General features: G+C 38.5%; 1 protein-coding gene and 1 long non-coding RNA gene across 12 annotated transcripts; both read right to left on the bottom strand.

The window, feature by feature from the left end:
- Positions 1–5,376: 5,376 nt before the first annotated feature.
- Positions 5,377–28,677, bottom strand: LOC311432438. Its single transcript, XR_014690068.1, has 3 exons — positions 28,628–28,677; positions 14,109–14,189; positions 5,377–5,411 (listed from the first exon to the last, which is right to left on the bottom strand). It is a non-coding gene; the product is annotated as an uncharacterized lncRNA (long non-coding RNA).
- An 80,549-nt stretch (positions 28,678–109,226) lies between these two features.
- Positions 109,227–555,133, bottom strand: PARD3 (par-3 family cell polarity regulator). Of its 11 annotated transcripts, none has more exons than XM_084507948.1 (25): positions 554,652–555,116; positions 507,193–507,294; positions 406,617–406,797; positions 379,331–379,509; positions 364,197–364,328; positions 331,923–332,014; positions 328,853–328,936; positions 320,045–320,170; positions 318,308–318,690; positions 307,834–307,973; positions 306,095–306,223; positions 302,176–302,214; positions 289,383–289,571; positions 288,739–288,909; positions 278,278–278,428; positions 271,030–271,219; positions 265,979–266,130; positions 264,833–264,877; positions 258,209–258,436; positions 251,863–252,079; positions 229,137–229,247; positions 210,766–211,020; positions 125,210–125,330; positions 114,777–114,904; positions 109,227–111,339 (listed from the first exon to the last, which is right to left on the bottom strand). In XM_084507948.1, the coding sequence occupies exons 1-25, from the start codon at positions 554,769–554,771 to the stop codon at positions 110,946–110,948; spliced, it is 4,059 nt and encodes a 1,352-aa protein (XP_084364074.1). In that variant the 5' UTR covers positions 554,772–555,116; the 3' UTR covers positions 109,227–110,945. The 11 variants fall into 11 exon arrangements, with proteins under 11 accessions (XP_084364074.1, XP_084364077.1, XP_084364078.1 ...); XM_084507951.1 differs by having other exon boundaries at positions 265,982–266,130; positions 554,652–555,114; XM_084507952.1 differs by lacking the exon at positions 302,176–302,214 and having other exon boundaries at positions 554,652–555,125.
- Positions 555,134–576,716: the final 21,583 nt, after the last annotated feature.

The raw sequence follows: 576,716 nt of genomic DNA, 5'->3' as shown, positions 1-576,716 counted from the left end.
TTAATATTTGGGGCCTAATCTAAAGATCTTGTACATCAATAGATTTTGGAGCAAGTCCTTGGACATTACAGGTGCTGGATGTGCTGGATGCAGCAACTGAAATCTATAAACTGTGCTGTAGGGAAAGCAGGAAAACACAAGGCTCTACAGGCTCACTAGCCTTTAGGGTAGTGAGATATTTTCTTGTTTATGTTGAGAAAAGGTATGTCAAATAATGACTTAAATTCTTGCTTTTATACACATCCAGCAATTTACACTGTCTGTTTCACCATTGACTGGGAAAACAAAAGAGATGTGAAATTTCGTTATAAATTCTTTCCCTGTCCTTGGTCATATGTAAATGGCAAACATTTTCATTTTTTTAGTGTTGTCATAGGTTATCGAATGGGGTGACTTTGCCTTTTCCTATCAGCCAAAATGGCTTTGTGCCATTTCTTTCATAAGGGGAGTGCTGAGATAACTGAGCTGTCATCACTGAATTCTCACCCCTCTCCATGTCATGCAGCTCTCTTCTAGAATAAAGTTATTGACTTTCCCCCTTGACCAGCCTGTGTTTTAGCAGCATAAGTGAACAACATACTAGAGGTTAAAAGTGATTTCCCTGCCAAGAACGCTTTTCTGACTGGGGACTTCCTTTTGAAAATTCTGGCTCCAAGAGGAAAGTAGAAAAGAGTATGCTAAATCTTTTACTACTTAATTTTGAAAGTATCAGGATGATTCTCTCCAAAATAAATATTGGAGAGGTTCTTAAGCAATATATGCATTAGACTGTAGCTGTAGGCTGGCACTCAGCCACAGTTAGGTGGTGTTTGGTTATGGTTTCCCAGCCAACCTCTCATAAGTAAGTGTTAAAATGTAGTGTGAAAGAATGATGAGGGAGAAGTGATGAGGGAGAAGTTGAGATTACCTCTCTGACACAAATTGCCCTACTAAGGTCAAGGGAAATGTTATTAGAAGGAAAAGTTGATCAGAATTCAATACTAAATGTAATCTGGTGACATGGAATTTCCTCTTTCAAAAATTTCAAGCCTGCATTCAGATGAGTGATGTCCCACCTAAACTGCTCTTGCTCATACTCTTCATCTAAACCCACTACTCCTCAGTCATCTCCTCCTAAAAATGGAAGCTCAAGATTTTCATTTTTGAATCATCTGATTTCCTACGAAGTCAGGGAAAGCCACTTTGCCCACAGCTCCTGCTTGGTACAACTTGCATAGCTATGGAAGACTCCCACTCAGCATTGCCGCTGCTCCGTCACTTCCATCTCTGAACAGAAGCCCAGGATCCCCAAGATGCCACTGCTGTTACATCTGCATGGGACTTTCAGATTGCTGTACATCAGTGCACATGTGTTTGTTTTCAAACTCAACAACAAATGTAACATTAAACACCCTTGACTGCTCCACTGAACAGCCTTGTCTGCCTCATGTTGCAAAACAGACCTAATTCTTAGTGTAACTGGTTTGTGATTGAACTAATGGTGCATGCAGAATCATAATTCAGCAAAGTGAATTAAATTATCAAAGAGTCTTTTACACTCGACACTTATCACTGCCTATACAAAAACCAAAACAGTGTACTTGTGGGAGGGCAAATTCTTTTTCATGCAATTTAGAGGTGGATCGCCAGCTGTGGGCAAAGAGGAGGTAGAGCTGGCAATTCACAGAAGAGTTGAGGGGCTGGAAATATGTAAATGACAAATCTAAACAAATCAGCAGCCCTCCAAAGGAGAAGCATCAGTGGATTGCAGGAATAATTTCTTCTTGCAGATCCCATCTGTAAGGCACTGTCATTCATTAATGATGTAGTTTAATAAGGGACATGAATTATTTATTTGGGATTATTTTTTTTCTTTTGGGATCAGGGTTCTCCTGTAGTTCCTGGCTCTTTCAGGCCTTATTTTTCCAAATAAGAACCTGACTAAGGATCTCTGCGTGGAAATTGAATTTTTCTTCTTTCAACATGTCCCCAGTGCACTCCAAAATAGCTTGCACTGTCACCTGGTCCAGGTGCCATCAAGGTAATGGAGCTGCATTTTACCCAACTCACCAAATGACACACCTTCACCTGACAAAGGAAAACTGTTGACTTTCAGGAACATGCAGAAAGGCATGTCTATGGAGCCTTTTCTTTCTCCCCTGAGGAAGTTATTTGAAGATAGCTATGAAGTTTTTGTTTGTTTGGCTGGGTTATTTTGTCCTGCTCAGTAGGGAAGTTATTTTCCTTACAGGATATGCTTTGGCTAATCTTTAGGGCCAGAACACATCCCAGGGGACACACAGCTGACCGATCCCAAATAACACTCTGAGTCCAAGACAAGCACTAATCTTCAATGGGTTTTGTACAGCAAAGGAGAGTATTGGCTTAGTAAACACTATCTCTTACAGGAAGTTAGCTCTGGAAAGCGTCTAACCAATCCCTCTGTTTTCACGGGTTTAAAAAGACCTTGTATTTTCTCAGCAAAAGAAACAGGTCTGCACTTGGTAAAGTACAGAAATGTAAGGTGCAAGAGAAGAAGGTGCAACTCTGCCCTTCTGCCTCTGTAGAGCCAGAGACAATCTCATCCTTCTACATGTAAAATAAATAGCAACCTCAGCTTCCACTGATCTCAGATTCTCTGTTCTTGAAAGATTATCCTCTTTTTGAAATCTTAATTCACTTCTTTTATTTATTTATATTTATATTCTTCTTTTTATTTGTTTTGTTTTTATTTTTTGACAGACTTAGGACTGGACTTGAAGTGCAGCAATTAGAGTTTTACTGCAGGAAAGCTGCCATTCAGGACTGTTGCTGAGACTATGGCCAAGTTACTCCAAATTGGGAAGATCAGAGAATTGGAGGCTTCCAAAGCAAGATCACTTTAACTGTATCCTATCTGAAATCAGTTTGTTCCCCTTGTTTTAAAGATCTGTACAGCTGGAAATTTCACTGCCTCAGCAGATGATCTATTTCTTTCTTATCTCTACAATTTGAAAGTTTTTTTCTAAATGTCTGGATACATTTTTCTTTGTAGCCATTTAACCTATTACTTCAAGACCAAGACACAAGACTATATTAAGACACCTAAGTGTCTTAATGTGTCTTAAGTTTCCCCTCCGCTGTCTCTTGTTCATACTAAGCATCATTTGTTCCTTCAGTTCCTTCAGTTGGTTTTGCTACAGCTCTGATCCTTTCCTCTGGCGTCTCTTCCTTTGGTCACCATCTTTCTCACAGTGCCTCAAACTGGCGAGTATGTTGCTGAGTCCAAATTGAGCTGTGTGGAGTGTGAAAGACAGCTTTACCTCTTTCCAGCTACGCTTGCTTGTACATTCCTGTAAAGGAGGAGAACATCATACAACAGATTGATGCTTATTAACTCATGTTCAGATGCTGATCCACTGTAATCTCCAGCTCTACCAAGCTGTCTGGTCCCCATTATATATCTATGCAGATGATCAACCCTGCCCAGGTGTATTACCCAGTGCTTCTGAGATGAATAACATTCTGGCCTCCAGTTTGTCAAGACTATTTTACATTCAAGGGCTGCCCTGCAGTAAATATTCTTGAAGTCCTTTCTGGGTTTCTATAGTCTGTATAATCTCTAGTCTATCATCTGTTAATGAAAATACCAAGCCAAGAGCAGACCCTGTGGAGTCCCATTTGATGCACCCTTCCATTTTTATCCTGCGTGTGGGATTCAATTTTGGTCCATATTTTGTTGACCTCGGGCTGCTGATGCTGGGCATGAGAGAACAATTTGAAATTCTGACACAACTCCTATTATTTTTTGCTTCTATTGTGTCCTAGAATACAACTAATAATAAGGCAATGAAATCATTGCCTCCAGCTGTTTCCCAATGGAATTTACCAAAAGGGTAGTGAAATGATCTCATTTAAATCCCTTTCCACACAAAGCATTGAACCGTACCAGCCAACACCAACACTGGTTCCAGTGTGGTCATAGTGCAATTTCCTTGACAGTCCTGGACAGTTTCAGGGAGATTACAGATGGATGGGGCCCATTTGGTTCCAGCTGGACTGGAGTGCAGATGGATCCCAAATGTCAGAAAAAGGATCCTCACAGTTGAAATACTTGTGGATACTCAAATTCCCTTCGAAAGTGACAGTTCTGGAAATAACATTTTCAGTACCAGTAAATTAGCCCCAGAATGGCATTTCCTGGCATGTCCACAGTCTGGATGTGGTTAGCTTGAAAGAGATGCAAAAAAAATATTGAAGCAAAGATACTATTGAACTCAGAGGTGCCCCATGGGAAAATATCTAGGCTTGTTCTCTCACATTTTAAAGTCCTTCCTTTTGTTTAAATAGTGTTAAGATGGATACAGGTAATGAAACTTGTGGAGGCTGCTGGCTTGTGTGAAAAATAGGACAGCTATTTGGATGTGATAAAGCAACTCAGACAGACAGCTAACATAATCTACTGTGAATATTTTATTTCCTCACAGTGGAAGGATAAGTCTATTTGGACAAAGCTGTTCAGCCTCTGACTCTGGTGGTGGCATGTGGTAGGAGCACTCAAAGAATTAATTGTCCAGCTAAAGCCCGGTGATATTCAACAGTGCTCAGCATTTTGCAGGACTGGATAATAGCTGGTAGGAAGAATGTCTTGAAGTGAAGGGTTAAGAAGATAATCAAGCATGTTTTCCTAAATGCAAACTGAGCTCAAATGCACTGAAGGACCTGAAGCCGGTGCTACCATCAGGACAGCAAACACCAGCAGGCTGAGAAACCTGTCCTCCCTGGGGTGTTCCCGAGCACCTACAAAATGCCTGGCAAACTCCAGCACTGGTGAATGCAGCCATAAGCACAGCAGGTTCAAGCCAGGATTTTCTCCACACAGGCAGAGAAGAAAGAAAACTGATAAAATTCCTGCTGATATCAAAGGAAAATCCTCAGAGATTTCTGCCAGTTAGCTCATTCTGTACTGTCCCTTTCTATAATGAAGCCAGGAACAGAGATATGCATCAAATATAGACCAGCTGCTCAGAAGTACATGCAGATACCAACACTTTAATCACTTTTATAGGTAATGTTTTATGTCAGTTCCCAGTAGGGACTGTAGCCTGGACTATAATTTTGAATGAAAGACCACAAATTCAAGATTAGTTTTGAATGTGTGTGGGAGAGAAAACAAGAGATATCTCCTTTATGTGCTGTCCAAATTGTTTATATTTGGGCTGAGTGATCTGCTGAGCAGATGGCTAAATAATTTCCAAGCTCCCCATAGGAGGCTGAATCCTCTGTGTTTGCAGGTATGCACGTATAGATACAGTATTCTTCCCTCTACTTTAGCACTTACTGTGAGATGCTTCAGTAGGCCTCTGAGCTGCACACAGGGCACCTCTGTGTCCTGGCTGCCTGGCTACAGGAGACTTCCCTGGGTCTTCTGTGTAACAGACTGGTGAAATTGTCTACCACACAGAAAAGCAAAATATTTCAGTCTAAATATTGATGCATGTTACCTGTTATGATATATGAACTATGGTAGTCCAAGATGCAATGCATGCATTGCTTTAAGTTCATAAGAACATCAGTGGATATTTGATAGATTTAACTTTTTTTTTTTTTTTTTTTTTTAATTACATGAAAGGAATGTTTTTCTCCATTCTAATTTAAATACAAGCATTAAGTAACATTTTCTCTAATCTGGAAATAAAATATGGCAGAACCAACTTGTGCATAAGAAAATGTATGCCTTACTCCTGTTACAGAGGTAAAGCACGGTGTAGTAAACTATACAGAGGATATAATGTCACTGAAGTAGTTCATCTACATCTTTGTTGTCTTTTCCAAGACTACTGCTACAACACTAAAAAGGAATTTAACTGGTAAAAAACACTGTATTCTGTATTTATCTCTCATTTTGTGATTAGACTCAGCAAAACCATACCCAGAGAGTGGTGGTTAATGTGTCTATGTCCAGGTGGAGGCCAGTGACAAGTGGCGGCCTAGAACCAGTACTGTTCAATAATATAGCAAGATGGAGGGCACTCTCTGCAAGTTTTCAGGTAACACCAAGCTGAGTGGTGCAGTCAGTACAACAGAAGGAGGGGATGCCATCCAAAGGGACCTGGACCATCTTGAGAAGTGAGCCCATGTGAACCTAATGAGGTTCAACAAGGCCAAGTGCAAGGTGCTACACCTAGGTCAGGGCAATCCCAGAGGAATGGTTTTAAACTAAAAGAGATTGGAACCAGATGATTCCAGATGAAGCCATTCTATGTTTCTATGATTTATTTGCTTATTTTTAGCATCAAAACTGTCTTGTTAACAGTACCCTGGCACATGAGATGATCATAATCTTGAACTTCAGAACTTGAGAAATCCTGCACTGGATCCTATGCCTTCTTCAGCAACAGTTTGCCAACCAGTACCCTAACCCCATACTAACTAGATACTAGACCGGTTTTACAAAAGGTATTTTAACATTTTACTTTCAAACTTCCTTATTGAGGATGCATGATAAATCACCACTTTTTATTATTAATCTATGTATTTTTCTTGCTGCTAGAAGGGATTATTTGCAGATGTTAGCATTTTTTTTCCTTGGGTTTAGTTTTATGCTTTGAACCTGAAGTTCGATTGCTAATTCCATGAACATGATTGCCACAACATACACTCCAGTTTTAGCTGATTATTTTCCTTTAACATTGTCATTAATAGAGCATCTCCATCTTATAGAAGTGAAGTGTCTCCCTTAGACCTTTCATAACCTAAGCTGTATCCCATCAGAAAGCACTTCTCCATCCTCTTATGTTTCTAGAAAAATGCCATCCATGTTATAAATATCAATAGAGCTGGAAGTAAGCAACATCAAAATCTCCAAGACAACACAAAGATACAACAAAGCAAAGGCAAAATAGTAATGGTTCGATTAGACTTTTAAATAGGATATTAAAATGAGGTTTGTAGTTAAATACAATTGTCTCTCTGAATTTGGCAGGGAAATCATTAACCAAATGATGTTAAATTTGCACAGATTGTTGAATAAATGAGTAAGACTTGCTCTTCATGGCAGCAAACCAACCAAAAAACATACACACATAGAATTGCTAGCAGTCCATATGAACAAATAGTTTACACAAATAGTTTTGGATGAGACTGTTTTTCAAAGATTAGTAATTGAATAGCTACTACTGTCATTAGGTAGCCCTCCACATGAAGCAGCCCTCCAATAGTCTGTGCAATTGTGTATGTGTGTGTTGAGGGGGAGCACATGTTCCTGTGCAATAGATTAAGGTTTCTTGATTTTTAAGGAATGGTTGCCATAAACTGTATTGATATTATTTAGAGTTTATACATATATGTTCAAGATGCCACATCTTAAAAGCTACATAATTTCGCATACTCATTGATCTTGTTATTTTGGTATAGATACTTTTTCTCTCTGCTAGAATATATCCAAAGAAGTCCAGGTGCCTGGATACACAGATACAAACAATGTGGGGATTTTTATGAAAAATAGAATCATTCAAAAAGTACTTTATAAAGCTCAGTTTACGAGGCATTCAACAACAGCTTTGCATTTTATCATTGATTTGGCTTTAGCTACGACTAGCAATAAATATTAAAAATATTTTTATAACTGAGCTGTGATTTCTTTTAATGAAAAACTTATTTTCTAAAATCCGTCAACTTCTGGATATGTATCACCTGGAGGTAAAGATTAATATACAGTAAGTATGTGTAAGAAAGCCAGAGGAATAAAAAACATCTAGGTATAACCTTTCTTCCAAAGGTGAAATGTAATTTTAATTAAGTCTTAAAAATAAGATTATTTGTTATCTTATATTATACTGGTACTCACTGGATTAACATTGTACAAAAAGCAGGGAAAAGGCAGTCCTTCATCATAGGTATGTTCAGCCTAAAACTGAAATGAGATTCCAGTTCTCCTCTACACATACGTAGTGGTTACTTATGGGGTAGTCCCAGTACAGGTAATCATCTCTCAGTCAGAACAGGAAAATTATGATCAGATCCTCTAGACATTTACAAATCAGCTATATGTCTGCTAATATATAAAACAGGTCAGAATGGCAAGAGACACATAACAGCTGATGTGCACATATCAGAACTCCTTGAAAATGTTGCTTGACTTTTGTTGCCCACTGGGAACAATCTCCATCCCACCCTGTTCTCTATATCTCCATCCACAAAAAGTGATGGCTGGCATGGCAGAAGCAGTCTAGTCATTTAACAATATCATCAACTGTGGATGACTGCTTGGGCCTTATTCATTGGTACAGACATGGCTAAAATAGGCAGAAGTGGGAGATGGTGATGACAGATGGGCATGAGTTAAAGTTGAGACGTGAAATGAGAGACCTTGGTGGTAGGCTGGTGAACACATGTACGTATACAGAGGTCCATGGAGAGGTGTTTTCATTTGGAAACTGTAAAATCAAAGAGAAGTATGAGCTGAAGCTAATGGTGACTGAATGGAGAGGAGAGTCCAACAAGCTAAAGACCAGACTGGACCTTACAGGTGGGTGGGAGATGCAGCACAGAAATACACTTAAAATATCAAATTCTCAACAGTGATTTCCCCCAAGTATTTCCAGCAATGAAATAACCACACTGGTCAATGCCTGTGATGTGATCTCATTCCCAGAAGTACAGTTCCAGTTTCAAATACCCTCATAAAGTGGTTATGTCATAGAGATGCTTCCAACTTTACAATTGAAATAGAGTCAAAGAACAGCCTCTACCAGCATAGACTAATGAAGCATATTGGAGAAAAGACCTTCCCCACACAGTAATAAAACTAGAGTAATGCCCCTAGAGGAAATAAAGGAGTTGGGGTTATAGTTAAAGTTGTACTATATTGAAAAGCATTGATATTTCCATTCCAAGGACTATAGCACATCCATTTAAAATATCTAGGTTCACAAGGCGACTCAATAAAGCAGTTCAACTCCAGTGAGTTCAGTGGAGTTGTGCCAGCCATGAATTTGGCCTCCTGATTGTAAAATGTGGTCAGTGAAGGTGTGAATGATATGAAGTTTCAGATCCAAGTAAATATCAGACAACAGCAACTGTATTCCAGAGTTCACCTGCAGACTCTGCAAGAAGAGAAGACCCTTTTCAATTTGAACAATACTGGGATGATTGTAATATCTGAAAATTAAAGAGAGAAAAAAGGCAAATAACATGCTAAATGGCAGAAGAGAGAAGAGACAAACCACACTAGGAAAATGACACACAATGGGCCAAATTTATTGAACAATACGCAATAGTATGGGAATCTGATATTTATTTTCAGTGCTGAATATGCACGATATATCTAATATGCTCAAGATGCATTATTCAATCTGCAGCAGCTGTCTTTGTACAGAACTCTGCAGAAAAAATCAAAAGGAGCAATGTACAATAAAACAACCACACTAGGCACCTTGCTATGTCCCTGGCTAGCTGTCACAACACTTCTTCCTTCTATTCAAATGTATCATGTAGCTGATTTTTTTCCAAATGACAATGTTAACTGTTTCACAGGAAAGAAAAGACAGGCAAAGGAGAATAACCCCTTTGTGTGAAATGATCTGTACCTAATAACATTTCTACAGGAAGAAATAACTATTTGTTGTTAAACTATCAACTCAAAACAAGGAAACATCAAAGATTCAAACCTAAGTGAATTGTTTGGTATTTTCCCCAAGAAGCTGGATCCATTTCAGAACTAGATCTGTGCTGACACCCTACTTCTGGAAAGCATCATTATTCATTTGTGTTTTGCCTTGGAGTAGGAATGGATGTAAGCCTGAGTTTCCGTGACTTAGAAGAAGAAACTATTGTGACACAGGCCATAAAAAAGTACAAAAAATGAAAAAGAAGCTGCAGCTAATGGCCACTAAATCTGCTCTTGGTTGCAACCACTTTGCAGTTGAGGAGAAACAGCATCCTTTCCAATCTCTTATTTCTCTTAATGCCCTCACACTGCCCTTTCCTTATGACATCTTTGCCATTTGTTCCATTTCTGCATTTATGAACTTAGTTTGACTGTCTCCTCTAGTTGCATTAGATGTATGTACTCCTGCCTGTCCTATTTTAAACTCAGAAAACATGAACCAATGGTCAGAGCATGTGTCAGATTTTCCAGGTGGTTTTCTTCTCTTTCTGTCACCATGTTGTTGTGTCTTCCTCTGTATTGCCATCTTTTATGCTCATCACTGCTAAGAACATTGTTAAACTGAAACACAATGCTTGTTTACAGGGAGACATACAGGAAAATTAGATACAGATTAACCAAAGCAATGCTTGTTTACAGGGATACATGCAGGAAAATTAGATACAGATTCACCACAGTCAAAAATCTACTTCTGGAGGTAGCAGTGCCACCTACAGATGCTGCAGTTCCCAAAGGCTCCCAGCTGGTGGTAAGAAATAACCATACCACTCAGGGAAAACATGATGTGAAAACTGCCTAACCCATGTGAACATAGATCAGATGGGTTGTCTCACCTTCAGGAATGTGCCATCATTCTCAGAGCATTTCATTCAGGGAGCACAAAACCAAGGGCTTCTAGATTTGACCATAAACTGGAGGGAAAAGATGCCCTCAGGTTTCAGGGACATACATGGAGAGGAGCACCAGCTGCTTTGAAGAATGGGGTGCACAAATAGGATCTGGGTTTCTGACAGGTAGTAAAGAAGGATTTTTATTGGGGTTTGTAGCTGAATCAAGCTACCACTGGACCAGAGCTGGTGAGAGGAGTTTGCTATCTCATTTATTTTGTAAATGGTTTACTAACTCTTAATGCTATCTCCTCACTTCATGAGCTGAGCTCACTGTGAGTTCATCTGTAGTTCTGCAAGGGAACCATTTGTTATTGCATTGCAGGTTTCCGTAAGAGGGCAGCATGGCAGAAGCCTACTTGCTTCTTTTTCTCTGGGTCAGAAGGAATCTTGAAGAAGAGAGGTTCCAGTTTACAAACTGTCACGTTTACTACATTTCATTCTAGACTTCTTCCATGGTAGGAAGCTTGTTCCTTCAGCTTATGTTCAAATAAAAAATCTGGTTTTCCATTTTGAAAAATATGGTTTTGGTCTTTTGGGCAGCTAACTCCAAGGAGAAGTTACTGGAAGATGACAAGCAGCAAAGAGCTGAGGGAGTGATCATCTTCAGCTGTCAGAGCTGCCTGTGATGAACATTTGTCTGTGACCTAAATTGCTTTCAGCTCCTGTGTGGACTTTCTTATCCAGAAATAAAGTCTGGAAGATCAGGGGACCACCTGGGCACCCGTGACATGCTAAGGTAGCAACACTAAAGCTTGCTAGCTGCCAGGTATGCTGTAGTAGGCATCACATCTGCTCCTGCACACACTGCAGTTGGAGTTAGCAGATAGGCATGTGTGGCCAGGATAGCCCCAAAGAAAGGCACTGCTCAAACTGCGGGCTTCCCCTAGTCACCAGGCACTGCATTCAAAATCCCCATGGGCCAGGTAAATTAGGATGAATAACGTCACATCTGTTCTAATGTTGAATTAGTGTACCCATGCACTAATTAAGAGTGTTAGCTAAATCTCTCTCTCTCTTTTTTTTTTTTTTCCTTTTTTCCTTTTTCCCTGTTTCTAGTTAATCTTGATTAACTGTTTTGTGTTTTCAATTATTGTGGGCAAAAACAAAATGAGTATAAGTTTGAATTCTTTTTGGATATATATTCTATATATATTAGGAGAAGCATTTCGTTTTCAGCTCTTTCAAAAACAGGAAGGATAAAATCACATTGCTGCAGCATTTTCACTTATTTCTAATGAATTTTATGAGTACCCTTTTATACAGCAAAACAGAGCCACCGAAAATTCAACATTTCATCCTTCTACAAAGCAGGAGGAAAAAAAATTACCAGCTAACTTAGATTTGCTGAAGCTCTAGCTTTTGTAACACATAAATGACTGACACAGTAAAGAGATTGCACAAAGTTTCACTGAGTTTCAACAGAAGGACAGATTTATTCCTGACATAACTCAAGCAAAGTTAAGGGAAGAGTCTGGCTTGGAGACTCTGAGTGGATTTCTACAATTTATGGTTTACAAATCCACCCTAATCCTTGTCCTTCCTATCAGTTATGGGCTACTCGCAGGCAATAAGTATCTGTCACATTGCCAAAGAACAGTTGTTTATCTAGTTTTAACTGAGTTTGGGAGCCCACTTGTTTGTTTTTACAGGAGGTATGATGGATGCAATTACAGGAACAATAATATGCATGGTTACAGTATAACTGCTCTGCGGATCAGACAACAGAGAAGCCATCCATCTTCCATGCATGCAACCACCGCGACTGTTACCTCCAAGTGAATAAGATCTCTCCAAAAATGTGCAGAAATTTATCTTTACAAAAGTTTGGGGTCAACACAGATTAAATCATACCCCAGCATGCCTGTGGTATTAGAGTAGCAGGAAGGGAGAGTCAATTTCTACTTTACTGTAGGATGATTTATGTCTCGGGATTTCCCTCAACTCCCCTGTTCACCATTTGGGCATGAACATTTGGTATTATTGTCAGTACCAGGTCTCTGTCTAGGCAGAGGATGTTGCACTCCTCCATCACAAGACTCAATATTTAAGCAATCAGATCTGGTCCTTCTGCATCAAGCAACAAATTGATTTTGATTTTTTTTTCTGCACATTCACCTGTACACAGCAGATAAATTTCCCCTCTGTATCTCCCTCCTCTATAAGATGTGCTCTGCTGGGCACTCTTGCACTAGATGTGTGCAAATTCTGATTTGTCTTGTCTTCAGTGACATATTCTCTCTCCCAGCACTTTTAGGGCCTGCAACCTTTTCTTCTGTATAGACTCTATTGTTTGATTTATTCCCCAATTTGATTTCATTTCTGATTTAATAGCACTCTCACTTGCACCTGCCCTTTTATTTTGTTATTTTTTTCTCACCTCTTTACTATTTGACCTTTCCTAGACCTTATTCAAAAGACATATATCGCACTTGCTATTGCCATATTGCTCTTTCTGGTCTTTTTTCCCAGTCTCTCTCCAACCTTGCAGTTCACTCAAAGAAGAGACATAGCGGAAGTGAGGCTGACAAGGCTGACACTGACTTCCATGAGACTTGATTTTGGCCCAACACAGTCTTGAAAAATAATGGGAAGCTGTTTAGTGATCAGTCCTGCAAAATCTGGGGAACAGTGAGAAGCTGCACAATCCTGGGATCAGACACAAGCAGAACTGCATTATGCATATTCATACTCACTTCTGCATATAACATTCTGTAATGTGATATGATCAAATTTAAGGTTCTTGTGAGTTACATTATACTGTATAATACTGTGTATTAAATTGAGTGAAAACTGAAAACATAAGAGTAGAAAGTATGGGTGGGTGTCAGGATTTGGCTCAGTGTTGAAAAGGAAGACTTTTTTCCAATAAAAAAATAACCTTCACCCTAAAGAGGTTCCACCACATTTACGGAATTCCCATTCTCATTGCTAGCCCTGCTGACCAGCACAGACGCATGAATGAAACAGACTTCCATAGACAAGAAAGGCATTGTACACAGAAATAATTGGAAAACCAAGTTCTGTTACCATGTTAGATTTGTGCAGTAACAGCCAAAGATGATAAATTTCACAAGTTAGTCAGGGCTAAATTGATAAATCATGCAATCAGTTATGGGTTAAATATTAACAGAAGATACTTTCTGAGAAAGGACAAAGTTGATTACATTCTTTCAAATTATTCCCAGATGTTAAAATGTGCTTTCCAATGAAAATAATTACATATTCTACAAACCTGAACACCAAGTTAAAGGAATTGTAGTGAAAATTACAGAGTAACAATTTAGGCCCATGGCCATTTTTTCTCTCTAAAGACAAACAAGAAAACTTCACACATCCTGAGAGCTGTTGAAGTGAAAAATTCTGAATTTAAGAGATTTCATACTTAATGCATTAACTATAATCTTTTCACTTTAGGCTAAAATATGGTAATTTTTGCACTTTTTGTGACACTGTGATTTATAAGAAACATTTCCTTTTTCTATGGCTTGCAATGTATGCCTTGGAACTAAGGAGCAGAGTCTCAAAGCTGTTTAATGCCATAACTAAAAAATGTCAGTGGCATGGAGGCACATTTACTACACACACCTTACCTGAATATTGTGGAGCAGCTTCTCCCTATTTAATGCACACTTCTCATTTATTCTTCTTTAGTCTTTGAAGAAATGACAACTCTGTGTGCACAAAAACATATCAGGTTATCACATAGCGGAGACTACTTATAAATGATATGACTAAAAATAACATCTACCTCTTATAATTTAACTTCTATAAGAAGTCTGTAAGAATTCTTAATGAATTTTTGTAATACTAGTCCTGGTTTCAATATTTGCTTCTTTGTTGATTTCCTGTTCTAAATTAGAGCTAGAATTCTCATCTAGTTCCAAACTAAGATTTTCAGGGAATATCAAATGAATGGAGCTTCTGGGAACTGGTAACATCATAACCATTTCAAAATGGAATTAAAATAGACACTTTGTCATTCAGTAGCTTCCATATTAAAGCTGCGAGAATTACTTTTGAACTGCCTGGTTAACTAATTAATGGACTCATAGGTAAATGTTTGTCCAACAGTTAATTTCTTGATTACTTTTCTTTTTTGCTTGTAACAGTTATATGAATCTCTGAGTGACTTCTCAATAATGAAATTTGCTGGCAAATGTACTTCTTAATTAGATTTCTGAAGAAGACATACTGATCACATCTCAGATAGGGACCCCACTATGTGACTGAGCATATGCAGAGTTGTGGTCGGTGCTTAAAATTGTTTTTGAAGAATATGAGAATAAGACTTCTAAAAACATTTTTTTACTTATGTGTAGTAATTAATGGCCTTATCAATAGTGCAGACCAGATTTCAACTACAAGACAACCAGAAGACCACAAGACAGAAAACACCACACACAATTTTTCATCTCCAAGTAAATTTCCTCCTCTGATGTTTTCCTTGTATTTCATCCTTGATGCCATTGTTATTATGACAGTTTTAATGCCAAGAATAAGTAACGAAAAGATAGAGAAGTGTAAACACTCTTTTGAAAAGATAAGATTGCTCTTCTCAGAAATGTGGTTTGCTAAGCATGCACATATATTTCAAATACCTCATACTGACTACAGGCTAGCTCATTGAATGTCAAATAACTAAAAACTAGCTATTCACATCAGTGTTAATGACTTCGTGTCTTCTTTATGACCAGTGGAGGAAAAATGGGAACCATCAGACAGTAATACACACACAGACACACACACACAGAATTTCTAGGTTGGAAGAGACCTCAAGATCATCGAGTCCAACCCCTGACCTAACGCTAGCAGTCCCCACTAGACCATATCCCTAAGCTCTACATCTAAACGTCTTTTGAAGACTTCCAGGGATGGTGACTCCACCACTTCCCTGGGCAGCCTGTTCCAATGCCTCACAACCCTTCCTTTGGACTTCGCTTTGGTGTCTAAGATGGCTTAGATCTTGGGGATCTAGGAATGAGATGAGACACTTCCTGAGGTAACTCTTCTCCTCCTTTAACTATGAAAAGCACTAGCTAATGCTAACTTTTGATGCTTGCCCTGGGGCAGATGAACCCAGTATCGCAACTGGAGCTACAGATAGGAGCTCCATGCCTGCCCAGAGCTTTGGAGGCCACGGGGATACCCCCAAAGTTACAGAGTCTTTGACACCACTGGAAGGTTATTTTCAATTATATTAGGTTATTTTGAATCAGCTGAATCAGCTGTTGGGAGAACTGGTGTCCATGCAGAGTCTGAGAGCAATGTGGAGAAATTACACTTAGCTCCAAATCCCGCTAGCTTGTTGCAGTTAAGAATGTGTCATGTTCAAACTGATGTTTTCAAATGAACAGATAAATTAGTGATGGTACTTTTGAAGTGGTATCATCTTCACCAGTCATAAAAATCCTGTTAGTTACCTGACAGAATTGCTTATATTTTTCTTTAAGTGCTGACAAATATATTTTCTGAGATCAAAATGATATTGTTTTCCCTTGAGTGCACTAATGTTTTATTTATATATATAGATTTATTTTTTTAAATCTCTCTGATATTTAAGGAGTTTATGAGTTTTGCTTTGGGTTTGTTTTTTTCTTAGTAAAGGTTTCTTTTAATCAAATGTGAGTATTAACTATTTATTAGCTATGGTCAAAAATAAACTTTCAGATCTGGAGGGCAAACACATTGTAAAGTGCTCACAGTTTAATCCTGGATTATGCAAACACTCAAATACAAGGAAGCTCATTTAAGCAAGAGGAGCCGCAGGCCTGGGAAGGCTTGGGGCAGCTCTCCCTTAGCTCAATTCCCAGACATCTGCAAATCTGGATCTGTGTTTAGGCAAGGGGTGCCCAACCTTTCACAGACCAAGAGCCAAGAAAAGCAAATGTACAATGAGCCCCTGGCAGCAGTACTGGTACCATCACTGGCAGCAAAGCTGATTTTCCATGCCAGAGCATGCACATGGACCAGGGAGCTCTGTCCTCAGTGTTTCCAGCACTGCCTCACCATCCCAGCTTATGCAACAAGCCTATGCCACCATCCATCCTCATGGCCTTTCCAACAATCCACAGACAGGTAATGTTAACCATGACACCCACTGTCCCTGTCACATCACTCACTTCTCTCAGCCCCAGCGTATCCAGTTCCCACCCCTCCATGCCATCCTTCATGAATTATAGGACCATAGAATGTTTTGGGTTGGAAGGGACCTTAAAGATCATCTAATTCCACTGCCTCTGCCATGGGCAGGGACATCTCCTACCAGAGCAAGTTGCTCAAAGCCCTATCTAACCTGGTCTTGAGCACTTCCACGGATGGGGCATCCACAGCTTCTCTAAAGTTGAAGACCACCATTCCCAGAAATGTCTTTGCCTCCCGTCAGCCCAAATCAGACCCTGTTTCTGCTTCACCCTGTTCCATTGGGGTGTGTTTGTTTGTTCCTTTGTTTTTGGTTTGTTTGGTTAGTCGGTTGGTTGGTTTTGCTTTGCTTTGTTTTTCAGCCAGAATAGCAGAAATTGCCAGAATTGCCAGAATGGTGGAATTTTTCTTTTCCTAACTTTTAAAAATATCTTTAAGGAGCTTAGAGGAAGCAGTTATGAAATGTTAAGTTTTTGTTTACTGTTCAATGGACATAACTTTTCAAGAGTATATTGTTCAGAGTTGCCAGCAGCAATACAGGCAAGGAAAACAAAGTGTCATTCTCCATAAATGCATGTTGAAGTGAAAAGTAAACTTCCAGTGATCCAGACCATAAAAATGCAAGACAAAAGGCTGCCATTGAAAAAAAAGTGGTCTATTAAATTAAGATGCTACTAAGTGTCATTTTGACTCTGTGGGTAGCATGTCTGCCTTACAGCCAACTACTTGCGGGTTCAAGTCCCATACTGGGACCTTGGCTCACATCCAGGGTGCTGCAGTAATAAGCAGCGTGTGACACTTTCAAAGGTGTCATCCTTCAGAGGAAATGTTAAACCTACTGTCCTTCTGCCAGCTCTCCAGCTGGAAATTAAAGATCCCCCAAGTACCTTTTGAATAGAGTGAGTAATAACCTTGGGGCCCTGGCCAAGATTCTCTCTCTCAATAAAAAGAATTTGTAATGGCCGGTGCATATTTAAAAAAAAACAGCAGAAGTCACATAAACCAATGGAAAAGCATCATTAAAGATGGTGTGTCTCCTTTATGTATATTTTAAATAGAAAGTCGCCTATTTGATTAAGTGTCAATAGCATTTTTAAACAGCTGCCATAAATTGTCTATACATGGACATTCAAAAATCCAAAGGTCAACTTCCATCCACTACATAGCTTTAGGAAACAGCTAACTCCCATGCCCATCTTTGAAAAACTCAGCCCAGGTTCATGAAGGTCCACAAAAAATGTCTAACAAGACTGTATTTCGGAACAATTCTTCAGTGCAGAGCACCACAGCAACATTTGTGGACTATTAAGTGTGAAGATACTGAGGAGTGGTGCTGCTGCATTCTCAATGTACGATAAGCTGACACACTTACATTTCCAAATATATTTTTGCACTGAGGACTGTTAACCTGTCTTGCTGGTATTCACATGTCTCAAATCTCCCTTTGAGACATTTTCTGAACAGCAGGAATCATAGCAAGGTTATTTAATGGCAATGAGCAAATATTTACCAGTGGTGTATGCATGTAAGTGTGAAAGAGATTGTTAGCATCCCTTGTGTCGGTCAAGTAAAGCAGGACAGGCCCTGAACTAGTTCATCTATCCCCCACTAGCCCTGAGAAGGTAACCTGAAATACAGTAGTTTACTGTGGTAAGAGAGCATAAACTATTTGGGAATAGTTGTTCCCAGTTGTTGCGACCAACCTTTCTCCCAGCTGATTGCCTCTCAGCAGTTCCACTCTGAGCAGGGGCTTCCTCTCTCCTTGTGATGTGCCACCCAGCTAGCACCCAGGTGGGCAAAGCAACAAAGAGACGTAGGACCTTAATCCCAAGATTTCTTGTCAGGAATCCTTATGAGAGCCATGGGAAGATCATGTTAAAGGGTAAGAGCTTTAATCTGCTTCTGTCCTCCGTGCTTTCTGATTGTAATAGGCTTGCAGCTCTGCAAAATGGCTTGATGATGCCACTCCTCACAAATCATATTCCCTAACTTGGGAAAATAAAAATTAGCAGCCTGTTTTTCAGTCAGCCTGAAGTCACTGCACAATGGGCAGGGAGAAAGTATTTCTAGACAGCAATTCATCTCCTGAAGGATACACCTAAGAGAGGTCAGACGAATTTGTTCTCTTAACTGCCAAGGAGACAGGAGTGACTCACACAGACTTTGACCTGAGACAAAACAATTTGACTCTTACTTGCCAAAAGCCTCCTAATTTCAGGTGAGGAGATTCTGCCTATGCAGAGGGTGGAAGGATTGCCAGGGCACAAAAGGCTGCAACGGTGCACCAGGCTCTCCTTTGTGTACTTCACCATTGATGTATTTTACCACTTTTTTCTTTGGAAACACAGAATAAACATTGAGGCCCTGAATTCCTATGTATGTTATGAAGATCTTGCCTGTACTGTCAGTCATATAATTTTGTTGTTGTTTTTTTTTTTTTTTTTTTAGTATTTTTTCTTCAAGAAGGCAACAAAATGAGTTCCCCTGATGGTGTCTGGACTCAGCAGCAGTCCTGCATAGTACTGGGTAGATGTGTGCCAAAGATTTCCCGTCATCACCCACTCATTCTCACAAATGTATTTTTGATACAGCTAGAAAGGTTGGTTGTTGTGGTTTCTTGCTCCGAAGTTTCCCCTCTCTCTGATCACTGGCCTCTCATGAAAATGAATGGTAGGAGCAGAAAATGGCTTCTCTCTCCCTTATACCTTTCTTGTTTCAGTTCTGCTGTTCATTTCTCATACTTCCAGTCTCGAGTGCTCTTCTGAACTTACTTTGGTGACCTCCTCTCTTAATTTAATCTGGACAAAGCACCAAGTTGATTTCAAGTCATAAAGCCTGATTTGCTGTGTGCTCTTGGTAAATGTGAATAAGCTCCCTTGCTCCTTTTAATCAGCTATCATAATCATATTTATTTTTTTTAAACTGCAGCAATTAGGTCACCAAAGCAAGTAGTCTCTTGTGTTCTACTGAGAACAAATCTGTCCTCCTCTGACTCGCTTCATAATTTAATTATTAAAGCTTGATATCATTTTGGTTTCCATGTAAGGCAACCCCATAAGAGCAATTATATCCTTTCGAAAGCAAGGTTACTACTGCTAGAGCCCGTACTCAGAGCGCCTGGTACTGTGCTGTATATGGTAATACTACTACTTCCTACCACTCGTATTGCAACATTTGTCTACCTACTCAGCCAACAACAGCATTCTGCTGGCACCCTCCCTGCAACTCTGCACTGAGCTAGCATGTGGAGGATCTGGGATCAATTAGTTAATAATTTAGCAATAGTTTGAAGATGTAAAGCAGCTGCTAAAAGCTAAGCCTTATTATTATGTTAACTAATTATTTTGTATTTTACCTTTACATCTTTTATGTTGTTTGTTTCAGAAAACATCATTGTGTTATTAACTACATTTAGTACCTCCTCATCTTGACATTTAAATGTCTGAAATGATTCAGTGTAATTACACTGTTTTGTATCACAACACTTCAGGTACCTCCCTCTGCATGAAACTTTGCATACCTTCATTTTGTTTTAAGAACCCTAGCTGTTTCTATTAGCTGCTTTCAAAAAGACAAGAAAACACTGTGCTATAACATTTTATTCATCTGGCTAGAGCAGCCTTCCAGATTAAATGATTTAAGAAGTTTGGAGAAAGCTTTTGGCCACTGGGTTGATTTTCAGTTCCAACCACTGCTTTTCCTGGTTCCCTCTCAGTTTCCCTCACCACCTCAGCAATATCTGATACTTCTGGTGCACTGGGAGAAATCTCTCCTGAGTCACATGTTTTGAGAATCTGATTGGCACTCAGATTAGACTGCTAGGCACAATTAGAAATCCTGAATTTCAAGAATGACTTGTAGCAAGCAGATGTAACTGGAAATCTAAGAGGCACAGCACAAGAATACTGTAAGACAGTTCCAAATGCTTTTGGTCAGAAAACCAATACATCTCCACATTCACCTTAATACACTGTGTAAATTACTCAAATACAAACACATTTTTGCCTGACACATGCAGACACAAGATCTAGCTGTAGCATATTGAGAATAATGGACCCCTGCTCACTAAGTAAGCTGTGTAGGTGTTGCACTGCATATAGATAATAAATTGCAATTATTCTAAAACTCAAATTAGAGCAATTGTACCATTGTATTTATAGTGTTGATTTTTTTTTTTTTTTTTGTAGGACTGGAAGATGCAACCAGAACAATTTGAACATGCAGATACTGCCCTACCCCCAAAATAGGAGCTTGTTTAAAGGCTAAGATGACTTGTAAAATGCTCTTTTGAATTTAGTTTAAATTCCAATAATCCTCAGTAAAGAAACTCAAAATAATCTGTCTCATAAATTTCACAGCCTTTCAAGGCAGAATATGTCAAAATTCTTCTAGTGTTATAAATCATTAGATACCTTCAGTCCTGTCAGAAACACACCATTTGTGTAACAACACTTCAGCTCCTTCTGGAACAACTAATTAGATGTCCCTTTTACATACTTGCTGTGTCCTGCCTACAGCTATTAGGACACGTCACGCACTTCCAGTCAGTGTGGGGGCACTGGAATTGGCTTCCTGGAATTCCATCAGAATAAAAATAAACTTTTTCTTAGTGTGTGACACATCATTCGGTATGGCTTGTTCCAGACTCGCTGGGAGAGGAAAATAATGCATACGTTGTCACTTGGGGCTATGTTGTGCACTGTGGAAATAGTTCTGAGCTCAGTGCTTTTGATGAGGGACTACAGCTAATCCCATTCTCAGGTACCAATAATAAAAAAACGTGACTAATGTGAAAATCATACACAAAACCTGTGAGCCAGCTTGAGCAGAAAATGAGGATCTTCACAAGCCTCCCTGCTGTGAGCAGTTGTGGTGGTTTTACCGTGCTGGGCAGCTAAACCCCACAACCGCTCTCTCACTCCCCCTCCTTTAGATGAGGAGGGGGAGAAGTAAAGCAAAGAACAACTCACGGGTTGAGATAAGGATAATTTAATTAAAGGGAAATAATTATAATAATTAAATAAAGACTACCATGAACTAAACAATTTAACTAAGGGGAAATAAAAGGGAAAGGGGAAAAAGGGAGGAAAACAAACAAACAAAATAAATGAAAGCTATATGGAAGTGCAGAGGAAAGAAATTACTCTCTACTTCCCACAAATGAGCAATGATTGACCACGTCCTTGCAAGCAAGGCCTCAACGCACGCAGCCGGTGTTCGAGAGGAGGACCGACGTCTTCTCAACGAGAGCCCACCCCTCCCTTCCCTCTTCTTCCTGTTTCCACCTTTTATTGCTGAGTGTGACACCACATGGTATGGAATATCCCTTTGATTGGTTTAGGTCAGCTGCCCTAGTGATGTTTCTCTCCTCACTTTTTGCCCACCCCCTAGGAGGGTTAGAGAAAGGCCCAATGCTGTGCCACTGCTGCTCAGCAGTAGACACAACACTAGTGTGATAACACTGCTGTTCCAGCTACAAGTACAGAGTACGGCACTGTATGGGCTGCTGCCGGGAAAGTTAACATTCCAGCCAGACCCAGTACAGCAGTGGAAGCTGCCTGGCTGAGCAGGCAGCACCAAGCAGGCCTCTTCACCTTTCTGCTCCACCCAGGAGGTCCCAACAGCCCTGTCAGGCAGGACAGTCTTGGCCCCAAGCTTAAAGCCTGGCAAATGCAGTACTTTCTGCCATGCTTGTCAGTGTGGCATAGTTGAGCACGCTCTCCAGAAACATGCAGGGGAGCTTGCCGGGGAATGCAGCTTCCAACGAGCAATCGGGCTGTAGCACCCAGCTATGCTCTTTCACCCATGGCTAGCAAGAAGCCAGTAGTAGGACTGTTGTCTGAAAGTAGTCTTTGGCCTAACAAGTAACAATACAGCAACCATTAAAATCTAGTGCTAGCAAAGGAAGAAGAGGCAGAGCTGCCCAGCTGCCTTACATTGCTAGTATGAAACTGAGTAAAAGCAACTAAGTTTGCACATGCCAGGGTTGTTAATTAACAGACATAAAGCCAGAACTACAGTGTTTTATCCTGTAGTATACTGTCCTTCCTGCATTCGTTAGTACCTTCCTCACGTGCCTGTTTTGGTATTCCCTTCAGGACTTCCTCTTCCCCACGGCTCTTTCCAGCTGCTGAGGGCTCTGCACAGCCTTCTCAGATCCTTTCCAGCCAGTGCCACGCATCTCACCATGAACCTGCCAGTCTTTTTCAGTGTCAGCAGCAAGAGCAGCAGTCAGCAAGATATGTGCATGTACCCTCTCATCCCAGTCAGTGTATCAATTCTGCTTCAAGCCCACTCTCCAGTCTGTGCTGGGACTTCAAAGTCACAGTCTGATGCACTGCATTGATTTTGCCTCCAGAGACCATGAGGATATTTGCTTTCTCTGGGAATATTATTTTTTTTTCTACTGTGGTAGAAAATGGGCATATATAAACAAAGAAGTCTGGAAGAACATCTGGGACAGCAGACTGCCCAACAGAGACATATCCTACCCTATTTCCACTCTTTTGCCTCTTGAAACTCATCCCTAGAGCCATAAACAAACTAAAGAACAAGAGCATCAACATTTTTCAAGGAACTCTCATCCTGTGTCTCATAGTAATTGCTACGTGCCTTCGCCTGCAACCTTATTTTGTGCAGAACCTTCATTTGCCCTTCGACATCAAACACTCCCAAACTTTGAAGAAGTCTGAATACAGATCTGGTCTTTGCAGTTGAAGCACACCTCTAGCATAATGATGAAAAAAAAAAAAAAAAAAAAAAAAAAAAAAAAAAAAGGAATGTATTGAAGTAGAATATAGACAAACTTCCAGAAATCAAGCAGCTGCCTCCAGCATGAGATCATGCCAAAACGTTCTCCAACATGATGAATATAGTTCTGATGCATCTTTATGAAAAGATTATCTCTATTAGGCTCATAATATTACTGGATCCCTACACTGGCCTCTTAAGTCAAGTGCTGGGGTGTTAAGACATGGGTTGGTTTCATGCTTCAAGCAGATCTTAGATTAAATAGCAAGTTGTGATCGGTTATATCTGGAAGCAGCAGATCCACAGAGAGATTTTTTCTTAGTAAAGTAAATCAGCTATACACTTTGCACTTCAGCAGTTGCCCAAACACATTTTAATATACTGCTCGGTAGGTTTAAAAAGAATAAAACTGTCATTTGAATATCAAAGTTGGCGTAAGAATACTATTGTGTCGTTGTCATCCAGACATCTTAACCATTCATTAGAAATCTAGTGGTTTAGGCATTGCATAAATATATAACAAGGAAGATGGCATAGCATAAGCGTAAATAATACTTAACTTGAACATACATGACACAGATGCATGATACAGCAATTATCCTCCTCCAGTTTGATCTATCATGTTTAATCTTAGTCACTAAAGCTGCGACATTTGGCTGTAAAAGGTCAGGGGTGTCCTTGAGATATGGATCGAAGATACATATACGTGAGTAAAAGCTCAGCAGAAGAAGATAGATTCTTCTGATGTTGAATGGCAAGAATTCCTTACAATATGAATTCTTAAAGAGCACCTGATTTTTACCATGACTGTGGCACAATAGCAGAAGCAATGGGACTAATTATAATGGCAATAACCATGATAGCAGTAAAATGAGAACACTGCAGAAAAAGCTAAAGAAATAATTTTTGTTCAATAAATAGGTTCACATTTACAGAGGCTTGTTTAAACTCTTGCGCAATGAGAGAAGGTGATTACTAGCAAACTTCAAGGTCCACTGTCAGAATATTTGTTCAACAATGTACAATTTCTTGTGTTATAAGTTGAGAATTACTTTGTAGGAAATAAAATTTATCTAAGCTTCTCCATGAAGGACCAGTTCTGGTCCTTCCTCAGCTGGAAAGCCAAGAATTACAGATATGAATCAATGTTCAGAGTATTTTCCTTCATTTGCATGGTGTTTGGCCATCCTTACTGGTATACAGCAGGTTTTGGAAAGCAGCTAAAATAAGAATGGACAATGGTGCTGGTGCACTAGGAGGCTTTTATCAATGTTACGTTCATTAACATAAAAAGTGCCAGATTGTCTTGACTAGAAGAAATTGAGCAAGAAATTTAACAATAAGTATCAAGTTAAGCTCAAGGAAATTAAAATGTGAACACTGATGGATTATGAGAATATCACTTATTTATGTTCAAGCAATGCTTCCTTATAGAAAGCTGAGAGTGCAAAGCATGATGGCACTATAAGATGAAGTAGCAGTTGTTGCACTATTGTTGCTAGTTTAGCACATCAGCAGAGGTATGTCACCACCTTTGGTGGTGTTAAACAGTTTGTGGGGAGGAATATCAGTTCATTTATTTTTCCTGCGATCATCTCATATTCAAAGTAAAATCTCCATAAAAGCTTGACAGATCTGAAATGCCTTCAGTGGTGGTAATAATGTGGTTTGTTTTTTTTTTTTCTCTATAAAATTTCAAGGAATATTTTTGTATTTCTGAGACATAATTACTGATCAGTCAGAATTATTTATGTGTTTGTCTGGATAGAGTATATAATTTGTCCTTGTAACCCTCCCAAATATATCATAGTATGTAGCCAGGTGAGCCAAATAACTGCTGTCATTATGCTTTCAGAAAACAACACTATCATATTTACTCTCATCTTTTACTCATCCTTTGATAGCTTTTCATGTTTGCTCTCTGACTTTTGGCATGCAGCCATTTCCTGTCCTAAAGGGAATGACAACCAGAGATAGTAACAACGAGAAAAAGATGACAGGAAGAAAAGTCAAGTGAAACAGGAAGAAATTCTGGATGGTAAGATTGAAGGTTTAAAAGAAAAGCCTAAAATACAGTAAAGCATAATAAAATACTTAAGACATTGATTTGAAGATAAATGCAAAACCTTCATATCAAATACATTGAACAAATACTGTTAGACAAAGGTAGATAAAGAAGAAAGGACAGCAATGGAGAAATTGTGGTTCATTGTCACAGGCTTTTCTCACAGCACATTTTGTATCCATACTTCAAGGGTGGCTGGTTGCAATTCATAAAACAAATATAAGAAAACCTGCCCATTTCTGACTGGAGAGAACAAGAAAATGTCTGAGCCCAGAGCCTCTTACAAGACATATCTCAGCCACAGTATGTTTGTTGAAAATAAAAAGGAGTGTTTGACAGAAATTTTCAAACATGTTATTTTAATGAGTGAAATACAATTCATTGAAAATATTTTTATTTTTTTTTCTTGAAAATGTTTATGCCAGTTATAAAGTATGGAATTTGTAGTGAAACTCAGAAAATGCCACCTGCTCTAAGCATATCCCGAAGGAGTATTTGGTCTTTCTCTGATGCCGATGTTGGGATGGATGAGAAGCTTCATTTGCACTGAATTTTTGGCCTCTAGTTTCATATTGATTTTGAACAGGAATGGTTTTGAAATTATGAAAGTTTTTACAAGATATGAAAAATATTTCCTGTCCAACTCTAATATGAAGACTCTTATACCACCAAATAAAATGATCTATAATGGCTAAAATAGCTTCATTAGTTAGGTCTATTATTGTGTAAATTACAGAAAAAGCATGGGGGCTCAAACATTCAAAGGTGGCAATTCCATTACCTACTTTCCAGCAGAACATATGTTTTCAATTTAAGCAAATTTTACCATTTCCAACTGCAAATTGGATGACATACAACAAAAACTGTGTTTTAACAGCTTTAGCATTTTATAGACATTACAGCTATGCACCAATCTTTTACCTTAGGAAAAAAGTAAGAATTACAAAGAGCTTGCTATAAAAACACCTAATCACTAGCCCCCACCTGGAAGTTGTATGGCCTACTGCATAGCCAGCTAATCTAAGACGCAAAACACATGGGCTCTTGTCCTTGAAGAAAGATGCTTTGCCCCCTTTGTTTCCACATCTATAAAATGGGCCAGTAATACTTATCTGCTGTGTAACCGAGTGCTTTGGAAATAAGATCTGGGTGTTTTCTGCAAAATGGAGATCACTTTATATTACTAACAGAATGAGTAATAATAATGCAATGTCACAAATACAGAAGATATTTAAGCAAGCTTTGATGAATAAACTCAAAATACCTTTAAGACTGTACAATGTTACCATGTGAATTCAGTAACAAATTCTAATTTTGGGGTCCTATTTTCATTAGATTTTGAGTTCAAATAAAGTACAAAGATAAGATTGTGCAAGGTAAAAACATTCCAGTATATTTAGAATTTAGTAACAAACATGGCAACATCTTTCTTAGCCATAGTATGTGTTGCAGGCCCCATTAATATCAGGCCTAACATTCTGAGGTACCTTGGGGCTCATCTGTCAACTGGCAGAATATTAAGTATAATGGCAAAAAATGTTACCAATGAAAGAAAGCCAAAATCTCTCTCTCTCTCTCTCTTTTTTTTTTTTTTTTTTTCTTCAGTGTGTAAATAAACTACAGATCAAAATACTGTGAAAGCCTGCAAAAATAATTTCTTTGTTCTAGATCATCAATAAAATCTTGGCTGCACTTAAGTCTCTTGGAGTCTTGGAGCTTTGCCATTGATTTCGTGGGGTACAGATTTCAGAATGAACTTTGAAACAATCGGATTAGAAACAGCTACTTTTCTGATTTCCCATATTTCACAGTGGAAGATGAGAAAGGACATTTGGAATACTGAAGACATTTAAGCCAGCCAAGACAGATGAAGTCAGTAAGCTTGTTACTTTACTTAAATATTGACTGCCTGGAAAATGATACAAAGCTGGACAGTCGCTATTTTTGCATTAGTTCTCAGAGATCTAAGGCACGATCCATTGTAGTGTACATACACACATCAAAGGTGTGTATGTACACGCTATACTCAGTGTAGTTCTCTGTTATCATACATGAACTTATACCCATATACAACTTCATTGATACAGCAACAGGTTCACCTAGCTTAAATTAATTTTAAGCTGACAGTTATATAGAGAAGAGAAAGGAAAGACATGAAAGATACAGGAATAGTTTCTCTAATTAATGTCTGGAGAACATACTTTAACATTTTCATTTGTGCGTCTATCACATTTTTTATCAGTACTTCAAAAATCAGTAATATTGTTGCTGTGATATTACTGATGCCAGAAGTATTTTTTTTTTTCATTTTTTAATTTTTTCTTCTATTTTTCTTTTTCCTAAAATTAGTATAAATGTACAGTAGGACTCTTGTTTAAAAGTTCAAAACCCAGGTACTATCAGTTAAATGTCCAAAGGAGTGTGTTTCACTCTTTGCTTTCTCCCAAGACCACTCTGGGAGAGAAGATCACCACAGCAATCTTCTTGCTATGTCACATAGACATAATCAAAGCAATTTTATTTCTCATGCAGGAAATCACCCCCCATCTCCTTTAGACAAGGTGTGCCCCAAGGACAGTGATTTGGACAGTAGCACCTATTGTTTCAGCTGTCTTCTTCCAAGGAGAAGCTTAATTGCTTCTCCCATGTGAATGAGAGAGAGCTATGTACTACTCATCAGTGTGGCCCATAACTGCCCAGAGATAAAAACATTTCTGCTTCACTTAACCCTATTCTGCTGCCCTCTACCATATTACTATTTAACCCCGGGGGCTGATGTCAGCCTCTATGCACACGTTCTTATTCTGATAATAATTAGGAGCTAAACAGTCCTTCTAAGAGACTGTTTTCTGTTGTTGCTGTTGTTTTAAGAGAACAGTAACAGATATATAAAATTACTCCTACTTGAATGAGTGCTATCCAGTAAATTGGAAAGACCTCAAGGATATAAAACAAACAAACAAACAAACAAACAAAAAACACACAGTTTACACACTAAAAATAAAATAAAATAAAATAAAATAAATGTAATGATCTTTGCAATCATATACCATTATACAAATCAGTTTCTCCACAATTGAAACCAATGTTGCGTAAGTATCCTGCTGAATTGAACTTTTTTCTAAGTGCCCCAAACTATTTAGAATAATGGCCCACCTGTTTGCTCAGTTTTGCTCTTCAGGAGGACTGATTGGGATAATTGATTGTGGGGGCTGATGAAGGGGGTGGGAAGATGAGGTCAGTTAATTGCTGCCTGGGGAAGAGGATGTAGGAGGTCTCTTTTGTTCCAGGATGAGGGCCCATTTGTAATAAATGATATACAACAGAGATGCTCAGAAGACACTCTTTTAAGACCCTTCCCACAAGGGAATAACAGATGTTTTCTATGATCTATGGGTCTGGGATTTGGGGTCTAATACTGTAAAAAGTCTGTACAGTCTGGGGTAGGTGTCACAAACAAGTGTAAATAAATATATCATGATTGGATGTGCTCATTATGTATTAAAGGAATAAAATTGCAGGTACCCATACTAGGTAAAATACTTCAAAGTTCTCTTTTTACACTATTGAAATGTATGCAGACCTCACACACTTTGAGAATTTCCACAGCCAGTGCTTTCTGGAATAAAAGTAGCCCTCATCCTGAACACTGCTGTCCCATGGGTTCCCTGTTTTCAGATTACGGGAGATCTCACATCTGCTCTCAAACTTGCCAGCTCTAATAAAATGTATTTATTTCAAGCTTTGTTGATGACTAAAGACAAAATCCTAATAACTATTGAAATGGAAATCAACAACTGTTCCAGGCCACAGTAAATGGGCTTGAAGACTTAGTCACCTGGCACCCCTGAAAATGTCTTCTATGTAATGCCAGACAAAATGAACATATTTGGGAGCATTTGGTCAGCTCTCATGGATGCTTACTCCATTACTGAACAAATACAAAGTTTATTTCTCATTTCTTCTTTTTTTCTTCTCCTCTATAAAGTAAGAAAAAATACAAAAGCCCAACATGCAATATTTTCTTCTCTATCTTCCCTCTTCCTCTAATATGTGTCTTTGATGTGGATGTGATTTAAAGCACTGACGACAGCAAATCATCCATACTTCTAACACTGTTGTTTTGAGAGAGGACAAGGAGCTTTAGAATAGCATGGTTGTGGAGCAAACAGGCCTGCTCAACAAAGCCATGAGAAAAATAACCTGCTATACATTTTGTATTGAAACGCAAGCTTTTTCCCAGCCCTTAATGAATGTTTGAAGTAAAAAAAATCAAGACTAATTGGCTTTGAAATTTGGCTGGGGGAATATTTAACATGTTTTCACTTACATTCAGATGCCATGGCTAGAAAATGGTATTTGTAATGGTATTCATGTGCCATACCTCCCAGTTCACTGCCAAAAATCTCTTATTGTAAAGGTTTTTATATAGGAAAAATCTTCATTTATCTAAAATACCAAGGAAAAAGTATATTTTTAGACCTATTTTCTCTCCCTCCCCCAGCTCCCTTCCCATATGCATAATTAGCCAGCAATCAGGTATAATAGCTAGACATGTAAATGCCTTTAGTTTTGTGCAGGTGCAAAAAAAATAAGGTTACACACAAAATCAAGCCCTAAGGATTAGTCTCCCAATATAGGACACAAAGGCTTCTCCTCTCCTCCAAACTGATTCCTCATATACAGATACTTCTTTCACATATAACATTTAATAACATAACCACATCCCAATCCCTATGCTGTATAATACAAAAACTATGTTGTGCAGGCATCTATTATGAATCAGTTTGGGCAATCTAGAAATAGCAATACAGTAAAGAGAAAATTAACTCTGGAAGATGAAGCTATGACCAGAAGAGCAACATAAAGGTGGAGATTTACTTCAAGAATAAATTGGGGAACAGATTCTTTTCTGAATTAGAGGCAGTAAGCTATTTTTTTAGTTACAAGAAAAAGAAGAAGGTACAGCTTTGGGAATAACCTATGTGTTTATGAGCACATACATAAAATAAGAAATAGGGAATAATCTATAGGGATTTCTTGTTTTCCCATAGTCAGTGTGTAGGTTACTCACGTCTGTCTTCCATGAAAGCTGAATCAGCATTCTGAACATACAAGATAAAAATCTTCTTCTGAGCAAACATTGCTTACCTAAAAGTTGTGAATAATGGTTCAGAAACATCTTCCCTCCCAGATCATTTATTGATATTCAGAGATAAAACCTTGGATGGAACTAAGGGTTCAAGGTACAGACAAGCATTCCCCAAGGGAAGCAGTTGTGAACATGGGGGTAGTAATGTGGCTTCCATGAAAACCAACCTGACAGAGTGTAGGGCTGCTGGTTTGTGAGGGATAGTAGTTAAGAAGAAAAATTGTTGAAGTGGCTGTAACAATGGGTTATCAACTTTTCCAGCATGGAGGAAAAAAAAAAAAAAAAAAAAAAAAAGCCAATTTTAGAGAGGCAGAAGACAAATTAGTGTAGCACACAACAAATTATTATTTCTGCCAGTTTTCAGTCTTAAGCAGCTGAAATTCCCACCTTCCCACCTCGGTGCAGATGCATTTGTGTGGAGTGAGAGCAAGCTCCATCTTGCCTAGTGCTAAGTTAAACAAGTGCAGGAAGGCCAGATCCCTGTAAGATCTGGCATGCCCATACTTAATAATGTGTTTAGATAGCAGCGATTACAGCATGTCCTCTGTTATGCTCCATGCCTGCTGTGGAGCCAGAGCAGTTCCAGGAGCAAATGGAAGCACTGAGTACTCTACAAGAGAGTAAACATTGAAAACATGCCTTTGTCTGCCATATAATCTAACACGGCTGGTACTGAGGCAGATGAAGAGGGTTTACACAGTGCGTTCATCTGGCTCTGCCGGGCTGCCTGGCAGGAAGACAGTAACACACAGCGGCTCCACTCCCAACACAGTATTGCTGATGGGGAAGCAGAGAGAGGCCCTCTCAGCTTCCTTGCAATGGAGAGTTAGCTTTGCCATCTTTAAGCTGTCGGGCTGGCTCTTCTTTGTTTGCAAGAGAAATCAAGCTGTCTCAGCGTATGAGAATTATCACGTTATTAGTCTGCAGATCCTTTGCCTGGAATGGTTCTGAGACAGCCTGAGGTTTCAGCCCTGCCATCCCATATAATGTCAGTTTTGTATATTGCAGCCCCTTAAAATCCTTCTAACTCAATTTTCACGCTACTTTTTGAGCTAGGTGCCCCAACACCATGTATCCTGGACTATACCTCTTTCATTGAGGCCCAGAAAAAACCTGCAAGAGCTTCTGAACTAAAAAGCTGTGCAAGATGTCCAAGAAACTGCATCCTTGAAATGACAGCACACACTGCTGCAGTCATTTGGTACCTCTCAGTCTATTCAACATGTTTCTCTGTACAAAAATGAAATACTGTGTTTGTCCTCCTGAGCCTGGGAGCTTGGAGGCACTGCCAGGCTCTTTGGAAGAGCTCTCTGCAAACACCCCTGTAAGTCATCTCTGTTTCCCCTGTGTTCCTTGTCCTGTTTTGTGAACATAATCTATACTTTCTTCCCTTTGCCACTGATGAGGCTCTCACTCTTTGAGAGCCAAAAAGCCACCCACTGCGGCTTTCTCCATTAGGCCATAAATGCTCTTGAGCTGCTGGAATCTGTTTTGTAAATAGACAATTAAAATGAAGAAGAAGAAAAAAATCTCTGCTCAGCTTTGCATAGTCAGAGCCCAAAGACAGCTGTCTTGAGGGGCTAAATCCTGCATGTCATAGGAAGCTTCTGAAAAGTGCTAAGCACCTTAATATGTAAAGAGATTAATTGGAGAGAAAGGTAGTAAAGCACCTTCAGCACCCCACTGGATGAAGCCATGTGTTATTGGGACTCCCACTGATTTCTGTCATCAGAGCAATTGGTTTTGAGAATAAGTAAGAAAAAAAATCTCCCACTGACACCAGTGGGAATCCTGGGCACACACAGGGAACAAAACATTATGGTAGAGATTGTCTCTGGATATGAGAACAGTCTTTTATTCTGCTTATGCAAATTATATATACAAATTATGCAAATAATTACCAAGTCATTCTGTTTGACTCTGTAATAATAACAATAATAATTATTATTGTCATTACTAATGTTGATGTTGTTTGTCACTATTGTTGTTATTCACATTTATTCCAATTGTGCCTTGGGGCCAGCCAAGAACAGTGTCCTCTGTTGCTGCATGCAGACAAACAGTTGCTGCCCCCAAAAGTTTACAAACTGAAGGAATCCCATGGACCTAAAAGGGATGAGAGAGCTCATGGGTGAAGCAAATAGCTGGGGATGACTTAGCTTCCATACAGGCTTGTTTCTCCATTGGTGGAGTCAGCTCAGCAAGAAGACAAGAGGGCTGGGGGGAGCAGGGCAGAAAGGTGAGATAGGGCAGGTATGGAAGGGCTATACAGAAGAGAGTCAAGGCCAGCATATCTGCGTTTCCTTTGTGATTTTCTACCAAGGCCACACAAGTGTTCACATCCAGGCATGCGTGACAGATACATCTCCTTGCATCTGGGTTTTAACCTTCATATCAGTTTAACATTGCATATCAGTTTTAACCTTCACACCTATCCTCCAAAAATGCAGTGACAGCAGGGTTTCTCTGAGTCTGTTGTGTTCACACCTTAAAAAGAGGAGGAAAATGAAAAAGTAAAAAAAAAAAAAAAAGTGAAATCTGGTCTGAACCTTCTTCATTCCATCATCAAATTGTTTCCAAGTGCTTACTGACACAGAGAATGAGCTGTTACCAACCACTGCTCCCCTCCCAAACTGTTTTGTTTCCTTCCCAACCCCTCCTGAAGCTTCACTGACCACTTATGTAGTGGAACAAGCTGCGGCCTGTTCTCTGAACTTTGCAGAAAGTAGCATGGCCCAGCAAAACCCACACAGCTGAACTCTCCTTCCCTGCAAATCAGGATGGCCTTGACCCTCCTGAGCGTCAGAATCTGGCCCTGGCCCATACTGGGCTTGGCAGAGCACACGAAGGCAGGAACAGGCCATGCTGTCTCAGGCCAGGGCCTGCGCCCATGCTTTGGCCTTGATAAGTTTATTAGTAGAGCCTCTAAATGCAATGCCTCTGCCAGAGCCCTGCTGCTGTTCCTCCTTCCTGCCATTTTCAGAGTTTGTTCATTGTTACTTTGAATAAATGAAAGAAAAACCCATACAAATTATTTGTTCCCCCGAATAATTCAAGGAATGGTCTCATTACTTGAGCTGTGGAGATAACTGATCAGCCCTCTTGCATTTTGGAACAAGTACACGTAACATCTAATGGCTTTTCACCAACAAGACTTTCAATTACAAGAATGTAAATCCAGACAAACTCCACTGAAGTCAAGTCTTTTATTCTTGATTTACTCCCTTATAATTTAAAGCACTGTAGCTGTATTGTGCTGGAAAAATAGAGGAACTTTTCAAATCTCAGAAGTCTGAATTTCTCAAAATGACATATGTGGCTATGATTTCCTGTGTGAAGTACAAATTATCGGGAATGTTTCTGTAGAGCTGAGAGATGCCAGAAACCAATTTTTTTGGTCTACATTTCAACAGTTATTCCTATCCTATTTTAACTTTTGTGTAAGTAATAAGGATGGATGAACCTGCTTCCCTTCATTTCTCAGAGACTGTATTTTTAGTCTTCATTAGCTTTTGTCTTCTCTGTTCTCTCCTCCTTTCTTACAATCTTTTATTAGCAGAATATGAAGTCATTTATTATCAGCCTGAATCAAACTTTGAAAACTACAATGTTCAAGTGGATCTTATGTTAGGCACGAACTAGCCTATTCAAAATGTGTAATACATCATCATCTGGTTGCCTAAGAGTATTTAGAATGAGAGAAATGTGTAACACTATTTTTCAGACAAGGTTTCCTATAATCAGAGAACAACTAATCTATTTATTTGTATTGAATTGAATGTGCGGAGGTCACTATTATTCATATAGTAAACTGTCATTCATGAAAGTCACAGATTTTGTTTTGGAGGACTCTGTGTCTGTCATGGGAGGGATAAGACAGATGAATGTGAGGAAATAGTTGAAAGGTTCAGCTTCCACTAGAATAAATCTGAATAGCCTTGAGTTGACAGATGTAAAGGGACAATTGTTTAACAACTTCCTTTCTACCAAGAGACAATATTCCAAGCCCCTGTAAAATACAATACACCATGCAATACAAACACAATGCAAGTATGCTTAGCAAATTAAATAACTAGGATAAGACTATTTGGATAGCTGGCCTTATTTTCTTTACTTTTAATTTTCCAGAAATGTTGCCTAGATCTCAGCTTACAAACGTCGTAGTTAATTTAAATCTCCATTCCTATTATCCCTTACTGAGCCTCCTGGTAAGCTGAGTAGGTTTCCTAGTTCCACAGAATAGTTTTGCTTAATCGAATACTATTTATCTTGGCCATTAAGAAGTTCTCTATGTCAAGCAGAACTTCTCAGATTAAAAATGTGAAATCTGAAGGAAAGACTGTGAAAAACACTCCCTTGAATAAAATGAGCAGAGGCACTTCAAGATTGTAAGACCCTCACAAAATAGGAAAATACCCACATTTTGTAAAAGGTACATTCAGCCCATTGGTGCAGGTATCTTCAAAAACTGTACTTAGTGATGAGGAAAACAGGCAGAGAAGGACAACGGTATTCAGTAGGTGCATGATAGAGATGATCACCACACTAGCTCTCAATATGGTCAGGGAGTGTCTTGGTTGCATGGCTCAGTGCCATTTCCATGTCCTCTACTACTCCCAGTAGTACTGGTGTGTTGAAAAACAATTATTTTAGGGATGGGAGAAGGTGAAGCATTAGAGCAGGAAATCCATCATGATATTCCTTCTAGGCTAGGCATACATACAGCAGGTCAGAGGTAGAGTGTAACCCTGTCCTTTAGCACAGATCCATGTAGCCTGTGTTTCTGCAGAGTATTGCATCATGTCCATGCACTTGAACTACTTCCCTGGTTAAATTAGGGCAGTCAGTTGACTATCACCCCCCGAAGCAATCACCTTCTGCAACGAACGTTTCAAGCACTTACTGTACTATCACCCCATGGCTTATGGCAACAGATTTCTATATCCTTGTCCCTTTCTGCATCTCACCAGAACCTGAAGTGCTGGTGAAGTAGAATTCAGTTTACTTCTGTCCCACTATGACAAAACGCTATGTACATCAGATGTGCATCAGAGGAATCTCATTTACCCTGTCAAATTGGTTGACAGGCTAAATAGGTTGAATTTCTATACACCATAAAAAGAAATGTTTTCTATATATTAAGTCATCGCTATATCCTAAGCTGAGGAATGCCACAAGCCCCATATAATTATTAGCTTGAAATAGGGCTAATTCTGAAATAGCAAGGAAAACGAATTTCAAGGTACTTCAGACTGAATTCTGGTTTGGGGAAACTTTTATTTTGAGATGCTTTATTGTCAGCCTGGTAGATAAACTGAGAACTGCACTTGCCATATGGGAATTGTAGCACATAGATAGTAAGTTTTAAGGTCAATTATAAATCACCGTGAATACATTTACATATTGCATAGCGAGTGAATATGAATGTGCTATTGTGAGCATCTATTCAAGATACCCACTCTCCAATTGGCTCTGCCTGTTCCATTTCAGTGTAGTATCTGGTAATAGAATTATACTTGTGAACAATATACCATGCTGAAGAATAATAGGTTGAAATTAATTCCCCCAGTGGTGTTTTCACTGCACCTTCACACCTTCACCTTCTTGGCAGCAGTGAATATGTGTAGTTTATTCTAGACACTAGGAACAGACATTTAAATTTATTTTAAGCAGCTTGAATTAAAAAAAAAAAAAAAAGTCTTTTATTCTTTTTCAATTTGCCTCTCTTCTGGTATTCTCAGCTCTTCTTCTTCTTCTTCTTCTTCTTCTTCTTCTTCTTCTTCTTCTTCTTCTTCTTCTTCTTCTTCTTCTTCTTCTTCTTTTCCAAAATACTTGCATATATTTGAAACAATAATACTTTACCCTAAAGCATTTTCTCAAGATTGATAGCATAACCAAATATCATACCATTTTCTTGGCAAAAGTCCGGAACTCATTTCATCCCTGGAGTTTATAAGTTCATTTCAACTCAGCAGGACTTTATTTTTTACATAGAGAGCCATACAAAGATTCTCAGACTATAAAAGAGACAGACAACCCCAGGTACCTGTCATATGTAAGCAGAAATCATAGTCAGAGTGTGTAACTTTGCCTTGTATGTCCATTTGTCAGGAAAGTCCAGTCTTCGACACAGACCATTGCTATATAAATGGATCATCAGTTGTCTAAAATACTGAAGTGGAAATAAATCTTATGAGATATCCTGAGCTTTTCTTCTGTTGATTTTCACTCCTAGATTGGAATAAATTGAGGGATTATATCTTGGATTTCATAGCTAAAGAACTTAAAGAAAGAGTCTTAGAGATGTAATGGATGTAGATGTCTCCTGGGAAAGAAACAAAGAAAAGAAAGAGTTAACAAATAAAATGATTGCATATATAAGCGGAAAGATCTTCCTAATCTTACAAAGCGAGGGCAAAGAAATGAAACAAAACTCACCAATGGAAACAGCATCAAAATATTACCAGATTTTGCTAGATCACCGGCAAAACATCACAGCAGAGGTAAGCCTCAGCAACCCCTCTCACTATCACCATGAATTTTCCGTAGCAGACACATATGAGAAGCTTCTTTTAGTTCAAGTTATATGTACTGGCTTTAGCAGTAGTTCCTGTTTTAGATGTATTGTACTCTTCTGATGTTTCTAAAGGAGAAGAAATATTTTGTGGAGTCCCACTATATAACAAAATGTAAAATGTGACATCAGCATGAAGCACTAGAAAAAAAAAGAATTTTAAACATAACGTAATTATTAGCTTGGTTCTTATCTTTCAGGACAAATAGACCATCATTCTAGACAGGTACTTTTAACATTTCTTAGTTACTAGCCCTCTCATCCCCAGTACAAGGAAGCTCAGTTAATGGTTTTGATAACTGTATGGGTCCAATGCCAGCAGCATTATCAATGTGTGAGTGTCCATGATGAGGATACAACTGACCTCAATTCTACTTTCAGACTCTTCCAGTGACTTGCTGTATGACCTTGAGCTAGGAACTTCTGCACACTGTTATTCCCAATGGGATAAAGAGATAATGATGTCTACCCACCTGGTAATGAGATTTGAAGGCTGCTGATAAAGTGCAGGCCAAATTCTTGGTATTATCAGCACTTATGTGACATCAGCAGTCAGTTAGTCTTTGTGGAGAGCAGGAGCTGGGATGGGAAGCAGTAATTGGAAGTAAAAGCAGCTGATACAGAAGGTTGCTTAATGCGGTGTTCTGGGCATTGAGCAGTATCACAGAGGGGTTTATGTGTGTCTTGTGTACCTCATTATGATTCAGATAAAGAGTAAGCAAGCAGCTTACTCTATAAAAATACCTTCTCCAATTTTTTGCTTTGCAAGTGAACTTCAGTCTTCTTAATCTGCAGCTGGATGCTCCCTGCTGTCTGCTTTGAGTAGGAAGTTGGGCCAGATGACCTCCAGAGCTCCCTTCCAACCCAGACTGTTCTGTGACTCTAATCTGCTGTGGTTGCCTTTATTTCCACCACTGAATTATTGCTGCTCTTCTAACAATACATTATTTGTCTTTGGAATCCACAGTTCTTTCTTTGATATATTTCTCTAATATTTTTGTGCTCCAAATATTGGTCAAGAGAAAGCTGTAGTGTGTAGTTGCTTTTAATACTGGGTCATCCTTGTTAGCAAAATATACCCCAGATACAGGCAAAGGTGCTGGATGTATCAAGTAAAAGCCAAAGCAGTTTTGATAATGCAAATTGCCAAGGAAAGTTCACTTTGAAGTTTCGTTTTCTACTCATTCATTATAGGTTTTCAGTGGAAACTCAAGAACATTTTGACACCTTTCTCATTATTGTCTATAATCACACTGTTTTCTCTTCAAGCACAGATTCCTGTCCAAGCACATAAATTACTTTTTCAAGCTTTGGCTTGTTCATTATAAAAATTCAGAACACTCTCGTACCAGAAAGTGGGAAGCTCCACCCCAATGAATCTGACCCCAGTATTCAGCTATCTTTCTTTGTAAAGATTTCAAATGCTGAGTCTAGATCTAATAGGAAAAATGCCGTGTTATTTAAAAAGGGTGTAAACAAATGATTATAACAAATGCAGTCTTTACTTTTACACAAATATTGTGGTGATTCCAGAAGGAGAGGTCTTTCTCTAGAAATCATTCAGGTGCTCATCTACTGCAAATATATATGGAATAGGTGTGTTTTTATTTATTTATTTATTTTTATGTTTATTTTTAAAATAAAGTATCAAAGAGAGCTTGTTTATCTGGAAAATAATCATAAAGAAATTTCATAGGACATTGCCACAGCAGTCCATGTGGCAGTAATTCTACAGTCCCTGGTTGTTTACAGGAGTCTGAGAAATTTTGTAGTTTATCCATTTTTTGCCTTTTGCAGAACCCATGTAGACAGATGTTCTCCTTTTGAGTGCATATGCAACATGGATTAGAAAGCACACAGTGTTTTGGTTTGTTTCTACTTTTCTTTTTTTTTTTATATTTAGTAGAAATAAAATATGTGACTTTTTGTTAGTGTTGTTTTTGTTTTTTAATCCTACCTAGCCAATGAGAGGGAAAAGAGAAAAAAAATTAAGCAAGCTTAAGTAAAGATCAGCTTGCCTAGCATTATCGTTTGTGTCCATGGAAGTGTGAAGGCTGTTTTCCAGTGTGAAGGACTTGATGCACTGGTTCCCAGTTGTCACCATAACAGCACAGAGGGACAGGCTGTGAATCCTCTTTACACATAACACAACTTCAGCCATATCCACTCCACAAGAAGTATTCCATAAATGCAACTAACATTTCTAAAATAAATACATCAGAGAACTGGAAGAGACGGTTGGTATGTATCTAGAAGTTTAATTAGACACAAGTCAAATAAAATCACTACCCATCTAGAGGATTGGAAGCACAAAGAATCATGTATTTTGTAACTGTTTTATTTTGATAAACCAAAACCCTTTAAAAAAAAAGTAGAGCATCCCATCAGACAGTGAACAGCATACATGTTTTAGCAAATATATCTGGTAGCAATGTGCTCATCCTCCGGATATTTTGGCTCCAGATGCAAAAATTAATGGCTTTGCACTCTACTCTGTCTCAGTTCTAGTATTAAGACTTGACTAGTTAGGCTTTTTATTAAATGTTGTCCAAGCCAAATATTAACATGGGAAAGTACCAATGAGAAGCGTTAAGCACATCCTTCCTGTCAGAATCAATGACAGCTTTGTATTTTATCTGAAGAAGGACTTAGCCAAACTGGGAAGGAAAACTATGTTGAAGTTTTGCTAAATTTTATTTTTCATTTTAATTCTCAGAGGGACTAACACACAGAGCAAGTTTTCTTTCCTGCAAACCTGTCTGAGTGCATGGGGCCCTTCTAATGACCTAAAAGGGAAAATCATGAAGCATGAAAGGTGATCAATGTCAGAATGGTGATGCTGGAAGAACTAGGGCTAGTTATGCAGTACAGAGTACTGAGATAGAGGGGGAAAAGAGACAGACCAGTGGAAGTCAGCTGGTGTTCTCATCTATGCATTACTTTAGATGCATTGACAGAACCAGACATAATGATTTATCTGGGAAAAAATAGCCAGGCAGTAGATGTAGAGCTCAACCTCATTAAGGCAGAGATGCATAGGATATCCTTGAGGCAGGCAATATAGAATATAAAATGGATCTGGAAGAAGTACTGTCAAACCAAGCCTAAATGACTCAAAAGGAAAATAAAAATTAAATAATAATAATAATAATAATAATAAAGATACAATTGAAAATACTTTGATGGAACAGAGATTTGATAATGTGACCCTTCAGGCTTACAGGTATTAAAATATGGTCTAAAATGTATTAGTTCTTTGTGTTAGTAAACTCCAAAGGCTTACACCTATTCATTAGATATTCCAGAAGATGTAATGAATGCCAACTCACCAGGCTCTTTGAAGAAGCATCTGACATGATGGGTTTTCTTCCTTCCAAATAAAATCATTTACAGACAGAAAGATCAACACTGATGTCTTATCACCCACCAGATAACAGTGTCATTGACCCCAAAGTGATAGCATAAAGGCAAAGATACATAAATGAAGAAAGAGACACGCAGTTAGGAAAAAAATTAACCCATTCTGGAACACATAGTTACAAGACCATCACCTATGCCTACCAAGGGTTAACTTCTTTCTGTAGCTACTGGTTGCAATAAGGAGAATTAAGTCGCTTCCAAAAGACTGTGACTGATGAGTACTGACCTTTGTTGTTTGACTGATTTTGTATTGTTTGCTGATATTTATTATTTAGCATTACTGACCAGAACAGGAGAGAAAATTTGCATGGTTGCCATCTCAGATTTATGAGCACTGTGGACTCCAGTGAGGCACTGGGCAATATTAGTAGATTTTCATGTCAAACTTTTTTTTGGAAAAGAAACAGATTAATATGGAGCAGGCATTATGCAGTTTAAAAATAAATTTCCTGTTATTAGAGTAGGTCACTATTACAGGATGTTTGCTATGTAGAATAAACCTTTGGGGATAGCAATCATATTGGACAGAGAGCAGATTGTGACAGCAATAATAAAGTGTGCAGTTACAACAGTGTGGGAAAAGGCAGAAGAAAGAAAAAATTACAGTTCTGTATATTCTTGACATAGACATTTGCATCAAGCTATAACCTTAAACTATTACTTCTTTTCTATATATTTCCCTTGTCTATAATAATCAAAAAGAAAGCACACTTTAAAGAATTAATTTCATTGTATTTATTTCCTGATAAATACAACAATCAGACTCTATGTGCTGCAGTGACAAAAACTGCATGTCACACTATTGATCAGGGCCAGTGTATAATCTCACCAAGACAATAAACTAAATGCCAAGCCCTTTCTGACAAAGCCTAGGAGGAAAGCTGTATTGGATGCCAGATCCTAAAAACATATTATTTGTTGTTGTTGAACAGTGAAGATGAGACTGCAAGCCCTCCACACTGCCTGGCTGCCCTCAGCGACTAGATACGAACACAGGTTTCTCTGTTGGCTTTTAATATCAGTGCAAACATGTTACCATGAGGTTGAGGCAGTCACAGCAGAGCAGGACTTCAGCCATGCAGAATTTTAGAGAGCTATCTCAGCAGCTTGACTTGAAGCCAGATGCAAACAGGAAGCCAGTACAGCTGTTTGTATCTGCTAGTGTAGTTATTTTCTTTATCTGGGGTTTTATTCTACATTTGTCACCCTGGTATCAATGCACTTCTACTCACGGCACCTAAAGCAATCATCCACACCAACTCAAGTTTCCAGAAGACTCTCAGAGGTGTCGCAGGAAAAGCGCCATGCAGTAATCAGCTCTGGGGTCATGCAAAACCAAGGTAACTGCTACCCAGAGCCACATTTATAATGTGAGAGTTTAAAGTAAGTCAGCTGTAGCATCAAAACCATCTTCAACATGTGACCTTTGGGACCTGATATGTCAGTGACATGAACAAACAACACTCTTTTGTCATTCATTGACACCCTCATGAAGTTGAATCACCTACCACCTACTGGTATGGCATGGTTACCATAAACAACTCATGGTGGACTTTGGGCTCTTTTCTTGAAGATACAAAGGACAGTACAGTGCGGGACACTGTGTCTGGGTAGTATTCTTGGGGTTCTGTAATAAAAATGAATCAGAAAAGATTGTTTGTCTGGTGTGAGCTTCTGTCATGTCAGGCAATGCTTAAGCAAATGGAAAAGGTAGGTATTGGTCATCCCATAGATTCAACACAAAAGAAGTGCAACTCTGTATTTCCCAACTGATGACAGGACAGCTTAATGGTTCCATTATCACTCTATGTATTTTCATTTAAAAGTAGCACTGTTTAAGCAATTTCAACTGTGTTTATATAAAATGGGATTGTGATTAGTCAGTGGACAGCTGCTTAAAGTGAATGAAGATCTATTGGACAAAACCTCAGCTCCCTGGCTGTGGCCAACTATACAGATGCATGGATACAACCTGGTCCAAGTAGGAGATGGAGGAACTGTGTTCCTAAGATGTTCCAGTGTCATTATTTCAGAGACTCTGAGCTGTGCAAAACTGCCCAAATTGCACTGTCTGTCTAAAACATCCTTTCCAAATAAAGAACCTCTGCACACACTTACTCTGATTCTTGGGGTATCTGGTGTTACTGCAAAATTTCACTGTATTTTCTTGACACGGGATGTGGTGCTTGCATGAATGGAGTATAATCTATACTCTTCCCAGAAACATTCACATAGCACTAGGGTGAACACAGAGTTATTGATTTCATGCTACACTGGACATCTATCTTTAAAAGAGGAATCCTGTGCTGATGGTGGCACACTGAAGAACTGGTCCAAGGACAGCAGACAGTGGTTTGGATTCTTCAAGGTATTGACGCTATTCTGTGTCATGTTGGCACTGAATGAAAGCTTTAACTGCTTATTTGGCTTATGTCCCCTTTTTAGGGTCTGATGCCAACCCCTTGGTTGACCCCAGTGCATTACCAGAAGGGGGAGGAGTGGTTGTGGACATCATGCCCACCTTCTTGCCTGTTGCCCAAGCCAGCTGTGCTAGTTATTGCTCATCACTCTAAAACAGCCTGAAGTCCTTTATGCCAAGGACTGGCGTAGGCAGTGCCCAGCACGGGCAGAACAAACTGCTGATCTTTGCCATTCTGTTCTCATAACTTGCAAATGAGCGCAGCTTAGCTGGTCCAGGATCCTGGCCAGCATGTGACAAAAGAGAATGAGGAGTTAAGTGTTCCTTTCCTCTCTCAAATATCTGAAATTCGTTTGGCCACTCCATGGCTGGAAGCCACTGCACCTGTGAGTACATCCCAGGGGGTCACTGTGGCCTGTCTGCCTCAAAAAGTCAAAAAAACTCGGCAGATTATACAGTGGGAAAGTGAAGAATAACAGAGTCTGCACCACTGGATTTTCATTTTGGATAGTAAAACACTATTTATTTTCCTTTAATTATAGAGCAATCATGCTCCTCTGAATCAGGGCTTGCAGATTTCACTATAACTTCTCTCTTAATTGGATGTTTGTGAATGTAAAGGTTTCTACCATGACTTGTGGAATGAAACAAAAACACCGTTTCTACTTTAATTTAATTCTCTTATTTCCACCCATTCTCTCACAATCAGGTTTCCTTGATATGCTTAATCTTTTGCAGTGGTTTCCATGGCAACTCCTCTTCATTGTGGTGCCACCAAGGACTCCTGTAATCAGGAAGCCCAACTTTGCCAAGGGATTGGTTTTGCCTTTTTCCCTCCAGCTCTGCTGTAGCAGACCCCGGCAGCGCCACTGCTTCCTCCTGCCTGCCCAACCTTCCCCGCTGTCACACCCAAGGCAAGGGCAGGAAACCCACAATGGGACACTATAAAGCTTTTATGATTACTGCTACAGCCAAAACTCCCTTCTCAAGCCCTGCTGCACATCAATGGCTGCTGCTACATTCCCAGCAAATTTCCATCAGTAAGGTGAGGTTCTTGTAGCTCCGAAATCCAAAACATTATCCTCACCATAGTGTCCAAACCTACAAAATAGGCAGTCTACAAAGCACAGCATCATCTGCGTGGTGTTCAGTTACACAAAGCAGCCTCTTCTGCACAGCACAATACCACAGCTGTAGTGTACAGTGTGTGAATTATCCCGTACTGTACTGCATACATCCAGAGTGGTAATATACAGATACATAAATTAACTCCTGCTGTACAGCACAAAACCATAGCTGTAGCATACAGCTGTATAAAAATAGCTGATGCCAGGCTGCGCTGGCTCCAGCAGTGTTTGGATTATAGACTGCAAGAACTGTACTTTGTTGCTCTAATTTCCTTCCTCCAATTTACCGCCCCCTCCCCCAGACCAACCCACTCTGAGGAATGGACTGTGTGACTGGCAAATCAAACATTATTATTAATCACTGTAATTACTTTTCTTGGCCCCATTGCAGAGCCTGGGAAGCTAACCACAGTCTCTAGAGTGCAACCTTAACTACAACATGTTTCTGAGCCACCATTACCTCATTGTTAGTCATTTTTAACCAGAAAGAATTCTAAAACAGTGTGTTTTTTTCCCAAAACCTCTCAAACCACGTACGCTGCACATATCAGTTTGAGAATCTCTGCGTATGTATCTCTGTGCTTCCAGCTAACCACTGACTTTGCCAAAACCTCAACTGTTTTGTCCAGGATGAGGGATAGGCAAGCATTTTTTGTTCCACTACTCACATGTAGTGTGGACAGTTTAACCACAACAACCGTATAGTTTTCTACTGCAAAGCAGATTGTTCATAGTTCTTTCTTTTCTAAAGAAGGGAAGGGAAGGGAAGGGAAGGGAAGGGAAGGGAAGGGAAGGGAAGGGAAGGGAAGGGAAGGGAAGGGAAGGGAAGGGAAGGGAAGGGAAGGGAAGGGAAGGGAAGGGAAGGGAAGGGAAGGGAAGGGAAGGGAAGGGAAGGGAAGGGAAGGGAAGGGAAGGGAAGGGAAGGGAAGGGAAGGGAAGGGAAGGGAAGGGAAGGGAAGGGAAGGGAAGGGAAGGGAAGGGAAGGGAAGGGAAGGGAAGGGAAGGGAAGGGAAGGGGATCATATGTCCAGCCTACTGCTTCTGTTCAAGTCTAACAGTTGGAAAACATTTTGTTTACTAATTACACCAGCTTTGAATGCCTACATAATGATAAACACTTCTGAAATATGACAGCTGAAGTATTCCTTCTGAACCGTGATAACTTATTGATGACTGCAAGGTCACTGGATACAGAAGGTGACTTAAAAAATATCATGCCTCTGCAATCATGTCCAGTGTGGGTGGTCAGGGTACAGAGTCACCGTTAAGCCACCTGGGGCCGTGCTGCTCCTGGCAGGGACAGGACCCATGGAGTCCTAGCTCCTCCTGTCCCATCCCATGTGCCTGTCTGCACAACTCTTTAGCTGCCCTGAGAACTGACTCTTGCTTACAGGGTTACTTTTCTCATGGCTCAGCTCACCTTGCCACCACACGTGCTGGTGGCAACAAGAGGCAAGCAGCAGGAGTAAATGTGCTTACTTAGGGGGAAGTGGGGCAGAGGATACCTTTCCCTTCAGGCCAAGAGCAGCATCCTTGGTTTTCTAAGGAGTTCCAGATGATGGACGATGTCTGACTTATTACTCCAAGATGAGAGATTTGGGAAAGGCCAGAGGAAAAGCTGAATGCTTCTGTCTCATTTTATGCATTATTCTTCTCACTGTCTATACTAAATTTCATATTAATTAAAAAGAAACAGACAGCAAAAAGGAAAACTTCTGTGATGGCTCCTTGTATGACTTGAATATCTGAATCTTTTCCTAGATTGATCTCATCTCATTTCTGCGGGTACTCACAACACTGCTTTACAAGTGAGAATAGAGCTGCATTTCCCTGCTGCGCAGTGCAACCCAAGGCAGAGGAAGGGCTCTAACCTGCTTATAGCTTAAGCTAAATTTGTACCTGGTGTTGTCCACAATATAACAGAAAAATTACAGATGGGTGGTAACATCACAACCCTTCACAACTACCCAGTGAATGTAGTTACCATATGGTTATGAAAGTGACTGGCATTTTTCAACCTCTGTTCTTCAACTAACTGCTGTTTTGCAGGCTGAGTGGCAAGAGCTGGTGATTATAGAGCCAGCTGGGTGAGGGAGAGGGAGGGAACAGCCAGGACAGTTTTTAGCCAGCCTTTCTTAGCAATCACAATCAAGCAGAAGGAGTGTTAGTTCTCATCATCTTTGTACAGGCAGGGGTAGGCAGGTTATTGCTAATTGCCAGCTACCTGTGAACACTTGAATTAAAACTCTGCAGCCGCTTTGGGTTTTCCCAGTGCTTGAGCAGTCATTTGTGAATGTGTGAAGAGGCAGGTGAGCACTGCAAATGCAGAGGACTGCTTGTTGTCCACAGGGAAAAGCAACTGGCAGGAGAGCAGAGAAAAATCCCAGCCGAGGCAGCCAGGCAAGGAAAGAGAGCGAGAGCTCTACAAACAGCTTAGCCCTTCCAGCGGCACAGCCCTGCTGCCTCGGGCAGCTGTCCAGGGGAAAAGTGGGTTCTGAAATTCCAGTGACCGAAAAGCTGGAGGGAGGTTTGGGGTTTTGTAATAGGTCAAATGACAGAAGAGCTATAGCCTCAGCTCCACACCAAAACATATAGGAGAAATTTTGTTCACCTTACAAAAAGGTTGTAAGGAGAGAAAGGTCTTTCTGAGGCATGTGGTTCTGCAGCTCGGTATGGTGAACTTGACACCGCTTGCTGTAGGTGATAACCTTTGGGGGACTCCAAGGCTGAATGTAGCTCTGGGCAGCCTGCTGTAGTGGTTGGCAACCCTGCCCAAAACAGGGGGTTGAAACTAGATGATCATTAAGGTCCTTTTCAACCCAGCCATTCTATGATTCTATGACTTTGAACTCAAAACAAAAAGTTATCACAGTACCCCCAGTTATAGAGGGCTTTACTGAGTGATCAGCTATCCAAAAATCTGTTTCTGACATGCTTATGTATTCACCATGAGGCAATAATGATGTCGTCTTATCATGGCATGTGTGTAAAAGTGAGGTGTAGAATTATCACTCACTTAAAAAAAATATATGTAGGAGAGATGGTGTATTAGTTGTTCCTGAGTGTACGAGGGACACCAAAGAGTCTCAGATTATTCTTTGTCAAGAACAGGTGAGACCAGGGGATTAAGCTTGAAAGAAGCTTACAAGCCTACAAGCCAAAAATCTTGCAAAAAAACTATATTTGGAGAACATGTCTTTTCATGAATCTGTTCTCATTTTTGTCCAGCTTAGATCTTTGTGTTCAAATAATTGGTACTTTTAGTCAGAATATGATTTATGTGATCTTTTCTACCCTAGTCACCAGCGAGAATTATTGTCACTACTTAAATGGGACAAGCAAATGTCCTAGGGTTTGATTCTTTACCAAAACAAAGTAGACCTGAAAGTCCAATAAAAGTACCTGCAGGTTTGACCTCCGATTTGCAGTTGTAAACATTTGCATTTAGCTTCTAGAACTTGAATGAAGACATGATTTTTTATATGAAAAAAGGGTTTGTAATTATTTACAAATTTGAAATTTTATCTGCAAGAAGAAAATTCAATACTGAAAAACTGACCCTAGAAAAATTAGTAATGAATGTTCCAGTTAGTATTTCCCAAACATCTCTCTATTGCAGTGTTGGCCTTGCTTTTCTGAACTTGCATTTTGGATGAGGCACGTGCACAAGTTTTGCTCTAAAATGGAAATTCTGCTGTAGCACAACAGAAAAAATCAGGTCAGACATTTTTACGGGCCCTAAAAACACACAGCCATTGAGACTTCAGATACAGGAGTCATCATTCACTTAGTCCTAACTGTTGTTTTGCTTTGATTTTCTGCCATGGATGTAATAGGATCTTGCCTTCAGCCTTACATCCCTGCTCCATTTCCCCAGATAGCAAGATCCCCAGCCAAGAGCTCAGCCATAACTGCGGGAGTGTTTTGTGTCCAGATCCCCCTAAGCTGAAGAACCTTGTAGTGCGCTCACAAAATCCAACTCTTGCGATGTTTTTTACACCTCCCAAATCCTTAGTTAAGACTAGGTGCATGTACCTCATGAACACCTTGAGGAAGCTTTCTCTCCACTTTCCCTTCCCATTTTCCTTGAATTCCTTGTTAGGGTAAGTCAGTAGGAAAACTGACAGCAGCAGCAGAGTAGAGCACCAGATGACACCACTCCTTGTTTGCTCTTCCTGCAGCCAGTGCTGCTGCTGTGTCAGCTGTCCCCTGGATCCCCAGAAAATGCATGAGGGAAGCTGCAGGCACCTTCTGCTGAAATCTCTCCTTTCCTCTATGCACTGTCCCTTTTGGCAGCCCTCTGCAGGGAAGGAATTCAACCCATTAACTATTTTCTCAACATTTACATTGCAAATATTAGCTAATTAAATAACAGCACTTCTTTACCATTTACTGCATATCTCTAACAAAACTTTGCTAGCAGGATAAAATATCTCAAAGGGGCTAAGGAGTTTCATTTCCCAATCACTCATTCCATTTGGTTTTATCTATGTTTATTTTTGTTTTTCCACCTACAGATATGCAAAGCAATGAAAACAAGCTGGAAATTCACATACTTGCCTTTGGACTCTTTGATCCCTAAGACAAATGTACGGTTATTAAAACAGTTATCAGACACTTACAATCTAAGTGTTATTAATGGATTTTTTTTCCTCCTTCTCTTTTCCCCTCTTCATAATTTATGCAACATTTGCTCACAGGAGTGAAGTTCTGGCTGAGGCAGCAGTGTAAAGTAACTTACCTGAAGCAAAATAATAACAGATCTTTGGGGAGATCCCACCATGAAAGGAGCCAAGATTAAGGAAAGCAGAAGTTTAGAAAGCTGGACTGAAATGAATCCAAGCAAAACATGCATACAGCAGCTACTTCGTTCCAAAGGAGGCAGGTGGCAGGCTTACGTCCTCCTGTTCTTCAGCTACCCATTTCCTTTTGTGGTCATTTTTCATATGAGTTGCTTCCTTTTCTTGCAAGCCAGAATCTGAATATGTTCTTTCTGTACTGTGCTTGCAGTTTCTGACCCAGCTTACACATAAAATAATTCAACCGCAGCTTCCTACATTCCAAGTTTATCTTGCTTCTGCAATCACTTTCCTCTCCTCACTTTTGGATACTTCAACACCAGGAGGATGTGGGCAAATCAAAGGGAACTGAGAGAAAACAAGCTAAAGGAATTGAGAGTCTGAATGAAGTCACAATAAAATCCGGCTAAAATATGACATAAGGAATAAGATATCAGTCCAATAAAATTTTATACATTTATTTGGCATGAAGCAGTAATTAAAGATGCTATCCTAGGCTCTCAGTGTCTTAGCATGCTATAAGCAGTACAACTGAATGACAGATGTACTCAAACAATCACTTTGGGAGTAGTTCAGTCAGCCAAGTACGTACAAAACCATCCTTCTGTTTCTCTGGTGTCTGGGAAGCACATGCTTATCTCTCTTTAAAAATCCTGTTGAGCAGGTCTTCTTCAATATGGTCAGAAGGTTACCAAAATCAGATTGTTTGAGACCACAGGAGAATGAAGTATATTGGCATTTGAATATTGCAGACATTCAACAGGGAGAACGAGTATTGAAAGTAATAAATGAACTTATAGCTGGGGCTAGATTAAAGGAAAGAAATATCTCATGAGAATACCAGAAAAACAAATCTTAATAATGAGATAATCATCAACCAAAGCTATAGTTTGTCATGAAAATATTTTAAAAAGAAAATTTTAAAATAGGAAAAATGGAATGGAATCCTGACATAAAAATATGTCAAGATTTCCTATTACTTTACAATTATTGTTTTTATTGGAACAAAGAGAAGATAGGGTGGAAAAGTACAACAGGTCAAAATGATCATGTAAATGACTACTTCTTATGCAATACAGAATAAGGTCCATAATCATAATCAAGGACAAAGTAAATGTCTTAAAAGTTGTTCTTAGTTCTAGTTCATTGATTATGGATAATAGTTGGGGCAAAAATAGCTGAGACTTATATCTTCAGACAGAGCATATATTTATATATATATATGTTCAGCTCCTAGGACAAGGAAGCAATGATGATATTGTAGCTATAGATTGTGTAAAACTTATTCATCTTTATGTTACTCAGTATACACTTCTGTAAGTTGAATAATAAAAAGATGCACCATATTTGTGAAAAACACCTTTTACTTTAGCCAAGAAAGTTCACAAGTGCATTCTTTTAGGTGCTTCTCATGGAAGCAGCTACTGAAACAATACAGGAGGCTGCTGAAGATTTCTGCCTTTCTCATCCCTATTTATCAGAAGAAATATTTTCTTTCATAATTATTTCTGTACTTGCTAGACAGTATAGTTGTATGAAACCATATTCTTCTGATCCAACATACCTGGTCATCATTCTCCCCTAATCTTTCTCCCTAGTGAAGGAACTATACAGATACACATGCATATAAAATGCACATGTCCCATCTGCTTAGTCAGTAATTTAGCATAGTTATTTAAGACCTACTTCAAGATTTTTCTTTTTTTCCAGAAAAGCACAACTATTTTCACCAGCAAAAATAAAATAAAATAAAATAAAATAAAATAAAATAAAATAAAATAAAATAAAATAAAATAAAATAAAATAAAATAAAATAAAATAAAATAAAATAAAATATATCTAATCCAGGTTGGCAATTTAAAGTTATTACTGGATTCATTAAAGCTCCAGTATCCTACCTACTGCTGACAGGACGAGATTTAGCTGAAATCAGTGGATCCAATTAGAGCCAGGGGTCCGCATATTGAGTACTTCCAGAGTACAAATTATTGGTGACATTTCTAAACAGTGATTGACAGTTGAAGCCAGCACACATTTTCTAGACTGCTTTGGAATACCATTATGAGCAGGAGTGGACTTTGCAATGTTTCTATGGTAGTAGGGAAAAAAAAAAAAAAGGAAAAAAAAGTTTTCAGGTTTTCATTTTCTCATTCATTTTTTAGCACAGATTTTTTTTTTCTGGAAACACTGAACACTCACCACTCACAACATAACTTAGGATTCTCACTTGTATTAAAACTTTCCAAGGCTGTGAATTTGCAAAGGGCTGTCCTAAAGCCTGAATGTTAGATCCATGTTTGTGCAGAAGCATCTTACTAAGTGGACACTAATATCTACTTACTACCTGTTATCTACCTAACATTCTGAAAAAGAATAGTTGAGATGGTGCATGTTTATTCATTTTCTTCTTTAATACAGCTTCTCTGAAATAATATCTAAATCTAATTAAAAATAATTTTCATGTATTGTTTATTATCCCAACTGATTCCCAATTATATATCCCTACAAACCTTGTCTCCACTAGAATAAGTACAATCCAAATATATAAATAATTAATAAGACAAGTGTGCCTTTCTTATCATAGGTTGTTCATTATCAAATGACTTACAGCTCATGTTTGGTGCTGCAATCACTTTGCTTCCAGCATCATGGCTCAAGTATCAGTTCTTGTTGGTATTGCAAGAGAACAGACTTAACCATCTTGCATGTTATATGTGGTAAGATAAAGAAGCAGGCATGTATGAGAACTCAAGGTCAATTATCTCTGTACTTATTTCTGTTACTGGTAAAACAAATTGTTAAAAATTTAGGGTTGGATCATGTAATTATTTTGTGTGCAAAAGTCACATGGACATCAAAGTGAATTAGTTCAGCACAGAGAGGGACTGTAAGATCAGGCATCTAGCAAATGTTTAACATTTCAAGTGTATCTTTCTTCACAATGTTGCACTGTCAAAGTAAATGAAGCAGAGTAGTGTATATTGAAGGAAAAAAAAATCCATTTCCATCTTCCCCATATAAATAAATGCTGAAGCTTCTATGACATCAAAGAGAGCCCCCAGGAATAAAACCTAATTGGTAAAATTTTGCCCAGGATGTTGTAATAGACACCCCAAAATACATGCTTGGAAGATGAGTTTCCACTACATTCTTCATTATAGCTTCAGCTGCCTGAATTATTTATTAGAGATAACATACCCAGTGAATTTATCATATTATTTATACAATAGGAATGATCACCTGAGGCTGATAGCATTTGTTTATGTTCTCCACTGTACAGGCAAGGATTTATATAGTGGGAGCATTTGTATTTCCCATTTGTAAACCAACCAATAATATTAATGATAATAATAATCCTGTTTAATTAATTTATTACTTTAGAATAAGGTAGAGATTTTCCAAATGACAGTTAAAAACAAAGCATGAATAATTGTATATATACTCACTAAGCTTTACAATGGTTTCAGATCAATCTGCAAATAGAGTCTCATTTTGTCAGTCTAAGTCCATGAAAATCTCATTCTTTATGAGTTTAAGAAAAGAATCATTTCTAAGTCACATCAACTGTTATTATACTGTAATAGGAACTCAAGATAAGATGCTACTGCTCAAGACATAACTCAAAACCATACAGAGGGGCTCAATAAACCTGAAAATGTAATTCTGCTGTCAATTGTTTGCCCCAAGGGAAGTTGTGTCCTTCACCAACAAGAGAGCTCTAGGAATCTCTGTCAGTCATGCACTGGAGTCCTGATCCTCTGTCAGTCCTGTGGTACTGCAAGAAATGGTTGCAGACAATTGAGTTGGTTTACTCCTAAAACACATTGCGGTTATAATCCTAAAGCATCCTCTGCATTCCAACAGAGTCTTTGTGGGTCAGCCAGACCACTGATGCTATCAGCAATGCTGTATCAGCAGTATTGATCAAGGCTCCAAGACAAGGAAGGAAATTATCTCCATGTTTAGCTAACACCTAGGTTCACCATCCTTTTCTCTGGCTTGGTCCCTCTGGCCTATTGGGTTTCATAAAATGGTGTGTTCTTGCCACACATTAGCTTCAATGTCCCCTCCATGATGCTTTCTGTTACACACTTCAGTTACAGCAGATAATGCCCTTGTTTTTGTCTTTAAGGTTTTTTTTTTGCAAAACTGTCCGATTCCAAGTTTTCTCCTTCAACATGGAATTATTTCCTTCCTTATTCCCTTAAACACCCTCACGTTCACACATTCCTGGCTTGCAGACCCTGGCTACAAAGATCTCTCACATGATACTTTACTGTAATCTGCTATACACAAATACCCTGAGAGAGAACAGGAGGCCACCAGGATCTGCTTGCTCAACATTCACCGTTCCATCTGGGACACATAAAACTCCTGAACAGTATGTTTTGTTGCCTAAAGATACTTTCAGTCTTCCTAGTCTTCCTAACTATAGCTGTGCTACTGAGTAAACAAGTGCCTCATTGCCAAAAATCCCAGCCAAAAATAACTATCCCATATACTCTTGGTTGAGCTTGGGCTGAACAGTGGCCTGAGAAGGCCACACTCTACAACATCTGACCATTGCTGCAGATTTCAGATAATATGTCTGTTTAGTTATACGCTCCCCTTCTCAAATCCCTCTAAGACATAGAGGTCTAAAACATATCTGTTGTCACAAAACTCAATGCCTTTGGGTTTGGTTATGCACCATGAATTATGGCTAAACAATTACTAACTCTAAGGAGAAATAGCTGCCAAGCTGTCCATAGGAAAAGAATACTTTCCTATAAATAGCTCCTTTCTCATATTTTGTCGCATTAGGATGGTTGCACAACAAAATCTCACTGCAGAGCTGTGCTCCAGGCAGTTTGGTTGAACTGACTGTGCAAACTGCCTCCAGCGAACTCCTGCAGCCTCTGCCCCTTCTTCTCCCAGGAACCATCCATGTTCAGCTGGGCAGACAGTGCTTTTTCTTGTTGGCTCATTCTTGTACCCAGAAGACAAAAGTAAAAAGGAAGGCAATCTTTGCTGGATCCCTCCCTTCACTTAACACCATCCCAACCCACTGTTTTTATTTTAACAGCACTTTCATGCTTCTGATTGAGGCAACAGAACCAGCTGCTAGACCTTTCTCATTCCTCTGGAGGCCTCTGCACCAAGGCTACACATGTTCAGAAATATAATTCTATTCTAGCATAGGATTCAGGTCCAGGGGACTAAAAAGATGTTCTCTTTCTCAAGACTCCCTAAGATCTCAGAAACAATGGGCCAATCTTCATCTTTTAGATCCTCTTTCTCTCAACCAATATGAAAGGTCATCTTTCCAGCACACAAACAGGAAAGCACATTCAGCTCTAAGTCTCTGCATACACTGTAGAGACACTGTTACTGCTCCCGTGGTCCTTTCCTGCAGTCTTTTGAGATCAGATATGAGCTCATGCTGTCTGCACTCCAAGACAGCTGCTGCTGCTACTGTCTTTTTTACAGCAGAATGTATTTGTTTGGCTTCAGCACTGGACTGTCCACATCCTCAAAGCTTATAGTCACGTTGGAGCAAAAGCAGAGCTTATTCACATAGACTTAGAAAAGATATTTTGGAAATATCCTTCTGTTCTACTCATTCTCCCATGTTGTTTTCCTCTGTCTTTATTTTTTTCCTGACAGTTTCGTAACCTTCAATTGGGAAACCTCCCGAGTTCTGAGACCCTGATTCCAAGTCCACCGTTTTTCCGAGACACTGTACAAATCCATGCCACGGTAAATAGGTTTTTGAAAGTCCAAAGACTTTCTGCATCTCCTCACTCAAGGTAAGATATAAGAAATAAAACCCACTACCCACTGGAACGGGACCAGTGTTGAATATTTCAGAGCATTTCAGCAACAATAGGCTCAGTGTACTCCTGGAACATTCTTCCTTTCTTTTAAAGAAAAGCAGGAAACTAACCCTAAGAAATTATAGTCCCTATTTAGAAGTCTGTCAAATCCTCAGTTTCTGCCATTCCCAGAAGTCTGAGATTCCTGCACCTTTAATTGTGCCTATATATGTTCTTCTCCCTTTCAGATTTTTTCTTTATCTGTTAATCCACATATATACTCCTAGTATGCATGGTGGGTATGGTCCCTTCATATCTTAACCCCATACTCTTTCTAGACATGTAAAGGACACTTTTTTGACCACCCAGGGCTTGAAAGGCCCTTGCAGGGTGCTTTGAGTCCTCTAGTTTAGGAAAGAGGAAGGCTCTGAAAACAGGCAATTAAGCCTTTCCTCATTTTTCTCTGCTTATGAGTATGGCCACTTCTTGTGAATATTATTTCTTATATACCCTCCTATTTAGAAGGTGCTCAATTTACTTGGGCATTTATTGATCTTCCTTTTTAGATGTGGGATGGAATTCTCTCCAGTCATTGCTTACACATTTAACTTCACTATTCATGCATAACCAGTCTGTTAAGAGACATTTCATATCAGGGAGCTCACCACTGCCTAAAAGGGGAGGTCATGCTTGTCTTACTCTTACACTATCACTGGCATTCAACCGTCTCTTGTAAGCACTGACATAACTCACTAACTCACCAGTAAATGAAGTTGGCCAAAGGACATCAATAGTTTTGTGCAGGCTTAGTGAGCTAAATCATCTGAGTGAAGAACCAAATGGGTGCCAGAACTGGTGCAAACTAGGGAGGAGGAAGGGCACAGGGCACAGGTAAACCGCCCAACACCACAAGGCTCAGGAGTCAGAAGCAGAGAGAACAGATGAGAGGGCAGGGAAATAACTGCCCCTTTGCAGCAGCAGGAAGCAATTGGATCAGTTCCATTGTCCTCTTATTTTCACCTCAAGATGCATTTTCAGCCTGTTCACCACAAATCCTCATCAGTTGAAGCAGTGGGAAGGCGTTGCTGAGGAAGGATACATGAAGCAAGACAAAAGCAATATCCCTATAACCTAACCATGAGGTGGTCATTCAAATGACAATTGAATACTACTTCAGATGTTTGCATTGTTAGCAATTTTTTGGGTGCCATGATATAGGAAAAATATAAAACCTTTAGACTGATTTCAAAGAAGAGCAACAAAGGTGGTGGAGGGTCTAGAGGGGAAGGTGTGTTAGAAGTGGCTGAGAGCCCTGGGTTTGTTCAGCCCAGAGCAGAGCAGGCTGAGGGGAGGCCTCATGGCGGCCTGCAGCTCCCTCACGAGGGGAGCAGAGGGGCAGGCGCTGAGCTCTGCTCTCTGGGGATAGTGACAGGACCCGAGGGGATGGCATGGAGCTGGGACAGGGGAGGGTCAGGCTGGGTGTTAGGAAAAGGTTCTACACCCAGAGGGTGGTCGGGCACTGGGACAGGTTACCCAGGGCAGTGGTCATGGCACTGGGCCTGCCGAAGTTCAAGTGTTTGGACAACGCTTTCAGACACAGGGTCTGAGTTTTGGGTAGTTCTGTGTTAAGCCAGGAGTGGGATTTGATGATCCTCGTGGGTCCCTTCCAACCCAGGATATTGTATGATTCCAATTTCTCTGTTCATTAAAGCATTTAAATGAAAGTTCATATTATGGAAGAGTGAGTGAAATTTGATTTTCTTGACAAGGGGTCTGATTTCCTATTATTTAGAGATAGGTGGATTTACACACCCATTCAGGCAGTTATAGTGGTGCGGTAATTATGCCATGTGGCATGGGATGACCAGTCCTGTACCACAAGCAACCAGTAGACAGTTTTCACAGTAGAATATTTAACTTCATTGGAAAAGACTTCTGAATAATGAGCACATTCATGGAATCCAGAATCAGAGTCACTGAATTCTGGAGAGTAACATAATATTCACCAAAATAGTTGGGATGTCCTGCAAAAATACTGTCAGCTGCAAAATCTCCACTGCTTTTTGCGCATAGGCTGCTACAGAAAATAATGAGGGCTTCAATCATTTCCTTGTCTCAAAACTGTAATTTATGTTGATAGGTAGGAGGGGATTAATGGAAAGCATGAATTATCTTTTCACTACAATACTGCTTCCAAAATGTGTATTTTTAGCATTCTAAGACAGACTGCACAAATATGAAAGTCTTTGAAACTATGTTGATTATCAACTGCTAAAATAACCCATAAAACTTAACACTACAAAACCGATCTGTTAAAAATATCCACAGGTGAACGTAAGATTTCTGAATATTTGCTTACTCTTTCCAACATCTCTTTTTTCTTTTGCCCTTAAAGAAATTCAGATTAATCATAAAAATGAGGACATTCCTAATAGGATTTTTACTGAAAAGTTACAAGGTTTAATTTGTGTGAAAGTACTGACAAGTTTATTCATTTTGTAGGAGTGTGGAATTTGCCTCACGTAACACTCAGGACTTAGCTACAGCTTTGATAGAAATGTTATTTGGTAATTATCTGCTCTTCCCCCAGGGACAAAGTAATTAATTCTGTTCTGCAGTTCACAGCGTATTCTGTTTTTACACACATATGAAGGATGAATTCTGGAAGATTATGATCAATAGTTACTGTATTGACAACCAATAACTCATCATCCTGGCAGCTGTATCATGACTTTCAAAGAAAACTCAGTAATGCAGAAGTCTAACTTCACTTCTTAACCTTGTGTTTGCCTCTTGGAAGGGAAGAAAAAAAAATTAAAGGAAAATAAATACTTAAAAATTAACTTTCATCAAAGAAGTAGATGTCATTTTTGAGAAATAAAATGATCCACAGAAGTTATCTTTGTGACATAACTCAGAGCTAAAATATAACCCATGTGTTTTTCCCTATTTCTTGATTCTTTGTTCCTTTCTTTCAGAGTAGAGAATAAAATAAATTTGAGATAAAACACAAATTTCAGCAATAAATTGTAGGCATTGGTAAGGAGCTGAACCTCTCCCTAAGGTATAGTTTAGGACGTAGTTTTTTTATATTTTTTTTCATTACAGAGAAACTCTGTAAGTCTGGAGTTAAGATGTTCACCATAGCTCATTCAATCACCATGTGGTGTGTTTCCTAATTTATTTTCAAAGAATACATGCAGAAGAAATACATGGCAACTGATAGAAACTCAAATACAGAGGTGCTGGAAATGCTATTTTTGTGAAGCAGAAAACAGAGGAGAAATGATCCAATCATTCTGAACTCAAATACTACTCAGTGGAAGTCACTGCTCCCATAAAAACTGATTGCAGTAATTGTTTTTCCAGCTCTTTTTGCCCGCAGCAAGGGAAGTGCTAGTTCAGTAGGGCTACAGGAGAGAGCTCTCAGCACCGGAGATCCTCACATGAGATCTAAACACATCTCACAACAGAGCCCTGGAAGCTCTGCCTCATTCTCCATCCCAGATAACGTTGCTGGAGCAAACCATTTAGGCCAGAGTAGTTAGAATTATTATTTTCTCCAAGAATATGTTGTGAACAAAATCTCCAGGTGTAGATGCAAAAAATACAGCATAGACATCCTTTTTTTCAGTCTAACCTATCTCTTGGGGGACCCAGTATAAGTTTTGTCATAAAAAGCATTCCTGTATAGCCTACTGTACCTTCTAGGGAAGCTTGTTTCTGTTGCATGTAAGGTACTTTCTACTATTTACATGGCTGTAGTTTCTTGGGGTTGTGGTTTACCATTTGCAAAATAATTATAACAGCATTTTTCACCCAACAGAAAGATAGTGTAAATAAATGTGTTAAAGATATCAAAGAATGGAGATATAGGAACACAAATACCAATAGTGTGGCTAGGAACCAGGGACTTAATGCCTTAAGTTTGTCACCGTCCAAAAAAATGCAGCCAGCTCTGAAACAACTGAAATTCTCATTTATTCCATCAGCAACTAAGGGACTTGGCAGGAGCCACTTAATTGGTGCTGGCCTTAGTTTTAAAAAAGCTCTTGGACTTAATCTGTCTATAAGCCAACAATTAGATGTTTTACAGGAAACTATTCCATTGACAAAAATTAAGTTTAGGAAGGAGTCAGAAGACTGGAACTGGCTGCACTTCACAACAGTGCTAGTAATAAATCTTGACAGTAAAAGGGAATGAAATACTTAAGCCAGAAAAATGAAATCACTAAAAATAAAACTACAGGCAAATTACATTGGTCTCTCAGATCTCATTCGAATATCTGACTGGAAAAAAATCTTGCCATGATAACTGTAGCATCCCAAGAGATCTAAGTCTGCCTTCACCCATACAACGCTGCCAATCAAGAAGACAAATAATGAGTGATGTTCCTTTCCTCTTTATGTGTGCTTCAGTTTGTGGCCAAGATAAAAAACAAAGTGGATAGGAAAACAGTAGTTATGTCCAACAAAGATGCCCCTTTAGGATTCCTTCCAGACTCAGAGCCAGATTTGGCAAAAAAAAAAACTACACACCATCAAACATACAGAGGAAAAAAAAAAAAAAAAAAAAAAAAAAAAAAAAAAAAACACTTTCCAACTCCAAACCACAGAATGCTTATCAGAATGCTTATTTTTTTTTCTTTGCAAAAAGCAAAGACTGGCTCTGGGAGCAGAAACACCCACCTTTGACTCAGACAGACAGGGATTCGGGACATGAGTACTCCCTGTACTCATCACACAAGTCATTAGCCCCTTTTGGCAAAAGAAACCATATCCATTCACCATGGATGGGGAAAAAAAAATTTATGCCCATCAATAGGAGAAACAGTGGAGCACCCATTAGCAGTTCTGCCCTTTAACTTTCCTGAGTCTTCCACATAAGGTCTTTCTTTCATCTGAGAGTGAAACATGCAGATTACAATAAGACTGCAGCATGAAGCTACACAATGTCTTCTTCTCTCTGTCTTGGCCCATCTTCTCCTAAGTAAGGAATACCGTGGAGCTCCTCCAAGCTCAACCTCTCCTGCAGCATCCTGGCATGTATATTGCCCAGGATATGCACACATTGGCCCATGTGCTAGACTTTGCTATGCTGGATGCACCCCAGTTAATGCCATGGGATCTGGCACTTCTCCATGACAGAGTAGCACAAAGCAAGTGCTGCATTTGGTTCACAGAGTCAGTTCCATAGGATTAGCACAGCACTGTGCTCGGCCTCATTAACATGCCCGCCTTCACTGCTTACAAGCAGGGCTAATTACCATGGATGCAATACTGGCTGATAAAGTCAATGTCTTGCTGGTCTGGTGCTATTCTAGTTGTTACCAGTCTGGAATTATCCACAGCACACTTTCTTAGCTCTGGTGAAAGAAAATGAGAAATAATGAGGTGAAAAAGCTTCCTTTTTTTTTTTTTTTTTCATACTTCTGCAAAGGTTTGGGTCATTCTTGATTTCAATGCAGGGTGAAGGCTTGGGGTCAAGTTTCGCGGGGGATAACTCAGCTCTTCCTGTCCTAATTGCCCAAGTTATACTCTTCATGATTAATTCTCTCATCAGTGCTTCAAGGTCTTCAGGGATTTTGGCAAAGATGACTACATTATCAACTGATCTAATGTGGTTTAGGTGCTCTCATTTATCATGATGCCCTTTCCCTCCCTATTCAAGGTTTTTATAAACTTTTCCAAGCACGAGGTGAACTGTTCCAGTGTGACAATATCTTCTTGTCTAGTTCTATTCTTCCACTTGATCTCTTCACTTTTCTTGTCAGTGCTTAAATGTCAATGCACTATGTTGTTCACATGCTCTGGGATTCTGAGAAATCCTTCTCCAATGTTTCTCATGCTGACTGTGTCCAGGTTTTTTGTGTGTACACTGTTTCCATTATACACCTCATTAGGGGCGTGCACCTGCTCCTGTCAAAGCCAATGGCAATGTTCCCACTTACTTCAGTAAAAGCAGGTTTGGACCCAGTGGTATGCCAACTGATAAATTAACTTTCAGACAAAACTCAAAGAGGCAGGAAATTTTCCAGGAATATGCTCTGCCATTTGAACAAAGGAGGATATATCTAATTGAACTTGTCAGAAACTTTTTAGTATATAATCAATAGCTCCTTTTTTGCCCACTGCTTAAGACCTGAATGAGAATAGACTACACAAAACTGTTAATAAATAAAATAAACCATAGTCCAGTAGCTTTTTCATACAGTGAACTTTATTAATGTAGACACCATTAACACTGTAGACTACAATTGCTTATGACGTAAAGGGATGCCTGCTATTTGAAATGAATGAAAGCACATTCCTGAATGGCCAATACTGGATATTCTCCAAGTAATGCCTCTGCACTAAACTGTATTTCATCGGTATAGAAGCACAAGGTTTTGAGTTAATCATCTCCCACAAAAGAAAACAGAATAACAACAATAAAAATCATAAGAGTAGAAGGGAATAGTATAGAAAAGTATAGAAAATACTATATAAAAGTATAGAAAATAGTATAGGAAAGTATAAAATATTATTTTAGCCTCTATGGCAATTTTCAATAAGAGCATGTATTTTTTCTTTTAACCTTTTGGGGACAAGGAATGAAAAATATGGATTGAAATGCCCTTAACATTCTTCTACCATGATTACTATTTTGGTTTTCTGGAACTGTTTCTTCTGTCAGAGTTTAAATGACTTCTTAGCTGGCACTGGTTTAAAAAGAACAAAACAAAACAAGATAAGCTGCATCTTCCTATATAGTCAACATCAATCTCTCATTTCATTAACTTTGAGTTTCTTTCCCCAAACATTCAAATGAATCAAAACATATTTAAAGTTTGTTTACAAAATAGAACTTCTTTCAACTTCTTCAACTTCTTTCCGAATTTGAGTTGCTATTTTAAGTTAAACACTTCAGAAAATTGACATCTGGTCAAAATTTTCTGAAAACTGCAAAATTTTGTACTAGTTCTTGTTTGACCCACAGCAGGCTGCATTGTAAGTATTCTAATCCCAAACACAAATTGCTACTTTCGCTGGTTATGGAGCTGTAATATAGATTAATGTCCACTGAGCTATAGTTTGAGACCAAATGAATCTCCCTCATGATGTAAACCAGATTTAAGTCCTAGCCTCCAGAAACTGTTCCATTAATGAATTTCTTTCCTATCCCTTCATCACAAATAACGAACCCAGTCTGACAATCTTTAATCAAATTCTCATGGAGCTCATTAAAGACATTGGAAGTTTCTCTGAGTGAACTGTAGCATCAAATATATTCTTTATATCACTGCTACTGTAGCAAGTTTTATAAATCAGCCTGTAACTCTCTGTATTAATGATACATTAAGCTGAACTGATTACATGTGTGTGGCCATGTTGCTCATAGCCTACCATAAACAATGAAAAATGACATGTAAACCTGAAAGAAACTGTGCTTGGTGTCCAGCAAGTATCAGATAAGGCAGAACCATTTTACTCCTTGCCATGGTTGCACAACTGCCTGGTTTTCTTCTGCCAAGAACCCTTTTTCTCCTGCTCTTTTGTGCTGATAAAGTCTTATGGAAGAGCAATTGCAATGACTGCATGTCACCTCCCTTTTCTATGTGCTATCCTGCTCCATAGTATTTATTATGGAGTAGTCACTCTGAATCATAAAATCATTAAGGTTGTCAAAGATATTCAAGATCATCTGGTCCAACCATCCCCCTACTATCAATGTCATCCTATAAACCATGTCCCTAAGCACCACATCCAACCTTTCCTTAAAAACGCTCAGGTATGGAGACTTCACCACTTCCCTGGGCAACCAGTTCCAATGCCTGACTGCTCTTTCTGGGAGGAAATATGATTCAGTTATCAATTGCACAGGTGAGGAAGTCTGAATCTCTGTGTTAGCGATTTGAAGGGATCTCCATTTGCCATGGAGAATAAGAAACAGATCTTCATGCCCTCTCCTGCTGATACTTTTCCTTAATGACTTGATCAGTGCTTTGGCACCGTGCAAGCTTGCAGAAGAGATCAAGCCAGCTTCCTTATGTTGATTTTCATAACAAAAATCACCGATGTCTCCTTTCTTTTAATAACAAATACCTGTGAGACATTAAAAACACAAACCTGAAAGTGCCATGAATTGCCTCTATAATGCTCTTCACTATAAGATTAGTTTTCATACGAGGTTATTGTACTTTGACTATCAGATACACTGATCTTCCCAAGTAACGCAGTCGATTTTACTGTGCACTTCAAATACACTGATTCCTTGGCTCCTGAGAACAGACTAATTGAGAGGGTGTGCTGTATTACAGAATACGATTTGCCTAAAAAGATTACCATCTAGCTCATTAATTTTACATTACCATACCATGCTTCTATTGACTTTATCACAATGCTTTCTACAGCTACTTACTGCAATAGCAAAAATGCACAGAGATTGCATAGCCATTAAGGTGATGAAAAGATTTGTAGAGATGCTATTACTTATTTATGTCATACCAGTGTCTCCTGCTTTTGGTCAATATTGACACCCACTGTGCCAACCCAGAAAATGCATTCCCTGTCCTGAAAAACTTGGAGTCTAATTACTCCTAGAAGCAGCACAAGTATGACACAAAGAAATAGAAAGAAGGAAAAAACAGTAGTTATGACTTGCATTTCAATTAGCCAAATACTTACACAACTGGAGACCTTATGTGCATTTTCTAAGCACGCACTATAGGATAATTATGTTAAAAGTTGATAAGCAATGGAAGTGAGCAACAGCAGGGTGGAAGTAAATGACAAGAGGAGATGATTGAACCATTGAGGGCTTTCATCCCAAAGAGACAACTTGGGATGGTATTTGAGAGAAATTAATCCAAATGAATCAGATAGAAGCTAATATCATCAGTAAAACCAATGCTGCAGTGTTAGCACAATTAAGTATAATACTTTTTGAATGAAAATGACAATATTACAGTAATTTGTGGAGTGAAATACATGGATTGAGTATAAGACACTGTATTTGAGCACCAGTATGCTGAGAGATGCTCTGGGAGTAACGAAGAAGGAGATTTTATCAGCAGAGGTTTGAAACAGTCAGAAGAGACCCAGGTCCCTTTTGGCCAAAAGCCAAAGCTTACATGGTCTAAAAGAAGCATTTCCAGTTTATGAGAATTTCAGAAATTCTGAGAAAAAATGACCTTTGGTTTCAGAATGAAAGGATTAGTAGAAAGAAGAAATTTCATTTGAAAATGAAGTTTAGTGAGATTCTGTTTGAAAGAATCAAAATATTTCATTCGATTGATACAAGCACAAGCTGTGAGGTACCAGAAATGACTCCTTTGAATGGGGGAAGTTAAGAGTGCTGGAAATTTACAGCTGAGTTTGGAAAACTCTCCGCTTTGTCACAGCAATGGGTCTGAAGCCCTGAGATTGCTGGCTCAGAAAAGGACATCAAGGTATGCTAGATACAGTGTTACAAAGCCAGAAGCTGAATAACAAGGCTGAAGTCCTTAGGGCTTCTAGGCTCTTTACTGCAGAGGCAGGAGACTAAAGCAGTGAGATTTGCCTTTCCCTGCTCACCATATTAAATCTGCACAAAAATTGTGCAAACTCTCCCCATTAGTCTCATTTTCATCTTTTCCCTCTGGCTGCAATAATATCAGAAGATCCCATAGGCAACGCAATGTCTCTGAGCTTGGTTGTTGACTGTCAGTCTAGCATGGGAGAGCATCACTAATGATGAGGTGATGCTTCTTGGCATCATGGGCTCCTTGAATCCCCACTCCATGTTAAAAGACGCTGCAGACTGAAGAATATCGGTTGAAAAGGAAGATGAACCCAAAAACTTCAGATCCCACCTGCAAAACTGATCCAGAGCTCCCTTGGCTCATGCATATATGGCAGGGAAACTGCAGACCTGCAGAAAATTTAGCCTGAAGGTTTCTCAGAATGGCAGATACTACACAATGCACTTGCTTTGAAGCCCCTAAAAGTCCATAAAATGAACTAGCAGGAACTCAGTGTTGCTGTCAGAAACCCACCTGTGTGTCTGTTGTAGTTCATCAAAAACAACATACTTCCAGAAAATAATCTGGATTTTATAATAGAACACAGCAGGAAATACCCAATACCCTTAAACAAGAGTGTCAAGCAGGGAAGATAACAGACAAGGAAAAATTAGACCACTTAATCAGGTTTTCCCTCTGTCCAGACATAAACAATAAAAATATAGTGAAATAACCCATAAAGAATAAACAGCAAGAATATACATGTATTTCAAGCTAATATTCATCATTTACTTGTTTTTGTACTCACAGGGGGGAGAAAAAAAAAAAAAAAAAAAAAAGCATTCTATCAAAAATTCTTCTTGCAGTACAGTCAGGGGTGTTTTACAGCCATAGTATCTGATATTTATTTTTCCCTCACTAGTGCTGTCTTTGCTCAGAAAAGATGCAGCTGTGGTGATGCTCCTAAAGACATTAGTCTCTCTGTCTCACAGACATGGTTTCAATTAAGTTTAATTACAGCCCCTGTAGTTTCAGACCAAAGTCTGTTTCACACCACGTGCAGTTTGTATTGCAGGATAGCTGAAATCTGGAAGTTCTACAGCAAGAATAGACAAACTGCTGCCACCCCAATAGTATTATTTGCAAATATAATGGGATGAATTGGAAGTTTTGTTTTGCTTTGTTTTGTTTTTTTTTTAATACATTAGTTGAGGTTTACTCAGTGCTCCAGTGCTGCAACCTGTAAGCAAGGAAAGGAATGGAATGAGTAAAAGATGAAAGCAGCTCTCCTGAGGCAGATTTTTGCCATGAATCTCACTGTCTCTGGTGCTTTTTCAGAAATCCCAGCTCCTGCTGTCAATTGATTATAAAGACCAGATTCACTTTTTCTTAAAAAAAAAAAAAAAAAAAAAAAAAAAAAAAAAGGAAAAGAAAAAAAAAAAGAAAAAGAAAAGAAAAAAAAGTTATTAGTGCTGGCAAGTACAGAGAAAATCATAAAAACATGAGGGAAGTTTTTCTGCAGGTCTCTAGAAGGAGGCAAGGAACAAGAGTTTAGCAGTTATTTGTCTGAAATCATGATTTTAAGCAAAACTCAAGGGTTTGGAAGGCCTTTGGACCATAAATAGACATCTGCAAGGAACAAAATAAAGAATAAATTTAATGCCTAAAAGAGTTTCAGAGCAAGGAGAGTCACCCCATTAGTGTTGAAGACAGAGGTGTTGGCACAGGTGCTGGTGCAGTCACAACAGATTGATGCACTGTTTAGCCTGGTCAGAGCTTAATTTCTGCCCAGCAACAAAGCTGAGGCAGCATTGGGTATTCTGGGTGAAGCACCAGGTTTAATCTCAGCCCAGATCTTTGTTGATCAGAAGCCAATATTTGCTTAGGTGGATGAGGGGGATGTTGTGCTTTAACTCTCTGCTCAAATAGCATATGAAAATCTGTGAAGTAAATGCAAATATATCACCTAAAGAAGCCAGAATTATGTCACCCACCATATTAGGATTTCTATTTCTTAGGCATCAAAAAAGTCATTTTCAAATTCATTGATATCATGCACAGGATCCATAAAAAGACAGACACAAAATCCAAGGGCAAAAACAACAGCATTTCCTCCCAGCAGCCTTATTCTGATTGCAGACACATGGCAGTATTGGCTGCCATGTAGAAAGCACTCATTAGCCTATTTAACCAAAATTAACTATGAAAATGTACTCTTGAGTTTTCTTCTCTTGCATTGGTAAGGTGTCTTTTAATGTAAGTGTTTTCAATCCAATTTAAGCAATTTTTCCTGTAAATTGTATCATTATTATCATTATGCTTATATCATTATGGTTAGGTCATGATTTTTCTCAGAGTTCTCAGAATACTATTTTACTTGCTAAAATGTCAGGGAAAAAAATAAAAACAAAAAATAAAAACCCACCATATATCTTAGACTTACTGAGGTGCAGTAAATTAACTTGAAGAAATAAAACAGAGAGAGCATATGACTGGACAATACAGATGTAAACTGTAGCTACACATACATGTACCTACAAATGCCTTTCTTTACAGACAATTTGAATCAATATCCCAACTTCAATAGTAAGGAATTTGATTGACCTGGTCTTGATTTCACAACATGGTCCTGGTTCTGCCAAAACAGAAACAAATTTGTTTAAGTGGCATTCCAGAGCTTAAGCCACTGAATCAAAGTACATCTGTGCCTGACTTCACACACCTCTCCTCCATCTCTATAATGCAATGAATCAATTTAACTCTACTTCCATTTTTGGGAGATCTGAAATCTCTGTGTAAATCTGTATTGACCACCACATGTACATTTCAGTTGCAAATATATTTGTATTTGAATTAGGTCTTTCTGGGAAGAGAGAGCTTTTGAGTGAAACTTTCATACTCCTGCTGAAGGCAATATAGATTTTTTTTTTGTTTTAGCAGAGTTGGGTTTTCATTCTTTTTCACTTTAGCAACCCCTCATTTGTCATAAAATGTTTGTGCTGGACCAAACTGGTGGTTCATTTTAGCTCAGCATCTTTTCTCTAGCAGTGTAACAAGAAGGCAAGCACAAAGTGACACTTTCCCAAGATACAATCCCAGCTTCAGCAATTTACAGCACAGCTTCCCTAGCTAAAGATGATGTCTTTGAACCTATTAGCCTTCATACTATATATTTTTGTACTTATTTTCTGAACTCCATAAACTTTTAACATCTGCAATATCCGGTAGCAAGAAATTCCCCAGCTTGCTTACATGCCACATGAAGCACCTTGTCTTCTTTTATGTTGAACTTTTTGACTACTCGCTTGTAGGTATAGCTGGTCTCCTAGTTCTTGTGCTGAAAGGGATCCATTTTCACCTTCTCCATGCCTTTCATGGTTTTGTACACATTTGTCATAGCCCTTCTTGCCTATTTTTATTTCAGTCCAAAGAGTTATTTGAACTATATGCTTAGTTGCTTTTCATAGAGACTGTGTATGTGATGTCCCTATCACCTTCTCAGCTTCTGTTCCAGGTCTATTGTGTTTTTTTTTTTTTTTTTTTTTTAATGTAGGAGCTGTGACCATATTATTCAAGGTGCAGATAAATCATGAATTTATAAAGCAGTTAACATTTTCAGGTTTATTTCCTATCTCTTTCCCGGCAATTCTTAACACTTGATTCTTATCTTTTTCTTTTTTCTTTACTACTAATGATCAATAAGGTGATGTTCTCACAGAACTGTCTATTATAATCCCATAATTTCATTCCTAATTTCCTCATCAGCTCAGAGATCATCATTTTATAAATAGATTTTTTTCTTTGTGTACTGCTTTGCATTAAAGATATTGAAAGCACGTGCCATTTTATTGACTAATAATTCAGTATCATAAGGCCCTTCTACAACACTTTATCCATGTTGGCTGTCTTTTCTACTACCCTGAATAACAGTCCCATCTACAGGCTTTATCACCCCATTCTTTACTTTCTCAATAACTGCTTATTGTTTAATCCCTACTGCTTGCAGTTTCAAGTGTTAAGTGGCATGAGTTGTGTATGATTACAACACTGATGTACATTGGGAAGGAAAGATTTAGAAGAATTATCTCACAATATTTCTGTTCCTTTTATCACCTTTTCCTCTTCCCATCTGTCCTATGTTCTCCCTGTTTGCAATACTCTGCAGAGAAAAATTATATGTCATTTAAGGAAATTAGTCTCATAGCTGTTCTCTGAAAAGAACATTTGGATAATTAAAAGGTGACTTTTCTTTGTTCTGGAGCCTGCTGTAACTTAGGAGAACTCTGTTGTAACTGGGGAGAACTCTGGAAAAAAAAAAAAAAGTTTGAATGTACACGTAGGGAGAATCATCATTTTGTTCATTTAGTGTGATGTTCTGACAGAATCAAATGCAGTTTTCTTCTTACTGCCTGGTGGGCTGACATGAAATCTCTCCAAGGCCAGAACAAAGAATGCTCCAGGGACCTGACAGCACAGAGGATTTATGTAGCAGCAGACCATCATCCTATTCAGAATCATTTAGCCAGAGTACTTTGCCTTGCTTGTACATTCAATTTCCATCAGTCAGAAATGTCAAGGGACCAGAAGGATTTAAGAACAGAGGGTAACCTTTGTTTGGGGGATGGCTAGTTCATTCACAAGATGTAGGAAGTATGAGTATGCACTTTAAAAGGCAGGAGAAATTATGCAACATTGTTTTAAAATCAGGCTAGCAACAGATTGTTGAAAGAAGTCTCTTTCAATTCTAAGAAATATGACATTCAGGACTTCTGATATTCCTAGGTCCAGTGACAATAAAATGTTCCTCTTTTGTTTTGTTCCCCAGTCTACTCTCTGAGTATTGAGCTTTAACTAAACCTTACCCAAACAAACAAACAGTGAACCTCACAGCTCAGACAATTCATGATTTGGAACTCATCTTAGCATTCATTACATGTTAAAGAAAAGAGTATATGTCCTTATTTAACTTTTATTTTATTTTATTTTATTTTATTTTATTTTATTTTATTTTATTTTATTTTATTTATCAAACTCTTTATTATTTCTCTTTGGGTTGTTTTTCTTCCAGTGAATCACATATATATATGTAATAATTCCAAAGTTTTCTGAGGAAGAAATGATGATCAATGTTTATTGTACATGAATGGAAATAGAATAAGGACATTCCCTTATTGTACAAAGCTTTAAAGTTTCATGTAAATAAGACAATATATACACATATTATAAAACCAGTGCAATATTTTTTGCAACCACCATCTAATGTAGCTTATGACCTACTCAAGTCATATACCCACATTTTCTAAGAATAAATACCTTCACCTCAGTCACACCCACCAATTCAGTGCTGTAACTGGATCACAATTATTTCTATTACCAAAATTGAGAGAGACATCATAAGAGTTTCAGATAGATGTGCAATTTTGTCAACAACTATTCACATGTATTGTAAAACTTGTGTTTTCTACAATAATTCTTGCAAGTATTTACACATTTTCACTGGAAACAAAGGTTGCAAGTATCGGAGTTGAAAGCCTGAAATTTTTATTCATAAGCAGTTTTTGCAGTCAACACTGAGTCTGAAAATGATGCTGAGTTTGCCTTGAGAGTGGAAAATAGCAATTTAAGCAAAATCACCGACTGTCATGCACAAAAAAAAAAAAAAAAAAAAAAAAAAAAAAAAAAGAGAGAGAGAGAGAGATGTATTTGCATGTTTGCAGTTAGAAATGTATTTGCATGAACAGACAATGAACTGAAATGAAAATTCCTGTTTTGATGTATAAGGCTTATCAAAGATTACCTAATGAAGATTATAATGATTCTCTCTTTATATTCTATATATATATATATGTTCCAAAAAATAATTTTGCTTGGTTTCTTTGCAAGTATAGTATTATTTGTTGACCACAGGGTTCAGCAGCTATTTCCTTAACATTTCAGCAGGCATCACATTCTAATTCTGTTTTCCTTCCAAAAAATGTCATTTCCAGAGTAACTTTGTTGAACATATTATTAGTTGCACAAAAAGATATTTCAGAACATGTATACGTAGAATAAACCCTCAAGCTCACCTTTCTGTTACGAAAACTCATTGTTTGTTGCAGGTGGACAGATTAGACATTTCCCTGTCTCCTTTGAGGACAAAAAAAAAAAAAAAAAAGCTGTACCTAGCACAGGGCATTGCCATCTGTATGCATTAGAGTAAGCCAATTTAATTCTTAGGATAATAGGACTTTCAAAGCTTTCAAAGCTACAGGCAAGAAGAATATATTCCACTTTGTTTTCTTAGATCCTAGACCTCATTTTCCTCCCATCTGAAATGATTGCCTTAATGGTAAGTATTGATATTGCTATGTTTATTTCATGTTTATTTTGTGTTTTGAAACAATATTTGGATAAAAACTCTGTAAAGGAAATAATGAAAACAAGTAAGGTCATCTGACACTTTTTGAGCCTTTGGAAAACATATCATTCTCAGAAAATCAGTTTCTGTATTAAAATTGTGGATGAGAAAATGAATGACAGAGGGGGAGAGAGAAATCAGAAGAGCTACTTTGTGTTTCATTTTGGTAGGAAAGAAACTGTATCAACCAGATGAGGTTTTTACTGTAACATAATTCAGATGAGTCATAATGTTGATTCTTATACCAAACGCATCAGAGTGTCTGTGAGATAGAAAGTTCAGACCTATAGTTGAGAGAATTATTTATCAGTCTGAGTTGAAAAAGACATCATTCATTTAACAGAAATTAGAAGTAGCTGCCTTGGCAGACTTTGCCTGTGGAATTACAAGAGGATGGGCAAGAATTCTTATAATGCTGAAGAAGTCTGTTTACTGACTTGAGCAGACTTTGAAGGGAATCTCTTTGCATTCTACTTGCAGTGCTCTGTGCACAGAGTTATCCTTATCTTTAAATGAACAAATGCTGAAAATCTTCTACCCTACCAGCCTGTCTCAGCAGAGCAGGATAAATGTGCTCAGCTGAACGCACGGTTAACTCTCTTCACTAGAATTTTACATGTTGACCATATTTTCATCTTTATTTTTAATGATTTGTTTCAGTTTGAAATTCCAGTAGGCTTAAGAATTTCTTTGTAGTCTCACTTTGTGAATGTTGCTACTTTTATTCTCCTTGAAAATGTTATTCAGAAAAGAGCTATAAAAGAACTATATATCCTAGGCAAAGTGCACAGTTTCATTTTATAGTGTTCATGGCAGAATATATATATATATATATATATATATATATATATATATATATATATTTGTACTTAATATTTCAGCCAGGCCTCTATTATAATTCATTGTTTTCCCTCATTCATATGTTTTTTTGGAAAAATTGTCCTGTGGACTTGATAATCTCTATGCTTCCATTAAAACATTTTTTCTTAAGGAAAAATCCTTTCTTCTCTTTTAAATTATGTGTGTTTTTTTCCAGTTTTAACCTAACTTAAGCTACTACTGGTGAAGCAATAAAAGAATAACAGCAAATCCAAAGACTTCTAATTTTGACATAATGCTAATCATGGGGAAAATAAGTCTTTAAATCCAAATTGAAGAAAAATATTTGAAAATAGCATGTGAAAAGCTTAAAAAAAAAGATCTTATATGAATAATGCTAGATAAGGATCAGTGTGTCAGTCTTATCTATAATACAGTTTCCAGCAGCTATAACCTATTTCAATGCCTCCTCTCTTCTACCAACAGGTTCCAAGATCAGGTCAGGAGCCTACAAAAGATTTTTGTGAGGATGCTTCACATCTGGACATTAGGTATAATAGCCCATCCATCTTACCTTGTTGTTGCTGTTAGTCACTGCAGCATTTCACGCTACTAACAACTGCAAAAACAATCCTGCAACCCATAGCTTTATTTTCTCTATTTCTTTTCTTCCTTGGTTAGCTTCTCCTCTGGTGGTTCTTTGTGCATGTTAAAGAGGTGTAACTTAACCATTGAGAGAAACAAGTCCAGCTGCAGCCCTCTGGGTCAGATGTCCCTTTGTTGTCCCGTGGGCCCTCAGCACAGCTTGCAGTGATGGTAACAAATAGTCTTGCATTGCTGGTGTGCTCAGTGATGTCCCTGGGCTGCATACAACCATGGGACAGGGAAAGGACAACAGGGGCAGATAACTGTCAAGAGGAGGGTGCTAGCAAAGGAATAAATAGAGTAGAAAGTAAATAAAGTAGAAAAGTGGTAGAGTAAGAACAAGAAAGACTGCGGTCTTTGCTTCATTTTATAGAAACAGGTCTCCTTCTGAAAAGAAAAAGGAAACTGGGAGATGATAAGTTAACTGAAACGAACATGAGGTTTTCATCCTAATGCATACCACCAGAGTACCTTCCAAGAACAAGGCTTGTAGCAAGTCCCTTACACTCTTGGGGGAAATGATATCTCCTCACCTTGGGGGTGCCAAAACTCTGCTCAAAATTCTGTTTGTTTGTTGTTGTCGTTGTTGTTTGTATTTGTTTTTTGTTTGTTTTGTTTTGTTTTGTTTAATTTTTTAACGGAGTGTGGAAAACAATGCAAGAGATCTAGAAGTAGAAGGAAATGTCCTTATTCTGTTAGTCCCAGCCATGCTTCTACAATGTCCCACTATGATCTGTTAACAGGGTTTGAATTCAGATTTGGAGTCCCAGCCTGCAAACTACCATTTATTCAAGTGAGACAAACTCAAGTGAGAGTTTGTCAGCAAAATCAGTAAAGAAGAAGCAAGCTAAAACCCAAAATGTCAAACAAAAATCCTGTTCTCTCACAGTCACTCAGTATTCACTTCCCTGGTCCTGACAAGATAGAGATTTCCCTATGGTAGCTCCTGGGCAACCAAGCCAACATAAGGATTTTATGTATTAAATGCAACTGCTGACAAAAAAGGCAGGACACTGATCTTGGATTTATTTTATTGTCACATATCATCTCTTCATATCCACCAGACACCTCTTCACTTGTTAGGGAGATCAGATCTTAACTGTTTATTCTGCTATTATATCCTCCCTCTGTAATTATCGTTCTTTTATTTTGATCAAATTATGTCTAAGTATATAAGTTATTTTATGGTTAGTAAATTTCACACTTAGATAATTTTGTCTAGAATCACAGGACCTAATGAAATACATGATTTTAACATAATAAAATTAATTTTATATCCTTAAACCAATGGAATCCTTCCCTCTTTGCAAGAGGTCATTTACCTGTGATTCAACCTGGCTGTCACATTTATCTTTCTGTTCAATTTGCTGTGTTAACATAAAAAAATTTCATGGTTCTATGCATCTTTTAGAATAGCATAAGAAAGAAAAAATCTTAGATCTTTGTTTATCATGGTTAACTTTTCGTGCAAAATTTTAAAGTACTACCAAGTATTTCTAGTGAAAAAATGTTGATATTCAGATTGTCCATGCTAATATGAAGAGATTTTAATTAAGTTAATGGACCTTCCTATCCAAAGCAACTTTATTTTTACCCACTAATCGATGGGACGCTGTCAAGGTTGTTAAGTATTAAAAATTCCGTAAATAGGCAGTTGTTCCACTTGTAAGTATTTACCTTAAATGGACACTGTCAACACTAAAAAGTCACACTTAAACTTGATCTGAGCACAGCGTGCTTTTCAATGGTGACTTTAAAGAGCTTAGGAATAACATTTTATTTTCCTTTAATTTTTGGGAGGAGCCAGGGAGGAATTGGGATGCTTTCTTTCCTGGCTCTCATGATGCATCATTCAGTAAACCTTTCAAATGTCTATCTGGCAAGAGTCTAATCCTTTCTAAAACAACTTCAGACATGCTTTCAAAGGTTTTTGTGACTTAAAGATGCAGATTTTAGTGACAGTGGAATGGATGTTTTTTGAAATGCTAGGAGGTGCTTATCTAAGTTTTAGATTTCTAAATACTTTTGCAAATGGGGTCGTCAAGTGTTTAAGAACCTGTGCCACTGACAGACATTGGAACTCATAATCCTGACTCCTTTTAGTGCTTTTAAAGTTTTATTCTCCTGAAAAATTCTTTTCAATGATACATCATTGCAGTAGTGACTAAGACTTTATTCCTGGAGCTGCTTCTCTGCGCACTTACATACTGAAAACTTACATCCTGAATAAAGTCAGTGAGTTAAAGTATCCCCCTAAAGATTTGATATATACTGGACATCTTTTAAGATCTATCACTTAGCTATTTCATTTAAGAAAGGTTGCACACTAGTCACAATTACAAACCAGCACTACAACCATGCACATGCCAAGGTAAAATATTATTCATGTTCCCATATCTTTATTCCATTGAAAAGTTTAGAAAATTGGATACAGTTTCAAAGATACATTTCTCTCATTCAAAGATACATGCTACTCTTGCACAAAATGTCACTTCAAGCAATTACTTTTATTTCTGTTGCACCTTATTTCTTAGATTCACAGAGAGGAATTTTGGTGTATGTTGAAGCTATTTCAAAAGAAGCTGATGCACACAGATGACAAATAATGCCAGACTCCTGTTATGTGGTCAACAGTATGGCTGAATCTGTGAGAATTTTTGACATCTATTGAATAGCATGAGATTCAAGTGGGTAATTTAGGAAGTGAATGAATGCACCAGTTATGCACTCCTGTTAAGAGTGGCTAACAGTTGCCTACACCTACCCTTTACCAAGTGATACTGTAGTTCTAGGAGACACTGTAAAAGCCTTAAATTACTTAAATTTAGGAGACAGGAAAGGAGCTCCTCTGCAGCTCCTTTTAGCAGAAGAGCTGAAATTCATATAATGCGAATTCTAGCTATATGTGCATTTTTGATGCCAACACTCACAACACCCACTTACAGATTTTCTTTTACTCACCTTTGGTATCTACTATTATGGTCTAGTCTTTGTCCCTCTATGGAGCCTTTCACTGTTTTCAGATGATATAATTGCACCAAATTTAGTGCCTATGAATAGACCACTGTTTAACAGCAAAGTCATGAAGCACATCTGGAGAACAGTGCTATGCAAACATTTTTGTTGTTGTTGTTTTGTTTTGTTTTTGTTTGTTTGTTTTTACAGTAGAGCAAACCACTTGAATACTAGGCTCAGTTGAGATTATGATCAGGTGTCTCTGGCTTACTTTGGAAGTGATCAGAGGTTTACATGTTTATTTACTCAGGACCTCCCATGTTATTCATAGTATTATTGTTGTGTTTAACTACTTGGGTAGATATATATTATTTCATACACCTCTTGCAAGGCTTAGGGTGACAACTTCGGAACACTCAGGAAAAGCAGATGGTCATGAACTAGAAATTGCAGACTGTCACTTCTCACTCTTCAAGTTGTCTGATTTTCTCTCATAATGTATAGTACTACATGATGTACTTCATAACATTTCTGCGTCTTCTGATACTAGTTTTGGTGTTTTACTAAGCAGAATCATACACACTGTTTTTTTCTACCCATCAGAGGAGAGGTTTGGGTGTATTTTAAGTGCAACTCACTTTCACAGCAAGCTTTTCACAAAGGTCTTATCATCTGCTGCCAATTCATTATGTCTTGTGAACTAGGCAATTGTTCTGTCTCATAGTTATACTTTAAAATGTACTTTTTTTTTTTTTTTTTTTTTTTTTTTTTACATCAAAGGTATTACCACACTGCTTTTATTCCTAGTGACTTATTATATCCACTTCTTCCAGACAGAGGGGCCTTATAAATGTACAGAATCATCTCTTATATTCTAGTAGTAATGTATGTTTCATTTGCCACATTGAAACAGAATTACCTCAGCCCACTTTATCAATTCTCTTTGGAGAATCAGATTTTAACTTGACGTGTTGGGTCCATTAGAGATTATAACTATTTAGAGTTAATTGTACAGGTGTGGAAGTAGAAAGGATGTGTTGGGTTATGGCAGAGAGTATCAGGGTCAGAGTTGAGGTTAAGGGAAGGAGGTTGTGGGATATTTCTTTTCCCCTTTAATAGAACAATTAACACTTAGTGTAATCAATCACTCATTTTAGAATGTCCTGCTGATAGGTCATGCACCATTACATCAGCATGAGAGAGATAGCCAATGCAAATAGGTCACTCGATGTCATCTCAATGGCATCTTACAGTAAATCTAATATGGTTTAAATGGAACAGAAGAGCACAGGGATGAACAATAGAAGAACTGCAGAAAACTTTATTAGCTAAAAAAAAAAAAAAAAAAAGAATGTTTCTTAAGCGGTATAAGCAACACAGCACTGACCCTACCACTGATATCTGGGTACTGATATAGCTGGAGGTCTATAAATCTCATAATAGCTATAGAAATATCTTTAAACACTAGATCTCATTTTGCAATTTGCTGTCCATGTGTTAAGAGAGGGTGTTTTTTTCCCTTTCTTAAAGAACAAAGAGACAGAAAGCCCAGCTTTATTTGTTCAGACATTACTGGATGGTGAATTTAAATGACAGTATGCACATGGAAAAGAAAAAAAAAAAAAAAAAAAAATCGTCCTAATGGTTAAAGCATTATTGCAAAGAAAAGGAGAAAAGCCATCCGGCCCCTGTCAGGGCACAGGTATCCTGTGCATTGCTGCAGTGTAAGCAGTAAGCAAAGGTGTGGGTGTGCAGTGTATTAGATACCTAGAAGAAACTCCCTGAGTGCACTTCCTTGTTTCATAGTGTCCAGCTGTGAATGCAGGACAGTTTCTCTTTGACAGGTCACTGTTGTGGGAAAAGCAGCCTAGAGGTGGGAAACTTGACATAAGTTAATTTATTGTCAACCAGTAATAACTTCTGATCACCAATTCAAGAATTTAGAGGGAGGAGGATGCAAACAGTTTCACAAATGCTTGTATTAACAACAGTCTTAACCCCTCCCTAACCTCAGATTCACTAATATTCACCTCAGGGTATGCTCTGTTAATTCCCCACAAAAACAGCATAGCCATATAGCAGGCCAAGCTGGTGTTTAACTGTTCCCTTTGCTCTACACCACAATGCTTCTGCTGATCTATTCCTTGGTGTTCCTCCTCCTGCATGGGTGACTCACAGGCCACAGTGTCTTGTGAACTTGGGGGTGTCCATCCTGCATGGGTCAGCCATGGGCTGCAATCCTTTGAGGGTGTTTCTGTTGGTTTTGGTGTTGAGTACCCCTGACCAAGAGTGTCTCCACCATTTTTTTTTCTTCCTCAAATATGTTTGAGCATATTCACCATGTGCTTCTCTGATAAGACAGAGCTTTGGCATGCAATTGATGAATTTTGCTGCAAAGTGTGGTTTCTCCATTGTTTCCATCTGCATCAGGGTAAGCTGTCCCAGGGTGATCCTCCTGGCCTCCCCAACAACTCCCCAACACAGCCCTTCTATTTACAACCTAAGCCATGGGTCCAGTCAACTCCATTTCAGTGGGCTGAAAAGCAATGAAATCACATTTTTCCCACTATGGTATTACTTGCCTATGGGCATAGGTTTTCAGCTGATATAAGTACATGCTTATAACAGATGTGTAAAAGTAACAAGACTGTTCTGTGATTCTGTGATTCTTCTGTAAAGACTTCCAATAGCTGATAAACAACCTAACCAGCTTAATTTGAAGTGTGCATTAGTCACAACTCTAAAGTTAAGCTTCAGAAAGAGATCACACAGGATGGCATATTTTTCTGTAATTTTTTTTCTCCATTGCCTTCATGTAGAGGAATGTGTTTGTCACCTGCACCATTTGCATGCCTGTTTTGAAAACATTTGTAGTTGAAATGCTCAAATCTTGAAATTCTACTCCACATATATATGGAAAACATATATATTGAACTAAAACCCCAACCCCAGCATTTAATCCAGAATGAAATAAGGATCTTTTGAGCTTTCCAGGGAGATGAAAACCTTGTCTTGCTTTCCTGTTATGGCAGCTCCTGACCCCCAAGTCTCCTCAGACTGTTCCAGAAATCATGCAGGAGCATCAAACACCTCTGAGATTCTATGTTGACTCCCAGCTCAGCTAGTCTCTTCATACAGATCTGATAGGTCTTGAGATTTTCAAGCCCCTGCTCTGTAGCAGGTGCGCTGGAATATCCAACGTGAGCATAGTGCAAGGCAGGACCCAAACATTTGGACTGAAGTGGGGAAGTGGAGGGTGCAAACAATCTGTCAGGGATCTAACAGAGCCCTCTAAACTACACTGTAGCCAGGATATTTCCAGAAAACATTTTGGTGCTTCAAGTCATCCTTGCTCATAAGAGTTGGGAAGCCTTTAGGGAAATACATTTTTCCCATTCATCTGTGGGAAAAAGGACAAGTTGCACATACAGTTTTCCTTCCTTTGATGTGTCAATCTTGAAATCCACTCAGAGGTTGAATTGGTTCCTCTCTCTTCATTTATTATCATCTTCTGAAGAACACTTTTAATAACAACAGGCTATCTGCAGTGTCTCTGATTTAAGTAGCAACTATTGATTCACTAGTTAGAACTTCCGTGCTTTATGAATTGTTCTCTAGAGGTGATGAAATGGAGAAATCAATGCTTCAATTTGCTTTTATATTCCAACCCCTAATGTAAGTTAAACTTTTTCTAAGCAACCTCCAGAAAGTGAAAGAATGTTTTAAAGTACCAACAGACTTTATGGGTGTGGAAAGAAAAAGCATATCATCAGACATTCACTTGATCAAAGGTGGTAACCATGACAAAAAATTAATAGTGATAAAATGATAAAGACTTCTAGACAACTGGAGTTCTTTATTGAAAAAACAGAACATGTCATCACCTGAAATAATTCTAAAATCATTTTTAAAATGCTCAAAACCAAATGGCTTGAATGAATGGGGAAGTACTCTTATTATCGTGGATGACCTAAATCACCAAGGCACTACCTTCACTCCTTGATTGTTATTATTGCCATGGCAATGATGGTTTACTCTAAATTGTGGTTTAAGTTTTATGCAGGGGGAATAAAGTATGAATTTACACAGATTTGTAGTAAAAATACAGTGGAAAGTCATGATCTTTATGCAGAGAAGCTGCCATTATTTGAGTCACGACTACATTTTCTAGGACCGAGAGTAGTACTTCGTGATAATTCCCTTACCTTATCAAAGCAGAAAACCTCTTTGCACCAAGAATGAGGTACAGGATAGGTTAATCTTAACGGCTCATACTGATAGATTACGTGCACGTGTTTTGCCCATGCATCAGTTCTGAATGCATACGAGCAGCTATACACTATTAATTTTGTACAATTTACTACAGAGTAGGTACTGCATATGTTCAATACATTAAAAAAAAAAAAAGTGTCATGCATGGTGTTCCGTCAGAAATGAAAACAATGCACTTTGAGGTTTCTACAGTGTGCCAAGAATGTTTAGAATAAATGGACCTTCAATCTTTTGAAATACAGTTTCTGCTAAAATCGGAGGCATGCATGAATAATGGCCATACCAGGTAGAAGAAAATGATTACTAAACTATGCCTAGTTTTATAGTAGCCATAAAGTAATGATCATTTCTTCATTTCTGAAGAAAAAATGTTGGGAAGGAGGGTAGTATGTACACAGCCACTATTTCAGCAGATGGGGCATATTACATTCATGGGTTAGATCTTATACTAACGTAAAAAAGTGTCTCCATCAGCTTTACATAGCAAAGTTCCACATCTTTGTAAGGTGTTGTTTTCCCTGAAAGATCAATATTTTAATCAACTGTTCATTATTGTGATGATTACTATGAAAAAATAAATTGCCAGGTCTTGCTTAAATGAACACAACTTCTATTTATATCTATGCTTATTATAAGGGGTGTAAATGTTGGATATTCTAATGAGGTAGCAGGACTCTAGAAATATTTGTCATTAATCAAAAACTTAGCAAGCTACCAAAATGAGATTTACAAATAAAAGTTTGAACAATAGTAATGAACAGGAATTCTTAAAAAGTAAAATGAAATAAATACTGAAACAAACAAACAAAAAATGAAAAGCATTTTTTCTCTTCTGACAATCCACTTCAAAACTCACAATTACAGTTACAGCTCTGCCATCACAAAAAAAAAAAAAAAAAAAAAAAAACATAGCTGAAAAAACAAGCAAACAAACAAACAAAAAATGAGGGAGGGATGTTTTCTTTATAGCTGAAATTAAATGGTAAAGCTGTGGGTTACCGTATTCTCAGACCTGGGCCCAAGCTCAGCTTCCTGACATGGACTTTTGATATCATCTTGAGAGATGTGGGTCTGTATTCATGTCTCCCACTTCAGACACTGTATTTTAGTGTAGAACAGTTAAAAAATTCTGGTTTCACAAGGAATATGAAGATGCTGAGGGAAATTCCCCAAGGTAGGAAAAGCCTAATTTTCTCATGTGACCTCTTCGAGAAACGGATGGACCTTCAAAGAACAATCTGTCTTCATTAGCAACCAGGAAGACCCAATGTCAAGCAGGAGATCTGCCTAAAGCCAACAAAAAAGCTGGACACCAGCAGGTGCCTGACCAAGGACTTATCTTCTCAAGTATTCCAAGCCATACATCTGTCCATAAGAGATTCAAAACATTGTGTTTATTTTAATGTAGATATTTTTGAGGTTACAGGAAGGAAAGGTTTCTAGTTCTTTTTGTACCACGTCCTAGAGCTAGAATGTCCAGCCTATGGCTCATGGTTTGATTTGGTCCATCAAGAATATTCCATTCATTAAAAGCCCATCTAATGACACTTTTTTTTTTTTTTTTTTTTTTCCAGAAGAACTTCATGATATACTTGAGATCTTAATTATCTCAGCTTTCTTTATGCTACCTTTTGGCCAAAGACCCCTATAGCCCCTCCAAATCACTCCCATTTGCTGATAATGTAACGTAAAATTCATGAAGATAGAAATACTATGGACCCAAGATGACTGAAGCTGTAACTAAATAAGATGGTTCTGGGAAACAAGCTGAGTCCTGGTTTCTGGTCCATTTTAGACAAAGACATTTTTATCCAGTGATACGTGGAGAAGTAGGCAGTAAAGATGCGTCCCAAGCTGAGGTTTCCTCCCCTGTGTAGGGGCCCTACGGCACTGGTGTAACGGAATGCACTACTTATCTCCTTACACTTGCTTTATCTCTGATCCAATTAATCTTATACTACTGGTGCCATGACAGCCAGATTCAACAGGGGAAGCAAGCAGACCCTCAATAGACCCACCTCCAGTATGATGGCACATTCCCCTGGGGTGGAGTCAGATACTCTCTGAATGGTGAAGGTTTACCACGAGATCCCCACTGCCCTGTGGGAGTGCTCTGGCATTGGTCAGCTTTGGGCTGTGCCCATCAGAATATGCTCTAGTTTGGTAAAGATTAAGGACAATCTTTTGGGTCACAGAAACTGCAGAAACAAGCTCTCCTCATGCTCATGAGAGCCGACCACTCAAGCCATTCTGGGAAATGATTTATTATTCAAAAGGGAACAACATAAATCCAATATGAGCCATTTTTAAGGTCACTCTTCTCATTCAAACCCTCTGCAGACTTCAGTGTTGCTTAGGCATGGCACTTCACTTCTCTTGCCAGGGCTTATGATCATGTGTAGAAATATCTGCCAAGGTACCCTAGAATATTTTTGCTCCAAAGTAAAGATATTTAGTGACCTCAGGCACTTTCAGACTTTAGGCAGAGTGTTAGAGAGCAGACTTATTTGTTATCTTGAGATTTCATTTGAGCTGTTCTCACAGAGTTGTCTAGCACCTTTTCTGATGCCCAAGGGTGCCCAGTCTGGTGCCCAGATGCTGCTCCAAAGGGATGACAGGTCTTCCACAGGTGTCACATCTGTGGCAATGTCTTAAATGTCTGATGCACTGGATGCATCTGCTTAGGCACTGAGTTACTGAAGTATCATTAAATCCCAATTTAATTGGAATTTAAACATGTGAATGAGAATAATAATTACTGAACTGTAAGGATGTTTTGAGAATAAGCACACTGAGGATTAGTTCTTGGTCCAAAACTCAGAAATAAAGACTGAGAACGACACAGAAAAGACTTCACCATTACTTTGACATGTCACGTAACAAATCTTGATAGCATCTTGGTCAGGCCAGAATTATTATTAATGTATTATTATCCTCTTACAGGTACTAAGTGAGAAAGAATTAGGCCAACATACATAAACCGGCTGCCAAAATGTTATCCATGTATTTATCCATATAAATACATTTAGCTCAGTATTTTTAGCTCCGTATATTTAGTATTTAGCTCAGATCCAGGGATAACATTTTAGATAAGTTTTTTAGAAAACATTGGTGTAAGAAACCTGTTCAAAATCGTACAGCTGACTGAGATGCTGGATTTTTATGACATAGATTGAGAACTCATGTGGGCTGTGCTAGCTAAAGACCTATGTAAAAAATAAATAAATAAATAAATAAATAAATAAATAAATAAACACACACACACACACACAAAGACAAATATATAAATACTGAAACCACAGAAACTTTTCTATGGTGTAGAAACATGCTCTTTTTCCATTGTGCTTATTACCTATGTTTTCATCCTAGTGCTGTGTTATTACTGAGCCTGGGGAAAAAAGGATTTAAAAGAATGCAGTAAACTATCTCCATTAGAGTTTAATGTGTTTTAGGGAGCTAGCTTCTGTTACAGAAACAGAAAGGAGTAACGTTTTGTCACACAGGAGGTGCTGAAAGGCAGAAAGGCAGATCTGGTTGGACATGCCAAATTTTATTTATGCCTACAACTGGCCTGATGCTCTGCTGAGGAAAGCATGGAGAGCTGTAGGGGAGATGATGGAGCTGAATGTCTGTACAGACAACAGAGTACATCTTCTGCTTTATTATGGTTTGTAAAACCACCACAGGGTACTTAGATCATTTTTTGAACCTAGAAACACAAGTGCCAGGTCAAGATCATGCAGCAATCAAAGGGCTGGTTGTTCCCATCCCTGGTTTGGTGGGTCTCTTTTAGGTTTTGATTTGCAGCCAGAGAAAAATATTGTTTGAACAAATATCATTTTCTGTTTGAGGCTGTGCAGAAGCATGCCGGTCCCAGGGAGAACAGCCTGGTGGGTGCCAGGGGATGACCTGCTCCTTGCCCTTATTTAGCTTTCCCAGGAACCAGGGGTGCTCCCTGCTCCTGCCTGACTCCTGTTAGCAATGGCATCTCCCACAGAGTCACAGCCTTCAGTACAGGAATAATACTAGCACTGAAAAGCAGCTCCTCCCCATCCTCCTCCTTCTCACTCTCTTCCCTTCACCCAACTGTCCATCACAGTAAGATTTCTCACTGTGTGGTAATCTGGACAACTACCATTGCTTTGAAGTGCTGAGGGTGGTATTGCAGAAGGAGGGTGTGCTATCTTTTAACACAGAACTATAGTCCAGCGGCGATAATCGTTTCAAACTACCTGGGAAAAAATAAGCAGTATAATAAGGTTAGTCAGGTAGCTTATCAACACCTGCAGACATAAACCTGCACTGACAAATGCTACACCAGAGGGTAGGATAAGTGGAATTATAAAATATTACCTTCAGGTGCTATTGGGCTCCCAAATGTGATATGCAACAGTAATGTAGATAGCATGGAAAAACAGACAATAAGTACAGCTTTGAATTCAAACATGACCTTCAAAGAGCTTTTTCTTAGAAACACAGAGCAAAAGCCCTAAACCTTTGAAAGAGCATGACCAAACAATAAGCCCCCAACTTCATCTACACCTCTGAGAATTCATTCTCCATAATGGACTCTCAGAAGTCTTTTATCACTGTTTTAAAGACTTTATTTATCAAATTCGAAAGATATCTTCTCTTTGCCCCATTTTTATCACAGTCTCAAGGTATCTTATCAATATTCACTCAGCAAGCACGAGCATATTTCTAAGCGACAGTACAGAACAGTATGTGATAAACTGGAACATTTTTTGCAGCTCAGACCAATGTGCAAGATAAAAGCACACAGGCTCCTGCAAAAGCAGCAGCAGGGCTTTGGCTGAAATGTCAGAAGCAACTATTTTGTGGGGAATGATTCATTAAGCTGACACTTCAATAACTGGAGGAGCTGTTCTAGTGCTCCAAGCTAGGTGTGAAATACCTGGACTCCCTTGAACTGTAGGTTCAAAACCGGCAGAGTCTAGTAACCCTACTCTTACTCTTCCAAGTAAGACAAATTGAGTTCCATGAAGCTTAGGATGGAATATTTTAAAGACAAGATCTTCTGTAAACTGGAGTGGTCTTTGCAATTCACAGACACTAGAGAGCCACAATGATTTTATCAGAGAAAGGGAGGTTTCCAAGAATTTTTTGTCAAATTCAAATAATTATAATTCTCTTTCAGCATGCTTTTCATTGGTCTTCTTAACAATGTAGCTAAATTTCAAGAGTGGGTGAAGAAAGTTCCTGTACAAATATAGTTTGAGAATTCTCTAGTTTGAAATGCATGCTTACAATAAAAATAAAATTAAAATAAAAAATATTTAAACACATCATTAAATGCAACCTTTATTAAGCAGACAATTCAAATAAGTACCTGAAGATGAATGAAATGAAATGAATATGAAATAAATACCAATAATATTTTTCAAGTGTGTCTTCAGAGCAGAAATTGGGAGGTTGGTTCAGAAACAATTGAATTTGCAGTGAACTTTCATTGCTAAGAACACATTCTTTGTGAATGCATATAACCCACATAAAACATTTGTAACCTACATATGACACAAATGAAAATGTTTGGGAGTTGAACAAAGAAAACAACCTTAGAATAAGCAATTAAATATATATATATATCATTTTGAAAGGATGAATAAAGCTATATAAAGCCTCGTTAGTGAATAAATGATAAAATCAACCTGCTAATTAATCCTGTAGCCAATAAGTCATAGAGGAATAATACTCTACTCCTTCTAAATTACTTGCAAATAATATCCTAGAATGGGTAGAAGAACAGTTAATGAAAGATGTGCAATAGTAAATATTGGTAGATAAAGTTTTACCTTGTAGTAAAGCAGCAGAGAATACTTTAAGCATTCTTTTTATTCATCTTTTAGATAGCCAGGGTAGACTATGACAAAATTGATCTAAGACACATGATGGTTAAGTAAAACAGTTATTTTAGGACATATTTTCTACTTATTATGTTATGCTTTAGTGAGAGAAAACATACATATGTAGACCAAACAAAATGAAAAAAAAATGAAAAAGGATATTATAAAATAATACTTGACACTGAAATGCATCCAGTCCATTGCAAACAGCTTCTGGACAGTATATTTAGGTTTTTGTCTGTAATTATTGTGGTGTAAACAGCAAAGCTGTAATTGATCTTTGACCACAAAAGAAAAAAAAAAAAAGACTAGTCCTAGGTCTAATTACGTAATGCTAAGTGGTTCTAAGCCTTCTGCTGTGATGATATGCAAACTCTTTCTTGGTTGTGATTCTTTACTAAAGATAATACAACACATGGTATCCATGGATTGCAGAACTTGAGGAGCTTTCTTATTCTGAGACAAAACTTCAGCAATTACCTATGAGCAGAAGAGCTCATTTACTGGAGACATTACATTAAAATGTCTGTTAAATGCATGAGTTAACTTCCTATGCTTGAGAAAACTGGGGTTGGGGAGGAGATGGCTTGCTGGCTGTAGCAGGCCTGACCAATATTTAAAAATCAATTCTTGTCATCAGCTTTCGAAAGGTAATCAAGTGTTACATCTACATTCCCTTAACAAGTTCTAATCTACCGAAGTTTTAACTACAGTTGATTTAATGAGGCTGCTCTGAGAACTGGAAAGAAGTTTGGGGATTTGACTAAGAAACAGTAGATGCAGGAGTAGACACTTGGGATTTGATAACTGAGGAGGAGAAGCCCTTGTTAATCATGTCTTCCAAGAAGTCAATAATTAAAATTTCAGTTTTTCCTAAAGGAATTCTTCATTCACTCTGCCTGAAAACACAGGCCATGACAATTTTCATATGACTTTCAAGTTACACGTTTTAGTCTCTAAGACAGTAATTTAACACATCGTTTATTCTTCCAAAGTCTGCCAAATTAATTATTGTAAATACATGAAAAGGAGCATTTGCTGAAAAACAAATCTGCTGTAAACAGCTAGGATCTGTTATACTTTCAAAATAGGTTTAAGTGTGAAAAAGTGGTTCTGTTATCATAAATCACCATTTTAGAAAGGGCAGTGACATCAGCAGAGTCCAGGAAGTTTGCTCATGCTTTTTGGTGACTATGCAAACACTACTTTAAAAATATTGTCTCTATCAATGAGCAAAAATCCAAAATACACAGAAACAATGGTATCATGTATATCTTACATTTAATGAGAATGGAGTTGAACAGTTCCATATTACAGGCTGAGAAGCCAGGATGCCCAAGTTCAGATTTCCTGAAGAGCTAAGGACACTAAATATATTTAAAGACATTGTTTCTTGGTTTGTTCAAGGTGACTGAGGCTTCTGAAGGCCTCGTTCCATGTTTGGCCATGCAGTCTTGCTGTCTTGACTCTTGTAATCATGCTGTACAGAGTAAGTCAGGACAGCTGAAAAGTTGCTCCACAGTATAGTCATGTGTCAGGCAAATAAAGAAGATCTGCCAGAGGGAATGGGCCAAAATAAATGGTCAAAACTATCCTTTTTGATAATAATGTGGCCTTTGATTGCTTTGACTAATTGTGAAACTACAAGGTTGGGGTTAAGAGAAGCAGGGCCAGAAACCCAAGTTTATGTTCATAGATGATTGCCCTGACCACAAAGCTTGTGTTCTCCTTCTGACTTCATGACTATTAAATTAATATAGACTTATAGTCATTATGGATTAGACTGTATTTATGGGATATTCTAGCTTGCCAATAGCTGATGTCATTAGTTTTGAGCACTACTGTGCTATCCAAGCACTACAACTGTGAACAGGGATGTGCTACTGAGAGAGAGATAGAGATCTGTTCAATACATGTAGTTTAAGCGAAATGTTAAAAAGGAAATCCCCAAACATATTTTATTGAATTTTTGCAGAAAATTCCCCAAATATTTTAGCTGCAGGTCAAAATAGATCATTTTAAATTTTCAAGACCTGCCAGTAGACAGAAATCTGGTGTTGAGATCTTTTATAGACTTTATCATCATAAAATCATAACATGGAATTATGGAATGGCTTGGGTTGGAAGGGACCTTAAAGATAATCTAACTCCAACCCTCTGCCAAACGCAGGGATGCCACCCATGAGATCAGGTAGGCCACAGCTCTGTCCAGCCTGGCCTTGAACACCTTCAGGGATGGGGCATTCACTGCTTCTCTGGGCAACATGTGCCAGTGCCTCACTACCCTTACAGTGAAGAATTTCCTCCTAATGTCTAAACTAAATATATGCTCTTCTAATTTAAGACCATTCCCCCTTGTCCTAACATTATCTACCTGAGTAAAGAGTCCTTCGTCTTTTTTATAAGACCCCTTTAAGTATTGAAAGGACACAATAAGGTCTCACCGGAGCCTTCTCTTCTCCATGCTGAAGATGCCCAGTTCTCTCAGCCTTCCTTCCTAGGAGAGGTGGTCCGGCCCTCTCATCATCTTTGTAGCCCTCTGGACTTACTCTAATGGGCCCACATCTTTCTTGTTCTGGGGGCCACAGACCTAGACGCAGTACTCCAAGTGGGGCCTCACAAGGGCAGAGCAGAGGGACACAATCACCTCCCTCAACATGCTGGTCACACCTCTTTTGATGCAGCCCAGGATGCAGCTGGTCTTCTGGGCTGCAAGCATGCACTGCTGGTTCATCTTGAGCCTTTTGCCCACCAGAACCCCCAAGCCCTTCTCTACAGGGCTGCTCTCAATGAGTTCTTCTCCCAGTGTGTACTCCTGTGTACAATTGTCCTGACCCAGGTGCAGCACCTTGCACTTGGACTTGTTGAGCCTCCTGTAGTTCACATGGGCCCACTTCTCCAGCCAGTCCAGGTCCCTTTGAATGCCATCTCTTCTTCCTTCAGAATCAACTGCACCACTCAGCTTGGTGTCATCTGCAAATTTGGAGATGTCACTCCATTATCATTTCATGATGACACTCCAAATAAGACAACACTCCAAATCATTATATTAGGAACCTGCAGTCTGAAATTGTCTACTTGAAATACTGTGTTGCTGCATGGATTTACCCCTAAATGAATGCTGAAATGAAATCCAATTGTGCAGCCGTTCATAGTTCTCTTTGAAATGTTTCCAACAGACATTTCATCACTCTTAACTGTTAAAATATGCAACAAACTTTGCATATTCACCCTTTAAGAGGGAAGATCTAGATTAGAGATTAGGAGGAAATTCTTCACTCAGAGGGTGGTGAGGCACAGATGCAGGTTGCCCAGAGAAGCTGTGATGTCCCATCCCTGGAGGTGTTCAAGACCAGGCTGGATGGTGCCCTGAGCAACTTGATCTAGTGGGTGGTGCTAGGGGGTGGTGTCCCTACCTATGGCAGGGGAGTTGGAACTAGATGATCTTTGAGATTGCCCCACCCCCACACTCCCCCCCCCCAAAAAAAAAAAAAAAGAAGGAAACTTTGATTATCAGGATGAAATGAAAGTGACTGAACCGTCCAACCACTGCACATAGACACACTGCATATGTGCTAATGTTTCACATTGCTTACTAGGACTTCCTTGTTTGTTCTTCTTCTCAAATATATCAATGGCAGGAAGGAACAATCAGGATTTGTTAAATTATCATCTCACCGAGTGTTCTCTTGAAACAATTTTGGGTTTTCACTGTAATGTAGGAACCTGTAGCTCACCTATAGGTGAGCTATAGCTCACCGCTCACTTAACCTATAGCTCACTGCTCACCTGATATCAAGAAGCCAATATAATTACAACATGAAGAATAAAACAAATATTATAATGAACCAAATAATAAATCAGTTGGATAGCAATATGAAAATGTCTGTCCTCCGCTCTCTTTCAAAAACTTTAGTAACAACAGCCCATGATATTCAAGGCTACTCTTAAAAGCTTCTAGTAATAAAGACAACCTCAAACCAAGTTCCTTTTGTTATAAAGTTTCCTCTAAGCTATATATAGTTTTCTTTTGATTACCTGAGCAGGAAATAAAAATGCAATAAAGAAAAGGAAGAAGACTAGCAAAAGCAAATACACCCATTTTATTTTTCCATTTCTCTTTTCACTTGTCATTTATTTTCCCTCATGGAGGCCACTAAGTTTTTTAATATAGTTGAATCTCATACTCATACTCAAAGTCCTCCAAGGGCATTAACCATTGAGGATTCAACTGATTTTGTTTGAGTATTGAGTATGATAATGTATATGTAGATCGCTGGTGCTATGAAATGGGTGATGTAAGACATGTTTGATTTTAGCCAGCTTTCAGATAACCTCCTGAAAACTACTTCATAGAGTAAAATCCATATCCTTTACCCCCAGTTAAGGGAAATATACTGATCTAGCTAATATACTGATCTAGCTAAGTGTACTTCCCACTTGGAGAAATCTGGAACAAATTACTTTAGATTATTAGATTATTACTACACTTTCTACCACCCAAACTCTCTCTCTCTCTCTCTCTCTCTCTCTATGTATATATATACATATATATATATATATATATATTAGCCTCCATCAGGGAGACTGCTTATATTATATGTCTATCAATAATATAAGTAGTTAATTATATAACCACATGTGGGGTTAATACACACTGGCTTTAATTATCTCAAAGCAATATATTCAGCTGGTGTTCATTGAAATACATCTCTATTGCATTCTATGAAGCAATACCAATTTATACCAGTTAGGGGTCTGGCCTTTCATCTTTCTTTTACAAAGCTAGAGTAGAAATAGCTAAAATCAGTTCTTGGAAAACTTTTCATCTTACTGATATTGAATTTGAACCCTCATAACCAGATCCTTCATGAATTCCAAAAATCAATCTTTGCTAAATGGTTTTTCATGAGTAAATACTAATGACTTTGTGACACCAGAAAAGGAAATAGAAAAAAAAAAATGTTCTTGCAAGAAAAAATATGTTAGAAACACCAAATAAGTGAATTCTGGCTTTTACAAGGATGCCTAACTTGAATTTTAACAATTGATGATGCATGACTCCTGCCTGATTTGGAAGGACAGACTTCCCTCTTGCTGTACCAGGGAAATGTTCAAAGTGATAGCCAGAAAAGTGATTTTTAAATTAAAGATATACTTTGCAAAGAATGACATTTTGGTCACGATAGTCACTCAGACCTCAGCTTACTTCTGAAATATTCATTTTTTTTTTCCCTTAGCATAGGGAATTTAATGCATGTGAAGCAGTGTGAAGGTTAGTCTTGACTATGAGGTCCTATTTAGTGCAATGGGAGTTCAAGAATGTTATTGGAGGCAGCTTTTACAGGCTCCAGTGCATCACACATTTCAAGTACTTGCAGTCTGCAGAAATGGAAGCTATGCCATAAGGATATGTAAAAGACTAAGCATGTGTTCTATTGTGGTTATTAGGTCAAAGACAGAAGTTTTGAAGAGGATCACCTGGTGTGGCTGCAACAGTGGGAAGAAAAAAAAAAAAAAAGAAAGAAAATTATTAAAAATAAATAAATAGTGAGCAATAATTGCTGGTCTACATAAGGGCACCACATAAGTACAAGAGATGCAGCAAACGTGAGAGTTTGCAAAAATGGGAAACCAAATAACTGTGCCAAAAGACTCAGAAATGACAAACTGAAAATAATCCCTCAGTCACCTTGAAAGGTTGTTAGTAGAAATACAGTTACAACCTTGGTTTACTTTCCCACAAGGAAAATTTATCATTTCTTGAAAACACCCAGTTCAAGAACGCTGTGAGTTAGCAACCATTAGTTTGTTACTGCGTTGAGAGCTTGAATGTAAAATATTTGTTTTTAATGTTCTAGGCAGATTACAAACAAAATGAGGGGAAGTGAGATCAACATTTTCAGGAGAGACCCATTTCAGATTAAAGGGTTTTAGAAATACAAGTAGATGCTCTGTGAAGAAGCATAGAAACTATATAATATTTGTAGCCATATTATGGAGGAACAGGATTAACATAAACCAAATTGCAATCCTCAGCCCAGAAAATTTCTTCAACTCTGAAGTGCTCACTCTGACTCTGTACAAAGACTTATTTGTGAACAAAAGTGTGTCATTTACTCATATTGATAAATTGACTCATCAGCTACAAAACCACCCTTTGGCTCTGTTTAGTCATCATTACTAGAGGTACAGAGATGGCAGGTGTCATGCACTTCAAACTACATTCAACTAATAAGAATGTGAACTGGTGATGAATATTGCTCCTGACTTCAAGATATAGAACAAAAAAGCAATGATTCAAAGAATAAAATAAGTCAGAGAAGATAGGTGGGTGGATGGGTGGATATAGCACATCAGTAATCCCATCCAGCTAACATAAAATAATGTTATCATCCAATAGAAGACATAGATAGAAACTTGATTTCATCTTCATCAGGAGAACGGCCTGGAGGCTTTACATTTGGTTCATTAATAATGTAAACGTGTCAGATATTTAACTGTTAAATAGAAAATGCCTCTTCCCTGTCTCTGTAGTTTGAACTCTTGGGGAGAATGTTATCCTTCTTGATGCTTCCATTTTGAGAGAAAATTGAAGAATGAGGTACCAAACACTGTCCTACAAAAGACAAAGACAGCTGGATGTTAGGGACATAGAAACAGTTATTATTAATGTTTGATCTGTTCTTCCATGTGTTTATCTTTTGAATGTTTGTTTAATTTGTTAATGTAGGCAGTTTTGCTGTTTATTTCGTGACAAACTATGGCAGCCCATGGTAATCTCAGTCATCCAGAGACAAAAAAAGTCTACATAGAGGCCCTGGTTTCAAAAAGATTATTTCCAATAAATATATATATATATATATATATATATATATATTCTTAAGAAATCTTTGAATTAGTGATGAAACTCATTTAAATGCTAAAGTAACAAAGATACAGGAAAAGTTCCAAGATTAAGTGCGTCTAGTGCGTCTTTTGTTAAGCACTGAAAACATGGTAAAGCGTGTAAAGATGGGCGACGCTTATCCAGATCAGCTTTAACGGCTCTCAATAAAGCTTGGGCTGCTGCAAATGATTAAGTTAGAATCATGCCAACATACTAATGGTTCTGCATATTAGCAGCGCTAACTACTCACAAGATTGAGGAGGGATTATTACCTGACATTTTCATGTCCTTCCTGAACTCCAGAGTGTGACAATTTGAATTAAAACAAAGTTATCTCTGTCAGGAGAGGATGAAATGGAAGTGGCAAATACTTAATCAAGCCAGAACTCGGGATGCTGAATCGGGGCTGAAGGTGATTACAGTCACTGGTGATGGAATGTTATCCACCTACATGTTATATCGGTGAAAAATAATAAGTTATTAGTTTGAAATTTGTGAAGTGATTCATATGGAAGTCTTACATTGTGATGACAGAGAAGAGATTTATTATGTTTGTATTAGAAAAAGGCTAAATATTTCACCTTGGACTCCAAAAAGCACCACAAAAAGAGGTAATAAACTTAAGTAACCCATGGGTAGAGGTGATATTAAAAAGCAGACCCCAGCATTTAGGTTCAAGTTGAACCAGGACCAAGATATAGATTGCACAATTCTTGTAAATTCTTTCAATCTTGGCAAAAATCCTGTCAGAAGAACTGATTATTGCAAGCTTTCTACATCTCTTAATTAGTAGCAATCACACACAATCAAGGAGTCCCGTGAGGTTTCCCACATATGTGATCAAAAAAAATTTCTCAGGAGAATGGCTATTCCGTTATATTTGAGCTATAAAGTAGATATCCCCTGTTTCTGGATTCAGTTATCAATATGTATGAAATCAGTTTTTTTTACTGAGATGCTGTATATTTGAAATAAGCAAATGTGTACCTGCAAGGGTATTTGTTTGTTTGTTTGTTTGTTTTTGTTTGGTTTTCCTGTTAGTTATTTCCTGTTAATCTGTAGCATATTAAGTATCTGAGGCATTGTTTTCATGTATTAAAATTCTGTATCTATATGGTCGGATGATAAACAGCAAACACGTTTATGTCTCTGACTAGCTAATGGCCACTGAGCTGGCAAAAGCAGCCTTTGTTTCATTTATTTTATTCCCTCTCAAATATGCCCACCAGGATTTTCTTTCCTTCTGACTTTTTGTCTCTAATCATACCACAAAATGCAGCTTCTGTGGCTCACAGGAAGCCCTGAGCGGTAAATTCTGTAAAAAATCTCACATCTTTGGCATAATGCTGTAGGAAGCATATGACCTCCTCTGTGTAGCTGGAGTGCCGCTGACCAGATCATCATAGAGGAAGCACAGTGTTGACACAGACATGCAATGCTGTTGAAAGGATTTTGTTTGGAAATTGTTTATTTACTCAGAAACTTGGTACCACATTAGCACTTTTGTTCTGACTCTGGATTCACTGATTATTTCCAGAAACCCTGCCTGCTATGAGAACAACACTGTTAAACATGCTTAAAAACAAAGATACAATACAGAGTCCTATATACAGCTGTGCTGTCTGCTGGATGGCTTTGCCACACTGTGCATTTAAACAGTAAACGAGGCTGGAAAAAGGTCTAGGAGTTCAAAACATCCAAGCCATGAGTTTTTCTTGGCTTCTCTACCAGCCAACAACTTCATCTAAACTCATCTATTATATCACTTTGTCAACTACAATTTGGCACTTGATACCACAACAGTGTAGAGGCGATAAAGCCCATATTCTCCAAGTGAAAACCTGTGAGTCAGTCTTTGGAAGACTATGCATTTTAAGCCATGCAGTTTGTATTTCTGGTGTGCGTAGGTGCTCCTTGTGTTTTCACAGCATTTTGTAGCAACCCATAAGACACAGCTGAAGGAATTTAGTCAGCTAAACCTAGAGTCTAGTAGGGTATTGTAAATACCGTTCCTCCCACTTGAGGATGATTGTATGTGTCACTACAGGAAGAAATATTTCATTGGTATTCTGCAGGCATTGCAGGAAAATGTGACTATTACAAAAGCCTGGATCATAAACACAAAAGGGGAGAGGGAGAAGGGTTTAGTTCTCATCTTGTAAGTGTAAAGGATACTTCAAAACAAACCCAAGAAATAAGGCTATACTGGTCCGATTAAAGCCTATTGAACTGAACTAAAAGATTTTCATTTATGTCAAATGGCGTTGGATCTGTTCTTTTGTGATTCTGTGCTGCTGTTTGTGTTCTATTGTTGTTGTCTTTGTTTGTTTGTTTTCTTTGTGGAACCCAGCAAAACAATCATCTCTATAACTAAAATACTTTCGTTTGTTGTATTTTAGCAAACAGAGTTTCAAGCCACAAGGACACAATATTTCACCTTGCCTAAAAGGTGCCCAAGGGAAAATAAGGGCAAAGAGGACAAGACAAGCAGTAGAAGATGTCTTTCATTGATCTAGCAAAACACAAAATTCAATTTATTTATGAACGGGAAGTTTTAGAAAGGGGGAAAAAAAAAAATGAAATGGATGAAATTAGCCCATGGAACCATTACATGACCATTTATGTGCTTGTACAAGTGAAATTAATGTGGTACAACACACTTTTTTTTTTCCCCCTTCTGCTTGGCTGAACTGTATTTTCACAGCAAACATCAATTAAGGAAGAAAGATCAAGCTAATAAACAGTATGCAGCATATTCTGTGATTATTTGTAGAATTCAATATTTTCCTTAGAACAGACCGTCACTTTCTGAAAGTCATAACAGAACTCAAGCTTTCTCAAAATATAAAAGCTACCCAGAGAAAAAAATTCTTCAACATCGTTGGTTCTGTTTGAAGGTGTAGTTTAGCTAAGGGAAAGACCTCATCTTTCATGCTGTATGGTACATTTTCTCAGTATTCATCTAAGTCAAGAAGATAAGGCCCCTGTGTTTTTTCCTCCTACCATTTTTTCCAAAGGCTATGTTCTCTTGAAGCTGGAAGCTCAGATTTTTTTTTTTGTTGTTGCCAAATCTACAAGTTAAAGCTGTCTTGTGCCAGCTTCATACTCACTCAGGTTGAGTAACTCAAAAGTGAAAAGTTGATTGCTTTTTAACATATTATGCTAATTACACTATTGATAAAAATAAGCATCAGGTAAACTTAAAGAAATCATGTGCCTTATATTCAGAGCCATCAATTAATACATGCAAGTTAATGAATAATATCATCAATGCAGTAGCCCAGAATGAGTATGTAACAGATAAGAAATTTCCACAGCTGATCAGCTGGTTTCTTTCAACTTTTCTTTGGAGACACGATAAACTCCCAGCTCCCCAAACATACTTTATTGTAAAGCCTGTTCTGGGTTAAAAGACTAGGCACCACCTAAAATGTAAGGGATGATTACAAATATCTCCAAATGTGACTTTATACTGTGACAGAATTTGAGCTGGGTATGCCAGAAGCCACAGCATGGGCCTTCTTCTGGTGGAAAACTGCTTATGTCAGCCTAAGATGTGACTGTAAAGCCACTTGCTCAAGTTAAATTGATTTACTTAATGTTAAATATAAGTCCACCTACAAGCTGCCCCTATCTAACTAAATTGAATTAAAACAAATTAGTCTGACTGGTGCCTAGTCACAGGCTCCGAGTACAAAGATAACTGTATGCGATGGAGCAACAACCATCGATGCCATTGCAGATTTCTTGTTATGCTCTGGAGTGGGCTGCTGAGTACCTTCAATAGCCACAAATTCGTTAGGAAGTTCTGTGCTGAGGGAAATGTCTCATGACAATCAGTGTCTTGATCTGCAGTTATTTATTGGAGTTGTGGGCTGGATCATCATATACTATTTTAATTGTTGAATGCCTCATGTGAAGATTGGAAATGTCTGCAGGACATACTGGCTAGCTTCCTTAATAACCCCCTTAATCTCTTTTTTGATGTACTGCTTAAAATAAACAGATAATAAAAATAGATTTATTTTTTTTTATTATTATTATTTTGTTTTTGTTTGCTTTTAAAGGCAAGACTGAGGCTGTACAATGCAGAATCAAAATGTTTCCCTGCCTGTCTTTAGTGATTGCCATGGTCCAATCTATAATTGCAAATACAGCAATCAATACAGCCTCCCTCAAGCAGTACTCCTGAAGGAAGATATCCTTTGCCAAAGCATCTGGATCTAATATACAGCTATAAAGAATTATGCAACTTGCCAAAAGAGATGACATTTCCATTGGCATGCATTGTTTTATTAGATGCAAATAGGTTTTCCATCCAGAGGGCACAATGGGATGAGTTAAGGGGAGATTTTTAGACTCTAAATTTCCTGGCTATTGTGAGCTTAAAGCAGATGGTGGGCATTTTAAAATAACTTTTTGGAACAAAAGCCATTATTTAATTTTTAGTGGTTTTGTTGTTGTTGTTGTTGTTTTTAAAAAGAGAGGTCCCTGCTGGAATTGTGTAGTTTCTGTGATTGGTGCTGTGTGGTTTATCATTACTTATGTTGGATTTCTTATCTCCTCCATAATGTGGTAGCATTAGGATTAGGACTAAGTGTTTAGTGCTCACTTTTAAAGTATTTGTTATTAATAAACAGACAGGCTTTCACATCTTCCACCTAGGAAGCACTTTACAAATATTAACTACATTTCCAAAACACCAGATTTGTGGTGTATGTAAGGATCAAGAACAGATTTACCAAAAATTAAAATTAGTTGTTTTTTTTTTTCTCCCACTTATCTCTTCCAAGTATAGCACTGCCCTGTGTAACGTGTCATGGGAGACCGAGGAAGGTATTCAGTTAGATCTGAGCTCTTTTGGACTTTACTGTGCTTTCCTTTTAAAAGGTAAGAATTGAAATATCTCCAAAAGTCTTGTTTTAAACTTCAGTGGGATAAGATTTTGATTTTCAGGGTGGAATTCATCATACTTACTTCAGCACTTTAAAAATCAGCTGCCAATCATCTGGGCTTTCTTTAAAGCATAGGGCCAGGCTCAGCTGCTGGTTTTGAGCCCTTTTTCAGGATAGGCAGGATTGCTTCATGTAGGTGGTTCCCTTTCAGATGACTCAAAAATATGTCTATATGAGTAACTTATCTTAGACACTTCACTTTTCATCAGTCCAAGTTAAAGTAAATTCCACCCTGAGTGGAGTGCACATGTTGAAAACTTGCATCCTAGCAAGCAGCATGGCTCGGTTAGGAATTTTTGAAGTCTTACATTCAGTAGAATATGTTATGAGGCACTAACTACTCATTCTAAAGGAAATATGCAAACTATATTATTTTGGTTTTATTCACAAATTAGTTTCATCCATGAATCAGTGAAACAATATACGTTTGCAGTTTCAGTGTTGTTTCAGTTGTTGGTTTTTGGGTAGCAGCCACAGCTTTGGGAGTTCACATTGTACCTAGCCATCCCTAGCCCCTTTTCTTCCCCCATTTACATCCAGCTGAGCTCACCATGACTGTGCTGAGGGGCAGCAGTCTGTGGGCAAGATGCTGGAGGAAGGCCAGGAAGAAAGGCAGGAAGGAACTCCTTCAGCTCCTTGCTGCTGAAGCTCCCATGTTGTAAAACTACATCCAAGAGCCGCTGGTATTTCCTCAGCCACCAGCTGCTTTTACCTCATAAAGGGGCTTGATTGCTTTGTTCGTTGAGCCTGGCCGATTACTTGGCACACCCATTATTTTTAACGAGGATTGTTATTTTCTTTGGAGCCAGGACATCCCTGTTGGCAGCCACTAACACCTTTCAGGCTAGCTGTATTCTGCTAACATGTAGCATTATGTGCAGTCTGTATATGTACAGACAAGCACAAGCACAGTCCCTTCTTCAAAAAGTTCTGTAACCTTACCATTAAATAGTATCAAAATCAGCCTGCTGCTCACACCTCGGTTTATGGAGGTGGTTATAAATACACAAAAGTGTAATCCTGTTCATGGCCCTTCAATCTGACAGGTATTACACAAAAGTTGAAATTCATGTACGTTCCAGGTGTTTGGTATAATGAACATCCAAAAAGACTGCACAGGGCAGACTTCATGGCAGACCAGTTGACAAAGATCTCAAAGCTCAGATGTGCAATGTAGGAGAGCGTTTCTTAGCGTTTCCATGCTTTCTCACTATACTATCAAGGCCAAATCAAAACCTGCCAGAGAGAAAGAGGGACTGAATATACAGTCCAGTAGTTAGGGCATTTATTTCAATACAACTTACATGAGGACAACAGGAAAGAGGATCTGAGATGCAGTATGAAATAGCTTTCAGCCCAGTGGTTTGTGCATTTACCTGGCTGAGAGGAAGGACTTGCACCACTACATGCTTGCAAGTGTAATAACTCCTGGGCTATTGATTATTCTGCACGCTTTTTACTCACTAATAAGTTTTGCTTTTGACAGATTTTTTTCTTTAAGATGAAAACCTCTCTGTCAAAAAATTCCCAACCAGCTCTTTCACTAAGACAATCAGCAACTCAAATCAAAAGAGCTGCGATAACCCCAAACCTTAGGACTGAATTGCCTTAATTATATATTAGACTTGATAGAGCAATCAGAGTTGCTTTGATTTGGGTTATGAATAGATAAGATCTTTGTGAAAGATTTAAAAAGTCAATCTGTGCCTCTTTTTTTTTTTTTTTTTTTTTTTTTTAATTGACATTACCTTGACATGTTCACGTAAAGTATCGTATTCTCTCCTTGGCATGACTGAACATCGAGTTGCTCAGTGTTATCACTGCAATAGCATATATCCCTTTGTGTTTAGAGATAAAAGTAGAGGGAAAAATAAGTTAAAAAACAAACAAAAAATAGAGACAGATTTGGAATACTGTGTTTGATTTATCTTGAAGCTGAATTTCCTGTTCTCCTTTTTGTCCTCATCTTGCTACAAAAAATAAAAATCTGTTAGAATAGAAAATATTTATCTTAGCTTTTCAAACCAAATTTAAATTTTCAGTTTTCAAATGCATCCCTTTCCTTGAAAACAGCTTCAGTCATAACCTCTGATTTGACAACAGAAGGATATGAAAATGCCCTGTGTTCAATAGCAGGAATAAGACTAAAGTCCCTTATGAGAGGTTTGTAGGTTCAAGATGACAAAGCATCATGATTTTTTACCAAACTGAAGTAACATTAAGAACTATCTCTAGGTCACAGTACTGGCTAATAATCTGCAAAACAACTCTGTAACACAAGCCCTGTTTTAGTTACAGAAACATCAAAACAAATGAACAACATCATCATCAACAACAACAACAACCAAAATATTAAAGAGGAGATACTGAAGCAATAAGGGAAAGTTCACCTGACAGCAGGCATTGTCTGGAAAATGGGTTTCTAACTTGAAATTGTGATATTTACAGGTCATGTTTTCAAAACTGATCTCTACTTTTGAATGTGTCCAGTTTGCAGATGGAAATGCAGTACATAAGACAGCCTTGGGTTTCACCCAGTCTTGGTCTTGATCTTTCTGTTTTCCTTGCTCAGAATTTCTGAAGATCAAGTTTCTCGTTTGGCCCCCAGCTCTTAGTGAGGCATGGTATGCTCAGTATGTGAAATCACATCTATGTAACATCACTTTATAACTCAGCACACAAAAAGGCATAACAAGATCATCAAAGATAAGTTAGAAAACTTCAGGCTGAAGATAACATAAATTTTTATCAGTGCAAGCAATTAAAAACTGAAGGAGATTGCCAAAGGATGTGGTAAATTCTCCATCCTTTATCATCTTAAATACAAACTGGATGTATTTCTGAAAGATTTTCTTTATTTCAGCCACAAGTTACTGAGTCTGATGTAGGAATTATTGAGTGAAATTCCACAGTCAGTGTTAAAGGGAAGTTAGGTAATATGCCAGATCATTATAATGGTCTCTTCTGACCCCAGAATATCTCTCCAGAATCTATATATTCAGGGCTAATTTATTAAAAGCCTGGCTGGCTGTTGTGGGCAATGAGGTATTGCAATACTTGAAGAGTTCTATGAAGAAGGACTGTTGCCAACATTGCTGACTGCAGTCAGCATTTTCTGAAGATCATAGGAAGTGAAAATAAAAAACAAGCATCCTTCTGATTCATGTACATTTCTCCCCAGATGCTTGTTTCCAAGTATTTTTCATTATCCAGCAACTGCACACCTTAAAATTTGAAATAAAATATTAAAAATTAATATCTTCCACTAGGTTATGATACTTCTTCTCTGTCATACAAAATAGATGTCTCAGAAATATTTCTTCACTTTTGCACACTAAGTACAGAAATGCATCTCTGGCTGTGAAGGTCTTGTCTGTAAAAGTCTACTTGCACAAGAGCAAAGCTCTAAAAATACCCAGAAAATCAGCCAGTTAGAAGGCTACCAGTATTAAAAAATTTAAATTTTCATTCAGTTAAGAGTTAAAAAAAAAAAAAAAAAAAAAAAAAAAAAAGATAAGGCACCAGGGCTTGATGCTAAGACACAGTTTGTCAAGTGCTATTAGACAGATCTGGGTCTACTGTTAACACAATGCAATAAGGCAGTCTGCTGCTTGATGTTGGATATGGTACCATGGCTTATAGGCTGACTTCAGTAGTTTGCACATTTTCCTAATGAACAGGACAAAGAGTATTTCTCATTTTCAGAGAATCTGCGTTACAGAAGGAACTGTTTTTCATCCTCTTTGGGCAAAATGGCTCACCTAACATCTTTGTGAAAGGAAAGGAAGGGAAAAAAAGAAAAAGGAATCCCAGAAGTTTTTCCCTTGTTGTTCCCTCTAAAAATTCAGACAAGCTATTGTTAAAACAGGCAGCCAAACACTTAGTCTGAAAACTATAACTTTGGAACAACCACGAGGAGCAATGTACTGTGACTTTCTAAGAAGACTTTCAGAGGAGTTCTTGTGAAAACTTGTCTACCTTCTAGCTCCAGAGACAAAAAGACCTGAGGGAGGTGTGGGGCTTACCCAGGCACTCACTCTGAGACCCCCTTTGGTGGCATGGCTATACTGGAGGTACGAAATCAGGCCTTTCACTTTCCATCACCATTCCACCAAAAAGAGTATTATGCCTGTGTTGACCTTTGTTGTTTCTTTGAATTAGTTAAGAGTAAACAAGTCAAATACACTGTACAGAAAAACGTTTTAGAATTTGTCCTTTTCCCCAATTCCCTACAAAATCTAGAGCTCGTTCTCAGGTACAGAGTTTAGTATTAGACTTTGCAACAGGAGAATATGGCCCTTTGGCATCTTGTATAACCTTCTCTGAACTTCTGCCCAGAATTTATACACTAAGTGCAATGTAACGAAGTAGTTAAAAAAAAAAAAAAAAAAAAAAAAAAAAAGCTTTTTTCATTGATGGTGACATGGAACTGTGTTTGAAGATGAGTAAGCAGTTCCTCCCATATGTTGAATGGCATTCAAGGTCCACATGAGCATTCATTTTTACTTTAGACATTTGTCAGGAATGTGCTGGCAAATATCACAGGCAGAAAAATTGCTGGAAAAACTGGTCAGGGATTTCTATTGTTCAATGTGCTTTTAGTTCTCTTTGCTGTAGCTCTTTTAATTAAAGGCTATTATTTTGGCATCAGGGTGCTCCAATTTTACCAGGAATCAGGACTCTAAATATACCATATATATTATAAAGACACACTCTATAATATATTAGCTCAGTGGTTGCATCCTTAAATGCCTACAAGTTACAATATGTCAGAAAAATTGGGTTAAAAGGGTTCCAGAACTGAAGCCTAGTCAAAGGGAAACAGCAAGAGAGCTTTATTTTACTGCCTGCTCTGACAGGTCACTGGATTTTGATTATGCAGTCAGATATGGTATTCATCCCCTTGATAATGAAAGGTGGGTGGCTGGCTGGAAAGAAAAGCCGTGCAAGACGGCTTTTGGTCATTGTCTGCGCTATTTCTAGTAATCCTCCTTGCTGTCGAACTCATGTGTTCAGGAAGGATTTGGGCCTGTGGGGTAAATGGAATTGAAATCTCTCAGGAGGAAAAAAAATGATAAGGAAACAATGTGTACTTGCCAGCATTTTTAGGAGAAGATGTTTAACAAAAGGAGCAGCGTGTATTCTGTATTAGATTACTGCACTGCTGGCTGTTGCTCCCATTGCTGCCTCACAACGCCAACTGAAGACAATAGAGAAACTGTTGCTGCTCTCCGAGCTCCTCACTGAAACCTTACCAGCTGGATTTGAATACCACCGATCAAATGTCATAATAATGCAAATCACTCACCATTTAATAAATACACATGATATTTATAGGGAGATAAACCCTTAACCACATTTAATTTGTGGTCTAGTGTGGACTAGAAGAACGCACGTGGTATAGGAGATATATCAGCTGCTCTGTAACGTACATTCTTTTTTTATTATTATTTTTATTTTTTCTTCTGTTTTCTTTTATTTCTTTTCCTGAGCGCCAAAGCAGTTTTTCAGGCTCGCCTTCCCAGGTTGAATACTGCATCCCAATCCTTCTGCAGTAGAGGAAGAATTCACAGGATACCAGCTAATTCAGAAGAAATTTAACAGGTTAAATTAATGTTGTTGCAGTATCTTCTGCTGTGGCAATAGCAGCCTACTAATAGGAGTGCAAGGCAATACATTCAAGTAGCTTAATGTGGTTTTCTTAGAAAAAATAAACAAGGAAAAAACAAAAACAGTCAAGCTTTTGGAAAAAAAAATAATCTGCTGCTTCTTCTACTCTCTGCCTCACCTCACCTCAGGGAAAGAAAAATCAGCCTGGATCATTTGTGGCCAACCACAGGACACCCCCAACACCCCTGGCATGCAAAGCTACTGTTCGTTAGGGGCCAATTCTCTGCCCTGCTTTCCTCCCACCCTCTGTGGGGAAGAAAGTCTGGCATTCACAGACTGATTTACCAGCTTTGAGTCAAAGCTTCTAAGCAGCAACTACAATGGGCTTGTTGGCACAGTGTGAAGGGACAGAACCTTGTATCCAGCCTCCCAGTAACAAATAAAACCACCACCTCAGTTGTCCATCTAAGGGCAAACACAGATGAATTGGGCCAGTCTTCAAAAGCAAGACTGACATGAGCCAGCTAAAGTACAAATGATTCCCCGTACTCAGAAGCAGAGAATTTGTTTCAGGCTCATGCTTGCTCCAGTCCCATGCCTTCAGCCTTCACTCATCACCTTCCTAAAGGGTCTGGTCCATTGGATTGCGCTTGTTGTGTCATGGCAGGGGCATAACATTGAGGCATGTTTCCACCACAGTAGCATGGAGGTCTGTTTTTCCATTTGTATTTATCTGCCCAAATCTTCTCAATCAGTTTTACAGTTGTTTATCTCCAATCATGCTAGACTGTGACATTTAATATCTAATTTAATATCTAATACTCTTCCAACATTCCCACATTAATAAACACAAACAGTGAGCCCTCTCTCTGTTGTAATGATGATTTCTGGCATCGTTTAAAAGTGCATTATGCGAGTATTAAGAATTGGTACAGCTTCATACAATGCTGGAATATATATCAGAAAACTAATTTACTTGAGTTGTAATGTTAGGATTATCCTTCTGTCTTTCATGACTGGTGCTTCATCTGGAGAATGCTTAATGTTTTCTTGTCAATGAGTGTTAACTCAAATGAATTATTCCAATCTGTTTACTTCATCCCTTTCTAACAAACCCAAATTATAATTAAAAAGGAAAAAAAAAATGCAAACAGCATTGAAAACCTAGTATGACAACATTGTGTAGATTTTTCTACTTTTAAGTCCACATCAATAAGCAATTTAGCAATAGGAGAACTCTCAATGGGAGACCAACAGATGAAATTACTGTAGAACAGAGTCTTGGACAATTTTTTTTCTTTGCCCATGTAATTGCATGCAGCCATCCTTGTGTGAAATCCCCCATCAGATTACAGGGTTTGTTGTATGTAAATTGAAGACTAAATGCTTGGTAGCACCTTTCAGCTCTGCAATGTTGGAAATGAATTTTTTAATAGGAAATTAGATTAACAATATTTTAGTCAACAAAAATGTGGAAAAATTCTGCATAAAGATGAGAAAATTATTCATACAAACTGACTTTAAAAAAACAAGAATGAACAATCGTAAAATTATGTATGCTACTATTTGCAAAAATTATGTGAGCAATATTTTAAATAAAGAAGGGGATATTAAAGCACAAATTATTTCACAATCATAATGTAAATATTCTACCTTGTTGGATGTAGTATTAACTGAGCTTATGGGAAACAACAGGTTGTGTAATTTAGTTGCTTCTGTTTTTAATATGATTTTATACAGTTCTAAGAGTAAGGAACAATGTGGGTGAAATTACAATGAACTTGGTCCAGATTATAAAACAGATTTTTGCAGGCACTAAAACTAGACATTGTCATTTCCAGTCCTTGTTATGCTGCAGTTGATTAGATTAACCCTTGTTGAGTTTTGGAACCTAAAGAGAAAAAAGATTTCTTAGACTTAAATCTTCCTTAGTAATCATTTCTGTAGCATAAATTTCTGTTCCTTTACAGCCCATAGTTACCCACAATATGACTGATTGGGTATTAATAATTTTTCTTCAATATTATTTATAAACACTTTTTTATTATAATGGTTCTTGTAGTTTGGGTTGGACGACAGAGCAGAGCCTGAATGTACCATACACTGAGAAAATTGAAGTTGTGTGTCATGGACAGGAACCAACAGATGGTTGGCAGAATGAAACAAACTGTACTTCATCATTAGACATGAAATTTTAGGCAAGACACTCCTGCTCCTCAGAGCTCACTGGCTTTTAATAACCTGGCTACAGCTGAAGTATTACGAAGCTTTGCACTTGCCCCTAAGGAAGATATAAAATCTGATGCATACCCTGAATGGGGTCTCTGTCTTTAGCAAGTTCTAAGTGGGAATAAGAATTACATCGGTGAAGCAATGAAACTAATGTCTTCTCCAGCTAGCTGAACACTAAGGTGATAACTGTTCTGGGATTCTGGCAAAAGGCTGCAGCTCCTTGAAATCTCTTTAAATTGCTATAGATAATTCTTTAGTTTCAAACTGTGACCACAGGAATGTGTTTCCTAATCCCAGGAGGAAGACATCTCTCTCTCTCTCTCCCCCTCCCCCTACAAAACCTATAAAAGGGTAGCACCCTCAGTTACATGGAGAGACCTGATGAACTCATTTTAACTGACAGGGTAGCCGTTCCCAAGCTATGACTGGTTCCAGCAATATGCTCTGTATTTTCAAATGAGACTATCACTAGAACTAGGAATACATCTAGAATCGGACAGTCTACCATGCAACACCTATTGCAAAAACATATACAAACTAATGTCAGACAAAGCTCCCTTCATGCTCAAAACAAACATTTACTAGCTGTTACTGCCAAGGACAATATTCTGTTATATATAAGATAAAAACAAAGCACAGCCCCCAGTCCTAAGGAGTGACAATCTATACTCACCCCAGGGAAACCCACAGAGGAAAGAAAGGAGGTTTAGTATGTCTTTCTACTCGTTGTGTTGTTAATTCATATTGTACAAGTAACACAGCAGAGGGAATCTCTAGGAAGGACATGACTTTTGTGATGAGGTTACTGTCAGATAGTTTCTCCTTTTCTGTGCCTTTCAGTCACAAAGAAAAAGAAGGCAAGAAACCACCAGTGGCTGCACTGGTGACAGTTGATGGTGAAAGGGGAACAGAGAACTCTCATGTTCACATTTTAATCCTCTTCCTCAGCCTTCATTTCTTTTCTTATTTTCCTAACACAAACAAAGATTACTTGAACAAACAAAGAAGCAGATTAAAATCAGACTGCCAAAGCTATTATCACCCATGGCTGCCACCCCTCCTTCTCTGACAGATGTCACTGCAGTTTTTAGCTCAGTGCATGAAGGTAAGCCCATTCCCGTCTTGGCTACTGTAAAATGTGCAGCTGGAAATGGCATTTCAGGAGCTAATTTACAAGGGTAAGAGGGTTCTGGTGTCCTTTAGATTGGCACAAGCAGCTTCCTTTTCCAGTCCTCTGTCTAAACCAGTCAAGTCTGAACCCTGAAACCATCAGCCATTCAGACAAACGTTGATATCTCTAAGGAATTATTTTTTTCACAGTAGGTGTACTGGGCATAAACATTTTCAAATTTTTTTTTTATTATTTTTTATTTATTTTTTTTTTCTCTAAAGCTCCTGGGCTTGATGCTTTTCTTCATCTCATTCAGACAGTACTCTGTATGGTTCCTGCAAGTGCCTGGAAGTGTGCACTGCACACAGAATAGCAATGAGAGCCATATTCTTTAGTTTGTTTCTGTGTAATCCCAGCTCAAGCTTCCAGTCTCTATTTTTAAAATGTGATTAAAGTGTAAATTACAAAAGATAACACTGCTCTTGAGGACAGAAAATATTAAGATAAGTTTGCAATGCTGGAATAAATATCAATCACTAGCAAGAAGCAGCCCAGGATATGAATGAATTCCACACCAATTGGAGAAACAAATAAAAGCAACAGAATTAATCAGCAGATGTAAAAGAGAGTGTGATAGTGATACAAAATAGAAAATATGTACGAGAGGGCATGAAACAATAACCATGTGCATCAAATCATCATCTTGGTTTCTGCACAGATGGAAAAAGCTCTGAAGAAATGCTACAAGATATTTGAAGAGGGTTTCAAGCTGGACATGAGTTATAGGCAAATGAATCCAATCTGTGCCTCTTTCACTCTCCCACATGTACACACACATGCATACAACCCACTTGCACGAAGTCAGTTCCCTATCCTGGACTTCTGACCCTTGCTCTTCCTCTGCCAAGTCAGGGCTGACCTTTATAGTAGGTCTGGATGGCCAGGGTGTGGTGGCACAACAGCAGCTCAAGGAACAGATTAGTTTTTTTTTCTACATTTGCATTCCTGACAGATTCCTCACAACTCCTATGAACCAGACAGAGGACTCAGGAGAGAAGATGTAGAAACAGTCAGGCAGAGCAAATAGAATTAGGAAATATTTTGAAAATAGACTTGCAAGCCAGGACATGCAATAGCCAAATTCACTTTAAGTCTCAACAACGCAAGTTCAAAGGTTTGAATTACTCAAGAATATCCTGTGTTTAGCCAACACTGCTAATCTGGCGCATCTCTTCCTTGTCTGGCCAATGTTTCTTCCTTTCCTTTCTCAACATACCCAGCACAGAGAAATGCAATGTTACAGACACTCATAAACAGCTTGAATGTGAGCAAAACATCAGCACAGCTTTGAAAGACAGGCCATACATCCACAATCATGTTGGGTTTAAATTTTGTTTTGTTATTCTTCCCACTGTTTGCCAGCAATAAATGGCAATTGTACTTTCCAACCATGTTCATCTGGGCTCTCTGCCATTTTTTGCTGTTTTTGATGGCAGAGTTCTCCAAGACATATATTAAAATATCTGGCCCATGCAATAATTCACTAAGGCTGCAGTCTTGTTTCCAAGGAGGTCCTGTAACAAGAAGGGAAGTAGGCTTTTTTAGAAAGGCAGCAGTCTTCTACATGAATAATTTTAAACTTTCCCATGAAATTTCAATAGCATTAACAAATTATTTTGATAAAATACCAGCAGGCTTTGTGGATGGATTTTTTAGGGTTTCAGGAGAAAAAAATGTGCAAGCTCTACAACCACTCCTTGATGTTGTAAGCTCTCTTACAGTCTGTCCTGTGACCATTCTTAAACACACTAATGTCACAGAGTTAATTTCATAACGGTAATACGTCCACAAACAAATTACTGCAGTAATGCAGTTAGCTCAATTAACTTTTGGATCTATTCACTATGCAGAACTAAAGGTCATTTTCTATTAAAACATCTCCCTCCCACTTCCTTATCGCCCTTTGCAACTTATGGGAGTTAATATTAGAAATCCTGTCTACGCTATGTCAGGAAGAAGACAGGATGACGAAGCCAGAAAAAGACCTTATTCTTTGCTAACATAACACAGACATGGCCCAAAGAGAACATCTGACTTCTTTCATGAACACATCTAATTATGGCAAATTGTTAACACCTTGAAGAGGAGTTTCATACAAGGGTAAACTTTAACATATGCCATCCTCACACCTAAAACATCCCATACTTCGTACTTTTTCAAACACATACCCTTTTTCCAACAACAGTTTATCAAAGACCTTATTTTGAAAAGGACTTCAACCTGTTTTCCTTTCCCGTGGATGCATTTTTTAGTGCTTGCAATTATTTGCCTGTCCAAATAACTCCATAGAAGCATCAAGCTATGGAATACTAGGAGCAGAGGCAGGAGATGAGACAGCAAGGCCTGGAAAACTGCAAATAGCATTATTTTCTCTCTCTCAAATGCAAGCCACTGCAGTTTAGGTCTTTTGCAAAATCATGCCTTTGGTTTATTTGGGCACCAAAAGCTGCCTGTCCACCTTGCGTCTCCTGCTACTCTTCCCCTTGAGATCCCACACTAAAGTCACAGTGAATAATTTGACACTATTATTGCCATGGCAACAGCCTGATGTCATGCATATACAGAATTATGATTGACATTCCTGCAGTATCCAACAAAAGGAGGAATGAAGGGAAGAGGGAGAAAATCTCCCTCCACAGCTTCAATGCTAATAGGCGAAATAGAGTATCACTATTGGCACTGTAAATATCACTTTATTCATAAATCTGCCCTCTCCCATTTTTCACCATGTCAACATTCCTGTTAAGGACTCGCATCAGAGCTCAAAATACCCAGTGGGTGCCAAGGGGGCTTCCTCACATGTGCCCAGTTTTGGTCAGAGCACAGAGGGTGCCCGTATCCTGATGACACTCTCCTCAGGGAGAGCAATCCACTCAACAGCCTGGAAAGTTTTGCCACAGAGTTTTTCTTTAAAATGTACCTTTCAAATGTCACAGGTATGACCTGAAATAACATAAGGTGCTAAGCTGAGCATTTTTTCCCTCTGAGGATATTCTTCAGGTGTTCAGCTGGGCTGTAAATCTTTTTTTTTTTTTTTTGCCTATGTTTATAAGCACTCACACAAAGACACACGCAAATCATTACGAATAGGATAAAATAACATCTGTTAAGGGTTTTTTAAACTTAATGTCTGCAGCAGTTCTCCTAAGGGTCTACAGTCAATACCAAGACAAGAATGGAAACAGCCTTTTATTCTAAATTTCGTATGTACACGGAAAGCTGTTTTACACAGTTCTGGAAATTCTGCGTAAAAGAGCTATTGTCATCCAATGTCACTGTGCTTACATTAGTAACAACTTTTAAACATGGAGTACATTATTAACAACAAAAACCATTAACAAACAGGCATAAAAGACACAGATATGTGTGCTGATATTTCACATATATTCTAGAAACAAGTTGGCGCAAAAATAAAATGTGCCAGTAAAAAAAAATAGGCATTTTTAAAATCACGCAATACATGATTTTTCTTTCTTGCTTTCTTTCTTTCCTTTTTGTACATGATATGCTGAGATACATTCTCAAGCCTTTTCACATCAGGATTTGCAGGCACTTCAGCAACCCAGCTACATTTTTACAATACATGAAGTTCAGACCAACAAACATAAAAACAGCTGTTGCAAAAGAAACTCTCATATCCCATATGCACATTCAAATATTACTCACTGCTAGAGCAATCTTTTTCATTTTAGTAATTTTTGGATCCTGACATGTTTTCAGGATGATGTGTAACAGTTTGTCTCCACTTATGTCTCATTCATGTACTTAAAGGTTTATTTTTAATGTAGCATCACGATGCAACAGTACAGTATATGGAAGCACAAGGCAATTGTTCACAAAGCTTCACAAATTGTAAAAAGAAGAAATTGTTTTCTTTTTCTTTTTATTTATTTATTTATTTTTAATCCAAAGAAAACTTTCTTTCTTTCTCTCTTTCTTTCTTTCACTCTTGTTTTAAGTTATCTCCCCAAACTATGACAAGTCTGTATCAGGTGACCATGGGATGACTCCCTCCTGAGTTCTCTTCCTAGACACAGTTGTCGTATGACCACATGAGTTTAGCAGTAAAGCAAAACAGAAACCACTTGTTTGTTTGTTCTTGAGTCTCCATATTTAATGCAATAATGAAATGTACTTATTAAGGGCTTGGCTGTGACCGTATAATCTCTCTCAAGTTATTTCATTCATAATGGACTGTGTCTTAAGATATAAGGCGATTGTAACAGTATCCTCAGGATAACTGAGAGCCTAATATTGTTTTCCTCATGAATTAGGATAAGGGCTTTTTTAATAAGCTCGGAGTGGGGAGAAAGACAGAAAAAGAGTGCATATGTGCATAATAGGTGAGGGATAGCTTTTCAGCATATAGATCAACTAAGACTGGTAATGACTCCACCATAAAACATCCTAGGACTGGATACTGAGTAGAGCTGAGCCTTATCCACTCAAGAGTGATATGCAACCCCCATCCTGACCCGAGAGAAATAAAAAAGGGGCATGTCAATGCTTTGCTCAACCTCAAATTCATTAATTTTATGCCACAAAGCTGCATGTTGGTGTAAGAAGTCACTGCAAAGTAAAACACATTACAACAAATCCTAGTAATAACCCATTGACAACTACTGAACTGGGCTACAGGGCTTGGTAAGCAGGGGCGGCATTGCTCACTTCCGCTATGATTGTCAAATGGTGGAAAATCCTTCCATGAATTGAACACTTGAGACAGAATGGCAAAGACATAAGGCCCACCAACTCTTTGCCCCTATTGTTAAAGGCACTGAAACAGACAACAGATATATTCCTTAGTACCATCAATTTAAAAAGTTTTCAAAATATAAGTCTCTATGTGAAAATGTTCCTTATTGCATGATGAGTTGATCTTCATTTTCTTCACCTCAAGAATAAAACGGTCTTCCCTTTTCTGGTGTTTGTAATCTGTTCAGCCTGGCTACCTGAGATGGTGAAGGTGGTACATCTTGCCTGAAAGGACCTTTAGGCGGGGTATAATTAGGGTCCTGAATTTTCTTATATGAGTCATAGTTGCTAGGTCCTTCAGAGGAAGTTTTTTTTTTCAGTTGTTGTTCTTTCCTTCTCTGCTCTTGACGGAGCAGTTCTTGTGTTTCCAGCATCACCCTGGCATTGAAGCCATGTCCCCCCATATAGCCGTTCCTCGATCCCTGGTAGCTGGAATATCTGGGATTTTCCTTTGCAGTCTGGAACCCTTCACCAGGGGAATAGCTCTGCTCCCAGGAGTCTTGAGATACAGAACTGGCATTTTTTCTGCTTTGCCTGGATTGAAAAAAAAAAAAAAAAAAAAAAAAGTGCTTTTAAGACAAATGTTTGACAACAATCCCTAGAAAGAAGGGTGCTTCTGCAAAGCCAGCAGGCTTCCCTCAGCTACAGAATTCTCAAGAAGCCTTGTCCAAAAGAGGTATCTTATCTCTTTTGCTGGGACAGCTCTTCCTATAGAGTTGAGCTATGCTTCCAGGACTCTCCAGTAGAAATAAGTTGTGAATATCCATACAGTATTACAACTATGATCATGTTCCCAAGAGAAAAGTGCAACAATTCAGCTGCAGACTAGGAAAGACCACATACAATGCTGTGCTACCTAAGAAACCAGATAGCAGCCAGCACTTGTAGTCACTCATGAAAGATTTGAATCTAGACTCATACATGATTAAAAATGCAAGAGGCAGATCTTTAAAGCATTCGCTCTAACACTGCACAAGTCAGAAGATAAAACACATTATTGATAAGTAGTTACACGGATGAGAATTTCTTCTTCACAGTTCCAGAATGAAGGAATTTTGTGCTATCAGGACAAAATTTTCCAATTTGCAATGGCTTCAATAAGAGAAAGGGTAGACAGAACCTTTTTTTTTTTTTAAAAAAAAAAACCCTCCATCATGGGGGTAGATAAATAAATCATATACATAGAGGAATTACAAATTCTTATCTCTTTTCACAATAAATCACTACATTGTTTTGAAGACAGATTATGGCTTTGAAATAGCTTTAATTTACTATCAAGCTGCTAGATACTTTTATGAATTTAAAATAAGATTGGTGATGATAAAGTAAAACAATTTTGTATTGCAGCAAAAGAGATACCCACTTCGAGATTCACATTGGTGTATGAGAATCAGGCAGTAAAACAAAATATATTGCGACATTAATCAATAAGAAAATCATTTAGTTGTGTATATATGGCTTGGTTTTACATGTCAACACACATGACTCAATTTGGTCTCATCCAATGAATATACATTGGCGAGACAGAGACCTGGAAAAAAGTAACAACACTTGCTGATGTTTTTGCAATATTCCTTCCACGCATATAACTTGAAAATGACCATATCCACCTATTTTTGTAAAGTATTTTGAGACCTCTGGATGAAAACTGTTATTCAGGATGAATGTAAATTATTACAGCATAAATTATAACATAATGTAAATTCTTATGCAAATTTTTATAGCTGTTCTTGGTATTCACATATCCAACTCTGCCAAAGAAACAATGTTTTTGAGCCATGTTTTATCACTCCCTGGAACAAGAGGAAATTGAATGAACCTCTGTAGGCTACGAAACTGTCAGGTTTCTGATCTAGAGCAAGATAAATTTTAAGTACTACAAAATTAACTTGGAGTTAAACATTGCTTTTACAGTTTCACATGGGACAAGACGATGACTAGTTGAACTGATTTAATTTACTGACTGTTTTCTGGTACTTGTTCAAAATAATTTGGCCCACTTTCATTGTCTTTCTGGGAAGATTCCTTAAAATTGACTAAAGAGTTTATTTGCCTCCAGTACTGATGATTTAAAAGTACAAAGGAAAAAAAAAAAAAAAAGAAAGGCTCCTAGAGACTATACAAGATGAAAAGCAACAAAGCTCCAGAATTAAGCACACAAACTATAAGCATTACAAAGCCATAGTTGCAACATTAACCTTGGGACCTAAGTTTCTGAGTAAGATTAAGATTTCTTTACAGATTGGTCCTAGAGTTACAAACAGTTTGTAAAGCTGTAGAAACAGATGTCCCAGCTTGTTATAGAAATATCACTGTATTCATAGAACTCAACTTTAGTCCAAGATCCTAAAATTCTGTCTTCTCCCAGTGCAGCTGAGTGCTGCGCTGCACTCCCAGAGTGCTCCATCACAATCATTAAATAATCATTAATTACTTAGTAACATGCATTGTTACCAGCTTGCTAGTCATTTCTGATGTTGAAAACCACATTGAGTGAAGTTCTCACTCACTCATTTCAAAACAAGCGTTTCTATGGCCCAAAGAATAATTTTTCAAATTTCTTGTAGCTGAATTTTCTCCTTACAGTTACGAATTTCTACCACTGGAACAGCACTGAAACTGAATTCTACCTTTTAAATGTTACCAGTGATGAAGCAGAACAAGGGAAGCAAGTTTTACAAATCACAGTTTTCAAACTAAAAATAATTCCTCCCCCTCTCCCCCAGCTTAAAAACAACACTAGCATTCATGCTTTACTACTTAATCTACTGCTGGAACTAGTAACATTGAAAGAGAATTTATCAAGATAACAAGCATAGCATTTATACATGTAATCACTTCAGAAGTAAGGTAGAAGTAAGAAGCAAAGGAAATATAAGGACTTTCAAAATAACATACCATCACTCTTTCTAAGAAAATACAATAACTTTACATTTTACTTTCTCACCTTCTTCTAAACTTAACAAATTTTACACTGAAAGGTGCAAATACCATGCAAAAAATTTGAGAGATCTGTTTTATTTTCAAAGAAGCTGGTAAGATAAGAGTTCATGGTAAGATAACTTTGATCATGAAGCTACTATTTGTTTCAGTAAAATAGCTATGATGTAATTGCTAAAATATGAGTTGTTAAAAACCAGAAAATTTGACACCAACCTCTGGAGTAAAGGATTCTCCATTCAGCCTTTGCCGTTGATATTTGAAAATGTAAAGACTATTTGCATATTGCTAAACTATGATAGTTTAGCTATGATAGCTAAACTGATTTACAATATCAGTTGGGTAAATGTTTAATAATTCTGGTAGATAAATATCAAATAAAAGATTTTTTACCCAATCCGTTCATTTTAAAAACCTAAGAATTTTTAAATACAGATTTTTTAGACAAAAAGTGCATCAATTTTCAGCATTCAATTGCTAATAATCCAGTAACTTAGAAGAAAAGTATATACTGGAGGCTCTTGTTTTTTTTGGATAGTTTCTCAGTTCCATTTTCTATTGTTCTGGGTCTTGAGATTACTTTTTTCCTTTTAATTTTTGCTTTGTATCAGCATCACAAAGATAGAATTTCTACCCAGTAAAGAATTATGTGACAGAAAAAAAAAAAAAAAGAAAAAAAAAATTTGACCTGTCAAAAGGGGGCAACCCATGTCATGCTCAGGAGATTTTTGTAATTGCAGAAAATGAAACTGTATGGTGTCCCACAAAGAATAGCTTTGTTTCAACATCTTAATTCTATTGGGTGCTGAGTGATCAAATCCCACTGAAATCAGCTCTGAAGTAATTCTACTAAAATAAACAGCTACCACATGCTCTCACTTAAGAAATTTTATGCCTCTTCCACGCTGAATACATTCCACCTTATATCAACGCTAAACAAAAGTGTCTGCACTAAGCACACAATTTTCCTTTTACAAACGAAATTAGCTCCAGGCTCATATACACTGAATAGCTTCAGACAGTTGCCATACCTGGGTAAAGAGCTGTACTGTCGCTGAGCTTGCTGGAAACTCTCTCTTTCTTCTTGTCGCTGCCGCTGCATTTGAACCTCTACTGATACTGAGTGTCTGCCACTCTGCGAGTATGTCTTGGAGCTTGGCTGTAAAATGGAAACAAAAATGTCTTAAACAAAGCAGAAAAATACCCACAAAAGAGCTATCATTTAAATCACTATTACACCATCATATTTGTACAAATGTGATTCAAGTAGCTCATTCATAAAAATTATGTTAAACTCAGATCCATCACTCTGCGTCCTGTGCTACAGATTCTGCTCCTGACCTACCAATTACAGAATCATAGAATCATAAGTTGGAAAATACCTCCAAGATCATCTGGTCCAACCATCCCCGTACCACCAATATTACCCACTAAACCATGTCCCTAAGCACCAGGTCCAACCTTTCCTCCTTAAACGCCCCCAGAGACAGTGATGCCACCACCTTCCTGGACAACCCATTCTAATGCCTAACCACTCTTTCTGAGAAGAAATTTCTCCTAATTTCCAACCTGAACCTCCCCTGGTGCCACTTGAGGCCATTCCCTCTTATTCTATTGCTAGTTATCTGTGAGAGGAGGCCAACACCCAGCTCCCCACAACTTCTTTTCATGTAACTACAGAAAACAACCTCTTCTACAGACTACGATGATACAACTACTATGACATGTATCAGAAAAATATTGGTCCAGAATGGGTTGTGCTCTTATAGTAATACTGAAATTTAAAAGAATTCGGTGGAAAAGATCTTTAGACACCATAAGCTAACCTAGCCATACTAATGCTAACTTCTACACCCTACTGAGGACCTGAGAGAGTAGGGAGCAACGTTCTCAATTCTCAAGCAATGATGTTCTTCCTTGGCATTGCCATCCTATTTCGCTCTTGGTCCAGGCATACACCACTTACTTTTCTGAGACAGGGAAACAGTTTCTGGTTTGATATGTTCAAAGAGACACATTTAGCAAGTCTGTTGTGGACAACAGGGAATCCTCTGCCACAGAGAAGAATTTAGATAACAACTAAACTGGCCATCTGAAACTTTGCGGACAATGCCAAGAGCACGTGAAAATGGATGGCCATTCTGGGAATGTGTAGCATTACCAGTCAAAATCAGGCAGGATGGCTGTATTCAAACTTGGGATATGAAAAAAAAGTTTACTTTTGTGAATATGTCACTTTTTGTGTTACTATATTATTCATATTTTTGATCTCTAGTTGCAAAACAGAGTGCCACAAAAGCCACAGAATGATTTTGTGATCACTGGGAGGTTAAGGAGTACAGCCACTTGACTGAGCCCTGGACTGACACAGCTTGTCTTGGATCTGCTTTTGTTAAAGCACATTTTACTTTTTGATCTGTGCGTTCCCTCACACATTCGCCCATAATGAACTCCTCCCCCTCCCCCCCCCCCCCCCCGCAACCCTTATAATTTCAGCTGCAAAAAGATATTATAATGGCTGACAAACGTCTAAAAGATAAAAGGCTTTTCAAATTCTTCTTACACTGAAGACAAGGTTTAGAAACCAAAAATTGTCATTTGTGACATAAACATCTCCTTTGTTTTATTATAGAATCAAGTACTTGCAGGTAGCCAAAAACACAACAAAGCTGAAACAGCTGTGCAACTTTTAGAAAATTCATCTTTGCTAACACTTCAGAGCATCAGTCTCAACTCAGAAGTTAACAGCTACAATTTGGTGAACAACTGCTTTTCCCCTTAGCTGAAGATTATTGTGTAAAAGTATCAGAATGTGAAAGCATAAACTATAAGTCACTTATTTAAAAGAATCCTTAATGCAACAATGATGTCCACTTCAGAACAGATTCACTCTGTAAAAGCCTCAGCAAAACAGTACTTCCAATGAAAAATGTTTTAGGAATGGCATGATGAGGCAACAAGTTCAGAAAACAGAATTGTGTCAGCCTTGTGGGAAATTTTTCTGAGAGATGAATAAGCTGTACATATGTATGTCCAAACCAACAACCCCCATGGAGATTTCCTACTATATTAAATAAGGGCAACCCATATGGAGCAGCATTTCAGTTATTGCATATGTCAACATTTGTAACTTTCTTGACTTTATTGAGAGTCTTCTGACATTTGGTATTTTATTGAAGGGCTCAGCTATGGAAGCAAGTGATTACCTGAAAATTACAAGATTTATTTGTGAATTCTCTCCAGTGTGGTTATAAGCAGCTTACAGAGAACCACGGGGAAACTTAGAAGTTCCCATCTCAACATCTCCATAAGGAATACAAGCACTTAAACTAAGATTTTAGAGACAATCTCATCATTTCATGGGTTCCATTTCAACAATGTTGGAATGCTTGCATATTGCCAGGAAGCTGCAGCTATGTCAGATGTGAGAAAATAGTTACCACAAACAAGACATGAAATCATAATTGCTACTCTTTATTTGAAAACAGTTTCACTTGCCTCAGTTCACTGTAAATATAACAGAAAAGGATTTTACTGTGCAGTGAATGGTTAAGTTATCAAACAGGTGGAACTAGAATTGAGCTGCTACTCAGTTTAGGTTTATACAAGACACTAAATTGCATGATCTAGAAGGTACGGATGCAAGTAAGAGCTGAAGTTGCCGTAAATTTTTTATTAAGGAAACAGAGGCTTTGAAAGCACTACTGGACTATGAATGGACTAAGACCAAAACTTAGCTTCAGAGAGATTTTGTTTTAATGCACATAGGAACTAATGATTAAACAGAGACAGCGGCTGCCACACCTGCCTGCCTTCTGTAGCACCCACCCACAACTAATGTCTTGGAGGGTAAAGGTCTTGAATCTCAGCCGTTCACAAAGAAGTTCATCTAACCACAGAAACACAGAAGTTGGAAGTGACCCACAGGGATCATTGAGTCCCACTCCTGGCTCCATGGACCACCCAAAAACCAAACCATATGTCTGAGAGTAGTGTCCAAATGCTTCTTGAACTCTGGCAGCTCAGTGCTGTGACCACTGCCCTGGGGAGCCTGTTCCAGTGACCAAACCCCCTCTTGATGAAGAATCTTTTCCCCCTGTCACAGGGACAAGATTTATAATTTGATGGGTCTAAATGGAAGCATCTAAAATCAATTAACTGATTTTCTGAAGGTACGAGTACCTGTATGCCCCATCTGCAATACTTAGCTAACATGAAAAGTAAGATACTTATTGAGTACATGTTGGATACTTATTGAGTCTACATACTGTCCATATCAGCAGTATGCTGTTCATGTAATCAATTCTGCTGCCTGATTTCAGGCCTCCAAAACTATAGCAATGAGACATAAAAACATTCCCTCTATACATAATCACATGTTCTATAATATAGCCTATATACACATAGACGGGTACATTCAGTCATTTTACCAGTGAAAAGGCATTTCTTTAAAATCTTTTCATTAAAAATCTCAGTGATACCATATTGAATGCCCTTGATATATGATTATGATAATATAAAAATGTAACATATTTATTTTTGGTCCCTTAACTTGTTCAGAAAAAATGCAAATCCCTGTACAGTGATTTATCTTTTCAAGATGCTTTTGATTAAAGTATATCAACTAAAAATATTTAAATAATTAGTAACCTTAATACTCAAAATCTAATTAGTATTTTTTACCAACATATACATAAACAGTGTTACAATATATACACAAACGCATCTATATACATGCACACCCCATTTATGTCAGCACAAAATGGAGATAATTAAAAATAAGTCGAGACATTTGCACATCTTTCAACAGCAATAACAACAGCAACAAAAAATAAATAAGGAATACAAAAAAATAATTTTAACACTGATATCAACTGGGTGACACAAGGCTAAGCACAATTATAACAACTTGAAACCATCCAAGAAACCTGGCAACAGCTCTGTCTTCACAATGCAGATTGATAAGAACTCTGGCCTTGTTTGCAATGAGACGTATGACAAGCATTGACCTTTTAAATCAGGATGCAGTCAAGGCCACAATAACAACCAAGGCTGCATTATACAAATAAATGTATGTTCATGTCTTCCACAATACATGTAAGTGACAATGATAGTTATTGCATTCAGCATTGTTAAGCAATACTCAGCTTGTAAAACTGTGTTTTGAGATACATGAAATTAGACAGTTCTCTTCTCAAAGAGACATTAATTTAAAACTAGAGATGTGAAGTTAGAAGTTTCTACAGATTTCTCATTATCCAAACAATATATTTTTTTTTCAGTTTGCACAGAATATACCATGTGTCATGCTACACTGACCACTCTTGGCAGTTAAGGACAGCATGTTTTAGGGTTAAAGGTCCCTCTTCTCTTTCCTAGCTAAATCTTCGCAGTTTCTTTCACTGCAGAGTGGGCATGTCAGCCCACAGAAGGTAGCTTAGTAAGTGGAAGTGTGGATCCCCCAGGACTGGCACAGATCAGAGCTGCTACACAATCACAGAAAGGAGGTCATGGGGAAAATCAAGAGAACTGAATTTTGAGCCAGATCCACCAGTCCTGCTGACACACTTATCTCAAAGCCTACGGTCATAGTGAGAAATTGGGAGAAATACTTGCTCAAACTTATAGAAATTCTAAAAGGAAAGGAAAGGAAAGGAAAGGAAAGGAAAGGAAAGGAAAGGAAAGGAAAGGAAAGGAAAGGAAAGGAAAGGAAAGGAAAGGAAAGGAAAGGAAAGGAAAGGAAAGGAAAGGAAAGGAAAGGAAAGGAAAGGAAAGGAAAGGAAAGGAAAGGAAAGGAAAGGAAAGGAAAGGAAAGGAAAGGAAAGGAAAGGAAAGGAAAGGAAAGGAAAGGAAAGGAAAGGAAAGGAAAGGAAGCTAATAGGGAGATGAACAAATCCTTTTGTATTTTCCCAGTTACTTTAAAAAGACTGTTATTTAATATTAAAATGTTTACTCTTTTTTCCAGATTAAGCTCTGTGTTTAACCTAGAAGTTTAAACTTCACCTGGGAAGGCAGTAGACATGAGGTCCCCAAAAAGTCTGTGGTTCTTTTAGTTCAGCACTAATTAGAAATAGATAAGATTAAACAACCTTGCCTGCTTTATGTATGTACTTGGCACAGCTGATAGTCAATCCAGTGACTGTATATCAAAAGTCAGAATGATAAAAAACATTTTGTGGTTCTTGTAAATGTTCTTGAAAGCTATATTTATTTCCATCTTTTTATTTATGTTGCCATGGTAAACAGAACATATAGCATTACTTCTTTTAAAAAATACCAACAGGTGTGTACTAATTCAAACACCATATAATAAGAAAATCCCATCCCTTTATGTATTTTTCTCTGGTGTACATGTAGGAAGCTGAATGGCATGGTTTGGGTCTAAGATTTCCTTTCTTAGGCAGCAAAAGAAAGAAATCTTCACTATGTCAGAAACTTAACATTTAGAGAGCCTTGAAGTTCTGCTTGGGTCATTTACATGCAGCATGGCTGTGAGCTATAAATATGTTTATTTACAAAATTAAATTATTTGATTTCTTTTTAAAAATTTTCTATCTTCATTTTATGCTTCATATAAAATGATAGATTGAAACTGGTAGGAAAAGAAATATATCTTTCTATCTATCTATCTATCTATTATATATATATATATATATATAAAAAAAATTTGAAACCTCAAGTCTGAAATGTGGAAAGAGATGCATGGTATTTCATTAAGCTTTCCCAGGTTTTACAATCAATGGATATTAATTGCACAACTGATGAGAAACTACCTGTGGAGAGAATGCCCTGCATAACTGGTTTCCTCTCTGAAAGAGACTGAGATAGAAAGAACAGCAAGTCAGCTGTTATTCTTTGTCAGACTGTAATGTTCCATTAGGTATTACCTAATATCTTGAATAACATTTCTTGAACAAGACTCTTAAAATTGATTAAAAGTAAAAAGAATGACTATACTGTTTTTCTTTCTCGACGTGTAGAGTAATTCTCCAGAATTTAGATCCTGATGTAAAGTTTGCAGTATTTGTTTTAAATATATTGCTATTCATTTTCCAGGTCAAATAAATATGTTACAGTGGAAGTTACAGTGATAAAAATCAGGCTTTTGTTTTTCTAAAGGGATTTTAGATTATTTAGGATTATGGTTTTGAATATGTTAAGGACCTGAATACAGGGATAAGAAATGAGTACCACTGATAATAAATAAATAAATAAATAAAATAACATATTTTCTCTTTAAATCTCTCATAGAGACAAGATCTACAAACCAACAAACAGCAGAATAAAACAAGTCCCTAGACTTGTTTTTATCTTGTTTTTACACAGTATTTATCTATGAAGCCATGCTATTAAGATTTCTGAAATCCTCTATCAAAATCTTGCAATTACTTACCTTTCATGAATCTATGCACATAATTAAAGGTATACTCAAATGAGTAAGGTAGTATATTTATTTTGACTCAGCTAGCTGTTATCCTTAGAATAAAAATATCTTTTTATTTGACTCCTAAATATTTAAAGTAGAGTTTGCGCAGCTGCATTTTTTTCCAACCATCCAAATGGATTTGAGATGACTGGAGAAGAATGTATTTGTGAATGGAAGTTGTCCATTGTTTCCCATTTTTAGAACCGAGTTTTATATTAAAGATGAAGAACTAAACCACCAACTTTTGTCTCTCCAGTCTTCGTGTTTTTTTGATAGACAGTGCACTTCCACAAGAAGGACTGGCAAGCAATTGTAGTGTTTTCAACTGATTAAATATACTATTTTGTTTAATTGGATTGTTCACTCCCATGATGTTTAGGGTTATAATGCTGTGGTTTTGTTATTGAAGGTGAGGATCTGTTAATTAAGATGTGACTAGGCAAAAATACAAGGTATGGAACAAATTACAATAAAAATCCCCTCACCGCGGGACTGGTGCAAGCAAAGATAAACCTCAGAAAACCCAACACTACCCAGAAAACTAATAAACAAAGAAAAACAGAAAGACAAAAACAGAAACAGAGAGACTCAACTTTGTTGCTGAACAGAAAAATCAACTCCAAAAGGATCTTGCATTGGTTTAAAATTTGCCATAGCAACAGCAAGGGCCTTAAACATTAGCAGACATACTGTGACTCCATGTAATTCTATATGCCCAAGTACACATTTCTGCAAACCTGAGTGGAATTAACACCAGCAGCATTAAAATGGATAAATCATACTTGATGTTATTTTTCATTCATTTTTTCCCTGTGCAACATCAGTCATACAGACTTGCCCTTGTAAGTCTTCTTGTACCTTGTTTTTGATACACCAAAAAAAAAAAAGAAAAAAAAGAAAAAAAAAGAAAAAAAAAAGGGCATGTAAGAGGAAAAAAAATCACAAAGACTGATAAAGTTATCTTATAAACAAACAGCTTTTCCATAAAGCTTTGACTCAACCACAGAATTGCTGGATTTTAGAGATGACTCTCCGTTGCAACAGTTAGTCAGTTATTAAAGCTTAACAATGTGTCATTCAAATGGCCTTGAGCAGGAATGCTGCACTGTTTAATAGACGGTGTTGTCTCATTCCAGCACTATCACTTCTCGTGTCTGTTAAGCTGCCTGATGCTGTATGAACTCTTGTAGGCAGTCAAGTATTTTGTTTACTGGCAGGGTAAATACAGCGTGCAAAAAGTCCAGCTCTGTCACATTGCTCATCTACAGAGAAATAACCTTCACTTGACGGGAACAGCCAGAAATGGCTGGGGTTAGGCACGGATCTCTCTGCTACAGATATCGCTCAGGGCCAGCATGATGTAGTGCTCCATGGCACAGAGATCTGTCTCAAAACTCTGGAGGAGTCTGAATGTATTTGTCATAGGTAACTGAGCTGTTGTGTCACAGGACATTAATAGTCTGGGAAGGATTGTAGTTGGTGACGTTCACATGATCATTTTGATAATATATTAGCAGGTTCTTGAGCTATTGAGCTCCTCTGAATATCCTTAGATCTGCCAGATTTCCGTCAGCATCCACACTGCAAACTTTATGTTCATTTACACTTCCTTAAAGTAACCAATAGTCCCACATCACATCAGCACTCTGTTCCCTATCCTCAATCCTCCCATCATCTTGTTAATGAGAAATGCAAACTACTTATCACCTCATAGCATACACTTCTCAGAGGATGAAATATTGTTCTTTTGCTTTTTTTTTTTTTTCTCCTTCTATCCAAACCAGGTCAGAGTTGGCTGCTGTCAAGTGGCTCAAGAGGCATCTCTGGATGCAAAGCCTTTTGTTTATGTAGGCTGCACAAGCCATATCCCTCAGGTGAAAGCATACTTTTCAACAACGGTCCACATACAGGTGCACTTGTCTCTGCTGTGGTTTGTAACCAACAGCTTACAGATGGAGAAGACTGAAAGGAGGTTGATGAATGCACATAAGTATTTTCCTGCATACGTATTATTAACTACTTTTGCATTTTTGTGTGTGTGTCACTGATATTTAATAGTACATCTGGATCTGTTTTGAGAGGGTGTCTTAACAAAGTCCGTCATCTTAGACTAATATGTTAAAGTAATACATTCTCCTTAAGAGAGAGGGTTATGGTTCCTTAACACTGAAATGACTGTGAACTGTTGAAATGGATGAGATCATTGCTTTATCCTTTCCAAGCACTGAGATCTTGAAAGCCTGGACTACACGATGGAAAAAAAAATATAATTCAAAAGTACTCTGGGCCAATTTTTTAAGAGTACATATCTAAAATAAAACATTTGGTCACCTAAATACTTTACAACAGCAGCTCCTACAAAAGCAACAATGAGCTTCAGAATTAATATTAATACATTAAACTGAATTAGTCACTTTGAGCTCATTTGCATGATCTGTAGAAAGGGAGTAAACAGAGAGATCCCATTTGTTTGAATAACAGAAAAAGGAAAGGTCAATGTTCTGACCCACAATTTAGGAAATTATTCCATTCCTAAGGTAATCAGCCTGTCATCCAAATAATTCCCTACTCGCTCATTACAAGAAACTATAATAAAAGCCAAGTTGCCTGTCTAAAGTTGCTATGGCATTTAGATATACAACAATGTGGCCCGTGACCTTCAGTAGTTAAGTTCCCAAGTCTTCAAGAGTGCAAGTTTTTCTCATAGACAGTTTTCCCAAGAACACAGCACAAATCTCTCTTTTGGAGAATAAACAGCAGTTGATATGCATAATGGGAAGTACCTCCTACACCCAGCCCCCTTTCTTCCAAAAACCATTACACTATAACCAAGATGAGCAATCACATTATGTTCACCACATCAAATCAAAAACATCTGGTCATAAAGAAAATGTTTATTTTATTTATTCAATTTCAGAGAAGGTTAAGGGTTTTCTAACATGGGAAGCAAGCCTATATTCCGATACAGCATGTCAGGTCACTTAGGGATACATTTACCTTTGTTCCTCTCCATGCTGCATGTTAAAAATACCACAGTTTCAAGTTGGTGAGCTTAAGATGGACGAGGACGCAACGACTCAACAGGTCAAATTTTTTTCTATGTCCACCATAACAGCAAGCAAAGATACATATGCATGGTAATGTTACCTGGGTTGTTCACAGTGCCCTCAGACAGAGATGTGGATCTTTGGATGTTTCCACCTCAGTCTCCCGTGCATTGTAATGCTAAGTAGCTCTAACATCACCTACGCTCATTTTGGAGATGCGAGAAATTCTACAGCTGTCATGATACAGCTTCTGTTTACTTGGGAATGTGAGCAATTTGTTCACCATCTTTATTATAGAATTTTGAAACAAAAATACAATACAATATTTATCCTGCATTTAAAGGATCCTAATTTAGGATACATAATTGATTAAAAAGCAACAGTGATTCATTCAATTATGTTAAACAAGATAAGCAGCATGGATTTACATAATTGTATCACTTTGCTAGATCAGATTGAACAGGATTTAAATGATCAATTAGGACGTATATCTCAAGACAGAAGAGTCTCAGCTAATGTAAGTGGCAAAGGGGTGTTATTGTGAGGCATGCATCTCTCTTCTTTTTTGCTGTGAAAATACATACCTCTTCCTCCTAAGGAAAATAACTAATCATAGAGATATTTCTTCAAAGAAAATACCATCTGCAAGTTTATATGATCTTTCTAAATTATTTATCATTGGTATGTGTTTTATTTTTATTTTCCTAGAAAATTTCAGAATAATTGATATTGCTTTTGACGTAAAAAAAACGTAGTAACTCACAGATTCAAGGGTCTAAACACAGAGCAAATGATGCTACATGCACAGAGAACAGATGGCTGAAGAAATTTAAAAGTGAAGTAAACATCAATGGAACAAAAATGTGGCCAGCAGAATAGGCAGAAGTCTGGTGGCAGAGGACCATAGGTCTGCACTGCCTTGTTCCCAACCAGAGCAGGGAGAGAGGTGGTTGGTGCAAGTTTCCAGATTAGGCACACTATGTACACTTACCCACGGCTGCTCAAAACTGTAAGTACGTCTCCTGTCTTCTACGTCCTCATCTTGTTTTGCTTGCTGAAATTCTTGTCTCAGGCGCTGTATCCGGTCATGATTGTTAGGAGTTGATCTGTTGCTAAAAGAAGGAAGATAGAAATGATCAATGTGACTGTAGTTTCCTAGCCAGGCACCACCACTACTGTATGGGGGTACAGACTTAAAAATAATTTCCAGGCATTCAATATAAAAACCTTTATTTATTTTTTATTATGACTAATGTCATTTGACTTATAAACTTCAGACAATGTAAGGATAGGATGAACGAGCCTATTGCTAAAAATCAACAAAAGTTACTGGCATCTTTTCAGTATATGTTGCTCCTTGAAATGAAGAGGAATACATGTTACTGTCAGCCTTAACAAAGAGGAAAATTACAAGAAAAGTGCTAATGATCTCTACTACTGAATAAACATGAAAGGTATTTCTTTCCTATCAATAAACTGTAGCACTGCCACATCTTTATTCCAAATTAATCACAATGTCTGAAGGCCTTACCTATACAAAATTTGATTATTTTTCCCAAGCAATAAGAGCTTGTCATCCCTCAGCTCTGTTTTTAACAAGTCTTTTAAGCTGATCATCCTGAAAGCATCAGAAGGCTCCTGGGCCAGTGAGAAGCCATGCCCCTGGCTGCACCGTGCGCAGGACTGCATTCAGCATCAGACTGGCTGCTGGCTCCTGTTCTGCAGCCGCTGGTGTGCTGGGGAGGGCTCAACCCCAGAGTTACCCTTATGGAAAAAGTACAAGTGAATCCTCAACATAATTTTTTCCCCAGTGCCTATCACAGGTAATCCTTTCTCCATAGCTCAGGTTTATTTGAAACTATGGTGAAATATATACAGGAGTGGTTTATTTCATGGGGCAGAGGGAAAGGGGATTTTTATTAATCTCTGCCATTTTTCCATCTGTGCAGCTCTCACCTGACTCCTACAAACCCCACCATATTTCAATCATGTTAATGTGGGAATCACAGGAAGTCTGACAAACAGGTAATGTTATATCAAGACTAACCAGAAATATTTTTGTCTCTTATTATGTTCTTTTTAAACCCCACATTTTAGTGTTTATTTCAAAAGAGATGATGAGGAATGGTCAGCTCTTACGTTCTTTCGAAAGAGAAAACCACAGAGATGCAATGGAAAACAACTCCATAGATCCCCATTCTGTGATACAGGGCACAATAAAAGAGAGAATTAATATCCCAATATCTTTTCATATATACCATATGAAAACAGATAATTCTGGAGTCCATTTGTGACTGTTTGCCACATCTTTCCACATTGGTAGGTAGAGTAGACTGGAGGACATAGATGTTTGAAACATTACCTTCCAGTCTTTTCAGTGACATTAAATTGAGCTTATCATTGCCTGGTTAGCCGAACAGAAAAATTAGCATGGTTCTAAAATTAGCATGGTTCTAGAAAAGAAGAATTTTTAAAGATTATTTTTTCCTATGAAACAAAAGACAAAGAAAATAAAGGAATTTTTTTTTTTTTTTCCCCCAGTCCGGAGCCTCAAGAAATGTTTTATTTATAGGTTCAGTCAATTCTATATGCAGATTGCCATTTTGAAAAGTACAGCTAAAAGAAAGCTTTATTTATAACAGGTGGAAATGAGACATTATGGCACTTTCAAAATTTCCCCTTCATTGTAGGTGTTTGGCTAATTCTATTTCCTCAATTCAACTTAATTTTGTGGAACAGCTTATCTCTCTTTGCAGTTGTATGTTATGTAAATTCATTCTTTATTGTCAAATTCTGCCCAGCTTTTCTATATAAGCATTTGTTTTTTCCCATGCATTGCTATACACAGCACTTTTAAAAATGCAATCATCACAATCCAATCCAAGATGTGCAAAATATTTCACAATGGTAGGTTGATTTTTAAAAATGGTATTTTTAATCTAACAAACAAATAGTCCAATACATTCTATACACATGGTGTTTTTTACAAGCTACATTGCATTTAAAATTAAGTGTTAATATTTGAGGTGTAAGAACATGTTTGAAGGAGAAATGCCCTTGAACTTCAGTGTGAAATTACTAGCAAAGCACTGTACATAGACACCTTGAAGTACTCAAGCTGATCGGTAAGTAATCAGTCTTTCAATCATGTTTATTTCAAACTCTAAGGGATCACAATGCAAATGTGACACTGGAGTGTCACATGGCATTCCATGGCAAAGAAAAATCTCAAGGAAAACCCTAAAAAGTACTGAAGAAAAGCCTATGCATCATAAGGAACAGACATATTCTACCAGCTCCAAAATGGGCTGTTGGAAGGGTTATTACAGATACGGGGAATTCTGTACCTTTTATAATCATTATTAATGAAAAGAATTACACCAACAGAGAAACAGAAAGTGCATTGTGTCCATGCCATGAAGCTAAAATGTACGTCTTTTACAGATAACCAAATGCATGAATTTGACAGCCTTTACACTGGGGAGGCAGAAAAAGGTAGGATAAGAAGGGTCTTGGGATATATGATTAACTTGTCTCCAGACCTAAGAACAACTTATTCCAATGATATTAGAAAAATAAAAAAGTCAAGCTGATGTAAGAAAAGTTATTCAGAGTTATTAAAAAGGCTTGATAACAGAAGATAAATCTTTTAACAATAGTTCTATTTTATCACAAAAGCAAAGGACTTGACCCAAATTTAGAAAATTGCAAAAGTGAATAATAAAAAGGAATATTTCACAGTAAAGAAAGAACTAAATTAAAGGACAAAACCACTTCTGTATCTACTCAAATTTCTTTTCACTCAAAAAATCTGAGACACAGAAAGTGATGTCAAGTGAGCAGCTGCATAATAATAATAAATAACAAAAAAATTTAAAACAATTTATTTAGTAGAGAAAAAGGGGAAAGGAAGTCAACTAGGGGTAAGATACCTTTAAGAAAAATGATTATTTAAGTCTTAGACTTTATCTAAGGTTAGTTTTCTTTCATTTCCATTTTCCTCTCAATCATGTCCTCATTCTCTTGGTAAAACTGTTCACCTGTGAACACTTTTCCCACTCTTTCACACTTTTTCTTTTTTCACTCTTTCCCACCAGTGAAGGTTTGCACATCTCCACCCTGGCCTGCCATGTTGTCTCCTATTTCTTTCCATGTCTTTCTTCATCCAGTTAATTTTATAATTAATGCCTTTTTTAAAAAATATATTTTTTTAATGTACTGTCTGTCTCCTACTGAAACTTTTGAGGTCTTCTCCACTCGGGAAACACTTGATAACTCATTCAAACCCCAGTCAACACTTATGATTTTCAAAGGGATTATTACAATAATCATAATTATAAAAAGATAATATAATAAGATAACCATAATAAGAAGCAGGCACATAAAAAAAAAAAAAAAAAAAAGTGAAAACCTAACTTTATTTTATTTTTTTTAGGTTTTGAGATGTTCTGTTTTATTTACCATTTTATGCAAGTCACTTCATTATCCCTTGGGATAGATCCAAACATTATATCCAACATGAAGCGGTCCTCAGCCAGTCTAAGGCAAAATGAATTTTGACTTGTTGGATGAAGAGGCCAAGAGAGGCAGGGTCATATCAACAAACAGACTACTAGGATGCAGGTGTTCCCAATGCTTAAACTACCTTTTGACTTTGGCAGATGTATGGTGCAAGTCCTCAAAAGTTTAATTAAATGTACCATGATTTGTTTGAGCTTTTCATTCAAAGGAACTGAAAATCTGAAGGTAAATCCACCTCAAAGAATGCAGGACTACAAGTGGGAAGGAAGGAGGTTAACTTGAAATCCATCCAAAGTTTATTGAAGATTTGACCTACGGTAATGTTAAAAACTTCAACAAAACTGGAATTACAGCAGTCTACAGTAACCACAGCTTGCCTAAACAGTACTTCAGTTATGAACCTTCCCCTAAGCCTACTTAGGAAGTCTGTGGACTTTTAAAGAAGACAATTAGCACCTCCTAGCATGAGATATAAACTATGTTTTTCTTCAACATGCTGTCATAATTAAGTGTTCTCAAAAGAAACAAAAAAACAAGGAAAGGCGTTAAGGGGCAAAGTAGATGGGGTTGCAAAGGAGCTGGGTGTCATTGCACCACTTCTCTATTCAATACCCAATTGCCTTCCATCTACAGATGGCACATTTTACAATCAGCTATGTTGTGTGCTTTAAAACATACAACCACCAGTATGGGCTAAAAATGCAACTGTAAGCAAGGCTTAGATAGGCAAGGGCTGTCACATATTTCCAGAAACAAGCAGCTGTAGCAATGACCATCAGAGTTTCAGATCATTAAGCAATGTCTCAGTGTGATGTCATGCACTGATATACAGAGTTGTAATGCTTTCAAAACAGACAGATTTTCAGTGTGATAAAGTAGATACAAACATGCTACTGAACAGGATGACTAAAGCTTTGGAAAAAAATTTATTGGCCTGAAAAAGCACAGAAAAGGGTCTTAACAACATTACCAGGCAGTTACAACATGACTAGAATAACCAAAAGGTTACTAAACAAACAGCGTTCTTTACACCTTGAAATCTTCTAAAACAGATTTGAGCTGTCAGGGACTCTCTGGTCTGACGGGTTGCTTAGATCTCTGGATAGCAGTTATAAAACACAGATGGGTTCTTATTTACTTCAAGCTAGCAAACAAATATCACCTATTTGTATAAAATAAGTTTCTTTCTCTTTGGACAGATAACTTGCATTACTTTAAAAATCAAGAGCTGAATGTGAATCTACCTGTATCTACAGCTACAAAGCAGCAGAAAAAGAGCTTATTTCCAACCCAAGGTAGATTAACGCTGTCCTTACTCTGGTGGCTGTCCATTAGCTGGCACCGTGCACCTTTACCAAAGTGCAGAACAAGTTGACTGCCTACAAAATGGGCCCCTTCCGTCTGGCTTGAGCAGGTTGAAAACAGCACAACAGAAAGCAGAGTGGTGATAATCTAATACAAAGGCTCCTGCTACATTTAATGAAACTCAAGCACCCTCTCGGCACGGTGCTTACTCCAAGCAGATGGATTTCTCTTTTTCAGATGGCCCTTGAGGGCGGATAAACAGAAACTGTCAAGTTGTTGCAAAAAACCATGAATGTAAAATAAAATGAAAGTATGCCCTTTACCAGGCTTAAAGTTAGCACCGTACTGCACTGCACAGTCTGCTGGTCTGTTCACCTTAAACAGACTTGTTAATCGTTGCTGACACAGACGACTGTGCCCACACACTGCAGTGTTAATGATGGCTGAGCAGTGATGGAAGTTTCACTCTTTCCTTCCTGCCAGCACATTGGCAGAGCAGGTTGGTCTTTTCCTACAATTTTTTTTTTTTTCTATGGCTTATTTTCTGACAGCTAAATACTAGTCCTCAAGCTTAAACTATTGTTGGTCATCTCCTTCCAGTGTGCTACATACAATGATTCTCTGAGACACCAGGGAATCAGTTTTGCATGAACACACTGATATAAACACGTATGGGCACAACACACAAACAGGACTGACCACAGCCAGCGTCATATAGAAGAACTGTTGCATGACTACAGACTCACTACAGTCAGTCTGAGAAAAAATCAGTTGCAGTTAAGCAAGAGATGAAATTTGTTAGGACTACAACTGTAACATGGTGCACTTGTACTTGTAACATGTAAGGAGGCACAGAAAGGTTTATTTTAAACTACTTTTGTTTTTCTTAAGTGTCAAAGAACTTATTGTGAATAAGGAATTAAAAAGTGGAAGAGAAGTGTAAAAAAAAAAAAAAAGAAAAGAAAAGAAAAGAAAATGTATCAATTACAAAACTGCAAATAAAAATAGCTTCTCTGAACAAGCTTCATTAAGTTTTATCAGCTAGTATCTTGGGGTTTTACACTCAAACCACAGGTCATAAATTCACAGTAAATCCCCCATATGTTCACCAAACACCTGAATTCAATTTCTCTTCTAGTTGTAAGAAACTGAATGTGCTGCTCAAATTAATTATGCATGCAAACTTAGCTTCTAACAAGGGCAGCTTCTTGCATGCTGAAGGGTATACATCCTATTTGATTTTTTTTTCCAGATCTTTTTCAATCTTGGCTCATTTCTACTGTTCAGAAGGTTATAAAAAATCCTTCTCTCCTGCCATTGCGTATTTGCTGAAATATGAATGAATACAGAGCATTATATATCTTTTAAAGTCTGCAAGTCTTAAATGCAGCTAAATTCAGGGATTGGCTTAATGTGACAGGTGAGATCTAACACATTACCTGCACACATACCTACACACTTTAGCATATTAACTCCATCAAAACAAAGATTTAAAGCCTAGGATATATGTCAACATATATGAATGTGAAATCAGCTCTTTAGGAAGTTTTATGTCGTTTCCAGTTTACTTTCACAGCGGTAGTCATCAGCTCCAGTACCAAACATACTACAAAGAAGCTCTGCAAGCACCCATATGCACTCGCTTCCTTCAGCGGCTGAAATGTCTTTTCAGATTTTGACATTGAGATTGGTTGATAACTTCACACTAATTTCAAGTGAGTATATCGTTAAAAGTCTAAAATATACATCTATATTCTCAGGGCTAAAAAGGTAGTCTCAAATGCTGTTAATTCAGCACTCGCTTCAGATGTGATAGCCATAAACAACACAGAGGGATAGAGCTGATGGGGAGGTCACTTCACTACAACAGTTTCTTCAAACTCTCTAGACAAAATTTCACTTTAAGTCCCTATGTGACCATTCTGTAGCAGGGCCATCATTTTACAAACAGTGAAATTTGAAGAATGCACCCAAGACCCTTTTTATTGCCACCATCACTCTTCCTTATTAGCCTGTCAGAGCCTGCACACCGGAGACAGAAATCCAGTCTTACTTTTCAGGGGAGTACTTCTACTAAAAAGAAAAGCAGAGATTTTAGGAGTTTGTTATAAACATCTGAAAACAGATACTCAGCTACTGGGTTATCATGCAGTCTAAACCTTCCTTTAGAGCTGTTAGATTTTGCAGATACAAGCTAAGGCAATTTTCAACTACATAAAACTTGTTACAGCTGTTGTTATAGGGTATTGCATTTTTGAAGTTAACAAAAGAAAAAAAAAAAAAAGGAAAAAAGAAAAAAGAAAAAGAAAGAAAAGGGAACACCACATATAACCTAAACAAAAATGTGACACCTAACCCTGAATTTCATATCAAAATATTAGGGAAATAGCAAAAGCACACCTACAAAGATTTAATAAATCATGGGAAAAGAAAATAAAGTTTAAACTTTGATCAAGCTAAGGAAAATTTAGCATTTTTGATTCTATCTGAAATAAAAAGTTCTGTCAGAGGCAGGCGAAGAAGCAGGCTCTGATCTTATAAATTTCTTCTCATCCTAACTGGAACAGACAATGCTGGTTCCAGTGCTGTAATGTCTGATAAACATCCACAATTAGTCATCACAGAATATTTTGTGTCAATACAAGGAGGCTTGCCTGGCCCAGTAATACAAATACACTTAACAAAGACCACAGAGTATAAATCCTCTCATGGCCTAGCTGGCCATTCCTGTGCTAACAGAAGGGATCATCGGAGCAATCCCAAGCAACCTTCAGGTGATGTCAGCCATCATCTCCAAGCTAATCCAACTGCTTTGCTGGAAGCTATTTAGGGAGTGCTCTCTCTGATCTCCTCTCCAGATGAGACATAGAGCAGAATTCTTCGTCAGTGGAGCTGCAATAAGCAGTCAGGGAGCAGTAACTTAAAGCACACCAGCTATTTGCAAAAAAAGACATCTGCCCATAGCCAGCACCACCTGGATAGTGTGAATGTTGTTACATAGGGACAACCCAGCTTACTCCAGCACACCTTACATGACTTCAGCTATGGAAACATGGTGACAGTTTACAGTATAAAATCTGCTTGACAGCCAAACTCTATCCAACATTATCAGGCGGAAAAAAAGCCTGCGTCTTTTCATGGGTGGATCCTGATTGCACCTTTTGATTTGAAGGATGCACTGAAACTGAGTGACTAATATACTATCCTTGTAAATGGTGAAATTTAGTTTCATTCCAATGCCAAAAAAAAAAAATCTTTAAGAGGCATTTAGGTCTTGCTTAACACACTGACATAAGCTATACTTGAAATATATATATCTATATATATTAAATTGTTTTACTTCTCTTTAACTACAGATAAAAGCTTAGGAAATAGATTTCAGGCTGTTGTAACTAGCAAAATGCAACAGAATGTTTTTGACTCATAAGCATTTGCCCTCACTAAAAATGACATTTTTATTTTTAAGTAACAAATAGAACTATGGTATCAAGCAGTACATCACTAGAGAAACTGTGATGTACAGGCAAAGACATCTCTTTAAAATGCCTGAACATTTAAAAAGATCATACATTACACAAAGTTCACGTGGCATCCACAGTCCCTAGCAGCAGCTAATATAGTTATGCCATAATTATTTCTGTTCTTTAACAGAGAGGCTATTGCATTATAAATCTCCAAATAATATTGTGATTGATTTTACATTACATCTTACTCTAACGATAGACCAATTTCCACGTGCAGAATGAGAAGTTGTCCATTAAAAACAAACAAAAGTGACTGGCCTAAAAATTCCAGGGCTAGGTCAAAGCTTTGTGAGGTTTCAGAAATCTGAAACTTGGGAAAATTCCCTCTGCTAGGAGCATCAGTAGCTGATGAGAAAATCTACATAAAACATAGAGAAATGTGGAATCAATGTTTTATTTTTGACAATAAATAATCTGCAACCTCTAAATAAAACTTTAAATCTGAGCTTATTGTTAAGCATTTCATCAGTTAGTGTCTGTGCGTGCAGTTTCCCCTATGACTCAAGTATGAAAAAATGAAAATCAAAGCTACGACTGATTACTTCAACTGGTGCTTAAATTCACATGGCTGGTGCCTTCTTATGAAGTTGATCGCTAAGATTTATACTGAGTAACAAAAAAAAAATAATTAAGAGTTTTAATTAAGTAATATTTATATCTGAAGATAAAAAATCTTTATGATATCTTGTAAAACAACTGATTTTGGGATAAATTCTTTACAGCATTTTACTGTAAAATGATTTTAAAGATTTTAATAAATTTTAATTATGCATTACCACCACACATTCTTGATTAACTTAAAACTAGAAATTGCCATAAAGTGATGGTCTGAGAGCTATTAAAAAAAAAAAAAAAAAATCTATTCTAAGCAGGGACAGAGAAGAAAAGCACTTGCCTTTTATCAAAAAATTCAGTAGGTTACTCAGGAAATCATCTAGGATTCAGCTTATACTACACAATATATTTGCAAAATATTTCATTTATTTTTTCTCTTGGAAGTGCTGAAAGCATCTGTTCCTCTGGAATTATTTTTTTCAGATGTACTGAGCAGGATGCTCAGTAATTGCCGATGATTTGCAATGTTTTGAAACACTGGATAAGAAATACTGAAGTCTTATCTTTATTATTCTTGGGTGGCTTAGTCTCATCCCAAGCACTGATTTCAGATACTCAAATGTGGGTATTTCTTTCACTGTAGAATAAATACAGTATTTACTTGTAACACCATTTTATTGGTTTACCAAGACAATTAGCCTGATAAAGGTTATAGGAAAGCTAAGCTATTTACCAGGAAAAGGTAAAGGCAGGATTTTTTTCAACCAATTTTATTCATCTAAAAGGTAGGTGTGATGTTAAAACTAGATATCTAGGCCCTTTGTGAGGGAAATATACAGAAATAAATTACTCCAGGGTGGAAATTCACAGCACCTGTCTTAGGATGCAATTACTCACCCTTGAGAGCTCATTAGTTCTCTTCATTGACGAAGAAGTATAGAGTGACGAGCTCAGTCTTCAATAGGTAGATTTAGACAACTATATGAGAGCAGATGAATCATACCCTAGATGACTAATTTGGACTCAAGGTAAATGAAAAATTAATTCTCCTGAGAAGGTGTAGTGCCAGCAATGCGTGGTGGAAGGTGATAGTCAACTGGCATGGCAGCATAATCTAACCATTTAGTCCTTAGGCAGGAGAAATAATTAGAATAAAATTTTCTGCCCGTCTGTGATCCATGGTCACTCAGCCTGTCTGTATTTGAGTTCACATATCTATAAATTGGCAAAGTGATTCTGAGAGCCTGCATAAAGTGGGACCAAGGGACATGGTTTAGTGATAGGACTCGGTAGGTCAGGCTGATGGTGGGACCTGATGATTTGAAGGTCTTTTTCAGCCTAGTTGATTGTATGTTTTTGTTCTAATTTACTGTACTACAATTTTACTGATTTTACAGAGTATACAATGCTACTCTTTGTAATTCAAATTTATATTTAATTATATATTTAATATACTTTAGCTTTTGGTTAGCCCTGAAGTAGTCAGTCAGTTGGACTGGAAGGTCCCTTTCTTTTCTTTTCTTTTCTTTTCTTTTCTTTTCTTTTCTTTTCTTTTCTTTTCTTTTCTTTTCTTTTCTTTTCTTTTCTTTTCTTTTCTTTTCTTTTCTTTTCTTTTCTTTTCTTTTCTTTTCTTTTCTTTTCTTTTCTTTTCTTTTCTTTTCTTTTCTTTTCTTTTCTTTTCTTCTTCTTCTTCTCTTCTCTTCTCTTCTCTTCTCTTCTCTTCTCTTCTCTTCTCTTCTCTTCTCTTCTCTTCTCTTCTCTTCTCTTCTCTTCTCTTCTCTTCTCTTCTCTTCTCTTCTCTTCTCTTCTCTTCTCTTCTCTTCTCTTCTCTTCTCTTCTCTTCTCTTCTCTTCTCTTCTCTTCTCTCCTCTCCTCTCCTCTCCTCTCCTCTCCTCTCCTCTCCTCTCCTCTCCTCTCCTCTCCTCTCCTCTCCTCTCCTCTCCTCTCCTCTCCTCTCCTCTCCTCTCCTCTCCTCTCCTCTCCTCTCCTCTCCTCTCCTCTCCTCTCCTCTCCTCTTTTCCTCTCTTTTCCTCTCTTCTATGCTATGCTATGCTATGCTATGCTATTCTATTCTAGGCTATGCTATGCTATGCTATGCTAATATTTATAGGGGGAAAAAAAAAAAGCACAAAATGTTTTAGTTTCTGAAACACACAGACATTATCAGTCTTGCCTGAAATAAGCCAAGGATTGCAACATAACAGCTTCTGTGGTTAAGATCTCCTTGGTACAGATTATTTGTATTTCAACTTTCACATTATATCAACAAATGTTACAAGGTTTTTTCCAGTAACATAATTGCCTTTTTTTTTTTTTAGTAAACAGAAAGAAATGAAATATGTATAATAAGTAATTCTACTTAGTAATTCAGATTTATTTTGCATGATATTGACGTTATGTTAGAAAGTTACAATGGTACCGTTTCATGTTGTTATTCTTACAGTCTTCAGTTGATAGTTTCATTTTGACACCATAATGGTGTCTCTGGGGATTTTGATGACAATATGTTTTGACATCATGTTAAAAAATATCCAAACTGATATATATGTTTTGACATCATGTTAAAAAATATCCAAACTGATATCACTTTATTTTGTCATCTTTACATAGTTTCAGTTGGATTTCTAACATACTGCTTTACTCTGACACCATTAATTAGGAAGATTTTAGACCTAGTGGCAAGAGCTAAAAAAAAAGTAAATAAATAAATAAAAAATAAATAAAAAGTTTTGAAAATGCTAAACACAGCTGTATAGCATGCATTGCTGCTGTTGAAACTTGTACAGGCCAGATATCCCAAAAATATAACAGATTAGTCACATAATACAGATCAACAGTCAGATCATAAAAACATGAAAATGTTTTTTCTTCTAGAGCTTGATAATAAATTTAATAAATGGTTCTGTAATTCTATTTCAGACACTCCAGGCAGGAGGCCCAGCAGCTAACATGCTGCCACAAACCAGAACCTTCTGTTGCTGTTGGAGTGTCTGACGTGCACACACTTCATGATTCCCTCTATAGAAACCAGAAATTATTTCCTGCATGCTATTAAAATGTGAGATTCCTAATTCATAAGCTTCACTGAAATGGAAATTGCTACATACGTAATTCTAACTGAAGAACAGCAACGCCAGTTCCAATACAGTGCTCTGAAATGCAACGCCAGAGTTGAGCTTTAACTAGCACAAACCTGTCTAGTCCCACTGAATCCAACAAAGCTTTGAGAGTTTACAGGCATCTCTAGATCTGACCAAGAATTTTGAAAAGGTTTTATGGGAAGAAATTATGAATAATTGTGAGTTTGGGGCTTCTTGTTACTAATATGAAATTCAGGGATTGATTCTGAAATGATTTGCTACAAAAATGATCTGGTAAGTTATCCCTGGGCTAAGGATGCATGTCACACCAGTTTGAACAAGTCCACATACAGTAGTATCCCTCATTTTCTTCATTCTGCTATTTACTAGTTCTTGAATCTTCTCTACAATGAATTAAAGAGGAACTCCAGGGAAATCAACACATTACATGTACTAAGTATATTTATTCAGTACCACAGCCCAAGTTCTACTTACCAAAATGATTGCTGATAAAATCTCTAATTTTAAACATTAATGCATTAGATTTCTCTACCATTCAAATCTGATCAAAGGGATTAAAGAATTTCTCCTTTTCCCCCCACTCTTCTAAAGCATAATACTTAATAGAAATTGCTTGTATTATCATATTTCAGACATCAGGCTAGAACTGAGACAATCCCTTGATCCCAGATCATGAATAAAGCATTTAATGGACTGTACTTGTCAAAGGACACACTAAGCATTTGATCTACATAGTAAACAAATGTCTGTGAAAAACAACCCCCCAAAATAAAAGTTTGCCATTGCTACTCATTATTTAAAATATTTTCCCCTCATCTCTCATTTCAGGATTAAGGCTCTAAAGGCATTGCTAGGATGACAGAACCACACTGAAATGAAATTGGAATTTCTCAAACAGTTGATAACAGCAATGTATATTCCAGGGAAACAACTAATTAGTCCATATAAAGTTCATACATGATGACTTTCCTGTAAAAGGAATTAATTGTTACAACACCAGAAACTGTGTAATTATTAAATGAATGACAGAAGGCTATGTTGTACCCTGACATTCTAATTTGCTCCACATTTTCTTCAAGAGATTCCTTGGGGTACTTCCAGGGAGGAGGAGCTCCTGCCAGCAGAACAAAATGAAGCTATAGGAGTGGGAGCATGTGTAACTGTGAACCCAGTTGACCCAAAGAATTTGCTACATACCTACAAAATGCTCTTTCATGATCCCAAAAGACAAGATGAAATATTACAGGCAAGTAACAGCAGCTATTAACATAAGCAATACTGCAGAGCCAGTTCCATTTCATGCAAATTATAGACTTGTTTCTACTGGCACTGGCCATTCTTCATCAGCAAAAAACAAATAGGCTGAACTGTCTGAGACGTCTATATAGAAGAATATGGGTCTTTTAACAAATGTTTGTATTTATTAAAAACAATGTATAAAATATTTTTCTAACTCTTGAGTTTAAAAGCTCAGTGAATATTCTTTAATTCCCTTAAAAATAGGAATTAAATTGTTTGTTTGTTTGTTTAAATCTTCTTTTCTAAATATAATGATCTTTATTAATGCAATGAGCTGTTACATGAAAGACTAGGGAAATACCAACACAAAACTTCACTGGTATTTGTGATTAATCTCTGAAATAAAGTCATGGTGTAGTACTGCCTCTGTAACCCAAGGGTTGTACTGTAACAGCTCACACTGTATTTTTTTGTCACATGTGACTGCTATGATGTTGTAAATAGGCCAGTAGTATAAGACACCTGACTTACAAGTGGTATAAGAGAGCTTGTGTAAACACTAGCCTTCACTGAAAATGCCTTCTCCCCTACAAAAGGCAACAGAACTCCATGAGTATCTATGGGAATTTTCAAAATGAACTAGGCAAGACACAAGTTCCAGGGAGCAATTTATATTGCTATGATGCTAACTCAGATAAAGTTCAGTTCCCATGAATTTTCCCATTTGAACTGCACAGTGATTTGCTTTTCAGGGAAACCAAACCCAGGAATTTAAGGTTACGTAAGACAAGAATGACATATATCCTTAGGAAGCAGGACCAACAAAGATCTGATCTTATTTTCAAATATGTATCAGCTGGATATAAAGGAGGATTGTGTTAGAGGCCTTCAGCCCCTCCCTATCTTGGCAGCAGGCAATACTGACTCCAGACACACCTACAGAGGATGGAAAGTCAAGGAAGTCACAGCAGTTCAGGACAGCCTTCATTTCCATCATTTTTGTTGCCACTTTGAAACAATTAGAAGCATGAGCAGATCCCAAAAACCACTCTCCCAAACACAAAATATGAGTTTCTGAGCACAAGATGAAAGACTATCTTACAGGGGAAAAGTGTTTATCCTTCATCATGAAGATATGAAGGTATGAGAGTGACGGAAAAGTGAGGATCAAAGGATCTTTTTTTTTTTTTTTTCCCCTCCTAATCAAGCAATATAATTTTCAAGCCAATGGCACAAATAAAATAATAATAGCCATGAGACTTATATAAGGCCTCCTTCTTTCATTCTCCTGTCAGCTGAACCCAAGACAATCAAGGACAGAGACACAAATCTGGTTATCTGATTACATATAAGCAACTATACTTCCCCAGGTTGTGTACAGGTAATTGCTTCTTTTGCAAGGATTGTAAAAGCCTATTTTGAGAGAACAATACAACTCATTAGCTCATGGTAAAATAAACCAAATGGCATGTCTTATTTTGCAGCTATGGCTCTATTACTAGTGCACAATTCAGGTCACATTTTTCGACTCTATCACTCCTAGTAAATTACTTGCACTTGATGTAGAGGAGCCATAAAATGTGCAGAAAACAAAACTTTGGCCATTTTAATTTAAATCCTCATAATGGCAGGTCAAATTTACGCGAACTCTTTGGTGGATTGGTTCCTTTATTAGTACCCAGTTTAATTCAAATCAGAGTCTTCTATGGAAGATTAATTAAATATTAATCAAAAGTCCAGGGCAGTCTATGCTTCTGTTCCATTAACCTAAATGTGACTCTATACAGAACCACAATGACTTTTTTTTTCTGCACCCTATTTTAAAGAAGGGTTGTTTTTTGTTTTTTGTTTTTTGTTTTTTGTTTTTTTTTCCATTATGGTGTACCTCCTTGTAAATGCAGACATGCTATTTGCAGTGTGTATTTTAAAGGTCATGATTTCTTTTCCCTTTCCAATTAAAGCTGCTCTTAATCACAATTAAGCTTTCAAGAAACAATTAATAGAAGTCAAAACTTTTCTCCATCAATATGTTGAAGAGATGTACAGCATGCACCCTCTATTACCACTGGTGTCACTGAACTAATTATGTGATGTTAAGGTTCACCTTCTTGGGTGTAAATTTTGGGTTAAGTTGACACTAAAAAGAAACATCAATTTATTAGGAGATAAAACTTGTTCTGCAGTAATGGAACAGCTGTGTATATAAATTTATTGCAGCTTAATGTTCTCACACATAAAGCAATTAGAGCTTTCTGACAGACAGACTTGCTAAGTATAGTGTGTAGCATATAGTAATATGCAGTTACAGGCACAACATATTTAAGATTGATCATATATATTCTGTACAGTAATATCCACTTCTCCAGCCTCTCCACCCTAGATGTGCTCTTAATTAGCATAAATGTATTCTTATAGTCACGTGAAACTCTCCTCTGTGGAGAAACCTTTTCATGACATGTCATTTTACTCATGGACACCTCTGTGCTATATTTGGCTTCTACATCTGTAGGAATAGATATGGTCTGGTTCCTTTAGGCAGGCTTAATTTATTTATTTATTTTTCCACACAAAGGATAATGAAGGAAATAATGTCATCAGACTGGTCTAAAAAATGTAAAAGTAAAACCATATACAGTGTTTAGAACAAGCACCTTTACTTATAGAACGATAGAGTATAAACTCATGAAATAAACTGCATCCATCCAGCAGCATTTCCTCTCATCACGTGCTCTCTGCTACCTTTAGTTGCCATCAAATAGCCTTCAGGATATTTTTCCTGCCTTCCCATCTTCCCTACAAGATAATTGCAATTAGCTTAAGCCAAAGACTGTGGTTTTGAGAATATTCATCAGGAAGACTAGAAATGGAAACTGAGCATTATGGAGCAGTTGTTTTCCAGACTAATGGTATATGACACCTTTCCTAATCTTGGAAGCTTGGGATATGTTAGATATTGAAACATTTCATTCTTCAATTACCTTAAAAGAAAAGAGGTTATAGAGAGGTGGGGATCAGGCTCTTCTCCCAAGCACCAAGTGATAAGATGAGGAGATAAGGCCTCAAGCTGTGTCTGGAGAGGTTTAGGTTGGATATTAGGAAAATTTCTTTACTGAAAGTGTTGCAGCATTGGAATAGGCTGCCCAGGGAAGGGACTGAGTCCCTGGAGGTCTTCAGGAAACATGTAGATTTAGAACTTGGTAGGCTGGTTTAGTGGTGGACTTTAGCACAAGGTTACAGGTTGGACTAGATGATGTTTGAGGTCTCTTCCAACCTGAAAGACTCTATGATTCTGTGGATAAGTGGATAATTGAGATAATAATTTTCCAGCTGATGGCAAAATATTTAGTACTGATTAGACTAAATGGAATTTTCCAAAATAAATTTCTGAAAACAAACAAACAAACAAAATTGCACCAGAATTTCATAATATGTGGAGGTACAAATGTGTTATTTGCTTTTACTTCAAAAATTCCTAAGAAACTGACTTCCTGTTTATTTAATAGTTCAAAGCTGTTCCTTGCCTGATTTCAACACATTTACTCATGAACAAACACATGTACCTTATACTATACCTCACACTCATCCTTCATTTTAGTACATTCATACTATGTTTGCATTTATATGCAAACCTATTGGCTGACTGATGTGATGCATCAGTTAATTGGAATTTCTCTGTTACACCTTTCAAGAGTCATTTCTTAAATCTTTAGTTAGAGAACTAAATCAAATGACTGGGAGATTAGTGTTGTAAAATAACAGCATGACTTTTTTAGGCTAGGATTCTCAACACTGTTTCAGATAACTACTGTGTTTCATCCTAGGTTGGAGATGATCTAAGTGTTGGCTGCTGTAGAGAAGTGCTGCTTTCCATAGCTCAATATTCCCATCTCAACCTTGAGCCACAAAGCACTCATGAAATCACATGGCTATCCAAATCAAAGAGCTGAATGAAAAATATTACTTATTTTCTTTTCTCTTCTTCCTTTACAGGATTTGTTTTCAGAAAGGTCTGTTCCCTCTGACTGTGAGCAATAGCATCAGAAAGCACATGCAACATGGGACACAGGAAAAAGCAGAGATTTTTTTTTTTTCTTTTTTCCTTCACAGGAACTGCTCTCTGTGGTATTACACACCTTCTGTACATCAACAGAAAGGGATGTTAAACTCTCCTGGCAGCCTTAAGGAAGCCGGGGTTAAAGCAGAAGAGGAACTTACCAGAGTAACTCTGCACTTACAGGAAAGAGGAAACTCTGGAAGCACACTTGGTAGTATGAAGTCAACAAATCAGTGCTGAGATGTTCAGAGTTCATTTAAAATTGAAATCATTAACAACAATTAAAACTGAAATTTATAAAGTAGAAAGATTGGCAGGCATCTACTTTACATATGTACTTTATATAAATTACACTGCAGTTATTTTTCTTTGCCAAAACAGCAGCATGAAACCCACTCTAAAAAGAGGGAAACTGCACAGCAAAATAGGTAACAACTTGAGCTTTGATATTGCCATTATCATTCTGTCATCAGAAATGCATGATAACTCGATGCCAGGATAACAAGATTTTTCATTTCACTGTCATTTCTGCCTTTGTCTCTGAGATGTGACACAGGTCAGTGAATCTGAGCACAGAGCAGAAGTCAAGAATTTTCAATTCTGACAACTCTGGAAAAGCTATTCTTAACCTCTCCCTGTGGCAGCTTTAGGAATCGCTATCTGAAAAATCCAACAATATTAGAGGGGTGCTCTAAAGACTAATGGTTCTGCAAGAACCCTGAAGATGAAAAACTGACAACAGCTTAAATATTCTCAGTCAGAGCATGTTTGTAGCATACAAATTGAAAATAACTGACAAAAAAATGTTATATTCACTATTATCGTTATAAACAAATTTTGAGCTACTATTGACATGTAAATCCCTTATTAAAAAACTCTTCCTATAAATTAAACCATTTATGCAGTTCCAGACAATTTGCTCAGGGAATAATTCATTTTTAACAAACTTTTTAAAAAGTACACCCTACCTAATGTTTCTTTCATTATATAAATAAAAAACTAAATTATGAAGCAATGGCTTCTTTGTTGTTGTTTCTTTCTTTAAAAAAAAAAATATATAAAAATTCACCTATCCACCATACTAAATAGATTCCTTTTCACTGTGCTGACAGCTGTTTCCCAGGTAACCAACATAGCGAGAAGTTGACTTCAAGCAGTGCAAGGGAACCAGTACTCACACCCCTAAATTTACATGTTTGGAGGAGAGCTTTGTAACTGCTGCTCTGTCCCCAGTGCCCCTGGCAGTCAACAGGAGCTGAGAGTATCCAGCAAGTAATGGAATAAAGCTCATCAGCAGTCAAAAAATACCCACTAAGGGTGATTTTATATACAGAATTGTAAATGCCAATGGCAGTTGGAAATTAAAATTATTCTCAGTGGTAAACCAGCAGGGTTAGACTTCATATGAGCTGTCACCTTTTGCAGGTTTGGTTTGCTTCTTCCCTTTTCCACAAGAGAACCAGGAGAAAAGCAGCACTTATTTTACTGTTTCTTTCCATAATCAGAAATCATTGTCCCTCCTAGTTTCTGAATGCATCTGTTTAATATACCTTATTTGCTAAATCAGATGTGATCTGCTGTCAGTCAGCAGTCCCCTGGATTGAGTGGTCATTGTGGTACACACAATTCTATATCTGGTCATTTTTTGCCCAGCTGTTTTTTGCTACTTTGTACTAATTGAAAACTGAATTATTCTGTAAAGCACTGGCCACACTTTTTCAGTTCACCATTACTCTGGGTTTGGACAATTACTTTTTAGATCCATGCCACCTGACACTGTACAGAATACAGATATTCGCTACAGAAAGAGCCAAGAAAGAAGTTTAAATATTGAGCAGGGAACTAAAGGAGTAGGATTTACCCTATAGTGATTGCTTATTTTAAGATAATAAAAAATCTGTATCTTTGGAAAATTTGGTGCTAGATGAAAGTGGGAAGTATTGCTGATCAGCCAGTTCCTAATAATGCCTGTTATGAAAAAGCTATTAGGCCTAGGCAGGTTAATTTTTATGAACAGATGAATACACTTTTTTTGTTATTGTTTTTTTCTTTCCTCTAGAAACTCAAGCATTACTACTCCACTTTTATTATGTTGGAGTGTGGGTTTACAGACCCAGAAAATGGGATGATCTCAACTATTATGTGGTAAATGCACAATGCCACAGATGTGTGAGCATATGTGCACACACACACTCTGCAACACAGGAAAACAGTCGAGTCTTTGACAATTTTTTCAGCATATATTTTAAAATAAAATCAGGTTTTGATGTGTAGAACACCAAGTTGTTTGCTTAAACTGCTCATCTGTTTATATATTCAGGCATCCTAGAACTTCCTATTCCTAAATGCATTTCAGACAGTGTTTGTTGTTGTTGTTGCCGTTGTTGTTGTTTTTCCCAGTGTTAACACAGTGGTCTCTTAGAGTTAGCTGTAATTTAATTTTCTTGTTCTTCTAGTGGTGGATCTGACTGTGCTGTGTCTTTTCACTGTCCAAATATATCTGGTTTTAAAATTGATTGATAATCTTTTCCCTTTAATAGCCCATGAAAGATAGACCGACCCCTTTCAAAGTTAAAATAAATATAATCACAACTACTCAAGCTCCATCCAGAAAGATTCAATGATACCTCATATCTAAACAAGCATGGATGGCAGTTCAATTATTCTGTGCAGCTATGCTCCAAACAGGTTGGATTTTCTTACTGAAACTACACATTTTATGATGTCTGCCACAAAAATTCAACCAGAAGTAAGTATATGCTGCCTCATGAATGCCCAGGAGTGAGTTTCCACAAAAGGCAATATCAACATACAGGGTTGATATTGACATGAAATAAATAAATAAATAAATAAATAACAAATTAAAATTAAAATGTATCTTTCAGGTAGTTCCAGTGCATTATTAAACTTTGCTCATCAACAAATTCTACCATCAAAATATTACACTGTCAAAAAACAATTAAAATCTAACAACAATTGTGAGAAATTAAATATATATATATATATTATTTCTCATTTGTAGAACTGTGTGGAAGCCATATGAAAATATATGGGGAAAGCATACATTTTCAGTACTGCTGTTCAAAAAGAAACTCTATTCAGAAATAATAGGCAATTTATGCTTTCTGAAATTAGCTACAACAAAGTGAGTAATTGCTGTGCGAGCCATACAACATTTTACAGACTGTGTTCTTCCTGTGAACGAGATCCTGAGATTGCTTTAAAAGGTGTAATCTTCTGCAATCATTTCTGGTGCTCAAAGCAATTGCTTTTCAATGGGAAAAGCAAGTAGGAGAACAGCAGTATCCAAGAGCAGAGTTCACTAGTTTGTAAACCTTGACCCTTCGTATCACTCAGTTATTGACCAAGTTGGTAAGAGGAGTGTTGCGATTAAATTACTACAACCCTCATTTTAAATGGCATGAAATACCATGAGGCCTGGTAAGCAGAATTTTAAAAAGAAACTTGTTTAAGGTCTGATCCGTTCATGAGGACTTTTCAGTCCTCTGTTCTAATGAGGTGAGTTTAGTACAAGTGCAACGCATGTAAGGGAGATGAGAAACAAGAAAGAAATGATGCAAGTCCCCCCTCCCTTTCCAGCAGCAAGCTAAGGGCAGCTCTGATGGAGAGGGGGAGTTGAGAGAAAACCGATTAAGGGTGCTCAGGGGAAGCCTCAGAGAGGCAGGTGGTGCTGCTGTTGCTGTTACAACAGTGTTGAAAGTCAGGAAAAGGAGCCGCAGAGTAAGAACATATGGTAATAGAGCAAATTCGCTGGATGGAATGTGTATTTTTCCCCTGCTTACTCCCTCTCAAATAAAGACTTCGGTTTTATGTGTCAGAGACTTTAAACAATAATAGGCCACTGCAGGAGGGAAATGTTAATGACAGTAGTATGAAATAGCTCTTTCTGGGTAAAAGGAGGGGATTACTAGGTTTTTTTGGCTATTTACTGCAGGCCAATGCACACATCTGCTCTTCATGAGTTAGATCCATGTTTTTGCCTTCCATGGCATCCGACCACCTGCCTTCTGCAGGCGGAAAGTCAGTGGAGCTGGATAATTCTTAGCAGTACTGTAGGATGCTGGGGAGAGGGAATGGAAAGAAATCAAGCATGGCAGTGAAAATAGGCTCAGAAATCCTTGGTCGTGTATTAGCTGGTATAAATGCAGAAAAGAGATTGTCCAAGAAATTTCTGACTTATTTAAGCTCTTATTTTCTTCTACATACCAGGAAGGAAATTAAAAGAAGAGGATTGTAGATAACTCATGTGGGAGAAAGTGATTTTTGGAAGAGTAATCTGATTTAGAGAAGAGCTAAGGGAACTTCAAGGGAGAAAGAAGAGGGAGGAACAAATACGATGTTTATGGAGATACCAAGAGATTTAAAGAATGATTAAGTATTTACACACAAATTTGAAGGGAAAATGGATGATGATAAAGATGTAACACTAGTACTGGAAAAAAAATCCGGGAAAAGATGAAATAGATAAATGGAGTTTAAAAAATCTGTTAGGAAACAAAGACTTTCTAAGAGGCAATGAAAACTAGAAAATAACAGTGAGGATCACCTCACTTAAATTTTAGACACTTAAATGTTGGAATGAAAACTTGTCAGTTTTTAATCTAAGGAAAGAAATCAGTATGTAGGCACAGTGACTAGTAGCTGTAACACTTGCCTTAGACACCTATGGATCCCAGAGGAAATGCCCTCTAGAGAGGCTTCTTTCTTTCTACTGAATGTAAAGGGACTTTAATGGAAATCAAACCTATATACAGAAAGGACTCCCATGCTGACACTGAGACTAGGAAGTTGAAGACCAATTGATGTTTTAACTGAGGGAAGACCAGACTCAGGCAAGTGAAGACAGAAGTAGAGAGGAGATAAAAGCACGTGAGAATGAGAAGAAAGCCTGAACAAATCCCACAAGTGTGTAGGAGAAGGAAAAGTCAGCAGAGACAATAAAAACCTGGGGAGTGGAGTGCTAACAGAAAGTTTGTTTCGTTCAACTTTTGAGTACACGGTGAAATAACAAAGTTTGACCTCTGAGATCATAACCTTTATACATGGTGTCCTTTTGTTTCTAGTATGAAAACTTATTAGGTGCATGTAGCTTTGTCCTTCCAGAAGCTGAATGTCTCACTATGGCACAGGAGTGGAAGGTCAGCAAAACCCACCAATTCCTCTTCCCCATAGCCTGAGGCTTAGCATAACTTTACTTCAGAAGAGCCCTCCTTTTCTACTCTCTTGCCAGGAACACCTCAAAAGCTGTAAAATACTCCATGAGAAAAAAATAAAATTCACAGTAGCAAAGACTAAAAGTGTAAGAAACTCCTTGTGCCAGGCAAAGAGAGAGTACAGGCACCATCAAGAGTTAGTGAAAATGCCTGGACAGTCCTTTGAGGAATACATTTGACTTAAAAAAGAAAACAAACCTTTCCCCTTCATATACAGGTCTCTATCAGCGTGACCTGAGGAAAATGTTTCATGACTTCAGAAGGGGTGTCCATCTTATCCCCGAGTTTAAGTGTGAAGTACACAAGCAGCCCTTTTCCATACAATGTGAAGCATCGGCACTTCTCAAAATGTGACATCTGAAACCTCAGATGAAGACCCTGTTCTCCAAACACTTGGCTTCCTAAGTCAAAAATATTTCTGGCCTTTTCAAGTGAATAATAGATGACATGAAGTGCATGAAGTGTGGAATTAATTAAATACAATATAAATTCAAAACAACAAACAATCAAGAATCTGTGATCTTGTCAGCTTTCGACTTCCTCTTAGGGATACAAACAGAACACCCACAGGATAATATCACTTGCTTTATTTTCTAGACAACAGCATGGAAACTGGGTGGCCACAGGAAAAGTAAACTGTATATAGTTAAAGAAATGCTATGACCTTTGTGAGACTTTGAGGATTGTTGAGTAGTCTGTGTGTTAATGTGATAGAGGAAAGAGATTGGTGTTTGTTTACAGCATGTCCAAAGGCAATAAAAGAAACTACAGAGCAAGAAAGAAACAAAGAACAATGCTGCCCAACCGAGTGCTCCTTTCTTGAGTTGGCTTCACTGTTTTCAAACAGAGGAAATGCAATGCATCCACACTCTGAGCCCTTGAGTCATGTATTTATAATTTATTAAGAGGTCAAAAATGGCATTTGTTGGGTCTCAGTGTCCAAAACTCCTTGAATTACAATAAGAACTGAGACTCTGTGTTTAAATTCAATAACTAAAGCTTATTGAACACATCCATTATGACAGGAAGTTTACCTGCAGCAAAACTGCAAATTCCTTCCTCGGTGTGTGCTTGGTTTTATGCAAGACCCAGGACTGTCTGCAAAAAGCTTCAGCATGAGGTACTCCAGGTCAGTCATATGGGGAGATATGCTTAGTAAATGCACTGAAGGTTTTATCCAGTTTCTCTCTTTCTCTCTTCTTCACCCCCCTTTTACAGTATAGTATTCCTAAATAGGCTTTGCCCAAAAATATGAAGTACTTTGCAAATCTTTTGTATATGACTTGTCTTTTTCAATTAAAATAAAAGCTTAATGAAAGTCACACAAGAACAGCCTGTAACATTTTCAAAGATATGTTGAAACATTAACTGATTCATCCTCACTGGCTCATTAAGAAGAGGAAATTGTGGCAGAATTCTGTGTTAAAACCACTCAGAGAGGAGATGACAGATCCAGGATCAGTACTTATAAATTACTGTTTCTCACTCTCGGTCTCAGTCCCAGTCCTGCAATAAACTTCTGTGGGAAAGTTCCCTGAGTAGGCTCTGCGCCATCATGTCATCAAAAAAGGCTAGCGCTACTTGAGAAATTTGCTCCTCCTTTCTTCTTAGCATTTCACCAAAGACTCGGAGTCTCAGGCTTTTCAAACATTAGGTTTAGGACTGCAATAATCCACCGTGGCAGAAGTCATTTGTGGAATTAGATATATTGCTAGCTACTCAAATATTTTCTATTACCTATCAGTGCAGTATATGGCACATCAGTAAAGAGCCCAAATACTATAGCAAGGGGCATTCTGGAAATACCTAAGCAATTTAATCTCTGTTGCAATACAGTGCATTAGCTGGATGACTTTTTTTTTCCCTGCATTTTCTTGGCACAGCTTAGGTAGCTCAGAATTAGGACAAATATTCTCTTTCCTCCTCAACAAATGCTTAACAAATGACAAAAGTGACAGCTTTGAAAGATTGATTTTTTAAAAGTGAGGTTCTGTATGGTAGCTTATGAAAGCACTTTAATTTAGAATGATTATTAATCAACCATCCATTCAGATAATTTTCTAATTTAGGGGGAAAAAATCTATATTCTGTCTCTAACAGCCCCATCAGGTACTAAAATATGAATGTCTGCACTCATTAACAAATATAAATAGGGAGCATTGTCTGATGCAGAGAGACAGAGTTAATACTGAGATATAATAGTCCTACCTGACAGAAAATGTTCTGAATTTTTAGTACAGAAGAGATTTAATCTGAACTTTAAATATTTTATGATATTACAGCCATAAATACCATATTTCACATGTAGGAAATGGAAAAGCTATGCCGATATACTGACATGTAGCAGCTAGTTCTGAATGCTCTCTCTGGTTAATTCTACATAGAGCAGTCTTAAATCCCTATTTAAAATACATATATGTATCATAATAAATAATAATAATAAAACAGCAAGTGCAACTAAAGACAAAAAGATAAGAGAGCAACACAAACAGCAGAATTACCAAACAAAATTTTAGAAATGGAGAACTAAAAGATGTGACACATTTATAAGCTCATCCTTTCATTGATTTATTGTTGTGTGGTCTACCAACTTTGTTTCCCGAGCATGAATCCTGTGAAAAATCAGAATTATAATGTGAGTACTTATTGCAGCAATATTATTCTGAAACAATCCACAGAGTTCAAGTAGTATGCACAATATCATAAATTAGCTTTCTAAATAAAGAAAATTTAAAGACGAATCCAGAAGATTTATGTATCTAGACTGGGATGTGGACAGAAAAGCATCTACAACGTTGGTTCTGTGTTTCCTGGCCACCTTCTCTAACCAAAAGACGAATGCTACCCTCACTGCAACCCTGCTTAACAGAATAAAACCTGATATAGAAACAATACTTGCAGAACTGTACTTCTGAGGCCCTTGAATCACCCTATCAGAAAAGAATGGTCGTACAACTCAACAAAATATTGGTTTCTTGAAGGCATAGACTTGGAGGCTACATCTTTTTTAGGTCTGACCTATAATCCTTTCTGAATGCATCCTGGAATCATGTCTGGTTTTAAAATCAAAGTTTATTATGACATGTATATACATGGGCATAATTTATAAAGGAAGACTTCCAAACACAATTGTAACACAAAATATGTGGCAAGGGAGTCATTTACTAGACTTTCATACAAAATACAAATTTATTACTAAATGTCTATGCCTAAAACTCAGTATGTAGTACATCATATTTTAAATTATTAACATCTCTGCTGGAGAAGCTTCCTTCATAAAATATTTACACAACACATCTAAGAACTTTGTATTTTGCCAGCAGTTACTCAAAGCAGAAGATAAATATAGTTAGCAAGTCATTCTTTTCCTTGATAAACTATTCTTTTCAGTAAAATAAATAAATAAACAAATAAAATGTTTAAGCTATACTCCTGCCTTTGTTATGAAATACTGTGCTCCAGTATAATGATATATTTTGACCCCTGAGGGCAATAAGGGTCAGAGGGCATAGTTTTTTTCTAATGACAATGCACTGTTGTAAAACACAACAGGCAGGCATGTTTCAATTACTTTACCAATTAGCAGCAACAATCAATGCACGTTGTAGAAAACCTTAAGGAGACCACTCCTTAAGGAAGCAAATTGTTGCAAAGTATGGATAGGATTCTCTTTTAAGTAACAAACCCTGGAAAAATATAAGTACTACAATTCCCCTGATTGTTTTTTAAATTCTGGAAGATCATACGGCCCCTTATTTCAAATCAGGCAGTCTGGAAGTGTTGCCTTTTCAAAATCAAGAGAGCTCTTCAGCGAAAGATAACTTATTCTTTTCTAACCTTGGCAATAAGAAAATTTCATGTTGACCTTTTTGTTAGAGTAAGTAAATTTAATTTATGATGCAAACTTCAAATCTGTTAGACTGTTATTTAAAACTACGCAAGAATTATGTTCTATTTTTTCAAAAGTAACCCTGCTCGATAGGAAAAAAAAAAAAAAGGAAAAAGAAAAAAAGAAAAAAAAAAAGAGCCTGCAGCATTTCAAGCTCCCGTTATACAGTTGCCTGGACTACTAGAAAGCTTCTCAACACAGCTTGAGGATTCTGTTGGCATTTGTACATTCAGTTCGGCAATGCCAAAATAAAATTTTAAAGATATAAGGAAGCAGAGAAACAGAACTATGCACTTAAATGGATTTTGAAATAAAATAAAACCAACAATATCCAAGATGTAAGGCACATATGTTAGAAATAATTGAGTTTTTACTGGTACCAAACATTCAGCTGCACGATTTAAAAAATCATTTGAAACATTATCCTAATGTATGTATAATTTCATTAAAGATATGAACTAATAACTGTTTGGATCACTTTTGCATTAATGATTGATACTAAATACAGAAAAAAATATGGTAAAGTAGCATTAAGTTTCCAATACACATGTGCTGTCAGAATAGCCCATAACAGTGATCCCCACATTCAAAACTTAGAAAAGCATAGAAAATTGGAATTCTACAATCTATACATTTCATTTTTGCTTTAAAGAATGTAGCAGATACATCTCTCTAACGAGAAAAAAATATTGAATATATTAAAATAGAAAATACCTTCACATCCCTTACTAGGTAAAAATGCTTAGTAATAATGCAATTTTTTTTTTCCTCATATTAGGGGAAAAAGTGCTGTCAAACTAAATAGTAAATAAGGAAACTACTAAAAGGCATCTGTAATGAACTCTTTTCTAATCTGAAAGACCCGATTACTTGTGCTTTATAATTTCTAAGGAATGGCCTGGGATTTACTCTGGTTATGGATTTTGAAGTATACCTACACAGAGGAAATTCTAAAATCTAAAAAAAAAAAAAAGGTGGTGTGTCAACATTTTGAGGAAGTAAGTGGAATCATCTCAACATAGCATCATTGTAAGGAAAATTTGTGAAAATAATGTTAAAAGAGGCAATCAGTTAGATAGAGTAGTAGCATGATTAATACCAATCAACACTGTTTAATAGAAAACAGGTCTTCTTAGGAAATTTCATATCATTTTGTGATGATATTACAAATTCAGTAGATAAAGATAACTTTTGAAAATACTCACTTTAATTTCTGTATAAATATCTCTCCCTATTATCTCTCTGATGAAAAAGTAGCATTGTACAAAATCAACACAGCTTATGTTAAACATGTTAAAAACACTGAGTATCTGAAAAATAGATTGTAAATGAGGAACCAACATCTAAAAGGAATATCTTCAGTGATGTTGAAAAAAAAAAAAAAAGGGGGGGGACTATAAAAGGACTGAGCAGCAGTCCTTTAAACACATTTGAACATCTAAATAGTTCAGAACAAAATTGTGGACAGCAGATAATTAAAAATATCTTAGGAATCCTAGCAAATAACCAACTTAACATGGATTCTGACTATAGCACATTGCCTCTCAGAACTTTTGTATTTTGTAAATTCAAGTACATGGATGTGGAATGTAGGAACAGAAAAGTCACATATTTCTGCACAGGACATTGATATCATTAAAATAATGTAATCTGCAGTTCTGGTTCGCACACTTTTAAATGGATGTCTACTAAAAGAAAACTGTATATTGTCACAAAAAGTGTGATTAACCTCTAGAACAAATTACTGTATATGTGGTTTATTTTTTCCCTTACTTCAGAACTTAAATTGAGGTTGGCTGGACTCAAAATACTAAACTGAACAAGGGAAAAAGGAATTGTTGAAGAAGTTCCAGATTAAAAGTATGAAGTATTTTCAAAAGACCAATAAACCTTTATTTATTTATCTATTCTCATAGAGAACACATTTTGGCACAAAGGTAAAATGCCATCCAGGCTAATCCTTCAGCATGGATATTTCGTTGGCTCACAGAGGAGCTGTGGAACTGAAACTGAATTCAGTGTTTTTTGTGGAATTATTTCGATGCTAGAAATAAGGGAATAAACATGTGTTCTTCAGTGTTTACTGATTCTATCTTCTGCATTTCAATATTATTCATTAGTTCTGTTGAGTTTCAAATGAGACTGTGCTCAAACAGTATTTGACACCATCAGGGATCAGCTCAGCCTACAGCCTCAACAAGATACTAAAACCCAAGTAGCAAACAAGATTAAAACGATACTTACAAGCCTGTCAGCTCTGTAAAACAGTTAGAGAAATAACGTGCACCCTCCACTTCTACCTGCTGAAAATGAGCTGTTTTGGACTACTCCCAGAGTTACCAGTTATTACAGACAAATACACTTTAGCATTTCTGAAGCTGAGAGGCACTTGGCTGTGCAAGGCCTCTCTTTATTTATTTATTTTATCTATATATCAACCAGTAGTAGTAGCAAGTTAAGTAAGAATTGCATTTTTTCTGCTGATTGAAGGATTTGGTTATAGCTGTGAAATTTGCATGACAATATACACTAATTACAAAAAGAAATATATGCATTATTTTTGATACACAAATGCACAAGAGAGCTGAAAGGAAAAATCTTTAAAAATATATATGTTAAAATGTTTTGTTCATTATGTGGTATAATTGCTTTCCTCCAAGTGTTTGCCTGCATATGTGTATAAACACAATGAGGTCTAACCAACTGAAGCAGTACTTTGGAGTCCTAGTTAGAGTTAAGAGAACTTCCTAACTGATGTGGGGCAGAACTTTAGCTCTATTCCACTTCATGTTGGAGGTCAATAAATTGAAAATTTCATTTCATGTAGGAGACTTCATGGTAAGGCAAACTTTCACCTGTCACTCCCCTTGAGTATCCGTCTTTAAGGGAATATGCTGTTGAGAGGGAAGGAGGGATGAGATGACAGGGGGTTGGCTATTTCAGGGGCTCAGAGATTATATTTGGCCACTCTTTGTGTCCTTTTTTTCTGGCTGCAATCTTAGAAAAATAAAAAGATAATCCACATAAAGTTGGAAATTAGCTTAACTTAGTCACATAGTCTTCTTGAAGACTTGTTTCTAAAAACTGAGTTTTGCGGTGAAGGTTGCATTGTAATTGAAGAATATAGAGAATTTAAGCAAGTTTTACTTTAAGGTCCCTCTGATGCTAAGCAAGTTTAGTACTCAAAGCAGAGTATCCTTTTTTAAAATGATGATAACATTACACTCTCTTGTTACATCAGTGATATGATAAATACATTATTTCTCCCTTTCCACTTAACACTTCCGGCGCTCATTTCTCATATAAAGAACACACTGGGACAAACACAAAGGATGAAAGTTAAACTGAAATATGCTTCCATGTGGCAATACATTGACCTGGGCAACACCACTCCAGATTCACACTTGCAAATAAGTCTCAGGAATTTTCCCTTTGAAGAGTGGCTAGAGCAGCCCCTCTCCACAAATTATCTGTTTGCAGCTGGGAAAATCCAGCCTTCAAGCACTGCAATATTTCACTCCCTATGATAGAGGAATTCCCCAAATTTTTAAAGAGATTAACAACAACTGCCAGTTTCATAATAGCAGGAAATAGAAGTAGTGATATTGTAAAAACAAACAAACAAATAAAACAACACATTTAAAACAATTGCCTTTATGAGTTGACCAAGAATTTTAAAGAGAAATTATATTCATCACACAAGTCTACATTGTACTTGTGCTTTCCAAGTCTCTTAAATTACTAAACAGAAAACAGGTGTTTAAGCTCTTATGGTACATCTGTCATATTCATGCCACATTGTTTTCTTCCACTGAATTTAAGCACTAATGTAAATGTGATCTCAGTTAGTTCAGTGATAAAGAACACCCTTCATAAACATACTGCTACAGGTGCTTGAAATGGACAAATAAGTCCGTGTTTCTGGCTAACACTCAGTATATCATAAATAATTCAGTAACAAATCATTCTCTTTGTACGTTTATTTAATAACATCTCTTTACCAAAAATTAAATCTTTCATGATTTAAAACAAATGTTATTAGAAAGAAGTTGACATATACCATGTTGTTTCATCTACTTCAGGAACACTGAGTAATGAATGATCGCTCTTGGATGGACTTGGAAAAGGTACAGTAGAGGCCACTTTTAAAGTATTTCAGGTAAAAACCTAATTTAGCTTCATTTTATTTTGAAGGTCAGGGGTCATTACTAAACCACTTGAGAAATGGCATGACACATGTTCAGGAGGAAGCAAGCAGAAAAACTAGGAAAGTATTGCTAAGAAGTTGCACAATAGACATTCAGTAAGTCCTAATAATGAGAGGACTGTGAACACAATGATAAAGGGTGGAGAAAAAAAAAAAAAAGTATAACTTTTTTTAGAAGAGCCCCCATGATTATCCATTAGCACATACAACACATATAATTAGCACTTAAAGTTGCTGAAGCTGGAAGTGGTACAATTGTTTATTGCTGCCCCTTCTGGGAAAGGTTCACTTACTTCTTTTTATGCAAAATAATAGGCACAGAGGTGATGTGCTTCATCTCATGGGCAAAGCTTGCCACCTGCACAACTTTTTAGCACCTCAGGCTCACCAGTCAACTACAGCAGCACTGACAATGGGCTCAGAGGAGATTTTCACGTTGACCTCATTGAGAGGATAAAGGTGTTTCACATACCCAAATGGGAAAGAATTAAATTTTCTTTAAAGCACCTGCAAAGGCTAACTCAGAGCAGAGACTTGTTTTCTGATTGATTGGTGTCCCTGAGCATGAATTTTAGATGCTGTTAAAAGAAATGAAAAGGTAACTTCCAGCAATTAAATTCACAGAGCTTTCTGTGGTTATAAAATCACCAATAGGAAGTGATTAGCAATGCTGGTGGAGAACAGAGGCTCTTATTCTCTTAACGAAAGTCCTCTGTCTGGGTTTCCACCTCAGTTTCCATTTAGCTGCTATAGTTTTATCATGCCTATGTAATAGGCAGTTTTGCTTCCTCCTGCCAATAGTCTGCCATGGTAAATAGGAAAAATGTGCTTAAAACTGCACAGCCCACTCGCACATTTTATATCTGAGAAATTAGATCAGTTTATGAGCAGCATAGAACCGTTCTGTTATCCAAGTCTCATGATTTAATCCCTAGTTTTATGACATTTATGTATTTTCCCAAAGCTTCAACTGATGGGAGTTACACATCCCTTACATTTTTAATCTAGTTTCCTAAGAAAAGGAAGCTTTTATGATTATGCTGCTCTATATTTCAATCCATGAAGAGCCTTCTAATAACTTCTGAACCTACAGGCTGATTTAAGTTAAAATTAAGGATGGAATTCTCAATGATAATTAAGTTCCTAAGAGTTCAAGTCACTGGATTGGTCTAGGACAGAAATTGAAATTGCTGGCCCCTCCATTGGAAACAGTCATAACTCAGTCCTAAGACACTGCTTCGGAGCTGGCAGCTGCTTAATCAACATACCTGTCCTGGCTACACACTTGGCATGCACACAGTCTTAGACTTGCTGAACGTTGTACAACTGCTGCTTCTTTTCCTGTGGGAATGTAATAAGAAGGCGGCTCATGCTGTCTTGCTGGAGACAAAGAGTTTAGAAAATAAAGGACTAAAATCTGAAGGACAAAAGACTTTCAGTTCTGCTGCTCAAAAAACCACAATATATTCCCTTCTAAAGTAAGACCTACTCACATGGTTGCTGCAGAAAAACCTGCAAGCACAAGTCACTAAATCTCTGAAGGCTCAAAAATCAATAAACAGAGTCAAAAGAACAGAAGAATTTTAATCTCAAGACTTCTTTAAGCACCCTTATGATCTTGGGATGACCAACATTGATAATACTGTAAGAGGCTACAAGAAAAAGATGCCAGGACAAAATCCTTTTTTAAAAGTGAAACACATTTGAGATGTGATGCTCATAGAAATACAGAAGAGGAATTTCCCCAAAGGAAATACAAACAAAGAGTTCAGGACAAGGGCTGAATTGCCCTGTTTTGCTATGTCTTGATTCACTGCAAAATACACTGGGAATCCTCAGAAAGATATCTGCTGTGCTGCTGGTTACAGACAGGACTCAGACTTGCATGTTTACATGTAACCATGTGGTGGAAATATTTTGCCATTTTCATTAATTTGTTTCTAATAAACTTATAAGACACCTACGGAAAGCATTAACCTCTAAATACTCATATTCAGCTGTTCCTTAAAAAATTACATCAACATAGAAGAGTTGAAGTTATTAAAGGTTAATAGCAGAGACTAAAACATTACTCTAAAATGTTTCATTCTACCTCATTTTTGAGTTCATATGCTGATACAACACTTTCATTAGCATATTAGATCTGAACCTCCACAGCTACTGATACGTCATTATAAAAAATTGAATACAAGCCTATAGGTCACTGCAGCAGAAAAATAAATTCACGAAAGTAGAAACAGATTCTTTTTTTGTCTACTGCATTTGAAAAAATTAAAAATACCAGATGGAATTTAATTTACGTAAAATTACTAGAAGCTTCCACAGTTTCTTCTTTTCTTCCCTAATCACGACCTTTCTTCTCCCTTTCATTTATCCTCTGCAAGCTTTACTCAAGTGCTCAATTAAACTGACCCCAAGCACTGAAGTCCAACTATTCCCTCCTTAACAGCAATTCATGATCAAGATCCCTCTAAAATTGTGGGACGTCAGTCTTTTCAAATGAACATCAGAGGTGCTTTGATAGCCTATCTTTTCCCTGACAGTGATAAGCTAGAGCATTTACTTTACTGGCTTGGGCTAAACTGACAGCATTTTTACTGGCCAGGTTACGGAGAGCATGATGCAGGAGAGAGACATGTACATGCGGCACAGGTCAGGCACCTCAGGTTCCTTAATAGGCTACCAAAAGGCTACCTCAATAGAGGGGAACAGGCTTTTCAGAAAGCTAAATTCAGACCATCTTTCTCTTCACTGAGTAAACAGCTAGGGAAGATTAACTTGTGCATCGGTGTTTGATATGGAAAGTTAAGGATGTAAAAAAATGCCCCAAAGTGTTGTAGTGAAGCTCTGCTTAACTTTTTAATCTGCAAGATTAAAAGATTTCTAATCACAGCACACATTTCTATTGCATAAAAGCTCTCCTGTCAAAAAGAATAAAATTGTTCTGGTTTGTAGTCTGAATCTACCTTGTCAAAAAGACAAAGGGTAAGAATGTCAACATGAGGGGCATGTAATTTCTTATATCCTGTCTGTTAGGAGAGCATCATTTTAGGCTGTAAGAGGGTAGCAGGCAAAGCTCTAGTGAAGTGTTCTGTGTTGTGTTACATCCTCTTAAAAATGAGAGATATAACTGAGAGATGTCAATGAAGGAAAAATTAACACCAGCGCTCTTTTCCAATATTTTCTATCACTGAAACAGTCGCAGGAAAATAGCACTCAGTAATTTCAGCTATGGACGAGGGAAGAATAGGTATGAAAGAAAAATTTAAATTAATTTAAATTAAAAATGGAAATATCTGTGTTGGGTTTTTTTGTTTGTTTGTTTTGTTTTGTTTAGTTTAGGTAGCTGATTAGTAAATCTGAAAACAATATGCATTGGGTTTACTTGGAAGGCCTTTAATAAAAATGTCCTATCAAGAATGCAGCTAGGAAATGGTAAGGCTCTTTTTGGATGCTGATAGTTATGATAACATATCTTAAAATAACCTTTGCTCAACAAAGACAGTACTTAAACAGAACTTTGGTCATGTTGTTAGCATGACTTGGACTTGGATACAAATCCAGAGTGTATAACATTTCTGTTTTATTCCAACACAGTAAATCCAACTAATTTCATAAATCAGCTGACAATTGTTAAGTGACAACAAAGCACTGTTCTATCTCATTCTTTGCAGAGCAGGAGCTGTGAAATGTAAAGAGGACAGTTAGAGATATGGCAATTTTTCCACTATGCATAGAGCAAACACACAATTTTGGTAGTTTTCTATTCTGTTGCTCCAGTTTTACAACAGTAACCTCTATGGAGAAAGATCAAACCAATAAAGTCAACTGATATGTGCAAGAGCAGAGATGGGCCCAAATTTATCAACAACAAAATCCTTAATAACTCTGCTTAATTGCAACCTGTTCTATCCAACACAGAATATGCATGAGTTTTCAAGCAGATTTAATTATTTAGAAAGTTGAAAGATGTGATAAGCTATTTTTGAGATAGAAGGAGACAAAGAAAGAGACAAAAGTCAACATTTCAAACTGGTAATTTTTTAATGATCTGTACTCAAAAGCTGTCAGAAAATATTCTCTCTAATACAATGAAGCAAATTCATTCTTCAAGTCAGTAATAGTGGGGAAAATGGGCTTGATAATAAGAGGAATTGTTTTATTGACTGCAGATGAACTATCACTCCTTGGAACCACAGCATGAACAATAAGAACAAAGACAAATTACTTTGGACACTGACCACTAAATAGGAAGAGGGACTGAAATCAGAACCTCAAGCTGACTCATACAATCAGACCCTACAGAAAATGGACATTTCACGTAGGACCACAAACACAGAGCAGAGTAATAAAACCTTTCAAGGAAATTGTCAGTGCAAAGCCACTTATGAACTTCTTGAAAAAGAGACTTAATATTCTGGCAGAATAGTATATTTAGAAATGTATTCTTAGTTTCTTGTGTTACCTTCTCCCACATATCAGTATTTATATGGAAACATACACATGCATCATATATATGGAGTCACAGATATGCCATAGTGACACATTTCTACACCTCCATCTTCATGCTTAGTCAAATGTCTTGAGGGACCATAAAAACCTTCAGCTGAAATCCCATTTATTTTATCAGAAAGGAAAAGATTTTCTCAGCTTTTCCAATGCTCGCTGGACTCCTCTCCTTTCAAACAGGCTGTTTCATATTCTCAATCCCAGAATACAGTAGAAAGATGCCAGCTGGCTTCTAAAATGCCAGCTTTACAGGGACTATGCTCAGCTAAGCTGACTAGTGTCTGCACGCTGTACAGCCCTGAGGGATATAAGCGAACTACAGCTAACCAAGAATTTTGGTGAAGTGGTTTTCTCTAAAATAGGGATATAATATGTATTGCATGTTTTGTTCAAACAGATGTTGTCTAAGCTGCTTGGACGCTGACATTTCAGCTAAATATTGCTTATTAGTAGTATATGCTAATTGCATGTTTATGAATAGCATACCATACTAATCAGTTATGAGACTGGTTTGTGTCACATCCAGTGAATAAAGTACAAGGAAACCACTTCTGACATACTACTTCTGGACCAGTACTCCCAAAACACAATACAGAGGAGACATCTATAACTGCCTTTATACAAAATGATCACCAGACATAGTGAACACCTTTCTCCTTTTTCAACCACAATGGACAACATCAGAAGGCAGAAAATAAGACCTGAGACCAATCCCCCACTAATGTGCTTTTATTGAATGTACCAGAATTAGTTCTCAACAGAGACTATGGAAAATTAAAATAGTCATTGAAAATATAAACCTCCAAATTGTATCACAATGAACTTTTGCTGTGAATAATCACAGGACGTAAAAAAAATATATATATAAATAAAATTAAAAAATTAAATCCTTATTTACTAAGTAAAAAAAATCCTGAGAATTATGCAACAAAGACTAATAACCTTACTGTCATATAAAAACTACTCTTTTTCTCATAACAAAACTAGACTTTCTATATAAATTATATCCAACATCATCATCATCTCAGACAGATTTGTATTAAGTACAGATTTATCTTCTACCTAGTTATCCAATACTAACATAACACAGCTTATAAATTAAGACAGCTTTACATGAGTTCAGACCTGAAAGATTAAGCCCATAATGAGTATTAATAAAGACATTACAATTATATTTGCCATGCATAACTTAAAAACATAAACTTTATCATTTATTCTCAAGACTTAGTTTCAATGCACGCTTCTTCATAGACCTAAGTGTATATGAATTTTTAGTTCTTGTAGTGTTTTAGTAGTTTTTTAGTATCCATGAGCAAAATCCATCAAATGCATTGCAAAATGAACATTCCAATATTTATAGAAGTATGTTATTGACTATTTACCATGAGTAAAATTAATCTATTTCCAACTTCTTTTTAATGTAATACAATAAATCTTCCCTTACAACAATACCCAGATCACTGTTGTTTTCATGCATCTCAGGAACAGCCTTTAAACTCTGAGGAAAACTGGGCAATACAAAATAATTTAGGTACATAATTCCATTGTAATTAACTGGATTGAAATTACATAATAATAACTACAAAGATTCTTAAAAAAAAAAAATAATAGTAGGGTTACATTATACAAAATATTGGCAGTATTGGCACTTAGTGTGTAGCCTTACTGACGACAAAAATTCCTATAAACAAGGGCAGCCTAACACATCAGCTAAAGCTTTTATGACACTGCTAAATTTCAGAGCTATCCTTCTGTAGCACACCAGAGATGGAAAGACAGATGTTTTAAATCTGCAGAGCTTCGATACTGCTGTGCTCTGAAGACAGCAGGCAACAGAATGGAAGGAAGAAAGTATCTTGATAGAAAAAATCCCAGGAGTTAACCTGCTTGATCTTTCACACATACCAACTAGATTTTACAGTGCTTCAACAGTTCCTCCACAGTCAGAGGTGCTCACTATTGTACTTTTGCATGTGGCAGTCCTGCCAGCATAATATCGTGATCTCTTGTCCTTTGTTCTACTGTTAGAACTCTTTAAAAATAGACTTTTCTAAATACACTTCCTGAATAGCTCACTTCTGTTGGAAGTTGAACTAAATAATCTAAAAGAGATCACCTTTGTTATACTCGTTAGACATACTATCTGGTGATGGAGATAATCACCTCCAAAAATAGACACAGTTAAAAGAGCCAAGTTAAAAAAAAAAAAAAAAAAAAGTATTATCTACATGAACATGTTTTCTTCATCTCTGTTTTCTCATAAACCAGAGGATACAGCGCTGCTTTCAATCCTGGATATTTTAAAGCAGTTCTTCAGAAAGACTTTGAGTAAAAATAGAAAGCCCATTAAATGAATTGAATGGAAAAAATCCAGTTGATTTAAACCAGGTCAGGATTCCCATTAATAACTTTAGCTATATATACTAAGGTAAAAGTTTAGACTGCAAGCATCATCACTGAGGAAAACAAAAGAGCTGTTATTTCTGCAGAAGGGGAGAAAGCACACAGACACACAGAAACCAAGCAAGAGCAGCAAATATATCTAAGGACTGACCCCTCTGCTATAGAAATCTCGATCCCAAATGAAGCCACTCACAAACCTCAACTATGCTCTTGAAATGAACAGAGATTTGTTCTATCAATATTGTTATTCTAATCTTCTTATCCTGGAATTTATTTCAACATTGTTATTGCTTCTATCTCATCTAAAACAGAATTGGAAGTACGGTCATCAGTCACAGCCTTTTGTCTGGAAAACACACACCACCATTACACTTCCTTCCAGGACATCCTCTGGGAAGTTATTCAGTTTTTAGTCAGCTGTGGGAATTAACATCAAGTAAAACCCTAAAAGCAAAACACCCTAAAGCAAAACCACACCTTCTTTTCTAATTGTCTGGATAACAGTTAGCTGCTACAAGCTATCGAGCAGGCAGAACTCCCACTAGCTCAGACAGAAAATAAGGCACTTGGCATCTAATAGGATAGGGCTCAAAAGCCCTGTTTTACAACACTTACATTTGAAGATCAAGGCTCAGAAATTAAGGACATGACGTTTTCCATATGCACAGTACTTAATGACTTTAAAATAAACATACATAGAAGTGTTTCAGTAATTGGGTCCTTAGACTGTAGTGCTGTCTCTTTATTATTTGACTCGTTAAAAATCTTACAAGTACATTACTAACATCCTCTAAAGAAGCTCCTTAAAGAATCTTTCCAGCACAATACAGTCCTAAAATCTGAACTTTTTTATCTTGAAGATATATGGCTTTATTTTCTAGATGAAAATTCTAAATATTTCCTGTGCTGTTCCAAAGGAAAAATTGATTCATCTCTTGCTGTATGGTGGAAGCCCATGAGAACTCAGAAACAATATTGACTATAATCTCTTTAAACAGAAAACTGGACACTTATGATTATACTTTCATTGTCTAATTTGGGATAAATACAAGATATAGAATGAATATTACATTTAGGTCATTTCAAGAATATCAGCTTCTTTTGTTATTATAAACTGAAATTCTTATCCATTTACTTCTTGGGAATTCCATCCTGCAACCTGAAAAGTAGCAGCAGGACTAAAATCTTATTTTGGTGTGAATCTGTTGGCATTGGATTTTTGTGGGCACACAATTTTTTTCAAGTTTCAGTATTAAGCCTATTAAAGGCACCTGAGAGTAGAGTTTGTTCTCATGTAGTTGAAAGAAAACATATCATGAGCATGAGATAAATTATGTCACACTCTTTATTCTAATGACTTTTCATGATGACAGATGGTTCCGTAACCTGATGCCTCAGTCCAAGTGCAAATTACTTTGAGAGGATATATTGACATGCTCATGGACACTGTGCAAATGCTGCTTCAAAGACTCACCATAATATTTACAGGCATATTAAAACAGGTAAATATAAATATAATGGGAGCAATGCATATTTCAGGAATTTAACATCCAGTGCAAATGAATTAATGATTTCACCTTTTGTCCTATAATGTTTTAAACCTCTTGCTAAGTTCCATCATCATGTTATCCTTTCATATTAGCTGTAATTTTCCACTGCTACATTTGTTACAACTGAGCAAACATCCAAAGAAACTACAAATGTGCTGACACATTCACAAACAAACACAAAAACATAGAAACACACAAAATGAGATTTTTTTTTTCTCCATTTTATATATTATTTAATTTCCATATAACCTGAAAGAGTTGCATTATTGCATTAGACCACGAGGTACTGCCCAGAAGAAGGGTGTCTTATGAGTAGGGAAAAATGATTTAAAAAAAAAAAAAAAAAAAAAAAAAGCCTAAAAAGAAGAGCATAGCTCTTCACATAATTAAAGTGCTTTAGACCACTAGCCAATTGATTTTCTCCTTGTAAAGGTAGCTCAATTGAAATGTTCAGAATAAATCATGTGTTAAAATTATCTTCTAAAGTAAGGGCTGAGTGCATATTGATTAATAATTATTTGCACTAACGGACTGAACTAAAGCAATACCATCAATTACTTCAAAAATCTGTAAGATCAATCATGATGGAATCAGCCATTGAAAGATTCACTGCACTTTTGCCAATATTTCAGAAGTGCACATCAAATGGCTTTCCTGAGATACCTTGGTTTCCTGTTTCTAGAGCTACTGAAATTTATTTTAAATACCAATTATCACTAGGCATTTTAACTACATAATACCACTCTCACCCTTCAATTACATGGGAGATCTGCAAGAAGAGCAAATGTTTTCTACAACAAGTATGAGGCACGAGGGGGCACTTTTGCCAAGAAAGTTTCATTAATATTTCATACTTACAGTCATGCAGCAAAGGAAATACAAACAGCCTAAACTAATGACCAGAATAGATGATTTACATAGAGCCACCTATCCAAAGACAGGGGATACTCAGTATAAATTAACTCCATTTTACACACTAATGAGTCCTACTCATTGAATTAGTCTGGGCAGCACAGTAAAACTCTGGTAATTCTATGAAAAAAAATTCCAATTTATTTTGTGTGATTATAAATAGCACAGAGATCATTAATCCCTTACGGCACCATCGGCATTACTCAAGCCTGGTATCTTAGCGAAAATCAAAGAGAATTTCCCTTTCTCATGATGTATGGCACCATTAAAGTTGGGTTGAGAGGCTGCTGGCTGTAGCACCAGGTTTTAAACAGATCTGAACCAAAAAGAACATCTCTGTGGTTTTCATGGTTTTATTTCCACTGAGTTTCAGGTTTATTCACTGCAGAAGTGCTGAGTAGACTGGCAAACAACAGGTCATGATGTCTGGTGGAGCTTAGGCCACATGCTGGTACAACATGGTCAAAACAGAAGCACTGACTGACCTTAAAGCTATTTTCTAGATTTTTAATTTTCTTTCTTTATGTTGGCTGACATGGAACAAACTCACACACACTACCAGGTCTTCGGAATATAACAAAATTTCAGTGCACCTTCTCTGAAATGCACAGAAACATTTTAGGACCTGAAACAATAACGCTTTTATCTGAAATATCTAATTTAAATTTAAACATTCTTTACATAAATGAGATTCACATCTCTGTCTGAGTATCTTAATTTTATGCATTTCTACACTTCTAAGCAACTTAGCAGTGAGGACTGCTTATTTGCATTCATTTACATACAATTTGCAGGAAAAGCTGAAAAAAAGGTAGCAAGGAAATCCATCATTTTGACTTTAAATGAAAATATCATTTCTGTAAAAAACATACTGAATGTTTGTTTTCTGACTTTAGTTAGAAAATTACTTTTATTAACTGCATAAGTATTGAACGGTTCTTCTCAGAAATAGCATTTTTTTTCATGTAGTAGATTTTTTTTTAAAATCCAACAGTGTTTTTTTAATGTATACAGATATAAAATAAATACAACTGGTGTTATTCTCTCTCTCTCTCTCTTTTTTTTTTTTTTTAATTTTCCTAGCAAGTTGAATCATCACCTTGATATGTTCTGGTTCTTGTCTAAATTTATATTTTCCCAACTTTTATAGACCCATCATTGACAAGTAATGGGGAGGAATCATGGGTCCAGTAATGAAAAATGTAATGTGGATGCAAATTTAAGTATTTCTGCTACCATTTTTGGGTCCTGTGCTATCTGTGCATTGTTTCTTAGATGACATTAAAATATGTTCAAATAAATTCTCAGTATTTTTAGCACTTATATTCAGCATATTTTCTTAATCTTTTAAAGCTTGCTGTGATTTTCATATGTGGCAACATTCCTCCTAGCCACTAGCTGTATCTCTAAGAAACTGGTACTAAAACATGCCTGTTCTCAGCACAGTGGCCAATGGCTTCTTGTTCCTTAGAAATACCATATAGTTTAACTCTCTTCATTTATTTCTTTATTATATCCAAACTGTCTCACATTACAACCCCATGCCTCTATAGCACACATGTAAAATCAGGAACTCGCTAGAAAGGCAAAGAAAGATTTAAAGAAAAAAAATGCAGAACAGATGCTGCACTACAGTTGAGCTTTCTAAGGAAGCGCATTAGGAAATTCTGCAGGGTGTCAGGAAATAATCATGGCTGTATTTTGCTAAAACATGCATGAATTCCTGCAGTCTGCCACTGCGATAATTTTATCTGGCTTTCATCATATCATTGGTGTCAGTAACTCATGGTATCAGAGAGAGCTAATGACTGAAGGACTTCAGCGCAACTCATGGCTCTCTACAGGGTGTACACAATGTAGATAAAAGCCTGGGATTACTGTGGATGCAGCCTGGGGCCCTAAAAGCAGAGCTGCCCTGAGTTAACTGTAAAAGGGGAAGTTACCTTCTGCTTCAACTAAGCCAAATTTGTAGGAAACAAAACGTGTGTCTTCAGGCTTTCACCAACATTTTGTGTTTCCTTCCACCACCCTTTTTTTCCTCATGTGTGTACTTTCCTACACATCCTCTAAATGAGATATATCTATCCTGTGTGATATAATATACATTTCTCTAAATTTTACTTAAATTATAGCAAATGTTAAATATTTTGAAAAAGATTTTTGTGCTGATTTGCACCAGGTCATTAGCATGTTGCTATTTCTATTCTATAAATTTCACTCAACCCATTATATGATCACTTCACACTACAAGGCTTTCAAACTCACATCTCTACTAAATACTTTTAACTTGGTTTAAATAAAAAGGGGAGATTTTGTACTTGCAAATTAAAAGATAGTACAAGTCCATTAATTTTCATAATCATATTAAGGCATTGTAATAAAACTTTCAGTGGCTCAAGGGAAAGATTGCTTGAGACAGCAGTGTAATTAAACAAAACTGTTGTATCTGTATCATTAAAGAAAATGTTAAAAGTAATTTGAGTCTAGGGATCAGCACTTCAAACCTTCCCTACCCCTACCCTTAACCCACAACCTAACTTTGTGGCATAAGCACATTTTGTCAACAGCAGCCTAGAGGGCTCGTGAAATTAATTAAGTATGCTATCTCTTTACAATGGAAACAAACCTCATCCACATGCTGTTTGTATTTCTGGCATGATAGGCATTTGTTACTGAAGTCACTGGCATCAGCAGCTGGAAAGCACTAGCCTGAGCTCTGTTTCATTTCCTTTGTCTTCTGTTATCACTTTAAGGTTCATACGTTAGTTATGTTACTCCACAGGTATCATTCTTAAAAAGCAGACATGTCTCCTGTCCCAAAATATCTTACTCTGATGGTGCCTCATGAGAAAGAAAAAGCCACCCAAAAGTGTCGAAAGAAATTCTTTGTCTTTGAAGCCTTTTTACTCTCCTTCAAAAAAGCTATATGATTCACAAGTAGGAGGACTGCAAGGAGGCAAGGATACATTTGCCTTGCCATCATGTAGCAGCTGTCAACTCTTCCATGCCAATGACAGACACGTGAAACTGCATGAGAATTTGGAAATGCCACATGGCACAGAAAAGGAGAGAAACCAGGAAAAGGTTAGTCCATGCTGCTGCAGCCTCCACAGAGCAACCGAGCGGACCCATGTGCTCTGTCATTATGTTGAAGTTAATGGCAAGGTGGCCGGGAAGTCCATGGTGCTGCCAGGGCTGGGGCTCAGTCTGAGGGCCATGCCTGATGGGCAGATGCTCCAGGCAACCTCCCAGAGATCTGGGGGGAGTTTGCCAATTATCCCATGGATCCTCTAGCTGTGCACATTTATCAAAACACATCAGAAGCCCATTTTAATGCCAAGGCACCAAAACCCCCATAGAAGGATTATTATTCACCCAGCAGTCATAAGAGCATTGGTCTTCCAATGACCAGCTATATAATCATAATTTTCATTCAGATTATAGGGTTCTGAGACCCCACATTGGTTTGTTTTATAACTAGGTGGGCTAATTTTACAGAAAAGTTCCCACAATAGTTATTCAGGATAACTTAACAGTTTAATCTTGCTTAAGTTTTATTCACTCCACAGATAAACTGCTCTTATTCTCAGAAGCGAAGATTCTGCAAATGTATATGAAATAGCTTTCAAAAAAAAGTTGTGATGGTCTTTTTCTTTATAAATAACATATAACTTCAGTATGATATACTTCTGCATAAAGAAAAGTTACTCATCAGTTTTAAAGTGAGTCTCAACGGAATAAACAAGGACTTTTAGTGTACGAATAAATGATTGTGGAGAACATGTTTACACTTATACAGAACCATAATGGAATCACAGAGCTCTGTAATCACCAATATGTTATTTGTGTAGGATAATTGCATGATTGACAGTGTACACATCAGTGAAAATAGCTGCAGTACTAAAATAGACATATGTAAGATAATTTTCTCTTAATAGCTATGACCACTGCATTGGTAAAAATAAAACAAACAAATAAATAAATAAATGCAGGCTGGAATCCATTCTCCTACACCTTTGAAATGCTTCTTTTGGAAATTATCTGCAATTTGAATATACTCTAGTCAAAACTGGGGGAGTTTTAAATTAATATTTTGCATCCAGTGGTCAAACAAGTACTTCAAATGTCATGCCAGCAATTAAAGCGTGTCTAGATTTTTTGGCTACCGTGGCAGTTGAACTTAGGACCTTCACAGTGAGTCACCACAGTCACACCATTACTGAGATATTACATTCTGCAAGTACGAAGATGGGAAATTTTCCAGATTGTCTGCCAAGATTCACTGCACCTAGGATACAGAAAGTGTCATAAATAGAATTTGCCACAGCAAGCCTTGCAATAACTGCCAAAGAAACGCAACAGACCTCCTGCAGTCTGATTTAACATAAACAAGCCAAGACATGGAAAAAGTAAAAACACTGCCCTGCAGTCACTGCTTAATAGCTTTTCCAATTGAGCATGGAGAAGTCTGACGTATGGAGAATGCCTGTCTATCCAGTGTATGATGATGCCTTCTGCGCGGCAGCTTCTGCAACATCACGGGGAACCTTCCGTTCCTACTTGGAAGATAACAAATTTATGTACAGAAAGGAATGAATTTAGATTCTGCTGTGCACTTATATATGAGAATATTTTCTTTTACTGTTTCTCTATCCTTATAGAAAAACAGACCCCATGCATGTCAAAATATATGTCTTGGATGAAGAATCGCTAAACGCAAAGCTCTTTTATTTCCTTATTGAGTCTGACTTTATCACTGCTTGTACAATCCAGCTCACAAATCTTCCTGAGGACACTTAAAAAAAAAAAAAAAAGTCTTGCTTATGAAAACACAAGAAACAAAATTTTTCTTATAGCCTATTTCATTTTTACTCCTAGAATTTTATTTATTTTTAAAATTAAGAGGCATTAGGTACAATTCTTTTTTTCCATTCTTTGTTAATAATTCTTTGCTTTTAAATTCTCCTCTTCCTCCTGCAGGTCATTTTTAAAGATGAAAATGTTAAAATACATTTTGGAGAACAAATTAATAAGCAATTACTGTAATAGTTATTAATGTATTGGACTAAACAATAAAAATGTTATTACTTGTAAGCACAGTGACGTGATTATGGACTGAGTAATCATAAATTCCATGTATAAGCTTTAGCTTGCAGTTATGCTATGTTCCAGAGTATTGGAGAACTCAATAGAACAAAGGAATAAAGAAATGATGCCTTTAAATACTACATTAAAAGGTAACACTACCTTTAAAACCAAATATTGTTCCACTTGTTAGAAAGTGCAAACTCTTATTTTTCTTCCTCTTTAAATTGCCACAAAGAAACACCACCCTGTGAAAGGTCATGGTGTGTTATGGACAAATTAGGGAAACAAAGGACAGCAGATAGAGCAGGCTGCAGTGAACTCAGTGCTACTGTTCTGTGGCAAAGTGCAAAACCCTGTAGTTTTAGAAAGTGTACAGATAATCATTTATCCGCAAAGGGAAATTTTAAATGACTGCATCTTGAGAGCTCCAGGTGAAAAGCTAGCATGAACTGGACTTACACGAGCTATTCTTCCATCTATGTCAGACTACTTCAAACATAACAAATTCTTCTCTTGAGAAACAATTCAAAATGATAAAAAACAAAATGCTAAAAAATACTTATTACAGAAAAAAAAAAAAAAAAAAAAAAAAGTAGAATGTCAGAAGTAAAGATCTAAAACCTAGCATATTAAATAAAATAAAATGTTTATTTAAGACTGGGAAAATAGCCACTGTATTTGAAACCTTACATATCATAAAACAGCAACCTATTAAAACATAAAGGAGAGATCAAGGTTGAGGAGAAGGACAAAGGTTTTATTTCAGTTTTCAGTTCAAAGCTCTGGTCACATGAAACCAATAAGAAGAAAGTGTAAACAATTTTAGTAGTTTTTCTTTTCATTATTTAGGAAATTATAATTTCATTTTTAGAATGAATTTCATAAATTCCAGTGATTTACTATTATAGTGTTTACCTTTTTACAAAACATTCCTTTGAATGCTGAGAGCCCTGACACCACTGGGGAGTTTATCATCTGGAAAACCTCAAAAAGATTTCATTCTTTTCATACTGAGCTGGGAAAACAATGTTAAATAACAAAAAATAATAATGTCATGGGATTTTGTTTTCCTTACTGTTATGTTGAAATGCTATCAATGCAGATACTGCTGATATGAAACGGGAAACTGCATCTACCCCATGGCATACATGAACTGTTTATCACACTATTACAGGTATTTCACATATTGCTGAAGATGTTGTAGCTTCTGGATCTTACAAAGACAGAGAGACTTAGAGATTATGAAAAAAATCTGGAACAGTCTATGAGGCTAGTTTTCTTTTGATGTACAATTGGGTAACAGCTCATCTGACAGAAACTGCAGAACCCTTTCTATTTCTCAATTCATGTGATTTTTGTATGGCTTTTTGCTGGGTTCTAATGGTTTGTTATATCCTATTTTCATTTTTCACTTACTTTTTGTAAGTGTTCATTTTGTAACATCAACACCATCAAAGAGACAACTGCAGAGCTAGAGTGAAGTCTGTAGTCACCCAAGCTTTAAATGTGTAAGCATATACAAGTCAACAATCATAAGATTTAATTTTGTCCTTATCTGTTTATCCTTAGGTTGCTTTTTAATGAAAGTAAAAAATAATACAACTATTCTGCATGTAACACGAGATCATTTTCAGCGGAAATTTAGCATTTAAAATTAGAATAGAATTGACTTTCCTGGATTTTTGTGAACAAAGAGTCAAATTAAAATCAATGGCATTTGGTGATAAAGTTGTGTTAGTTCTTTAAAACGCATGGGATTTTGATCTCTTCAGCTGCACTGATTTGTGCAGCTCCACATCACTTTCTTACAGTTCATTCTTACTATATGAATACACTAGAGTGTGTATAGGTATGCCAGAGAGTGCTCATAGTTAAATGATGAATATGCTGCAACCAACTCACTTCTAATACATTTCCAGCAGTCCAAAACAATACACCCATTGGGTATTATTAATTTTCTCTTTATTTTTCTTCCCAGGGTAAAAGGTTACTTACTTTATAGCTATTACTTCTGCATATTTCAAGGCTAAAAATGTTAGAAGTGTTTCTGAACTACTGGCAGGAACTCGGGGGTTGCACACCATATTGTACATCCTACAGCAAGCTGAGCCTCTCAAGCAATCAGCCGAACAGGCCTCCTGCACTATATGCTTATTTTCCCTATAACAATAGGCACAATTAAGCCAAAGCAAACCCGATTAACTCCTCTCCAGGCTAACCCCTGCATGCTCACTGGTTCCCTTGATTAATGGTACAGGACTGATGGACAGGAAGGTGTCGGGAAACCCCCTACAAATTAGCAAGCCTGCAAGGAGACTCTGCAGGGGGGAGAAGGTGCAAGAAAGATAGAGCAGAAGGTGGCAGTTTAAAACACTTATTAAAGGAGTTAACAAAATAAAAGGATGTAATTTAAATCACTAAATGACAGAATCCTATTGTGATGAGACAGTGCAGCATCTGAAAGTGGATACTCCCCGTAAAGATCACACACATACCTGCACAATAGCATTAGATGAAGATGGAATTATAAATCTTGGTGAAAACGGACTTTGTGGGTTCAGCCTCCTTGCAATAATTGGAATTGGTTTTGTATTGATAGTTGTAATCATAAGCAACATAAAGTATTTATTAGTGCCCACCTGCTGCTGATACTTTAGTGCCACTTACGCAAAAGCCAACAATAACATCAATCAGCAACTCATTAAAATGACACTCAAAACCATATCAGTGAAATGCTAAAATAATGTATTTGAAATATGTTCTGCTAGCTTTCCAACATTCCTATATTCAGTTAGTACCAAGGTATGAGCCAATCTACTGAAGCTCAGATGTTGTTGTAATTTTAGCATAGGGTAATGTTAATTGCAGCATAGCAAGATATTTTAAAATTAAATTAATGAAAGGAGACCTAATTTCATTTTTGTAGCATACCAGCTAAAATTCCTACTTGTGTTTCGCAGTGTGGGCCATATTGGGCTTTTATAGCATTGTAGTCTGTGTGAAAGGAGTGCCCTCCCCCACCTCAGCGGCAGTAGACTGCTGAGAGATTGTTCAAAGATAAAAATACATACCACGAAGTCCCTAAAATGTCATGATAAACGAACTCAAATGTCACTATTAAAATATTTCCTTTCATCAGTTTCACAGCACAGATCTCCCATTGCAATGCCAGAACTGACTCAACTTTGCTAATACTTCTGTGAGAATATTGAATTGCTCTTTGAAGGTTGAATTTAAGACAATGGCAATGCATGCGGCATCTAACTGAGATAGCCACCTGTAAAGTAGTTTAAAAGGTACCCCCTGGAGACAAACTCTTCTGTGTGACCCTCTTCCAGAGGAAAAAAAAAAAAGTGAGGTTGAGTTCATCACAAGCAGACCCCTGAAACAATTCTCTCCAGGCTTCTTTGAATGTGAAAGGCATCATTTTGCTTTCAACTGACTCTGATAACAGTCTTTGAGAAAGATAAAAAAGTAACATGGCATAAGAGAGAACTGCATATGAAGAAAACAGAAGACTAAGTGAGAAATTCAAGGGTACCAGATTTCTTTCCACTTTGCCACTGTTAGTGCCGCGTTCCCAGACAGCAAGGAAAAAAAAAGAAAGAATTCCTTTAATGCAGTACCAGAATCCATACAACCGTGAAAATTTTGTTAGTTTATTATGGGTAGTTTCTGTAACATTTCACATATTTCTCCCTCATGTCTAACTATTTTCTATGCAAATATCCAGGTGATGCTTAGAACTTTTAACAAAGGGATGATGGAAAGGGAAGACTAACTAACAATGCGTGCTTATAATGAGAACCGAAGTGCTACCTGCAGAGAATAATACAGGATGATCTCTCTTTGGAGAAGGGGAAAAAATCAACAACGTAAATGGAACACTGTCAAATTTATAAGCAGCAATTTAGACAGCAAATATGTTGCTCGGGTTTCAGCAGTCTTAAACACTGTGAGCAGCTTAACCTTATCTCCCAGTGCCACTGCCTTCCTGGAGTAATTGATGCTTGGAGTCCCCCAATTTCACATAAACCAGGCCACTACGTTATTGTACACAGCAATCTAACTGCTAGCAGAGACAGGAAACGGCACTGAACCCAGATCAATAGACATGTCAACAGTAAGCTGCTTAATCTAATTCTGCCTATCTCATCTTGGAGCACAGAGTTTGCAATTTTACTGCTAGGTCCCTCTGGCAGGAAATGGTTTGGAAAGTTTAGTCTTAAGAAGTTTAAGCGATATGCTTATCCTTCAGGCTCTTGAATGTTTATTCAGCAGAATAGCTGCTTTAAATGTTTTATAAATGGCAGCAATGTAAACAAGGCTCTCCCGAATTCCTTCGCATCTGAAAGCTATAATGGTGATTTCCTCACACTGGACAGGGAGCTTAACACTACAGCCAATTATGCTTAGAGGTAAATTGCATTTGTACAGATGTACCAAACTCAAATAAACTTGGCAGATCAGAAAATTTTCCCAACCACCCCTCCCCCATGTTGATGATATTCCCACATGCAAACACTTCTTTTTTGGCAATCATATTGTTCTGTCCTCCTTTTTCTATTATTTTTTTTACACACACAAATTACATGTTTCTTTGCAAGAAATAACCAATAATAACTTAAGACTGGGTAACAGGAAACTCTGACACAGGCTCTTCTTCAGAAAGCAAGCAGGACGAAACTAAACTGATGACATTTTTCTCCTTATCTTCCTACAGCCCTGACAGCACAACTATGTTCCCTTTTGATGGAAAAAAAAAAAAAAAAAAAAAAAAAAGATCTATAAATGCAGAGCTTTGCCCCAAATGTCAGAACCAGCCATGGAAAGCCTCAACGAAGCACCTGGGCAGATGGGAGCTCTGCTGTCACAGGCGTAACACAGGTTGGCTCCAAGTCATCCCACGAGACCCCTCCAGTCGTGTGCCTGTCACAGCGTTATCAATGATTTCACTGTGAAAATACAGACATACAGATATATATATATAACTTGCAGTTCTCTGGTGCCTATTCCACATCCCAAAATGCTCAGAGTTTTCAATTTCATCTGAACTACAACAAAATCACGTTGCATCCCTCAGGGTGCTATGGTACCACGCAATTCAAAGGGTAGTGGCCATTGTCAACAAGAGAGGAAATTTAAGCTCCTGGTTAACTTTGGAATCATGGTTGATGGCTTCCAACCATGACAGACCTTTAAACTCCTTTGACAGCCTATTTGTCACTGGAAAACAAGCAAAAACTTGTTTAGAGAGAAAAGATGGTCTTTTACTCTAGATACTGGCATGGGAATTAAACAACGCAGGTTCTTTCCTCTGCCACAAGGTGCCAGTGAACTTGTGCCAGCCATTTTTAAGAGCTTTAACTCCCCATCCATAACATAAAACTTCCCTAACTGCACCAAAGTGCTGAGATGCTCGATGCATTAGTGTCCAAGAGGTGTTCAGACACAACAGCACTGAGCCTCACAGAAAAGTCAATAAATGAACTCCATAAATGTTACAAAACGCCTTTTCAAACCTCAGCTTAAAATCATGGGACTGCTCCCATATGCCAGTGCCTTGGAAATAAATTTAGCAAAGATTCCAAGAAAAATACAGTCAAGACTAAGATTAAGAAATAGTAAAAGCACAATTGCAATTTAGATACTTGTGCATTACTTAACAAGCAAGCTGCTTACTACTGAAAGTCTTGCAACACACTGCGTGCTACATATGAGGAAATTTTGTAACAAAGTATGGACAGATATTCCTTGGAGAAAAATTTAAAAACTCATTTGATACCTATGAGCTTGTTTGTTCTGTTAATGTGAACAAAACCCTCTTGGAACAAAATCCTCAAATGGAAACAGTTTGCATAGCTGGTCTAAAATCTTTTCTAACTTCCTTTCTTTCTGTTTAGAAAAGTTTTACTCCTCTTCTCTAAAGCTGAAACTATAGAACATTATTCTAAAGATCAACAGCATACCACAAATAATCAAAGACAGAGTTGAAGAGATTCTTTTGTCAACAATTCATGAACTCAACTACAGTCATTTCTAATAAGGAGTAATTTAGTAGAAATAATAAAAATCAGAGGAGACAGACTACCCATGAATACCAAAAGCCCTAATTTAGTTCAATTAGTTCACTTCAAATAGAAACTTATGGCGTACCACTCTATTTCAGTTTCAGACTTGTCCCACCCCTGGTCAAAGACATATATTCAAAATGCTAATTAACTGCTACTCCTTCTAAACTCATGTATATCCCTACAAATCTGACAGTGTGGGGGTATTACATGGATGTAAGACTAAGAAATTACATTCTCATTAAAATGCAAACAAATCAGAAAGACCTCATTTTAATCTCTCATAAACCAATATTAGAACAAGCATACTGCTCTCTCTCAGCAAAATACCTACACCAAAGAGCAGCTAAGCATACGAACATATTTCTAAGGCCAATGAAATCCATCGTGACCCACTCACAGAGGTCTTCATTTGAGGAGGTTTCAGTGCTTGTAATTTCAACTTTATTTTAAAGCAACCTGCCCATTCTCTGGATTAAACTGTGAATTTTCTGCCCTCAGATTTCATTTAACTTCTTCTCAGAGAAACAATTTTGGTATACTGCTAAACAATAATTAGTCAGTCAACAATGCCACAAGCTGGAAGTAATCCATTTTACCACCTCATATATTTTTAAAAAAATAATAATTCTTTACAGTCCCCAGGTTGTGCAACACTGAAAATGATATAATCATCACTCAAATGCTCCTTACTATTTGCCACATTTACATGATATTTCTCAGTATAAATGAAGAAGTAAAGCCTGCAGAGGAGGGGTTCTGTTTTCACATACAATTGTTTTATACCTACAGCAAGTGGAGTCATTGCTCATTTTTGCAATGCAAGTAAATGATTATGTCCTCTGATATGGAACAGAAAAGGACACTGGGAACTCAAAAACTTCTCAAATCTAACATAAAAGTGCAAAGACAAATCATGTACAGAATCTGACTAGCAAATGGTAATAGTACTATTAAAAAAAAAAAAAAAAAAAAAGAGGGAGAGATTGACTTGCAGTTTTGAGTGGAGTAATAAATACTCTAATTTAAGTCTTGGTCACATAAAGAAGAATTGCTCATAAGATATACAAATGGGCATTGAAGGTTTATTGTACAAAATCATTGTATAAAGCTTTTGGATAACTTTATTGACAAATTATTATTATCACTAGATATGCCATATGCGTACAAAAATTCTCCATAACCCATTGTACAACCCTGGTGTTTTAGCCTCTGAATATTAGATAGTCAGCATTAGATCTTTAGATCTAATTAGATTTATTTATTTTTTTAATGAAACTAGACCATAGCTGATCCTGAAGTTCAGATCTCAGTCATTTAATTTCTTTACTTAGGAACACCTTCAGTTTCCACAGTCAGTGTTGTACAAGCTCCTGATACAAATGACAGAGAGTTATGACTATGGATTCAAAGTATTTTGCCAAAATTTGGAATACATGTAGCTCATTTGGGGCAAAATTTAAAACATGCATGTTCAAAACATAGAAACACAACTGTTCAGCTGAGGAGCTATGTATACAAATACCATATGAATTGTTATTATGTCCTGATCCCAAATAAATAAATAAATAGATTCTTCTTTTAAAACTCCCACACCACCATCTTGAAGATGGCACTTTTTGTTAACACCCTGGCTTAAAGGAGACCAGATACAGACCTGCAAAGCAGCAGGTAAGAAACCTGAACACAGGTACTTACCAGTTCCTCATTTTGTTTTGCTGTTTTGTTTTTTAAAATGTGTGAGCCTTTGCATTGCTATCTAATTCCCACAGAGATCATTAACATTTAGATGCCTAACCTGCTTAAACACTTTTGAAAGCCCAATTGCATGCTTAAAATCTTGTTCTGGTTAGTCTGTAATACTAATAACACAGCTACAATCATCGTTACTTTACGACTTTCCTGAGCCAGGAGAAACTGCAGGCAGCCGTGCTGAAAAGACTAAGTCAAATTGATGGGTAGTTGTCTTTTTGACCCTTTTGTTTAACAAATGCATCAGTTGCTTTTGTATCTGGACTTAGATAAATGAGTTACAAATTAAAAGAAACGTTTTTATGATTCACTGCAGTAGCTTGCTTTTTGTGCTTTTCTCTTTTCTGATACAAGGTTAAAAGTGACTGGTAAACCTTTTAAGGTTATTGAAACTAAATTATTAACGTTGTGTTTCACCTTCCTTTTGTCCTCTTCATGGCATTCTCCCTGATTGCTTACTGCTACTCCACTCCTACAAGTTGTAAATCAAATGAAAAATCTTTAAAGTACAAAACCATCTGATTAAAATTTTCATCCACAAGGGAACCACAGATATGACAAGAAGCCACATTATGCAGTTTTTACATTTAAAACATCTGACAGTCTTTTTTTTCCTTACCTTTTTTTTCTTCTACCATTTTTTTTTTCTTTTCCTTTTTCCCTGTGTGTGAAAATTGAGCACTTTCATCTTTGGAAGCAACAAAAAGGATGATTCTCACTCATAAAACCCATTTGCAACCTTCAAAACATCTTTGATATTCCCCTCCATTGCATGACTGCATTTGGTGCATTATATGCAGGCAAACATAATATGCTCTGACACACAGCTAGTCTGGACAAATCTGAACTTCTCCCAGCTCAGGTCTGCATAGCTCACAGGTTTGCTAAGATTATTCATCAAACTCAGCACCAGATCACTCACCAGAGAGCTGAGTAGTTGGAAACATAAACAGAAGACATGTGGTAAACCATGATCCAGGGGTCTAATAAAAACCTATACCAAATACTTCTGAGGAAAAAGATATATCTTTAAGGAATGAACTCTATCTAGAATGAAGCCAAATACTAATTTACATTTTTGTGAGCTTTTTGATGCAATGCCTATCTTATCTAAGATAGGGGTTTATTTGACAGTATATTTCTGAAAAGTTGGCAAACAACACCCTTCTTAATGCTGCTTTTCAGTGGCAGAGTATAGCATGATCCATCACCAAGTTTTCAAGATCTGAGCTCCTGATACTCCAAAACAGAGTAAACCGAGCAAACTGCTGCATTTCAGTTTTCATTGGATTTTGTTGCTGCTGCACATTTATGGTCTGCTAGGTTGGCACAAAGTTACTACACATATGCCAGGGTGGTAAGAGGTTCATTTTTCCAGTAGTGGAATTCCTGGATTAGTTTAACCATCAGCTTGAGCCATGAACAGGCCCTGAAGAAACCCTATGGTGCTAATATCATAGTATTTAGCATTTGATAACATATTAATGTCTGATAACACATTCATTACAGAGATAATGACATTACAGAGAAGCACTGAGCTCTCATTAAAAGGCAGCACTGTCTACTGGGCCAGATTTCTCATTTGTCCCATTGATATATTCAAGTACAACAACATCAACAAGGTGTCCTGTAAGCTGATCGTCACAGTTCTAAACTGAATATTTGGAGACTATACTAAGAGCCAAAAGAACAGAAACAGCTACTTCCTAATCACACAACATGTGATACGTGCAGTGCTTCTATCAGCAATAAGGTCAGTCACAAAGTACAGAGAAAAGTTGAGCAGGAAAACATTCGTGCACAGCAAGATTCAGGAAGGCATCTCAAGTGCTCATGGAGAATGACTGAAGACTATGAAAGAGACACTATTTAAGAAGATGTCTTCATGACAAGGTCTCAGAGATAATGTTTGATTTTCCCTTTTCTTTATTTAGGATTTAAGGTACCTGTTGCACCTTATGTTTCATAAAGAACAAAAGCACTTCCTCAGTCAGACCTGAAAGTGCTGACAGCAAACTTTGCATGGAAAGGCATGTGCTTCTGTGACGGACAGATGGGACTAACCCAGGAGCAGTGGCTGAAGAAAGTGATGGGGACAAACAAAGCTCTGAGCCAGAAGACAGCAACCTGTTGGCATTTGTGCTATAACCATTCTAGCACTCTCGTTTTTCCCAATACACTAAAATCTGTATTGCCATTTCCTACCCAAAAGTGATGTGGCGACACTTCTTTTGGAAACCTGAGCAAGCCACCTACAGAACGAGGGAGCTTGTGCAGTTTGTATTTATTGAACAATTTGTTTTCTCAGACCTCAGTTGTCTTCTTTCTCCCCCACCTTTTTCTTCCTGCCTTTGTTTTGGTGTTCAGACACTTAGACTCTCACAATCAATCAGAGCAAAGTAGCTCCCATAAACCTGCTTAGAGGAAAACATTTTCCTCTTCAGCCCTCCAACCCATTCCCTAGAAAGTAGTTGTTTCTGTAAATATACAAGGCAGCAGCATCTGAAAAAAAATGAGTATGACATTAAATGACAGGAGAAATCATTTCAGTTCTGCCACCCCGTTGCATTGTAGAATTGGGACATATCTAATAAAAGATAAAGTATAAATGATTTGGAGATCTGTTTATACAATATGCATCAAGAATCACTGACCAGAATACAGAAAGGCAAAGACATAAATATCCAGGACTCCTCAAGATGCCATAAGCTTCAGGGGAAGATTCATTGTCCCTCTCTCTGGCAAAGGAAATTTTTTACTCTGTAGTGGCACTGTTGCGACAAAGGGAGAAATGTAGCACAAATCACCCCTCTCAAGCCAGCTGCAGACTGGCTATTAGAGCACCTTCTGCAAAGTGGTATCTCCTCAACCACACCAAGGTGAGAAGTGAATTCCTGCCTTTCATTTGCTAAAAAGTGCTTTACCCGTTCTGGTGCTAGCTGATGAGTTTGGCTCCTCTTTGTGTTAACAGCCACCTCGACACATTGCGAGGGGCCTCCAGCTGAGTCAGTGCACACTCGCTGTGCTCTGCGTACACAGATGGGAGTAGGCACGGAAATGTCAAGCTACTTGGATTAGTACGGTTTTGGTCACGCACTGAAGCAGAGCTGAGGGCACCAAGGAATCCTAAATTAAACACGAGGCACCCTCCCCAGTGTAGGCACTGTGACAGTTAGGCAGCCGTCAAGCAAAATTCTCAGGTAATAATTCAACCTCCAAGCTGAAAGGCCTTGCAGGTTTAAATGCTTTCACAGGTCTACATCCCAGTAGTAAAGGTATCTTGTCCTGACAATGAGGCATATATATCACTTAAAAAAAAATGAGATATTATGTTTTAAGTTTTCAAATCACCTGGAACATGTACACAGAGTTAACTTTATACTTTTATTGTTGCCAGTCCCCTTGAGGGAAAAGCAATCAACTCGTACTACGTAGAGAATCTTTTTTTGTCTATACCTATTTCAGTAATTGGGCATTTTTATTCCCTGTATAGTTCTAGCACAACCAGAGGAAGCTACATTTTGAATCTATGAGAGTAAGCTGGCAAGTGGCGTGAATGTGTACTCACATAAAAAAAGCTAACATTTGCAGCAATATGCAAAGCACTGATGAATGTTACTCAGCTCGATCAGACGCACAATTTTTAAATCTCTTACTAACATCCACATGTTATTCCCCACTTCCCTCTGAACACTCTATGTTTTTTATTGAAAGCTATTTTCAGTTAAAACTTCAGCCTTTCTTCAGCCTTTTCTCTCAGCTTCTCTATCTGCTGTAACATCCATTACCGGCGCTCACTCTCTTCTGTAAATGACTCATTTCACTGCCTCCCTTCCCATTTTCTTTGTATTAATACTGTCCTCTCCTGGTCTTCTCCCTGATTCAAGGTGAGAAGCAGGTCCTGGTCTTTCTGTGCACACCACTTAAAGGAATACTCTGAAGCAAGAGTGGGTGAGAATTTGACAAATTTGCTTGCTGAGAAGAGATAAAGGAACAGACACTTTACGTTATACTTCTGTCTATCAATGCCAAACCACAGATCAACTTCAGAAAGTAGACCTTCTCAACGAGATATTGAAGAATAAAAATTTGCCTTCAGTTCTCCTCCTGCAAAGGTTACTTTTCCACCTAATTATGAGGGTCACTTTATTTAAGGTGCCATCATGTTCAACGTGCTCCAATGAAAAATGGCAGAAAGGACAATACAGCCATGCTTTTAGCCTATAGTTTTTTTCGTTCTACTACTCCTAGACCTGACCTTCAGAATCCTCCTTGCTCCTCACACAACTTTCCCTGGGAGAGAACATATGGTAAACACTTAACATGGTAAAAAAAAAAAAATAAAAAAAATAATTAAAAAACAAACAAACAAAAAAAAAAAACAATAAACACCAATTCTTAAGAGAGCTTCTACCATATTCCTAAACAGCGGTTCATTGTTCTCTTGGCTTGGATAGTTTTGGCTTTAGGTCTTTATTTTACTCAAAGATCTCTTACTTACCAATGCCCTGACCTTGGCATCTGTGCTACTCCTCCTAAAGCTAATGTGATCTGCTCACACAAAGCAGACTATTGCCAAGGAGCATAAGCAGCCCTAGTGATGTCACTGAACTCATTAAAGATATAGTTGACTTCTTGGCCCTAGAAAACCTAATTATTAAAAGTAACCTTAGCTGAAAACAGTGGTGCTTGTTGATAAGCAATGCAAAACAATAGGTGTTTTGTTCAAACATAAAAATAGTACTTGACCAATAAATAGGAGCTCCTACTTTATAACTGTGGCAAACTGTAGTTAACTGTGGAATTCCTGAGATGATTGATATAAAAAAAGGAGTATTTTGAAATACAGTCACATGCATGCTCTGAAAACCTAATTCCTAATGCAAGTCACAGCATTAACACCAGATCTAGAAAACTTCATGATTCATTTTAGCAAACAGCAAATGCTGCGCATTCTCACTCTGAGGACCGATTAGGAAGCTAACCCCAATGCAAAACTCTTGTAATCTATCTTCTGAGAATTATTTTTAAACATACCTTTTATAGCAAATGCAAAACACAATAACTGTGTTGTAAATGTGACTGCTATATTTATTTGTTGCTACAGCTATGGATTACAAATTTAGAAAGGAAAAATACACTTCACAAAACACCACTGACAATAAGAGCTTTATGCTTCCACACACTATTAAACATGCCACCTCCCACTGGTTAAATATAAATCACAGTGCTGTTGAGTCAGTCTCTTTTAATGCATTTTCTTTTTGAAATTTCTTAGATTTGTTGTATTTCTTTTAACTATGATTGTACATTTAGAAAACAAACCAAAACACAACAACAAAAACTACAGAATGATTTTTGGTCACCATAGTCCATCGGTAAAGTTTCCAGAAGCACCTAATTCAGAGGAACTAAGTATTCTTGAAGTACAAGTGGCTAAAGGAACAGCTAAAAACCAGAGATTTTAAATGAACATTTTCCAGGGTTAAGATGCTGTCTTCAGATTGCCTGGAATATGCATAGAATATTTTCATACATCTTTCCCTCTCCCTCTATCTCTTAAAGTAAGTTGAAATCAATGGTTCCCAAACAGCAAAAGGCTAGAGTGAAGAGAATATAAAAGCCTAACTACTGAATCCCAGAATAATTTTACTTTGCTTGGTGCAGCTTTGCAGATTTTTTCCAGGCTTTTAAAATACAGAGACTTCCAGCAAAAAATCATGTGGCTCACCTGAGTTTTAGTACAGAAAATTTTCCTAGGATGAGAATGGGCATTCCATTATTTGAGGCATTTAACAGTGGGTTGGTAAAGTTTGTGATTGGGAATCCTGGTGATTATGCCATAGAGAAAAATCCTGTAGAGACAACATTGATCTGTCACAGAAGCTAACATATGCCTGTTGCCTTTTTTTGTTTAGGTATTGCAGCCTAGTTTGTAAGTTTTCTCTCTGCCTTGCCACAGGTTTCAGGATTTCATGTGAAATTTTTGCGTAAGATGTGATGAACCTCAATTTAGAAGCTAGCATTTTATTTCTTGTAAAGCATCATTGTAAATTTGACGACTACTGACAAGGCATTAGAAGACCAAAATTATTCAGAAAGAAAAGAATATGCACATAGGTTATATGCAACAGTTTTATCACTTAAGAAAGTAACACTGAAATATATGTGAATGGTTAAAAAACCCTGCAGTTAAAAATAAATAGCACACCAGAGGAAGGTAGTTTTAAGGGAAATTAAATCATACACACATATGTGAGTTTCAGACAGAATTTTTTTTTTTTTTTTTTTTTGTGAGAAGAGTGGGCATATCTGACAGATGCCGAGGTCAAATCCCCCAACCTTTACAGCTAATACAAACTCTGGTACAGCACTTTACATGCACGTGTCACAAAGAAACGCATGTGATTTTAAACTCTTAACTGCAGATTACATACAGACCGGCTTTCTGCAACTTTTTTAAACAGATGGTCAGAAGCAAGGATGAAAGTATTTTTTTGTGATCCGTTGCTCATATGTGAATGTTATCTTTGTTGTGTTTAAGTGTCACAGCTTGCTGCAGTAATGAGCAGAGCAGAATACTTTAAAGGGTTAAGCTTTCAAATGAGCAGATTCAGGAAAGGACACAACAACATCTTAATGTCTTACAAGTTAGTAAACACTGAGCATACCTGAAGGCCTTAATATTTAAGGCCTTTTAAAAAGATACATAAATCTCAAAGTAATAATTTTAATGTCAGAATTGGTATCACTGCTGTATAATTATCTAATGCCTTATGTGTCCTTGTAAGGAAGAAAATACATCACATAATCACACTCCATAATTACAAAATATATATAATCCCTATTTATATATGTACATACTTTGGTACAAAATATGCTATATAATATTCTGCTACACGAACTTTGCTAAAAATTGTAACAAAATTGTGATATTTTTTGCATTTCTCTTATTTTGGCTCTACTCCTGCATTTGTTTGTCTCATCTATTGGCAGCTTCTGTACCGTAACTATATGCAGCACAGGGTCACGATGAGCTGCGTGCTATACAGTTACACCCAGCACGGTGGGGCCTGAACTATGTGATGCTTCTCCAATATGCATGCTAAATCAAAGATCAAACAGCAGTAACAGTATAAGCAAAGGCATTAAAAGGAAAAAAAAAAAAAAAAAAAAAAAGGCTAATTCATCTCTCACTGGGCATTCCCTGAACAGAGAAGTTCGAGGAGTAGGATGTGTTACTCAAGGAGCAATATGGTGCATGTACTGCTCCCTTTCACAGCATTTTTTCTCTCCAAAAGCTCTTTCTGTGTTTTGATAAACTTAACTGCCATGAGGAGCCTCCTGACTCACAGTTTTAGCTGATATGCTGTCTCACCTTTGAAATACATTGGCATTGCATTCGCGGCTGTGTTGCAGCATCCCATAGACCATTCTGTTCAGTACCATGCAAGAGATGTATTTTATGTTCCCTCTTACCAATGACATTGCATGACAGAATGCAAACGAATTGGAACAGAAATACATTTCTCACAGAAATACATTTCTGTGAGAAATTATTATATTAGAAAAGTTCTGTTTTTTTTTTAGAGTGGATCAAAATTTGCTATCTACAAAATTACAAGATAACATGAAAAAGATGAAGGATTACTTAAATAGTCTCTTTATTCTTTTTTTTTATTATTATTATTATTACTGCAAGGAATTTGCTTAATTGTTTCAACCACTAGAGATGAAAAACAAATGTCTAATCCTTCAAAATAAACTACAGTAGGTAGGTGTCGTGACTTTGACTGCTGAATTCTTGCCACGTAGCTTAATACCATTGCTTTCAAATTAAGAATGGAACTTGAGTTACTGCAGCTCTGCTCTAAACATAAAATAGGGGAGTAAGAAACATAGAACAATTACAGTTAAAGATAAATAAATAAACAAAAATAAATAAAATAATAAAAAAAAAGAAGAAAAACATCAACTACACCCACTTAGTATTTTTGTGTGTATCTATATCATGGGCACCGCCAATCCTGAGCAGAAGCCTGCTAAGAACCATCTGCTCTGCCACACCAGCTCAGATTCAGGAGCCCAAAAGCTTCCCTTTGTATCTTCCCACTGGGGTCAATGACATTGCTTGGGATGCCCTTCTTAGTCTGGAGCATCAAGCAAACTCTCTTTCATGTTAACAGCTTTCTACTAGTTATTCTGTCAAAGCTGATCCTCATATTTTCAATTTACTGCTGTCACAATGTATCATGTACTTGTAATATCAGAAGATTTTTTATTAGTTGCTACAGCATTTCTTCTCATGTCATATTTATTTTCTCTTTGCAGGTCATCCACTTTCACAAATGCTAAACACACCTAATGCCCATGTCGATTTATGTTAGTCTAGCAATATTTGCTTAACATATGATCAATATTTTCCAATGCTGAGACCTCCTGTTAGGCGCCAAAGTTAAAATGGGTTAATCCAGTGCAGCAACCTCCAAATTCATGTTTCAAAACCACGGATATTATGTCATTGAAAATAAGTTTTACCAGATTACAGAAAATGGATGGCAGAAAAAAAAAGTACCTAAAGTGGAAAATAATGCCCTCAGTATGGACTTCTTAAATTTAAATGCTGAAGTAAGCCTTATACAATTACAGTAATGACAGAAAATTAAAATCTTATCTAAGAACTATAAAACCCTTAACATAAGAGGAACTTGAAGAACTTAAAACAGCATTACCATGGATTTTACTTAATGACCAACTATTAACACAACAAAACAAATAAAAATATCATGTAAATAATACAGAAAGAAGCCAGCTCTGATTCCCTACTTTGAAGCTCTGTATATTACATTAGGATAAAGTGGGAAAGGCACACGAATTCACCTTAGGCTGCAAAAATGGATGGCAATGAAAGTGTATAGAAAAACCCAGCTGTGCCCCTTCCAGGACCTCTTCTTCCCACTCCCACCTCCATGCTCATAAACTAACACCGTGTTCATCTAACACCAGCTCTCATTAGGCTTTTTGTGAGACTAGCAATGCCGTCAGCTCAGCAGAGAACTAACCTGGGAGAAAAGATAATTTTCTGCTTAGTAAGTGAGCAGACCTTGCTCAGTGAATGGCCTGTGAATGGCACTGGGAGAAGGCCAATGATCCAAAACTGAGGAAGCTAGGCAAGGCAATGAAACAGTCCTGGTTTTTAGTGTCTGTGAAACACTGCACCTGCTCAGTTATTTAGGGAAGCAGAGCATTACTGCTATTGGGAATGGGAACTAGTTCTTTACAAAGATATTAACATTGGTGGTGATGGCCTGAGGTTGACTTGCACCACACTAGACATCTCTGTATATAAAGTCCTTCAGTGAGTTGAGTTGGAAAAATTGCAAAAGCAAGCCATTGCAGTCGGGAAGCTTCATAGGATAATGAGCTTTTTCAGTAAAGTTTTTGAAATTCTGAATTAAACAATTTGTTGAAGTTTTGCTTTGAGAAGGGGGGACCACCTGATAAATGGAACGGCAAGGAGGAAAATACTCAGAAGTGCAGCAATTAACTACTCACTTCTAAATCAGTACAGAATCCCACCTCTACTCTGCTGGCAAGACTTTATACTAGTAATCGTTCAACTAAAGCCAAATGCATTCATGGGCAGACTTTAGAAAAATTGATTTACTGAGAGCCTATACATTTAGATGCAAGACAAATAATAGAAATTAAATTTAAAGAAAAACATACGCTCAGGTCATATAGAGAGAGTGACACTCTAATAACAACAACAGACACACCAACCTAGAATATCTACATCCATAGCCAGATACATTCTAAAAGAAATGCACATTTATATTGCCTTGGTGATGTCCCTCTGCTCTTCAAAAGTCAAAGAAACTCTTCTTTAACTGGATACATTTTTTCTTACTATGTTTTTCAGCAGCTGCCTGTCCTGATTTCTAATCAAAGCTCATGATAACTGGCTTTGGTAACAGTTTGTAGCTTCCCAGATGAGTAGGCAAACAACATTTTTTCTTCACCTCTTTCCACAGAACTCAGGATGCATTTAATGTCTTAAGAAGTAATTGATGAGTTCCATAATCTGGTCAACACCTCAAATACATTTAATGAAGGAACGTCAGAGGTCTACAGCATTTGTATACTTCAGAATGTGGACTGCTACATGACAAAGATAAATGCTGGCCTGGGAAACAAAAAATTGGACTGTAGTAATTTAAAAGAGTAGAAAATGAGAAACTTTTAGACAACAATTGATTTAGATTTGACTGAGAAACAGGCATATGAAGAAAAAGTAAATTGACACATCATAAAAAATCTCTGCTTGGGTTTATTCTAAAGTATTCTTTAAATGGGGAAAAATGCTCATCATAACACCAACATTCACTGAAAGATGATATTGATTTAGTAGGCAGAGCCTGAGGGATGTCAAACCAGAAAAAAATCACTATAATCAAGTACAAAGGAAATTCATCATAGCAAAAAGGAAGTGGGTGGATGTACATAGCTCATGAAAGAAAAAGAAAAATAACAAAAATAACACCGTCTGTTGTTAGATGCATTATTTAAAAACAACAACAACAAAACACGAAGTGAATGCTCAAATGATTCCTAAGCAGTAAATAAATAAATGAGAAATCCAATAGATAGATATCAAGAGAAACTGATTAGTATATAGGCTGTATTTTACTGAACAGACATCACAGAGTTCTATAAGTAAATGTATCTTGTAACTGTGTTCTAAAGATGAATTCTAGGTTGAAGATTAAAAATCTGAATACTTGAAAACATAACACATCTCCAGAGAGAGTGCATAAAATAATAAAAAAAGAGAAATTATATGCTAAACCCACAATTCTAATTTACTTTCCTATAATGAAACAGAAAAGTACTGAATAAAGTCCAGAAGGAGTCAGGGTGTTGATAATTGACAAAGCAGACAACTTCAAACATACTAGGACAAGAAAGATTAAATTTAATAAGTCTCAAATGTGTGGGTTTAAAGTAATTTTATTCAACATTTGTTCTGTCTTGAACAGAAAAGGAGGAAGAGGAGAGATTAAATGGCAGGTGAATTGAATGTTTCTTTTGGTGATAATAAAATCTAGAGCACTGTTAGAATCTAATTTAATCTAAACCAGCTCAAACCACTCAGGTTCTTCTACAAAATAGGCATGTCACACAAGGCCTGATCTCTCAGTGTAATACAAAAGCAGGAACTGCAGCATACCTGACTCAACTCAAAGCTACTCTTTGCATGTGGGGAGGTGTATGGTACTAGGTTCCTACTGCAGCACCTCAGTGCAAGATTCTGACAGCCAATTCAGGGAAAAAAAAAAAAAAAAAAAAAAAAAAACAAAAAAACAATAAATCAGATTTGTTTGACTCAAGAACATTTTTTGGATACAGGATCCTACAGCAGTCAAAGGGTACAAGCAGTTGAAAATTATGGTAGAGAAGTTTAATACAAAGCAGTCAAAAAACTCTGGCAAACAATGCTAAAGTAGGCAACTTTAATATACAACCTGCATAATTCTCATTCCTCTTCACAACCCTAAACAGGTGAGGTACTAAAAAATAGTAGATGGCTTGTGAGTGGGAGTAGCATCCACTGTGCTGCTGGAAGTGACAGTCTTCAGAGACACCCCAACCTACAACTTACAACCTGCCTTCATTAGTGGTGAAACTGGTAAAGCAATAACAAAACCCCTTCCACCACTGCCACCCAAAATAAAATTTGTGTAGCTGCACAATAGCTACATATAGCTTCAGGGCACTATTATTCCCTACCATCAGTAAAAGGCACATCGTCACAGGTATAAATGGACACTTCATGCATATATTATCATACATGGAGCCAGGGAATGGGATTCAACTAATAAAATAAAGACATATGTATCTAAGTTATTCATCTTAGTCAATTAACATAAATATGACTGTTAGGACATATTTAACTGACCTATTTAGACATTTTTAGGATGAGGTAAGTTACATCACAGATCTCTTTGACTGTATTAATTGGATTTTCATTTTCTATAGGAAAAACATGGGTGACTTGCTCAGTTTTGCTCGTTTGCATCTAATTGGATGAATCCTATTCACTTTGCAAAGTGCCTGCAAGTGGGATCCAAGAAGCCAGTAAGTTATGTATGTAATTAAGTTCACTAAACTATAGACTCTTTATTTATGCATTTTTTTTCCTATTCTAACTTAATTTTCCATCTTAAAAGAAACAAGAACAGCTGTACTGGAAAAGGTCCATCTACTTGTCAGTGACCAACAGTAAAAATTCAGGGAAGAGTGTAAGCATATAAAGAAACCTCTCATATGCATTTGGCGTTACAGACTTCTTTAGCTATGTTGATATTTTGTTTTTAAGCAGGGGTAACAACTTAGCCCTCATAGGGTTTCAGTAACAATTGTCTGTGAAATGCTTCAGAGTGCTAAAGCACTTTACAAGTACCAAGAATCACAATTCAATATATTTCACTTGTATTAGAGATTTGATGATGAAATGCTCAGATTTAATATGGCTATTATTTGTATGAGTATAAAATAATTCATCCAAAGCTTGAAGTCTATTAGCTGCCAACCAGTCTAACAATTTACATGATTTTCTGATTAAAAGCACCCTGAAGACTACTGCAGCAATAATGAGGTGTTTCTTAAAGAACCCAAAGCAATATACTTATTTAAAAATATTTATTATAACAGCATTTTAAACATAGTAACATAGTAGTTACAGTTTTTATTTTTGAGACATGAAGAAAAAATACAAACATTTGCTTCTCTGACAAAGCTACTTCTTTGTAAATTTTCAGAGCTTTAGCTCTAAGTTGCAACTTTCTGTAATGTACTGAGTTTATGTAAAGGGCAAGACAATTTACCCCATTTTGAAGCACTTAAGACAAAACGTTTTTGCAATACATGCAAAAAAAACTCTATCAGCTTTCTTTTTCTTTTTATTCCCTGTTAGTCTAAGCAAAAATAGTCCAAAGCTTATGAGGTAAATATGTTAGCATGACACACGTACAGATTTTATTGGTGCAAGGATTCCTAAAAAAAATCACCTAATGCTACATGACTAGCAGAAAAATAAAAATATGCTTGCAGAAAAACACAGTAGTCAAATCAGTAACTTTCCATCAGAGAGTCTACACAACAGCACATAATAGTAAACATAAAAATGCTCAGTGAATTGAGATGCTTTTCCCTGGCTGAACAGAGCTGGAAGGGACCTGAAGGTCTTCTACTCTGAGGACAATCACCTATACCTGGTTATACCAGCCACATCCAGCCACAAAAATGTCTGATTCTGGAGAAAACCACAACCTCTACGTGTCATATCCTTATAGCACTTCACTCTCCTTATTACTACACATATTTTCTGAATGCCTTTTTTAACCTGCAGTGTAATCTACTGCTTTTGTGTCTTGCAGTTGGACAACAGGGAGAATAGATTATTCTCTTCTTTTGAGAAACCTATTACATCATATTGGGGTGGCCCTTAGAGTTCGATAGTAGGGGAAAACAGCTCTTGAAAAAAATGTGTATCCTTTTGAGAATCACTTATGAACCCATTTTCCACCAATAATTATTGCACATGAACTAAAACAAAGTCCATTTTTATTTCTCTAATGTTAAGTCCTTTGTTATGCTGGCATTCCCAACATAAATATTTAAAATGTTTTACTTATCGAGCCAATTATAATTAACAAGAGAGAAAAATTCCATTACCAACCTTAAAATAATCTCTTATCACATTTTAAGGGATTAACTACATTATACCATGACTTCTTTAGCAATATGACAAGTGCTGAGATATCTGAATTCTTATATGATATTTCAAATCATTCTTTGAACAATGTCTCCACCAGTCTATCATGTACCATAGTGTCTACATAAAGCCAGAACTGTTATGGTCTTACAGATTCTCAAAATAGCTAATAAAATAGGCTCTCCTCTTGCTCGAGTAAATGCTATTGTTAGAACTTGTAGGAGTAAGAGACTGAATACAATTGCTATTTTGCCCTTCATAGAACCATAGAATAATTTAGGTTGGAAAAAACCTCTGAGATCATCAGGTCCAACCATTAACCTAGCACTGCCAAGTCTACCACTAAACCATGTCCCTAAGCACCACGCCTACACATCTTTTATATCCCTCCAGGGATAGTGACTCTCCCACTTCCCTGGGCAGCCTGTTCCAATGCTTCACAACCCTTTCAGTGAAAAAAAAAAAAAATCTTAATATCCAACCTAAACCTCCCCTGGCACAAGACAAGGCCATTTCCTCTTGTCCTATTGCTTGGTGCTTTACAACACAGTATTCACCAGAGCCGAGTACAGGGGGACAATCACTTCCCTATTTCTGTTCACTGTATTTCTGATACACATGTAAGCCAGGATGCCATTGGCCTTCTTGGCCACCTGAGCACACTGCTGGCTCATGTTCAGCTGGCTATCAACCAATACCCCCAAGCAATACCCCTTGAAAGACAAATTCATTTCTAGCAGATATTCAGAGGTTCAGCCACAAAACAGGGATGCCATATACAAATGAAACTGCTGAGAAAGTCTGTAAACAATGTGCAGGTTTTCAAACTCAGCTTTTAGTAGGTAGAGACTGCACAGCACAGTTTACTCAAAAACTGCCAATAGACATTATTCTACAATTAAGACATTATTTTCACAGAAGGATATCAACTTTCATAGTACAATATAAAACCAGTGTCTTTCTTAAAAGAAAACAAAAAACAGTTAATTACCAATTTGGTAACCAGGTTTATGCTCTGCAATTTTTAAATAGCCATATAAAAGAAATAGCTGATTAAGATATATCAGACATTTATTTAAGTCACTTTAAAAGAAAGAACAAGTTCAGAATTTAGTGAAATAAGCAGTATTTAGTTAACAATTTCTGACTCTCCAGAAGAATACGAGCCCAGAAACATTCTGAAACTAGCTATATTCCACACACTGAATATTTACTGCTTTTCCTTTTGATTTTTTTCCTGTCCCAAATAACAGCTTATGAAGGCAGTTTAGTAACCTAGATTTCCCTTCCAAATAATGGAGAGAAATAGGAGCAGAGAGAAGTGAATGCAAGGTCCAAATACTTGATGAAAATCCTCTTAATGAAATCCTTTAAATAGAATTCATTTGACATATTTAAATGTATTTAAATGTTGCAATATTTAAGTGCATTTGAGTATTTATGAGAGTCATCTAGGCATTGTCATATTCAGACATAATACTTTGCCTTCTTATACACCAGAAGGAAGACAGGGAAGACTTTTACTTTCATACGAATGGAAAATATGGAAAGGTCTTAATGCAGTCCCACATCCTTCTTGATTGGTGCTAGAGGCTCAGTAGCATTCTCCAGAACATCCAGAGTTGCTCTGAACATTTACATTTAAGCATTACATTTGTCATTTTGAAGGTACTCAACACATTTTCAGTACAGATTTTCAGTACCTACATTATGAAAAACAGGTTTTCTGCACAGACTTTAGAGAAAGCCATGTTTCTTGAGTGTTTTGGTTTACCTTTTGGTGATATCATCTCTATCCGTGGACTAGGTATGGATTTCTCTCTCCTAATAGCTTAATACACTAACCATGTGTGAACATCCTTCTCAGTGCCTCTATTTTATGAGAATCACAGTGGCAAAGCTAGGTGCAAAAATGACATTCATTCACCATGACTGCAGGAGCATACAATAATATAAGCTCAAAACAGACAATACCTGGAGAGCTATGGATGGACAAGCCTTCATGAACGGACACACATTTGCACCATGCACAGAGAAGCTCAGTTGACTTTGGACTTAATGAGTTCATATCAGCTTGCTACCTAAATCACCTCAGGGCAAGATTAATATGTATGGGGAGGGAACATTTACAACTCTGCCTAGAGCTATCTCGCTTGGATGCTCTGAATTGCTCTCCTGAGGCCACTAGTTCTCTCCTTTGACTATATAGAAAGCTTGGCTTTCTGATTTAGGCAGGAATAAGCACCTTTTTAGAGCTTCAAATTATTTTTCATGAAACCTCAGTGGCTTTGGTGAGGAAAGATCCCGACAGATTTAGATCCAATGGAATCACATTCAGTCAGAGTATTTCAGAGATACCCATTCATCCTCCAGGAGCTAAGACTAGAATTTGGAAAGAGAAATTTTGGACCTAAGCAAGTTAAAGATTTTTTTTTTTTTTTACATTCTCTACAATTCACCATCTTTTCTATCTAACTCAGTGAAATTTTCTAATTTGACACTTAGATCCATAAACCATCATGACTATCTTAATGCTATCAACAGTCTAAGTGCAGTATCAAAGTTCAGTTCATCGAACCATCAAATAATATTCTCATTGGGGCATTCTCTCCCCTTGATGAGCACACGTAAGACCTAGTTATGTTAATCATCATATATATATTGAGAAGCAAATGTAATGCATTGAACATTCAGCCTGTCAAAATGTATCAATTATTCAGTCAGAAAGGTATGACTGCATGAATCATTTCAGCGTTCACCACAGAGCGGGTCTGGAAAAAGGATTTGATGGAAATAACTGAGTGGGATTCTAAAAAAATTATTATTCTTAACTACAGTTAGAGGTATAAGGAAGGAAGGTGTACGTAAGAATAAGTCAAGTTTAGGACTGCTTAGAAAGCACTGCTTTTTCTTTCTTCTCTGCTAAGCTCCTTTCACTTCAGATAATGTTTCCATTCTGCAGCAGGTTTCTCTCAGGAAATTAATTTCTTAGCTGGATGTCACCTGAGGACATCCAAATGAACCATCTAACATTTTTGTAGCCTCTTTTCCTTCTAATGCTGTCTTATATCTTAACATTTCACATAACAACTGTAAGATCTTTATGGGATACAACCTGATTTTATTATAAACTCTATAAAGTGCTGCACCACACTCTATAGCACTCTATAAATAAAAATAAGATAGCATCGGTGCTTGAGAATTTGTTTATGTCCTGCAAGCCCTCTTTCATGGGGCAGTCTTTTGGGAAAAACTGAAGGCTTTGGCTAAGAGGAAACAAGGCTGGAAAAATATTTGTTTTCCCCTCATTTCCCCTCTTTTACAGGAGATTCTTGTTTTCTTTCCCTTCCTGACCCCTAGCGCTGGGAGGATTGAGGTTGTCTAAAAGGGGTAATTACAGGAGATAGTTTCCATGACAGAATGATCTGCTAGGCTATTACAGAGGACTCTTCCTTATCCAGTGCATATGCAGAAGAATGTATTAAACAGAAGTCCTTTAAGGTACATTAAGCCTGACAGTCTTCTTTCCTCCATTGCAAGTTCAGTTGCTGTTGGCACATGCAATTGATACAAGACAATGATTTCGGATGCAGCTTGCTCCCATTTTTGTGCCAGTTCAATTCAGACATTTGCCAGTGTCTAGTGATTTTGCAGAGAGGTATCTGAAAGAAGTTTGTCTTTTCCCTCAGTTTTTCAAATGAACTTAACATAGTGTAAAGTGAGAGTTTATGATCCCAGCAAGAGATACAGAATACTAGCATACTAGCATAGCACAAAAAGCATCGGGATAGGTTTCCCAGCACCCCCAGTGCCTCAACTCTGTGCCGAAGGGACTATTTTCTAATCAAAAGCCCTCATATTTTTCATTCTTTGCTACAATTTTGATAACAGAAGGCTGAGACAAACAGAAACAAATAGAAATCATTCTGCTGTTCATGCGAGCCTATTCACAAAATGCCTCCCATAGGCTGCTTTCCACCAACCCTGCTATTTCATTTAATCCGTTCAGTCCTGAAGGATCAACTTAGGCAATTAGACAAGGGATTGGGGCTCTCAGGGATAATTGGATGACTTGCATGCAATAAACTTCTTCCACGCTCTCTTCACTTTTTTCTTTTGTTCTCTTTGCTCATCCCTTTGTTTCTCATCATTAATTTTTTTAATCAAGTCTGCAACACTCTTGCAGATACAGCAAGATAGTAATGTGACCAAGCAGCAAGAACCTAAACACCTACATTGTGGCTCCTGCTGTTTCATGCCTCTTTAAATTGTTCTGATGTAATACTAAGGGGAAGAACAGCTGAATTTAGATGATGGGATGCAGCAATCAGGGCTTCTTTTTTGTATTTGCAGCATTGTTGAAGTTGCAGGGCAGGAATGAACAGAGCTGAGATGTCTTTGTCTAATCTTAAATTAATCCTGGAGGACGGCTCTTATAGGGCAGGAACACTACAGCAGTGCTTTTTTTTTTTTTTTTTTTTTTTTTGGTTGTATTCTGGTGAACTGTGTATGAATTATATCATAGCCAAGGAGATTACTAACATAGACTACAGACTGCTGAAATATAACTACCTTTCTATTTCCCCTACAACTATCTTCATCCCTACTCCTCATCACCTCCAAGTTTCAGTCTGGGAGCTCTTTTTGCCTTAGACACACACACAATTTCATTCTCACTCTTTATTACTCACCCTGATACTTCTAACCTTCATTTCCTCCTATTTTGACATGTTCCTCTCATATCAACCACTTCCCTAATGTCATCACTCCTAATATCTTATTTATTCACTATATAAAATTGCCATCCTCACGTGAATTGCAAATTGCTCACATGATTTTAAACTTCTCTTAGCTCCTTTTATTTTCTATGTGCCAGCACAATTTGTCAGTCTGTGTACACAGCAAAGTTTAAAATCACATGCAAGTTTCAACTTCTCTCTCTAATATAGCAATATACTTCTCTTTCATAATAAATGTCAGTGAAATATTTATGATCACTGTGCTATCAACTATAAAAAATAATAGCAACAAAAAAAAAAATGAAAAGCATATCTTTAACTTCCTTGCTTGTGTAGAGATGGTGTAACTAACTGCTGAATACACAGAAGTCTTTTCCATTGCCCATCTGTGTGGAATGCAAATATTAGAGCCATAGTTACTGAGACTGAGCTCAACTTGTAGGAAGTTTTAGTTCTCAATGTCCACACTCAGAGCCAACAGACACAATGTCTTGCACACCCCCTCTAAAGACCTGGTCAGGTAATACTGAGAGGCACAACATGCAATTTGTCTCTGCATAACTTTGTGAAATGCTGTAGGTTTCTTAAACACGAAAAGCATCCATCAATAAAAAGGTCAAAAGCAACCCCAAAACTATTTTACCTAACATAGAGAGAGAGTAAAACATAAACTAGCCATCTTTGGGTGAAAGTTTTAGGGATTTTAAGTTCAGATAAATATCTAACAGAAATAAAGTGAGAAATACTTTTCTTGTATGACTCTGTACATCCTCTGTAACTCCTCCATAAAGTGTGAGTAACCTGGGAGGATAAACCTGTTGAGTTGCTTCAAAGTATACTCCTGCACTCTACACAGAGAATTCAAGTTGATAAAAGATGGAGTAATGAACTAAAAGTGTGAAACATAAAAGATAAATATGATTAAACTATGTTAAAAAAAAATATTAAATTTGTCTCCAAACAGAGGAGAAAATGAAAATGGGAAGGGTACGGATCTTCTGTGATGTGATGGGGCGGTGACTGAGCTAGCTTCTGTCTTCACAGCAGTCTAAGCACAGCAATGAAGGTCCCAGCAGCAGCCCTGTTTTGTGACTGAGAAGCACACATCAAAACCAATTTTTTCTGTCTCCTTAAGATCTCATCAGACACCTTCAGACAAGTACTGGGAATTCCAGACACTTTATACCTTTATTCCCTAGACACTAATACAAGAGAACATGGACCTGATAAAATAAAAATTCAGGTTAGATGCAGGCAATTGTATTCTCAACCAAGATCTATAAAGGACAGAGAGTAGTCTATCTCTCCACATAAAACGGGTAGAGAAACCCCATTTCAGAGTGACTAAGTGTGCACTACACAAGTTACGGAATAAACCACAGTAGGAACCAATTCAGTGTAAGAAGGGAGTCAGATCAAGTGACTAACAAGGTCTTTTCTATAATTCAGTAGAAAATGGCTTCTGGAAGAACATCACCAGGCACTTCTTGCAAGCATACAGGTGTTAACCTTGGTGCCCTGGCCATGTTCCAGCTCAGGTAATTACCTTTTTCACTTACATTCTCCTTCCAGACTCTCCTGGCTTGTCTCTATTCCCTGACCCTGATTTATATGCAATTAAACAGCAGCAGTGTTTTACTGCACAGGTGGCTGCTTGTCAGTGCAGGGAGCGGTGAGGGGATCAGGTGCGAAATGAAATTATATTGACTACGAGTCCCCATTAAAGTTTACAAAGTTCTTTAAGTCCTTGCAAACGCGCTATATAGATGAAAGACAATCCTGCATGGATCATCCTATGCCTCATCTGTGCATATAAGGAGGGCAGTTGATTTTTTTTTTTCTTTCTTCTGCGGGTGAGAGGATAGCTGGCTCCCCTTTGTCATAGCAAGCTCAGCAGGCAGCTTCCTCTCCCCGATCACCATCCTGCAGTGCTCCTGATCTCCGCAGGAGCGTTGCTTCATTTCCTCCCCTCCCTCTCCTCCGGTGGAGTCCTTCAGCTCTGCAGGAGGCACCCACGTCTCTTGAGGTTCAGTTCCTGCAATGCCACAGCACTTGCCATCTGCAAATTTTAGCTCACAAACAAACGTAGATGAGCAGGGTTTTGAGAACTGCTTGGAAACCTTTGTTTCACAATTCCTTGCCAATACACTACCATTTCTCTGGGACCTATGATTTATTTTTGACCAGAAAACTGTGCAGATGAGATGTAGAACTGCAATTCAGAGAAATGCTGAAAGTCCTTTTGCAGAAGAATAGAGGCTGTCACAGCAGCAGGTCCAGCACAACAGTAACCATGCCTGAGCAGGAGAGCAATACACTAATCCCCTGGCAGAACAGGATCAGCTCAAAAGTACATATAAGTGCATATATAAGTACGTATAAGGAGCATACGCAATCCAATAGCAGACACAGCAGAGGCACTGTTTTTGGTGGAATTGAATGCTGTACCCATAATACAAAAGCTGTGAAATAAAGGACAAAAGGCAGCTTCCTATATCTTAAGAGCAATGAAGAGTTATGATTTGTCCTCAAGCTTTTTGTTCATACTAAGAATAGTATAGCGGAGAAAAAGACAACAGCTATATTGAAAATAATTTGGGAGAAACAAGCCACATACCTGAGTGTACCTCTGAAATATGGCAATACAACAGGTGATATATGATTAAAAACTTCCCAATCATTAGGAAAACCAAATGTCAACAAAGAAGCATTATTTTGCAAAGCAATCCTTATTATCCTTATTGTTTTAGAAAATGTTTTCAATGCCTGAAAATTTTGAGTCAGTTGTTACAATATTCCTAATCTTACAGAAGATGATTTTTTTTTTTCCACATACACACCAGACTTTTTAGAGTTGCACAGCAACAGGATGAGAAGCAATAGACACAAACTGAAGCACAGAAAATTCTGATATCAGAAGGTCTTTTTTTTGTTGTTGTTTGTTTGCTTGTTTTATATAGTCAGTATGAAGAAGATAGTCAAATGCTGGAACAGGCACGCAGGGAGTTGATGAAATCCCCATCCTCAGAGATATAACTACAGCCCTGAGCATCCTGACCTGGTCAAACCTGCTTTGAGCAGGGGCTTGGACTAGATGAGCTCTGGAAGTCACTTCCTCTGAAGCGAAGGAATTTTTAGAGATTATTTTTTATACCCATACTAACGTAGATAAATACAAACATAAAAAATCTGCCAGTAAGACACATTCATGTGTCTGCATCTTATTCTGCACATGTGTATGTACTCTACTGAATATGGATGCACACTCACAAATAACATGCTGCATAGACGATGGAGGTACATGAGTGTGAGAAGGAATATTAAAAAAGGTAAGCATGAGGTCCAATATAGTAGGATTATTCCTGACACTAAATGCTGTCTCCGTTTCACCTATTTTCCTGTTAAATTCTGACATCTTAAGCTGCAGCAATTTTAGCTATATCAAAAATAGTGTAACTAATGAAAGCTAATGAAATTCAGTCTATATGAACTTTAGAAGAGAAGCAACAATTTAGCTCTGACGATCTACGCAAGACTTAAAGGACATTTTTTGAAATTCTAATTAGACTGGATTGAGGAAAATTGCTATGAATATAAGAAGAAAAAAAATGGTCCTGCCCTCAGTCACAATGGGTGCACAGTTTGGACATCAACTGCATCCACAAAGTGTGACAGGCTTTTCATCAGTGAGAGGTGATTGAAGAAAAATGAGGATTGTGAATTTTCTCCAACCAACCACAGAAAAAGTTCAGGGTACACTTCACCACAGTGAGACTGTTTCAATCCACTGTATTTTGTTGATGCTGAGCAATCAATAATTTGTTGTTTAATACAGTATCTGAATTAAAAGTTTCCTGGGTACTAATCTACAGGGAGACCTTCCAAGAAGAAACAGGTTATGAAACTTGAGTTAAAATAGTAACAGAAAAGCATTTTGGGACTAAAATATTACCAGAGTAAGGTAATGTAGACAAAACTTAGATGAACAGCCCTGCTGGAGTGAAAGGAACAATTTCTTTTAAGCGTACATCCTTTCACAAAATGCTTTGCATAAATTCCCATAATTGCTTTTTTTAATGATCCCCCAAAGACCTAGATAAAAACATTACTTACAGCACTGTTTTAATTCCAGGTTTGTTTTAGATGAACTAAAGTCTAACTCGGTAACTTCTCAATCTTACTGACCATAACAACTCTTTAAATTTCACTCAATCATCTCTGTGGTATTTTTACCTAACTTGTCATATATGCAAAGTAAAACTAAATGGGGGACCAGGTCAAATTTGTAATCAGAAGAATCTAGCACATCCCTGGATGCAGTAGTACTACTGGGATGCAGAAACCATTGGTATGAAAACATTTGTGTATCATCTTTAACCTTAATAATAAAAGCGTTTTCAAAATGTATTCTGAAACACGAATTGACCATACTAGGGCCAAAAAAGGAAAGCCACATGTTCTCAATTTTTCACATCTGTATGAGAATTCATACTTTATCAGATACAAAGATGTAAAGAAACATTAGTAAAAGCAAATGTATGAAAAATTGCTTCTACAGAAAAGAAGCCTCTGTCTTAAGTACAGTTTTAAAAAAGTTGGATCAATTAGCAATCTCTGAATGCTAGAAACATCTTAACAATGTCTCAAAGATGAAAGAGCATATCACAGAATGAGGAAGGGGGGAAAAATTAAATTATGTCTGCAGTCATAATGAATCAAAGCCCAGAAGGTGGTCTCCGAATCAGCAGGTTTTGATGAAATATTAAGGAAAATGATTATTGATGAAAAATGAATAAGCTCTTTTTGATTTTAGCAACCTTTAAATCACACTTTGCTAATTAAAATAGCTTCAATGCATCCCTCCATTCCTTGATGGGCATTTAGCAATCGTCTGAAACGGGTGGGTTAATTTGACAACATTTTAGCAAATATGCACAGAGTTTATCTTAAGCAAGCAGACACAGCACAGTTTAAGAAGATGTGCAAAATAATGCATCACATCATGTCCTGTTTCTTTTTCTTCTATTTTTTTCACACTATATCTATTATTACAATTACAAAATAAACTTCTGCTTGTTTCATCTGCAGCATACAATACCCCATGGTATATACTGCAACTATTAATGAGCCATGAACAACATCTCAGGAAATACAGACCCATGTTACTATTTTCTGTATCCTTTGTTTGCCAGGTCAGAGAGTTTTTAGGACAATTACTCCTACTGCTTAGGAGGCCTGGTACTGTGATACTGTGGTCTTCTGCAAATAAATTTCCTTCCCCAAGTGGAAATTAGAAGTGTGAGGGACTTTACTTCTCATATACCTTGTGTGGCACAGGTTCTAATTGCTTTTTAGAATGTTAGTAGTAGTAATACTGCCTTTTCTTTTCATCCTAGTTTGTACTGTGCTTTCCTTTAAAGCTAAACCTAGGAATGAGAGAAAGCTGTAATTGAGACTGAACTGCTGCACACAGAAGACATATCATAGCATGCAATGCAACTCAGGTGTGCCATGTGTTATTGTCACAAAACTATACACAAAAATTAAAATGAAGCAAAATCTGTTCTTTTGCTTTTGCTTTCATAAATTAAGCGCTATATGCTATATCACTGTCTAAACTCAAGGCAGATGAAATTACCTGTCCATTACAAATACATGATCTATTTACTGTAAAAATACTCTATATACATAAGAAAGATTTCTATAAATGCATCAAACTGAAAAGCTGTTTAAATGTCACCAGTATTTTAAGGAGTGAAAGATACATATATATACATGGCAAGTAAATAAGTCTGATGTTAGAATAACATTTTTCAGAAATGCATAATCATATAAAATAGGTTGTGCAAGAAGCTTTTAACACCTCACATCATAGTGTTTGAGCATTAAGGAACAATTTTTTAAAATAAGCTACAATGTATAATACTTGAGTAATAAGTGCTGTTTGCTGAGGGGACAGTGTAAAAGAATTAGCCTTCAACTTTCTGACTAAGAACAAAATGAAATGAGATCTTTGAGCAACTTCTCAGTTTCTGGGGTTGTCAGCATGGTATGTTTCATAAGCACTCATTCAATGAATTTACAAGATCATAAAAGGAATTAACACGAACACACATGCTAACCTATACGTAGCAATGTTATTTTCCTTCCTGAAGTTTACTGCAGAGGATTCCTTCCCACAGTTGTATTCCACAACTTCCTCTAGTGACAAACCACTTAAGACCATCCGCAGGATGCTTTCTCAGTCACGTAAACAAACAAGACTGTCCATAAAGATAAACAATGTAGTTAAATATAGTTTGTCTCATCTGTGAAACAGATACCATTCATAAGAAAAGAACAGAACACAAAAATCTCCAAAAACCTCCAAATCTAATATTCTAGATTAGAAGAACATATGTAAAATTAATTCTTACTTTACTTTTCAACTGATAAGCTGTATTAATTTAAAGACCTAACTTCAGTTTGGGTATTTTGTTTTAGCAAGAGGAGAGATAGGATTTTGTGAATGCACAACACATCCTACAAGTTCAGCCTCTGCAATCCTCTCCTATAATCAGACAACTCAAAAATGCAAAACCTCAGCTTTTTAAATACATGGAGAGCAGAAGCCAGAATCTTTCACCAAAGAGGAACAGATGGGTTGACTGGAGGGACATAAAAGACAGAAGAATCATAAATTTGTATTCCACTTAAAAAGGGCCACATTCAACAGCAACAACAAATTTAATTGATTAAATTATGGCATTCAAGTGCTGCATAACATCAGTTCACCATCCAAATTTTGGTTAACAGGACTAGCAAAGGACAGATTTAAACAGTTTAGACTGGTAGGATTGAAGCACTTCATTTAAGGAATTGGTAAGCTTTTGCTTTTTCAGCTTTGCATTCTCAGATATTCCCTATAATTATCTCAGGATGAAGAACTCCACATTTTATTGAAGGCATTAGTGGGAAATAAAGATGTGCATGTAAGCTCCTTTTTTTTTTTTTTTTTTTTTTTTAAACTACAATCTCAAGGTATACATAACCATTCAGTGTCAGACATTGGCTTTTCTAGTTTTTACATCATGTTCTGTTTTATACTAGGATTTATCATTTAGGTTTCCTTCCTTTATTTTTAATTAAATGCTGCTTCCTACCATCTGAAGAAATTTAAAGGCCATTCTTTTTTATCCAAGAAACAAAATGCATAACTGATCTGTATCTGTGCATTTTATTATGCACAATATAGTTTAAATACCAAAAATACTCTTAAGATTAAGAAAAGTGCCTGATTTTGATCTACCTTTGTAACTACCTTGGCTCATCATAAGTGGTAGATGCAAAGAATTAAAGAATTAAAGAATTGAAAATTACAAAACCAAACTGATCCTACTAATTACAGCACAGGGTGCTAGTTAGCAGTGTCTCAGAATACGGGCAATAAGGACAGTCTGCCTTCACTGGGCCCTGTTTCACCTCTGTGTTTTGTAACCCGAGTAAAAGTTCGTTTCTCTCTTATCTTTCTGTGCATTTTCCCACTGCTGCCATTTGTAAGATACCAACTTCTTCTGCTTTTGTAAAAACAAACAAATAGCTCTCATGCTTTAGATTAGGCAGCAAGTCAACTTGAAATGAGAGGAAGCAAAAATACCAGGGTTTAAGTGAGGCTGTGGCTGTGGTAAATGGAGAGTCGTGGTTTTCACAACAGTATCAGTGTTTGGTATCTATTTAAAAAAAAAAAAAAAAAAGCGAACCTAAGACTTTCAAGTAATTAAAATGGGAGTCTGAATAGAGTTCACTGTGAGTCTGCCACTTATTCCACCAAAGCAGTAACCCAAACAGGGAGTGCAACTGCATACTTTCACAATAGGGAGTCTACATAAATCCTCATGAATTTATATTAAATTTGTCTTATATTCTATCAAGATGGAAGAACAAAAGAAAACAACCAACCTAAGATAATAAAATACCAATGCTAATAGTGTCTATTGGGTTCTAAATGCATGGGTCTATGAGAGACCAAGCTAATTTTTAGACAGTCCTGGGGGTAAGGATTACTGGCTTATAGGATGAAGGGTAGAGGAACAAAAAAACCCCCAATGTGTTAGTGCTAACGTGAAATTAAACCCCATGAAGAGTCTCACAGAGGCTCTAACTAATCCTTCTCCAGGTTATCACAGAAAGGAAGAAAATACCACAATGACTTTCAGTTTTACTTGGGAGAGAACTGCAAATAGTTCATTAACCCACACCTCTCCACAGGGTTGCTTTGGAAAGTCTGTTTGATGATCCCATAATGGCATATGTGCCATTTTCTAGGGCAGGAAAGTCTTTGCAGAAGCCAAATTCTCATAGGAATGAAGCTTCATTATGCCTTGAAAGGGTGACAATCTCTGGAAGATAAGGATTTTAAACCTTTTACTACTAATTTCTGAAATATTACCAATTGTTTAAGGAGCCTGGAAAACGAAGGGGTCACTGCTCTGAAATGACTGCAAGCTAATCAAGTATTTATGGTATATCCACCCACACGAACAGTGCCTTCCTCTGCAACTATGCCATCCGTAGGACTCTGACGGTAGAGAGTGATAAATGGAAGGAAGAATGAGGATTCAGGACTTCGGAATACACTTCCACATCAGTGAACAGAAGTAAACAAAGGTAGGAGGGAAGAGCTTACTCATAATCTTGTTCAGCCTAGGCTGTTAGCCTTTTGAACAGCTCTACAGTTTTTAAATGTCATTGGATAGATGGGTTACGGCACCACGGCCTTCCCCTTTGTGTGGTGTTCCTCAAGTCAACTTCTGTCTAAAACTCTCTTCATTTAAGAAAAAAGAAATTTCCTAGCACTTATGGGATGCATTGCCCTGAGTAATAACTCATATCTTCATCTATGGGACTGGCAATAAGCTCAGATTTCTATGCATAAATGATTCCGCAGACTTTAGGCACACTCCTATGACTGACACTACTAATAAAGAAGTTTAATATAGCTGCACAAGTGTCTTGTTTTTTTAACAAATATTTATCCAGGCATTGCAATATAGCATTTCATAGCTTTTACGACCCATTCTGCTATTGCTAAGAATCATTTTACACACACTAGAAAGACAGGGTCTGCTTTTAACATATTGCTATGTTATATTAGAATGTTTCTTTCCAGCTTCCAGGATTCATTACTCTCGTGCCAATTTAAGCACAAAGATACTACTGAGTGAATAAAAGTTAACATCTAAATAAAATGGTCTCCCTTTCTTTTTGGAAAAGCAGCAAGCAAAGTATGTGGCCTGACCTTAAAAACAACATTTTTGCCTCAGCACAGAGCAGATGACAGTTAAAGCAAACGGGTTGATTTTCAGTTCCCAAATATTCCGTTGACATAACTTGATTCCACTTCTGATAGAAAAGAAACCAGTTCATAAAGGTCTCCCTTTCTAAAATGAACAATTTTTTTTCTTTTTAATGGTAAAATGCATGCAAAAAGCATATGATTATGGTATTTATGTTTCCATTAAAATGTCCTCAGCAAGCTGTGGGAGTCTAGCCTACTATTTTCAGGCTATTTAGATTTACAGCAGCACAGTGCCTATTTTATTTCAATTATATTTCAGGACAATGCACTCTTGGTGGGAAATGATTACACAGTGACAGCCAGTAAACGTCCATTAGGAGTTGTCTTTCTATATACTGCTCAACTATGGGTGTCAGGTGATCACCATAAAACCCCATTGTATAGCATCATTGTCATCTACATGAAAAATACTATTGATCAGTAGTGCAGCTTCTCTTCCGTGTGATGCAAAACATACTAGAGACATTTCTCAGTTAAAGTAAAAGCTTTATCCACAAGAACACAATTCTCAAGACACTTCTTTCCAATACTGTAAAATAAACATGGATTATACATTCCATCTAGATTTTGCTCCAGTAATGGCTAACGATAAAAGTTGCTAAATGAAAAAAATGCTTAGCATCCTGTCTCCGTAAGCTATTGATACATAGGATGGAGCTAATGTAGCAAGGGCAGCTGATGGATAAGCAGCTATCCTGATCACCAAACACCCCCAACAGATTTTATTTGTTTATTTATTGCTAGAGTTTCATTTCTACTAAGCAATAAATTGCTTTTCTGTTAAGGAAAAGATTCTGCTTTAATTCTCTAGGATCAGGATCAGAAAACACTTTCTTAGTGCTACTAGAGAGAATTGCTATGACTAGTATAACTGGAATTTAAAATGTACTTCAAGATTCATGGGATCTATACTTACATATGGATTACATATGGAAGGATCTTTACTTTGAGCTTTTAATTTCATCTACATATTTATCAGATAATAACTAGCACTAGAAGAAGAAAAAAGCCACCAATATCCATCAATGATTTATTTAACTCTGATCCAACACAAATCTGCATTAAAGCAATTCTAAAACAGTTCCAAGTTGTAAGGAATTTTGAGTAAAAATTTACTATTTATAGGCTTTTATATATATATATATATATATATATATATATATATATATATATACCTATAGTTGGTAAGATGTTTGAAGCAATGTTACTTCCACACATACACCAATGTGCAAGTTTCCAATGAGTAAGTTAACAACTCTTTCTCCTTTGTTGTATTTTGGCATTGTACAATCCATTTTCTAACTAAGAGAAATAAATGGACAAAATGATTAGGGAATAAACATTTTTTTCATCTTTTTATTGTTTTGTTCTGTCTGCCAATTAATGTGCGCTTGGGATATGGACAAATATTAAATACACTGAAGAAGGAGAACAAAAGCACAGGCTTATTTTTAACCCTGGTTTCAAGTTAGGTTATAAAATATTTTAGGGATCTCTGCCTGACAACATGAAAGTACCACTTTTGGGTGCAGCTTAGTTAGTTGTAGTTGCCCTCATAATATCCTAATTTTTGAAAAAAATACATAAAAATTAAAATATATATATATATATTCTGACAAAGCAGTTCGTCCTCCACTTTGTTATCATTCACACACCATGACATGGTTAAATTTGCATCAGTTGGTGGCATGTGTTCATGAAAATAAGAGAGAAGCTTGAAGAATATTAAAGAAAAACAAACCCTGACAAGGCCTCACACACAGATGCAGTAATTCACTTGCAAGTTAAGGAAAAAATTGTCATGTGTTCAACAACGGTATGCAAACTATTATGGGACATTTTGTTATGGGCTTCTTTGTAAGAGACTTTTAAATAACCTTTTGGACATATTTAAATGTCAGATTGTGTTTGGCACTAAGCACCAAACTGTAATAGAAATAACATTTCCCATATAAACAACGCTGCTTTTAATATTTATGTGCTAAAGATTTGAGACAGCCTGGCCGTTACCAGCTCCTGGCAGTTCAGCGCGCGGGCAACGTGTGTTAGTGATTTCTCTTCCCATCCACAAGGGCTGGAAGGGACAGCTTCTATTTAGGTAACCTCTGAAACTCACAGAGGAAGGAAAGGATGGCAGGGCAAAGGGGTAAAACAGGGAAAGTAACACTTGGTGCAGGTGAATGCTAACATAAATGGCATGTTAAGAACACAGAGCTGTAACCGGCTATTTCTCCTCAGATTTCTTGTGGCATTATGAGGATAAATCAGCCTGCAGAGAAAAGAGTTCCCTGGAGAAAAGCCACATGAAGAGGCACTTGGATACTTGCTGTGGCAAGAGACATTACAGGAGATGCTATGTGAAGGGGGAAGGTCTCAGTGCTGGAAAGGGACAGCAAGAAACAAGTGGTGATGTACACGGGGTGAGAAGCCAGATATCCTACAGACAGGGTGACATCTCATCTAACAAGCATCTCAGGCCCACACAGACAGAACTATTCCTAAAAATGATGTTCAGATTATATTTCCTTAATACATCTAAGAGGAAATTTGTAGAATGCAGAGCAGCCTTGGGATGCTCAGCCACAAGCTCATACATGAGTTCTCCCAAACAGATACTTCAGAGGACATTGGTAGTAAGTAATAACCTTTTTCCATCTGAACTATCTATTTCTTTCCAGGTATTCCTTGCTGAATGTCCTATATCATTCCCTTATCACTAAACCAAGGACGGCTTTTCTTCTCTAGTGGGAGGTGTCCCTGCCCATGGCAGGGGGGTTGGAACTGGATGATCTTTACGGCCTCTTCCAACCCAAATTATTCTATGATTCTTGCTCATACCTGACTTGCTTTTTCTACCTCTGCTCCAGCCTGTTCTGCGTGCAGGGCCTGCCCTTTTTTCCCAGCATGATCCAGGTGAGTGAGTCGGAGCCCTCTGTGCTCCCAGGCTCTAGCAAAGCAGCCTGAATGTGTGAAACTGCCACACTGCTCTTCAATCCCACCCTTATCATTAACATCAGGTTCCCTCAGTACACCGTTATCTTCAGTTTTACTCACTCTCTTCTGGCTCTTTTATCAACAATCACACAGAGTTAGCTAGGTCACACAGGTCTTATACTTCCCCGTGCCAGGTTTGCATCAAAGAACTTTTTTTTGTTGATGTGACATAGATGCCATTCAACTCAGGCATGAAACACTTTGGTCTAACAAAAACAGCCGCGAGAGGCACCACATGGCTGCCACATCCAACCAAGCTATCTTGATTTCCAAAATAACAAAAGCACTGAAATGTCAGGCATTTGGGCATACCACGGCTGGTCAATATAGGGCTAGGTAACATAAAATTTCAAGGGCACAGATGAAACTGTGTTTTTTCAAATCATTTTGTTCCCTTCACTGAAATAACATACATATCTACAATACATAAACATACATATCTACAATATATAAACTATGTTTATTTAATACATAGTTTTATTTTACACAGCACAATACAGAATAACTGTGTGAGAAAATAAAAAGACAGCTGTGCTACTCATTTTTAGTGAAAATGTATACATCTGAAATGTCCTTTTTTGTCATGTCAGACAACATATTTTTTTGCCAATATTATGCAAAGAAACTTTAGTAGATATAGCAGAGGGTTAAATGCACCAAACAGTCCTCATTAAAAAACTTTTAGACAATTAACTGGACTCTGCACGACAGCTGCTTTCCTTAAGTACAAATGACTCTATTTAACACTCAGAACAGAATAGGCAAGATCAACGCCACTCCATATGGAGAGCTATACAGACCTCCAACACTGTAACCAAAGATACTGTTCTGATCATTTAAGTGAATGTCCAGTATTTTTCTTCTGGAAAGAATGGGGTAGAAAACAAAACTACAAGTTATTTTACTATGAGCTAAATTAATAACCTCTGAATGAGTTAACAATACCTCCTGCACTAGGATTTCAATGTTCATTTTTGTAAAGCTGAGAAAATGCAGAACTTCAACATCATAGATGTCAGCCAAGAAAACAGATGTATTTCCATTGTTAAAGTGCAAAAAAAGCTATTCATTTTGCCTTTGGTTATTTCTACTTTATGCTAGTTTGCATGCCTGTTTTTTAGCTTCAGGTTTTTGAATGAACTCAAAACTCCATCAACAGAAACCAGAATTTTGCTGGATTTCAACATAAAACTTAGCATGACATAGTTCAGATAATGTAACCCCAGGAAAAGCATAAATCATAAGCTACAGCCTGAGAAGAGAACGTAACTCATAAGTCAGGCTTGGAGTTTACTCAGTTGGTCTGTATTTTATCACAAAGTTCCACCCACTATACAGAAGTTCAGGACTGTGGTAGGACTAAAATCCAGGTAAGCTTTAACCCACTTCTGCTTGAACAGTAAGAACTTCCCAAAGATTTTGTAATTTCTTTGAATAGGTTGGAAACGTGGTATTCAACAGTCATATTAGTTAAAGCTCTGATAAATAAACCAGATGATGTCACAAGTTTGAATTTAAATTGAATTGCAACAAACAGGGGCTCTAAAATTCAAACCCATCTGAAGATTGAGAAGAAAATCTGTGGCTCTGTAGGATAAACTTTCAGATCCCATTCTGCCACAGTTTGATTTCTGTGAGCTCAATACTTTTCTGCATAAAGGCTTTTAAAAAGCCATTAATAAAAATGCAGTTCTGACTTGCCAATTGACGTACAGTCATCTCCCACGACACAAGCATTAGGAGGGTGGATTTCAAAAGAGCATATTGATTGCTGTCTGGTGCCTACCTGTCTACAGGTGAAGACTTTGAATTCCGTGGTTTCTTCACTTGGGCGTACAAGGCTTCAACTGTCTGCCCTTCCCTCGGGCTCTGTGGTCTGGTGGTCAGCGTTATCGTGCCGCTATTTGAAGAGTCATAGGAAGCAATCCCTGCATACATTGGGTCTGCATCACAGCCAAACGTCCGGTTAAAGTCCTGTATCTCAGCATAGTCCCGTTCACGAGCTTGTCTCTCTCGAAATTCTCTAGTTTTTGCTTGAATTCTGAAAAATTAAAAGAAGGCTGAAACTAATTTTCCCCCCCTTTCATCTGAAAGCAGCAGTTAACAGACACTTTGGGCGCCCATCCTAATGAAAACCACTGACGTGTTTCTAGTTTCAGTTTGTCATTGAGTCTCAGGTGTACATTGGATATTGAAGACTAGATCTAAGCAATGTCATGATCAACAGTGGTCTTTAAGAATGAAGTCTGATTATCCACAGCCTTTTCTTTCATTATCAAGTGAAATAAAGGACTAGCCATAGTTCTCAGAGTTTATTGGTTGTTTCATGTGTCTTAGGATGTTTATGCTATTACCTGACCTGTCTGAGACAGACACAGTTCATATCGTCTTGTAGTCCATCAAAACCTGACAGATTTAGTGGTTCTAATGTCTGTCTTTAGAGATTAATGTTAATGTACTTTCTTGGCCCAATACTACAAAAATCGTACTTTTTTCAAAATTTAAAATCCCAACAAGAATAAAACACACACATATATATGTATGTTATGTATGTATATATGCAGTAAACTGTAGAAGCAGTTTCTTGTACACATTGTTTAAAATGTGTTTGATTTGTTTAATATGTAAACAAACTGAATCTGGCACCTACCGAAACTGCCTAGTGGGCAGTTTCTTCACAGAAAGCTTCAACATGTGCATTATGTTAAAGTTACAAATGAAAAGTGATGCTACATAGGGATTTTGTACCCAATTGCATTTGTTTAGCTATATGATTAAAAGTGACAGATAAAAACAGGCAACATTTAGCCATCTGACAAACACAAACTGAGTACAGGTCATGTTTTCAAAGGCACACAAACCTATTACTAAAATTTGATCTGGGCTTCAAAGTTTCATTGGCATTTTAGAAAATTTGATGTATCACACACATACACAGTGAACTGAAAAAAAAAACAACCCTCTTCCCATCAGTCTCCCCAGACCGATTTAATGCTCTGTCATCATTGCAAAATGAAGCACTGAGCTGTCTCCTCCCTTCCATTAGTAAAATGTGATACTTTTTCATCTAATACAGTCATGGCTATGGTGTGACAACATCTATCCATCCCGGCTGCAGCTCTGTGCACCCCCCTGCTACGTGCCATTTCCAAAGACAGCTTGCTCACCGACTGTTACCAAGAGCAGCCTACTCAAAGCCTCTGTCTCTTCTGAAAGCAAGCCTTGCTTCTTCCAAAAATAGAAAAGCCTTAAAGTTAGGTTACTTTTACATTTTTTTTTTTTTTTGAAATTTTAATCTTATCCACATGACATTCAAAGACATCCCTTTGAATAAGGGCTACATAAAGGGCAAGATTCAGGGTACAGTTTAAGACACTACAATGCAGGTGCCCGCAGTAGGTGAGTTCACATCAGCTACATGTGTGAGCTCCTGTTACAGCCAAGGGAGCTGTAATTCAGCAGACTCCAGAGAGTTACAGTGCTGCTGTGCCAGTCAGCGTGTCCTAGCATGAAAAGAGTCACTGTACAGATACTTGTGACACTGCTGTTTAGGCCTCCTTTGGGAGTTTGGATAGCCAGCCTCAATTCAGCTGCTCAAACATGGGCAGCTACAGCCACCCAGCAGCCCCAGGAAACACTGCCGGACCTCCAGCTGCAAGACAAGTTCTCCCATAGGTCCCTGTCACATCTGCCAGCCCTGTGCTGGCATCTCAGAGACTGTGACAACTCAAATGACACGAGACAACTGTGTATGAGCATGAGAATCCAGCTCTGAGCCTGAATGTGAAAGTCTAAATTCAAGTGTCTTCATCAGACTGAGCCCCAAGCAAATTATTCTTTCTGTGCTAACAGAGATCCTGGTAAGAAAAGAGGGAATAGGAGGGTGGCACAGAAGGCAGACCTATTTTCCTTAAAAATCCCACAAGTATTGACCAAGGGTACTGATCTGGGGGTAAAATTGACCAGCTAAACTCCCTTCAACAGTCAGCAACATCTACATAAATGGTTCGGTGATTAATGTAAATGCCCTGAATTACACCTCAGCCTAATTCTTCCTGCTTATGCCCACTACTACTGGCATGTAAACCACAAGTCTCACTCATATTCAGTCCCAGTGGAAAGAAAAACAACCATATAAACAAAAAGAAATTGTAAATAGTATAAATCTGAGAAAAATTAACTTAAGCCAACATAATTTTTTAATTATGCAATTTTCATAGTCAAGATTTTTCTTTACAGATTGCTTTTTATTTTAAGAGGGGAAAAATGGACAAGAAAACTACAACAATGTTCAGCTGACAGCACACTCTTCTGAAATTTCAGCAACCTCCAACAGGATTATTTTTTTTTAATTTAGAGTGACAAAGGACACAGGCTTAAATCCCAAACCCATTTCAAATTTAAATTGTGTCTATTTTTAAAATACAAAAGATATACTTTACATAGTCCTATATTCCAGAGCTGCAATTCAGAAACATTACAGCCTTAATCACTTGGAAGGTGCAGAAGGAAAAATAGGCCTGGAGATGACCTGTACTTGTTGATTTCATCTCTCTGTAGATTTCATTTCCAATTTGTAGTCCTGTGTTAATTACCCCATGGCAGAATGTATTTATCCCTTTATAAATCTCCTCTGAATGGGAAAAGCAAAAGAAAACAGCAATTTTCTAGATATTGCTAGATTCTGGAATGTAATTTTAATTTCAATGGTAAATGTATCATCAAATATTTGAACACTGGCTGACATCAATATGAGCGAAAAATATATATATATTTGTGTATATTTGTGTATTTTAGTGCATGAAATTTGACAGTATAGCAATAACGTGGCATCAAGTAATACAGTCAGGAGAAAACATTGTTACCTGACATGCTTATAAAACTGAATTATTTGGTGGTAACTGGTGATATCGGCCTCAGTGTTATACAGACTGCCATGAGATGTGCCGATGATTGTTCTAATTTCTGACCATGAATATCACTTCACTCTCCACACGTGCAGACACTAGGGTCCCTAGTTTCATGTTAACCAAGTTTTCTCATGTAGATACATGAGAAAATAGCTTATTGGCTATTTAATACATTTGAACTCTTAAATAGCACCGTTTGCAGCATAACATTAAGATTTTCCCTTGCATGGTTCAATGAAGAATACTTACTCCTATTCAAGTGGGAGAGAACTGATTGTTGAAGTGTTTTGCAAATAATTATGTTCATATCCACCAGGAATTTTTTTAGAACATTTTCTACAATTGCTAATAAAATGTGTTAATACACATACACAGTATTAAAAATCAGAGCCCAAATGCATTATACATCTTCCTGTTAATTATAACCAAAGTACTCAGTAAGCAGTTACAGTAAGCAACATTTACAAAATCAGACCAAAAAATGAGACTTACAAGACTTCCAACTATATTGATGCCCAAAATGTGATTTTTATCTCTTAATTAATTTTCTGTGTGTCAAGTCTAAACCACTGTACTAGTCCTATTCCCTTGACATGACAAAAACATAGGTATTCTGATTATTTATTTTTAAATATTATTTAAAATACTGATTTGTTTCTGTCTTCTTCAGGTTATGTTATATTTAATATTAGTATTAAACATTATGTCTCCAAACTCAGAAGAAACAAATGACCAAAGAAAAATATGTAGACATACTCTTGAAAAGAACAGTACCTAGCAGCTAAATATTGCTCTATCCCTTTTTCACTTGTAATAGTTTTAAAATCCAAATATATTTTTATATAAGTAACTTGAACTTAATACTACATTATTTTTATATAGAGTGCATATGTATGTGTGTACACATGGTGTGGCTTAACTCTTCCATTAGTATATACTGAATTAAGTGCGCATACGGAAAATGTCAGTGCAGACTACTGTGGGAAAGATTAAAATGATTATGTGAACACACTGTAGTGCAGACAAGAACCTGGAATTTGCTGTGTACTTCAGCCCTAATCAGCAGTGCTCTTGCTATTGAAATGCAGTATCTGGAGAAGCATTTGACCAGAGTGCTTCAGTCTCACAATGTGGATATTCGTATTAACTTGTCTTCACTGAACAGTGTTGCTTTATGACACGACACAATAAAAACGCATATGTCTGAAATTTCAGATCAGCTAATTTTGAGGATTTATGGCCTTCCTACAGATTCTGTATGGGCTTAACAATGATAATAATGCTTAGCATTTATATAAGTCTTTTCATCTTGAAAGAATTTTGCAAAAACTGCTAATCAATTTTGCAGTGTTTAAATGGAACTGAACTTTCAAAAATACAAAAGCTACCCCAAGAAGTTTCTAAACCCTTCTCGCTGAAGTGTTAATATTGAAAATGTCAACAACGTACTGTCGTGCTTTTGAGACTCAAATTATAATGTTCAGTAAAGTATAAACTATCCTCACGCATTTGTGTGGCATTCAATTCAAAAGCTAATGATAACTGCTTCAAATGACAATATTGTTAGCTGCAGAACTTCCTATAATTGTTTGACGAGCTTTTCATTGCAAGCTAATCCAGTAATGATAGACATACCCATTGTAGAGCAATTCCTATGCATGGGAAACAGTGGTCACAAATGTAAAGGAAAAGCTTTTGCTCTCCTGTCTTCAGAAAAGAGCAGACACCTTGTTCCCTTTTTCAGAACTCTGTGAGTGGGATTCAGCTGTCAGATGAGGGAAACTGCCATTTTAGACACCCAAATTTAGGTGTCAGCATGTGTTTTGGTCTGACAGTAGGGCTGGTCTAGATTCACACACCAGGCCACGGCCCATGGGGCCTGGCTTCTAATGGATGTGCCAAGTGCACCTCCCTCAGCCACAAAGGTCATTTAGCCTGGTAACTCACATGCAGATACCAAATTAATTGGCTAGTCAAATCTCACACCCAGCCAAACATTCACACCAGCTATGTGGGAGCCAAATTTTAACTTTTTCCATCCATAGAGAACTCCAGACTGTGATGCCTGCAGAGCTCTTGTGAGAAAAAGTGAACAAGCAAAGTTAGCAAAATAAATCAACCTTAATTTCAAGTAGCATTAGGAGTGAAATAATAAATATATGCCCAGTCCCTTGGAAGCACCAAGACCGCTTTGGAGGATTTTTTCATACTAGTAATTTAGATCCTTTAAAAATTGACTATCATCTTAATTGATTAATACAGTATGGGAAGGATATTCATGGCTAACACATTACAGTTGCTGTTGCAATGGCAGCAATGTCCTCCCACAAGAGCAGAAACGAAGTTGGCTGCTGTTTCTGGTGTGCAATTGCTTGGTCAATTCAATTAATCATCCTGCTGTTGCCAGGACTCAGTGATTGCCCAAGTGATTATCCACAACCTAGTCTTTTCCACCGAGGCTTGCTGATTTACAAAATCGGTATTGAACACTTGCAATCCACATATGTGAGGTGGCTGACAATGTTTATTAAGGATAGAAACAGCATTGTGTAAGGACAGAAGCTAAATGACAAGCCATCCAACACTGCCAGTTCTCAGTTCTGCCACCAGACTGGCATTCCTCTATATGATGGATTAAGATCAGAGGAAAAACAACGAGACATTTATAACGCCAGTCAGCTTGCCTAAGTTAGTCGGATGGGATGACAACATTTGGTCTAGTTTTTGCCAGATATCGTTTCTAATAAAAAGGTCTGGAGGTGCACTGGTCAGTAGCCAGACCTTGTCAGTCATGTCCCCTCCTCCCCTGCTAGTGAAAAATACCTTGTGGGTATAGCACACCAGCAATAAGCCAGGTCTCACTGCTCCTCCTCACCCTCCCTCTGACTGCCTTCAGTGCTTTAATGGCCGTTTCCCTAAATTTTGGCAGTCAAGCCAATATAGGAGTTTGTCCCCTTCTGTATTTTTCTCTGGCCTTTGGATCCAAAGAGAAATTTTCTGACAACTGCTCTTCTAACAAGGGTACCTTGATTATGGACATTATTGTGATTTCCTTCTGAACCTGCATATTACACTTAGCTTTTTTTATTGTGATTAGAGCTAGTCAGTTATCATAGCTATAACCATTATAACTTAGCAAAGCTGCCTCGTTTCCTGGGGAAATCATTCTAAAGGATCACTGTGGGCAATGGGTAATCATGAGCAGCAACAAGCTGCAAACAGAGACACCTTTTCTTCCTTGTGTGCCCCTTGCCATTTCATTCAAAACTTAAGAACGTTAAAAAATAAATAAATAAGGTACTGCTAAGTATTTTTAAATTGGAAAACAACCTTTTGAAGTTAATAAATAAAAAAACAACAATTTGATGTGTGCATGCATATGTAGCCAGTTGCCTAAAATATGACTACTTTGACTTTAAGCACTTGAAGAAACATACACAAAATGTGGTCAGATAAGCCCAAGAATACAGGGACAAAATCAGAAAGGCCAAGGCATAATGTGAGGTAAAAGTAGCAGGGAGCTTTGAAGATAACAATAAATCATTGTGTAATTGCATTAGCAGTAAAAGGAAGAGCAAAGAAAAGGTTGCTTCCCTGCTCAGTAGTAAGGGAACGATATTGACAGATGATGCTGAGGAAACCTAAGGCTTAATTTGTTGTTTTTTTCTTTTCATCTATCTTCACTAAAATGGTTGATTGCAAGCAAGTGGCCAGTGCTATTGATATTGCCACCAATAACAAAAAATATCTCAAGTCTAACATCAAAAGGAGTAGCTAGAAACTGGTTAAGCTAGTTAAGCTATTTGTACATCCTGCACACATCACTGTCTCAGATTGCCTCAGACCTTTTCCAGTAATCATGAGAAGCTGTTGAGGACAGCCAAAGTATTGAGAGACTAGAGGAAGTCAACATCCCTTTGGAGGAAAAAGAGAATTATTAACTCGTCAGTTTAACTTCAGTCCCCTGAGAAACTTTGAATCCAACTATCAGTAACCACTGAGAAGATAACAGGGCAAGCAGTAGCCACCATATCAAGAACAGATGTAGTCAAGGCAATCTGATTTCCTTCTATAACACAGTAAAAGGCCTTCTGAATAGAGGAAAAACAGTAGATCTAAGGCTAAGAAAAAACGGCAACAGGATGGATGCAATAGGTTGAACTGGGCAGTTCCTACAAAGTATCTAAAGTGTAGGTTTCAGAAATTCACAGTCACACCAGGAGGACGGATTGAGGCATTTTCTACATGGATCCCTCCCTGAGTTTGCTCAGGGTTTTCATTATTAATTAGGATGCTATTGAATCTGCACAAAGCCCAGATGAACAAAATGAACAATAGAGGAAAGGATTAAAATTTCAAATGCTCCTGAAGGACAGAGTGGACTTCAAAAATAGAATTAACTTCAATAATAACAAGTAGAAGGTAATTTACATAGAATAATTAAGCATATCAATTAGAAGTAGGAAAAAAACTGTGAGCTGCTTTTTCAGGAATGGATCTGGAAATTGTACTGGATGACAGATATACACAGGTTAGCAATGTCAAGCTGCTGTGGAAAAGAAAAAAGACAGTGGGGACATAATAGCAGTCTCCTAATACATAAGGAGGAAAATTACAATGTCTTCCATCTGTAATGCAAGTATTAGGTATTTAAACTCCAGCAATAATGACTGAGCCTAGATATTGTGGGCAGGGGAACCTTCTAACTAAGGGAAGCTATCAAGACTATGTCATTAAAAAAAAAAAAAAAAAAAAGCATTAAAAAAAAAGGATGAAACAAACATCTTGCAGGAATGACATACAATGGAGATCCAACCTTGGAAAAGTGACACGCCCTCTCCTCTAGATATATAATGCTACACTTTCACAGAAATTTTATACGCATGTATTTCCCATGTAATATTTCTACAAGAACAGACAAATGTAACAGGGACTAAATTTTTATGAATAACAAACAAAATAACAAAAACGGTGTCCACCACCTTGAAATTAAAGAAATACACCCACACAATCATACAGTCTTATTTTTTTCCTCCTCCAACAACCACAGCATATTTGCCAATTAGAAAATGTGATAGTGCCTAGGTCTCCCTGCAGTTCCCCCTCTTTAAATCCCACATGCAGAAGAGATCCATGAGAATTTCAAAAACCTTTAATGAGCTACAACTGAGGAGGGATGTAGTTAAAAAAAAAAAAAAAAAAAGTGATTATATAAGTGCCCTACTACATGTATATTCAGAAAAGAACAGCATGCTCATTTTTGTAAGGAGTCATAAAGAATGCTGATAGAGAAGGTAATAAAGTAAAAATGAAGATGTGAAGAAATGAAAAAAAAGCAGAAGATAAATATTATAAGTAGATAAAGTGCAAACAGAAATTTGAGACCAAGTGACGCTGATGAAACTAAAGGAGACACCATAATTGTTTTCTCTAACCTCTACCTTTTTTTTTTTTTTTAATCTCTGACCTTCTTGAGTCACCAAAGTTTTTCCAACATGAAGATACATTTTCCCTTAGCAGAGTATCTCAATCCTGCTTTCTTGGATCTTGGAGTAAATCAGTGAAAATCCCTGCTATTTTGAAAAATAAATAAATAAATAAACAAATAAATAAATAAATCTGTAAATTACTATGTTACTTGCATTTCAATGGCACTTTTAGACTGCTTTATCCAGTTAATAGTCTGCAGCATTTGGGGGTCTGGAGGTAGAGGGTATACCTGCTGTGTGCTGTGGTGTCTTTAAGAATATGTTCCAACCAAAGCCAAATTTATCAGGTACATAGGCAGGATAGCAGGTCCTCACATCCCCAAAACAAACACTACAAGGACTGATTTTTTTTATTATTTTTTTTTTATTTTTTTTTGTCTAATTTTCATGTCTGATCCTAGGGTCAGCAGCCCCAGCAGTGGAGATCCCCCAAATGGGCAACTGGAGCAATAGTCCAATTCCTGCTGGGAACCAGGGTGCATCAAAGAACATCATTGCTCTCTGTGAGGAAAATGGATTTTTTTCTTCTGCTTTATAAAACCAGCCAGATTAGCTGATATTTACACCTATGAGACAGATCCCTGGTCATTAGATTAATGCAGCTCTAACCTCCTATTAGCCCTTTTGCTGGACTGAAGCAGTACCGAAACAGATCATGAGATTCAACTATAGCTAAAACATAACTTGGAAAAGCTCCTGCTTTAAACCCTACTCACTTAAGACTGCTGGTTTTCTCTCTCAGAGAGGTTTTGCTGGGTAATTTCTTTCCCAACAATATTTTTTCAACTGGAGAACAAAGACAGCAAGCAGCACTAACACCTGAATGCTGTAGTTAGATATGTAAGGAGCAGCTGTTCTTGTATGTGCAAGAAGCTAATGACAAAGACATATCATATATCAACTGCTACCATATATCATACCACATATCAAATCAGTCATTCACAGATGCTACAGGCAGTAACTGGAGGCCCAGTTACAATGCTGTCATCAGTCCATTGAGGTGACCCTCTCCAGCATCACCATCCTTCAGTCAGCCCAATAACATAAGTGGGTATGAAATACTGCCACTAGCTCAATTTCAGTTCCATTATTCTGTTTCTAGAGTGCTATGTATGAAGTAGCCTAATCCTGAAGTTGGAAAATGAAACAGTGCGAAGTGACAAAAGATTACAATGAAAACCCTTACAAAAAAAACAAAGGATTATGTGGGGAAGGGAAGGGAAGGGAAGGGAAGGGAAGGGAAGGGAAGGGAAGGGAAGGGAAGGGAAGGGAAGGGAAGGGAAGGGAAGGGAAGGGAAGGGAAGGGAAGGGAAGGGAAGGGAAGGGAAGGGAAGGGAAGGGAAGGGAAGGGAAGGGAAGGGAAGGGAAGGGAAGGGAAGGGAAGGGAAGGGAAGGGAAGGGAAGGGAAGGGAAGGGAAGGGAAGGGAAGGGAAGGGAAGGGAAGGGAAGGGAAGGGATCACAAATGCAGAATATAGCTTTTATGTCAGTATTTTTTGCTTAGGATCGAAAGTTGGCACCCATTGACACCTCTCAGAATTCACTTCTAAAAATCCTGATGGTTCGCAGTACTGTGTGACAGCATATATCTACAGCATGGCCAGACACTGAACTAGGTTTCTTATAACCCATTAAGAGGTTTGTATTGTAAGGTTTTGTAAGTAACTGGTTGCAAAATAAAAGGTGAGACGTGGTGTGGACAGACCTGTCTGCCTGTTGTGAATGTGTCATTAGGTATCTTTGTAATTAGTCAGATAATTGCTGCTGTATCAAAAAATTAGAACAAAGAGAGGTTTTAGTGCAGTAGCTTACTGTAATAACCTATAATAGTCACTGTACTATAGGTCACTAACCTCCTATAGGTTACTATAGTAAGCTACTTGACTCCTGTAGTTGAGTCTGGAAAATCTAAAGGGTTTTCAGTTATGTTCAACTCAGCAACAATACACACAGCCACATTCAATAAGTCAGTAATTATGCTACAATTTCTTTCATTCTTAAATAAGTATTTGCTACACAAACTCTACCACTAACAGCATGGTTTATTAGTCAACAGTGGACAGACTGTTGTCCTACCTAAAATTCTTGGCATTCAAAAATTGAATACTACAAACTAGTGGCCTTTACTTAGAAGTAACAGAGTGCTGAACTTGTATGATCTGCAAGACACCTTAACCAAATTGATAAATCAGATTATAAAGACCAAATAAATTATATTTTTAGATTTATGGCAAAGGACTTGGCCGGACCTTGCTCAGTACAATGTCTTGAATCTCTGCAGAAGAATAACAATGAAAATACATTTTTAGTGTGATATCTTATAATCTCAATCTGTATACTTACAAAATGTACTTAGAGAATGTAAGGAGCTTTGTTTAAAAAACATCTCGGCAACTATTATTTCACAAAAGCTTCAATTTACATATCTCTGGAAGTCTGTGCTTTTATGAAGTGGAACTGCTCTGAAATATTTTTCCAAAGCTTAATGTTCTCATGCTTCACTTCTGTGTTTTACAAAAAATACTGCTGTTGATTTGTTTTTCACATTCTGCACCCTCATCCTTTATGTAAAAAACAAATGCCAAAAACAATGCTGCAAGTCTCAGTGAAACTGGAATATCGCTTCACAAACAAACCCCATCTCAAAATAAGTGAGAATGAGAAACACGTTGCTTTGATTTTCTGATTCACAGAGGAATTATTTTTTTTCCTCTGCTCTCCTATGAGCCAGGAAGGGGGTAGAAGTTTTATCAGAAAGGATTTTATGCAAGTCACTTTAGAAAATATTTATATTCTGAATGTTTGCAATAATTATGCATTTAGAGTTAATATTTCTCATGAAAGCTGTAAAATGGCATCAAAATACAGAAGCAAAGAAACTAAAGTTGAATCTTTGCATTATTTTAAAGACAGATAGCACTTAGGTTATATATGAAGCAAAAATTCTCTTCATATCACAGTATGTTGTCTCTTTTCCTAAAAGTAAGATGAAACGGCTTCATGAAAATATTTTGCTTAAGGGGAAAAAGTTGGGATTTTCCAATAAAAATATTATGGTCTCTCTGGGAAATCTGGAAAGACACCAAGAGTGTCCTGCTGTTCAGCCCCCTACTCCATCTGATACTTTAACAGTTCCAGATGGCCTTTACTACAGGATGACCTCCCCTCTATTCTTTTATTATGACCTTTGGGTCACAAATTATCCATAGGATGCTGCTGTCATTCTGTAAGACACTATTATATCTTTCATCTAAAGGATAAAGATGCTTAACATTAAAACACATCTTTGTTAGGGTGACCTTCCAATGATGATCAAAACAGACAGTTATTCCAATCAACGTCACTGCTGGAGAAAATATGTTTCATTTTTTGCAACACTGACATTGAGAAACTAAGGCGTAGTTTTAAATCAGATCACTTTTGTAATTGTACTTGGCTAGAGAGCACAGCACAGTATATTATACTCATTTAAAATATAAAAAATATTGCTGTAATTGCTTTGATGAGTTATGTCGATTAAAGGGACGTGGCGGTTTGTTGTGTGTTTTTTTTTTTTTTAAGTTATCGATGTGGTTTTCATGTAAACTTCATTGATAGGAGGTAATAAAACTTTATGTAGTGTTTATTAATTATTTGTCTTTCTCTATAATCATAAATGGAACTCACTGAACTTGCATACGAAAATATAATAAATAGTCCCAATGTACTAAATAAAGTAATAAGGTTAATTTCTTTCCTGCTGTCAGTAAATTCATGTTAGCAGTCTCTCGTCAGCTTGACATCAATTAATGATTTTAATTCCAGACTCTTGTCACAGTACTCACCACCCTTTCGTCTAATTAAAATGGATGATGCATGATGAAGGGAAAACACAAGACTTCTGTTCTTGTTGTAACATTTCTATTCATTAGTATACTTTTACAACAAAAGGCTTGTGGCTTTAATGGCACTAGAGAAAGATGAAGAGAAGTTTATTATATGTTGGAGATAAAGACTCTTATACCCTTAGGAAACAATTTATGGAATGACCGGAACATTCACAAAAAGATATTGGTGTTATTTTAGTTACTAATGAACATACAGAATGCTTCACTCTAAGTTTAGGAAAAATCATTACGTGAAAAACACCCACCAAAATTGTGCTCGTTTATGTTAGCACCAAAAAACATTGTCAGCCCATTGATCGTTCTACAAAAGTAACAGCAAAACAGCCGATACAGAGACAAATGCCTGACCCACCTCTCCCAGACAGGATCTCTGCACGACAAAGATCCTCAGCCATTTCTCCCTTTTTTTTTTTTTTTTGGCCATACTCCCTTGAAGCTGTAAGAGCACCACGTCCTACCTCTAATCGCTAAAACTCCCCCCAATTCCCATTCTAAAAGTTTGCCATGGTTGATAGCAAGGCATTAAGACTCTGCCATCCCAACCCTGGTGAGCCACGAGCATCATCGCAGAGCCCCAGCCTGCTGCTGCTTCCCCAGCCCAGGGCAGCCCCAGCCTGGACAGCCCCTCACAAAGCCTCGTTGGGAGCTCCCCCTCCTGGCTCTGCAGCCCACAGGCGACACTGCCACGACAGTGATGCCATGTGCACAGGCAAGGATACAAATAACAGCAGATTGATGTAATTCCCTTTATAGCCCACAGGAACAAAAGGTTAGATTTTCCATAACGTAACGTGGGAAAACTAGAAAGGAAAGATGTTTATTTTGCAGATGACAATTACACATACACATGTATGCATGAAGCGTAGCACTGCTTTGCTGTGTGTTTATCTTTCTCCAAGTCCAGCCAAGACTGGCAATGTATGGCTTCTTTCTCAGAGCAGAGAAAGGCACACCCTGCTGGCTCCCTGGCTCCAGAGGCACCTGACTACTCTGCCATAGCACTTCCAGTGATACAGCTAAATAATTCTTTTCCGAAAGGTTTCTCCTTATCGCCTCACTACTGATCCTCACCATACAGGTGTTTAAGCACCTGATTTTGCATTCATTTCTGTGGAAGTTGAGGAAGAATACAAAGCTAAGATTAACATATCTGTATGGTAACAGATAGATTTGCAGAACACGAGTAAAGCTCTTTACTCAGTGTATTAGCAAAATGGAGAAAATATCCTGTAGACTGGTGTTTTTTTTTTTTTTTTTTTTCCTGAGGAAGCAGTGGCTCTAGAGGAGGATTGAAGCATAAGCAGTATTCACCCATAGCTGGGATCACATACTCTGAATCATGAGATTACATTAGAATTGCAGCTTTCATCTTTTTAAGTATTATCTAGCAGTGAAATGTGCTAAATACAGCTGAACTTGTTGAAAACTTCACGAAGTATATTTATTTTGTTCTTCCGTTATACATGGCCTGGGCACAAAGAGGAAAGTTGTTTAGGTTGGGGAGTGTTTGTTTTGCTAGAGGGAGTCCAAGGCTTCAGACAAGCCAAGCACACCTGGCTGGGCCATGCAGGTGTCGTGAACAGAAGGTGCCTGAGCTGAGGATGGGCAGAACACAGGCAAAGGGCTTTGATTTTGCTAAAGATTTATTTTCTTATGCACTGAACCCGGAGCTGCAGGGGAATAAAATGTAAGGAAAAATCCAAGGGTGAAGGAGGGAGGTATCAGAACCTGCTGTTAGGGAAATGTCTCCCTTCAGCACAAGCCACCAACCAAAACCAGCAGACAAATCTAAGCAGTGAGTTTTCTGAACATTTCTGCCTTCACATCTCCTAAGAAAAAGGGTATACAGTGTCTTGAAAGAGTCAGAAAACATTTCAGGACAATCAGACTGCAGGATACCCCATGGACGCATTGGCTGCATGGTGAGAAAACCCTCACCTGGGAGGCCCTCAGAGACCAGATGTATAGAGTTTGTATCAAAAGTGAAAAGGTCTGTGGGCTTCCCAAGGCTTAGGTCCAGTAGGACAGCAGAAGGTGACCATCCATATGAAAACAAGTGGGTTGTAACTCTAATGCATGATGGCCATTGACAAAAGTTTCAGAATCTGATTTTAAGTCTACCCTACATAGCAATGCTCGTGTGAGACTGTAAGCAGATTGAAGCATCTCTGAAAGCTCAAGATATCCCATACATCTCCAATCTGTACAATTCAAGGCATTACTCTGAGGAAGATGGGCCAATTACAGGTTCATCAGGAAATTCTGGAATCAGCAGACCACTTACTATATATAAAAAGACTAAGAAGCACCCAGGTCTGTTTTCCCAGTCTACCCCAGCCAATGTAGGACCTCAGTGGTATCCAGTTCTACTGGTCCATTGATGGACTGGAAAACAGGATGGCAAAGAGGGGCTCCAAGTTAACATATACATAAAATGGCTGTGATTGGGCACAAGAATAGAGGTAGTTCAATTCATGCCTTACTCAAATTCCTCAAGACTCTGCAGTACAGTCTTTTTTAGGAGATGCAAAGCCAAGTTCAGAAAATCTATTGCTTAGTTTTGTCTTACAGTTTTGATTGGTGTCCATTGGTGGAAAGAAACAACTTTCCCAACACACCAGAAACCAACTGGATTTTCAGAAGTGCTTCACAGACATTCAAGGATAATACAAGTAAACTTCTTTTTCTGGAGTAAACCAGTGTGATACAAGAATAGTGATACAAGTAGACAATGTCCTATGCCCTTGAAAGAACCATTAGTCTGAACTTCTAAGAATTTACAAGTAGCAAGCATCTTAGAGCACTTTTGGTAAGACTAGTGGGTGGTCTCATCAGATGGCATGCCTAATTGGTCCAATATTTTATTTCATTGAAAGCTGCCTGTATTTGTGACTAGATAATTTATTTTCTTGTTCAAAACTCCTTTGTTAAGATTGTCAGTAAACTCGTACCATATACAGCAGAAGAGATATCCTCCTTAATATGAAATTATTGCTAATAATATATTTATTCAAGGCAATTTTACTATTTTAATAATGGTAAATTGAAGAACATTAATTTACTTACTTGCTTATAGTCAATATGAGTACTATTTTTAAGATTAAAGAAAATCTATTGTAAGCACAATACTCTTAAAATTATCAAGTCAAAGCATAATAATTTTATAAAATTGTGGGCATGATTGATTTTTTAATGGACCATTCACTTGTTCTCTGACCCCCTAAGGATTTTTCTTCCAAGCCTTTCATACATAGTAAATTCATTAAATCCAGCCTATTTCCCCAAAGTATTGCATCATTACAGAGGTATATAGCATCAAATACCAAGTAAAATAGAGCAAGTGAATTGTACCGCTAAAAACATTGAGGGGGAAAAACCCACAGAAAACAAAGTTAGAATAGCAGCCATTATGAACCAACACTTGTTAACACAGTAATATTTCACTCTGTCTCCTCACAAGCACTTTGAGGGATTGTTCAGTTAATTTGCAAGAGTACTCTTCATTAATAGCATGTATCTAACAGCATTATTTTACAGGATCAAAAGAAAACTCTCTGCAATCTAACTGCACAAAGATTTAAAGTCTCAATGGATCAAATCGACATCTGAATTTTTCAGAAACATAAGGAAGCACCTCACACATTTGGTTGCTATTTTATTATCTTTTATTAGTTGTACATGCCACTACCCCAAAGAACTTGCATTCTCTTATAGACATAACACAAAGGAAAGCAAATACACAGTTAGGGAAAGAGAATAACGGGAGGAAGAGGACCCGTGTTATGATAACATCAAGCTGTTATGAAGTTCTGGCACATGCATTTTCTGCAGTTTCAGTGAAGACATAAAATTGTTTTACGGCACACAAGGAGTGAGATTCCAGGAAAGAGTCAAAATGGTTAGCATAACTTGATGGACAGGGATTAGGAATTTGCTCCATGCACAAGGGGCTATACAAATAATTTCATAATTCTACCTTGGTACCCAGCGTGACTATTGCAACCTCTCTCATATCATCACATGGACAGTTTATACTCTCACCATTCTTACTGAGAGAGACAGAGAGACAGAGAAAGAAGAGAGAGAATGAAGAGAGAAAAAACATTACTAACTCAACGACCAGTCTTCCTTCTTGCAAAAATGTACATGGCTGATTACCTGGGGACCTGTAGTTGCTAACAAACTCGTAAGTGCTGGGCAACCTTGGGTTCAGCAGAGCCCATTAAGCCAGGGATCATCAGCACTGTGCACATGTGGCTATGCTTTCTGCAACCCTGAGCTGGCTGGAGCTATGGAAGCTTTCAGTGTCTCTGCATCCCCAGTAAAAGTTTGTCCCCAGATTGGATGGTCTGCCCATGCTTAAAGGAAAGTTGACTGCACAATCACGCTTATATCCAAATTAACTTATTTCCCTCATTTCCACTATTTCCCTTTACCATTAATCTGAAAGCAGATTACTCTGAAAAACAGGAACAGATTTAGTGATCCTGTTTCGCTTTTGTTAAAAGAGAGAAAATAAAAAATAATCTGTCAAGTAAAAACCAATCAAACACTGTGATCCAGCCACCCTCTACTGTCAGAATGGATGGAGAAAGACATGAATAACTTTTTACATAGATTTATCCTAGTATATCTGTTAAAGAGAAAAAAAAATCCCATAATGTAATCCAAACAGATGGTCTCATATGATAAAGTTTCTGCAGTTTAACAAGTTACTGTTGATCTTCAGTAACTCATAAATGTATAGCCTGCCTTAACTGTAATGTAAATCGCTCAGCCTTAAAACAACTGAGAGCTAACCATTTTACATTGAACTGAGGAGACTACACAAGAGATATGGCTCTGCTATTCCAGTAAATTGTCAGAATGATGAAGCCATCATTTGCAAACTTCTGTTCTTACCCACAGAAGCCCAAGGTGCATACAGATGATGGTCAAAGGAATCATTATGACTAACTAGTCACACCTCCTGTACAAGGACAACAAAATTTCCCTCCGTTGTTCCTACTTCAATCTACAATTTATGTCTAAGCTATATGATAATTTTTAGATAAATCATCTCAACTTTCACTGCTAAATGTGTCTGAACATATTTACCATTCAACATTCAAGCTATGTAGCCCTTTAAAGTTTGTCTCCTTACTGAAGAGTTATCTATTCAGAGGCCTTGTTTCCACACACACCCCTGTATGCTAGTTAATTTACAACCTAGTCTTTCCAAGATTTTAGCTATATTGATAAAAGAGATAGGCCCCAAATAACTTAGGGCTACAAGAGACAGGATGAAAAGTAGAATGGAAATATTGAGAAGAGCATATGACATATACATTTAATAGGTTTTAATGGTAAAGGAAGCTGACAAGGAAAAATAGAGGTACTCACCACTCATTTTTACAATTAGCAGTTTAATATACATATAATTCCATAAACAGACTGCATGACACATAAATAGACTGAACCCCAGTGACAATTACACTGAAAATTATAATTTTTAGGTTGTTTCTAAATATATCAGTGAAAAAACTAGATATGCAAGACTTTGAAGAAAAATACAAAACATACTTCATTCTATATAAATACTTGTTTTCTGAAAAAGTCAATAAAATCAGTTATAGAATGTATAGAGAAAACATTTCATGTTATTACTGCAGTCTCCTCAATAAGGAAAGGAGCTCTGGTCTATAAAAGATGCTTACTGCAGCCAAAAAAGCTGTGGATACTAGTGTCCAAAATAAATCCAGCTTTGTCTTGTTATTTAAAATATATAAACATATCAACATTTGGGAAATTTCATCAGTGAAAATTGAACTTTGGTTATTTAGTTTAAAAAACAAACTCTCTCTATCAAGGTTTAAGCAAATACTGAAGTCTACCTCTCCTGTTCTTGCTTCATTCGTATTCTCTCCTCTTCTGAAGTAAGAGCTTCCTGCACTTTTATTTTACCCGTTTTCTCACTCTTGTCATCTTTGCGATGTTTGCCAAACCTGTTAATAACACACAAAAAAAGAATCTAACTTGTGAAATGAACACAACTGTATTTTCCTTTTCCTAAGACAAAAAAAAATCCTCCAAGAAAGGCTGCTTGAAAACCAGGAAGGGAAAGCACAAAGACCTCAGAATTTCAATTATTAATCTTTACAGGCTGCTTTCGTGGTTTTTTTTTTTTTTTTTCTTTTTTTTTCTTTTTTTTTTTTTCATAAGTTGTTCATTTTTTTTCTTCACTCCTCTTAAAAGTTTACAGAATTCCTCACTAAAGAACAGAACAAACCAAAAGACTTATAGTGCCACATTCTTGATTTCTGCCAGGAGTTTTGTGTCACTATTCTTAAATACATGGTCAAGCAATGTTTTAGAAATTATTTAACACTAACACTGCCAAAGAATGCAAATCAAGTTTACATTGAGTGAAGGCTTTCACATATGAACTGCAAAGAAACACCCAGCTGTCCAACAACTGCCCTCCAGAAGTACCACCCTCCTCACCCTTCCCACAAAGCAGTTTCACCATCCAATGGACAACATCCAAAAGAGAAATGTATGCTTTTTTGTTTGTTTGTTTTGTTTTTAACTTTGTTACTCGTGACTCTTTTCCTCCAAGGGAGTTCAGTGCAATGAGTGAGAGCAGAGGGATGGCACTGGCCAGGCTGTCCCAGATGCAGCAGGGTATTGCCAGCCCAGTGGCAATATCTTGCATCTTTTACCTCTCTCCCCCTTTACAGGCTATGTTTCAACTATTTTATGTTTGTTCCATATTTGCACATTCTACCACATTTTTTTAGACTTTCAGGGAGAGCACAGTCTGGCATTTGAGATATTTAGCTATTATTAGGACAAAATTTTGTGTATTTGTTAGGCATTTCAGATCTACTCAAATAGGAACAACTTTTGCAAACCAAACACACTCTAAATAGAGCCCAAGTCTAGATGACCACTTTTTGTCTACTTAAGGCTGAGAGGATAACACGTATCTATTGCACAGAATCTCTTTATAATACATACCTATTAAACATGGGATCATTTAACACACCAAAAAGCAGCAAGAATTTTACTCCACAGATTGACACTTGCTGCACTCAAGGGCCCACATCAAAAGTGAAACAAAAGAACTGAAATGTGCCATGTCCGGCAATAATGCAGGCTCCAAAATGCTCATAAACAGTGAAATAAAACATGCAATTCTTAAAACTTTCTTCTAACCCATGAAAATAAACTCTTCAGAATGTTTCTTACAATACTTCCCCTTTTGTTCATTCTAATACAAAGCCATGGTGTGGGCTGATGGCATAACACACAGTGAACCTGCAGAAAGATTAATTTCTGGCCTCTCAGTCGAGAGATACTAATATACTGTGTAACCATGCTCATGGTTCCTAAAGCATCTGTTAAAAAAAAAAAAAAAAAAAAAAAAAAAAGAGCAGTGTAGGAGTATGTACGTAAACTTTAAAGTGCATGGCTGTTCTCCACAGTTCCCAGACTGCTCAATTCCAAATTCAGGCATATGAAAACTAAAATTGTTCAATAATAATTATCTGAAAAATGAAAGTCAGAGGACGTGATAGGGTTAAGAAGCACAAAATACTATATAAAGTTAAATCTCTGATGCTGTAATGTGTTACATTTAAAATGGACTATATTCAGTGACCAGAAACACCAGCTTATATCTTTTAAAACACCCACCTATTTATTAAAGAGCAGTCAAGAGCATTATACAAAACATTTACATATATGATACGAGAGATTCCAATCAAGTTCTGGATGTCTTACACCAGACAAAAGAGAATGGCTAATTTAAAATAGCCCTAAATCTTCTAGCCAAGAGAGGAGAAAAACCTTGGCAGAAGAAGCATGGAACGGAGCCATTTTACCCTAATACCCAGGGGGGGCTGGGGGTGGCAGGGCTCAGAGCAACACAACATGTGGGGCTGGGAGGAGATGCACAACATATGTTGTGCTGGAGCACACCACCTCTGGGATGCCCACGTTTGCTTCTCCCTGCTGCCCTTCCTCGCCCCATTTGAAATGTCAGGCAAACAAAGGAACCCACTTCTGGAGCAGCCAGTTCATTTTTTGAAAATGAACTACTGGTTAAAAAGAAAACAGAAAAAAGTAAAATTGAATCAGTTAATACCCAGCAGATTTTGGCAGCAAAACAGAATTTCTACCACCATAAATCAATTAATTGTAAGTATGAACAGAAATATATTGAAATCAATACCTTATTAAGAAAAAAAAGAAATCTACACAGGAAATTTATAATAGTCCTTGTAAGCAATCTAGTAAATGTCTGGTCGGGCTGCATGATTGCAGGGAGACTACTTCTCACATTAACATGTAATGCAAACCTAGCAAAAATCAATGGTTTGAGTTTCCAGATCCAACCGTCCAAGTCCAGAACAAGCCACATGTGTGCTGGGTTTCAACATAGGCTGGGGGAAATTACCACACAGGTAGTGCTCGGTGGAGCGGTACGGCTCAGTTTGCTTTGACTCGTGAGCAAGCTGTGACAACCACCCTTCTTCTCTTTCAGGGTATTTTCTTATCATCTTCTGCCCTCAGGGACATTCCTGATAGAGTTTCAAGAAGACATCGCTGGTCCTTTCCCAGGCATTTCAAAATTTCCCCATTCTGACAGGAGATTTTCCAGTGTCAATCTCTGATAAGTTCTGTGGTCATCCCAGCAGTGGACAGCCTGGCAGAATATGAACCACGGTGGTCTTGGAAAGTTGCCTTCTCTGGACTTTGTCACCCGCAGGAGTGATATATCTGCCATAATCACCACTGCCTGTAATAAGTTCAGCAACATTAACTGCACTGTCCCTACACTCAGACCCAGAATCATCAATGCTGTCCTCCCACCTCCCTGATTGTGGCTTCACGTCCTTAACAGCATCACCTGCACAGGTAGGTATTTCTCCATGATACTCATACGTCACAGACCTGCACAACAGTTTTGGAAGCACGCTGCCCTAACTGAGTCTGACTCTAAACAAGTCCGCATGCTTTTAGTAAGACATCTGTGCAAAAATATTTACAAGTTCAAGATTCTTCTTTTCCACTGAGATCGCAAGTCCCCCATCTCTGTTAAGCTTCAGCTTACAACAGTAGCAGTAACAAACAACAGAAAAACATTTTCCAGGCTCAGCAGCAACACTTGAGAAAGGTGTTTGAAAGATCCGTGAAGTGGGTATGTACATATCTATGCATGCATACCTTCTCCCCCCCAAGCCTTTAATTTATGTAGAGGGAGCCAACATTCCCCACTCTGAATGACGTTCAAAGCTTTTGCTAAGATTACTCTCACTAAGTGTGTTTGTTATTTATTTCTGTTAAAAGTATTTGTTCCGTGAAGTATGATTTATAGCCATAATGAAACCCACAATCCCCAAATCAGCATCCTCTCCACCAAATTTATAAGTTATTTATAAATTATTTAACATTTATGCTCAAGCCAAGTTTAACCACATAAGAGCAACATAGAGCAATAGTGAGGCACGCCATTAAAGCAAGCTGCTAAGCACTCCCCTAACTGTACAACACTCAATACACTCTGGGGATTAGGCTGGTGTCAAGCTACCCAAAATCACCAGTTCTTCCAGTTTCCTCATGTAGATGTTTTCTACTCTGATTTGTAAATATTAGGCAAAACAGGACACTTAAAAATAAAAATAAAGGTATTTAGATCACTGAGATTCAAGCAGTCCATGCAATATCCTTTCAAAACACCAAATACACCTCATATAGCCACCCTGAGGCTTGGCAGCCCATGCTACAACCCCTCCCTGCTGCTCTCCAGTGGCACTTGTGTACCTGTGTGATTCAAAAGAAGCAAAGTGTGGGTCAGGTCCCCAGAATTACTCCTGGCATTTTATAACACCCCAGATTGGCTCAGGGAAAAGATCTGGTTTACCTCTGTAAAAGTTTCACCTTATTAAATGTGCAAGTGGCACGCTCTGGGACTTGCCCCATGAGCAATATAACGTGAGTGACACATTCCCTGCAACCCACCAGCACGTGCATCATTGTTAAGTCTTATTTCTTTACTGCTCACTCCAAAGGAAGGAACGATGGAATTAGGATGCATGTCCTATACATGACCCACGGCAACATTGGAATTTTACTGCTGCCAGCACTATTTCTTCCATAATGCACACATTGAATGTCCTGGCACACCCACATAATAACTTCCCAAACTGAAGCAACTGCTCACTCGTAATAACAACCTACGGCTGGAAGCTCACAGAGTGCAATCGCTAACAATATCTCCCTTGCAAAATAGCAATCACCGCCCATTTGTCCTGTGTCAGAGAGTCTCCAGACTTCTGCGAGAACATGGCCTTGAGAATACTGCCGAGTGATTTGATCCCAGCCCTCGCTGCTCACCTCACTGATGCAGGAGCTGTTCTCAACTGCACGCAGCTGGGTAGTGTGTGCCTGAAGCACCTGGAGATTTGCAGGCCCTTGTCTGAACCCATGATCATCTCATTCTCATTGCTGTGAAGCTGGCTGCTGGTATAATCGTTGCAGGTCTTACAAATGCAAATGAACTTACAACTTCTTTTTTTTTTTTTTTTTCCTGAAGTAGACACAAGAACTGAACTGCTCAGGACCAGTGCAGAATCAAAGCTTCTTGCACTAGTGAAAAGAAAGATCGTGTTTAAAAACAAAGGCAAGAACTCCTGTTGGAATTAAAAACCAAAACAGTGCAGAAAAGGAGCATCTGCGACACTGATGTTCAGACAATCCTGAGAATCTAATTCCAAGCTCCTGTCATATCCTAAGTGTGCTGCCAACAATTTGTGAGCTATAAAAGCCCTACCTAAAATCAGCGCACAAGATACCACTGCAGAGACACAAGTCACCCCATGACGCACAGCACAAGCAGCTGAGTTGCATACACTGCTGCCTTGCATATTTAGGACAGAATAAGTCCTGATGCTAAAGCTTGAGCTACATCAGATGCTGTGGAGCACCTGCTGTCACAGCAGCACAGTGCTGATCTGCAGCCACCATTTCCCCCAGTCTGAGTTCTAAGAAGCAGAACACAGAATATTGATACTCATGGTGAAAAATAAAGATCAAAAGGAAAATGGACATTTCTCCCCCCCAAACAATTAAAAAAATTACCTGTTTATTATCATATTCTTTTACAGACATAGCTTAATATTTCTTTGAGTACACACGTGTGTTAAATAATGATACTTTTATAACAGTAGCAACATTTAAAGACATCTCACTTATCAGCTACTTTATTCAGTAGTTCTCTCATCTAAACCCTGTTTACAGTACAGCTAAACGTTAGCTATAAAAAGTTAGCTAAAAACAGTTTAATTTTATTCTGTAACTGCATAAGCAAGAACTTCCAGAAAAAAAAACTTCTATGACTAATTGAATACAGGTTGTAAATTAAAAATACCCTGTCTGTCCAAGACTGTGAGAAATAGATGAAAGAGAGCAGCTGAAATCTTGTTCATTCTAATTGCCAAGATACTCCAGGGTTCTACTTAATTTATAGCTTCTTAATTCTCCTTTTACATTAAGGGTTAGAGAAAATTTCAAGATAAGTGTAAATGCTCAAAGTCATATTCACAGATCCACAGACTTAATCCTGAAACTCAGCCAACAATAGCAATTATAGTAAGTGAAAAAATCCAAAAATATGAGCAGATCATTTTTTAAAGATCACATTAGAGGAAAGGGCTATCCTCAGACCCTATGATACTAGTTTGTTGTATTATACTTAACAAAAAGACAAGAACACAGACCTATAAGCCTGATGCTTGACCCTAAAATGGGAAATCCCATGAACTTTGAGGATAATCTAATCAAACTCAAATGCACACCCAAATCTCTCTGTCAGTCCCTAGCTGGCTTACATTCAAACTTACTTGCTTGAATGACCGTCACCCACAAAGAGGTGGCCTCATCCAGCACCTATCACACTCGACAGAAAGCTACCAACTAGAAAGTGGCTGTGGGCCAATGCATCAGAGCGACTAAACAGTGCGAGACTAAACAGAGAAGGAAGCTGCTTGGATTGCAACAGAACATTTAAAGAACAAGCTCAAGCTACATCATGATGCCATATAAAAAAATATGTAAAATGGATATAAAATGTACATGTAAATGATTTTTCATAAATAGACTGAAGAAATGAAGAAAGGAGAATGTATGGTTGGTAGCAGCAGAAATTCCATATTTACAACTTATCTTAAAAATAGCTTCAGTTTACAAGAATATATACCAGTCTCCTTGATATAACAAAACAAATATACATATAATCTGCTAAATGGATTTTTCTCTGATGCGTTACTGATGAGACCATTGTCGTCTGCCAAATCATCCACATATTTCATTAGAATAAAGAGCTATAGAAGAAACATGCATTAGTTGATTAATGAAAAAAAACACAAAAATTGATTGAGACAGAAGAAGTTCAGTAGCATTATGTTCCTTAATAGAAAAAAGGCCATCATTAAAAATTAACAAATGGTAAGTGTCTTGAGCTACTCCATCAGTCCCTTCTGTCTTCAACGCATGTTCTTTTCTCTGTAGTAGCAACAGTGCTCACACACGCAACCTAACGCTACTCACAGGATTTTGCAATGACTTGTGTAGTCTTTTTCACCCTCCTGTGTCAGCAAAATGGTAAGATTTATATTGCAAAAGATTATTGTGACACACGCAAACATTCTGTTGCTAAAATAAAATTTAATAAGCATAAACAACAGTTCAACACAGCACACAAACAAAAATCACCCTGGCTCGTGATGACTTGAGTGTTTATAAGCCTTCTTTTAGAAGCAAAATTGTGCAAGTGCTATTTTTAAAAATATCCTTTTAAGTGCAAACATTTACATACTTGAAGTGTATTTCAAGCAACAGCCAGTTGTCACATCTAATCAAATTAGTGGATAAAACTCCACTTGTTAGGAGGGATGACAGAAGAAGCTGGAGTGACTCAGCAGCATCACTGTCCTGAGGTGATACAGAAGCGCTGATGTACGGGCAAGCAGGAGCAAGGTACCTGGCTACAGGAGCTTGTGGGCATAGTTGAACTGAGCATTTACAACTTTTTATTTTGTACAGGTTTCCTCGGTGATGTTAAACCTGAGGAAACAGCAAACTTTCTGGTACAGCAGTCAGCTGAAACCGCCCTCTGCCAGGAAGGTTCCTGGAGAATTTAGGTGTCCCGAACCAAGAAACAGGCATTACTGAAAGACACAGATAACTCATGGAAATGGAGAAAACCTCTGGAGAGATATACTCATATCACTTCAGAGCAATAAAGCTCACCTTCAAGCAATACACTCATGTGCTCACGAATACAGAAACTAAAACCAGGACAACCAAACTTTTAGCCCTCTCTGCAGTTGCCTTCCAGTCAATGAGTACTACACAACACGCAAAGCTCTACTGTGATATATTCACACATTTTCTCCCTGCATCCTGTGGTTCACTTTCCAAACATTAAAAAACACTTTTGGTGCTGTTCAGGTAGGGATTCATGTAGAGCTGAACAAACAAAGGTTTCCCAAAACCAGCAGCTAGGACAGCAGAACATCGCCACGCTTCGTGTGCGACATTACCAGCCATTCCCCCAACAACTTCCTGGAAAGACGTGGAAACAACATATGGGACTGGTAACTGGTTCCAGCCGCTGAAGCTTAATCCGCCTGCCTTTGTGAGTCAATATCCCGACTTCATAGAAAGCGGGTATAATGCCAAACCAATAGACATGTCATGAGGTTTCATTCAATTATTTTCATAAACAGTTTTGATAACATTTCCTGAAAGGCATGACACAACAGGCAGAATATTATTCACACCAAGGCGCTCTCTTTTCACAACTTAAGCATTTGTAATATTTACTTCCAGCATAAAATGGTGGAACTTTTAAAAACAGATTTCTTTTAGGAGATACCATCTGTTTGCAAATTTCTAAACAGAAGATAATCTTGCATTGCTTCTTGTGATTGCCTAAAAGCAGCAGGAACCATTGACAGGTGTAATAAAATAATAATAATAATTCACATGAAATAAGAAAAAAACAAAACAAACTACTAATCCAAACTACTGCAGGCTGAGAAGGTCAAAGGAAGTGGGGATACTTTTACAATGATAATATTTTAAAAACACCACCGAGACAGCAAACAAACAAGAGATTCATCTGTTGAACAGCCGAACCAACTCAGTAAGCAATACCACAACGTACTAAAAGTCACCATAAATAACTGATTTCCATGGTGGTGAGCCAAAACCTGTTAAGCTGTGGATTGTGGCATCCCGGAAGGAATGAGGAATGAAAGAGAAAGCTTCTGCTTAGATACAGCACTGCAAGCAAACATCAATGATAGCAGCAGCCACAAAAGCACTACATGACATTTTAAGGGAAGTTTTGTAACTGTCTAAGTATTTTAAAGTTTGTTTTTGTGAGAAAACCTCTTTAATATAGTGCAAATATATTCCAAAATGAGAGTAGTTATTGACCACAGATTTCCTTGCTCCAAGATTAGAGTTCACATACAAAGCATGAGCTATTTGTCATGGAAGAAAGTAACTGATATGTGTGATACAGCTAAACAACTTCAGTCTTTTCATAGAGAATGAAAACTTCATGGGCAGCATATCCTTTCTGCACTGTTATTTAATGTACTTAAAAATGCTCCTGTCCTCCTTCTCAGCAAGAATTTGCCACTCCAGACTGCAGACTGTCCTGTCAAGTAATCCAGTACTGGGAATGCTGGGCAATAAGATGTTACAACAATAAATGGAAAACTATAAATACAAACTGCAGAAAAATAAAGTTAAGTTTCACTTACAAAATGAAGAGCAAGAATCCTGAAAAAGTCTACGTGAAGGCCTCCAGGATGTCAACTCATCGTTCTCACTCTACATACATAGAAATGGACATACAACCCTCTGCTTTGCTCTATGTAATGCTATAAAACAGCTTTTGTAAAAAAGTAATCCTACATGCTAAGCACCAATAGTCACCTACTGTTAGCAGGTACCATACTCACTATTTTTGAGTCTAAAGCACAAAGTGATTATTCTTCTACAACCTAAGCAACCTTTTCTGAGTTGGGTAAAATGTTCCTGCCCAGCATGCTGGGCCCTCTTGCTCTTGCTCACGCCATGTTGAGCAAGTCACAAAACCTCATCCCCATGCAATTCACCGCACAACTGCTACAGTGCTACCACACAGACCAGGATGGGGACACTTCTACTGCTGTACTTGTTGCACTCTACAGATTAGTTCAAAAATTGTGGGCCAATTTAGGTATTAATAATACTACATTGTATGCCTCTAATTACCAGTGTCCACTAGGAGTGCTCACAGAGAGCGTTTAAACCATGGCTACTCTTCAACATGATCCTGACAGCTACAGTTCTAATTCCTGCTCTGTTCATTTTAATGTATTATTGTTTCAAAATACAATGCTACAAAATTGCAAATTACATCTGGCTCAAGGGCTGATTATGAGAAATACTAGCACTTCTGCCTCTGCGTGAATAACTCTGATAATAATGAGAGATTGATTGAGCTCCAAGAAGTCCAAATGATGAGAAGGGTCAATTTGAACATTTCTATTAGCTTCTTTTGTTAAATCTAACACTTTGCCAGGCCAGAGACAAATACTGCATCTGGTTACCATGATTTTTTCCAACCTTACAGAAGTACAATTTAGAAAATGGGTACTGGTCTAAAGGCAGACCTTATAAGAAATGCTAATGAAGCATAAAAAACCATCCGTTTTACTGGCACTCAAGGCCAAAAAAAAAAAAAAAAGAAAAGAAAAGTTGCAAGGGAAATTTGCTTCAACTCTTTCTTGGCAGAAAAGAAAAAATATATATAGTTGTTGTTTTTTTTTTGGTACAAAATGTCTTCATTACTCCAGTTTGCAACTGAAACGCTTGCTCATGTATATATGAACGTGGCATACTTTATGTAAACGTGAGTTGCAATAAAAGAGATTATTGAAGATGCACGTGCAACAGGCAAAGAAAGGAGGACACAAATGTAAAACACCAGCTAGTTAGACCAGGAAATTGCAGTAACATTACTCCAACAACTTAGTTGTGCAGCCTGGCAATTACACTGTATAAAATCAGCAAAAGCCAACACAGATGCACAAAAAGTTAATCAAACTACTGACAGTTCATCCGGAACCTTCCAAAGATTAAAACTTCCCTACAGATCTCATTATCTAGAAATGTTAATATGTCAGTCAGCACTTTTTCTGTCAATTACTGAAAGTCGTGGTTGATACGAATCTCCTAGAAAATAACCTCTGTAGGGTAAATTAAGCTATAAGTGATGTCTCTATATCTTTAGTCTCGTTCACATATTTACACTTCATAGGAAGCAGGGAAGACACAACTGTTTTTCAGTACAGGACAACAGACAATACTGTAGGATCTGTGGGATGCGTCTAACGAAAATATTCCCCAAAGCTCAGATGAGCTGGCAGCTGCCATTATCTTTGAGGACGCCTATGGCAGAAAAATGCAATTCCCCTTGTTGAGCTGCAGTACCTGAGCACAGGTGGCTGTGGGCTACATTTGAGGGTTTCCTGTCCCGTTCTGGGTTCTACAGCATCACTTAAGTCTCTTCAGAGATGAAAAAGAATGAACTTTACTTGCAAATTATTAAAAATTAATGCCAATAGGAAACTTATCCAAGTGCTCTAGAACAAAACTTAATTAAGTTACACTGAATGCCCCTGAGTGGTCATAAAAACAAAAGGCAAAAAATAATAGCTATGCTGTTCTGGAACTCTGCTACAAAGACAAGGCTAAGCCAGAGGACCCAGCCTGAGCCAAGCCTCTTTTTTAGCACGCGTTAGCATGCCCTTGCTGGCTTCGCACATTTCTGCCGATTCTATCAGCTGGTACTCTGCCCAGCGGCACGAAAATTGAGCTTATATACGTGATACCTTCCGGGTGGAAAACGAAGAGCAAGACTTCGCACCACAGCGGCAGCAGCGGAACAAAACATCTCCGGGGCAGACGCAATGAGGCTCGGGTGGATCAGCCCTGGGAAGCCAGCTTGGCAGCGAGTCCCCACAGCAGCTGGCGCAGGGGCTTGCCCAGAGCTACCTTGAGCCCTGGGGACCCCCAGCATCCTGCAGCTGCCAGTAGTCAGAGCCTGAGCTGTCTGCACGGTAACTGCAGTCGAGATAACTCTATCAGTTGCGATTTACGCTGCTGATTATTTCAGGGCCAATTTGGGAACAGATTTATTTCAGATTGAAAATGTGTACAAGCCAGGACTCGTACTGGACTAATTAAAGGCAAGAGATGTGGGGTGGTGGGGTTTGATTTGGGGTTTCAGCCCCCCTGTAAATAAGCTCCTAGCACAGAAGATCTGAGACTGGCACCAGCCCCGTATGCACTGGCATTTTTGATCTCATTTGTATATGCTCAGGCACTATAAGTGAGTGACTGAGCTTATATTTATTTAGAAAACCAGACAGATGATATTTAAAATAAACCCAATCTTGACATCTAAGATATTTAGCTCCCAAGATTTTCTTCCTGAAATGAGATCAGGTCTGCTTGTGCTTTGTGCTGCAGACGGTATTACAGCAATCATCACTGCCACGTTAGTATTTCTTCTGAATGCAAAACATAACTTTTATTATAGTCTAAAAAAATCTTAAAAAAAACTTAAGTCCTGTTGAAAATGGCACCTAGTCTTCACTTTTATCTTACACAAGCTGTTTTCTTACTTTTACAGTTATAAAAGGCAAACAGAATTAGCAAAGTATTTTGAGTTCCAAAGATGATATCAGGACCCCTAGCAGTTACAGATGATAGCACTGTTGGTATCATTACCTGCTCAGCAACATCAGAGGAAAGAAATACTTTATCTGTAACATTACACATGAAACTGGTGCTTGTAGAAGCATGTTGTGTTCTCAGTTTCAGGATTTTAGCACTATGGGTTAAAGACAAAGATAGTATCTAAAATAATATTGTGAAATATTTGAGATTTATTTGTGGTATGTTGCTGTTGAAATGTGTAACAGTAATTCATCTTGCATTCTAAATATTTCTGGCACACCTGGTGTTGAATATGCTGGAAGCATTTGCAATTGGTACAAAAATGTCCTACATTCATTATTGTGGTACTCAAAAATGCTGATACAGCTAAGATTCAAGATGCATTTTTGTTACTAAATTCTTTTTTGCAAAACTTTATAGAGCTAATCCACAAACTTTGTTTCTGATTAGACATTTTCTTATGAAGTACTACCTGTAGCAGCATTAACAGAAAATCTACATATATTTTCAGTCTTCCAAAAATCACATCCACCTTCCAAACTAAACCCAACACCAGCATCTGGAAGCAGTAGATAGCCTATGCTTTTAGCACACAGATATTTTGTATTTCTATAAGGCAGGAAATGCCAGAGAACATCAAAGCACTTGGAGAATGTAGCATGGAGAAGGTGCTATCCCATTTTCACAATGAGAAAACAGTTCTTCCTCAAAGCTTAAATGGCCTGTCAAACTCCTAGAGACTTCTAGACTGCAAGCACAAATAACTCTGGGACTAACTTTCTGCAGCCTCCACTCTTAGCATCTCCCTGACAAAGTCAAGCCTATAAAGTTAATATATCTGCTAAACTAATTATTTTTTAATAATTTGCCTACCAATACAGCATTACTAACATACTTCCAACATAAACTTTCAAACCCTTTAAAATAGCTATATCGGTATGATGTTATTAGGTATGCTGCAGATAGAACCATGAAGTAGCTCCATGAAAACACACCATATTCTTTTTCCTTTTAGGAGTAGGAGCTATAAGGCTGATGTCAAAAAAAGTCCTGAAAAAAAAGTGTTAGCATTCATACAGACTACGAATTTATCTTCTGCAGAAGTAAACATTTCAAGATTTACTGTTAGTCACATCATCAGCTAGCCAAACATACCCTGTAAAACTAGTTCATGAAATGAATGTATTCCAGCAGGGTCTATTTTACAAACATCTACAGCCTTTTCTTGCACTCCTGCTTATTGTAAGCTTGTACAGAAGCAGTAAAAGTTAATATGCAGAGGAACACTACATTAACTACTGAAATGTTATTGCACATCAAAAAGGTTTACTGCTATTTTGCAAACATGCTTACCTGAGTGCCATAAAACACTGACTTATAATGAGTCAGATCTATTGCAGTGCATTGCAATCAGGTCTTCACTCTCATCGTGTAAAAGAATCTCCTTGATACAAGTCATTCTACATGATCTTCAAAAGAGAATTTTGTATATGATCTTCTACAGAATTTGTTAGTGTTTTGGAATTAGGGAAATACATAACAAATTGTCAGCAACAGGATAAATTGCTAAGAACTGAAGACAGACATACTATTTTGTACTTGAATACAAAGGCACCTGTGTTATTATCTCAAAAGATTCTTGAGCTGATGATCACTGAAAGCCTAGAAGACAGATCAGAGAAGAACCACTATATGGTTACCTGTTCTGGTACTGCACCTTTGGCAGTTACTACTGATTACCATCAAAGACAAAATATCGGGGTAAGGGGGCTTACCAGTTATCATTCAACCTTGTATTGCTGCATTCTTATGTTTTTACACAAAACTTTATAGAATGTGCTGAACACAAAAAGAATTAAAATACCATTTTCTCTCCCTCCAAAAGTAATATAAACCACCTTCTTTGTGACTGGCTGAACTACAAATGCTCAAGGTTTTACTTTGTATCTGTACTTCAAGATGAAAGTGAAGAATACCAGAATGAGTGCAACACAGAATTTATATTTTTAATTGAAAACCAGATGATAGTTTCCAGTGTCACATGAAATAGTAGAAAGAAAGATTTCTGTAGACTGTTTCTTCCTCGGTTCTAAAGAAAATAGTAATCTTTTCTAGCTCAGTGGATTATACTGGTTGCTATTAGGTATCATATCAGACAGTCATGCTTGGTGTCCCACTAGTTGCTAGTTCAAAACTATTTAGAGCAAGACACACAGAAACACAGCAAAAATCACCTGTTTACAGGTAAATTTTTACTTAAAACTTAACACACAATGGGTGGCTCACGGTCACAGACATGTGCTTAGCCATGTTATTTGCTATATTCTTGATGATCAAAGAACTTCAGGGCCAGCAAGACCCTCAGGGTAATCGTGTATCACAAACATCCTTTAAAATTTAAACTTTTTGGATGACAATCTTATTTTACATACATATTTGTGCTTCGTGAGAAGTAGATGTTAATTGATTCTGATTTTTCGTACCAGTGATTATTCAGTGAATCTTGTTCCCATCTCCTCTTACCGAGGACAAATAGTTTTCACTAGGAGAGTGGTTAAGCACTGGAACAGGCTGCCGAGAGAGGCAGCCGAATCTCCATCCTTGGAGATATTTGAAACTCAACGGGGCTTGACACTCGGCAAACTGATGAAACGTGCAAGTTGGACTGCTGTGAGCAGGGGTTGAACCAAGCAGAGATCCCTCCCTGCCGGAATCATTCTATCAGTGTATTATTTTCAATGTCTGTTCAGTTCCTCCTAATTCTACTTTTTTCCTTTTTTTTTTTTTGTTTGTTTCTTTTGTTTGTTTGATTGCTTCTATTTTTTTTTCTTCTTCTTTTTTTTTTTTTTTCCCCTCTAGAAGAACTGATAAAAGGATTCAAAGTGGGGGATATAGCACTTGCAAACCCCATGGGTATTGTGTTTCTAATATCAGCTTCTCTTCTACTCTTTCTACAAAACTTCTGTTCCTCTTATTTTTCTCAGAAATAGCAACAACAACATAAAAGCCTAAATAAGCTCTCTAAATGCCTTATATCCACCCTTTTCTTACGGTATTCATGGAAATGCATGACCTCACAGACTATTTCTATTCCAGTATATTTCATTTCAGAAATCATACTGACTTAAACCTATTTTGCTATTCTCATTGAAGTGTTTTACAGCTCTGCATTTAATGATTATTTCTCTGCACAACAGTAAGACACACGAAAATCTTAGCAGGGCATCAACATTCCTACACACTGTGAATCCAGATTGCTCACAAGAAGTGAAACGCAGCTGTAAGTTAGAGCTTTGTCTTTTAGAAAACGATCAGCTCTCCTGCAGCTGCCCGGTTAGGTACCTCAAGTAACTACGACGTAATAGCCTGTGACATCTTCTGCTGTAAAAATACTTCAAGTTACATTAATTCTCTTCCAAGAAATACATTCCTATTCCTGTTTTTAAAAAGGATTTTCAAAAAAAGACTCAGCTTTAAAAACAATCTAGAGGCAAAGCATCTGTAACCTGTATCAATATACCAGTGCTATCAGCAGCAAATTAAATCCCCAAGGAACATTTCCAACAGATAATGAAACAAATGCCATTAGTGGAGCTTTTCATCTAACAGATCCTTCACTTCTGAAGACAGTATTTATTTACCGTACTTTGTTAGGGACTAACACGTTGACTAGTTAGTAGTCTTCAATTATCACATCAGGTGGAGGAAAAAATCCTATTTCTAAATGAGCTAAAACTGAAATTGACTTTGAATCTCTGAACTGTCAACAAATTCTTCTATGAAAAGGCTTGCTTTACAGAGATTATAAAGTAGGTGTCATCCTTGACACTTGCATTCTATATTCATACTCCAGGCCTGGAAGAGAAACGCTGCAGAGCGCCAGGAAGGATCTTGGAGGGCTCAGCTGTCATGCTGCATGCCTCCCTCACTTGCTTTGCAGTCAGATACGGTACTGTAGATGTCAAAGGTTCTCTATTTAAACTCACTGACAAGCAAAGGAAGAATACTGGGAGAATATGTTAGCAGCTACTATGAACTTGTCTCTAGTATCAGGTCATCCCGACACTTATTTCAGGATGTTAGAAACAAAAGCTCTGATTCTATCCAAATTAAAAAAACATACAATATACCCTCGTCAGATTTACAAGTTCAAGATTTACTATGGGAAAATCCGGTGTTAAGAGTACATGCAACAAAGAGCTGCTTTCTGTCAGAATGACAAACTAGAAAGCCACATACGATTATGTTAATCTCTCGTTTCAGATCTCTCTCGCACAATTGCATACCACCGCTTTCTGTGTTTCGTGTAAAAGTCACAGAGTTTACTAACCATTTAATGAAGCTACATTCCTTAAATCCCTGACAGATTATGTGAGGTTGTTCGGATTAGAAAAAAGAATTTGCCTTTCCACTGCCCCCTGCCCCAGTTATATTTTAGTCATCAACATCTGTACCACGGGGTGTTTGGGGATGCGGGCAATGAAACACAAATCTCCTCCAAGCAACTGATTACCCCATGCAGAAGGAAACAACAGGAAAGAGAAAAAGTGTGGAGAGGAAGAAAGGAGAATCGCTTGCCTTTCCGAAAAGAAAAGCTATTTTCAATCAAGCTTATCTCTTTCTGTCCCTTATTTACTTTTAATTGGAAAGAAGGAAGTAAAGAATATGAAAATACTTTGAAAGACACTTGCAAGAGTCCTGGGTAATTGTCTGCATCAAAGATGACAATTTGCTGCATGGCTGATTTCATTTGAAAGGCTTTACTGACTGTGCATCCCAGGGGCTGCCTGAAACTTTGAAAATGGATCAGGACAAAGCAGCCCAGAGCAGCGCAGAGCAAGGTGTCATTAGCAGTATTCAGCTTGCAGCCAGGATGAGGACTACACTCCTTCCCCAGAAAAATTAAAACCCAGCACACTTAGACCTTGCATTTAGGCTTTCAGTGGGTTGCACACACTTTTTCTAGCTGGTAGAAGAGGGGAAGCAGATGTGGACTTAATGATAGTTGTGCCAGCTGGCACAGAGAGTAGTAGCAGGCAAAAAACAGAGCACAAATGGCCCCAAATTCCATTTACCTGAGCAACGACCCAGCTCAACTTTTTTGATGAAATTTTTAGCATAAGTACCACAAGCTGTCTGCAATGTTCTCAGATGAGTATTAGCAAATCCAGGTGCAATTCAGTGTACAAGCAACAATCTTTGAAGTTTAAGATGATACAACAGACAGGTGCTTAAGCAATAATCTCTTCCTCTATGTTCTAAGACTCAAGATTTATGGTATTTTGTGCCAAAAGCAGAGCACTTAAAAAAAAAAAAAAAAAAGTCTAACTTGCAGAGTTTATTCCCATGTTTTCTATCAAGTTCATGTATCAAAAAGTGTTATTCACCAATAGAAAGTCCTATTAGCCATGCTTCCACACAAAATACCATTATTGCTGCTTCTTAAGTAATTGCATGATGAAAATCAGACCACTGACTTTATCTGGTTCAAGGTATTTGCCAGTCTTCTTGATTGGGATATAATTCAACAGTATTTTACACAAGTCAGAAACCTTTTTGCCATGTGTCTGCTTAAAAATCTGAAGGTTGTTATTAAACTTTCTGAATGTTGTTATTGAAGGGACATATTCTCAGCACCTTGGAAGCAGCTGTGTGGGAAAAAGGGGGGAAAAAGACAACAGTGTATCTGATTTCAGCTAAACAAGGTTGTAAAATAAATTATCTATTTCCTCTCACAGAACTGGAATAAACAACGCTACAAGGCTCCCAGTAATCATTTTAAATGTAATTTTAGGATTAGATTTTAATGGTAATCTGACATATTACATTTGCATTCACTATTCAGTGCATTGATTTACTCACCTGGATGCTACAATAATCAAGAGAGGAATTGAAGATTAGTCACCATACGTCACAGATTTACATTTCTATCAACCTGACAGGCCAGATCTTGAAATATACAGTCTCCAGTACTAAAAACACCTATGCATATGTTTAATGTTAAATATATTGTCTTGTTCCATAAACTTCAACACCCCGTGCTTATCTTCCCCATTGACAAGCTATGTTTCTGTGGACTGAGGTTTTAATTCCTACAGTAGAAAATGTATTTATTTCTTGTTACATACTTATCCACAGTTACTTCAAAGTATATTACATCCTTCTCATTAGCAAACTCCAAAAATAATGAAAATATTTTCTAAATTCAACTAGAGGTTAAGACACAATAGGTATATCCCCACATCTTTCATTCTCCTCAGCAGTTCCCCACAAAAACTCAAACATACCGTTTGTATTTTCAAACCCATTTTTATCTCATTGTATTGATATATATCAATTTGTTTCAGCATGCTTTTGTTATCACGCAGTGACTGTCCCTCCAATATTATTTTACCATGACATGACTTGTTGCTACTTCTCTTCTTCCTTTTGGAAACCCAAAGCTGCCTTTCTGCTCTCTTTTTTCTTAACATCTTAGTAGTTCAGTTTCTCTAAACATGTTATTCCTCAGACACAGCCTTTCCCGAGACTGAGCACTTTGCCAGACATAATTTTTCAATCACAAAACTCTCCATTGAGAGTCCTCCTATACAAAATCCCCAGTAAGATTGTGGCCATCTACTTCCCTGCAAACAAAATAAATTCCAAAACATTAGTGGAACAATCATAGTGATGTCACTGTGTTACTAAGTCATGATTCTGGGCTATCAGAGAGAATATTATACGTGGTTTGGGGAAGCTGGGGAAAGATGTAGAGCTGCCACTTCTTCCATCTATGACACATTATTTCATCAGGCTAGTCAACCATCTAAAGACTTCATCCAAGCTTGTACACTGTGAATAAGCAGGGAGGAAGTATAAGGATCTCAGGCAATCAGCTGCACCACAGCAGAGCATCATTTCATGCACAGCTACAAGTAAGAATAATCTCAAATCTTACATACTGACAGTCCCCACTTTCATAAATTAAAATATCCTCTATTGACAGGGGCAGGAGGAGGGAAAAGTAAGCAGCATACACAATTTTCTGTCTCAGGAGAGGAACATCACAGAATCCCACAACATAGAAGCCCATCAAATTAATGCATCCCTACCAGCACTAATTATAGGTGCACTGTTTGAAACTACGGAGCCTCTTGCTTAACGCAGTACTACAATGACTTATTTATCAACTGGATGGTTTTGTCAGGTTCATTTAATCAGGAAGAAAAATCTCTACAGAAATAAACAAAATCACACTCAGAAATGAGTAAACGTATTTTAGCTTCCAGTTGGAGATGCATAAAGATTTTTATAATCTTCTGATGTCAAAACATACATCCATTCAAGCCTTCTTAGCAGCAAGACACAAAAACTAGCAGAACTTTCTATCAGCTTCCCCAAAATTATTTGCTCAGCTGTCAGTGGCCATCCAGGCACCCCTTGAATGTCAGCAGTGGAGAAGGTGGAACTGCACAGCCTCTCCCCGTTATGTGATTAAAGACAGAGAATATAACACATAATCCCACTGCAGGGATAAGACAGACAGGGGGATGATGCAACTGCTCAGGTAAAACAAATATGTTCTGGTGTAAGCAAGCTCTGCAGCACCCACAAGCAGCACCAAAGCTGATCTGTCAGCATCTCCCCAGAGAGATCAATATTTTTGTTCAACATTTTTCTAGGTTTACTTATACCCTATATTTATCTGTGAGCTGAAAGAGAGACCATTAAGCCAAATGTCAAATTTATAAATATTATTCTCTTCTGCTCTCAAATGTCAATTTGGAAAAAGAAATACACACATACTCAGACAGATTTATTTCACTGAGAGAAGGGTGAACTTCCAGACTGTCTGCAGCCCAGTGTGAGCAAAGGTCCTCAGGAAACAAGGGGAGCTTGGTGTGTCAGAGCACTGTGTTTTACAGCTCTCGCTCACGGTTACATCAAGCTTCTCTGCTCTGTTTGATGAAAGCAGTAAAACAATGCGAGTACTTAAAAGATTTACTTATGATTTTAACCTGTTATCTGAATCATCCTGGGATTTCTTGGAAATGATGACTAGATGCTGAAGGATAAATGTAACCTAGGATCCCCTTGTGGGAGTTCTCATCTCACGGTACAGTTTAATGAAGATCCCAGTACCAAATCCTAAGATTTTAACTGAAGGCAAGGAGACTTATTTTTATACATTACATAGACTCGGCTTCAGAAGCTGTCAGTTTGCATACAGGCAGTAAAAAGCCCCTTGGCTAAATACAGGCATCGAATAAAGTGTCAGTTAACAGTAATTTCACCCCGCAAGTGTTCTTGCCCATACAACTTAATGAAGAAAGATTGTTTTACGATAAGAGCAATGAAAAGGAGGAAAGAAAGAAAAAGGAGAAAAGAAAAAGACCTACAAAGAAATGACAGTGTTGCAAAGAACCCAAACAGCCAATTACGCTTTGATCATGGCTTGAATTTCAAGTGTTACTGTCATCATTATTTTCCACTGCACCACTTCTTTCCCTGATTACTCGGTGTCTATGATGTATGTTGGATATACAGCAAAAACAAAGCATGGTATAGGCAGAAGCACTAGCTTATCTTTCAGCCATAATAAAGCCTCTCTCTCAAACATTATTGAGATGCCTGTCAACAAAGCAAATCTGAGCACTGAGTGGAAATGAGGCATAACATTTAATTCCTTCAATCAGCATTTTCCTGTTTGCCAGGAGCACCTCTCCTGGGTGGGCTGACAAGGTGCAAGCTAATTTAAAGATCCAGGAGAAGTCAAACTGCATCCGGATAGCACTGCTCCCACGTTAATTAAGAGGAGACTGAAAAGTAAAGTTCACTCAAAAATGGTACTGAGGGAAAAGATAACTCAAGGAAACATTGACTGTTAGGAAGCGCAGACAACAAAGTGATCATCAGACCTTCTTATCAGTAAAATTATAGTTTTCAGATTAAAGATTTAAGAAGTGTTATATCAAACATACAGACAAGGTTACTTCATATTTTGCTGGGAGTGTCTGATTAAAAATTGTACTAATTGCCGTTTTCACATTAATTTCCATTCAGAGCTTTCAGAGCTACACTGGAACACCAGACACGAAGCTCTAACACCAGAGGGAAGAAAGCAGATGACAAGGTCTGGACTGACCTGGCTCTCCAAAACAAGAAGCCTTCCCTGTTTGGAGGGGACTCTCTGCAAGTCAGTTCTTTGTCTCTGTACTAACACTTGCAAGATGAAGCAGCTCCTTCACAGGTCCTCTGGGCACGAGGAGCATTATACAGGGGGAACCCAAAGACTAAGGAGCTGCCCAGCTTTCTAGATGCTGTGCAATACCTTCTGACTGAACTGTCTCACCAAATAGCACTCATGTTACTGCTACTTACACACCGCAGAATTTATCATGTATAATTTCCCTCAATTTTGCCTGTCATTTATATTGTGATAGCCATTTATACCAGAAATCTTAAAGTCCTAAAACAAAGCTACAGAAAAATGGCAAAGACTACAGAAAAGAACCAGTTGGCATTTTGCATCCATAACCTTCTCCTCTCCCCTTGAGCAGGGTGCAGCCCTGTGCTGGGCTTCAATTCAGGCAGGCAAGCACCCAGAAAACGAAGGTAGCCCCATAGGACATTCATATGATCAGGCTGAGGTACTCTCCTCCTACTGAAGTGTGGGGCTATCTTTTATGACACTTGTGGTACTGTTGTATATGCTGCCTAACAACCTGATATGATTTTGTTTCTTTTCTAAATAAATTTTCTAACTATTATTTTCAAACTTTTTAAATCCAAAGTTAACTAGTTTTGTAATGTCATTCTGACAGAACAACTCTCAAGAACCTCAGCAGGTACAACCAAAGTTCAATCACAGGATAAAGATGATAACAGGTTTTAAGTAAATTGAAGCTCCACTTAAAAGTTTTCAGAGTAGAATCACTGTTAGTAAAGCTTTAAAATAATACCGGTATCTCACTTCAAAATTAAATAGTGAATCACTGCATACATAAAAGAAATCAAACACTTCCATATTATTTTTTCTTGGAAGTATATTTATTTACTTTAGCTAGTTAAAATAAAGACTGATTTTCTTACTCTCTCACCCCTTCCCACAAGTGTTCAAAGGTGTTTGTCATGTTTCACCATTTACCCAGAACAGCAGGGTGTTCCTCAGCAGTCTGCTCCTTTCAGATCCCTTACGTCTGCTGGAGAGACGACTGTCTCCCTTCAAAAAATTCAGTAGTTGGTAAAAATCAGATCTTACACTGACCCCTTCTCCAGAGTGTGGGTTCACAGAGCACCCAATCTTATTTAGATCCTGATTTCCTTGACACAAGCCTGCTGCTTTGCATTCTCAAACTGATGTATTTCTTTCGCATCTTATCTCCATAACACCAAACAGCTTAACAGTAAAGCAAAAATACCCACACATTTAGTAACACGTAAGCTTTGGGTAAAAGATTAGGAACAGCACAGGTTAAGAAGTAAAAAAAAAAAAAAGTACAAAAAATTTTGATCTGTTGAGGGATATGTGCACTACTTAGACATCACCAATTACTCTTTTACAGACCAGGCAGCTTGAATACTTAAAACACATTTTTCCTTTGCAGTCCCTTTAGCCCTATATCCAACAGCTTTTCTTCCATTCTGAGCTGCTTTCCTTTCATGACACTTTTCATAAACTCAGAAACTGAGAGATATGCCTAAATAAGTCGTGCATGTGTTTTTCTAGAAAAATATGGCCTCAGGAAACAGTTAAAATATAAAGGCTTCACCTAAAAGACAAAGCTGCATTTTATAATTCATTCTCATATTTGATTGCAAAGGACCTACCTGAACATGTCTCCTAAGCCCTTCAGCATTCCTTTCTTTGCCTTAATTTTATCCTTCTCTTTATCTCGATCTTTCTTCTTTTCTTTTCCAGCCTTTTTTCTGTCACCTTTATCTTGGCTTCCATTCATCTGTCTCTCCAACGAGTGGGATGGCTGGTCACTTGCTGTAGACACAGATTCTCTACCAGATCTTGAGCTTTCCTCTGTGTCTTCCTCCACTGAAAGTACAAATTAAGAAACATCAATGGGATAACAACAAAAAATAAAGGCAGTTTTTTGGCATATTACATAATTTATTTGCAAGCAGGTTATATGGACAAAAATAAAATAATCCCATTCTTTTCCAAAATCAGTATCTGATGATTTGGGTTTCTCCTGGAATGCCCCTGTGTGCTATTACATGCAATCTTAAAGACAAGGAATTCACCTCTGCAGAACACTCTGAAAATTTGATTCGTGCTTTGTGGGTATTCTGAATAACATATAGATTAATAGGGAGGATTATTAAAGTGATGTAAATTGGACTCTTTTGTTTCACCATCTAAATCAGTTGAAGAAAGCTTCAGAAATGTCTGCAAGAAACAGCAGCAGTGCAGCATACCCTGTCAGGAAATTCTTAGTAATACTCCCATAAAAATATGAAAGTCATTAAGGACTGTTAACCCTCAATAGAAGCCTTAATAGACTTTTTCTTCTGCTACAAATACTATAATGGTTTTCTTGCACTACTTCATTTCCTGGAGAAGTATAAAGCATGTCATGCATCATGGCTTTTGTTCTTCCATAGCAGTAGTACTCCTTGCGATGGAGCAGCTTGGGAGGCTCAGGTGGGGAGATTCCACCAAGCGCAACAAGCAAAACCTTTTAAGAGCCCCTAACGTGATTCTTCTCTGTTTCTAATCCAAGAACAAGACCCAGAGAATCCTAGAGTATACCCAAGGTCAAATTTAAACAGACTACATGTATTGCAGAAAGCCTGAAACAGAAACGACCAAAAGAAACAATCCAATCAGAAATTGAAAACTCCCCCAGTAGTTTAGTAAGAAAGAAATAAAACATGTCAAGCACAGGAGTTAGAATACTGCAGCCTTTCTGACTTAGCTTAGAGTCAAGCTGTGATCACCCAGGAGCTTTAAAATGTTCTATCATCACCTTAAAAGCAGGACTACACCATCTTCCAACAGACAGCATAAAGCAGCAATTAGAATCACAGGTGCATACTTTGTAGTGTTTCCTGTAGCTCTAAGAGGCTCCAAACAACTTTTGGCAGTAGAGGTTGGAAAATAAAGTTTTGCTTTATTTTTTTTCAAATATAGGGTATTGGAAATAAACTTTTTTTTTTTTTTTTTTAATAGCCAAAAGGATTTGGAAATTGCCATGACATAGAGGGGAAAAAAAAAATAAATCACTTTTTAATTTAGCATATGTTTACATATTATTATTACTCCTACTAGTACTATTATTTGTAGACCTCAGTGACTCCTCTACAGCCAATGAAAGTGTGTGATTTTTAAGAAATTTGTCATACATAGAGTACTGTAGAATATAAATTTGTTTTTCTTAGTCATCTTTCATATTCACCTTACCAGTAATTCACTGAACCTGAAAAGTCTACAAATCACTAGCTGAAAGCCACTCAATATTCTATCTTCTCTCTCTCAGATACTCACCCAGAAAATAGTGTTTATACTCTAATATTATAATACACAGACCTGTCCAATAGACTTAATACTTGCTCAGTGAGTATCCCAAGATTTCTATAAATATTCTCCAACCCTGGAAGATCACATAAATATATTTCAGGAAAAACATACCATATCAGATAAATATCAACATTAATAACTGTTTTTGAATCTCAGCTCTGAATTCCATACTCTAAATTACAAATCACCAGCAAGGGGAAAAAAGAAAAAGAAAAAGAAAAAGAAAAAAAGAAAAAGAAAAAGAAAAAGAAAAAGAAAAAGAAAAAGAAAAAGAAAAAGAAAAAGAAAAAGAAAAAGAAAAAGAAAAAGAAAAAAGAAAAAGAAAAAGAAAAAGAAAAAGAAAAAGAAAAAGAAAAAGAAAAAGAAAAAGAAAAAGAAAAAGAAAAAGAAAAAGAAAAAGAAAAAGAAAAAGAAAAAGAAAAAGAAAAAGAAAAAGAAAAAGAAAAAGAAAAAGAAAAAGAAAAAGAAAAAGAAAAAGAAAAAGAAAAAGAAAAAAAATGGTCCCCAAAATTCTTATTCATTTATCCTCAGGACTGCTATCAATTAAGTAGATGACACAACTTCTCGATTGTAGGCACTGATTTAATGTTTGGATAATTTTATTTTAGAAAATGAATACGCATTTCCTATACATCTGTGTACTAGCTGTACTTGCATTTTTTTGGTGAAAGTGTTGTTTAGACAAAGTTTGGGATGATATTTAATTATTATTAAGAGTATTGGAAAACCACTTTGGAATAGAGATGCTAATTTTTTGCATGTTAATTTATAGCTACAATCTGTTCCCATTAAACCAAATAGACATTTAAATGATTGTACTTGCAAATGATTATAATTAGTAAAATAAAAAATTAAAAATTAGAAATCTGGCAAATTCTGAAGTCAAATGTTTACTTGGTACTTCATTTCCAGAATTTCTAGAATTTTAAAGATGAACATATTTTGTCCTATGGTTGTTCATATTCATATGACAACACGTTATTTTACTCCTAAATATGTATTAAGTGTATTGTGCTATGCTGAGTTGCTGAACAACTTGTCATAACAATGCCTCGTCTTATTGTTTTGCATATTCTGTGGAAATAATATTGCCTTCTTTCCACAGTTGTGCTACAATAAATATTTGTCTATCACACACATTTTGCTCGCAGTTAATTCCATAGCTTAGAACAAGTCATGTGAACTACATGTAGGACGCCTGTTCTCTCAAAATAAACACTGGTGACTCTACTGGAGTAAATAGATTTCCAGTTTTCTTAAAAAGGCATGACACGAAGAAACTTGTTTCACTTTTATGCAGAACAGTCATTCTGCAATTAACATACACCTAATTACTAGTGTTTAGAACAAATGCAAAGGCTGCTCAATTAAAAATTCAAGCCCAGGCTACAAATGAAACTTCTAATTTCTGCTAAGTTGAAGTAATGACATTAGGTTGCCACAAGACGCAGAATGCATTTGCTTTGGTGCTGTTATTTCCTTTCTTCTTTTCCTGCAGACTCCTATTCCCCCCTCCTCCCTATGCAGGATGCTGAAGCCAAAAAAAAAAATTGGAGTATACTTTAAACATCAATTAAAGCTGAAAACTAGCGTCATTTCATGAACCACACTGTACTGAAGAGATCTACACAAACAGGTATTATGAAGCTATCCTCCTAATTAGGCCATAAAATGGAAAAGATGCACATGAGGAATCAAAGCTACTTAATGTGAAGCTATTTTGCCACTAAGCTTCCAGGCCTCTTATTGTGATATTTAATACAGCCGTAGATTCTAGCAATTAAGATTCAGCAAAAGATTAGAAAGCTTTGCCGATCTCTCCCAATCCAAATGCCCTGTTCTCATTCAAGTCACTAAAGATAAACATTTTGCTTTCAGTCAGCTATTTCGAGTATTAAGGAGGAAAAAAGAAGAGAAAAAAAAAAGAAAAGAGAATCAGGCAAAAATGATCTGTAAAAGCTAAACACCCACACCTTTCCACAAATATTACTTCTTTACAGAGATTAAAATTCATACCCATCTTCTCAAATACTTCTTAAAATGTTGTCCTGGAACTGGACACAGTGATCTGATTTTCATCCTGCATCTAGTAATTTAATAACATCTTTTTCCAAGGACAGCAAATACATTCATAGGAGAGTTAGCCCCTCTGCTACATATGCTACCTGTATTTATATGGCTTTCTTATATTGGGTGATGACATGTTAAGAATTATTCTATAAAATGTACTGCAGTGCTGTTATTTGCTGCTCCAAAGAGGGTCAATGTCTGGAAGAAGAAAGCACTCAGCACTGAAACATTTGGAGAAATACTTGGGAAAAATATCAAGTAAAGCAAATGAATCCAACCTCAAGGGCATCAGCAAATTGACCACCAACATGTTTGCCTGGGTTTTATAATGCCAGAAAGCCACATTTTAATTTCAAACAATTACGGAATAATTAAATGCAATTTAAAAAAAAAACAAAAAAAAACTTATGCCATGTCATTATGGCAGCAGTGAGACATTAGCCACTTTAGTACCAGATTGTTAAATCAACTTCTATGTATTCAAAGGTGTCCAGGCTTTTTCCAGCTGAAGACATCACTTGGCAAATTCTCTGGAATCTGAAGCCACATATAATTTACACAAAGTGGAGGAGACTGCACAAACACAGAAATGTTCTGAAAAAGACAGACCTCAGTACTGTAGACCTAGTATTTTGAGCTGATCCCAGGCCCCACATGGCTGGGGCAGCTCTTAAGCTCCACGTTCACCATCAGAAGCAAAAACCTAGAGAGCCTTCTGTGCCATTCCTGGGAATGAGCTGTGTCCAGCCAACATCCTGCATTTGCTTTACAACTTGTCTGCTTCTATTACCCTGGCAGTCCAAGTTTCTGGATTACTATTTAGATGTTTTATTGTAATATATGGAAGCTATTAAAACGCATGCAACTCCAACAGAATGTGCGGTACTATTCATATACCTAGGTCACACTTTGTCCAGCCCTTCTGTACCATATGGGATTTGAGAACAACCTCACTCTGGCTCTCCCAAGATGGCTCTTGGTCCATCAATGCCAGAATTCTTCATCCACGAGGAAATGAGGACAAAGACTCACCCCATGGCATTTCACTTTCAGCCAGACGGTTTTGTCTGGTTTCCACTACTCCCATGCAAAGGATACAAAGGCCATCAGACAGTTCCTTTCCACTCTATGCATTGTATCCATAAGCTCAAAACCTCTTGCAGTAATCTCATAAACCTATACTCACCTAGAAAGTCTTTCTTGATAAGTTTTGCTGTCATGTGTAACTTCTGGATAAGCCCTAGATATTTAATGCCTCAAAACAGGATATTACTCAGTTGGCTCACAACAAACAAGACCCTTTAGAAAAATGCTGTCTTGTGTCCCAGAAGACCACAGGCATGAAGTTTGGGATAATGATCATGATCACTACGCATTTTCTCATACCTGTTCTTCTACTGGCCAGGAATAGATTGACAGCCAACATCACCATAACCAGCATTTAGCCTCACTGCTGCGTGAAATTGCTAGGTGCTGTGAGAGGGAAGCAGAATTCTGTCCATAACTACCTTTGAGAAAAGTGACTGGCAAAATGACCTCCCTTTCAGTCTCAGAACACTTTTAGAAACAGACATATTAAAAGAAAAACAACAGAAGAGTTTTAAAAAATAAAAGAGTGACTACACAAGTAGCTTACAACAGAACATTATAGAATGACACTTCTGAGAAAGATTTTCTGAAAGTAAAAAAATTTTAAAAAGAGAGTGAAAAATCTCTTTTCAAGCTTTTTCTGTTAGTATTCAGGCTAAATATTTTACCATTTCAGCTTTCCAAATATCTTATTCATTCATAAACTACTAACTAGCTGCAGGTAGACTGAAAAAAAAAAAAAAAAAAAAAAGCTGGTGGTGTGTGACAAGTCGAAACTAGTACAACATGAAGGTTAAAAATCCAATAATTTTAATACAACCCCTGATTGAGGTAATTTACCATTCACACTATTTTCATTCAATATGAGTTGTCATTTTACCAGCCCATTCTTACATAGTTCAATAATGATAAGGTTAGCTTTGAAGTGATTCTTTTATGTTAATGACATTCTCCACATGTTGGGTCATACTTCGGGTTAAAGAACTGAAAATGTAAATGAATGCCCATTAGGGTGGGTAATAGCTGATCATTAACTTTATATTTTATTAGATCTGCCAGCCTTACTCATTCTAATTAAAGGACAGTGATTTCTTTTTTTTCCCCCAGACACTACAAATGTACCCTTTCTAAGTTAGATGCACATATTTTTGTAACATGAATTCAGTGGTTTTTTTTCTTTCTGCGTAAAATGTTTCTAATTTACATCAGTAAATTAATTAGCTGTCTTAGAGAAAATTTTCATAGTAAGTAATTTAAGTAAACATAATCCTAATAATCTTATTTCCTTGTTTTAGGAAGGAAGGAAGCTGCAGAGTGTTGCAATCTGCTAATGCATATGAAGGGCAAAAGCCTGAACAAAGCCATTAAGAGAAGTTAGTTCTATTCTTTTAAAACCCTAGGATAATCTTCTATCACTTTTAATCACCTTCTAAAGGATTAACTTATATTGTTAACATTCTTTATGTATAACAATAGTTTACTTACGAGTTTCCATGCCTTCATCATCATCATCTGCTACAGGTTTATCATACGATTTGTCTATGGCAGCTCTGAAGCTTTCATTGCAGCCTCGTCCTCGGATAATTCGTGGGCGTGGGCGGTGGAAGGGAATATCACCATTCAGAGTCACCTCAGCAACTGCTGTCTGCAGGCTTTCTAATGAGCTGGATTTCTTCAGACCTAATGAAGGCCCCACATCTCTGGTTGGGGAACCTTAGTGATTTAGGGAAGAAAAAAAAAGTAATTAGAATTAGTGTAGAGAACTGCATGCTTGATTATGCATATCCATTGTGAAAGTCTTTGGGGACACGCTTAACATTATTCACATCATCTCTCAATAATCTGTAGGGAATTCTCTGCAGATTTGTTGGTCTCAGAAGTGAATGAGTATGTCAAGTTATAGTCAACGAAACCGACAATGTTAGTAATGTCTGGCTTTTCAAATTCGTGAAAAGATACCAACATCTCTTACTATTATTTTACCAATTTGAATGATAAAGTAATCATGGGGCTTTAAAAACACAGCTCATGAAAACAACAGAGATACATATCTAACTGCATCAGACAAAGCTATTAATTATTTTTTGTTTAGAGATGAAAATTTCATCTGTACTAGCAACTGAGAGCATATTCTGGGCACGAATCCTATTGTGTTTAGAGTAACATTCTTGCAAAGTACCCCAACTTCTGGCTTCAAGGTTTCATGTTGTTCTGGCTTCATGTTGTTTGGTTTTAATTGAGTTTTAAAGACTCGCATCAAAATGCTAACTATTTCATAATGAAATACTTCTGAGAAATATCAGTTGACTTGCTGGGATTTTGTGAATTTGTTTTAAAAAAAAAAATCTGTGGAAAGGACCCAATTAGCCAGGCAATACCAGCTACCCAGCTGGAAAAGAAACACATTCCTGGCAGTGACCAGGTTGGTGCTTGGGCAGCCCTACAGCTGGGGCTGAGGGCAGCTCTTATCACTGCTGCACGCTCAGAGGAGTGCCAAGAAAGCCCTAGCCAGTGTTCTGCAAAACTTCTTCCCCATCCAGACTTGTCTTCTTGGCTTTGTGGACTAAATGTCTAGCTTCTGTTTTTAGATACACACACTCACAGTGCTGACAATTGCACAGTTGGATCTCACAGTTAAAATGGAGAGAGATCTATCAGGCAATAAACTGATAAATAAAAATTTTCTGTGTTTATTTAGAGTGATTTTGTTCAGAAGTGAAGAATAGTCCTGGCCAGCTCTTCTATAGGATTTGTGGCTTGAGAGATAGAAGAGGCATGATCATCCCAGCCAGATTTCCTGAAGTTATGAGATCAGAGCCCTCACCCAGAATATAGAAAATCTCCTATTTTCTTGACCTGAAGGGAGCTGAGCAGAGAAGGGTGCTGTGGCACCACAGCAGGCCCTGGGGGTGGGTAGTTAGTCACCACCCTCATCTTACAGAGGTACAGAAAGATCAAGGGACTTGTTCAAAGCCAGACACCTCCAGGAGACAGAGCCAAGCACTGAACAGGGCCACCAAACCAATAAACAACCTGCTTATAAGCAAGGTCTGGTGGGAATGATGCAAAAAACGAGTTATCCTTTTAAAGTATTTATATCAGAATAATATAAAGCTCTGGAATTGATTCCTGTTATGGCAGATGTTAGGAGGGAGGAGAGACAGTATCTGTCACACTTCTGTGACACAGTTATGTGAAGTTACATTAAATGGGGAAGGGGGAGGAGGAATAGCACTAATAACAGTTTCTCTCATCAGTCAGTTTTGGGTGGTGCGGGATGGAAGCTGGAAGAGGGGTCCGGGACCTGCAGAAAGGCAGCATGGCAAGTCCTCACATGTTTTTTGCTAGCTTGGTGTTAGGTAGAGCAAGGTGACAAATGCTGTCATTTTCCACTCATCTATTAAGAGTCTGAACATCTAAGTTAAAATAAAATCCCTTAGATCAAATAGATTCAAGAAGCAGCTGTCAAAGAATTCCCTGTAGCTGCCCTACTTTTGAGATGAATTTGTAAACAGAAACAAAACAACAATCCTTTTTCACAGGTCTGGAGAATTGCTGCAGTTTCATTCCCCCAGAGGTCTGGGGTCCTGCTGTTTTCACCCTCAGCTGGAAACAAACACACCCCACCAAATTCAGAATTTTACCTTGATGAACTCGCATCTCACAGAAGAAGCCACCCTCTCGCCCACTGCCCCTGTTTGTGAGGGTCATGAGGATAGCTGGGGGCACAGAGCAGCTGCTGGGGTGAGCAAGAGCAGGCAGCTGGGACAAGGATGTTTGATGGCTTCCCAGCTGTGCAAACAAACTGCAGTCCAGGTTCCCCCAAGTTTCGAACATGGCCCGAAGTCTAATGCAAGTATTTTCATAGAACACTATACCAAGTGAAAGAGTTTCAACTTGGGCAATGCCCTAGAAGCTGTCCACTTTCTAACATACGTCACAAATTGCTGGTCCCTCACTAAAGCCTGCAGTACACAACAAATAAGATTTTGGTTTTTTGCTTTTTGGGACTGTGTTTTGATAAAAACAATCCACAAGACAGAAAAGAAAAATGAATGCAACATTTTGAAGGGGAAAAAAAAAAAAGAAGAAGAAGAGAAGAGACAGGACAATCCTATATGAACCAGCTGTTTGACAGATTCAATTTCATATACAAAGGGAAAGGGTATCCTCTTACATGGCAACTTACTGTAAACTCCCTTATTCCAGATTCTGCTTTGCAACCTTCTAAATGAAATGCTCGTATATCTTTTCCTAATTACTGAGTGGCTCTTTTTGTAAACAGTAATTATAAAGCAAGCATTTATATGCCCATTTATGTTCATACAGAACATTAAAAAAAAATCCATTTCCTGCTACCCAATACAGATCTTTGTGAGAACAATATTTATGTAAGTTGTGCTTTCCCAAAGGAAAAGCTAGATGGGATATGACCTAATGTTCCTCCAGTACTGTAAAACTAATAACAGATTACAGAAATGATACGAATATTTATTGAACTTGGGTGGTCATGAACACAAATGTGGACAGGTTGCAGAATTTGAAAGAGGAAAATGTCATTACACAAGCAGTTTAAGCACTGTGATCGTAAAGCTATGTGTATTTCAATACCTTCACCAGCTTCTATGGCCACTTCATAGCAAGTTTGCTATTTTCAAAATAAATGGTTAAGCCTCCCTGTAAATTGAGTGAGTTCAGAATTTATTACTAGAATTCACTAGCCAGAAAGTGAGCTGTTTATTCATAATCCATTGAGAAACTGCAAACTTTCTTTAAGATGCATTTTGTTTAAAATTTATGAGTCACATCAAAACCTTGTATTCTAAATACAAAAATGTCAGCATTTTCTTCTAGACTTTACAGTGCTGGTGGTAATCATCAGAAATGTTATCTGCTGAGTTCTATTTTGACAGCAGAATTTGAAACAGAAAAATAAAAAGAAAGAAAAAAAAAACACATCTACCTAAACCATCTTCATATGACTGAGGGATGAAAGGGGTTCTTTTATCATTTTTTAAAATTTGAAGTTAATCAAAATTTTCCATTCCAACAATTTTATTAACAAATAATCCGCCCTTTGAGGTGGATTCAGCCATCTGCAACACAGAAGCACCCCATCCGTAAATCCTACCGCGTGCGCAGCCTCCCTGCACGCTGCTTACACGTCCATCCACGCTGCTCTCCTCTGTGTGCCATACACCCAGATCCACCTCTCACAGGCTCTGTGCCATGCTCACGCCATCCCAAGCCCCTGCCCACCAGGCATGCACCGCCACCCTTGTGTCTCAGCTGGCCAGTCCCTGGGGATAATGCCAAGCCTTGCTCTCCAGACCATGCAGCACCCTCTGCTCATGCACGACCTACGGGCGTTGCATGCATCGGCTCTCATGTGGCACAGGCACCTCAGGGCTTCACCGCACACACAGATCCAATGAGACATCTAATACTCACAGACCACATTAAACCTACGTGATGCTCCCTGCTCCAAGCCCCCTTTTTTTCCCGTGGCACTGACTCTGTTTAACAACTCACGATGCTCCCACCTCTCTAATCTTACGTTAAGTATTTATAAGGTGCCACAAGTCTGCATGGGCGAATTGCAAAGGCAAAAAGTCTGGTGTTAAAGGACGTAGGAGGCTTCCTTTGGTGACTATTTTTAAAAGCTATAAAAGTATTTTTTTAGTGCTATAAAAGCACTTCCCTTTAAATGGTTTTAAATGATGCTTTTGTTTCTTTCTGAAACATTATTTTTACTAACTCTTAGGTTAAATGCTACCAGTGACGTCAAAAACTTCCCTCTATTTGATTAAAGCAGTTTTGCAAAGGCACAAAGTCTACTTTTAAGCACTTTCTTAAAGGACATTAGTCTATTTTTGAATTTACTAACATCTGCTACATTAGATTTGATAAATTCTTCTATTTCTGGTTCAATTCATATGAAAAGAGTAACATTTTTTGCTGGAAGGGGGGCAGGGGAAGACTAGAACAAGTAACTGCATCAAAAGTATTTCAGCTTTGTTTCCATTTAATAAAAGTTTACTTTAAAAGCACCCTGTAAAAATAAATAATTTAAATACATCTTCTGTGTTGGATTTGCTTGTTGGTTTTGCTTGTTTGTTTTGCTGTTGTTTGGCTTGAAAGAGTGTTTTGGCCTTTCCTCACTGTGGACATGGAAAAAAGAAAAAACCAACCTGCTAGCATGCCTGGGACTCAATAAATGAGCCACGCTCAATTGCTACTGAATATACTTCTAACCTCTAGAATGAACTATAAACACTGCAAGGATTAGGCACTTCAAGTGAACTACAGAAAGAAAAATAATTAAAAATCTATTATAGTTACTAGGGCTGGTGAGTTCTACGCTCTCCTTTTCAGCTAATACTATTAAATCCAACTTTGACTGCAACAGTGTTTGTTTTTATTTTTCTTTAAAGTAAATATATGCTGAATTTGTCTGGCTTCTACAGTTCATCAAATAATAGTTCACCACACATTTGATGTATTTTTTTTCTTGTACCAGATGATTTTTCAGCCAAATTGCAGTAAGTGGTTTGTTTAAAAACCACATCCATCTTCAGTAATGGGAGAAATGCAATGTTTACATACTAAACCTGGTTAAAAGCACACAAAATAAATAAGAAAAAGTATAGTCAAAGGTGTGGTGTGGGTTTTTTTTCCATTTTTTCCAGCCACTGAGCTTGCTGTGCACAAAATATGTAACTGCTTAGTCCAGATGGTTACGGTCACGCTCGTTCACCCAAGTTGTCTGACGTGTCTCTTTTTGGAATTTAATCCAGGTGTCACACATATAGAAAAACTATACTCTGTTGATACCACCAAAAGCACTTTTAAACCTAAGCATCATATTTTGCTAAAACACAGGATTTACATCATTGTTATCACATCCCATTCCAATAAGCAGGCTAATAATTAAATGAAGAATTATTTACAAGTAATTTGTGTTTGATCTGTAAGTTCTTTTTCTGTGAATAGTGCTCATGGTGAAGGCAGTTCCCAAGCTCTGTTTCTTACCATAACCATTAACACAATTCATACATTCTGATGGCCCTAATCTTTCAAAACATTCAATATTATTTTTTTTATTCATACTCAATTTGTAAGGTTGCAAGTTTATGACCATATTCTACAACATTTTAAGAGCTTGAAGTTTTATCTGTTTTAATAAAAAATATAATGCAGTCAATTGATTAGTTACAGCTTCTCAATGTTCCTACTCATGTTGTAAAGTGTCGTTAAACAGAGATGCAGTTGTGAATTATTAATCATAAATTCTGCGTGGAATGCCCTGCTCCCCAAATCATGCTAAAATAAATAATATTGTCAGGTTTAAAAGGTGAATTGTTCCTAATTAGAGCTAAGTAATGTTATGGTGTCCTCTGGATCTAGCCTAATTAAAACAGCATTCCAAAGGTCAAAAGCTAACTTGTATTAATAAATCATAAAGGCTAATAATTGCAGCTGGTGCATTATTTTAATTACTAATAAAAAATATGCTTTGAAAGCTATTTCTCATTATCATTGTGTGAAGTGTTACAATCTATCGTATGTGGAAAATATTCTATTTACATATTCTTTTGTTCTGTTACACTGCTCTGGTTTCAGTTCCAAAAGCAAATCGAGTTGCACTAATATTCCTCAGTTCAACTCACAACATCTATCTGATGACCACTCAAGGCAAAGACAGCAATTTTGGAATTAAAGGAATTATTTTCAAGCACTGTGTTAGCAGTGTAAGCCAAACATTTGACTCTTCTACATTCCTCTGAGTTTGAAGCGAGGAGAAGATTTTCCAAGATTTCGTTGAAAGGACAAAAATCAAGACAACTGTGAATATTTATGAGTTCAAAGTGTAGAAACAGGTGTCTACCTACAGCCAGATATATATGACCTGCTTGAATATACCACCCTAGATACTTATCTCTATAGAGAATTTTCTTTTTCTCTATGACTTGATTATTCACAATAGAGAGCAGCCATGCAAGTACTGGAATATTCATGTTTTCATGCAATTTGATTGGCAGTTCTGTAATTGTGGTAAGCTGCTTTGACCAAGGTTTCTATAGCAACAGCCTTACTGTCAATTCTTACCTGTTTTCTGGTCATCCATTGTACTGAGCTTAGTCTCGTCAGCTACTGTTAAAAGGTAAATGTATAACGGTTAGCCCAGTTAGTGCCCATGCCCCACATGCATCCAACATTCCTTTTTTTTTTTTTTTCTGTATTTTTTTTCAAGTTAGGGGGGCCTTAGCAATGTCATCCTTCATGCATATAAACTGTAACAGTAAGCAAACATTCTGGATAGAAATGGCAGCAAACAAGTAACCTTCATGCAATGTCAGTCGTGTTCACATCACAGGCAGGTACAATATGTTATTTACACGTTAGCACATCGCAACTAGTCAAGACAAGTCAATGCCACCAACCTTACTGTCCTCTGAAGAAGTTGGTGAATTAGGGATTGCAGGTAAGATACTGACAATTATTGTAAAGGAGCAAATCTGATTATATTTTATTATTCTGAGTATGGATTTTTGTGTTTAAGCAATTAAAACTCACTGTTTAAGGTTACTAGATTCTGTACTTCAGAATCTAAATTCAATACAGAAAAATAGATGGGCTGGTTAGCATTTGCTTCCTCTCAGTTGTTTTACCAGTTAAAATGATCACAGTTGATGGCCTGTCTCAGTTGCTCCTAGTTTCAGGGCTTCTGATATAAATATAAAACTTAGGTCTCAACCAGAAGTCAGACTACCTTGATTTTCTAATTCTGAACGATTTCTACAAAAAAAAAAAAAACACTTTGCATCTTTAATATCTTAATCAAAATCCACCTATAAAATAAAAGCTACTAAGGGTCTTTAAGGCTAATTGAATTATAATCATGAACTGAGAATAATTCTATGCACCCATAACCACAGCATGGTACATTTTTACACAGTTTTTCTACATGGATTTTTAAATGCACTTTTCACCTCTATTTTAATGAATATATTCAATATTTACATATAGCTGTATATCCAGAGGGTTCTGATATTTAAATGTATGGACATTTACAAGTGGTAAGAACAATACACAGGCCACTTGGACATTCATGTTAAGAATACTTTACTTCACACCAGTAGACCTTATGCACAGTATTACTGCACATAAATAATGTGTTTGAAATTAGAAAATCTATATACTTACAACATGAAAATCAGGTTCAAAGAAAACAATTGAAAAAATATCACTCACTACCTAGATCCATGCTTTTGGATTTTCGTGTTTTAACAAACTCCAACTGACTGGCATCTGAAAATTGCTTTGTACGCTTTTCTGACATGCTCTGGCGTCCAAAACCCTCTCGCTGGAAGGCAAGCACTGGATCAACATCTGGACTAAGAGTGCTGTAGGAAGGGAGAAAAATCATGTGAACATTTATCAAGATCACGCAACCTTTCACTCTGCAGAGAAAAGCATTTATTTAGCATGTGACTTCAACCAACAATAAAGTACACATTTTTAAATAAACCAATGCAAGTAGTCAGTTACACACACAATGAATTTGTTTCACTGCATCAAGCAATTCCAGTTTAAAAGAATAAAAAAATTCACTCACGAGCTTTAATGAAAGATGTACATATCTCGTGTAAACTATACATATACTATCAGAATATATGACCTCAACACAGGAATAATTTGAGGGAGAATAAAAAAATCCATTTTCTTAATGAGAAACCAGTATATTCTCTTAATACCAACTTATCATATTTTTCTTCATCACAAAATATTTTTTGTAAAGCATACACAGAATCTGTCCTGCCTGAAGCCCCCAGAGACTTCCCAAAGTTCTTAATTTAAGGACTGCCTATTAAAATTCTATAGCATTTCCTGGTTTTAACTTGGCTATGATAGACAAACATATTTTTACTTAGTACTCCACTAAAGAGCAAGTATTCACCACAATGGTTTCATCATTAAGTTGGACTCAGATTTGGTCTCTTCTGCAGGTTTCTTGCATGACCTTGGCTTCAGAAGCTTTCTGAAGACAGATTTAATAATGTCGGTCTGATGTTGGTAGAATCATGAATGCAAGAACACAGGCAAAATGAGTTTGGTGTGCAAGCTAAACCCTAGGCTTGGAATGTGTCACCGTGGCCACACCACAGAGAAAGGGAGAGAGAGGGAGAGAAGGAGAGAGAAAGAGAAGCAATTAAATGACCACTGTAAGATCACTTACTGCAAATAGAAAGAAAATTCACACAAGGGTCTTCTGACTCCCAAAAAAGGGAAAACTGTTAATAAGAGCCTGAAGGCAAGCCCAAAGATTTAGATTTCTACTTAAGTTGACAGAAGGAGAAATCTAAAGCATAAATTACTGAGAAAAACAAACAAACAACAGGAAAAAATAAAAATAAAGTACTTTGCACCACCATTATCTATCCAGTAGGGAAAAAGTCCTCAAAATTCCTCTTTCAATTGTTGTACTTCATGATAAAAAAGCTGAATATCTTGTCACTGAGATCTCTAAGCATGTCTCTCTACATGTCATTCAAAATATTGTATACCTACATGCTACTATGCAGTATATTTCAAAATAATTATTTTCCATTTTAAGGGCCAGTTAAAATTCACATTTTATACCTAGTGAGAAACAGGAAAAGTTTCTGCAGAAATGAACTTACACTTTTAAATTATGTAATGTGAACATGCTTATGCATGCCACATACTGTAATTTATAGAAGCATCTTTGATCGAGAAACACCTGGGTACTAGGCACAACAATGAAGAGAGCTAAGGAAATGTGTCCAGAGGCATCGAGTCCTATAAATGATGAAAATCACTATCTGCATTACTAGGCAGTGTAGAAGAAATTCAGTCTAGTAGTGGCAGATTTACAAATAATAAGATACGTGCATGTGACAAGCATGTAATACTTAAATAAGAGCAGAATCAGAACTTTTTATGAATAAAGTCAATGTCAAGTGCCTTTTGACTTTAATATTTCTGGCTCAGGCTCATAATGTTTTACATTTAATTGCAGCAACTATTTCAGAGATGTCTGCATAGTTTAGCAAGGTTTTGAAGCATATGCTTAAAAGCTCTGATGAATCAGAGCCTGAACGAAAAAAAAACACTATTTAGTCCTTGCATTCACATCCACAAAACAGGGAAAAAATGATCTCCACACTACCAAAAGGTAAAATGGATGTAGTCAATACATCCTTCTAGCATTTTCAGCAGTGCAACTTGTAGATGAATATGAACCACCTAAGTTTGAAAACAATCTCTGAGTGACCCAACTCAACACCTTTTGTAATCAGATCATAAATGGCTTTCCCAAGGCCACACAGGAGTTTCTGGCTCTCTACTAGTCAGCACAGTCTCTGAAAGCTCGAAAAATGTGGTTTTACTAAGTGAAAATTTTCTCTAGCAACATCCGTTAATGCAGCTCACGTTAGTTAAGGATGACCAGCTCCATCCTGCCGAACAAAATGTATCAATGTGGCACTTCCTTCAAAAGGGGTGAATTTCTAACACTATTTGTTTTGGCTGCATGCTCCGTTTTTCATATGAGCTTGCTTTGATCAGCATACATAAAGCTTCTAATAAAGCTGAATATCATTTTCATGTAAATACAGCCTGCATGCATATATTCATTTGAAGTCCTGAGAACACACTGAAACTCCAAAGTTAAACAAAACTTGGAAAGGGCATTCTCATGTAGAGGATGGTGGGGTCTGACACAGCATCAGCAATCACAAATTCTGGAGATCAAATCCCAGTGTTTCAACTGTCCCCATGTTTAAGGGCATTGCCCATATCTGCATTTAGCACACCTATCTTCCACGCACATTTCTTATGGGGATTATTACCGTATGTTTGCATCGTATCTGGAATACGAGCGGAGCTATTTAGCACCAAAAATTACTTACTCTCTGACATCATGATATCCCATACCTTTTTAGAGTACAAATGTCAGAGTCCTACGTTCTGTCATCAGTTTTCATGTTCTGGTTTATTTCTATTATTAATGATCCACAGGTGTTTTAGAAATTAGGGAACATGCAGATCACAGGAGTTTGAATACATCTATTTTGCGCAAAAGTGTTCAAAAGCCCCACTGAAGATCCGTAACTAGAAAAGCCAGAGAGCACAGAGGAGTAACTAATATCCCTAAAAATGCCTCATTTTAATATTTTTCAACTACATTAATGGAAGACAGAAGGTGAATTTAATGCAAGTCATTAAGCATTGCCAAATGCAATTTACTATATTCTAGAATACTTAACAAATAAGGTTTCTGGAATGACAGCTGATCCTTAAAAGAATGTAACCGTCTTCTGACCCTCAATGTTATTAAAATTCCACTTATTAATCCTGTCTTATTGCCCCTTTGTTTTCATAACATTTTCATCAAGGATTAGGGAGATATTGTCAGGCTGGAAAAGCTTACATTTTCTTCTGTGATTCGGAACAGCTGCCATTCTTGTTTGGATAACCCTTCATCCATATTCTTAGTTTTACCCTTTGTGCCTTCCAGCTAAATCATACAATGCACCTTCATTTTACAAGTCTTCCTTCATCCATTAGCAGCAGGAAATTAATGCAACAATCTACTTCTACTGCTATTTACTTTTTTTACAAATAGAATACATTATCCTGTAAGGCGCTGTACTCATCTACTCTTTTAACTGCAATTGTATTTGAAGACCTTTACAATTTCTTATAAAGATACAGGTTTAAAGGTTTTGAGCATGATCAATTCCACAATATCTAATCTCTATTTTCTTTACTGTAATGCTCATTTTCAAAGAAGTATATGAATAGCAAGATACGCTGCAGAAGTAAATGTAAAAGCATCTGCAGGTTTCAAATGGTCTCTTACTTTGTGCTGTATTTTTTTGCTCATATTCGGATAAAAAAAATCCCTCAGCAATAAGCCATTATATGCAGTCTTGAGTACTATGCTATTTAAACATCTCAGATTTTCAGCTCTAAAAGCTTTTACAGAAGACAGATGGACTTTTCAAGAGCCCAAATTAGAGGTATGACTTGTCCGCGAGAAGAGCTGCAACATCGAAAAAGGCAAATGAGGATGAAAAAACTTTATCGTTTTATACAATCATTAAAACTGTGTTTAAAAATACAGAGCACAATTCCCAGACATAAGAAGAAATAAACTAATATAAACCACAGAAGAAGCTGACAGGTGCATATCAGCTGACAGGTGCTATTGCTGTTTTATTAAGATATTGCTGACACATTCATAACAGGCTCGAGAGACAAGAGAAATAAGAAAATTCATATACTTCACACCATTTGTGGTAATTATCTAGCTTTAAGAAGTTGAAGTGTACAGAGGTGGGCTTTTATTTTGCTCTTACTATAGATAATTACAGGACTTGCAAATTAAATCTTAGATCTGTATTAATTGTATACTAACTAAGCAATAAACAGTATTTCTTTGCCAGGAGTATAAGCAAGTCAATAATAGAAATCAATGTACTTCTCATTAAGAGTCTCATATTAAAATGTATAAAAGTAATTAGAGAATCAACCTAAGATGTAAAGAAATTATTTTTATTATGGATTAAACATATAAAATAGAATTACATTCAATATTTTTAAACGTGAAATTATTATAGTACACTACCTTTGCATGATACAAATCATATTATGATATAAAAGGTATCCCTTCATAATAAAGAAGTCTTAACTAATTCTTGTTGCACAACCATTAACACTAACAGGGAAGTACAAAGACCTGCCTTGTCCTCTAAACAGATTTTAAAATTACTGTATGTTATTAGGAAAATCAAGAAAGTATAAAGAAGTATATTAGAAGGCTCCTAAGTATTTACAAAAATATAAAAATAAAACATTTATCTTATAGACTTAGAAATATTTACAGCGAGAATTATAAATTAAATTTTTGAATTGGAATTTTTTCGTCTTTGCTAAATTTAGCTTTTTTTTTTTTTAGCTATCTCAGTTGGTAACTAAATTAATATTAAATCTTCAAATGAGCACAGCTATATGCTGATTTGGTCTTAAAACAATTAGCAAATTTCCACAAGTGGGCTTGAAGAAAGCACAAAACTCCGTCCAAAAGTAAAAAAAAGTTTAATAAATAATATGTACAGACTTCCTTCCAGAAACAGGAGCAATTACAAGTCTAAAAATAGTGAAATCTAAATGCGATGAAAAAGAAAAAAAAAGAAAAAAAGATTAATATTAGCAGTAGCCAAAAATTAAACTAAAGATAAAGATGTAACTGCAGTCATCTATTTTTAACTTCTTACCAGTCTGTTGACTCATTAATTGCAGCTTTAGCCCATCCACCAGCATCAACAGTGCCAAATCCAACATCATCATGGGAACTAGATGACGACTGGTCAGAGAGATGTGGAGGCAGTACTGACAGCCTGTCATCTTCAATAATGACAGTGTCATCCTGGGGCATGTTCACTGTTGGAGACAGCTGATATTTACCTGAAAAAAAAAAAAGGAAATAAAAATGAAAACTAAATCATCACAGAGAGTACCTCGAATAACTTATAAACAAGACCAATAAAACATCATGTCAAACAGCAATCCTTCTGATAAGAGCAACATAACACAGATAATAACATCAGGTATGTCTCACTTTATATACATAGTCCTATGCAGAGGTCTGAAAAGCACCACTTGTACCTGCAGCCTACTGCAAGAAGTCTTATCTTCTCTTGCATCAAACACTTCTGAGGTAATGAAGGGAATGCATATATAAACATTATGAACCCACTACCACTGCTCCTTTTATAGTGATAAATATACAAAAATATATATATATATATATAATTGTATTTTCCAGTATTTCAATGCATTTTGATGCATAAAACTGTGTATCAGTTTTCAAACTGCTGAGTACAGAGTAAAAGCAACTTTTAAGCCTATAGAAAATTTTGTTACCAAAACAAACTAAACAACCATAAAGACTATCAGAAAGAGTAACATTTTCATTGCAATGCTTTGGTCTAAGCTGAATAAATCTGTTTTCAGGATATAGGCATGAAATACAGAGCTGAGAAAATAGGGATTATCTATCATTATTTGGAAGATGGTAGAAACATAGAATTATCAGCATTTCAGTTCTTAACTTGAAATAAACAGGTTATTTCAGTATTTAGAAACACTAAGCTAAAACTTACTGTAAGGAAAAAAAATGATTTGCAAACCTGAATCAACATTATAGAGTTATCTGAGGCAATGGCAAAGTATTAAGTGTGATTCCTTCATATTAGATGCACTTTTTATTCTCTGAAATAATCTTTAAAAATATTTTTTTAATATTCATATTGATCCTCAAGCAAAAAAATAAATAAATAAATAAATAAAATAAAATAAAAATAATAAAATAAAATAAAATAAAATAAAATAAAATAAAATAAAATAAAATAAAATAAAATAAAATAAAATAAAATAAATAAAATAAAATAACTATCAATTAATTAAAATGTTTGGTACCAACTTTCAGTACACACAATATTATTTCTAATGAAAGATCATGACATTACATGAATTTTACTACTGGATATGTATTACTTTCTAAAACAATTAGTAAAATTGTCACATCTCATGAGGGGAAAAGCCCTAGCTTAATCAACCATTAAGCTGACAACAAACTTGACTATTCTAAAACTGTGATGCACTACAGGAATAACATACAGCAAAATTCTGATTTCCATAACATGAGCCACTTGTATGGATACGGCAAATATTCACCCTATATTTTTACTACAGATATGACAAAGCTGTCAGACTGCATGCAATTAGGTGAAAAGTACTCCCCTTCTGTCCATTCCTCACCCACCCACCCACTTTTTTTTTTTTTTCCCTGGAAATGTTTCATTTACTGTTACCACTTTTTTTGCAATTATAGGGGAGGAGGGGGGGGAAGGCACACATAAAGAGTAATTAGCTAATTACTACATAGCTAGCTAAAATCATCAATGCCTAGATAATACATTTTGTATAGCTTTCCAAAGGGGGTGAAACTGGCTTCAAAAGAGATCTTTGAAAAGGTGAAAGTGGTTGGAAGGAAAAGGTCCTGCACAGCAAACATCTCATCACTGTCAAAATGAAATGAATGGTTCAGTTTGCATAACAGCTGATTCTTTGCCCAGCAATAGCTTCTTTGATGGACGGGTTAATGTTTAGCATGGTGATGTACTTCTTTCCAAACATAATGCCTACAAGATTGTTAACTCTGTAGTTAATAATGTCTCCAAAGAATTGATTGAGAAAAGGTATAACCTTATGGCATTCTGCAGATTGAACTTCCCATTTGAGAGGCTCAAGTAATTCAGTAACATTTTTAACTTTTCACTACCCTTCTTTATATCTGACAAGGGTGAAGAGTGACATTTTAATAGTGACTTTGGAATTAAGCAGAAAAACCATCTGACGTGCCTATGCTTTTCACTGCAGATGAAGCTAAAAGCAGGTGAAAGGCTTCACCTCCAGCAGATGGTTAGCCAGACCTCAGCAAAAGGCTCGGTATGTCCTTTGTAGAGAGCTCAGCTGAAGTGGACAGAAAATACCCCTTGGAGAAAGCAACTCTGCAAGTTTTGTGAGAAACATTACAAGGAAACATCAAAGAAACTTCAAACCTAGTAATCATCAGTGTATTTGACTGATCTACAAATCTGAGACTTTACTCGAGCTGCTGACAAACCTCTCCGAGACAACAATTTTCTCTCGGGCTAGAAAAGTGCTATTAAATTTAGAATCTGAATACACTTCAAGTCCAGTTCTGCATACATTAATTCAAGTTCAGTTCTGTAATAATATGTAGTATTGTGTACACTGTAATGAGGAAGGCAAATTCTTCCTTTCAAGTGTGTCTCACCTCAGGACAATGAGGCTCAAATTTCTTGAACAAGTTACTGAACAAAACAACCGTAGCTAGGGGACCTAAGCCTAGGGTAAGAAGAGTTCCCATCTGTCTGTGCAGAAAAAGGAGTCTCAGAGCTCCAATACCAAATGGATGGTCTCCAGGTCTATGAGGACTTTCAGTTTACAAGGAAAAATATGTCAAAAATTAATGCTTTAAACTTGATCAAAAATGGTTTGGAATTGAATTAAGCCACCAACATGGCTTATTCCAAAACAAAACAAACAAACAACTAAAATGAGCATACACAATACATAAAATGATCAGCTGGTTTTCTCCCATAGAAGGCAACTACTCCAGCTCCCAGGAAGTTCTTTTAAATCTTAAAAATCCTTGAAATTCTGTTAATCTCTTTGTTAAAATAATTTGGCTCTCATACTACACTGCGCTGGGAAGACCAACTCACCCATCTACATGTATATCTGGTCAGATTCTTGTTCACAAGATGAGAAAATACTAGTAGAAATAATAATAAAAGAAAATAGTGATGGTGACGATGGCAATAACAATAAGACTTCTTACAGGAGCAATACAGAGGATTGGGCAATGAGAAATTTGAACTTCTCCAGATCTAAACTTCTTTATTTTTCACTAACAGCATATTTGTCCCCAACACTATAGTGACTTATGGCAAAATTTCCCCCAGATAGACACATTGTTTAATTTTGCAGGCTAATTAAAGGTGTGGGATTGGGAATAGATGCATGAGGAATGTGTAAGGGAATAATGTCTCCACCGTATCCAGGCTTTGGATCTCACGAGAGTACTCAGGACTGTCAAGACTGTAGTAGACCACCATGTTCGGCTCAGATTCACAGCTGGGGAACTGCATTCTGCTTGTAAAGGGTTATGTTCATTTCATTGGCACAAACACTCTACATCTCTAGCTTTTTCTTTTTTTTCTTTTTAGTGCTTCCTCCTGATTTCTATCCTGACGATAGCAATTATTTGTGCAGAGAACAAAGTACTTCCTGTTGTGCAGTAACTATCATTTTTTACCAAGTTCTGGGGGATACTTCGGGATGAAAAGCCGATTCAATGCAAGCCATTGTTATTCTGTGTAACCTCTGAAAAATAACTCTGTTTAGTCACTGCTAGCAACAAAACCCACTATGTTCGTAAAAAAAAATACCAGCAACTGGAAGAAAGAGATGAAAGAGGACTTTGTACTAAACTGTTTGTTGAATAAGAATAATTTATATAGACAGCAGCTATGTATTTGCATATTGCAAAACTCAGGAGCATAATGGATTCTATACAAGAATGGTGTATCAGAAGGAAAGACTTGAATTTTTAATCACAGAGACAAGCAAACTAGCATAACAGTTATTTCAAATATACTACCATCATGCAACCTGAAAGCATTAAAAATAAATAAATAAACCTAAGGGTTTACCATAGCTGTCTAATGCTTAGAAGAGAGTATCTGCATTGTATCATTCCCTGAACACAGAAAACCACGCTGTACATACAAAAAGATCATTCCCTGAATACAGAGAGGTATCACCTCTCTTCTTCATCAAAAAATTTCAGTTAAATAAAGTGAAGAAGCATATGAAAATCTATAAATTAGTAGCAATAATCTTCTAGAGAAGTAGATCAACATAACAATCATCTGAAAAATTGAAAGATTTGTGCTGCCTTTCTCCAGTAAGCAAATATTACTTTACATAACACAAATGGCATTCTAAAATGGGTATTTCATTCCCACTCTCACAACAAGGCTCTGACAAGCAGTGCTGCTGTCAGTTATAGGTTGAAAGAGTAAAGCAAACCATTTTAAATACTTTCCCTGACAATTACAATAGGTATATTTAAAAGAAACAAAACTCCTTTAAAAGTTTTGTTCCTACTTTAAGCAATGACTGAAGAGAAAAGGAATTTTCCAGACCTTAAGACTGTCACTTTAGAACAGTTGACCTTGGGAAGGAAAAAAAAAAAAACAAACAAACTCAAAATGCATCAGTTTTATCAAATAGCAAAGGAATCGGAAAGCCACAGTACTTAGCACATGAAATCAAACTGGGATTTGTGCTTGCCGCCAAGTACCAAGAGTTTGCATTGTTAAATCTATTGAGGGTTGAATAAAAAGACACCAAGTGATTCAGAGAGCCCCTAAGTCAGATGGCTCCTCAATACTGGGAGAGCACTCAGGGGAATCAGCACTATAAAAAGTGCTATAAAAGCACTTCTTTTTGCTTCTTTTCATGGTCAGAACCAGGATGGGGAGGGCCAGACCCCTGGATTTACTCAGCCAGACTATTCTTCTAACTGATCCTTGCTTTTAGGCCAATTTTCAAGAGAGGAGGAAAACTTTTGAAGAGTCACGTAACACTGCCTTCTCAGGAAAATAAAGGCAGTTGTGAGTTTTCTCCTTATGCATGCTAGTCCAGGAAGTCCACTGGATAATAGACGAGCCTTACAAACTGTAGCTACCTGAATCAAGCAACCTGGACATGTCTCTGCCAACAGGTAACAACACTGCTCTGCTGTACAGCACTGCAACAAAACATGCGTGCAATAACATCACAAAAGACTGTAAACACTGTGGCTTTGATGTAGTGGTGTTCTGATTCATTCAGAAAAATTAGCATATTAGGAAACTGACCGCTATCTGAAAACTGTCTTTAAACATGACAGCTTTGTGAAGCCCATATGACTGCAGAAGGGAATGACGCAGTTCTGGCAAAACCAGTTTTCAGTTACAGCAGACCACATTTACTATGAGATGCAGGCACTATTTGATGTGCTTCCAACTAAAGCATTAATGGTTTTCAGTCATAACCTATTCTAAACCAACTTTCTACATAGTTCCCAGTCTCTGAAAACAATAAATAAAGAATGATACAGAGGAAATCGAGCCATATATTTCAGATTATAGAGCTAATACAAAATGCAGGAGAGATTTTTTACCCCTATCTGTATGTTGCAGAGGTATCCAAAAGCACTAGGTTTTAAAGGCTTTGGAAAGACTTTTGGTCTTTTATTCGAACATATGTTATGGGCTACCACTAAAGGGGCGACACCAGACTGACGAAGCACTGGTTTGATTTGGCATGGCAAGTTGGGTGTTGCTTTGATGGGGCAACACACTGCACTGCCTGATGCACATACACGCAGACACTCTCAGGGTTTCTTCTCCCATCACTGGACAAGGTGTTTAAGCGCTAACTCCTTAATGCTTATAGGAGTTGGACTTGTAAATCCTCTCCAACACTGATGGGAAAAGCAGAAGGTAGTGCTTTGAATATATTTTATCTAAACCCCTGACACCACAAGAGCCAGTCTCTTCTTAGGAAAAGTAGTGCTAAAGACTTCAGATTATTTTACCATTCCTTAATTTTTTCAACAAATATGTAGTTTTTTTTAAATGTTATCTTTAATAGCATATGACTTTGGGTGAAAATGTTTCATGCTCCAGTGATTCTCAGGTACACTATCATTCTTCCAGCTTCCAAGAGATGTAATGCAATAGAACAGAATGTGATTTGTTTCTAATTACTGTTGCCCAGATGTACTAAAGAAGACAAAAGACCTGAGGGATGAAGTATTTTAAATAGCAAATTTGTGGATTTTTAGGGAGTTTACTGTTATTCTGCTACTGCAAACAAAAAAACAAATCCCAAATTAAATAATAATAATAATAATAATAATTAAAACAACAACCCCAAGACATAGTGAAAGATATATACAAACTGTTGGCTGGAAAAAATGTAGACATTCATTTTTCTAAGGCTGAAAATCAACCTTAAGTAATTCCAAACTAAATTCACTGTTGTTTTATATCCAGTTTGTAGAAGCATCTTCTAACATAATCTCTGTGTGTCAAGCACACTAAAGAAAAGTCAAAGATTTAATGGCCATTTTTAATGTTCAAAACTTGCAGCTCAAGCAAGCAATCGTAACATCTTATGTCAAGTGCTATTTTAATCAAACTGCCTTTTGTGTTTTAAATTTGAAGATCTTTTCAGACTAACTCCATCGTAGTCAGTAAATGCAACCACTCCTGTGGCAAGAAAAGTCTTTATTAGCTAGCTCTGTACACAAGAAACTGAATTGCTGCGGAACAACCACTAATAACCTCATTATCCGCTGGGGCCATGAAGACAGAATTTGCACAAAGGATGCTTAAAATTATTTATAAGGTTTTAAAATTGTTGTCCTGTGAATAAAAAAAAATAAAACAAATTAATGAAATAACCTAATAAGCATAAATGGGTACAAGTTACCTTGTTTATTCTATATGACTGACGTGGAAGAGAACAAATGCTGAAATTAATTATAAATTCCTTATAGAAAGTGGTGACTTTTCATCTGAATGAAGCTAGAAACTAGACCAACCAATAACTTCTCTTCCCAGAAAAACCATGTTAAGTGCTCCTGTGGTTTGTTCTATGATCTACCATGGAATAAGAAATTCACTTTATAAATCCTTTTATTAGCTTTCTTTCTCAAATTATGTATCCAGAAGGCTTGCTTGGAACAATTTTAAGGCACTTTTTAAATTGGTCAGTACAAACCTCCATGTTCCCCGACTCCCACACAAATAATGCATTAGTCACCCTTCCATGGATCCCAGAAGAGACGAAAACAAGGCATGATTAGTGGAACTCACCCATGATCCTGCTCAGAGCTGCATTCCTCGTGGGCGACTCACTGAGCCCCTCGATCCCGCTGTACAGGGAATGGGAAATCCTGCGCTCCCTGTCGTCCAGCAGTGTCTCTATGGGCAGCTCTGGCCCCGAGGGGCTCCCAGGTGACTCCAACTGCACAGAGAGAGGAAAATTAGCGCTGAAAGTCCATTTAGCAGCATGGGGGAACTCTAACAACTTGCCTAAGGCCTAGACCTGTCTGGGCACCAAATGAGCTAGAACTTCTCACCCTGGACAAATATAATTTGCAATGACAGCTCTGCTTAATGACCAACTTTGTAAGCCACTTTGCTCTGCACCTCCTACGGCGCCCTGTCAAATTTCAAATCCTTCAGCAGAAAATTGGTTAAAAAAAAAATAAATCAACAAACCACATTGCATATTGGTGTCTCTTTGTTACAGAATTTCTTAAGCAGACGGTTTGGGCTTTTTTAGTGTTATGAGGCAGACAGCTGGGCCATCTTTCCCACCCTGACAGCCTGTCAGAACAAGACTCCTGTCAGGGGCACAGAGCACGAACTCCTTTTGGAATTGGGCTGCTGGCGCTCTTTGAAGAGGCGCAATTTGCTTTCAAATGTAATCATCATGGAAAGCCCCATGAAACTCCATCACACATATTAGCAACCAATACACAAACATTGACACCCTTTACTTAGGAAAAAAAAAAAAAAAAAAAAGATAGAATGAAAGAAAAGTCAGGCTTCACATTACATTTTATTATTTTTTTTCTATTTGTGATGAATTCTTTGCTGTGCCTTTCCTGGCCACTGTGTATGGAGACCTCACATGCTTCGTTTGGCCTGATCCATGGCACTGCTGTGGCATCCTGCCAGAGGCACAAAAATCACAACTGGCAAGCTCTTCGCTGCCTGATCCTACTGGAGCAGCCAGTCCCTGCCCTCCAGGACCCCCAGCAGACCTCCATGGGGCATTAAGAGCCAGATGAAGTAGGTGGTGGAGGAATTGACAGAGACAGCCTGCTTGGCACAGGGGAGAAGTTGGCGTGTGTGGCCTTTTCCCCGTCCCAGCTGCCTTCCGTCAGAAGCCTCCTTCCTCTGAGTGACTTCCCAGCTCAGCCTTTGTTTGCAGAACCTGGCCATCCCTTTTTATTTTGCATGTGCCTCTCAGATTTTTCCAGAGGAGAGGAAATACTGCCTTTTCCTCAGGGAGCCAGAGAGATCTCAGTGGAAAGCAGAACCGGTGCACGGCAAAGAAAGAAAACAATCTTTGAAGAAGATTGTTTTGAAGAAGAAAAAAAACAACAAAACCACCTCACTGGGTTTAGACACCCCATTAGCTACGGGCACTGCCAACACAGCTCCTCGGAGAGGGGTGAAGAAACGCCTGTGCTTGGCAGTCAGCTCAGAGATTGCTTGTCAGCAGCCAGCAGGGGAGATACAAGGCCTCGTACCCCATCACCCAGCCCCTCACCATCCAGCCCTCCCACCTGCAAGGCTCTCAGCTCTCCTGAGCTCCAGCACCCTTCTGCTGCCTTGCTACTGCTCCCGCATGAGCTCCCCTGAGAGCATGAAACCAACCAAGCGGCATGAACTGAATCCAACTCTATTAAATATAATAATAATAAAAAAGAAGTGTAAAAAATAGATGTGTTTTTCATGGTAATTGTATGAACTCACACATCAAAGTATTATCTGTTTTCACCAACACACCTTTTCATTTTGATGTGCAAAGTTAAATCTCAAGAACAATATGCCTACACAACTCCCACAGCACGTATTTTATATGTGCTGAAATCCAGCGGGGAACCCGATACTGCAAGGTATCAAGCACGCTGCAAACTCTTTGAAGCCACTGGGAATGCTTATTTCACTGGGCTGGTCTCTGAGCAAGCACAAACAGAGTAGTTCATAGCTTCCTGAATTATAATAACAACTAACATGTTTGTTGTGTGCTTTTTTTCTTTAAACAGCTGCCCGTTATTAATCACTCTGCCCGCAATTCCCAGATGACTAAGAAGTGTATGCCATGAAAGATTTCTAAAAAGTCTACTTGGAGGGCTACAAAGCCCTCAACCACAGTCTTCAGAGAATGGCTTTGAAGTCAGCCCGATGGACGAACAACTTTTGACATTTGGTTGCTGGCGGGCGGCCAGGGCCACAGCGCGGGTGGAGATTTGCGAAATGCCGCATGCCAGAGTCGCTGAGACCACAATCGGAGGTTGCGGAGCCTGTAAAAATTATTATTTCTGTTCAAAGCCATCATCTGTTTAATATAAATGAGATATTTAATGAAGTTCCAAATTGTAGACTTATCTTTCCCAGTTTGATAAGCACTGGGGAGATTTACTGCATCGGAGGGTCAACACAATTACAATTGGAGGCACGTCAAGCTGCAGGAGAATAATAAACTTGCAGTGCAAGTGAATTAGACTCAATAAGGTTTAAATTGTGAAATGAGGATTTGTTTTATTAGTTTTTTTAAATTGCAGATTACAACTGACAGCTTTACTGAAAAGTAAATTAAACAATATTTGTAGCTTCTGTTATAAAGAAATCTAAGGCAAATTAAAAAAAAAAAAAAAAAAACACAGAAATGCTAAATTTTGAAACATTAATTAAAAAAAAAAGTACATACAGAAACATTAGACTACTTCAGAGCTTAAACTTGCATGGTAAATGTATTAAATGCTAAACTAACCTTTATTTCACTGCCTTTAAATAAGGTGTGAAAATATCAAAGTGCTTTGGGATTTCTTCTCCCAGTGCTATATTGATGACTTTATGTAACAAGTGTCCAGCTTTTAGTGAGCCATATCACGCAGACCTTGTTCGTGTGACAACCCATCAAATTTCAAACTCATTTGTAGGAAGGTCTCAAGAGATTTTTAGAAAGATACTGACAAGAGGAAAGCTCAGAACCAGAGAAATGCATAGAAATTTACACCTCATAAAGTAGGGAAGTACAAACTAAATAAAAGAAATAGCAGGAGTGCTGTATTTAAATGGCTGAAATTTGCAAAGTGAATCATGTGTTTTATCATTTTCATAAGGAAAACTTTTTCCATTTCTAATTAGCATCTCAAAAAGATGTGTTTAAACAAAGGCATAGCCAGCCAACTACAAAAACATTTTACAAAAGATACAATGCCTTTTATAAAGTAACAAAAATTAGACAGAAATTACACAAGTGACTTTCACACACAAAAAAAAACTTTTCCTTATGCTGCCAACAGAAAGTTTATGCAAGAAAAAAATACATTTAATTTGGAAACTCTTCTGTGGGAAGACAAAGAGATCAACAGTCCAAAGCAGGATTACAGTTGAAATAAAGAGCTACTCTTCCTCATGCATTTCTATTAAAGAGCTTGAATTATACATTGCAGTTTCTTTCCTTAGCTGATGTCGGTGTTATCCAGTATAATTTAATTTGATTAACTGATAATGAGTAGGTAGTATAAACAAAGGTGTATGAATTCCTGACCTTCATTAAAGGCCTGGCTAGGAAAGCAAGCCAGGCAGCAACTGGCCCCCTGTTCTTCATACCGATAGCCAGGCACCCCAAGCAGCAGTACTGCTTGGAATGAGAATTCAGAGTCAGGGACTTGCTGAGGTTGGACGGCACCTCTGCACAGCATCCAGTCCAATGTCTTGCTCAAACCTTGTCAGCAAGGGCAGGTTGCCCAGGGCCTTTTCCAGCTGGGTTTTAAATACCTCCAAGGATGGAGACCACAACCTTTTTGGGCTATCTGAGACAGAGCTTGACCACTCCCCAGCAGAAGAGTTTCTTCTTATGCTTAAACTGATTTCAGTTTATGTCCACAGCCTCTTATCCTGGCACTGGGTAGCACTGAGAAGAGGCTAGATGAGACTTCTTTACTAACTCTGTCACAGATTTACTGACACTGCTAAGATCTCCCTGAGCCTCCTTCATCTCTACACTGAACAGAGAGAGTTTCCTCTCTGGGTCCTAGCACTGATCTGTAATAAATGATCATATTAGTCAAAATACAAGAAAACTTTACATACTACAGATTGCCTATAGCTCCTTTTCTCTCCATTCTCTTCATATAAAAATAGAAACAACATTTTTTTCTTTCCTTTTTTTTTTTTCTTTTAAATAAAAAAAGGTCTCCACCCTGGCCTTTTGTCATTCAGATAAGAACCAGCTGTTTGCTAAAGCACTATCTGTACTAACTAGCCCAGCTGCTGCTTATCTAGATGATAAAAGGACAACTAATGTGGTCCTTTTTACTTAAACACCACCATCCATTCTAACTGAAGTTATGCACATAAATATGAAAAAAGTTTATACACAAAAACATTGCCAAAATATTCAAAGCATAAACAAACTTTTTCTTTTTTTTTCCTTTTTTTTTTTTTTTTTTTTACGAAACAGTAATCATACTCTGTTTTTCCTTTAGAAAGTATATTATCCAAATACTGGCAATACTGCAAGCGTTATGGATTTTAAAGAAGCCAGTATACAAATTTGCTATTTACTGCACTGCATCCAGGGTACTGAAGCTTTCTGTCACACTGAATTATTCTCCAAGCTTTCTTTTTCCTTTCTTATCAGTGTACTGTGGCTAATATGTCCAAAATGCTTCAGCTTCTTTTTTCAACAGAGATAATTTTACAATAATACTACCAATATTAACTATGATTTGGGATACCACATTAGGGAGAAACTTTTCAAGATGGAAAAGTGTAGGTAACAGCCAGTAAAAGGTCAGTTTTGACTTATATGCACTATCATGCACTATTAAATGTATAATTACTACTGTATTTCTAAGAAATATTGCATTCATGTTCTAATAATGCTAAAAGGCAAGCAGAGGACACAGTGCTTTCAGGAGGGTGGAAGGGAACCCATGCACATTTACAAAAAGCACTTAGGTAGCAGATTACTGGGTATGAGGAAGAAACTGGGCTAAGAGGGGACCTTGGACAGACCTACAAGTCTGACCTTCTGGATAAAGTGGTGGGCTCTATAATAAACAAAATACTCACAGAGCATGGCAGACAAAGGTCTGTGGGGAGGCACCACTGCTCTGCCAGAGGAAATCCTACCTCACTGACATGCTGGACTGGCACAAAGATGCCAGTAAGTTCTCCAAGCTCTCTCAGGCAATAAACAAGACATAAAATATTTGCATTTTCAAAAAGCCTTTCCCAAAGCTTCATATCAAAACTAATTTTTCATGGGACTGGACTACGTTTTCATTTTCCAGATCGAAAACTGGCTAACGGATAGGAAACATAAATCAATCTTCAGGATGGAGAGGAGTCAGCTGTAAGTTCCCCCACGGATCAGGGTTGGAAACAGCTTAGGCTGATGAGCAGCTTTACCAATGACCTAGAGAAGGGAGTGAACAGTAAAATCAGTTTTTGGATAAGATACTAAAGTCTTTTTGACAGTTAAATCAACTCCAGAAGGACTTCACAAAACTAATCCAGTGAGGAAAAACAAACAAACAAACACAGCATATCAATTTCAAAGTAATGCATCGAGGGAAAAATGATGCTGAATGTTTTATATGTCCACAGATCCAGGAAAAGAATAGATGTTCGCTTGTTTCCTTTCTTTTATAACAAAACCACTCACTCGAACATTCTCTCACTGATCTGCAGGTCAATTTACTTATGCAGTTGTATGGGCCTTGCATGGGCTGGATTCACGACTTTCTCCACTTTGTGGTATGCTCTGTTTTCAACCGGAGCAAAGATGAACAGACACAGAAAGAAATTTGGGGATCTGTGAGCCGTTCACAAATCTTTTTTTCAGGCAAGTTTGGTAAGACATTAAATCTGTCAATAAAGTGAGGTAGAGAAGAAAACCCATGCAATCTCTCATTTTGAAGAAAATGGTGATGTGCTCTCTCTTAATGGCAGACAAGCGCTGACTGCGTGTGACATGAACAGAGTGCAGACAAGCAATCTGTGCCTGTAAGCTGTCCAGGTTGCAGGACTGAACAGAGCAGGATTCCGAAAGTAACAATTACCTCTATTTTCTTGAATCAGCACATAGTGCCACCAGCTGCACTGATCTGCCTGACAGTTGTGCCTAAGCGCTGCGTATGCATTATGGTGATAGAGCCGGCAGCTGTTTGCCCATACAGGCTAATCATAATAATATCACTAATTAACTGAACACACTGCAAGGAGGCTCCAGCGTTTCTCCTTAAATCTTAAAGCTCCTCAGTAATTAAAAAAAATGTCAACCCTGAGTTAAAGATCCAAAAAAGCTGATGGCCGCATCCTGTGAAAACTGACCTGTTACACACTGGCCATATGGGATTATCAAGTCGATACCATTGTTATTCTTCCTGTTTTTGCCACCATCTGCACAACTTTGGAAATATAACTTAAAGTCTCCCTGCTTATATCATAAAATGTTGAAGAGTCAACACAAAATGTTAATCACAGAGGGCAAGGCTGAAAGCCGTAAACATAGATTGGAAAGGCGTATTTAACTTTTTTGAAAGGGGGTGGACAGAACCTTAGATATATACAAAGCCCAAGCTAACTGTTAGAAAAATGTTTTTGTTGCGCTAATCTAACAACATCCATCATATGCTCACTGTGTGATTTGGGCTGGAGTGGCTGAGATATTAAACAAAGCTTTGCGAGGTTTACACTAGTATAGTCACACAGTCAATGTTATTACTGTACTCTGTAGATGCAATGCAAACGGGAGAACAACCCTAACACTCAGCCTTGGCTTGGAGTTCATTCATAACTACCACTCGCTCCATGCTTTTATCAATATTTACTACAAGCTAATTCACTTGAAAACCTGGACGGGTTATACTCTGTCTCCTGGTGAGTCAATGAAAATTCTTTTGACAGGCAACCCTTCAGTGCAGGAAAACCACAACAGCATAAAAATGCTTTTTACCTTCTGGGAAGTTTGTGGTCTCTTCTGAGTTTACAGTTATGTCAGAACTGATGATGTAAATGATCTCCTCACTACCTCTCTGAAGACTAGATAATACTCCTATGGTGTTTATGTGTGCTGTTATTGTTACTGTAATTGCTTTGGAAGCTTAGTCTATAACATGAGAACTGGTGAAGCTGCATGAGAATAATGCTGGCACAAAAAAGGAGCATCAGAGGTGACATCAGTACATTTTGAAACAGTTTTATGCTCAAGTAAACTATGGACGCCTAAGACTACTTTCTGGTAAAAAAAAAAAAAAAAAAAAACAACAACAACAACAACAACAACAACAAAAAAAACACTCTGCAGCAGAAGGGAGGCAACTGTCCCTGCTTTTCTAAACCAACACCTAGGGATGGAGCCATCCTCCATTCTAGATAAGAGCCAAAGCATGAAGGGGATCACGAGCACATGAAAATCTGGCCTGAACAGAAACCCAAAGGACTGGCACTGTTACACCAATTCTCTCCCCCATACAATGCTTAGGGCTGATTCTGGAAATGAATATTAACAATAAAAGAACAGTATTCACACTACTTTCTTAGAATCCAATTCAAACTCTATTTTACTGAAGAGAAAAGATGAGTTGCAGTTGCCTATCTATCTCAAAAGAATTCGGTTTCATTTTGCAAATGTGAAAACAATTACTGGACTTGAAGCTGGGGGGGGGGGAGGAAGACAAGTAGAGCATTCTTTTTTTTTTTTTTTTTTTCTTCCCCCTTGCTGCTGTTTTTTAGCAGCCAGACAGCAAATGTTTTTATCATCCAGACACTAAGCATAATTCTTTTTTGCATTGGCACTATCACCCCTTGTACAGATTCCACAGGCTAAATTCCCCTTCTGAGACATTTGAGGCTGTTCCGGGGAAAGCTGAGGAATTCCAGGAGGCAGAAGTCTGACCAAGGCCTGCGGTGTGGGATTGACCATGTCACTGGAATGGAATAAACAATTCTGTTGACTATGCACCAAGGGGAATATAATCAGGCTCCATTCCACTAAAACCTTGAATCAACACAGGAAAGGAATCAATTGAACGGGATCCTTGTTTTTGTTATTTTGTGGTGACAGGTTTGGAGAACCGAACGTGAGGCAAGGCATATGAAATATCAGAGAAAAGAAAAGAGTTGTCAGAAGGCAAACATTTTGTTTTGTCTTTGAGAAAAAAAAAATAAAAACCCATTTCTGAGGAACAAGCTGGTAAAACGTATGATAGGGTCTGCCCTTATGAAGCTTTTACTTTTAGTCTGCAAGCTCATGAATTTTCTGCCAGTCAGATGTCATGTATTTTTTGTTCTATTACTAAAAATCTCAGCTGAGACTGTATACTTATCTGGTAGCAGTTACAGGAATATTCTAAGGGGACACATACATACCAGTGTGTCTCAGAAATCAGTTGCTGAATTAAGCATAATTTAGCTACTGCTGCCAGACACGGCCAATATCTGGCGCTCCACGGGAAAGCGACCATCATTTCAAGGCTCAGTCATGAGTCATGTAGTGCTGCACTTCATCTAGGTACCAGCCCACACATCCATTATCTGGGGGTTGAACTGCCTGAATACTCTACTCATATGTGGTATTCATGTAATATGCATAAATAATATTACCACAGTTTTATGTCCATGCAACTTGTGCTTTCATCATACTAAAATATGCAAAGAGTATTGACATTGTATTTCCTTTGGCTGAATATGATGACAGCAAGAATTCCTGAGAAAAAATCATTACCAAAAAATTGTTTCGTAAAGTTGATCACTGTACCAATAACTGAACATCACCACTTCCCAAAATTGTTATGGCTCATCTCACTAACTTATTAAGGAGTTAGGAAATGCACAAAACCCCCCAAAGTAGGCCCAGACAGACACAGCTTCCTGCACTGCTCCTGATACAGATCCATTTCAGTGTATCTAGGTCTGGTTCTAACATCACTTCTTTCATCTCAGAGCACGGCAGACCAAGCTGTGCCACTTTTGCCACGTGATTTCTGCAAAATAAGTTTGTAAATGTCAAATAGATGTAGGGCAGCGAACTATTCTTGATGAGAATGACCATAAATTTTAATGGATTTAAGGAACAAAGTCTTTGGTTCATCATTGCTGGATTTGCTCCAAGACAGAAGACTTTTTTTAAGAGAAGAGTGAACACCTTCCCTAACCTTTCTGAATCAAACAAACAAACAAAAACAAAACAGCCTAAAATATTTCATCCTATGTAGAAACACATAAAATACACCTGAAATTGGGTAGGAGTAAGAACCAATCTACAAAGTAGTCTGCACTCTCTGGGTCCAAGTTCAGTATTCTTGCTAAAACAGGATGTTACCAAATATTAAAAGGTATGAATTATTTCAATACCAGGTGAGAATCCATGTGCCTCCAAACTGGCTTTCCAGTGCTGTGTGTACATGTATTGAAGCTGTGTATAAGCAATCAGGAAGAACTTAATACTTTCAGAAAGACTAGCATCTTTTTCAAACAAGATTTTATAATAAGATATGAACAGGAACTTTTTAAAGATCCATTTTATGCATTAAAAAATAAATCATGCTCTTTCTCCCTAGGTAGGATCAGGGGGAAACCCCTAAACCCATTTGTGCACATCATTTTCTGAAGCATGATACTCAAGAAAAGCATAATACTCAAGGTGAGACCTTGCTGGTGTTAGCATGGGTAAAAGAATGACTTTTGGTTGTTTTAGGAACAGATGCCTCCTTGACCTCCCATTCAACCGCACACTATTTAACACAGAGCATTTCTCCAATGCATCAAAACCATTTTGAAGTCTAACTCTATCCTCCACAGCATCTGCAGTCCTTCTCAGTATCACACGCCCACATATTTCTACTAGAGAGCATTATTTACATTAATCTAGAAGATGAACTATTACAAATAATGAAAACATTTCAAAACATCAACACATTAACATAGTACTGGAGGAGACAGAAGCTGCAAACAATATCAGAAAAAGAATCACTACTTAGCCCTGAATTCAGTATTTGATACTTCCCTGAAACAAAGGCCAAGCCACAACATATTGAAAATCAGAAATAACAGAATTATTTGCATCATGTTTTATATATTCTTTACATAGAACTTTTAATTGCTTAGATAAAATATAGTAATGAAATATATGAGCTCTACTCTTAATTAAAAAAAATTGAAAGCGACAAAGGAGCAAGTCAGTTAACACCAAGTCTATAAATGAAAGATTCAATAGACCTACATAAAAACCTCTAAAGAACAAAAATCACATAAGCAGTGGGATCCAATTACAAAATCAATATAGCTTTATTCAGTGTTTCCTGTTATTCATTGATGAAAATACTCAAAAGAAAAACTTTATTGATCCAGTAATAAGGTTAGCATGTCTAACACTGAATTTCAGATCATTTTGTAATTCTCTCCTTCTTTAGTTCCTCAAATATTATTTTCCTGCTCTCAGAGGAAACATGACATCTCCTATAAACACAAATACCTTAGAAGAAGTTAAAACTCCCAATCCCAATATCAAAAGTGTATTACCTCATTGCATTTACTTATTCGCCTCGCCACAATAAGCTGAATCATTCCTCGTTTGTTTCCTTCAGTGGACATGGACCTTCTTAAGGTTTCCATAGCATCTTGATTTGTTTTGCCCAATAACGATTCTCCATTTACCGCTATTAGTTGATCATTCACTCGAAGCCTGCCATCCTAGAAATTGAAAGGTTATATACCAGTTACACAAAACCCTCTATGAAAGAAGTGAAGTCTTCTGGAGGGAGGGGGAAGAAAACAACCAAAGAAAAATAATCAAATAACTATACTTACTCCTAATAGTTTATAGCCAAGTGAACACAGGTGCAATAGCTTCTATTGCAAGCATTGTAGGAAATGTCTATTCCAATCATTTATAGATTTGCACTTAAAGCTATTATCATAATCTGCACAAATAGCACATTATTGACAGAAGCAGAGACTGCTTGTGTCTGTCATAAGAATCTTTAAAATCTGTTTAAATCATCAGATGCATAAAGGTGAATTTTTGTAGAAATCTATATGATTTGATGGTGTAAATCAAAAATGCTAGTTAAAGAGCAATCTCTTCTTGAACCTGTGTTCATTTCCAAAACAGCCCAATTACGGAAAACAGAGGAAGACAAAGGTACACAGATGTTCCCTCTTACCTTGGATGCTGCTCCACCATTAATAATGGACTTGACAAAGATTCCTAAGTCGGCATGGTTTTCTTTTGACCGATTCCCTTTGACACTCACACCTAGTCCAGCTGATCCAGAGTCATTAAGCGGAACTTCAAATGTCAGGAATTCCCTGGTGCCATCAGGTGTGAGAACAAGCTCCTCTTCCTCTGCTTTCTGTCAGGAAGATTAACATGGGATTATAGGAGAGCATTTCTCTTTGGGAATTCTCTTCGTTCCACAGCTATTAGCATTAAAAAAAGTGCTTTTAAGTACAATGCCACAATATTTTCCACAGTAATTATTTGAAGAAACATGCACAAATACTGTATTTTCAATCACCTCCAACTGACGCCCAGATTCAGAAATATCTTATGCTTCTGCCTAAGTGCTATTCTGTGTGGTAAAATAATTGAATCACATGTCATTACTGAATGTGCCATTAATACCGACTCACACGTAAGGTACCTTTTACAAGCCAAAAATGCTGCATCAGAAATATTTTCTGATTTGAAAACCTACAGAACTTTTAAAATATTATCATCTTTGTAAACCATGGGGAGAAACTATGTGCAAGAAGATTAAATTGAAAAATCACTCATTCACCTCGTTTTGTTTAAAACTAGCTGTGTTAGGAAAAATAGAAAATTACACAGCTGAGATCTGAAACAGCACATCTCTGCTATTGCCAGGTTTAGCATCAAATCCACTTCAGAGTGCCAATTTTCCTGTCTTCCCTGGCTCTTTCCTTCTCTTCTGTTCTCCTACCCATATCTTTGGTTCTTTACTGCCCTCCCCACTCTGTTTTAGCTTGGCTGGGATGATCACAGGTTTTGAACACCTGGAATTATAGTCCCAGCCCAGCCAGTGCCCCTGGCAATAAGGTGCTCAGTGACATTGCCCATGCAAGGAAAGCCATGCAAGGGCAACCTTGCCTTCTTGCCTCACCTCTGCCAAATTCAGGATGGCCTGGCAAGTGCTGTGGGGACAGGCTGCAAGCAGGGGCCCCCGGGATGCCCTAACAGAGCATGGCATGTGTGAAGGCAGCAAGTGTGAGTACAGTGCTGCGGAAAGGTAATGGTGAGCCCAAGTGTGCTGTTATTTTCTCACCCCCATGAAGGAGCAGCAGTAGGAGAACGCCCACCAGAACATGCACGTTAAGTCCCCGTAGTCAGCAGTTCTTCTCTGGAAGAATTAATCTGGCCAATTTTTTTCATAATCTCAGCGAATAAGATTTACTAAAATCACCCCTCTTACTGACTTGGATTTTATACCGACTTTTCCCATGTCACTCTCATCTCTTTGCAAATCTCACTCCTCCTATTTCTCTACTCCCAGACTCTGGGAGCAGGGCAGTACACATCACAAGCTAACTTTTGCCTGCTGAGCCATCCCTGTTTCTTAAGACCTGAGGAAATGCAAAGCTGACAGGCTCTTCTGAAATCCAAACACAGACTACTGCAGAGATGGATGTGAAAGCCATGTGGAGTACAGCAGACTGAGATTATCAATTTGGGCACAAGCATGTTAGTTTTGTCACCATTGACCTAGAAATGCAATGTGAAAATGTCAGATGGGAAGGAAGTCAGATTGCTGAGAGCACTGCAACAGCCAAGGGAAGAAAAACAGGAGCTCTGCCTTTTCCCACTTGGTTAAAAGCATGAGCCTTAATGTGCTCACCAGCCCTTTCCCTCACATTAGACACACACATATACATGTAACCATTTTTTTGTTATAATAAAGAATAATACTTCTTCAATTAAATTTAAAAAAAAAGAACACCATCTCTTGAAGTGCCATAATCAGGTTGGTTTGCTCAGGAATCCCATTTTCCAAACACATCTTTTGACCTTTTAAATCAGCATTATCTGTGCTAGCTGTAACAAATGGAAATGTGCTCTGTGCCCATGGAAAAAATACTGGATTAAAAAAAATAAAATTCCCAAATTTTGGCAAAATTACAACCCTAATTTTCCTGTTTAGGTCACAAAAGCTTCAGAGTACACTTGAGATGCACCTTTTGTCAGGTAGCTGCAGAATAAAGCAACCCAAGCGAGCAGAGCATTACCTTTGAATTTCCATAGCACTGATGACTTTCATTTTCCTTAATAAGTAATGGTAGGAATAAAAGCTAGTGAGCCAAAAGGGAAATAAAGCCAAGGCAGGACGTATGGGTAATCCAAAGAAGCATATAAGCTTATCGGATTTGTCTTTACTACTGTTATCATAATTTTACAATCAATCCCTCCTCTTCCCAGTATTTTCTAATGTTGTAAAAAATACGCAAGCACTTCAGCCATGGTGATCTCCTTTCCAGTGCAGGGAGCAAAACTGCTTCTCCACAGAGTCCACCGGGTGTACTTCTACATGCCAAAGGGTCATGCCTCAGGCAGCATCCCCAGGGACCTGGCTCAAGGCCACTATGCTTCTTCTCTGCACTGAGACCAAGGAGCTGCATTATCAGCACCTACCCCTGATGTGATTCTTCTGCTTGCTTATTTTCCCCAGACTTAAATAAGGAAGCAATCTAATACAGAGCTACAGACACCCGAGTGTGAAGATGAAACTTAATGCCTAAACCTGGAGCAAACTACTCCTTGGAGCTGCACAGGAATGAGCACATCATGTGCATGAACAAAAGAGAGACAAGCAGCCTCCTGGCTTGTACTGAAGCCATGAGAAAATTGTTCAACTCATCCAAAGAATAGATGGTTGTTATTGGGTTAACGCTAGATTATTTAGGGGCTTCATTGGGTACCCACAGCTTTTTTCAACTAAGCCAGCTTGTTTCCCCACCTGTGTCCACAGTTTGGGGGACATGGAAGCCTTTTGCTCTCCATAATCGCCTAAATAGTGATTAGCGCCTAAATTAGCGCCTAAATAGCGCCTGAATAGCATCGTCTGTCAGTATCATATGCCTAAATGTAGATTTTAGAAAGAGAAAGCAAGAGAGAAAATGCACATTTTTCACGCCCCACAACTTCTAGAAACACTTGCGAGAAAATGTGATATTCAAGAACTGAACCATTAAGATTCAAGGACTATGGATATGGAAGTACGGACTGTAATATTTGTACCCCTTCATGGTACCAAAGAAGGTCTAGGTATATATGAAGTATTGAACACCAATTCTATTTCATACAGACCATGGAAGAGAACTAATGTATTGGCCATGAACCTCTAGGTGTGACAAAAAGGAGCCATTCTCAGAGAAATTAGCAGCAAGATTTTAGCCTGATACCTTGACATTTGAACCATGGTTGGGGGGTAGAGGGTGGAGGACAAAAGAAAATGTATTAGAACTGGCTGAATCCTTTGTTAACATAAGTGGTTACAGAAACACTAAACATAAATTTACTCTCCTTAAGAAAACTAAGTATCAACCACTACAAAAAGTAAAATTTACATTGAAATTGTACAGAATATTAAGAATTTACACGTAACAAACCATAGAAATTCCTTAATACGGCATTAAAATGCACAGAAATCTAAAATACACCATTAAAAAATTTAAACTGGGAACACAATCACTTCCTAATTGCAATAACTTCCATTTGATCTCGATATACTCTAAATTAACGGCTTCACTACGTCAATCAAACACCTCAATACTAGTTTCATGATTAGTTGATCTGTGAGAGAAATTTATTGCTTCATACACTTTGACAGACCAGCAGTAAATATGCAAGCAAATTTATGTACTGTGAACCCTACACAACAAAATTCAACTCCCTTAAGATTTTTCACATATTACGTCCAAAACAATTAACAGCAGGACAATATTCTGTTCAAACAGAGTCTGCTGAGGAAAAGGTCATCTGAAATGACTTCAGCTGGATGAATGAAGCTGCTCAAGTATGTAATCTGCAATAAAAATTCGATTGCTGAAAATATCTGTAGGTGATTTTTTTTTTTGCTTCAAATTCATACTTAGCACCAATTTATGCTAAACGACATTTGAGATAAGTTTTTCACTTTTTAAATATAATATAAATATATAGCAAATTTAAAGATAAACTTGATGACTAGAGTGAAATTATGGCAGTGTTTAGATATATATGGAGATTTAAAAAAAAAAAAAAAGATAAAAAGGGGGAAATTACTTTCCTCTTCTACATAAGATCAGTTTCTGATCTCATTAAAAAACTTGATATAATCTTAAAAATTACATTAAAATGGACCTTGACACTAACGGTGCAATAAGCCTATTTTATCATGTTAGTAACAGCATCTCCTACTTATCCTTTTATGTTTTAAACACTACAAAGAAATTTCTTGCTTGGGACTTCTTCCCTTTATAAAATCCCATCAGGGTTCAGCTGGTGAATAAGCAGCATGAGATGGGTGAAAAAAAAAGAAAAAAAAAAAGAAACCTAACAGAAAAGAAAAACGTCCTCCCACCTAACGGGGGAAACAATTTTCAATCAATCTGGGACAGGTTTTCAAAGTGGCTTGCTGCAGCTACAAATCTGGCTGCATTCTCTACTGAGAAGTTCATTCTCTTGCAAGCTTAGACATGCTGTCTTCTCAGCAGCTATTAAGCCACTGAAACTTGTCTGCAAGTTGCTTTGTGATTATGTGTGGAGAAAAGAAATAAGTTAATCATGCGACTCTAAGCAAAAATCCAATGCAGTGCTGTTTTCTTTCACAGAGGCAAATAATAAAGCTCTGCATCCCACACCTAAGGAGAAGCTGTATTTCCATACAACACAAATGGAGACATTTACAGGGCTCCTGTATAAACACATGTATGGCTGTACATACACAAACACATCCTTTGTATATAATGATCATGTTCATGTGATAGATTAAGTAACTATAGCACAAACCCCATCTAATGCCTCTGATGACCCCATCAACACTACTTATTTTACCAGCCCTAAATCTTTCTCTGTCCAGTCTTCCCACATTACAGCCCTAAGCCTATTAGCCCTAGTTTAATCCTTATTTTGTTGGCCTACCCAGCTTTTGCCTCACAAATGTGTCATTTTGAATTTGCCTGACTGGAAACCCCAAGTGCCTGAAAGGTAAGTTTGAAGTTCCAGGGCCCACCAGGTCAAAGCAATGTAAGTTATACAAGTAAAAGGAATGGAATATGCAAAATCACAGATGTACTCATTTGGTTCCAATAATGGGGAACCAGCCTAAGGTCACAGCCCTTCCCAGGATAGTTTCAATCTTGGTAAGATTTTAACATAGTATTCATTCTTTATTCCTTTCTCAAAAAGCACCTGTGAAACTGAGAAGCCATAACTCCCATACATTAGGAAGCCAGTAAAATCTACCTCAAAATTATTACAACAGAATTCTTATTTTGAAGCATATGTGACATATGCAGGAGAAAGGAGATGCCAGATAGGCATTCTTGGCATCAGAGAGGACTCTGTTTTGTCCTCCAAGTCAGGCAGGTGACACTGCTGTGGCATCAGGCAACCTTCTAAACCGAGATACACAAAAACATGGCAACACTCACTTTTATCACATGGCATCACATATACAAACATATAACATTAGTATCAGGCAGCTTTAAGGAACCAAAACAACAGTTTCATTGGTCAACAACTGTTTTATGGGGCATGATGTTTGCTACTCTTGTAAATGTAGATGTATTACTGCTGGAGGGACTGAAAACAGAGCAATGTAGGTGGCCTGTAGCACACCGCTCTGACTTCAGTCGAGGCCTCTCCTCAGGAGGAATTACTGAGAGCTGATGCATCCCGGTGTGGCTAGGTACTAAAGGTAAATATAACAACAGCAGCTCATTCAGATTTCAAACTGGACCTCCAGCAAAGAAAAGTCTGCCTCCTGCCTCCTGATCATGTAGCACCACACACATTCCAAGTTTCCATTTGAGTTTCTTCCAGAAATACTACAAAGCCTTTTATCATTCTTTCCTTTTTTTTCCCTTTTTTAAATCAAACACTTGTGTGTTGTGTTAAAGGCTACAATAGCCTAAACTGTCAACTTACCTAGTTTATAAAATGATATCAGGTGTAAGCCAACTAAACAACTAAAATTCTTATGCCTGCTTTGTCATTTAATTCTTCCTAGGTTAAGTATTTTAATCTCCCATACATTAGATAAACACTAATGAATCTTATTTGCACGTATACACTGAGACTCATTATTCATATTAGCTAAGTTAATAAGTCACATCTGGCGAATACTGCACTCTTGTTCAAATCAAGCAGCAGCTGCTAAATATCAAAAACTACATTTGAATTCTAAGATTTTATGGGAAATGTGGTCTGCTTTAATTTTAATCCCATCAAGGAAAAGTTTTTTGCATATTACATGTGGATTAACTTTGGTACGTCTTTATATGTAGAAATGCTAGCTCATGAAAATACTGAGAAACAGACCTGTAACATTTCCAGTTACATCCATTCTAAGGATTTAATTCAGTACCAAAAAACATGTTCCGTATTCAAAAACATCTCTGGTTTAATGCTTTTGATGGATTAAAAAATGGTTTAGGAAAAAAATATATATTTTTTTTTCCAAAGCACAAAAAATTCCAGCATGTGATTTTTATTTAGTATGAAAATCAAAGCTTTGCAAAAGCCCATGTTTAAGTGTATCCACATGTTTGTTATTTATCTATATGAGAACGCCATTGCTTGTCTATGCTAACATTATTCTTCCTAATGCTAACATGCTGATCTGGGGTGTTGTAGGAACTGTTTTAAGCAGTTGAAAATCTATGTTTAAAATCAACTGATCAGACCGCTAAAACTCTTTTGTTCATTATACATTTCAGAATTTCATACAGGCAATAGTCTCTTGCAGTTACCCTAATAACTACCATTTATTAAGGCCACCAAACCCCACTCCAAATTGTTGTTCCTACTCAAACTTTGCGCTCCTGCTGTATGCTCTGAAACAAACATGCAATTGTAATGCTAACCTCTTTTTTTATTATTTATTTTTTACAGATGCTTATCCTGGATAAATGAAAACCAAGGGATTAGATACACAGCAGGTGTCTGCTCTGCCAGAAGTCTATAAAGCCATACCTCTCTGCACTATCCCTTGTTCCAGAAAACCCTCAATACCCAACACAATAATGGCACAGCTCGCTAAAAATCATTTTACTTCTCTTATTGGCCTATTGGCTGTACAAGACCAGAAAGACAAACGAAGCAGATACAGAGTGTTTGGGAACGCCAGCCAGAACTGGGAGTGCCCCATGTCTCACTCCTAATTCTCCTACAGAACGTCAGGCAACCATGGCAAACCAGTTCATCTCACTATTTTCCCAGGATTTAAAGGCAAGGAAGAATTAACATCAAGCACCTAAAACCAACAGTGCAGTAAAACAAGCTTTGCACGTAACCAATGAGTGTCCAAAGGCTTAAATAGGAATTTTAAGCAACAACATGAACTTTGCACTGCCCCAAGTTAAGCCAAGTGTTTGGAAAAACCCGTGACCTCAGTGCCTGTGGTAGCAGATGACCATTAAAGGACCTGGGGGCCCCTTTCAGTCTCACATCCTATAGCTGTTGTTTGAATTGTAAATACCTTATACAGCCAACTTCTTATTGTCCAAAATAACTTGAGGCTGTCATGTAGGAAATAGTGTAATAATGGTGAACAACTACGTGCACTCTTGTGGGGCTTCAGGATGGCTCTGTAGAAGCAGCAGTCATAGAACCTCAGTGCAGGGACACTTACATTGGCTTGCATGAAACTGTCCAGCAAGTTTTATAAAACTAAGCATTGAGAAAATGGCTAAGGATGCATTTCACTCACAGCTCACTCAAAGAAAGACTGTTGGGGTGCATCTTCCCATGTGCCACAGTCACGTCACAGCCCGGCTACATCACCGAGGGTGACAGAGACACAGCTCTGAGCAGGAGGGTCAGTCCCAAGCACAGCACTCATTACACAGAAGTTTTTTTGTGGATTATCCTTGAACATTCCAGGAAATTCAAACTACTCAAAGAGCATTCATAAACACAGTCCCTCAACTGCTGTTATTAATTATTCACAACAAATTATGTCTCAGCTCAGCTCATTAATGCCCCCAGAAAAAGCTATTTAATAATGGAGTACCTCCTATGGTAGAAGACTCAAAACACAACATTATCTTGCAGAAGATTACACATTTGCTCTTTCTTTCATTTGATCTGTTCCTTATGCCACATCTTGATGAAAAATAGAATCTATACCCATTCAAAATAGTACTTTGAATACATTGTAAGCACCCTTCTGTCTCACACCGTTAAAAAAAAGTATAAAAACAATCAGCTCCTGTTGTTCCTAAACATCACAGAGGAAACAACAGCGTCGGCTCCATGAACATCCAAACCTCTCCTTATTTGATAAAATCATGCTGTACCTAATGATATCAGCCCTGCTGTTGGTGTTGGGTGAATGTGCAATTTTGGCTCAATTTTTAGGTGTTTCAATCACCTGTTCTAGCAACAGAAATTGATGAAACTTTCCCAAAGGAGATTCTGTATAAAGAAATGTTACATTTACTAAGTGATACAAAGCTGCTATATAAGCTGAAGTTCTAAGCAAATGCCTAAAGATGAAGTGATGGGAACTTAACTGACAGCTTTTGAAAAATAGAGCTATGGGTACATATATTGTACATTTTTTTTGCAAAAAGCAATCAAAAATTAAAACAAAACAAAACAAAAAATAAGCCACACCCAGAACACCACTATTTAAAGCTGAGCACTCATAGCACTTTTTCCCAAGACTGATCTCCAAGGATTTTCCATCCATCACTCAATATAAATTTTGTTTTTGCAGGCATTGGCTGGTATATCTCTCATAATGCTAACAAAAATAGTTGTATACAAAAAGTGTACAAAAATGATTATGCATTAGCTGTGACAAAATGCCTCTGACCAAGGCAGCTTTATCACCCAATTCCAATAGGTGGTGAAATTCTCACACAAAAACCATAGCTAATTTACTCAAAATCATACAGAAAAGTCTATGGCAAGAGCAGCAAGTGAATCCAAACATGCTGTGAGGTTTAGCTGTAACATTATCCTTGGGTTCTGAAAAAAACATGGTGAGCAAAGTGAAATTTAGATAATAATAGAAGTATCAGATGCTCAAGTTCAGAGGAAAATAAAAAGCAATCACATTTGCAATTTCTATAAGGGCTGCTAAACATTTATATATTGTTCCAACACACCAACCGCTCTTGTTGTGTCACTGTTAGGAAGCCTGCGCTCACTGAAATTCATAACATTCTGCTCACTTACAATGATTTGACAGAGGAACAAATGAGAACAGAAAACTGAAGCTTTCCCATGCTGCTGAGTGCAGCAATCGTCAAATGGAGTCTGAATCCCAACTTTGAATCTCCCTTTATCAACCGACAACACTCCCTAGAAAAACTTCCATATATGATAATTATTATTTTTCTAGCATTATGCTTACATGGAAGTTAACTCACCAGTCTGAATTCAGAAAACAAACAGTAAATGACAATTGTAAAAGCAAAATATTACTGAAACACTATTGACTTTCAAAGAGTATGAGGAAAAATTAATTGGCAGATGTTTTACATAGCATAATTAACAGTTCATTTCAATGCTCTGTAACAAGATTAAGATAATTATACTTAGAAACAGAAATGTAATAATGATAAATTACTAGTTTTCATATTACGGTCAATCTCCTACGTTCCAAATAATCACCATGTTCAGAAATAGGTGCATCTGTTCCATTTTGTCATTAGCTATACAAATGGTACAAACTAGTGGCTGGGTGAAGCAATGCTTTCAAATGTGATACAGGAGATTTCCGTGCATCAGAAGTAAACTGAGTGCCTGTTCCAACTGTCAGCAAAACACAACGTAAAAACATCAGTACTGTTTTCACGAGGTCACACATACTGGGTAGAGCTGAAAATACATTAGCAATTTGCATTGCCTATGGATAACTGGAGAGCAAAGCTTAAATTCTGCAAGGTTAGCACATTAAGAAACCCCCTTATTTATGGAAATTCATGAATGAGAATATGAGAATGTGTATTCCATGGAGGTGTACAAAATAAAAAGCCATATGCTTTCTTGGATGGGCAGTTACAGAGTAAGCTACTCTCAGTGATTTCTGGCCAGAAATAAATTAAGAAACTAATTTTCAAGGTTTTCTTTTATTGTATTGTATTCTAACTACTGCATTCAAGTGCCATAATACTTGTATAAATGATTTCAAACAAGCAGTTTCATGAATGTTACCCCTGAGTGTTAATAATGTACTGACAAATTAGGCTTTATATTCTTTCATTGATATCTATTCTATTCTGTTCTATTCTGTAATATATAAATTTTATTCAGGCCTTCCATTTTTTCTTCATTTTTAATTTCAAAGGTGCATTTTTCTTCTATTTCCCCACAAAGATATATCAAAAACAAAACCGAAAAAACTACAGCTATTTTGCCTTTAAATTAAAAGCAGATTTTTGTACTTCACCTCTCTCATTTCTACAGCTTCACTGCTTTCATCAAGCTTTTCTTTTTCCTTTTTTATATTATTATTTTTTATTTTTTTGCTTTGCTTTCAACTATATCAAGTCCTTGACACTTGGAGACTAAAACCGCACAAATAACAGCACATCAGAGCAGGCACAGAAATAGAAATTGCAAGATTAGAAATCTCAAAGACGAGAAAAGTAGACAGAGAAGGAATAAACAGGGATTGAGACACAACCAAAGAGAATAAAGGCAAGGAATGAAAAATACTTAAAAAAAATAAAATTACCAGGAAAAAAAAAAAAAGAAAAAAAAAAAAGAGGACAAGTGTGTGACTGTATTATTAATGTGCAGCTGAGAAAATTTAGTTCTGTAGAATGGTAGTATCGCAGTTATCCAAAGCAAAGGAAATTGGAAGGAGGGTTGGCAAGAGCAAAAGCATTGTGCGTTTTAAACACTCACTGCCACCTTTAACATTCAGCCCATTTTTTTATTCCCACCCAGGGGCAAGCAAATCTAAAGACATGTACTCTTCATACTACTATTGATCGCTATTGCTTTAAGCTTTTAAACAAATTAAAAAAAAAAAAAAAATCTCACCACATAAAGATTGAAAAAAAAACACACGTTATACAAAAACATTTTTGTATTGATCAGCTTTCTGTCTTCATACCCACGCTGTATGTCTCCACATGCTTCCCAATTCACTTCCGTCTTTTCAGATCTTGCTTGAGTTTTCTGGCTGATTCAAGCCCAGTTTTTCAGCAATCCCTAGCTCATAAACTCCCTATTGCTCCTGCATAATCCCCTTGATAAAACACAATTTATGGCTCACATTTTTAGAGAAAAAATGAGTGTCTTATTTTCTTTTGGACTTTTCTTAGATGAAGTGAGGAGGTTGGTTCAAAAAAATAGAATTTCAAAAATTCAAATATTTCAAAAATTCAAAGAATTTCACCATGGAATTTGTTACAAACAATTAATTTTGCAACAGATGAGCAATTGCTTTATATAAAGCACCTATAGGCAACCTGCCTAATCATAATGAGGTTTGGGGGAAGTATTTCAATATAACTCCTAAAATCAGGACACTTTGATAAGACTGCACCCACAAATTATTTTCAATTGTACTCAATTACAGGCAAAAATGCTATCTTGAGCTTTGATCTTTGATCTCTTCATATATCAGCAGTACATGGCAAGAAACTATGAAGATAAGAATACGCATGCACTGATGAGATGTGCTAAAAAGATACTGTAAGGCATGTCAGAAACAATGGTACACTCATAGTTTTGCAAAGCCCTTGAGCTGATGAGTTTCGTACTAGAGGCTGTATAAAGAAAAAAAAAAAAAAAAAAAAAAAACACATGGAAAGATAAAAGTATTGCTACTTTCAGTCCAAAGTAGAATGTTACATTTTAGAGGTAACATTATACTGGCCTAAAAACAGTATCAACCAGTGTGCCCTAAACTGAGACGACTGCTCTTTTCCTAAACTTGATTTAATCTCAGATACTATCTCACTATTGCTGGCAATGTACTGCACTTCATCTAGATAGATTTTTCTGTTCTTCAGCAGCTTTTCTAACAAATTTCAAATCCCAGCATGAATCTTTTTAATTTCTCTGTAATCTAATTTATTATTTAATTTTGAAATAGGTGCCTAATTGAATGAAGCTTCCTGAATTATGTTTTTAATTCAGATGTCGTATACATTTATGGTAACATATTATTGTAATATCCTCTGTTAATACTTCTTTTAGTAAACATTTTTGCATGTTAGCATAAACTGTATTAAGACTGACCTTGTCCCGGTGACTAAAATTAAGTATATAAACAATTCACAGCCTCTGATACTTCACATGCAACCTGTTACAATCTTTCAAGGGTTAAACTTGATACTACTTCCCTGTAGTTTCTTTAAAATAAATAACAAACACCAGTTTGCTATGAGGGTACAATTCAGACTTAAACACAAACTGCTTAATTTCTCTTTTTTTGCATCTCAAGTTTGGTCATATAATCATGCTTTAAACAATTAGTTCCAAGAAGTAACCCAAACTAAGAGTCCACTGTTATCATTCCAACTTTAGGCTTCTGATTGTATATAAAAGACGTAATTTCAAATAGCACTTGAATGTAGATAATAATTGAATTGTACGTAATATTCAAACAGTATTTGAAATTACATAAAAAATGCATTCAAAATGTAAAGCTAGAGAGAGCCATCTACAGTATATAATGTGAAAGGAGGATCTGTGAAACTTTGATGGAGAAGTGCCATATCAATTTAAAAACATTTGGGAGTCTTCCAGTATGGAAAAGACAAAGCTCTTACCGTTTCCTTTGGAATTTGTGACTGGTTTTGTTCTGCATTCTAAAGGAAGTAAAAAAAATAAATAAGAACATGGCTACATACGACATAAACTATCTACTAACAGGGGACTAAACAAAGAGGTCTAATTCTGACATGAAGTGGTAAGGGAAAAATGAAGGGTGTTGTCACACTCCCTGATTCAATTTTTTTCCAAATTTGCACTAAAGGAGAAGTGAACAAAAATAACCTCCACTGATCTTGGGCCAGTGCAACTGACTTTATCTGGTTACGAAGGAGGTGGCTATCTGGCTAAGGAAGGATCACAACTGCTCACCACCATTTTCTGGCTGGTGGAGTGTTCTTATTCATGGATCCTCCCTGGCATTTCTCTTCTGCTTTGAAAGCTTCATAGAATGACCTCAGCAGTCTAGATGAACCGTTTCAAATACTTTAAACAAGTACCTATTTTTGAAACATCCATTCTCATTTTAATAAGGGATTTCCCTTTAGAGTGCATTTGAATGATCCAGAATAACAGAACTGGGTATCCCAGGACAGGAGGGAGCTTTCAGTCCACCATTGGTGGCACACTCCAGTACCCTGCATTCTTCATTTGTATCTCAGGGCTCAAAAGGCTACATCAACACATCATTGGTAAACCTTTTTGCATTCTGCCAAACAATTTTGGAAGCACGTGTAAGGAATATTGCTCTTCCAAGCCCACGTCCACTCATATTAAAACCCCTTTAAAGACCCAGGAGCCACCTTGCTGCTGGCTGGATGATCACTTTCAGGCAAACCAGCCATATTCTATTGTGCCAAGATGAAAACCTAAGACTTATTGGACATTTTTGCTTTGGACTGTCTTGCAGGAGATTAGAATGGTTAAGCTCAAAAAACATAGTTGTCAAATGTTAACACAAACATCCAGTTAGCTTTACCCAACAGCCAATAAGAATAAGAATAAAAAATGAAGGTGTCAACTACCATGTAAAGAGCCATATGTAGCAATGGACATAATAGCTTGTAGGGTACAGGAGACTAACTCTACAAGTCAATCTCCCTTTGCCGATATTGAGAGTTTATCTCAAAAGCCAACTAACCCAATACTTCGGTGGATTCACATAGTCAGTAGCAAGCTCTACAGAAATCCTTCAGAGCAAGCTATGTTTAGTTATGTGAGGTAATGACAGTATTGAGTTAAACTTAATTGCAGTAATCCTCAATCCTTTCATAAAGGAAGGAGAAAAGTTTTTTAAGAGAAAATGTGCTTCTCACATTGATGTGGACAAACCCTAATATATTAACTATCTGGCATTAGGTAACACTGGAAGCAATAAAATGCCTGGTATTCTGGAGAAGCATAATTGTTCTTCCGGGTCTCACTGGTAAGAGTTGACTCCTGACAATTTGATTTTATTCCCTGCTTCCACATTTTACTCACTCTTGCTATGATCTGTACTGTAGAAGCTGCTACACTGAATGGTGGCTCTCTATCACACACGCAGCTCTTAACCTCACAATGCAAAGATCCCATACTGACCTCAACGGGCTCAGTTTAACATTCCCATAAGTTTTATATGCAACTATACTTTTCTTTTTTTTTTTTTTTTTTAAAGTCCCTTCCAGACAATTATGGCAACAAAATTCAAAGACATTAAACTTCACAACTCTCCTGAAAGTTTAATATCTTCATTTTACTTATAAATAAACCCAAGGATAAATAACTTTTTGAAAGTCATTCATGCAGCCATAGCCAAAAACATAAAATCTAAACACCTCTTTTATTGGGATTACTATCTGTACAAATGTTGGCAAATATAAAATGGTTTTAATGGAGTGTTCCTCAGAAAGGAACAGCAAGTCCTGCACTTTATGGTACAGATAATATCAAATAACATGATTTTATGTGTATAGTTTCTGAGACACATCTCATTAAGATAATATTCAATGCATACAAATGTAGAAAATGTGACAGCAATAGGGGAAGGATGGAAAGACAAATTGTTACTAGGTGGCCAAAGAAGGTTTGTATGGGAGAAAGATGAACTGCATGATTTCAGATCATTCCCCTCCCTTCTCCAGTATTCATTTTCTTTTATTTTGTACATAAAGCTAGTAAAAGTCAATGAGAGGAACTGGATGAAAACACTTTTTTTTTTTTCTTTTAAGATTATTTCTTACCAGAGAAGAAAGAACAGCCCTCATGATGGGTTTTAATTCAACACCTTTCCCCAGGAATTCTGCTCATGCTCTTTGACAACTGTCAGCAGAGCACACCTAACATCCCTTCTTGTCAGACTGCAAACAAACAAATCCTTATGCAACGGAGGATCATCACACACATATACTGTCAGATCCTCACAATGCAATTTGTTCAGCTGGAGCTATGGAAATGTACTCCAGTTCAGATCTGACCCTCTGACTACTTAGTGAAGAGCCCACTTCCAACCTGACACAGCCAAGAGGAGATCTGGCTTGCCTGTGTTGATGTTTGCCAAACTAGCCGAGAGTATCACCTGAGCAGCAGCAGGGAGGGTACTGAGGTTAAACTCACATAAGTGGGCTGATGTGCTGTTATATTTAAAACTAAATCAAGTACTACAATGGTTATAACCCTGCCATAGTTGCAACATACCTTTGTTCACAAGACATTGAAACAAATGTTAAATTATGCATTTAACTTCCTTGCTTCAATATAGAAATAATATACACAAAATTAAGACATTTTCTTACTTCTAAGTTTATTTAGAAAACTTTAAAAGCATTTTCATTCACCTTTATGTAAGATAGCAATACTGTGAAAATTACATCATAGGAACCTACAAACAGATTGCTTTCACAGTTCCAGCAATAATGTAGGGCACAATATGACTTCAAATAGTTCAGTTCTCCTCATTTTATGACAACTTTCACTTAACTTTATCAGTATCTTAAGTTATGTTCCAAGAATATTAAGCTAAAATTGTGGTTCATTTGCAACCTTCCCTGTCACTTTGACTTACTAGGTTTAATTGTAGCTTTGAAAAGTAAAAGACTAATGTTAAATGTCTTGATATGGCCAAATAAAAATTCATTCTTTTTGCATTCAAAATACCACAAATCCAATAGAAAAATTAAGCAATCTATTCATCACACTAATATTTGTCTATCTTCTTATGATAATGCAGCCAAATAATTTATTTTTAGAGCTATATATAGCTATGATAATACAAATAATAAATAACTTCAGAAACTTAATTGAATACAGAACAAAGTAAGACTGCTACATTCACAGTCTACCTTTTCATAACAGAAATTATCTTGAATAATTATCAGAGAAATATCTGTATACACTATGCAAGTGGAACAGGTAATGTATGAAACAGTACGAAACATCATTTTATTTCCATTTCACGTAAATTCCTCAGAAACATTTTCTGAATTACCCTGCTAAATTAATAACTGCAGGGTTTCCATTCCATAGAGAGATTGCAGCTATATTCAAAAAAGGCTACTATTTCTTATATATTCCACTTTTTGATAGAAAGGTATTTACATATCCTGTTTTGGCATAATATCATATGCACTGAAATATTTTAGTGAGCAAGTAGAGGGATGAATGGCAAGCTTTCAAACATAGATTTGCCTATGTGAAAGATATGAAATAATCTGCTTGTCTGCATGCAACCAAATAAAGTTCATCCAGGAGCTTCTTCTCTAGTAAACATCTTCACTCAAAGTAAAACTCTCACTTATACATTATTAACAAATATTTAATTCCATAACCAGATCTCAAAGAGGATAAAAAGCATTCATGTAAAACATCCTAAATAAAGCAAAATACCATTTTTTATTGCTTATATGCAGTGCTGATCATGCATGTTTACTAGTAGGTGACCAGATCAAATCATTTGCTCACATTCATCTAAATCTCTTAGCTTCTCTCTATTTTACGCACCAGTTCCCTTGGATGGAATGTTTCTTCCTGTCGAAAAATCAGAAGGCTGACGGTCCCTCCCATCTTGGTGCTTCTCAGCAAGGACACAACTTCTTCTTGAGTTTTGCCTGTTAAATCAACTCCATTTACCTGTGACAAAGGAAATATTAGAATTTGATAAGACTCTGGAATTGGAAAAAATATAAATTCATATAGAAAATACAACTGATTCTCCTGAAATAGTAATAAAAACTCACTGAAATAAATTGCTCATTGGCTCAGTATAAATTCCATTTAATAGAAACTGCAGTAAATTACAAAACTAAATTACCCAAATAAACTCAAACCATACTTACTTGATCTTCAGGAACAGACCACCAGTCCTTTGTCTAGAAATATTACACAAACCTAGATAATAACAGTGGCCAAAGAACTACAAAAAAAAAACAAAAAAAAAAAAAAAAAAAAAAACTCTTCTATGAAACAATTGTATTTAATCTGACCTCTTTCATGGTTGTTTTCTCTCTCTTTCTCTCTCTTTCACACAGATACATAGTAGTAGTAGTAGTTTTCTTGCTTTTGCTATTTCAATCCTCCAGTCAATAACCTGGCTTTACTCGTATTTTCTTTTTCCTGTTCTCAATCCTCAGTACTCTTACTTATTACACTTCACTCTTACCTTCCTTCAAGAATTCGTAAGAATTTATGCTAGATATAGCATTACTAATAAGGCATGCATTCTTTACATATGAATACAAATAAGAAATAAGACAGCAATGTTTCCAGCAATGTTAAGCAGCAACAGTATATTCCACATTATACTCTAAACTAATTTAATCTATCGGTATTTCTGCATAGAAATCTTTTGACAAAAAACGATGTGTAATCCAAAGATGGTTCTGTTTCCTCGTCTTGGAAACAGAACATATCTTCCAAATACATCTTCCAGAGCAAATTGTGCCAAAAGTAGAAAACATTTGTTTCTCCAAATAACTCAGTCAGTTGTTCTTTATTTTGCTTTTGTTCAGCGATTTGACCCCTTGGCCCCCATATGCAACTTACACAGTAAAGACAAATATGGAACATTTACTGGAAAATTTCCCACTGTATGATTCTATGAGCTAGCTTGTTTAATGGAGAAGCCCAGGAAAGATAGGATATTATCAGACTTAGCTGTTCAGAAACATTATGGAAATGTAAGGCAAATCAACTAACAGTGTTAAGCAAGGGAGCTTGGTGCTCGGAAGATAGCAAATCATCTTATTCCTTCCCCTCATAAGAGATCGCAGCTCACACAGTTGAGATGCCCTATCTTCTTAAGTGCTTCTCAGTCTCCTTCTACCCAAGTCATTTGGGTTACCTTGAAATACTTTCAGCAATGACAGTAATTACAGAAGGCTATGTCCTCTAGCAACAATTCAAGCTGACTTTGTCAATTCTGCAGTAAAATGAAGTTAGGGCACAGAGAGGCAGTTACAAAAATCTCAGCTGTACCTCCAGTGTCATTTGGCTTAGGGACAGTAATGAAGAGCTGTGGGTGGTAACATCTTATGTCATTCCAGCTAGATCCGCAGGAAGATATCTGCTGTATGCCAATTTAAGAGAAATTTAATTCTCTTGAGAACATCCTCCCTTCAGGAGGGGAGTAGCCTTGATTCTCAGTAGCACTACCCCCCTATCATAAACTATTAAGAGCTTTTGAAGCGAACTAGTCCATGGGCTCACATCAAATAACAGACAAACAACATGCAACACTTCACCTCAATTAATCGGTCCCCAGCTTTTAGTCTTCCATCTTGAATAGCTGCACCTCTTGGAAGGATATTTTTCACATAAATTGGAGCTGAGCCACCAATTGGGACATCTCTTGAAGTAATGCTAAATCCCAAGCCTTCTGTACCTGCATAAAGAATGCAAAATATTATTTGTTAAAATGAACTATTTATATTTTATATTGTGTTTTAAATTTATCCAGCAGAACAAATGCATACCTGACTGATACAATCCATGAAAATACATATGTAGGATTTAAGAATTACTGCATGGAAAAAAAAAAAAAGAAAAAAAAAAACACACACACAACAAAAAAGCACAATATAGATGAAGTACTGACTCTTGGCACAGGTGGCTTAGCAGGCCCTCCCTGTAACTCGCTGTTCTGATTTCCAAGTCATTGCCATATTGCCATATTCCATCTTTCTACTTCAGATGAGATGAGTGACAAGGAACCAGAAGAAAGCATATCTGATGTCCTATCACTGCCTTCCCCCACGTCAATCTGGGTTTTGTCAATAATCCTCTCTTTCTCTACTGTCATTCTTCCAGCAATGTCAGGTGGTTGACAGTGGACTATGGAGCTTCACTAGCTCTGTTATGGGCACTGGCAGGGAATGGGCAGAACTGGAGTTCACTGGTCTCATTCTTTCTGCTCTGAGAGACCTCAGGCTGTTTTCTGACAGCAGCTCCTCTGCCATGTGGGGTTCCCAGCCTGGCTCTTGTCAGATCCCACCACATGTGGTGCCATGCAGCGATGTGCTGCTAGTGGGTGGCAGAGCCAGGCAGTAACTCCTACACTCCCTTCTGAGGTCATGCTGTGCACCACAGTGTCTGACAACACTCAGCTAAGATGGACTGAGGCAAAACAGAGACCTTTAAGATGACCTGGAGAAATCCACACAGGCATTCAGTCAATATGGCAAATGAAGCTTCCTCATATCTCAAAGAAATGTCCACAACTGGTCCCTGAAGTGTGCCTTGTGGCAGCACCCCACCAGCACTGGTATTCACAAGCAGAGAGGACAAACAGAAGTCTTTCCTACTATGTGGAAAGCTCATTTGTGATCCTCTATGTAAAACCATCCATCCATTGTTATTGACAACCTTTGAAAATCTGTGCCAAGGCCCCCACAACATTATACCTAAGTGCATTCAGAACATTTAACCTAGCATAAAAACCAACCGGCCATTCAGCCGAGAGCCTCCCTGACAGAGTGCCAGTATTTAAAACTCCAATTTGAAACATCTCATAAGCCGTCGAGATATGTCTACAGTTCAAGTTCACTAGGTGGGCACACACATGCCCAACCTAGATTTATATTTTGTTGTCAAGATATTGTATAAAAGTACAATATATTTTGTTGTCAAAATGGCAATCATGGAATAAAGTAAGCTGACACAGTTGTTGTTGACACAGTCAGTTGTGCTGGATTTTGCACCTGGGATGGGACAACGTTGGATATACATACAGATTGCAGGCAACAGGCTGGAGAGCAGCACAGCAGAAAGGGATCTGGGGGCTCTGGTTGATGGCAAGTTGACGATGAGTAAACAATGTGCCCTGCCAGCCAAAAGGGCCAACCATATCCTGGAGCGCATCAGGCATGGCACTGCTAGCTGGTTGAGGGAAGGGATTGTCCCACTCTGCTCTGGTGCAACCTCACCTTGTGTAGTGTGTGCACTTTTGGGCACCATGTTATAGGAAGGACATAAAACTATTAGAGTGTGTTCAGGGCTAACGGGATGGTGAAGGGTCTGGAGGGAAATACGTATGAGCAGTGGCTGAGGGCCCTTGGTTTGCTCGGCCCCGAGCAGAGCAGGCTGAGGGGAGGCCTCATGGCGGCCTGCAGCTCCCTCACGAGGGGAGCAGAGGGGCAGGCGCTGAGCTCTGCTCTCTGGGGACAGCGACAGGACCCGAGGGGATGGCATGGAGCTGGGACAGGGGAGGGTCAGGATGGGGGTTAGGGAAAGGGTCTGCACCCAGAGGGTGGTCGGGCACTGGGACAGGCTCCCTAAGGAAGTAGTCATACCACCAAGCCTGTTGGAGTTCAAGAAGTATTTGGATAATGCTCTCAGACATATGGTTTCGTTTTTGGGTGGTCCTGTGTGGAGCCAGGAGTTGGGACTTGATGATACTTGTGGGTCCCCCTTCAACCCAGGATATTCTATGATTCTACGTGACTGAAGGGACATAACCTTTTAAAGCTTCATCTTGAAAGTAGCTAAGTCCTAATTTATCCACAGCAAGTGTATGCAACTCATATTGTTGAAGAAATTTGCATCAGTTCCTCAAGGCTAACTATCATGACACAACTTCCCTTCCTTATGTCTGCAGCATTCAAGATAGATGGAAAAAAACTGATATTTGAATCTGACAGTCTTCATTCACTTTCAAACTGATATAAAATTTATCAGTGCTATTACACAGAGATGAAAAAATATTGGATCTCATAACATCCATATTTTACTTCGGAGACTTCACGATTTTAATGATGCTTCAAACGTTCATAGAGCTCTTTAGCTCCTTGCAATATGTGAAGATGATCTATAAAAATGAAAGTGGTTTGGTTTGTGTTTTTCTAAGTAGCAACTCAGCTTTTCATTGAACTTATCTTTTCCTTCATTTAAGGATCTGTGTAGAATGCTTCTCTTTGAATACATATTTTGTGTTTTAAAATTTCTAAAGTAATATCAAAACATGACAGTATGCCCAGGACAATATTTCATTATTAATAAGCTTAATCCCCATAGCCCGATTATGGTGTCATTACAGATGTCTGGTTCACACACTCCACTTTAAATCCCCATGGAAAAAAAAAACAGAAGTTGAAATGTTCACATTACAAATGCATACAGGATATAAGCCTGGACTGTGGCATTTTCTGCTGTCAAATCTTCAGAAAGCCTTTACCAAAGCTAGCAGAACACCGCAAATCCACCCCAACTGGGTCCAGATATTAGCAGAATAAAATTCTAATTACTTGTTTCTGTGGAAAGAGAGGGCTTGACTGGGCTTCATTTTGCTCTGCTGCTTTATACAGCTTTGCATGAGGCTGATGAAAATGACAGTCAAAAGCTGATTTTTTCACAGCTTCACTTTACTATTCGTGTACTATAGCTGCCCTTACCTGTATAATACAGCTTTGCAAACTCCCAAGCTTATTGTATTAAAGTTAAAAGTTGTCAAGATCAGGAAATAAACAGACATGTTTGACTGAGGCCAAAAATACAACTTCTGTGACTGGATTGATTTTAAGCTTTTTTTTGTTTCCTCCCTTTTCATACACATAACTAATTCAGTTATATCTATTCCATGCATTTCAGTAGTTCCATTAATCGAAATTCATATAACATCTCCCTGATGCTAAAATGCTTTTAGTTCTGATAATGTAAAATTGTAGGTTACCATAACAAGGGAGTTGTGAAAACTTGCTGTAGAAGCCGCTCATATCTCAAATTTATAATTTAAAAAAAGCCTTTAAGATGGGAGAAACTGGACACATATAGGCAGAACCAGAACAAGAGCAGAAAAAAGGAGGAATTTCCATCTGTTTGAAAACACAGGAGTCATCCTACTCAAAGCTAGGAGTTTAAGTTTGCAAGGTCTAGATTATGTTCAACTTAATCTTTTAGAGATTTTAAAAAGAAATTTAATAGAACATCTTCCTCTCTCCATAACTGTCATCTCTGACAACTATCAAATTACACCGACTGATAATAACATTTAAAAATTACCCACTAATTTGTGTAATTCAAATTCTTAGTCTTCTTTTGATATATCAGCATCTTTCTCGACAAGTTAGAGCTCCCCTTTTCTCATGAATGCTATGCTCAACATGCCTTCTATGGTCATGTTACTCTAGAGAACTCAGCCAGCTCTGACCTGAAGACAAAGTAGTTTTAGATAAATAAAAAGGACAGTTACAACAGTAAAGGAACTGTGTTGTACAAATTGAATTGAGGCAGATCAGTTGCTGTTTTGAAATAAATTGATTCTATTAGCAATAGGACATGTAAAAAAATAAAATAAAATAAAATATATAAAAAAATCCTGCACAGAATTTCCTTAAACATATGTTCAAAATGAATGTCATCATCTTACATGGAATCAGCCTGACTGTAAACAGACAGGATGTTAAAATAATTATTAAACCTTGCTGGAGATTGCTAGATTTCCTATTATCTCCTAGTGAAGTGTTTAATTTCTCACTAACGCTAGGGTTATCTTCTTGATCGTAGGGAAGTGTGTCTGGATACACATATCTTGCATTCTGTGCCTCTTCTGCATGAAAAATTGTGCAGTCCTCAACAGGAGGTCTAAATTCTCAGGAGAAAAATGTACTACTGAAATACTGCCAGAATACAAGACAAAAAGCAAGCATCACCTCAACATTGGTTCCAGTGCTTTCATGTCACTCTCAAAAGGACATTAGTTCAGAGACCCAACAGGGAATGTCTGAAGGACCTACACTGTCAACTTTTTACAATACTTCTCTTAGTTATCTTCCCCTTCAGGACTGCAAGCAGAACTTGAAGTAAATCATGCTCTTTTTTCTCCTTTAATTTAAGAAAATGCAGATGAGTTGTAAGGTATTTCAGTACAGATCTCCCTAAATTAAAAAAGAAAAAGAAAAAAAAAGCAAACAAACAAAAAACAACACACTAAACCTCACCTCTAAAACAATGTATAATGTTTGATAACCAGACAATTGGGACTGTATTTAATAGTACTTATGCAAGAAAAGCAGAGATCATTTTAGAACAACCTAAATATGGAAAATGCATGTGGGTGAAGAGTTTTCAGACAGAATAAAGGATTGTGAAGGAAAAGTGCAGATTCTTCATTACAACATGAAAGACATGAAACACAATCTCATTTTAAAAAAATAATATGGGATGTTGGTTACACATGCAAACAGTTTGTGACAGAAAGTAGTTTAAACAACTGAATTACAAAATAAAACATCCCCACTTAATGAAAGTATTAGATTATGAAATTATTAAGCACAGGAAGGGAGATAACATTGCAACAAAACTAAGTAGAAGGGCTGAACTTTCTGTGACAATAATCAGAGTAGACACTTTCCTTCCAAGCATTTCAAATTCCTGCTTTTTCACAGTAGACTATTTCTTGACATCCATGTATGGATGGATGATTGCCAAAACAATTATCCTACTATTTTACCTTAGAAAGCAGTTTTTATTAAGGACTGAACCTCATGCAAGAGCTGAACAGAAAATATGCTATCCTCATTGATAAGGGCTTCCATAATGTAACCAAGACCATAATGTAACCATTTTAGATACTTCCTGAAGTTATTTTACTGCCCCACACACACACAATCAAGACAAATTAATTGCATAGCCCTTTTTATGCAGTTGCATGATTTGAGATAACTTTTTTCTCCAAGCAAAGCTCAGACTTCTCAAGAAGATCTTTGATCAACCTAATAGAAACATTCTTCCTTTTTTGCTACAGTCTGCTAATAAATAGTGATGAGAAGTGTGAAAAAAAGTGGAAAGGTGAAATTCAATGCAGTTTATTTTACTTCAGTGGCTAGTAATGCCCAGAATTATTTGCTTCCCTTCTGAATCTCATTTCTCAAGGTCAGTTAAGCAATTTAGGAACCTACATATTTCATTTCAAAAGTGACAAACACCACTACTGCATCTCAAAAGAAAATCTAAAATCAGCCTGTTTCTAAGATAACATTTCAATCATTTCAAAATAAATTTTAAATAAAAATTTTAAATGTCAGTTCAAAGTCTGGCTCAAAAAACTGTGTGGGAAAGCAGGAGATAATGATGAAAAATGCATGTAAATCTGTACAGTTCAGATATATGATGCAGGATATCTTATTAGTCAAGTTTAAGGTCCTGTCTTGGATGCTCTGCTATTTAAGCCGTTTAACACAAGTAAAACAAGTAACTGCCCATACGTATGTTTTACTCCAGAACAAATATGATGGAATTTTAGAACAGAACAGGACAGAATAGAACAGTTCAGTTGGAAGGGATCTACAAAGACCATCGAGTCTGACTATCCGGCCACTTCGGGGCTAACCAAAATTTAAAGCATGTTATGAAGGGCATTATCCAAATGCCTCTTGAGTATTGACAAGCATGGGGCATCAAGCACCTCACTAGGAAGTCTGTTCCACAGTTTAGCACCCTCATGATAAAGAAATTTTTCCTAAAATTCAGTCTGAACCTCCTTTGGTGCAGCTTTGTGCCATTCCTACACATCCTGTCAATGGTTACCAGGAAGAAGAGGTGACCACCTCCCCCTCTACTTCCCCTCCTCAGAAAGTTGTAGAGACAATGAGGTCACCTCTTGGCCTCCTTTTCTACAGACTAGAAAAAACGAGTGTCCTAAGCCTCTCCTCACAGAACTTGCCTTCCTGACCTTTTACCAGCTTTGCTGTCCTCCTCTGTATGCATTCAAGTATCTTAACATCCTTATGTTTTATATATATTAATGTCAGTTTAATATCTTTTTTTAATATCTGAAATTAGCATGCTTTGAAACTACCCATACCATCTTATTTATGTCTCTAATGACGTCTGCAGAAAAAAATCAGGTGTTGCAGGGCTGAGTGTAAAGGTGCCACAACACTGAATGCCCAGTCACCTGGTGGGACTTGCAGCGTTTGGGTTCTGTATACGAGACGGTGCAGTAACAACCACAGAAGGGAGAGCAAGCGAACAGGAATCCAGTAGGAAAGTCTAAAGAGCAAGGAGCCTTGTAGTCCTGCTCACATCTACAATTTACACATTTCTTCTCTGTTGTAGTGCACTAAAGTGGCTCCTTCCTTTAAGGACTAACCATCTCCTAGAACATGGCTAGTATGCCCTTTCTGTGATGGGCCTGTCAATTCCTACAGGTTTCTTGTTATAAGGTTATCCTGTAGTTCTACCACTAATTTATTTCCCATGAAGCTATACTATTTTACAAGAGATAAATACTTTTTGGTCCAAGAGGGAAGAGATGAGCACGGTTCCCCTGGCTGGCAGCAGAGAGATATGGACTGAAGGCCAAACACACTGAACATTTCAGACAAAAAATCGCAAAATATTTGGTGCAACTAAGACCAACTTAGAAAACAGGAGCTTGATTTTGACATTTTACCTAAATAATTATATATTCAATTTAGCTGGACAAAAAAGGCAGATGTAGTTAGAAATGATCCAGCACAGTATTATCATATTTGAGGGCAATCAAATTTGAAGAAGCTAATTTAAAGATTGAGTACTTTGGACTTGTACTTAGTACAGTCAAAAATATCTGATTAATGCAATGTCCAATTAATGCAAATCTGATTAATGCAATGTCCAATTGAAAAGAAGTATTTTGAACACTTCAGTTGAGCTATCAGGCTAAATGCTGCACGTGCTCAGAGACAGAGCCTTAGAATACTTTGGTGTATCATAGGTTACTTATAAGTGCTGGACTAAATTTTTTGCAGTCAAAAAAATCACTCTGGAACCGTACTATTTTAGATGAGATAAAAATTTTTCCTAACCCTCTGTGTGCTACATCAGTGATCTTATTTTCTCTAAATATTAGCTGTAAAAAACTTTTTATTATTTTTTTTGTAATTTTGTAAAATACTGAGTATGATCTTACACTAATATATATATATAAACATAGTGTGGCTGTCATCTCTTGTGCTATCTTAATTTGCGTGAACTATTAAGCCAGACTGTTATACACCCTAACAGCATTCGAATATCAGTAATAACCCCTACATCTATATGCTAAAAGTTCAGGCCCTGACCTTTAAGGAAAGATAAACAGATATCCATTTTCATTTAGAAAAGCCAACAAACATTCTGCATTGACTGAAACATATGACTGACCTTCTCTTCTGACTTTATTAAACAGCTAAATCCTATGAAAGTTCAGGTTATTTTAAAATGCCAAAACAGCAATAAATATTAAGAAATCATAATTACAGAAGCACATACTGTAGGGCTATCTTACCATGTCATTTTATATAATATAGCTCATGCAATATATAGAAACGCAGCTGTAATAAAGGTCTCTCTGTATTGAAAAAAAGTCAATTCTCATATACTACATCATTAACCAGAACGCACAGGTTAAATCCAAAGTGAATTTTAAGATGAAGCCTTACATGCTTGTATACCTTAATGCACATTTTTTAATTTAATGATGGTAATTGGTGAAATAACTACTGTCTGTTAGCTACAAAGAAAGCACATTTGTTAAGTTCCCATAAAGCTTGTATTATTACAACATCCTTCATTAGAAATAATCAAAGATGATTAGCATCCCTATTGTACTCATATTTATAACAAACAACTTAGGCATATACTTAAGTGTTTTGCTTCATTTGTTGCTCCAGATGTATGTTCTCAGAGCAATCAAATGAAAGCCAAAATGGGATGCCTTACCTCTCGTCTCCTCACAGTGTAAATTAACAAATGAAGGACAACAGTGATAAAGAGGTACCCTTCTTTATGAACAGATTATTTTTTTTAATATCATCACACACAAAATATGGAACACTAAACAGTTTGTCTCTATAATCTGAGCAAGGTGTAATCTCTGCATAAGTATTATTCTCATAAAAACAATGTTAAGAGCAAATATTCCCTGTAAACTTCAGAAATATATTTTTAGATATGGATTTCAAAGCTTTTATTAGCAAAAGAGTTATTTTTTTTTCTGGTGTGAACTAGATGTTGAAGAATCTTATAGGTTACCTCAATAGGTAGCATGCATCTCCTCCTCTCCAAAACCACCTAATGTACTGGTGCTTGTAAAGCTGAATTACATTACAGAAGTGGGGAAAGATTATTCATGGAATAATACCCAGTGCAAGAGGACCAAAATGTAAACTCATGTCAATCAAAGAATCCATAATATATAAAAATTACATTTTCTTATCATCTATGTCACACACAACTTATGCAAAAATATTGTTTTTCCATATTCCATATTCATTTGTTGTTGCTTTTAAATTATATGAAATATGTATTTACACTCCTGGCTAAGAACTATTTTACATAATGTCCAAATGACAGTAGACACCAAAAAATACGTAAAAATCACTGCAGTGTCTGAGAACTTCTGTGTAAGCAGAGTAACTCCTTACTCAGCCAATAGCAGTAAGTTTTTCCAAGCAGGCTGATTTGAGCTGATGGCCTGAAGTATTTCTTGAAGGAGCATCAACAACAGAAGCAAACTGTCAACTCAACCTTATGTCATCTAAGTTTGTAGAGCTTAAAATTCAGCAACCAGAAAGAAGCAATCTGGTGGTTCATGTGAAGTTCATAGAAAAGAAAGCATTATGATAATGTGACAAGTAGCCTGGCACCTGTGAAACTAAAATATCTACCATTCAATGCACTGTCTTTGGTACCTTTCTATAAAAAAAAAAAAAAGAAGAAGAAGAATTATTAACACTAAGCAGATAAAATTTCCTAAGGGGAAAATATTTCAAGTTCACAGAGAATGTTGTCAAACAGGTAATTTTTTTGCTGTGTAATGTAAATAAAGTTCTTCTTCCTAGAGACCAAAGGTTATATCTAACCTTAAACATGCTCATTTTAATATCATAGAGCTTGCAGCATGTATAATCTTTTAAAAATCTTTTACAAAGAGATAAGAAATATTTGTACCTAGATGCCATTTTACTGTAATTTAAACACTGTTAAAAGCATCTAGATGGTAACTGTATAAAAAAATATCAATTTTCCTCACTAAGTGCATTTAATGTGTCGTACAGATTCCACGAGTGTAGATGCACCGATGCATCTACATGTAGTAAATACATATAATACAGATGTTAAGAGAAGCAGGCAGTACTTTCTTCTCTGCCTTTAAATAGTCTCTCACCCCTATTCGAATTACATTAGCATAAGGCCCAAGATAGGAAATATCACGTTACTTCTCAACTGTTTAAACGAAGACTTTCACATCCCAGTGGACTAAAAAAAACACGTTAGCTGGAAATTAGAAACTCCAGTCTACCAGCTCAATTCAACAGACTTTTAAAAGCTAACAGCAAAACCAGCTACTGAGTTTGAAAGTCATGATAAAGTCATGATTTTCTGTAAAGTACAGAAAATAGCCCATTTTAGCTTATTTACTTTTTTTAGTTAAATAGTTCTTCGCTCCCTGGGTCTTGGCCAACAGAAGTTGTAGCACTCATAACACTTCACTTTTTTTAGTTAAGAGACAGAAAGGAACGTTAAAGCATTCTTTTAAATGGCCTTTTATAAATATGCTGCATATGCCAAAGGCAAGGAAAGACTGCTTTAGGGCACAAAACAACCATTTGGCCTGAGAATGAATGAGTAGCACCTGTGTTTCAAAAACCAATACATCGCATCTGCAGAATGCCATGACTAACATAACGGCATTGGACACATATACATACACCACACTTATACACCTCATGATGTATGAGAAATGCACTAGTGCCTTACCTTTTCTCAGTTGTATACTGAGCCTCTTCCCTATCTTTTTGGTGTTATACCCACTGTTTGCAGTGGAGGTGAGAACTTTCTGAGGTGATGGTACCAGGCCCGATGGTGGTTTCCCTGATGAATTCACACTATGAGGTAGCTGTGAGTAGGATTCTGTCTGATCGGACTGGTTACCCGCTCTAGACATTCTTTGTAACGTGTGAAGTCCAGAATTGTGAATACTTTTGCCATCGGTATACTGGGAATCAGGGCTGAAGCGGTTGGAGTAGTACATGTTCTTCTCGCTCTGGGACAACTGTTCGTACTTCTCTTTACTTGCTGCAGGGACCACATGGAACCAAATGAACGGTGTACGCATGGCTTGGCGAAACATATGCTGTGCTCTAGGTTTCAAAATGAACAGAAAATTAGCAAATTAGGACTGGCAGACTACAAGACATTATAAGCATAATTACTGATGTTAATTAAGCAACATGAGCTGACAGACACATTGCAGAAACTCAAGCATAAACTGTAAAACCTGAATCTGTTCATTAGTCTACTTTGCCTGCTTTTTGCTAAGGTTTATTGCCTTAGGGTAACACAATGGTTAAATATGCTTAAAATCTAACATTCCAAATACTGTACTCAGAAGAGCAAAAATTTTAACCACAGCCTTGAAAGGCAGGCAGTTCTATGGCAGGATTACAGTGTTCTTTTGCTTTGAAACTTGATAATTGTTTCTTTAGATACAGTAATCACAGTGATGACAGAATTATTAAAATTAAAATTACACTTATACAAAGACTGTGTATTTCCTTATTTGCTGAGAGTATATGCAGTCTTGCAAAAAAATCCAGATTACACTTCACTTTTTGTACATAAGTAGTCTTTCAGAATGCAACACTAATAGGAACAAAATGCTTAATCCTGCACAGATGGGCATTGGGCTCTAGATCATGATGAGAAGTACACAAAGTCAAGAAGTCTCTTCAGACCTCAGTTTTGATTCAGAATCTTAGAGTAAGTAGACACAAGCTGCTTTTTACCATATGGTAAAGGGTTATATTCCAATACGGGTTAAAGAAATTTAAAAAAAAATATCAGATATATATCAAAGTATAGGATGATCAGTCTAAATGATATTCCTCTGACTCTCAACATATTTAAGTTTTCAGAAAAACGTTATCATCTTTAAAATGATATGTTTTCTGTGTACCTCTTTCCCGCATTCTCTTTTAATTATCTGTGTATAAACTACAATCTGATTTCAATGTTAAAAGTCTTTCCGATTCACATTTTCAGGATTCTACCAATTCCAGGCTTCCACTAAGCAAGTATTTATGATGTCTTGAGCCTCTCTAGAAAGCTTCTCCATAAAGTAACTTTAGTTTTCACATATACAAAACCACAAATATTTTTTATACATTAAAGCCTTCATGTTGTCCATGTATATTGAACGTGATGCATTACAAGTATAAAAGCAAAAATCATGTGAGAATTTCATGACAAAAACTTTGTGAATGAAAGAAGAAGAAGTTTGTAACATTCAAAACCACAAAAAAGAACTGAATAAGAAGTGTATATATTCTAATGACAGCAATTATCTTGAATTTTTGTAGTTTAGCTAAATGAAAACTACTACTAATGTCCAAGGCAAGCTTAGACAATTTTTTCATAAATACTACATTGCCACAAATGACTTCATTGTGCAGTGTTAAAAATTAAATATGGTAATGTAGCAGTAAATAAACTTACTGTTCAAATCTCCTGTTCCGAAGGTCTCCATCATTAATCCTGACAATACAGTCATTCTCACGAAAAAGGTTTTCTTGTTCAGCTTTTCCACCTTTTTCCAACCGCTTTACTAGCAGCCCCAAGGTTCTGGAACATTAAGATTACAAGTGATTACAGATTTAACATTTTGCAGCATATAAAATCCTACTGGTTTAATATTTTATCATAATAATTATATAAACTAAATTTTAAACCATCTTTACCTGGGAGTAGGCTACCAAAGTTTCAAATAATTTATAAGCATTACCTGAATTACTATCCATTATCCATGAAACGAAGACCCTAGGTGAAACAGGTATGTCATTAAAAAAGTGCAGGCAGCATGATGATATCAAATTTATTCTTGCAAAAGGCCTAGATGTTTGAAAAGTAGAACTTGGTTTCATGAAGCACTGCACATCTGACAGCCATCATCTCTTCTGATGGTTAACTAAAGTTGAAGAAGTTCAACTTAAGATATGAATTTCTGAATTAGCAGAGAATACCACAGCCATTGCTACTGCTCCTGTGCAAGTGAAATGTGGGGTCATCTCATGTAATAACCACCCTATAATGAAAGGATGGACAAAGGATTCAGGAATTTCTTGTGAATCTAATGCTTTTGTTGTAAACCTTTTCTTGCAAAACAGCAAAAAGGAAATTAAAAACTTAAATGTCATTTTTAATTCAACATATTATCTTCAGGGAATTGGTGCAGTAATGACTGAAAACAATTAGTATCTGATAGCTTCTGTGTTATGAGTTGATCACATCTGCCTAGTGCTTAGGTACAATGTTGTCTTACTGACATTCATAGAAAGGAAATAAATGTTCAACCTGATATTATGAAATGGATCCAGAAGAGTGGATTTCTTACGTACTGGTAGGACTGTGTGAAAAGTAAGTGATGTTTCTATACCTGAACTCTAGGTTTGAAGAAGGATTCAATCTTCAGAATTATTCTTGCATCGACACTGCATTTGTTTGTTTGTTTGTTTTAAAATCAGCTTTATAATGAAATCCCACAGGACATATCAGAGGGTCAAATTCACAGCATCCTAGTCAACAGAATTACTTTTGAAAAAGTCACTTCAAGGCATGGTGTGCAAAATCCTTAGCTGCATGGCAGAAATTGCAAAACCACATATGCCTTTTAGAACAAAACTTACAGTGAACATAGCACTTCAGTTCACACATACCTCAAAGAAAATGAGCAGTCAATGATGCTTAAAAGGACTTCTCATGCAATTGAAAGTTAGAATGTACTTGAGCACTTCATCAAATGGGTCAGAAAGGCAAAATTAACTTTAACTTAGTCTTCCACTTTAAATTCTTCATTTATCAAGTTACCACCAACATATGTCAGACATTTATTTTAAAGAATAGTCATACTGTTTCTTCCACAAGCCAGATGAAAGAGTAAGAGAAATAATTATTTATTTATTTATTTATTTATTTAGTATTTCCACTTTGGAACTTCCTGGAGACAATAATATACGAAGTGTAAAGGATCTATACATGCAAACAGACTGAGAAAAACGACATAAATCATTTTGACAACAGAAATCATCAAATGAAGTTTGAATCAGACATTAACGTTTAACTGACAATATTCTGTTTCCAGCTCATACAGTATATTTTGCAAACACCTAGCATACTGCATACCTAACCTTCAACTCGTCCAGGTCCCATGAGAGACAAACCTTCAGTGCCCTCACTTGTTCCTGATGCACCACTGGGGTGCAGTCACTGTCACTGATGCTAACTGTGATTGGGCTCAACTTGAGCTCAGCTGTTGCAATTAGCAATCTGTCTCTTCACAATAACAGTGGCAAACACAATGATTAGAAAGGTTCCGTAAAGCTAAAGTATCAGCTCTCTAGAATACAAGCATTTCAGAAAAAAAAGTATTGAAAAACACAACAGATACTAGTATGTGTCTAGTCCTATCCTTCCCCACGCCACGTTGATATTCTTTGGTTTTGGAAAGTTCCACCTTTTGTAGATTCCTTCCAACAACCCTGTGTCTTCCATTATAATTAAATAAATAAATAAATAAACTTTGTTTGTTTCTTTGTTTGTTTTCCCCAAAGCAAAAACCTAGCTAGTGATCACCTAGCTAGTGAAACACATTTTAGGATATAATCTCGGAAGTATTATCTACATGTTTTAAGGTGTTTTCCTGTTTGCCTTTCCCACATTCCTGTTAACAGTTTGCATGAAAAAAATAAAAAAGTAAAAAGTAAAAAAACAAGTCCACAACAGTCAAACAATAGTTTAATGATCACGTTGTGCTGCATTTATTATACTAAAATTTGCTTAAAATAATGCGGAAGTGTCACATGAAGTAAAACAAAATGAATTTCTAAAATGTTCATACCATCCCTTTTTCCTCCTATTCACTAATAAAAGTGTCAAACACCATCTCAGATTTTTACATCATCATAAATAATTCTAGAAAATAAAATTTTATACACTGTTTTTAGTTGCGGAAAGAAAAAAAAAATAGTATTTATGAATGTTAGTAGTAAAAGTATTTATATTTCTCTAAGAAAATAAAAAATACTTGTATGCCCTCTCTACATGAGTTTTATTGGAACTTCAGTTTTCATACATTTAAAACTGACAGTTAAAAAACAAGTTTGGCTACTTTTTCACTTGTGAGTTGTTGAATTTCTCTGGATAATGTCTTTGGGCCCCAAGGTGAAGTTATTGAAGGGGTATCTCTACAAGGGACAGAGCAAGCAAATACAAGAACGTGAATATTACATTTGAGAGAAATCATCCCACAACATTTGAGGGGAAGAGGAAAGAACTGTGTCTGCACTTTCTCTTCTTTCTCTTCGTGCCCAGCAGTAGTCTGTTGTGGGTGAGCTCCACTGTAATGCCCACAGATACAGAATTTGGAGGTGCATGCACTGATTGCATGAGAACACACACAGTAACAGCAACCGGTCTTTTGTTTATATGCTTAAATATTAGAAATATTAAAATACCAATGTATTAAATACCAAAAAATTCCACACCCACTACAATACTCTGAGTCAGTATTACAGTAATAATACAAAACGCAAAATTCTATGATTATTTTATCCCAACATCTTCACATACTCATACACTCTCAAAGCAAGTGGTCTATCATTTTTTGCATAGCATTTTTCTTGAAAAACAACTTTCCACTGTTTTGCATTCTGAAGGAGTATTAAAAATTTTATTAATGCAAGACTTTATGCATGGCTTGTAATTTTTTTTTTAAACTTTATTCAGCTAAATCCTTAAATCTAGTACAAATTGTACTAATCTTAACCAATGGTAAAATAATGTAACACATAAATGTGCTACCAGTCAAAATTGCAAATAATCTCATTAAACAAAGGCTACAAGTTTTACTAATGCAAGATTGCTCATCTCAGACACAACATATGGTGCTCATGAGGACTTCTCTTTTTAACAAATGTTAGAGCTAGGCTAACCAAGGCACATAAAGCTGAAGACACTGAGAACAGATTCAAAGCTGGATGAACAGCCTGAGTCAAGTTTGAAACCAGGATCTTCACAATGCCTGTCTTTTCATTTTCATTTTTATTTTTTTTACAAACACATGGAACAAAGATCCCTTTAGACGCAGTTCTGTAAACAACTTACTGAACACAGTTCTGCATAGCGTGGTAAACACTCCTGGAAAACATATATACCCGAAAATTTTAGTAACAAAAGCCTATCAATTTCCTGCAGATTTTTTTCAGCAAACTATGGTTAGGTGCAGGAAAATTACTCTAAAAAATGAGTTACAGGGATTCATGTTTGTTGTTGCAGTGACCACAGATAAACAGGGTAGAGCTGCTATGGCAAACATGCAATAACCTAAACACTAATTGGATTTTGCTTCCCTGCCACATGGTACTACCATTAATTCTGAAAAGTGGAGCTGTAAGCTCTACTACGGTTTCAGAATTACCTTTCCTACATTAGGAAACCATATAAATTTTGTCAGCCTATAAACTAATCTACTGTAAAATACAGAAGAGCATATATATCTGTTTGAACACAACCATGTGGCATACAAATATATGGGTGCATTTATTTGTATTTGCTTAATATTATCAGGGAAAGTCAGACCACAAGTTTTCTGATGTAAGTTCTTCCATTATAAATATCTTAACTTATAACTTCTTTGAGAACGGGGTTAAATGTTGTGTGAACCTCAGCACTCTGCAAACACTCTACAAGTCTGCAACCCTGTAGAAACAACACTTATAAATGGAAATTTGGTACCTTCTCTGTTTTAGACTTGCATTAGCTGAGGAGGGGACAAAAGGGAAACACAGACATGGGTACCACAGTGCAAAGCTCTATCTTTGTATTTGTTTTAAATACATAATTGGGAATGTAAACAGCTTAGATTATATTAGCATTTGTACCACTGTATTTCCACAAGGTTCATTACTCTAATTATACAATTAAAATAAACTCAGCTACATGAGTTAACGTTTCAGTTCTAAGTATAAATTACAACCAATGATAAAACTAGAAATAAGCAGCAAGTGTTTTATTGACGTCTAAATTGCCTGAGTTTGTCTGAGTAGTTCTTTGAAATTGTGAACTCCCCACATGCCACCCAGCTGTATGGAAATGATGATAATTTGTCTTAATAAAAACTGACAGTGTAGATAGTGTGAGAGTAATAAAAATATTACTTCGAGCATCCAGACTATGATTCAGCCATCACTGCCCACTGCACGTACACACTGAAGTTATTTACCTCTTACCTACAAACTAACCGCACATAATCAAATCAGGCAGAAGAGAAAATAACCAATTTAGATGTCTATGAAAGTCACTAACATGAAAAGGCAAAAACTAGATTAAGGGGCAAAAATAATGACGGATTCAAAAACAGATGTGTAGCAGTTTCAAACAAATTATGCAACAATGGAAGAGCTCTGAGATGTTTGACGGGAACACAAACACAGTGCAAATTTCTTGAGACTAGGAGGTCAGAGTAGGCAAATCAGCTTGTTTGTTTAAGTTAAATTATCATGGCTGATCAATGCTAAATTGGACATCAACTCCTTTACACAACATTTATGTCACCGAGCTACTGTAGCATATTAACATAACTTTGTCAGCTTTGATGCCTGAAGTCCGGGACCAATTTCCTATCTTTGGCAACTATTCCTCAGCTTTTTAGTTTGAACAATACTTCAAATTAAGTTTATACAACTTTTAAAAGGATGAGATCAGACAAAGAAAGCCTTGAGTTCAGCTAAGAGAATGAGGGAATGGTACATTCGCTCCACAGGAATCTTTTCCCAATGCATATGAAAACCATAGCTACTTCTGAGACTTAAAAGGCTGGAAATGCAGAAGAAATAAATGGAGATGCAGGTAACACATACCCACTAGACGATCAAATACAACGTGATTGTTAGAATGTCACCTTGAAAGCAATATTAAGGAATGTCAGCATAGACAATAGGCATTAGATGTGACTTTAGGGTTTTTGTGTCTTGAGGAAAAGAATAAAACTTTTACAGTGAAATATAAACTGCTTCATAAGTTCTAGACAGTGAAGGGCACTTCTACTAAAAGAAAAAAAAAAAAAAAAAGAAAAAATCAAAAACCCATAGAGCAGAAAAATGTGGAAGAATTTTCTAGCACAGGGATTGTGTATACATGAATTTTATAATAAAACTTTTTTTCTTAATTAAATCAGTTAAATTTATGATATAAACTGGCAAAAAGTAAGAAAATGCAGACTCTTAGTTTTCCCATCCTTCTAAGACTTCTTTAATATTTTTAGGACATTCAGGATATATAATCTAAAAATACAGACTAAATATTTTTAGCTGCCACGTTTTAGATTTTATCATGGATTCCATGGCATGTTTTGATAGGAAGGACAGCAGGCAAAGCCCCACAAATTCACAGCTCTGAATCAAAATAATATGTCTGGTATTTATTAATGGAAGTTCTTTCAAAGTTTTTTCAGGTGAATAGTAAAATCTTTTTCTGTTCCAGTAACGCAAACTTCACAATAGTCTTGGGACTATGGAGCTTTCCCCACCGCTACTCACAGAGATTTCTGATGTTATCTCATATATTCCTTGTGTCAGCTGAACCTCTTCCCAAAGAAAGATATGGCACCATTTCAGAAGTGCAGCAATGGTTTAGAGCTCAAGAAAATTTCAAAGTCTCATAAAAGTAGAAGAGGCCATATAACAGTAAATCATGCTATAATATGCATCAACATAACTTCTTCCATCAGTCAGGATTGCTCAAATGTTAAATTCTTAACAGACCGAGTGCTTGCTGTCCTCTCTGAGCACCTACTTTCTTCTGTAAAATGAAGGACAGACTGATGCTAACAGCAATTCTTCACAGATTTAGATAATTTTTTCCCTTTCTGCTTTCATCTCGTTGTTCTCCTTCTTTTCCTCCTTGTTCTTCTCTTTAGGTAAACACTTTCCTGTTTACATCCTGTTCTTTCTTTCTGCTTTCATTTTTCATGCCTTATATTCTGCTTGAGACTGAACTTACACCATTACAAAAAGCAAGCTGATTTTGCAAACAGAACTTTAATCTTGAAAAATTTCACAACCATAAGGTGATGAATATGTATACCCCTCCTCTCTTTTGACAAGGTGAATAAACTGTTACCCAAAGCATATGGTCAAAAGGGCCAATAAAGGACAGATGTATTTGTAGAAGTAAAAACAGAGGAATAATAGGCAAATATATCCATAAAAGAAAGTGTTGACCATGTCTGGATAAATCAATAGAATATTTCCCAGAGAATAACGGAGAGGGTTTTTTTTTATTCTTTCATAAAAAATAACGTTTTTTCCAGGAGTAGGAATAATCAGTAGCATCTCCATAAATGAGGCAGAGATCTTTACAGATTTTGTTCAAAATCATGAGCCAATACAGAAGACAGATTCTTACTCCAAACTGAAGCCTACCACAAAAGACCATGAAAGAAACAAATATTTCCTCAAAATAAGCAAAAGACATAGTTGTGGCACATACTTTTTAAAGGTTTAGGGTGTTTGCTTTTTGGGGGGGAAAGAGGGAGAACTGTATTAGTATGTTTTTACACTTTTGAAAGTAAATTATTATTTTAATAACCATTGCTTGTTAAAGTAACATTTTCAAAAGAGAATGAAAGGAACTGGAAGAACTGAAAACACAGCATAACCGTAACTGAACACCAAACAAATATGAAACATGGTGGGCCAGTGTAAAAAGCTATACGCTAGGTTATACGATACATCTGATCTTTTCTTTTTTGACATTGCTGATCAAAGTCTTTTATCGACTTTGGTTTTGTATATTTAGGTTTCTAATGAGCAGATCCCCTGCTCAAGTAAGATTGCTCAGTGCAGCACAGAGAAGTGGCTTTGCAGCCAGAGGATGGACAAAGAGCAGCCATGTGCTGGAGTGAGAAAGAAGTGGGCAGAAGAGCATCCCTGCCAAGCATCTGCTCTCCCTCTGAATCTAGCAAAAGTAAAACCAAGTATCTATTATTTGTTCAAAAGAGATGGGGGCCCAGCAGTGGGAAAAAAAAAAAAAAATAAGAAAAAAAATAAGAAAAAGAACACACCAAGTCCTCCAAAATTGAAGATAGATGTATTCCCTTCCCTCCCCACACTGCAAGCAGGCAGCTGGAGAAAATGCCTTTGTTCTCACTGAAAGCATGTAGGGACGTGAGTACAGCTGGCAGTAAAGCAGCAGCACAACAGCAGTGTTTATAATCAATACTGAGCAATGACCTCTCCTTTTCCTTCCATTACTACATACAAAGTATAGGAGAAATGCTCTGGAAGCAGAGAGGTCCTCTCCACCTCTGGCTGCTCCTCCACATTTTCAAGACACGAACACAAGTTTCTCCCCCCAGCATTTTTTTCAGTTCAGAGCAGACAAAGCTCGCTAGAGCAGCAGACACACAGCTGTCCCCAAATGAGGGAGGAAGCTGGAGACATCTGCAGTGAGAGCAGAAACGTCAAGCCAGGTCAGAGTGCTTGCTGACCCTGCACCAAAATAAAATTTGCTTATACTTGTGATAAATAATTTTTTTCAACACACTTAAAAGCTTCAAACCCACCGCTAATTACTATGAAAGTTAAGCTATTTTTCTGAGACTGTTAGTGTTTTGATTAAAGGCACTAAATGCCAAATCTCTGCTTTACCAAAGCATTAGAGATGATGCATACTTTCCCCAAAATGATTTTGATTTTTTAAAGTAGAAGATTTTCTTTGTACTCTTCATAAACATTACAGCTTGTGAGTTAATGCAAACAGGTTCATCTTCCCCAAAACCAGAATGTTTCAACTGTTTTTGCAACTTCATTTTAACCCCAACACATGGGACAATACTAAATATCAGAAGTATGATAATTGGTTTTTATTCCACTCTTACCAAACACAGACACAGGAAGCCTTGGGTTTAGACTGTTGTTCTTTTTGAAAATGTGGCTATAAACAGTCAGTGGGGAAATGTTGCCTAAATATCCACCTGAACTAAAGGAGCAGATTATAATTTGTAAGAGTCCAAAAGGAAACATCCTCATAGTTCAGTTTCCCAAGGGACCACACGACAACCTTGCAATTCCAACTCATTTTAAGCAGAGCCTTTACATTACAGAGTACAGTCAGTAAACTTGCATTTCTGCCTTTCTTAAAAAAGTTCAATATTTCACATAAGTCAAAGGCACACAATACAAGAATTAACATAACTAAGATAAAATACAGCAAGTTATGATTCAATTAAAATCCTACACGATACGTTACCTTCCACCTCGGGCACTGAAAGGCACTACATGGATTCCCAAAGGCCCACCGTCGTTGGAGACTTCTACGAGCTTTACCATATCACTGTGAGACAACGATGAATGAGGGAATGTGAACATGTACCGTGAATGAACCAAAAAAAACCACAAAAACACACACAGAAAAACAAAAATGCTCCAGAAATTAAGTCATGGTGATGAAAGCATTATTGAATACTACATACCTGAATACTAATCTGATGGCATGAAAGGAGATCAATCAGCAAAAACAGTTCAATTAATAAAATAAGTGAAAAATCAAAGCAACTGATAATTAGTTTACTCTATAAAAATAGGTATCATCATCACATGAATGTTGTTTTATTTCTTCCTTATTCTGAAGTTAAATGTAACTGTTTGTAGTGCCGAGCAGAAACATCTTAAATACCACATACAATTTTTTCCCCTAAAGCCTAAACCCTAATCATAGTACTAGCGTGCTTTATTTGCTTATTGTAGAGAGACCCCATTCCAAGCCATAATATTTGTCTTTACAAAAATACCCTTTAATTAAGTAAGAATTATTTAATTCATAATTGTTTAAATTCTTCTGGTTTTACAATGCATTTATTTGCTTTATTGTGTTTCCATATATTTTATTGAAAGCTTGCTGTATCTGTATTTCCTTACGAGGCAAAGTTTCCACAGTAGGATTTAGCTATAACATTCCGAAACAACCACATGTCCTCCTGAAACAGCCATCCAGCTAGTTTTCAATTATACCTTTTGCTGTAAAGAGGGAAAAATCAAAAGAGGAAAGTACAGGTTCAGAAAAGATCTGCAAAGATTCTACAAATAGATTTGGACCAAATCTTCTGGTGAGTTTGAAACATGCACACAGCTGGAAAGGTGGAGTATAGCCCAGAGACCCTAAAGAGTTATAAATACCCAGATGAGAAAATAATACACGAAGGCCAAACCTCTTAGCAAATCTGGAAGAGACAGATCTGAACAAAAGCCACAATCTAAATTTTTGGATTATGCCTCTCTCTAGTATTACATACTTTTCCCATATTTCCTGGCCCAATACATACATATGTATTATACATACACACATTTTTGAGAAGTTTGTTTTTAATAAGCATACAAATCAAACTTAATCTAGAAATGGAGCAAGACCAATGCCCTCTGATAGCAGTAAAAGATTTTCTACTTCCTTCAATAGGCTCTTGATGATATGGTGGCCCATCACAAAAGCTTGCCATGCTTAATCTGGAATCTGAGAATAACCAGACCACATTTTGTTAGGAAGTCAACAAAAATCCTGTAATCCAGTTTGTTCTACATTTGTTCCACTTTTTTTTTTTTTTTTTTAATATTCTTAAGGTAGGCCTCACATTTGTTTTATGCCCCAATTTAGGTCTGGTTTTGACTCATTTTTGAAATGACACAATGGAATTTCTCTATCCCTGTTACCATTGTTTAGCTCAATAAAGTATTGAAAGTGTAGGAGAGCTGAGAGACAGCAGCCAGAAAAGTATTATTCTTCAGCTCCCAATAAACTTTTTAAGACTGATAGCATTACAGCACTTGGTAATGTTTCCTGTCCTAGTTTCTGCACAGGCTGAATTCATTTCTTTCTCACTGTTCATTAACGCTAAATTTTTGTTAACTTTCATGCAAATCAGCTCACAGGAAACAAGCGAAGTCTCTCACCCCAAAAAGGTCTACGAAAATGCATCTACTGTTGGTTTGCCTGTGGCCCCCTATGATCATTTTTTCTGACTTTCCTGAGAAAAACTGAGAGCTAAGGAAGAGAACAAGTAAAATCCATGGGATTCACTTGGAAATGTCCTAAGGGGAAAACCTGCTTAAACAAAAGAACATCAGTTTTTATAAGCAGACTGCACCATTTAACTTGTCCTGTTGCTTGAGCCACTATCCTTCCTTTTTTCCAATATATGCACTAGGCCTACATACTCATTTTTCTTCTACTGTTTTTCTTACAAAACTCCATTCCAAATTCAAATGTTAAGCTCTGTAAAATGGAAAATGAAAAGGAATGATCCCTTCCTACGAGATATTGTTTCAATCCTGCTTCTCACACAGATTTTCTCATGACTTCGAGCCAAGTACTTCAAACAAACACACAAAGTATGATATCAAAACAGAGAAGAATGAAGCAGCATATGATGAAAAGCCAGTGAGTTAGTTAAAAGCAACACCAAGAAGCATTCAATTTGACAGAAGTTCTGTAAACTCTATTTAGCAGGCAGCATTTTGAATTTACAATTGCTTTTGCAAATGGAACGGAGTAAAACTCAGTGTGTATTGCTTAATAGATGTCACTATGATCTTTATCTAACATTTAACCCCCCTGTACCTAATTTATAAGTTAATTCAGAAGTAATATGAGCAAAAGATTTATTTTTATTTCAAAATTAATTCTAATCAATTTTAAAGGTCTAATTTAAGGGTAGAAGAGATATTTTCTCATTAATTCCATAGTGAGGTATGGTTCAGTTCTGTGCGATGAAATGTTTGCTGTATCTTGTGATGAAACAAAATATCCTTTATTGAATTTTTAAAAATAGGAATTTCCCAGTCCTAAACAACATAAGTTTTGATCCATTCAGAAATTATAAGCATTTGACTATGTAACTTATGAGACCCCACATACATCTGTCTTTTGAGCAGACTGCGAACTGCTGACAGGTATTAAGAATTTCCTCTTTGAAATTCTTTCCTGTTGATTTATTTGTGCTAGCACTGACCCTATTCCTTCTGCCAAGTTTTCTGAGTTCCATCACATAAGCATCTTCTCTGAAGCAGAAAATCAGCAGTTAGCATCAGCACTTAGAAACGCCAAGCGTCCAGTGTGCATCCTTGAGACAGGCTTTTTTTAAGCGCTTAAAGACTGCCTTGAAAGGGTGCATGGAGAAAACTGCATAAAAACAAAACTACATATGACCTAAAAAAGGCTGTCCTGCTTGCTTAAGAATAGTATAACTCATATTATTCTGAGTTTTTTGCTAGTCTGTGTTCAGCCCCAAGACTCATCATTAAAACAATGTGTTCTGCCAGTAACTTACTCCAGGGAAAAATTGGTCGCGTTTTCCAAACCAGTGTCTGCATGTCCAACAGGCTCAACTCTGCTGTTGTCCTCCTCTGTTCGATCCTCATCCTAGACAGTAAATAAAAAATAAAGAAATGAAGAAAATTAAATCTAGCTTCAATAGTTTCACTTATTGTAATAATACCATTTTCCCATTTTTAAATGAAGGCAGTCTCCGCAGTGACAGCAGAAATGTGTGCTGCCACAACTACGAAAAATCTTTTCTGTTGCTACCTGAAACTGCTGTAAATTGTTTTCATCACTTTACACTTTTTTGTAATGATATTTACAGTTTAGTCCGTTTTATATCTTAACTTTGCTACATGTGTAAAATCAATGCTTCAGAAGCTATCAGAGGCAGTATTTTTTTGAAGGCACACAAGTTAAGACGGAAAAGCATCCGACAGCCAGCAGTGTGGGTGCAAACTCCTTCAGAGCTCTCTCCAGGAAGGTTACTGGGAAATCCAACAAAGACGCAAGGCAGCTCACTGAGGTTCCTTTGCAAAGTTAAGAACAGTAGAAGAAACTGTGGCTCGTGTAATTCTACAAACTACCAAGACCTCTTTAAACATTTTATCGCAGCCCATTATTAATGGCATGCCAGGAATGGCTGACATCAAAGAGTTACATGAGGCTTTAATGCTAACCAATTGATTTTGTTTTTAATTTGACTTTCCAAAAAGTACATGCATTATTCACCGAATGTATAATTTTCATGTCAAAGTCGGGAATGCTGTATGTACAAATTTAGGCCAGGGTAATTCAAGGACTACCAGTAAGATGACCGACAACCATTCCTATTATGGCTATGTTACTCATTATAAGCTTATGGTTTTAATTACCTGTATGACCAAGGAGAAAATATGACAAAGTGTGAGCGGTAGGATTCAAACACAGACTGAGATTCTAGAGTCAGAGCAATCAAGTCAATAAAATAATAAGCGATAGGTTATGAGTTCAGCACACAGTGTCAGACAATACATTAAATTATTGAAGAGATATTAAAGCAAGGCAGAGGCAGTTGGTAATGTCCAATTGACATTTCCACTGAGAGTCTGCAAAAGCAGGAGGCTGGCTACAGCAGGCTTCCATGAGCTGTAGATATGCCTTATGCATCCTGGATAGCAGCACGCTGCATGAAGCCGAGCTACTTGAAGATTGATGATCCTGTGTTTTGAGAGGCTTTAATATGCACTTCTTCGTCATCTATCTCTGTTAAGCACTAGGCAAGTAATACATTTCAAAGGTTAACCAGCATCTTGAACCTACCTAGAACTACATTATGAACGCAAACAAGAACTCAAAATAAAATATTTCCATATAGCAGAAGTTGCTTATAAACCCACTATAAATGATAACCCATAAAATTCATAAATATGTCATAAGCTAATGTTTATACTTCTGTATTTACTGATTTCAGGTGAAGTTCTGTATGTACAACTGAGTACAAGGAATAAAGGTTAAAATTAAATAAATATTCAAATCTTCATTGCAATTATAAGGTTACATACAGTTTGGGTGGAGAAAAAAAAAAAAAAAAGAAAGAAACAGATGATAGGGAAACCAGAACATTTGCAGTAGTTTCCCATTACAAAGAAGTGTTTCACCCTGTTTCCTACAGCATCTTACAGAACCTTGTTGTGGGTTTCTTGGTTTGAAGTTAGGGACACTGGTGATTATAGAGACCTATGTAAGTATTTATTTTGCAGTGGAGTTATTACCTGTAAGTCTAAAATCAGAGTTGCTGAAAAAATACAATTTCGTATCTCAGCTATATTAAGAAGCCAACCCAAATGTTATTTTCTTAATGCAGCGTTTTTGGCAATTTTCTTTGTGCAGGCTTTTCAAGCAAACACACAATTCATATGTACACATTTAAGAAAAACTGAAATAACATCCTACAAGGATACACCCCCACTAACAACAACAACAACAAGACTGGCTTTGTATTGTGTCATTTTAGCAAACACATCGATGTATTTGCCATATAAGCATCATTCATCTAGTACTTCTTGGGTCCTACGTTGTAGCACCCTTCAAACCCATATGTTTCCCTTGATTATTTTAAAGTGTCTGTACGTGTGCAAACTTCCTCTTGTCCTACTTAGTTTTGGGGGTCTTCCTTTGGACTTGCTCTTGACAGACCCAGTCCTCCTTTGGTGTTTGGTATGCACAGCAGAGTTACAGCCCAGTGTGCACAACAGACTTGATAGCATCCCTGCTCTCATTCCCAGAGCCTCCTAATTATTGGCTCGTACTTAAACCATTCCACTCTTTGCATTTTCTATCTCTTCAAGAGGTTTCTTCTGCCACAGCAGAAGCACCCCCTGCCTGACCCAGGATGAAGACCACAGCCAACTTACCTGCCTGCTGCTAGAGCCTATCTTTTAAAATTAGGATGTGACACATCAAAATCTGCAAACCACAAGCTATCTGGCACGACCACATTTAGCTTTGTGCCTTTCTTTCGAGAATTATAAACACAGTCAGTTTTGGACCAGACACACTGTCAGTTATCCAAGCAATTAAGAAAAAGCGGCTCCCACTTGCCTGTGTCTGGCTTCTCCCGGGCAGCAGACAGATCTGTATCAACAACATGTATGTGCCTGTAAATAGGTGCTCAGAGGAGGAATCACAGCCCTAACTAAAGTACTGCCATAATCAACAGATGCATGATGTATCCTTTTAAAAATCTTTAATATTACAGTAATCAGGCACTCTTTTCTTCTCAAAATAACACAGATTTTGATTTACATTGAAGTGAACGGAGAGAAAAATTGGACACCTGCAGAGGGATTTGACTTAAAATTCTGATTTACTACGAAAAGTAACTAGCTGTGAAAATCTCTGCATCTAGCAATTATTTCTTTATTTGGAAAGTAGTTTTCTTTTGAAAGGCAAATTCCACCTGTACGTGCTATCACAAGGTAAACCAAGGAAAAGGACATTTAGAAGAGCAAGAAAGATTCTCAGAGCCCAGATAGATATTATTGCAGACATTTTTCAGAAATAGGTGATTTGAGCAAACTCCTAAGGTTTCTTTATCTCTATGCATCACCAATACCTGTTATATCAAAAGGTACAGTTTCTCATGAAATTAACAAGCAGCCACTAAAGACAGTGATTTATTTTTCCAAAATTGAAATAAAGTAAATAAAGGTAATTTCATTTTTAGAGCACCGAGATAAATTTAAAGCACCTTTTCCAATGTACTTCTATGTACCTAATGCGTTCAGTACAAAATGCCATCAGTTCCCTTTCGCCGTGAACTGAGGTGACACACCCAGAGCCACCAGAGTCTTGCTGTGCCACAAGACTCGGATGCAACTTTCCATAAAGCTCATATGCCATATATTTAGGCTACTAAGACAGAGGTTAAATAATATATTTATGACCTTGAACAATGGCTTTAAAAAAAAATCTTAATAATAATAATAATAATAATAATAATAACAATAACAATGATAATAATAATAAAGTAGGTTAAGAGAATTAGGGATTTCAAAGACTTATTCCTACTTTAAGCTGCCTCTGTCCAAAACTGCTGTCTTATAACAGTTAATACTTCCAGCAATGAAGTCACCACCGGTCACTTCTTTATTTTCAAACAAGCACTCTTCCACACATCTGTGCTGTTGTATGCAATTCTTATGGCCTCTCCAAAAACATAAGCAAATCTATTTCATTTTCCTTCTTCACCTTCCCTTCTGAAGCTCTTCTTTTGACAAGTACCTGCAGAAAACTCAACAGCAGCTATGGAGTCTGAATAAAGTTAGCCCTTCACTTATATTTCTCCACATTTCACTGGTGCATTCTTCACCTCCAGGCAGGTAGGTGCTGCCACATCTACTTCAGCCACATACAATGGGAAACAGGCTCTAAGACATGTAAGGGTTATGTATACATACATCTTCCCTGAACACTTAAAGCCCAGATCTCTAATTTGATAGCAAGTTCTCCATTCTATCAATAACCAAAAGAAGGGAGTGAAAGTTGTGGTTTTTCTTCCCCCAATTCAGAGTGAAACAAGAACTATTTCATTGTCGTTCAGAAAGTGATTGGATATTTTAGTGACAGAGGCAAGAAAAGAGTAAAAAGAAAAAGAGTAGCTCTGTTTTCAAGTGGTTTGAACACCGTAGAGGAAGGCCTGCAATGCTGACTAGAGTAAGAGGAAAAAAACTGAACAGTCACTTGTTATGCAAACAGCAACTGTCTCGTGCACTGAACAAATCCAAGATAACATTAAAGGAAGGGGAGCTGTACGTGAAGATTTTCACAGTATGTCCATGGAGCTGTGCTAAGGTTTCGCTACCAATCTCCTTTCTGCACGTTTTCCTTGTTCACTTCTGCAACCTACAGCATTAAATTCATTACTCTGGCTTCTGCACCTCCAATTACAGGCTCCCTCTGCCAAGCCTGTGCCTTCCTACCCTGATTTTCCTGTTAACTTACACTTAATTTAGACAGCTTAATCCTCCACCTTGTCAGAAGGGGCGTTCAGTATCCAGGCCTGGCCGCAGCCCATAGCAGACGCCAGCCAACATCACCGCCATCCCAGCTGCACCACCACATCCGTGTGAGGGAACAAGAAAGCTTTGGGCAGCCTCATCAGCCTGCGGTGGCAAAGACTTGAAGGTTTTCAGTGAGAAGAGAATACCTGGGAAATTTAGCTGTAAGCTGTAGTAAATCTGTTCTCACTGTACACAAAGCAATTTTTTCTCCAACTCGACAACAAGATGAGTTGTTGTTAACAGCTCGACAACAAGATGGGTTGACATGGGTACACGAGGGCTATACAATAAACAGTCTTTTACAACATAATTAAACCCATTTTGTATTTTTAGTAGTCTGCACAGTAACTGCAGAGAAGTATTTTCACGTGGGTTGGCTGGTCTCATCACACAGCACTTTCAGCTTTTCTCCTAGCGTTATCAACAGAAAGCAGGGTCCTGAAATGGCGAGGAATTGCCAACATTAGGGCAAACAGGCAGAGCTGCCAGCGTGAACAGCGTATGATAAATGTATCTGACATACACACCTCTACAAATAGAAGCCTTGCAATACACGGCCTCTGTGTTTTGGGAGGAGCAGTCCAGCTTGTTTGTTTTCTAACATTTATGTTTTAAATCCTAGTGTAGTGAACTCAAGCATCGTGAATACTGAACAAAAAAGAACAGTATAAAACTTCAACAGATACTTCAGATTTTAATGTAGAGAAGGATACATTATCAATAAAGAAAAGCTCCCAAAAGACCGCATACCAGTATTTTTTCCTCAGCTGGGACACAACAAAAACAATGCTTATGTTATTAAAACATGCCCTTCCCTTCATCTTCCCCCTTTTATTCTCTTGCTCTTCTCTGTAATGATTATGGAAGAAGAGACCATATTTGCTATTAGTCTCCTGGCAGCCACATTTTATAATGTTTGTTTGGTCCTTGCAACATAAAGTAGGTTCTCTCTCTGTATGATCAGGCTTGATAGGAAACAGCTCCTAAGGGACCTATTTCCTCTGTCTTAACTAGCACAAATATACCAGCATCAGGCTTTTGTGCTAATGTTCTCACTTCTTGATTAACTGGCCAAATCTCCAGAGAAGGGCAATTTTCAATCAAATCTGAAGAACGGTTACAAAGATCACATGGGGAAAAAACAAAAGTTATTGAATAAAAAGTAGGGTTTCTCCCTCTTGCACACAAACATATACATGCACCTATAATTAGATAAGAGCTTTGTGTAATCCACAGCAGTTCTATACGAGGTGCACTGCTATTATCAGCAACCCAGGGAGAGAGAAGAGAGGGAGAAACCTTATATTAAATCATCATCCACTTAAAACACAAAACAACAAAATCAGCTGATTTTTTTTTTTTTTTATAGAGATTATTCTTATAACATGTCAGTCAATCCTGTGTTGTTCACACCCTTGTGCAGCAGGGTCACCCCACAATTGGAAATGGCAATATTCACATAGTTTCTATATGCCTCACTACTCCGAAATGGAATTTGCCTTGCACAGTCAAATCACTAAATAGATATCACATAGACACAGAGTAGCACAGAATGGAAGGGATTTCCTGGGTCTCCTGATGAATATCAAATTCATCCCCTGCTATCACAAGCAATCATCTCTTATTTCCCATTTAATAAACGGATCAAGCTGAGCCTTAAAACTGCCTGGCTTCACGATGGCATGATTTCTATTGCAAAATGCCTTAGAAGGAAATGTTTATACAGGTATAAGAGAGATGTATTTTATTTGTTTTTGTCCAAAAGAAACAAAACACCAGATAGCGAAGATAATTAGTTTGATACAACCTCCCTTTGACAAGCTTGTACAACACTTGATTCAGTTTTGACTAACTACCATTTCATGCCTAATGACTTGTCTTAAAACATGTATTTAAAGTCTTGTAATACTAAAAAAAAATGGACAAGCCCTGAAGTACCTCAATTATTTTGTAACGTATTTGTTTAGAGGTTTACTGAAGTCCTGGGGGGCCCTTTGGGGCTCAAAAATCTGTGATATCTCACTGAAGTCATATTCACCTATTCTGTAACAATTACACCATGTACATTTCTATAACACATATAGCAATAATAACTACAGAAGCACAACACAAATAATGCTTACCATTTAAAGTACCTTTCACTAAAAAACCCTTTCAGTGATTATACACAGCTGTCTGTTAATTCTTTTTTATAAATGGTGGTGCAGACAGCACTGACATACACGAGAGCCCTCAAAGAGTTTTAGTGGGTTAGACAAAAGGTTTTCTCACTAGAGAATTTAACTTGAGGTATATTGCTGATTTACTTCTTTAGAGTAAAAAATAAATAAATAAATAACAAATCTGTAGCAAAATATGTCTTAGGGATGTTTGCCTCCACTATTGTACATTATTAAAATTCTTAAATTTAAAAATGAACAGAAAGTTTGCAGCAAAAATTTTAGTTTGATGGAGCATTCACCAAATCCTCCCGTGCTCCTCAATAAAAAGCATACAAACAGAAATGAGAACCAGACAAACATGAATAGGCACTGAGCAACCCTGCCAAGCACCAGCTCTGCAGCACACACTGCAGGCTGCCCTCTGACCTTCCTGTGGCACAGCCAGCCCATCGTACCTGCTGCTGTGGCTCTTTCTCTAAAGAAAGGGGCTTTACCATGACCCTACAGTGATACCTCAGGAACAAGCATTAAGAAATGCATTAAACTCTTTTTTGTCATTGTTACTGATCAAACATGTTAGCATGAATTAATGTTGCTAAACGGTCTATGCCTACCATCAGAGAAAGAATATTGCAAAATTAAAGATTTTGCAAATACTGAAGTAACTCAGCAAAACTGTACAAGGGAAAGGGCACAAAATGGAATCAGACAAAGAAAATGGCTAAAGCATTGCTAATTCTCAAATGTAAACTAAAAGATGGGAGATTTAGATTAGATATTAGGAGGAAATCCTTCACTCAGAGGGTGGTGAGGCACTGGCACAGGCTCCCCAGAGAAGCTGTGGATGCCCCATCCATGGAGCTAAGGCCAGGCTGGACGAGGCTTTGGCCAATCTGATCTGGTGGGAGGTGACCCTGCTCATGGCAGAGGGGTTAGAACTAGATGACCTTCATGGTTCACCTTCCAACCCAAGCCATTCTGTGATTCTATGATTTCTCAGAGTGCACTGTAATTATATTTCATAAACTGCATTCAACATTTGGGTGAAAACTACATTAGTATTCCCTTTACCAAGCAGCATCCTGCTCTACAACGTTTCAGTGATGTCTCCAGGACTACTGGCAGTGCAAGGTGCTTGGCAGAGTGAGAAGGTATGCTGTAATCTACTAATTTATTTTTACTGTAATTTGATAGCTACTGTAACAAATTCATAAAGCACGGTTCCTCTACGGATGACAAGTATCAAGTGGATAAAAAAGATGTGTAGTTCTTCCAACCAGACCATATTTAAGGGACTTTTCAAAGAAGACTAGTGCTATTGTAGCACAGGAACTATTTTGTGATATGTCATTTTGCAGCAGCTCTAATCCCACAAATAATATGTACTGTCATAATAGTCAGAGCATATTAGAAAATATTATAATAATTCAATGCTCTGAATTTCTGTTCACTTATAAATGGGTAAATTGTTCCCAAATTTAAACTTATAACATCTTGATAGTCTATTTATTATATCAAAGACAGACTCAGGATGAAGAGAACATTGTGTCTTTTCTCAACTTCTGCACTGTTTTGCTAAACTATAGTGTCAAAAATCACTTAAAAGCGTGTTTCATTAGTAGTATGTTGGGGATAATACTCCAGTTTTGCAAAACAGCTTTGAGATTTTGGATAAGGTACTTCTAAAAGCAATACCATTAAAACAGATCTTAAATGTCTCAGCAGCATTTTAGGATGTTGAGCCACAAAACGCCTCTTCTTGCTGGAAGATACCAGATGAGCTTCACCTCTTCGTTCTCTGATCACCAGCTAACATTTGCAGTTCACAACCTATTTTTTAAGCTTTTTGTTAGATGCAAAGCATCTGAAGGATTACAAAATTCAAGACATTTCATTACCTAATTGATTTGTGAGACAGTTCACTTACAGAGCAACCTGTAAGCAAAAACGCCCGGCCAAGGTTGGGTATGACCTGATGGGCATTTCAGTGCCAATAGTGCCGCCTATTGGTGAGCCCACTGAAATGAGGTTTTAGAAAGCAGTCTGATGATAGAAAGTCAACCAAAAGGTTAGATGGAAGCAGAAAGTACTACTCTCTCCTGAGGTAAATATTTGAAATATGTAAAATGTGGAATATTAACTTTCAATATTAACTAAAGCATCTAAAGAGCTTTTGAAGATCTGATCAATAACAAATTATAGAAATTTGCACTGTATCAGAAAGAGACATACTTATCTTATAGATCTATGTAAAACTGTATCAAATTACCTCAGATTGATTGTTGTCCTAAAAATAAAATGGGTTCATTTCATGTAACTGCCTGGTTACAGTTTTTATTCTGGTTTCTGTTTTCTCTCAGGATTCAAAACATATCTATAGAATAAAAGTTTCACAGACGAAAGTCTATATTCTTTGTTTGTTTTAAATAAGCCTTATCTACCGGCTATTTCCATGTTTGAATCTCTGAAATTTTATACTTTTTCTGTATGATTCACAGACTGACACAGAGACCACCAAGATCAGTGTAAAGCAAATACTAGAGTTCATATTAAAGACAGATTCAAAGTCATACTTTGACGTCGAAGTCATAGGAAATATTTTTAATTGAAATAGTTATCACCGTTATTTGAAACAAGGCTGCAATTATAGGTCAGCATGTAATCAAATTCCCCTGGAAAACTTAGCCCAAAGGCCAGGCCTTATTTTGTGCAGGCTCTTTTATCACCTACCTTGATTAACACAAGGATTACCTCATGTACAGACACATCCCAGCATGGTGAGCCAACATGAATGTGGCACTTGTCATGTAACAAATCCTCTTTTGATTTATGGCATCCCATGCCATTTATTTTATCTTTCCTCATGCTAATACATACATACGTATCTATGAACCTACATATCTACGAACCTATGTATCTATGTACCATCACCACCTCTGAGTAACTCACAAGACCTACATATACAGAAAAAAATCACCCCTGCATTGGCAGAAGGTACTTCATTTGAACTATTTCATGACGGGAGTGATTTTTTTTATAGCATGGTGTACTGTTTTCTTTAAGAACTTGAGTTCTTCTGCCTCCACAATTCCATGTGCGATTTCATGACCAGCAAACAACAAAAACATTCATTTTACATGGAGAAGTTGACATTTCTAGAAAGAAGAAGAAAAAAAAAAAAAACACAACACTACAATATACCTCTAACACAGGGAGTTACTATGGCATCCAGGAAACAAATCTACGTATTTGTTAGGTTCTAAATATATATACATATTTAGAAGGCCACAACAATAATGACAGTATTTTGTTCTTGAAGAAGAAATAAGGTACTCTGCATGGGTACAACGACAGTGTGTTTGTTTTTTCTGTTGAGTAGTCTGAAGTAGGTCAGGTTAGGCATGTCCATTAGTTCTCCTAAAAATAGAGCCACACTGAGTTCACCTGCTTGTAACTAATGTAGAACAACAGAATTTTAAATACTTTTTCCTTTAATCTGACAAGTTAGCTTATTCTGTATGTAATTAAAAAAAAAAAAAAAAAAAAAAAAAGTCATTAAATCCTGTGTGATTTTTAAAAGCCAAAAAAATGACAATGAATATATGAAACTGGGACACAGTTTTTTCCCCTGCAGAAAAATAAATGTCCATGCCTCCACCTATAAGTTTAGAGATCTGAAAGATTTCTGCAGAGATGTATTATAGATGAGTCACATAGTTTCCCCTTGATATTGAGACAAAGGAAAGGAAAAAATTCTGCATAAATCATTTCACATTTTCCCTGTAATGTTCCTGAATATATTACTATTCACCTCACCTTTTCAAAGACCATGATTTTCATCCTTCTGAGGATTTTTTTTTTAAGACACAAAAAGCATTTCTTATTTAGCAACTTGAATTTGTCATTAGGCAATTTTCAAACAGGTCTCATAGCTCTTTTATCCTTATTCGTTTCTTTTTTTCTTTTTTTAATCTGAAATAGTCCCTTGTTGCTTGATTTGCAGATCTGTATCAGCATGCAAGGATTTCACTAGCTTCAGCTAAGTACAGAACAGTTCGATCCCCTTGAGTACTGAACGTAGAGTCAATTTAGAGGCAAACTAAAAGAGTAGCACTCTGTTCTCTGTCACACAAAACATCACTTTACTCACATGGGCATTTTAATAACAAAATTCGATTCTGGATATTTTTCTCAGCATGCCACAAGACTGTTAAGAGATGACATCAGACTGTTTATTAAAGAGTTTGCTTTTTAAAAAGGCTATTAAAATACAATAAATGTTTACCAAGACGATAAAAGTCCTGACATCAGTGGAAGTTTAAAGTTGGCATGTATTCTTAACTTTGAATTTCATCTAATTTAGGAAACCTAACTTTCAAAGGTTTAGCTTTTGTGTTACTAAAAATCACCCAGTTAACTTAGCCCAAAGAGTTGGAAAAACATAATTATATGATTTTATCATTTTGCTTAAAGGAAAGTACATGGTTCTCCTCTCATTTATAGGGATTTATTGTTAGTTCTAATTTGCTAGGATTTGGTAACAAATAGTTTTGATTCTTGACTTTTTTTAAAGTCAAAATGCAAATTGTCATTGCTGCAATGAAACAATACCCATGCATCTGTATTAAAGGTCTTCTGTGTTAAAAAAAAAAAAAAAAAAAAAAAACAGGCAAGACCCCAGAGGCCAGCACAGCTCCTCAGGGGCACGGCCATGCAGCAGAAGAGAGCCAAAGCATCAACCCCCTGCAACAGTGTGGGGTGCTCAGCCTCACTGCAGAAGCACAGGGCATGCAAGCCTGCTCTCCCAGTCTCTTAGGTGCTGGGCAAAATTTTAGTCATGAGATTTTACCATTTGCAGTTTCATCTTGTACTTCTCTTTTCCAGAACAGCAGAGTAGCATGCCACTTTTAGCATTCCACCTCATCCTTCACCTAGAAACTCCACTAAAATTTTTTCAGTTGGGCTTCTGTGTTACACTGAAGCTTTTTTTTTTTTTTTTTTTTGGTCTTTTGCACTACGTGGATTTTACCTAAGGCACCAAACAAATTCACTATTTTAATAATGGAAAATACTATAGCATTTTTCACTTTCTTTGCTCAATTTGTTTTGCTGAAGTCAACATGAAAAACAATTTCAAACTTCTCAGTAAATGCTTCATTTACGAATGCTCCATTTCAAGTGCCTACAGGGTTACAATCTGGTCTATGACAATTTTATTAATTTTTTAATCAAAAGCATTAAATCAAAACTAAAATAAATAGTACTCAGTACTTCTGTAGTGCCTTCCAGCACAGTATGGCAAAAGCACTTTGTGGACAATAATGACTTTAGCTTCATTGCACCCTCCGGATGCAAATTAAAAGTTATTCTCAATTTTCTTCTTCTTTCAAGGAAACTGAGGCACAGAAGATTCCTTTCTATCTTTTTCAGGCTCATTTCCAGCCTTAGATGTTTTCAGTTTGAGGTCATCTCTTTGAGATAGCCAGAGCCTTATCTTCAGAAAAATACAAAATATTCACCAGTACCACTGGAGTCAACCAACAAGGACAGAAGCTGAAATGGCACTTTGAAAGTAAAATAGCCCTAGGGAAATTTCTGAAAACAACAAGAAACATCTAGATTCTTCATGTCAGACAATGAAGTCATTGACTGGTCAGGTTAGCACACAGCTTTCACAAAGGAGGCTGGTGACTAGAGAGATAGATATTGGGAAAAGTACAAGCTCTCTCTGAGCAGTGGGGTCCTAATATGAGCCCAGCATGCAAATTGCTCTCTGTCACGCAAAGCTCTTACAAAACACGTGATGAAGATGGAGATGCAATATTTTCAGGCAATTGTATTTCCATTGTGTTGTTCATAATAACATCTCAGCCTCCTGATGCTTTGTTAAGCTGTGAGGTCAGTGCAAACCACAGGCTCTGCTGAAAGAGGCAGACTCATTTCTTCCCCTCCCCAGCTGGTCATCCTCATCCCTGGATCCCTCTGTCCACCTTCTTCTTTCTGCTTATTCAAGCATTTGTGTCACTAGACAAAAGGTCTAAATTAAAATTAATGTTTAATAAAAACAATTTTAATTGGTTACGTTTCCCCGGCTGATCCAGTTCAGTCTAATTAACAGTCTCATAAAAGCTTACAAAGACACAAGGGAGGAAGCAAAGCACGGCCAAGACTGCTTCTCTTGTGAACAGGGACTTAAAATATCTCTAGCAGTGTGGCCTCAGACCTTTGTTTGGAGGCATACCGTTCATCTGCTGTTTAGCGTATAGCTCAAAGTACCCTCCCACATCCAGTAACTTGCACTGCTCTATGCCAAATCTCATCCCTCTCCCACTGCCTCCTCCTAAATCCTACTCATTTGCAACTAATCTAAATAATTGTGTCCCTTTTACTGAAGTTGCCATCTCAGCACTTACCGTCTTCAAAACAAGCATGCTTTCCAGGAATAAATCCCTCTTGCCCTTGTATACTGCTGACCTATTTTCCATAATGTGTTTTCCTCTTTCACGATTTCTAATTTACAGCAGAATTTCATTTGTCACCACAGAACTATTTATCTAAACAACTTCACACAGATTACTCAGATTCCACCATCTTCCTTAGACAACATCAAATTAAGACAGAGACACCACAAGGCTTTTGAGTGCCATCTCCTGAGTTCATTAAAAAATAAGAGATGCATAAACAGAAGGGGGGAGGGAGAGAAGGAAGCAACACATTTAGTGGTTGAATCTCTTTTCATCCCAAAAAGCAGAGGCAAAAGCATGTTAAAAGTCATATACCTCTTACAGAGCCATGTGACAAAGTGCCTCTCTTCATTAGAAAGTCATAGGATTTAATATTCAGCTGTCTACATAAACACTCTTTTAAAGGTTAACAATAGCATTTGGAGGAACTAGATTCCAAAATCAGAACTAGTCGTGTCAATTAGGATTTAAAGGGGATTGGCACTGTTAAACCCCACATTGAAACACTTTAATTTTGACGTATGGTTTCCTTAGGTGCCACTTAGTCAGTTATAAACAAGGTAATGCCAAGTTGTAGGTTTCCAAACATATAGGAGCTTGTTATCCAGTTTCTGTAAAGCATATTCAAAGCCCAGATAAGGCAGTCAATGAAGCCAGGCCTGTCTAAGGTCTTCCTGAAGCAATGTGGTTTTTTGAATGTGTTTTTTTGTTTGTTTGTTTGTTTACCTCTTTATGCCAATTTCATGTAAAAATGGGAAAAAATAAAATAAAATAAAACCCATGAAAAACCAAGCACACAAGATAAGAAGGGAAAGCTTGAAGAAACTTGAAGCAGCAGCAAATTCAAGGGTTTCAGAAAGAAGTAACTTTAGAAACCAAACTGTGTTGAGTTCTTCTTCCACTGCATATCTGGGCAGGATCTTCGATCACTTCCACTTCCAGTTTCACAAGAGACATCCATTTTCAGCCTAGCTAGCTGAACAACACTAGTAACTTGTTACAGCTACCGTTTTGGCTATTTCAGAAGACACTGAAAGAACTCCAAGAGATAACTCAAGCAATTTGCCAACAAGCTTCTGCCTTGTCCTTGGAAAGTCAGGTTAGATGTCATTAGGACTGGAGGACATTTTGTACTTCCTCTAATGCCAGAGAATTTAAGCAAGGACAATGCTGGCTGTACCAATACACCTTAATAGCTGGGAAGGAGAAAATTATCTAGTTTGTCATCACATAAACCAATTTTTAAAGAGACTAGACAGTGAACCTTTGAAGAAAGATGCAAGGGTCACTATACCTTATAATTAAGAACAGATTCAATATAAAGGTAAGGTCAGTTAAAAATAAATAAATAAAGAGGAATATTCTGTGACAAAGGCTGTGGTTTCTCGCTGAAATTAACAAAGCTCGTGGTGTTCACACAGAACTACATGACTTGAAGACAACAAGAAAACATGGGAAGAAACACACACGAGTTCAAAACTGAATTTCCATTCACTGTAATCAGCAGGTTCCCTACTATTTTTTTTTTTGAGGCTTATGTGCCTCAACACATAAGTACAAGTATAAGTTCTGAGCTTTTACGTAGTTCCTCAACTACGTAAAAGCTCAGAACAGTTCTCTAATAATATTAATTATAACCTTTTTGCAATTTGATTTATTAAAAAAAAAAAAAAAACTTCAATAAATATCTTGTACACATGGATTCTAGGCAATGCAGGCAAGAAGAATCTATAAAATTAATGAAATGAACTTGTCTCTCTCTCCCTACATATAACCAGGTTGAAGGCAATAATGAACAGAGAAAAAGAAAATGAGAAAGAGATTGTTTATGCACACAGAAACAAAATAATATTAAAATAATCTTTAAAATAGAAAAGCTAATGCTTTCCTGAGGAACTGACAGTAAGATAATATTATCTAAAGAATTAATAATCTGGAAAGCAAGTTAAAACTAAAGTGACAAAATTTGTTAGTGAAATAAAACTTAGGTTTAAAACAATCTTTTAAAACACAATCAATGAGCTTTGTGAGACTTTTGATATATATATTTCACACTGGTGGACTGAGAAGCCTGGTGACTGAGGAAATTGAAACTTGAATAAATGTAAGATAATGCATACTGAGAAATCTAATCTGATCTAATTCTCAAAGGGAAGAATCTCAGAAAAAGTAGCACCACCTCTAAAAAAAAAAACAACAGCAAATGTCACCACAAATTAAAGAATTAGTGCACGATAATAGTGTGGTGGATTTAATATACCTGAATTTTACTGCAGCATTAATATTTTTGCAGCACATTTAGCTCTAAAAGTAATTTAAAATGGCAATTCCCAGTCTTCTACCCTCTTGGGGTAGTATGGATGAATATTAATGTAATATGTACTTATTTACTCTGTAAATGAATAAAATGCAAAAGAAGTGGGCATCTGTATAAGATATTAATAAAGAAAATGATGTAAGAATGCCGAAGTTGCAGTGGGAACAACACATTACTGAAAAGATGTCAATATTCTTCCATCTTTCTTACTAAATTCACAACAATTTTTGAGAAAGCAGGTAGAGTACAATAAGGATGTCATGTATCTGCAGACACCCCTGTGAGACAGCAGCAGATCACTCCAACACCTCCCTACCTGCTGTGTAGCAATCTACTTTCTTTTACCTGTTCTAAACTAATTCCTGATCTGACCAAGCTACACTCAGCAGAGACCATGCCATGTCCAAAGTAGAGCAGAATAACTTGTATCTCTCTTTGGACAGATTTAGAAATTATTTCTCTTCATGGTGGAAAAGCGGTGTAGATAAGAAGGATTTAGAAAGAGAGTACATCACAACAGCGGACGAAGTGTGCAACCTGTGTATCTGCAGGACAACAGAGGTGTCTACAACCATCCACATTTATATTGGGCAAACGAGCAGGACAAACTGAAATCATACTTCAGCTGACTTGTGGCAATGGTTAAGGAGCACCTCTTGAGCTTTATGAGAAAAAACTTATCTTCCCACTCATCACACGCTGCTATATGCATCGAATGTAGCAGGGCACACACGCATGCATAAAAAACAGCACTGTAGTGGTGCATACGCAAAGCAATCTCAGCACTGGAAAGCTGGAAGCTCTTTGTGTCAATCCAGGTCATCTAAATAGTATCTGAGTACCAAGCACCAGACACTATCAAAATGAGGTAGTCAAAAAGCCAGTTTAGAAACCCACTTTTCCGCATATGAAAACCCTAAAAAGCACAAGAAGCAAGCAGTTACATTCTGACAAAGGGGAAGGAAAAGATTAACTACAATTGCTTGATAGGTAAAGTAAGAAGATCAGAGCAGAAGTTCCACATGGTATAAATCCATAGAGCTGGGAGAAAGTAGGTAAAATGAGGCTAAATATCACAAGAAAATCCTCAGTGGAGTGATTGTGATGGTGAAAGTCTCCCAAGGAAGAGGCAGAATCCCCACTGCTCAACACAAGTAAAAGCAGCGCAGACAAAGAACTACAAGATAGGTTGCAGGGAATAACTCGATGCATAGTAAGAGGATGGTTCGAATGACCTAATAACATAACAGGATTTAAAATGACTCTGTAATTCTATTACCATTAGCCACATTCACAGCAGCACAAGCTAGAGCCGTGTTGCCATGGAAATCAATCCATACGCGTCACTGCAGAAAGCGACTGCAATGCAAGTGTTGGGAACGAACTGAACGAGCACCTCCTCTCCTCAAGGAGTTCAATGTTTGCGTCAGTTGGGTCACTGTCTAGCGTGAAAGTTTATATCCAGCTTCCCACGAGCCTTTTAAAATATATAGTAAAGCACAGCTGAGCACATTTATGGGTTGCACTTAAGACAAAGTCAGTTGAGACTCAAGGTAGGAGCAACACACAGGTTGGGACGGGATGTCGCTGGAAACTGATGGACTGCTCTCCGGCACTTCAAGTGCCCGTCTCTTCGCATTGCTTGAGTTCTCTCAGTCCAAAGTAAACTAACACTACCAAAAGGACAAGGCACACACATTCTAATTACATGGTCCTACAACTCCATCTTACCAGAAAACAAGACCAGCTTGTATTCCACAGAGAAGGCAAGGAACAAAAGAAAGAAGAGGTGATTATTTCAGCCATCATTTTCTAAGTACCCCTATGGACAACAAACTGTAGTAGCAAAAGAATCCTCTTTTATTCTCGACTTTTATTTTTGTCTGAAAACTTCTCCATTTTTTTTCTCTCAAAAATTCCCAACTTTTCAAGATTAAAGACACAGGGAAACAAAGCTCAGCAGTCTCTTGATCACATATTATCATCTCTAAATCAGATCCATTCATGCATGGACATCATTACAGTGTTGTAACACAGTGCACATCTCAGCATGATGGGAAATGAGTACTGGTTTCCTCAGTCAGTTTTCCCCATTACTTACAGTAACAGTAGAACATTTGCCAGGAAAACAGGAAGCTAAACATGGCAGTAATAAAATTCTTAGAGCAAGGGAAAATTTTGGGACTCATTTTTGAGAATGGAGTTTAATCGTTCCTGGTTCCCTTAAAAAGGGTCTTCTTGGATGTTTATTAATAAAACTGGAAAAGTATCTAAAATTGTGAAGTTTACTTATTTATTTATTTATTTTATGACAACTGAGAACTTCAAATAAGGATCTAATACTCCTCTTCCTTCAAAACAAAATCCTTTCAGCAAAACACAACATGAAATGAGTGAGAATGAAAGCTCAAATAAGTTTGTGAAAAAACACTACACGGTCCCAGTTCCATAACACAGTAAAAAGGGGTTACAGCACATAGTTAGGAAAATCTACCAGCATATGCAGATAGAAAAGAAGACGACCAATTCTGCTCCTTGGAATTTCACAGCACTGTTTCCTTTCAAAAACGCTTTATCAAGGGAAGAAAGTATTTCTTTTGGCCTTTTAATAGTCTACATCATTGCTAAGAAAAATAAATCAAGGCAGACCACACAGTACAAAAAGCATATTACAGGTTGTTGGAGCCACGTATATAAAAAGGATCATGTTTTTACCTTCTAATGCTAATATTTTCATGTAACTCATTATTTTCTGCAGCACTATGCAAGATATTAAATAGAAACCAGAAAAAAAAAAAAAAAAAAAAAAAAAAAAAAGGATTAAAAAAGGAAGCAGGTCCATATTCTGGTTTGAAAATGAACTATGAGCAAGTAAGTACACCAGGAGGTAAAAATAAACTTTTAAATACTTGGTTACAAAAATATTCAAAAAAGGCTAAAAATCCATCTGCTTATTTCTTAAAAAGCCATTAAATTTGACCTTAAAGAATGTATTATATTTCAAGTGAGAAGCACAGTGCATATGTCGGAGAAAAGATAAGAACAGCAGAGCTTTCAATATTCACAAATAAATACAGAAGCAAAATATTTGATAGATGTGCTAAACAGTTACCCTAGTATATTAAAAATTGTTTACATAATGTAACTTTTTTTTTGTAAACTTGTCAGGGATAAACATATAAAATGACTTGAGTTCTATCAGTACATTCTTGAGATGCTAGAACATGCCTGAATTCATGAGACATTTATCAACTGAAGATACACCCGTTTGATTGAAAACAGTCTGTAAAACACTGTATGTGTATTTTGTTTCTATTATAATATATTTCATTAGTATTTTTCTTGGAATTTAAACAAAAATGTTCCTGCTTGTGTGAGTTTCAAGTCATTAGCGCCAAAACTTCAGCCAATGTTTCATGAGAAAATTACTGAATTATGTCTGTTTATGATTATAACACAGATTTCTCAAGAAAATTATTCCCTCCTGAGCATTAAAAACTAAACGAGTATGAAAGACTAGAATGTGTTTAATGTGACCAAGGTAGCTTTTCCCGCCAAAATGCTTCAATCTAATCCAAGGTAATGTTTGAAAACTTAAACAAAGTGTAATAAAAGTTATTTCACTTCCAAAAATGACGTGCATTTACTAGAAAAGACTCGATAAAAAGCTATCATTAAAAAATCCTCCAAATCATGAAGGCCAAGAATTTTACAATGCAACTGCTGTAAATAATTTTTATTTTTTTAATGCAAGTTCATGGATGAGTCAAAAAGAGCACGTGTGAGAAAGAGAAAGAAATCCCACTGCAACTGAGAAATTAAACTGAAAAATTAAATCAAGGAGCCAAAAAACAGACACACAGATGGTAAAAACTGGCAAAAATAAAAAGTAAAAATCGTGCTTTTAAGTACCAACAGATGCAGTGACTTTAAAATATTACTCCTTGAGGATACACAAAGACAATAATCCCAGATTGTGATTTCTGGGCCAGTCTACTGCTGCACTAGATCCGCAAAATACACCGTATTGTACAGAGAAAAAATGACGTGTCAGACGTGGTGATATCGGCACTGCCAGTCTACTAAAATATGAGAGAAGAAAATTAAGCTATCCAACACTGTGAAATTAATGTCTTCAGGAAAAAAATATTAAAAATTAAAAAAAAAAATAACTGTGTAAATGAGATAAGAGAGGTGACTTACAGAATCCATTTGCAGATTTATAATACTACAGGACTAAGCATGAATTGGTTATTTAAGCACTTTTGAAGCATTCTTTTCTGAAACTATTCTGGCTGCACACCCCAGCTGGAAGCGAGCCTGTGCTTCTGAGGTTCAGCATTGTTCAACTTTGCCACGTTAAAAGCTTTGCTGGTTTCCAATCTTACTCCAGGTCTCCCGACTTCAGCCACCACAATCACACAAAGCCGTCATGGTTCAGGCTACCAGTACTAACACAGGGAAAGAGAAATAATACAAAATTTGAAATCTGAGAAACTGCTGTGTGCTTTAAGTTCAGCTTTTCCTGAAAAATATTCTTAAAATCAAAAATAGAGATAAATAATTATCATTCCTACTTTTAAAACACACTGCTAACGACTAGTGTTGCAAATTGGTAAGTGAATTAAATTGATACTGCTACCTTATTTATCAAAACCAGCACCTTACACTACCACAATGATTTCAGGCTAGCTGTAGGTATATACCCATAAAGTCTACAGGTTTTGGAGGGGGCTAAAGCAAAGTAAAAGTCAAAGAAAACAAAATATTATTCTTTACTACCCCTTTTAATATGCAAACAATTACACAGGACACTTCCTCCTCTAAAACTCAAGGAGAATATACTATACATGATAAGCATAATGTTAAGAAGGTGACTGGAAAATCACTTATCTAAAGTCAGCTCTACAATTGATGTAGGGATACATTTAAACATATAAACACACACATTTATATATGTATGTGATGTTAATGAGAGCACTTTAAAACACTGCTTGTGGAAGTGGGCAGCTAGGAACAGTTTGGTATTTCTAGTGCACTGGCAGCATGGTTGCTCTGGGCGTGCAATACGCACTAGCCTGCCCAGGAATGACGGTGTCAGATGTTGCCTTTGCATGCAGCCTGGTTTTAGTGACCTTCAAATCACCAGCAAAATCCATCAGTTCTGATGAGAGGATGAGTTAAAACAGTCTTCACGAAGAGAGCTATTTATATTGATGGAGTATAGCTACAAGGACGAAATACTGATGGGCTTACTTTCTGAACTCTGCGCTTTGTTGTTATAATTATTGCCTAGGAAATCAAGATAAATAAAAATGGCTTGATGGAATAGTCAGTCTAAGTTTCAATAATTTTAAATAGAGATGCTCACAGATATGACTGCTTTCTTTTGGGGCATTTAATTTAGTCTGCGCTCTGGATAAATGGGTTGAAATTATAAGCAATCATGAATTCTTGAGCATTAGGAAAGTAAAGATTTTTGAAGACAAATGAGGGTGTCCATGAGGAAGAGGAAATTAAGCTTTGATATAAAGTGACTGAACACTGGCTCCCTGCCAAGCACCCTGAAGAAATATTGGTAGGACCAGAGAGGTTTTGTTCATATTCAATACCTCACTCCACAGGTGTTTATTCCACAGCATGTAAGAATGTTTACAACATACAGCCTGAAGAATATCTTTTTTTCTTTCCTTTTGGAAATAGTTGCACATATGTATGCTGGCCTCAATATTAACTGTGAAAATAAACAATGCTTTAAGTGGCAAATGTGCTAAAATAACGCAAATAGCCAACTGATTTTGCTCATATTTAAAAATAGCCATCTCTGGGCTGAAAAAAATATATATAGTATAAAAAATCAACCCAAATGAAGTTAAAGTAATCACATGCAGCTGGGATGAAAGTGAGTGATACCTTAATATGGAATGCTTAAAATATAACATACAGAAGATCGGAACTTAAAAGGAACATTTATTTCAAAAGCAAAATCTTTACAGCAGTCTATTACAGGAAATCTTTAGTTCATTAATATTTGTAGTGCCACTAGCATCATGTGTTTCCAATCGATTGCTTCCTCATGGAAACACTAGCTGTGCTGAATTTATTTTAATTTTGTATACCCCGAGTATGGAACTTCCATCGGCGAGAGTTACAAATCAGTTTTCCTTCTTTGGGACTGAGCAAAAACCCTTACCAGTGCCACAAGGCAGCTGGCAGTTAGTTGCTGGATCTTACAAAAACAATTTTATTTATTAAATCGGATCAAATAAAGAGGAGATTAAAAGAAAGGCACATCGTTGCTTCTCCTGGTTTGCATGTGACACATACAAAAGTAAATAACTGTTTAGTACATCCTGATTTCCTACCCAACCTAATACCTGTTCTCTCTCCTCGTCCTCTCCCCAGCACTGGACGCTATCTAGATTGACCATGTCAGATGCAACTCCAAGTAGTTTCAAGATAAATTCAGGATGGACTTACTTTCAAATCAGTCAAAGAATGAATTGGCAAGGCTGGTCTATTATATTCTTTTTTCTTCCCCTTATACCAATTAAATAAATTAAAATCTTATGGTATATCCCATCAGCTAGGTCACATTACGTAATTCCATTCACTGAGTTGCTGCACTCACTAAATCTTGTTGTGTCATTTCATGAAGAATCACGACATTTCTCAAAGTAACCTATAAATTACATTAACCACTTAATATAGCTAAAGAGGACAACATTAAATAACGAAACACTCATACTTAAGCAATAAAATCAAGATTAAATTTGAAACCACAAATAAAACAAAAACACAGACAAATTGCTCCATGTAATTCAATTATTAACTCCAATTTATATAGTACCATCATCCACCTTTACAGCAAAGTGCAACTATGGCATTAAAATTAGTTGCCCATTCAAGGTTTTTAAAAAGTAACAGACTGTTATTTACATCAATGGAAAATGAATTATCTCTTCCACAATCATCAGGTCAAATTTGGCCCTCTTCTGCAAGCATCTTCCTATAACTAATAATTCACAGAAGGAAAAATAATCATCCTGCTATAATTGAATAAATTAGTTTAAAATTCCCATTCATATAAAATCTGTCATCTTCCCTTGCCCAAAATAAGCACTCTTACTTTATTTCTGTTCTGTTTGGAATTAATTGGCTTGCGTGACTCCAAAGGATTTACCTGAATCTCTCCTAATAACTACAGTGAGAAGCAACAAGTCCTAATTCCATGTTCCTGTCTGGGTAACTCATTGTGTTTTATTGCAGAAAATACTACAGTTTCCACTACAAACTTGTAATACAAATATTTATTGAAAATAAGTAACATTTGCCGTTTAGAAGAAAAATTGTACCAGGAAGAAAATTAGACTATTAAAAAATAATAATAAAAAAGAGCACTTATTTTTCCATTTCAAGGCAAGCAAATTCTAAAATGAAAATCAAATTAACTGAAAATTAAGTTAACTTGAAGCTTTAGCTAAGGCCAGGCTGACTTCTAATGCAGAGTTATAAAAGTTTGGCTTGGCAGCAAAATCAAGCAAATTCTCAGCCCTGGATTTTCTTATGATTTGAAAGGAACAGAGGGAAAAAAATGCATTTGAGACAACTTTTCAATTTTAAATGGTGTCTTTCTGATAGAACATGAAGAAAGACATCAAGACACCTGAAAATAAAACAGAAAAGGGATTTGGGGAGCTGGGGTTTTGAGACAGCATCACTTCTTTCCTAGGAAGAAAGGAAGAAGCTTTCCAGTAGAAATATACATTGCAAATCACAAAACAGACATGCAGGAAGAAGAAAAGAAATGAGAAAATGAGACCACAGAAGTGCTTTTTTTCTTTCCGTTAAAAATATCAATACCAGGCACTACCAGTACTATCTTCTGAAACATAAATGCAGAATCTCTTTCTAAGCAGCAATGATACAACTAATCATTTGCACATTTACACTTTGGTTAAAAGGCCGGAATGCAGCAGAATGTGAATTTTAAATTAAGAAGCTTCACCAAGGGCGAGGGAGAATCCTCTATAGACACAATTAACAAAATTGGTTTAATACACTTAAAACTTTTAACCTTGTGGTCTTTGAAGCAGACAGTGGAACCACATTTATTTCAGGTTTGTGCTTAAATAGTTTTGTCCAAAAAGGCAGGAAAACAGCATTGTGTGTTTACCAGCAACCCTAGAAATGCCCATGAGGTGCACCAACCTCATGCACTGCCCTGAAAAGTTCTAGTGCTATAAACTAATGAAATAAATTATCTTAATTTGGTGAGATCTATTTTCATTAGCTGTATTACCCACCAAGGGAATGAGGACAAATTTTAATTTTATTAATGTATTTCACTCCTGCGTTACTCTGGCAGGCTGTATTGCTCACTCACATTACAGAGGCCATCGCAGCGCTCCCTGGGCTCTCTTCCTTGCACGTTGGGCTGTGCTGATCTGTGCTGAGCCGAGCTGAGCTGTGCCACCCCGCTCGGCCCCATGTCAAGAGCCTGGGGACCAGCGCCAGGGAGCTGCGGCACCGCCAGCCATCAGCACCTCCAGCAGTAAGAACTCATCGCGCCTTCCCACCAGGGCTTCTGAGGACACAGCATGGGAGCAGCAGCAGGCACATCATGAAAATACCGAGACCGTTTCTGTTATAAACAGCTATATAGTTGGGATACAACATTGTGTATGCCTGTGCTAAGAAGAAAACACACTGGAAGATAAATCGCAGCACGATGAAAGGAAAGGAAAGGAAAGCAAGTTTTTAAAAGCAGAGAAGGAAGATCTCAAACATCCCTTTAGACAAAACATTCTTCTATGCACAGTAAGGGACCTTCAGATGTCCTTATCTGACCTGCTATCACGGACAGGCAGCAGTCAAAAAAGCCAGAGATGGTACTGTTCTGCAACATGTTGAGGAAATGGTAGGAAAAATAACAGCAATAATTTATTTAAAGCTTCTTACAGAATCTCCATGTGATTTAAAAGAGTTATGACATACTTCCCTGGTATCATAGCTTAATTACCATTAACTACCATTATAACATGATTACTTAAATAGTTTGATCCAAAAAGGGCAGGAAACCAACAGTGTGTGGTTACCAGCAACCCTAAAAATGCCCATGACGTGTGCCAACACTCCTCAGTAAGGCTTTGCAGAAGAGAGTAGGTCTTGTTCAGATTTTAGCCCAGTCCATCTGTACATAGGTGTATACGTATACATGTCTGTAAGAGTGACTGTTTTGGATACACATCTGCATATGGTGCATATCTATTTCTATAAGAATTAAAATCCATGAGAGTTTTTTTGTTTTTGTTTTTGTTTTGGTAAAGTCAACTTTTTTTTTTACTTTTTTTTTTTTTTTAACGTGGACTGCTGACACCTCTCCACATACAGAACTGCGTCCTGCCACTGCATTTATATCTACACAACAGCACATAACCAAGCACAGGCTGTAGCCCTGAAACTGTCTCACCTATTTAATACACAGTATGAAATGACAGATTATTTTTGAAGAACAAGATAGATGCCAGCATGAAACACTGTTTATAAAAGCAGCACTACTACAGCTGTCCCCAAGCAATAAAGCTGTTTATTCCAACCTCCTATCTCATATAAACCGAAACCCTCAGCACGGAAAAATAACATTAAAGCTGTTCATAACTCCAAGACAAATACAAAAAAGAAACTCTTTCCAAAATATACAATTCAGGGCATGTCCATAAATGTCCATTTTGCATAAAAATACACAAGCTTTTGAATTCCATGATCATATTTTCTTAAAACTGATACATACTATAGTTTGAACTTTGAAATTTTATCTCTCTACATACTAATGTATTCGTTATAAAGATGGGCCTTTCTCTTTAAGGCTTTCTTTTCTGTGGTTATACACACATTTAAAGAATATTAATAAATATGTGTATTAGCATACTCATATCTGAGCTACCTGAAGAAGACTACATAGATTCTTCTGAATTCGGCATATGTGACAACTATTCCAATGGGAAAAGAATTTGAGTCTACACAAAAACCAGGCATAGATCAAGTTAGAACCTAAAACAAATGGCTTTTAGATATGGAAATGAAGTTTAGATTTAGAAATCTGGATCTGAAGCCATTTGGGTTCAAAGTCAGACTCAAATCTAGAGAAGGACTGCAACACTGATTCTCACTGAAAAAAAAAAAAAAAAAAAAAAAAAAAAGTAAAAATTTCAACCTTCTAAAGCAGAAATCACAAATATAAAAATACAAAATTTACATGGCCATCATAAGAGCTTGTTACTGTGGGACCTGGGCACCTAAACATCCAGCAGAGCCTCAGCCACTGGAAGTATCTCAGTGGAGTCCAGCCTGGAGGCAGCTCAGTTGCCCTTACATACACCTCAACACCTAAATACAGGCATCTCATTTTGGATCTCACTGCACAGTGTTTTTTCTAATGTAATAGTAGTAGTGGTATTAGTAACAACAATAATAATCATAGATACAATGGATGAGAACATTGAAACAAGTCAAGAGAATAATCATTCAATTGTGGTTGTGTATAGATTAGTGATACCTAACACCACTACATTTACTTCTGGGAAGTTTAATGGTTTTGACTCTATCATATATACAAACCATCCCTAAGGTGTGATTAGTCAAAAAATGTATGTATTTTATTACACCTGTGTGCAGACATGGCTCCGAGGCATCATGGTGCTCATCTGACAGCCACATGGGGCATTTCGTTGGCCCAGAGCTAGGTGAAGCTGCTGCCCTTGCTGAGTCAGAAGTGGACATTTTTGTTCCTGAGCTAAAGGAGTTAACATTGTGCAAATATGGGTGCTAACCGTCATAAAATAATGTTAACCATCCCAGCAGGTGGAAGCCATCACACGGACATCACATAGGATCACATGGACAAGAACCAGCCTCAAGTAGTGAAAAAGCTGAATGGGTGCAAGTGGGTATGGGACTGGGGAGACTGAACTTTGGTAGGAGCACCTTGAGCCCTTTTGATCAGCTCTTTGACAAACATAAACCATAAGTGAGTCCTCTACCAATGGTCACTGCTGGCCACTACTTCTATCTGCCCATGTTTACCCTATGGCCTAACACTTAATATGATAGCATATGCCAAGTCCAGCCTTTCTTGCCCTTGTCCTACAGCTCTGCCTGAAGAAACACAGCAAACTGCATGGTAAAGCTGGGGCCATGTACACTGCCTGCTAACGCTTCTTTATCTCATAATCGACCACAGCATGGTCATGCGTGGTCTCACAGTGCCTGGACAGCCTCCTGGCTGGCTGTGGCAATCCAGTGAAGTCTCCCCCCCAAAAAAGACGAGCCCCCTTCATTAGGCCTAGAGCTGTGAACATATATATATATATATGTTCATATATAGAGATATATGAACATATAGATAGCATACCTGTCTTTGTGACAGAAAGATGTTCTAAAGAACATAACATTTCCTACCATCTTTCTGTTTTACACTTAATCTGCTGTCATGGTTCTATATTCATTAAGGTTACCATTATAAAATGTACATACTTAGATAGGGAGGAAAGCAAATAGACTCCATTTGACACTGTGCAGAATAACAGAGAACTAGTTAAGACTGAAGCCTAGCTATTCCTTTTTCCAAATCTTTAACTAGCAGAATTCCTTACTAATGACAATCTTTTCCTGAAGTTTCAATCTCCACACATGAGCATTTTGAGGGAGGAACAAACTCTGCCCCACAAGCCTCTCCATCTCCTGTTCATGAAACACAGAAATTGCAGACCTTTATGTAGTATAATTACAGAAATAGTAAAACAAACAAACAAAAAAGTAAAAAATAGACCTGTTGGACAAGGAGAAACACAAAAGAGGTACACTGGTGAAAATAAAGATGATTATATACATTAGCTTTACCCCCGTGAAACATTTAAAACTAAACAGAACAAATTAGCTACATTTCTACCTTCTATTCTTACATAAAGGCATAAAATAGAATCAGGGCTTTTGTTGTTAAATGAAAAATTTGACAACATAGGTAAATTGGCATATAAGAATCCAAAGGAAATTACTGGTTTAAATTCACCAACCTATCTCTAAAGCTCTGATTTTCTTTTTCAACTGATAGTGCTGAAATGCATTAATTTATACCATCTGAATGTTTTTAGAGTCAATTCAATCATATTAAAAGCAGGCCTTATTGTGCTGAAAATAACAGCTGAAGGCAGGTACTCTATAGCTGGAGATTTAAGACCATATGCTATTTGAACATCTGATCTCATTGTTGGAAAAGGAACCAGAGAGACTGTACAAGATCACTATGGATGGATGTCATAAACAACTTACCAGAAGTGTTCTGCACAGCAAATTTCTGCTCAAGAGGACAGCAATAGCAACCACTTCTCATCCCATTTCAGGATATAATTTAGTTGCTTTCATCTCTGGCTTTTGCTAGGTACTTGAAAGCCACTGGGATTTTAGGAACCAGACCTGTTCTGCTGTAATAACCATGAAATTTTACTTCATCTCCTACCTTGCTTTCATTAGCTGGCAAGTACACATATATACAGATATGTATCAAATACAAATATATATATATGCATATATATTTAAATATAGGTTTAATTGAACCAATCTCTTTGTATTTGCAAATCTGATCAACCGCTTCAAAACTAAGCAGGGCAGCTGTAGAAGTTCCCTTTCCTGCTGTTCTCGCACCTTTTCCCAGCACACAGAACAGCAGGGTGCTCTTAATCCTTCTGCGAAATAGGCTTCTCCAACAGAGCAAGGAATATACTATTTCAATTCAAGGTTTCTTGATCACTGCCAGCTTCAATATTCGACTAATGAAACTAAAATGACCACCCAAGAGAAGCGTTCTGTATACTTAAATTTCAAAAACTGGTGAAAATTTAACTCTTTCATATGTTACATTTTCACGTCTCCCTGGTACGAAACAGCATGATTCCAGATTTGATCAGGCCCCTGAGCAAGTCTTGAGGTGAAATGAATTAAAAAAAAAAAAGAAAAGATTTCTCAAATAAAAGTGATATTACCATATAGATGAATTAATTTGGATAGAAGTAAAGTATTTCAAGTAATTCCTCAAAGCCTGGTTGCTGCAGGAGAAAAGAAAGTGCTGTGGAAGGGAAGGTGAAGAAGGGAGAAAAAAAACTTTTCTTAAAAGATTTCAGAATTAATTTTTTATCACTATCATTTGGCAATCTGTATGACAGAACTAGTGAAATTACTGACTGAAGCAGTAACAAAAAATACAGGCCTTAACTTTCTAAACTTATTCTGAAATGGTATTTGGATTTTTGATTTTATAATGACAAAGTGATTCTCTGGTATAGTTTCACATAACTGCCTTCATGGCCACAAGAAATACCAGAGCTTTCTGAGAATTACACTGAGCAGTTTGCCCTGTGGAAAACTGGAGAACAAACTGGAACAAACCTCAGGTAAAAGTAGCTCACCAGCATATACAACCATAACATCTTAAAGGATGCAGGAGGCAAAATTAATCTCTCCCACTTCTTTGATGTATCATTCTAATTTAGCAGAGCCCTAGTAAAGCTCAATAGGTAGGAGCAAAAGCAATTACTTCAAGGAATTTTAACAGGCTTCATGCATTCCTCCATTTAAGGCACTAAAACCTACACGAGTCTAAAGAAGTATTTCTCTACAACTACTAGAATATAAATCTAACCTGCCTTGATTAGTCCCTGCTACAGCAGCCTATAATGATTTCCTAGAAAGGAGGTATCTTGCACTTTCATCTGCAGGGCAGGACATGATGTTGCAGGATTATTGTTTGCTCTGTGGTTCTGGTTATTGGAAATGAGGCACTGTCCACAGAAAAACAACTGCACTTGTTTGGCACATCACAATTCCAGCAAACGTTTCATGTATGGTAGAAACTGACAGCGATCATCCTGACATTTTTACTGTGTTTTTTCTCCTTATATTCTAATGAGGAGATGAGGCAACTTTGAGAGAAGCAACTCAGTCCAAGCCAGGAAAGCCGCCATCCCCTGGACAAGCCCCTGGAGTCTGTAAGATGAACGCAGTGTTTCCAACCATCCAATCTGCAGAGCCATAGAGGCAGGTTGGACCAGCACTGTTATCATCCCTCCTATCTGTCATGAGCCCTGCACAACTGGTTTCTTCTTGGCATGGCCTAACACCTCTCACCAGACCTACCGTCTGCTACTTCTTATGCATGTACTGGCACAGACCTCTCCAGCCGCCTCCAGGGCTGTGCTGAACACACAGGCATTGGTCTGGAAGTCACTAAATGAATTGACTTTGCCAGATTACACTACACTGCAGCCTTTTTGTTGGAGTTTCTCATTTTGCACGTCTGCTCTCAGGTTACCCATTTCCACTGACAGTATTTCTACAGTTTTGAATACAGAGCTTTAGTAAAGGCGAGAAAATAGGATATGGAAAACTATATTGCAAGAAAAATAAATGCTATATACACAACAGCATTGGAACTGGAATATATAGAATATTTATAACTAGAATATTTATAAATTCAACAATATTTCTGAGTGAGTAATATGCTTTAAAGCCAGGGGCAGTAAGATAAGACTGGCCTTTTGTCTCTGGCATGGTTATCTCATCTATTTGCAGTTCCTGCAGTTACAAGAACTCGTTACTTGTCTTTTTAAAAGAACAAGAACGTGACTGTGTTCTGAAATTTCTGGTTTGCTTATTACCACGCTTTCCAGAAAAGTCCACTAAATTAAACAAAAAGCAAACAGATGTGAAAGGCCTAACCAATGAAAAACAAAAAGCCCACAAAGGACACTGAAAAAGATACTAGAGTTTAAAACCTAAAAACCCTAAAGGAAGGGAATTTCTCCCCTAGGCCCATCTCTCCCTTCTCTGCAGAGCTGTGCTTCAGCCCTTCTTCACCACGGGCCTTCTCCTGTTCATACCCTGTTAGTTGGTTTTCAGTCTAATTAATTATCCTGTTGGTATGAAATCGCACAAGCATCTTCCAGGTACAGGCAGATTCATTAAGACATTGAAAGAATTAATCCTTTCTCTTTCAAAAAACAACAAACAAAAAGCCAAAACCTTGCTCAGAAGAAATATGAAATTTGCAAATTCAGACTTGGGCCGGTTAACTAGGGTAATAAATGCACTTTCAGACTACCACTAGTGCCCAATTATTTACCTGATTTGTGAATAAATTGAACTAGTTAAGCTGTTCAGAGACTAAAATCAGCAGAAAACTTAATGCTTCTTTGAACATGGATGCTGATCTATTAAAATATTCATGTACCCAACATTTTACAGGAAGATCACTATTAAGATTCCCAATCCAACCTCTTTTGCTGAGACAACAGTTTCATTAACTGCCACAGTGAAAATCTAATGACGCATGAAGTATGCCTCGAAAACATCAAACAAACAGCACTATCACAGGAGACACCTTCAGATCTGGGCACCAACTTTCCATTGCAATATAGATGGAGACAACAGCAGTAAAACTCACCCGTACTACCTGGACTCCTTCTGAGAGGAAAACAGCAATGGAATTGCCAGCACCGTTCTTATCATTAAATGTGCAGACGAAAAAATACAAGGACCAAGGACAAAGTTTCTTCATGAGCTGTATGAGCTGAAATGAATCTGCAGCTAATCACGGATACAAAAATAGCTAACAGCTCACATTTGTTGGCTTGTAAGAGTTTAGGTTTTTTTTAGTTTGTTCGTTTTTAAGGTTTTTATACTGTGTGATATTACTTAGGTAACAGTCTTTAAATAAGAATAGGGATGAATAAAGAATGTTTGGAATACCCTAGGATTAAGGCATGCTGAATTTCAACTATCAATTATGACTTCTGTGGGTAAGGGAGAGCAGTCCCAAGATACCAACCCAGGTTTGGATTTTAAAACGTTTCCTCTGTTCACACAGCACAGTGTGAAAAGCTTGGGCTGCATCAGGAGGTAAACTTCTCTTTGAAACTCATCTGTATAAAGCAAACTCTGTTTTTATAGCCTAATGCCGTGAAATACAAACCTTGTACATTAATGTCAATGCAGAAATTCAACATTGCATAAAGAAGAAAAATGAGAAAATAATCCCACGTATGCACTATTCTGTGTATGGGCTTCCCGTTATACCTCCAGTCTCTAGAATAAAGCTGCATTTTCATTGTACATTTCAAGACACTTCTTGAAAAATCTCAGACACAAACAAATACATGAAGTGACTGCTATGCAAGATTAATTTCAGACCTTCAACCCTCTATGACTGCCAGCTTATTAATATAGGAAAAACAAATTGGAACTACTGCCTCAAAATATCCCAAGATCAGAAGTGGTAGAAATGTAAACTAAATAAATATGATAGCAGTTTCTTCATATTTATTATTCATATATTTTGCAAGGTTAAGAATAACAAGCATTTAAAACTGCAATATCTAACCTGACCCACATTGGTCTCTTGTGTAATAATATTATTAACTTTTAACAGCAAAATATTTATAAAAATAATAGTCTCTAAATAAATTAACCCTCTTGGTATCACTTGTGAAGAACAGCAGTACTTCACATACTATATAAATGGGTGTATAACCCAAAAATGAAATAGTTTGCAGCTGCCCAATTTTGCGCTTAGTGCAGTTTTTTGGAAGCAGAAGCAATCCCATACAGATTTAGTAAGCATACTTCTGGAGTTTGAATCTTGCCTAGAGAGCCAATATCACATAAGAATATACTTCTATGTAATACTTTGGAGTAGCATAACGATTAGATCGAATAAAGTAATATATATATATACATATATATTACCTGGTCTTGCCTCTCCAGCCACTTGTCCACCATGGGATGACTGGCACTTAACGATGACCGAGCATTGTCTCTCTGAAACTGGTTAGACCAGCTACTAGTATCTCGTGGTAGGCTTCTGTAGTTTTCATCTTTCTATTTTAAAAGAAACAAAAAAGTGGCTTATAAAAAACAACCAGTCCTTGCACATCATCAATGCAGCTGGTTATTAAAATAACACAAAGGGAACGCGGACAAAGGAGAAAGCAGGCCTGGCTGGTCCCAAGAAGCAGCCACATGCACACCTTCACTGCCTGGTGTGTGCATGTGGCCGCTCAGTGGCAAGAGCTCCCCTTCCTTGGCACCCGTGAAGTCCAAACACAGCCTTCAGTGGGTTGGTAGCTCCCAAACCCACTTCAGAGAATTTTTTCCCCTGTCCCTGTTTCCTTGGTTAGCCTGGGGATGTACAAATACAGCCTTATCTGTAAAACTGCAGCAGGTGAAGACTGTGCAGGTGGAGACTGTGCTAAATTGAAATACATTTATCACATTGTGATAAAAATAATTATAGATTTTTAATTGATAAATTATAAGCATTTTCTGCTTATCTTTCCCACAAGTGCAAATTCTTCAGCCTCTAAAGACGCTTAGTCCTTACCCAGTCTGATCACCAAAAGCCAATAAAAACAGGTGGCAGATCCTTAGTGTTGGGAGTTACCCCTAGCCTGAAGTCTACAGACCAATTGTTGATTTACACCCGTTAGCGCCCTCCAACTGAACACATATGGAACTGAAACTCCCCTCAGCTTTTCAAAAACAGGTTGTAAATAAGGATTCTTCCTTCAGAAGCAGAATATTTTTTCCAGTATATCTACCTCAATATCAAGTCAGACAATTTAGAGAGTATCTATTTTTCTTACAGTCATACATAAGCAAATAAAATAGGACTGTAGTTCCATATATTTTGCAATATTACTGCCTCTAGGAATCTTGAAAATCTCTAAAAAAAAAAACACCAGTGCACATTCACAGTTTTATTATTTATAGCACACACAGCAAAGTTTTGACCCCTTTTTAAATCAATACTTCATTCCATCAGCATAAGTATTTCCTTCCCCTATTTAGTCTATTGATATTTCTTTTGCCTGGCACAGTGTTAGTCCGATACTCTAAAACACAGACTGTAGCATCAATTCCCTTACAACTGGCTGTTACAATTTGATTTCTTGTAAACGTATGACATGCTTTGCTAGGAAATTGAACTCTCAATATAACTGTGATACATAGGAGAGTTTTCAAAAGCTTCCTGGGTGAGGGCAGTCTTCTTCTATACATATCAAACTTAAGCTTTCTTAATTGAGGACAAGTTCTTTTCTTGAAGGAGACTTTGTAGCATAAAAGAAATCTTCCATTTTGTGACATTAAAGTTTGAATTCGACCAGCACAAGATATCCTTGCAAAAATACGCCTGCACAAGTAACTAGCCTAATAAATCTGCATCATAAAATAGTTTAACCTATACTTAAACTAATAGTTAACCAAATGAGTAAGAACTTCACATCTTTCAACTACTGAAATGTTCCAGTTTTCCAGTGTGATTAACCATACATCAAACTAACTCCTTGCTTACAAAAGGGATAGTGGAAGTCAGTCACCACTTTGTACAACCGCAGCAAGAGCCATAAGAGACAGGAAACAGTATGCAGAAATTGATTTTTTCCTATTGCTTCTCTTATTCAATTCGTTTGGTGACAGAGGTGGCACAGTTCCTATAAGCCAAAACAACAATTTGTCTTGCTCAAAGTGGTGGAAAGGTATAACAACAAAATCAAAACCTGGACAAAGAAATAAAGAAGGATTATTTTATGCACATAAAACCCCATTCAGTTGGTGCATGAGTTATTGTTATCTGACAGTAACTTGTTATCTGACAGACCTGTCTGAATGAATAGAAATTTCTTCCTCTTATGCTTTCTGTATCCCTATATTTTATAGACAATTCTATTTTTAGTGATTCATGTTTACAATCTTCAATACAAACTTTTTAAAAAGACTTCTTTTTTCTATACTACACAAACATCTCCCTCCACAGAGCCCCCATTAGCCATGTATAATCCAGATTTTTTCAAAAGTAAGAGAGAAGGAAAAAAAATAAAAAGTTCATCAAAGGATGATGTTCAGGGAAGTGTTCTTCAATCATTCAAACACTAAGTGTCTCTGATCTGAATTATGCAGGACAACAGTTTGCTTACAGTTTATATTGGAACTTCCTGCTGTGAAATGTCTTTTAATATCACAGCACACAATACAGGTGAAATTATATTTGCTAAGAGTAAAACAGAGTTAAATTAGGCCTCTGTTTGGTGTAGATATACTGTATCAAGAATTCTGCAAGGAGTTTATGCCTAGTAATATCTGTGCTGGCCAGAAGAATATATTCTTCCTATCTACCAAAATATTTCTGCTGTAGTCCACTTCCGCAGAAGATCGCCTTTCTCTTGATAAAGCATACACCAGATCACTTTTTACAGAGGGCATTAAAAGTTACTCAGCAATTTTTCTGGAAGAGATGTGGTCCCCGTGACTTCTTGTGCTCTGCAGCACAGCTCAGAGACCACTCAAACCAGCACTATCATCAGCATGTGACAAAATACTTTATCAGGGTTTGAATCACACACAGAGCTAAACAGTAAAACAGAAAAACAACCTGTCATAGATAAGAATGACACTTGGTTCTTTGTCGTGGCCAAAAGCTCTCTGTGTGCTCTGCTGGTGGTGGCACTACTGCAAGAAGAGAGCTGGACTAGGAGCACTTCTAACCCTGCTGCTCACAGTCCTGTCACCTGTGCAAGACCTCCAGATGCTGCTGGCAGCCTGGAATCCCATCTGCATGGAGATCTCCACTACTGCTACTGACAGACTTAATTCAAAGATAGCAGTGGGGATGAGTGTAGGTGCCCATTCTCTTTGATATCTTTACTGATGATTTGGATGAGGGAATTGAGTGCACCCTCAGTAAGTTTGCAGATGACACCAAACTGGGGGGAAGTGTCAATCTGCCGGAGGGTCTGAAGGCCCTGCAGAGGGACGTGGATAGGATGGGTTGATGAGCAGAGGCCAATGGGATGAGGTTCAACACGGCTAAGTGCCGGGTCCTGCACTTTGGTCACAACAACCCCATGCAGTGTTATAGGCTTGGGGCAGAGTGTCTGGAAAGCTGTGATGAGGAAAAGGATCTGAGGGTGCTGACTGATGCTTGCCTGAACATGAGCCATCAGTGTGCCCAGGTGGCCAAGAAGGCCAACAGCACCCTGACTTGTATCAGGAATAGTGTAGCCAGCTGGAGCAGGGAGGTGATCGTCCCCCTGTACTCTGCTCTGGTGAGGCCGCACCTCCAGTGCTGTGTTCAGTCTTAGGGTCCTCACTACAAGAAGGACTTTGAGGCCCTGGAGCGTGTCCAGAGAAGGGCTACAAAGCTGGTGAAGGGTCTGGAGCATAAGTCCTGTGAGGAGCAGCTGAGGGAACTGGGGTTGTTTAGTCTGGGGAACAGGAGGCTCAGGGGAGACCTTATTGCTCTCTATGACTACCTGAAAGGAAGGTGTGGGGAGCTGGGGGTCAGCCTCTTCTTGCAGATAACCAGTGATGGGACTAGAGAGAATGGCCTCAAGTTGCACCAGGAGAGCTTTAGGTTGGAAATTAGGAGATACTTCTTGTCAGAAAGAGCAGTCAGGCACTGGAAAGGGGTTGCCCAGGGAGGTGGTGGAGTCACCGTCGCTGGGGGTGTTCAAGGAAAGGTTGGATATGGTGCTCAGGGACATGGTTTAGTGGGTGACATTAGTGGTAGGGGGATGGTTGGACCAGATGATCTTGGAGGTCTTTTCCAACCATAATGGTTTTATGAACTATAGTGATGAAGTGAAAAACACATAACTGCAGCTTAGATATTGGGGCTTACTGAACAAGCTGCAATGCTGTTTGGTATTTAAAGCAAACATACAAACATATATATGTTGTAAAATATGCAAATGAACAACCCAGAAAGCTTTCCTTCTCTTCAGCATGATTTGGCATTAGCACGCCCGCTCCAAACATCCAGCTGGGAAAGGTATGTGTCGCTTTTAACTTCAATACCATAAAGAGAAAGATTTTATGGTGCAGAAGCCATCAGGGTCACGCAGGGAATTCTCATTTCTTCTGGAGCTGCAGCTGGAAGCCCTCCTGAGACTGGTACTGACACGCATCATCAGTTACAATTAAATGCTGTAATTTTTTTAAAAAAAGGTTCTTCACCAAACATCTTTGGGGACTGTGGGCCATGGCAGGTTTATGATATTTGAAATGGAAATTGATCAATATAACACTAAAACTGTCAAATCACCATATTGCCACTATACTTAATAGTAGCATTTTGCAGTATTTTTAATGAGGACATAGAATCTAACTCCTTAAGATTTAGTTCAGCATGGTGTCCCTGAAGGGCTTTGCTGGAGGCTTGGGTGAAAGGGGACAGAAGTGAAGCGATTTTGTTGTACTTTTAATTTCAGATGAATTGAAATATATAACAAGCTCCTCATCAAAGACTCCACAGCTTGTAGATGAAATGATACATTAGTATGATCCATGTACTTTAATTACTAGCTGTCAGTGCATAAACTCATTAGTGATTTTAACCTGCAGTTGTACCACTAAAGACTCCCAGCATTACTAACCCAACAAGAAAGTCCTTCACACCATACGGTGCCTTGTCCATGCCTGTTACCTCATTTGCAACTACACCGCTTTCCAAATAGTAAAGGAAGGGAGTTTTCTTCTTTCCTTTTGCATCCTGTATCTCTAATGTGAAGTGTAGTGAATTTCTGGTTGTTTCTCTTACTACTAGACATCAATACAACAAGAGTCAAACAGATTGAAGACTTTGCTTCATGGCAATTCTCTGGAAGGAGATCCAAAAATCTCAAGTTTTCTCTATAGCTATTTCTACAGCAAGTTATTCACCTCCTGTTTAGGAGCTTCACTAAGAGAAACCATTTAGGGCACTTGAAAATTTTTAGCTATATCTTTTTTCTTGTATGCTGCACCTTCTGGAGAAGGTTTTTGTTTGCTTTTGATACCTTGTGATGGCTTCAGACTGAGGCCATATCTCCACGTTGATGAGAGACAGAACTTTATTTCATCTTCTGAGGCTACCATTTCATTTGATCAACTTTGGGCAAGTAAATGTTTGTAAATATATTTATTGGTTGAATCACTATAAAAGCTGCTCTTCTTTCTTTTTATGCTCCCCTGTGTCCATGCTTGACTCTGGACAGTTTGATGTCACACTTGGACAGGACTGTAAAAGCTACAATTAACAAAACACCCATGTAATGAATTTAAATACAGCTCTAATATACACATCTGTTTACTAGTTCAGTAATGTTTATTGTTGTTTGGTTTTGTTTGTTTGTGGACTTTAAATAAATAAACGAGGAATAAAACCAACTGGACCCCATTTCTTAAAAAGAGCACATCTATTTTCCTGGGAAAATCCATTATATATGGGAAATTAATTAACCCAGTAGATGTGCTGTACTTACAGAAATTCGCAGCAAAAATACTTCTTACCTAGAGATCAGATTTGGATTCAATCTTGGATTCAATCCCTCTATTCATGATCAGCTTTTTATCAACAAATTGTACCAGATTTCAACAGTTTACCTGAGCAGGAACTGAATAAGTAACTCTTTATAAACATGTGCGTATCTTAAGAAACTGACACTACTACTTGGGTGATTTTCCTTTTCCTCTCAGAAGATTCAGTTTATTTATCACTCTACAGTTTAGTTTGAAAGCTAGCTTTGTTTGCTGTATATTGGAGAACAAGACCTCAGAAGCTACAATAACCTGGATACAGCCCAGCCAAATGCATATAACAAGAATCCAGTCCCAATCACCAAGTAACTATCAGGAGCTTCTAATCTTAGGCCATTACTAGGAGTAAAGAGAGGACTCTTGTATTAAAGGGTTACCTCGTATTTGTGCCTCCTCTTAACTCGAACCTGGAACATGGACCACTTCCACCAACCCACAAAAACTGTCTTAGGATGCAAAATATGCATATCTAATATTCCAATACAGAATATAGTCATTTGTATTCCATGTTATAATGGAAATATATGTGAAGAATGATGACACTATAGTCATTCTGATGCCTTTCGAAAATCTAGAAAGACTTGTCTTCAGAAATGACCCCTTCTATGGATCTGTGAATAGAAATAATTTATTATGTGTTGACAATAGCTCATTAGATGCCAATGAGGAGAAAGACAACATAAAAGCCAATGTTCCGAAATTTCCAAAGTTGTGCAATTTCCAAAGTTGTGCAATTCCAATTCATATATATTCCTTATTATGCCTTGATTGACAAGCAAGGTCTGATCTGAAGAAAGAGCAGTATGTAGGGGCCATGATGGACAGACAGTTTTCTGCACATGTGGTGCTACATGTAGCTATTCAGTGTCAAAGAACATGGGCTAAATTAAGAGTAAACTAAAAACTGTGACACTGCCTATCCAAATCATTCTGTTGGTCTCTCTTGTTTACAAAGGAAAACAAAAATATCATGATCTTTGCAAGTACAGATGCAAAAACAAAACTTACCACGCAGTGTGTATTGTTTTTTCTCAGACTGAGGGAGAGGAAAAAAAGCTTCCTCTTCAGTTCACTCCTTACTTGTTAATCTCACAATAAAATCTCATGAGAGATAATGCTAAACAACCAAAATAACATATGGCAGTTGATATTCTGTAATTGTAATTCTGAAGCTGGATTTTATTTCTGTAAGCTTCTTGAAACAACACTAAAAAGGCATCGCCTTCCATAGTGTCATTTTAAAGAAAAACAAATGTATCAGTTAACTTAAAATGCCAAGAAGCTACAGTTCTGATTCCTGTACACATTATACTTTCTAAGCGGTTTCCCCTTCCATTTTTTTTTCACAACGGTGAATTATTTTTTTAGACCAATTGTAGAACATCTAGAAAGTGTTCTTTAAGAAAAATAAATCACTTAGGACTTTTAGACTTATTTTAAAGCTAGTAAAATTTTGTCCAAAATAAAAATAAAAATAAAATAAAATAAATTAAAAATAAAAGAGCTGATTTACAGTTCCCTCCCAAGTTGCAATTCCAACTGGCCTGTACAAGAATATCTGTAAAATCAGACCTCTTTTGAAATGTTCTTGACTCAGTCAATTCCCACCTCATTTTGCTGTGCTGCTTTAAAGGGTTCTAAATAGTTGTTTATATCCAGCTATTTATGAATCTATACAGTTATTTATGTGCAATAATGGAATTATGCACAGTCCTGTCATTTTCACTGATATTTGATTTTGTACCCAATGCTTTATGTCAATTTGGATTTAGTGAAACAGCATTTGTAAAGCTGTTTATTTATCTTAATGTTAACATCCCTTCATTTCAATCCTTGGGAGAGCCAAGAAATTAAATTCCAGGAAGGGAAAAAAGCTGGCAATTAAGTAATTTCAAAAGTATGCTCTGAATATAGGATTTAACAAACAGGATTTTATAAATATAAAATATATTTGGAGAGTTAAGGGAGACAGGAAGCAGCAAGGTACAGGAAACTTCACAAGAATCTTATATTTAGATCTTGAAATGAATATATCTTATAAAGCACCTGCATTATCCTTGTAAGTGTAGGTAAATGCTTTCAGGTGGTCATACCTCTAAAATAAGCATTTGAGAATAGCTTCAACCTGCTGTTTTTATGTTGAGAAAATTGTATCTGCATGCCTGAAAACAACAAAAATTGGTTGAGGGGGATAAGAGAACCATTCTGTCTCCTCAGGCTAATGAAACTTAATTTTTCTTTCCTCCTTACCTCAAGGAAGGACAGTGCCTTACAGGCAGAGCCCCAGGCAGCAGCAAGACCCAAAGGCAGTGGCTGTGCCCTCACCACACCACCGCCAGCGTCCCCTCCGGCCCACCCAGCCCTTACCAAAATCAGCCCCATGTTCTGCATTTAACAATATAAACGGGACTCAGTGGGGCTCCCTGGACAGCTCTCAGCTGTGAAGGAAGCAGTTGGCTCAGCCGACTTGCAAATTCTTTTCAGACCTTGGCCAGACTCCTTCCCAAGGGCTTTACCAAGACAGGACAAGCAGCATCTGTTTTGGCCCCAAATTCAGTCACGACAGAACTAAGCCCAGAAGGTAACGAGCCTTTCCTGGTTTTAAAGGTAAGTTCACCATCTCCATCCCAATCACACTGCCCCTTTGTATATATTGGTTCTATGGACAATGAATTTCAGTCTGAGAAATCTGCTTGTTTTATTGTGTGACTAGTATTCATTACAAAATGACATAAATTCATTTAAAAATACAACAAACGCAGAAAAAAAAAAAAAAAGAAAAAGAAAAAAAAAAAAAAGGCTGGAATAATCACTGCTGACACCACCCAGACTCACATCAGGACACTGCAGGAAAGCCCAGACTGCTGCGTGGCTCGTACTGCACGTGCGACTGCCTGCCTGCTCGTCCAGCCAAAATCCAGGCCTGTGCTGCACCAATGCACAGCCTTGGTAACATGGAAACAAGGCAGACGGACAAATATATGAATATGCATCTGCAGACACTCTTGAAACACAAGTGTGTACTGCAAATGCAGTGTAAATACACTGCTCTGGGTTATGATCAAATAGATGACAACAGGTCAAAATCCAGATCCAACCACTGCCAATGAAAACCTATGAGTTTTTCTAATCTTAACAAAATCACTACACCTGAACATCCAGCCTCATTTTCTTTTTTTTTTTTTTTTTCTTTCCTTTAATTATTCAATTTTTTATCAAGTTACTCTTTCATGCCTGTGTATTTTTGGTCTCAAACCCAGAGAGAAAGATAGTAACAAAATTAAAAAAAAAAAAAAAAAAAGAGGTGAACATTTAAACATGGGATTTACAAGTACATGTACACTTCGCTGAATGGCGGAGGAAAAGTCAGCCATTCATTACAACTTAAATTTCACCGTACCATGTACTTGCAAGGTCCGTGCCTTTCACCACCTCTCCAAGAGATGCTGTACTCCAGCACCACTGAAGTGTAAAGACAAACATCCCCTGCATGTTCCACTATGCCTCCATCACCAGAAGGCACTTGCTCACCCAGACCCTCCTTGGCAGTCCCAGCTCATGATGCAGCACCTTGTCCTCTCACCTACAGGCCAGACATTGCTCACCTGTCACACAGACAGAGGGATGGGGCAGCACAGCACTCTGAGAGAAAGACATTCTTCCTGCCTCACTGATGAAGAGCAGAGATAGAGAGCAATCAACATACTTGCTCAACTTCAGACTGGATGTGCAAAAAAAACACCAGTTCTCAGACCTCTTTAGCACCCTATGCCAATAATCCATCTCGTTTGGGGGACAGAGGGGAAATTTGATAGATGGGTTTCCACAAGTGGCAATCTCCCAGTGAAAAAAGGTAAAAGAACAAGAGATGGAGAAAATTGTAACTTACTTTGGATTGGCTGCTTTTATTGTTGGCTTTTCCCCTGCTTCTTAACAAGTCTGGTCATGACTGACTTTTGGATCCAAATAGCTGAATCCCGCCTGTGTACACAGTACTCGGCAAAGAGCAGAGCACAGCATCAAGTGATACACGCTGTCTGTTATCTCTCTGTGCACCAGGCAAAGATTCTTCATTTTTTATCTCCCATTTTCAACATGCTGCTGATGGTGAGAAATACTGTGTTTGTTTTCACATTTTGGAATGCTGAGTTTTTCCATAGAGATTTTAATTTTTATTGTACTAAAATATCACTAGCTGCTCTGTATGGAAAGCCAGACTCTTCTCAGTGGTAACAAGAGGCAACAGGCACGTACTGAAGTACAAGTCATTATGCAGGAGTGATTGAACGCTGGAAAAGCTTGCCCAGAGAAGCGGTGCAGGCTGCAACCTTGGAGACAAGTATACTCAAAACCCAACTGGACACAAACCTGAGCAAGCTGCTCTGGTTGATGCTCCTTTGAGCAGAGTGGTTGGACAAGAAGATCTCCAGAGGTACCTTCCAACCTCAGCTATTCTGTGGTTCTATGAAAGTTGGGAATTTTACACATTACCCAGGACAAAAATAACACATAACTATGTTTATTTTATATTGCACAGTCTGCGTACGTTTCCTCTAAACTATTTCATCATCATGTGACAAGCTGCCAGCAATGATTTTCTATCACAAAGAAAGAAAACTGGTGCATATAACTTTTGTTGTTTAAATACCCATCCATCTCTCTCCCATAGCAACATTTTTTTTTTTGCATTAAAATACTTAATATCAGCATTTGTAAATGGCTCTCGTTTTCCTTTCCTCTTACACTATATGCAATCACAACTGAAATGACAAAACCCGACCAAAAAGAAATGAGCTTGTTCCCAGAATGATGCCCGCTCTGTGATTCAGACTCCCTGGCTATAAAATGAAACTAATGCATGCTCTTTTAATATAGAGCTCTGAGTCACAGTTCAATCCTCTGAGTTACAGTTCAAATCTATTGAAATACCATGTCTTTGGTGGCAGTGATAGAGCAAACTTCACTAAGACAGCTTTAAAAAGACTCAAAGCTAAGTGAAACTAGTTTTCATTTTGAATCTGATGGCACACCATCGGACGTGCCATTTTTGTATGGTATATACATCTCCTATAATCCATGCATGCTTTTCTCCTATCTAGACATACTTTAATACAGAAATGTTTATACCCTGCTTACAAAGAGAATTAGAAAGCATTGCCTCTTTCACATAAATGAAAAAATGCAATCCAACAATGTGAATATTATCTGTCTCAATCCAATAGGAACAGTAAAAATACCTACAAGAGGAGATGGTGAGAGACACAACGTTTTACAGGTAAGGGATTTGACACTGTATGAGATTTAGATCATTCTCATATGGCAACAGATTCTTCCTCTGCAGTTTACAGAACCCCAAAAGATAAGGCTTCCAAGCAGGAAGAAAGCACATCCTAAAACAGTAATTCCTACAAGGCATGGCTGTTCTCAAACTCATCATACGTTCATGGGAAGTGTATTCAAAAAAAAAAAAAAAAAAAAAAAAAAAAAGGCTGCTGACTAAATGGCAAAGGCAAAAAGGGAAAAAAAATGATGTGCTGAGTATACTCAGCTATGTGTTTGCTGATGATGATCCACCCTGCAGAGCATGTTGCGTGCCATTTGCTTTGCTCCAGGTGGGTGAATCCAGGAGCGAGAGAGGCACAGAAGCCCAGGCACAATCATTTTTCTTTCTCATTGCTCTCTCTTGAGTTCTCTTTCATAGTGCACATTTTCACCTCTTTATGCTATACGAGTGCTGTTATCTCTGATGCAACAATATATGAATCAAACTCTGAAAAGTCACAGAGTGAAAATTTTCATAAGCCAGGTAGCCATGATATACCCCTGTACTAAGCAAGGCAGGTTAACTAGATAAGCCTTGCCTATTTCAGAGAAGCAGGATCCAAGCAGATAACTGATTTGTATTCATACGCAATTTATCTGGCTGCTGCATTTATATGTCTTTCTTGTACACTAACACAAACATCTAAGGGAAAGGAAACCCAATTTTCGTTAGTGCAGCTCACACATTTTACGTGCAGCTCGTTAAGCCAATAGTCTTTGGTACTGCATTATTAAGACTGTGATCCAAATTAATGGTTATTCAGAAAACAGCAATATCAAAAAACATTTTACTGTGATGGTAGGAATCACACGTGGTACACTTCAGCTGCATACAATCTGTTCAACTGTACAGTTCAATACAATTCAAACAAAATTACAGCTTGCAAATCAGGTATTACTGCAGGCCTCTGTGAAGATATTTTTACTAAGAGATTTCTTGTTTCATTAGAATGGCTCAAGGAAGAAAGAGACGTGATTAAGTCAAGCCTTGAATCATTATGGAATATGGATATGTCTCACACACAAAAATGTATTTGAGAGTGATTTTAGTGTTTAGTTTTAAAAGAATCTTGAGAAGTGAATTTACCCAAGAAAGTGGTTGATAATTACGAGCCAATTTTGTGAATATCTTGCACAGACAAGGAGCCCTAATCGTTCTGTTGAGACCGCTCAGGACAAGAACACAGAAGGAAGAGCTCAGGAACTACCTAGCTGAGCACAGTGACCAACAGTACAGTAACTTTTAAATAATCAATAATAATGATAATTCTTCAAATACATAAGTACTTTGGGACAGAGAACATCAACATCTGGTTTCAAGTTGCTCTTACAAGACCAAATTACAGGTGAGCAACAGAAAACAGAAAAGGTTGAGATTCCAGATCTAAGGAAACACAGCGTAGTGGGACATCATGACAATAAAGGTTTCTTTACAGTGAAGTGATATGAAAAACAAATGAGAGCTCAGTTCCACCCTAATACCTAAAGGGACTACAAATTTTTCAATGGTATCCTTCAAACCTCCCACATTTTTCCTCTTTCCAGGTGCCCTTTTCCCTTTTTATTTGCCCAGAACTACTGGCATATGTCCTGGCTCTTCACAGCCTTCAGTGCATGGCAGCAATCCCACCCCTTTCATTTCATCTAATCTTGAGCATCTGCCCATTTTCCTGCCATTCCAAATTGTTCTTACCCAAAATGAAATAAACACCAATAAGGAGTCTTCTCTCACTCGCCCCTGAGAAATAAATCCCTTCTGCCAGATACACGCAGCCTCCCTTTGCTAATTCCTCTAAAAATTGGACAGGGTTTCTACCTGTCAATTATTTCTCTTTGGAGGTGACGGGCTGAAAGTAATGTCACTTCTTAGAGTCAGTAGGTGGATGAAGCTTTTGGCAACTCTCCCAGAAACCCTTTTCTTGTTTCTGCAAGAGACATACAGATATTGCTGGGGTAAAGTTGCTAATCTACAACTGTGCTGCAAATTTCAGCCCAAGAACATATGTTCTTGTGCTGTCAAGAGAGGGAACTGCAGTGAAAACATTACGTAGTGCCAACCGCCCACAAAAGATATATGGGTGCTTAAGTCCAATGCACAGAGCAGAAAATTAAGATTGTTCTCATTGCTTTGCTTGAAATGTCTGTGTCATCTATAATCAATGAAATAGTCTGGAACAAAGCACAGCCATCTCTTCTTGTTATCTGAGTAGCTGAAGAAAACAATAACAGTGAGGAGTTGCTGCAGTTCAAATAACATGAACACATTCACAAAAATTCAGTGTCAGTACTTTGGTAAGTGATAGAGAACTTCAAAAAAGCACCTTTTAGAATGATAACACAAATTAAATTGTTGCTTATATTTGAGCAAGAAAGGAGAATTATTAATATCAATTCCTATGAGCAATAGGATTCACTATGAAATCTTGACTCACATGACAGAATCAAGATGCTGACAACAGAAATAAACAATCTAGCACAAATTAACTCAGTATTAATTCACAACATATGTTGCACAAGCAATTATTATTCAATTGCAGTTGTTTACTGCATCTTATCTATTAAAAATAGTCTACTCAGTGATCTGCTCTATTTGAAGGATTAATGTATACAGTGTATAAAATAAAATTAAAAATGAGTAAAGGAAATTAACAATATCTGTAGCACTAGCTAACCTACATTAGCTCTAAACCATCTTCTTGATTTAATGTTCTCTTGTGCCTACCTTCCCATCACTACATGAGATCATATGAATTCCTTTCCATTTCAGTCACCGTGCTCCAGTAGACAGCAAATATTTTTATGAAAATCAAGTGCAAATACATGATGAACAACTAATGATGCAAGAAGACTAGTGTGAAAGATCAACTGCTGTTTAATTCTCTCCAATTTCTGCTAACTTCACACACTCTAAAGAAATCTGACTATGCTATTTATGTATGGCCTTCTACATTCATGCTTGTGGAGTAATGAAGTACAGCCTCATTATGATTGCAGAAAAATTAAATCAAGATGTTAACACTTCAAAGGGATTAGATTATCACTTTTCTTCTCCAAATCAGAATACTGTAAAATACTTTTCAAAACAACACACACTTCTATACTGCACCAGCACAAGTGACAGAATATATACCTTCACCTACCTGAAATCCTGATCAAGCAGAGACCCAAAGGTACCAGATTAAACTGAAAACTCTGTAAGAATGCAGACCTTAATGCCTATGAGTCCTGTGTCTTTATTGATATTTTTGAAGTAACTAAAATCCCATGGGAGATAGGTGACTTCATTAGCAGCATGTAAAGATTTCTTTCTTTGGGATTTGGGAGTTCTAGCTGCATCTTCTTAGCTTGTGTTTATACTACACAGAATTAATAACAATAAAGGAAAATAAAAACCCTGTAATAAGCTGCCTGTTTTCTGACAGGATCTTATGCTGTGCAGTCAGAATGGCAACTGAAAGTGCAACTTGCTATAGGGCAACTTTCTGTTGGAAAAAAAAAATCCTTTTCAGTTTGTTTTTATGTTACCATCACAATGTTGGGCAATGTAGGGAGCTCCACAAAAGGGAATGTTTCTTACAGCTTCTTTTTTTTTTTTTTTTTTTTTTTTTTTTTTTTTTTTTTTTTTCCAATAATGCATTGAGGAGAGTGCTTCCTACTGACTTCTCCAGCTAGTAAAGCAATTCAGGTAGAGATACTGAAATCATATTGAAAAAAATGAAAGAAAAAATGAAAGCAAATAATACAGCATTTGCAATTTTTGCTTTGTATTACTTGACTAGTGCCTCAGAAAATGAAAACTAGCATTGCTATGTCAGAAAGACAGAGCCAGAATGGCTGTAGGCATGCAGATTATTCACTGACATTAGGACTTCTGCGGAGATAGAAGTCATTATATAAACTGCCTATTTGCATTCAAAGAAAATATGTGACGGTATTTAGGCCCTGCTTAACAGAGTAATGAGTAATCAGAGCTTCAATGGCACTTAATGGCAAAATCAAACATTTGTAACACCTGCTGTGGGTGCCACTGAGGACTTGCTAAGAAGTAGGTACACATGGGACTGGCACAGCGCTCTGTTGATAATGTGGTTTGTTGGACAAGGTAAACAAAGGTTTAAGCCTGGAGTAGACAAGAGAAGGACAAAAGAAGTGAAGATGCATGCACATTTCTCATTTATTGACTGAAGAGGTGAAAAGAAATATACCTTTCTTTCATGAGTAGTGGGTACGCCAGGGGTGTTCTGCTTGAGGAAGCCTGCTGTTGTGGACCACCTTGTAGGGTTTTTCCGTGAAGGTTCTTCTGAAGAAAAATTTGTATCACTTACAGATGTTGAGAGGCCAATCAGTGCAGGGTCACTACTCCGCCGTACATGAAGAGGCATATCTGAAAAACAAAAGAGACAGTAAATAAACTCTGACTAGATTTAAAATGTTTTTCACATAGGAAAAAACATTTTTTCAAGCCCTGGATGGGTGGTTTTGACCAAATGTGGTTTCACAGGGTAACCGGTTATTGACCTCAGCATAGTTCCTCAAGGACAAGGTCTGTTTCCTTTAAAACCACAGCCTTGCTGCTTGACCACATGAGAAGAAAACAAGGGCCAAATATAATTCTTTTAACCTTGTACAGCTCTTTGGCTTTATAAGTACAAACATGGTATCGCTACCATCTGTTGGTTGTTGTGTAAATTTAAAACAAAAAAAGAGAATAAGCTTGAGCAACCAACTAAGGCGACTTAAAGCTGTTTTAAAGGGCAAGTAGCCAAAGTTCCAAAGAGCCTGATGCCAAAACAAGGAGTGGACTAGGGCCACGCTTCCCAGTGTGGGCACTGCCAGCCAGAGCATGCTTGCAAGGGGTGGCACAGCAGCCTCTGCAGGGAAAGCTCTTCTGCTTGGGCAATACACTCTCCATGCCTTTCTTAGAACTTCTGGGAGTGACTGTTTTCTGTTCTGCATTATTCCTTTCCCTGACTGTGTCTGGAAGGTCTGTGTTGATTTACCTTGATTCCCTTAGCTTGCCAGCTGGCATGATTGACAGGAGAAAAATATTTCATTAGTAATAAATGGTGCATCAGGCAGGTAGACTGATTGGGAAGAGATAGGGTTTTTTAATATATGTGGAGGTCAAATCAGGTCTGGAAACTTTGATGGCACATTAAAGTTTGTTTCTCTTGAAATACAACTTATTTTTTCCAATTTCATTTATTATCCTACAGCAAATATCCACACATCTACAGTCTTCATGCCCAAACAGAAGTTTCATTGCCTGCATTTGCGACCTCTTAGCACTCTCCCACTCAACACCAGAATGGAGGTGATGTGATTTATCAGTCTTATTTCTCTTTACTGCTGCACTGAGAACCTTGAATGCAAAGTGAAAAAGGAAAAGGTGAAAACTATGGCACGTAAGCAAGCAGAGTCACTGGGGAAGGCACACTGGCCAACATCTGAGAATGATACCAGGACTATTTTTTAATGCCATGATCAAGCAGTTCCTGAAGAAGCTGAAGGTTCACGTGTCACAATACCAGCCAGAAAACACAATGACAGCAGTAGGATAACTGACTGCTCTTAAGCTTTACAATGTCATTATGTTAAAGCTACACAGAACAACATTAAAATACAAAATCTTATTTCCTACGGCACTATAAAGACACTGAGAAATATAGCAGGTCTTGCCACACAGAGAAAGTACATGTGCAAGGAGCTTTTTGGAACAACCAGGACTTGTGCTGCTGAAATATGCACAAGTGGTACACAAGAAAACACCAAAGCAGTCATTCTATTTCATGTCCAATCTGGTAAATGAGAATAACAGAGAATTAATTAATGTTTTTCCCACTAACACTGTACTATTTCTCTTCCCTTTGAAAATTCTTTTTTTTTTTTTTTTCCATTTTCATAACAAAGACATTCACAAGAGTCAATTTCCAGCAAAGATTTTTTTTTTCTTTTATAAATATGTATATACGAGAGTATAATGGAACAAGAAATAATTAAAAGAATATTTCAGGAAAGATCACGTTAATTATGCAGAAAAGTATTTATGGTCTGAGTCAACTCTAGTTAGAATGTGATTACTCAGTATATACTCACAAAACGCATAACAGAGGGTTTTTCTTTGATTGCCTTGTCTTCAACTACTTCAAGTTTCATGAAGCAGCTGAAAGCAAAGCCCCTCATTTCCCACTAGATGGTAAACATAATAAAAGTACACTAGCAAATCACTGGAGATCTATATAACAAAGGTGCCACAGCTGTGGTCACAGGCAACAGCACCGCAAAGCATAATGAAGTGACCCATTAACAGCAGTGTCTGTGCTGCTGCCTTCGCTCCGAACGGACACTCTTATTTACTGGATTAGCCTGGTCAAGAAAGTGGGTCTGTAGCATGAGTGGTGCCACTTAAGAGAAATACCAATCTATATTTGTTCCAAGCAGCAGCGCATGCATATTATCCTGTTTGCTTTAGCTACCCACCCTACATGCAACAGGGAATTATCATTTTCAAACATGAGTTCACTTGCTCCTTATGCTCATACATCTATATATAAGCATGGCGATAGCAAAATGTTCTTGTATTTTTACACTCTTTCTTCAAATTACTTGACAAAACAAAAGTTCAGTTCAGTGAACTTCTGTAAGAGGAGAAGCTGAATTGCCAACAAAGAAATAAAGGGAAGAAAATGGAACTCAAGTCAGCACTTCTGGAGAGGAGAGAGCAATTATCACTGCATTGCCTTTTTCTTTGTAGCTAAAACATCACAGTTTGAACCATGCTAAGTGTCAGAGACTTTTCACAACACAGAAAGTTAATTATGCAACAGAATTTCCAAATATTAATTTCCCAGAGAAAACATCAATGCAAGATGTTTCTCTAAAAAAAATATTTGCTGCTGTGCCACCTTTAATATGACCCATCTCATTTTATTAAGGTTAGCTACTGAGGTACTTTCAGAAATCTATTGAACATTTCTCCAAGTCTACAAAAAAATGGTGTTTTGTCAGTTCAAAGATATAACTTGATCAACTCTAGTCACTCCTTATGAAAATGGCTCCATGTATAAGGAAATGTAACTTGCATTGCTAGCCAAACTTCACAAGAAAATGAATTATAAAAGATGATCATTTGGGTGTGCTAGATCTATGCATTTCCAAGTTAAATTAGAAATTTGGGGTGGTAATTTTTATTTATTTTTTTTTTATCACTGGAATGGGACAAGTACATGAAGCTCTAGGGCATGGTCCTTGGCAGTGGACAATACTTCACCAGGTATTGATCTAGGGATTACATTTTATTCATGCTGTGTTAACCACAATTGATAAATACCATCTCCTGTACTCCTCTCTTCAGTTCTATTCTGAGAGACTCTGCTCTAGCTCAGTTTCCATACCATCCATTAGAACAATAACAAAAAAGAATATATTGAACAGATTTTACTACCAATATATTGGTGGTTACAATCTTCAGGTTTCCTTAAATTTATAGATTTGAAGACGATATACTTTGAAATATTAAAAGGAAAATCAAAGGAAAGAAACTTAATAATTAAACCACAAGATGAAGTACGCATGGGACCAATGCAATGTCACTGATTTCAGGATGATGGTTGATAGCGTTTGAAGTCTGGAGTTTCTTTGAAGACTGGATAAAACAGCAATGAACTCTAATCACAAGGCTTCAAATTCTCTGTGGCACTAATGCACTGTAAATATTGATTTGCTTCAGCAGCTAAGGTGCCTTTTAAATAAGCACTTGAAATGGTAAATCTAATAATGAATTACAGGAAGTTTTAAAAGTCTAAGAATTAAGGAAAAAATTAAATTAAAAATCATGAAAGTCATCACTAGCTCAGTTCTTGAGCTTTATTCAAGGACTTTAAGTATTCAGCAACAAGTCCAACCCCTAGAAGTTGAGAAAGAATTATGTGTGACAGAGAATCCCATTAAGTTATGTATATGCCCACAGTTATGTTAGAAAATGGTTATTTGTAGGATAAATCCAAGCTGGGTAACAAAATGCCCACATTCATAATCATGAAACTCTGACTGGAAGTCTCATTTTATTAAAAGCAACAGCAGTTTCACTATAAATTATAAAAACAGCCAATATACATTTTATAACCATCTTTAAATGCTAAGAACACTGAGTGGTACCTTTCCTTCCTGCCAGCAATTCCATTTTTATTTTAAAAGGGTCATCACCTTTTCTGATTTTCAAACGTGCTCACGAGCAAAAGCGTGAGAGGATCTGGCAGATTTCATCCATAAAGCTGACTGCCTCGTTCTGAACGGCAACCATGCCACACCAGGGCTGCTGGCCTTTCAGAGTGGAGCATATATATATGTTCCCATATCAATTTCCTCTCAGACAGCAGCTTAGGAGGGTATGACTAGAAAAAGATGCGTAGCATGGACAATTTTTCACTGTGAAGATTTCAGCTGATGTTTCAGCTCCTTGGTATCACTGACAGCTTGCAGTTTGGCATGCAGTGAATTTTAAGACATGAAAAATGGGCATAAGGTGATTTTTGGCTGCCTCAAACAGGCTATCAGGCCCAAGGCTGAGGAGTAGACACGAACATGACTTTTTATTTTATCTTTTTTTCTTCCCCACACACACTAAAGAGCTTTCTCTAGAAAAATGATGATTCAGTAAAACCAAAAAAAAAACTCTGTGGGAAGGAGTAGGTTTCAACAAGAATGTTTCTCAAGTTTGACGAAGTTTCTTGAAGTGAGCCTGTATGTACATTGTAGGTACATTGAGTTGTGTCGAACACGTAAGTGAGATCATACCTCAGATGCGGAGATCCTACCTCAGCATCAAAAAACTGGTCAGGGGACCGGAGAAAGAGATTTAACAGTTTTACTGCTTGTGTCACCTATCTGATTCATACCACCACCCAAATCCTCATTGGCTTTCAAGAAGAAGGATGAATTCGGGTCCATCCTGGGGCTGAGGACAGCAGGACTGCTTCTTTAAGCCTTCAGTATTTAAAAGTACAAGCTAAGACTTCATCAATATTTAACTGAAATACCTGTTAAAAATAGTTAGATTAGCCTTGAGTTTCACACACCAGCACAGTTCCTACAGTGGTGGTTCAAATTTCAGTAGGTCCAGTCCAGCTCATTGCTCCACTCAGACAGACACAGTGAGAGAAAAACATCTCCTATGACCTTCAAAACCTCAAATCCCCTAAATCTGATCAACTTTCATTCCTGCAAGCCTCTAGAGACAAGATGATGATAACTTTCACAGAACATCGAGGCTGTTGCAAACTAGACGGCTACAAAGGTTTTCAGTGCTTTTTCTCTTCACGTAGAAGAAAATGAGTCAGAGAACAAAAAAAATAACTGATTGTGAACTTTGCTACAAACTGCATTAAACCCAAACAGCAATGAATCTAAATCAGCACTTCTATTCAAGATTAACAATGCAGTGAAAATCAACAGTAGGCATCTAGAATTAAAAAAGAAAAAACAATAATAAAGCAGTTCCAGAAGATAAAGATCTGCACCCTGTACTACTATGCCATCTTTCCTAAAGAGTAAACTCTGGCACGCAGTACAGAGAGGACTGCTAAATGGTAGCACTACGTGGCCACACATTATCAGTTATAGACCTTTACAGAAACATTTTCAGACATGACAGCAAAGGAAAAGCATATACAACCCCAACTGTCTCTTAATGGCACAGAGCAATGTTTTTCTCTCCTACAGAATCCGGTCCACTTTTATATAACTATCATATGATTCTGTAAAAGAATTTACAGCATTTCCCAAAGAGAATACTATTTGGTCAAAATCTTAAAAAATTTATATATATTTTCTTCTCAATTTGTATTATTATTATTTCCCCAGGCTGATCCTTCTGTTTTGAGTTATCTCCCTTTCACTAAAAAACCTATCTTTCCTTTCATGTGTCACATACAATTATAGCATTTCCCATGGTCATAACCATTGCTCGGTGCTAAAGAATACATAACTTCACCTCTGCCTTCTCTTAATTCTCTGTTGGCGTTCATTTTTGTAAATATTATTCTGGTCGTAACCTGTTCAGAAAACACCCATACTAATGTAGAAATGTCATCATCTCTGGAAGAATGGATGACATTAAAAAGAAAGCAACCAATCCATCAAAAAAGTCTTATCATACAGCAGAAGAGACAAAAATCCTTACCTACTTAATATCATTTTCATTTTCTTCTAATAGAACCTAAGTTTTCAGTTTTCCCTACCATGCCTGCTCAATGACCATCAAATTTAAAAAGAAGAAAACATCAACCTGCCACATATATTTTAATAATGAGGTAATGTTAAATCCTTATCTTGAAAGGCCTGTAAAATAACAGTCTTCTTTCTTTCTCTACTATTCTTTCTTCTTACTTTTGAATACTAAGATCCAGGGAGGAAAAAGATGATTGCACCTTGAAACTCAATTTACTTAGACACTGACTTTTAAAGCTAATTAGGGAAAGATCTTTAAAACTGAAATTAAAATTTAATTATGTACACTCTTTCCATCTCCTATCTCTGGGCTTTTTTCTAAAATGCAAATGTCTTTGCATGCCAAAAGAAAAGACAAAAATGTCAGATCTTACAAATGTTCTACTCATCTCTGTCAAAAATTACATTTTAGTATGTTTTAATGAGCTGCAGTCTCAGTTTTTTGCGTACATTCACTGTGGATTTCTTTAAATCGTTCTGGATTACCTTTTCACCTATTTTCACACCATTGCTGCAGATCAAGGAAAATGCACTTGCAGCCCCCAAGATGTTACAAATCATTTCCAAATAACATTCTATTCATTACTTCTTCAAGCACTGGTGTGAGAGTAGAAGTACTGTAGTCAACTTTACTTCTGCTGACGCATTTCTGCTTACGTCACTGAACAACCCTACACAATAAGATTCTGATTGATTTTTAGTTATAGTTATTTTCTGTTGAAGGTACTGTGGTTTTGCATCTTCATTCAAAACTCATTTTGTGGTGCAGACAAGGGTGTGCAGAGAAGGGAGCAAACTCCAAGCTAGTTTGAGTTAATAAAGCCAAGAAGGTTGACAGGTATTATTCTTGCCACAGCTGTGAAAAATACCCTTAAACTGAGTGGTAGAATTTCCCATCACATAATAGAATGATGGGAATACTGTGTATTGCTCGTGGTAGGCTTGGAAAGGCTCACTTAGAGGAGGAAGTTTGCAATTTTTTCCTAGACAGAAGGAAAAAATAGAGATGCAACAACAGGATTTATATCGTAACTTGAAGAACTTAATTAGGAAGAACCAATAATGATAATAATGTGTATACTACACATCATGGTTCTTTCATTAGTAAGTTTCAAAAAAAACCCTGCTGTGGTCGCCCCTGTGCCATCGCCTCCTCCATCTGGTCCCCAGGCCACCACTGTGCCTTTATGCGAGGAGTGAAAGGGGTAGGCAGAAAGTGCCACTGCTCTGCCATGCAAGATGTTAAGGGTTCAAAACTACCTGTCAGCTTCTCTTGTCCATATCCACTTCTGACTTGCTCTTGAATCAAACTTTCAACATCTGTTGCTGACACAGCCTCATACATCACCTTCTGTGTGAGGTGGAAATTCATATATGGATCGTGTCCAGGTACCAGAGTTAGATATGCTTAATTGCAATTCAGCATGTGTGTGTGTAATTAGCAGGGGACTTCTTGTTACACAAATCCTTACAAAGCTGGAATAGGAATCTCTCCCCTACCCTACTCTCCATCAGAACCTCATGCAGCATCCTTGCTCCTGATTTATGGAGCTAGCTGACTTTTCTGTAAAGTCAGCTGTAAAACCATAAAGGTCTGCATGGCCCCGAGGGCTGAGGAGCATCATCACCGCCCATCAGCAGCACTGCTGAGGTTCCTGCCCTGACCCATATATCTGGCAGAGGAAACCCTACCCACCAACACTGTCCAGGGCAAACAGCACTACACACGGCAAGGAATGAAAGTTTCCTGCAGGGGTTAGGGTAAAAAGTCAAAACCCTTCTGGATTGGTAAAAATAATAATAATAATAATTAATTAAATTAAATATAAATAGTCCAGGGTGAGCACAGCCAGCTCCAGCCTTGCTCCACTCCAGAGAAGTGTAAAAATTGTCAAAAACACAGTTAAGGTTATTTAAGACATGAGGATGAACACTTACATCCAGCTCACAGGCCACTGTGAGGCAGCAGAAGGCAACAGGTTTGGGGTATCAGCACCTGGAGGTGGAGCTCAACCTGTGTTGCCCAAAATCCACATAGCTTCATTATGGAAATGATTTAGACAGATTTCTAGTTGAAGCATGATAGTTATGGCAAACAAACAAACAAAAAAACAAAAACAACAAAAAAAATACCACAATAATTTAAAAATTGTTTGTTTTTTTTTGTCAGAAACGATCTGTACATACATTTTCAAATCTGCATGCATAGAGTATAAAGAAAAAAAGTGTGGGAAGGAATATATTGTACTGCACGTTCATGAGTTTCTCACATGGCCAAAAAAAATACAACTAACTTCTATAACAAGATAGGTTGTACACGGTCCTGAATAACTATTAAAAATGACTAACAGCTTCTGTAATTTTAATGGCACTTGTTCTTGTTTCCGTGACAGAAATATTTACTGCGATTATTAGAAACATGTTGAAACTCAAGAAACATGCTCTCATTTAAAGTGTTATCAAATCCCTCTGAGTTAATATTTCACCAAGCTCATTTCTGCTGCTGGTGACCAAGATGAGCAAAAGAGCTAGGAAAAGACCACGTCCTGTCACCCCACACGCTCAGACAAATAATTTTTAGCAGAAGCTTCTTCTGCACATGGGGACTAACACACCTCAGAGGCAAAGCACAGGGCGTGAAGATCTAAAGGTAAGACCATTATTTTCCATCATTCTGCTACAAGTATCACACTGAATCCCTAAAGACGAATCAAGTATTTGCGTGTTTAAACCGAGATGAAATGCCACCAATCCTGCTCATCAGCAGGGGATGCACAGCAGTGGGGCTGCCGTGCCCAAAACATGGGAGGGCAGCCAGCAAAGAGATGATGCTGTCCCTGACCTGCTACTAGGTCAGAGGATGGGCTGAGTAGGTCAGAGGCAACAGGGGACAACACAAACCTACTGGCATCAGAACAAGCTCTTTCCAATTACCTGAGTGGGGAATAAGGTGCTCCAGCGCTACAAGGCGTTGAAATCTTCTCATTAGCTCTCAAGGTTAAAGATCACTTTCTGCAAAAACCTCTGGGGTTCCCAGTAGCCAAATAGAGAGTAAGGCAATTCAGACTACACTGGAAGTTGTTAGTTAAATTGTTTAGATAATGCCCACAATGGGACAATAAAATGGAACATCTGCTGCTCTCCAAGGGGTGACGGACCAACAGACATCTTTAATTCTTCTGCCCTACTAGAAGCAGATTATACTAATAAACCGTATACCCTTCTTTCTCCAAACCAAGCTTAATGAGTGGTAGGAGACCTAGCTGCTGCTTGAAGTTGAACATCCCTACCTGTATTTGTATGTACTTCACCAAACCCCTCACAACTACTGGGAGCCTGAATTGGTCTCTTCTGGAAAAGTAGAAAACCCACCATCCCTTGGAGAAACTTCAGCAACGTTTCCCCCTCCTCCCTTTTACAGCCCTGGAAGCCCGTGGTTACGCTGCATGCCTAATTACGCAGCTCTCGCTTCTTTTTTTATGTCACGTTGCTAAGGCTGAAGAGAGTCAAAATTATTCCTAAAAGTTCAAAACTAAGAATAAGCAAATAAGAAGAAGCTCGGCTGAGTTCAAAAAGAAATCTCGCTACATGAAAGACGGTTTGTGAATTTTTGGATCAATGACTTTTCAGGCTTACCGTTGCCAATTTCCGTCACCATTTGTGATTGGTTCTAGCCCAGAGATGAAGATCGGCTTTCTTACTGGAGGTACAGCTTTAGCCAGAACTAACAGAAGATATTTACTGAAATACTATGGTATGTACATCATGCCAGAATTTGTCAGGCTCCCAGCAGCTAACTTTTCCAAGCTGTCTCCACACCACAAGCCTCGCTCCTTGTATCATCCTATAATGTGCTACTACAGTTTGGGATTATTTCCACAAAGAAAGGGGACATAAGGCAGGCGTATTTTATTTTACAACTATTACTAAAAAAAAATGATTACAAATATTACTCATTTTATACTATTAAGGATTTTTCATTCTTCAAAGGTGATTAATGAGGTATTTATTGTTCCGTGACCCAAAATGCATTGATACATTGAGATGAGAAAAGGAGAGGACAGTCACTGTATGTGACTTCGTCCTCTTCCACCAGTATGAAAAATTGGAGGCCTATGCTCGAACAAGAGGAATCCCAAGAGATTGAAGGAAAAATCAATAGTCCAGGACAGGATACCTAGAAAACACACTGCAAGTAGCTTGCTGGACAAAAGTAGTCTGCAAAGCCACTCCAACACATTGCATTTTCCACAGAGCAGAAGAAAAATGCTGTTACAACACATCTGCCACCTGCACCCAGTTAAGTGCCTCATGTTCCTCCTACAGGTACCTCTCTCTCCAAGGCATCCCTGCAGAAATACAGCATAATGCCTGTCCGTTGTCTCGCAACAAAGCTGGGCACCCACCTCCGTGCATGGCAGGCACCCCACAGCATCATAGCGAATAACCTCAGTCTACAAGAAAACGTATCCACAAGTGAAACAGGAACATGGAAGGCTCACTATCCATCCAACTGCCCCCATGCAGAGAGGCAAGGGAGGAGATACCTTTCTGCAGGAGAGCACCATAGATGTCATGGTCAGTAGGTGAAGGAATGCTGCAAGAGCACCGTGGTGACCAGGCAGGATTCCCCTACCCAGCATGTAGCAGCACACCTGTAAGATGCTGCTGGTACAACCAAAAGTAAAACTCACTGTTATTTTTTCTCTTTTTAAGTTCTCCACAAAGGCTCTGTGAAATGCAATTCAGTTATTTTCCACTCCTTAAAGGAAGATGGTTATCTTGCATAACCACAAAAAGAAAGCCACAGGAGAAAAGAGCCATCTCCTGTACTGATGCAGTTATTTTTTTAACTCACCTGAGAATGATGGATTTTACGGAACAATTCTCAGTATCTTTTTTTTTTTCCTTACATTAGAATTTAGAAAGCTTTCTGATGCTACAACCTCCCTAGCATATTGATTTTTCAGTCCATGTATCCTTATGAGGTTTGTACACAGCACCTGGACTCTCACAGCATACACCAGGGGAAGATGCACAGATGACTGAGAGAAGAACATCTACAGGCTCACAGATCATCAGCTTCTCTGCAGCATGCATCAAGGAGTCTGTGTGCTTCTAGCAGGAAAGTTTTTTGGAGCACTTAGATCAAAATCTGAAAGTCACTGTAAGAAACTGTTCACATATATTTTGCCAAACAATGTATTTTTACATTACACGTGGCGCTTCTTACTAAAATATATTTTACTGTTTAATAAAAGTAGCTATATTGAATTTCATGTAAACCACATGAGAGCAGAGAAATAGATTATTGTTTAGTTACTTAATATTTATGTAATCTCTGAGGGCAGAGGTAGGCATTTTAACAAATATGAGAGCTAGTGTATTTAATAGTCCATATCAGATGTCAAAATATGTATCATTTAAAACAGTATCTATGACACTTGCTCAACACTACAAATAAAAAAGGCTATTTAAAACAAAGAACCCTATAACCACTCATGCAGATGTGTTTTTTTTTGTGTTTCTTTTTAAGTCCACTACAGAATAAAAGTAAATCTGCATTCATACAGATAGCCATTGCATTTAGTTGGGATCTTTAACTGAATATGAAGCATATTCACTTAAACTAAAAATATTTGTCACATGTTTTTTGAAACTAAATAGTTTTTTTGAGAATTAAGTTCATTAAGTTCATTGCCTTGTGTTTCTTCTCTGGAATCTGTAAAGCTACTTAAAAAGTTATTAATTCATAACATAGTTCGAGTTTGTGTCTCAGATGGACTTGGATTTGTTTATTTTTAAAACATCTGAAAATACTTCCAAAGTATGTCCAACACCCTTTGTCTTAGACTCAAAGTTCAAATTTAGGAGCAGAGAAAACAAATCCATTGGTCACGCAACACATGTACAAAATGCAGACTTTTTCAAAAAAATTAAAAAGGGAGCCAGGACTAAGCACATATGGGAAATCACATGTATAATGGAGGGTTGTCCCTGCCTCCCCATAACAGTATTTCTAGGAGAGGGGCTCTGTCTCAACAGGAAAAAGCCAACAGCTGGCATGGCTGCTCACGGAGGAAGGGCTCTCAGATGCAGGTCCAGTTTTTATCATTTCTAAGCTCTTGGAATCTAAGCATCCTCGTACTTTTTGTGTGATTACTATGGTACTTCTAATGAAGGGCAGACTAAGACAAAGCAAACAGGTATATTTGCATTTTTCTGAGATTAACAAAACCCTTTGTCAAAAGCAAACTGCCTCACAAGTTCTGAAACACTTAGGCAATCTCAGAAACAACTACTGAACTAGATGCACTGATCAAGGCTCGCCATTTCTGTGGTTTCCATACTGGTGGAAAGAAAAGCAATTAGACACTTCTGTGAGCTTTGCGCCCCACAGCAGCAGCACCACAGCAGACCTGGAAGCAGTTAAAGTGAGAGGAATGGGAGCCAAAACCCTAACCCTAACCTGAACCTAATCCCACACACAGATGTTGTCAGCCGCCACTCGTAGTTGGCACAGGGGCAGCACTGAGAAATCAGTCCCCTCGTCCCGCTAATGCGAGGCAGAGAGATGCTGCCCAGAGCTTCCAAATCCCGCAGCTGGGGACCTAACATACCCCACCGGGTCTCTGAATCCCACTCCCTGCTCCCACTGACAACCACGTCAAACAATCTCCTTTTCATTTTACAGCAAATGGAAACAGAAGACCTGGACATCATGCACTTCAAATTACTAGCCTGTGGGACTCATCTGGAGATTACTAAAGAAATGAAAGCTTAATCTACAAAAATGTAGTATTAAGTCCTTTAGCAAAATATACTTTTGCAAATCTTGCTACCAAGAAAAAACAACCTTCCCAAACCCACATGGGAGGATAAAAGCTTTTGCATGAACAAAACACATGAAAAAAAACCTCTTGGATCAAAATTCACTCAGCAGCATGAGGCTGAAAAAAATTTCTCCTGATTTACTACACGGCAGTTTGCTTGTCTAGCCTTTCCAAACAGCAATATAACATTAGTGCGAGGACAGTGAGAGGGAAAATTGCTGCCTAAGTGGCAGGTTTGTCATTGTTTGACAATTCTAAAGAGTTCACTAGAAACTTCTGAAAGAAGCATCTCTAATTCCCTGAAATTACTGATAATCTGCCAAGTGAATGGAGAACAATTATGAAGAAAATTGAATGCTTCCAAACGCCAATTTGCTGTATATCCTGAATTAATATTGCATAAGCATTTTGGGTCTTTTTCTGTAAAAGCAAACGAATAAAAACCTGGGTCTACAGGCATTCCTGCCTGGCTTTTCTCACAGAATTTTATATCATCATCATTTTTGTGTTTTGTAACAATACTTAGCATTTGCGTGGCGCTTTACATTTTTAACCTATTTTCCTGTTTGAAAAAAAAATTACATTATCTGTAAGGTAAACTAGCTCTTATGCATTGATGGTTCAACAATAAGTAGTCATGACAGAAGAGTACAAAGCCCTCAGCACAGCCAGAGATATTATAAGCTGCTTTCCCACCAGATAAGTCGAGCCACACTTGCAAAACACCATTCCAGGAACTGTCACTGCTACAGCTATGCCAGCAGTTGGCCACTGAGTACTGTAAGGAGGAGAAATACTCTGGGAAGAAAGGGCTCAAGATGTCCATTTTTTAGCTGAGCCAAGCCAGATCAGTTGCTGTTGATGGGCCAAGAACGTGTAAAACATCGATGCAGGATGTTTGGCAGCCTGGTTTTTGGGACAGCAGCTCCGTCTCCAGTCAGTCTGACAGGAGGCCGGGACCAGGCTGCGCCACGGTGAAGGAGCCAGGTGCTGCTTCACAGCCGCGGGCTCCACGAAGGAGGAACCGAAGCAAAACACAAAAGCAAAAACAATGTGAAGTGAATTTTCTCCCTTTTCACCTTAAAAGAATAAAACACCAACACCAACAACAAAACTACTAACTCTCCACCTACAAACAAGCTGGGGCATGGGTGGGAGTTAAAGAAGGTTACTGGCTGTCTTGCGGGAGGAAAGGGGATTAAAGCTACACAGGTAGAGAAGGGGAACAGGATGAGAAAACCACAAAAACTGGCTGGAGAGGACAGAGTAATCACGGGAAGGGAGTGCAGCTGAAGAAACTGCAGCAACAACAACAACAACAACAACAACAACAAGAAAGAAAATAAATAAGGCAGAATGTTAAATGAGAAAAGCACAAGGCCAAGTATGCAAAGAATGGTTCACCACACACACGGCAGCACCACGGCAAGTCTCCGAACAAGCCTCACAACTCAAATCCTGAAGACACCCTGTGATCATCTTGTCAAACACCTATATAAGCCCAGGTACTCTGTGCAATAATGTCTGCATTTAGTCTTTAACTTCTGTTGGAAATACAGAAAAATATTGACTTTAATTTCAAGACTTCAGGAGACAGAGAATCCATCAAAACCCCAGGACTGTCATTTTTAAAGCTTTGCAATTCACTGAACGTCTGCTGCGTCTGAGACATCCACAGTTTGTGTTTCAGGAAAGGTAATTCAAAATGTCATCATGCACTTACACAAATCTACGATTACACACAATACCATTTTTCATTTTGTGATTAACACTTGAGAAATAACAGAAGTGTAATCATGTGGGATTATCCTTCCTTTTCATTTCTTTTAAGGGTTTGGTTTCTTTTATTTATTTTTTTCTCTCTGTTTTTGGCACGGACCAGGTCTCAGATTCTCAAGATGGTTCTGCAAAGAGCACGAAAGGGGCAGAGGGAGGGTAAAAGAAACTGACTCACTTTCTTTCATAGTCATACATCATCTACATGGCTCCTAGAGTAATTGTTTATATGGCAAAGTAACATCAAGGAAACAGTTATGTATTTTTATTTGTCCTCAGGGAGATAAGCATTCCTTGCCACTAGCTCCTTTCTGCTTTTCTGATTCATGCTCCTTTGTTCTTCAATTCTTCTTGCCTTCTGTTTTCCTTTCTCTCTGTTTCTGTTCATGGGCTGATAAGAATGGAAATTTTCAGCACAAAAATCTAAAATTTTCACGAAGTATCAAGTTAACCAAGCTTCACTGGCTTCTGAATCTGGAAGTCAGCAGTGAGAAGCAGAGGAAGGAGCATCATGTCACCAGCCGACCTTCTCAAAGGTTACACCCAGGTCCCCACACACTGGGCACCTCTCATTCTGCAGCTTGCTAACTACAGACTGAAAGCACAGAACACAAGAAGAGCCTTAATAAGTAGCCCTACCACTGCCATTGCCTTACTTTTCGTTGTTAAAAATGATCCTTCAGGTGTCTTAAAGTAAATGACAGAAAAAAAGTGGAAAAAAATTGAGTAAGGAAACAGAATTTATATTGCAATACAGGTGGAAAAAAATAAATGAAACAAATATATTTATTTTTTCTGGCCAAGATGAAAGCAAAACTTGGATGTTAAGCACATCTATCCATGAGTGAAAAGGATCTTTCTAAAGCTGTGATTTTAAGATCAAGAACCTTTTCCACAGTAAGATCAAGCCAACGTGACATTTTCTTTACATGCAACATATGCCACCCTCAAGTTAAAAAAAAAAGACAAGTACGGCTTTCCTTACAAAAGCCACCACTTTTTGATAAAGCATCGGCTGCATTACTGGATTTAATTATTTACTAAACTTACTAAGTTCTACAAAAAAATCGTGGTCCACGGACCTTCCTCCCACAGAGGTCTGAAACTTTGCATCTCTCCGAGTGAATTCTAACTATGCACCACAGTTATCTTATCTGCTTTCATAGAGAAAACACTGAAAATCTCTTGTCCTAGAACTCCAAGACATCTGCCAGAATGGGAGGTTTAAAGTAGAGGAAAACACAACCTCAATTTGCAAGGACTCAATGCCTGGTAAACATGATTTGATTTTCAGAAAAACCTTGAAAAGCACATGTACTCAGAAAATGTTTTAAACATCTGCTGAATCTTGGGGCGGGTTGGGGTGGGGGATTACAAACCAATAACATGAGAACAAATTAAAAATACTTCACTAAAAATATTTTTGACCCTTCGTAAAACATTCTGACTTTGAAAACGAAAAATGTAAATGCATGGAACAAAATCCTAGCCCTGTGAGAATTACGAAACTGAAGCCTGTACATGGCACATATAGCACGGCACAGATTGCTTAGTGTGAGTGAAGCTGATGTACTGCCTCAAGGGTTTGAGGAGTAATTGAATATTCATTGCAGTCCTTAACAGGAATCCCATGCGCAGAATGCACGTCCACAAAATAATTCTGGTAAAATGCAGGGCAAACAAACTTGTTTGTACATCAGCAGGCATGCAGACATACCAATAAATATTAGTGCTACAGCAACATGCCTTAAATCTCATTTAATAAAAATAAATAAATAACTGGTTATCTCATTTAATAAAAATAAATAAATAACTGGTATGTGTTTGGCTGTGCTTCCCAAGCACAATTTCCAAGAGCCACACAGCAAGCTTGGGCAAGGTGAAAGGAGCAGCTTTCATCCAGGTCACCCCTAGACTCACAGCTGGCAACCCCAGGAACACGACTACTCGCTCCCTGCCTCACCAAGGACATAGATTTTTTTGGTACTCATCCTCTGTGGGCTTGGGCTTTCTGGGTTTGCTCACAGCCACGCACTGCTGCACAGATGAACTGCCACCAGGCACCCAGGGCAAACTCTTTAGCTAACACAAGAAATACACAGACCAAGCTGCAATAAACAAACGCCTGTATGCATTCTTGGTGGCAGTTTCACTGAGGCTTTTTAACTTCTCATTCCTCTGAGGCAGGCTTCCAGCAGTTTGCTTCCCCTGCCCTCTGCTTACTGGGCACTTGTGGTCCCCAGCCCTGCCACTTGCACTGCTGGTCTCTGCCCAAGAGCAGCCAGCCACCCTCCTGCAGCAGCACCAGGAACTGATTTCTCCCCACCCTCCATGGGCAGAACAAATAAAAATACTTATTTCAGTGCAGTGCTGCCTTTTAAACAGCACAGCACAGAGCTATGGGAAAGCAGGATTGTGGGAAGACTTTGTCCACTTATGTTTTATTACTTTAAAGGTGAACTTAAAGCAGAGGTAGAGGTAAATCATCTACATGTACAATACTCAGAGAAATATTGCCTACTGTGTCAAACTGGAGCAGTAACTTTATACACCTACTTAATGGATATTTCTCACGGATAAATGTCACGCAGTTCATTTGAAAAAGCAGTTCCATAATTTTTTCACTGCGGCACTCCTAGCAAGCCCTTCATTTTTATTTATTTTTCCATGAGTCAAGAGCCTAACTAAAATTTTAAATAAAACATCAAGACACTTCACTATGCAAGACCCTTCAGATGGAAATCATCGTGAAAGTCTGGCAGTGCTCGACCTCAAATCCCTGTGTCATCTAATGAAGGTCTTAAAGATCAGAGCTTAAAATGGATTGGAATTGAAGAAGCTAACGTCAGTTTTCTATCTGGTGGAGAAAGCTTTCATACACAGAAAACATTTCTGAGATTTTGGTGCCAAAAAGCCCAAGAGCAGAGAGACAAACAGAGGACCTATCAAAAACCACCGAGAGATTGACTTGCACATCGCACAGGGCTGGTTAACAAGATACGTGTGTCTATTCATGCTCCAGCTTATCAGAAACTGGTAAACAATTTCATTCCTCTATAATGTACTAAAAACGAACCGCTTGCATTGGCTCAAATATCATTTCACTTGAAACAGTCTCGGTAGCTGTTGCTCACCGTTACGCTCATTCTCTCTGCAGACCTGCAAAGGCATTTAGTTTAATAGCCCGTATTGCAGGGATAGTTTCTCTCCCCAGCTGCCCACCGAGAGGCTGGGCGTACCGAGAGCCTTCATCTCCCCAGCACACACCCACAGCAGCACCACCAGGGCAGCCACGAAGCAGCAACGTTGCGAGGTGCATGGGGGAACGCGGTGCAGAGACACTTGGCTACACAGACCAGCAAAGCCATCGATGTCCTTCAATGCCGATTAACCCCACACCATGCTTGTTTCTCCAGGTCTGGGCTGACTGCAGGGCCACGTGGCGTTACGTTATGCTTCGGGAGCTGAGCATTGCCAGAGGAAGCAGAGCTGCCTCTTTACTGAGGTTTACCAAGCTGGGAGTGGTACTGCTGAAGTGACTACAGACCAGTTCCAGACCCGAGACGATGACATTATTGGTTTTACCACAGATTTTCATAAAAGCATGCTGAACCCAATTTTGCTCTGAAAAAAAATTAACATGTGACCATCTGCAGTCATGACATACAACCCAAATATACTTCCCACGCTTAATTATGGCTGTGCAGGAACTTCCTGGAGCCATGTAAAATTGCTCTGCAGGCCACATTTTAGAAGCCTCTGACTTTGCAAAATGCCACTTAGCTTTTCTCTTCCAGAAGTGCAAATGACCATTTTTTAAGGCAACATGGAGAAAGAAAGAAGTTAAAAAAAAAAAAAAAAAAAAAAAAAACTTTTAAATAAAAACCCTTTTACTTTCACAGCCTGTGAATCACAAGCAGAATGGGATTCACACAGCTGCAGACACCTATTTCTGAACTGGTCACCCCTGTTTCTCCCTGATCAATAGAGACCGGCCAGTGCAGCTTGCCTAGGCCATACCCCATCTCATCCTGAAATAAGCTGTAAAATAGGTCGGACAAACACATCCTAAAGGTGTCTGTTCTTCCCCAGGGATGAGAAAGAGGACTGCCTTGAGTGTTTAGCTCAGGTGCAGAACGTGAAGTTTGTTGATATTCATCCCATCCACTGTGCCTGCTTTGAATCAGCTGTTGCCCAGCGACTGCCAAAAGAAGTCTTCTTACTTCCTTTGAATTCTTCTTTTTAGATTTTACTTCCCTGTGAACAGTGCTGATGCACAGACAGCTGGATCAAATCCCGTCATTAGGGATAAAGTTTTAATGGTTGACCACAAGATTGCTTTCAGAGGCCTAGTCCCCAGGTTGTAGGCACAGTTTCCAGAAGCTAACACTTTGTGTGCTTTGTATTGATACCTTCGTGCCTCCCTTTACTGCATGCAGGGAAGTAGCAGCACAAAGATTTTGTGTTAACCTAAGCACCATTTTTTGCTTTTGTTTGTAAAAACCCACACTCCCCAGCTCCCTTCCCATTTATACAATCACTTCCAGTTTCTCCAAATCTATAATTGTTGACAGAATTAATTACCTAAATCCATAGTGGAGGAAAGAAATATCGATCTGGACCACAGCCCGAGCTCACATCCACCTCCAACCCCCAACAGCTGAGCTCTGGCATCAGCCAGGCTGTGAAAGCCACCCCGGGGACGTGGCCACAATGCCACAGAAGGGGGGACGAGGGGTCCCTGCCTGCAGAGCAGAGGGGACAGGAACACCACAGCAGGTTGGCAGCAGGCAGCTCGGCTCCTCTGGGCTCATGGGCTGGAGCTGGGCCTGTCACCTCTGCAGCATCCAGTGGTACTGGGGGCCCAAATCTCAGTGGGAAAGTTCTTCTAGATTTAGGCTGGATTCTCACCCTAAATACTTAATTTGCCCCTAAAATGAACCTGATGCATTTCTGAAGCCGGAGCTCATCTTATTTACACAATTTGTTTCAGATTTACAACAAGAGACGGGTGGGAGAAGGAACAAATTTGATCTTTTTAAAGTATGAAATCAAGCAATAAATTAATGGAGAGTTATTTTTCATCCTCTCCTTCATTTCTGTATCATCGTTCAGTCCTATTCAGTGCATGAGTAAATAAAATACAAACTAAAAACAAGCCTATTCAACTAGCAGCCATCTGTCAGTGTTTCATCCCCCTCAAAAGCACATGTCAAAAGACAGAGAATTGAAAGCAACTTTTTCCCGGCAATCGGCAAGAGATGGTCTATCTCCAAAACATGTCCCAATCTGAAAAAAAGACCACGTGAGTTCACGTGCAGCAAATAAAATCGAGAGAAGATTCCTTGTGAATTTACAACAAAACCAAGCAACAACGCTCTCAACGAAGCATAAATTCAGTGTAATTAAGGATATACTTTAGGCATAATATCTTACAGCCTTGGGCTTGTGGTCGGAAACATAACCCACACGCTGCTTTGTTTTCAGCAGGGGGCGAGTGCTGCTGTTGAGCTGAAGATTGCTGCCCGGGCCCCAGGGCAACCCTGCTGGCAGCACGGCACGGAGCCCCCAGCAGCGCAGAGCTCTTCACCAGCCCTCCAACACCCCTTCAATAAGGTCATCCCACTTAGGACTAAGTGAATCATTAAGCACATTTGACAAACTCTGCATCCTCTCCCTGTTGGCAAATTGTCTGCGAGTAATTCGTGTCAGCATTGCACCCCCACAGAGACTAAGGCTGGTGCCTCAAAGCAAAGCAAAATGAGACCTGGACACCCGTCACTCTTGAGGACTGGTGGCTCTGGATATTAAGGATGCCTTGAAGCACAGTGTTTATCACATTTTAAAATAAGTAACTATAAATACTATGCTATTTTTTTTACAATGAGTTGGATAAATAGGACTGTTACACCTGATCTACACTCCCATGTATAATATACACATGCATCGCTGAAGTAAAAATAAATAAATAGCAGGATAGTTGTCTGTACCATGAAAAGGCATTTCCTACTCACTTCAAACTCATGTTTCTTTATCTTCACTGTGCTTCTTCTTATTTGCTTACATTGAAATAACAAGAACTAAAGGAGTAATCAAGAAATTATCTCTAGAAAGGGTTATTACACTTCTTGGTACATGCATGATGACAAACTCCATAAACAAACAGCTTTATCACAATGGGAATAAACCCATGGTACCCAAATACAATAAACTTCACAGCTCCTCTGTGATGTTTGGTTGGAGAAAACGGCACAACATTTTTCTATACATAAAAATGCAGTTCTCTGAGGGGAAAAAATTACCTTTCATTCAAAGAATGGGGAAAACAAAAACCACCACCACCACCACACATACATTTCGAAACATTCCCGGAATACAGCTGTGATTTCCATAATAGCTTCTTGTTCAAGTGATCATTAAATCTATTTAACATGTCAAATTCAGACTAATATCCAACCTGACTTCTTAAACTATTCAAATTCAATACTTCACATCTTCATAACCCTTCCTTATTATCTGTCTTGTACTATATTCTGTAGCTACGATACACAGTACCACCAGGTATCAGACACAATACTGTGTTTTTATTACTTCCCCTTATCAATACTCAAAGAAAGAAGCTCTCACCATATGGAAAGAAATCTTGAAATGCCCCATGATTACTAAGGTTTCCTTCAGAGAACCCAGTGAGTTTGAAAATTCTTTACTATATTGCTTTTGTGATTTTTTTAATCCTAGTAGAAGCTACAGCATTTTGTTTGATGATATACGGAGAAGATATTAAAGGTTAATTTAGAAACTTAAGCAGTTTAAAAGCCATTTGTTTTTACAAACGTGTCACGGTCTCATCAAAAACACATGGTTTTTAAACTGTTCGACAATCCCAAATTAACAGCAGAGCACTACACTTGGAGAAAACACCAACTGGAGATCACTCAAGTCAGAGCTGCACTGCAGAGAGAACAAATTTAGCCTCGTGGAAGAAAGCAGCACCTGGTACTGATTTTTTGATTCAATAACTCTGGCTTTAAAACAATCACTTCCTTGATAGAGCTATGGGGATAATTGTGATAAGAATTCCTGGATGGCGAGAGCACCAGAAGGTGAGGAAGCAGACATTGCTAAAGCTTCTCCTCCGACTCTGACGCATGAGAAACCTTTCTTACTCAGCTGCCAACAGCTCAGCGCAAGCCTTAGTTTTAGCTTCTTTTAATATTATCTGACACCATAAAAGAAACGTCTGAGAAGCTGGCAACGCATTAAAAGTGGTAATGATGGTTATGAAATCTCCAGGGATTCATTCCCATTACTGCACTGGACAACGGACACCTAACACCTCACAGTGGTTCCAGTAAACGTTTCTAACTGAGGAAACAACACAGAAAGCTGACCTGACCCCAAGCTTGTTGGAGCTAGTGGAAAAAGTCCCAGTGACTTTAGCAAGCTTTGCTTCTAAAACTATAATCTTTTATTATTAATGTGGCTGAATTTCTCTACATTTAGTAGGCAGGTAGTTAAAGACAACTCCATCTGATCAAGCTCCAAACATCTGGTTTTTGAAGAACACATCTTTCTCTTCCTCCGTTTTCTAATCTCTTGCTTCCTTGGTTCTTCATCACTTGAAAATGACTGTTTCCATATATAAAGCTGACTCACAGATGAATAAGGAGATAGAGAGATCCAAGAAAGAAAATGTTTCTAGTGGCCATATGTAGGAAAGAGTGCTGAAACCATAATCATTTTTGAAACGTGCAGAAATCCAGTTTCTTAAATGAAGGCACATAGAAATATTAACAAATTAATTCTTAGAATATGCATTTGAGATTCAATAGATAAATACTTGTATCAAATCAGAAGTAAAATGAAATGCAAGCTTTTCAAGTTTAAAGTACTTGAAATTCACACGTTTATTTATGCACTCACACCTTTAACTGTTTTGCTTAGTATTTGATTTTTTGAATACTCCAATTGAAAGATGCTAAGAAAAGACACATATTTGCAAAGGATGCAGGAAGTGGCTGGCCCGTAGTTACAAAACAGCCCAATGGCTTAGCCAGAAAACAGACAGACCTGATACAGGTGAGTGACTGCCTTGCAGCACAGCACATGACGGTGTTTAGCAGTGAGCAGATGTCTCTGAACTATTCCCACTAAGACCCATTTGTTGTGTGAGGTGTAGAAAAAGCTTAGCAGGCCTTCAGATTACAAAAAAATGTTTTTTCTCCAAGAAATGCCAACTGCCTTTCTCTTACTAGACACAGAAAACAAACAAAAAAAAAATTGAAGACTTGGATTCTATCAATTTTATCTTAATTAGATAAACCAATCCTTCCAATGCTTGGTTGTAGTCTCAAAAGTACCTTCTCATTGCTGCATTTCATCACTTTCCAACTGGTTTACAATTTCTCTAAGTCTGGCACCAGCAGTAGTTACCCCAGCTTTAGTCTTCCAGCTTGCACCTACTTCAGTGAACCCACAACAGCATTTGCCTTTGAAGGTGGAACATAATGCCCAGATGCCCTGCAATAATGCCCAGATCCTTCTAGCTGTCCTGTGCAGTTGCTGTTCACTCGTATTGGCTTGCAAATTACTTTTTTCCTTCTCAATGTAGTGACTATGCATATCTCACTGATTTCAAAAGAGTTTATAAATGTGTGTAGTGAAGGCTGAACTGAAACCTTGACACCCCAAGTACTTGAAACACCTTCTTAGCTTTTAATGCAATACTCTGTATTCCAGTTCAGATTTATTAAAATACTGAACAGTCCTCAGCCTAAGAGAGTCCTCAGGGACTATACTTGATATATCCTCCTAATTTGCCATTAAACTACTGAAAACTGCTGAGAGGGCACAGAGAGATGCACAAACTCAAAGGCAGGGAAGGTCACGAACTCTAATATATCAAGTAATGCACAGTGGCAGTCTGCATGCGTGCTCTTACCTGTGAGGAATAAACCTGTTCCCATTGCAAGGCGAGAGCACACATTCACACAGGCGACCTCGGAGCAACAGGCGTGCTGCTGGCTAAACAAAGAAGGGGAAGTGCAGCAAGTTATTTGCTCCTCTGCACTTTCAGCACGTCTTTACAGCCAGCTGTGCGCTCACTGCATAATATTCTCATCTAGACCACTTTTGCCATACTCTCCTTCTGAGAACAGAATATGAAACTGATGTCCAGAGTGCTACTAAAATACACTTGAGCAAATACACCACTGGAGAGCACCATTTCCAGCTAGCTCTTAGTAATTTCCTAGATTGCTCCGGCCAGCACTGCAGGAGATGCTCAGCGTCCAGCCTGCAGGAGAACCATACCAGTAGCTGTGTCAGTTCCTTGAAAATCTGGAATCGTCCTTGTTGCAACCTGTGTTTGTTGCCACCAGCCCTGTCACTTTGCCCATATGAGAACACACTAACTTCATCTTCCTGATAGCTTCATCTTCCTGATAGCCTCCCTCTGGATGAAGCTACAGAAAGAGGATCTCCCATTGCCCTTACTCTCCTGTACTCTGAACTGGAAAATATCAGTCCTATCAGCCTCTCCTAATGTATTTCCCAAATAATGTTTTATGTTAAAAATGCTCATTAACTGCAATACTGAAACATTCAGAGACTTGTAACGTATAATCACACCGAGACAAGAACTAAGACCACCCTTGGTTATTTGGTAGAGCTAAATAACTTAAAAGGAGAGCAAGACAAAGAGATGGCCCTTTTCACAGTAACTCACGTAGCTGAAAAGGGATTTTATTTACAATATTTAAATGCAGTACTGTGAAACAAACAACTTGGTTCACAGGCAGTGCACCCGCTGCTGAACTGTCATTGCCTGACATCCTGTCTTATCTGCCAAATTGCTCATTAGGTTTGGCAATTTTCACCTGCGCCTCGAGTTTATATTTCAGCAGGGAATAAACATCAGTCTGCTTTAACAATCTTCTGCAGTGAGCTTCCAACCTCTTCTCAGAAAGCATGCAGGCACACACAAAAAAACGCCTTGTTTACTGTATGCTTACAGAAAAAAATGCAGCTCAAGGGATGAAATAGAACAACGGGAAGTTTAACTTAGGTTACAGAAAAACAATAAAAGGAGAAAGAGCTAGATGAGAAGCGTAAACCAACTGCTCGCCTTGATGAACTGCCTTTTCCCAACGCAAAAAAAACACTGGGGGGTATGGGCCAGCATCATTGTTGTTTCCACCTTTAGACGGGAAGATTCAATTTGATACAACCCCCCACGTGCAAAGTCCAGGTTCTGTTTGTGCATGGGAAAAGAGGGAAGCCGGAGGAATATTACTTTTCCAGCTGGACCTGATCTAGCTAACCTTTCCCTTGCTGGGAGAGGAGCGGTGGCGTGATCTCTAAACAAACAAAAGGGCTGGCATGGCAACCAGAACAAAGAGACGAAAATCTCAGCAGGCCCCTGAGCCCCAGCCCCAGCCTCTCGGATCCTGCCTCTGCATGGGGACCGCTGCCAGCCCCCTGGGTGCAGGTGAGCGGCAGCAGGACAGCACAAAGACGGGCGGTCGTGCATGGGCTGCCGAGAGACAGAGCCCAGCCTGCGAGCAAAAAGCACCAGAGATGTAAAACAAAATGTCTAAAATGCTATAAACCAATTTCAGGCGGAATACTGTTTTTCATTTGTTAGAAGTAAAATATTCACCGCCAACCCTGCAATTAGCTAGAAAATTACAATAATTACAGCAATTTTGTATCCCATCTCCAATCCAATTAATAGATATATGACCTTGTCAACATGTAATAATCGGGATCTGCATCTACCACAAAACTGGATGGGTTTTATTTGCTGAATAGAACTTACACAGTAAGAAGATAATTATTTGAAATACTGAGAATACCATTTGTATGCTATGCTTCGCTTCACAAATTATAAAGGAAATACAATAGGGATATTATTTCCATTTTCAATGTATATTTAAATGAAATTCTTGAAATAGTTGGGTTTAATATGGGATAATATTACTGGACTGGGATTCTAAGGCTGTGGCTTGGAACATTTACAAACAAAATATATCTAATTGTCAACATCAAGAAAAAAAAAGCATTAGCTAGGTAAGAGAGCATCTCTGATTTGCAGTAACATTTATGACAAATTGTTTCACCCATTTTATTTTTGCATGATTTTATTACAAGTGTCAAAAGAACTGTAATGCTTACCAACTCAGCGCATTGCTACAGACCTGGGTTTTAAAGCACTTTTTGGTCCTTTTAACAATCAGTGAACTGGCTAAGTATTACATGCATTCTCCAGAATGACACCAAAGATAAGTGAGCTGTCCAATATATCACTGAATTTCATCTGCACTATATGCATTTGATGTACCAACATCAACATACTGAATAATACACCGGATAATCAAACTAAGGAAAAAATGTGTGTGTGTGTGTGTGTGTGTATCTGCTCTAAGCCAGCCTGAGTTGCAAACCCAGGAGGACAGCTCTTTGGCTTATACATAGAAATGAGATGTGCATTTAGGAGTAGTATACTCTAACAACAGCAAAACTAAAGGGCCCCAAAATTCCAGGATTCTTTTTTATTATTATTATTTTATTCTCATCTGCCATTTATCCTTTCCCTCATTTAATTCTGTGTTACAGTGAAACATAGTCACAGCCTGAAATGATATACATTCAAGTCTATATAAGCTAATTCTTAAATGTTCCCTTATTTTTACAGAAAACACACTGGTACAAAATCCCTCAAACTTTAAATAGAGTTGTAACTTTTCCATTTGTGTTTTTACCTGATTACTTAAACACACATTTTATCCATTAACGGAACATCTACAGAAAAGTAATCTCCTGGGAATTACAAATCCTCATTTAAAACATGATACTCACAGAATATTGAAGGACTGACCTATGCTAACTCCTGCTAAGAATTTTCTGGAATGGAGTCACTACTTCAAATCCTCAATGAAGGAAATGACAGATACTACAAGAGGGGCATGTCACTTACTCTACTGTTGTCTTCTTTGCATGGAACTCTTAACATCAATGAAAATTACATTGTTGTGCCATATGGCCATTTTTCCTTCCTAGTAAGCTGAAATATTCAAAATCCTGCCTAAACAAGAATGGTGATACATAGTTCATACTTCATGATTTTGCAGCAAATTGTCCTCATTTTGAACTAAACAAAACAAAGAGATGTTCCTGGGTTTATTTTTTTAGAAGAGTATCTTTCTCCAACATAGTAAATGCATGTATCACAAGGTGTTTTTACGGAAAGGTGACAAGCATAACCTAGCAACACTGACAGGTTCAATACAAAGTGCTCCTATCTGTAGTTTCTTTTTACCCTTTTCTTCATTTAATGGAATAAAACTGGCAAACTGCATATTACAGCATGCAGCAACTGCATTTGTAAATTTTGCTGTGATTTTCAGTGTTAGGACAATTTTAAACTGGCAGCACAGAGAGAGCTTATTGCTCCTAAAAGCAGCTTATAAATAATTTATTAAAACAGGCTTATTTGCTTACATACAACCGGCATTTATGCAGATTCTCAATTTTGATCAGCATTCGATAAGGACAGATAATGAATCACATTCCCAGCAGCATGAATGGGTAGCAGCACTTGGCATCCTCGTAAATTAAGATGAAATACGTCAAGATGTGGAGATCATTTACTTACTTGCACGAAGGACTGAAGGGGTGACCTCAATTTCACTCGTAGCTTGGTAGGGCTGAAAGGCCGACGCTGTGTTGGTTCCAAGCTCACTGCCAAAAATCTCGGGGCTTTGCGTGCCTGTCGAGCTGGCGCTGGTGCCATCACCTCCATGGTGGGGGTCTTGCTCATCAAACACAGCTACCAGCTGCAAATGACATTTAATTTACTGTTAGAAAGAAACCTTCAGCAACATCAAAGTGCCATTGTAGATGAGTGTTTTATCATTCTTCCCATCAAATAGCAAGAAATGCCTATCAGCAATGACTCAAACCAACACCTGGATCTCAACATTGGCCCAAGGAAAGGCAGCCATTAACTGGCTAGTGCCAAGAGTCAGCAGCTCTGACACGACACAAAACGCAACGCTGCAAGCCCTAGAGTGAATGGCACCAAGTCAGGAAAGGCAGAGTCACACATGTCCAGCAAACCCCTTCATCTTGCCCACTAATGCAGAGAATTACCTGAATGCCAACACCCGAGCACTGGAAGTTATCACCTGTCTTGATACCTCTACATGTAATCATTATTACAAAGTCAAATCATGAGTGATAATGCAAGTTAATGGAATAAAAATGTACAGTAAGAAATGACGTTAATACACATTGTAAACTACAAGCAAAATACGCAGCCACCCTAAAGTGTAAACTACAAATTTCTTTTCATTATTAATCTGACACCTATTACAAGCTATAAATATGATTAGGTTGTGGGCTTCCCTTGCAAAATTTCATTATCCAAATTTCCAGAAATACTTCTGTTGTTTGCATTCAGATTCTCCAAGAAAAGAATAAGAACCGAAGCCCAATTGGAAACTTAGCCAAGTCACTAATTTAATGAAGATTTACTAAACCTGTGTTCACCATCGTGAGGGAACTAGGGAAAACATCATGATGTTTTTCAGTAAATGTGAGATACTTATTCCACTGTATATAAAGGCTTTTATTTGAAACAAATAATTTCTCCCGATTTATCTTTAGTGACCTACTGAAAAAGAAAAGGCCAGCTCTTATACACATTTAATTTTAGAACTTAATTTTCAAGATGGGTAGAAAAGTCCTATGGATAACAGCATTCTGCAGCCTATAAATTAATCTATAATGTAATATTTGAAAGGCATTTCCAAGAACACATTACATTCTTCTGTCCAAATTGGTAGGGTAAATGGAGCAAATCAGCTTAAACCTGCGCTGATCTCTGCAAATTGTTTATTTTGTTATAACAACACTTAAAGCTTCGTATAACCTAAAGGAATCATTTCAGGGGTCATTTTCTTTCTTCTTTTTTCCTTTTTTCTTTCAGGGAATTTGGCATCACCTCATCCTACAGGTTTTAACATTAGTGCCATTACTCTAATCTGACTTACAAAAACATTGGTTTAAAATAAATAAATATTAAAACTGCAACTGGAAGCCCAAGTGGAAATGATTTGGGAATACAGCCTTTGAAGCTACTTTCAGGCATTAACGTTTTTTTAATGAGTAGTTTTGAAATTGCAGAGTAGCAATCTTCTGCCAGTAATTCCAGACCTAATGCAAATTTAGGCGCTGGCATGTGTGAAAGAGAAAGAGCAAACTGGTTACGGGTAAAAGTCAGCAATCTCTCTCCAGGGTTATTTGGGAGGTAGGCAGCACAAGGAAAACCAGACTGCAACAGCAGATACAGTGAGCGTGTTTTTAACATACAATTTGCTATTTTATTTTTGAGAAATCTGTATACAAGATAACACCAGAAGAGATCTGTCAATACTTACAACATCAGTACCTCAACAGTATGAGACCGGTTAATATTCTAACTCATTGAGAAATACCCGTGCTTACATAAACTGAAGCTTATTTCTCAAAAGCAACACACTTTACACTCATAGCACTTTGACTATCTGTTTTATAACAAGCTAATTACCAATCTCCAGCAACTGAAAATAAACTAATCTACAAGTGAAAATGTGCAAGGTATCAGAACAAAACACAAAGGATGTGTTTAAGAATTCCAAGGATGAACCATCAAATCTTCTCCTACTGTACTAGGGCATGTATCAAGATAAATCCCCAAATTACATTCTGTTCCTTTGAGGCTAATGAAAAAATATCATGGTATGCTGCTGCAAGTATTTTATATATATTAACCACATCAAAATGTATGTGCATATCAATATATAAATATATATGTGTGTGTTCATGTTCTACTGTAAGTTGCCTCAAGCTTTTTGCCTATTCCAGCAGCCTACAACCTATGACTTCAGAACATCTAAAACTGAATGCTGCTCATCTCAAGCTCAGCTTTTGATCTTTTGTATTTGCACAGGTATTCGCCATTTTGACAGCATCAAATCTTCAAAAGGCTTCGGTTCCAATAAAAAGCCTACCAAGTTGTAACATTTTTGCATAAAGCCAATACAAGCTGCATTGGCTTTCCTCAAGATAATTCAACACAGGTTCGCTGCAGCTCAGCTACACTAGTTAGCGTGTTGGTTGTAAAACAGTTTTACAAGGTATACTTATCCCTAATGATGAGTCTTGAGGACTGGAAGACTTAAAATAAATGACAGCATTGGATTTCCAGAGCTGGGGATGCCACACTTTGGATGACGGTGAGGTTACAGGAAACAAGGGCAGACGGAACATCTCCCATCCTGCCCTTACATTGAGCACTGATTTCTGCTTTCTCCAGCACATTTTGTTTTTCCTCAAAGGAAATTCTTCAAGGAGCAATGTAAGGAATTATCACGGCTGTGCCTCTGGAAGCCCAGAAATGCAGGACACAAGCAACAGGCCAGATCCTGCTGCAGACTGGCCCCCAACACTCAAAGCCCACGACCCCCATGGCATGCATTTATGTAGCACAGGCACAGAAAGAGCCACATGAAGAAGCGTGAGACGTGCTGTGTGCTCCATGTCCTGCGCATTTCTGTCCCAAATGTCCTACATACAACCAGCGAGGTGATCTTACCACTAACCACACCTCCACTGTCATTTCTGCAGCAATGAGACACAAAACACATACATTAAAAGACGCCGTGAGGGGCTACTTGGACAGAAGCCAGACCAGGAGCTCACTGCACCCACCAGGAACCTTGTGCACGGGAATCTGCAGCAGTAACAGCTGCTTCATGCCAGGGATGGTGTTAATTTGGCCAAGCACGTAACACAGATTACTAGACCAGCTGCTTGCAGCCTTAAAGTCAATGGCAAACTTACTGTATTTTGATAGGTTTTAAATACCAAGTTTATGAAGAGCACAGAAAACAAAGACGACTGTCTTGCTTGAAAACAACAGCACCTGCAGGGAGACAGCTTTGACTCCACATTGACTATTTTTCTTTTCTCTCTTTTGTCTTCTTTTCACTTTTTTAACTGAAGTTACCATAGTCACACCCAGTGTCCATTTTCAAATACAATGGACAGCGTACTGCTTTCCAGAATTATTCTGCAATGATTACACTCAATGCATGACACCAGGTGTGCCTCTTGTTCTCCATCTTTCAATCTTAGATCTCATCATTCGCAGTGACCCGCAGAGCCCACCGTACCAGCCATTCTTACACTGGAAATCAGCAGACAGGATGAAGAAGCCATAACAAAGCATGAAAAAAGCAGAAAACAGCTAAGCTGTTTAATATTAGTTCAGCTCTTTAACATATCTTCCACACAAATTTGGTGAAAATGGGAGCAATTTGGCTTGTCTGAATCCATTAGAAAAGTAAAAAAAAAAAAAAAAAAAAAAAAAAAAAAAAAAAAATACTGCCAAAGAAAACACTGCCAAAGACCAAATATCATGGCAACAACAGTAATAAATAAATAAGCACAGCACTAATAGTAATAACAAGATTTTAGGCCATTCCTCCCCAGCCCACGACTCCAAGGGGCCTGAACCTAATGCATCAAAGAAGTGGAACTGTGGTAACAGACTAGAGCAGGACACATGCTGCTTGCATTTTTCAATCACTGAAGTAAAAATCTGGAACTAAGAAATAAAATTCAGTAACAACAAACCACTTTGTTATCCTGTAACAAATTTAATAAATTGTAGCCTTAATTTAGACTGACATGTTTACATTTCTAATTATGATAGCAATGGAAAAGAGGTTTCAATACATGTCCACGCTCTTCATGAATGTAAACTAGCATAGGAAGAAATGCCAGTTTGAACAGGCTATTTCATCCCCACAGAAAGCATGTACTAGTTGTGTGGTTTTGTTTTTGTTTTTGTTTTTGTTTTTGTTTTTGTTTTTTAAATGTATCAGATATTCAGTAACACTTTCAAATATAAAGACAGGAGCTTTGCTGAGATTACAGCCTATGGAAATATTCATTTAATTTCTCCAACGTTTAGCTCCAGACTTATTTCAACTCTCTCTGAAATGGAGACCATTATGAGTTTTTCTATTGCTTTGTTCAGGCCATATCATGTTAGCCAGGTTATATGTACTCAAATAAACAAAAAGCAAGAAGAAAGATTTCTTTTCATATTGATGCAGCAGCAGCAGTCTGCATTCCAACATTCATTATTACAATTTCCTTTGATTCTAAGGCAATTAAAAATTAGTAAACACATATGCAGGCTTAATTAATAGACTAGATTAAGTACTTAAATGTTAATTAACTGGATTTTTTTAAAAATCACACCAGCAATGGTTGTTTACATTCTGATTAAATACTCATACCATATAAAACAATTCATCACTATCACATGGTGCAATTAGGTCATCCTGCTCTACCACGAAACCAGAAATTCTCCACTTCACAAAATCCATAAAGCTAGGCACTTTTGCTGTATCTTTTCCCTATGACGTGTAAGACTGTCAAAAAGATCACTTGAATTTTACGTATTCCTAAGTGTCTCTCTAAAACTTTTGTAATATACTGACAACTCTGTTGCTGTATCATGGGCAGGTATCAGTGCCTGTGAAGATTTCGGACTGATTTCAGCATCAGTTGGGATTACAGCTCCGTTCTCACACCAGAAAGATGGCAACCGTTGCTCTGGTTTCATATCCTCTGCACAATCCTGTCCACTCTTTCTAACATGAAGCAAAAGACAAGTCCCTTATCTTTTTGAATCATTAAGAGCTATTTTAAATATGTTTTCTCCTCACCTGAAGGATGCTTATCAGCTAATTTCACAGAAGGACATTCCCAATTTGTTCTACTATTCAGAGGCCCATTGCTCTGCAGTTGATCTGTAGAGGAACCAGACGTGTCTCAGTGCCTCGGGCTGCACTGCAGGCTTCCCCTGCTGGCCCACACAACGATATCCAGATGTGGCCGTACACAGCTCACTGTGTAAGCTTACAGCTTACTTACAGCTGCTGTGCTCTCCTCAAGTGCGTGTTGCACATCTTCTCCTACAGGATGGCCCTTCAAAAACTGCCTTTCTCACAAGTGATTATGTTTCTGCTTCCAGCAGAGAGCAGTAGAGGTGCTCACCTCCAAGGCAGCCCAGAGGACTGGGCTCCATGCAGAGGTCCATTCCAGTTATGATTCCGCAGCTCCATGCTCACCTCCGGACAGGTGCTGAAATGGGCAAGGATGCTGGTTCTTGCTTCATGCTTAGCACAAAGAAGATCTCAGTTCTAATAACTGAATTAAATAACTTTCATAGGAAATTTTGGATCTCAAAGAGAGAGATTTTGAAGGTCCAAATGAAATTCTACAATCTAACTTCCAATATATCTCTTGCTAAAATAGTTCCTTCAATTTCCTAAAAATTGATGCCAAAGGGTTATGCCGAGCCCTGTCCAGCAGTCCCCACGAAGAGGTCTCTTTCGCACACACTTTTAGACAGACGTTCAACCTGCTGATGTGGGAACATTGCCGCATACTTTCAGACATACTGTATGTAGAAATTGGACATGAAGAAGGCTGACAGAAAATATAACCAAGAGCATCACTGGCAACCTGTGCTCCTCGGCCTAAAGCTTCTCCAGAAGTTATGCACTCAAGCAAAGCCGTACCACATAACTAACCACACACTTCCTTTGCAATGAGCACAGCTGAAGAACATTCAAGAGACCACCAACAAATGTCTAGAAAAACTATGCAGAATTGGCAATAGCCGTGTGTAACCCAAAGCAGTCAGCATGGGCTCCTGCTCAGTCCTGCAGTGCTACGGTGCAAACCAAAGTACTCGCTTACTGCTCTTGCCCAGCAGGAAATCAAATTTCAGCTCAGGCTCCAAAGTGTCCTGAAATACAAGTTGCTGCACATGTGAAGGAATAGATAAGAGTGCAAAAACACAAATTTGGGAAAATAATTAACAAGGTAGTAGCTAATTATTATTAAGATGCCAAATAATCTAAATATTAAATCAATTTGTAGGCTTTCTGATGGCTGAACTGACTTTAATGACACCATGGCATATCTAAGTATTTGTAATTCCTTCAGCTTCACTTTTCTACATGGTTTATTAAAAAGCCATTTAAACATAACTACCGTATTAACAAACTGATAAGAGGAAATAGGAAAAAAAAGGAACATTTAAACAAATAAGGCACTGCTACCCACAGACATAAAATAGGATGGATTAGAAAAAATATCATCTAAGAGGCATCCTGTGTTATACCTCCAGCCTGAGACCTGCATCCCCTCAACACAGACCAAGAGATCACCCAACACTTTAACAGAAGAAAAAAGGCAAGCACAGTTTAAATTTTAGATGAGCTAACACAAAACATAAGCCTTTGTAATTTCAAGAAAGTCTTTACCCGTCCTAATCAAGTTCAGTCAGAAGTCAGAACTGGCTTTCAATAACAACTTTGCACAGTAGTTTAGCTAGAAGGGAGCAAAACAACTGATATTCCTCTAATAGCTTTATTGCATTATTGCTTTTGAAAAAAATATTAAGACCATTTCAAGGGTCACATTCTACTATCAAATTAACACTTTGTATTAGATCTTATGTGACTTATACAGAAGTGTAAGCTCATGTAGAATAGTCATAACTGGAAGGGACCTCTGCAGGTCACCTAGTCCAAACCCCAGCTCCAATTAGGGTCAGCATGAGGAGGTTGTTTGGGCCCACATCCACTCAAGTTTTGAATAACACTAAAGAGAAAGATTCCATAACCTCTTAAGGCAACCTTTCCCAGTATTCGACCACACCTGCTTTTAAGATTTGTGTTCCTTGCACTGCACTGAGTCGTCTTCTGTTGCAATTTGTGTCTGCTGCCTCTTGCACTGCTCCTGCATGCCTCTGGGAGAAGTCTGGCTACCTCTTCTCTGTACCTGACAGAGGAGTTACACAGACAATGCTGTGTGCACAGCAAACAGCACCCCTGGAGGCCTCCCTTCCTAAGGCTAAACCCTGGTCTCAGCCCCCATTCCCGTGTGATGTCTCCCGGTCCCCTAAACCAGCCTGGTGGCCCCTGGCTGGGCCAGCATAGAAATGTCTTTCTTGTACTGGGGAAGCCAAAACACTGCAGAAGCAGAGGGAAGTAGCTACTTCCCTCAACCTGCTGGCCATATGCTTGCTGATATAGCCCAGGATGGAGCTGGTCTTCATCACAAGGCTGTCCACCGGGTCTGTTCCTGTGCAGCCGGTAGGCCCCCAGCCTACACTGCTCTATGGGGTTTTTCCAGCCCAGGTGCAGGACTCCACATTTGCCTTTGCTGAATACATTCTGCCCCCTCAAAAGCCCCTGATATAAAACAATCGCTGCTGGAAAACACATCACAGATATAATTGAAAGTCATTCTCTACTCTGCTGACTAAGCAAACACCCTTCCCTTTCGAAGCTCAACATAACATTCCAAGTTAAATCATATTTGCAAGATCAGAACGCATCTATTAATTCAAAGAACACTTTAATTTTACATATAGTTTAAGAATCTGCTGCTTTCATAATTCTTTAAATCTAAGAAATGATTCTGAAGTAAATATACAAGCTTTTTATTAAAACATTGCTTTTGATTATTCATTGCCTACAGCACTTTGATCTGAGAAATTCTAGGAGCAATATTAAATTGCAATCTAATCTTCTCCCAGTAGGAATTAAATACAGTTTTAGTTACTATACTGTAATTTACTAGACTATTTTTAAAATATATTAGTTTAAGATGACATATTTTTAAAAGACTTTTCCTCCCTCCTCTCCTGTACTGCTGAGCAACAGACTGAAAGCAAGCATGACTGTGGCACCCTGGAAAGCACGAAGTGTGTCTGTTCCGACTGAACTGCTCTCTGCTCAACCTCCATGTTGGGGTTTAGACCAAGAAACAAGACAATAACTGGGCAGTGTTAGAAGCATTACGGCGACAATTAGAGGTAGATGCCACTGAGCTTCCTGACAAGTTGGCTGGATGTGCCTTGAATACACCAGATATACCATGATGTGCTCAATGAGCACCAAGCCCCCAGCCCTGGTGTGTGGCCTGCCAGACAAGCACACGCACAAACTCAGTCCTCTGCAAGGTCCTTCTGCCCTGGTTACCCAGCCAAACCTACGGCATGGGCACAGCAATCCCAGCACCACAGCTTTAGTAGCCCTACAACCCAGCAGCCCTGTCCCAAATGGCCAGAAGGCATTCAAGGCAAAAAAGAAACGCCAGAAGCAGTGTGTGTCATGAAGCACACTGGGAGATGATGATGTATGCAGGTATCCAGGGTGTTTTTATATTAGCTGTGAAGTGAATGCTCCAGTTCATTACTTTAGCTCATGCTCCTGAGAGCTGTGCTTCTGCTGTTCTCTTTCACCACGCTAAAGAAGGCTCCCACCAGTATGAAGTGGTGACCAGCCCAACCTTCTCCAGGGAACGCTGATCCCCACCAGTATCAGCTGTCCTGGCGAAAGAGCAGGCGATGCCATCGATGCACTGACCTCTAGGATGGGTGCAGCCACACAAAAGCCAAAGAGCAGAAACCCTACAGGTGCATCGCGTTGCAAAAGCAAGTGATCTGGGTGAGATTTTGGGGAAAGAAATTCCTGAGCCTGTAACTAAGCACAAAGCTACTGCTAAAATGGGAGTGGAAGAATAGATAAAAATATTTTAATTTCTTTTAAACAACCTTTATTTTTTCTCTCATGATTCTCAGCAAAAATGAAGATATTACAACTGGACAGAAGTTGGTTTTCTTCAGTTGCTGCAGTCCCTCCACACAGCAGACACCAAAATGGTTAAATCATTGCTCAGCTGGGATGTAAGAACAGCTAGGGAAACTGCCCTAAATTAGAAAGTTTTTCAATCATGTTTTTTTTTTTTTGTTTTGTTTTTGTTTTATCATAGGGCTTTTATACTGGATTGTTTCTTCACCGGCTCGTCCCTTGAAAGCAAATAGAATATGGTGCTATCCTGTTATTTTCTTAAATCTTCAATTTATACAAAAAGGATTTCTTCCAAAATCCCTTTGTACAAACAGACCTCTTACGCTAGGCTAAGGACATACTCTGCAAAACTACCACAGTATATGATTCACCATCGTATCTCTTTAGCTCATTTTGAAAAGAAATAGGAAAAAAAATCTATTCTGTTTTTAAAGAGGACTGCAAAGAAAACATGGTATCAGAAGAGAGTGCATTATGCATGGAAAGCAGCAGGTACACATCTGAGCACTTGAATAAGCCAATTTCATCTCCTCCATTTTTGCTCCCTCAGCACTAATTTATGCGAACTACACTCAGGACAATGTTACAATGTTCTTAATATCACTTTGGAAGCAATTTTACATTTTATTAGAGTGCACTATAAAATTCAGCCTCCTCTTTTAAGAGGACAGAGCTCGGAAAGATACCCAGACTGTTCCCCATTCAGCTGAGCCTGTGAGGATGGGATGACTCCGCAGGTCAGCAGACTTCCAAGTCAACAGTGTGGGCCACGGAGGAGTTTTGTGTTTTATTTCTGACACAGAGGTCAGCAGTTAAACAGTGACGCTATGCAGTAAGTAATCCAGACACTGGGGTTATTAGAGGGGCTGGTGTTGCACAGCAAGATATATTGCTGAAATAAAGATGTATTAAATCTTAACGGTTGTCTCATCTGTCATTGGGAGCTGCAGCCCTTGAGTACCAAGGAAAAAATGGCTTCAGAAACCTCCAAAAATACCAAAAGCTTTCAATTTCTCAACATTTCTTCAATGTTATGGGATCAAAACAGCAGCACTGAAAAATCTAAGATTTTAATTTCAGCTGAGGTACAAAAAGGTATCTAGTTAGTTAAGGCACAGTCAAATCTTTGCAAGCTTATTAAACTTCAAGAAAATACATTTTGTAAAATACAGCTCTTAATTTTTATAGTATGTGCTGTTCAGTGTAATTTGCATGCAAAAGCCAGGAGAACGTGATTAAAAATACCCATCTAGAGACACAGATGAAAAACTTCAAACATTTTCTGATTCCCTTCTGTTCCACTCATTATTTCAATACCTCACTACAACAAAGGAATAGATAACACTTGTCCTTGACATTAGCCTAAATTATCTTCAGTGTGCAATACAATACCTATTAAATAAGGCTTATTTTAAATCAACGTCAAGGTCTGTTCAAAAGGTAAAATTCTACGTACCCTTTACTTTTTGTATAACACTTCCTTTTTTCCCCCCAGAAACTTTAAAGAGGCCTTAAAAAAAAACAAGATTGGAATGTTTTTTTTAGCTAACTTCATTATCTAGTATTTCTTAAATGTCAAAGAAAGAGACATTTATTTCTGGCATTTTAAAATAACAATAATGATATTCTTTATTTTATGCATAATGGCAAAAATAATCAGCGCATTAGTCAATAACTCTTGTCTCCCTTTCTTTAAGTAAAGTTCTAAAAAAATCTTTAATGCAAATGACTGATTGTTCCCCCATGACTAACATTTTATATTATTTTTAAATGTAACGACGGTGAAAGCAATGCAACAACCTGAAGCCCACTAGGGCCACCTTTACAAATCAGCATGCAATGCTCTGCCAGCAGCTATGTGCACTGCCAGAGAGGGGCTGATGGTAAGCAGCACGCGATGGGCAAGAGGCAGAGGTTGGCCATTCATTCCTGTGGCATCCCAGGCTCACCAGGATTATTACATGAATGTAGGCCAGACAAGGAGCTCTGCTCTTAAACAGAAGACACCCATTAGATTACATCTGATAGTGTAGTAAGGGAGAGGATCCCCGCACTGTTGTACTACAGTTCTTACTAAATGCCTCTCAGCTTTCTACAACTGCCAGGATTATAATAATGTCTGTACGAAGAAAAAATATCCTGGTGCATCCCCATCCAGAAGTACATCCATCCACCATACACTGTAATCTGTAGGGACTGTGTTTGTTCCACACAAAACACCCACAAGTTAAACGATGCAGTACCTGATCCCCAGGGACTTTCACTACAACCTAGCCCCCCAATGCCAAAATCATTTTCAAAATGATCTGGGGCCAGATTTTGAACAATAATCAACTCATTGGGTTGCAGAAAGGCACCTCACTTACTTACACCTTGTAAAATCATTAGGAATTAGATTCCAACATATTTTTGAAAGTCTGCTTTTAAAGGCTGCCTGGTGGCTTTTCAAACCTGACCTCTAAACGCTTATGAAAACAAACACGAACAGAAATAAATGCAGCAAGAAGAAATGAAGATAAACATCTGAAGACCTCAGAAGAAATCTAGCCAGTTAATACCATCACATCCAGTATCAAAACACAACTGCTGGAAGCCAAGTGCTTTTGTCTAAGTGAAACACAGAAGTGAATAGTAAAGGAGATCCCCAACTTTGCTCTAATGACACTTTGCATCAGTCTGTGATTCTTGATTACTTGGCACAGAACACTCCACCGCCTTACAGTGCTCTGTTTATGTAGGGATGCATTATAACCAAATAGACAGAAACACAAGCAGTGACTTTGGCTGGGATGTTACTCCTAAATCATTTAGTGTGAAATCTTCAAAGACTCCAGATTCAATTTTCAGAAGTCATTTTGGAAATTAATTCCCTAAATCAACACAGAAACTGGAACTGAAGCAACTATATCACCTACATGAACCTGAAAAACATTTTTAAAAAGAAATACCCAAGATAAATTACATTTGTATGTACAATTATTTCAAGCTACCCAACTTGGGAACACTGTACCATTATTACACTTTAGCTTGATTCACCCCATACAGAAGAATGCATTTTCCAACACATGATACAACTAAGTTACCCAAACTGTGGAAAGAGATGCAAGCATTGCCAAAACCCATCCGTGTCAACCTGCATATAAGGACTTCACTGAAAACTTCGAAAAAGATCTCTTGCATTCGTTAGCTGTCCTAATTCTTCCCTGTCTCCTGTGTGCTGGTCTAGTCCCTCTGTTTCTCTGCCTTTTTCTCCTAGAAAAATTAAGGTTATAAGAAGCTGGCACTCCATACCAGGGCATCAGGCCTGCCTCTGTTTGAAGTGCCTATATTATATTTCATAGTGAATTCAAATATTGTTGTAAGGTTATTAAAATCATTCATGATTTTATCTATGCCAAATGGATCATTACACTGTCAACACTTATCTTTATTATGCAAAAATATGCAGAACTTAACATCTTTTGTTGAGCTGGCAAAACAGTACATTCAGTAGTAACTGTATTTTTCATTAAATTTTGCACAAGGTTAAAGCGTGTGTGGAATCAGATTACCAAAGGTTCCATTCAGAAACATCACACAGAACAAGCAGTTTCGCTCGTGCAGTAGAAGATTATTTATCTTAAACCTACAAACACATTAATACTTCTGACCAGTGCTTACTGAATTAATGGTGTTCCAACTCATTGATAGTTCCCTTTAATTTTTAGTATTATATGCTCAAAAAAAGCCCCTCTGAACTATACCTCCAGTGCTCTTAGGGAATAATTCCCATGTATGAATAAAGATATTCCCTTGTAGGGATAAATACAGTAATTGTTTAGATTTATGAACTGACAACTATACCTTTAGTTACTGAAAATAAAACCAGCTGTTGAAAAGGGAAAAAAAATCTCAGAGAAAGAATAATACAGGGAGCCAAAAGGCAGAGAGAAAAAAGAGGATGCCAACGGCTGGCCATATTGCAAAGGAATATTACAACAGTTTGAGATTTGATTTGGTCACTGTGGGATCTTCATTTCACCCAGAACTGCTGCATTAGACAAGGAATGAATTTAGCCCCAATTTTGTTTGCATTTCAAACATGGCTGCTTTCTACAGAAACCATATATTTCAGAACCCAACGTTTGCTTTCAAACACCCTTAAATTTGAGGACCCAGCAAAAAGCAAAGTTACTTTTCTTGTTCAGTAGCTGGGAGAGGCTAAGTCCTTGAAAATCAGCACGTTTGGGAGGTCTTTGTTGCCGAATTTCATTTCTCAGCAAATTATACTGAAAAATACAATCAAAGGAGCACTCGCTCTGCTTCTGTGCTTATAACAGAGATATTTTATTAAGTTTACGTCCTTCTGAGTAAGATTTGGTGATTTTCTGCTGATATGCAGCTATAAAAAAATACTATTTTGCTTTAAAATATTTCCAGCTTGAAAAGTATTTTAAGCACAACATAGCCACAGCTGAAGGCAGCTTGAGGATGCTTGTTTTGCCTTCCAAAGGATGAGTGAGCAAGGCCAGCTCTGGCAGGATGGGGAGAAGAGCTGGGGGCAGAGGGAGGGAGAACATTAACCCCACAGAGACTTAGTGCCAATATGCCAGCTGCCTGTGCATTCTCTCTTCTTTACACTGCCAAAACCCATTTTTTGTGTCTCACCCTATAGGTCCCTTCCCTGTGCCTTCCCCCTGCCATGCCGCTTCCTTCCTCCCACTCCTCAGCCTCGGGCTGGGTAGGGTAGAGCTCCCGTGGCATGCCCAGAGCTCCATCCGTGTTGCTTGACAAATCAAGGGCAGAGATCTCACTACAAGTTTATGTGAAATTCAATGTTAGATTAAACAAACAAACAAACAAACAAAAACTCACTGTTTCTCTATGCCTTTTCACCTTGCTCATTTCTTTTTCTTTTTCTTTTTTTTTTTTTTTTTTAATTTTTTGTGTGTTTGTTGTTTTTTAAGTGTTCTTCTGTGCACACTTCACAATTCTGTTTGATGAAATCTCTCCATAGGTACCAAGACTCCCTTGAATCTCGCCTCTCACCTTCCACTCTTCTCTAAATGTCTTCTCACGGAAACAGGAGTGAATTCAGCCTGGTCACCCCAAGCATAAGCATCAGTTCTTGGGAAGCTCCAGCCATCTTGAAATAGATTTTCTGTCACACTGTCTCACTAAGCCTTCATTTAATTTTTAAGTCATCAAAAGAAGAAAAAAAAAAGCCATTATTTTCCTTGTATTTCTCCTGCCAGGTTGAATCTATGCAATTGTGTGCACTTTTTAAAACACTTTTGGGGTGCAGTTTGCAGTCTGGCACTACACAAAGCAGACACATTGCACAAGGCTCGTGCAGGTTGCTCTGTAAATTATGCTGTCATAAGTGATTAACATTTAAAAGGACTAAACAGAGGAAGCAGATAATACCTCCAAGATCTGTTTTTAATTAAAACATCCCAGTAATTAATATTAAAAGGAAAAGACTGAAAATGAGAGACAGCATAGCTTGTGAACAGAACGCTTTCTCATTAGGGGTCACCTTTTCCAGCGTGAAATACCACTTTCAGATTACCTGCCTCACTGGAGACCACTCACTTATTAAAACAATTCTAACCACATAAATACAAAAAATACACATTTAATCAGAAATATTTATGCATTCACTATTTTTTCAAATGTCCTTGCTTGAAGATGGTCTTACCCCTCACCGAAAGCCAGCCTTATTTCCCAGTCTCTGTGCCTAATTGTTGTATCCCAAATGATTTCTCTACTTTCCAAAATAATTACCAAACATTATATCATCTCTGCTAAAACAGTAAAAGGGCATCAACATTCAACCCCATAAGTAGCTAAAATGAATAGCGCATACCAGGGAAGTCTAATGCATATAGCCTTTGCACATAAATCAAACCGTCTTACACATTCTGACAGCTCCATCTAGCCACAGCTACACAAAAGTAACTTTATCCCCAGCAGAGTGAATTAATTTACATTCAGCACATACCAGCAATTACAAAAACTCTTGTGGTCAAAAGTGTCATTTCCAGAATGCCTTTGCTATTGTTTAACTATTAGATTAATGTTTTCAAAATCATATCTGTGCTTCAGGTTACTTGGGTTCCACAGAAATGTAGGATCAGAAAAAAGTCCTGTCTTTATAGGTCCCAAAATTAGAGCATCTGGATAATGTCTGGAACAGATGCTGGGATCAGAACTTGGCAGGAATTCATGAGATAGGAACCTCAAATGTTCCTGTGGAGAACACAGAGCAGAATGGAGCACAACGTGAAAACCCAAAGCTTAAAATGACAGAGTGGGAGAAAGGAGACACGCAAGACGTGCGCATGGCTGACGGAACAGATGAGCAAGAGTAAGAGCAAACCAGTCAGCTGCCAGAAGCAGGGGGAAGGGAGGTGAAGGCTCCTCGTTGTGAAGCTCCAGCACGCCCAGTTTACAGCCTGCAGCATATTGACCAGCCTCTGGCCAACTTGGAACCTACAGATGGTTTGCACAGATCGCACGGTCAGTGAGGAGGGTAAACAGCAAAAGATGGATCATTTTTCTCCATTTTTTCCTTTTCCATCCATCACTGACAGCTCAAATGATCTGAAATTCCCCTTTTTGTATGTACTGGGGCATTGCATCCACTAGTAAAATAATATACGTCTTTCGCTGGAAAACATTGGTGCTAACTACCTCCAGATATACATCTCTAAGTAATTTTTACTTATTATATAAATATATTCATATTATGTTCATTACATAAATATACTCATTATATAAACAATTTGAGGAAATGAGTTCTCATTTCAATCCACATTCTTCTTATTGTCCGAAAAGTGAAACACTGTTGACTTGGCTGGTGTAAATATCAGGCTCAGTAGAAGTGACAAGAGTACCAGAAACACAGAATGGCTGTTAACACCCTCACAGTTCAGAAAACACTCTTCTATTAAAGCAGAAACCCCCAGGGAGGGGGGGTAGTGTCTCAGTTATGGTTTGCTCAGGCATAACGGACTGGCTAAGTATGTCTAACTTCAGGCAGACTTGCTTGAAAGCCTTGGCCTACTCCTGGATCCTGTTAAGGGAGTTAAGTACTAGGTAGTGTGCCTCACTGCCATAGTATGCAGTTCCTTATGAGAAGTGACAATTGGCTGAAAAGGAAGCTTTTCACTGTTTTCAGTTGTAGCTAATATAATTTACAGATCACTGATAAAGCATTTTCTCCTTAAGCTGATCTAAATCAAAATTTTAAATGCTTGCTAGTTTACTTAGAGCATTTGAGGTTCAAATCCTACTCTAAGTCCCCTAAAACTCCAAATGATAAATCCTCGAGTTTCAGATTTTAATAGTTCCATTTTCTGCATAATTCCAGAATAACTAATGCAGAAGAAAAGGCGATTACTCCTCAAAGGTGGACGTGTGCAACTGCCTAAAAATGCAAACAAGAAATGTAAATCTGCCAAGCTGCTTTTCTTCTACCAGGACACGCACGGGTGGTTAGCCCCAGCTAACGGTACCACATGGCCACAGGATTCAAAGCTCAGTCCAAAGAGGAATTTTACTAAATTCCCTCAGAAATCACACAGGAAAAACTGCAGCTCTCCCTGCCTGCCAGAGCAAAGGTTCCTTCTGTCTGGCAAAGGCAAGCAGCAGCTAACAAAAAGAGAAAAGCCCGTGAGGAGTCACCACGCTGCCTCCCAGCCCAGGCTGGCACTGTCAGCACCGGCTGCCAACCACACAAGTTTCTTTTAAAACTAACCTCAGTAACAAAAATAAAAAATCCATATGCAGAGAAGGAAAAAAAAATGCTTAAAATGCTAAAGTTTTCCACAAACATATATCTAACATTAAGGACAAAAAAGCAGAAACTGTGCTGTGGGTGTTATGTACAGATATTTCCGAGGTGGGGGTGGTGGGGGTGAATGGCACTGAGGCGATTTTTGGAGGTTTGGGGCCCTGGACTATGCTATTGATTTTATCAGGAAGGGAAATACCTCCTGGACTGTTTCAGCCATATTCATGTGAAATGGTGAAACATGAAGAAAGGAGAAAAATAAAATCATTTCTAGAGGGGAAAGAGAAGTTACACAGTAACTGAAAATGATTAAAAAAAAAAAAAGTTATAATGCCTATCATTTCTAATTTGGCACCAACAGCTTGGCATTGTTTGAGTTTTCTGTTGCCTCAACTGCCTGTTGATTGCATCCTCCATACTGCTCACAGATGAGTCAAAACTAAACATGTGTGCATGTAAGGAAAGCAGAATGTGTATAAACACAGGTCGTAGCTCCATGCACCAGTAAGTGCGCTGGTAATGATCTTTTTCCCAGGAAACCTATATGTTGATGGCATTAAGGGGCAACAAAGGGCCACAGGAGGTGGCAGCATGGGGCAGTCATGCCAAGGTGAGGGGCAGGCTGACAGAAAAGGCACCACAGGAGCACGAGGCCACAGGGCTGGCCTGGAAGGCCTGGCAGGCCCGGGCAGCCATGCCAGTGCTGGCATTAAAGCCTTCACTGACTCCTGTTGACACCCACTGCCAGCAAACATCTCAGAGCCAGCAATTACAAAGCAGATCTACCCCTTCACAGTGGGATACACAGTGGGATTCACCAGTCATTAATTTCTAGATGAAATTTGGGGAATGACTTGTGCTGAAGACCACGAACAATAAATATTTCTTTTGAGAGCACTTAATCCAGCCCCCTGCGAAAGGGCCTATGGCTCCTCCACCCTCACTCCCTGCCTCCCTCAGAAAGCTGCCATCCTTATATCTGCTTTTGTTCCCTCTTTGTCTGTTTTGTTGCACTGAAGGAAGCTGAATTTATGAGTCTGTGATGTTTATTTTGGGTTTGTTACCAGCTATGTTCCTTCAGTTATAATATAAAAACTGTATATTGAAGACATCAGGTGGATCCCATCAAGGTGGTGGTATGTGGATGAAGTGTCCTCAGAGGAGACAACTGAGTATGATCAGTTTTGTTGTCCAAAACTCCCACAAAATAAAATCTAGCTCCACTTCGGGCTGTGAATGTGCTAGTCCCACCCTATGCCCATCCCTAAGACTCAAGACTCAGTAAAGGGGCTCCCTTGTGTATTCGAACACCTTCAGTGGGGGAGCACCAGGTGAAGCTACTTACAACCTGCAGAGGAAACACTGGTGCTGGTGTTAATCCACCGCAGAGCTGAAGGCACCAGCTGCTCAAGAGTACAAGTATTTTTAAGAACTTAATTCAGTGTTTTGCACTGCTCTTCTGAGCAAGAATGCAGTGCAGATCCTGACACGACACACCTAAAGTAACAAGGGCTCAGCGCTTCCCAAAACAGGCCTGGGGACTATGGTACAGGCAGGCACATGCCCTACCTCCTCATGGACTCCGGAGGCCAGAAGGACACATGAGTCTTGTCCCAGAGTGGCTCAGGAAGAGGTTCCCCCCTTAGATTTTTGCACAGAAGTGGAAAAGCACAGGCAAGGGTGGGTGAAGAAATGCAAAGCACACTCATCTTTTGAAAGCAGTCTCCAAGCCAAAAACAACTTTTGAGGCCTGTGAGCAAAAGCAATAAACAGTACAGCCTGCTCTAAATATTGCATTGGAAGTTCATTAGAATCTAATTTACACTTTGCTGATCCCTATAAATTCCACTTAAAACTGAAGTACTTTTCCATACAACTTCCAGCAAACATTTCATATGATAAAACCCTGTATATTAGTTTTTGTGTTCAGATGCAATACTAAGGTTATTGTAGAACATTTTCTTGTGTACAAAGCAAAATTCTATGAAACAATGCTACATCGGAAGAGCCACAATAATTAAGAATATTTAACAGACCGCTTGCCACATATATTTTATAATTCAAAAAGCTGAAAAAAAAAATCATTCAGCTAAAGCACTCAAGCTGTAATTAATTCTCATCAAAACACATGCTCAACCTGCATTTTTTACTTTATATCATCAAACTAAGAAAGGTTATTGCTTTTCTTAATTGGTTCGTGAAACATCTAGTGTATCTTATATGCAAGCACATCAGGTATAAACAGCTCAAATCTAGCTGGTAGACACTAGGGTCTTCTAATTTTCTCCTGCATGATTCACATGCAGAGTACACTCAGACAAGGGAACAGACACAATCAAAAGTGTTGGCAAAAGGCTCTTGATGGTGAAACCTGAGGGGATGCTCCTGCTTCCCCTTCCTCTAATCCCTAAACGACTGACTTCAGAAAGCTTGCACCACCTCTCATTTTCTGCTTCCTTGGGTAATAAAATAATTAAGACCAATGACTGAATTTGAGATGAAAGGCTTCTGATTAACGTATATCATCTGTCTGCTCTGCTTTCCAAAACATGGGAATTGGCTGGGTTTGAAATCCTGCAGCTGCATCCTCCACAACAACTGAAGCTGAGCATGGGACAACTCTCCCAGAGAAGGACTGTGCAGCATGGAGCCAACATGCAGCACAGACACTACCACGAAATTCTTCACTCTGAGACAGTACATGCACTAAGGTGGCCACAAGTGTTGGCTTGGGCTCCTTAGCCAGAGAAGAGCCTCCTGACTGCCCAGGGGAAAGGTAGGAGGTGTGTGTATTCTTACTCCGCCACTATTTATTTGCCAATGCCAGCAGCAGGTGATCCCTTCAAAACCAAAGAAAGGAGAGACGGCCAACATCAGCAAAAGCAGGGGCATGTCAGGAGGAATGGAGGATGGCCACCTGTAGGACCAGTGACTGAAGCCTACTATTAGTAAAACAGATGTTGTGAGCTCATCTCATATGTTGTGAGCCTCATACCTCTTTGTAAAGATTTGATTCATCAAATAAGAAAATGGACACTATGCATAATTTTACCTTCTGTGCTATTTAAGTCATTTATCTGCAACAGGCATGACTACCGGTGATTACAAAATAAAGGTTTCATGTGCTTTAAAGATACAAGTTGTGACTATATTCAGACTATACTGCTGCACAGAGAAACAGTAATCACTCCTGCCAGAACCCGGTTGTCGATGCCAGCTAAACCTAAAGCAGTAGCATTTCACATATATTCTGTAAGATGTTTTTCTGATACCCCAAAGTCTGGGATTTTGCAAGAATGTTAGCAGAACAGCTAGCAAGCAAAAAGCATCAAGAACTAAATTGCTTGGCATCTATTCAGCAGCCAGACGTACTTCCTACAGCCTGTGCACCAGAGCCTTCTACGCACTCAGCGCCTTCCATTTAGATACTGCGAGGCAGCAGGCAACTTTGCGAATTGACCTTAAAGTCAACCATAAAACCATTGACTGAGCGTCACCTTTCAGTAATTTTTTTTTTTTTTTTTTTCTGGAGAAGCTTTCCTTAACTTCAGACATCAAACTGGGATTCTACTTTTGAGAAGCTGCCCTCATGTGACTCTCCGGAGAGGTGGGGGGAGTTCAGAGTGCCTAGCGCTCAATGGCTCGCTGCAGGGGCGGAACTGTCTCCCTCTAGCTCTGAGACACGACCGTAGATGCTTAACTTTAGCACAAATCAGATGCCTAAAATTAGGCAGCTGAAATACCCATCTGTGTTACTCAACCACAGAAGTATTTGAGAAATGGAGAGGAGCTGATAAAAATAGAGTTCTGTAATATTCCACTAAACGAACTAAAAGAGCTATGCTTCCAATTATTAAATTATTAGATGATAATAAATATGAGAACTACCATCAAATATCATTTACAACATATTAGAAACATTAAATCCCCAGTACATCTGGTCAAAGAACAAGGATTACTTCAAACATGGTAACATTACATGTTGTGCATCATCTTAACCACATGGACTAAATCAAGGAACAACTGACTAAAAGGCTGCAAAGATGTAATACGTAAGACCGATGTGGCAGTTAATAGTGTCCACCAGCCTCTTCTAGACTGAGGTTAATGTTTAAAAGCTAGTCTGAAAGCAAGAAACAAAGGTTATGTATGAAGTGCTCATAAAATGATGCATTCTGTGATCCAATTTTTATTTTGAAGCAGCAGTTCAAACTGCATCAAAATGACACAAGAGGTCATTTTCATATCTTTGACTCAGCAACCTAACGAGAGTTGACTGTGCTCAAGGAATAAATGAACAGGCCGACAGAATAAAATCTGGACACTCAGACGTCTTTACTCTTGAATACATGAAAAGACTGCAGATTGTCTTGACAACTGTCCAGCTGCATTAGCCACATGGGCAATCAGTCAAGTGTTTATTGATGTCATACAGAAGACTGTGTGGAAAACTAGTGTCATCTTAATTAAAATGCTGCGAGCAAGTTAGGGGAAATTCCTGTTAAAAGTACTCATAATCAGCATAACCACGCACATGACATATGTAAACATATGTAGCGTGACCTGCAGTAGTATTCAGCCTTGAGAAAGATGCAGGCTGGACACAAGCAGAAAGCAGTAAGGGGCTGCCTGCCCCAGTTCCCCTGGAATTGTCCCCCGGGCAGAGAACAAACTGCTGGCTTGGCTGTGGAGCACCCTGCTGCATCCCCACTCCAAGGGCTCTGCCTCACGCCTCATCTGGAACTGTCCCTCCTGGCGTTAGGGGGACACAGCCCAGCTTCCATGTGCAAGCCATTTTAGACACAACCTAGTAATGCAGCCGAGTATAACTCTACCTCCCTCAGCGAATAACCACTCTTACTATCCCTGTTACGCTCTGACAGTCAACCAGGAAAGAAGTTATTTTAACTAGGGCAGAGCTCTCATCACAGCTCTTTGGGAGGCATAAGGGACTGCAAAACAGGTGGCTGTTTAGATTTAGCATCCCAGATCTGTCCATCCTCTATTAACGGTCCATCTACTTCATTCTTTTGAGACATGGATCTCCTCAAACACACTGAAATCACACGTAGAGGCTGTTTTCCACTACAGACTTGCAGCCAGAAGTACTTGACTCACTAGGTGACTGAGGTAGGATGCAGGCAGCTGGCAGCGATATGAACCAAAGCAATGTATGGGCAGCAATTCCTTTCCCCATGGCTCTGCCACCAGGCAAGAGATCAGGAATGCATTCTGACATTTTGCAACTGGGCAACGAAAAAACAAGAGAGCAATTAGAGAAAACAGGCATCTCCTGCATTCCCCACATGCCACGAGTGCTGGGAAGGCCAGGGCTGCCTCACTGCTACGGCACGCTGCTGACAATGGAGATGGAGCCGCATCCTGCACCCCCTGACACAGCACTGCTCGAGTCTCTGCATGCCCCCGCACATATGCCAGGTACTCCTGGTGGGCTCGGGATGAATTACTCCTCATCCCCAAGTCAGGCTCCTCAGAGTTTGCAGCACGCTAAGCAGCCTTCGGGTGCCCACGCAGCTACCACTTGTTACACACCACGCTGAGCTTGGATGAGCCAGTTTTTCTACACCATATGTCCCAGAAAGCGTATTGCACTTTTAAAGCTGCACTCGGTTTCAGATTTTTCGTTAGAGTTTAAATCTCATGTAACATGGATGGAGAAAGGTTCGAACTTGTCGATGTACAGGAAACAATAAAGCACATTGGCTTTGTTGTCATCACATCTCAAGTGATGGCACCTCAACAGCACGTGGCTGTGTGTGCTCACAAAAATGAAAGGCTGTGGTTTTGTGTTTTGTGTGTTCTGATATCCACAAGGAATAACCAGTGCCCAGCTAACCGACAACTTGCAAGACACCACTGCAAATAAATACATTGCTTTTATTTTCCTTAAAATCAACTTAACTAGTTCTCATTCTTTTCACATCATTTCAGGCGGTTAATGTATTCTCTTCCCACTGGACAGAGAATGAACACATTACCTGTCCATATTACAGGGCTCCTGACAGCCAAATAAAACATGGTTATTACTGTCAGCACTCAAATGGAATATTCTGAACATGGCAAGAAGTTATTAGCCTGTTGGTCAGAAGACAACATTCTGGAAAAGGGAAGGAAGAGTATTTTACTTTTGTGGTTGGGGGGGGTAGTTGTTAGGTTTTCATTTTCTTTTTTTTTTTTTTTTTTTTAATTCCCTTGAGGAGATGCGGGATATGAATTCTAAATCAAAATACTGGTAAATTAAATTATTTTTCCTTAGAAAAAAATATATAGTATTACCTTAAATTCTATATCTTAAATTATACATATTAATCAACCAGGTAATGTCATTTCAGTGCACAGTAACTTCGCAGCAAGTAAAATTTGTGATACAACAGACATTCTCTTTAATAAAGATAAGCCTAGGAGCATAAGAGGACTAAACAAAAGCAGCCACTTCACTTTTTCCTGCTGAAAAAAAAAAAAATACAAAAAAAAAAAAAAAAAAAAAAAAACACCATGGCTGCTTGCTGCCATGCTCATATACCAGCTTTACCTATTTTAACTAGGTTCATCTATAATTACACAGTATTTTCTACTGCACCTAATAGTTGGAAAATATAAAACCCTAATGCAACAGTGAAGAGAACAGGAAAGGGAAATACTTTTCTAAATGGTGGTAAAAGTGGGAAATTGAAAATCAGTGAGTTTGCATCCTTCCCAGCTTGCTACTGGGGGAACAAGTGCACTGACAATAGTGCTTCCTACGACTTCAGTGGAGGAGAGCATCCAGTGTGGTACGGGGCCGGTCTCACGGTAACTGGCTCCCAGCACACGGTGCCAGGCAGCCCCTGTCGCTCCTATTGTGATGAGCAGCTGCCAAAATTACAGTTGTCTCCAAAGGGTTTCTCTGAGCATCCCTACTTTCTGAAGTCATCCAGGGGGGCCAATACTGTTTGACGATGAAATCGCATCCCTAGATAGCATGTACATAAAAGTGGCATTAAAACAAATTAACTATGTAATAACATTCAGCAGCAGGCCGTTTTGACATTTGAGCAGAGAAGTCCGCTGATACCTTCCATGTGTATTAAAGATACAATTAAGTCCATGTGGAAAAGCAATTCTCAAATGTTTCTAGAAAACCAAGCATTTATATAAAAAAAAAAAAAAAATACACACAGCTGTGCTTGATCTGCCCATCCCAAAATTCTGTCTCCAACAGTTTCTAACAGCAGATACCAAAAGACCAGGGCAAAAATACTTCCTACCTCAGCTATCAAGGGGCTTGCAGCTCAGGGACATCGTAGGTCATTTATACCATATTTGTATTTACACTGTCTAAGCCAGAATTAAATATAAATCGATAATAAAAATGTTTTATCCAAATATTTTGAAACTGATCAAAATCCAGATTGTTGGACTTCGCACTATTTATGCCCCTGTTCAGATCTGATCAGACCTATTCTTTTCAAGCACAGCATGTTTCAAAGCAAAACTTCCAAATTACAGATCTCACATGTTTTTCTCTATTTTTTCCACAACAATTTACATCATGCTGATCCATACAAACCTCAAAATATGTTCCAAATCAGCCTGGACACCCAGCATGCATGATAACCTCAGGAATGATATTTCTTTTCTATTTAAAAGCCCTGTTTAGTCCTAAAGAGTTCATTGCATTTAGTTTCAAATTTAAATACTATTTATGCTAACTAGGTAATTTTAAAAACTGCATTACTACCCTTCCTGGGTTACAGAAACTCTGAAAGAATCCTGGAGAACAGCTTCTGACACGAGAACCATCAAAACGGGGACAAATGACCCAGGTTTCTTTCAGCAGGCTGGCTACCTCCAGAACACAAGTTCCTTGTAATGCACTGCAGCGCACCCTTTCCCCAAGAACAGCCTCTTTGCCTTCCTGGAAAGTCTCAGCATGCGGTGGAAACACTGTCAAAACTAATAAAGAGGTGCTCTGAAATTTGATGGGCTCCTCTGTTCTTCAAGGCACGTTCAGAAGAAGGGAGGCGTCCTCCTGTGAGAATGCAAGTTCTGCAGTCACGCAATGGTAGGGCCACCAAGTATTTTCTCCTGATTGCAAAGTGATAAATAGTTTTTCAGTCCTTAACTGTTCAGAGTAACAATAAAACAGCAGGAGCATAACACTGTTGTGTTCTGTTTTCTAAGTGATTCTGTTTTTCATTATGCTAAATCATATTATGTTGTATTTATACTCCTTTCTGAAAAGAAAAAAAGAAAAAAAAAAAAAGAGAGAAAGAACTAAATAAGATTTTAAAACCTTTTAAATATATCAAAGTACTTTGCAAATATGGTTTACGTGTTCACTTTCTATGAACGATTAGGAGTCTTTCTATAAAACACAGAAGTCCTGCTATTGTAATTGCATCACGTCTTTCAAACCAGGTACTCGATCATATATATTAATTACTAGTTCTATTTTTATAGGTCTGCATCGCCACAGAAAGGAAGCAGGAGAAATAGGAGTTGAATAAGTATGCTGAATCCCAAATTTATGGCTTTATGGCAATTTAAAGTGAAAAAAAAAAAAAATGAGATATGTGCTCTAAAAGTAACCAAAACTGTTGAGAAAACGAGAAATAGTTTATTTTTCCACATCAACAGAACAGTCCTTAAAAGTTTAAACTCTCTCTCAAGATTAAAGTAAATATCGTAACGCACCAATTCAGCAAAGCCACTGAACAACTGACAAATAAATGTATTAGCTCTGATAAACACGTTTTTAAGTCTATTGGAAAAGTCGAACTTGAATTATCTTTTCTGAACAGTTATTCATAGAATGACAAAATACCACTAGTCCCATTGAGTTTTGATTTTCTTTTACTTCTTTTCATAAAAATTAACACTTCTCATAGAAGCAAATTTGTAACTATTTAGTTTCTACTACAGTACCTACATTTTTTAACATATATTCCAACATTTAGTAATGAACTTTATAAAGATACAGATATAAAGTACATGCATAATATGCATTTCCAAGGTCCTGTTCAGAGGCCCCTACCTCTGTGAGGGCCATCTTTGATGAGAATCTATAGGGTTCATAACAAATCATTTTGTGAAACATAAGCATACTATCTAAACAGCATCTTAAAACCTATTCGAAACTGAGTTCTCCGAGCTGCTTAAGCAATTCAACCATTGATATGATTAATTTTGATGTAAATCTCTCTCAGGGACTTTAATGAGCCAAGTCAGGAACATCCAAATCAAATTAAAGAGAGGTAAACTGGATCTCAGGAGCTCATAAGTAACGATGTTAACAATATTTCTCAATACTATCTAAAAATTACATGTTTATAATTGTTTTAAAATGTAGTTAGTTCCATAAGAAATAAAGAAATTACTCCAGGATTCCTAGAAGTATTTCTGAAAGATCCAGTTCAGGGGATTCAATATGAAGACAGTGGCGTTGCTCCTCCATGAGGAAGGCGCCTCTCCTACTACTCAGAAATCTGCACACAACACCTTATTGGGGCCTAAAGGTCAAAGCAGATGGGGGAATGAGGAGATTTATTTCCAAACCTCCTCATACACCCTGGTGAAGTCAAATGCTTCTTGCATTGGATTACATGATCGTAGCTGTGCAAGCCTCCTCTGATGCAGGTTTCTTGAACAAGAACAGAGGGCTGCTCTAAGAATCCAGAGAAGCAACAACCACACTATAAAAAGTGGCAATTGCAAAAAGTGCTACTCCATGAAATCATGCACCAAAGGAAAACTGATGCGAACGTAAAACTGTGTGCAGAGACAGCAAAATGTCTTCACATGATCAGTTACAGCTGATTTTTTTTTTCCCAAATCTTTCACATGAAAAGCGAGCAAGCATGAAGAAGAAGGCTTTACCAGTCCAGATAATCAGGACAACTTCACATACATCAACGTACAGTTAATAAACTCCCTTTTTTCAAATCTACCTTATATCTAAAACAAACACTCCTTGCACCCCCAAAGTAGGTAAAGAAGAAAAGGCTCTGTAAAGCTATACCACGGTTCAGAAGAGAGTCCAGACACAGGAACATTAAAAGTCTGATAATTCTATCTTGACAGGGCAGCATGATAGACGGCACTTTTACTCTGTAACCTAATAAAATACCCCCTTCTGTCCCTCCCACCAAGAGAAAATTCTACTTAAAAGTTGATCTCATTAAAACCATCAGGAGATGAGAGCAGACGTGGAGGGAGGACAGATGGAGGTCCCCACACAAAGCCACCTGCCCCTACACCTAAGGCAAGGTGCCCGTGCCTGGGCTCCCCCCTGCTTCCTGCTCGTGCTCTCAAGATAGGGAGGTGATTAATGCACTCGCCCTAATGGTGAAGTAAATGAATCAACACCAACACATTCCTTACCTGAAACATTTGTTTGGTTTTCAAAGGGTCTCTAGGGCTCTGAAGTGACTGATGACATCAACATTTCTCAAAAGCCTTTGGCCAAGCAGCAGGAAGACAGCACTGCGTTTCTTACAGGCCAGCTCCATGTTCAGTATGGTGCCTACAACTTGTTTTCTCTTCTCTAATTACTTTAATTATTGTTTATTACCCCTGAAAATCAAAATGCTTTTAAAGACTTGATTAATACCCCTTAACTGGCTTCAATAATAAAAATAAATAAATACAGACAATGACAAATGTCTTCAGCCAGAGGGCAGAATGCAGCATACTTATCCTTTCAGGAAATACCTGACTTGTATGCAGGGTTAAGTAGAATGCAAAATTAGACTATGAAAGTCAACGTATTAAGTAGCTTTGAAAACTTGAACGGAAAAGGACCCTTGAATTCTTCGAAAAATGAAGGTTCAGTAATAAAATAATCCTGTTAGCTATGCTGGAAGTATGGGGTAGTCTCCATGAAAACAACAGTTCCACTGAAAGTCAGTGCAGCAAACAGTAATCTGTGTCTAATTAAGGAAAACACCACCACAGGGATGTACTGGAAGGCTTGACAAAATGTCTTACATGATCAAGATCAACAGCACCAGATTTACATTACAGGTGGAGCAACATCAAAATGCTCTCTTAGTAACAACCTGTTTCTGCCCTGGAATCTGTTTTACCCCACGTAATTCCCTTTAAGTATCAGCATAAAAGAAAAAAGCATCATACTCTTTCTTCCCCCTCTCTCTTTGCCTGTGCCAGACATCTGGTTATGGCAGACAGTGAACTTTGAGGGTTTCAATACTCTGCTTATCGCTACTTATCTTCCAGGTATAGCAAATGAGCACCCCTCTTCAACTACATCAACATTTCCTTGGTGCTTTTCCTCTACCTTGAGATCTGTATGCTGTAAGAACATCAAAACTGATTTTTTTCAGTTTTCCGTGACACTGAAGAAATATTTGTTACATACAGGCTTATGGCAGAAGTTACAGTAATTTCATCACACACATCAGCCAGTATGTGAGCTGGTTTCTGTATAATAGGAAGTACTTTGAAATGGGAGACAAGGGATAGAGAAAGGCATAAAAAATAAACCTGTTTATAATTTACAGCAAGGGCTGCTCCATTTGTAACAAACAATTGTTGAGATAAATTAAAAAAAAAATCCTAAAAACAGATTGGTTGTGTATTTCATATCCTAGAGTCTCTCAATTTTGAGCATGTAATTTCTGTCTGCCCTGCAAAACAGAACAATTTGATATTTCAAACCTCAAGTAATAAAACATACAAAAGGCTTCATTTACTCAGAGAAAACTGATGAACCTTCATCTATCGTCAGGCTCTTTATTGCTCAAATTTGACACAGGAGTCCACTTAAAGCACAACAGCAGTTTCTGAACAGCTCTTTGTGTGAAACACTTGTTCTAGAAAATCATTTGCTTTTGTTTTTACTTTATTGTTTCCACTTTACAGATAAAGATAACCAAAATCTTAGCAACAGTCCTCTTCCAGAATAAACATATTTAAATGTAAGAAATAACCAGGAATACCTATATGTGAACAAAAATCCCCTGTGCACATTTTTAAGAGGAAATTTCAAAAGAAATTCAGCTACTCTAATTTTCTGTATGAATGAAAAACTAATCTACTTTGGCTAAAGAAAAACAAGTTAGATAAAAACTTTCAACTAACAGCAAAGAACATAGTGCTCTTCCACCACCTTCTCTGAATTTGGATTTCAATTCATTATGCTTTTCTATGCATTTATATTCTAAAATAAGTGGTTTTGTTGTTGTTGTTGCTCATCTTGTCTTTTTGCTTTTTAAAAGCCTAAGACTGCCTTAAAAAAAAATTAAAACTTTTACAAATTCCCTAATTTTTCTAAGTGTAGTACGCTCTAGCTAGTCAAATTGTCTTTTGCACAGCTGCAAGAAAACAAGCAAAACTGTGTTATCACAGATAAATGAAGTCAGTAACTTTAAGAAAAATATTGAAAAAACTTGTATTTCACTGAAAGTCAGCTAAATGGAAAAAAAAAAAAATTGATACAGAGTAATCCAGAGTCCTTTTGCATGTTTCCATCCTTCCCAAATGAAAGATCTCAATTGTCAGAAAAACATGGGACAAAATGGCCAGAATAAAAAGTCTGAAAACAGAGAACTGATTTATTTATTATGATACACAATAGGAGATAGCAACATTTCTATGAATTATGACTTTTTGTAAGTTATTAATACACCTTTCCCCCCTTTTTATTGCTATCTCTCCCTGGAAATAATATGCCCAGACATTTTGTTAAAAAGAAAGTGTTTCATTTCACAGTTCACAGATACTCCTGAATCTGCTGAAACGTTATTTGCCAATTATTAACACCACCACCCATCGCTGACTCTGGTATTATTAGGTCTTTATTAATATGGTAAAAAGCAACTTTCCTTTCATCTTAAAATGTGGGCTGCTTTAAAATACAAAACAAGTATCATAGATAGAAATATCTTTCAGTTAAAGAACAGATTTTAATCTCAGTGCTGGGATTTAATATTAGAAAATTGCCAAGTAATTCAGGGTGAAAGCAGCATATTATACAAAATGAAAAAATAAAAAATAAAAAACGGAGAAATGCAAGATAACCATGAAATATTTTGAAGTCAAAAGACTTGTTATTCAAGGAGTGCTGCCCTAAAGTCTGATGCAATTAGACACACTGAACGCTGTGTGTTTCTAAAACAACGAAACAAGAAACTGAACCACATCCCACTTGATATACTTGAATGAGACTTACTAAGTTGAATGTTCAGTTCAGGCCATCAACAGCAATACAATATTCATCAAAGCTCACCAAATTAAACTTTGTTCCCACTTGCTTACCTCTGGCCTAACTGATTTCCCCTAAAAGTAAATCGATTTTATACTGAGAAACAAAAGGATTGATACAAACACCTCCTGACAAACCAAACAAACCAGAAAAAGACTCTCTGTAGTGTGTGAATATTTAATTCCTGGACATTTAAAGAAGCAGATTTTATAGAGAGAGGCAGAATAATAAATAGGCCAATTCAAACATTTCGAGAAAAGACAGACGTCTGGACACATCACCCCTTTTCTCATCAGCCTGCCATTAACAGAAATATATATATATATTATATAAATATATGTGTGTGTGTGTGTACTATTTTCAATGAGTTACATTAAAATTAGCCTTCAAGAAGTGCTAATTCTTCTTGACAAAACCACTCTGGCATGTCTTGCACCCGCTGGGCTGCCCAGCGCTCCCTGGCCTCGGCTCACTCAGCACAACGGCCATAGTGGCTGCACCAATGCAGGCCTGGGCCCAGGCCCTGCACAGGTCACTGTGCTGCCCCAGCCATATACAGAGAGCCGAAACACTGACAGAAATTGTCTTCAAACCCTCACGTCTCAGCCAGATTGCTGCCACAGGTGGCCAGGTGCTTTCAACACACCAGGATGTGGCATGAATGGCCCCGAGTCCTTCAATGTCTCCTCAGAGACAGGGACCTCTGTAGAGTTGCTGATATCCGGGGGCTCTCCACGAGCAATCACTTCTGTCACCCACCCAAAACTTTCTTCTCTTGGGTCTATAAATCTACTGCTGTACATTTAAGGAAAATATGTAACTATGAGCAATTCCAGTGTAAGCTTAAAAATGTCCAAATCCTGAGCAGAAGCCCACAGTCCTGGCACATATCACCGCCTGGTTAATGCCCGCTGCTTCTAATGGGCCAGGATCTGAAAGGAATAATGCCACAATAAGATCTCAGCCCATGTTACACTTCATTTTAGTGTGACAGGGATAAGTACAGGATTGCTGCTCATTATATGGCACCCACACAGTACAGCTGTGAAAGAAAAAGGCTCGACACAAAGGAACGAGTGCAGTCCCTTAAACACACCTCACAGGTGGCTTTTGCAGGAAGGCCAGGCTTCCTGTGGTACCTCACAGAAGAACTGCACTCCTTCCTTTAAACTGTTATTCTGCACTTTAATAGAGTTGCTCATCCACCAAAAAATGCAGATAAACGACTAGAAAAGAGACTCCCAAGACAGCGATATAATTCGACTTTGCTCACTTACTGAAACTAAAAGTGCACATATGAACAACAAAAAAGCACTTCTGAAGTAGATGTCGCTAATAGAAAAATACAGCAGATGTGAATACCATTTAGAAATGTTCACATATGATCCACAATATGATTTTATATATTAGACTTAAGAAGGGTTTTATACCAATTCTGCAGAGAAGCATGATTTGTAATAACAGTCATTTTTCAATTTGCTCATATTTCAAAACGTTCTGCTAAAAATCACAGCTCTCCCGTTTATCTTTATGGTTGACTGGGACTGATAAATTCAGTAGGGGGTTATGGCTGTGTCATTAATACAACAATAAAAGGAAGTGCATTAGTGTGTATAATTATCAAAAATGTTTTATTAAACCAGCAACTCTTTGGTTTCTCTATAAAGAAAAAATAATAATGCAGGGAGCTGTAAAGCAAAGGTTGAAATCCACAACTGCTAAACTACCAATGTACCATGGGGTACGAGGGAAATGGAAAGCTTCCAGAAAACTTCCACATCACTAGGAAAGTAGCATGTAATTATCCTCACTCTATGCAAGATGACAACATGTAATTCACATTATGCTTCCCAAGACACAGCTTGTAGCAATCTACTGTTCAAGAGACCTTCAAAAAATCTTTGGAGCGATAGGTTAAGAAGTTAGAACTGCAGACAAGCCAGGCATCATGTGTCCCACAGCCTGTTGGCTGCTCAGAGTTTTTGCCTACTAGCTGGTGAAGGCTGGTAGCTATCAACTTGAGGGGCACTCAGGAAAGAGATGATTTAGAATATGCTACATGCAAAGAATTAAATGCGATACCTACGTTGCTCCTCAATCATAATTCTCCTGACTGGCTACTTACTGGACCCTTGGTCATTTTCTTGAATAACAATTGAAATAGAAAGCTTTTAATTACTCCATTTCTGATATCTCTTTTATGTAAACTGTGCATTACTTTCTTTTTATTGTCTTGATGGCAAAGAGAAGGAAATAGGAATCCAACGACATGCTTCCAATATTTTACTAGGTATACTCAATCCTAATGACAGATTTATTGTTTTAATCAAAAATTAAAGGATAAAAAATTATGTAAATGTCTAACACTGGCACATTCATGAAAAATACCGTCATGAATTCATGAAAGAAATCTTCCATTCATGGAAGAAATTTTCCATCAATAAATTCTATTATCTGCTCCCCATCAATAACATATAAAATAAAGCAGTCAAAATGCCATAGCATCTTTGATAACAGGACTCTGAACTTTCTGTGTGTGGCAGAAGACTAGCTTGCTCCGGTGCTTCTAAAAGTTCTCAAGTATTTGGCTTGCTCCCGTAAGGCATCTTTCAGAGTTCATCCTAAGTCCACCTTCTCTAATAATATATCCAGTACTCTGAAATCTGCAGCAATACATTGTGGCATGAGCACATGATTTGCTACATGTTTGCACAATGCTATATTATGACCTTTTCAATACCATAATGATCAAACACTTTTTAAAATCCTTGGACTTGACATACATATTAAAAACATACTAAGATAGCACCCAGCTTTCTTCTTGCACGTAATCCAGTTCTCCAAAGCAAAACTTCAGCCTTTCTTGGCTGCAGCAAAACCAGAGAATCACGGCAGTAAACACCTGAAGTCTAAAACACTGGCTTTTCACCTTGAGCCCTGTAACACCTGCTGGTCTGCAGACCTCTTCTAAACACATCCACAGGAAGGAGCTATGAAAATCAAGTGGCATTAACATGCCAAATTCACTGCCAAGAGGTCTGCACTTTCACTACAACCATAAAGGTCTCTGCAAATTAGGAAAAGTGGAAAAATGTTCTAAAAGAGCATGAAAACATGTTTGTGTAGAAAGGCCCTGACCATTGATTTTCTGATTACTTTTTTTTTTTTAACTACTCACCTAGCCTTCAACTGATTTTCAATGAATAACATAACAAGGCAAATCCCACTTCAACCCAACTTGTAAATGAAGAACAATGATCTCAGACATAATTATTATTGCTCCCCAGCAGTCGTAATGGCTGCCTTCATAGCATAACTCTGCAACATCACCCCAGTACTAAGGGGACGTACCTGTGACTTGCTATTGACAGAAAGCTCCACAAAGACTGAGAAGCAGCTAAGGCATGTGTTCCACGTACCCATCTCTTGGACAGATAAGCTTCAGTATAACACTGTTTGATGGTAAGTTTACATCTCCATACAAACATCTTCAATAATATTTTTTAGTATTGCAAGGCAACCCAATGTTTAGTGATGAAAGAAAATGCCTGGAACACACTATTAAGCCCATAAAAGTGACTCTGTTTTTAAAAAAGTATTCTTAAAGTAAATTCTAGACATACCTAAGTTTAGCTATTTCACAAACAGAAGGACAATGCCTAATCAATTCTCAAAACTACACTGGAAATCTGTAAAAGCTAGAATAGAAAACTAGATTCCCTGGTTCCAGTCTTACATTTTATTCAAGTGAGACATCCCATTTCATATACCTAAAGGCACAGCTTGAATAACAAAGCAACCCTTATGTTACCTATTTTTATAAATATTTCTTTATTTCTATATTGTATATGCCTAGCAACACTGTATTGAAAAAAAATATATTACATTTGACACAGCTTAAAGCTGGCCCCCAAATATCTCATCTTGTGCAAACAACTCAATCTTCAAGTTGCTTTTAATGCCTGCAGAATTCAAATTTCACTGGATAACTACAAAGCACATCCAAAAAAATGCAGAAGAATTTGTGTCACTCTCTCCAAGTTAACATATTTTATTCACTGCCAATTTCAAGAAAGTTAATGGGGAGGCATTTCCCAAATAATTTATGAGGACTCTTTGAAGAACTGTGAGAAAAAACACAAAGTTTCTTAGATCATCTTAACCAGAAGATGTTTAACCATGTCTCCAAAACAGTTCTTCAGAGTTCCCATCCAGCAAGAGTTTGTAAACAGATGAAAAAGTGCCTGACATCATCATCAAAACGTAAACATGATACATCCTACAAACAGGGTGGGAGAAGAAAAACCAAAAATTTCAGAAGTTGTGTTTATATAGTTTCAGATGCTTCCAGAAAGTATTCACTGCCAAGGATGATATGCATTTAAATATGAAATTTAACAGATGTGGAACATTAAAAAGAGTACACTGACAATAAATGCAAAATGCATTTTATTTGAAATGCTATAATTAACCATGCAAAAATAACTCTTAACAAGATTGTGTTTCATATTTAGCAGTACAGTCAGGTTGACAGCCTGCAGAAATGATGTCTCAGGCACAAACAAGCATAAAGAAATTCTCATTTCTGGACAAGAAATGGACAAGACTTCCACAGTCAGAAGTTACCAAGTAACAGGTAAGCTATCTTTCAGAAGTAAGCTGTTCTTTCAGCCATAAGTACACAAAGGTGTTTTTGTACTCAGCAGTAACAATAAGACGATGTGCACAGCAGGTAACTAAGAACGGGCATCCTAATGCCAGGTTGTACCTTTCACACTCCTATGACACTCTTGATATGTGAGCCTGAGCAGTGCTTTACAAACCGATGGATCTGGCCTGATGCTATTTTCCTCAGCTAGAAAGTATGATACAGGTTTCATAGAAGAGAAAAGTAAGAGACAGGAAAGTCAGGTGTTTGTTTGAAGTCCCACAAGAACTGTACCATAGAGAAGCTGAAAGTGGAGCACAGTTATCCCAAATCCAAGCACTCTGCCTTAAAAAACACTGTTTCTAGGAACAAGCACTCATTTAACTACAAAATGAATACTACACAAAAACCAAGGGTACAAATTTCTCAAACACTGGCATCTCCTGAAGACCAGACACTGATGTGGACACTCTCTACAGGATTTTTTTAGAAAAGAAGAGCAAATGAAACAACTGCTTTGCCGATGCAATTAAATATGAGACTTAGCACATTTCTAGCTTGCCCTACCATGAGCTCAATATTTGACTTAAACTGGCTCATTTCTGTAACTGAGTAATGAAAAAACAATGACCAAACTTCTCTCAGTTAAGATCAACGTACAGCCAAGACATGATTATTTACAGATCAGAGCCCACTTCACCATTAGGGTATACTGCCTAGTAGCTTATGGACAAATACCAATTTTTTATTTTTACTTTTTATTATTATTATTATTATTATTTTGTAATCCCCACCCTCTATACAGAATGCAGTGGGGTTGAATACTGTTTCCACCTTAAGTCTGAATATTCTTGAATAGCTAGCTCTAAATCACGTCCCTCCAGCTCTTTTAATAGATTATGGTTTTATAATTTCCAAGACAGGACATTAATCCCCATATATCAACAAAGATGTGAGCTTTACCAGTTCTTTATTCTCACTATCCAAATTCACCCTAGAGACAAAATTTCATTAATGTTAAGACTAAAAGTAAACTACTGCAATTTAAAGCCCAACAAACATGGTAATATTTTCAGAGCTACAACTCCAGGATCCTCAATAATGCTCAGGAGAAACAAAAACTGCAGATTGGAAGAAATACATCCAAGAAAAACACAGCCAGCATCTCATTCTGCTGTTTCCCTGACCGGTTCGGCCTCTGTGCATCACTTCACAGCAGGCCACCAGGGACACGCATGGGCCCACGCACTTCCCACTCCAGGCACCGGCCAGGCCCCTCCTGCCCCTGCTGAGCTCCTCGAGCCCTGAACCTGGCAGGGTATGTGCAGGAAGGGTCTGGCCAAGGCTGAGCTGTGACAAAATGGAAAGATTTTGTTGGAAAGATTAACCAAGTAACACGGTAATAATATTCTCACCTTCAGCAGAAGTGTTAAAGGAGTCTATAGGCAGCAGAGACCACGCTGCTGCCAATGGAGACATGGTTTGAATGTTGGACTTTCAGAACCCAAAGTTGAGCTCAGTATCTGAAAAGCATTGACAAGATAAATGCAGTAACTTGAATTAACCCCTCCTCTGGGGCTTAGCTCCACAGAGCAGAGACCGTGGCAGGGTGCCAATCACTCCTCCAACAGGAGGAAGCTCGCATCGGGCCTACCACCAAACCTGCTCCTTTCTGAACATGGGTGCAGCAAATTCACCTAAGGTCAACAGGTAACTAGCAGGGGTAGTCACTGACGTGGACAAAGGTCAACAGGGTCAGAGCCCATGCTTCACATGGGAAAGCACCATGTCAGTCCACAGCAAAAAAGGGTTTCCTTCATTTGTAGTGTACTCAGTCTTACAGAAATCAAGTTTTTAGCAGGTGTTACTAAACAACTTGGTGATGCAGAGCACATTTCATGTAACCTCTCATTCCTCTTGCCCTATCATTTCTCATTTTTTGCACTGCAGACATTAATGACTATGAAAATGCAATCAATCCCACCGGTGAGCAGAGCAGAATTACCCAGAAGTAGTTACATATCATAGATCGGGAGCTGAGTTCTTAGAGTCGGCTTATTGATCAAGGCAGTACCTGCTATCATCTGCTTTGTCTTTGTCACTAAATGTCTTTCATATGATGTGTCTGTGTGGAAATATTCCCTCCACAGAGCTGCATTGTCAGTGCAAAATGTGGGGGGGTTAACAAGACAACAGTGGGGACCTTGCTTAGGGGGGGACGCCCTGTTATCTGGAAGATAAAACAGACTATAAATCAAAAAGTTGTTAAAGAGCATAAGCATGTTATTCCATCAACAGTTGCCTATACAGATGTATGGTAACCACAAGATCCTGGTTGTAAATTAAATTGGTTCAAGTCTTCTCCATTTTGTGAATATTTCAACTGTACGTATTTATATGACATTCAGTTACTTTTATTATGTAACTGAAAAAGGTTAATAGATCTTAATCATTTTTTTTAGACAGAAAGAAAGACATACCTTCATAGCCTGCCTTAAGCAAGGGAAAAATAGGGTATGTTTTTGTAGAAGAAGGATCATAAAACTGCAATTATCTTGTGGGACTCCATTACTTTGTGTCTTTACTGTTAAGTTAGTGCCCTTACATTGGTAAAAAGCCTGAAGCCCAAGAAATACCACATCAGAAATACTAGGGCCTGAATTAATCTTTCCAAGGTAGGACAGTCCTGCTGGTTCCTCTTTTTAACATGCTGGAAAACACATTTTCATGCAGGATAGAACAGAACTTCGAAGGTCTCAAATAACTTCATGAAGTAACGTGCAGTGGCTTTTGCTTTCCTTAACCTTTTCCAAAATAGAAGGTTTACACCCAGACTGCCTCTGCAGCCTGATCACTCAACAAACTTCCCCCAGCTGACAGATTTCGTCAATCCAAATGAAAAAAACCTTACAAGTCCGAACACTGTCAAATCTGCGCAGCAGCAAAAAGAGAAACACATCAGCATTTGGCAGCTGTAAACACATACACTATCAATCAAGTATTGCTATTGTGAAGGTAAATACCATCAAACTTTACAAGGTGAAGCCTTTGGTTCTTGTTCTTTTCCCTAGTCTCTATGCATTATTTTAAGAAAGAATCACTGCTACAGATACCCTTATCATGGGCTTGCAGAACAGAAAGGTCACATCCTGCAAAACAACACAGAAGCTCTGAGATAATAAGACGGCCACTTACTTATCCCTCAAACAAAGCATGTCATATTTTTATCTTGATTGCTGAACTATAGAGAAGTTCTTTTCTTCTACTAACTTCAAAAAGATTTCAATTGACATATTCTAGATTTAAAAACTTTTCAAATAGTCTAAACTAAGGGGGAAAAAAGGTGGAATACAAACCTGTGTAAGATGCACACTTTCTATCACATTGACATAATACTGTACTGGTATTGCACACCATACCACTATATTTTTATCAAATCTAAAAATGTTGCTGAAACAAATTCTAAACATCTATCATACCTTCTGCATGACATTTTTAGAACTTGGAACCATCCTTGCTCTTTAACTGAATCAGAAACATGTAATATACAAAGAAAACTGGAAAAGAATATTCTTCCCAAACTATAAAAATATTTCCCACTATACAGAAACATGTCTGCATTGCATAGCTACAGTTGATTGCAATGTCTTTGTGTATCTTTTCCTTGTAGTACCTGGAGATGGTAGTACTGGTGATTATTTGGGGTTTGAGCAAAGGAATGAAACAGCAGGAAGCAAAAGACCCAAAATGTATGCTAAAATGCATATATCAATGCAGAAACACAAGGTTAATAAAATCCAATTAACATTAATTTTAATTTTATTTGTATTTGCAGTGGTTTTAGATCAATATGGAAACTGTGACACGCCTAACTGTAATCCATAGAGCGCTTCCCAGAACAGGCAATGAATGTATTGTTGCTCACTGCTGGGTAAACCTGTGATTACCTCCACACACACAACCATGTACCCACACAGTGGAAAGTCAGGATACCTCAAAATATGAGGTAAATCCATAAGCACAAAATCTAGACAGACAAATTTTGACCGCTCTGTACAGTGCCAGTTTCTCACCTATTTCTAAAAGTGCTTTTAATTCCCTAAAGTGCTGGAGCTGTCTTTGTCATTCAAAACTCACTTCTTCTCTCTCAGCATTTTCCTTAATGTTAAATGGAATTTTCTGACAACACTTCTGTGAGAGGCCTGAAGGCTGACCTCATGCAGAGCACCTACTCCAACTCATTAATTAAAGATTTAAATACCATGTTTATACACTCACTTCCAACTTACTCTAATTTGCACTTTCCAGTAGTTATCAAATGGGCAATGTGATGATCCAATTACACAGCAACAAAAGAAAGAGGAAAGGCTGAACAATTGTTCTTTCTCCCAGCAGTCTCATCTGGATTGTAACATAACAGTATTTAACAGATAAGCCTTGGTACAATATACTTGACATTTACATTTTCAAATGTATGTTCTATCCAACTGCCCTCACAATATTGGTTTAATTAAGATACAGGACATTACTGACCAGAATCACTTCACTAAAAAGGCATATGTTAAATAGTCCTATAACCAGTATAATATAATTGAGCTCTGTCACTTGGAAAACTGCTGCTTAAGTAGACGAAAAATCAATATTCCCTCTTTTCACAATGTTCTCTGTTTCACTCTATGCAATCAAAGTACCTCCAACAGTACCAGAAATGCATACAGAATACAGTTAAAGCTACCCGAGGAACATACAGAATACAGTGAGATTTAAGGGTGATTTTAGAGTGGTGTGTTTATTAGCAATAATTCAACACCTAACATGGCATTTAATCATGCTTTAAAGCATTTAACCATCCCAGTGAACAAAGACAGAAGTTACTGAAAACATTATCAATATGAAGAAAAAGCAGCAGCGATACACAGTATGCAGAAAGGAAGGCAAACATGACAGAAATGAAGAGAAACTAAAGGTCAACATTACAGGATAGAAATCAAAATGCAAAACATGCGTTGCAATCATTCCTGCTGCTTTAGGTGCTGAAATCACGTTCTGCAGACAGTGGCTGAACTCAAAGGGTCACATTACCAATCATAAATCTTCCTTACAATAAGAATTGTATACAAGGGGGAAATGTAGAAGTAACTTTTCCTTTTTTGATGTCATGAAGATTTTTTCAGCCATTATACCATTATTTTTAGCAAACCTATTAAGGTAAGTTACCTCCTAGTTAAGCAGGATAAAAAAAAAGTATTCACTGTAAAATTGCAAAACAGCTACAGTGTATTGTTTTAGAGGCAAAAATTGGTTTTCCTCAAAAACAAGGTACAAAAATGTCATAAAACACAAAGTGTAGTAAACAACTCTCTTTAGCAGGAAAAGATGCACCTGCTTTCCATAGAGGTATAGATCATTGCCTTCGTTACAGCACAGCTCCCAGTATTAAACAGTACCATGCAAGGCAATTACTGATATACGAGCTACTTTAGGCTGGTATAGGACTGGTAAATTGAACGATAATGACACCACATTAAGGTATTTAAAACAAGCTATATTTGTGAACTAACTCCAGCATTAGGGAAAAACAAAAGAATATTACTATGCACACGACAACGTGAGGGTCTCCAGCTTAAATACAAGCTTTTGGGGTTCAAGACAGTGAATATCTCCACCTAACAATATAAAGCCCTCTAGTTTTAAACATCATAATGGTCTCTGCTAGTTTTTAAAAGATCTCCATAGGAAACGTACATTAAATCTGTTAAAGCTTTCCAAAATTTTCTTAAGACCTTAAAATCTTTCCACCTCAAGTGTTGCTTCCCTTCAATTCTACTCATCAGCAAGACAGAAAAACAGAGCCCCTACACACAGATTTCCTACTGCGCAGTGTTCCTTGACCTCCCCATGAATGGACTCTAATCCTCATTCCCAAAACAATGACAAAGAATTCCTCGCATGTACCACCCACCTTCCAGAGGAAGGCACAAAAACCACAACTCTAATAATTTCTACCTTCTGAAAGCCCCAAAATTCTCTTTCCTAGCACCACTACCAAAGTTAGCATAAAAATGAAATCGTGCCTTTACAATATACGTGCATTCTACACGTCAAGAGATATGTACATATACCCACAACTGCCTATTAACTTTTAGAAACTAGGACCTATGAAAACAAAATCCTGTCCAAGTACATTTAAAAAGCTCCATTCCCACTCACCATCACACCAAAAACAAATTTTTGTGCCTGGTGTTGAACACCTTAGGAGATGAGCAGCAATAAGGAAGGTCAGAAAAGGTGAGAAAGTTCCTGACTTCCTAGAGCTATGAAATAAGCTCAATTCTCAAATAGTCACTGGGTAGTAAAGGGGAGTGAGGAAAGCAGTCACTCATGGGTCATCCGAATGGTCCCTCTGCAGCTTCACTTGCAGCTTAGCAAGCAAGTAAACAAGAGGAACCTGGGATCTGTAACAGCCAGCTCCATTTTCAGCAAAACACCGAGGCAATCCCATCCTTCCCAACCATCCAAACAATCTGCCTTTGTTAGAAGATCTGAAGAACTGCCTGTTTTGCTTTATCTGAAACACATATCTTTTAATGGGCTCGAAGAACCTAAGAAGTTTAATATGGAAATGTCACTAATGGGGAACTTTTCCTCCCTCCATGTTCCTGTTAAGCTGACGTGAACCTGATTTATTGAGTTCTATTCCACCAAGACTTGCAGCACTGAAAGAAAACTCACAGTAGCCTAAAGGAGAGCAGAAGACAGTCTATCACCTTTACTTCCAGCGATATTTCACGCTGGTTGCACAAATAAGCACTGGGTTAGGAACATGAGCGAGGGAGGAAGATTCAGAAATGGTGTCAAACACTCTGAAACGATTCCAACAGCCCATGGCAATCACGGCAAAAAGGCAGAATCTGCATTGCAGCCTTGAGGCACCAGGCAGTGGTTTGGGAACCTCAATCCACTCCTACAGAATTCTCTTATTTGGGCTGTATGGAAATGGTGCAAAATTCTGCTATTTTTGCTGTATGGAAATGATGACGCGTCTCAGAACTAGGAGAACAAAAAGCAGATGAACAGGCAAACTCTGCGGAAAATGAGAGTGTTTTCAGCTTGCTTTCCTCTCAGTTTTACTCTTGAGAATATTTTGGGTTCTGCTTCCTTGTGTCTGCGTCTTACTTGATGTACAGACTCTCCCAAGAGAATTCCTTTTATTAACACAGGTAGGAGTTTTTGCATTTTCTGCTGGGATTTCTCTCAGAAGACAGCTTAAAAGTGAATTTTTATTAGCAGTGACACGGATGGTTTTAATCCTGGATTGTTTCCATACACATTCTGAGCAACCCAAAACAGTTCTCAACTGAGAAAAAGGAAAAAAAAAAAAAAAAAAAAAAAAAAAAAAAAAAAAAAAAAAAAAGAAAAGAAAAGAAAAGAAAAAAAAAACTTAGCATCTTTAAAACATGCTTGTTTTTAATAGCCAAAGAACTCCTTAGAGGATGTTACTAACTCCAAGAGGATGTTACTATTCACAGTTTAGTTCAGTTTTAATTTGAAGCAAATAATTGATATGAAGAAATACTATCAAGAATTAATTACTGTTATTTCTTATTTCTTTCCTAAAAGGTAGTTGCTGTCTTGCTCTGGGATGATCCAAGTACCACAAACAGTGAACAAAATTGCATATCTGAATCCAAAGAAGTTCAGGAAATAGCAAGGAAGTATCTGAACTGATAAGCAGAAAACAAACTAAAATTGTGTTGAAAAGGAGCATTCTCTCCTAGGCACAAGCCGTTAATTTGCATATTTGCAAAATTAAGCAAAGAAAAGCAGTCCCTTGTTCTCCCTCAGCAGCCACAGAAAGGACCACAATAGCTATGGACACAATCAGACTACTGCAGGTAAGGCAGGTCACAACTCAGACGTGTTGTGCTTAGAGATATACCTCTAGCTTGCTACAAATGTTACCCTAAGGGTGTAAATAAGAATGCATGTTTTATTTTGCAATTTAACTAGGCTCATCTGTTCTTACCACAGGAGTACATCCTACCTGCCCTCCTCAACCACTTCTCCATGCTGTTCCTTTCAGGAAATCTTTGGCTCCTTATCTTTCCCTAGTTACATAGCTGACCTGATGGCACTTTGACTGCAGCATTTTAAGTATATATTTTAAAAATATTTCCCCACCAAATACTTTCTCAACCATCTATCTTCCATGTGAAAATCCAGATTCAATGACATCAAACATGTAAAGTTCTACCATGGATACACTTTAAATGTATCTAAGCTACAGGCACCAGACTAATTCAACCATTATCAGCATGTAAGATGCTTTCATAAATTACATTACTCAAATTTCATTTTTATTAAAATCACATTGAAAACTAAAGTGAGAATTGAAAGATTTCCTGCTTTCCCAAATGCCATTCTCTTGGTCTGCTACCAGACTGACACCACTATAGTTATAGATATTCTTTTCTATCATTTTATTAACTAAATTTTATAAACTAGCTGCAAGCATTGCATACCTTTACAGAAGCACTTTGTTGTGCAGCATTTATTTTTAACCTAATTTCTTGTTTCTTGGTTTATCAGAATATGAGTTCAGCATAAAGTAAGGAGGATAAAGCAGAGGATCAAGTGTCAATGACCCACTCTACAACAGCTCATGTGTTAGAAAGAGTGGTAGGATCTCAATGGTATGAAATATTTAAGGCTCTGGAAAAGACACTGAAGTCTATCCCAGACTCACAGGAGGAAATATATGCATTTCCAGCATATTTAATAAGTTCATAATTGGAGTGGTTAGAAACCAGGGTGATAAAATGCTACATTCATCTTTCCTAGCACATTAGTGTACAATTACTGCTGGCCTAAAAATAGGCCAAGTCACTCAAAGTTGAAAAGATCAAAAATTTTATAACTTGACTGACTTGGACTATTTTTAGACCAGTCTTACAAAGATCAAGAATTTCATTAGGTTAGGGAAATATATAATTGCTGTTGGTCGTCAAACGAGACATATTTTCTTGAACTGAAGACTAAAGCTAGTCACTTATAAATATATATATCTTTTTTAAATAGATCATGAAAATACCTCAAATTACTGATAAAGGACAATCTGGACAATTCCTTGACCATCTCAGCTAACAACTTTAATGCTTTGTATTTTTGCAGGGTACATCAGCAAATTAAATCTCTAATACTTTGAAATCACTGTTATGAAGGAGTCAATATTTTACTCTGCATTTTGATATTAGATCATTACATTAGATATAATGAGATAAAATGCATGCTTATATATCTTTAAACACGCTACTGCTATAACAAACCTGCAAACTAGTGAAACCCAATTTTCTCCCCTGCATGTGGAGGTGAATGCACTGCACAGATTGATAACTCCCATTGTGAGTGTGGCTAAGTGTTTCTAAGCAACCTTGCTCCATCATCTTCCGTGACAAAAACAAGTGAAAGAGTTTGAACTGCAGTCTAATAGAGCAGTGAATACTAATGACTAACCAAAAAAAAAAAAAAAAAAAAAAAAAAAGGGAATCTTATCACTGATTCCTTTTGTGAAAGGTAAAGAAACTACAATTTAAAAAAAAAAAAAAATTAAACATGTACTAATTAAATTGAAAATGTGAACAAATAATTTTAAGCTTATCTTCAGTAATTATGGTGGACAAAAAGAAAGCAGATTTCAAACATCGGAGTCAGGTTAATTATTTTGTTTCATATGCATCTCCCTCCACAGCACAAAATACCCATGAAAATGTATTCATTCCCCACATCTGCAAGTACACAGAAAGGGCAACATTTCTTGGCCAGAGAACTTACTTCGGTCATGGTGTCACTTCTGAATAGCCATCCCGCAACCCAAATTGGCAGAAAATGAGTTGCTTTGACCTTCCCAGCCGGATACCTCACGCATCATCACACAACAGAATTGGTAATGGAAATGCTGAAAGCAGCATAATGTCATTTTACCCTAAGAGCCTAGAATGCAGAAGTACAAGACAAAAATATGAAAATGAGGGACACACAGGCTTCTTGTTTACTCCTATGCCAAAACACCATCGTGCACGCACAGTTGACCAGAGCTGATTAAGTGCCAGTGTCAGAGAATCCCACATGCCAAGTCAGTGCTGGTGCTGCTGTGCCATTGTATACAATCGACAACTGCTTCACACCATCAAAAAACAAAAGCAAGATCTGCACCGTGAGGGGAGTTGTGTATAGATTGAGGTAATAATCTCAATATATTTAGCTTTAATCATCTCTGTACCCAACCATAATTCAGAAAATTATGAAGTTAATACACTTGATAAATCAAGCACACATCTTTCATGCTTTGATGCTATATTCTTTGTTCAGCCACACCTTTCTTATTGTAGGAATGGAAAACAAAAAATAATGAATCCCCTTGTAAGTGTTGGCATAACCCACCTCCCAACTGAAGGGGGGGGGAAAAAAAGGCAACAAACCTATTTTTTGTGTTTTTACTTGTGAAGTTCCAACCATAACTCAATAGTTAGTATATATCTTCAGTGAATACCACTGTGAATTTAGTATAGGTAATGACCACAACCACACAGGAAAAAATGCTGAAGTTCTAAAAGTTAGAATGAGCTCCAGTATGCCATACTTCATCTACGTATTGACTGATCTCAAGAACAGAGAAAAAAAGTTAATAAAAAGTTTTAGCGTTATTGAAAATTATTAACAACTTAAATTATTTCATTTTAATATTACAATAAAAGTCTCTCTGGCATGTTCCCAAAGCATAAATACAACTTTGTTGCACAATCTCCCTTCATTGTTCTTTGTTTAACATAACCTTGATGATTTTAGCATTCCTACATTGACCTTGCAGACCTAAGGACTTTGATTCTGGCTGCATCCCAGGCCCTTTTAGGCAACACACCAAACACACAAAGCACAAGGTTTGTTGAAGTCGCAGATGTTGTGCTACAGCCTTTTTAGAGGCTTTGCTTTTGCCCAACTGACATCTTAAGAAAAAGGATTTAAGAACAGCCACAAAGTAGCTAAAACTGGATTATGCATGCAGAAAATTTGCCAATGGCCTGAAAATTCAGTCTACTGTATTATCTAAATGTAAGAGACACGGTCCTAATAAAGTCAAGTTGCTTTTTTCAGAGGAGGTAATAGATTTTTACCTCAGTAGCAGAGATTTTAGTACATTTTCTACAGAAATATGCAGCACAAAGCATTCTGCTGATGCAAGAATATGAAAACATCATTTCAAATGTATGGCAAATTGAAAATGGGAAGGCTCTTGTTGAAGCCTCTGTGTAGGTTTACACTAACAAAATTATATATGAAGAACTTAATTACGTAAAAAATCTTCCTTCCATCATGGTGTCACTAAAGAGCAAACGAAAATACTGTACAAAATACTTTGAGAGAACACAAGGCATAAATATCAGTAATTTATGAAAAAGGTCCTTTATAGTTGTTAGTTTTATGCAACATTACCTATAGATTGATTTCTTAGTTATCACATTGATCTGCTCTTCAAAATTGAGAGCAGCATAGGCTAGATAAGGAGATGATGCAGAATGAATTAATAAACTGTGAAATTACAATCTCATTACCATTTTGCTATTCTCTTCCCACACTGCATAGGACTGTTCTGACTGCAATGGGACTTCTACCCAAAGAACCAAGAACCTGGGTGCAGTGAGGTTTCCTGGTATATAACAAACTAGTAGCTGGACTTCTAAGATATGTCTTTTCCCATAAAATATCTAAAGAAGCTGTCTCTAGGAGAAGCCTTTGCTAATAAAATTATAAATCATCCTCCTGGCTCCACCAGAGGTCACTGGAAAGGTTCTCAGTATCTTTCAGAGGAGCATTACCTCTACAGAAACTGTCATGCTTGACAAAGTGATGCTAAGAAGTATGGATAAAACAAGCAAATCAGGGTTTGAAGTGAGAAATGGACATCTTTTGTTAGATAGAAGTAATAGTAATAATAATAGGTACTGGAGTACATAAAACTTTCCTCGTGTGTGAAGCAAAACCGAGGCTTTTAACAGAAGGTAGAACAACACGTAAGCATAAAAAATCCACACTTTTCATTTTAAATTTCTATACAGAATGAAGTAGGGATCCATTAGGTAAATTTCATCTTGTAACACTTCATTAGTGAAAATAATGAACACGTTATGCAAGAGTACACAAGAAAGCCTACATGACAAGAAAAACTTTTCTAAAAGGTTTTCTACTTTTCCACAAAACCAAGAAACACTGGGGGAGTCCTCCTGCCTCGTCACAGTACCACACAGTGACCACGTTGATGCAGAGGCAGGGAGCAGGTCTCCACCACAACCATTTCACATCCGTGCTGAGGCCTAGTGGCCATTCTCTCCACAATTTGCAGAGCTCTTGGACATAATTACACCTCACAGGAAAAATGATCTTAGAAATCACATTTCAAGTCCTCTCTTACTTGCCTTGCTCTGACTCACTATAGATGGCAAGCAAGATAGGATTAACCAAAGAGGCTTAACTATATCTTGCCGTTAGGAGATAATCACCAATTACTGCTTCAGACAAATCTGATTTAGACTTGCTGCAAAAGGAGGATTCTACGGTGGGGAGAGAAAGGAGGAAAGAGACCTTAAGAGTTTGATAAAGCAAACTGATTTTCCTCAAAGAAAATCAGATTTTATATTTGAGGCATTCTCTCCTGATTAATACCACTACATTTTCTAAAGAAATTCTAAACTAAATCAAGTTATTGTTCAGTAGGGTTGAGGTTTTTTATTATTCAATTCATTGTTGGCAACTATGAAAGCAACTGATTTCTCTTCATCTAAGTATTTATACAATAAAAATAGAAGTAAATGGTCATCACTATGAAACCTGAGTATGTTACAAATTCTAAGAGGGATGTAATAAATGACTTCCTGGTTTCATTGAAAACCTTGTCTAAAGTGAATTTGTCTATGGTTAGATGTATACACCATAAGTAAGAAATATACAGTGGTTTGCTCAATTTGATAAAAAATATCTTGTTTCATTGTATAATTAATTTCCACCAAAAATCATTACACCATTAGTTCTACTATTTAACATTTGCTTTTATTGCATATCTTCATATTAAGAATAAGGAAAATCAAGCAATATTTGGGTATTTGAATGTCTGTTTTTCATAATATTTAAATTTAAATAAATCAATGAATGTTTAGAGGAAGAACTTACAAATTACTATTACAAGTCATTTGTTCCAGATCACTTTCAAGCAGTCACACTTATTTTCCTTTACCACAACAGGTTTTAAATTTCTCCCAAAACCACTGGTTGTTGAGAATGATCACAGAAGGCTACCAACCAAGTGAGGACAGAAAGAACAGCTCCATACTGGCCTGGAGTTTACTCCAGGGCAGGAATTTGGGAAATGTAGGTCAGGAAATAAAAATAACAGCACGTTAAAATTTCAATGCAAATATATAAAATTTTCATTATCCACAAAGATGTCCACTTCCTCTTCTCCGTGTTTATAAAGGTGTCTTCCAATGGTGGAGTTGGCTAGATGCAGATGAACCTACCAGACACAACCTTCATTGCCAATCAATCATTAGATTAAAACTCCCTCAGAAATCACATTATTATAATATAAATCAGTATTACAGTCTTAACTGCTTCCTCAAAACCAAGCAAAAAATAGTAAGCACGCTGTAAAGGAGAGCATGTAACAGATAATGAGATTCCACAGGTGTACCTTTAATTTTACAATGTTCTGATGCAATGCATACTTATCGAATTACAGAAAAACTAGTAAATAGCAGCAGATTGACTAACTGAATGAGCTGGCAAGATCTATATGTGGGCAAAATTATCTACAGATTCTAAAATAGGCTTTAATATACCACTGAATAGACTAATATACATACAAGGTACAAAAACCCATTATCATTTTCACCAGACACATAATTCCTATTTATGATACATAATGTTGTGTATCATCTGTAATCACCAATTTAGATTATAAAAACCCTCAAGCAGTGGAACCAATAAATCATAGAAGAGCTTAGAGCTATTAGAAAACATTAATTCTATTCTCAAAGCTAAATTACATTTCACAATTTCTATCAATGGGTTTGAATGGAACCTTGAAATGATTAATGTTTTATCAGAGATAGCACAGACAGTGAACACAGAGTCTGCCATTTAGGATTTAATGCTGGTAGTGTGCTACTGACCAAGTAAAAACTGATAGACTTATCACCAGTACCAGCACTGTCGAGCATTACAGATTGCAAAAGTAAAGCATGTATTTGTAATTAAGTCTGCAAGCCAGCCGACACGATATTAGGTGGTCGACACAAAATATTACCAACCACAACACTGTAAGAGTCGCAATGCACAGGTAATTAATTGGTAGCAGCGTAATTGAAATGCGTGCATGTACTGCAAGTGTCTGAACCAAGGCTCCCTCTGCTGTCAGATGAACTTTTGAAGAAGGTGATTCAGAGTACCCCTAGGCAGTGCTCTCTGTTCAGTACGTACTCATTATCCTACCAAAAGATCACAAACCAAAGTCAAACAGTGAATATTCCTGTTAAAGCTTCCCATTTGAGTGTGAGGCTGCACAGAAAGGAATGACAGATGTTTGTGTCCAAGCACCTGCTACAACCAGGTAAAAAAGAAGCATAAGTACATAAAAGTGATGTATTGATACCACAGGTCTGGAGACAGGTAGAGTCATAGTAACATACTGAAGAAGGCATTAATGCAAAAACCAGAAAAATATCAACATCTTCTCATCTATAATATCTTCACTCAACCTTTCCTAAAAGCTGTATTTAAAGGGAGTAAAAAAGCTCTTCAGTGGATTGCAACATGACTGACAGAGAGTTTATTAGTCAGATGTCACTCTAAGGGCAGTTTACTTGGAGGAAAGAGACAAAATACGGACGTGCAAAACTAGGAAGGTAAGTGATCCTGTACCAGAGACAAAATGAAATAAAATCTATCAGCTCTGAAGTAAGCCATCTGAAGATGAACAAGACATTTCCAAAGAGCTAAACATCTTGCTACAAGCTTCAGCAAAGCATCCAACATCAACACAAGTGGAGGCTGTTTCCCAAACTTCAGAATACAGTGGAAGGTCCATCTGTGTAACTAAATAGACTTCCCATCACGCACACACATAATGCATATAAACAAAGAAAATGTGATATTGTGAGGGATAAGACTATTGCTAGGAATGAAAAAGTGGGTTGAAAAATGCTTTCTTCCTTCTCCACTTCAAAAAGAAAACTGAATTTTCTATAGCAATAAAATAAGTGTTATCCCAAAGTCATGTCAATATTTTTTCTGAAGAAAAAGAAAATAAAGCCATATCTAGAAGATTTCTGTCATGAATTTCTCACATACAAGCAACTTCTATTACCTGTGTATAACTATCCCTTCAAAACCAGTAGCGTATTTTAATGTCCATTTTCTTTCCCCACATAAGGATTGATTTACATGTAAGTACAGGACGGGCTTTGTTTATTTGTCTAGTTTAGTGTTCACCGAACAGTCCCTTTCTTTTTAGTTGTGCTCTGTTCTCAGTAAAATTTCTATTAACTTTTCCTCCCCTCAAAGGAATTAGAGATTAAATCTTGCCACTTCGGTAATGTAAAAATGAATTGTTCTCAACAAAAGGATTTCATATATGTAGTGCAAAAGACCTCATTAGAAAAGAAAATTCAATTAGGAGAGAATAATCAGGGAAAATATCTTCCTCTTTAAAACAACACTACAGTCAAGTTGATCTTACAACTAAAATTCATTCTCCAAAAGACTACTTCAGAAAGTTTTAGGGGAGATAGGCAGAGTAAATAGTACCAATAAAATTAGGTTTCACTGTGTTAATTAACAGCAACTTCCATTAATTGTTGTCACAAACTGATGAGAAAAGCTGGGTTTTCATTTCTTTGAATTTTCAAATCTGAGCTGTATCTGGTGGAAATGCTTTAGCCAGCTGTGAATTATGTTTTAATCAAATAAGTGCGGGTGTTTCGCTACAAGACAGCTTGTTAAAAAAGTTGAACATCTCTAATAAACATAGAAGGAAGCATGTCTTTTGCCTTTGTAAAGTGACAACACTACTCAAAAAATACATAAATAAAATCAACAGGTATGATATCAGATTCCTTCTGAACACCGAGCCCCAGTGCAGATCAAGAAGCCCATGTCTGAAATGCTCTTGATGCAACTAAATATTTCTTTTTAATCACACCGTTGTTAAAAATGTATTGATGAAAGGTTTACTAGGAAAACTCTTTGTGGTTCACCGCTCCACCCACAGACTACCTGGCTAACAGCCATGATGTTATAAATGATTTAAATAAGAAGAAAGTCCAGCATTTTCTATACTTTTAGACGGCTTAGAGTATCTGCAGCAGCAGGAGTGGGGGAGTTTTGTCTGTGTGTTTTCCATTACAGGAAAATTAATAGGTAAGTCCGAGATTCATAAACGATAATTTTCTTCCAAATTTGGTAGTTTGAGTAAGGTTTCTTCCAAATAGGGAAACGGGGAGATAAAAAAATAAAATTAAATTAAAATAACACCTTTTGCAAATGGAGGCTTTCGTGAAACTACAGTGTTGCTGTGCTACCTCAGGGCTCTGTGATAAAGCCAAGAGACGTTTCTCACAGCTATGTGTTATCATTTGCTTCCTCAGCTCCCTTTCCTCATGCCTATTTCTTCTTTCGGTATCCAGTTTCCTTTCATAGTTAAATATACACTCAGACTGCCAGCACGCTTTCCTTCCTACCCTCACCCCTCACTCACATGTACCTATGGATTCAGAGCCATTTCGTGGGAACGGGAGCTGTGGGTCCATGCATCTCGGCCCCAAACCAGCACTTCCCATGCCCACTGTCCCCAGCTTACATCCTGTAGTGCTAGAACAGGCCAGTTGTCTCCAGCCTAAAAAAATATCTGAACAATAGAGTGGTTAAAATCTGACCTCCTGTAATTTGGCAGGCTGTTATACAGACATAACAATTGTTTAAATGTATTTCAATAGGAATAATTCCCACAAAGCATTTTTATTACGAAAAACAGAATTCTTTCTGCTGATCTCTAATTCTGTGGATTTGATCTTTTCAGTCCTCTGAGATTAGGCGGAAGCACTTATTGCAGTTTACCTCTTTAAACTACAGCTTCTTTACTTACAAAGTGTCCTCACCTATTTCCTTAGCCCATTATCTATACCTGAAGGATTGATTCGCTCAAATGTAGCAAGTTGCAGAGCACCTCTGAAGGGGACAGGAAAAACCATGTAGCTACTGAAGTAGAGACCCCCTGCCAGATCACATACGTGTTTTCAAAATACATTATAGCCATCTCTGAGGACCAGAATCTCTCTTCTGATCACAAAATCAAAGACTAATCAAGAGATAACACAGGCTTTGGTTTCAGCATTATGACTACTTTTGTAAAATGTCTTGTTGCCATTTGTTCCAGAATGTCTCATCTCCGTATCACTTCAAATAGCTACACTACGTTTGGCATACTAAGCCTTTCTGATTTACGCTGGTCACATTAATTTTAAAGTAATAAACCCAAGCAGAAAAAGTCACATTTCTTTTTGTTCAGGAAATAAACTTGCCCTCAGCTACAGTCAATCCATATTGATTACTTATCTAACTGTAATCTTATTTTACTGTATCTCCTAGAAAGACTTCATCTTTAAGAGAAAATCAGCTCCCAGGGAACAATAAGACTGACAGTTCATGTAAGAATTTAAGAGACAGTAGCATAAGTTAGAACACATAAGTCTGTGTGTATGTGTATATATATATATATATATATATATATACACCTGTTATACAGGCACTATCACCTTTTTAAAGATGGAAGAGAGAATCTGCATAAAATATAGAAGAACAGAATGTTGTTTCATGGTCCACACATTTGTACAGTTCAGTTAAGGCTGTTCCTGCAATTACAGTGATTTCCTTAGAGTTTCAAAAGCCCAATGGGAAACAGAGAGTATGAGTTCAAATAAAAGGCAAAATAATTAATTCAAAAGAAAATTTCATAAAACATATTTAGAGATAGGGAAAAGGAAAAGATAAGTTCTTTTCCATCCAATTTTATAAAAAAGGAAGTGTAATAAAGATATTTGCATTTTTTGTAGCCAAAAAGTTAAATAGACTTATGAAAACATCAGCAACTCAAAGATTATAAGTCAACTCTAAGATCATAACAGGGAGATGGAAAACTTTTTTTTTTTCCCCTACACAATTATGATTTAGCAATAATATGTAATGAGTCCCACATCAAATTATTATTTTGACTAGGAATATCGTAACTTCCTGACAATCCAAAGTTTAAATGAGGTAGATCTAAGAAGAGTTTGAGAAACATCCCCCACTACCTGGCATTCTTCTGTGAGAAGAAAATGGAAAAATTGTTTTCTCTTCTGATACAGTGGATTCACTTCCTGCCTTTCCAAAATAGTCAACAACTCACCACACACATTAGAAACACCTTTACAATGCACAGAAGCCTGGGAAAGTGCCAAGCAGTATCCATTTCCCGCTGCAATCATCGCATCCCACTCAAACCCAGACTCGGCAAAGCATTTAATACATGAGGTTAAATTTCAGTTTAAATAGTCACAATGAAATGAATGTAACTTCACTGTCCAAGTTCTTATTGAACTGCATCTACAGGAAGGAAACCACCTATTTTAGGGTGTAGAAAAGTGAGGATGTCTTACTCAAAAAGCAGAAGAGAGCTAGAGTGTGCCTGAGCACAAGGACTGCCCATCATTCAGTGGGTACCCTCTAAAAGCACTTGCCATTACAGAAGAAATAGTTGTAACAGGACCTGAAAGTCATATAGCAATACTAAACTATAAAGCCCACACACACACTCATTAATCTTTGCAAAACTGAAGCTGCTAAAGCTTAATAACATTCCTTTAATTACATTTAGTTGGGAAATCAACAGTGCCTCACTTGTCACGGTTGGATAAATAATATTCATTAGACGTTTGCTTAGAACAGACAATTTTTCTGACACTGTGTAGTTGCAGGTTGAACAAATGATGTATTTAATCACAGCAATGATTTTTTCGTTGTCATTTTTTACTGCATCCTGCCCCTCAGCTGGATCCACCACAGAAACCTCCTCCCATCCCTCAACAAATTCATGGCCTCTCTGCCAGGAATGTGTAGGGCATGAGGAAAACTGCCAAAATTTGCCCCTGGTTACAGCTCTACTACTGCCACTGCAATGAGTGAGAGATGGGCAATTCGGAGTGGCTCATCTCCTTCAAAGTCAGTCACAAAATTGTTTTGGCCATTTTCAGAGGCCACGTGAAGGTACTCAGAGTAAAGAGCTGGCAAGCACTGTGGTTCCTGACCCACACGGTATGGTGTTTATATTTTCATATGGTCATCATGTAAATGCAAATTACCAATTTAAAAAGCATTTATGTTACCAGCGTCCAGTCCTGAGAAAGACAGAAATGTATGGTCTTCCCCAATTTGTTTAAAAATATATATATTCTTTGTATCTTTTAATTATGACAATAATTTAGTGAGAAGAAGAATATTTCCTGGGATAAGTGGTTTCTCATTCTCAATATATTGAGAATTCTCATTCTCATTTCTCAATATTGTCTCAATTGTCTCATTGTCTAGGCTCAAATGACACTTTAAAAGGCTTTTCTTTTGATCATACATGAAGCTCAAAGAACAAAACATTGCAGAGGGCCCTGGGAGCAGTTCTGCATCCGTACCTGAGTGCGGCCTGCCCAGGCTGGCAGCACTGTGATGAACTGTTGAGAATTCGAGAATGGGGCTCAAAAGTGCTAAAGAAAACAATCTGGATGACACTACATTTAACAGACATCTTTGATGATCTAAAGCCAGTCTGCAAAATCAAAACCATACTAAGAAGCAAAATTGGCATTGGCTGCCCTGTCATCGAGTGTTGATGCTCCCTGGAACTGTTTGAGGCCTCCTGCAGTTCTGACAGGAATTTAAATGCATAATGTTTGTGTGTGTAAATTGGGTGCAGCTTGTTTACAACAAGACAAGGAAAGTTAGCATTTAACAATATTTTCTCATCATTCTTAAAAACAGGAAGAAATCAAGAAATTCCAAACTCCATCTGGACACCAGCCGGCACGATTTAACCTCCAGGCCAAATTTAACCTCCTACATGGTTAGAAGCTGGCATGGTTTCCTCAGGCCAGACCCTTCACAGGACTTCTATCCCCATGGCTGCTCGCAGGTTACACCAAGGTTACACAGTGAGTGATGGAGGCCTGGACAGCTGGGAGCAGGATCCGATCCTGCAGACCTCAGGCCTCGTGTACACCTCGCCTGCAGCCCGTGATGGACGGAGAAAGGCAAACAACACCACTACCTAGAAGTTCCTTGCTTTTATCCACTTATTTTCTTGACTTAATATAATCTGAAAGCACGTTTGAATTTAATTTCCTTCAGTTTTAACAAGCACATCTTTTAAAAGAAAATCACATTTAGAAAAAGCCCACCGCATCTGGTGCTCGCAGCACAGCCATGGAACTGATAACATCTCAGCCAAGTGCCCAAGACAGCTCGATTCATGACACCAGGGCTTCTTTCCAGCATTGATGTGATCCCCCCGCAAGTGTTTAGTACACTTGCAACACCAGTATGGCTCTCACCAAAATGAAACACGGTCAAAAACTGGGTTTCTCTAACAGCCAGTGCAACAGCCGGCATGGGCAGCTGCCCTCATTCGGCCAGCATCCACCGTCTGGAAGAGCCAAAGGTCTTCAGAGATGCACTCCGTTATCCCCAAAAGGGGTAAGAGTAGAAGTTCAGGCACCTGAGAAAGCACTATCTAGGAAAAGGACAGTGATAGGCGAAAACAGCATCGGCAGAGAAAAATGTCACCAAAAAAGCCACTCTGCACATGGGCAGAAATCCAATCACATGCCCAAGTTTTTAATACTTTTGTATGGTTGCCAAGGACTTGTCCATTTCTCATGATTAATACAAGGAATATTTAAAGTTACTACATTTCTAGGTGTCAGAATATAGAACAGAATATTCTGGAAAATAGATTTAGGACCCACATAAAAAACCCGAGTATACACACCCTAAAAATGTTTTGATTCATTAAGCTTCAAAATACTTGTACAATCCTTTCTAGTCAACAATTCAAAGATATCACATGAAAGAATTCAAGTTAAGACCTGCCAGCTCACTCTGAGAAAGCTGAAATAGAGGTGATTCTCTTATTTTGCACTATATTAAATATAGCTGTAAAGACCTGTCAAAGCAATTTTTTTGTTACCAATGCTGTAGTATAAATTATCTACCACATATTAAATGTATATACAAACACATATTAGGTTTTTCATAAATCCCTAGTATTTCTGATTTTTTTAATTTTAGTCTCTCACACAATAAACAGATGCACAAACCATTTTTCTATTGCAGTACAACCTCAAATATAATAAGTCTTTATGGCCTGAAACATGAGCTTTTAACAACATCTGTGCAGTTAGAAAATATAACTCTGCTTCCTAATCACTGTAGGGAATAAGAGTCTTTTCAAAAGTACTACCTATTGTAAATACATATTAGTGGCACAATGTTAAAATGATTATATTTTTATTTAATTACAATCCACTCTACATGGCTTTTCACGTAGCCTACATCACAATTAATCTTGATTAGAGAAACCTGCAGCATAGTACTGTTCAGAGTAATCAGGATGATTACACAACATATGATCTTTATGTTTCTGTTTTGTCTCCACAGCGGTTATCAGATACTTATCAATTTTCTAGCCCGGAAGAAAGTTTAGACAGGAAGGCAACATGGGAACAAGCTAACCTGAATGTATTTGACTTCAGCTGAAGAAAGGCCATAAAGACAAATCAGATTTATCTTGCGAGGTTCACAATTCTTACTTTTTTGGTGGGGGGAAAAAAAAAGATTTCAAAACTTAAATATTTCAGAATAAATCCTCTGCCAAAATGAACATGAACAGAAAAACTATGATCAGTGAGCTGACATAAATAACTACCACAAAGGAAACCTTGAGAAGCTGATGCTTTAGAGAGACCGGCAAGTCTTAGTACCCTAATTCAGATTATCAGTTTTTCCCTAAGGATCATCACTTTGTTAGGGGCTCATTTTATCTACCTCTTATGCCATGCACAGCAGACACTTTTACTAATAACAGATCAAACCGGTGCCCAGAACATCACAGCAGAAAAAAAGGAGGAAATCTTTCCAAAGCAGCAGGGGGGAGGACATAGACTAGCACTGGGTAATAAATGGTCCTGGGCAGGAAGGATGAGGAATTGGCATTATCTCCATAAAAGAACTGAGAGAAAAGCAAGACAAGATGGAAGAGGCTGGAAGGGAGCAAGTGAAATATATGCAATTCAGTAGAAAGGGGCACAAAAGTCTTCATCAGTCATTGCTCATGCTCCCCCCCACAGTCAACTGAAAGCATTCCTCTAACGTACCGCACTGGTTAAAGACATGGGTTCTCTCCTGGTTACCTGAATGCAAAGTGAGAATGGGCAAAACATCCTGCTTCTACCTGTCACAGCATTTGCAGAGGTTTGGGCAGTGGTACTGAACTCTCAATAACCAGCATGGCACGATAGGATGCTGGAGCCAAACGTGGTTTCCAGTTTGTATTTCACAGCCAGGAGAAATTACACTCAAGGAGTGAAACACTTATAACCTACTATATGGAAATTAAAAATACAAAGATAAAGCTTTAATTCCAGCATTGCTTTCTGGGGAGTGATTCATTTGGTTATTTAATGATTATTTTAATCATACTTGGTAATTATTAACATTCTACACAAGCAGCTATGGATTATTTACACTTGCAGATAGAGACTTTGAGACCGTGTGAAGGAGTCAAATCAGCAGTGAAATTTCAACAGTGAAAGACTAATTTTGCCAAAGGGTGAAGTTTCCAGGTGTATATACACACCTAACTATATATGCCATGTATTATGGGAGAAAGATAAGTAAAAATACCAGTTCTTAAAATCAGAGAATGCTAAACAATCCACATTAATTTGTGCCTGTGTTCCAAATTAACTTTGTGAGCAATATTTTTCCCAAGAATAATTTATATCCTAGAGGTGAAGCACATCAACAGAATTCTGTATTACTTTTGAATATGGCTTGACAATAAAACAATATTAAAATTCTTTCCTGCCCTTAGCTGAACCTCAGAACTTCCAGGAGGACATTTCTGCATTTATGATCTAATCAGCGGGGTCAACAAGAGTCACTGACCATGAAATGGAAAGAAACGTTTCAGTGGTTATATAATGACACCTTAACGCAGCTTCTCGTTAATCAACAACTGCCATTAGCAAAGCTCTGAAGAAGAAAGATTTGCGATGACTCTGTAATTAGGCAGCCTACTGCAACTGTCAACATGCAAGGAAAAAAAAAAAAAAGAAAAAAAAAAAGAAAAAAAAAAAACATAAGGAAATAGGGAAAGAATTAAAAATGACAGAAAAACAATTACTCCACAGATGTTCAATATAGCCAGAATCGAGTCCCAGGCAGCCTGGTAACTGTGTTGGCAATTTCAAGTTCCTCGAGAAACTACTGTAGCTGTGTCACTGCCAGTAACATAAAGCAGATGTTAAATGGTTTTTACCAATACATGCATTCTAGCATTATGTACATTCCCTGATATTTTATTATCACAAATTTATCCAATCACAGTATGTCATTTAGCTTTGCTTCATTTTAAGAACTTTTTGGACCAGCGTACTTCCAGAAAGAACAGTCTCATCCAGGCAGGAAAGTCTGTGTGTGAATACACGCTCTTGCAGTGAAACAACTGTTCTGTTAAATGGCACAGTCCTGCTTTGTGCATACAAAAAAGGAAACCACAGTATAGATGAGTCTAACAGATTATTATCTTTTTAACACTTTGATAATCCTTATTTACCTGCAAGTTAGTAAATTAATTCATGTTAATTACAAAATCAGAATGAAACCTCCTCTGAATGGAATTTCTGTATGAAATGATTTATTTCTGCAAAGCACTGTGCCCTATAAATGGTAACAACAGAGCTTGAGTGTGAACAGTGAAATCAGAATGTAGAATATTGCTCTCTTCTGGGAATATAAATATCACAGCCAGCAGATTACCTCTTAAATATTGCAAAAATATACCCTCCGGAATGCAGCCACTCCATACGGTTTCACAAACCACAGTGACCTCTATAACAACACAGGAGGTTTCTTTTTCCTATCAGTCACGCTACCATTTCTCAACCTCGGCTGCACTTACTGGTATTTCCCACCAGCAGCCTACACAATCTCCAATCAATACACTAGACACCGATGTAGAAATTACTGTTCAAGTATGCGATATTGGCAGAGACAGCACGCCAGCAGCTCTCCGCGCTGTTAGGTAGCTGTACGGACAGCACCGACACTCAGCTCTTCAATGCACAGGTCCTCAGGACTAATACAGCCGCTATTACTATAGCTCTCAGTTTTCTAGACTAAGAAATTTCACAATAGGTGTTTTGAAAGAAAAATAGTGGCTTTTTTCACATGAAATTTGAGTTCAAGATGTGCAAAAATGCCTACAGACAATAGCTCCTTGTCCTACACACTCTGTAAAAGAGTGCAGCCAAACAGAAACTTTGCAACAGAAGCACAAAAGTTAATTTTATCTGATCCACACTGCTAAAAACCAACCAAAAAAAAAATTTGGCTCCAGAATACAGCATGCAGAAGTAGTGCCCTTATGCTACTCTCTGTGATGCTCTCCTGCTGCTGCCCATCTTGCCACAAACTACGCAGTTCCTACTGAGTGGCAGCAAATTATCCCTGGGGATGCCCCAGCTGTCAGAGCAGACCCGTAGCTCTCTGGGACAGAGGATCGGGAGAAACAGCGACTGGCAGGATGTGGGCACACCTGTTAGTTTGGTGCCCTACTTGTGCTGTGGCTCTGCTGCTTGCGCAGCAGTCAGCTACAGCCCTAGCCTGGTAGCTCTACTAGCCCCGCGACACAAAGCCAGCTATGATCATTGGCGTCATCATACAATTCCCTGTGTTGTCTTCAGGGGCTAAGAGTACAGCAATGAATGCTGGAAACTGTGTCGTGTTTTGGGACTTCAGCCTGGGTCTGTTGAGAAATCAGAGACAAAAAAGGAGGCAAATTCAAAGCACGCATCTGGTGCTGAATATAATCAAGAATTGGTTATTGGCATAAAACTCCCTGATCTACACTGCAACTTCTCTAATCTTTTATATTTGAATCATTTATACTTTTCTGTTTATTCCTGAATAAAAAACTAGAAAGCTAACCCAACACAAGTCAGTTATATGCCTTCTCATTCATATACAGCACTGATTCATATTTTTTCAATTTAAACTATAATGGGATGAAATAACTTTTTTTTAGTAATGTCAGTGCTTCTGAACAAAGATAATAAAGACAAAAAATGACTTGAAGAAAATAGGAAACATCAGCTAGCTACAAAACTCTAGGTGAATATGTAGCGGGAATATCCAAAATGCCCCAAATCCCTAGTAAAAAAAAGCTGGTACTCTTGCCAAGTAGTAGCACTTTTCTGTACATCTTCCCATGTGTTCTCTGTGTTCTTCCATGTGTTAATGAAAGATTCTCTGCAAAGATATCAATTTTCACCCTGGTACCTTAAGGCAAAGCCTGCTGCTTTTCTCGCATTCTTAAAAGAATATCAAAATTTTTCCCAAGGGTGGAATTTTGCTGCTCCATTATTTTTGCCAACTTCTGAATAAGAAGATGCTCCCTCTTGTTCATGTGGCTGGGTGGGAAAGGCACAGGGCCAAGTGAAATGAAAGTATATCCACACCCTGCTCAGAATACTCAAGCCATGACAAGGAGGCAAAAAGAAAAAAAAAATATTTTTTTTTCTGTTAAATTAAGATTCTGTTAATTTTAATGTTATATTTTCTAGAAATGGACACAATAAATAAAAAGCAGAAAGTTTTAATAAATCTTACAGCTGAAAAAAGGATGGTGCAAGACTTGGGAGCCTAAATTGGCACTTGAGGGTGCAGGCAGGTCATTTTGGAGCACAATTTGCAGACCTGACCCTTTGAGTTCAGATTAATTCAGACACCCACCATCAGCAGTGAGGCCAGCTGACTTCACGCTCAAGCAGGGAAGTCATTATATGATTTCTTCTGCTAGCTAGGGGATTAAGGGAGGTAGTCATTTCCCAGAAGGTGGGAATAACACAGATGACAGGAGTTTCTACACTGATCAGCTGACCTTTTATTAGCTCTGCAACTGTAAACCTGTAACAGAAATATTCTATTACCCCACTGGGTTCCTCTAAAAATGCTTATCACATAAGGCCAGGAGGCACCAAATAAGGCTACAAGAGGAATGGGAAACCTGCAGATTCTTAAAAACATGAAGGAAAAAGCTTTAAGCCTGTGTTTAACATTCAGCATCTCAGCTAACTCACAAATCTTAGTACTGAAGCCGTCTGCTCAGCTCTCATCTCCACTAATTCAGTCCTTAGGCTGAATTATGCTCCTTAGCTCTTTTTGTAAAAACAGCTCCAAAATGTGGTATCATTCCTGGTGTAGATGCTATAGTACAAGCAGATACTGCACCATGGCAGAACCCAAGGAGGAACAGAAATCTTGACCTTCTGTTAAAGTTTCACAGACATGGCTCCAATCAGGACCATGGTAGATGGTCTGCTACATTCATGAGAGTAACATCTGCAAGACCCTAGGTGTAGGGTAGTCATCTCATTACCTTCAAAAAGTTTACAATGCTGTATAGTCATGCTAATGACGTTTGAGTACAGGAGCCAGCAGGAGGAAATGAAATCCGACCACAAAGACGCTACCTTATTTAAAAGATAATTTATTTAGTATGATCAAATATACAAACACTGCATCTATTTGGTAGCGTGGCAGACTTGTGTACCTTCTCTAGCCTTCCCAGAGAAAGCGTACTTACTCCCATCACAAAGTTAAAAAGGACGAGGGGGAATGGGCTAAAGTTGCACCAGGGGAGGTTTCGGTTGGCTATTAGGAAGAACTTCTTTACCGAAAGGGTTGTTAGGCATTGGAATGGGCTGCCCAGGGAAGTGAGTGAGTCACCGTCCCTGGAGGTCTTTGAAAGACATTTAGATGTAGAGCTCAGTGATATGGTTTAGTGGAGGACTTGTTAGTATTAGGTCAGAGGTTGGACTCAGTGATCTCGGAGGTCTCTTCCAACCTAGATGATTCTGTGATTTCTTTGTTTAAGAGGATTTTGTTGTTCTTTTTTACATGTAGATAGTATACTACCACAGCCCAAGCCACCCTAGATGCTGAGCTATTTATCTTACTCTTAATTGCACGTTATCCACTCACTAACACCAGCCAGTTGGGTGAGGTTTTGGTGGTGGTAAAGCTTGGTTGTTGCTGTTGTTTTGGTAGAATTGAGGTTTTCAAGAAAAACTCCACTTTTCCTTTAAGATGCTTCAGGATGTATGAAGTAATGTAGAAATCCTCAGAAGAGAAAGCGAGAACAGAAATAAAGAACTAAAGAACTAAAGAAAACTGTTGCCTTCTCCACTGAGAAAACCAATTTCAGCAGACAGAGCCTCTGCTCTGCACAAAGACATTCCTTCTCTGCCAGCTTGGCCGATTCCAAATTTTCCCAGTGACCTTGCTAGATTAGATTTGCAGTCAAGCAATCGTATCTCTTAAATCAACAAATTGGATTAGTGACACTGCGAGCTGGGAAGCACAGTTTTCACACACCCAACCTGAACAAAAACAAAAATTCCCAATCCTATCCAAATTAGCTAACTCCTTGCTATGTCCAAAACCGATTTCAGAGTAATACTTCAGAAAAGGTCATAACTGGCTGCAAAACCCAAGCTGGGACATTGCTCACAAACTGCTACAAAATCCTTGTATATACACATAAACACACACAAACATGCTTCCAGAACAAGAGCAACCACAGCAGTATGTGATTGTCAAAGGTATGCATGGGTGTAATTGCTTGCAGCTGAACTCACTCCCCAGCTTGGGATCTGCGTCTGTAAGGGGGCAGCGAGCACTCGGGGGTGTCACCAACTCCCAGAGCTAAAAATCAACCATGCTAAGGTGCAGGACCAGGTCTCCAGAGGAGCTGCCCTTTGGTTGTTCAGAGAACTGGCAGTATTTCTCCTTAGACAAGTCTTTCGCTGGGACAAAAACCTGAAGGTTGCAGAGCTCTCCATCCCCTAGCCTTCTGTATATCAAATACTGACATGTGGAGGGTAACACAGAGCCAAAATGTCGGTAACTGATCAAAGCAGAAATAAAATAAAAGATATATTTCACTGCTTGTGACTATTTCAATACTTTGCATTTCGCAGCTCTCTAAATAAACTATGCTGTGGACTGAGCAAGCACCCCTTTGAAAGAAACCTTCAGTTTCTTTACGGGGAGGATTTAACAAGCAAGTCTCCATCCTTGGAAACTGCTGGCTCACCTCTTCCACTTGCACTTCAGCCGCTGGACACTGAATCCTCAGGCTGGTGGGGCTTCCTCTGGTTTTTATTTTTTACCCTTCCTAATCCCTTTTTAAGCAAAGGGAGAATACATAAACAATAATAACGAACAGCTGTCTGCAGGGAGATGGAGAGGAGGGGAAGAAGGGGATTAGGAGCAGCTTTTCATGTAGCCATGAGAGCAGCAACAGCTGGCAGCCACCGGACACCTCCCCGTGAAGCCTGCCAGCAAGGTGGATTTTGACCACGCTTAAGGGAGAGACTCTGAAGCTACCCTCCCTTACCTGTGTTAAAAGACTGCAAGGAACAAAGCTGAGGGACAATAAAGTCCTTGTATTTAACCCGTGGGACCACAGCTCTGGATCGGGATTCCCGTTTGGATAATCAGTTGCAGGGCCGTGCTTTGAAGCCCACAGCTACTGCTGACTTTCACAGCTCATCCTGTGTTGTTTTTACACATTTCTCTTAGAAAGGAGGACGGTCACTGAAAGGACAGCAGAACACCACCAGAGAATTAATAGTTACGAAATATATATTTGGATAAGGTAGCAATGAACTGTTTTTCTATAGGATGCATGAACGTGTTGAACACAAACATAGCGGCTATCAGTTCTAACAAGCAGAACGCTACTTATCACTAGCACCACATATTAAACAATTTCAATTTATTTTCCCAACAGTAGGTGTTAAAATTACATTCCTACCACAACTGTCTCATCCACGCCTTAGCGTGAGAAGGTTAAATTAATGTGATCTCTCCTCAGCCTCAGTGGGAAAACTCAACCCCACGGCCCTACCACAAACACAGCACGAGTGGGGGCTCTCCTTTGTTTACCCAGTACAGGATCAGAAACCCAGATCAGGCCCAGAAACCGATGAAGGAAGTTTTTATCACCTAATTGAGGATGAGTTGGCAATTTCTGCTTTACCATTTGAAAGCATTCTCATTATTGATAAAGGCTGAAGGGAAATGTCTGCAAGAAGCATCTCCTCTGCATGAGCATCTTGTGCCATGCAGGTGAGCATCACAACCGAAGGCACGAGAGTACAGCAGGTATCAGAGCTGCCCCCCATTTCCCATCCTTACACATATTTATTTCAAGTTTTAAACAGAGAACTGACACTTTTTAATCAAAACAGCCTTAAGTTTATCCACCACACATGTATGCTTTTCTCAGCCACACAAAAACACTCTCGGAGAGTGCTGGGTTTGTTTTGTTTTGTTTTAATTTGGTTGGGTTTTGGTTTTTGGGGTGGAGGGAGGATTGTTGTTGTGCGGTTTGTTCTCACTTGTGTTTTTCTTGTTTGTTTGTCTGTTTTGTAGGTATGTGTGACAGGTTTTTTTACACAACAGCCAGACCAAAATCTTTCCCTTCTCAAGACAGCAACAGAGTCCAGCAGGCACAAAATTCTTTCACAGGAAGAAGCCTGCAATTTTTGTGAGTTCACCTTCAGATAAGCTGCTCAGGAGTAGGAGCAGCCATTGAAGTCAGAAATACCTTCTTCAGGAATCCCAAACTGCATCAGCACAGCAACACCCAAACCATCATGAACTGAAGAATACCTGAGGACGGGCCCAGCACAGAATGAAGCTCCTTGGACATACAACTTGTTAAAGATAACAAACCTTCCTAGGCAAGCCTCTGTGCTTTGCATGAAGTCCTCCTCTATCTGCAGGCACATCCATAAACGTGCTGCCTCAGCCATACCATCTTTATAGAAACAAGCACAAATGTTTCAAGCTGACAACTTAAAAGGATTATTTTGTCTCCCATTAAAAGGGAATTTTGTGATAAATTGCGGTCTAGCAGCAAAAATCTGCTTTAACTGACATATGGGTGAACTTAACGTTAGCCTAAGCAGTACAGTTCACCTTCAGAAAACCCAGCTGTGTTGGAGCGTGTACTGTTCGTGTGGGATGCAACAGTTTATAGAAGTTACCGCTGCAGAGAAGAAACATTGAGGTAAAAAAAAACAGTAACGTCTGCAGCATGTTTTTGAAAAGCCATCTACAGCTTTTACACACAGCTTTAGCACAGCACTTCTACTGCACTTTGGCTTCTTTGACTTTGCTTTGTTATCCTGCAGAGAAAGGAACAAAGGCAATGACAACTTCACACCGAGCATGCTGCTTTCAAAATCTGCATCTTGAATTGTCAGTACTCCTGCCTTGCCTGGAGCTGCACCCATGAGCTGCTCAGTGCCCCTCTCCTAGAAGAGTGGAGGGAGCTCGAAGCTCGTGGCCCCAAATCTGCTGGCTCCGACATCCCACCGGGGCACCCTGCAAGCAGGCTGCTGGTACCTGCAGGCTGGGCCTGAGTCTTTCCAAAGCTGGAGCCCCAAGTCTTCAGGGGGCAAGTGGAGGGAGCTGGTGGTCAGTGAGGTGCACAGAGCAGGAGAAAAAGGGAAAGAGAAACAGGGGTGGCACCCAGTGGGCACCTGAGGCTTGAAAGGAGAAAGGCTTTGGAGAAAGGACATAAGGCTGTGGGATCGGATATTGTATTGGGTCCAAAATGAAGCTAAGAAGAAAGGAGCGATGGTGAAAAGCAGGACTGGGTTGGTGAGGAATTCTGGTTTTCCCTCAGGAAGAGCTGTGCAGGACTGGAGTTACAGGATGGAAGGAGCAGTGAGCATGAGAGAGGGGCCGTGTGGTTTGAGCTGTGTGCTAGAGGTAGAAGCAGCCACAGAAGAATGGAGCCTGGGCCACAGAAACCCCTTCTCCCCCAGTGTCGGCCAAGAAGCTGCTCTGGGGACAAGGCACACTCAGAGGACTTCACCACGGGGCAAAAGAGGAACAGGAACACAGCCGAGCCCTTCACCGCCACCTATCCTTAAAAAAAAAAAAAAAAAAAAAAAAAAAAAAGGTAATATGAATCATGACTAAGACAGAATATAACTGAAATGATCTAGGACCACACTGAAGCACTTAATTGACCATACAGTTCCAGTTTCTGGCAAGTGCCAGAAACCACTGGTTTCTGAGGGCACAGATACACACGGGATCTATCGCAAGGATCAGCGTGCTGGGTTTCCAGTTTACTTCACCTCAGTGCAACCACAAAAACCAACTGCAAACTGACAAAGAGAACAAAAAAGAGAGGATTTATGTTTGGGAGGGCTGCGTTTGCTGGTCTAACACAAGACTCCCCCTAGCGTGGCCTACTTCACAAACAGCGCATCCACGTGCAGCACCCTTACCAATGAGAACCCCTCCTTCCCGTGTTCTCTTGAATGATATCTGAGCTCCTCGCTCTTCCTCCCAAACACCTATTAGCAACCTCAGTCCACCTGCTTCTCGCCACTAATCACCTCCCACAGCCCCCTAAGCTTACGCAGCGATAGATCTGCAGCTGATGCAAAACTGCAACCATCTGTTGGCACTATTTCCGCAAAGAATGAGATGATAAAGAGTTCTGCAATGAGATTTGACAAACCCTTGAAGAAGTAAGATCTAGTAAAAAATCCCAAAGACTTGAAAGCTTCGTTAACTTCCCGGTTAATCAAAACGAGAAGCTGTCCTTAGAAGGTGGGTGAGTTCTGAGATTAGTCCCAAGGACTACTTCTCCTGGCTGTGATCAGTAATTGGAAAACAAAAAGCTTCAGAACAACTTTTCTCAGAAGTTCTGCAGCTGTTTTAGTTGGAAAATGGATAAACACTCTTCAAATAGCAGATAATGCCTGCTACTGATACCCCATCACAATGGCACAATAATAGGTACATAGTCCAGGGAAAAACAGTGCCAGGAGGTTATTTTGCTGCCATACAGCTTAAAAAGCCTGCTGTGATGGTGAAGGGAACAGGACAAAACATACCAAGTTTGGAAAGTAGACAGGGATCACAGCTGCATTTTTGGTTAAAAGATACATGGCTTGTGGCAAATACAGGCAGCACTGTGAGGGATCCACACTGTCTCAACAGCTGGGATAAAACAGCAACACCAGCACACTGAAACTCTCACATCAGGTTCATTATAAGGATAACAGAACTAATGTTGATGGGGAGAAGGCTGCCCTGATCATTTGCAACTCTCCTTTACTGAAGAGATGATGATAGCACATCGAGGAGCACCCATTACCTCTGGACAAAATGACTGCCACGGCAATATTCCGTAACAGGCACTCCTAATCATCTGTGGGAAAACAAACTTCTGTTTCATCCAAAAAGTAGTTGCGGAAGATCAAAATGGCTTTTAAAATAGCAAATGCAATGCATTTAAAAACTAATTCAATCACTGAATTATGAAAGAGAGAGATTTCATGGCCACTTAGCAATGCACAAAGCAAACAAGCAAGCCACACTCCCTTTTGACTTCATTTTGCAGCCTTTTGATGCAGGACAAGTAGAGTCCAGAAAGGTGAGAGGGAACAGCCCTGACACACCTGGCTTCTGGGGAAGGGAGGCATGGCACGTTTTGGAAGGAGGAGATGGTACTGTGACAGAAATAATCGTTTGGATAAGTCTTGATAAGTAACACTAAATATGATGAAATTCTGGGTATGTGCCATGTTTCTTAAGGCTATTCAAGTTTCCTTGAAATCGTATAATCACCTCCACTTTCTACTTCCACGAAAAAAAAAAAAAAAAAGATCTTTCTTAAAATTCATACCATTTAATCTCTAAACTAATGCAGGCACAAGAATTTCCTAGTCATAATATTAATGTCTTCAGTCGTACATTTTGATAAGTATCATTAAAATGTTTCAACCACAAACTTAGAGTGACCTCTGCTGAACAGTTAGCGCATCTTCCACACACACAGCAAATGCAGCTGCACTGCCAACGCCAGCGCTTGCAAAGCAGTTGCACAAGCAAGGTTTTGAAAAGACTGTCACCATCTCAGCTGTGAAACACATAGCTCTGCTTGATATTAGTCAGATAAAATTTTATGCAGAACTTCCAGGAGGAATCTTCCGATAACCCAACACAAACAGAGAAGCTTTGGAACAAAGCTTTATATGTGACTTTGCGAGCTATTTAATGTTTTTGGCTACAGCTAGTAATTTCAACTATCCACTAAAGAATTACACTTATTCCGGTAAATTAAACAACACCGTGGTGCTTGTGCTTCCCCGGGTCTAAATAATGACTTGGATGAGAGCAGCAGTGGCTGCAGCACAACCCAGAGTACTTGGTTCCTGTAAGTGAGAGAATTCAGCAATCTCTGCCTGGCATACTTTTAAGACTTGAGTGAATGTTTCCATTGCTCAAGATCCTTTTTCTAGGCTAGGTACTGAGGTTCAGACGAGCCTCAACTCTGCCAGGTCACTGCTTGTCCCCAGCTGTGCCCTACAGCAGCCGTGCGGTGTGAGCAGAGGCAGCTTGGGGCTACCTGCCCCGTGGCCAGGGCCACAGCAAGTGGGATCACCTCATCCACCTTTTTCTCCCTGCACCATCTCCCACATTGTGCTTTATGGGGGGGAAGCCCAGCCACAGCTCTGAGCACAGCTCTGTCTGCCCAGGCAGAACGGGTACAAGAAACAAGTCTGAAGAATGGAAGCACTCTCCACATCCCTCCTGGGCTCCATTTCTGAGTCTGGGTAGGGGTAACACCACTTCAGCCCCTGTTCCCTCTGTAGCTCCAGTTTTCTTCCTGGCACAAGGCGCCTCAACCATCTTCTCCTGCTGGCATTCTCCTTTTTTACACAGACTCATGTCCATCATCTTTCTTGGGTTACTGCAAGGAAAATAGCTGGTGCTCTCTGGCCAAATCCATCAGCATTTTCTCCAGGACTCAGAAAGAACACAGGAGGTGTCTAAGTACCCTCAGCCCACACAGGGCTACTGAAAAAGTAACTCCTGCTTGCTGAAAGTTAAATATATATATATATTTCTTTTTTTATTATTATTATTTTTTTTCCATGAAGATGGAAAATGAGCCCCCTCCTAAATAGGGGGCTCATTAATAAAACTTATGGACCTCAGAGAGGTCTAGACTCAGGCAAATACCTTCATCCCTGCCACACACAGCTGAGCTATGGCTCAGCTATTTTGGTTTGAAGAAACACAAAGTTTGTTACTAACACCTCTTTTTTATGAAATACGAAGATGTACATGGAGACAGGATGCATTTTATTCAAAGCCAGCCAAACTAACTGTGTTAAAAATATTCTTCTAGCTTAAATCATCTTTAATAATTTTAGATATTTACAGGCTTACAATACTAATTGAAATGCACTTTTCCAGTAGACGTTATCCTCCTGCAGAAATCTGCAGCTGGATCACCAGTGCATTTAGGTCCTTGGAAAGTGCAAGAGTGCGAAGACATAGCACAGCACGAGAATTTATTTCAGGCTAGAATGCACATGAACACAGAGAAGATTTGGACTAGTGAATACATGGCAAATTTCTCTTTCTACATGAATATATAGAAACATACACACACGCACACACATATACATGTATATACACTTAACTGCCTGTGTATTCACAGAGCATTCCTGAATGATAAGTGAGGCTCTTATTTGACAAACCGCTACAACACAATAAAGCAAACTTGATGCCATTCCAATAACCCATTAATGAAGGAACATGCAGCGTGCACAGCAGTTTTTCTGTCAGTTTCTGGTTTATAAAGCAAACAGCACTTTTGCGCTTTATGCTCAACCCAGCTCAGAACTTCCAGGAAAGGGAATTCCCACCAGGAAAGGTCTCCAGCAGGGCACGGGCCAGCAGCTGGTAATGAAAAAAGGCTCACGGCTCCCTCCCTGTGACGGCACAGCAGGTAGTTGAACCTCTTCTGGATGCAGAACAAGAAGGAATAGCTCACTGGCTAGCTCCTGCCACAAGGAAACACTGCAAATGTTGAATTTATCAATATCACGTCTTTAATCAGCACTTGCAAGAGTCATTTACTCCAACTGTGCACATCTATACGGCAAGGTGATTTTATTTAAACAACATCCAGGAAAATACGCAATGTTAAACTCAGACCAATGTAAAAAGCTTAAATATATGCATGAAGCTGGAGTAGTTAAAGCTCCATCCCAAATTGCATTACATGCCATGTTACCAAGCAAGGAATTTGCATACTGTGCCACCAAACACTAATCCTTCCCCGGGAGGCTCTGGGATTGCTCAGCTCATTTAGACACAAGTGCTCCCAAGGCCATGGTGCCATATCAACGCCACCAGACACCACCTCTTCTGTGCCCTCCAGCCCTAAGCCATGCAGACTCATCAGTCTCGAGATTTTGTGATCTGACACACTCAAGAAAAGTTTCTTTTTATGACTATAACAAAACTTTTATTTTTCAACTTCTTAAATACCAAGGTAATTTTGAATTAAGCAGCAGAGTGACAGCTGGAGTAGCACCAAATTATGAAGGAGCCACAAACCTGCACATTTCAAAATATGGCAAACGGGGATACACATCACATTGGAAATGAAACAGAACATTCAAGTCCTAACAAAAAATTCAGTCATTTCAGTCTAAAATATCACCTAATTCTTGTGATTTTGATCCAGTTTCATGATATGGGTTTGTGCTTAAACCCCAGATGCTTCAGTTTTTCAAGACATGTTCTCATGCAATGTCACAATGACGATATTCTCATGACCAACATTCACTTCAAAGAAATCCCATGGTTTTTAAAAGGTAACCTCTTGAATTTTCAGCACTCAAACCAGGATCTTTGAACATTATGGGATAATAGAACTTAAGCTTCAATAATCTAGTACAGAATTAGCTCACAATGTTTAATTAAAGGATGAATTTCATCATTATATCTTTAAGGGGAACCAAGGCTCTAAGTCTATGCATAGCACGTTCTTCCCATTGTTTGTAGGTAGACGTACTGCAAGATTTCCAATTCCAACACTTCCACATCTGATATTAAATACAAGGTCATGGCTCCAAAACAATCCTTCATGTATTCTGTTGTGCCCATTTAACAATACTTGTATCGCATAAAAAGATACCATATACAATTAGTACGTATATCACGTGCAACGCCTCTGTTGCTGACTCAACAGCAAGATGGTAACTTACAAATATTTTATGTAACTTTACAGTTACTGTGAAACCACAATATGATTTCCATATTTTTATGGTTTTACATAAAACTAAGATTTGTTTTGAACAAATGGAAGTGATGTTTCAACTGGAAAACACATCTTTAGTTTTTACAACATTCCGTAACACACAATATGTACAGAGGGCTTATTTAGCTTCAGAGACATATTTTGACACCACAAAATACTCTGTCTTTGGCAGATCTGAGGGACTGGAATGAACTTATTTACTCAAATTAACATAATAACTTAATCAGATGGTATGAGAGTTACAGTTGATTAGATCAATGACAGGGAGGCCACCGACTCTGAACATCTGACCTTGGCAAAACAATATTGCAATATTTACAGACAAATCTGTGAAGAATGGCTGTTGGTAAATTGGTGTATTAGCACAGAGCTTCTCATGAAAAGAATACATTAATAGAGAAACTGAATGCTGTCTTGTCACCTGTTTTATAAAGATGTCTTCATTCTGAGAAATGTTTTTGATACGTGTACTTCCAACCATCACGCATTTACAGAGATGGACTAATTTTCTCTTTAACTGGTTCATTTCTAGATTTAACAGACATTTTGGTAATTGAAATTTTATATAGCACACTAAGCAGAATGTAGGTCATGCACTGATTTTAGTGTTTTTATAAACCAAAATTACAACCAAGTAATATACACGCACCTTTTTATTTATTGCAAATAGTTTTAAAAAATGTACTTCATTAATATATTTCTGCCCTAAAGCTTTTTTTGAATGCCCAAATAATTTCCCAATTGCATCTCAAAATTAAACTCTCTAGTTTTCATCTCTGTACCCCTGGGCTTTACCACACAACGCAACATATTTTAATATGGTTAAATGCTACTGATGTTGCAAAATGTTATTCCTTATTGAAAATGGTCATTAATATCGCTTCATACCTCAGAGAGTATGGTAGTAATTTGGTAATAAAACACACTCTTATCATCGTCTTCTAATAACCTGAAAGTGTTGTAATCCTAAGGCCCTAAATGTGTTATGGAATATTATTAGAACAAGCATATTCTGGTCATTATTTAGATGGGAACATTTCCCATGTCTCTCATACCTCATTCAGTAATTGCACACTCCCGCTATAATTAAATTTGCCCATTTTAAATTGTCCATAATATTATAAAGTTCATTTTCTGGTCCTGTGGGACACATCATTGACTCCTTTTGGGGCACAGTATACTTTTTAATGATGTATTTTAAATTGTTTATTTTTATTTAAGTGACCGTCTAGAATAATAACTTGAAATACCCCGAATTAGATAAAACAGCTTAAAGTGGAGGAAGGGAGAAAACAAGCAGTAGCTCCCTAAACACATGGAACAAGAGTGTTTTTCCCCCGAGGTGACTACCACTTGCCCAGCAGTAAAAGCAACATCTTCCAGGCAAAGACCCTGCTTTGAAAGGAGCAGCATTTCTTGGGGTACCCCAAGAGCGGCTGCCAAACATGAGCCACCGGTACCAAGCACCAGAGGACCAGATCAGCACCTCGGGTCAGTCCCTGCTGCGATAACACAAGGGAGAGCAGTGCATCGGTATTTAGAGAAATAATAGTGCCCAAAGCATCTTCCAAGGCAGTGCAAAATAAATACAGGTCTGCGAAACATATAAAATGCTGTAAGAAATAACACTCTAGAAATCCTTCAAAAGTAAATGCTGTACTTAATGAAAACCTATTTATTGAAAGGGGAAATGAGCTATTCCTTGCATCTCTCCACAATCATCTCTGGCGTATTAAGAAGATCCAGCAAAAACATTTTGCCTTACATTTCTATTACACGGTGAATAACAAAACCAAGCAGTCCTTTCAGGGCTCAATCAAACTTCCAGGAGAATGACAAGTCTTCTTCAGCTGTCTGTCAATACCGAGAGAGTAAAAGCATCCCAGAACAAAAAGAAATTCCAGGCAAAAAGAGGAAACAAGAAGATTCAAGTGATTGAGAGAGGACAGCTTTTATCCTCAGAGAGAGTCCACACTGAACACAAACAGGAACTGTCATTTTTAAATATGAAACTCTTACAGAGAACACTAGAGTCGAGCACTCAGAAGCCACTGTACTTACAACATTTCCTGAACACTGGTAATACTTTGCATTCCCACTTAGAGTTGACACTGGACCCAAGGAAAAAGCTACAGGTTAGAGATATATCTCTTGTCAGAGATATATCTCTTGATTACGGACATGTGAGTGAACAAAAGCTGAGCAGAAATCACCAAACCATGTTTATACAAACACTGGAAAGTTTCCATCTTTTTTTTTGCAGTTGATTTAGAAATAAAAATTTATTTTTTCTTTTGCAGCTGGCTTCTTAAACAAGATAAACATGCTATAGAATTACCTTTGCAACGATACTGTTATCTACCTAAATCACTCACAATTAATACTCTTTACCCTCCAAATATTATAAAAAATGTATTTTTTTAATTTCAGTTTCAGAACAAAATACATCCGCTCTGTCTCCAATTGTTGAAATAGTCAGAGATTCAAATGTAATAATGTGTACCTAACCTCCATTAGAAAAAGTTCAGGAATTCACAAACCAAGAAGATTGAAGAGCCCTAATCTATACCAGTGTCATCCAAAAGAGAAATTAGAATTTTCAAGCAATGACCTGATCTCAACAGTTTAGGTCATAACAGAACATGGTGTAATATCTTGCAGCACTGTGATATGTATTCCTATGTATTCCTTCTATAGAAGTTAATCAAATTTGAATCCTTCAAGACAAAACATATATACACAAGAAATTAAAACTATCAGGCTGGATTCTCCCTAAATATAGCTTAAATGTAAAAGAAAGATTTCCCAAATGCTTGAAAAAAGAAGCATCCAACAGATAAGTCATTTGATTGCATTTGCAATATATTTTATTGGGTGTTAAGCAAATACTGAAAGATACGTATTATAAAATTGTGCCTATATATATGTAATGCATCTTCATTTATGGAACATATACATATCTCCAGATATCTATCTCCAAATAAACTACAGATTTTGCAATGCTGTAATAGGAAGTAAAAACAAAGGTTAGTGAATTCAGATCTTCTTTTATTTCCTTAACAGTTTCTAAGTTTCATTAATGCAAAGTAAAAGTGTCTCCTCTACAACTAGGTCTTTAAAATATATACCTTATTAAAAGAGATACAGGTAGAAATATTGATTCGCCTTTCTGCACAACAGCGAACCACCGATGCTACCACCTATTATATTTGAGAAAATTGTCAGAAATACTAACAACCAACGAGAGGCTGCCCAGTCTTCTTGGGGGAAAATAAATAAATAAATAAATAAATAAATAAATAAATAAACAAACAAACAAACTCTCGTGAGTGTAATTAAAGAGACTGAACACAAGAGGTAGCTATTGTCTCCGTGTTCTCACGTACTCCTCCCAAACATGAGAGGACAGAACGGCATGCGAGTTGCCACACGGACTGATTTGCTTTTAAAGATGAGGAAAAATGAAAGTTTTCCAGCCTCAAAAGGTTCACGGAGAACAATGAGAGGATTATTCTGGCTTCAGCCCCGTGGAAAGCACCTTGTTCGCTCTGAGTCATTTCATAACTAAGCCCTGAGTCCAAACAGAAAAGTTTCTGTCAGCTGCTGCTTTTCCCCCCCCTCGCCCCCCGATGAAAATGAATGCCATCTGCTTCCCCCCAGCATCTTCTTCAAGACGATTATGACTGACCCTAATTCTAAGCATTTTTCGTATGATAAATGTACCTTTTTGAAAGCACAGTAACAATGTTACTGAAGATATAATTATAAATGCACAAGTTTTCATACTGTTCAAGTATGTTAATTAAACTCTTGCACAGTTGCAGACAAATCAGCTACCAGGAGTATGATGTGCATAACATATCAAGGAGACTATAATTATTACCTCTTCTTGATAAAGATGTTCAGAAAATTAATGCTTCAACATTGTGCATCTAATCACCTTAATCATCATTTAATACAATGGACAAATCCATCAAAATCCAAAGGGATCCAGTTACTGTTATGTTTCCAGAAGCGCACACCAAATGCTTTCTAATGACAACAATTAAACACCTGGCTGTGATGACCCGTACCTGTCTGTGGTTCATTCTCTAACAGTTTCTCCCATTCATTATGCACATGCTGAGAACTGGAAGATGAGGCTCATCATGCAGCATAGCACGGGGCTGCAGCAGGCTGAGACAAGCGGCCGGGCTCCTGCAGCAGGGACCAGGAGCTCCGGGTAAGCCTGCACGTTCTGCAACCCCAAGCCAGGTGCTGCAGACACTTAGGAGAGCTCGGAGCTGGGGCTCGCATGCCAGATGTAAATATACTGCAAAGGGGCTCTTCAAAGAACTTTTTGTCTTGTCTGAAAATATAAAGCACCCAAATGTTCATACTTAATTTGTAGGAGGTATGTGTTGTTTAAACCACACAAAAATCTTGGGGGGGGGGGGGGGGGGGGAAAAGACATTTTATAATGTTTTGTCTTTTGCTATATTCATGAAAACAAGTATGTAAACATCACAGGCGCAGCTCCTAACTTAACCTATGTACAACTGCAATGAATTTTGGACATGCAACCTCTCAGAAGCACTACCAGAATTAAAGCTCTCTCTATGCAAATGATATGCAGCGTTCTCCTATGTGTGTACACACATGCACAAACATACACACATATATGTATGAACTGCTGACAAAGATCTGTTCTTAGGGATGCCTTTATCAGAGCAGACATGCCTCTGCGATGGCAGGTTCCCAGTCTCAGCTAACATTCCTCAAATGAATGAATGCACCAAAAATGAAAGATCAGACTATAACTTAAGAGCTAATATTTACCACAAAGCCAATGCTAAGATTTGTCTGAAACTCTGTACTTTGAATGAAAGCTTTTTTTTTTTTTCTCAATTCTGACTTCCTTTCAGTCTCAGTGACTCCACACAAACACATGTCATTATGAAAATTTCACAAGGCCAATAAGACCAAGTGACAGCCATTTCATAATTTATATATTTGTTTTACTCCCCATTTGACTTTTCACATACCTATTTGAGTTATTGTTAAAAACATTTCAAGCAATGATTTATTTGAATCATGTTTATTTTTAAAACTTTTACAGATTTCGTGAAACAGTTAACGTAGGCAGCTAAACACATTCAAGTTTCAACATAGCTGAACACACTCAATGGAAAATATGATTTTCCCAGTTTTTCATAGTGGCACCTGCACCAGCTTCGATGCTAACAGCATAGACTGCCTTGCTGTTAAAATGGAGAAGCAGGTAATGCAGCTAATACTCTTAACAGCTCACCTCATTAAATGCTGACATTCATTTGACAAGACAAACCGGAGGAATCCGATCCTGGAGCATACACACATTGAAGCACCAAAGGAGATTAAGTATCAGCCAGGGAGGATGGATACCAGTTTCTTTTGGCCTGAACTCAAGCAAAACAAAGTCTACGCAACCTGACTGGAGAACTGACAAAGGCCTACATCGAGGCCTGCAGGAGCCCTAATGCAGGACCTGCATCATCCCCCACTTAATTGCATGCCGTTAATGAGAACTGTTTTATTCCACTCCCCAGTTTTGCATAGGCTGCTTTGAAAATGGGAACAAGAACGAGTGGGAGGAGAAGCCAGGCAGAGCCCGCCGAGGGCAGGCTCTCTATCAGGAAGGGGTGAGAGGGAAGCGGCCACGCAGACAATAAGCATTCTCCTGGAATTCAACCATTTCTGAGACACGTGTTCACAGCTCTGGGTACGATGTCTGGACTCTGTCAGAGTCAAGGGATTTAGGCAGTTAAGCACCCAAGGTACTTCTTCAAATCAGACCTTCGAGAGCATCTGGAAACAAGACTGCAGAGGCTTTCACAGAAGCCAACTCTGGCACCCTATGGCTCGGAGAGCTGCCCCTCTGGGAGCATTCAGAGCCCGACACCACCAGCTAGGGAGCAGAGGAATTTAGCCTCACGTTCCCTAAAGTCAGCCTTCAAGGAAGGGCCTCACAAAGTGACGTGGTACCACATGGCATGGGAGTGCCTGAGCAAGGCAAAACAGACCATTTGAAAAGGTTTTAACAGAGTTTTTAAGTGATGAATGTTAAAAATTGTTGTGACTACTATCAACAAGACATATTACAAATGGCAGATTCAAAACAGATAGCAAGAACAGGGATGCACTTTTCATTGTGTCTGTGATGCAATTACTCTACCAACGTGCACTTGCCCATTTAAGATTAGACAGTGTTTTAAGGAAATAAAATCAAAGTACAGTATTTCTCGTATTATTCATCTAGGCCTCACTATAAATATCCTAGATAAAGAAGTACTCCACCTATCGGGTTGTGAACAGACAACAAAGTGCTTATATTTATGCTCAGTGAACACGTTTCCACACTGCTACACCGCTAAACAGTAGGATTATCTGTCCATCTTATCAATAACAACTATGGCTGCAACACAAATAGGAATAATTCTTTTAAATTGCTATGACAATGTTCACAGAGCTTTAGATACATCTATAAATACAATTGAAAAACTACTATATAAACTGGTCACTTAATAAAAGTAGGATGAAAATTTTCCTATGCTGTAAATCCACAAAGAAATAACATCACTCCTTTAGCATTAGAAATTATGAGGTTTAAACAACCAAAAAGGGGGGGAAGAGGGGAGATTTTAATTGGATTAGTTTTTCAGGCTCTTCTTTGGAATTATAACAGTTAATATCTTAGTTGCATTGTAATCAATAGGAGCTGTGTCATTCATTTCAATACACAAACTTTTCTGAAAATGTAATTTAGGATACACGTTTGTATCTAATTCCAAAGCATATGTTCCCAGTAAAATCCAAGTGAAACCACCGGATCTGCTGTAACACATACCAAACCAACTATCCTGGTATTTGTTGCATCTAGTTAATGCTCCCCCTGCTGCAAAAAGCCTGTTCCACCTCCCACCTCCCACCTCCTCTTTTCTACGTGACACCCAACTTGTGCAGTGCCAGAACAATCTGAACACGGAAGGTCTTACAAGTAATACACATGGAAACAGAGGGAAAAAAAAGGCAGATATATAAATGTGTGCACTAAGGGTTCATTTCAATTCATTAAAAAAAAAAAAAAAAAAAAAAGCAACAACACATAAGAGGAGCAATCAATCGGTGAAGTCCTTCAGCTTGCTCCTGGGGAACTCAGGCCCCACTCCCTGCCTGCAGCAGTTTTATTGTGTAACACAGCCGAGCTGGCCCTGCCACATTCCTTCTCCTCATTACCAATGTGTGCCAGACCAACCATTTCTCCCAAACAGACCTGCCCACAGTAATACGGGATGCTTGTGATGGAGCCAAAACACAAGCAGCCACAGAAGGGGTGAAACATCCCTGTTTCCCAGAAGTCCCCAGGCTGTTCCGCTTACTTCCAGGAGAGAAATCCTTCCTTCTATTAGCTCAGCTTTGTGATCCTGTTCATCAGGCTCATTCATGCTTCATTCTTAAAGTTGTTCTGTTTTCTTTTAGGAAACTGTGTTTATTGAACAACCCTGGCTACTGTATGTAGCCAGGCTCTCGTGTGTAACAGTCGTCTGCTGCTCTTTGAAACGACAGTCCTATTTGTGATTTCAATAAATGTGAAGTTTAATATACTCATTTTCTTCTACACAATGTCCATTTCTGCTAATCAGAGTATCATAATTAGACATAACTGCTTGTACATAGATGAGACTTGTAAAGTACCTGGAGCTCGCCACCGTTAGATCTCTGGGATTTCTGCAAGTTGTGCTTATCTCCTTCACTGGCATTTTCTAAAAAAGTAACCTAGAAATTATTTCTGAATTTCTTTAATCGTCTATCATCTTAAAAGGTTTTATTATTAAAAGTTTTCGAAAGGTACTGTCTTATTTCTGTCTACACTGAAACTTGTTGCCTTGTCACTAATTTACCACTGCCAAATTTCTTCCATTAAATTAATTCACTGTTACAGATGTTGATATTGATTTATCTCCTAAGCGCATAATGAAGCGGAAGGTAAAACCACCACCAACAACAAAAAACCTACTGCTCTACTTTTTTCCCCACTAATTTTGTCATGGTGCCAAGAATAATTCCCTCGAGAGCAATAAAAAACCACATGCCTTTTCACTTCAGTTTTTCAGTAAAACTTGAGTTTCTAGCACTAGAATTAAGTAAATAAGTAGCGACAGAAAGATAAGCTTGAAAACAAAAGAAATAAAGTACTGAAAATTCAAGCTCCATTTTAGAAATTAATATAACAGAATTAATATAAGGAAAATAATAAAAATTGAAGGTTTTATTCTTAAGATTATGATACATATGGTACAATTTTAGGCTTATAACAGAGGAACTAGAAACAAAATCAGTAAATCTTAAAAAAAAAAAAAAAAAAAAATTGGCTGATCAAAGCATCCAATACAGCTGCTATGTTTTATGAACCCAACCAAAATGCTGATCTAAACAGTCTGAGTGCTGGGACAAACCAAGTCCAAATCTGCAACAGGTTTTCAATTGCAGGGTATTAGAATAATGAAATGTTTACTACAACGCAGCAAAAGATTAATGTGTTAATCTGTGCAAAGTTACCAACACATAAATTCACAAAGTACATCAATTCATACCTATCAACTTCAGGAGCAATTTAAAAGTAGCCTACTTAGGCTCCGTATCACCAGGCCATCACATTTGGAAACAATTACAAACAGGTAAGAGCCATTCCAAATATTTGCTTAACCTGGATTCAATATCCATACGGCATCTGAGAGGTCCTGTGGAAATCGGAAGGAAACACTGACCTTTCTATATGATATATGCAATACATTCAGACTGGCCAGTCAAGCAGTTTTCCACCTAATAAAAGTAAAGTGAGGGTATACATAACAACTTTTTTTTTTTTTTTTCAGATAAAAACATACTTGCTTTTGGCAGCCATAAAAATGAAAGGGGTGGGGAAAGGCAAAAAAAGGGTATGTCAAGATGTTCGACCTGATCCTTGCACTATTACACATTATACACCAGCTCTGTAACATCTCTACAGGCCAATACTTCAATTATCAGCAAATACCCCCCTGCTTTTTTTTTGATGGCTACTTAAAAGACTGAGTATCTAAACGGAGGCCAGAGAGCCAAGAGGCAAAGGGCTAGACAGCAGTGCCCTGAAGACCTGTCTTACCCTGGCTGCACCGCTTCTGCATACAGTCATAACCTGCAAGCTATACAAACGACAAGGATGTATGTCGTATTCTATGTATGCAAAGAATAAAACACTTTACAATTGCGTTTATTTGCTCAGTAAACCACACTGTGTCATCTGGAAGGACTCAAGTCCTATTGTTTGTTTGTTTTTTAAACAAATTAGCAGATGTTAGCTATTGTTAAGATGCATGTGAAAATTATTATAAAAAAAAAAAGTTGAATTTGAATACTGTGTTCCGTAGTCCAAATGTACCCATTCAGGTATCTAAATACTAAAGTAATCTGGCACCAAGGTATTAAATCACAGGCAGTGCTCAAGTTATTTCATTCAATATATAGTGACAGCAGCAGATTAAGTGTTTATGGTCGGCCCGCCTAGTTTCTGACAGAACATGGAATGAGGAAAAAAAAGGAATTAAATACAGGTAAAAACATGAACATATTTTCACATGCACAATACTAATTAACTCAGTGAATTGTTTTGCAGCATTAACATTTTTAAAGATTCGGGAAATCACTGTTGTTCCAAGATGACAACAAACTACTACCCCACCATCCTGCAACTGCTTCCTTCAATGCAAATCTATCAATGTCTGCGAGCAAGCCTCAGCGTCAGTACTCTGGTGCTTTCCTGTGAATCAAACAGGTGCAGCAGGCTGATAGGAAAAAGATGGATGTCTTAGTCTTGCATCTGCAACGCTGTTATTGTACTCGACTAACGCAATAAAGTATAACGCCAGCGCCGGGTGTCATTCATCAATGCTGTATGACGGTGTCAAGGAAAGAATTATGTGCTCTACTGACAACTTGTTTTAATGAAAATGTATTGCAATATTTAAAAAGTTTTCAAAGCCGACTTCTATTTATGACAGGTGACATATTTATGACTGTTATTTTTGATGAAAAATGTGCAACAAGAATAACATAATATTCAAAACAAAGAAATCAATGTAGTATGCCTTAACAAGTATTAATAGAGGAAGAGCAGGCAAATCAGTTACTTAAATGCTAAATATTGGAAAGCAAGGATTGTAGAAGATACTCTAACGGAGCTTAGTAAGAATGTTTCAGGTTTACAGTATTGAAAAATTGGAGCAGTCCTTAATGAACAAATTGACTTCAGGAATGATAGACACTGCAGTCCTCAAAAGCACCAAGTTATGACGTTCCATGTTTGATCTTGCACTCAATAAAACCCGAATGAAGGCAATGACAGCCAAATATATGGCAGAGTCATCAGCACCTTGATCTTCTTCAGCATTCTTTTTGGGAAATGGAAAAACGAGGGGGTTCTGTGTGGTTTGTTTGGCTTTGTTGTTTGGTTGGTTTTTGTCTGTTGGGGGGGCTCTTGTTGTATATTTTAAAGCATTAACAGATAAAGTGGAAAATTGTATTACAAAAACTTTCCATAACATCTTAAAGATGACCGGCACAAAAATAAATAAATACTCTCTAAGTTTATAGTAAGCTAACCATCTACATATGGCTGACATGAGCCCAAGCCCTGGTGCAAAATTTGTTTTCTGATCAGTATCTATAATATACTACTTTGTTATTTTCTCAACTTTATTGATCATTTTTTGATTATATCCATTTCAGTTGAAAGGTAGTTTTCATAAAATTCACAAGGAAAATAAGATCTTAATTTTCCATTTCTAAATTTACAGCACATGGAACATCTCCCTATTTGTGACCATACTGGAAACCGAAAAGACTGTGAGAGGAAAAAAGAATTAAAACAATATTGAATTTTCCCAACTGAATTACCTAAGGATGTCTGTCAGTCACAAAAGTTGATAGTATCTTAACAGATGACGTGACGCTAGTTACAGCATAAGTGTGAAATGTGACCACCACCCTCTCACTACTTTATTTTAAATAACAGATGAACAGCCATTAATATTTACTGTACTGCAAATCGGTTAGATAATGCCATCAGGAGACTGAAGTCAGATTAGGCAGCAGCTCATTAGATGGATGTCATCTGTCAGTGGCTGTTCTTCTAAAAGCTGCTAATACTGTCAGTGAAAATTACAGTCCACAAATCAAAAGAACGTAAGTGCTCGAACAGAAACACGTATGAAATCAGACAGCTCCCTCTGGATTTTCACCATGTTCTATTACCTCCATGATCAACTCACGGTTCAAGTGACAGAAATTGCTGAGAAAGCAAAACACTGCTTTCTTTCTATCTGAGAACTATACTTTGAGCCAGGGGACATATTTTTAGATAATTAAAATTAATTTTCCTTCCCTTTTGTCAAGAAATGTTAAAATCAACCTCCTGTAAAGCAAAATGCTCGCATGGAGGAATGCAGGGCAAAGTTCTTGCTTTTACCAAAGTGACAAACGTGTTATTTGGAGATGTGACAAACTTATTTTCAATCAGCAAATTCTGTAACATTAAACCATGGCTTTTTCTAATAGTACGAAAATGACAGAAAAGACCATGCAATCAGAACTTCAGTAACTATTCAAGTCAAAATATTGTTTTTTCAGCACAAAACAATGCAAGTTTCAACCCACACAAGTGTCAAAGTGTTCCATAAAAACAGTAACTGTGGCAGGACACTTGAAAAGTACTTTCAAGTACTGAAAGGAAATAAACATTTGTGTTTCTAGTAAACCACTGAGAATTATAAGCATTGAAATGAGGTACCAGTAGGTGGGCCCAGAAATCATTCCTCCTCCCTTTTTTTTTTTTTTCTCTCTGTTTTCCACACAATTTCTTCTTGGGTCTTTCACCGTTTAATTAGAGAAGGATGGCTGAACCTAGAACAGGAATCTTACTGGCATTACTTCAGCTGACAGCAGTGTGCTTTGAAACTCATTATCCCCACTTTGAGGATACAATCCTGCACAAACAGCAAACAAGCAACAAAATAAATGTATATTCCAAGACAGTAAAACCCAGACAGGGATTTTATTTAAAAAAAAAAAAAAAATTTTGCTTGATAATCAAGGGCAGGTACCAAGAACTTCAAATGAATGACCTGCATGCAGCCGTCCTGGCTGGGTGCCAGCCAGGTACACAGCAGCTCTATGGAAATGCAGGGCCAGATGCCTCCAGGACAGCACTCCAGAGGCGAGTCAGGAGCAGGCCCTCACATGAGGGCTGTGCTGGCCTGAGGGTGGCCAGGAGGTGCAGGAGGGAATTGCTCCCCCCTGCTTAGCCCTTGAGGGTCTGGAGCTCTGCATCTGTTTTAGGGCTGCCCACCCACAGGCGGCAGCAGGTCTGGTGATGGCATGAAGCATGGCCGCGGGTTGGAGCATGAGGAGATGCCAAAGGAGCTGTGCTTGTTCAGTTTTAAGAGGAGGCTAACAGGGGAGATTGTTGTTGTCTTCAGCTGCCACACAGGAGGGCAGAAAGGAAAGAAAGACAGAGGTGAAGGGTGGTGGGAGGAGAGGCACCACACACACTAATTGCAAAGCCAGGAACTCAGATTAAGGACCACAATTTCCACCAAGGAAGCAAATGCTGGAACAGGTGCCCAGGGAGGCTGTGCAAGCTCCATCCTTGGAGCTGCTCAGACACAGACTGCACAGGCCCTGCACAAAGTGGCGCAGTTTGGAGCAGGGGGGTTGGACTGGATGACTCCAGAGGTCCTTTCCAGCCTAAACCCTTCTGCAATTCTGCGACTGTTTTGTTTCTCACTCTCCTTGGCTTGCGCCTACATTTCAACATCGGATCAAAAGCCTTAACCAAGGCAAGGTGCATAATTTCAGCCGTAACAAGTGCAGTGAATCCATGCATAATCCATCAGCTCAGCACGCTCCCTTTGGCCACACTTAACCCAGCCCTCTGTGAGTCACCACCGCCCGTTGGGGGCTGACAGACCGAGGCCCTGCCCGCCTCAGCGCTCCCTTCCTCAGGACCTGCCCTCCTCAGCACTCCTATCCCAAGGATTTCTGCCCTCCTCATCATTCCTGTCCCGCTCCACATTCAGTGACACCATGCACTGCCAGACCAGAGCCCTGATCCGCTGCTCTGCTCCCTCGGCTGGCAGGGGCCGGAGCGCCCAACACTGTGCCCCAGCCTTGCTCCTCTTCCCCAGGCAACCACCAACAGACCCCCAACTCCTTCCCACCACCACCGTCCTTTCTCCCGGCAGGGTGTTTTCAGTCAGGGTGCTTTCACAACTGACAATTCCTGCCACCAGCGCCAGGGAGAGGTGGAAAGCAGGGCCACGGCCTGCCAAGGGCTACAGCTCCCCCTGTGCAGCACCACAGCCTCAGATGCACTGAAATTCATCACAAAGCCACACCTTCAGGAACCCAAAGCTGTGGTTAATTGACCTGACTCGTACATGAGTTATAACAAGAGTTATTCAGAGACAATGAAAAATAGTAGCTCAGTTTAGAGCAGGTGAACTTGTAAAATTGTCAAAATAAGACCTACTAGTTGGCTTGCATCAAGGAAATCACCAATTACATCTGAAAAGCTCCTGGCAATACGCCATTATTTCAACACCACAACAAAGTGTTTTCTGAGCTAGTATGATCGTATGTGGAGCCATGTCAACCACCAGGACATGCCGTCGAGGGAGGGAGTTTGCTGCCCCTACCAGTGGGCACCTCTCCCTCTGAGCACTGGAAGCCAGCACAGTGGCGGGCACGAGCGTGGCCAAGGCACGGTGACTCTATAGACGTATCTTTTTCCTTATCCCACAAATTATTCTGATGCAGGCATTTACCAAAATCCCACAAACAAGCCTCGGTAAGAGAAGGAATGCAAGAACTCAAGGCTTGCTGCCATTCCTCTTTGCTCTGATTTTCCTCTGCATTTAACTCGAGATGGGCCTGCTCAGCCAGCTACAACACACCATGCCTTGCTGCAATCACACATTTAATAACAACAGCTAACCACCACGGTTCAGATCTGGCCATGTTCCAGGGCGATTGAGTTTTGATGGTCTACATTTCCTCTACCAAACCGCCAGAGGAACCAACATGCTCTTATCTCCTGCTACTCTGTCGCACACATCTTTTTTTTCTCTTTTACGTGCTTGTCTGGTTTTATCTGAAAAGAAACAGGATCAGATTTTCACAACAAATCCTGAGAGCTCACACTTGAAGCTGACTTCCTGCTCCCTGGAGAGGACATTTAAGATTCTCAAGGGACTTCAAAACAAGCAATGGCAGAAAAAAAAAAAAAAAAAAAAAAAAAAAAAAAAAAAAACAGTAAGTAAAGAAGTAGAAGAAAAGCAATCACAGATTATGGCTTTCACAAATAACGTCCGAAAATTAATTATTAGCGATTAGGGATGGAGATGTCCCCCACCCCTAACTTTTCTTTACAACTTAGGTATCTTAATAGATTACAAAAAATTTGAGTTGCTGGTGTTGGCTCTATGGGATGTGCTCACCAGCTTTGTCACACCCCAGAAATGCAGCACCTGGCACTATGCTATACATAGTTATATTATAAACGTTCTCAACACCAGAGTTCAATGTGATAAATGCTCACTCTGTATCCGTGGCCCCCTTCCCTCACATTCACAGCTTTCCCAATGGCTTTTTTCCACCCAGTGTTTCTTTCTAAGACAGCAAAGAGAGTAATCCATAGGCCATAGCCTACTGAGATGCTCATAACATGGAATCTGGAGCACTCCTATTAACTGAGTCATATTTAAACACAAGGATCTGGAGATTTTCTAACAACACCCTCTTTGTTCATATTGTTCTGCAACTGGGATAGCGGATGGCACATCCCACACGGTTCCGTGATTATATAGTTTAAAAAAAAGAAAAAAGAGTTATTCAACTCAATTCCACAGAACTCCATACAAAAAATAGGACTAAATGGGAAAAAAACTAATCTGTAGTACTATGCATGTTCTCTGTATTCTACCACAGCTTATAAACCCCACCAAGTTCCAAAACTTGTATCCAAAACCTAAGCAGTTATCAGGAAAACAGTCTCACATCATAATTAATCAACTGAGGTGCCAGTCCATGTCACGGTTATCAGACAGCTGGTGATGACAGAAAGAAATAGGATTTCGGAGGTTCTCACAAAACAGTTCAAAATTGCACTACATCACTTTAATATATTATCCTGCGTGTAAATATCTCAATATTCAGTTTTCTTAAAATTTATTTAAGGGTTTTACTTCATATAACTGAATTTGTTCTTCATTCAAAATGTTAAAATAGGTAATTTTTTCTCCTAAAACTGTCATTCATTTCATAGATTACATTGCATAATACTCATGTGGCTGAGAAGTCACCTCCAGCATAATTGTGTGGCTTTACATTCAGATCAACTAATAGACAGTATCAGCAAACAGTGAAAGTAATTAGCATCATATTTTCTATTTTAGAAGAGATAAGCCTTGTTTCATTTTTTTTTTCCACCAAAATAACAGAAGCCACCAGCAGGAGTGGAAAGCAAGTCAGCAAGGACCAGACACAGAAATACCATAAGCCAAGAAGGCTGAGATGCCTTCCTAGTTGAAAGAGTAGGGGGTGCCTCTGTGCCTGCCATAAACTAACTGCACTGAAAAGGGCCATGAAAAGATTTTCACTGCAAATTAACCGTGCTAATTTGAACAGAAAATGAAAAATGTGAACAATTAAAAATGGCTTCATTCCTGAGATTTGCATCAAAGTCTTCAGGTATTGGGAATGGAGAGAAAAATCATTAGAGAGAAATTTTATTAATAAATAACTTGATGGGGTGATTCTCTAGGACAAGGTTGGTTCCTTTTCATATTATATGAGGTATTTAAAATTGCTGGTTATGAAAAATTTATGGTTTTCAGCTTATAATAAATGAACTAACTAAAAAAAAAAAAAAAAAGCAAATGTTCAATTTGCTTTAAACATAGCCATATCATTGTGACACAGAAACTGTGACAAATGCCTTTTTAAAATGTTCTCAGATTCTCATTAATATTTCATTAGTGATATAAGAGTCTTAATGTGTTATGAAAAAAGATCAAAATTGAATTTTTACCACCACAAAATGATTTTGCAGAGTGTTATGATTTTAATGGACTGGGATTGATAACAATCCTCCGTAATGTTTAGAAAACTAATTTTAGCTTGCCTGTCTCCATAAACAGAGGCAGTCTTGTTCCTCCACGAAACAGCTCCTGGAAGGCCTCTTACCTTGTCAGCAGCAAGTCTACTATTGTGTCCCAAAACATTCAAGAAAAGCAAAGCTTTAAGTATTTGCAGGTGCCAAACAGACATCAAGAGAATGTTCAAGAAAAAAAAAAAAAAAAAAAAAAAGAGAGAGGGAAAAAGACTAAAGCAACAAAAAAGGCACTTCTAAGAACTATTTCTCCTGTTGCAGTAATTGACCTACATGTACTTCTCAGGCCATGAAGAAGCCAGCATACTGATGTTACGCTGTACTGAACGGAGTTAGTTAAACACTGATCAAATTCCGATAAATTCAAACCTATAACTTTTTTCACTATTTTGAAAGTTTGACAATAACAAAAGCAGCCATGTTTTGTGTTCAATAGCATTTCCTATGCACCCATCAATAGTTGCCATTGCAAGGAGGGACAGAGCAGGGAGGAGGTGAGAATGGTTTTCTCTCAATTACAATGATCTACACATTGAAACAAGACCAAGCTTGTAGGAAAAAGCAACAATTTTTAGAGTTAATTGTTGGATTTAGAGGGGAAAAAATGCATTCTTGAGGCAGAACAGTTCTTTTGCAGCTACAGAAGTTGACCAAAACAAGGCTTCACGGAGAGTGCTTCATTTCAGTAATTTCATTCTCTAGCATACATTCACCAAGCCAAGGTAGTAAAAAGTTTTTAATACTACTCTTATAATTCCCCATCTGTCAGTACTGTTCTTCAGACACACACCCAAGTGTGTAATGATTATAGCAAAACTTTTTTTTTCTGGAAGTGACATCATAAAAGATTAACTTAAAGCAAATTATATTATTTTCTTTTCAAAAATAAAAGAATTTGGAGGATCAAGTAATTAAACCAACAAGTAAACATTTTAAGGACTTATTCAAGCATCAGCTTGAATTCAGTAATTGAGCATATTTTTCATTAACCACTAGAGGTCACACAGTAACCATGGCAGTTATCCAAAAGATGAGAGGCTGCAGAAACGTTAAGGTCTGGGAAAATTATAATACAGCGGTACTCACTCATTTGCACTTATACACAAAATTGTCGAAATAATTTGAATAGTCTTTCAACTTCCTGAAAGGATCCAATGATCTTTAATGCTCACATACAAAAGTTAGAAATGTGATTTAACTTCTCAAATGACATCTGATAATAAAGCAAAGCAAAATTAGAGCTTGGTGCCCTTTTGAAGGTGTTCCTCATTTCTTCAAATATTCCCTCATTTGGAAACTTTTGTTCAGACAAAGGGGCTTCACTCTAATTTACATTAAAGAACCACACTAAAGCATCGATATCCTAATACTCTAATTGTTAGTTTTTACGATGAGAGTAGACATACTAAGCATTCAATAACAACAGAAATAGTACTAAAACACATAGGAACCCAAACACATTAAATCCATTATGTTTTTAACCTTACTCAGGACACAATAACTTTCACGCTCTTAAATCTGACTGGGTACACTGTCATCTAAACTTAGGAGCAGATGTAGTGGTCAGGTCCTGAAAATTACTTGCATGTGAGACATTCAGTAATACTGCTTAATGACAATCCAGATTATTTAAAGCACTTGTGGAAGCATTATTTGCAAAGTATTAAAAACTTGTATGTTCTACAGTTAATTAAAAATTCCCTTGAAAGTTTCTTCAACCCTTTCAAAAAGGCACCCTGCGCACATAAATTCAGAGCGAGAGCACTGCAAAGTCCATGAGCCTGAGCTCCTTTCATATTAGATTAAATCGTGGATCAGTACACAAAGCCATTTCATGGACTGACTCACTTGTTTTCATTCCATTTGCTCCAGCGCACAGTACGCTGGCTCTTTGGAGAAATTTCATTTAATTATATTCCAACTATAAAAGATAAAGACCTGCGTATGAGCCTTTTACTATTGAAGTGCAATAACGCCGAGGCATTAAGCTGCCCTCTAACCCTAGGAACTGGTCCCACCAGAACAGGTGCTGCTGCTGACTGGCACTACCTGTTCTGGAATAAGTAAAATATTGCACTCCCTAAAGCTCTCAGTCTGGTACGTTTCAACATTTTAAAAAAAGGAACAATAATAAAGAAGAGCAGTGAAACACTGCTTGTAACCTGAATAAGAATTTCAGAAGGCTCAGCACCCACCGTGTTTGTCAGCACAACAGACAAAACGCTACCAAAAGCTCATGGGGTACGTGATACGCTACAGAGGCAGCTCCCCACAACAAAACAGAAATCTCAAAAGCAAAGAAGTTAGAGGCTTTTCTTGCAATCCAATTCACACCACAAGTTTTCACTAGCTCACAGGAAATATTAGAAAGAAAAAAGAAGCCTCCCCAGCTTCACCTGCCCACAAGTTTGTGTACGTACACATCCGTACTCACACACAGGTTGCAAATCAGCAGACTGCTTTCCGCTTCACGTTAACAAAGCAAGTTTTACAATCTTTATACGAATTTTGGAAGTAAAGATATTTTTTTTTAAGAAACAGCCAAACACAAACCTGCTTTTTCTTTGCCTGTCTTTTCTGAGCATCCAATGTAGCTGACTTAAAGCTCAGAGACTTGGACTGTCTCCTGACCTTCACTGAATCTCTCCGACGATCGTATGAAAAAGACGACGACTTCTTTGTAATTTTCCTTTTAGGTGTGTCTGCCATTTCATCCACCAAAATGTGGGATCTTCAAGCAAACAGTGTCCCGAGAAAACAAAGCCTCAGTACCATCAAGCTTCCAACCAAGCTTACAGCGAACAGTCTTCAGTCCTGTAGGAAGTGAAGCAACCTCCAAGGAGTCGAGCCCACCGAAGAACAATCTGTTTTTCCAGCAGGATGTACAGATGAAAAAGGCGATGGTCCTGCAATGCTGCGTGTCACTGAAGAGCAGGCAGAACTCCTTCTTGCTGTGTAAACTCAAACAGGCTTCAGCAGTGATGCTAATCTGAAAAATGTAGTGACTATCCTGCTGAGCACGCTGAAGGTGAGCGGAAGGTAGTTCCCTACACACCAGGAGGGTGTGGAAGTACACCAACAGGGTGTGGGGATGAAGCAGAAGACTTTGGGTTCAAAGCATCTTCTTAACTCCTTCCTTTCTAGGCTACTACTAACAAGGTATCTGAAAAGTCAGGCTGCTGAAAAGTTCCTCCAAAAAGACAGCATTACTTTCTTCTTCTTGGACCTGAAGCACTTGCTGAAGGAACCTTTCACATGAGAGAGCTGCCCCATTCATTAGAGACCCCGTTTTAACCTGATTCAAGTCATCCCTTTGTCAGAAAGGCTATTCACACTACAAATTACTTAGGAGGTACTCAGCTACTAAGCCGTCTAGAAAATGAAGTCCAAGCCTATGTATGAACCCTACTGTCCTTTCTGGGAAATAACTCTGAAGTTACAGCACTCATCTAAGACCTATTAGTACTGATGGATAAGAGGGCAATGTAAATGAATTCCCAACCTAGTGACAGTGTGGGAATCTTATCAGACAGCTGAGATTGCAGCTTTTGTACCAGGCCTGTGTTTAGGTAGGAATGTTTCCCTTGCATAACAGATTAGTCAAGGAACACTACGAGGGTGTAAAAGCCCAAGACTCCCTGCTATTGGTTTTGATTAAACAAAACATCTCCAAAGCGTGAAGTTGCACCGATGGGAACGTGCTTGCAAATCTAACAGCGTCAGATTCAAATATGGGTTAAAAGACAAAAAGGAAAACTTTCTTTTGACAAACTTATGCCACTGTTCAGGGTCTTCTCCAGAAACTTTTCCTTAATTTATTCATGGCACTACTTCATGTACAAAGCAACCGTGAATAATTTATACTTGCCAGATTATCCATTACTATAATTAAGCTTTAATATGGGTCAGTCCTCTAGTGTACGAGTCTCACCATCTCTATTAGGAAATATCCGTGAAGCTATTGCTGTAAAGTGTTTCTTTTAAGACCTGATGATATCAGTGAGTAAGAAGATAATGAATTCCCACAACAAACCTTAACTGCAGTTTTTTCTTTTGTTGTGGGATGAATAACACACCTCTAGGACAAAGTGATTTTGCTAAAATTAATGAAAAGATATCAGAATAACATGCATTTGTTAGCCATAATGACCTAATTCTAGATTCACTGTGGAGATTTACACTGTGAAGAATTATAAAACACTTCTTCATATTATCTACAACTCAATCTAATTAGTGAATCTTATAATTACTACAAGATATAGAAAGAAAAAATCAATTATTAAATAGTTTTTGTACAAAGTGTCTCTTAATTGTGATGAGTTTATAATTCGCTAGCAGCCACCATCCATAGCCACGTATCGACCTTCAGCACTACCAGCATTAGACACCGTGAGACCATCACCATTTCCACACACTGCCATTTTCAGTGAAGTTTAAAGAGATTCCTACTTACAAACAATTTAAGTATTTAAATTAACAGTTCCCATGACTTACCAGCATCATCTTTCTGAAGAGTAAATCATAATCAGTTAAGCCAGCATAATGAGTACTTTTAAACCACGACATCTCAAAAACAATTACAGCCCTTCAAAACCTCTTTAAGCATCTGCACCATCTGCCAAAAATCACATATACTCTGATACACCATAACAATTAAGGTCAAGAAAAATATGAAAGCCTTTCACAGGTAGCTACTCCTACAAGTTAGGCTAATCGTGTTTATTTGAAAACAAAAGGCAGTATTTTATCCAAGAACTGTATCTTCTTTTACTTGCTTTGCTAATGAAAACTTTAGCTTCATCTGATGCTCCCAGATCATAGAATCAGAGAATTATGGAGTGGTTGAAGTTGGAAGGGACCTTAAAACCCATCTAATCCCACCCTCCTGCCATGGGCAGGGACACCTCCCACCAGACCAGGCTGCTCAAAGCCCGATCCCACTTGGCCTTGAACATCTCCAGGAATGGGGCAGCCACAGCTTCTCTGGGCAACCCTCTGAGTGAAGAATTTCTTCCTTAGATCTAATTTAAGCCTACCCTCTTTTAGGGTCTTGCATTGAAAAGGCCAAGAATTCCTCAAAGTCAACAGTGATTCTACAGTCATCTACAGTTCGCCTCTTTCATCCTCTGTGCAAGGCTGAGAGTCCTGGTCCATTTAAGCACTGCTGGTGGAGAAGCCTTTAATCTACACCTGGAATCAGCATTGGCACTTCCTCTGGACTCTTGCTATGTGTACAAAACTTCTCTTGGTTAGTTGAGTGATTGGTGGCAGGAGGCAGCCTGAAGTTCCACCACCAGCAGGTTCAGCACGAGGTGCCTGCCTCCTCCCTTCCCTGCCCTTGCTTCACCGCAGGGACCCCTCTGGTGGCTCCACAGCCACCAGCAGCCTCCCTGCACTGATAGGGAAGGTATCACCCTGCTCCTCCTCCTGCTCACATTCCCACCCTCCCTCATCTCACTTCTTCCTTCACACCTCAACTGCTCCCACTGGTGACATCCTCTCCCTTTCCTCCACCACCTTGCCAGGTCCTTTGGTAGAACAGCAGAAAAGCATTCATTTATTTTTGTAAGGGTGAGTCCTCTAGTGTCCTGGTGAATTAAGTGGCTGAGAGACAAGGTCAGGAGTGCCAGAGCCTGTAGGAGGTAAGTGACAGGAGAGGACAACAATGTGAGAAAGAGGCAAGCACAAGGGTAAGCTGCTGGGAGCCTTATTTTCTCCTGTTACATCTCACAGAGCCATACCTTGCAGCAGAAGCCGTGTTTCCAGAGATCTATTACAAAACCAAGAACATATTCCCAAATACAATAGCTAGCTCAGAACTCATTATTCTGTGTATTCAATTAAAGGAGTCTTTCACTGAAAGCACATCACATTTGCCAATGTCTGACTTCATGAACCACGCTATTGTGCACTCTCTCTGTAGCACGGGACACTTCTGCAACTCCCCAGCCGGTGTTTCACCACCAACATTCGGCTTCACACACAGCAATGGAGTGAGTGTGTCACTCCAGTATTCAGATCCCCTCTTCTCCTTCTTCCAGGGCAATTGCAAATATGCGCAACCACGGATGTTCTACTTGCCATCCACCCATCACGTATTTGTCCATAAGACCCTTTTTCATCCTTTGGTAGGTTTGTGGGTTATTTGATTACACAAACACTGTTGCTGAAGTCTTTCTTTCTGCAGAGCATTCTGGCAGATTTGTCAGGCATGACTTTCACAACTCTGTCATGGTCTTCCCCAGTATATCATCTTCATGCATGAACCCGCTATTATTTAAAGAAAAGTTTTCACCAAATTATTTAATTTTCAGAAGTCAGCCTTACCCACAGCTCTTCAGATCTCTATGGACTTACTTCCAAATAATAAAATTGTCTCAGTTTCATTCCTCTCTTACCTGGGAGTCATTAGGGCATTGATACAACTACTTCAGTGATTCAGCAAGGGAATTTGCATATTGCAGTTTATCCCAGTTTATCCCAAAATAAACAATGGATCATGAATAGAGATGCCGTCTTTACAGAGCTAGAAAAAGTAAATGAGATTAAATGAGAGTAAATCTGGAGGACAGCACTGAAAGAGATATAAAGTCAGATGGGATAAAACCTCTAGTTAGCTCTAATATCTCTTAGTGCCTGGAAAATCCACACATTTTGGTATTAGTATATTATGTCCTGTATTTCCTCGGTTCCATAGTAGTTAGTCTCATCCATAAACATTGTGAAGTTAAAATTTATTTTATTAGAAATATTACAAGCATCTTAATTCAATTATTTGAGAGAACACAATGTTTATGTTTGGAGTCTGTTATTTCCAAATATGTCTTCATTAAATACCAGCTATGTAAAGTACATTGATTTTCCTTTGGTTTAAATCCATCAGCAAGATGAATCTAAAAATCTTTTGGCCAACCCACTAATAACAAGTCAATACCGTTAAAGCTGGAAACCCTGAGACATTAAAACAGAGACATTCTGTTCTCATCCATTTGTCAGTTAAAAACAAATTGTCAATTCTGTCAAAGTGTAGTTAAAACAAAACATGCTGCAGAATACTAGAGGACATGAAGAGTTCATTGTTAAACTAAAGTTTTTAAAATTTCTTACAGAAAAAAACATGGAATTGTATGAGAGTTTTTTTTCCCAATATCAATACTTTCCCAAGCTCAGCTGCACAAGAAGTTATTTTAGGCTGCTACAAGAAAAGAATGCCTTATGCTCAAAACGTGTTTTGCCAAGTCACTTATGAGTAACAACAAATTGTTTCAAGGTCATTCTGCTTTCCTGGGATACAGTGAAGGAAGTCACAGAACAAAATGAGAGAAGCTGGACACTGTAGCAGAGAGAAACATGACAGTAGTTAAAATTTAATTCTATGTCAGTTTTGATAAAAGAATGAAAGGGAATGGCATTCAAAGTATAAATTTGAGTAGCATTGGGGGCATTTTCAGGTTCTGCTATCAGATTTGCTGCACTGGATCTAGATGTTCTAAAGTTTGTGTGCCTTTTGCAGATTAAAGCCCTAGAAGCACAACAGAAAAAGTTCTTCTCTGTTTACGCTTTTAGGGTTAAATTAAGTTGCCAAGTCAGAGAAAATTCAAATGTAAATGCAGCTGTAAGTTTGCTTAAATGAGGCAGAGAGACCCAAATTTAGAACAAACAACACTACTTTGAGTATTCTGATTATGTGCTGATGGAAATCTAAAGATAACGCAAGTTTATCTGTGCAACTTTCAAGTTCAAAAGCTCCATAACATCACAGAAAATAAGCAGACACCGGGTTACCAGAATCTCATTCTTTCTATGAGCATCATGTTTTCACTGGTCTACCCAGAATTTACTATAAAACTGGGGTCTTGCATAACTCTCCTGAAAAATAAGAGCGACAGACCAAAAATCAATAGCAGCAGATATTGCAGTCACAGTTCTTCAGTCCCAAGCTGGCCTTTAACCTTAGGACCATAATGCATTTGCTCAAAATAGAGTTATTTCTGTGTTGGTTTCAAGTTAACATTTGTTACAAACAAATAGAGTCATCCTTTCCAAAGCCACATTTTGTGTATCACATGCCTCTCTAGTTCAACAGTGCTTTCCAATAGGAAGTAAACAAAACAACAGTATTATTTAGAATTGACCATATGTTTAACACACACACACACAAAAAAAAAAAAAAAAAAAAAAGTTCATTTCCTTTCCACTATGCTGGGAAAATATAATATGCCTAAATTTCCTAAAATGTCTTTATAGTGTGTAAAGAAACTGGTCAGGCTTCCTCCCTATCATGACAGAAACAAGGAAGTATTAAATTCACAGTAATCCTAGCAGAGCATTGGTAGTTCTCTACAAAAAGGGGATGCAAATGAATTGCAATTGATCTCACTGCATTTCAGCTGCAATTCAATTATTTAAATTAGCTAACTCTAGATTATGAACATTTATGAACTTTGTTTTGACACAGATCTATTAAATTAATGTTAATATTTAATTAATGAATGTTCATATAAAATGAATATTCATCCTATTTCCACCAGCAGTATTTTACTCAAAAGAGCAACTTTTTTTTTCAATGTCTTCTAGGAATTTCAAAGAATGCCTCACCAGCACCAAGCACCAACATTACCTTCAACTTACACTGACCCAAATATGACCAACATGCACACAAACACCATGGTAAGCGCCAAAGTTCGCTTCAGACACTACCAATCAATATTGCTCCATTTTGTATGTCTGCACTAAGTGGACATAAATATGAATTATGCAGGGTGCAGACATGACCAAATATTTGAAAATGGTAAATCTACCACAGAAAACCAACTTTTCAGTTTAGAGAGCATTACTCAGGCTGTATCTCAAGCATACACCAAAATACAGCAAATTAATGGTGGTTATTCTGAGAAGTAGAGTGTTGAATTTATTAGGACATTGATGAGTGAAATCATAAGATGCAAGTGCCTTTACAGCTAAGGGTTGCTAATCACGAGCTAAAAAAAAAAACTAATACATTAGGGTAAATGAGTTTATTAATAATTATCCTTAGCTTCATACCCTGCAATGTTTCAAACGAGCTCTATTTGTCCAGCTGCTTACCAAAACCAGTGACTCTTAATGGCAGCTCCTCATTGCTTTCTTGGGAAGCAAAGCCTCTAATTTCTCAGAAATGTTGTAGCTACACCAAGAACAGACATTGTGGTCTGTAAAGCTTTTCACTGAGTAACAGCCTGAGCATTACTATGAAGGAAAGAATTACATATAATTACACGTTGTTGTTTTTTTTTTTAATTGTCCAAAATACAAGTGACATTTTCAGTGAGAATTCAACTGGGAGTAAGTCATGTTCATACACACACTTTTAAAATAGGAGATGACACAACAATGTCTTAAATATTTTTTTCCATAGACAAACACGAGCCTATGGGACCCCTGAATAAGTACTTCCATGTAATACACGAAGTATGAGGATCACTGAAGTGTCCACGTGCTTTGATCTGCCAGGAAAAAACATCACTAAGGATAGTTGTTGGGTTTTGTTTAGTTGGTGGGGACTTTTTTTTGCTGCTAAGAATGGCTACCTAGTAAGAACTGAACTGAAGTCATCCATTATGTTATCATCCAGCTGGAAACCTGACAAGTTAACATATGTTTTTTTAAAACCTTCAAATGAAAGGCTGCTTCTACAAGTAACAGAAATCCAAATAAAAGCTTATCAACCTAACTTAAACATATTGTTCTAATTACTACATGGACAACAAGAGCCGTGTATTTTTAAAATAATTGAAATAGGTTATGCATTCACTAAAAGCAAATTGAAGGGAATTGTTTCTCCTTTTGTATTGGTACAGAGATCTTGGACATTCATCATTCATCTGCCCAAGCATTTCAAGGCGCTTCCTCAAACAGTAACGAGAGAAAAAAAAAAAAAAAAAAAAAAAAAAAAAAAAAAGACTACCCACTTGTATTCATGAAGGGTGAGAGGGAGGGAGAATACTGATGCATTTCCATTGGAAACTATCTTCCATAACAAAACCCAGTCATTTTTTTTAATTTCAAGCATAAAAAAAAAAAAAAGATTTCTATGAAAACACTATTCATGTGAGCATTTATTAACTTTTCCTTTAATTGCTTTAATAGCGTTACTGCAAATAACTGCATTAACCAAGTTTTCATCGCCAACTTTATGTGTAGTGACATTGTGCAGTACGAATGTCGGAGTTGCTTGCCAGCTAATTTAGAAGGCATTATGCACTTTGTCAATGAACTATGTTAAAAGGCTTAAGGAAAGCTGTTTCAGAAAGGAACAAACAGCTTAGCAAACTCAAATTTTTCCATGTAGTTTGTGTTCTTCTCTTTTTTCTTTCTTTTTTTTTTTTAAGAGGTAAACAACACCAAACTTTGCAAATTATTCCAAAGAGCAACTGGTTAACCCTTACTCTTCTGTTCTGTTTTACCAAGTGACAAAAGAATTCCAAATTACAGGGACAGAAAAAGCTAAATAAAGTCGCCCTATCAGGCTGCACGTTAATGGGAAGGACACTGTCACAAAGATACTTCTCTTATTCCATTCAGAACAGCTGCTGTCTCTAAGGATCTTTGTATTTGTTATAGGATAGAACACTTTCTCCATGGAGACAGTGGAATACGGGTAAATATATTCCTCGCATTTCTTAGAGTTCTGTTTTACTAATACAGCTGACTATAAAGAGTGAAAAGTTTAGCTAGAGGACAGGCTGCTCCTTAGCTGCTTCACATTCACTGTGCTTGTATGACATTGCACAAACAACTGCGGCATAGAAGCAATATAAAAAGCACAAATTGTAATATTTTTCACTGTGGGAACAATGCTTACATCTAAAGAATCATGGTAATAGCAAATTGATTTTCAGAAGTACACATGACAGGTAGGAAACAACACAACCATCTCTGTCACCAAGAATGTAAATATCTTCCTTCTGAAAATGAAATGAAAACTATGGCATTAAGTTTTCAGTTTTGCAATATTTGGGATATTTTTGTCCCCGTTAAAAAAAAAAGGTATAAGCTTATGTTTAACTTTGACCATAACTAAACAAGCAGATAATTTAAATGTTTAGGCATAATCTGTTTTATAAACAAGATGAACTGAAGTATGTGTATATATATAAGATACTACTAGTTGAAGTTATACTCAGAACCTTGCAGAAATGAGACCTACATGAATATCAGGTTCTGCTAACACAGAACTAGCAGATACGCTCGATATGGAGGAAGCGCAAAATGCAATGCTAACAATCCAAACCTACAGGGAACCAGGAAGGTCAGCTGCAAAATGCAAGATAGGAAACTGAAAAACAATGACTAATGATTGAGATGCTTGAAGAGAATCAAATGTGAAGGTCAACTGAGAATGATTAATTCAAGAATATAAACCAATATAGCATGGTGTATGTTTATATTGCACCTTCCTACTCAATCTTACAAGGTCTTGAAAAGAAAAAAAAAAAAGCAAAGAAATTTAACTTACAAATGCTACCAGTAGAGATATGCCAGATTCACAAAATCAGAGGAAATGAGCTTGGCAAACACGGAAATAAATACTACTAGCTATTAGGTATCTTGTCCATCTGTACACAAAAACAATATTGCAATAATGACACTGCTTGTTTCAGTTGCAGTCAAGAGTTTTTCAGCTATTAGTCATGCACACGTAAACACCCACAGAGTTTCACTGGGAGGAATTACCCCACTTGAAGGCGGCAAGCTAAGGTAAGAGCCAACAAATGAGGTCTTGAAGTCACCAGAATTTAAACTTCTCCTTTTGAAGGGAGGAGCACGTGAGGAGCTAAGAAGTGCATGATTCAAATAAGTCATAAGTCATACTTATAAATATGTGTGTGCATGTGTGTGTGTGTATATATATATATGTATGTAGTTAGTGACAGCTTCCACCAGTCTCCTTGAAGCCCGTAAGCAAAAGCTAAACTAATCGTACAACTTCAGGCCTTGAATATGAGATAAATAGCTGGAGGTTTTAATTAGCTTTTCATGAAATCTTAGATGGGCACTATTTTTATTGAAGAAATTCCTGAAAACTCAGCTCTGTTACTCTATACAGCTTGAGTAATCCCAATATTTCAGACAGCGAGGAGTCTTCATGTCCCAAGACTCCTCTCATTATTTTTATTTATAAAGTCCTGGTTGAAATAACCAAGACAATTAAGTTTTGTCACAAGAAATGACTGCAGGCAAAGTATTTATTTCTGAAAAATTAACTGAAGAGTCATCATTTGGCCTCTTTTCAAGGAGTATTCAGAGTGCCTGTTGCTTCCAACAGAGGCAATTACGGATCCTGTCCATGAAGGGAGCAGGGTCCTAAAGCACATTTCCAGACTGAAGTCTGCATCAAGCTCAGGCACTCTTAAGACCTTCAGCAAACATGTGCAAAGTTGCAGAGTGGCATATTTACGTAACCCCTTACTGTTTGCCACAGTGTTTCTTACCTTACCCTGAACATGTAATTTAAAGACACGTGTATCTATATGCGCAATCAACCAACCAATAATGAAAAACCTCCTAGATGATGGTGATCTACATCCGTACTTAAAAAGCACACAGAATGCCCAACAAACAGTGTATAGTTATTTTCTGAAGTTCTGTGTATCCAGCAATTCTACCCAAACAGATTTACAAGAACAAACAATCAACCCTCCACAGTTTAAAAATAGCATGTGTTTTTCATATATTCAACTGGTAACATGAAGCTAAAATCTTAACTTACTTATTCAGTTGTTTTTTTTTTGCATTATTGTTCACCTTTGAGATTTTTATTTTTAGTACTGCAGCTCATTTTATTACTTGAATTTAGAAAAAAAAAAAAAGGCACATGATTTAAATAAACTAATTCCTGAGCTTTTTTGAAAATCATAATAGTAACAAACTCCTACACCCGTCAAGCAAGCTGTATCAAAAAACTAAAACCTTTGGACTGTTTGACTCCACCTCCAGACATGTGCTGGAAGCACAGAATACTGTCCTAACCACATACAGTGCGTGCTGGGCTTCTTTTGTAGCTGTTTATACTTACACGGTCTTTGTCATCGGCTACATCACAAAGAATGTCATCCAGATCTAGGATCCCACCATCCCCATGCTCCAGTCGATGTACTTGTATCCAGTAGTTTGGATCCTGCATAAAAGGCAGAAAGAAAGAAGAAAAACATCATGTATATATATATATACATACTTTTAAAATAGGAAAAAAGTTATTCACACATATAGATAACATTGCAATCCTACGAATGTTCAACATTAAAAACAGCCATTTAGGTCATATTCATGTAAAGAAATGTAAATTGGAATATAAAGCCAAAGGTGTTTTTCTTAATCAGTCATGTACATACGTACGGACACTTCCATCAGACAAGCATGGTTCAGTGTCATCACCGACAGAAGAAAAAGGTTCCCGATGTTACCAAATGTATATACATATATATATTATATATAAAAGCAAAATACATCCTCCTCGAACTATCCCAGACAGTGGTCAACAGGCACAAAGCTGTACAAGAAAGCAGCGATGTCTGCTCAGTTTGCATGTTTTTTTATCTGACAGCCGTAAATGTTTAACAGCTTATCTTACAGGTAGAAATCAGTATATTGCAGTGGTGTCAAAGAGCTTTCTACCTGTGTTTTGGTAGAGTTGGTAGGTGGGATATCTGAATCTTAGAAAAGAACACTCCATATTTTAATTCAGGAAAGACACATACACACACAGACGCATATATATGCGCGCATGAGTGTACAGATACATATGTCTACCAGTAACTGGGAAAACTGCCTTTATAGTCTTCACTATTACTTCTAATACAGAAGGACACCAGAACTGACAGAGCAACATTGCACCCACAAAGTGCCTGCTGCATATTGCTGTATCTCCTGACTGCAGCCTAGTACTCAACCTGCTGTTCTTCAAGGGGTTGTTTTCCAACAGGGGAAAGTTGCACTACAAACACACCACCTGAACATGATGCATTATGTTTTCTTGCTCCTCAAATATTCCCCCTTTACAAAGCCAATGCCCTGGGCTGTTGTTACAGGTGGAATAGTAACAGAGCTTTGCTGCCTTTCACAGAACAGACACGACTGCAAAAAGTGACGAATTTGAGGACCTTCCAACTTGCACCATCTTGCAAAGTGTGCCTGACCTCCTAGAAAGACAGGAACTAGCATCAACATCCTTTCTGGTACCAGTGTCTAGAAGGAATAATAATAACAACAAGAACAACAGCAACAACCTCGAAAATCCTTTGATTTCTTAAAGGACTGAACAGGACAAAAAATTGGACAAGCAGAATTCCTCTAAATCCATCTGTATTTTTAAATCTCGAGAGGACATGAAGTTTTGGACAACATGCTTCAGGGAAGAACGTCAAGTGACATTAATTTTGTTTGTAATATACTAGAAAACGATTTCCAAAGTTTGAAAGCCAACTTTGCATGTGATATGTAGCGTCGGTCAATGATTTTGAAGAAATTTGATAACCATGAAAGTTGCTTCATTTCTAAGTATATCCAGCTTAAGTACTGCTGTAAATTATCACCATCAGATGCTCAGATTTCAGAATTACATTTTACAGCCATTAGGCTATTCATTTCAGAAATTAAATTAGTGATGTTTTGCTCTAATTTCTGTAACTATTAAGATCATTACCTTAAATTTCTGCTAAGCAAGTATTTATCACCAAACTAGCTGATTTTCCTAATGTATGGCTGTTCCCCACACTGCAATTAGCATTGCAGCGCATTATAGGAAATAACTCAGCATCCATTTCTGCAAAGTAAAATTTCAGAAATGATTTAAAGCAGCACTACATTCTTCACATTATCATGCATGCAGAGGAACTTCAAGATGCCAAGGAACTTCAAAGACCTTTAACGAATGAGTTCTAAAGCAAAGTCCACCAAAGACGTGCCTTTGCAAATTCTGCTCCCAAGCTAAAAGGGAAGACACCTTTCTTCATCGTCTATCCCATTATGAAATACTCCTCTGTCTCTGGTACCTAAAGCAGACACTGAAACACAGTTATGAAGACCCAGGCTTTGATGACACAAGAGAACTGACAAGCTAGGAAGCCTCAAGGACTTGATTCTTGTTTCCACTGCTGATTACTCCAGCTCAAAACTGAAGTTAGAACTGAACCATCAGCTGGGCTTCACCGCAGAAATAGAAATGGAGAAACTAATTTGGGGTTTAGGAGAGAGTCCGATCCCTCGTGTTTAGTACACATTACAATTTGTGTGTGCATCACTTAACCTTCTTGGTGAAAAGTGAAACATGAGAAACAGAGAACTGCAATGCTGCCTCAGTGACTGGACTACATCCATCACAACAAACTGTACCCAAAGCAAGACTTCACTATTCCTGAAGGCTTTTTTTTTTTTTTTTTTTGCCTTCCTACCACAACTATTTCCCACCTCCAAGGCAAATACAAGGAAACGTGTGAGATTACAGAATCAGGAATCAATAACAGAAACGCCCACTTCTGATGCACGGTTGTGCTATTTCGGCATGTTCAACCTGCATTAAAAATAGCTTTGCTGTATGCTGCATCACTTTGCTAATTAGTTCCTTTAAAAGTCTCTCGGCGTTGCATAAGCCATTTCAGATAGCCTTCTTTTTTCCTGCAGTACCTATTTGTTGTGCCATAAGCTGAGCTATTCTGGTCGCTCTTCCTGTTCAACGAGGCCTTGATACAAAACAAGAAGTTAGCAAGACCAGACAAGAAATAGAGAAAACTAGTTTGGCAAGAGCTCACTCTGGCAGGATTTGGTAAGTAAATATGAAATAACAATGAAACTTTTCATTAAAGCCTTTTCCAAACTTCACAGAGCAGCCCTGCTCTTGAGGCCCTTTTGCTCTATTAACATTTTCCCATAAATCACAGATTTGGTGGGGGAGGCTTGGGAAGGAAGAGAGGTCTAGTGGGAAGTCACATTTGGTAGAGATTAGTTATATCACACAGCCTTTAACCCCCCAAAAAGCTCATCATTTTACTGTACTTACAAGGTACGTAGCAATAGATGGCCCCAAACTGTAACAATTAATGCCATGCAATAACTAAACAAACAAGATGGAAACATTTAAACTGCATAAATGTTCAAATTAAATCCCAGCACACATTGTATAAGAACACATGCTGCATAAGCTCATATGCTCTATTTGCTAAATGCAAAAGAAACTGAACCAAGCTTAGCTCTGACGAATTCAAGTGCACTGGCTTTACAAGGGTACCCAAATTCACAGCTCAGTCCAGTTGCGTTTCTCAGCTGCAATTCTCCTTGCAGCCAGCACACAGCCACTCATAATTTCCTATGCAATAGCAGTGGCACAGTCTTCAAACATTTTCTGAAGCAGTCAAAAAGAAATACTGTTTTGGCTTAGAACAGTTAGTGATTCATAATGTGGAAATCAGCAATTAACAGAGTTTACTGCAGTTTACACAACTTCATCTGTGGGGTAAACTGGTCCAATCCTTCCTTCAGGACACCTCAGAGACCTTCAGGGTTGCCATCTCCTGGTGGCAGTGCAGAGCCCACAGGTGAGGGCTCACAAACGAAGGACTTGCTCCAGCAGCAACCCCTGGAAATGCTGCCTGCTCGCAGCGGATGGAAAGGTGTGCTTACAGGGCTAAGGAAAGGTCTGCTCATTGCAAAATATAAAAAGTGCAAAGGACTTCAGGTCTAGAGGGTGGAGAAGTCAATTTCTGCAAAGATGAAAAAAATACTAAACAAAATTTAAAATAATATATTTTTTAAATTAGTATTTTCAAGAAACCTGCTTCAGAATTGTTCTGGTTTAAGACAGCAACATCCCAGGCTCGGATATTTTCCTGTAGCTTCAAAAATTCAATTTGTAAATTACAATTAGATTTGCACATTTTGTTCAACAAAAGAAAGCCATGTTTATGATCTCTCTCCCTCTTGCTTGTTATTGCTCCAAAGGGTACTTACTCTGTCCATACCTGCAATGCATTTAGGGGTATCAAAACACACTGATAGAAAACTCATTAGCTACACTGCTCTACCAACATGTAAATTAGCAATGCACAATTCTTTCATAAAAGCTATATATAAGTCTTTGTCACTAGTGCATGCAGAAGAACTAGCAAGTTCACTTCATTGAATACGAGGACAGAAGTAATGCTAAACCTGATTTATAACATCTTCATTTAAATATTGCATCACTCAGCTCAAGTCTAAGCAAGTCAGATCTCCCATTTCCTGTGTACACCCATTTAACTATTCTACTTGACGACTATTATAAAGGTACTTATAATTTAAACACATGAGCACCACATTTTCTGCTCCAAAGTCTTCTATAATGGAAGATAAATATTTGCTAAGTGAACACTAACACTGAGAGTGGAAGCAAAAACAGCTTAGCAAAGCCCGTATGAATGCAGTCACTCATATTCTGTTTATTCCATATGACATGACTTGTAAAAAGCACAAAGGAAAAACTGAGAAAACCATTCATTTAAGTAGCATCATTCAGTATTCTGCAGCTAACAATTTCATGTTCCCACATAATGGAAACAAGGACCATATGTGGAAAACAATACCTAGAAACAGGAATGGAAACTACAATGTGTTCTTACTAATGGCACAGAAAGATTTCTTACCCCTTTATTTCTAAATATGTCTTGGGTTTTGCAAATGTACTCAAAAAAAAAATGTGTAAAAGTGTTTAACATCAAAAGTTAAAATAAAGAAGCTTGTCCTTTGGAATTTTTTTTCCATATTGTACAAGAAGAGAACACCATAAACTTCATCAGAAGAAGCCATTTATTTAACAGAAAGCCAGCCTCCTAAAATGTCCCGTCCGCCTTACAATGTGCAGTGTTTCCACATCTACATGCCACCAGATGATGCCTGCTGCTGTGATTCCACCTCACCTGCTGCACCAGGCAGGTCCTAAAGTACCACGGATATTGAATCTGCGTGACTACGATCATGTAGCCAGGGTTGGGCAGTAAGATGTTGAATTTTGTTTGACGCCTGCCCACGAGGCCTCCAGCAGAGAGCAGTGCTGGAGCAGGGCAGCGAGCGCTCCCCAACTCCTGCCTTCACGCCCCACCTGTGGCCGTACGGCCCCGGCATCCATCATCCAACCTCAGCCTTCACGTGGATGCACACCAGTTGCACTCGCCACGACTGTTTGTTGCACATCTGGAAGTCAGGTAAACCAGATTTTCACCACACACACCTACATTCTCTGATCTGTTAAGGCCGAAATGGCAAGAGTATTTCTTAGCATGGAGAAGTACCTCAGGAAGTGGGTTGTCATTGTCACGTTGAGCTCACCACGGCTCCCTGAGCCCCTCTGAGACCACCTTTCTAAAAGCGAAGTGATTTAAATATGGATATCATTTATAGCTTTTTAAGACCCTTTCCATTACACAGATCCTCAGAGGATTTTTCAAAAACACTCAATGAAACAATTGTGCCCAAATATTGTAGTGCAAATCTCAAAGGAAGAGACGCTGCACAAAGAAGAGTGGAGCTGCAGGAGCAGCTCCCTAAGTTTCAATACAACTTCTCATTTGTAAATGAAGAGAAAGGGAAAGTAAACATGCATTTCTAGCCTCTGCTTAAAATCATCTGGAGTTTAAGAGTACATCACAACGTGTGTGGCTATCTTCACTGTTTGAGTATTCTGAGAACAGATAAAGCTTTTGTGGCAAGAGACTACACACGGATCAAAACTAACACAATAACCCGGCTCGGGCGTGGACTGGACTTGTCTGTTCAGCAGCATATGGCACTTGGGCGTGTTAACACAGGCTGAAAGGAAAATAATGGTTAATAAAAACTAATGCATCTGAAAATTTGCCAACGAGTTCATTCATTTCCCTGTCTAGCTCTGTACTGCAGGAGGGAACCGTCAAAACAAGCTGTCAGGTGCCAAGGAAAAGCCACGGACGCTGGGCTCCAGTCACGTCGCACAGCCCCACAGCCCGGGAAGGAGAGCAAACACCTGGCTTTGCACGGCATCTCGTCCCCATCACAGACCCGCTGGAACTTCAGACACACAGACCTGTGTAATGCACTGCACGAACACGGTGGGGGGGGAAGCAGCTTAAAGACAACTGCTTTCTCTTAGGCATGCTGACATTGCACCAGGGGCAGAGAGCCATGGTTTTTGGAGATGTGAACATAACATAACATAACATAACATAACATAAGGATGTTCACTGTCTCTGCAAGGGTACAAGCCTGCAAAATACTGCCTGTATTAAAAAAAAAAAAAAAAAAAAAAAAAAAAAAAGCCTGCATTAATGTCAGTACTCCAGCATGCATCAGGAAGTTTGATACCTACAACTTTCAGGTTACCTGGCCCTGAGCTGCAGGGACCGTCACCTCCTCCTTTTCTGCTGGCACTCCCCCTGCAGTCACTCCCTACCTAGCAGTTTTGGAGCATGTTTACCTTGCCCTGTGCCCCATGCAGTGAAGAAAACAGGGCTTTTTCTTCCTTTAACCCATAAAATTGCTCTTTGGACTAGGTACCACGCTAAAGTAAATTTATTAGTATTTTGTACAACCAAGGGAAAGAGAGCTACAGCTGGGAAGGTTACATATACATTAAGAAGAGGCTTTGGTCAGGGATTCTTTTTTTTGAAACATGTAGGTATACATACGGTATCTTCAACGAAGAATTGCATAACTGATTGCAGATATGAACCAGCTATGAAAACGAGAAAAACATGCAAGTCTAATAACTGAAGCATCTTGTTCCATTTTTACATTCACCAATACTTTTCCAGTGTCACTAAATGGTCTTTAACTTAGCAATGATCCATTCAAGATAACAAGAACATCTGGCCAGTATCATTCTTCCTGAGACAATGAAATGTTGGAAAGGGTGTTTATGAAGTGAAAAGCAATGTTAGCTTTTGCATGCATCCTACATGCCTACTTTCAGCAATAACAGTGATTTACTTAAAAATTTATCACATTACGCCATCAGCTTCAGTCCTCAGTATAAAAGTCTGAGAGCCAAAGGAATATGAGCCAATTATTAGGTGACTTTTGAAATTAAATGTCTCCAAAAGCCCAGTACATTGAAATAGTATGGTCAGTAACCTAATGGGACACTAGCACATACTGAGTTGTGTTGCATTACTATAGGAGTACAAAAAAGCATCGAGGAGCTACTGGTTCTTGCTGTAAACAGCAAAAGTGTGCTGTTAAAACCGTGACCTTACTTTGTTAGCCACAATGAAGTTTGCATAAACTTTCAGATCACAGGATCACAAAATGGCTTGGGCTGGAAGGGACCTTAAGGGTCATCTAATTCCAACCTTTCTACATAGGAACCTCTTGCTTTTGTGAAATAAACGTCCTTGCACATAACGATTTTTTAAATACACCAGTAAAAAAGATGTACTCTAGACAACAAACACCCACGGCACGGCTGGGGCTGGCAGGGACCCGGGTGCGGGATGGGGAGCGGGGGCACGGCCCCTGCCTCCCTTCAGGCCGCAGCCTGCTGCCACCCGGGGCCTCCCGGTCCCTGCGGCGGGCCCTGGCCGAGCTCTGGGCGGCTCCTGCCGCCTCCTTCCCCCGGGTACTGCCGAAGGCGGCCCCAGAGGAGCTGCTGGGGCCAGGGGGCAGCGGCTCCGGGGCCAGGCGGCCGCTAGGAGGTGCCGCTGCCAAAGGGCAGGGGCCGGCTCCCGGCCGCTGCTGCCGCCCTCGGGGCGCCGAGGCCTGAGCGAAGGCGGGGGGAAGCCTCGCGTCTGTGACAGATCAACGCGCTTCGCTCCTGTGTTTTTCTTTACCACCGCTACTCTTCCTTTGTGCTGTGTGACCGTGTTTGCCTGGGGGGTAAAAAAAATAAAAATATTTGAGGAGAATGTATTGAGTGGGTCTATAAACTCCTTCACATCCATGTTGCGAGCACTCAGTAGCACCACCCTGTTTAAACTGCAAAGTAACTTTTCTGTGGGATTTATTCCTCCACAGGAAAATCCTAAAAATCCTAGACCTGTATCCCAGCACTGCCACAGCCTCCAAGTGTGCTAAATCCGCAAGGGAGGTGAGAGAAAATTGCCCTTTTCAGAGTATTTTGCTGTAATGCAGAGATGACGGCACAAATCTGCACAGTAAACATAACAACAACAACAACAAAATGCAACAAAACAGCTCATCAAATACAATTTATAATTATTAGTACTAGCTTCAGATCATGGATATGAATCACAGCAATCGAGTCCAGAGTTCACAAACGCTTAATGAAACGTACTGACTATAATGGTGCACGATCTGCTATGCAGAGACATCGTTATTTGGGCACTGAGGGTGAAAGCAATGCAGAGCCTCTGGCTTTTTGCTTGACAATTGATCTGTGAGTGAATTTGATTAGAGAGAAGCGTTTTCTAGTTCTCCTGAGAGCGTCTCCCTTACATCCATCCATCATTACAGCACTGCTCGGATTTAGGCTTTCATTGGTTTTTCAGCCACAATGACAGCCCTTCAAACTCAGCGCTAGATTTAGACTGGAATAATGTATTTTACGGGAATAAACAGCCACATGTGTATGTCTTCATATACAGAAATAGATGGTGCAGACTGACGTGTACGATTGACCTATGTCAATTAAATGTTAAACAACAAAAAAAAAATATCTGACAAAATGCTTCAAGGGGAGATTTAGGAGGGCACAAATACAGCTGTCTACTCTACTGACAACCAGCGTGAGACGAAGAGCCTAATTTATTTCAGAAATGTACTGGAAATAAGACTTTCATTTGGGGGCTATTAATATCAAACACCGTGAAAGATGGAAACAACTAAATCTGATACATGCTCCCCGGTGGGCAGAGTCAATTAATCTTGTAGTATATGAGCTCTAAACTACGATTAATATGCAGAGAGAGTTGTAAAAACATTACTGCAAACAGAGCCTTACATTTCCAACACCCTGTAAGCTACAAAGTTAGTAGATAATACGAAAAGTCCTCTCTCCTGAAGACTACTATTCCTCTGGAAGCTTCAAAGTCAAAGTGTGGTGGGTAGGGCTCTGCAATACCAACAGCTTTGCCGAACCATGTAGACGGAATGCACAAGTTACGTAAATCACAGGAAAGATATCACTTTTTAGGTCAGCGATATGGTATCTTATGTTCCTGATAGGATTTAGAGTTTTGTTAATTAGTCAAGCAGAAAAGATATTTTTTCCTAAAAACAGAAGCGCGAGTAGACAATAGACAACTATGAAAATGATGTGAATAGATAAAGCACTTGCACAGCACTGTGTGTTCAGTAACGAGGATAAATGTGTTCTAGGAGGGCACAAACCAATGCATCATCTCTAGAGACCAATATGGAAAGCACCTGCCTTGCTCTGCCAGGTGGCCCAACCTCTGTGCTTGTTGCTAATAAGAAAGAAGGGGATTGAATGCTTTGGGAGTTTCCACTGTACCCTACAGAACTACTCCCAAGACTACAACAACCTTGTCACCATTTGGAGGACAAGGAGATGGCAATGCTTCCCCTTCCTTCATCCTCCACACCTGTGTGGAGATCGTAGATCACACCATAGCCTGCTTCTACATGTCCTAATTAGGCTGACAGGGGACCCTCACACCAGCACCCATCATCACATCCACAAGGATCAGACACCAGAGGCACAGGATGGCTGTTTCACACACACCTGTGTGCACGCACCCACATGAGTGCCTGTGGGTCAGGCCCACCAGGGAAGATTTATTTCCAGTTAGTCTGCAAAAGCAATGTGGAAATAATCATAGTAGCATGTTAATTTAGCTGTTAAATACTTTTCAAGACGTTTTAACCAAAACAGGCCTTATTTTCATCTCTGGGGGAAAGTTTTAGCAACAATATTTAGCTATTACTTTTCCAAACTGGCCAGTCTTTGTGAAGCAGTGTAACTTCAATACTGTCTTGTGGCTCTGATTGAAGGGAACAGTCATTCATTTCTAGGCACTCCTAGCATTTGTCCAAAATGTTGAGAACAATCACTGTATAAATACGATTACAATCATTATTATTTTTGTGAGGTGAAATAAAACAGATTTGCCAATCTCTGAATTCAGGGCTCTGAATCCTGCCAATCCAGAGCAGGAACTGCAAGGTTTTGCTCCAGGTATGGGTGCAAGAAAGAAAACACCTTACCTCCAAACTCCTAGCAGTAATAATCTCAAGGATTATTTGCTTTGTTTTCAAATGTTTGCATAACTTCTGAAGATAAAGATTAAAAAAAAAAAAAAAAAAAAAAAAAAAAAAAGATTACTCTGAGGTAGCCTTAGGTTTAGCACGGCTGTATTTTAGCTGCCTGACCACACTGCAGGGTATTACCATTTTTTATGATAAAGCATAATTAGCACCATAGCAGGTTGGAGACTTCATGGGGAAAATAAAGACAGAATGAATGCTGAGAGTATGTGTCCATGCTAAGGTCAAAGGTCATCAGTTACAGTTCTTCCTCGCAAATCTGCTGTAATCCTCTTTTTCAAATCAATAACTAAGCTCATGCTTGGCCCAAGCTCAAGGCCAGCCCCATTTAACCAGAGGAAACCAGCGTCCCAGTTCCCACCCTCTGAGTGGTGAAAACAGCTCCTAACAGGAGAACCCTAACTTCTTCTTACCTTGAGCCCTCATCTCTGCAGTGACTCTACCCTTACTCCCCACTAAGTTCTCTTTTCCCTAAACCCTATTTACAGTTCCAGAATGCCATTTATACCAAAAATCATCTGGTCCCTAATGCTGCCGGGTGCACCACAACCTCCCCCTTCTTCCTCTCCCTCCTCAAAACTTATTCTCCTCCTTCATCATCCATAATTATTTATGGCTCACCATCACTTCCATAGCTGGCCAGCAGCAGCAACAGAGAGCACTCCCAAGATATTAAACCAAACACTGATGACAATTACTGGGGAAAAAAATATATATATATATGTAAAAGCATCAGCCTTCCATTTGCTACACCGCAATCACTACACCGGTATGCCTTCCAACTTTACCTCACGATACCCTTGCAGACCCAGCTGCATTAGTGCCCAGCATGAGCAAAGCTTGCAAAGTTAAGCCCCAAAAATGAATCCTCTAACGTAGGAAGTTGGGGGCTAGCACTAAGAGCCTCATTTTACTTTCTTAGTTATCTTCTCCCTTGTCACCTACAGCGATAGGGAGCAGCTAACAGCAGGGCACTGAACTCTAACCCATTACGCATCTTCCAAAATTGCTTAAATCTCTAACAGCATGTCTGCACTCGTCAAAATTAAAGCAGAAGTCTTGATTAAGAGAGAAGCAAAACCAGCTAGTCTTCTTGACCTGAAATGAAAGCAAGAAAAAAAAAAAAAATAACCATTAAAACCAGTGAAGCAATGCCAAGCCCTGTTTTGAACAAAAGGTAAACCTTTAAGTCTTCTCAACTGAGCTGTGAGTACATCATATAGGAAATTGTAAAAGCAGCTTAATTTTTCCAGCTTCGGACAGCATGATCTGTGCCTCTAGACACTCTGGTGCTCCCAGTCCTAACTTATAATGTGGTCTAAGTTAGAAATTCCCATCTTCATAGCAAAGTCAACCCTGGCAAAAGACAGAGATCAATGGCTCAAATGTATGCAGGGTAAGTATGTCAGAAATGTACTAAAATGCAACACAATATTCCACCTTCAATTGTATCTTCCAGCCCTGTAAAAAACAAGTAATTATCTTTCCTTTTCTGGAAGATAAGTAAGGAAGTATTTGTTACTTGCTCAAACCTGGGTTTGAAAAATCCAGTTTCTACTTCCTTACATGCTTTGAGAAACCGACTTTATGAAAATACTTTGAGTAAAACCGTGTACTTATTTCTGGGAATTCTTCATAAAGCCAAAGAAGATTAAAAACAAAAACAAATTAAAAAAAAAAAAAAACTCAGTTGCATGCAGTTCATACATTTACAGAAAAGTTTTGTTTTGAAGTTTTACTTTCTGTCAGTAATTCCTTTAAAATGAATACAGTACATTTGAGAGGAAGAAAAACAAGTAGCAAACCCTGGCTAATGAGCCCTAGAAAAAAACAGGTTCTTAGAAACTACACAAGTCCTTTTTTTTTTTTTTTTTTTTTGAAAACCTGTCTATATTATTCATCTGGGCTCTCTCCAACTGGTGCCACACCAAAAGGCTGAGATAGGAAGGTGCCAACATCTCTTGCTAACTTTGAATTACTAGTGTTTAACCACTGCTGTTGTTACTTGCATTAAAATAGTGTCTTAGGTTCCAGTGAGGAGCACAAACTGCTTGCTGTTCTGTAACCGTACAGGATAGCAAAAAGAAAAGAGCTTGTTGAGTAGGAATAGATTAAAATACAGCATCTTTCTGGCTGTTGCAGCATATATTTTAGATAGCATACACTCCCAAACAACTCCCAAGCCAGTACTACATCAAGCTAACTGAAGTTTTAAACCATTTCATCTAACCACAGCCTCTCTTCATGTATTTTTGCAAAACACTTCAAATGAATTAATTTAACTTTGCAAGTTATCCCCTAGCAACCAAGGGTCCTTTGTTGTGTCTCTTCTCTTCTACATTAATAGCAGCAGCACTGCTAAAAATACAATGAAGTTTCAATAACTGGGATAAAAATACACTAGAAAACAAAAACTTTTTAAAAACTGGAGTGACAGAAGCTTGCAAGCAACAACACAACCTCCTTGCATAGATAAAACCCACTCTCCGATTTTTAAAACTAAGAATATTGTGCTTAAAGAGGAAATCTGCCACAAAAACATTTTGTATTTGGATTCTCACTCTTCCCTTATGCTCTGCTTTGATTGAGCAAAGGGGAAAACAAAACAAAACAAAACCTGATGTACACTTAACCAACTGAAAACCCTAAGAAAAAAACAAAGCATTTTCAAGACCCTAAACACGCGTTTCCATTTCCCAGGTAGTGAGGACTTGCTTTCTAGTGGAGAATTCTTCAGTTTGGCTGGTTTTATGGCTGCTTTTACATGCATTTTGCTACAGGCAAGTAAGTAACTTGCAAGTGTACACAGACGAAAGCCCCAGCGCCCCGTGGACAAGCCAACCCCCCACAGAGGTCACTTACACCCGATACCTCCCCTGCATTACCAGGGGATTCAGCTTCTCCGTGGCTTTATGAGACTTGCTGCTGGGAGAATTCCCAAAAAAGCCCCCAGTCTATATTTAGTGAACTTTTTCAGATATGGAGAGGTCATGAACTTCCTTACTTTGGTGGGACAAGAGCAAGATCTACAGGCTGCAAGCTAAAGATAAAGTTGGCTGGGGGCCGTTGCTATCTTGTAGGCAGAAAGCATTTCTAATGCAGAGCCCTTCGCCCCTTCAAAATTAAGTAGGAAGGGGGAGAAATCAATGTTTTGCTGCTTTTTTATGCATCGGTGCCGAACAAAAGGGTGAGGCAAAAAAACCTCCTCTTCATTTAGCCCTCAATTTTAAAAACAGACTGTTTATACAAGCACATGTAAGAGATTGAATGGCCATAAAGTAGGTGGGGGGATGAATGCTGCACACACACTAGGTAATGGAGGAAGAGGGATTATATTCTCCCGGCTGTCATGAATCAGACGCTGACTCACAGCGATACTCTGGGCCAGGCCACACTTCTGTTCCAAGTTCGCGTGCATGGATTTCATCAGGAGGTTTGTGCTGAACAGTAAAATTTAGCCCTAGTAACATTTGATTTTGCTGGGTGACTCGTACCTCTTCTAGCCTTCCTATTTTGGAGGTGATTTCATTTCTTTCTACTCTTAAATAGCACGGACATTTTCACACTTGGAATGCTCTCGTCCTGCCTACAAATACAAAATATAACACAAAAATTAACAGTAAAGTGAAATTTTACGATTTGATAGAAATGTTTTAGATGGCTTAAAGAAGTGGAATAGAAACCTAGAATCATGTCATCACCTAGGTTGGAAAAGACCTTCAGGATCAGCAAGTCCAACCACCAGCCTGCCCTACCAAGTCCCAAAACCAAACTGTGTCCCTTAATGCCGTGTCCACACGTCTCTTAAATCCCTCCAGAGCTGGGGACTCCACCACTGGGTAGCCCGTTCCAATGCTTCAGTCCTCACTCTCAGGAGAGTTTCTTCCACGCAAGCTCCTCGAAAACAAAACTTGAAGTAAAAACACCAATTTTGACAGGGTTTTCATTTGAGAGGACCAGGCAGGGGTGTTGGTACTAATGGCACCTGACACCCAGGCTGCAGGAGATGCAGCCCTCATTGCCGGCCTCCCACTAACCAGCCTCTGACCCAGCTCTGCTAGGCACTGCAGGAATTACTTCTTACAAAAGCTCCCACTGCCATTGAAATGCCAAATAAAAATCAAAACCTTATTTTCTTCTCGCAACAGAAAGCTTGTTCACTAGCTAGTTTTATGTAAAACTTGGTTGTTTGAAAACTTACTAAGCTTTCATGGTTCATAAATACATTTTTTAAACTGTCTTGGACTCCAGTCTTTCAGACCTCTCAAGCTCAAACAATACATCCTTTTCAGACAGTTCTGGCATCAGATGAGATCGAACTTAACACTGTGATAGTCAAACACTCTCCTAAATTATAAAGACAGAAAGAATCAAAAAGTGTCTTGAACTCTGGAATTTTTCCTGCTCGCTGTGAGAAGCACAGTCCTGTTGCACAATACAATTTAACACATTAATCTGTATGAGCTGTTCTCTGCATTGCTCTGTAAAGCGAGAGCAAGAGCAGATGTCTTTATGCTGTTAATTGAGAACAAGGCATGTTTTGTACAATTAAACAAGTCAATTAGAATTTAGCACACTGATGTCTTGAAGTGATACTTTACACACAGTGAATCTAATAAAAATTCTTGTATTTTGAATCTTACATCAGTCTTGCATGGATGACTGATGCAAAGACATTTTTAAATATTTAGAAAGAGAAGACTTCCTTGAAACCTTTAATATTTCACCACACAGAATTTGATAAACTACATGCCTCTCTCAAGACTCGCAGGGACCAAAAAAAAAAAAAAAAATCTTCAAAACAGCTACCCTTTCCATCATAAAACAGAATTTGTGCCTACAGTGTTATACCTGTGCCCAAGAGAAACATACTAGACTGAGATAATTCAGATCAGTGTACTAATGACAGGCATCAGAAATAATTCCATATGTAATCATGTTTACAGGTATTACTCTTTACAGAGATATTCAGGGTGCAAAAGTTGGACCTGGGTCAAAATGGAAATGGAAAAGCTGCCTGCACTTTGATTCACAACACTACCATGATCAAAATGGTTTATATATATATATATATATATATATATATATGATGTATATATATGATGTATATATATATATATATATATATATATATATATATATATATATATATATCCATCCAAAGTACGTCTGTGTTTGGGACTTTCACACTTCACGATCCAGAGATCCTTAGATGGAAAGCTCTGTTTGAAGGTAGCTTCATACAAATGCATCACAAATAAGCAAGGCCCACATGTAATCACTTGCTCAAGTGACACAGAGCAAGGTGCCATGCCAGGAAAAGCAAGCATCGGGGCAGCAGGCTGTGCACAGCCCATGGAGGTGCAGGGACGCAGAGGGGCTCAGCAACATCTCCTCCTCTTCTTCCTGCTCCTCCCCACAGCTCATTGCTTATCACAACAGCTCGAGATTTCAGCAGGAATCAGGGTGCTTTCCAAGAGATGGAGCGTCAGTCCCAGCAAACTTAGCTTACAGCTGATCCACTTGAAGTTACAATGACTTACCTAGCTGATTTTCCTAAAGCTCACTGTGGATAGGGGTGTCCCACTAAAGGGACATGCCCACAGCCACAAACTGTGAATGCAAATCCAGCTTTTAACTCTGCACCAGGCTTATCTGCAGCAGAATTTGGTGCCAGCTGGGTGAAACAAGAAGCACTTTTCACTTCTGTGATGGGCTGACGCCTGGCCCCCAAACCAGCTGCACTGCTGTCCTTGCATGGGCTCTGCCCACTCACCCCTCTGCCCTCCTGGCCACCTCTGCAGGCAAAACAAGAAAATGAGAAAGGGCTTCAGACCAGAAGTAAACATCAGTGGGCTTTAACCAGCAGCAAAAGAGTCTGGGGAAAAGACACAAACCACTGCTATTGCAATCACTTCAGAGGCTTGGGGTTTTTGTCTCACATCAAGAGGCCTTAAGAGTCTAAATTATAGGGATGGGCCTGGGTTAGCCGAGGCAAGCAGGAGGGTGGGCAGACACAGCAGCTCTGTACCAAGATGATGCTCAGAAATGTCACAGAAAGGAAAAAAAAAAAAAGAAGAAGAAAAAAAATACAGCATTTGTCATTACTAATAGATGTACATCCCTTAAAAGAAAAACTCATAATTTCTGCTGAACTCTGAAAAACATAGCTTGTCTTCAGACTACAACTCAGAACTCAGATTTTCACAAAACGGAGCAGTCAGCACAAGGTAAGCACAGGTTTTTGTACAATTAACTCAAATTTAGCTCTAGGATATTGCTGTCTATATAAGTCTTTCCTGTTTCAAATCTTACAGGCGAAACAGGATCAGGGAAAGGTTATTTGAGACTTCTGTTTCATGCATTCCCTTTTGATTACAGACTAAATCCAAAAGAGACTACTCAAAGGCCAAGATAAACGTGCAATCACAGAATTGGTTCTGGCTCAAACGGCCTTGGAGTCAGTAGAAAGTGCCCCCTGCCTCCAGAGAGGCTCAGCCTGTGCTTGAATGCAGTGTTAAGCCCTGTTTACTAGTAGTCTGAAAAGCCATACACATGCGCTACAGGAACATTTTGCCAAGCTCAGGGAGCGATGGTGGATAGACGACGAAGGGCCCTTGTCTCCTGCCAACCCATCCGCATGGCACGCCTGTGTTGTATTTCTTGCTGGCTCCAACTCACTTTTAAGCCTTGTATCCTGGCAGAGAAGGCCGTGTCCTGGTCTTGTGAGATTCTTGCGTGCTCTGTCTTCACAATGGATCAATGTTAACAAACATTTGCAAAATTTTCAGCTCCACGTGCACATGAACCACTTAGGAAGCAAAGCAAATAATCAAAGTTCAGAAATATGTTTAACTCACAACCCACGGGACAAGGCAAGAGGAAAACAGGCATTTTGCTATAAAGCAGGTACTGTGCTGTGACACAGGGCAGTTGGCACGTAAGAATAAATAATGAAAGCGTGTTGTTATACATGAAATGTCTATGTAATAGCTAGCACATGACTTTAGGACTCCCCTCTTTGCCAGAGCGCAGATTCAATGCACATTGAGGACTTCACTGCCAACAAGCGAAAGGAAACTCGCAGGCTTGTTGCAAATGACTTTGGGGATGGCAGGATTAAGGAATTTCAGTGTAATTACTGCCAGAAGTTTTGGCCAGCTATGACAGGCAGGACAGAAGCAACTGGAGGTCGTATGTGATGATCTGCAGAGTAACTGCACTGCCTGCCCCTGGGAAAAGACCGCTGCGAAGATGATTTTTCTATGTACATTTTTGTTGCATATTTTGTTCCCGTTTGTGCTGATAAAACTGTTCTGACTGCTGCAGTACAATCAATACTGGAAAATGTTTTGTTAAAAGACTAAAATTATGCTGTAGTCCGGGACAAAGCAGGATGCAGGGTTATGTCCAGCTGCTTCTAGACTGAAAAAGGGAGAGAATCGAGGTGCCCAAGGAACGTGGCATGCAACTGGTGTGCACTTTGGCCAACAGCACCGATGGCCCTGGACCTGGTCCTGCTCTCAGAGCTGGCAGCCTGGGACCGAAGATGAACCCAAACCACGAGGTGTGACGGCCTCCTCTGATGCACCACTGACTAACACAGCATGTGAGTAAGGGAGGGCAGGAGGCTCAGTGGACAAATTCACTGCAGCCTGGCAAAAGGCAGCAAGATCCTTCCCAACTTTGCCCTGTTTCTTATTTAAAAAAAAAAAAAAGTCAAAGTGATAGAGGGTTTTCCAAGCCCTCTGCCAAGAGAGGAGTACAACCACACAGGCCAAGGACATCACGACAGAAAACATGAATGCACAGCACTACGTCTTGGGGGGGACAACACATGCCCCAGCCACCGTAAACCAGGTGACCTTAGATAAATGTTTTTAAAAGCTGCAGCAATGCAGGGACCAAATACTATACTGCTGCTGAGCAGTCACCTATACACACAACATTCCCACTGTCTAGCAGAGAACAAGAGCAATTCCCAGCAAAAGGCACTGCTGAGGCTTGCAGCACAAACCCCTGTCTATACCAGCTCCATAAATTTAATTTCAGGAAGGTAAGAAACGTGGGGAAGGGAGGAGGTGCAGTTTCCCTGCATATTGAAGAAGTTCATGGAGCAAACACATGCACCAAGTATTTAAATAAAGCTCAAGACAAAGCATCCCCCCATCCCCTGGGCTTCAGCATTGCCTCTCCTGCCACCAGCGGGCTACCACCAAGGCCTCCTGCCCAAGCCGGTCACACCTGCAGGAGCCTTTTAGCATTCACCACAGACACCAAGGGAGCTCCAGCTCTTGGTGTCATTTCACACAGGGCTCTTCACATTCTCCGCCTGGTTCTCACGAAGCCTTGATCACGTCTAATGACCCTTAAAAAAGATAATACAACTACTCATTTTGCAACAGATCTTGCAGGAGAACACGAAGCTGCTCTTGTAACCCACTTGCTTTTTTGATATTATAGTATCTTACACACTGCAAAAATAAATACATCAGAAATAACAACCACTTACAGAAAACTACACATTTATCTCCCCAGAAAACAGAGGGGTTTGTAGCACACATAACTAGAAGGATTTTTATTTTTTCAAAAGCTGTCAGCACTAAAATCACCAGTGCAAAGACACCCCACCAAATGAAGATTTCAGAGAGAATTAAGCAAGTTCCCCACAATGGCAGGAAGTGAGTCTGTGGACAAAGCAAATAAAATACTTTGCCTGCTTTGCTCCAAATCTTAGAGTATTATTAAAGTGGCTTTTGCTGTGTACACAAGTTTTAATGCTAATTACACTTGGAAAATGCAAACAAAACGAAATCTGATTTACTGGCATCTTTAAAATAGCCTGGGATAGCTGGAGAAATGTAGCTCTGGGTGCATTAAAATGCAGTTATCGCTGCACGGTGTGGAAAACCGATCCATACCTAAGGATTTAGCTGGCGAACCATGCAATATGGAAACCATGACAAAAATGACAAAAACCAAAACAAGTATAAGTCAGCCTCCTCGGTGAGCTGAGTTCACTGGACGAGACAAAGAAAATCCCATCTTGCAGCAAATCGTGTTTTACCATTCACAGTATTTCACAATGGTCTGTTCCTAACGCTGAACACTTTACCCCAGCCATTCAGAAGCAAAAAAGGGGGAATGAGAAAAAAAAACAAACACACCTAAGAGCTCTTCAGATTATTCACTTTATTAGAAATTAAGACATAAATTCACCCTTTCCCCACAACAAGGCCCAGCCTTGCCTCCTCTGGGCTGTAGGGACCCGCAGGGCTCAGCTTGGCTCACACAGCGGCCACGGGCTCCCTGTGGGACAGCAAAAAGGCTCCAGCAAAGCATGGCCATATGGGAACGTGGCCCCGAGCTCAGTGGGGTCAGGGCGCTGCTCCCGCAGCCTGCCTGCTGGCTCCCGATGTCAGAGCTCCTGCAGGCAGCTGTTTGTGGACATCCAGGCTAGTTGTACATGTCCTACATGGCTATTTGCATGCACCCAGGTCACTTCAAGTTATATCCCATTCTGATACGTAGTCTACAAACCAGAAATAAACAGGACTTACTCACAACATGTATAAAAAGCCCATAAACGCGCACACCCAGAGCCATCAGGCTGGGAGCACCAACACCTCACAGGCACGGCTGATGCGCTGCAGTAAGGGGGCTGAAGGAAATATGAAGACGAGCCACAGGGAAGTGCTACCTCTGTTCTTCCGATTTCCTTCTGTCCGCCACTGATGAAATTACTCCTTTGACTAAAAGTCTGTTGCACCGACACACCGTATGGTTACATGTACGGGCCTTGTACCACCTCCTGAACCAGTTTCCATTTTATTGGGCTATATATTAAACAAGCTCAGCTTTGCTTTTTTTCCTTTTTTTTTTTTTTTTTAATGCTTATGACAAATCAATTCATCTTGCAGGAACCAGCTGTGAGCACTCCATTGCAGTGGGCTCAGGTTTCCGTACCTGGTGCCCCTCAGTGCACATTTGCCACTAGCAGTGCAGCATCTATCTCCAGCACAGAGCTTTAGGAAATGAAGACGACCCCAAAATAACAGAAAGGCCGTGTTCAGACCTGGTATCCCAAAAAGAGACCACCAAGAGCCCTGCATATTCTGCAATATCTTCCATTTTCCGCAATTGCCTGCCTTCACTAAAAATACGCTATTCACTACTTAGCAAAATTTTACGTAAAATATTTGCTTTTTCACTAGTATATTGTTCTCATTCGTTTAGACTGAAAGAGGTTCATATATTTAAAATCTGAGAGAAAAATGATGGACAACTCTCTCCCACTTTGTCTGGAAAGTATATGCCTCCTCTACGGTAAAAATAAAATCAAAACAGTAGGATACAGTGGGAAGAGGGGGGAGTATGAGGAATACCTGCTTGGAATTTTTTTATTTTCTTTTTAAGTGTTTTTCTTTTCTTTTCTTTTCTTTTTTTTTTTTAACTGTCTTAATTATTATTATTCTAAATTCAGAGCTGTCTTACTATGTCAGAAGATTTAGGAAGAAAAAAACATCAGCTCTGCAAGAGCAGTACTTCAGCAATAGACCTGAAAATCTCAAAGTACAATTAACATAACACTATATAAATAATAAGAATTGCATCTCAACAACTCTGGAGAAATTTGTTGTAACGAAATGGGCAGCAGGCTCAGTCCCTTCTGTTGTTACAGCATCTGGTGGGAATGTTCTTATGGGAAAATTTGGAGGAATAGCCTCCATTTTATAACCTCAAGTATAAAAAAAATTGTGGCAGTAAGTAAAACATAACCAAAATAAGTAATTTTTCATGAAATTCTGTGCCTTCCAGAAGTTTACAAAAACTTCCAATATTAGGCATTCTTATAAATACCATTTTAACTTCTCTTTAACTAAATGGATGCATTTACTCAACAGATAGGTATCGGTGAAAATGCACAAGCAATGCTCACAACACGTTGCAAACTTGAAATGGGCATCTAAACACAGATAGGAATACTCCAAATGCTGCATGCAGCGTTGTGCAGCACAGCGCTGTGCGGATCTGCTCCCAAAGCCATGGACTCCACACCTGCAAATGCCGGTCCAGCAGCAGTGCTTGGAAGCCTTCCAGCTCAGGATGTCAGAGCAGAGCACATGGTGATGCACTGCATTTGTTCAGTATTAACATGGGAAATGCAACTGCCCTTGTTATGCACGTGCATCATTTGAACCCCTAGAAACATCTGCTTTGCAATTCTGTGCTTTGTTGGTCACTAAAACGTTCTGGATCCACCAAAAGCTTCGGGATTAGGGTGAGGCTTGGGGCTTGATGAAACCCCTGGTGCCGGATGAGATAGACACTACTTCTTTAAGTAGTTAAGAGTTAAGGCCATACAAGAGATCAGCAATTTCTGCTGAAAACATCTGTCTGTAAGGTTACCACTACCAGCACAGGAGTGCCCTAGAGTCTGTGCAGTTTGGTCACATTCTTCAAAAAGAAGCAAACACAGCAGGACCTCCATACCACAAATTCAATGCAGCACAAATTCAAGACGAGCAGATGTACTTAGCTCAGGTCTTTCTGATCTTCGTTTATCTCTTCATTTACCTCCCTGCCTTGCTCAATGCTCCAGCCCACTGCAGTAGCTACACAGCTAAAGCAAGGGCACATCCTGACCTGCTGAACTTCACCAAAGTCACAACTACCACACAACAAAATGCAGATTTGCAACTAGCTGGCCGTTGTCATTGTAAGGGCATCCCTTCCCTAAAGCAGATGTGCCCATCTTGTACATCACTTGAATTACACCCACCCTTTATCCTTTAAAGCTGTCCTATTTTTAACCCTTCTGCTCCTTCCTTAAGAGCAGATACTTCAAGTTCTTCCCCTTCTGTTCTCAGCTGTGTCGTTCAGATAACGTAATGCCTGCAGCAAAACAAAACACTTCAGCTCTGTCCTTCATGCTGTTTATTATTATTATTGTTGCTGTTATTATTATTAATCTAATCAATTTACGAAGCAAGAAGCGGAGATCACAGAAGCCGACACAATGCAGCAATGCAAAAGCAATGAAATATTCACCCCGGGGAAACTGCTGTCTACTGAAATGAGATACAAGCATCTTTTTGTTGTCATCAAAGCATTAACTAGGGAACATGCCAATAATTTATAAAGGAGTAGACACCAGTGTAAGTGGTGGGAGGAGGGGAAGATCTATTCGCTTCTGTGCTGCGGAGAGCACCACGTTGACCAAATAAGGGACCAGAAAGCAGGAATTTTTAACTGAGACCCGATGTTTCTTAAAATAATTATTGATGGATAACTTGCAGTGCAGACTTAGAGAAACCTCTCCACATCCCTCCTATCGATTTCACTGGGATCTGTAGGTGCACAGTGTTTGAAAGCCTGCTGCCCCTGTTTTCTGTGTAGGAAGAGCAATGCGAATATTGAGCATTCCTATTAAATACGAAAAACAAATCTGTGCAAGGATTTAAAGACAGGAAGATGATGCCTGCACAAGTTTGTTTTTATTAGCACCCTAAAAACTAGAAATTGAACCAAATGACGCAGAAAGGTGGCTTGTAGGGAAGGATGGTTTCTTGGTAGGACTGTGCTTTCTGGTTGGGTTTGTTCTCCTTTGTTTGACTATGGGTGTTTTTTTTTCTAATATTTTTTGTTTCCTTGCTTGTTTTATGGGGGTGACTGTACTGATAAACACGAGGATGTTAAATTCCTGACTGCAGTTTGACTTCAGCTCCAGTTGGCCCTGGTGTGCAGCCATGCAGCTTTCACTTTCCCCCAGCGCTCCCAGGATGACACAGGCTTGCAGTTTTCAAGCATCTCCCTTCCTGGTTCCTGCCTTTTTCACGAAAAGCAGAAATCCATCCTTGCTCCTGCTGGTTGCAGGCAGATTGCTCTCCTGTCCCATCCCCCAGCAGAAGTTTACACCCTGTCCACTGAAGTTTTAAGCAAAACAATTTCTTTCACAACTTTTTTTTCTCACCCATGTTGTCCAAAGGCTACAGGAGTTTCTGGTCCACTTCAAAGCGTTGCTGGCAGGGCCATAACTGAACCTTCCTCTCTGCTCAGCACGGCGTTCCCGCAGGTATGATTATCCTTCCTGGCCTTATTATTCCTTGCCCCTGGCTACAACATCCTACCATTCTCCATGGGACCTACCCTACTCGCCTGTCAGGTTCTTCCCCATTCCTGCCACTGCTTACACTTTCCAAAGCCTTTCCTAGAAGACCACTTGCTCACTGCACCCCAAACAAACCTTTTGAGTTTTTGCTCCAGCAGGGTCTCAGCAGAAAGCTCTGTCTCCTTCCTCAAGCAAATCCCAAGCATAGGCTCCCTGCCCCTACTCACCCCACCCAGGGGAACCCACTGCTGCTGCATCCGACCTGCAGCAGGCTCCCTCTGCACAGGAAAATCAGCACATTTTGCATTTTCAGATCAAAAAACACCCTTTTTATGGTGCATGTATAGGGTTTTGATCTGCTATTGATTTAACTGCCAGTGATGATATATAGATTTTTTTTTTAAAAGCACTAAAACTTTGAGGATCTCCCACCACAACCACCTACCACTCCTGAAAGTGGTACCCGATTTGGGTTGTAAACTGCCAAGTAATAGCAGTTCTTATCTCCTTAAGCTGCTGTTCAAAACCCAGGCTAGAAGGCCTGGAGGCAAAGAAGCACTCTGAATTAGGAGGAAATGGTGAAACCAGAAAGCTGATTTCATGAAGGCCAGGATACTCTCAGCTCCCTAACAAAACAATTCTTGAGTTTTCCCACATCTTTTTTCCTCCCCCCACAGTCTTTCAACTTATATTTGAATGCAGTGTAATTGAACCAGACAAGAGAAACTTAGGCCTGATAAATTCAGTCTGGGCACTGAAAGGAAGAAGTCCTCCTGGCCCTTTTGGTGTACATTTTTGCAGTGCTGGATACCAATATTACTTTTGCTCAGACGCTGGAACCTAATCAGCAGACACATCTTAAATAAAGATAACAAAGTCTGCGTTGAACTCGCACCGTGCAGAACAACAGATCTTAGAGCAGCCTATTTTAAGGCTGGGAGATGTTAATTGGAGTGTTTCCTTTCAAACAACTTCAAGACACTAAAAGTCTGCATGTATCCGTCTAGCAATAGCAGCACAGGGAGACTTCCAGGAACCTCACATTTGTGCAAACATCTGAAGCGAATAAACTAAGAAATTAAAAACTCCAAGCAGGTATTAAACACAGAATCTCAGGATTTACCTTGTCTGAACTTTTATGCTGGTGATGCCCAACCGGAGAGGTTTGTGTGCTGCCAAGGAGCTGGGTTTTTGCTCTGGAAATCCAACACGCCACCCAGACTGCTTCACAGGTCACTGCCGACCATAAACCATCGCACTACCCCTGAACCCTGCTTACCCATTCCCACGTGCTCCTGCACTTGACCGCCAACCCCCCCCATCCCCATCCAGATTTACGGTTTCACAGCAATTGCCACGACTGCTACTGTACAGTTGTTCACGCTACCAAGGGGAATATTGCTGTAAATTCAGAGTTGTCACCTCTAGCTCGGCACTTTCATGTGAAGGATGCAGGGAAACAAAACCTCGCAGCTGTGAAACATCGTTTTTAAGGGCATGAGCAGCTGCAGGTTCAAAACCCCAAGCTGTCAGCATCGTGTGAGCAGCTCTTCTCACTCCAGAGTAGATGTTAACAGTGCGGGATGTGAATGTCAGTGCATGCAGGTATAAGCATCAGGATTCGCCAGGGCAGAGCAGGACTACAAAATCCAATGGAAATTGAGAAAAATAGCAGGTAAAAATCACTGAAAAGCAGAATTGCTTTAAAATATTTGCTCTTTTCCCCCAGTGCTCTCTCTGTGCCCAGAAGCATGTTGACATAAATGAAGACATGACTTGTAGAGCAAGCGAAGCAACACACAGAGATGTGTTTATCTTCCTGGCTCCGTAACTTCAACACAGAGCAGCTCTGGCAGTTAAAACTTTGTTTCAGTGGTAAACTACATCCTTAGAAATAGATAGGTTCACAGCCCTGAAACAACTCTCAGTATTTTGCTGAGCACCAGCAAGCAACAATATTGTGGAAGCGGGTCACAAAAATAGGTTCAACAGGTTCAAGAATAACCCTGACAGTGGTACAAAATTCCCCATGCTTGTCAAATCCTCAGCTGAAAAAAAAAATATTTCAAAACCACAAATGAGTATTTGCTCTCATAATCATTTTAATTTCAGCATCTGGTGACAACTCGACCGTGTGTGATAGCATTTATGCCAAGATATTATGGGGATAATGAAAGATTTCCTTCTTACACTCTTATAAAGAGCTGAAAAAAGTTTTACTACCAAGTTTACCAACACTGCCAAGCTGTTAGCTTCAAAACACTGCAAGTAACAGCCTGCACCTTTACAGACCTGCTTCTGTTTGCAGCAGGTTGCCTGCAGATGAGAGCTACCTGCCGCTGACTACATCCATAAGGCCATGCCCCAAAAGCAGCTTTATTTGTCAAGTGACATTACATAAATTGCAGAACAATAGCGTTTGTTTCCCCCAACACACCATTCAACAACTCCCTACTTGCAAGCACAACTGTTGTCTTCTTGTACCTTTTAATTAGAGTTACAAAATGTTTACGTTAGAAGGAACAATGGCCACGATTTCTTTTCGAACAGCTCCCAGATCTGCTTCAACACGCCTGTGTATCTGCCTGACACTGCTTCGCGCTCCCCAGCAGCGGTTATACAACCCTGATGCTTCTCCCATGCTTTTTTTCCAGGGCTCTCAATATTTACGGGCCACATTTCACATGTAGCAGTAAGGCACGTGTAAAAGCCATTTGCCTCCACCCCATCACCACTTAGCTATCTGGTTTCAGAGCTGTGGAAAAAGCAGGCACGCAGATCTTGAAACGCTTCAGTACAGGGCGTTATTTTGTTGAATTAAGTCATTTAAAATCACTTCTGCTTCCATTTGTAACAGGGGTCGGTGTCAAATGTTATCCAGCTTGGAAGCAGCAAAGGAACAAAAGAAAGCAGATGACAGATACGCACAGGCTCTTACACTCCTTTTTTTAAGTTTGAACTAAGACCTGTTGGGTTTGGAGATTTTCTCTGAGCTTATTTAGAATGCAATATATGTGTATATATGTGTGATCTTTTCTCAACATTTTGATTCATAAATGGCTGGCATTAAAAAAAAAATCACTAAATTATCTGGTTGTCATAATGAAAATTGGAGTAGATGCCACTGCTGGGAGGAGCAGAGGAGCCCCCAGCTCTCCTCCCAAGAAAAGACAAAGCAGCATTTCTCAGCATGAAGCTGAGTGCTCCCCAGAGCCCAGAGAAGCCTGTAGTCCATAACTCACTGCTGAAGCATCATCTCATACATTGTGCAGCTCCCACAGCAACCTGCAAGATGTGAGCATTTTGTTCAAACTAACATAAAAGTGCAACATTCCTGCGGCCACACAATGAGCTTGAGGCAGAGGCTTTTGGTAGCTTGTGTTTTATTTTTGGCATCTTGTGCTTTTTTCAACGCATATGCTTACTTTTTCACAGAGCAAGCAGCTGCTCAGTAGATCACACTCCTGTGTAAGGGGGATCTGTGACAAGAGGGCATGCATAATAGATGGGATCTGCTGGAGGTCAGCAGCAGAGGTGTGCGTGCCGAAGGAAGGCACGCGGCTGCTTTTTGCTTATGGTGGTGGTGCAGTTGCAGGCATAATGCAGCCAGCTCCCAGACTCTAAAAATTGAGCTGTTATATATGGCTACTTGGGAATTAGGTGAGTCACACCTTAAAACCATGGATTTATTTGCACCAACTTTGTACCCGTCAAATTTAGCTGGGGTGGGAGAGGTGAGGATAATATATCTCAGCCTAAGGGTATCAGTTCTTAAGGCGAGGGGGAGATCACAGCTTTGGGCATGGGATAGCATGGTGTTCAATACAAGGAAGTGTGCTACAAAAGCACCTGAGGCTATCCAAAAGAAAATGATGGTTGCACAAACTCCTCTAGTCCAAACAGGGTTTTAATCTCAGAACCTGAAATATGAAGCAAAAATAAAAACAAAGATATTGGTGATGACACCTCACACACGCTCTGACATTATACGCAGTAGTGGCAAACTGTGTGGTTAAACCCTGACACGTAGGGGCCCTAGAACTGTAATATTCAACATCTTCTCCCTGTTTGGGTCAATGTGACCTTTCCTCTTATTCAGAGGCCTCAGTACCCACTCCCACGTAACTCTGAGTGTTTTAATTCAACAAAATCTCACACCACACAGCTGCGGCTCCAGCACAACGCCGTCGTGCTCAGTCCGTGAGCGCACGCACCCACCCAGCCAGCGTTGCCTGACTCATGTGCAGGGCACGGTGTGAGCTGATTTGTTATTTGATTTATTGTTGGTTTCCCAGTGCAAAGGTACAGCTTTAACCAGCAGCGCGTTTACCCGGAGCAACGAGACTGCACTCGCTTTCTTTCGCAACGATTTACATTTGGGATCACGTACGTTCAGAACAAGCGCTTTACGTCTGCTGTAATTTCATTAAATAAAAAGAGATACAACACATCATAGGACAGCAAAGATTTTGTTTGTTTATAATTACTAATATTATTAAAATATATCGGCTTTTTGGGGATGAATATTAATTTTGTGAAATAGCAACACGAGGAGGAGTCTGGATGGGCTCCAACAAGACTCAACGCAGGAAACGTAACATGTTCCATGTCAAAATGAACATTTTGCTTAAAGGCTTCAAAACCATGTTTGTTGCCACAAATGGACAAATTTATCAGGGATCATTTATTGGGGGGAAAAAAAAGTTAACTGTAAAGAGCATGAGCTATGCCAGCACTTGATTACAATCAAAGCTCCCTCTATTATAATATTACCAGAGCACTTCCACGCAGCACATCAGCAAGGACAACCTCTTATGCATCTCAGAAGGCTTCCAGGCAATGTGACAACACCACGTGTTTCCAATGAGACCAACAGCACTGAAGGACGCCCGTCAACATGCAAGGCTACTTGATGGTAATGCTTGAGAACTCACTGCTCGTGATCCTAAATCTAAAATATAAAGTAGGTAAACGTGCTGAAGCAGCTATTGCGTACACTCTTGAACATATGGAATTACGAAATCTGTGATTTCTTAGATCTCTCACCCTGAGCTCAGGGCCAGCTGGCTCCAATCCCTCTCCCACTTGCTTAAGAGGTGCATATTGCTAAAGCAGCCCGTGCTGCACATTTGTAAGAGCCCAGAGACACCAGTGCTTGTGAGTGCTGGAAAAGCTTCATTTCTTGTGTGAAAGCAGATTGCCAAACACCATGAAACAGTGCTCAGATTTCCTGTTTTTTTCTTTTAGCCTCGCAAACAGCTGAATCATTGAATCCATTCAGCACTGAACAGGCTTCTCTTGAAGAGCTTTAACACTTGTAGACACAAAGCTGCACAAGGAGACACTGCAGACACCAGGTGTCCCACTCAGGGGCACAGCACTATGCATGAATAGCAATTCAGCAGAACTGTGGAAGATGAAATTTAGAAGAAAAATTACTTTTTACACGACTGTGGATTTCTTTCTCTAGAAAGCAGGGTGCCATTCTGTGAGTCCTGACACTCATGCAATTCATACACAAGTCAGGAGCATCCTTCTCACCGGGACCATGTCACCTGGACCAGCAGGAGGGCCAAAATGTCAACCCTTGGCCATGAAGACAAGCAGGCCACCTACATCTGCTGATGCCAGCAGCATCGTCACCCAAAAACCAAACCACATGCTCCACTCAGCCTGTGACAGGGGAGCAGCTGGCCTGCCAAGAAACTGAGCATTTCCACGCAGCTCCGCTCCTCACCCTGAGGAGAAGCAGAGCATGTGTGGAGGCCCTTGGCCACACAAATTTCTTCTTTTTTTTTTTTTTTCAGAACAAAACTCAAATTCTTTCTGGAAAATACAGCAACTAAAATCTACTTCAGTAGGGTCTTTGTATGCATGAGAGTGACAATTTAAAAGGTCAATTAATTAATAAAAGCCCATAAACTTTCAACCCTTAAAGTGACTGCTTAATTTTCATTCAAGTGACTCCTACAAATGAAGGTAATCTGACGCTGAGAGCCATTCGCTGAACTCCTTAATTATGGCCTGCTCCTGTAACTGAAATCCAATGAAATTCAATCCTGAGATTATCCAGAGCCAAAGGGAGACTTCACCTGAAGGAAGCCATTGCAAGGTCAACCACAGGCTCTTACCCCATTACCCTTCTGCTCTTCATTCCTCCATATAGATGATGTTTAGTTCAAACTATTTATCCAGAGCAGGAAGGACACCACAGAGCCTGCAAGTATCCGTAGGCACTGAACAATTTGATCCATGGGGCCCTGCAGTGCCACCAAATAGCTCAAGCAGAACCTGCTCCTGAAGACCGAAGACCCACCACGTTGGCTTCAACACAGGACCCAACACAAGGCTAGAAAACGCAGCTCTGAATTCAGCCTGGAAATACAGTGCACGTTCTCAATAAAACCACCCACTGTGGTGTTTACCTAGAAAGGTGGCACCTTCACCAGAAGCCTGTCACAGCACCGCAGACCCTTCTCTCGGGAACACCCTGACACCATCAAAAGGGGCTGCCACCCACTCAGGCACCTGACTCCATAGGGACAACGTGGGGGCTTCTGGAAGGGTAACGACACACAGGCTAATGAGGCAGAAGGTCCCCTCTGGCCCTGGAAGTCCCAATGGCCCACAGGACCCCTCCTTCCACAGGTGGCAGTGCAGAGCCACTCAAAAAAGTGTTACCAGTGATGGTCACCACCTCCGAAGAGCAGGTTTACAGACGTGGACAGTCATTGTAACAGCTCAAGACAAATCCTTCCTTCTGTCCCTCCGTCCCACTCCCATCTTCAGCTGCCTCTGCACACCAGTAACCCCCAGTGACCCAGCCCTACCACAGCACTGACCCTGCTGGGAGCCAGGGACTGGGCAGGCCTCTGGGCTCGAGGCCACCACTGCTTGCAGGGGAGGGGACCCCACTGCACAGGACATGACACAAATCCAATGACAGGGACACCACCTGAAGAAACTGCAGATCCTAAATGCATGTGCACACAAGTTTACCCATTTGACAAGTAGCATTACTGCCAGGTCCCTCTGCCGGGACAGAAACCTGCTGACTTCAGGGTGATTCTACCCAGATCCTACCTAAACATGACCATGGTCACCTAACACATCACAACAGCAATTATTCCCCCAAAAGGGACTGGTTCCACGTATGCTCACCATAATACTTGAAAGTATCTTTATATTTGGTAACTGTGGCACTCACATTGTGTACAGCAGAAGCTGGGCTGAGACAATTTTCTTTTTCAGGTGCTCTACCCTTCAGATGTTATATGTAGACACCAAATTCTGGGCACACACCAGACTGCTTTCTCAATTCATTCACACAGCATGAGCTGTAGGATGTTTGTAAAGTTTTTACGCTTTGCACTTCCAGATGAGATACAAGGAAAAATGTAAATTGGCTCTTTAAAAACAAGAAAGGCAGATAAGGGATTTCAATGGCCAAGGCAGTCAGGATGACTCCTATTTATTTTTTGTACACAGTCCACCTGAATGCTAACAACCAAGCCTGTGCCCTGTGCAAGGGCAATAAAAAGGAAAGGAGCTATGTAAAAAGAATAGATGGAACAGTTTGCACTGGACTGATAAAGAAAGAGGCAAACAGCACAATTGTATGGAAGCGTGCTTGGCTTCTAAAAGCTGACAGCCCATCCTTGTTAGCTCTACAGCTGCAATCTATTAAAAAAAAAAAAAAAAGAGGGGAAAAAAAATGAGAACATTTCCCATTCCAGCTGGAAACAGAAGATTAACAAAGAAGGAGTGTCATTCAATGCTCCTGATCCTCAGGTGATGATGCTTTCCCTTAGGAAAGAACTTTGGTTGTCTTAGATTGCAGTCATGTTTGGCAGCCCGTGAATCAGTGAACATACCTGATTTTATAGGATTTGTACTTCAATGAAAAGTACGTTGTGTATAGCAGACAGTTATCTACTTACATTTTAAACGAAATTATTTCCCCTTCTTCAAAATTATGTCCTGTTTTTTCCCGATACTGATCTCTGCAGCCAGTTTGCTTGGCTGTAAGTTCCCACAGTACGCTTTGTTTCTGCTATTACCCAACTGCTGGATGCACATCTCCTCGACATTGTTAAATGCAGCTAAGTGAAAGAAAGTTTCATTAGCTGCTAAAGGTTTAAACGGGGTTTATTTAATGGTGCACAAACTCAAGATAAACATATCCTGGGCTACAACATTAAAACAGACACAGAAATATCCTTTTAAACCACTACCAGACCAGTCTCCATTTGGAAACATATCCCACTCATAAACTACAGGCAGTGGGCAAACAGAAATGAAGCAGCACCGACAGACTGCTACCACCACACATGCACTGATCACCATGCCCAGCACTTCCACTGTGTTCAATACAACTCAACTTCTTGTTGGAAATCCTGCCTCTGTAGCATTTGCAGGAACCCCGTGACAGTCCTGCAGGTACGTGAAAACCTGTCCATCTGTATCCTCCTCATACAGCCTGATCATGCATATGAGAACAGCATGGCCGTACGAGCACGACAGCATCCAGACAGGGAGCACACTGCTGTCATTATTGCTGCACACCAAGCACTTCTTTTGCTTTGGTACTGCATGCCTGCAGGAACAGCTTATGTAATCAGCATGCAAGATCAAGAGGGCTGTGTGGAATTCCTTGATTACTGTCCTGCTGTAATGAATAGCCTCATTCTAGGACAGCAAAAAAGAAGCCCCAAGACAGCCTAAAAATATAGATGTGTGTGGCAGAGTAAAGGAAGAGAAGTTGATACATCATTTATAACCATCTGCAGACTATCTCCTCTTTTCTTCTACAGCCAATGAGGCAATGACCACAAATGAGATGCTGCTTTCTGATTTCCTTCCATGTAATGTAGCCAGCAAGGCGTGAGAACCAGGAACTCTAAACTAGAGCCTTTGACACACATATAATGAGCACATATGAGGGAAGTGGACGTTGTCATATAACTATTAATTGCAAGATACAGAGAAAAAAAAAAATAGAGGGTATAAACTAGTAGATGGAATTAATTTTGATGAAAAAGCTGGTAACAGCAATGCATTGGACAGGTGAGAAATATGTTTCCAAAGGGAGAGAAGGCTGAGGAGAGGAGCAAGCCAAGCAGCAGCACGGATAACTTCACAAGTGGTTAAATCTAAATACAAGCAGCCTGCACTTTCTCAGGGGCTTTCTAATGAAGAAATACGTCTAGAATGAGAGGAATCTGCCACAACAAGGAAGAGACGCAAAATAATACATGCGAATCATTAGAGATATTTGTTAATAGGTTTTGTGGAAATCTCTCCGGCTATCCAGTTTCAGGAAATTACCGCGCATTGTGCGTCCTCATGCCTAATAGCAGCGTGCTGGTCACAGGCATACACAGTCACTTGAAAATAAATCGTCTGGAGGCAGGCGATGAACAATGGTTATAATGCCATCTAAAATTGTTTAGTAAATGTGCCCGTTTGCATAGCCCACCAGCTGCGTTTTTCCAAACCGCTGGCGATAACGCGACGGCTGTGTCAGCTGCTGACAGAACCTGAGTCCTCAACAAAAGCAGGATAATGAACTGCAGTTGTGCCATAGCACGCTTTTTAAAGCACAAAAGAATAAATGACTGCTTGCTAAACTCAAAGCAGTCATTTTATAAGATGTTTTAGAGTGAAATTATAATCTGTAATATCTCAATTTTCAGGGCTTAGTATTATCATTATTTAATACATACGATAGCAAACACAGTGCTACTCCGGCTCTCCGTGTTTCCTTATCCTTAACACAGAGAAGTACATGGCACTGTAATGTGGCCCGATATGACATTACAATCACAAAAACTTACATTTACAAGGGGAAAACATGCTTTCTTCTGCACGGCATGCAGAGGGGATTAAAAAGTTGTGGTAGACTGAGCTCCTTTTCAGTCAGCATCAGTAGCACAGTAGTGCCCGAGCAAAGCTGAGAGCATGGCAATTAACCCCATCAATCTAAAAGGAGCACGTAGGCATGCAGACACGTCTTTCACTCCAGCACTTGCCTTTTGACCCAGCACCTTTTCTTACCAGCATCAGCTGAAAATTAGAGCACTTACTGCCTACTTCAAACCACCTTACTCACGACACTTCAGCATTAAAAGAAAGTTCCAGCACTTTAATGAGAGAAAAAACAGACTTAAGTTTCACCCGCACGGACCAATATTCGCCCTCCTCTAAATTTCTCCTATTTCAGCCAAATACATCACTGATGCCTCTCCTTATGGCTTCCATGTGTCACCTAGCTTTAAAAAAAATCAATTTCCATTAATATAGCTATCTAAATGGGTTTAAGTGAAACATAAGCCTTCACTTTGCTTTATTTTGAAGTTACAACCATTTCACCACGCATGCAATATTGGCATCAACGTCCTCAGTGCCAAGTACGGATTACCGTCTAAAAGTTTCAACCACAGTATGAGTAAATTGAGATCTGTGAAATAAATTACATGAGAAGCAGTAATTAAGCAGTCTAACACGACAGAGCCCACGCTTTCCTGAGAGGACGATACTTTCTTTTCAACAGGCAATTACCACCAGATATTCCCTTTTCAGCCTGGCGAAGCATGGCGTGTCTTTTCATAGAGAGGCTGAACTAGCGTGGAGCAGAAGGATTAAACACAGCCGTATTTTACCACATCCTTACTAGAGGGGAAAGAGACGTGTGGTTAAGGAGCCAGTGGGTCAGTGCTTTATTTCCAGCTCGGTGCCGAGCCGCTTGTGTGGTCCCGGACAAGTCAGCGACCTTCTGTGCCTCGCTTCCCCCGTTGGCTCAGTGGGTTAATTACGTACTTGACAAACACTGTGATATTTGTTCATGGATTTGCTTTCTGAAGGGAGAAGGCAGCAAGGCACATAAGGAAATTACCGAATTAAGAGGCGAAGGTGCTGAAGAGCAATCATGTTTTCTGAGCATGCTCTACACAAGAGGGAGGCCCAGCTGTAAATATTTACACCCTCTCCCTCTCTCCACTGATCAGCTGCATGCCCGTGGGTGCAGTTCCTTCATACCTCTTCACCAAGGCAGAAACAAGGACTCCCATTGTCTCTGAGAAGTGCCTCCAGATTTCTGCAGGCTCACACTACCGTGGTCGACGTCCCTGCACACTGCGCAAGACCAGGCTGCATGGCTGACCACCCGCTGGTACACATGGAGCATCCACAGCTAACCTCAGCCAGGCTCCCACGTACCCCTTACCCCACGTTTTCCCCTACACCATGTTTTCCCATTTGGTGCTGTGCTGCAGGCAGAGGCAGGGTCTGAGGCCAGGTTGCCAGATGACCCAATGCTGCGAGAGCTGCAGACGGCAGCGGACGCGCTGCTGCACCTGCAAGAGGCCTGGCTGCAGTGTATACAGCACAGCGGACTTCATTTCAGTAAGACTACACTAAAAAGCCCAGCACCACAGACACAAGGTGACTGCACACACTGCTGAAGCTCACCTGTTGCTGTGCTTCACCCCAAACTACTCAGATTGAAGCTAGCCGAGGTACAACACGTGGCTATAACCGATGGGTACATCACGGATTTGCTGCAGCACGGGCGATGGGCACAACGAAGTACTTCCCTCTTTCCTGAGGTAACACAAAGCGGCAGAGAAAAACCACAGCCGGATGCTGTACAAGCACCGATTGCTGCAATTAGCAGGAGCTGCTGTGAGAGGCTGCTGACGAGGTCCCTGGAGAAAACCGGCGCTCCCCAGGGAAGCAGCTCCGTCTGTGCAAGCACACAGCTCCTCTGGGACAGCCCGTTCCTGCTCTGCGCTCCCCTTTCACACCTGACACAACACCGACAGATACCTCTCCCCTTTCAAACCGCAGCACTGGTGGAGCAAGGCTAGGTAGGTGTTTCCTACATCTTCACACAGGACTCAGTCAATGCCTCTGAAATGAGCCGAAAGCCCCTGCAAACGTTTTCTTAAATCCTAACCACACCACTTATAGTTTCCCCTATTCATTCCTGCACCTTTCTACCCCTGACGATCCTTTGCACTTGGACATTTGTCAAAACTGAATAATTTTCACCAAAAAAAGCACCTGTCACTAATTTCAATAATGCAAAGTCCCATTAAACTTCTCTGAAGATGCTGCTTTCAGAGTTGCACACAAGGTAGGGAGCTTTTTAACTCTGTGTAGGTACACAAAGCATCTGGTGTTTACCAACAGCTTGTACAGCCTGCGTGCATAACCTCACCTCCACATTAAAAACCAAGGCAACCTGAAGCAGTTCATCCTGTAATGAAAGCAGGCTATAAAAGCCAGGAAGCTCCTAGAGAGCAGTACGCCCCGGCAGCACAACCTCGCTGCGGGTCGGCTACCTCGCGGTAACAGCACCGGTGCCTGTCCCGTACAAAGCCAGTGCAGCTCTTCAGCAGTAAGTGTGGATGCAGCTCTGGAAATTGAAGCCCACAGCAATGACCAGGGCGAAAAGCGTAAATAAAGATACGAAGAGAACAAGCTTTCATGTTTTTAAACAATTAAATTTCAAGTGGATTTTGCTAACTGGGTTTCAAAGGCCTCCCAGAGGGGCAAGTCTTATGACAGTACACAGCTATAAAGATTACTTTAAAAGTGATACGAAAAGCCAGCTAAATGCAATTGTGATCATTGACATGACCTAAGAAATAATAAAACATAGACCTGGAATTTTAATCAGTGGAGTTCTCCTATACTGAGCATAGCACGCATTAAAATCCAGGCTTTAAAATAAATAAATAAAGGAGTAACTTTTATCAGTTCCACCTTTTTCCTTCTGTGTATTTACATTATATTTCTTTCAAAATGACTCCAATGTTTTGTTTCTCCTCTCTCCATTTAATGGCCATGGGCAAGCAGCAGGGCCGAGGAGCCCCAGGATGTGCCCTGCTGCTGCCGTGTCACTGCCAGGCGCGAGCAGAGCTGGGCTGCGAGGCTGCAGCTCTCTGAAGGAGCCTGGTAGCAGGAGGAACAATTCGGTCTGCAGAGCAAATTATTCATGAAGATGCAAGAGCCAGGGGCAGGACTCCACTGTTTTGCTTTCACAGCTCTCGTTGGATTTTAGGCCTGCTTCTTCAGAGGAATGAGGGAGCTGTGTAGTTCAAATAGGTGGAAGAAATGTTGTCATCGGACATCAGGGTTTGATTCTGAATTTTCTCGGCTTCCGCAGGACAGACGTAAGCACATGTTGTTTGCCTGCTGTAGGTACCAATTTCCAACATGCTGTCCTTCCCACACACACTGTAATTTATACACAGAAGAGCTGCACGTTGAAAAACATTACAAGGAAAAAAAAGTACATCCTTCTGCTGCCATCATCGGAAGGCAATTCCTGAGAAATCTGGGCTCAGCCATCGGCAGGTCTTTGATCCAGATGCTCCGGACCACCCACTGCACAGCTCCACAGGCAGCAAAGCAAGAAGGTGAACAGCAAGGGGCTGGCTCCTGTTTGCCAGAGGTGCTCAGGACAGCACAAGATGTTCAGGATGGCACGAGATGGCCAGGACGGCACGAGATGGCACTGCGAAACTCAGCTCCTCCTGCTCTCCAGCTCTAGGCACAGCCGATGAATCTGAAGCTGCACGGTCTGCCCTGAAAGCCCACTTTTTTTCAAGCCAGAGCATCAGGTGAAAGAGATTTATTTGTAATAAACTGTTCCATTTCAGAGCTCTGCTTCCTGCGTCAGCTTTTAGTTTATATTGCAGAATAACACAAAACAACAAAGTGAATTATTACGCTCTGCACTCGAGTTCAGAAAGGAGCAACACACTTTTTGGAAAACAAATGACAGAAAAATTCTGGATTAAATATATATGGCATGCATCTGAAACAGAATTCATTATAGAAAAAGAATAATTTCACTATTACATACAACTTTAATCTCTAAAAGTAATCAAGAAAAATTGTGTTTTTATTGTGTCTCTACTTACAACACGTTTGGCATTCAGTAATGTTTGGAAACAACACCTTTCAGAAGGCAACAAAGCACGGACACACCAAAGCAGAAGCAAACTGTGAAAGCACCTAGAGTTAGGGCAGCCTTTACAACTGTCTAATCGCAGACATAATACATGGTCCAAGAAAGCAAAACACAGACCACCTATAAAACACAACATATACTTTACAAAATTAGCTAATATTAAAATATTTTGGATCCGAAAATCATAACTCTCAGACAGAACAAGGAAAACCATCCTTCTTTTTACTATGAGACCAAGCAAGTACTGAATTATGAAGTGGAAGTAATTTAGAAGAAAATAAACCATTTCCTACAAAGTGCTCTCCAGTACAGTAGCTTGCCTATGGTAAATACTGAACTACAGAGATTTTATTTTATTTTTATTATTTTTTTTTAAGCCAGAGGAGTAGCATCCATGCATAAGCAATTACACTCTCACCTTGAGAGCATTTTTAGAAGGGGGACTCCCAGGCGGGTCCATCAGATCTCCCCGTAGCAGACCCTCCCCAACCAGGCGGCCCCACACTCCTCCCAGCAGTTGCTGCCCACCAGAGAAACACCACAAAAAGCAGATTTGGTCTCAGTCTGAAGCACGCAATTGCCAAATCCGTTTCAGAAGGAGATTTACGATACAGTTCCCTTCAGCAGCTTGTTTAGACTTCTCCAAATCCTAAAGGGTAAACAGCAGTACATCCAAGCTAATTACTCCGTATTCAAATATCAAAAGAATACTTAACTCAGCACAAATTAGCTTTTCTTATAAAAAAAAGCCCTCCTTCGCTGCTGCTGTCGTTCTCCAGCTAGGGAATTACACCCAGCAGGGATGTCTGTGCTCTGGGGGAGCAGGGCCAGGTCGGTATTGCCCCAGCCCCAGCAGATGCGATGCAGGACATGGGTTACCTGCGGCCCCCAGCTCAGCACGGGGGCTTCCAGCTAGCACCAACCAAGGCCGACACAACAAAAGGGGCACCAGGAATTTACCTCCGACATCTCTGCTACTAAAGGGGAGGTTTGCAAGACACTGAATACAATAACATTTCACACATCAACATCTGGTTCTAGTTTACCAAAGCATTATGCTCTGGAGCGGTTGCTGGACACGCGGTGAGACCGCTCCAGTGCCTGATGTAACAAGCTCAAAACCCTGCTTTACATCCAGAGCATGACGTTTTCTTTTTCGACCAGGCTGGCTAAGTCTAAAACACTTAGAAGGCTTTTAGTGTTTTTATTTTCTAAAGCAACAATTAAGCATACACGCATTTTACATGCACAGAGTATCAGATTTTTAAAATCACGTTCACTGGCTGCTTTATAACACAAAGCCCACGCTGACAGGCATCACATTTAAAAGCTCTATTTATTTCATCTAGTCCACATTTTCTTGTGACTTCTGAGTTTGGACTTTCCAGAATAATAACAGGCAATGTCTGTTTGTGCTGGGTTTTATGAAGAAAAGCTAGAAAAAGCAACAAAAGCTGCTGCTAAGAAAATTCAGTGAGAGCAGGAAATACTGATCGTCTTAAATTAGTATTCTTAATGGCAGAAAAAAATATATATTCAGTATAGGATTGGGAAAAGATGTCCTGACATACTGTCAAGGAGGACCCCCACCTGAGGATAACGGGGAGCCACCCATGCTGGGGCTTCTCCTCCCCTCTGGCCCTGGTCCCCTTGGCCCTACAGAGCAGCACCATCTTCTGCAGCACGATAAACAAATCCGCGGGGGCACACCCTCACCTTGATCCACACCCAACACGCCGCAGGAGCGCCCAGCCTCCTGCACATGCCTCGGAGGAGCCTTCACAGGGAACTGGGTGCAGGCGAGCCACTTCCAGAGCTCTGTGCAGCCAGGCTCCGTGGCGCACGGGGCAGGGCTCCCATCACCTACTCATAATCCGGCACAATTCCTCGCCTTACCTCAAGCCCTGTTGCTGCATTTAGCGGTTTATTAAAGAAGCTAAAAGTTCTGAAGGTACAATTTATTTTTTAAACTGTCCCTTAATATGTTACAGCAACATCAGAGTCATCTCGGAGACGCTCCAGCATCCCTGCATTTCTTCTGTATTTCACCAACTTCTGCTCAGAAAGATCCTGAGAACTCGAACAAAGCAGCTCTTCTCATCACATGCACAAAGAGGTGCATCTCGGCGAGTTTCTCACCAGGAGGATATTGCTTCTGACATTTAATAGGGAAGAAAAAACTTTGTGGCCCTTGCCTAGGGGAATACAGAGTAACTCAAGAACTTTGAAAGCACATGCAAAAAAGATGGGGTAAGGTGAAACTACTTTCTCATTTAGTAAGTGTGGCTTAATTTCTTCAAACAAATGAAAACACCTAAGTGGGTGCGCACACAAATATACAGACACTCCCAAGTCCTATCTCCATTTAAAACATTTCATACCCACGTAACTTTCTCGCTCCTATTAGTAATTCGGCAAGAATACCAGAAACATTTTAAATTCCCATCTGAGTCCCTGGTTCAGTAAAGACATGCATACCCGGAACAGAAATCCTATAAATGTAGCCACTTAAAAAGAAAACTGCTGGTGATGTACCAGCGCGCTCCTCCTGCGAAGGGCTCAGAATCTCGCTGCATCAGCAGCAGGCTGAGCGTGAGAGAATGTGGAAAGTATGTCCAAAAATGTGACATCACTTCTCCAAAATGGTGTCTGTTTTCCCTACCAAGTCAGAGATTCACTACTTTCAGGACACCTATTAGCATGAAAGGGAAAGCTTGCTAGAATAAATTCCCCACGTTTCTTTGTAAAAAGAAAGCCCTTTGAATTACAGCTGTGGTGTCATTGAGGACGCATTTTCAATCCACTTCCTAAATTGACTGCTTACCTCTGAGTTAACCAGTTCCTTCCTATCTTCAGCTCTTTTTATTTGTCAGTGACTCATGGCCTTGCAAGCTCCCATTTCCCTCATGTGAATGTGTGAATGAAACAGAACCAGGAGTTGCACCCACTTATCATTGCCCCCAAAGCTTTTCCCTTTGCCAGTCTCCAGGGCCATCCCATGCTTTTTCTCCTCCCCTACATAAGACTGTTTTTCTCCCCAGTCCTTCTCTTTCTGCCAGCCCAGGGCCAGCTCTGCGGGATGCCACATTGCACCCCCCGGTGCTCAAACACATTTGGCCTTCATTAATTTTCCCTTCCGTCAGCAACCTGGGCCCTGAGACACAGCACACCACCCATTTGGCTGTAATTTAGTGAAATCAACAACCCCACACCTCATCAGCACAGGTGCTTTTGCTGGTGCGTGTGCCTGGTGAAGCCGCTCGCCTCACACGGCACTCAGAGAACTGAGGTTAGGTTCAAAGACCCTCTGCATCAACGCTTCCTCGAGCCACGGGCACTTGCTGGGCACTGCAGACGGTGAACCACAGAGCCCAGGCACTGCACCTTCAGCCAGAGACAGGGAAAACTCCCGTGCACGTTTCCAGCAGGCCCACATGCAAATAAAGCAAACGGGAACTCGTCCAAGAGTTTTCAGTCGGGAGGCATTTCGCCTTTTGTTTAGCTCTAATTGTGTTACTACCTTCCTATCGCTCCACAATGAGAAACTGAAGTGGAACGTAGGTCACCCTCACGTTCCTGCTACCTGCTTAAAAAAAAAAGATTAAGTGTGACAAAGTAATTATAAAAATTATTTTGGATTTAACAAATACCTGGAACCAATCTGAGAAAATAACTAATGCTACCAGTTGAAAACAATGTGACACTGCTACGACAAGCAAAATGGATGTGATTATTTTAAGAACAAAAGCACCATATTGGCCTCTGTTTGTTTAAAATGACTTTTTCCTGATTTCAGAATTTGACTCATTTCCCTTTCACGAGCAGTATCAGTCTTTCTGACAAGTGCTGTGTACATCTGTGCTTGCGAGCTCTCGAGTATTCTTTTTTCTTTCTCGCTTTTGAGCAGTTCCACTGGATTATGTAACTTCCCTCAAAGGCAGCTTGGTTTGCTAGATTTTTTTCATCTGTCTTCCACTACCAGATTTGCTGAGCATTACAGTAAAATGACCTCAAAGAAACAAGGAAAATATATACTGTACGTTAAAAAGGAACCAAAAACCAAAAAGCACAGATGCTCTAACAGATCTTGCTGAATTTTTTTTAATACTTTTTTTTGCTCCACTTTTTATTTTCTTACTGCTCACAAAACATTTCTGAGTGAGAACATCTGTGCTATGCTCTGGATTTAAGTTAGAAGAATTCCACTTTATTTTCAATATACATAAGCATCGGTTCAGCATTGTTGCATGTTTTATCCATTCAATTTCTGCTGGGATGAAAAGGTTTGTTTTCCTTTGAAGAACCAGGAAATTGTTTTAAAGCGACATGGAGCATATTCGGTATAACTAACATCGCCAAAGTTTCTCCCCCATTTACTCCACCTTATTTTACCAGATTAAATGCGCCACGACCAAAAGATGTCAGAGTCTGGAACAACTGAGAAAGTGTTACTTCCAATGGTGTTTTTATAACCCAGCTAAAACATCTGCAACCATTAGAACTGAAGCTGAACTACGAGAGTCAGATGGTTTTCCACTGGTAGAGGATATCGCCCGAGACAAGGAAGGCTGGCAGCTCCCTAAACCCCAAATTACAGACAGGAACCACTCACGTAACGTGCTGAGTGCTTTCACAGACTTCCACAACTTCTCCCACGGAGCCACAGGCACTGGGCTCAGCAGCCCAATGTTGCTTCTGCTCGTAGTGAAATCGCTCACAAGGCTCTTCCACCAACGCTCACTCCACTTTTGCCATCAGCGAGCGATGCTTAAATATTGACAAACCACGTAATGCTGAACCGAAAGCAATGACGCACCCCATCCAGCTACAGATAGGTATTGCTCACATAAGCAAAACAAAGTAATACCACACATACCCTCCACTGAAAATACTTCCCAAGCTGAAGGACTTGCAAGCTGTCCAGCTTTCGTGCCCAGCTTGCGGAGCAGCCTCCTGTCCCGGGGGCTCAGTACTTCTGCACGGTGAGGTCTGGGTGCAAGGGACCCACGGGGCCACCACCACGCCTGCAGGCTGAACCCTACCTCTACCCTGCAGCTTCTCATGCAACGCAGGAACCCATTTCAGCACTTTTCCTCATTAAACCAGCAGCTCTCCACCGCTGTCTGGAGTTCCCACCAAGCCACAGCAGAGTGAGGTACCAGTCAGCTGGGTTTCACCACCACTGCTTGGAGCACACCAGCAACAAGGCCAAGAGCTGGCTCCAGAAAACACCCAGCAGGGCATTCTCCATTGGGAACCAGGGCTCTCCTGGCTGAGCTCAGGTACAGCATTTCAGTGCCAGCATGCACACACCACAGCAGGAGCAGGGAGACTGCGTCCCCACGTTGTCAGCTGGAAGTAACCAGTCAGCTGAACAGCAGGGGTGAGAGGGTTTTCTCTGGTTTCTGGTTGTGTTGTGGACCTTTTTGGCTGAAGAAGGTTCCTGCACGCTGTGAAAATAGCCTGTGATACTACTTTCTACTTAAAACAGTCTGAAGAGTTAGAAAGGTATCAAAAAGAAGTCAAATTAAAAAAAAAAAAAAAAACTTTGCTGGACGATAGTACATTAGTACCCATAAGCATCTTCACTGTGACTGCAAAGGAGTGTCCCTGGAGGAGCCTGCTGTACCTGCACCCAAAACCTAGTGGATGGTCTTAAGTAGGGAAAACACTGAGATCAATACAAAGTACACATAAAATCAGTAAATTTTCATAGCAACCCACTCCTGTGTGCTCTCCACCATGTAACAGGTCATAAAAACTAGCCCCTCACAACATGCTCACGAGCAAACGCACAATTGTTTGCTCCACAGAACATGAGAGGCACGAAAGTTGTCACCGTGCATCTGCAAGGCAGCCTGCTGCTTGGCAGCTGTTTTTTAAGCATAATCAGTCTGAGAAGTCCTGTTCAGCTGGCACTGGAACAAAAAGAAAAATTCAAGAAGAGAAGAGAAGCGCATCACGCTTTCCCTAAGACTACCACCTTCCCCGCCAATGAATTTCAGATCTGCCAACGAGGTGGAGCTCTAAACTTTGGGTGGCATTTGACACTTGTTACCTTTGCTTACACGACCAACTTTTTTTTGAGTTCCGGTCTCATATCAGCAGCTGCCTTCAAATGCTATCAAAGAACAGATTACAATTACTTCTAACAAACATTAACGCGCTACGGTTTCTAAATTAACAATTCAAGCATTGTTCTCCACAGTATCGCAATCCCTCCAGCATTTAATCTCCCACAACCTTTTGGTGAGGCTGAGGGGAAAGGACTCTCTGAAGAGGTCTCCTAAAATATTTTCGGTTCATTTGCAGTTTTGGTTAATTTTATTAGTTCTCCTAGAAAAACAGTGTTACACACAGAGCCTACGAACACTACTACAGGCTCATGATCTATGGACGCTACTACAGGCTCATGGTCCACAGCACATCAGACTGAACAATCACAAAGAACCTGAACAATCCCTGCAGAAACCAAATGGGAGACTGAACAATTCCCGTAAATCCAAAAAAATATGAATTCCCAATTCTTGTTTACTGTGTTCATTTACATCACACAAAGACATTAAGCTAAAGCACAAAATTAAAAAAAAAAAAAAAAAATGTACGTACCCATTGTATATGCATGGCTATTTACATTTGCAGAAAAAGTAGCAAAATGCTTATATCTCAAAAAGCCCCCCACACAAAATGATAATGGTGACACTAGAAAGTTACCAATAAATAAATAATCAAAAATAAAAATAAAAATCACAAATATCTCTGACCGGAACCAGGTTAAAGCAAAGCTACAGGTTGGATGTACAATTCCTTTTGACAAAAGGTTACTTGATGCATTCCAACCTTACATTATTTTTAGGAAAACTTTCCACATTAGGTTATAGTCAATCATTTGCTATGTTTCACAAACACCTACCTGTCTGTGCCCTTTTGGGATAGCTGACAATTTCTTTCCATTAATGATAAGAAAATCAAGTGTAGCTGACATCCCTCTCCTCAAAACTCCTTCCTACCTTACTCCAGCAGTTTTCTGTCCTCAAAAAAACTGACAGAAAGCCATGAGCAGAACTACGTAAACACACAAAACCTGCCAAGCTTCTGACCTCCTTGACAAGAGGAGTTTGGGAAACGCACCTCAAACTTCCCAGGCCAGTCGCCACCTGAACAAACCGTACTCGTTAAATGCTCGCTGCAGAAACTGTGCCAGAGGCTGCACCAGTCCAGCCCCAAAAACAAAACATCGTTAGTATGCCCCCGTGCGAACAAGATCTCATGGACCGCGATCAATTTTGGCCACATCCAGTTACTCTGGACAGCTGGACTTCTCAGACATCTATTTTCACTTCTTCCTTCCCCACAAACACAGCTGGAAGAAAAATGGAGCACATTTCAGACACAAAGCTTCTCCTGCACTAAAAGGAAAGGCTCAGAAAGATTTCCTGTACACTCTGCACGGATCAAGCCCCGAGCACAGCCCGCCATATTAAGTTATTCGGTACTTAAAGATTTAGCATTGAGAGCTGTGTTAATCCAGCCTGATTTTTTCTGCTTTGAGATTTATGCATCCTAAGCAAAGCCAGCAGCACCCACAACACACTGCAGTGAATTGTGTGCTGTCCATATGCTCTTCAACAGTCTTAACATTTCACAGAGAGGAGAACCTTACTATCACCTTCATTATTTTTGCCCGTGTTCTTTCCGTTCTCAGCATGTCTACTTAACCTAAATAACATTAAGCCGAGAAAACTCAAACTGAGGTCAGAGCTTGAAGTTACTTGCTCGTGGCAGCCTGCAAGCACGAAGCCTTGCTGTCTGGCCACCGCTACCCAGGCAGGGCAGCTTACTGCCAACCGTAACCTGAAAACCACAGCAAAGCGCGAGGCGGGCTCAGCGCAGCTGGCACTTCAGCTCTCGTGTGCTTCAAGTGGTTCTCCTGCAGGAACTGCTGCATAGAGCAGGCACGCTCTTTTTCGCAGGATGCGAAACGCTGTTTTTCCTGTCAGTATGAAAACCATAAACATAATTAAAGTATTCTGAATAATGTTCCACCAGATATGCTTTTTTTCCTAACAACACGGTCGTGGTTAAGCAGAGCTTGGTGTCAGCTTGATGCCAGCTGTCAGATCCTGCCAGATGTGCCCACATACCTTTACCCTGGCAGTGCGGGAATTACTTTGTTTCCTCTCTGTCTCTTTCTGAAGGGAAGACTTGCTCCTTTGCTACACTAGGACAGATACAAACTATCTAAGTGCTACAAACAGGCAACAATCTATGAAATTCTGCCACAGAAGCCCTGTTATGCTACAGAGAGCACAGGATGCACACCATGGGTTTGCTCACCAGGCGCTGAGGAGCCGTCTCTCACTGCCACACATCGCTGTGGAAAAGCTTCAGAAGTTAAGCTAAAAGCAAGGTGTGACAGTGCCTATACACAGCACTCAGAGAAAAGCCCGTGGACTCTGCTTACTGCGCTTTCAACCACAGTATTTCCATATAATAGAAGCAATCCCAGTAATTATGACTACCTCAAGTCCATACCGCTGGCATACAGCATAACCGCCATATAAATACTAATAAATAAATAAAAATGTGTCATTTGAAACCCTGGATCGAGAGCTCTGGGGACTGGGGACCAAGGGGCAGGCCAAGTTCGCCTGCACATCTGCAAATGGTCTTGTTAGTAAATACACCAGCACATTTGAAGAAGTTACATCACAATGTTTTTGCTTTTCCACAGGTGGGCCACCTCCCTCCTGCACAAGCCGTGCCACCTGCGACCAGAGCCCTTTCCCAGTGCCCAGCACACCTTCCCTCTGCTGCATCGTATCCATCCCCTAACCCAGCTCAACAGCTGGAGGCAGGAGCGAAGGGCAGAGCCAGCCAAGCTACCTCCCCACGGGACACAGGTTTGGAACACAAGACGTCAAAATAATGAATTTTTATCAGTGTCATCACGCTGAAGAACGAATTCTGCAAACTCTCCTCATCTGAATGCCCCAGTGAAGCACCCAGAGCTCCTCTGAGGGACACGTTTGGGTGCTCACTGTTACCTGCAGCACTTTCGCCCACCGCCTCACCCATGCGGGCAGGTCACTGTGCGCCCCGCTGCAGCGTGCAGGTAACAGCTGGTGTGCGGCCATTCCCTAGCAAACCCTTTTATTCCTCCTCCAGCCAGAGACACAACTGTTGCAAGGGGTATAATAAAAGTATATCAGGAACATTTCCTGGTTTTTCCCTCCAAAACCACGATCTTTGGGCATAAAGCAGGGAGGTGATGGAACATCGGTTACTTTTCTCCCCACAGCACTGAGGGAACTAATCTCAAAAACTTTGCTGGGAGCCCTCTCAGACCAGGCAGTCCTATCCACAGAGCTCCTCCAGCATCGAGGCGCGGTTCCAGACAGCCTCCGAGCCGGCATTTGCCAAAACAAAACGTCCCGATGGAGTGAAGACCATCGGAAAGGCTGCGGAAGCGACGCTGAACCCACCGCTTGAACGAGCCAGGTGGAAAAAAAAAGGGGGAAGGGAGCTTGCTTAAGTTTCCCGTCCCGACAAACCGGCTGACTGAGAACTTTGCAACAACGCCGTGCGAGGAGAAGAAGAAGGATTTTTAAAAAGCGGGGCAGAAGCCCCAGCAGCTCTCCTGCGGCAGGCAAACCCAGCCTGCTGGCACCGATTGCAACATGGGGCTGAGGGAGGCCGGCACCAGCGGGAGCCGGGACCGGCCCCTCGGCAGGCCGGGGCCTCACGCACCCGCCGAGCCGCTCCGGGCCCCTCGGGGGGAGCTGCCCCCGGCCTCCGTCCCCGCGGGGCCTGGAGGGCCGGGAAGCCTGGGGCTGGATTTCCAGCGGCCCCCGCGCCCGGCCCGCAGCCGGCCGGCCCCGCTCGGCGCCACGGCCCCGGGGTTGGGGGGAGGAGGGGGGGCAGAGCCGGCACCGCGCCGGGGCCCCCGCGTCCCTCCGCGCCCGGCCGGGGAGCGGGCGGCCCCCGCGGCTCAACCGCACCCCGGCGGGGGCCGCCGCCGCCTCCTGGCCGCCGGGCACCGGCGAACAAAGGGCGGAGCGGGGCAGCCCGGACTTTTCCCTCCCCGCTCCGGGAAGCGCCATATTGATCGCGGGCGCCGCTCCCCGCGCACCCCCCCCCCCCCATCCATCCACCCACCCACCCACCCCCCGCGACCCCCGCCTCCGGCTCCCCTCACCTTGGCGATCGCCTTCTTGTAGCGGGTGACGGCTTGCTGGATGAGGCTGAAAACTTTCATGTTCCCGTCCCCGCAGGGCACGACCACCCGCGTCCTCCCGAAGCACACCGTGACTTTCATCCTGCGGGGGGGTGCGGGGGGGTGCTCCCGCGTCCCTCCGGCCCCTCGCAGCCTTCCTCCTCCTCCTCCTCCTCCTCCTCCTCTCCGCCCTCCGCCACGGCCGCCCCCCCCGGCCGGCCCGGCGACGAGGGGACGGGGACACGGCAAAGCGAGGGGGCCCGGCGGCCGCCTGGCTGCGGAGGGGGAGCGGGGAGCAGGCGGGGGCCGCTCACATGCCGCTGCCCGCGGCCACCTGCTCGGCGCCTGCCCCGGCACAGCGGCGGCGGCGGCGGTGGCGGCGGGCGGGGCGCTGGCGGCGCTGCCTCCCCGCTCCGGAGGCTCGGGGCATTGCAGCGGGGCGGGGGCAGACCGGGAGGAGCGGCGGGGAGCCCCCCTCCGAGCCGCCGGGGGCCGGCGAGGAGCTGAGGCGGCGCTCGAGGGGCCGCGCCGGTGGCCCGCCGGGCTGGGTCGGGGTCCCGAGCCGCCGGGCTGGCGCTAGGGAGCCTGTAAAAAAACCCCGCGGCCCCGTGGGGATCTCGCAGGGAATGCTTGGCCTTGATCCAGGGGGCTGCCTGCTAGATGACCCGGAGAACCGCAAAATGTCCCCGGTTGGAAAGGGCCCGCAAGGATCTTCGAGCCCCCGGCTGCTGGGGCCGCGCGGGACCGCCCCAAAATCAGAGCGTGTGTCTGAGTGATCTCCCTCAGAGGTGTGAGTGTGAAGAAACCAAGACATTAAACCACACAATTTGGCTTTCCGCTTTCTGCTTTCCCACCTGATGTTTGGGAGAGCCACCACACAAATCCAGGTGCTCTTCGTGGTCCTTTACATTTATGATAACGCCACTGAACCAACACAGAGTGAGGGGAGAAAACTGGTGCGTCACCACCGACACCAGCATCAATGAAACCGCCGAGCAATTTTCTCCTCAAAGCACTCAGAAGTCAAAAGGTTTTGCAAATATCACTCGCATTTTTTCATGGATTTCACCCAGGACAATGGAGTTGCACAGCTGACCGAACACTCGGTATGGGCTGACAACGTATTGCTTTTGGGTATAAATGGTGAAATTCAAAGTAACTGCAGGGTGAAGGTGGAGTTTGGAGGACAGGAAGGCAGGAAAAATGGCCTTTTTTCCCCTGAATTTATTAGTGGTACCACAGACACAAAGCAGTTGGTAGTCCTATGGTGCCCATAGGCAGTGGTATTAGTAACTTTCAGAACTTCAGACATGATACAAATGGCAAAGCTATCGCCAGTCTTGTGGCTACATAGTTAAAGGGCAGATTTAATGATTTTCTGAAAACTTCAAGGGTTTAAATTATTGCCTAATTAAGTCAACGGTATCATGAATGGCATCCCTAGCTCTTTGCATTGTAATTAGCACTTCCAAGTGAAGCAAGCAGAGGAGTCGCTTTGTATTGTTCCCTCAAACGTCTTGTCCAATTTCCCTGAAATCCATAATTTTTTCCACTAGTGGCAAATTTGGAAAGCTTCTGGACACACAAAGCTGAAACAGTCCACGCAGTAGTCTACAGGTGATTCTGCTTTGTTTAGATGTTAATTTTATTTCCATTACCCACCTGACTTATCTGAACTAATGACATAGATGAGGATCTGAATTCTTGATGAGAAATGATACGGCTGCCTGTGAAAGCAGTAAAAAAGCACACCTGCCCTATTATAATATTTTATCTTATCCCCAGTGTTTCACTTCTGCGGAATAGAACGGCAGCATGCAGGATTTCAGGAAGGCAGAAATGAAATAAAATTGGAGTAAACAGCTTCCAGCTTGCGACTGAGACAACTGAGCACGCTCCACAATTTTATGGCCATAGCCTATCAAATTTATTATTGGAAAACGCTGAAAATTTCCATTAACCTGCTGTTTTTGTGCTTTCTAGGTGATCATAAGAGCTGCCGAGAACATACTGAGAGGATAAAAGAGTTATAAATCCTTGATTTAATAGGCATCATCTGAGAAGCTTGCAGGAACAGCTGTAAAAATGTGAAGTCAATAGAGACTCTTCCAAGACATACTGCCTTTAAGAAGCAATTTTACAGTGGCATAGACTTTGTAATGATCAACATTATGTTTCAGCAGTCATTTGCATGTATCCACTGAAACATAATGTTGCATATCAGGAACTTTACCACACTGCTGTAAAACTTATTATTAATAGATACAGTTGCTGGTCAACAGCAATTATTTCACTGTTCTGACACTGCTACAGGTTTTTCATGTTTTCCTGTGATCTAATCCCGGCTCTTACTGTCTTTAGCAAGTTTCTTGGCAGTTTTCCCAGCTGTTCTAAGAGTCTCCTGGAAAAAAAAAAAAAATAAAACAGTTTAGAAAGAAATATTGACAGTTTTTCTATTCAGTGTTTAAAATGGGAAAATTCAGTAGTGAAGTACAAAGAAAAACAAGTTTATCCTGGAATCTGATTTGAGGCCAAAACTCTAGGACTATCGCTTGAATAGTGACAGTGCTAACAAGAGCGAGGACCTTTGAGATTTGAGTTTCTTTCTTGCTGGATACACACACACATACACATTACGTATACAGGATTCTGAAAACATTTTGAATACCGTTTACCAAGTTTAGTGTTTGTTGATGTCTTAGAAAGAAGAAAGCTTTAACAAACAAAAGTAACAAGTCTGTGAGAGTGTCCAAGGTCTAATTATGTAAGATAAATTAAGTATAAAACACTATTATAAGAGATTATGAGAAAAGGATTATACTAATCAGGAGAAAAATTGGCAAGAGCTGCTGGTTTACAAAAATTACAAGTACTTTCTGTGTACTTAATGAGAGGGCACCATGTTGCAGTATGGGTGGCAGGTATATATATGTCTGGATGTTGAGCTTTTCTGGGCTAAGATACCCTAGAACCTGACAATCCATTTATTAACCAGTACAGTGTTGGAAGGCTTCCACTGAGAGGCAGTCACCTGTCTGGCAGAAAGAAGATGGAGATGGAGCAGGGGATGGAGAGAAACAGAGCTTATGATTACTGATGATAAATATCCGTGTTCTGTTTAAAAGTGGTTGAAATCTCTGGTGTGGACACCACGAACATACAAGGAGTGAGAATCTCGCAACCCAGTGCACATTACTACAAGTAAGTTTTATCTGAATGTTAAAAATCTCCAGGCACTGGAACGTTGCTAATTTCCAGAACTACTTCACAGTTTATCCTCCAGTTCTACTCAGTGTTGAGGAACTGATATGGAATTATTCTGCATATGTTGGATTTAGTAATCTCTTCGTGGTGCGGTTTGACAACAAGACACGGATTTAGTTTACAGTATGCTTGAAGCTGATGCAGTTTCAAATACAGACATTCCCTTAATCCAAGCAGAAGTTAATTTAGAGCCCTGGAAAGACCAGTGTCAAACTGGAGATCAATACTGTTCCTCAAAGAATTAAGTTAAAAAAATAAAAGAAGTTATCTAAATCATACAGAAGTCAAATTTAAAAAAAAAAAAATAATAATGATAATAATGAAAAAGTGAGGGCCTAGGTTACATAGAGCAGTCAAAAAAACAAAAGACTACAGCAACAACAAAAACAACAACAACAAAACACCTGCAGCACCTGATGTAAGTACAAAGTGCCATTTTCAAAAATTACTTAGGACCTGTAACGAAACACTACTAGGTTTTAATGAATTAACATCCTGACCTGCCCTAACTCTCCTCCTGCTCAATTATTAGACAAACTTGGATATTTGTCATTTCTTTAAATATCTGACTTTTGGTGTTCTAAATCATTGACGTTTTACTCTGTATCTCTGCTCTTACCAAATCAAGCATGCATGGGGCTGTTTGAGATCTTCCTATGCATAACTTTATAACTACAGGAACGGGTTGACTTCTCCACTGCTGTATTTCATGTTTTTTTCCAGTGTAATTCCAGGACTTCCATAGAGGAGCAAGGCAGTAGTTCCTAGCATCTACTTTTATGAATGAGACAATCATTAAGGCTTATTAAGCAATTGTGGCTAGCTCTGGCCTGGAAAAAAATAAAGTTGAATTAAAAATTATTGCCTACAACTTCTCAACAGAGGCAGGGATTTGGAGAATGGCAAGTCCTTAAATCATTAAGAAGTAATTACAGAGACACAGGTGTTAATGTCATGCTCGGGAGACTCACATGCAAAGTTTAGGTAGACAAGAAAAACTGTCTTTGCAGTATAACAGAAGGAAGAAATTGTAGCAAAGAAGAATCCCTGATTTGAAGGAAAAGTCACAAGCCCGGGGCTCTGACCTGTGCCTCCAGCAACTTCAGGCAGTGAAAAGATAGTTAGGGGTAGAAGACAAGTAAAGGTGAACTTACCGCTTTGTCCCTTAGATCTTCACTGGCATTATTGTAGTTTAAACAGAATTATGTTCAAGGGGTTTTAACAATTTCCTTACTAAGTCTCTGGTGGTTTTCAGCCCTCCTCAAGTTGGTTCGATTGGGGTGATTCCTGTAGGATCACGTACTGGCTTCACATATGCTGAGCACTGTGAAGGACTGAGCTTGAGTTTGGGGTCACTTCTTGGTGTGGACTCTTGGAAATAATCCACAGGAAAGGAAGCAGAATGGCTAGAGGTGTAAAAAGCAAAAAATGTGCTCTATAGAAAGAGTGAAGACAGCAGGGGTGTCCAGAGTAGAGAAAGGGGCAAAGGGGCATTGCCAGGAGATACCTGCACAGTCTGCATGAATGCTGAGGGTTTTACAGACCCATTCCCAGAACTACAAATTGTCATAAAACATGCACACACCTTGCTTTACCCAGTCCCAGGTGTCATCCCATGCACTGCATGTACTCCATGGGTCAAAAAGGATTAAGTTCACATTACGAGAGGCCAGAAGACGCTGTCCTGTGCATCCAGAACTGCTCTGGGAATGACAGCAATCCTGCAACGGAGGAGAGGGCAGTGCTGTAACGAGTATCAGCAAAGCAGACAAGCGTAAACCTGGCACTGATGGACCAAATACTCTTTCTAACAGATCTGGAATTTCATTCCTGAAAAATTTCAAAGGGCAGCTCGAGATATGGCTATCAGATTTTCTCAACAAGAAATCCAACGTTTTGAAAGAAAATCACAATGTTTTTTCAGCATGGAAAACACTGGATAATCTAAGTAGACTTCTGGCTCTCTTTATAATACTGAGAGCAAATATATATAAATGTTTAATTAGTAAAAGTAAGTTCTTAGCAACTTTTCTGTAAGCCATCAATTATCATTAAAACCAGCAAAAAAATAAAACCACTAAGAATAGTAGAACTTGGGGGATTTACGAGCACCACAAGAAGTCAAGGTGAACATAGTTAATTTACAGAAGACTGAACTACAGGCTACTTGCAGAGTAAATGGAATTTAAGACCCGAGATGTTAACTTTAATTTTGTCTTAAAGCCTTTAGAGTCTTGGTGCTTTCCTGAAAGTTTCAGAGGTTACTTATCTTCTCAATCGGCATCTACAAAAGCTACTTGGAGACGTTTTGTCTCTGCTGAGAATTTATTGCTGGCTTTCAATCCCCTTTCCTCCTTTCTGGCTGTCCAGAAGTTTACTCATTGCTCTTCTTCCAGCTTTTCAGTTATTGACGAAGCTCCTGGCACAGATTTGTGGACTCTGAGACCCAGAGCACAGGATTCGAGTGACTAAAAAGGCTTGTGGAGCCTCTCGCTGACTTCTGTGGGCACTGGATCAGGCCCTAGGGCCTTATCTGCCCTACCCAAATAATGAATAAACAACATTAAAACAGAACTGCAGCACTGGGCTCTGTTTGTCAAGTACTTGCCAGGGCTGGAACCAATTCAGATACCGTCAGAGGAACCCATTTTCTGAACAGAAGCAATGCCAAATTATTTGCCACAATCAGGTTATATCTATTGATGAGCATTCCTGAAAAAATACCTTCCTCTGACATGAAGAGGAACACCCAGGGGGTACGTCAGACAAAATACCTATCAAAACACGATGGTATGTATATTCCACTGTACCAACTATTCAAGTGGTTTATGAACATGTTAAGAACACATTTCTCAGCTGCTGTTCCTGTTTAGGGATCCCTGTTTAATGCCTTGCTTTATTCTCACCCATGTTGTGATGAAAGGGGATGGGATAAATCATGGCTTTCAATAACAAGTTATCTTGACGATTACAGGAAAATTTTGGGAGGTATGAAGGGAAGCACATCCTTTTGTCAGCTTCTCCTGATGTCATTGGTAAGAGGGAGGACTGCGTGGGGTACTGATATGGCAGCAGAGGCTTTCCAATTTGCACAGGAATTTGGAGGAACACAGATGCAGGCATGCACTTGGAACACATTCCCTGTTTGTTACACACTGAGCTAAATGCACTGCTCATGCTGAAAACACACACTGTCGCTCCTGTGTAAATGTTTGCTCCCGAGCAAAGTCCCGTAGCACCTGCAGAGCACTTTTTGTAGCACAGCAGCCAAGTGTCGGAGCACAGGGGACGGGCAGGCAGTGAGCTGCACAGCCCCGTGTAGGCAGAGGGACCAGGACACGTGTGGTCACCTCCAGGGCTGTTGCAAAGCAGCTCCCTGGCAGCCTCCCCAACCTCCCCAACAGGTGCTTGGGCCAGACCTGAGTGCTGCTGGGCACCTGTAGCTCCTGCAGAAGAATGGGCAAAAGCAGATAGGTGAAATCTGGACACTGTTTTTAAAATCATTCATGGCTTATGTAGGGAAGATGAAGTAAGAAGCAAAGAACCAGAGGTGCCACGTGGTCTGTTTCATGCTCTGCTTTCCCCCACGTTCCTTTATCGACCCTCAAAGCCTCCTTTCTTCTCCTCCTCATGCTCTATTTTATTCCTTTTTCCATATCTTCTCCCATTTCTTCTTTCATCTCACATCCTTTTATTGCCTTCCCTTCTGTTTGTCTTCCTTAAATGTATATTCAGCTGCTGAAATCAGTAAAAAGAAGAAACACATGAAATAGGAGAATCCCCAGGAGTTAAAATACGTGATGGGTTGTCACAGCCTGCCAAAAAAACATTTTATTCAAGGCTGAAAAAATGACAGTAAATGAGCATGTTTTCTAACACTCATTGCAGTGTTTTACAGCAAAAGGATGTTTTAATTCTTTCCAGAAAAAGTCCAGCAACTTCAGCTGGTCTGCAAAGATTCAAAATCAGTAATCGAAACTGAGTTGCCTTCTCCAGCACAACACCAACGGGCCAGCCTGGTACGGGTACACAGCGAGTGCATCAAGGTAAGAAGATGGTAAGAAGAGCTGAAATCAGTCGCAATGAAATCATAAGATTGGGGGTTTTCATCTGCTGCTGACTGCTGCAACAAACAGGCTACAGCACGCTGCAGAAGCAACCGCAAGGAGAGCAACATCCAAGCAGCTCAAGAGCCACTGCGCAAGGCCATGAGGGTCTTCAGTCAGGTTCATCTCGTTCTACCGAGCAGCAAACAATCCTCTGCACAGGCCCATCAGCAGATGATGCACAGGGACTCAAGCAGATGCTCAGCAGTCCACAGGAAAAGGAGAAGTTCCTACACCTAGGATTACAGACTCATGAGCACAGGTCCTGCTGCAAGGCCCACATGGTCAGATCTGAGAGCAGAATTTAGAGCAGATGAACTTGCACATCCACACCAAACCAGACGCATCAGACAGACAGGATTAGCCCTATCGATCCTCCTGCTGCTGGGCAGGCACCGGCTCCACAGCCCTCCTGTGTGCCAGCAGCTCACACACTGCTGCTCCATGCTGATCCCGTGGCGCTGCCCTTACACCCCTCCTGACATCTGCTCCAGGACTTCTATGCACCCTGCTTCTAATAACTACTCCTGTGCAGAGGTAAATGTGCCTTAGATATACCTCAGTGGTATTTCTTGCAGTTCATTTCCTCTTCTGATAGAAAAAAAAAAAAAAAAAAAAAAAAAAAGGAAAAAAGAAAAAAAGAAAAAGAAACCCACACAACTTCTTACTAGTAAATTATTCAGAACTTAAATTATGCCTCAAATTGATGAATCCAAGAGCAGTGAATCATTAGTCTAGTTCAATGTTCAATCCAGAAAGACGCTGGAATTAAAGCATGGGATATCTCTGTGCAGTGTGTTATAACCTAAGAAACGATAACCATTTTCAAGGAGTGAAATATTGGCTGTCTTCCTTACACCACTGAAATTACAAATGCACAACCCCACCAGAAACCCAGGGAAGCCGACAAGAGGTTTAATTACAGATAGGCTGTTGCAAGAGTTCAATAATTAAAATCTGCCAGGGTCAAACAACTGTTTTCTATAATGGAAAACTATTTCTTATTAGCCTGTTAAGCTGATTACACAGCAGATAGAGATGATTCACTCAACACATGGTTTTGCAAAGCATTTTCTTCCTTGCAAGATTTATCAATAAGCTGCTGAAGATTACAGGTTTGATTCCTTACCGAACCCAGTACTTACTCCAGCTCACAGCTTGAAGTGAGAGCACATGATCTCTGTTTTCCCTATACTTTCTTTTGGTGCCTGGAATAAATTGTGAAGCCTATAACTACTGGGCAGAGATGTGGACTGGGCCCGTGTTTTCCAGCTCCTACAGTTGCAAAGTTGCAGTGCTGCAGACACAGCTACATCAGAGCTGGAAATCTGTCTGGAGGTCCCTGCCTAGGGGTTTTCATCTCCACCTCTCTCCCACAGGTTGCTGACCTGGTCCCAAATGGGCAGACTGCATGCTCAGCACCACTGTAGGTCAGATCACAGCCTGCAATGGCCGGCCTGATTCAAAGCCCCCTTTTTTTTTTACAGTGTACTTACTCGAGGAGAGGACTATCTCTGCATATTTTTACACACCGAGTTTCTTACCTCTGCTCAAAAAACCTAGGGGTTATCAGGAAAACTGAAAAAAGCTTATGATATAAATTTTCTATATAATTTTATATTTTTTAAATGACAACGAAAGAACTGAATACACTTTAGTCATATAAGCTTTATAATCCACAGCAATCTGGTTAATTTGAATAACCATGCATGTGCAAAATCATAAGAATAAGATGTCGGTGTGAATGTTCACATACGATGTGATTTATGTCAGCACTTAACTTCCTAATATTCGCTCTGAGTTACACACCTGCCACAAGGCTCGCTGCTCAGCCAGCATCATATTGGCAGCCAAGTAAATAAACATCCTCACCAGAAAGCTCTGCAGGGAGTGATTGTCTGTGAGAAATCTCAGTTCGATGGATCCTCTCCATCTTACCTGAGGCTTTTCTGTTGATGAACCTAATTGGTTTTTTTTTGTTTGTTTTTGTTTTATTTTTTTTCCCCCAGACAGGAAACAGCTCCTGTGCGTAAGTCTCTCACTACTTCTGTACTTCCAGGCACCCTCTTGCACAGAGCAATTTTCTGAACTTGTTTTGCTCTTGCAGCGACCACAACTTTGGATTCTCGCAGTTCATCATACAAATGTTTTAATATATTCTGCCCATCTTTACAGGTCAGGCTTGTTTCCATAGCATCTTCTTGCATTATTAATTCTGATACAGTGAATATGCTTTCTTACCTTTTTAAATGTCTCAAGCTTTTAGGATATGATGATTTTTTCTAACTTTTCACATTGTTCTTTTTCATCAGATTTTAATTTCATCTATTCCCTTTTTCTGAAGTGTTTATGTAATATTCATGTTCCTTTTTTTTTTTTTTAATTATTTTTATGTTTCCTCTTTGCATAGACTGATACATGACATCACAGTTGCTTATTAAAAAAAGAATCTTTTCATCCCTAATATAAGCCCAACATACACCCAACCGAGGGATGTGAGAGATGCCCACTCAAAGCACTTGAGGGAGCTTCCTTTTGCTAATATTGCCTCTCAGTCTTCCCAACCATCATTTCTCTTTCTGTTCCTCTTCTTTAATATGCCATGGTGGGCCCAGGCCGCATGGGACCCAGTACTGAAGGATAACTCTGCTGCAGCTGCCAGCATCATTGGGAGGCTTTTTCTCATTGATGCTAGTGGGACTAATTGTAAAGCACAGCCTGAGTGCGTGGGAGGCTGGAAGTAATTTTAGTGGTGGTGAAAGGTGCCAGACTTATCAGACATGGAAGATGTTTCTCTAGATTTCGCTCGTGTAGTGCTTTATTACCTACGCTAACTTAGCGCAAAACATTGTTGCTGGTTTCACTGGGGAGTTGTGCTTTAATAATCCTGAGCACTTGTTTTGGAGCACTGAATGACTAGGCAAAGTCAGAACAGGTACTATAGAAGCAGAAGGATTAGCAGCATCATTTTGCTGGTGTCTGCCTATTCTGCTGTGGAGTCACTACTTCCACACATGCAAAATTATTCATTGTATCTTTGGTACTGCAACTAAGCATATTAACAGGTTATCCTAGGCACCAAAACAGGGAAACCATTCATTTATTGTTGTGGAACACTGCACAGACACTCGGCACTGAACTGTCCTGTGATGTACTTCCTCAGAGAAAAATACATATTTGGGGGGATGTATGGACTCTAGAAATACGAAGGAAAACATATATTGTGTTATCTTACTCAACCAGAGACTTGAGAGTTATTTAAAACTTTTTCTTGGCTTGCCCCACAGTATTGTAACAATTGTAGTGAAATCATAAAATAAATATGATAGAGTTTTATTTCATTAAATTCTATAGACTTTATTGAAGGGCAGATGGAGAATATATTGTTACTGTGCTATGTATTTCCCAACAGTCAGACAATAACAACCAGCAATTGGCTCTATTTGGGATACATTTCAGAGATCTTGGCTTTGTCAGTCACAGCAGACAGCACTGGTTGCCATTTTAAGCACAGGTATGCCCAGGACAAAGCCTTCAGTGCGACACCCTTGACTTAGAAGAGAGCTTGAAGTAACACAGCATTTCCATCTGGATGTCAGCATCTACAGTGGAAAGAAATGAATCCAACGGGAGCCTGATCTACCTCCAAACTGCAGTAAGATTTGGCTCACTGTCACCAGGCTCAGGCTCGTGTTCATATTTGAATATCTGGTTGGAGGATTACACTGCCTACCAAGGAGTCAGTAACACATCCAGGCAGCCCTGCCCTCCCTGGGGGCAGAGGTTCCTCTGGAGTCCAGCGCTTCCCTCCTGGAGCTGCCTAATCCTGGCCACGCTCCCAGCTGCCACTAGCTCAGCCTTTCTCAACAGGCACTCTGCAGAAGCTTGTCTCTGTTTTACTCTCACCTGATGGAGAAAGAGAGCTGGTAAAGCACAGAGCTCCTTGAGAAAATACCACAGAACACCTCCCTGCCCCAAATCTCAGTGTATTATCTCAAGTATCTCCTTTTTCTCCTGCAATCATGAGAACAGTGATCCCTGAGGCTGATAGGGCCAGTTTTCTTCATGATCACTGTCTCTCTGGCCAAAACTTTTGTCAAAAGCAACACGAACACAGTCTTTGGTCTCCCCATGCCTCTCCTACCTCCTGTCCCCACCTCCCTGTGGCACTGCGATGATTTCCCATCCGACTGCATTAACGTCTACAACCGAGCAGGCTGAATACAAAGCTGAGCTGCAACTCCACTTTGTGACCAGCGGCTTCCATTACGTACCTCACCACTCCAAACAGAGACCTATATAAAAGGATTAGTTTCCTTGGTATTATTTTCCGATGTCTGATGTGTCTAACAGAGGGATGGAAAATTCATGAAAGCTGAGGGAACAAGCAGTAGAAGAATAGCAAAGTGTAGACAGGGCCTGGACACATGGCCCTGGGAAAAAGCCTCACAAATAGGCCTGAGTGAGCCTGGAAAAGGATTTAGATCTGAGAAACTGCTGCTGCCTAAGATCTACCCTATACTAATGGAAACTAGGCTTTGATTGTAAATAAACAGGACTGTGCCACAGACACACCTGATTTCATCACCAGTTTCTCATCAGACCATGGAATAACCCACAGCACTGAACTTGACTGTTCATGTCAACCAGGGGAGTCCAGCACTTTAAAAAACAAAAAGCATAAATATAGATAACTGTGCAAATAGTAAACATCCTAAGCACTAACCTGAATTCAGTTGGCTTTCAGGTTAGTCTGAAAGAGGAGCAACTCTTTCACTCAGCCCATTTTTGGATCCAGGCAGAGCTGGCACAGGAGAGAATTAAAAATGAATAAAGAAACAAATAAAAAACTCAGCTCTGTGAGCCAAGGGCAAAGAAACAATGTAGGGAGCAAAATGAAAGTTACCTTGCAAATGGCAAGTTTCAGCTTGCTTCTAACTACAGTAATAAGAAAGCAAAGTGATTCACTCTGGCAGCGTTTTCCAGCTCGAGGAGCCTGAAATCATGCGACCGCCCACCACCACCACCGGCATGGCATGCGAGCGAGCCCGGGGGAGGTGGTCAGGGGCTGTCGGGGGGGACCGAGAAGATATGGGGAGGGTTTGGGGGGGGACATGGAAAGTTCATTGTTGGTATGGTGGAGATAAGTGGTAGCCTGCCAGGGTGGAGGGAAAAGAGGCTGAGGCAACGGTATTGCAGCCTCGTAAAAATAAAATTGAGTAATGATGATTTGTGCTCTGAAAGAAAACCGTTCTGCTCTTTCACAACGGGCTGCAGGATTGATGTTCGTGTGCGCTGCACTGCTGGGCTTCTGAGGCACCCTCGAGTCACCGCACAGTCTGTTCTGTGAACTGCTGAGGGAAGGTGTATGTAGAGATGGGTAAGACAGGTTGAGTGATTTACTCAGGCTAGAGACAGAATGACAAATAACCCCAAATCTAATATCAATTGACTGCCCGAGCGTGGTTAATATTTACCTAAGTGTTCAAGCCAGATATCAGATTGCAGCTTATAAGAGGTTGGCCAATCCTAGCAAGATTTTTCAGCCAAACTGTTAACATTTTTCAAGTACAGACATGCTGATACAACTTGAAAGGAAAGGTACAAAATAGCAGGTCTCATTATTGTCACTTAAATAAAACCTACAAGACAGTTAATTATATGCAGGTACATTTAACTTTGTCAAAATGTATGTAATAGGCAATAAATTTAATTTTCTCAACCTATAGTTAGGGGGGTGCACTAACTTTTTTATTATTATTATTCCCAAATCGCTTATCACCAAAATTGTACTTTGTCCCCAGGCATTTTCCTCATTTCTTTATATTCTGTAATTCAATGACCACAAAATTACATGAGCTTAACTACAGAAAGATTAATTTTAAGTTGTAACTGTTTCATCTTGCTTGGGCGTTTCTCTTTGTGGGCCATCTGTGTCTGATAGTGTGCGACTCACATTTCATTTACCTTTTTTTTTTTTTAAGGGTAACTTATGCTTAGTGGTTTCAACCCTTTTCAATCCTTCCCCTAAAAAGCATCAATGGACTTTGATCCTTCAATAAAAAATCAAGGTCTATTGACAACAAGAGGCTTTTTTTTTAATTTGCTGCTTCTTTGTGGTAGCACCTCAGGGGTCCATGGACCACAAAGTTAAAACTGCCAAAAGCCTCCGTAAGTTGCCCAGACCTACTCCACCTGTTCTGCAAACGAGTCTGACTTCAACTTTTGTTGTGTTAATGAACAGCACTAAAGCTGTGGGCAGTGTATGAACATTTATGTACTGCATGGGACATACAGCAAATACACAGCCTGTGTAAAAGATGAGCTAATAAAAATGGAGTATGGGCTCTTGGATAATGGAGGTATGAAGAAATGCCAGGTTGCTGTATCTAAAACTCAGATTTCTAGTTCCTTCCTTCCTATAAATCTGTAGGAAGAACTGGCCGTGTTTGGGCCAGTTCAACAAGAACTGTTTTACAGCCTGGGCGTATGAAACCTGACTGCAGCATGGTAGGACAAGCTCATGGAGGTGAGTCCTCCTCCTTCCGCAGCCTGCCTAACCCTCCGGCCCTGAGCGAGGGTTTTCCCCGGGGTTGCTCATGCCCAAGGAAGAGGAGCTCAGAACGAGCCGCACCCACAAATATTGGGTGAGCAGCCTCATTAAAAAAAAAAAAAAAAAAAAAAAAAAAAAAAAGGGTTTGAAAAACTCGTATTTCGAAAGATCCTGTTCACTGGCATGGAAGATTTTCTTCTCTGATGACATTCCTCTCTGATTTATTTTTAATAAGTTGAAGCAGTTCTCGCTGGTACAGCTGCTGCCTGAGTTCTGCCAGAGGAACCATAATTTCTTAATAGCCTCCACCGATGAGTTGCCATGTTAACAAAACAGGAGCTGAGAAAATGTAGTTGTAGAGCAGGCAGATGTAACCTGGGGCTAAGGAGGCAGCTGCTTGTAGCACCTTCTCCAACGCAGCCCAGAGGAAACCCAGCACTGATGTGCCCAGCAGCAGGTGGGATGTGAGCCTCCCCTCTGACACCACCCAGTTTCTGTCCACCTACTCAGACAGCCAAAGCCCCGACCTAGCTTCAGTTGTGTCCTGACCATGGCTGAGGCAAAAAAACAAACCCAGGAGATTTCGTATGTCCCATTCACTTCTGAGGAGGGGGCCAACAGTAAGTACTGAGTTGAAAAGATAAGCCTTCAGCTATTTGAGATGATCAAGAACAGTAACTTTTCCCCATTTTCAGAGCTCTCAGCAAGCAGAGCTAATTAATTCTCGCATCACTGCACTTAAATGCAAGTAAGTATTCATCTCCCCCTTTGACAGACCAAGAACCGGAGTTCAGAGCAGCATTTAGGGTCAGAGAGTGAGTCACTGCCAGAGCCAGAGTTGCAAGCTCCTGGGTCACTGACTTTTCATTTATGTTGTTAGATTAAAAAATATCTCCTTCTTAGTGTGAATTAAAGGAAATATAATGTTCTATTTTCAGTAAGAATGGGATAACCTTTTCCACAAGGCAACACCAACCATCCAAGCACTGTGACTGATGAGCAGACCGCAGGATCTCTCATCTAGGGGGCTACTGAGGTAGGAGAGATGAGGTGACAGAGAGGTCCTAGGTCTGGTGGGCTGGCACACAGGGTGTTCACAAAGTCCCCTCCTTCGCTGCCAGTCCTTACCTTGGCTGCCTCCTGCCCTGCAGATGTTAGCCCCTTTGGCCCCAATCAGCATGAAGAGCCCCACTGCACCCAGAGCCCCACAGACTGTGGAAACGGCTCCTGCCCCAGTAAGCGTTACAACAAGACACAGCAGGTGGATGAAAGAGAACTATAGAAATAAGCTATCGGTGAAATCAGCCTCTCTCAGGTCTGCTTTTAAACTTTTTGTTTTAAATAATCCCGTTTCTATATATGATGCACATATAATTTCATTTAAATTTATCAAATTTATGTCATAATTAGGATCCAGAATAATCTAATGTACATATAATTATCTACGGACAAAGAAGTAGGTGTGTGCATGGGCGTTTGAAGGCAATGACTTCTTAAAGTGCGTGTTGCCTAAACTAACCTGCCTCAACCTGTAATAACGCTTTTTCCAAAGCATAACAGTGGGCCAGTTTGCTGGGCGTAGCAAAACTGGAGAGTGCAAGTCAGAGATTGGAAAAGTGGCATAAGTATCACTTTTATATCACTCTAATCTTGAGGTTATTCTCTGAATCGCCTTTTCCCTTTGTGCTCTGGGAGTGTCTCACCACCTTTGTTAGGCAGGGCTACGAACTCAGAAGTCGCTCGGGAAGAGCATCCTATGAGGGCATCTGCCCTGAGCAGCTCTGCCCACACCCCCACATGGGGATGGGAACAGCAGGTAGCAAAGGATCAACAGTACCCAAGATCCAAATTGCTACAGGACATGCTTCCCAGAGACAAGCTTCCCAGGACCAAATAAATCAGCTTTGCGGAAAAAATAAGCCTGCTATGCTGTACAGGATGATATGGTCTTGTGGACGTGTTGAGTGATATCTCTGCAGATAAGTTTTACCCTCTTTACCCTTTTCTACCTGGGGAAATAAACAGCTCAGAGAAATGTCTGAAACACTGGTCGTCACAATTATTAGTGAGCCATAAAATTGGTTCACATTCTGACTTCAATAAAGTAATATAGATTTGCAGGACTACCATAAACAAATCTCACAGATAAATGCACATTCATGTTTCCTTATTTAAAATTCATATCCAAACTGGGCATCTTTATCCTCTGCTGAATTTCATCAATGGCTATCATCTGGTATATTTTCTTCACCAACCCCCCTTACAAACATTATTGCTTCTAAGCTAGGTAATTCAAAGCTAGCTTGGGGTGCAGTTCTATCCTCAGCAGCACCATCTCAAAATTTGCATTGCAGTCAGAATACTTGCTGATCAGATTAATATCAGGAACCTGGAAGCAGAGCCCTGGCTGTGTGCTGGGATTATAGACAGTCATTCTCACAGTCAAGGTGATAACTCTGCTCATTTTCATTGTTTGCACTTCTTCTTCCCACTTCTTTGCCACAGCTCTTGAGGACATTACCCAGTCTGACCAAAATACTTACAAGATAACGCATAATAGCAACTAGATTCAATTGAAATAAGCAATAAAATAATATTTGATGGTCAAAAAGCACCTCTGACTACAGTTTCTTTCATTCTCGTCTTCCACATATTCTTTCTGTTAATAACTTTTCTTTTACTGGATGCTGGTTTTCCTCCAATCCACAAATTGAGGTCATTTCTCTCTCTCTTTTTTTTTTTTTTTTTTCCTAAGAAGCAATTTGGAAATGCATTACTGTAACAAGCAAGACTAAATTAATACATATGTATAAGAACATAAAAATGGCCATACTCTGTCAAGAATCAATACTCATCTAGCTCAGTATAGCAACTAGTATAAGATGTTTTGGGGAAAGACTACAGGAGAGAATTTTTAGTGTGAATCTCCACATGTACTTCTTCCCAGCTCACAGCACCACATTAAATTTTTATCTGCCTGATGTGATATTACATATTTCCATATCTCCTAGTGCTAGAGTATAAAAAGTACCCACTAGAGAACAGTGAACCTCCAGGCTGTTCTGAATCAGCCCATCCAACGTCATTCTCATCACCAAATTCCGCATCGTTGGGCTTTTTTTTTTGTCCATTGAAGCAAGCTGATTAAGAGTCTGGATTAGTGTTCATAAAACACTGGGAATACTGGAGAAAAAAAGTCTCTGAGGCACAGTCACTGTCACTGCATTATTCATACATGCAAATCCCAAAGCTAACACTGCGCAGGCTTCTCATACAGGGCCTGTCTCAGCCCCGTGACCTTCTGCTCCAGGGCCCAGGGGGTGAAATCTGGGTCTGTTTTTGTATTCAGTCCTCTGACAAGGTTTGTGTTTATGTCTCAGAGTGCTGTAGTTTAGCCTGTGGAGATAAGTCTGTCTCTCACTCAAGACAATACTGTCAATCTCTTCTAGGAAAACAAATAGAGGAATTGCCCAGTTTATGGCCATGCATATGCTTGCATTGACACATTTCTATGAACACATTGGTTCAAAGCAGATCACTGTAATTAACAGACCTACAGTAACGCAGGATCACTAGTCAAACTTCCCAAGAGGCCTGTTTTCTTTGTAGAAATAATGTCATCACATAACCCCCAAACACAAGGTACAACCACTCAGGGCAGTGGCAGAATGGCTGCCACCAGGGGTGGTGACAAATGGAGTGACCAGAGCAGCTGCCTAGGAGCAGGGCTCAGCCCCAGGGCTGGGGACATCTGCACCCGCTCCTGTGCCCACAAGACTCCAGCTGCCACCCCACTGCCCAGCTCCTCTTCCTCCACCACCAACACCGCCAGGCACCGCTGCCTCCTCCTTGGCCCAGCTCTTCACAGGCTGGCTGAGGCTGGCAGGGAGCTCTGGGCACAGCAGGCCCAACTCTTTGCAGGGCCACCAGGAGCAGGGAGCCTAGGGCCACGAGCAGGCCGCTTCTGAAAATCCCCAAGGAGACCCCACCGCCTCTCTGGGCAGCCCTTGCCAGCGCTCCATCACCCTCACAGCACAGAAGGGCTTCTGGTGTTCAGACGTGGCCTCCTGTGGGCCACTTTGTGACTACTGCCTCTTGTCCTGGCTCTAAGCACCACAGAAAAGAGCCTGGCTCCATCCTGTTTGCAGCCTCCTTTCGGGTATTTATAGACATTGACAAGATCCCCCAGAGCCCTCTCTTCTCTAGGTTGAGCAGTCCCAGCTCCCTCAGCCTCTCCTCACAGGAGAGGTGCTCCAGTCCCTTCAGCATTGCAGTGACCTCCTCCTTAGCAAAGCCCCTGACAGACTCTTGCTGAACACAGATAGCTTGCTCTGCATACAAATTCTAAAGCCAGACTAAAGCAAAAGCTCTTTTGCAGCCAATGGCAAGTTCTACCTCTCTCTGGGCTATATGTCCAGAGGGGGATGCTGTGCCTACAGCTTTCTTTTTATAGGCTCTGTGTTTTCTCTAGCCAGATGGATTTTCTTTCTTAATTTCTCATGTGCTATTGGCTTTTCTACTGCCTTTTCTCCATGGAAGGGCTTTCATAAAGGGGTTTCTCCTCTGCAGTTTTTAATATCAGAAAAAAAGATTTCCATCATACCTTTCATTTTTCATCTCACCTTGAGTCTTTCTAAACAATGTTTTTTCCCGCTCTGTCTTGCATGAATAGCATTAATTTCTCCCCATGTCACTATTATTTATCAGCCTTACTGCATTGTTGTAAATCATACTACGATGAATTTTGAAGGCAGAGGAAGAAATACAAAAATACTCCTTCATCTTTTTATGTATTATTTTTCTTGTTTTCCTTGTAAAGCAGCATTTTTGCTAGGCAGCTGCACGCTTCTGAAATGGATCACAACACTGTGCACCATTTCAGAGCCACACAACAGAGAGCTGCTGCTAGTCCATGCTCCAATGCATGGCCCAGGCATGGAAAGAGACCACCTTTCATTGTTTTCCCACCAGAAGACTGCCTTGAATTGAGCAGGGTTAGGTCAGTATGATATTCGTGGGTACGTATGACCAGTAGCAACAGCTGACACTGGGAGGAATCCGGAGTGGGCTCCCGCAGCCCAGCACCACTTGCTTAAAAGCAACAGAAATAGCCCTGGTGGTGTGGGGGCTGCTGTGTCAGCCGGTGGCTGAGGTTGGGGCCAAGCACCCTGCTGCTGACAGAGGGTTTGGCAAAGCTGCTCTCGGCTGTCCAGCTGCCCTCTGCTGCGATCCAGTTCTCCAGTGCCATAAGCACAGGAGACTTCATGGCAGGTGGAGGCATTACCTAAAGCAATTCTGCTAAGGAATTTATGGGTTAGCAAATATTCTTAGCTGCATCTTTCTCTGCTAAACACAGAGCACGTAGTGATCATTGACAGCAATTTCTGTGGAACTCCTGATAGTTTAAAAAAATCATTAATACTAGGGTAGAAATTTAATGAAACCTCACTGAAGCAGAGCATGAACAATATTGCAGCCTTCATTCAGGATAAAAATAAGCTGCTAAATTCCTTTTAGGAATAAACCAGCCCAAATGAGAAAAAACTGCTGCGTCTGGCAGGTGTTGCACTGGTGATAAGTAAACGATGTAGGTGGCGGTGGGGAAGGCAGTGGGGGGGAGGTGGGCATTATGGCTTCATGGAGATGTTCCTGGGAAGGGCAAAGAAGGAAGTAGGAAAGGCAGGAAGACAGCAGATACATGCTCTGAGCCTGAGTTTAGCCAGCTGGGAGGGCAGGCAACCAGAGCCCACTGCCTCCAGTGCTGCTAGGAGGGGCTCTGGGGCTGTGTGAGGGAACCACCTCCTGCTCTTTCTTACCTGCCTTCCAGAGATCAACATTTCACGTATGATTCTCATAAATAAAAAAATAGTATCTCAAATGTATGTGGCTAGTATTGTTTTCATTTCCAATAAAAGGAAGAACTAGGATCCTGAACATTGACTGTGTGATCAATGGCTGTTAAATTAGGCAGAACTCCCCTCTCCAGCTGGGAGATTTAAAAATAATAATAATAATAATCCATATAGCAGTAAAAACATCACCAGTAAACACAATCTAGAGCAAAATTCTTGATTAATTCACACAACTTCAGACCAGTATGCAGCCAGACTGTGACCACAGCACCAGTGTAGATCTGGGGAGCCCTGAGAGAGCTGACAGATTTCTCATAGTTTCACATACATAATCCAGTGGTTGATGGGTGTTCAGTTCCCCACTATCACCCCATGAAGCAGCAGCACAGAGAAGAGTATCCCATAGGCCCTTCTTCCAGATGCGCAGCTCCTGGGTAAAAAACACCTTCCAAAAACTTGACATTGTTCTCAGCCCTGTTCTTCCATGGCCAGCTCCTGCAGCTGCCTGGCTTCTGATCATCCTTGTCTGCTGTAAAAATCTCCTCCCCATCCCTTTTCCTCTTAAACACCACTGATATAACTGGTAGCTAGCTATACAGTGATACATTTGTTTAAAAAAAAAAAAAAAAAAAAAAAAAAACACAGCCCAGTAACTCCACAAATAGGGAATGCATTTTGTCTTTCGTAATTATGTGTGAATGAAGCAGCTTGAAAATTCCCAAAAGAACTAAAAAATATAATTAGAAATGATATGATGTATGTATGCTGCTTTAGGGTTTTTTTTTCCTCAGTTACTTCACCAACAGTTGTAGATTAGGCTGAGCATTCCCCTGAGCTGATATGGAATATCCCCGGGTACAAGTCACAGGATCTGTTCCCAGGATGTGGGTACTGGAGTCAACAGTCAAAACAATCATTTTTGTATCAAGGTACCACATACCACTCTAGTTGTATAGCATGAATGCATCTCAAAGGTGTCAAGGAGCTCCAGAGATGGTTTCCAAGTGAGCCCAGTTCCACTAAGCCAGGTGATACCCAGAGACAGACATCTCAATCTGAAGAGACACCTCTGAAAAGCAGAGCTGAACAGAGCACAGAGTGAACACACCAAGAGCAGGGAAATGGTTTGCAAGGTTTTCAAGGCCAGTTTTGGCTGCTGCTTGGAAAATAGTGCAAGACCTCCATCAAATTAAAAAAAAAAAAAAAAAAAAAAAAAAAAAAGCTTTGAAATAGCCACATAGATCAGCATGAGATGCTAAGTCAAACGTCAAACTTGCTGCTTGCTTGTTTTTAATAAGATACTTATTTCTTGATGGTTAAATGTAGTTGTTCTTGCCTGCCATTAAAACAATTATTTAAAAAAAAAAGTAGAAATACGTTGATCTATCAAAAGATCTTTCCTTCCTATAGTGAGTGTGATCCTAGGAGCTCTGTCATAAAGACTTGGTGAAGCAAAGGACAGCTAAATTGTGTGTCCGTGCTGGCCCAGGTGCTGCCTCCCTTGGACACGCAGATCTCCATTCCTTGGCTTCAGCAACCATTTCACAGTGAATTCAGTCACCTATGGTCAGGTGAAATGTTCTCTGAGATGGATGAGCAGATTAATTCTTTAGTGTTTCTTCCTTGGAAGACTCTGCTTGGCCTAATACATGCCTTTGCACTACAAAGCAGTCCAGCTCCGATCTCTGCAAGACTTGACTGTATGAGTGCTACATGATAACATCTTCAGTAATCAACAGCTCAGAGAAAAGAAAACATCAATAATGTGGTATGATATGAAACTACTGATTTTAAATATACATATATGTAAGTTATTAAATACAGGAGATATACGTATTTACATAAAATTATAGCTCCCAAATCACTAGTCAAGTATTGGAAAATTTAACCCCTAAACATCTTGTGTTACTATCCAAAATCCTTAGCTTTATGCACTATATTTGGTTTAACAATTAAAATAGATCACTTCTGATTCTGGTCCAGTGCCATTATCCGACCTCAGCACCAGAAGCAATATCTAAGATGGAAGTTTAAACTTAATTAAGAACATTTTTGGTAAAACTTTGCTAGATAATGTCAAGGAGATATTCTTCCTGTGCAGTCAGTCAAAATTATCCCCAGAATAAACCCTTCGGCATTATTAGCAAAATTTAAGGAAGGAAATACAGCTTATCCTTATAACTTACTAGTTCAAATCCAAGAAAGCAGCATCACACCAAACTATGCAAATCAGATTTTTCTCCCTCTCCAACCTGCTATTTCTTATCTTGTC

The sequence above is a fragment of the Aythya ferina genome (assembly GCF_964211825.1).
Source record: "Aythya ferina genome assembly, chromosome: 2".
NCBI lineage: Eukaryota > Metazoa > Chordata > Aves > Anseriformes > Anatidae > Aythya > Aythya ferina.
The sequence above is the reverse complement of the archived record's forward strand: the minus strand, read 5'-3'. Positions and strand labels throughout refer to the sequence as shown.

Coding starts and splice junctions, on each gene's coding strand:
- PARD3 (XM_084507948.1), bottom strand. CDS start 554,771: ATGAAAGTCACGGTGTGCTTCGGGAGGACGCGGGTGGTCGTGCCCTGC. Junction 307,974..318,307: donor CAGTATACAACTGAGAAAAG/GTAAGGCACTAG, acceptor TTCTTTATGCAG/GTACAGAAGGCTTGGGATTT. Junction 258,437..264,832: donor AATGGATGACCAGAAAACAG/GTAAGAATTGAC, acceptor TAAATCACTAAG/GTTCCCCAACCAGAGATGTG.